This window comes from Ammospiza caudacuta, chromosome 1, assembly GCF_027887145.1.
Source record: "Ammospiza caudacuta isolate bAmmCau1 chromosome 1, bAmmCau1.pri, whole genome shotgun sequence".
In the NCBI taxonomy this organism is placed as follows: Eukaryota; Metazoa; Chordata; class Aves; order Passeriformes; family Passerellidae; genus Ammospiza; species Ammospiza caudacuta.
The window spans coordinates 52,745,308-53,322,023 of NC_080593.1; the positions used below are offsets into that span (position 1 = coordinate 52,745,308).

Below are 576,716 nucleotides of genomic sequence, written 5' to 3' on the forward strand. Positions count from 1 at the left end.
ATGGCTGATAATAATACAGAGAAACAAGATATAAACAGCACACAGGAGTGCTCTGGTGTGCAGTTATGACCTACATGGTCATGTAATAAAACAGGTACCTGTAATAAAGCAGATATGAGCAACAGTCTCATGGGCCCAGAGAGGTGAGGGTACAACAGCAGGATGTGCTATTACAAGAGATGCAAACCTTAGAACACAGCAGGTTTGCAGCAGAGGTGGGTTGCACTGTGCAGAGCAAAAAGCACGCCTGGTGAGAGGCAAGGTGTGCACAAAGACCCACAGATAAACCCATTCTGCCTGAGTTCAATGCAGCTGGAATAGCAGGCAAGATCAGCCATACAGGTAGAAACAGGAACACAGATATTTTGGATTTTACCATAGGTCAAAATAAGATAAAGATGATGATAGTTCATTTGTAACTCTACACCTTAACAGTTCTTAAAGAAATTTCTATAACATTTGGAGTCGGGAGACAAATAGGTTTCGGCATAGTAAAAGAAAAGGTCTAAAGATGAACACTGTCTATGTGAACAAAATTAGTAATTAAAACAGTCCCCATATGCAAAAAATGCAATATTAATGACAGGATAATGTCAGCATCCAGGACTTTTCTATAATAAATGTGCATTTTGTTTCAGTACTAGAAAGAAAAGGCTTAAAACTGCTGAACTCAATAACAAATCCACCAGTGGTGGAATTCATAAAATGAAAACTCACATCAGAGGGAACTGAGAGAAGGGATACTGATTAATTTAAAAACTCACCAAGTCTTTGCAAAGCCATGTTATCTACAAGTACTGCTTATAATAAGGGCCAGAATAAAGGAGAGATGACAACTAACAAGGGAATTGCATAGTTTCTAAAAGGTGGAGGAGCCCTTGATGTAGGTGAGAGGAAGAGAGAGACAGGAGATATAAACAGCCCCTTGAAGTGTCACACAGGAGGAGGATACTGCTGCCTACTCAGACTGGGACACCAGCAATAAATCCTGGCATCAAATAAAAAACCCAAATGCTGCCAGAGCACTGCTTCCCGAATTGTTGGAAGACACTATTTTAATTAGAACTATATTTGAATTGCAGACAACATTTGAATTATGTAAGAAAAAAGAGCTAATGGTTCACTCACAGCTTTCTACTAATACAGAGATTTATCCTGTCTGTTTCTGGGGTGTTTTAGAACTCCCAAAAGACAGAATATTCACAAAGGGACATTATTTCAGACAATATTATTGGTATTGTTATTATTATCATTATTATTATTGTTGTTACTGTTATTATTATTGTTAATCTGTCAAGTTTGTCTGGAATTTCTGCTAATGATTAATTTAACATTTTAAAATTACTTTAACTTATTTGTTACTCAAATAACACCCATGCACAGAACATCAGAAAGCCATAATTTGTTAATTACTTATTCACTGTCTTGAGGCAATCTAGCTGTTTTAGAGTCATGTTCCTGGATTCTTTGTAGGTTGACTTTATCAGGGAAAAGGGTTGACTCACTGGAGGTCAGGCAGGATGGCACAGTACACCAGGTGTGGTAAACAGGAACTCCAGAAGGCAGGTTGTACCAGCAGCAGCAGCTAAATCAGAAAGGCAGCTCACACACAACATGATCTAAGATTCCCTGAGTAAGAAGTTTTAGAAAAGCTTTTTGAAGTAGTAACCTAGATGAAGTGATTTTTATTAGATCAGGATACATTTATTTTTATAAGTTTTAGCATGCATTTCTGCAGGCTACTATTCAGATCTTCTGATGATGGTAATTTTATTTAAATTGTTAGTTTTAAATTTCTCTGCTTATTGACCTGCATGTAGCTGGGCTCCAGTAAGGTGTGTTAATTGCCAAGATGTGGAAGCCAAGCATTAAACCTGGGGCTTTGTAACTGGTAACACCACAATGGTCCCTGCAGCTTTGTTGCCATCACAATGCAGCAGCCCTGTCACTTATGTCATGTTCAAGGGTGAGAGAAAAGCTGTCTGTTTTACTCAGGTTGGCTCACTAAGAAAGCAGAAAGCACAGGCTGGGAGCTGTGTTTCAGTTCCCTTTGCAGCCCAGAAGTGTAAACTGGAGGAAGTTACTGCTGATGCTGCTAAGGCCAGGAGCCAAAAGAGTGCTTCAGGTGAGCTGTGGGTGTGTTTCCCTGGCCTGGTGAGTTAGCCCAGTGCTGCACTTGGGCCACTCAGCTCTGCTGAGAAGCTGTGCACATCTGGTCAGATGAAATTACATTGCAAGCCAGCCCTTGTGCTAACAGAGGTAGCTCAGCCAGAGTGGCTCCAGTGTTTTGTATTGGTCCAAATTGTACTGCATGGACATCTTCTGTTTTCCCATCTCAGGGCTTGGTTCTTCTGGATTAGGAATGAAGTCTGCTACTGATAATACCTCTGCTACATCCCTGCTTTAAACAAAAATTCTCATGGGTTTCCCAACAGAGTCCTGTAACTATTTAATTCAGCCTCTACAAATAGCAGCTTACAGCACTTAAAGCTAACCAAATATCTCTCTATCTCTGTCAAAAACTGGGGTTATTATCTTACTGGAGATCCTTAGCTTCCTGGTGTTGTGTTTTATTACTGTTGCACAGAGCACATCACACGCCTCAGGGGGCAGTAAGTGCTGCTGCACGAATTACATCAGCACAGAGCGCTGCCAGTTTCCCTTTGGTGCATCACTCACCTGCAAACTGGGAGGATGTCCAAGGCCCTGGATCATACTGCACACCTGAAGGAGTCCAACATCTTGAATGACAGCTGAAAATAGATGTACGCTTCAGTCTTTACCACCTTGACCCCTCTGCAAACTGCTGGAGGAGCTGCAATCCAAGCTCAGCCCTGCAGTTTCACTCAGATGCCATTCTGAACATGCTATTCCTTTTAAAAAGCTGGTTTTGATGCAGTAGGACCATTTGAAAAGCAGCCCCAGTCTGCACAGCTGCCAGCCCTGGCCTTCCCCCTTCCTTGTCCCTCTGATCTGCTCAGGGTAAGGTTCCAATGATGTCCTCCTCATAAATAATCCCAGCTCAAGCAGCTCCTGTGGAGTCCCCTGGTATTTTTTGCCCTCCCCCTGATCCCACCTCCCATGTTCCCATACTGTTCCTGATAACCCTAAGTAATCACAAAGTTAAATCAGACCCTGTTCCCAGGACCCACAGAACAAGCTCTCAGGTTGATCCCAGAATGATACTCATCTCTCCATCTCAGCCAGAACTTTTTGCACAGCTTTCCAGCTCCTCATACCAATATCTAGTTTCTTTGCTTTTTGGAAATTTTCCATCCCCATGACCTCTAGCCCTCTGAGAAGGGCTTTGGGTCAAACCACTGTTTCCAGGTTTCAGCTAGCTTGCTGCAGTTAGTGATTCCACACCTCTCCTCTGCCAGAGTCAGTCTCCAGCCTCTGTCAGGAAAGGAACATCTCCACGTGGGAGCATTGTGCATCATAGCACTTCCCAGGAAAACTCACAGCACCAGGCAGTAAACAAGGTTCCTGCAAAGGAATCCTAGAGTGTTCCACAGGAGTAGGGTGATTTCCAGCAGAATGAGTAGAAAATCAGATGTATCTAAAGAATGGAATACAACTGCTCATGTCATATCTTATACTTGCCTTTCCATACCTCTGTGTCTCTGAAACTGTCTGGGTTCAGGAATTTTGTGGGAGAGCTCATAAGGTGAGGTAAGGTCACAAATCCTACCACACCTATATGCAGAACTTTGAAATAGGAGAAGGAGGCAACTGAGGTCTTTGGGATGTTATCACAGCCTGTAGACCCTGGCAGGATTTCACAGGCCTTGAGGAGTGAAAAGGGAAAAGGGCCAGTTGCAACAGAGCCACTTTCAGCACAGGCAATGGGAACTGCTAATGAAGGACAAAGGGAACAAAAAAGAATTATTACCAGCTCCAGTATTTTATTGGTGAGTTAAACATCTGGTTAAACAATACATACATTTGGAACTAGACATCCAGTAGCTCCCACATACAAACAACCACGGTACCTTGGCAAATTCACAGGGCAGAAGGAAAAGCCATTTAAAGGATGCAGGCTCCCAGGAGCAGGACAGGCAGTAGTAGGTAAGGTCAGCTGGAAGGAATGGGAGGGGAATGAAGGAGTGTGGGATATCCAAGCTCTAGGCATCTGCCTTCCCTAGCTCAAATTAACCAGCTGATTTCCCCACGTGCTCTCTACAGAAGCAAGCTTCTCCAGAGGACAATTCACTGCACAATTTTATACTGCTGCTCTACACAGCTCCCATGAATTTGTTTCCTAGGGAAATACTGCTCTCACCAGCAATTGCAGAGCATGCTCAGGGAGATGTGCTGACTAATTCTGATGCCTAGAGATGTGTGAATCTCCTTTCCCTTTTCCCTCTCTCCGCAGCTACCCATTATGAGTTAGCATGTAAACAAGTGGCATTCACCCCATATTCACAGATCAGGAGTTTGTCAAGGAACAGGAACTTTCACTGGCTGTCATACCTAGCAGACACACACAGAAGATTCTAATTCATTCCAATCCCAATTTTTGTTTGTGTTTTGCCAAAAATCCACTTTTCTCCCTCATAGAGCATCAGATCTGCCCATGCCATATCCAACACAGCAGCACCTTGTGAATGCTCAGTAAGGTATCCATTTGGGTGGACAAGCACAGATCTGCCTGCAGAAATCTGCTGCCAGCTCACATGGGTCTCAATCCATTGAAGGCAACACAAGAATTTTCATTGATTGTAACAGATAGGGTAGATTTAAACAAATGTCACATGCAGAATTCATTCACACATCAAGCTCCAGTCATTGCTAAAATCTGACTGATTTGAGAGAAAATTGTACAGATTTTTCTTTCTTGTTTCCAGCAGACTGAATTGTATCCAACTCCTGAATGAACATTTACCCAAACGAAGACGTAATTGTCAATATTGACTAGCTGCAATTATGTATACATTCACAACATATAAGCTCCCTTATTAAAAAATTGCCCAAATGATAAAATAGAAAAAAAAATACTATTTTGGTTTGAAAGAACAATTGCACAGACTGAAGTTGGCTTCTATATTAATACAGCACCAGCAGATGCTCTAATTAGAAAGTAGAAGGCAACCAGAGGAATTGTTAATAGCACTGTGCAGTGCTTAGGCTTCTAAAACTAAAATGCTTCTTTAGGGAAGCAATAATGCTTTCATATGTGATCCTGTGACTACACTAAAAATGCTAAAGACCCATTCCCACAGGTGTCATATGCAATAACCTGGGCTGGTTTTGGCTGGGGTAGAGCTAATTTGATTCAGAGCAGCTGACATGGGGCTGTGCTTTGGATTCTGCTGGAAACAGTGTTGATAACACAGGGATGGTTTCGTTATTGCTGTGTTTGCACAGCCTCAAGGCCTTTCCTGCTTCTTACCCCATCCTACAAACAAGAAGGCTGGGGGTGCACAAGAATTTGGGAGTGGGCACAGCCAGGACAGCTGACCACAAAGCAATATTCCATACCTTTTGGCATATAAAGCTGGGGAAGGAGAATGAAGGGGGGACATTCAGAGTGATGATGCTTGTTTTCCCAAGTAGCTGTGGTGTGTGATGTAGCTCTGATTTCCTGGGAGTGGCTGAACACCTGCCTGCACTGAATGAATTCCCTGTTTTGCTGTGCTTGCACGTGCAGCTTTTGCTTTATCTGTTAAAGTGTCATTATCTCAACCCACCTTTTTTCCCCCCCTCACTATTACCTTGCTGATTTTCTCCCCCACCCCACTGAAGTACAACAAGCAAGCAGCTGCCTGGCGCTTAGCTGCCAGCTGGGGTTAAACCACGACATAAACACATGGATGTATTTGCAAATTGCTGTTTTCTACAATGCTATTCTAAATTCATCACTACTCCCAATTAATTTCTCTGTTTCCAGGACTGCATTAGTGATTTTCTTTTCTTAAATGCGAAATATTTATTATTTTTTGCTATGATCCACTCCCATGCTGAATTAGAACACAAAGGAAGGAGAATAATATGCTGCTTCCAGTACAAAACCAAAAATATTTAGGTTCGGTAGAGAGCAGGCAGGCAATGCATTAGTTCAATGCATGTTTCTCATCTCTGCTGGGAAAAGATTTCTACATCGGCACAGGGCACCAGAGAAACTGAATGAAATCAACATCTCTCTACCAAGAGACAAGATTCTTCTTCTATTCTGGTTTGATACCAATACAGATTTAATTTGACCATAGTTGACCTCTAGTGTGAAAACCAGCCACCCCAAAAAAACCCAAAAAACACACAAACCACCCCCTCCCAATACCTAACAGGCAAGACTAGTAATTAGAGCAAACACACAGAACTATTCAGGGCAATTGGGAGAAAGGTCAAGACTGTGGTGGCACAAGTTCTGTATTTCAAGTAAAGAGGTGGAAAACTGAACTGGAACTTCATTCTCAAAAATAGTACATGAATACTGTTGAGACATTTCATTTCCAGATATATCTGGAATGGGGGGACGGACCTTGGGAGAGAGAATTATATATAGTATTTACAGTCCTGCAGGATCTACTGTCAGGGATATTCCCAGCTGAATCACAGCAAAGCTTGCTGTTGCTATGTTCCTAACTACCTGAAAGGACAGGGATGCATCAGAGCAGAGGAATTGCTTTGCTCTGGTGCAAACCAGAAGGCACAGGTTATTGCCCAGACTCTCCCAGAACACCTGGAGAGCCCAGGAATCACAAGTACTCAAAAAGAAGGTAATGAAACAGAAATAGCAACTGCTTGATGACAACTGTGAGTTCTAGCCCTACAGCTTTTCTGTCTGCCATGTTCTTCCTTCCCTAAGAGCAGTCTCAGGAATAGATTTTCTCTGGCTCCTCACAGTACTGCTGGATCACCTCGGCAAGGTCAAGACACCGCAAAATTCGCCATTTCTCAGCAGCCAGCTCCTCCTTGGAGACCTGGCCCAGCAGTTTCTTGGCAAAGAGGTTCTGATCCTGCATGAAAAGGCCCACGGAAGACCTTGGGGCTTCAGGGAAGTTCTCCAGGCAACCACTTGTGAAGCAGAAGTTGATTTTCTTTTCACGTCTCATCCCTGGTCCTCTTTCTTCAATCCAAGTCAAGGGTCTAGTGCGAAGGAGCAGAGAAAAACTATTAATTAAGAAATTGAATCAACAATTCTAATTCATTTGTGTTGTTTTCTTAGTATTTACAGAAAATACTCTGATAAATGCAACATTTTTGAATATCAATTATTGCATACTTAGGCAATGTGTCCTGACCAACATGCCTTGTGGTTATAGAGCTCAACAGCAGGTAACAGTCTTAACTCTGCCACTGTTTCATGCCATGACTTTCAGCACACCGTCTAGGCTCTGTCCAGCTTTGTTTTCCCTATGCACAAAGTGAAGCAAGCAACATCAAGCCAAATCGTAAGGAAGAGGGAAGTTTGTGGGCTGTTTGTGGACTTGGATGAAAAGTGCAGTTAAATGTCCAAATATTTTGTACATAATTCAGTCACAGCTAAACTCAAAAGGCCCTCAAAGTCTAGTTATGCCTCCAGCAAGAACAGATTTAAGTCACACGGGTACATAATGATGACCCAGGTGCTACTATGTGAGCTGAACCCCAGCGAACAAATTCACTGACACAGACACATGTGTCCATGCTCTCTGAACTCTTAAAATTTTTCATTCTCATCACTGGGAGCATTGTGCTGATCCTAAAATTATACCTACACAGACTCTCAAGCAGGCCTTTCTTAATCAGAACAGAGTCCTGTCTTACACCAACACAATAGCACAGTTCCCAAACCAAGCCTGGTGGTATTGGCTATTGACTTGCATAGCTCACACCTTCCTTCCCAAATTCCCCTCTTGGCTGAGAGAAAGGAGCCATGGGACATGCTGTGCCACTTCAGGGGTCTTAACAGACTCCTAGACCCAACACTGCAATGCCTTTGAGGAATGGCCCTCAACATCAGCCACAGTCACAATGCTCCCTCCCTGGTCTTTTGTCAGCTGCCTGAGCCATACCATTGCCTTTCTGCAGCTCATTCATCAGCACTCACTACTGCCTGTGTTTAGAGGATGCACATTATTTTTCTTACTTGGTTATTGATGGCCCTTCCACAGTCATTTATGGCCTACTTTAGTCTGCCACTCACAAATTATGAAGGCATCAATAGCCTGGAAGAATAAATTCTGTCTCCAAGTCCTGCCCATTAAATCTTCGGTATCATTAGATCTGGAAACAAAGTCCTTGTCAATCTGCCCTGAACACATTCTGCAGAATGCTCAGCTTAATGTTTCTGCACCTCTCATCTTTCATGCTCTTGGATTCAGTTTCTATGTTTAAATCATATCAATTATTCTTTGCTCACCTGTACTTCCACATCTCCACCACTTCTCCTACAAATTAAGCATGGTCAGATGAACCTGACTGAACAGAATGAAACAAGTGGGGGGGGGGAAATACCCAAATCACAGCCTGCAAAAATGCCCCCCAAAAAAATCTCAGAAGACTAATAAATGCAAAGGCACCATGTGTTTTAGGAAGTCCCAGGACTGCATGTCACTGCAAGCCAGAAGGGTGTTTGGGGGGCATATTGCTCAGTGTTTTCTGTGTTCCCATCCTACTTCCCCGAGGTTGATCTGGGTCAGAGGCAGGCAGCTGAGCAAGCTGGGCTTTGCTCTGACTTGACAGAGCTGGTTTTATATTCCTATGATAGTAAAGAGTCACAGAGGGTTCAGGCCACTGTTACTCAAATCTGCTTTATCTCAGGTGGGTAGACATGAAGAAACCACTGGGCAGGCACAGGCAAAGATTTCCATCATGTAATAGCAAAGAGCTCTTGATATGATCCAAAACAGGCCCTGTCAGTGCAGGATCACCTCCCTGAGGTGATCCAGAGCAGATGCACACCAGTGATCAGGCTCAAGTGTATGCCTTCTGCTCTAGCTTGGGAAGCCACTGAACCAGAAGCACAAGCATGCAGAGCGGGCAGAATTTATTCCAAGTGATTAGAATGACTGATTTAAATCAGTGAGGAGGAAAATGTTGGATTTACTAATAGATTTATCTTCCTCTCCAATTGGATTTTTAGCCACATTCCCAAAGAGAGGTTAATTCTATTTGATTGGTAAGCAAAATGTATCCATTTTTAATTAGCAACAACTTCTACTCTGAAATAAGCCTCCTGTTTTTCTATAAAGATAAGTATGTTGCAAGCCCACACATTATTTAAGCAATTTTGTAGCTTAAGAAACAGATTTGTATTTTTTATCAGAAAATTGTGAAGGGCTGTAGGTTTTTTCATAGACAATTTATCCACTTTCATTAAAGATTCGTATCAAAGTATTATCTGGCTACAGATACATTTAGTTATTTAGAAGTGTTAGTAGAGCTACTTACAGGCAACAAATCCAACGTTTTTGATATAAGAATAAAGCTGGGTTACATACGTTGGGTAGTTGAAGAAAAAACATTTAATCAAGCACTAACAAACCACCTTTATACTGACTGCAAAGCAAACGGTCTGCAACAAAGAAAACTCCCTGACTTTCTATGGCCATTTTGTCTTTCCAAAATGTAAACTGGTAACATTTTCTCAGCTACACTGATAGCATTTTCTCAGCTACACTGAAAAAGTGAAAAACTTTTTTTGCTTTTCTAACTCCTTTTTCCTCAAATAATGAGTGAACCTCGCTGGACTGCAACAGCTCAACAAACCAATATGAAGACAACACTCTTTGTACTGCCAGAGGAATTAAGCTGGTTTCATGCTTGAAAGAATTCTGGGTCCACTCAACTTAAAATTTTATACAGGGACTTCTGCAGAAAGCATCTGTGACATCATTTTCTATGAACGTTCAATTTGAAGATATTTTATTAGACTCTGTAAGCTTAGCTCTCCATAAAAACATAACTTCAAATGTTTCTTGTCACTATATGTTTAGGAAATGTCTTTAACTTCTTTTAAACATTTTCCTTTTAACTCTTTGAAAATGCCAGTATTTTTAATTCATTGTTAAATCAATGAGAGGCTCCCTTAGCTTGGATAAGAATTTGACAACTGGACCCTATCCCTAGTTAACATTAAAAGAAATGCTGCCCAAATCATTATCTCTCCAGCTGGCACTAAAAATTGATTTCTGACATTTGCCGAATCCAAGCTTTGTAATGCTGGGACAGGAACTGCAGTCCCAGACCAGACGCGCTGTCAGTAGAGGCTTGGCTCTTCCTGGATTGCTCAATGCTGTATCACAGAGAGGCTGTCAGCTCAGCTGTCTTGGACACACAACAGAGGCAGAGGTCATTTCTCAAATAGCTGGGTGCAGGCATTAACACACACCTCCAAAATCCACCCAGAGCCAGACAGGCAGCGAGGGTGGGCTGTGCACTGGAGACAGACTATACCCTTTATACAAATCCCTGCTTAACAAGCAGAACACAGGCTCCTGCATTCTGCACCTGCTGTATTTTCCAAGGCAGAAAATAGGATGAATTAACCTGATTTCTCAAGGTTACTGTATTATGTCTTCCAAAAAAGGATGGGATAGCTCTCATGAAAGGTACAGACCTTTCCCATCCTTCAGCAAAATAAAGGTTGGGAAAATTAGATCTGTAACACCACCACCATTACTGCTGGGCTATAACTTCACTTGACAGAGAGTGGGCCAAATTCTCCACTGCAGTAACTCCCCTGACGTCAGTGGGGGAAGGTCAGCAGGAAATATGGCCCCAGCACTGAACACAATACAGGAACGCTATGTAATTTTCCACCCACCCTAAATTATCCCAGGGGCATAAAACTGACTGTCCCTGAAGTTATTAAAACACTTATGGTGAGAAAACATTGGTCCATACAAATAGTAGTGGCCAAGAGAAGCAAATATTGGTTAGTGCAGAGGAGCAGGAAAAAAAACAAAACATCCAGAACCTGTTCTGTATGCAGCAAATATCATACATAGCAGCTAAGGACTACCCAGGAGACAGGACAGCCAGAGAAATGTTTAAACCACCCGCTAGTTCCATCTGCTGGATTTAGTTCAAAATCTCACCCTATCTAGATCTTCACAGCTACTTATGTTACTAGCAAATTGCTAAGAGGGTAAACAGAGCTTGTATACAGAGTTCTGTCCTCTCACAAGTGCATTTCAAAAGGAATTGGAAATGCTGTTTTATTTAAAGAGAGAGGAAGATTGCTTAGACAAGATGATAATCCCATGATAAACTGCAATGGGTTTGTAGAGTGGCTGATGAAATGCTTAATGTGGTGAAGTTGAGAGTTTAAAGGAGTCCTGATTATTCACTCCTCAAATAGCTAGTCCTTCAGGTTACTACTTTAACTACATATTTATCTAAAATGCTGGGCTAGGTTTGGGTTTCTTAAGAGGTCTATCAGCATATTTGCAATCAAAAAAGAAAGAAAAAAAAAAAGAACAAGGAGTTCCATCACCACTGGATAACTTCTCTCTACCTTTTCATATCAGATAATTCTCAAATTGTATCTGGTTGCTTTAAACTGATGTTGTAAGTAACTTCAACTTATTTGAAAGGACATGAACTTTGCACAGATGGCCCAGAATGACCAAACCTGAGAGTTTCTACCACTCTCTGGACCCAGCTGAGTAGTCATGAGACAGAATGAAATACTGGGGACTTACTTCATAGTTATAATATACGACTTTTTAGGAAGGCTATTAAAAATATCCTAGTTGACAGGAAGGATATTGTCACCACATAATAAAAGGGAGATCAAACTCAATATTATAAAATGCATCTTTAAAAGATATGTACACTTTCACACCAGCCTCCACCCATTCTGTTTCCACAAGAGGAGAAGAGAATGCAGAACTCCTGCAGGCAGAAGTCCTGCAGATGATGAGGAGCCTGGCTCATGTGCTGCCACAGACATTACTCACTTTTTGTTTGCTGTCTGAAAGTGAACAGTCATTCTGGAATAATTCTTATCCTTCTGCTTCTCTCTGGTGGCAGAGGTAACAGTGAGGTCTCCAAAGAGGTCAATTAGCCATGTCAGACGGGCAATTCCACTGAAGGCTGGGAATCCTGATTTGTTTTCATCAAGGACACTGCCTGGTGGAATAGAAACTCTTGAGGAACAGGAAAAAAAATAATGTCTTCTGCATAGGAAAGGATGAAGAAACTGCAGTGTTGCAGGCTTAAAGATCAGGGTGTAGAAAGGTCAGTGGATGGACTGAGTAGGAAAGTCAATAAACACATTTAATGTCGAAATGGATCAGTTGACAAGCTGTGGCAGAGAAGGCTGCACAAAGTACATATACAACAAACCCTTCAGGACATGCTGAGGACAGAAGGGTGTATATGGATTCAACAAGGGAATTATCCAAAACCAGCACCTGTGTCTCTACTCAGTTTATAGACAGTCCTGTGTGAAAGGACTGAATGAAGTCTGGCAGCACTGGTATCCCTGGGGATCAAATCCAGATGGACTTTTGATTTGTTTAGAGCTACTGACCTGTGAAATGCAATGTTCCCTTCACTAGGTCTTTCCCAGCCACCTCTTTTTTCAGCTGCTTGTATTCTTCAGTAAGAAGTTCAATATGCTCCACATGGAGTACTTTACCTGCCATTGAAATAACAAAACAAGACAAAAAACACAAAAAAAAAAATCAGGACAGATTAAATAAAAGTTTTCTGTATGAATCAAAGTCATGTCTGAACAGTAAAGGCTTCACTAGCCACCAGCAGGAACTTACACAGAAATAATCATGCATAGCTGTCGTGGTTTAGGACAAATTAGGGGAAATCTCCAAAAGGGAGCCCCCCAAAACAAAACAAACCTCCAACCCACGACAATAGCTCACAAAGTGATGTCAGGAAGAAAATCAAACATGGAAACATGGGCCCTGAGCTGAAGCATCAATTTGGGTTAAGGATTTTCAGGAGACAACCAATACAGAGACTGCAGGAACAGCAGCCACTATGTTTAACAGAAACTCTGTAATGAAAGCCAGAACCCAGTTAAGGCTGAAACTTGAGCCTTCAGAGTAAAGGATGGATTAATTCTTGGCCTCTTTCCCCTCACATTTACTTGTTCTACATTTTTCCTCCCAGGCCAGTAGGAAAGAAAAAGAAAGGGGAAAAATAGCATAATGCTCAGACCCAGATTGGAACAATATGTTAAGGAATACCTCCCTCCAACTGCAATGAATTGGGCTACTTTGAAATAGAGGTTATCCACTACAAGTTAAATGTGTCCTTCATTCAGTATGTGTTTTTCTGGAAGATTTCCAGGAGAATCATTGTAGATTGCTGGCAGTAACTGCTGCTGCTTCAAAAAAAAAAAAAAAAAAAAAAAGCCATAAATTCTGCTCAATGGGAAACCATTTGGTGAGCAACAAGGCAGTAACTGGTGTTGGTACAGGGAAACAGCAAAGCAGGAATCCTACACCTCCACTGTTTCAGGACAAAAGTCACAAAGGAGATCTTTAAAAAGCAGTGGTATAAAAAGTGCAGTTTGTCCAAATTATTTGCACTCCACCTCTGCCCAGCACTGCTCTTCCCCTTGCAGCCCCATTCATCCCCACTGGCCCCAGCTGAACGGCCAGCTTCTGACCCTTTGCACCATTGGGATGGGACCACACACTTTCTGGAAATAAAGAGATTTTCCTTATAGACAAGCTGTCTTTCAGACAGGAATGCCCTGCTAGCCTACAGTAGCATGAGCAGCTGTGTGAGCCAGCACATCACAAATGCTAGAAGCTGGGAGAGCTGTCTGCAGTTTCATTTCCAGGGAGAGAGAGGACAGGGAATTGCACAAGTTCAACAGCTGCACTCATCAAGTGCTTTACTATCACAGTGACAGAAGTTTTCCTCTTTAACTGCATTCTAAGTGTCCCAAATAGAGGCTAGAGTTTTTGTGACTGACACATCTCTGAGACAGTCATACTCCCTTGCATGTGATGACTAAAAGTAGGCTGGAGACTTGCCTTTGAGTTCAGTGCCTTTGGTGCTACCCAACACATAAAACTGCTTACACTCTTGAGAACAAACGTGTTACCTTTCTGCTCAGCCATCTCCCAGAGCTCATGGGCTGCCTTAGCAGACAAAGCCATGGGGTACTCAACAAGGACATGTTTCCCAGCTTCTAAGAACATTCTGAAAGGGATAAAAGATCAGCCATTAAGAAGAATATTATCCTAATCCTCTCTCACCATGCAAGCTGCTTCTCATTCCCACAGCCAGCTTCACATGGAGACGTGCACAACATGGAGTAACAGAAATAAATGGGAACTTTCCTAGGAATGATGGTGTGGTGGATATATCATGCACTTAAACAGCAGGGGAGTGGGGTTTTAATTCTTCTTTTGGCACAGAATTCCCTCACTCACCTGCATCAAGTTGCTAAAATGCTACAGCATTAAGCACTGCAATTTCTGACTTACCGACATGTAAGCAGTTGGAGTGGGGCACTGGACTACCCTTCCACAACATAATCTGTAAGGAAAGGCTTTAAATCCTGTTTTAAGCTGCCTGTCCATCAAACACAGGCCTAGAGGTGCAGAAATGGAATTACTTGGGAAATTAATGCATCTTAAATCCTACTCTCTTCCAGGGCTTATTGGTGCTCTAGGGAACTCACTATCATTCACTTCAGGCTTCTAGTCTGGCAGTCTTTCCTCAGTGCTCATATCTTCTCCTGCAACAGCTTTACACAGCTCCTCTGTGCTTCTAAAATAGAGGGGAAAGGGGAAAAAGAACAGGGGGAAACCCCCCAAAATACCTGATGGTTTCTTCATGGCTTTTGTTCTCTGTGCTGATGAAGGCTGCATGGATGTCTTTGTTTTTCAGAGCATCTTCCAGGCTAATCTGCTTAGCCTCATTAATATTGCCAAAACTTCTCCTGTACATTTAGCATAAATACAACCAGAGCATAACTGTCACAGTCCATTCTTCCCAAGCACATGTTGCATAGCAGTACTTAAAAATTGTTCACATGGACCACTGTCTCACTGAGTTCAATCAGGGTATAACAACCAATTTTTATCCAGGATGGGCATGAGCACTTATAGACAAAAGTGGAATGGAGAAGAGAACAAAAAAAAATGTGCAGGTGGTGGTATCAGTCCAGAAACTGGCCTGCTATTGAACTGTCACGTCCTTTTTGGTTCTGGTGTGCTGGTTTTGAATAACCATTATTACCAAAGAGATGTAAAAGAGTGACTTGAAAGAGGACAGTGCTCCTAAGGGAGAACTTCTCCCCACCATCCTGGACAATGTGGACAAAAGCAATGGAGATGGCAGGGATGCACACAACTGCAAGTACAGACAAGCAGGAGAGGGACAAAGCAGATGCTTGGCTGTGATGGCTTACCTTGCAACACACACAGCATGCCAGTGCTAAGGGGAAAGCTCTCTTGGGCAGTAAGCTGAGCACAGCTCCAGCTGAAAATGAAAAACACAATCCTTCCAAAAGCCCTTTGCATTACTACTGGCTGGAACAGTGTTAGGACAGGTGACAGAGGGCAGGAAGGCAGGCTACAAGCAGGACTTGAAAGCAACGACAGGTGGTGATTGTGTGTGATGGGGATGCAAGGAAGATTTCTGTGAATCATGCATTTTAACAGCATTGTTTCCCACAAAAAAACAGTGGTAGAAACCCTATCTTCAGTGCTCTTCAAGGTTACCTGTAGCACTGACAGAGGCATCAGAGAACCAAAAATGTATTTGGCAGGAAAATAAAGTGGGTGACCTGATCAGTCCTTTCTGTCTCAAACAATGCTGCACAATTTAGATATAGCTGGAAAAATACATTCACAAGGTGAGATCCATTAAAGGTACTGCCTAACTGTTTCAAACTTTTATGCTCCACTGTAGTGGATCAGACAGTCCAGCAGGAACGCTCAGAGGAAGGTCCACACTAAATTTCCACCATTCCAAACTAGTGAGAAAAACTCTTGTTCTTAAGAAGCATAAGAGGGATAAAAAGCAACCTTACTGCATGTAGCAAATAATGGCATTTTCTTCAAATAATTACGGGTTCAATACCTGGTTTAAAAAAAATACTAGATTTTTTTATGAAATTGGAGTATTGGGGGCATTAAAACATGTTTTTGCAAAAGAACTTTTTAAAACTCTGCAAAAATTACTTTTTTAACATTTCTAGAAGTGCCATGCAGACATGAGATCATTAGTGCACTTATTGTCTGCACAATCTTAAATCTACAGGAAATTCCAGTCAGACAATTTCTTGTTATCACACAGATTCTACAGCAAAAACGTCTCTCAGTTTTTATTTTAGTAATTTCTGAAAGATCTCTCACTAGGGTAACCTATTTGTTCCCTCTTGCAAATCTTTCTGTGCTCACTTCTGAGCTGCCACTCAGAATGACAGGCATATTGGCACAAATTTTCTCTTCTTGGCTTGAAAAAGAAGAAAAAACATTGCAATATAGATATTAGACATGGTAAGATGAAATTTCTAACCTGGATACAAATCCAATGAGTTTCAGGTGCTCAGAAGGGCTGGAAGGCATGGGATTCATCAAGTCTCGAATTCGTGCTAAGCCAGCAATTCCAACTCCAACCACCACTGTCCCAAACATTTTGCTAATCTGCCCAAAAGGAAAAAAAAGGCAACTTTTTTTTTTCTTGTAACAGGGACAAGTGCAACTGGGAAGGAAGGTGTGAGAATGGATACTCTTGAACTCTGCTGTCATAGCACCGAACCTTATTCAGGTGTCAACAACCAACTAACAGATGTGATGCTATAGGCTACTGAGCTCACTCACATCCCATTGAAATGGGATCCAGCAGTTCAGCCTGTCATAGGACTGGTCTTGAGATTTGTATTTCACAGCTATTAAATCACAGCTCTAGCAAAGTTCTTCCTTTCCGTGAATAGAAGGCAGACTTCAAAAGTGAGACATTCTTCTATTTATAGCACCACTTCCAAGCTGGAAAGGAGCCAAAAGGTTCTGCAAACCCAGCAGAGCTTTATATAAACCCTGCTGACTTCCTGAATGTCTGCAGCACGGTGCCACACACACAGTCCCAGTGATTCTCAGCAGCATGGCTGGAATACTTTGGGACAGGAAGCAGGGAGCATCTTTGCGTTCCCCACGTAACCACCAGCACAGCCTACAATGCCAAGCTGTAACCAGCCACCAAATCTGATCAAGATACTTGCTTGACATTTCCATGCCCAAAGAAAGATCTGCCAATCTCTATAATGACAAGCAGGCATCTCTTTAAGATTTACATCTCCCAAATGCAATTGTTGACACAAGTGCATGGTATGGAGGGTGAGACAGGTACTGCACTCACTGGCTGGGCTCTGGGCCTCTGGCAATGAATTCTTCTGTGGGTCTTATGATTTGCTGTTGATCTGCAGAAGCACTTGACAACTGATGAAACCTTTCAAACCTGCACTGTTCCAGCACCCTGAGGACTACAAACACTTTGTAAATTAATCGAAGATTTACAGGAAAATGATCTAAATTGAGTCAGATCAGACCCTCTTCATTTTTTGTTCCTTCCATCTCATGAAAGCATCCCTTCAATCTCTGTTTCTTGTTTCAGTCTTCTTCCTGCCACTGCCAATCCCTTCACTTGAGTGAACTCTTCAGATTGTTTGCACTACTTGGCTGCAGTCCTTCACATCTTTCAGAGATTGAGACGGGCAAATGGACAACCCCACTTAACTCCTCCTTGTGCCTCTTGTCTGACAAGATCACAATGCAGCAACAAAGCCAGAAAGGACTGTTTTGGCAGTGCAAGAGGTTGACAGCTGCTGGCACAAAGGAAAAAAGAACCCCCCTCCAATCACATGCCATGTCTGTATTTTGTTTTCCTTTAAGCTCCTGCCTACAGTGCTGAATGCCACTCATTTTACATATGCCAAAAAGATACCAAGGTAAAACACAGAGCAGCATGTTTAGTGTAAGAAAATAAATTAGTGATGTATCAAAGAGTTCTCTAGGGGAATTACAGTGACATTTTATTACCAAGTGTTTGAGGTATGGCATGATGACACTATTCACCAGGGAAGAGAAGTGTGTAGGGCTGAGGTGCAGGGGGAGGGGGTGTGTGGTAAAGGAGGACAATGTAAACACAAAACTCATTTTCAGTACCACCCACAGGCAAAGTCCTGGTATGGGCTCTCCATCACAATTGCTTTCCTCTGTGGCCAAAGAGAAAAAAGAGACAGACTTGCAGAATGACCTCAGCTGGAAGGAGCCCCAGAAGATCACCCAGTCCAAACCCCACTCAGTTGCACTCAGCATGGCTCTCCATGCTGAGTTCTGACTGCCCCCATGGCTGGCAACCCTTTAACCTCCCATGCCCCTGCCACAGTGTTTGGCTTCTATCACAGCAAGAAGTTCTTTTAGTATTTTAAGGCTCCAAACAACCATGATCATTGAGACTTTTAAAAGGGCTTATGGTCGTTCATGTACTCTGAGTTAGATGCACAGGAGAAATACCAAGATACTCTCAAGATGTCAAAACAACAAAAAAACATTTTACTGGCAACTTAAGAAGATCAGACAAATTTGGCAAGTTTAGTGTAACACTCAATCAACAGATAATACTTTTTAAAGCATTAACTTGGCTCATTCAACTTTCAAACTCAAAGACAGTTCAATTTTAAGTTACTCAAAAGTCCAAGAAGAGGGAATTAGGAGAGCAAGAAAGAAAGAAAACCAGAAAAGATATAGAAAAAAACCAAACATAGCTACCAGCTCCTGGGTTCCAGCAGTGCACAGACACACATTCCAAGAGGCAGTGCAGCCAAGATATCCGACTGCCTTGTGTTGGGCCTTAAATACCCCTTGGCCTTCCTGGGCCCTTCCCCCAGGTGGGACTTCTGGTCATTTGGCCACTCAGGAGCCGAGCTGGGGGCTCCAGAGGTGGCGTGAAGCATTGCCTGTGCTGTGCCAGGGATTGGCAGCCACTGCCAGGCTGGGATACAGGCTCGAGGGTGGGGGTGAACAGGGCAGGGCACTGCCCCTTCCTCCACACACATGCAGCCCATAACATCTCAAGACATCAATCTTTCCAGTCTCTCACAAGTCCAGCTTGAAAAGAGCTGATCAGGAGCTTACTTTAAGTTCAGAAATTCTCAAGGTTAGTGGAATGTTAAGCTGTTAATATTTTCCCATTGCCTTCAGCAGGATTGGGAGTTGGAGTTGTAGAGCAAACAAACCGAACCTCCTACAGTCATGTTGCTTCCAAAAACTACTTTTTTTTTTCCTTTTTTTTTTTTTTTGCTGGTGAGCTGCTGACCTCTGCTTCAACAAAGAGGGGAAAGACTACCTTCTTCAGGGAACAAAAAATGCCTCTCTGCAGATGCTCAGGTAGCTGAACATTATTATTATTGCCTCTCCTTTGAAAAAAAAATTTCCTAGTTTCTTCTGATCTCCTCAAAATGAACACTTAAGAGAAGCAAGATGATTTCAACCTAAGAACAAAACCTGTTACTGCGCAGCCTGCTGCCATAGCAACCAGCCATTTGGTCCAGGTCAAGGGTTCAGTGGCTAATACACCAAAAGAAACAGCCATTAAATGTATGCTCTGGAACCTCTGCTTACACACGTAGCTAACAGAAAAATTGCTGTGTTTGCATCCCTGCTGCGGCTTTTTATTACCCTTATTTTGCTCACACACCAAAATCTGCAGCTGCTCAGGGAGAAAAGTAAATTAGGTGTTTTTCAGAACTGTTACAAACCAGGTAAGAGCAGAATAGAGAATTCTCATCTGAGAGCCCAGATGAATATATAAAAGTTTACTTCTTCTTTCAAACCTTTACAAGAAGATAACAGCCACAATAATCTTTCAAGCACAAAAATGATGAAGTAGGAAACCCAAACCACAAACTGCTCTGCATGCCTTTCAAACCTTTTTCTTAAAATCAGTGAGTTAAAGCTTTAATTAAAAAAGATTTCAGATGCATTTTCAAGGCTTTTCAGGAACTTTGGTTCTTGTCATACTGAAAAAAGTCATATTGTAAGTGATGCAACAGTATCCAAAAGCATTTTCTCCACTTTTTCCTAATTGGCTGTGTGAAAGCAAAGAGAGCTGATGAGAAGTTTAGGAAATGTCTTTCATGCTCACATGCTGTTTCTAAGGAATGCCTCTCACATCACAGCAGCACCCACCCTGGCCCCCTCTGAACTGGGACAAGGGGGATGGTGGCTGCCACTGACTGCTAGAAGCTCTTCCCCACTGACAGCCAGCACAAGTGGCTCCTTTTATCAAGGGAGATGAGCCCTGCATGGCACACAAAAAGACCTGAAAAAGGCAAATAGCTGAAGAGGATTATTTATTCTATACCAATATATCATCGTACCATCGCCTGTCTGCTCTTGAGCTTTCTGTGCTTCTGCTGCAGATTTCCTGCATTAGCAATTAACAAAAAAAAAACCAAACAAAACAAAACAAAAAAGAAGAATACCCAAATATTCTTGCAAAATTTAGCAGCAAAACAAACAACGGAGTAAGTCCAAAGAAATCCATCAACCAGCACCGGTGTTCCTCCCCAGTGCAATGACAAGTGGGACCCAACATCGCAAAACTGCAAACACTCACTGAGATAAGCCTGAGGGAAGTGAGGCTTACCACTGTCTTGTGCAACGTGACTAAGGCCATACAAAGTAGCACAGAAGCAAGCTAAAAGGCGGAACTTAGGAATTCTCTCTCCTTCAAGAAAATTTCTCATGGCATGTCTAGACATTACAGAATGAGTACAAGCACCTTCTCCCATGATATACAAAGAATTTCAGTAAGCCTCCTGCATTTTCCCTGAAACTTACATACTCTGGTTCCCACAAATATGAAGGAATCACATCAGAAATCAAAAAATTTTATAGTTAATGTCACAGGTAATAGCATAACACTGATGCAGGAGGCTTTCCTGAAGCAATCTCAGCCTGGTGTTTTAAAGTGTACTGCTTCAAGTGACACATTCATCTTAAAAGTAGCAGAAACATCACAGATAAGTATTTAATCTCAAAATACTGTTGTCAAGGACCACCAAAGAGACCCCAGGACAAAAGAACACATGTAAAGGAGAGGGAAAATATGTTAATGATTTCTGGGAAATTACTATCATATGTATGTTTATTCTGGGAAAATCAATGAATATATATGTAAAATACAGAATATAAACAGGATCTCTTCTGTATTGAGCATGCATGAGTTTTGGAGGAGATATCCCCTCGTGCATCTGGCCAAATACAGAATGCTGGCTTCATGATGCTACACTGGCATGCAGGAGTTTTTTATTTTTACTGATTTTTGGTAACAGACTGAGGAAGTTTTCCAGAGCTCCCTTCAGATGAATTTATTGTTTAGATATCATGCAAAATATTTTCTCTCTTACTGCACCAGAGCCCTGAGAGAACGTTGCAGAACCTTCCTCAACAGAACTTTACAGGGAAATACCAGATTGACTACAGCAGTCGCTGTAAAATCATCAAGATGAAAATTTTAGGTTTCTCTCAGCTCTAAATTTCTGATTTCAAATACCTAGAGACCTAGTGGATGCTGTACTTGGGGTGTTGGTACATGCTTACAACCTGTGCCACAACATCTTGCTCTCACTGTCTACCCTTACCATGAAACATCTGCCCAGAGCATAGAAAGCAGAAGCTGAACAGAGTGGATTGTGTTAGTGTTATTAGTGTTTCCTTTTACCAAGGAAAAGCTCACAAATACTCAAATTTAGCAGCCTATTCAAAAGCATAAATACCTTTTTTTTCTGCAGGAAACCAGTTACACACTTTAACTGCTGTATATGCTGAAGTACCTCCTAGAAGGAGACCCTGCACAAGTTCCCCGTTGAAGATCTTAAATAAAAAGGCAAAAAAATTATTGTTTGAATTCAGTTAGCATGATGGATTATTTTTGCTCTGCTTTTACTGCAACCTAGAGAGAAAACTAAAGTCTTCTCCAAGAAAAGACAGCCAGAAAGGTAACCCCCAATGCTCTTCACCACTTCTCTTCAAAACATTAATTGAACATAAAATGAGAATCAGAAATTTTCTCAAAAACCTGCCAGGACCATTTACAGTCTCCACATTTCAGAGGAAACTGCAGCACCTGGAAATAACAGAGCAACCATGTAGATTTTCCTTGAGAGCTGTTTGTTATAGACTTAGATATCTACCCTTGCCAGCACCTCTTCATCTCTCCCACCCACGTCTCTGGCTATCATAACCCAGGCACAGCCTTCTGACAGGCACACCAGCTCTGCTGGGTGAGTTACAACTTCAAGGCACCGATGCTCACAGAGGCTTGCCAGCAGAAAACAACCTCTCATCCTAACTGGCACCATTGTGCTTTGGAAACAGCCAGAGGAGACTTTCCTTCCTGGCTTTTAAATGCCCCTTGAATAATACACCTGCATTGTTTTACATTTATATGCAGGTCCACCAATTAAATTATGGTTTTCCAGCTGACTGCCAAAGTTGAAGTTGATACAGTTACATTGATATATGGACAGATGCTGTGTTAAGCTGCCAAACAAGCACCTTTACTCTATTCAGCAGATGGCTGATAATAAAGAACTGCAGTTGTAACAGATATGCTGTCTCCAGCATTAATACCTGAGCAGGATGAAAACTTTTATTTAAACACAGTTCTGCCAACCCCAGAGTCTGCAGTGATACTGACACCCATCACATGGCTGCTTTTCCAGAGCCTGCAACTCCATATTTGAATCAAAATCATCCCACACAAGTAATATAAAATCATGAGAAGTACTGAAAAAAATCTGAAGATCTGGTTTTAATATGTGACATATTCCACACTGTGGAGGATTGAAACAGAAGTTCTGTGATGTACATGCATGCCTAAGAATGACCATTTTGTCCTGTTCCCTTGTCTATAGGCACCCTTTGTGATTCAGATTTGGTTGCTAGTCTGAAGGGAAAAAACACTTTTAAAATAGCTTCTTATTACAGCGGCCTGAGTGGGTCACTGCTGGTGAGAGAGAGACGGTGAATCTTGTTTCTTGATCAGAAGGCTGAATTTATTAAGATATTATATAATACATTATAGTTATACTAAAAAGAATATAGAGAGAGGTTTGCAGAGCTGCTAGCTAAGCTAAGAAGAGATAGAAAAGAATCCACAACAAAGTTGTGTCCAGGGACTCAGTCCCCTGGCTTGCACTGATGATTGGCCCTTAATTATAAACATAGAAAATGAGCCAATCAAGGTGAATCCTATTGCATTCCACAGCAGCTGATAATAATTGTTTACCTTCTCTTCGGGGGCCTCTGGCTCCCGAAGACACAGAAATATGAAAGAAAAGGATTTCTGTGGAGAAATGTCTGCGACATCTCACCTTTCTAAATTGTATAAAAATAAAAGAAAAATGCTGATGTGGAATGAACAGGAAATTCCTTCACCTATAAAATATAGAATACTAATAATTCACTAAAACAATCCTACAGTATAAGAAAATTGCAAGAAACAATGCAAAGAGAATTCAAGTCCATGCAGCTGAGTTTCAGGAACAGTCCATCAGCTGAAGTTGTTTCTTTTGGACATCTGAGAGTCCTTAGAGTCCTGAAACAGCATAACACAATTTTAAACAATTTGAAACAATTTGAACAATTTTTAGAATGTCCTTTTCTGGCCCTTCAGTGCTTCAGCACTTCAGAGCTGCTGCCCGCCTATTTTCAATCTTTTTTATTTAATTTTTAATTTTTTTTTTTTTTTTTTTTTTTTAATCGAAAAGCAAAAGAGCAGCAGCCGAGCAGAGCAATGCCAGAGAAGGAAAGGCCCTGGGGGCCCTGGCCCATACTGGACCAGGAACCCCAAAACTGGCTCACACAGGGGGACCCGGACCAGTAGGACAAACCAGAACCCCTAGAAACACAAGGAGGCCAAATGATGGCCCTGGCCCAGGAACCTCCTGAGCCAAACGGCCCAGGCCAAACCCATGAGGAAGGCTGTGCATTCCCGCAGGCCTGAACCTTGTTGCTAGCACAATGGCAGCACGGGTAGTGAGACGCTTCCTTTCCCCTAAACCACTGAGGCATGCCAGCAGCAGGGAAATAGAAGCTGCCCCGAGAATCTTCATCTCGGATCTGGGAATGTTTGTTTCCCACAGCATCACGGCACCACCCCCACTGGGCTGGGGACCAAAGGCAAAACTTTCGGGAGCCCCCTCCCCCTCGCCGCTAGGGCACAAGAGAGGCGGCGGCCTCCATGGGACAATCCCCGAAAAACCACCCCCCAAACCACCGAGCTTGAAAGCCGGCAGCCGGACTGCCACAACAGTGAGCTGGCGGGCAGCCCCTGCTCCACTGAAGGAGAGACCAGCCTCCAGGGCGGCTGCTGGGACGTCCGGTGGAAGCAGCGGGGAGGGAGCCGGAACCGGGGGGGGAACCGCGCTGAGCGTGGGATCCGCCGCGGGCTGCTCCGAGGGTCCCGCGGGCTCAACTCCGTTTTCTGCTGCTGACTCTGGGGTCTGCTGTGGAGGCGGCGGGGACACGCGGGAACACGCTGGTGCTGCGTCCTTGGGCTCTGAAAACGGCGGCGGGCACGGCACGGGCACCAGCGGAGCTGGGAGGAGCGGCGAAGCGTCGCTGTTGCTTAGCAACAGGTCAATCGGCGGAAGTGCTGTCTCTTCGGCCTTCTCCGACACAGGCTCTGGCGGGGGCAGGGAGGCCGGTGCAACCGCGGGCGGGACCTCCTGGAGAGGCGGAGACGGGATCTCCTGGAGTGACGGCTCTAGCAGGGCCGTGGAGGAAACCTCGGAGACCGGTGCCGCCCCCGTTTCTGAAGGCGGAGTCTGAGAGGCCGGCGCTGGCTTGAGCGGCCGCTCCCATCCCCCCGGAGAGAGAGAAGGGGGGGAAGGAGACGACTCCATCTGAGCATGCTCCGGAGCAAGAGTAAAAAAAAACTTCTTCGCGCCGCGAAGTTTCGCCCCCCCCCGCCGTGAAGCAGAGGGGGCTGGGAAGAAAAATGTCCTCCCCCACCGCGTCTTCTGCCAAAGGTGGTGGAAATGGAGCTTGGCCATAACAATTAGAGATCCACTGAAAACAAGCTGCTCTGCGTTTCAGGACAGGGAAAAGCTTTATAAATGCTGGGTAGATGGAAGGCAACACGCGTCCCTCCAGGTAGACGCACTGGATAATCGAGTCCATGCACTCCCAGACAAAAGCATCTAAAGCATATAAGACATCAGCAAAGAACCCAAAAAGCTTTGCCCATCGAAAGAATTCATAGATATCTGTTTTTGACAAAAAGAAACCGTCTTCCCTGCACCAATGTTTCCAGAGGGCTATTATTTTCCCCTCTGAAGGGGAGAATTGAATCTCTTCTGGCAAGGCATGTGTTTGCCATACGAACAGCCACAAGCTACGAAGGGCTGGTTCATCAGGGATAGAGAAGTGAACAGTACCTTTTGAAAGAGTCCAGCTTGCTCTGGCCAGCTCCACAGGTCTGCTGCTCTTTTCCATCATCTTTCCTGATGATTTTCCAGAAGAAAGATTCTCTTGTGGTCAGCCTTGGCTGTGAACTCTGTCCAAATCAGGATCTTCGGTTCTTTAGCTCCTGGCTTGAATCCACTTTCTGAGGTCACTTCAAAGCAACCCTCAAATGCTACACATACAGGATTTTTACCCAGTGCAGCAATTTTGCTCCTCTGGTCTTATCAGATTAATTTTTGCTCTTACACGAGGGGTCACCAGATATTACAGCGGCCTGAGTGGGTTGCTGCTGGTGAGAGAGAGACGGTGAATCTTGTTTCTTGATCAGAAGGCTGAATTTATTAAGATATTATATAATACATTATAGTTATACTAAAAAGAATATAGAGAGAGGTTTGCAGAGCTGCTAGCTAAGCTAAGAAGAGATAGAAAAGAATCCACAACAAAGTTGTGTCCAGGGACTCAGTCCCCTGGCTTGCACTGATGATTGGCCCTTAATTATAAACATAGAAAATGAGCCAATCAAGGTGAATCCTATTGCATTCCACAGCAGCTGATAATAATTGTTTACCTTCTCTTCGGGGGCCTCTGGCTCCCGAAGACACAGAAATATGAAAGAAAAGGATTTCTGTGGAGAAATGTCTGCGACAGCTTCTCAACATATCCCTGGGACCAATCTTCAGTCAGACTTATTTTGTTTGAAACTCAAATTATATTTCAATATACCTGCACTGCTAAGTTTGAAACTATCCAGGAAAGTACTGAGCCTGCTTAGGGGCACCTGAACAATTAATTACAGACAGACATGAAGGACTCCAGTTTTTATTTTATAAAAATATCTCCTTAAAAAAAATTAAACTGTTACTTATAATAAGTTTCCAGGAACTGCTCTGGACTGAATTGTGAAATTGTGAAATTTCTAGTGGGTAAATAAACAATTGCATATAACTGCAGCCTCATCACAGCTATTTTTTAAGCAAAAGACTGCTTTTATGTGGCTAATTAGCATATGCCTAAAGCAAAGAAAGCCACAAAATGTCCTCAAAACTTCTTTCAGGCTTTACTGTTCTATAACAGTTTTTGAAAGTGAATTTGATGAGGAGAGGAGAGGGAGAGGGAAAGAGAATTTTAACAAGCAACAAGCAATTATTTTGCAGTAAAGTCCATTCAGGAAAATGGAGCGTTTTGGACCTATCAGTGATTCACAGATCCTAATTTTCCAGGTGACCAGACAACAGTTTTGCTACACTACCAATCTGTGCCTGAGAAAATAACCCCGAATGAAGCTAAAAATGATACTAACTCAAAAAAACGGAAAAAGAGCATGAAACATCCTTCACATTTTTGACTAACATCTGCAAAAGCACTGAAACTGTCATGAAGCTGAACTCTGCCAGGTTCCTGGGGACTATGAACCATGTCCCCCAGCTTCCCCAGAGCAATGAAGCCCCAGAGTACTGCACAGCTAAGTGTCTGAACACTAATTACTGAGACTGCTTAAACACCTATTTCATACAAAGTTTTGTGCTTACTCTTACACTGTTTAAAATTGAGTGCTTTTCATGTTTTGGGATTTTTTTAAATAAATTGGAGAACTATTTATCCATACCTTCACTTCTGCTCACAGCTAATCACAAGAGGTGCAGGTGACAGGACAGCCCATGAGACATGCCCAAGAATCGCACTCAGCCCATTCCCTTCCCTCACTTACACTGCTCATTTTGGTTTGGCTGTGCCACCTACAGAGAAGAGGCTTCTCCACCTCACTGATAGACTGATAAGTGCTTTGCAGATAAACTCTGATGTCAGAAGAGGCTTCCAACCTTTTGCTATAACACAACTGAAAGGGATGACGAACAAATACAGGAAAACGTTCTGAAATATTTTCTCACTTACTACATCTGCCCCTATATTTTCCTGCCAATTACTGCAGTCCTTTCTACAAGCTCTTTCTCCTTCAGAGGGCCTGAAGAATGCAGAGCTGTGCTGGGCAGAAGCAGGAAAGCTGTATTTCCAGGCTGTACCCTTACTTTTTCACAGAAGTTCACTGGTTGACCCAAGGCAAGCAAATCACACCCCCTTTCCCTATCAGTCCCCAGTTCCAGAACAGTGGGAACCTCTTTCTTCTGTAAAGCACTCTCAGATCTACTGGCAATAAGTGCAAAGTGAGAAGTAGGTATTATTACAACCTCTCTTCTTCATGACAGGAAATCCCACACAGATCAGACATCTAGAAAATATGACTATAAATGAAGTTTGCACTGAAATGTCTACATAAAACAATGCCCTACAACAAACAACAAAACTATAGGTTTCTTTTCCTTCTCTTGTTGTTAAAATTAATCTGAAAACCAAATCCGAAAAGGAATTATATGCTTGCCTAGCTTTAATCACAAGTAATCCCATTGATCTCAATGAGAATACTCCTACAAGCCCATTAAGAAAGATCTCTTGCTGTTGACTGTAGTATTAAGATGCACAAGAACAAAACACATATCCAGCTACAAGAATGTTCTTTTAATATCCTTATGGACTCAAGCCAATAGATAATACTATCTTCCAGTCCACTAAAGGTCACTGCATCCCAGATCTCTAACAGCTGAGCTATTTTGAGAGTTCCCCAAATGAAAAAAGGACTCCTACTACACACTGCAGTCACTACAAAGACACTGCTTACCATGACTGATGAAACCCTCTGCCTGCATTGCTAGCATGATAGCAATTCATATCACTGAAGGCCTGCCTCATACTCTCTTCAAGATAACACTACACACACAGAATTTAGCTAGTCAGACAAGTGTACTTTTTTTAATGGACTTCCTCAAACCCTAACCCAGAGAAAAAAAATTAATGTTAACCCTTCTAAAATGTAAAATTTTTTTCATTAATAACTAGATTGAAAAAACTTAGGAAATAGATAAACTTTCGCATAATGTTGTAATCTTAACTATGCCCTATCACATCTGTCATTTTATCAGTCTACCACTCAGTAGGGTCTGCAAAATGCAATGGTTGCTCTCCATTCCCCTTATCTTTTGGAAATCTATCAATGTCATACATTTCTTGAGAGCAGGGAAAACCAGAAGGTTTTGAATGGAGACTAATGATTGCAGTTACTCCCTCCTAACTTTAGAGCTCGGTATTTTTCATCTTTATGGGCAACACAACAGTTAAGAATCACAAAGGCCAGCCTCTCTGTCTTGAAGAGTTAGTCTACAATTCGATGTGCTTTAACAGTCAAGTAGTTGCAAAGTGCTACTCATCTGTTAAATTTGTCCTGAGAAAGCAAACACTTTTTACGAGGTTATCAGCCACTAGAGGGGGTATTTGTATCTTACCGAAAACCTGATAAAAAGGTAAAAAAAAAAAAATACATTAAGGTTACACAAAACCTCTAAAAGCATATTTCCCACAGTACTGCAACTGCACATTAGGATCCATGCAAAGTGTTTTAGGAAGAACAATGCTTTACTTGTGTATAACTATGCAAAAGCTAACCCCACATCTCCCAATTCCTAGGTCTACCCACACAATTTACTCTGTGATTCCTGCAAGAAGACATGTAGTTTTATATGCCAAGAAGATAGCTAAAACACCACTAGTTTTGGTTTGTACCGTTGGTGAGCTCAGAGCATGCCAAAATCTGAATCTTCAAGCATGACAAGGTAGAACCTGACATGCTCAGCGTTAATGAACAAGCAAAAGGACGACCTACAAATTGGTTCCTATTTACAATATTCTGCCTCTTGACAGATTCACCATCACCAGATTTATTGTTCCATAAAGTCTCCAAAAGGACCCCAAAAAAATGTCATCAGATTGGTTCAACTTCAAGCAAAGCAGAAGACTCTACACAGCTAAAGCCACTCCAAAGCTACCTACATTTAAAATATGTCTAAAGGAAGATGAACATATATTTCAGTTCCTGAACATGAATGCACAATGAATACAAAACTCATAAAAAATTATAAACTAACTTGATGATTGAGTTCACACAGTGCCACTAGCTGAAGAAGGGTACAGGATGGATTGTGCCGGGATATTAATGGCATCACAGCTTCTACATACTTTGTTAAACCTCATCAGTTCGGGACCAGTGAAGCTGCTGGCAACTTCAAAGAGCCGCTCCAAAGATCTGAGTAAAAATAACTATAATTGGGTGATAGACTTAAATACCACCTCTGCCTTCTTTATTTCCTTACAGTCTGCCTTCAAAGATGTGAGCCAGAAAGTTTAGTGAAGCTGTCTGTTCAGAGGAGTATTTTAAATACACAACTTACTCAGAACCAGCATGGCCATGTAACTGGGATAAGAGAACCCAGTATCACTCTTCTTTCCTCTGCCAAATCAATGTGGACTATTACTTTATAACAACTGTAATTGTTATAAAATGGATAATATCCTATCACAGGCAGGATCTGCACAAGCACCTAATTTTGAAATAGCTGAAACAGCTCTTGCGAAGGTTCAGGAGCAGACAATACTCTGGGCACTGGAAGAGGGAAATATACCTTTTAAAAGAGGCAGAGAAATAACTGGATCATGGAAGTAAAAGATTTCCAGGAATGAATGCTTCCATTTTAAATATAATGCAAACATTTATCTCTTTTCCCCTGATTTTACTAGACTGTACCCATCTCATTTTTTCTGCAATATTCTGGTGAAATGATTTAACAGTTACTCTTGTAAGAGAAGAGCTTTGTCCCCACCTCAAGTTCATGTCCTTAACCGCACCATTCCTTTAAACACCCAAAGAGGCCACTAAGTTCTGAAGAGAGTGGACATGAACTACCACCATCCTGCGCTGCCAATAGTAACATAAATGCAATTCTAAAATGTCACAGCAACCCTGTTCATTACTTTATTCAGCCTTGCTCCTTTTTAAAATGTCTAAATCCCTTCTTCCCTCCTTACCTTCTGCTAATTAAACTCAAGAAAGCATCTTGAGGTTCTGGGAAAGAAGACTGTGAGTTTAATATTTATTATTTAAGCCATCTCAGGCATGACTGTGGCCCTTCCACAAAACCAGTTTTAAACACAAAGTTTCTTTATTTATCATTAGAAATGGAAAACCAAAGAACCTTACATTAATATGATAAACACAGTGCAGGTGGGCATCTGTAAGCTGTCACTCTTTTATAGAGGCCCATCTTGGACATTGGATACTAAATACCTGTTCTTTCTTCCCACGGTCAGACTTGAGTACAAAGGCAAAAGCAGAACCTCAGCAGCTCAGAAAATGTGGATGAAAACTGTCTGCAATAATCCATCCCACTGGTTTTGTTTAGGACCAAACTGAGTTGGACAAAGAATATAATAGTGTGGCCAAATAACAGCTTGAGTCAAACTCAAGAGACCACAAGCCATTTGACTACACTTGCTATAAGGCTGGATGGCTTTTCCTCCTGATGGATTTGTTCTGCAGTCTGGAATAGGAAAGTTTATTCCAGCTAGGCATATAAGCAAAAATAAGATCATGTAGGAGCCGGATAATAAAAATAATAATCACGAGCACATAGCAAAGGAATGTACTTTGCACTTCTTTTTCTTAGAACAGCAGAATGGTTCGGGTTGAAAGGAACCTTTAAAGATCATCAAGTCCAACCCCTCTGATACGAGTGTGATGTTTCCCTTCTTCCAGTCACTGGGGCCTTCACCTGATTGCCATGACTTTCCAAATATGATGGAGAGCGACTTGGCAACTTCATCAGTTCTTCCTGCTCATAATGTTTCTCTTGATGAAAAAGGCCATCTGTCAGTATGGCTGTATGAGATCTCATGGGCAAAAGATGAAGAGTTGCCATCTCATTTAGTAGTCATTTAACCAAAAGAAACTTGAACCCTGGAGTTATCCACACCTTCACACCTCTTTAGGAGTTGGTAACTTAAGAGCACCTAGGATAGGAGGAGTTTCCCTCCTGTGTTTAAAGAGAGGAAAATTTTGTTCCTGATATTACAGGCCATCTGATGGTGGGAAGGTCTGGCTATCCCAAGCAACAGGGATGGGTAACATGCAGCAGACCAGCAGTTGTTTCTGAAAGGTGCTCTCTCTGCCTGAGTACATGAACACAAAAAAAAAAAAAAAAAGGAACAAAGGTGCCTCATACATCTCCCTGGTGCAAAATTCAGCCCTCTTCAAAAGATACCAGGGAATTAAGGTTGTGTCCTTGAAAGCAGTATCCTTTCTGAGGAAACCTTATCAGAAAAACTGGGCTCGGAGCAGCCAGAGAATCACATGGCCACATCCCCTGCTTGCAGGGCAAGAGGAGAAAGGAAGCTCTTATCTACACTAAAACAAAGGACCAGACACTTTAAGCCCCCTTTATTTTATCATATAATAGAGGTATTTTTATGGTTCTTTTGCTATATCTTCATTATATCTCTATTGTTAATATTACTAGGTCAGGCTGTCACCAGGACCTACTCAAGAAGGACTGGGTTGGAAACACATCACAGAAGACCATTCTTTTTGAACAGCAAGTAGAGTCAGGCAAATGACCTATTTATTTTGAAAATATTTATTCAAGAACCCTCAGCCTTAAGGTCTTATTTCAGATGCCAGGCATATAAGAACAGGCAGTACATCCTAATTTGCAAATATCGGGTGAAATATATGGATAGCTATTTCACTTCTCTAAGCAAGTAAGTAAATATAAAGTAGACTTAAAAAAAATTCCAAATGAAAAACACATTTCCTAGGGCAAGCATGACTGCTGGGATTGGTTATCCTGACTTCTGGATGACAAACCTGAGACATCTCAGATGCCTTGGGACTGTTTTTAACAGATACTGCCCTCCAGGACTTCAAATCCAAGTATTCTATACTTACCAAAAACCAGGCCTACCTCAGTCTTACTGAACAAGAATGAAAGCAGACTAAGCCCATGATGCCCTCCAATGCCAGAAGTGTACCATGCCTCAACACTTAACAGTGAATTATCAACAGTACAGAATTCCTCCTTATCCATGTTCCAATCTGAGTATCTGAGTTCTTCACAGATTTTTGCCACTAAAGAATCAAAGCTTTGGAGGAAGACAAAAACAAGGAATTAATCTGCCATCTCCATTCAAATGTTATTAATCTGATTTAATGGCAAAAACAAAACCAAAACAAATAAACAAACTACAATCCCCCCCACTTCAACCCTTCATACATTTGTATCTTCTGTCACCAAGACCAAACACTAAGCACAGAGAGATCTCTACCAACTTGCTGATCCCACTCCAGCCGCACATAATTGTGCTGTCTGAGAAAAATCAGCTAATTACTCCAAAGACAAGTACGAGCAAGCTACTCTGTGTTCATCACCAAATAACAGACTAACCAGTCTGCTGCTAATCCGTGTCAGAGCCTGCAAAAGACAGTAAATACCGACTAAGGGCTGCTTTCCCTAGCAACAGAAAGGGTCACAAAGCTGCATTGCTGCCAGCACAGCAAAGAATCACCCATGACGTTGTCACTAGAATGACTGTGGTCTCAGCTTACCCCTCACATCCTGTACTACTACTTCCTTTCTGTTATTTGGGGATCATTCAATAATCCATGCTCTTTCTGATGGCTTTTCTCTCTTCTCATTCACAGAACAGAGGTAATGATTAGATGATAAAGATGACTTTGTACCTACACATTTCACTGAGAGGGAAAGTTAATAAACACAGTAACATTACCTGAGCCATGAGAACCTCTCATTTTATTAGCCGGTGTTGTGCAGCTTTTAATTTAGTATTTAGGATAGTTACTACAACAGGAGCATTAGCTGCCACAAACAGGCTCCTTTTAACTGGTTAATAAAGCCATGATAAGGAAAAAAAAAATTCAATAAGTAGAAATCTATTTTATGCTAATTGTTCAACTCATGTTGTTAAAGTGGTGGGTTGTACTCATCTGGAGGAACAGGATTAGCAATTGCATTTCATTATCTTTCGCAGTCAGGTGGGTTTTCTGCAATGTTTTCTAATTAGCACAGTAGATCTCCGAGTTGCAAACATTAGTCTAAGAAACACTTAAGTTCAGTTAGACAAGAAGCCAAAGCTCTTTGTGCTTAGACAGTAGAGAGGAAACAAGTCAAATGTAAATTTATCTTTTTATTACAGTTGCACTTATTTTATAAGGTTTAAGATCTAAATCCCACACTTTGGCTTTACAGGCATGAGAACATTTGCCAAGGTTCAAGGCCAGCTCCTCAGCAACCTTTGTTCTGCTAAGTTACAACAGGGAACAGATTATCCAGAGTGGGGTTTTGTTGATTTTGGGTGGGTTTTTTTTTTTTTTTTACTATAGGATTAAACTGCAAGAATGTCTTGACCTTCAGACTGTTCTTCTTTCCTAAGCCCCACTGCTTCCCTACTCAGTGAAGAAACCTTTTTAATGCCTCACTTAATAAGGTGCACTATGAGCACAGTGTATGTTATCTTAACACACTGAGCTCTACCTGCAAGTTTCAGAAAAATCTATGGTTGCCTGAAAATTCGAGGTGAAAGTTACCCATAATCCTGCATGCATTGATGTTGCTGTACCACTGTGTAAAACACAGGAACTCCTTCCTCAGGGCATTATTGTCCTACTACCACATCCATCCAAACTCTGTTAGCTTCTCCACTTCCTCCTAACTTTATTTAGTTTTATCTCCTGTTGCCTGACTCTGCTTACCTAGCCAAGGATGGCAGTGCAGAGACAGCTTCAGTGGACCACAGTAGTGGTAATGGCAAACACCCTCTGAAGCTTCCTACAACTAATCTGCACAACACAGAGTACAATATTCCCTCTACAAAATGGATCAAACTCAGGTGACTCAGAGTCATCACTGAAAAGCAAAAATGCCAATGTGCGTTCTAGTCCTGCATCTTACTGAAGTCCTGACACCATGGTGTAAGACAGAAAATTATTCCCATTTTAATTTGAAAACTGGACCATTAATTTATCCATTTATCTTCACTTGTTTTGACGATGCCAGTTAATTTTTAGTCCAGAGAGCAAAGCAGTCCTGTTCTTCTGCTGAGCTTGATTTTCAGAGTCTGTGGATACAGCAGATATTCTTCATGACAAAAGAAAAACAAACAAGAAAACAAGTCTGCCCTTTGACATTTAAAATTAAGTTGCTTAGACCTAAATGCAGTTGTCTTTTTGGGTCATTGGGTTTGGGGAGTGAGGAGTGGGTGTTGAAACATCCAGTCAGCACAACTGGGAAAATAATGAGGGCACTAAGAAGTTGAAAATTACAAAGGCTGAGTCTCCTTTTTAGCTCTACAGAATAAGCACTGGCAGTCCATCAAGAATAACACAAACCATACTTCATTGAATTAAACTCCTGCTCTTCACAAACAGTAACTCAGTTCACTCTCTGAAGAAACTGAGAGATTTCTATCAGTAAAAAAGTTTCTTGACCAGGAAGAGGAGTCCCAAAAAATCAGCACTCCCAAATAAGGGAAGTTTCCTGATCCAACAGTAAGAAATTGCAAAGTATTTTACTATCAATTATTATAATATTAATAATATTTAGTTATAATATAATTATTAATAATTACTTTCTAAGTGGTATGCACTGCTTGTGACAGTTTTTAGTAAGACTAACTAAGGCTTTCTTATATACTCTGAAAATATTAACCCATTGGTCTTTATATTATAAAGATTAAACTTCAAGTTGGATTTACATTATTTAAACAAATTTGGCTCCATTTTCTCATTTATCAACACAAATGTCAGAAACATGTTCAAACACTATGCTATTGATTTTTGGCACAATATCATTCTGTGTTCACATCTGTAACCATAGATCCAACAGCTGAAAGACTATCTTTATTCCACAAAAATTAATTTGGCAAATCAATGCAAGGAATTGGAAAAAAATGGCTTCACACAAAATCAGTTCATTAAACTGTTGCCCAAATTAGCATTAGTTGTTTGGGGTTTTTTAACAAGCTCCAACACAAAAGTTCAGCAGGATGACAGGAGTTATATAAAGGCTGAGCTTGTCTTTTCACTGTGCATAGATTGAGCCCTTGATACACCTTTTTTGTTCTTTTTACCTAGAGATAAGTGATAACTGTGACTAGAACATAAAGAAATGAAGTGTCAACGTGTGTTATGCACGCATTCTGTACCATATCCGAGAACACAAAAATCACCTTTCTCCCACCAAAAGCTGTCTGAAATATGGCCCCACCACGCTCCTTTACGGAAGGAAAACATTCTCATTCTCACTTTACACATGGGTAAACAGAGGTACAGCCTAGTTGATGGTCCGGTGTTTCAGAAGGGAGCATCAAATAGCTACAGTAAACGTGGATTTTCACAGGATTGGAAGGAAGCTCAGCACTCCTAAAAAGAAGTCCAGTTTATATGAAAGGTTTTACATGACCTCTCACACTCTCACCATGCAGTGCCCTGGACACTCGAAGATGCTACTTGGGTACTTCCACATCATTTACAGGCTTCATTTGCACCTGGACATTATTCCAAACCAAGGGCTTTTCCCTTTTTCCCTTTCTCGCTGCTTCCCCCTCCCCAGGTGGCGGCCCGTCCCCCTTGGTGCGGAGGGTGTCTTTGGAGCAGCCAGGACAACGTGACTCGCAGGACTCCCCCAATCCTCCACAATCGAGGGGGAAACGCCGCTGACGGGCAATCCCGGGGAGGCGAGGAACAGAAATCGAAAGGCCTGCTTCCAAATCCTAATTACAGCTAGCAGGGATTAAGTAGTAGCCACTAACCTCTCCAGCTCACAGAAGAGAAACGTGGTCCCGTCTAATTCTCTTCCGCTCCCTGCAGCTCCTTCTTATACAACGCTCCGCAGCCGCGGCATATCAGCGCCCGCACGCCCGTCCCTGCCGCGGCGGCAACACCCCCTCGGCCGGGAATCCAATAGGGATTGCAGGGGCGGGCTGAAGCCGGAGGCAGCTGGGGCAGGCGCTCAGGCTGGGAGCTTCCTCTCAGGAAACAGCCAGAAAGCTGCACGGGGCTAGCCAGGGGCCAGCACCTCCATGGGGACTAACCCCCCCCCCCCCCCCCCCCCCCCGGTTAAGCGCAGCGGTCCCTGTGATGTTTGGTTTCCATACTGATAAACTACATATCAGTAAACCCTGTTTGTACACTTAATATGCCTCAGTAGCTGCAGCCGTTGAGAAAGAATGGGGAAAAAGGAATTTAGGATTATATATGTATTGAAATCAGTTACAATGGAATACTGAAGTAACAGACCACAAGGGTGCTTGGCAGAACACCCAAGGTAGGGCCAAAAGGACGAATAAACAGGGGCAACTCATCCGTCTAAAGTGCCAACTGGGTGAAAAGTGATTTTGGCAGGGGGAGAGTGAAAACACTCATGGGCCATGAAGTCTAGAAACCCACTGACTCAAGAGGAGAATGAGACTGAACATGTGGAGTAATTAACATAAGTGAGAGAATCACCTAACCACTAAAATTACAGAATATTCAGAACTGGGAGGGACCCACAAGGATCAAGAGGTCCAGTTCTGAAGTGAGTGACCCATATGGGGATTGAACCTACAACCTTGGTGTTATTGGCACCACGCTCTGACCAAACTGAGCTAAGATATAATACAAATTAATGAGAGAACTATGCAACTTCTAGCCAATGAATACTGATACTTTTGTTTGCTAAAACATATAAATAATGCAAAGTTTTGGTGATGAGGGAGCTAGTGTTTTGTGGGTTACCACCTAGCTCCTTACTTTGCACAAACTAGAATAAAGAAATAGAGATTCCTCTCCTCTGTGTGTGAATTGGCATTGCACACCAGGTAAGGAGTCCATGTTAGGGGCAACAACCCCAGCCAGACACTCCCAGAGCCCACTCCTGCGGTGGTTTGCAGACACTGGTACTTCAGCAGTGCTGGTGTCTGCCCAGCTGCAGCCATAGGGTTTAAGTTGCAGGACGAATCTGTACTCAATACATTGGGAATTTCAAGAGTGCCAAGTGGGAAAGAAATCACTCTGTGCTGGCTTTGCCCAAGCAGGACGCATGCAGAGAGCAGCTGCTAGGACAGCCCAGGCCAGGTGTTCAACAAGTTCTTACTCAAGACTGTTTGCCTCCTTTTCTACTGGGATTGCTTCCTGGCAGACAACATACTATGCATAAGCACTAGCTTTTCCTAGGAAAGACACCTTTTGCCAAGCTCTTACTCCCAGCCTCTTTACTTGCCATTTCTTATCTACATGAAACAGGACTTTCAGCTGCTCCTTTTCGGACTTGGAAGATAAAAGCCAGTGAAGGTACAGATATTTCCCCCCAAGCCAGTAGTTCCTGCAATGAACAATGTATGAAATGAGGCTGGTCTGAATTCCACAGATCTTTCTACACCAAGATGATGGTCGGCATTCATATTGTAGAACCTAAAACTGTGTTACATTGGGACTACAGGTACAAAGGATAAAATTCTGTACCCTCTCATCTCAAACATACAGTAGAAATACCTCTGAAGAACCTTCTTTTATTTTTTGCACACAAGTGTGCTCAAGTCAACTTGTTTCTGGTAAATCTTACCAGAAACAAGTAGTGTGCTGTGTAAAGTAGTAACACCAAAAGAAGCCCATCTTCTTCCTATAGAAATTAAAAATCCAGTGCATCCCTGAATTCTTGAAAGTCATTATTCTAAAATTCTGCAGGTTGGGATGTTGAGTGACACACCCTTCTTTCCATATTTTCTCATTTCTGACCTGTGAATTTCCTCATCAGAAACATTACAGGAACTCAGCCTCCTCCCAGCTACATTTTGTTTGCTAGAGTGACATTTTCTGAGCCAGTTATGAAGTTTTAACTATTGCAAAACTTATATGGTCTAACATAACTTGAACTCCACAGAGAGTTTGTGTTGCCATTACTGTGCTGGTTGTTTCAAATAACTCTTTCCATCCCCTCTAGTAAGTGCTAAAACACATATTATGCCTCAGCAGCTTTAATTACAGTTGTTGCACAACTGAAATAAGGAAGAGCTCCAAAATGTAACTGACAAATCATACACAAAACTAATGAGCAGGAAGTTTAAAGTCTGAAGGTCTTCAACATACATGTGGTATTACATAAAAGAGGATTGGCGGCCCCGGAGAGACAATATTTAAGCTTATACATAATGAGTTTAACATATGGGACAGTTAATGACTAGCATGTGACTGCATGCTTAGGACAAAGTAATGAATCAATTAGCACGTGATAGGAAACCTTAACGCATAGCAGAACATGCAAAAGAATGCATATGGGAGTGATTAGAGGCAGATGTAACTCAGAGCCCTTGGATTCAGGAACGGTGCTCCTATTTGTACAGCCATATAATCTACAGGATGTGGGACCTGTTCAGTCTCATAATTAATCTTGTCAATTAAAAAAAAAAATAAAGAGAAAAAATAAAACCCCACCTTCTTTCCAAATGAATCAGATCCCAAAACTAATGGAAGTGGCACAGCACACAGCCAAACAGGATGGCACAACCACCTCTTTCTATGACACCTGTAGTTACCTTAAACCAGTCCTGTCCCTACCTGCTGTTTGATCCCTAAATTACAGCCTCAATCTCCCTTTGCCATAGGATTGTTTATTTATTCAGGCAGCTACATAAAATCCCCAACATTTAAATGAGCTCCAGATCTGGACAAGATGGGGGGCAGAGAGCTCCTGCAGTGGTCGAATTTGGGCTCTGCCACTGGTGCTGGCAGCTGGAGCCACTGGCAACATGACCATGTTACCCTACTGCAGAAACCTTTTAGGGTCAAGCTGGGGCAGGGGAGGGCGATTGGCGGCTCTCCCAAGTTCCCAGTTCCCCAGCACAAGATGAGAAAAGAGAAATGGTGTTACCCACCCACCCCTTGAAATGGCATTGCATAACAGAGAAGAGACAGGGGCAAAGGAACAATTTTGAGTTTGATCTAGGCAGCACCGAGAGTGGACCATTCAAATCCAGGAATGCAACATGGAAAATGTCACAGGTTTTCCTGTGGGGGAAAAGGCTCCACAGAAAACACAACACAAACCCCAAACCATAACTTTAGTGTTTAAATTTTCTGTGAATTACAGCTGAGAGAAACTGTTGTGCAGTGCTGATGGCCTCTTCTGGCACACTCCTCATCTTTGCTCATCTCTGGGGCCTACAAAGCCAGGAGAGGGCTTCTTTCTGCTCTTGCCTGGGCTGAGACCAAACAGTCTTGGTGAGCCTGAGGTCATGAGCAGGAGAGCTGGGGAATTCAGGCTTTGCCCAAACTGGGGCCTTCCTGAAGGCAAAGGATGAGGAAGGGCTCTCACATGTGCTGCCAGTGCCATGGAAGGCCCCAGAGCAAGAAGGCATTTCTTGGCTTCTGGGATCCCATCTTCACAGTCTGGCCTTGCAGGTTAGTGAAATCCACATGGATATCCTGGCACATTCCAGCACTGACTTTCACTCCAAACCTTCACATTTGCTACAAGGAGAGTGATGATTTTTCCTTCTGCTTGGAAGGGTATGGATTCCCTTAGTTGATGTACTTGGCAGAAAGGTTCTCCTTGCATGGAAATATTTCCTGGCAGCCTGAAACTTCTGACCACCGAGAACCCTTTTTTTCCTACTGGCATTTTATCATGGCAACCACAGCATAAAAGCAGCACCTTTCTCTCCTCTGGGAGGAGCTGGTTTCACAGCTCAGCTCAGGGACCATCTGTACCTGACAGATGCAGATGGTCCCTGAAGGGAGGTTGTAGCTAAGTGGGGTTTATCATATTAGCCCAGGGAACAAACAATATGACCAGAGGAAATGATCTCAAGCTGTGCCACAGGAGATTTAGATTGGATCTCTAGGAAATATTTCTTCAACAAAAAGTATATCAAGCTTGGAAACAGGCTGCCTAGGGCAATGGCTGAGTCACCACCCTCAGAAAGGTTTAGAAGTCATGCGTATATGGCATTTGGGGACCTGACTGATTGGTGGAGTAGACAGTGTTAAGTTTGCAGTTGAACTGTGTGATCTTCAGGGACTTTTTCAACCTCGATGATGCAGAGATTTATGGGTAGCTCAACCAGTATGGAGTCAAGACTTAGACTCAATGATCCCCAAGGGTGCCTTCCAACATGGATATCTATGAGATCGCCAATGGAGGCAGCTGGTAAGAAAGACAAAAGAAAGACCAAAGGAAGTTCTTTGAAGAAGGTTCACTCAAAAGCAGCCTTAACCAGTACACCAGGGCCATATTGAGTGGCTGAGCTGGGGTGGGGAGTGGAGTTGGCTGGGTTGTGATGTGCTGTGGCACTTGTGACATCATGGGGACGTGTCACAATGGGGGCAGCTAGAACAGGTCCTAGAAGCAGGTTACCTAGAAGCAGGTAACACTGGCCCTCTATTGCTCGGGCAAGCGGTGAGTGCACATGTGGCAGGGAGGCCATGCTGGGGACAACGGCCAGGGCAGAAATGCTGCACCCAAGGCTAGGTTCTCCCTCTGCATGCAGGGACAGCCCCTCATGGCAGAGCCTTGGCCATGGTACAGTGCTGCTGTTGCTGCTGGGGCAGTGGGACAGGCCTTCCTGCCCCCAGCTGTCTGGGGCCCTGTCTTTCCCACCCTCAGATCACTGGGATTCCTGTCCCTGCTGCCCCCCCTGCCAGCTGCCTCCCTCCCCGCTCCCCTCAAGGCCTTCTCTCCATCCTCCTGCAGACCATGGCGCCCTGGGTATTGTGGCTCTTGTTCTTGCTAAGTGTAGTCCAGTACCCGCAGCCCATAGATGATGTTTTGGATGAGGTGATGCGTCTGCGAATGGAGCTGCAGGTGAAGTTCCAGGAACAGGAGAGGATTCAGCTGGAGCGGGAGGTGAAGCAGCTCGTGCTGATGCAGAGTGGCACATCCTGGAGAGACCTGCTCAGGTCTGCGTTGCAGCCCTGGCAGGTCTGGGCATTTGCTGGGCTCTTGGTTCTTCTCTTGGCCGTATGGTTTATGTGGAGGAAAAGAAGTTGTGAGGCAGAGATCAGTGGTGAGGAGAAGAAAGAAAAGGAGAAGGAGGAAGAGGAAGAGGATGAGACATGGGCATATGATCTGAGATGGCTTCTAGACGAGCGCATACAGTGGCCTGTACAGGACCTGCAGACAGGCTGCAACAGGACAATGGCCCTTATAGACAATTTCCTAACTGTCCTTAGGCGTGCCTTGAGTAGGACTTTCTACCCGGTGCTGCAACAAGCCATTGGTATTGGCAGTGCCTTTGAAGGTTGGACTGCCCGTGAGGAGGAAGTTGTGTACCAGGTGCTTGTAGCCCTGACTCCTCCCCTAGGCCACCTCTTCCACCTGGAGCGTGACACTGACCAGCAGAAGCCTGGCAGGAACTTCCGTGTCCGTGTGGAGCTGGAGTGCAGGTGCCCGACAGAGTACCAGGGTATGAACATGCTGTGCTTCCAGCACCACCCTGACGTGATCAGGAGGATGACTCAGCAGCCCAACCTCCTAGACACGCTGTGCACCGACTCCTACCTTGACGTCAAGAAAACTGTCCACTGGTTCTGCACACTGGTGGGAGCAAGCTGGCAGCGCTTGCCCCAGTCACGCAGTTGGCATTTAGTGCTGCTGCCCTCCAAACGCTCCTGCAACCTCAGGCTGACCAACAGCCAAGAAAGCTTCCAGGTTAAGGTGCTGTTTGGGGTGCGGCGACTCGCCTCAGACATCTTTATCAGCAGCCGGTATCGAGGGCCCCGCACCCCAAGCACAATGTGGCCTGAGAGCTATGCTGTGGCAGAGACAAAGTTCTTCAGGCACATGGCCAGGGAGGCCCCCCAGGACAGCTCGCACCTTAAATGCCTGCAGCTCCTTGCCCATGTTCTTGCGCGCAAGGACTTTTCCATCCATTCCATCAAGACCATTGTCATGCGCCTGCTGCACACGGTACCAGTGTCACAGTGGCAAAGGAGACACTTCCTGCTTCAGCTCTCAGATGCTCTGGAGCAGCTGCGTGTATCTCTGGAAGAGAAACACCTGGAGCATTTTATTGTGGGCAACCAGAAGCTTCCAGAGGAGATCAGGCTGCCCCCAGATGTACTAAGGGCTAGGCCACCCAACCTCTTCCACGGTCTGGCACAGGATCCAACTGCCCACTCCCAGGCGATGCAAGCCTACCTTGATCTGCGCCAGCGCCTGGCAAGAGTGCTGGCCTATGGCCACTGTTAGTGGGGCTCACAGAATCACAGAATCACTGGGTTTGAAGAGACATTTGAGATCATCGAGTCCAAGCCATGCCCTAACACCACCTCAACTATACCATGACACTGAGTGCCATATCCAATCTTCTTTTAAACACATCCAGGGATGGTGACTCCACCACCTCCCCCGGGCAGATGATTCCAGTACTTTATCACTCTTTCAGTACAAAACTTCTTCCTAACATCCAACCTAAATTTCCTTTGGCACATCTTAAGACTGTGTCCTCTGGTTCTGTCAGCTGATGCCTGGAGAGAGAGACCAACCCCCCACCTGACTACAGCCACCTTTCACATAGTTGTGGAGAGTGATAAGGTTGTATCTGAGTCTCCATTTCTCCAGGCCAAACAACCCCAGCTCTGTTCCTGATAGGGCTTGTGTTCCCAGCACTCCACCAGCCTTGGGGCCCTCCTTTGGATGCATGTGCCCATGAGGCTTGCAGCTGGTGGCAGAGAACCGGCTTTTTAGACAAAGACAGGAATGAATGGGATACATAGACAGATACTATATGTATATATAACTATAGTGTGTATATAAAACTACAATTATTTTTATTAACAGATGTGTTTTAACAGATACATATTATAGTGATGGTTTATAAATTGTCATATTATTTTATGAAAATAAATAGCACATATATAATGTCACTACCTGTTGTGATAAGTACTAATACTCTGTAGTTACTGCATTTATAAGAGGCAAGATTTTTATTACACAGATATATGTATAAAATATATATTATACACATAGTGCATTTAATACAAAACAATAATTTAATATATAAAATAGAAATGAAATAAAATAACAATTATATCTAATTCCTATATAATTACACAGAATAAATTATATTTATAATTAAATGTTTATGAAACACATAAAATGTTATATAATTAAAAATTCATCGTAATAAATATAATAGAACAATATAAATTTAGTGTGTATAGAACAATATAAAGGTAGTATGTATATCATGTCACTATCTGTTTAGACACATATTAATGTTCCACAGTTAGTGTATGTATGACTGGCAAGCAAGAAACTGCTGTGCTGTTGTTTCAATAAAATGCAGTCTTGCAGAATCTGGAGCATGCAAGACTTTCTTGATCTCAGCCAGACCTATAGTATTGGTAAATGTCACACACTGGGAATCTGGGCTCATGAACAGTCTCCATGAACTCAACCAAACTTACATTGCTGAACTGGTTCTAACCAGCAATTAAGCCCAGGTGCCCCCAGCCCCTCTGATTCCAGAATCACAGAATGGCTTGGCTTGGAAGGGTCCTTAGAAATTTTCTTGTTGCAACCCTGCTGCCAAGGGCAGGGACATCTTCCACCAGGCCAGGTTGCTCCAAGCTCCATCCAACCTGGCCTGGAACACTGCCAGGGACTGGGCAGCCACAGCTTCCATGGGCAGCATGGCCCAGCACCTCACCAGCCTCAAAGGCCAGAATATCTTCCCCATCTCCAGCCTAATGCCACCCTCTGTCAGTGGGCAGCTGCTGCCCCTGGTGCTGTCCCTCCAGGCCCTTGTAAGCAGCCCCTCCAGGTCTTTCTCTGGGCCTCATGCAGGGACTGAAAGGCTGCAGGGAGGTGCCCCAGGAGAAGGCCTTGGAGAGCACTGGGGCCAGGAGTGCCACCATCAGAGCAGCAAGCAGGGCCTGGCATGGCTGTCTGGTGAGAGGGCACAGGGCAGGCGCTGAGGCCCTGCCAGCTGGAGCTGGGAGCTCTGGTGTGTGACTGGCAGAGAGCCGCAGGCTCCCGCAGCTCTGCATCCCTCACGGCTGAGGCAGCTGCCCAGGCACAGCTGGCCTGGGACACGTGGCCAGCCCGGTGCCACCCTCAGGGGTGTTCGTCCTCTGGGGCCAGAGTCATTTGTGGCTGTGAGATGAGTGGCCAGCATGACTTGGGCCCCTAGGGTGGTGACAGGTGTGCAGGGGGAAATGCCAGCCCAGAAAGAAGCAACAGCAAATGGCCCCCAGCAAGGCCATAGTAATACTGGTGTCTTACACTGGCTGTCTCTCTTTCCTTAGTAAGAGAGAAATAGCAGAGGGGAAATAGCAGAGGGGGTATCTATAAATAATAAGTACCTCTCAGTACCAATAAAGCTTCACCAATATTGGATGGGTATTGCACAGCTTTCATCATTGCAAAATTACCAGGAAAAAGGGCCGGGAGGGGGTAGGTAGGCCAACACAGGCACAGATGGGAACTCAAGACAAGTTTCTGGCCCAAAATCTTTATTCAGGTCAGAAATGTATGAAACAGATTTTTTCAGAGAGTAATTAGATATGTGGGAATCAAGACACCCTGAAAGTAAAGGCAGCAACTGGTTTCCACAAAGAGGGGACAGTAGCAGAAAAGGACAGTAGCAGGATGAGAGAAAGAATTAAAAAAACGTACAGCTTTGCATACTAAACAGTCTCTTAACAAGGCTTCTAAGAGGCTGGGCCAGTCACTCCTTTCTTGTTCTGTATATCTCATTGTCTCTTTTTTTGGTCATATCTGCATGTCCTTTTGTTTTGCTGATTGTCTTTCCATACTGTTTCTCCCTACTTTCACTTTCCACAATTCCAGCAGTATTACAAGTCCTACCAAGCAGATATATTAATTAATTCAGCTACAATATAGTTTTCAATTTTTTTTTGTCAGGAACAACAAAGCAATGCAATAACGTAATCAGCTTCAGATGGCTAGAAGTTGGCTAGAAACTGCTAGAAGAAGAAACTACTAGAAGAAGAAACTGCTACCATGGGAAGAAACAGTTTTATTTTGGAGAATGAAATAGCAGGCAGCATTCCACTAAATCACAACAGTAAGGCAAAAGGTGTAAATAAGAAGCTGGAAGCTACTTGGATAACAGAACAAACTGGCTTGACAACAGCGCTGAGAATAATGCCTGACTCAACTCAGCCAGGAAATGCATACAATGAATATCAAAGCAGGTGGGATGCACTAAGGAACAGCAGCAGAACACACTGTGACATTATTGGTACACTCATAGTTTAATTTCAGATGAATCAAAACTGTGAGCCAAGGCTTGGGATCATGTAATCCAGCACTGCTAACACACACACTTTACAAACACCAGAGCCTAAGTGCTGAGCTCAGGGACAGTGCTGGACAGCTTGCTTAAACAAACTCCAACAGGGACAACAGCTTACACAGAACAATGGATAGGGATAAGTCTGGAATGAAGATGAGCTAAAGACAGCAGTGGTTAAATTAAATATTAATATCACTGTGTGGAATCAGATGGCCAGATTAGATCCAGAATTTTCTTTGGGGATTGCTGGACAGACACTGTTATTATTTTCAATTTTGACTGCACAAGAGTGGTTTTATGGTATCCTCTGTCCTGGAGAAAATAATAATAGAGCACCACAAAAGAGAATGGATCCTGGGCAGCAAGCTGAGGTGCAGCACGGAGCTGAGGGGATGTGGGTTGTGGGGAAGCCTTTGCAGCAATGCTGGCTGGGGACTGCGCCTGTCTCTTCACAGGCCTCCTGCAGCCGAAGCCATGGCTGGGGGACATCTGGCACCTCGGGTGAGGCATAGGCTGAGAAAACCCTCAACCCTGCCATTGAGAAGAGGGACCCTTGCAAAACGCTGCTTGAGACACAGGCAGCCCCAGCACTGCCATGACATTACATCACAATAGAAGAAAAATATTAAGCTATTAAAGAGTGTCCAAAGGAGGGCAACCAAGATGGCGAAGGTCTATGAGGGCAAGCCATACAAGGAGTGGCTGAGCTCACTTGGTCTGTCCAACCTGGAGGAGAGTGAGGGGAGACCTCATCAGTGTCTACAATTTCCTCGTGAGGGGAAGAGGAGGGACAGGCACTGATTTTCTCTGGTGACACGACCGGAGGGACTGGCCTGGAGTTATATCAGAAGCGGTTTAGGTTGGATATTAGAATAAAGTTCTTCCCCCAGAGGGTGGCTGAGCACTGGAAACGGCTCCCCAGGGAAGTGGTCACAGCACCAAGCCTGACACAGTTAAAGGAGCTCCTGGACAGCGCTCTCAAGCACATGGACTGCTGGGGCTGTCCTGTGCAGAGCCTGGAGTCGGACTCGGTGATCCCCGCGGCTCCTTTCCGAGTCAGGAGCTGCCGTAACACCGTCCCCTCCCCGCCGCCGTTCGCAGCGCTTCCCGCCATCGCCCCCTGCCGCGCCCCGCCGGCACCGCAGCAATGGCGGCCCCCACGGCGCCCGCATGAGCCCGACGCCGACCGCGGCTGCCGTGAGTGGGGACGGGCGGCCGAGGCCGGGGCGCGGCCAGGGCGGGCGGACCCCGCCGCCGCTCCCGGCGGGCTCGGCCCGGCGCAAAATGGCCCCGGGGGACGGCCGGGGCCCCGCGGGGGCGGGAAGAGGCGGGAGGGGGCTCGTACCGGGGGAGTCCCGTTGGGGCCCGACCACAGCAGCTCCGCAGCGACTGCGAGGAGCTGCGGGCGTCTGCAAGGGCGGCGGGGGTCAGGCGTGGGACACTGAGTGGTGGCATCGTGGCGAAGGCAGCAGTGCCGTCAGGCGGGCAGGGGCTTGCTCAGTGACCCCGAGAGCCTGAGCACATTTCTTCACGGGCCCTCTTAATGGTACTTGCACTTAAGATACTTTTCAGCTGCCTTCAGAAGAGGAGTGCGAGGCAAATGTATCTAGCAAGCTACAAAGAAAGCCTGATATATACAGAATATTCAGAACTGCGGCAGAAAAGATCTCTTGTTCATTAAAACAGGCATGGGCCCACGGTGCACTGTAGTGAGGGGAACTCGGTGGCAGGAGCACAGCCAGCAGAAATGTGAAGATGTAGGGCGAACGTAAAGCAAGTTGGCTGCAGTGACTCATGCGCATAGTAAGGAATCTACAGTCAGATTTAGTTTGTTATTCAGATACAGCTGGTGAAGCAATCAGGTTGTCTTGAGCAGGTTTAATGTTCAAACAATGCAAAGGAAAGGGATTGCTATGATTCTTTATAAAAGTTGGAACTTCCCTGTTTAAGTCTGCTCTAATCACAGAAGCAAACATGATATCCCCTATCCCTTCTTATCAGTGAGGCTGGTTGCTCCTGTTTTCCAGCCTAGCTGGTTTCTTTGTGCTCATTTATTTACATGTACTCTCTAAATGCAAGAAGCGAACATGTAACTTGAATTATGAGAGTGGCCTGGGTTGCTTCTTTTAGAGTCAGTTTCTTTGATGAATTAAAGCGCAGAAACAAACTTCAAAAATCCCCAGTACAGCCTCAAAGGCTGGAGTAATAGCAGGCTGCGACAGCGAGGTGGCCCTGTTCCACCGCCCAGCTGTAACATCGTGCTGTACCTCTTGCATCAGGCTGAGGGCTCAGCTGGCTTTTGGAAAGTTGGTTTTTGCAGTGCATCAAGGCTTTCTGGACACGGCATGCACTGCAGCTGCACAGCCCAGCAGGAGGATGGGATAAGTGTAATGAGCACCCCCATTCCAGCAGCAGCTCCTGAGACCTGCACTTAAATCCAGTGTTAAACTGCAGTGTTACTTTTTGTTTTGAGTCTAAGCTTTGACTCAAATTTGAACAGTAAACCGGTGTTTCATATCGTGCAGTAGCCCTTGTCAAGGGTTCTCAAACTCGACTGAGGGTGTGGTAGAGAAAGATGACTGCATGTTGAAAGATAACAAAATACTGCCTTTCTGCCTAGAGATCCTTGTGCTATTCAAGACTTGGCAAAAATTGCTGCCCTCACTATCTCGATTATTTAAGTGCTGAAATATCCCAGATCAGCCAAATTCCATTAAACAAAGTGCAAAGGAAAGTTATCTTGAACAAGCAATGTAGCAATGTAAAGTTGTTGCATTTACTCCCCAGGGAAGAAAGGATTCTCATCAAGAGCAGGGGGTGAAGAGGTTAGCTGAACTTAATGTGTCATTTTTTTGTTAGATGAGCTTTAACTTAGACTACTGTAAATTGAATGAAAAAACATGGAGAAGGGAGATAAGCTTTTGGGATTAAAAATAAAAATAAACCCCAAAGCCTTCATTACTATCTTACAGCTTTTTCTAAGTAGTACTTTGCTGTTGCAGTTCTGAAATTAATGAAGTATGCATGGATTATTGCTGAATGTATTTTACTTCAAAGCTGGTTATTCCCCAGAAGTCAGAGGCTTTGCATGTCTGTCGGCACAGTACTTTCCAGACCACTTTTCTAACACAAACTTCTGGGTTTTGACTCAATGCCAGAGGAGCAAAATAACATCTTTACCTTTGCAGCTGTGACCACAACATAAAATCAAGCAGGAAGAAGAGTTGATGCTGGGGGTTGTTTTCACTGCACTTAAGGCACCTTGAGAGTTGGAGCTCTCACAAAGAGATGGGCCCCCTCACACCCTCCCTAAGCAACGTGGCTGTTAGAAAAGCTTTTCTTTATAGCTTTAGCCAGCACAGGTGACTGCATCTTGTCTGTTAGGCAGCCCAGCTGCCTCTGTGTGAGCATTGCTGTTGCACAGCAGCTGCCCCCGTTTGCCTGTGCTGCCTTACCCAGGCTGCAGCACAGCCCTCAGAGCATGGTTGGGTAGCAGCCCAGCTTGTGGTTCTGGGAATTAGGAGGAGGCTCTAGGCACAGCTCTGAAGGGTGGCTGCATCAGCTCTAGACAACTCCTGTGTGTAGGCTCCTCTGCTTGTCCAACTCCCAGCTGTACAAGTGCCACTGAAACAGAAGTCAGCAAGTGATGTGTGTGAATACCTACCTTGATATACTTGCATATTCAAGCAAGTGGGAGGGGAGTGGAGGAAGAAAGGCACTAGCTGGATTTTTCTATTTCTCTGTACTGCTGTGAGTGACTCAGTCTACAGTTTTGGCCTGTGATTTTGCATAACTAAGGATGTTGCAGAAAAAGGCTATATTATGTCTCAGTTTCTGTGAGGAGCAGTTACATGACCATCAGGCTGGTGTGGGAGCTAACCTCTTGGAGATGCAGTTTTACTTTTTTCTACTCAGCATATTATAAGGAATAGAAAGTTCTTGAGAGTATACTTCTGAAAAGCTACCTGATACACAAAAATATTGGAATATGTTAGTAAAATTTCAAGTAATCAGTTCAGCATAGTTCAGTTTTTCTCTGTTGTGAGCAACTTGAGAAAGCATCACCAGGTATTTTATTGTGACATTTGTCTTTTACCATGTTATGAGGATCCTTTCCGGTATTAAAATGTTGGAAGTGACAGAAGCCTTTCATCTGCTGTGGTGCACTGGTGGTTTTATAACAACTGCACAGCAGAAATAGTAGTTGAATTTAACCACCCCAACAGCCTTTCCCCAGGGCAGAGTAATTTGCTTTTCTTGGTGTTTAAGTGTTTTCACTAAGTGTTTGCATAGCATACCACCAGCTAAAATACAAAGTCCCTATTTCCAGAGCTCTCTGAGAGTACTCTGCATGTCTTCAGTGCACAGCAGATAATAGAGGCTTTGCCCTGCCCTTTTTACCCCTCCCTTCACCAAATAAAAAGTCAGTCCTGCTATTAATTTGATCACTACATTAAACACAGTAAGCCCAATTATCCATTACATCAAAATGTATTCTGCCATCATGATATTAGACCTCTTATGGATCAGACTGGAGGCAAGTGAAGAGGGAATGTTTTGTTTTTTCCTATCTGTTGCTGTGTCTGCTTTGAAGATTGGCTTTGTAAGCTTCTCCCATTAACTAACAAAGAGATAAAAATCTTCCACATCCCTGTGTGCCTTCTCCAGATGTGGATTAAGCTCATTAATGGCAACAGTAATCTCCCAGACTGTCTGACAGGTGTTGATCTGTGCACCAGCACTAGTGCACATTCTCACTTTGATGATGTTAAATGAGTGAGAGCCCAGAGCGTGGGTTTGAAGCAGATTGTCTCCATGTACTGCACTTTGACTTGAACACAAAGGTCTCAGATGGATCACCAGAGGCTGCACCAGCAGTGAATGCTCAACACTCTCCACAACTCAATGGTAGTAAAAGTATACAACTCTCCACAACTCAATGGTGAGGGCAGGCAAGAGCTAACCTAAACCAACCACACACGCAGAACCCAGAGTGGGAACACAGCCCTCAGCATCAGGAATTTTCATTTGCAGACTCATGCTTATTCCTGATATAGACATAGCCAGCAATAATGATAAGAATCCACTCTAGCATTAAAATAATTATAATTGACCTCTTGAACTCCCCCAGAATGAAGACCCGTAAGAAGTAAGAATATCCATAAGGAAATTCGATCAAACAGAAGTCTACAACAGTCCCAAAAGACCTCACAGCACTCCTTTTCAGTCTTTTAGCAGTCTACAGGAGCCTCTACAACTGGTTGTGTGGTATTGGTGAACACCAGAAACTGAAGGTGTAAACACAGGGTGATACACTAAGACCTGGACTACTCGAAAAGACATGGTCATCTGAACAACATTCATTTTGGTGTAACACGAGGGATCTATTGCCTGAGGCTGGGAAATGTGTGTAGGTTACCTGAGTGGTAGGCTAAAATAAAAAGATACTCAGAGTACTGAGGCATTTATGGATACAGATAGTTCAGCTTGGTAATAAGTAAGTAGAAGGAATACAAGTCTTGGCAGAGATAAAGATTTGTCCTGTCATGGCAGAAGAGAATCACGAAAGAAGTTTTAACATTAAAACCAGACACAGAAACAAAAGTTAAAAGGTTAGAGAACTGCAAAAACCTGCTCTGGAAAGCATGTGAGGTAAGAGTGATTAGGATTCACTTGATAGGCTTAGGGGAAATTCAAATACTTAACATACAGGTGTGGGTTTTTTTAGAGATGCCTCCTGGGAGAAAAAGTATAAGCCAGTAGAGACAGACCTTGCCAAGTAAAGGGTCAAGGATAATTTAGATGGACACACAGTGAGGAAAGCAAGCATGCAATACCTTATTTAATGGGATGATGTTTTTTTCCTGAGGTCTAAAAATGAGGAACACTATTATCTTGAAAATCCTTCATGTCTTGTCAGCACAATACAGACATCACTAAGTCTTACCTATAGCCTTGCTTACTCTGATTTCTGGTATAATTTTCTTCTGGCTCCTCCACAAAATTAAAATTTCTTCAAAATACATGGTTAGCGTCCCTTCAGTGGCCTTGGTGGTACTGGTTGTCCAGTAAGTACCTTATTAATGAGCATTCTGAGGAAGGAGACACAGACTACCTGTTTACAAAAGTGACACAGCCCTGTTTTTGCATTACTTATACACATACAGCTTCTAGCCAATAAAATCTTTAGGCTTGAATTTTTGCCTTGGCACCTTAATACCATCTCTCCTTATGATCCTGAGAGCAGCAGCATGATGTAGTCCATACATCAACACATTTTGACTACTGAGTTTGGATGGAAGAATGATGTTGCTTGTTCCAGTAGGACTGGAAAGCAACTGTCAGCACTTAGAACTACAATGTGAGCTGCATGTGAGTTATTAGACTGCAGCTAGCTAAGCTTAATCCTGGCATCCAGGAAGATTTCCTTGGATTTTACTGGACAGATACATTTGTGGACACAGCTGTACAAGCGCTGAGAGAGAAAACTACAAGCCTACATGCTTCAGAGCCTGCAGTCCAGTTAAAAACATATAGCATGTTAGCACAAGTGAAAGGGAGAGCTGCTGTGTGCAACTTGATCACTACATTGGGTCGGTCTAGCAGTTGCATAGACACAAAACTGCTCTACAAGTGCTGTAGTACAACATTTCTACACGTAGCATGGTTAGAGAGCCCACCTTAACAGGTGCTTCAGAATAAATAGTACTTCTAAGATTTCCTGTGCTGAATAGGAGTACATTGAGAAGATGGAAGCCATCACACACCACTTGGAAAAGGGTAATTAATAGCTTACCAAGATCCCCATATATACCACATAACAGTCTTCAATCCTTGTCAAACATAAAAATATATCAAAATTTGAAGCCTAGAAGATTTTCACTTAGTTTCCTACCTAAAGTAGCTGTAGGCTTTTGCTTTAAAATTACTCTTAATGCTAGAAGCTCACAGGTACCTTCTCTCAAATTCTGGTACCTCTCCCTTGCTACTCTTTTTAACCTTTCTTCTTTGAATCTCACAGGTGCAAAGCTTTCAGTTGAATTAACTCTGCCTTATCCAGAAGTGGTGAGGAACTTGTTTCTCTGAAACAAGTCTTGTTAGGTATGAAGGACTAATGCTTAAAAAAATAAATTGCCTGAATTTCTGTTACTTTGAGAGTTTGGGGATTTGTTTGTTTGGTTTGTTTTTGCAGTCAAAATTCCACAGGCTTCTGAGTAAATGAGTTAACTCCAGGGGTATACACTGTTAAACACAGGATGTTTGCTTCCCACATTTATTACTAAATCTACAGTGATCTCCACAGAGCTTCCATTTAATTGGAGTTTTGCCACCAACTTAAATAGGTAGCTCAAGTCCAAGTTCATTAACAGTATGGAAAGGTTTACTCCAAGTGTAGGATGTAGTAGAAAGATTAAAAGCTGAGCAGTTGCCTTTACATGGTGAGCATGCCTGAGCTTGATGAGGTTATTTCCTGAACCTAAACTATAAACAAGGAACTGGGCAAAGTTGCAAACCTGCATATGGGATGCATCTGCTGGAAATTATGACAAAAACTAACAATCTTCACCTCACTGAAGTCAGTGAAACATTTTCCGTGTACTTGATTGGAGCCAGGATTTTGCTGTAGGCACTTACATTTCAGTTTTGCAGGAATTAATGCACATCACACAGTAAATACCTCTGAAAAATGTTTTAGCTCCTCTCCTTCCCACTTCTTGTTTTTTCTCTAGGCTGAGTTTTAAATAGCTTTCCTAAACCTTTTCCATCTCCATTCCCCTTTTTAAATCAGAAATTGAATAGATATCCTGTCAGCATTCTGCTTGAGCAACACCAATGGCATCACTTTTACACTGTATTAATCATTATGCACAATAATATGGTGTCTTCCATCAGAATTGCAAAGCAGTTAACACATATTAATTAAGTACTGCGTCTCTGAGAGGCGTGTAAGTAATTAATTTTTTAAGCCAATGCCATTTAAAAGTGAGAGAAGGGTGGATTTTCATCACAGTGAATAGCCTTTTACTCGTTTACAGTTATTTTCTTCCTGGGTCTCTAGACCTGAAGTCAGTTCCTTATGCAGCTTTTGTAATGGCATCAGTAACAAGCACATTTGTGAAATTGAAATTCAAGACATCTCTTGTATTCAAATTCATTATCAAATGTAATTGTGGTAAATCAAGTCAGTAGAGAAGACAGGGGAAGAATTTGAGACTTAAGCTCCAGGCCTGCCTTCACTTCATGAGAACAGGTGTTCCTAAACTTTTGTGTCCTGTGTTTGCTTTTGTGCAGGTAGCAAAGATCTTCCTAGATGCTACAGGCTTCCTTTTTCCCAGGCTCATTTACTCTTTGCACCTGGAAATCATATTTAGGCATATTTTGAGGGCTTCATAAATTTGTCTGGGCTTTCCAGATGTGTGGTAGCTGGAGAGAGCAGACTCTTCTGAGCTGGTTGCTGCTTCCCTGAGAACTCTGGATGTGAGCACTGTGAGCACACACAGCAGTTACAGGACATGAAGCCCCTCACAGGAGCAGCTCTGTGTGAATGCTGTGCTGTCCAGCCGTGTGTATGAAGTGCAGCACATCAGAAACAGCAGACTTGATGTAGACATGGCTGTGCAGTCAGGCCCACTCTTTCATGGGGAACTACACAGTTATTTGCATATGGATTATACATGTCCTGCTCCTGTGTATTGCAGCTGCTGCATATATACACATATATATGCGTATATACACAGTTTTTTCTACCCATGAAATCCTCTGCTGACCTATGGGATTTCTACCATTCTAGTTTGCACCCTGATATACACACTCCTCCAAAGAACAGGATCCTTACTTGTTCTACTTCTCCTGTCAATTCCCCCTTCCCTTCCAATAACAAGTCCTTGCAATAAGTCAATTGTTCCATGAGACACCCTCAGACAATTTCAGTTTGCACAGAAGAGAGACATAGCAGTCTTTTTTCTCTCCTCAGGGGTCTTTGGTCTTGGTGATTCTGCTGCTTACCGTGCCCTGGTTCTGACGTGTTGGATCTCTCCATTAGGCACTTTGACCTGTTAGCCTGGAAGAAAAACAGCAGGAAGGTGGGTAGCTTTCTCTGGTGCAGTGAGGTAAATAGCTGACTAAATGACAGATATGAGGTAAAGGATCAGCAAATTTGCCGATGATCCCGAGTTCTGAGGTGTGGAGGGAAATGATGACACTTGGCAGGCTTGAGAGGTAAGCCTGTGTGAACCTCATGAAGTCCAACAAGGCCAAGTGCAAGGTGTTGCAGATGGGTTGGGGCAGTCCCAGGACAAATAGGCCAGGCAGAAAATGGATTGAGAGCCGTCCTGGGGAGAAGGAGTTGGGGGTGTTGCTAGATGAGAAGCTTGACATGACCCAATGTGCACTTGCAGCCCAAAAATCCAACCGTGTCCTGGGCTGCATCCACAGCAGTGTGGCCAGCAGGGCCAGGGAGGGGATCCTGCCCCTCTGCTCTGTTCTCATTAGACCTTATGTAAAATGCTTTGTCCAACATAAGAAGGACATGGACCTGTTAGAACAAATCCAGAGGAGAGCTATAAAGATGCTCAAAGGGCTGGAGTACCTCTCCTGTGACAACAGGCTGAGAGAGTTGGGGATGTTCTGCCTAGAGAGGGAGACCTCTAGGGAGACCTTAGAGCAGCTTTCCTGTACCTAAAGGGGACCTTTAAACAGCTGGAGAGAGACTTTTTACAAGGGCCTGTGATGATAGCACAAAGGGGGATAGTTTTAACCTGAGAGTGGGTTTACATTAGATATTAGGAAGAAATTCTTTACTGTGAGGATGTTAAAAAATTGGAACAGGTTGTCCAGAGAGATGCCCCATTCCTGAAAGTATTCAAACCCAGATCAGGTGGGACTTGAGCATCCTGATCTTGTGGGTAGCATCCCTGGCCATGGCAGGGGGTTTGGAACTAGGTGATCTTTGAAGTCCCTTCCAACCCAAATGATTTCTGTCATTCTGTGATCAGGGGAGTACTGAGATGTTCAAGTGCAGCTGAGAGAAAGACATTGAGACCTGATCTCTCACTTTTGCAAGGGACTTGATAGATCAACTTAGCTGCCTGTGAAGTGGTAATTTGGTTTGTTTCTTTTACAGAACAGAGGTTTTACATGGCCTCTTTTTCTCTATTCCTTGGAAATATCATTCAGTCTGGGAAAATTTGGGTGGATTCAGTTTTCCGCCACAGCACCACATTAAGTAATATATTTAGAAGGGTTATCAAGGATTTTCTACATTACTTTCCTACAGGCATTTGTATGTAAACTTTCTTCCATCTGTTTCGGTGGCCTCACACCAGTTGGGTTGTTTTTCACTGCTATTCATATGTTGGAGGCTAAAACCATTGCTATAATCAAGTTCATAAACCTTTGTGATTTTTAAACATCCTTATTCTGATTCAATGTTATCCTCAAAAGTACTTTGAATCCATTATCTTGCTCTGTTGAATTAGTTTTGAAATTTTACCTAAAGCTAAAAACACCTCCCATGTTTTGTTGAAACTGCTTTGAAATTAAACAGAAATTTGAGAAGCTTCTGTTGGCTGCCTCAGAGTGTCAAGCCCATGAAATATTCCTCCCATCCCCCTGGAAAATTAAGAACTAAAGAAATAATTTGCCCCCACCTTTTTCCCTTATAGCTAGATTTGAACTGGTAGAACATAAAATCACAATATGATGAAATTCTGATTGTTCCCTCAGTATTGTTTGAGAAATGATGGAAGACTTCAGTGCATTAATAAAGCAGTTCAGACACCCGTCAGCCACAGTGGTGGAGCTCAGAAGATCAAAAGAACATTCTCATCTGCTTGACCCACACACACACACCCAGTGTTTGTTCATTAATGGCATAATTTTGGTGTAGGTTATAACTGTACACATTGTACAACAAAGCGTTGCCATGAAGTCCCTTGTCCCTAGGGAACAGAAGGAGCAGAAAAAGTGATTGATTTAAGCATTCTCAGCAGCTGAGAACATCCCTAACACCGACATGTTTTACTGTGAACTGAGAAAGGGTGGGAAGAATAACTGCTCACCATCATCTTCATTTGATGGTGTTGTTCAGAATAAATCCCCCACTGGTAGAATAATCCCTGACAAGAGGCATTCTAGCTTTCAGAAGTCATGTTCTCAAAGCATGCACAGTGGGGAGATGTTGTAGTATCACTGCTCCATAAAATATGCATGAATTGGTGTGGGGTTGCCCATCTGTTTTGGTGACAGAAAGTAAAGGTCTAGATATGTGTGTCTTAAACCAAATATGAGCCATTTTAGGTTCTGAAGTAAAAGAGAGTTTGTCCTTCCCTGACAGAGACAAGGTCCATTGTGTTTTTCCTGATACTCATTCCATAGGGTCTCTAAAGACCCAAACTTAACTGAAAAGCAAAAAGCCCATGGCAAGGAGTGGAGGGGTTGAAACTAAAAAACCTTTAAGGTCCCTTCCAACACAGACCGTTCCATCATTCTATGATTTGCTTACTGCTTTTGCAATTTTAGAAAATATATTTTCTCACCTCTAGTTTAGGGAAATCCCAGTTGTAATGAGGTTAACTGGGTGGATTGCTTATCCCACTCACTCCTTGCATGGTAGCATTGACTTAGTGGCAGAGCCCCAGAAACAAGTCTGGCCCTTTGTCTCCATGAAAGTGAAAGTGTGCTAGGCAGGCATTTCAGCACGCAGGGTAACATGCCTTTGGATCACACACAGCTAATCCTCTTTGTACTTTGCTGACTGTAACCTGCTTACATGAAATGTATTCGTCGTCTTTTCCTGAGCCTGATCCAAAGCCTGTTGAAGTCAGTGGAAAGAGTCCAGATATTTTTTCAGTAGTTTTGGAGCTGATTCTATATGAACAGCTGGTCTAGCACTGAGTCTTGTAGTTGAAAGACAAGGAAAATAAGCAGCAACAAACCACATTGGACTCCGTGCTGTATTAAATATATAAATGAAAGTAACGTGAAACTTGTAAAACCAGACTGGACAAAACACTCTGAAACATGCTGCAGGGAACAGTCTAGTGCTAGCAGGGGAATAAGTTAGCTATTTAATGATTTCTTTTCCATAGCTTTTACTTTTCCACATATTCTGTAATGTAACAGTACTTTTTTCTCCTTGGGCAAATAGCTGTCAGACAGCAGCACTGGAATGAGAACATATGTAGTGTTTGCTTTTATCTTACATTACAAAAGAAGTATGAATACCTTCTGTTATTCCAAGTATAAAATTACAGGTGTCAAATCATTTGGTGCTTTAAATCCTGTGCCAGAAAAGTAATCCAGTAAAAATAGCTATGTCCTGTCAAAGCTGAGCAGTTAGTATTGTTATTACAGTTTCTTGCATGGCTCCAACAGTGTAAGATGGCAAAAATAAGTGTAAGAGATCAGCAAGAAACTTGCCTGGAATCACCCAGAGCATAGAATGACAGGAGGATGGAAATGAGCTAAACCTAATGACCCAAAGTGAAAATCTGCCTGGTCTGATTTGCAGTTGGTTTGTACTTTAAAAATGCTGTTAAACAAAAGCTGGTTAACATCTTAGGGGCTGATTATTGCCCAGAGATCCCAAAGAGTTAAATTAAAGAGTAATTTGTGCTGGGTTCTGGGTGAGTATGTGGTTGATTCTCTGTCCTAAGAAGTGTACCATTTAAAAAGTAGAAGAATACTTAGCTGGAAAGGTTGAAGAATTTTATCATCTCCACATTACAGGTGGGAATGCAAAGCAGGGGTGAAGGAGTTTTGGCTGGATTAAACAGTCAGAGTCTGAGTTGTCTGTGGCAGTGAACCCCTAAGTCCTGTCAAGTGCTTTGCCAACAAGGCCATCCATACCTAACTATGGTGTGGATGTGAAGTTGTGAATGAATGTATGTGGTGAAGTTTCCTGTGGACCTGAAGTCAAATAGGAGATACAAGAACAGGTCATAGCAGAGCTGTGGGTTTTCATATGTGAATTTCTCTCAAAAGATTGTGAAGAGCCAGACATGCTTTATACAGCTTCTGGAATTTAGGTTAATACTTTTGTTGTCCATTCCACAAAAGCCAAGATAGAAGAAAATTTAAATAGTAGATTATGTCTGCTAGGGGGCAGAAGAATCACTGCATTTAGTGCTCTTTTCAGGTCTTCAGAGCTACAGTGAAACCTGGACAGAGACAGCTTGATTTGCTAAATTGGGAACATACTGCTTCAGTCAGTATGGATGTTAGGAAGCTAATTAAAGGACATAGCAGCTGACAAGTGAATCTTCAATCCCTGTCAAATCCCTTAAGTTTATGACAAGTGTGAAGTAGTTCATATAGAAAAGAAATTTTTACTCCTGAGTTCACGTTTCCAGATGAGATGTGTTTATTTTCATGGTAATAATCAGAACACATTTTACTTAATGTTTTTAGGATGAATTTTGTCTGCTTTATAAGTCTCTACCCAAATCCCAGCTCTCTTCTCCTACTTCTTGACAACCATGGGAGTCATATTAGTTGTCCACACTGGTATTTTAAGTAAGTGGCATGAAGGGTGTGTCAGACTGCATAGTATGCTGCTGAACAGCAGACCAGATCCTGGTGCTTAGAGGCTGCACTTGTGCTGAAAGGTCAGAAACACCAAGGACATGTAGTGCACCAAAACTTGCCTGTCCTGAGATAGTGAGGAACAGTCACATGTGTTGATTTACAGAAAAAACTTTGTTTGGTTCTTTTTTTTTTCCTTTGCAAACCACATGCTCTTGCTGAATGTAAATATCTCATGCTGCAATGATTAAATCCATTTTAGGTACGTTTCCATTAATCTGTGAAAAGACTGTGCCAAAGCCCAGAATGAAAGATAAATTGTGAGGTTTTTTTAATTTCTGAAAAAAATCAGTAGTAGGTTGTCAGTTAGTACATCAAAGGATGCATCTAGTGTACCTCGGTATGCTGTAACGTGAGCTATTTGTTCAAAAGTTAGCTCTAGTTAACTAACATGACTATTCATTCTAAAATAAGCACTCAGGCAGTGTTTGCTCCCAGGCAAATACTTGTTCTGCTACAGTTCCTTCTCAGCTCAGCTGCCTCTGATCCCCTTTGCAAGTGCCGAAGTTGTTAGCCTTTGTAGTCATGAGAGTTAATTACCACTCATTTTGTTCACTTTCCTGCATGGCCAAAAGCTTTTATGTCTTTTACATGATTTGGGAGTGGAAAGACTTGCCTGCATTAAGGGACTGTTTCTTATGCAATATGTGATTAATAGTTGCCAAGAAGTGGTCTGCCACGTGTGTGCTGGCAGGTTGGTGGCTGTGCAACTGCACTGCTCATTGCATGGCTGGGCTGGGTAAGCACGGTGCATCTGATGGTGCAGATAGGCAGGAGTTAGAGGTTAGGTAAACTGAGACACCTGGGCTGTGGTGGCTAGATGTGGCATTTGGGGACAGATGGGATGGATCTGCTGGGGTTGGAGCCTGGACATGTGGAGAGAACACCTAGGAGCTATGACATGGGGCAGTCAGTGAGGAGCAGAGGAAGAAGTTAATAGCAGGCTAAAGCAATTGATGTAGCAGTCAGCTGTGCTCAGTAGGCCCTTTGGTATTGGACTGGACTCCCTTAGTTATGGGAGTGTTTGTGTAGTTGGTGAGGAGCATGTATTATTGTTTAGCTTTCATATCAGTCCAAGAAAACTAGGTTTATCTCCCAGCTCAAAAGCATTGTCCCCACAGAAATGGATATTCAAACACAGTGCTCTTTAGAGGTTGTGGCCTGTAGTAGCAGGAAGCTCAGAAGAGACTGCATACTTTTAGTATCTCTAAGCTCTGGAGCTTTTCCCTTGAATTATGTTTTTCCTTTTCAACTAAATAAACCATAGCAAAAAGCCTTTCACTGTGTGCTAAGATATTCTCAAGTGCTCTTGTTTCCAAGGGTGACTTTAGTGGGGGCAGCAATGCAGTCTCAGAACAGAGCTCTTACGTGTCCCAGTTACAGAATTACTTCCCGTGCTGCTGACAGCTTGATTTGTGAAAGAAAAAGAATAGCAAAACAAAACTCAACCCACAGCCTGTGCAAGAGAGAAAAACACAGACTTACTGTGCTTTAGGGAAAGTGTCAGACACAAACATTTCAAAGGGGGAAAGTCTCTAGTCTTCATATGTATGATTAAAATCCTTTTACAAGAGTAAGTCACATAACTGTAACTATTTTTAAGGTTTAAAAGTTTCCTGTTTTATACCTATGGGATAAGTCTGTGCAGCTAGCTGGAGGCCAATTTTAACCTTGGACCATTGAAATCTGTTGACCTGTGGTTTGGTACAGAGCTGGCCATTGTTGTTTTTTTCCTGCTTTGAAATAAGGGATATCTGGGAAACCTCTAGTACTGCCACCCCCCAAACCAAAAAAATCCACGTCTGACCATGTGCTAGACCTGCTTTACTTAGCTGCCAAGTGTTGCAAAGTAGCCAGATACTGAAAATGCTGCTAATCAAGCAGATAGCAGACTTAGACACTCATCATTATGTGTTTATACTGAATCTGGTAGATACTAAGAGGACTTAAAGTGCATGTATAATTCCAGGGCTGTTTAGTTCTGGTTTAAGACTAAGCAGTAGTTGTAAAAAAAGAAGACTGAAGTGTTCTGCAGTTGAGCAAGCAATTTTATTTCTAAAGTAAAATCTCATGCACTACAGGGCTCATGATTCAGAAATCTGGTACAGTGCTGAATGAAGCTGTGTCTTGATTTGCAGCTTATAAAACCAGGATTTTGCTAATAAATGCATTCTTCAGAATTACAGACCAGCAGATTCTTAAATGTGGAGGTCATGGCTTTGTCTTGAACAGCAGCCTCCTAGGATTACTGTGTACTGTATTTTTATGATAGGTGAGACAGCTTCTTCCTGGCTACTTAGTTATGTCACTATTAAATGGAGGAAAGGAATTGGGATGACCTAGTCTGGAAGGGGTAAAGCAAACAGCAAAGCACTGCCATTGGTGAAACAAACTTGCTTTAAGCACATTCTCTAGTTAGTCTGAGTCATCAATCATCAATCATCATTTGTTCTCTTCTTCCTCCTCTGTCTTTCCCTGAGCTGTATTATAAAGCAGAGCTGTGGCTGGAGTCAGGGGTGCACTATCTGAGAGTGGTTCTGAGAGAAAAAAGGGATGGGGGCTGTGGGTAGGAACTGAGCCAAGGCACGGAGAGACAAGCAGAGCCTCGTTTGAGTCAAGTGCTGCCTCTTAAAAATAGCTCTGGAAGGACATATCCAACCATGGATACCATGCAAGCCGTGCATTAGTCCAGTGATTTCCTTGGTGCCTGTTCCCTGCACTACCTGTTCTACCTCTCAAGCCTGGAGTTGCCTCTGTTGCTTCCTCCTGGTGCAGGCTTCGGTCCCAGACTGTGTATTCCTCTCCCTATCATTGCCCCATCCTCAGATGTTCACAGTTGCTCACAGTGCACAATGTTTCCTGAAGTCAGCCAAATACACAGTTTTGAGGATGCACTTCTAGCATGTGCTGAGCTCAGAAATCTGCCTTCACCAACTTAATTCCCTTATAAAACATGTCAGAAATGTTTTTTTCTCTTAGCATGTCTGTATACACATACATGTATGTTCACCTGTGTATCTGTGTATATCCCATTATTAACAATGAGCATTAAGTGTAGACATCAGGGATGAAATGGACTGTAAAATTTCCATGCCATCTGCCCAAACAGCACACTGGCTGCAAAAAAATGCTCTGATGTTTATAAAAGCTAGACTGAATGATGATGATGAGGATGATGATGATGTCTCTATGTGGGGGGTGGTGATGATGTCTCTCAACTGGCAAACTTTTCTGAAACTCAGAAATGTTTGTTCTGTGATATGCCATCTTTTCAAATTTGTGATTCCAGTTTTCTGCTCTGTTAGAGCACCATGTAGATTGAGCAAAACAAAGTTAATGCTATGACAAAGTATTTTAATATCTTGTCCTAATTCAAGACAGGGTTTCTCACCTCTCCATGGGAGAGAGCTGGTTGGCAGCCTGGGCTGAGGCTGCAGTTTTGGTGACAGTAGCTGTGTCATTGGTTTTGTTCTTCCACAGGACGACAGGATGAAAGCAGAACCAGGAGTGGAATTAAGGTGGCGAATCTGTAGATTGAAGAATATAAATTCAGTTATAGTATTTGATATGATATTAACCAAATTCTGCCAATTTTATTTGTGTTGAGAAACACCCAGAGCCTGCTGGAGCCAGTGGCAGTTTTGCCATCAGTTTCCCCGAGGAGTAGGATTTTGCTTATTGTTTAAATTAGCTATATCTTCATGGGAGCATATGGGAGCAAATGCAAAGGTCTTGAATTCAAGAAGCCAGTAAGCAGCTTTATGCATTTATTTTGTTGCACAGGTAAAAGCTGAGACAGCAAAACCCATCTGCTAAGCCTTCAACACGTCTCTATAAAATCTATGTTAGGGTAAGAGTATTCTTTTCTATTTTATTTATGGCCTTGGCTGTCTGAATGAGTGCATCTGGAGCTCAGATGTCTGATGCCCTTATTGTAAATTAGTTAACTTGAAGAACTGCACGCACTGTCAGGTCCTTGCTGTGGAAATGCCAGGCTCTGTAGTGGAGGTGCTTTTGTGTGTGCATATGTTTTTTTAAGTGAAAAGGCTCTTGAATGTTATGCATAAACACTATTCTCTGTCTCTCTTTTTTTTTTTTTTTTCCCTCCCTCTTTTGTTACAGAGTGTGGACTAGCATTGAATATTCAGGGAAAGCTCCCCAGGGAGATTAGGGACATGGACAGATTTTAAACAGAGCCCTAATGCATGGACACGAAAGGACAAACATTCTAGTGGGAATACTTGTGCAAATTCCCTGCTTTGGGGTCAAAATGCATTAAACAGCTGCTTGCATGCTAAAGATGCTTTTAAAATCAATACAGACCAGAAATTATAAAATTTATAAATAGAGATGGTGCTCAGTGAGAGTAGAAGTACTTTGATGATGCCTTTTGTTATAAATCATACAAGATTATATAGCAGTCCTAGAGAGAAGTACATCTATAAATCCCTTTCTGCAGGGCTCAGAATCCCAGACTGTGCTGAAACTTACTTCAGGCTGGATTTGCCCTTACCCATCCATGTCCTGGAGGGCTATGGGAACTGAGATTTAACAGCAGTAGGAATTAGATGCCTTGACATGAATAAACTGCTGTTATCATAATTTACTCTGATTACACTGTTGTGGAAGATAGATTATTGCTACATTTAATAAATCTACATTAAAAGAAATTAAATGAAACCATTGTACAAACAAGCAGTAGCAGTGCATGTATTTGGGGCTGCTGTGCAGTAGCTAAACTCAGGTAGAGTCCAGCTGTAAAAACTGGCAACCTGGATGGGTCAGCATCTGAAATTGGGCTGTATAACAGCAACATGGTAATATCAAAGCTGCAGTGTGGCTTTAATTGCCACAGAGGTAGTATTTATCATATTGCTATGTGCATATTTAAGAATAAATGCAATTTAAAAAAATATTTCATTCTGAAATGAATAGATTGCCTTACCGTTGCTGCACATTTGTTTTATTGGTTCTTCAGCCTGACTCCACATTATTTCTGTGCCCTATTGTCTGAAATGGAAACAGGTGTTACTTGCAATATAGAAGTGCAGCAGTATTTATATCATACTTAGATCATTCAAGTTCCCATTATAGACCACATTTTATTACATGTACATTTCATAAGGCCCATTGCCTCTATTGCTGCTGTCTCATGTTATGGTAATCCCTAAAAAAGCTGCCACTAAATTGAGGCCCTTTGTTTTACATGCTGCATGCTTGCAGCTGCTGCAAGCATTTGACAGGTTCAAAGCCCATATTTCCTAAGTTCCATCTTAGTTTGGGGCAAAATAACAGGTCTTCAGTGTGGTGCCCTGCAGACTGCACTCTGCAGCCTGCAGCTTTTTATTGCTACCTGCTTCCTGACTGTCCCCATGGCTCTTCCTTTGGCTCCTCTTTGCTTTCTACTGGTTCAGGCATTTTTTTCCAACCTCACAGCTTTTTTCTGGCCTACCACTCTTAATTGTGCTCTTTAAATCATTCTTTGGAGACATCTCTGCACTAAAAGTAGCTCCCAAGCTTATTCTGCAAGCCAGTTTTGAGGACTCTGTTGGGTGCATGTATCCCATTCGCCTCTTGGAAGACAGCAGTCAAGTCCCACTCTGCAGCTATAAGAAATAGAAAGAGCTGCAGCTGCTGTACATGTGAGATATAATTTTGGATTGTTTCAGAATGAGGTGGCCTCTCTAACCTTGGGCTTGCTCTCAGAAATGCCTGTGGTGTAACCACATGCACATGCAACAGTTTGTGTTTTGGATGTTAAAGGGCACAGTTCTCTGTGACAACACAACTGCTGTTGGCATAAATGGCAGGATTTCATAGCTGCACTCGTACATGGCCACTAAAGCTAATCAGCCACCAAGGCAAGGCAGGCACCTCTCCACAGGCTGGTCCTTGATCAAATAAATACTCTGAGCCCCTGAGACTGCACTTCTGGCATTGACCTGGCTGCCCTTACATACCCCTGCTTTTCATTCCTAAAATGCACAGGTGTTTCTTAAATGAGTCTTGTGTCTACTTCTGCCTGGCTTGGCTGTTTCACAGAAGTGCTTGAAGAAAACAAAATGCTAAAGGCTGGGAACGTTTTTGTAAGCTTGTGGTACATAGTTTTCCACAGGAGGCGGGATGCACCGTGCAGCCGGCTTGGATTCTGCTGCTGCTACTCTGTTGGGGCTGCTCCCCCATGACTGAGGGGTTCAAAGGGAGCCGGGCAGGAGCCCACAAAAGCAGGACTAGGGAGTGAAATGAAGCCACTTTCCGAAGTGTTCTTCCATGCGGAGGGGAAGGTGAGTGACGCTTGCCCGTGTGTCCAGAAGGTGGCAGCGGCAGCCCGAGCCTGCCGGCAACTCTGACTTGTCCCGCTTGGGAACACCCTCGCTAATCCGGGCTCTCAGCCTCCTTAAAGGCTCTCAGCCCTCTAAGCTTGTAACTAAGCCGTGCTCTCATTGCCTGGCTGCAGGCCTCTGAGCCCACGGGTGACAGGCTTGGGGGGTGACCAGCCATCGGTGTGACTGGCACCTTGGGACTTTGAATAAGCAGCTAAGTGCTGGCAGGAGCAGAAGCTCTAAGCTGCTGGATCTTTACCTCCTCATTACAAAATTAGTTTTAAAAAAAAGGCAGCCCTGCATGGTGTCTCCAGACAGGCTTTTCTCCACTTCAACAATAAAACTATGTCTTGCAACAGATGTGTTATTACTCATGCTGGCTAGCATTTCTCAGGTGTCACAACTCTAAATATTAGAAGAAGAGACGATTCTTTATTTTCTCTGTTTTGGCAAAATCTCTGTGAATGTGAAAGGTAGACCTGGAGCAGGGGTTTTGCTCTGTGATCTGACACTTTCAGCCAAGGTCTGAGGTGAGGAGACATCTTGGTGCTGGAGGGCTCTGAGCTCAGCATCCCTGGGCAGTGAAGCTGTTCTGCTACAAAGGAGAGTAGATAAAACTTTTGTTTCAAGCATGCTTGAGGAGTCAGACGAGTTAGGCTTTTCTGCAAGAATGATTCTGGCTATTATGTTTCCTTTCTTGAGATGAAAGATAGCTTTCTTAATTTAGACAATGGTGTTCCAGCTTCAGAAACCACAGGGTTCCGTGTGAAATTTTAGAGATATCCTGCTCTCCATCTTGGTTCCCATTTTCCCTTACTAGCATTATTGCTTTTGGTTATAAAATAAAAGAACCCAACATATTTTCTTCCCTCTTCCCTTCACCCTATCTCACCTCAGCAGGAGCCCAAAATCTCCTGTGCCTACCACTTGGAGCCAACTGCTGTGGTAGGAAGGAGAAGGCAGGCACCAAGCCAGCTACTGGTTGTGGTGCCTGTGCCAGCCCTCATCTTCCAGCCACTGCTCTCTGCTCCCTCCATGGCAGCAGTCCAGTTGTGAACATTTAGCAGGCAGGAGCAGATACTTGAGGGAAAGCAGTGGTCTGCCTACTGAACATGCTGGTCACTTTTGCAAAAAAACCAACAAAACAACACTCAAAATATCCCCAAACTTCCAAAGCTCTCTTCTGTGCTGGTTCTTAGGCACTATTCGTTTTCATCTAGTGGCATGAGATTGAAAAGCTGTCTGGAATAAACTCCTCATATCTGGGTACAGTGTGTTACTGTGTGCCTTCACTTTAACAGTGTCCTGAAAAGACCCTTTTTCTCTAGAGGTAGAAACTGAGTAGCTAGAAGTACAGGTAATAGGGTCCATTTAAATTTTAAAAAGGTTTTACCACTAGAGAGGAAATGTGTAGGTTGAAAATAAGGAGCAGAGGAGAAATTATTTCAAGTTTCACAGCTGACATTGTGCTGGAACAGCTTGCTTTTTCCCAGGTGCTTATCTGCTATTGATGGCTTTTGGAATTCTGCATATGCAGGAAGGCAGAATATGCAGCTGGACAAGAGGGCTGCATACAGAGAGAACATTTCTGACCTTGCAACAGCTTCAGATGTTGCAGTTCCTTCTTATGTCTTCCCATGTTCTTTGTTTCTTATATAGTTTCCTTATTTAAGATAGTTTAGGGGTTGGGACTATATGTTTTTTCTTTTTTTTTATTTATTTTGTTGGTTTACACCACTTCTGATAGATTCTTTATCACCTGCTCCCTTCAAGGCAAACTGCAGGGCTGCTTCCCTTGTGTAGCAGCTGTGCTGGAGGACTGCTGATGAGGAGCAAAATGGGAGCTACTGAGCAGTCATTTGAAGGCTGGCTATTAAAAAGAAAAAAGCTAGCTAATTAGAGCTTAAAGGAAGAGGCAAGCTTTGTGCAAAAACACCAGAAGGTAAGCCCTCCAAATCCCATACACTCCCTGTAAATAGCTATAATTAACCCCACAGTATTCAATTTATTAATTAAAATTTAATTAATATTTTCTGTCCTTGACAATCATTTTAGAGGCGGTCAGGAAAACATAGTGGCAGCTGGGTTCCCTTAGAGCAGCAGTGACATTCAAAAGGGCACAGCCACAGGAGACTCCTCTCAGTCATACCTGTGATAAAACAGAGTGAAAGTGGCCACTGGATTTCTGGGAAAGGGGGGGAGGATGGGAGACACTGCAAGTCCTGCTGTTCTCCTGCATGCTTCCAGACATCACCCTACAAATGCAGTACTCATCTTGATTATCTGAAGGTGTGAGAGAGCAGTGGAAAATGTGTGTCATCTTTCCTTACTGACCAACTTACACACCACCTGGGGGCTGCTCTACATCACTGTGTTTCACTTGGGTTTGGTGTTCTGCTTGGTGCTCTGTCTGGGAGAGTGAACTGCATGGACCCTGTTAAAGTACAACAGCTATTGCTTAAAAAGGCTGTGGCTGAACTTGGTGCTGTTCTTCTCCAGCAATGGGTTTCTGGGTCATTCATAGTATCCATGGTCAGTATGCCCAACACCTGTCAGTGTCAGAGCACTCCTCTGGAACAAATCCATTGGGATCCCCAGTGGGAAATGTGAGTGTTGTCAGCTGTGTAGAGCACTTCAAGGTTTGCTTCAAACAGATAGCATAGATGTGGAAGACACCAAATGTGTTTTCTTCAGCAAGGACAGTGCTTCAACATTATCCAAGGTCAGACAATAGTGTAATTCATGCCCTCACCCATCCTTTTCCTAGCGCACACAACAATTTTTTTTCTGACATTATAGTTTTTTGACACAGCACTGCTCTGATTGCCTGCAGCATACACCTGTTAGTACTCTTCACACTTTAAACTGAAAAAAACCACCAAGCCCATGAACAGAAAATGCTAACTGTTAACTACAAGGTCATGAGAGGAGATGTGAGCTGAGCACTGTGAAGTGTGGCTGCAGCCAGTCCACTCAGTAGGGACCAAACTCTGAACAGTGTGGTCATGAGCCATCCTGCAGAAACCGGCCTGTGGCTAAGGGTCTGCAGCACAGGCCTGGTGAGAATAGCCGTGAGGTGAAGGAGGTCTTTTGTTCCCCATTTGACAGAAGGGTGCATACTGAATGAGCAAGAGAATGTACTCAGAGCTTGTTGAAAGCAGATCTCCCAGGTCACGGGGGAAAATCTTCCAGTACAAAACTGTTAAGAGCAGCTGGGAGAGGAGGTGGGCAGCACTGACCATCATCATGAACACCACCTCTCCACTTCTCTGCATGAAACATGAGGGGTTAGGCAGATTTTTGGTGTATCTAGTGATTCAAGCCCTTGTGGTAGGGAAGTGGCATGACATGTTGTCGCAGACATCTTTTATGAAAAATCGTTTCTTTAGGATTTTTCCTCCTAAGAAGCTGAGAGGCCTCAGGAACAAAATGTAAATAATAGTTATCTGTTGCTGTGGAATGCAACAGGTGGATCTTTGATTGGCTCATGTTAGTTGTTTTTAATTAATGGCCAATCACAGTCGGCTGGCTCAGACTCCCTGTCCGAGACAGAAGCCTTTGTTATCATTCTTCCCTATTCTATTCTTAGCTAGCCTTCTGAAGAAATCTTTTCTTCTATTCTTTTAGTATAGTTTTAATGTAATATATATAATAAAATAATAAATCAAGCCTTCTGAGGCATAGAGTCAAATCCTTGTCTCTTCCCTCAACCTGAGATCCCTGTAAACACAATCACAACATCTCTCAATCCCAGGGAGGCAGGCACAAGCTGTGCAGTGCAACAAGGCCAGAAGTGCTTCTGAGAACACCCAGAAGCAGAACTGGAGTTTTCCAGGGAAAATGAGCTTTTGAAAGGATGATTATCACAATTTGTGATAATCATCCTTTGGCCTCCAGACTTTGGTGTGCAACTATAGGACCATCACAGAGCCTGCTTGTATGGTCTGTCCTATGGTCATGCAGGAAACCAGCCTCAGACCCATCAGGCTTTGAGTCACATCTCCCATCAGGTGTGTTTTCCCAGGTGTGGCAGTGTGGGGCTAGAATGAACAAGTTCTCTACCTTTGTGTGAAAAGAAGCGCCTCTGATGCCCTGCAAAGGTGCTCACACAGGGCTGTCCCCATTCTGCCAGCAACAAGGCCAGAAGGGTGGAGATGAAGATGCCATTGCTATTGCAGTGGTTCTGTTGGCATCAGGCTGGGACATCTGGTGTGGCAATGTTGAGTCACAGCAGCATTTAATCTTGTGTTGCCACACAGGATGAAGCAGGCCCAAGCCGTTGTTAGACTGTTGGTGATTCCAGGTAAATTTCAGCAGAACTGAGGGAGATGGAGATAGATGCTGAGAATCACTGCAGCCTTCAACCTGAAATGGAGGTCCAAAAGAGCACAGCAATTGCCCAATTGTGCAACTATTGCCTGACTTTGCATGCATCATTTAGTCTTTCTTTTCTCCCTGCTTTTCTTTCTTCCTCTCTCTCTTTTTCTCTCTTGTAAATAATTTTTACTGAATTTTTAGAAAAGTACTTCCTCTACCTCAAAAATTTGTCTGTTTCTTGACCTTTACCAAAGAGAACAGGGGGAAAGGACAAACCCCAAGCAACTCACTGCTAGGTTTTGAATTTGACGTGCAGAACAACAAGTTTGTCCAAAATGGGCTTTGCTTTACTGTTAGTCATTTGTACCAACCTGCAATTAAAAGGCTCAGCATTTGTTCTCATCGCTTTCTGAAATTACATTTTCCACTTCCTAGGCCCTGGCCTCAGGCAGTGGATTTTTGAAGCAATCATGCCTTGGTAATTAATGTTTAAAGATGAATGTTGCAACTTCTAAAACAGTGTTGCTGAGTAAACATACAGCAAAAAGAATATAAAAACTGCAAGCCTTTTATAGAAAGCTGCAGAGTTTGGAGGTGTTATCCTTAGAGCTCCCAGCTACAGTGCATTTGATTGCCCCTTCCTCCATTCTTTCAGGTGAGGGGACAGCTGTGCTTAAAAAAAAAGCAGAGCAAAATAAATATCACATCTAATCTGTCATTTCTTTGTGTTACTGACTCATCACCCCAGAAAGCTTGCTGGGAATGATTAACTCATACAGAGAGAGAGAGAGGAGACAAGTCTTTGGCATGGTCTGTAGCTATAACATGACCATTTTGGATTTTTGCAGTAGAGTGGGAGAACAAGGAATAAAATATGAAGGGAAGAAGACATAAAAATGGAAGAAGTTCCCTTCCTATGTCACATCCCTTGATTTGTCATGAGTCTGTCTTTTCTCTGTAGAAGCCATAGCTTCCAGTCTGTTACTAAGCCAGTTGGATTTACCTGTGACAGCAGCCCATCCTACACAGGGCTCCTGTATGTGACAGAAGTGCTCCTCAGTGCCATTTGCTGAATCTCATTGCAGCATTTTTGGTGCTGTAAAAACTGAGTTCCTCTATCACCTCTTTCTAACAGAAATCCTTAGCAACTGAAAAGCCAAGTTGGGAAAATCAGCAACTTCAGCATTTTGAGAAGGGGAAAGAGTAGTCTGGATTGAGATTGCCTCCCTACTGTAGGCATCTGATTTGGGCACTGCAATCCTGATTCAGACCTTTTGGAAGACACACCTCATGTCTAATGTTTCCCAATAGGTTGGCATGATGCAGCTGTCTCTTCACCTGAGACTCCTAAGACAGGAAAAGTGGGAAAGCACTTGTAGTCTCATGAGTGATTTTTGTAAAAAAGGGCATGGGGGTCCTGCTGTACCATGGGAGGGGTGCCGTTTTACATACACAAAAGTCTTTCCTCATCTAGCAAAGGCAATGACAAAATTCTGAACAGATCAACTGGAACAAGAACAGAATACTGCTTTGGGCTAGTTTTCCTTTTTTGGTTTGTTTTTTTTTTTTTTCCTCTTCTTTTCTTTCTTGCAGAAAAGGGAATGAAATTCCCATACCAACATACAGCTGGGAGATTAGCTAACCAAGTTTGAAACAGGTTCTTTGGGCTTTGTTACTCTGATATTCTTTTTGCTCAGTAGAAACTAAAACCCAAAGAAGTCTTGGAAGAACTCCCTGTGTTTGATTCTGCATTTAATTGGAAAAATGGAACCTCACAAATAATCTTGCCTTTCTGGAAATGAAGTTCAGGCTCTAAAAGAGATTAGTAAAAGACTCATTCAGCACTAGTCATACTCATTTGGGTAACAGGCAAGTTCCTGCCTGTACTCACTTCTAGTATTCATAATGCATGTGTATTAGTGACTTCCTCAGCAGGAATTCCAGCAGAACAGTAACTGAAGGATTGTCTTCTGCTTTAATAATTTTCCTGTTCTTTTAGCATTTTTTATACACCATCATCAGTATGCTGATACATTAACTGCATACCAGTGCTTGGCTATTTTATTTTCCATTACTTTAGTTATCTGTCCAGACTCCTGATCCTTAAAGGATTAAGCTAAATTTTAGATGATTTTGCTGTTGAAGCACAGTGGTTTTGAATTGTTTTGTTTGTTTTTATGACCTCTTTAAAGGTTTTCCAGTAAAGATGAGGTCTTATTTGTACTAAATTTATGCTGGTTGTTCAAAATAGCTTGCTAGTGTTTTTTAATGTTGATTTTTCAGAGATCTCCTAAAAAAACAAAAGTCCACAAAGCAATTCTGCAGGATACAGGGTGTTTCAGTTACTCTTCTTGTTAAACATGACACAGATAATTCAGATCCTTCAGCATTTTGCTAAAATGAAGCTAATGGAATGGAAAATGCTTTGGTATTAAAAACAGTGTGTCTTTCAAGAAATGTTTAATCCTAAACAGATCATTCAAATGGAGTGTAATAAAGACTATTGCAGCTGATGAAAAGATTTTGTTCAACTCAGTGGGTTCTCAAACAGGCAGAGATAATATGCTTGCCCTTGCTAACAGTGCTCACTTAGCTGTGTTTCCTTTCCTAGACTGGAAATTAGATTTCCTTCTCTATTGTTTATATAGAAAAACTCAAACTATTGAAGGAGATCATGTGGGAGCCACTGTTTTTAGAAGAAAGAACTGCATTTGGATAAAAGATACCTCCCAACTTCAAGCTCAGGCCCTTAGCAGTAGCCAAAATAAGCATCCTTACCATGTTTCTGAGCTGGAGCTCTACACCAGGCTGTGTGTGTCCCCTGCACACAACACACCCCATGCTGCAAGGAGGGATTGTACAGGGGCCTGCATCAATAAACAGCGAGCAGCCAGCTCCTGTGCCAGCTCACACCTGTGTATGCATGCATTCCCATAGGGAGCATGTGCATGGAGCCACCCATTTGTACACCTAAGGTTAGAAATGTCTAGCTTTTCTTTTTCCCTATGCTTCATTCCCATCTTATTCCAAATCTTGTCTCCAGACTTAACACACTTTGTTCTTACCTTGCCTGCTTTGAAGGCTTTGGACCTGAACTCCAGGCTCCCAGCACCTTCAGCTGTCTGCAGACCAAAATTCAATTGGTACATCTTTATGTAGGGGCATTTTGAAAGGACTCTGACTGTTGATTTCCAAGGCTGTTTCATAAGGATCAAGACTCAACAAGGAGTAAGCAGAGGCACAAGAACAAATTGATCAGAGGCACAGTCACCCAAGTATCAGGGACAAGGATGAAATTTTGGGATCTCACTTTTTACTTGCACCACAGCATAATTTGGTTTTGTCTCTTGCTTTGCCCTTATTTGCCGGTCCTTATTTCTACACCTTTAGAATTAAAATGGCCAAAGTAATTTATACTCCAAATTTATTTTCTTTTTCTGAAACTGGCAGTGAATGCTGTAGGTTTTTCTTAAAGGAACACTTTCTCTAAACCTTTCTTTAAAGGTGCCACGCAGAGAGAGCTTCTCTCCCGGAGTATGGGGCAGGGAGAAAAAAAAACTCTATTAGTGACCTTTTTGCTATGTGACCTTTCCTTAAAATGCCAGCAACTGAGCTTCTACAGAGAGAACAACAAATATTGAAAGAGGAATGTGAAGGACGTTATGAAACAAGAAAGTAAGAAAAGGGATCTGCTCAAACAAGTTTCTCAGGAAAGGTGATGTAATATGTACTGTAGAAAATCCTAGCAGTTGACATAACAAAGTTGCTTTCTAAATAGCTGTGGATGCCAGCAAGCTGGGAGAAACAAGAGTGTACAGCTGGGAATACAGCTGAGCAGACTGTTTTGTCCAAAAGAAATATAGTAGGTGTAAAACTTCTATTCAGAAGATGTCATTGAAGTTTAATTGAAAAGTGTCCTTTTAATTAAGGCTGAGTGACCACTGAATGAAAGCCTCATTTCTGCTGAGGCTGTTCTTGGTGGTACTCTGAGATTAACCTATGCAGGCTGGCAGTACTCAAGAGGCTGCTCTTGGGATGCCACAGTACACAGTGCTGTAGCAAGTGCTCAGTCCCATTCATAGACTTCTGCCAATGTTTATCAATCTTTTAACTGCTGTCTTGAGAATTGCCCAACTTCTTATTGACTGACTTGCTCATATTCCAGCCTGGTTTCCTGCATAAATGGCTGTTCTCAACAGATGTGTTCTGCATGTATCCACATCTGTATACATAAAATTTGGGAACCTCCCTCTCTGTTACAACAGACCTGACAGAGACACACAGGGTCTTTGAGATAATGAAAACATAATAATTTTGTGGCAGCCTGTAGCTGGATATTGGAGAACATCTAGATCTTCTCTGCAGGGGAAATGCTGCAGGGAACTATGCTCTGTGTCAGCCTTGGAGACTCCAAAAGGCCCAGATCTGGAGTATATCAGGTGTTCTTATTCCACTTCTTACACAGCTTACAAATTTTAAGGTCTTGGTTGGAGACTGAAACCTTAAAAAGCACTGGTTCCTCTATTTTGTTCCTCCTGGTAATTATAGAGCAAAATATTGCATGTGCAAAGACTGTCATTAGGAGTGCCACTTTCAGGTAGGTTAGTTCATAAAAGTTGGATAAACTGCCAAACAAGAAATCCCAGCTCATGGACTGTTGTGGATTTATTCATCATTACAAACAGAGGAAGAACTGTATAGCAAGAATGTCTATTATGAAAACTACATTTAGTTATAGGGCTGACATACACAGTCTGTTACCTGCCTTTTACAAATACTGTTAGCACCATTCAGGCAGCCAGCAGGCATGGTTTCATGCAAAGGAGTGTGTGGTTATTTTCATAAGGTTTTTATGAATGCTTGGAGAAGGCTGCGGGAGATCCTTGATGTTTTTTATAGCACTGCTGTCATGTCAAAATATCATGTACCAGCTTCTCTCTTTACTATAAACTGGTTATAAGGAAAATTAAGGCAGTAGGACTGACAGTGCTAGATGTCTTGGAGTGGGAGGTTGAGTGACCATGTTGAATCCTTAGGAATGTTTGAATATTCTTCCCCTGTCTCTGATACATACCCACTCCTGCATTTTCTCTTTTGTTTTAGGTGGAGTCTGGATAAGAGCTGTCAGGAGGGCTTTCTGGCCAGTTTGAGGCTGAGTGATAGCAATCTCGAACCACAGATTTAGAGGAGTGGCACCAAAAGGCCTGTTGTTAACACTGAGTGCTTTGCAGGAGAAGTAGCACTCCCTGCTTCCTCAGCTGCCTGAAAATCAAGCCGTAGATACTGACCTTCAACCAAAATAAGGTAAGTCAAGACTGCATCAAGCATGACTGAGTTTAAAATATGGTTATCAGCCTATCATACAACTCTTTGAAATTAAGCCAGGGGAAAAAATCACTAGAGCACAACGATGTGCAGAGGTCACTGATATTGCCAGATCTCTCCCTGTTGTGCTAAAACTGCAGTAAAATGATGTCTTCTTGTGCTGTGCTGAAGTTGGGCTGCATGTCAAGAGCTTCCTGAGTTACAGCAGTGCTGAGGCTGGCAAGCTGCAGTAGATCCACTGGAAAAGCCCTGCCCACTGCAAAAAGCAGACATGCTTCTTGGCCATGACAAAGGTTCTAGATTTCTTTGTGCAGCTCCAGTTTATTTCCTAAAATGCAAAGTGCAACAGACGTCTAAGCTGACCGGTTACTTAAGAGAATAAGTGGTTTTATTCAGTCTACCTTTTTTTTAAACTGAGGTAAAAAAATCCAAGGATCATACTTGTTACTGATCAAAGTAACAATCTCTATTCCTAAAGACACAGTCTGCAGAAAGGTTACTATATAGCTAAAGAGAGACCTTTCAAAAGTAACCTTTAAAAAAACCCCAAACCCATACCTTCAGCTGGGATACAGTATCCCTAAAGTATCTCCTAAGGTCACTGTATCACTAAGGATAAACCATTCAAAAGCCTCAATTTGGGTTGTTGCCCTCAATTTAACAGAAAGTTTCTCCCAGCTAAGACTTGATGGCAGCAGTGATGGGGTAGGAGGAGCAGAGAGCTGGCTGCTCTCATTTGGCACAGAGATGAAATCCAGGGTCCAGTTAGCCTTTAGGCCAACATTTGATAAAACTCTCATGCCACACTTTCATGTGAAGCTCTTTTCCATTCCCACAAAACCCATATACTACTCTTGTTTCCCTATAAAATTCCATTTGGAGCATTACAAGCTCATGTCAGATATGAAGCTATTTAAATCTTTCATGATTTCTTATGTTTATTCTTTTGACATTTGAGCACAGTTGATAAAAGTGTGAGAACAGTTGCTGCTTCTGTTTGAATTTCTTCACCTCTCCACTCTTCAACCAGATGACATTTTAAGCTTTAAATTGTATGGAAGGGAGCACATTAAACACCAGGTCTGAGAGAAATGGGAAACAACATCATGGGACTGCAGCTGTGGGTGCTGCAAACAGCCCAAATCTCCATACTAAAAATCAAACCCTTTTTTTGTGTAAAGTGTGAGCAATCCTTCAAAAAGCTACATGAGATCCATTTTCTGGGTGATGGAATGTATGCCTGCCTAGTTTGCTTCCTGTGAGTTTATTAATGCTTGCTGCATCTGTTACTGCTGGTTATTGAAGGAAGGACTTAACTCCCTCCCAGAACCCTGGGACTAATCAAAACATTGCCATTAACATTTAATGAGAAAGTTGTTGCTTTCACCAATAAACTGGTTTAGACTCTTAGTCCCCTAAAACACAAATGGCACATACTGCATCATAGTTAACAAGCAGATTCTGGGAAAAAAACACAGTCAGAGGAGTGCAGCTTGTTACATAAGCTCAAAATGACTGCCTGATTTCTTCTTACTTTCCCCAGCAGTACTGGAAATTATGTATGCTAACCAGTATTCATCTCTCAGCAAAGTATCCAGACCTTGTAGGGCCAGTTCTTTCTTCCAGTAAGACCTCTGCATCATAAAGCAGCTCAGACAAACATGCCCAGGGGAAAATCCCATGCTTATAGGAGCTTCCAAGCATTTTCAACAATTTGCTCCCCTAGCTGCCTGTCTTGGGTGGAGGAGAATGGCCTGTTAGAAAGGAATGGCCAACATAAATGGAAAAGAACAAGTAAGACACTTGAGGGTGTGTCTAATGGATCCAGATATCCAGGTCAGCAAAGGAAGTATTGTCCCTCATCTGTGCCACATTCAGGCAGAGGAGCCAAACTGGCAAACTGTAGGTCTGTCAGCCAATTCTGCCATTTTGGAGATGGGGTTGGGTTTACACTGAAGAGGCATCACATGAGGAGAGTAACATTTTGGATGCTGTGGGTCCTCATTACTAAATTAAAAATATTAGAGACAGTTACCACAAACAGTTTCACAATGCATTTACCAGGAGAACAGTAAGAGCAGTGAATAGTGCCTTTTATTGCAAATGCTTCATTTAACAAAGATTAAATATGCATCTGAACACTGTCACTTCGAGATACATTCCTAATCAGACTTTGCCCCTGCTTATAGTGGTATAAATAAAGAATTATTCTACTAAAGTCAGCAAAGTCATTATCTGGTTTTAAACTCAAAAGAGAGAAAATCTTGCTTTTTACTTCTACAGCAAATCCCATTCAATTCAGTATGAACATAACAGTATATTTAAGAAGACAGAGAACTGAAAAATCCATGTCCTTAATTCAGTAAAGGGTTATGGAGCTGAATTTCCATCTGAGCACTCTTGAATATTGAAACATCAAACCTCCTTTTCCTGTGGTGTAATCTAGTTTATTTTCCCCAGAAAATACATTTTCCTTTTTGTAAACAGAAACCACATGAAGCACATGATTATCTTCTGAGCAAAAATATCAAAAACCATAGTTTCCGCATATTAAAAACCAAAAACCCACAAACTTCTGTTTTAAAGCTAAATGCAGGTTTTCAGTCTATCAACATTTTTATTCCATGCCAGTTTTTTGCATAGTGGAAAATACGCACCCTTAGGAGAATAACAACTATGATAAGTTGTTAAAAACCAAATTATCTAGGAAGGTAATTTTTCCCATTATGAAAGTGGCTTGTCAGATATTAGTGAAATGAATTAGTCACTTAGCACACCTTTCACAACCTCTAAAAATTAGATTATGGCCCATATGTTCCCATGAGTAACAGGAGCAGTTCTCCTCTTTGTATATACAATAGTGTCACTCCACAGTTTCTGATTATGTTTTATTCACATGGAAGCATAAATCAGTCCAAAGCCTAAAACTAACCAAACCAGTTCATATTTCTCACATGAGCTATTCTATTTGCATGCCTTTCCAGATTAAACATTTCTTGTTGTGATATAAAAAGATTTCAGGTACGTGGTATTCAATGGAAAAAGGTGATAGCATGACATTTAGAAGATGTATGCATGAGTTAAAAAAGGAAAGTGGGAAAACAACAGGAAGAGAAAGGAACATTTGCTTATGACCATCTTAATAGAGGAAAGTAAATTGAGCAATACCTACCCAGTTTATCCCGTGATTTATCCCTCTGCTTTCTGGAATTATTCAGCATAGAGGAGGTGCAAGCAGGATCCCATCAGTGTATGTTAATACGTGAAAAAGATGGAGCCAGGTTCTGTCCAGCAATGCCCAAGGATGGGACCAGAGGTGATGGGCACAAGCTGAAGCACAGGAGATGCAGTCTGAACATCAGGGAATGGTTTTTCACTAGGAGGTTGACAAGGAGCTGGCACAGGTTGCCCAGAGAGGCTGGGGAGTCTCCATCCTTGGAGATACTCAAAAGCTGTCTGGAAATCATTCTAGACAACCACCTGTAGGCAACCACGTTTGAGCAGGGATACTGGACAAAGTGACCTCCAGAGATCCCTTCTGACCTCAGCCCTGCTGGGACACATGGTGCTGCTATGGAAGCTCATTTTCTTGGTTGCCTCCCTTCAATTAGGAGCAGCAAATTTCAGAAATGTAAAGGGTGCTCCAGCAGCCAGGAGATCTGGAAGAGACCCCAATAACTACATAGAGTTTGCAGTGGGAAGGAGTGAAATGCTTGTAGGGTCAGGATAGGCAACTTTACATCTGGCAAATTCATAGAAACAAAGCAGGAGAGCAAGAATTGCATCTTACTTCCATTTCACTCTGAGAAAAATTCCCATCCTTTTTGTTTCAGAGAGGGAACTGTGATGTAACTAATAAGTATATAGCAAGTGTCACCTGATGACTACAGCTTTGTGCCAGGGGCTTTGGGAGCACAGGAGGAATGCTGAGAGCTGCTGTGAAAGGACTTGTCATGTACAAAAGCAAAGCAGAGAAACCTGGATGCCTGAATTTTATGGCATTTGATTTCAGTGCAGACAACTGAGACCTTGGTAGTTTCTGGGACTATAATCACATTTTCCAGACTGATTTGCCATATCATTCTCCTGCACAGGATGAAGCTAAGCACATCAAGGGGTGCTTGAGTCCAGGAGCTACATAGTGCCAGTTGCTGGTGCTGCAACACTTAGCTCTGGCCCTAGGCAAGAACTCCAGACTTTGAGGCTTCACTGTGTTCTCACTGTTCACACAGTAAAAAGGGTCACACACCTCCTCCCTCTCCTGTGACTAGCTTGTCCTCTTGAATGCCAGCTCTCCTACATGTTAAAAAATATCTGAACTGGACTTAATGCAGTGTAGGACAATGCCAGGTTAAACACTGGATCCTTTCCTTGGATCATCACCTTCCTGGTACAGCTTCCCATGAGCATGGCAAGACAAGGGAGCTATTTCTTTTTCTTCTTTAATGAACATTGCAAAAGGACAGCACTAGAGTGGCTGAAACTTTCAAAACCATGAACTTTGTAATGCTGAATTCAAGCAAAAATGCAGCACTTTCAAATCATAGCTGGCACATTAAGGTAACCCCGACAAGCAAGATACAGAGGTGCAAATGCAGCTTTAATGTAGAAATAGCAAGTTTCTGTCTGAAAATACAGCATCTTGCCAAGTTACAAGGAAGGCATTTTTTCATACCACTAACAGTAGACAACGCTGTTATCAAAGAGAGTGGTGCTGTTGGAAGTGGAGGAGGAGCTGTTTTTACATCTTTCTCTAGACTGTTTCTGCTTCTAATGAATACAAGTGCCTGCTGAAAAGCTCTGTACTAAAGTACCTGGGTTTCTTTAACAGGGAGCTCAGAGGAGCACTGCCAGGGTTAACATACTGTTTTTCCCAGGCATATACAAGTGTATGGCAGAAGACACTATGCAAATAGTGTTCACAGAGTTTATAATTTCCTGTTGGAACAGCAAAGAAAAGAAGGTCATTGATTTAAACCAGAGAATACAAATTATTTCCTGCCCACAAAGCTGCCAAATGCTTGGAGTTATTGATTTTTTTTTTCCTCCCTGCTGCTAACCAAACACTTCTGGTCCTGTCGTGGGCATCATCAGCTTATTGACTAAGTAAACATAACCCATTAAGCTGAACATTTTAAAAATAATAGAAAATTATAGTGGCTTTAGTTGAAAAAAACCCAACAAAACAACAAACCCAAAAAAAAAAAACAGAAAGGAAAAGAAAGGAGAAACAGTTCCTGAAGTTAATTAACTTTTATGTAGATTCAAGTTTCTGCAATATAGGTTTGCATCCAAATGAGAGAGGAAGGAATAAATTAAAAGAAGACTCAAAAGTCTTTTCCTAAAGAAGCCAAGAAGAGGAGGGTGCAGGGAAGCAGGTACTTCATATTTTAAGACTTCAAGTAAAAAAAAAAATTTACTGCAAAATTGGGATTGAAAGGATAAAACCATGTGGCAGTAGCATGGTGAAGGCATGTTTTTATTTATTTATTTACTTATTAGCAGCAGGAGGTCTGTGCTATGGTCTGAATTTTTTTTTCTAATTCAGAGCTGAGCACAGCTGATGCCTGGCCTTGGAACCTGTCAGTTTGAAGATAACATGTACAGTATTAATAAATGTAGAACAATACTTCCTGTCAAGTTGGTTACAAGGCAGTGGTTCACTGAAGGGGGCCTGACAATGTCAAAAAGCATTAGACCAGAGCCAGCAAATGTTTTATACTCTACAGCTGAACCCAAAAGAGGAACTGATGCCCTGAATCTGACTTTAGGGCATCTGTCTGCTCTGGAGAGTGTGTATTTGTCTGAAAAAGCAGGGAATGAGTTGCTTTTCCCTCCTGTTCCAGCCATCTGCCTACACAAGGGAGGCAAGAACCAAGACACAAGAGAACAAATCCTAGTGTGCTGTAGATGGACAGGGATACCTTACATACAAAATAGTCTTTATAAGTAGCACAGTACACTCAGGAGAGGTGTTTACAGGCAGGGAGACAGCTACCAGGCTGAGCCACTGCAGAGGGCTGCCTTTCCCCTGGGACTGGCTGTTGCAGGTGGCTTCCCTGGCCAAGAGCCTTGCAGTCCTTTGGTGTGAGAGTCAGCCGTGGGAGAAGAGCCAGTGGGAAGAGACACCAGGAGGGAAGTAAACAAGCAGATTACAAAGTGATGATAAATGAGGGTATTGGACTTCTACAGTGGCTTAGAGGAAGGTGTGACTGCTTCCTCCACCCCCTCACCTTCATGCCTGTTGACTGAATACTATTAAGGCAGGTAGTCACAGATTAATAATGACCTGTTAACAGCTTCTTTAATTTTCTAATAAGTGCCAACTGCAGCTGCTATAATTATTCTGCTGGTCCTACAACATGCCCTGTGCCAGACTGCAAAGTATTTTAATTTTTTTGTGTGGAACACACTGTCGTGCTCTTAACGTGTGTAGTGCACACGGGCAACTGCATGTCTAAGTAAAATTACATCTTAGGCTGTCAGAGCACTTTGCAGCCATTAAATATTGGTATCTTCCAGCAAAGTAGGTACCAGGAAGTGTTTAGTCACTTATTTCTGCATGTGTGAATTGAGACACCTAAACTTTATAGTTTTAGCCACAGTGATACAGTGAGTCAGTTCCTGAGCTGCTTGTGAAACCTGGGAGCTCTCTCTTCTGCTTTGTTTGTGCTGGTATCATACAAACTGCAAAAGTCATGGATAGGTTGGAGGTAACATTAAGCAGGGGATTTTTCTGTGTAAGCAGAGGTCCCTAGGAGTAATGTTGTACAAAAGTGGTATCCATCATTATTGCTATTCACACCACCACAGAGCTGAGTAGCATGTGATGGGAAAATAAAACATAAACAAACAGAAATGGATCACAGCCCACCTATGTGTCTCATATATGCCACAAGTGTCAAATTTCATTGTATTGAGACCTTGGTAATCTAGTGTTGAATCAACAAACCCCACAACAGGTATTTGAAGATTAACCTTTCCTGAGGAAATAGTGTATGTTGCTTGCAGCCCTGTTTGAAAACTACTAGTGAGGATATGTCTTGAAAATGCTATAAAGCAGATGCTGACTTTTCAAAGATCTTGTTGACGGCAATGGTCCTGTAAAGGTATCATCTATTGAGCATACATAAAGCACACAACATTTTGAGAAATCTCACCCATCAACAGTACATAAAGGTGTGCTCTGTGTTTTTGTCCAGCTCTTGGACAATCACACCTCCTTGCTGGACAAAGCCCTGTGCTGTATCTCCATAAAGGAAAGCTTGTCCCCATATCTCTAAAGGTAGATTTGCTGTAGGAAACAGCCCTGCAGTTCTGCCAAATCTGTCTGGTCTGGCATGTTTTAGCCTTAGAGAAGAAATGGGCAGGGAACAGGGAACAGCCCAGGTCTCTGGAAGTCAAGTGCCTGACCTGGTACTGTCTTGTGCCTGACCTGGTACTGTTTTCTTGTGAAGATGTTCAGTGTGTTTTTCTCCCACAGCTCTGCAAAATGAAAAAAAAAAATCCCTGCCTTCCATAACAGGAGCTATTGAAGAACTGAAGATTCAGTGATTCACATTCAAAGTATTAAACAGAGAAATATTTATTCCTTAAAAATTTTCCCACACATATTCTGAAGACAAAAATACAGATTGCAGTCAGCTGTTCTCTGAAATTCCTCTTGTCCTGACTCATATTTGGAAAGGAATTTGATTCATGTCCAACTATCTTGTGAGCATCCAGTACAAGTTTTCCTTTTTCTAAGGGTGGATGAATAAATCAGTAGCTACTCCCCAGATGAAGTTAAAGGTCTGACTCCAGATGCTGCATGTGCAGTGTGGCAGGTTCCATCACTTCCTTTGCCCTTTTGCACTCTTCATCTTGCACAGCTCTTTGCAAAAGTTAACAAGCTGGATCTGTCTGAACGGAAACCCTCAAGTACTATGAGAACTTCTTTTCTTTCTTTTATTTTTAATGGTTCCCATCATAATTATTTTTCCCTTTTTTGTCTTTCTGATAATAGAATGTTTCTAGGTCAGAATCCCAGTTGGTCTTGTGCTGCTTTTGGTCCCCAATGCCTATTAAAAAGTCACGAGTCTTTGAGGTTAGCTTTTCCCCAGATCCTAATTTGTGTTAACAGATTTAGCTGATACTGAACCAGTTCTCCTCATATGGGCAAGGACCAACTTCTGGAGCTGATCCAGGTGTCCAAGATGTTCGAAAGTAATTCATTTTCTTTAAAGCCTTGGGCTGTAAGTGTTGATCTGACACATTTGAAAGGGACTTGACTTTCAGAAGGGTAGAGTCTTTTTCTAAAAGAGGGCTGTGCTGTGAGGGTATAAAAAGGGCACTTGAAATAAGCTTACCCCATCTGAGAGGAATTAGGGTAGCATTTTTTAAAATTTTGATCTTCAGTAGGAAGTAAGAATAGGAGCAGAGTGTTTTTAAGTGCCAAAAGTATGTACTGCTGTAATACTATATAGTAAAAAGCATTAGGTCAGCAAGGTGTTTGGGCACAGGACTGCAGACCTTCCCACCTCCACTGATATTTTTAAAAGCTTTGTAAATCAGGCTCTTACTGACCACAGCAGAGCAGACCACACCACATCTTTTACCTCCTCATTTCCAGAGGCAAACAAGGGAGCAAGCATCATATGATGTACACTGTGTTTCTGCTTTAAACATTTTTCCCCTGTGACTGCCTCTCCTGGCATTCAGTACCTTTAGGTCACTGTCTACTGCATGCTTGTTTAGTGTGGGCATGTGGATGATATTATCGAAGTCAGAAAAATTACCACAAGCATAGGTCTTATCACGATTGGAAATGGTAAAATTCCAGGTTTTTAATATGGTCACATAGAATTCCTAGCCCAATGACATCTGCAGTACTTGTGTGAAGTTCTGAGACCATTTTCTTTTCCTTTTATGAGGTAAAATGTAACCTGTTAGCCAAGAAAGTGATCACAGATTCCTGGTGGTTTTTTGATTCTTTCAAACATCTCAGGATTTAGTAAGTTGACTTAAAGCTAGATTGGATATGAGATTTTGTCAATGTCTTCCCCATAATGAGTGTATTGGATATAGATAAATGCCCAGAAATTACTAAGAAAGATAAGTAATTACCACTGCATGGAAAGAATTGTAAACTCTTTCCATGAGAAATGATTTTGTACTCTTCCCCGCTCCCTTACCTTGCAGGTTCAGTGAACTTATTCAAGGCAATTATATATGGGAAACATCAAACTGAAAACCTCACTGGCTTGACAGTTCCTTTCTGCTAAACACAGAGTGTTATTCCCTCTCATCCTGACAGCGCGAGACAGTCAAAGGACTCTATTTGCTGTTTCTTTATACGATTCTTTTGTTTTAACGTGCCCATTTGGAAGCTGGCCTGCATTGCAGGCTGTGCAGAGGCACAGGGACAGCATAAAACAATTCTTTTGAACTTGGATTGCAGCACTCATGACCTCACTCCCAGCAGCAAGGAAGCCAAGAAGCTGTCCCACGGCTTTCTCAGGTAAATCACTCACTGATCACCACTGATCTTTTCTTCTTGCACCTTGGATGCAACTTTTTCATTTACCCTGCTTTTGAATTCTTACTCTTAAATTCTTCGCAATTCACCTCTAAAATGCAAAAAAATGAACATTGACACCTTCTTCCCCCCTCCATGGTGTCCAATTACAGAAATATACAATTAGGGATGTTAATGACAGATTATTAGGCATTAACCTATAATGCTATCCTCCAATAGCAGCAAAAATGGGTCACACTGTAGGTATAATTATCCTGGTTCTCTAATAATACACCCTGGTTGTGCCTTTTTTCTGCGATATATCCCTTGTATTTCAGCACAGAGTAGGGGCAGCTCTAGTTGTGTTGGGGAGTGATCTGGAGCTGGCTGTTGAACTGCTGGCACACGGGCCTGGCCTTCAAAAAGACTCAACAAACTAGGCTGTAGCATCTTTCCAACTTAGAGAAAACCAATGAAGGATTTTGGCACCTGCCTTTGATACCCACAGTTAGGAGGACAGGCTCTATTCACAGAGGGATAAACTGATGGACAGCAGGAGACAATAGGACTCCTTGGACAACAGGAATGATGGCCCCACTGCTTCTGTGTGCTCAGCACCAGGGTGGTGGTGCAATATTCTTCAGGGAAGAGGGCACACAGAGGAGTGAGGGTGGGTGGGCAGGAGGAAGAGAAATGCAGTGCAGGTGAGCCCACCGGATGAGACAGTGCAGCTTAAGAGCACAAAGGGAAGTTGTCTGTGACAGCAGAACAGAAATTCTCTTCTGTAAATAGAATAGAAACATGAAAATAAGAGTGCCCAAGAGAGGAGAAAAATGAAATGAAACTAGTATATCTGAAGGCATCATGCAGGTTTTGTGCTGACTGAGAAGGCCAATTGCTTTGTAGCATCTGCTGCAGGAGAAGTGATACAAGAGTGAGGTGACTGTTTAAAGTCCTTAATCGTTTTATTGACTACTTTCCCTTGACTTGTTAATTACTTAGTAGCAAAGGCAGAAAATAAACTTAACCTTCTTTCTCGGCTTTCATGCCAGTAGTCTTTCTCATATGTAGAGTGGGCCGCTTAAAGCATTCTCACCAGGGCCAGCTACACAAATCTAGGAACTGATTCACAAGGAGATCCTGGAAGAAACTATTTCAAAGGTGTCTAAAAAGATGTTGTACCTGCTTAAAGGCCAGAATATGTGTTTTCAGTGCATCTGAAGAACAACCAAGGTGGAAAAAGAAAAGAAAAATATTAATTCTACTTTTGATTTGACTGTGAATTAAGCAAACTTTACTGCAAGTTTCTGTGGTCTTGTTGAAGGCACTCTATACAAGCAAAGTCTTTGATGCTTCTGAACATGCTGGCAGGGTTAAAAATTTGTGCTGTTACCTCTCATACATGAGGAAAATAATATGTTGAGGCTATTTCCAGAAAAAAAAGGGAAAATAATATGCTGAGATCCTGTCAGAACATTTCTGCTGTACTGTCCTGTTTTGGGTGAGAGTACTTATGATGAAGGGATATTGTAGACAGTGAGTGTCAAAAAGATGTGTCTAAAATGGTGTCCTAGCATCTTATTAGTATAGAAATTGGCTTACACCCAGATGCCTGCCTTATGGATCTTAGAAGATCAATGGATGGGCAAGAAAGCAAGAATGTGAAATACAAGTGTGTGCTCGTGTGTGGTTTGCCTGACATTCCCCTCATCTCTGTGACTTCCTGGGTGGTTTGCTGAAAAGCTGTACCCAAGGCCAATTGAAAACCCACCAGCCCAGGGAGAGTTCCACTGCAGAAGGGTCAGCAGCAACTCCAGCCTTAAAGTTAGATGCTCAGGTCTGTGTTCAGGTCTCTTGATAAATTTTAATTTAATTGAATAGTAGTCTTTTGTTGCACCTATTTAGTGTGTCAGTCCAACACCTCAGGACTGCAGTTGTTCAAGGTGGTTTAAAGGCCCCCAGTTGCTTGTGTTGGTGGCCTGGCACTATATTGTCCTGGCCAGGTAGGTAGGCAGCAGCCCAGACTGAGACAGGCAGCAGTGATCACACCGAGTTTGCACTGATCAAGTTGCTTCTCTCTTGTTTCAGAGCAGTATTATTGTTTGCTGTTTGGTCTGTAGTAGCACCCAGAGGCTAGAGATGCTGGTGGAGTTTCATAGCACCAGAAGGAAGACAAGGACAAGGAGAAGGAGGAGGAAATGCCTTCCCCAGAGAACCTACAGCCCCAGCTCCCATGCTCAGTTCCAGGGAAAATAAAGTCAATGTTTATGGTTGGTGAAAATACCCTTCTTCTCCAATACCTGCCTTAGGTGGAGATGCCCAACAGCAACCTCTGCCACACAAATTTCAGAGACCAAACAGAAAACTCAAAGTTGCCAAAATAAGGGAGACTGTCTTAAGCCAGCCTATTTTTAGAAGATCCTCTGTGGAGAAAACAAAGTCTAATTTAAAACAGCCTTCACTGTTGCAGTAACCCACCATTTCACACGTGACCCTGGAAGTTTCTTAAATCTTGTTAACAGCCTGTGTCCCACTTAGCTTCAAAGTCAAGCCTTGTCCTCCAAATCCTGCTATTTTTAAGGCACAAAGTGAACATCACTATTATTAGGGTATTTTGCTCTTTAACAGTTGTGTTTTGAGAACACTACTTACAACGATTTAAGGTCTCTTCTTGGTAACTGTGGGTTCAGTGGTTTTGTGCATGCTAATCTCCACTTAATCTCTCTTACCTCTGCAAATAACATGGAGGAAAAGTGTCTTTGCATAATAGCTTGGAAATCGTGCTTTTTTCATTACTGGCTGTTGAAAAGTCTGTTTTTCCACCAATTGACTTGCATACTCTTTTAGAGATATAAAGGTTCTCAGGGGAGATCACCACAGATAGCAGCATGGACTTCCTTCTTAGGATGCATGTTGTATCTATAAAATTCTCCCAAATACTTAGAGTTGATCCCTTTGTGGCAAATGAAGTAAAGGGGGTTTGGTCCTTCCCTGTGAGAGTCTCTACATTTGCAAGCTGGATGTCATGTTCGGGCTCAGGACAGGAGGCACACCTTGGGCATGACTCTGCTTCCCTTCCTTAGTGAGCCACTCCCATGGCACTTCAGCAGAGCAGTCAACAGAGCAGCAGACACAGTTGGGCACAGGACAGAAATCCAACTGACAAGTCCTTGCAGACAACAGATCCTTAATACATTTTGGTCTTCTGCAAGCAGTCACCATTCAGAAGTCATTGGCAGCTGTGTGCCAAAGGATGCTCAAGGCTGCAGTATTCAAGCATCCATTCCACAAGGGACCAGGATGGCTGGGAAGGGAAGCAGCAGCCCCTCTGTGGGGGATGCTCTGGGCTCCAAAGTCAATTCTGTCCTTGGTTTTGGAGGCCGGCAAGGAATTGTGGGATTGGTGAGAGGGTTTGCAGTCTTGAGAGGCTTGTTAAAATGTGTAGCTCTGAACCTTTTCCCACAGTGTGCTGTCATTGGACTGGCTTGGGAAAACAGCTGAGAAACAAATGGGACCAGAGCATCAAGAGCTAGACAGGTCCAGCCCATGGCCTTCCAGCTGTGACTGAAAATGCGCAATGGAGACCTTGGTGCACAGCTTGGGTGCACCTCAGGTCTCCACATCTCTGCCTCAGCAAGAGCAGCAACAGAAGAGGGCTGTGGGCAGGGGCAGCACCTTAGGAGCAGCCAGGCGTGCAGCACGGGGCAGCAGTGCTTAATGGGATCACCACTGCTCAGCTGCCAAGCTCCCTTGCCAGATGGCACTGTCTCCACACTGGAGCGGAGGTGGCGATGAGAGTGTGTGTGAGCATGTGGCTGATCAGCAATAAGCTTTTCTTACTTTCCATGCATCTCCCTTGTCGTGGTGCGAGCAGACCGTGAGACCTAACAAACCTCAGACCCACTGACAGCGAGTTTGCAGAGCCTCTAATTTCCGCTGTTTACCAGGCAGGTCCCCCGAGCCTCAGTCAAAACCTCGCTGCTGCAAGAGCTCCCTGTCTTCCCACCCTTACTCAGCACACTGCCAGCAGCACCCCCCACCCCAGACATTTGCATTCAATTACCCTGAATTTAATCACAGAAAGAAAATTTTGCCTGGCCACAACTTTGAAAGGGGCAAAAACAAATGCCTCGGGTCACAAACTGTTATATCTGATCCTCCCTCCAGATTTACCGTGGGGTTTTTTTCCCCGTCCCTGTTATGTGGTGTTGGTGTCAGAGCCTCCTCCTGGCCAGATGAATCTTATAAGAAACTTGTTATTAATCAGATTTTGTGGGGATTTAAAGAAAGTTGCAAACACAAGCAGGCAAGCAGGAAGTTCTCACTGTCCTTGTGAAATGACTACCACTGTTTCTCTGTAAAACCACACTTGCACATTTCCTTTGCTGTAACTTCTCATGCCATTCAAGTTCCCCAGGGAAAACTAGAAGAAAAAACTCATCAGTGAAACAGATCAGGAGTGAGAGAGATGATAGCTGACAATACTAATGGCACAGCTTAGGCATTTTGGGGCATAAAATAGGCATTACATCCACATGCCTCTCTGTGTTGCTATCACTACTAGCTAGCCACAAATCTGAGATTATTTAAATAGCAAACTTGAATACTAAGGGTTCTTAAAAATCAAGGAAACTAGTTAATAAGGAAAGCATTCAGCTTAGGAATAGCATGCATTACAACTGAGTGCTAATACCAGCAGGGCAGGAGATGAAACTTATACCTGAGTTGCATTCACAGTTTTGTAGAGTCATAGAATATGCTGAGTTAAAAGGGACCCACAATGATCATGGAGTCCAGTTCCTCCCTGCACAGAACACTCCAAAAGTCACAGCAGGTGCCCAAGAGCATTGTCCATACTCTTCTTGAACTCAGACAGGCTGTGACCACTTCCTTGGGGAGTCTGAGTTTCCCTCAGTTTAGAGCATGCAAGTGTCAGCATGAGGACATGTCAGGAGAGTGGTGAGCAGAGGGAGGCTGCCCATGTCACCCTGACCTGGCCACCACGGGAAGAAGTTCTGACTTTTGTCTCTCCACCCTTGCTGAACTGTGGTTGTCAGCTGAACAATACCTGACTAACACATACCTGAGGGATGCTAGAGGTGGTTTCCACAACAGGCCTCAAACAGTCTTGCCCAGGTCACATTTCTGGTTACATTTTGGTTTGGGCCTTGGTTTATTAATCAGCTCTCATGGAGCGTAGCACTTCAGCTGCAGTGTCGTGTGACAAGTATTGGGGTGTTGTCGCAGACATCTTTTCATTAAAATCCTTTCTTAGGATTTTTTCCTGCTGAAGCTGAGAAGTTTCAGCAACAAATGTAAACAATGGTTCTCTGCTGCTATGGAATGCAACAGGTGGATCCGTGATTGGTCTCCTGTGGATGTTTGGATTTACTGACCACTCACAGCAGAGCTGCTCTCGCTCTCTGCTGAGACACAGATCTTTGTTATTAATTCTTATCTATTCTTAGCTTAGCTAACCTTCTGAGAACTTCTCTTTGTATTTCTTTTTGGTATAGTCATAATGTAATATATATATCATAAAATAATAAATCAAGCCTTCTCATCACGGAATCAACATTTTCGCCTCTCTCTTCACCTCAAAACCTTGTGACCACAGTCACAGGGTGTGAAGCCTTTGGGATTAGAAGTCCCATACAGCTCCTGTGTGCCCATTGAAAAAGAAAAGCTTTTTGCTAAATTTTTTTAATTGCTGTCAAGACCATTCCTCCCTCCCATTCCGGCTCCAAGAGAATGGAGAGCAGAAGCCAGATGCTTGTTCAAGTCCTGTCCTGCCACAGCCTGAAACAAAGTGCTACGCCCCCAGTGACAGCTCAGCTTGACTCCTACTAACCTGCTGTGGTCAGGAGCATTAGCTCAGTTCTTCAGTGCCCCTCTTGCACTAACTATGGAAGTGTTTCTTATTCTGCTGGGTCATGCATTCAAATGTCAAAATTGTGACTCATTAAAAGGGCAAGTTTGGGCGGGGGGAGGGGGGTCACAGGAAGGAAGAAAAACAGCTTGGAAGAGACTTCCTGTTTATCCACAGCTTGGGAAAAAAATTGACACAACAGAATACACATACCCTGGCTCCATTATCTTTGCTGGCACGGTGCTGGCTTGGCTCTGTCCCTTGCCACTCAAGGCCAAATGCATCCCTGCCGCGAGCGTGTTTACTTGAGAGGAGTTTACTCGAGAGAGAAATGCGGTGCCCGGAGCCTGAATGCCCGCAGTGTGCGAGCGAACGCGCGGGCACCGGGAGCCCCCGCCGCAGTGCCACGGCTCTGGCCCCCGGCCACGCCAGGGAGGTCATTTTCTTCTCGGCAATTAGCGAAGTGGTGGCATCACTAAAAGGAGTTGAATAAACACATTCAGCCCAGCTGGGTTCCCGGTTTGCTCTGTTCTCACCACTCTTCCTTCTGGGCGCATGGTGGGGCCCCAGCGAGCTCGGGGCCTGTGCACTGCGCTTTCATTCAGGCCTGGTTGGAAAGGGCTTTTGGAAACAGGAGGAGGGGGGAAGTGACCCTTTGGCTTTCTTCTTTTACAACGACTGTCTTCTCTTTTTCTTTTCAGGAAGGAAAAATGCCAGCTTCTCTGAGAAAGCTGCGGCAAATGGCTGTTTTCATGGGGCTGTTCAGCGGCGGGGGATGCATCGTGATGTACAATCTTATGCAAAGCAAGTCTTGGTGTTGTTAGCAACCTTATTTCTCCTCTGCCCCTTTCAGTGGCTTTTGTGTAGTGGGGAAAATAGCAGCATGCGAGTTGTGAGAAGCAGATAAAGTTAAGGGAAGAGCCTCTGGGTTCTGCCTCTGTGGGCTCCATTTTTTCATCCTCAGGGCTTTTGCTCTCCCAAGAGCTGCTGTGTGCATTTCCAGAGGCGCATATTGCATAGGGAGCAGGCTGTTGTGGTCAGAAGAAAGTCTGGTTTTTGAGGGTTTCCTGAGGGTAATGGTGAAGTGAAAGCTTCACCTGCAGTAATGCAGGTTTCATTTCTTAACTGGGATTTTGTAACTGGGCAGTAAAAGAGGACCATCTCTGAGAAGGTGTTAAAGTCTAGCAGTTTTATCTGTAAATCTCTGTGTGGTGCTGGCCCTTAAACACAACACACCTGTGAAGTGCTATGAAATCATGAGTTTCTCCTCAATGAAGTACAGATAAGAGCGGTCAGCACTGAGAAGACCAGGACAAAGAGAAAAGCTAAACAGGTGATGTTGCTGTTTATATCTAGTTGTTTATCTCTAGTTGCCATGTGCCTTTGGCCAAGAATCCACATTATTAGTCCAAATTATACATGTTTATTTTTTTCTAAAACTGCTTTTAGATAGTTAGCATCAGAGCAGAAGTAAGCTTTACCTCTCTCTCAGGGGGTGCCATAGGCCTCTTGGCCCTATGCCTCTTCCTTGTTGGTGCTATCAAATGATATTGCTTTTCACCTACCCTGATATCAGAGGATGCTGCCAGAAAAAAAGTGTAGCCAAGCCTGTTTCTCAAGCCCTCAGATAAGGTCTGAAATTCCCCTTCATTTTACACATATTAATAACAAATCAGACAGGGCTGGAAAGCAGGCTTTAATTTCAGGCAGCTCATGCCTCCAAGCTCTGGAGTACATGACAGAAATATGATCCTTATGCTTTAAAATATTGAATCTGGCTTTAACAAGGACATTAGCATTTTTTAATTTTCAGCTTCAGCACTGTTAGCCACCCCCTGTGCTACACAGCAAGCCCCAGGGCTGGTTCCCCACATGCCTTGGCTGTGCAGTCAAGGGGCACATGGCAGTGGCTACTTCTGGCCCTCTTGTAATTTCAGTGGCCACTGAGCAGCTGCCTGATAACTCAGCCAGGCTGCTGAAAGGACATTTTCTGCAGCCAGGTATGTCCTTCTCTATCCTCTAAACAGACACAGGAGCCACACTTAGAGCCTTCCTCCCTTGGCTCATGCCTGGGGCTATCCCAGTGCCTTCTGTCCAGTGCACAGAACTGGCCCATACATGGACTACAGAGGAGCAAGTGGCCTCCATAGGGGTGGGAGCAGTGGGAAAGGATTCTTTCCCTTCCCTTCCTTCAGGCTGAAGGAAAGTTTGCATGCACGTGGTCTCTGTGCAAGCTTGTACAAATACTCAGGTAATCCTATTTCTACTTACTCTCATCACCTCCACACCCTTCTTGTGGAAGCAGTCTGCTCAGCCAACTCCAGCATGCTTTCAGCTTCTCTACCAAAAGACGTGAGGACAAATGGATTAGTTGGGCATTTAATGTCTAATGCATGAGGTGCTAACAAGGAACAGCTGAGTAGGAACACCAGGAAATTAGAATCCATTTCTCCTGCAACCTGCAGGGTGAACACAACATACTTTTCACATGGTCTGAGTGGCTGTTTGCCATGATTTATGGGTACTAAAGGGCAGGCATGCTGCAACCCCTTTGGCTGGAGCTCCTTAGGATGTGCTGGGGGACACAGGAGGACCAATGCAGGTGACAGCCTAGCAAAGCTGTTTCTATGCCAACTGGATGCTGCCTACTCACAGGGGATGCCTCTAATTAGGGAGAGGGGGGCAGCACCTTTCTGCCTCATGCTCCAAGATTAATACTGACAGGCAAGAGACCAAGAAACAAACCTTACACCTTGTTTTAAACCCTTTGAAAGGTGAAGGCAGAGTTGCCAGAGTAGGATTTAACAACTACAAACTCTTAGCTTAACTCTACCCTCTTGATGTCAAAAGAGTGAAGTTGAGCTGATCTAGAAACCCCAGCAAGACAACCTTAAAACTGTTAATAAGCAAATCTCTGTCCCCATAAGGAGGGTCAGGAAGTCTCCAGCTCCTCATCTGTGGTCTGTCCATTTGCAGCCATGGTACAGCATTTCACAGCCATACAGAGCAACAACTGTCCTCCATGTGCAATGCTGTTGTGGCTGCTTGACCAGTAAATTAAGTGGTGCTTCTGAGTGCCTCCCTTCTAAGGCATCCATCAGCAGATGGCAGCTTCATGGCTGCCACTTGGAAAGCTGTACCAAGACCACAGCTAGAGTTCCACAGCAGCATCTGTTCCCCTCTCAATGTCTGTAAGATATTCTCCATTCTTAAAGTATTTTGTGTACCTCAAATAGAAAAAAAAAATTGAATTTTTATCAGAACATTTCACATATTCATCCTTGTCCCTTTTTTTCCCTTCCTTTTAGATAACCTACAAATGCATGAAAAGTGGGGAGACAGAGCCGTAAGCTGAGCTGTAGATCAGAATGAAACAGGCTATGTTCAGAGTCCACTTAAATGAGCTGAATAACATTTTCTTCTCTGATGTAAGGGTGTGTTTTGTCCTTTAGCTAAATTTCTCCTAATTAATAGTTTTGGACTGTATTTCAGGGAGGGTGTGGTAGCCTGAAGAAAATGTCTTTTTCTTTTTTTTAAGCTTGTTTTGATTTTAAGTGAACAGTCTCCTCACTGTTTCTCTCACCTAGAAAGTTTTGCCAGGACCCAGTATTACCAGCAAGCTTTGGAGCAACTGAAGAGCAATCCTGATGCCCTGGCAGCCCTGGGTGCTCCCCCTCTTAAGGTTCACAACATCCACCTGACAGATGGGAGCAATCGCGTGGACACGGAAAGAGCGCGGGTAACTCCGGGCGGGCGGGTGGTGTCACAGGGTGGCTTCCCAACATGTCAGGTGACAAGAGATCAGCCAGGGGATTTTCAGCGGCTCATGAGTCACCTGGGGGCACTGGAAGGCAGCAGGATGGAATACCAGTTGATCTGGAAGAGGAATGGATTTCCAGAGCATAAATCCACTAGCACAGAAACAGCAAGAGCAGCATCTCCATGTTGTGCTGTATGGGCCCATCACACAATGCTGAGGAACCTCTCAAGACAATCAATTCCCCCCTCACACTGTAAGCCACAAAATCATTTTCAAAGATGTATCATATCCAGCTTTAAAACAGCGCCTGCCTTCCTTTACCCCCCACATATGTCCCATGCTAGTTTTTAGGGCTTTATTGAGAGCAGTTTTACAGCCCCTTACCAGCTATGCAGTGGTACAGCATAAATGGTGTGGTTTTTAAGAGCACCTGTAAGCTTGTGCCATTGAGAACAGCTGCTCAGCCTGAGACTGAGCATGAGAGTTACTCAGTGACTGGAGAATGCTGTGCTGACTGCTGAAGTATTGCACAAGTCTGCCTTGTATCAGCTGAGGGCTGGGCCAGGCAAACCTTGCAAACACAAAAGTCCACTTCCACTTGGCATTGATGCCTCAAGAGTACTTTCCATCGGTGTTTTTAACCCTTAATCTATGACTGGCTGCCCTTCCCTTGTTTTGCTAACACCAAGTGCCCCCAGCAACCTCTCCACGTCCTTCACTCGGGACTCATCACATTGGAATAATTTTGTTTTTACTGGTGAGTAGTTATGAATGCCACGGACCAAGCAAGGGCATTAAGGAATGGATCAGATGGCACAATGAAGGAATGTAGCTATCAGGGTAAGATTAAAAAAACCCCAACCTTTAACCAGCTCACATAAAATTACTTTTCTTTTTCACTTCAGCCAGGCTGCATTTACATGATACCCTGAACCAAAAAATTTTCCATGTTTCATAGATTCCATAGGGAACATATCTAAGGGAAAAAAGTTGTGCAAAACCCCATACAATCTCATATACTGACTGAAAAGAAGATAACCTTTCCCACGGGTGTTTTCCTATGTCACTGTTTAAGAATGCTGGTCGCTTGGGTGACTCAGGATGAAGTCAAACCCTGCCTTCTACTGACCTCACCCAAGACACAAATCACCAACTTTCTTTTCTGCCTTTTCATACTCCTAAGTATTCATGTTCTCATGAAATAAACTGGTTAATCATCATTATACCACAGGTCGATTTACTGACTTCACAACATTCCCAGGTCTTGGGTATGTTGGCTAACACCTGGCATTTTCTCTGTGATTGCATCACCACCAGCAAATGCTACACTTCAATAATTTCTTTTATTCAGACATTAGACCCAGTGCAATTGGCCATGGTTGCTGCTGCAGCTCCAGCTTTGTTTGTTAAACAGATAAATGATAAAATTTGTAACACTGAAAAAAAGAATCACTGAATACCTCATTGCCTCAGTGTGTGTTAAGGGACTGACATGAAGAAGATCTCAACCTACAGGCTTGTAATGGTTATGGGAAGCTCTGACAGTTCAGGTCACCTCTGGATGACCATGCATTCTGGTAAGGAAAGGTGTTTGCTCATAAATATTTCAGGGAGCTGGTGGTTTTCCCTGGGGGCTGCAGCTGTAACACGGTACATTCTTTCGGCAGAGAGAGATTAATGCATGGCAGAGCAGGCATACTTGTATAGCCACACACGTGTTAGCTGTTCGAATAGATCAGTCCAATTCTGAAATACAGTAAAAAAAATAAATTATAGTGTTAAAAGTTAAAAAGGTGTGAGCTCTTTGACTGGAAGGAATAAATGTGTGTTTCATAATAAGCTTTGCTGAATCTCTAATGTGCTTTTACATTTGCAGATAAAGTTACCAGTCTCTGGAACAAAATCAGCAGGCTGCCTCTACATTAATGCAGAGATGGACCACTCCCATCAGCGGTGTGTACCTGGGGGGTGGCAGGAGAAATGGGAAAGAAGTGCTAGGAGAAAACACTAGAGCAGGATGTTTGCTTTAGTCATCTGTGGTGCTGAGGTCATGCACACAGACTGAGCAGAAACTCCTGTCTGAAGGTCTTGTCAAAGGTTATTATTTTCATTAGGACAAAAATGTAAGTTAGTTGAGAAATATTTTGAATCTGTCTCTCTGAATGTGAATAGAAGAGGAACATGAGCCATTCCTTTGTGTTAAGTGTGTTCTGCAAACTGTAGCTCAGTACATATCCAAATACTGTGAGCCAAGGTAAAGCATGGTCCCCCTCCCACCCCACCTCCCCACAGAGGTGCAGAGGCTGTTGAAAAGCAGTCCTAACTCCTAAGCTGGCGCTCACAAACTGCAATCTCTACTGCTATTAGAGATTGCAGTAAGGGAATCACATGTTCTATCATAGCTGTATGAGGTGAGCTAAAAACAGCATTTGTTTTTCTGAGCTATCCAAGAAGTGTGGTCCTTATGGTTAAAAAAAAGTGCTGGAACAGATGCATTATAGTAGAAGGATACTCTGATACCATATCATATAGAAGTGACTTTACATTTTCATAGTTCTGGAGCCTGAAAAGCTCCTTTTTCAACAGTAAACTCATTTCTGGAACTGAGCAAAGAATTACTACATGAACTCAAAAGTTTGACTAGTTGCAGACCTCTTGTTAGGTACTTCTGATAGCTCTGTTTAGAAACTGAAAGCTACAAAACTTTTACTCAGCTGCCACCAGCCATATGGTGATGTTTTCTGTTCATAATTAGATGAGCATGACTTACTGGATTTCTCTTCTGAGTAAGTATGGGAAGGAAGAGAAAGGCACTAGGCTGGGACTTGAGAAACTCAGTACTGGACCTGGCTTCATCCCTAATAAACAGGGATAGCCCCAAGGGTCCCCAGCCCCATTTCTTGCACACCTCACTTCCCTGGTACCTCACCTCTGATCTCCTCACTCCTCCTTAGCCCCTCCCCACAGACAATGCCCTGTTATTCCTCATTCACAGTTACTGTGAAGATAATTGAAGAATTGAAAAATGTTAAACTACAGCAGTACATACACATATCTCGGAGTTTTGTTTTAAAATGAGCTCTTTTTACATTTCTGCAAATCAAAAAAAAAAAAAAAAAGGCATCTGCCTGTAAAAATATTTGTGGCAGATAAATATGTCAAACTCCACCAAATCCACCCATGTGCAGGGTCCTGTGCATAGCTTTCCATGGGGCTGAGACAGGACTTGGTGCCCTTGCATCCCACTAAGGAACTAACAGCAGAATTGCTAGGAGTAAGGAACAAGTAAGCAGGCCATCCTGGTGGGATGCTGCAGGGTTCATGAGTGCTTTTCCAGGGCAGCTCTTACACTGATACAGACAGAGCTAAATGGCAGCAGGAGTTGAGGGCTCTGTGCAAGAGTAGCTGAGGCACCAGAGCCACTGAAATGCATCTGACTCTGAGTGTGCAGACTGTCCACAGTGTTTTTTTTATTTCATAAAAGAGAAGACAACTGAAAAAGAAAATTTGAAGTCTGTGATCTTGTTTGGTCCAGGAGGAAGTGGCATTCACCCAGAGGCAGGCAGTACAGGGATGGGGAGAATGGCCAGAGGCAAGGGCAGCCAAGGCACTGCAAAATTCCTCTTGCCTGCCCTGAAGTGACCAAGAGAAGGGCTGAGCCCCCAGGCCCCACTGTGGGCAACGAGCAGGTCACCCCCAAGCCCGTTTGCTCAGCCTGGGTTGGGGGTGGGAGCAGAGGGCTGCTGAGCAGAGCCCTGCTGCAAATCCATTGCACAGAGGTGCAGCAGCTTAATTACCTAATTGTATGTACTCAACACTAACTCCAGCAAAAGCAGAGCTGGGCCAGTGCAAGGAGCTTTTGAAAAAATCCTATTTTAGTACCCCAAAATAATAGTCCTTTCCAGCTGGAAAAGCAGCATGAGCAGTTTCTCAGAAGTGGGTTTGGAGCAGAGCTTAGAGGAAGGAACAGGCTCCCCCTCAGTCTCCAACAAATGCAATTTTCCTTCTTAGAGTAACCACTGTCGTACCCTGTCAGGTTTTCAGCAGTCACATTGAGCGATCACACAGTGTTCAAACTCTTCCAAGCCAGAATAATTCCTTAGCAACACTGTCTGGCTCCAGGGCTGGAGAGGAGTGGAGCAAGGAATGCACCCGCAGGATGGAGAGGAAAAAAGGCACCGGGTCAAGGAAGGAATGTCCTAGGAAGAGCTGGCAGGTTTTTATTTGAATTGCAGCAAATAGGAACATGCATACCAGACCTTTAAATCTGGGCTATGCCATGATATTAGGGAGAGCAGCTTTCAGAAGCTGGTGCTTACAAACCATGTTTTAAAACACTTGAGAGAATTTTTAAAAGCACTGAATGTGTGGAATTATTTGTTTCTCTGAGCCAGCTGTTTCTACACTGACTTGACCATGTTAAAAGTGATTCCTACTAGTTAAAAATCTTCTTTGGTTTGTGTCAGCTGGTGCCTTCAGGATGTCACCTTGAAACTGCGGGATGGTCAGAATATTCCCGTTTACCACTCTCCAGTGGAAAGCATTGGTGTGCAAGAAGGCTAAAAATCAGGGACAGCTGCATCTCCGCCTCCCATTGAGCCAGAGGAGCCATTAATCGATTGCATCCTGCTGTGTCTATGAATGTACACAGTTGTCACAAGTGACAGTTTCACTTAAAGCGGTGCTCTCAAGACAATTTTCTCTCCAAGATTTACCTCATTATTGTTGCAATGGTAATTTCTTTCTTTTGCTGGTTTATTCATGTGTTTAACAGAAGCCTAAAATAAATATCTTGCATAAGAGTTGCTGTTGCAGAGAAGTCATGTGTTATGCCCTGTGTGTGCTGGTATTATGAATTCGAAATAAATAAACAAACTGCCAGGAAACTGAGCTTTGTTTTACAGTGGCAGGACAAGTCAGCTTCTCAAAACTTTGAGAAGACTTGCTGCCTCAGTTTCCCCCCATTTCTCAACAAGGTCTTGCCTAAGTCAGGAAGGATGAAGCAGCCAATGTGAAGCTCAGCAGCAGCACCCTCGACTCCACTTATGAGGCAGATTTGGACCCTCACGGTTATCATTACAAAGCTCACGAGATAGCTGAGGCCACTCATCTGAGGAATTCCAGGAAGAGACTCACTGCTCACGCTGAAGGTTACTCAGAAGAAGCCACTGCTTCACACCAGCACTGCCCAATATGTTCTGGGGAGGACATTCAGGGAGAAAAACACTCAGGAGGGTGCAGAACAGATGAAGACACTGCCATGGTTTCCTATGACTATGACAAGAGATTTTGACTGTGCCATCAGGTAGAGAATTTGCCATCACCAAGCAAGTTGAGGAATAAACAAAACACCCCAAACTAACCAAAAAACTCCCCAAATCCAATTAATTTCCAGTCCCATCCCAAACTGCCTATGTAAACAATTGCAATACCTAAGACACAGTCTCAGGCACAGAAAAAATACAAGTAACTGTCCTGTCTGTAGCAGGAAGTAACACAGGAGCCCTTAAGAACATCCAGACAAAAAAATGTTTTGAATTCACTGTAATAGAGATGCTTAATCTCTAGATTAAGAGAGGCTGTAGCTAAGGATAGCCCAGAGTTTATACCGCTCCAGTCTCTGTTCCTCACCTCTCCATCTCTTCTTCCAAATTTGAGTCCAAGGAATCCACCAAGGACAAAGGCACTGCAAAGCTTTCCAAGAGCCATGAGTGATGGAGAAGGGAGAGCTAGAGCAAATTTTAAAAGAACAGTGAGCATTTTCTTGTTTAACAAATGACCCAGCAAACTGGGCAAGGTGGCTTTTGAACAAACCTGAAAAGCAAATGCCTAATTAGAAAGGAGATGCTGAAGAGCCACAGCAAAGGCATCTCAGATAAACAATTTTAGAATGAAACAATACATGAGTACTTTAGTTTGAACTTCACAAAGAGCTGTCAGGATGAAGAGCACTTGTGAGACCTGATCCAACCCACATGAAAGCCCAGCACACCAGGGAGAGGATTAGAATTAATCAAAAAAAGACAGCATTGCCCAGCCTTAAGATTAAAATTGCTGTTTACTGGTTTCACAAAACAAAATACATGCCAAATCAAATTTCATATGATATGAAAACATTAATCTTGCGCTACCACTAGCCAGAACAACACCTCAGGGATATGGAGATCTGCTGGCCACCTGGTGCCTCAGAGCTTGATCGACTCTAGCTTTTGGTCACTGAAGAAGTTTGGTGGGAAATCAAACAGCTGACAAGAAAAAGCCAAATCAACCACTTCCCATCCATCAATTACCACTTCCTTGGCTGCAGCTTTGATTTGTTGCTCATCTGTAAAGATACCATGGCTGTGGAGAGGAAGCCCAGCCTGTTCAGTCCCTCCTTGCATCTGCACTGGGAGCATCTGGCACACATTGCCATTCATCTGCCTTTTGTCACCTCTATGTGCTCAGTGAGCCTGGGACCTGCAGTGGCTGGTGTCCTCAAGTGTCCAAGAAATCTGGCCACAGCCACCCCAGCCTGCAGCACAGCCCTTGCTCACCACCTCTCTGTCCTTTGAGCCGGCACACACGGCGTCCCCATGCTGCCTTCACAAGCTGTGCCACAACACCACTGCCTGGCCTGGCTCCAGCCCTGGATTTTCCAGGCCCACACAAAGCATACAAGTAGCGCTGGAGATTTTATTACCTTGCCTGGGGTAAGCAGAGCTTGCAAAGAGGCTCCATCTCTCATTTTCTCCCCTGAGCACCCCTTTGACTTTGAGGGCTCTCAGTCACCTCAACCAACCCATTGATTCCCCAGAGCAGTGAGGATGGACCATATCATCAAATCATACCAATGGTTCTCTTAATCAAATCTTAAAACCCAGAGAAGGAGCAAAGCGATGGGTGCAGCTGGAAGACAGCAAATCAATGGAAGGGGAGGAGTAAAATCACAATTAATTCCCTGCCTTTGTTTTACTACCTAATAGCCAGAAAACACTGGATTTCTTGCCTCATGACCTTGAAGAACCTCAGAAGTCACTTCCTCTCCATGTTTGAGCTCTTTTAAGATGCACATATTCAAAAGGAGAAAAAAGCATCAGGCTGGTGTGTTCAGTGCCTAGCAGCTTTGGCCATGTGGCTTCCATTAAATACATCACAATACAGCCCAAGGGGGCTGCTTTCACAGAAGACACAGGTGCAGCAACAGCAGCCAAGAGAGCTGGAACATGCCAGGAAAACAGGGAGAGCAAAGGTCTCAGAACCACCAGCAGCTGCTGAAAGCCCAAAAAACTTCAAAAGGGCACCTGGGCACCAGTCCTGCAGTCTTTTCTTCTGAGGAACACTGGAACAAGATTAGGTTCTTTTAAATTTCAACATGTTGCTGAAACACTGGTTTCTTTTGGTTTTTTTTTTTTTTGTTTTGGTTTGCTTTGGGTTTTTTTTTTTTTTTTTTTTTTGTTTTTTTTTTTTTCTTTTTAAGAAAATCTTTATCTTTTGAGAAAAGGCCCTGGATCCCACAAAACACTTAAGGTTGGGAGGAACCTTGGGAGATTATCTATTCTAACTGCTTCACTCCCACCAGAGTCAGCTTGAACAGATCACCTGAAAGCATGTCCAGTCAGGTTTTAGAGATCACCAAGTGTGGAGACTCCATAACCCTCTGGACAAGCTGTACCAGTGTTCAACCATTCTCACAGTAAAAAAAAGCTTTTTCTTATGTTTAAAGAGAATTTTGTGTGCTTGAGGGTATGCTCACTGTCTCTTGTCCTGGACTAGACACTGCCAAGACGAATCTGTCTCCATTCTCTTTACTCTGCCTCCACACTGATCCCTCCCCAAGCCTTCTCCAATTCCAGGTCTCTCTCAGCTTCGTTAACAGGTGCTACAAGACTTTAACCATGTTAATCATGTTCAGTATGTTAAAATACTCCTTTTTTTATTGGCTTGAAAATTTGTGCAGTTCCTTTTCCAGTTTTTGGTGTAGTTAAAACAAACCTAATCTCCATGACCTTTGCTGGATTGCCTGTTTTGTTTCTTATTTTCTAGTTTGATTTTAATAGTTTCTGCCAGGCAGTAATCACCCTCAAGGAAACTACCAAGGTGGCAGACTATTCAGGGCAAGAGTTCAATTTACAGCTGAGGAACAGCAGATACTGCTCAGTACTGTTACAACACTTGCTCCTGTTTGAGTTGGAGCTGATGGGCGCACATGGGCTGTGTTTTGAAAAGCAAAAAGCTAGATGTTGTGAAAGTGCTGCCTTCACAAAGGCTAAGTGGCTGACATGGTCCCTTTGGAGTGTTTCTCCAAGGAGTAACAGACTTTTGTCCAAGTTATGGACCACTCAGTTCACTCCCTGTTTTGGGCAGATGTCCTGCATTGCACAGGGAACACAAGTTATTTGGATTCATCTCCCATTTAGAAATGAGGATACATCTAGTTCTTTTCTGCCATGTGCTGCATCTTTCCTGCTTGTCAAAGACATAATTTCTCTGAGTTTTTCACAAAATTTACTATCAAGTTTCCTGCAGCAGGCCCTGGGCAGTCCTGTAATATCAGGAACAATGAAGACTTGCCTGCTCTTGGTATTACTTTGGAAGATATATCCCACCTGGCCAAACACCTTTGGTTCATTTTAAGTAGCACTAATTTTATAAAAATACTAGACTAACGTAATTCCTTGACCAATCTAAGGCAGTTTTTATTAATTTGCTTTCCTAGAAGATTTAGGAGCAAAGGACCTTAATTCAGTAACTTCTGAGAAACAATCGTTGCGTCTCTTTGGTTGGTAAGGCCCACAACCTTCCATCCAGCAGCCAGACCAGCTGGGTCTCACAAGGTGCTACTGGAAAGTGGAAGATGGTAAGTGATATCCTGGCAGCTCAGGAGACTTCTCTGTGAGGATTAGTTAAAAAACACCTGTGTAATTCAGTCTGTATGCTGGCATTGCAAATTAATTGAAGAGATGGGGCACACTGCTTTCAATGCATCACCAGCTTAACTGTGAGTCTACTTTTATAAGCAAGCAAAGACTCAATGTAATTAAGTTCTGTGTTTACAGGAAAAAAGATAATCCTTTCAAGTAGTTCCCTTTCCTCTCCTAATTTTGCAGTACTGACTCTGGTCCTATATGCTCTGCTTCACTTTGACGAATCCTACCCTTTTCTTAATTAGGAGAGATTTTTATCACATCCATCTGTACTTTCTTTTATTTTCCCGACTGTATTTATTAATCAAAATGACAGCTTAATTCAACATCTGTACTGTGAAAAACTCTACAGTGGAAGCATATTGCTTTAGTATGGAAAAGGTTTTGGATGCATTTTATATTTGCTGCACATACTGAACAAATGCGTGATTCAGAAAACTAAAATATCAGTAATCCTGCTAATGGGTGTTTCCCAAAGCACAAAAAACAAAAGATCCATCAGCTGTTCAGAAAACAAAATTTTATTCATTGTAAAGTTCCTGAAACAGTAAACGCCTTATCAGAAGTACAATGAACTGGCACTATTTCTTTAAAATGTTGAACTGTCTTCCAGGAGCAACACCTGAAATATTCAAGAGAGATCTTAAGCCACAAAGTAATGTGATGCAAGGCCCATCTCCCTCCCCATCCCTTGTGAGCACTACCAGTGGAGAATGGGCAGAACTTTTATTTGCATTTGTGACCTAACAGCTCTCAAGGGGGATTCAGGGGGTAGATCACAAACTGGAATTCACCTTTTGTATTTAGAGACCTGCACACAAAAATGTGACACGTGAGACAAATCACAATGCAAATTCCACTTTGGACAAAAATAGCAACTATAAAATCTATAAGCCTCTCCCTTAAAGAGGTGAATATAGCAACAAGAGGAGACAAGGCTGTGCTTTTCATTAGGACTTTGCTATTTATTCCAATAACTGAAAGAGGGTCTGGGCCTGGACTTGCTCCTCGTACTGATACAGCTCATGGGTCTTCCATGAACCACAGATAACTCTGTAGGAACATCTGCCCTTCCATTCTTTCAGCATCCTGCCTCTGAGCAAACAGCAGCCATGCTCTCTGTGCTACAAAGGCAGCCAGCATGTGCTCAGTCTGGAGAGTGGGGGAGCATTGCCCACAAGGTCCAAGGAGCTGATTCTTTCCCCACAAGCAGCCTCTTCCCCACCATCACAGGAGCTTTTCCTAAATGACCTGAGTACATAAACACAGTCCCCCATATTCATGGAGCTGCAGAAAACCAGTTGTTCCTCACAGCTGTTGCTTTGCTCCTGGTTTTACTGATGTGTCACTTCATCCATAACTGAGCTCCTCAACAACACTGATTGAACAGCCCCTTCCTACACCTCAGAGTAGGAACACCTCGCTTGCAGCTTTACCCCCACTCACAGTGGAACAGAAAGAGCCTCAAGGGTGTGGGTCTGGCTGATCGTCCAGCAGTTAAACATTACAGAAAATTTTCCCTGTTAAAGGGTGAATCTAAGATGCCTTGTTTATAACTTACACTAGTAAACCTTCACAACTCTATACAAATTCTTAATGACGTTAAAAAACAGTGTATAAAATCACCTTAAGGCACAAAGAGTTCAACAGAGATGCAGCCCACTGGAAATCTCAAAGCAGCCAATTCAAGAAAAGCTGGCCTTGAAATAAGTATATATTTAATGTATACATGTTAAGCTTCACTGTCATACATTAAAAACAGTATATATAGGACAAAATGTATACTGCTGAGCACCTACTCTTTTCCATTAGTACCAGTCTCAATTTGAGACATGATCTGTGGTTACAAAGAGTAAGTGAAATGGTGTTAAACATTTATGTGTGCAACACTGGCAACATTGTTCTGTAAGGGTAGGATGTGAACATGCTTCAATCTCACTGCTCTGCTCAGCTTAGTAACATATGGAAGTATGGATATGAGGGAAAAAATGTCAAAATGGCATTGATGGAAGATAGAAGTTGCAATCTTGTACAGAAGAATTCCATGAATGAGCGTCCCCTCACCCAAGTAAATTGTCTTGGGCAAATGACCGGAGAGTGAAAGATGGCCATGATGGCACTGTCCTGCCTAACAAAGGCTGAAACAGATTACATTGTAGGTAGGATCAGCTCCTCTCTGTGTCCAGAAACACCCAGCTAACACAGATACACTGTTGGCTCAAAGATTCTCCTGCTGAGAGCCGCCCAGAGCTGTCCAGCAACTGAGTCCTTTCTCCAGAGCACGAGAGGCATCTCTGCATTACAATATATAACACACCCAAACTCAGTTCTGAGCACCACTGGCTGTTTTATAGGAACACCTTTGAGGAACGAGAAGCTGCTCTACCTACTTGAATACTCAATAATATGTAATGCTATAGGGGAAGATGCTTGATAGAACAGTTTAATTTAGGTGCAACTTCCCCGATGGGGCTTGAAATAAAGGTAGCCCAACCGCTGGCAATGAAGCCTTATGGAAAAACTACCCATCATCCCACTGCTTTTGGTTCAGCTTTCTTCTGTACCAGTGCTTTTTCCCCACCTTTCCAGCCATGCTGATCAGATCACCCCAGTACTGCTGCTCTTATTAAGCCATTCAACTTTTGTGTGAAGTAACTGTAGTATTAGCACAAAGCCCTGAACTCCTCCTCACTAAATGGAGTAGAACATTTGATACATTTGAAATTAGAAAAGTGTGTACCAACGCGGAAAAAAAGGGAAAAACTAGCTCAAAATTTTCTATTCACTGTTTTATAGCAAGAAAACTTTTGTCAGAGTTTATTATAAAGGAACAGCATAAAGAAACCAAATAAATAGTTGAATAGTTAACAGTATGCAATATAATAGTACTAAACTTCCATTACATAAAAATTAAACTTTGGAACAGCATCAATATGAAAGATTTCTTAGAAAACTAGGACTCAGGCCAAGATCCTCAGATCTGTACATTGCAAAAACCACTCAGTTTTGGTGCCCAGTTGGTGCCAGCTTTGTCCTCTGAGGGACTGCGTCCATTGAGAACTATGACCCATCCACACTGCTCCCTTATCCCACTCTGCCAGGCCACATAACATGCTGTGTTTCCAAGTGTCTAAGGGAGAGTGATCAGGAAGCAGGAGGCACGAGCTGTGCTTCACTGTTTCAGAAGAAGCAGTATCTTCTTCCTCATCTGACAGCTATATGGAACAATTGTAATTTAGCCTAATGATGCTCCTTTTCTCCTTAAAGCAGCAGTTAGAGGAACAGAAAGAAGGTAGAAATGACCTCATTAAACCCCAGCTGCTTCTGGGGGAAGTGGAATCAAGGGCTGATTAGCTGGACAAACTGTCTAACCTAACATGGTAAAGTCAGTGGAGAGAACTTCAGAAACTTCAGAGGAGCTACGTCAGAATGTCATTCTTTTTTCCTCTCATCAGCACTGTGTGGCCACACTGAGCTGGATTCTATTGGCACATCTCACCCAACTCGGGAGGGGAAGGAAACAATCTCTGCTGGCTCACAAGTGACTGAAATAAGCAAATACATCACCCTCAGGAGCAGAATTTTACTGTGCTCCCAAATCATACATATCTCCAGTACAGATTTCATTCCCAGTGGGGCATGTGCATCTCTGTCTAGAGAAGTTCAGCTCACTGTTCAGCTACACTCCAGAGGAGTTTGGGTCTTTGACTTGATGTAAACAAAGGAATACGCACAGCATGACTGAAATCTGTACGTCAAACCAGGTGATCAAATTCTCCTCTCACTCAAGTTTTAGTTCCACTGAAGTTAGGAGGCGTTTGAGGAAAACCCAGCATTATATATTTGCATTAAATACCAAAATGTATCCTAAAATACTCCTATTGACATCTGTCACCAAAACACTTCCAGTGTGAACTTCTCAAGAACACCAGAACAATTAGCAAAAAATCTGTTACCAATCAATAACAACAACAAAAAACCAGAAATAAAAATAAAAACAAAAATAAGCTTATCCTCTTTGTTAAATGCATGTCAGCCACTTGAAATCTCATCTCTTCCATGAAAATAAGAACTTGGCACATTTTTTTGTATGCCATTTATAAACACTTTCCTTTATCTAGAACATTTATTGCATATCAGAAATTCACTTTGCTAGAATACTTTTGTTTAGTAGAAAAAACTGCCTTCCAGTTATAGCTATGAAGCTCCATGCAGTTCAGTAAATGAATTCTCCTGGTATTTCCTGCAGTAATGGTTCCTCAAATTTAAATCGTTTCGAAATGGCTTTCTGCTCAGTTACTTTTTCTTTTTCTGACTGCCTACATTGTCCCAGTGTGTATGAAGCCACTACAATTAGTTCTTCTGTCACTATTGATTCTTCCTCTCCAGTCTTCTCAGCATCTACTGATTGTTCAGAGGCAGAATCTGCATCTTTCTGGATGGCATCACTGGTCTCCCCTTCTGTACTCTTATTCCAGGCCCTGCAAGCAGGATTATCACTTTGTTCCAACCATGGATGTTGAAGACATTCCTCAGCAGTTGCCCGGTCCCTGCAGAGCAAGGAAAGTATTAAAATAAATGTCCAAATGAATACAAAATTCAGAAACTTGCAGAAGGTGTCACCAAAAATTATTCCAAGGATATGACTGTATTAAAGACAGACAGAATTGCACTGACAGCTATCTTTTACCAAAAAAGACCACAGCAATTCAAGTAGATGAACTCCTAGCACTTAAAAGAAAGGAATTCATAGATCCCTAAATATGAGTTTGCACTTTCACGTTGCCAACCAACTTTTGAAGTTTATACTTTTTATATACAGAAAAATTATCTAACTTCTACATTCTTCAAATATTCCCCATGACAAGCAGAAGGCAATTTCAATAGCTGACATGTCCCATGAAGAACTGGTAAAGTTCCACAGAAAACACCTGTTCTGTTTGGGAACATGGAATTTCCAGTTTGCTGCCTATTAAGAAAAGTGTATTAATGAACCAGAAAAGCAAAGTTTCTCTACCAACCATCCAAGATTAAGGACTCAAAGCTCAGTTCATGTAAAAGACCAGCAAAGTACCAGCAAGAAGAATGGGTCTAGTGTTCACTGCTACAAGCTACAGTTCATACACAGTTTTCTGAAAGTAATTTGAGTTTTAATTACTAACACTTGGACATCCTTTGGAATATACAATCTTGGATGGAAACTGAGGAATTCTCTTCTCATATACATAAAAAGTAATAGCACAATGAAATCAAAGTCTCCTTATACTTTAAAAATGAAAACACTAGCACTTGCTACATTTAAAATTAAGTCAGTCTGACATATTAGCATATACAATTGTGTATTTTACTTACTCGGGTTTCTTAACCAGCAGAGTTTTGATGAAATCCACAGCAGACTCTGATACAAGGTCAAAGTCCTCTCCAGCGTAACTTACGTTCATTTGAGATATATTTAAGAATGTTTCTTGTTTATCATCCCCCAAGAAAGGTGATATCCCTGTTAGCATAACATATGCCAGTACTCCAATGCTCCTAAATTGAAAGTAAAAAAAGAAAACCAGTTTTTTAGTTAGCCTTTTCTTCTTAAAAGCAAATAAACAAAGAAATCCCCAAAGAACAACCCTTTTCAGTAAAGTTATGATGACCATTAATTTGTCCAACTTACCACATATCAGTTGCTGTGCTGATTGGGTCATAACTCAGAATTTCAGGAGCTATTCAGAGAGAAAAAAAATGCAGACATTACATTAGAGATAAAAAATGCAATAATGGTCATGTGGTAAAATTTAAGATAAGCCATTTGAAGCATGACAGTCTTTTGAAATCAAGATACTTCTATTCAGGTTATTTAAGTGGTTTCTATTATTCACTGTTTTTAAGTGTAAAAATTGTTTTCCTTTTACTGCCATCTTCAGAAGCCAGGCCAGCCTCCTTCCCAATTAAGGAATCTATATACAAGTTTTTTGCAGACAAAACAGAAATAGCCAACATTGCATATTGCAGCACTGTAACCCATAACTATGAAGATATACCATACAACTTAAATATATTCTTAAGTATATTTTCAAGGCCTGGAGTGGTTTGGACTTTTTTTAAAAAAAGAGAAAACCTACACTGGCTAAAATATTCAGAGACTGAGTATGTGAATTTAAACTTTTAATCCAGGCAATACTTGTTATGACTGCTGGTAAGACTCATCTAAAGCGTGTCTTCATCTTCAACATAAGCACACAATGATAGTTCATTAGACTGGCAAGACTTGCCAGTTCTAACTTTGGCAGCAGTACCAGTCCAAGTAATAACTCGATCTTGTGACACAGTAACTCCCCAGCCAGGCTGGCATGCTCCAAATCCTCTTCTCACTCCCCAGAAGCCTGGACTATTCATCAATCCTACAGTAACAACTTACCTACATATTCTGGAGTTCCCATGATCTCTCTTAGTTCCTCACTGCTCTTCATTATTCTGGAAAGGCCAAAATCTACTATCTTAATGTCTCCCAGAGGAGACTTACTGGTTAGCAGAATATTTTGGGGCTGAAAAACAAGAGGAGAAGACTTTTGGGATCACAAAAAACCAAATGTCATTGACATCATATTGCATAATTATTTTAGACCATGAGCAACAACAGTGCCTCCTGTAACAAGTATGATACCCTGGATCATTTATCTATTTCCCCCAAGGTGATTTTGAAGAAACACATAGGCTAAAAGGAATGGCAGGATTATAAATTTAGAATTGAGAATCAAACCTTTGTTAGCTTAGAACATATTAGAAATACATGCCAATAGCTGTCATTAAACAATAGCATGCAAGTACCTCCACACTTGTACCTCTCTAGTCCTTTGTATCACCTTTTTTACTCCTCTTGCTCCTCGATTCTTCCAATAGATGGTGTAAAATACCTCCCTTGGAAGGTTGTCCAAAATCACCCAATCATTTTAAAAACCCTGAACACACAACTATTTTGACTGCACCTGTTTAAAGGTCTGTTGCAACCAACCTGAATCCTGTTCAAAGTACAAACAACTGTATTACAGAATATGAACTGAAGAAGAGCTTTAAAAAAAATATAGCAGCCTGAGAAACAGGTTTTTAAGAGCATCACCTTTGGATAAACTTGTTTGCACTGACGTCACTAGATCTTGGCTGTCTTCCTTCAAAGCACCTTTGTGGTCATTAAGAAGTTCCTTACTATTTTAAATGCTAGCTTAATTTAAGAAAAACTTTGGCAACTGAAGTATATTGTTGCCAAAAAAAAAACCAAAAAAAAAAAACCCCAAGGTTTCACTTTCCCAACCCCCAGACCAGTGAACACACTGGGTTTTATCATTAACTTCTCCAAATGGTAGTGCTGATAATTGGCACTGTTTTCATGATTCTGGTAAGCACAAGTTCCATGAAAGTGCAGAAGTCTGTTGGGAACCTGGATCATCTTGCATCAGAGTGGTTGAAAAGGGAGGAGGACAAAAGAGTAAGAACAGCAAAGCAACCTCTGACTGATAATTCAGATGGACTAACATCAACATTTGTACTCCTTCCCTAAGCACAGAGCTGCTCTGTCCTCCATCCCCAGTCACTCATGAAGACATGCTCTCACATGAACAGCCTTGCTTTTGAATACAAAAATAAACCTGGGCAAGAACATTTTTAAAAACTTTGGCCACTTCTCCTCACTGCAAGACCTGAATGTAGTCAAGTTTTTTTATTCCTGCAGAGTTAAACTGTCATTTGAAACTAACTCCATGGTGTTGTCAATTTCTTTTCTGTTTGTAAATCTACATATTAAGAATAGCTCTTTTTAAATTTTCTTTACAAATTGGGATATGGGGGCTATACAAAGGGTTTTGGAGCAGCACATTCCCGCATTCTTTATCGTTCAGATTTGTTCTTCTCTATTTGTATTAGAAAAGCAAACATCAAAAAAAGCTAACTATGCCTCCCTCATTACCCTCTCAGATGTTATTCCCAGTGAGAAATTTAGTTATGAAGAGTCAAATTAAAAGCATGAGAAAAAATTTTTTTCCTCTATATTTAAATGAGGAAAAATTTTCAATAGAAAAGGTTTGTGAAACCCTTCAGTTCTGTATTTTAACATTTTAGTATTTAAAGCAGTTGCTATTTTTATTGTCTTTTAAAAAAATCTTATTATGCAAAACACACCTATGCAGAAAAAAAACCCCTGTCTACAGTATGAATTGAGTCATAACTCTGAATCAATTCCTAATGAAATACCAATAATTTTCTTATTTTAAGGAATGATTCTTGTGAAGTACCAGCCTAAACACCAACATGAAACCTTAAAGAAGCCATAGCTTTGAATTCACCATAGTTCTCAGCCTGACACCATTACTCAAAATTTCAAAAAAGGAAGATAATTTCCTCACATCTGTAATAGTGTTTCTCTTTTGGTTTTACTCTGCTAGAGTACATCTAAGTTTGCCTAATTCCAGTCAGCCCACAAAGAGAGGAGATGCGGGTTGGAGGCTCTCCTGGTGGCCATTTTAAAAAGGGCCTTTCACTTTTACCCTCAAGCACTACTGAAACTGTTGATGAAAACCATCAAATGGCAATGTTTGAAATGTCCCCCTCTACTGCAGCAAGGCTTAAAGGTTCCATGTAGATGGAACCATCCTCCTATTTCTTGTATTTTTAATTGGTTTCAAGAAGACACATAAAGACTAAGGACACACAATAAAGGTCAGGTTTTTAATCTAATCAATGCCTCACCTTACCTAATTTCATTAATTCTGCAGGTTATCTAATTATATAATATTCACAAAACCTCAGATGCCTACAAGAAAGGACAGGAATTATCAAAGAAGTAGTGGTCAGAAACAGGAAAATTGACAAGCTGAGATACCCCAGCTTCATTATGTCTAAAGATACTAACTTGGCTGATTCTAAAAAAGGCAAAGGACCCCCACACCTTCTTCCTCATCCCCCATGCCAGCTTAAATTCTCTTCCATTCCCAACTACAGTAAGCTTTTACCTAACCCCAATTCGAGATTAAGTCAAAGAGCAAATGAGAACACAGAGAAAGGAGACTTCCCTTACTCTGCAGCTTTTAAGCACCATTAAGAGGAGATGAAAGACTCCTGCCTACAATCTGTGCACACCCTGCAAATTAAATAGCATCAACACAATACTGTCAAGTGATAATTAATTTGCACTTGGTAGCATTATATTTGCTCTTAATCCAAGTCAAAATTAGGCTACATAATTGTACTTTGCTATTAACAAGACACATTTCAACCATCTTTCAGTAGAACCATGCTTTTGGAAAGAAATGATCAGGTGACAACCTTGCTAAGCCACAACAAAATACCCCATTTCTTTCTGCAGTGTTTAGTCTCAAGAAAAATCTTGTATCTGTTCAGAGGGTAAAGAGAAGCTAAAGCAAGTTAGCTGTCAATGTCATAGATCTGATTCATTAAATTTATAATATTAACATTAAGCTGGCAAATACATACAGACGACCACTTGGGTTTAAATTCTTCTGGGTACAGAATTTAACTTTTCTTGAAGGTGCAACATATGGAAAATTGGATGGACCTTTCCAAAGGAATTTGTAACAGACAAATGAAATCTTTAGAGACACAAAGGTGAAACTAATAGTGCAAAACCCCCCATTTTAGAAAAAATTTGTAAAATTTGCTATTGGCAAACACCTTGCATAGCAGCAATAAACATACAGAAGTCTTCCAAATGTCATCACAAACAAGTACTTAGTAAATTCCACTGTGCTTTAAGCTGCAAGTTAAAGCAGCATGAGACACAGGATACAACAGAAGATGTGGGTTAATAAATATGTGGCTGAAGTGAACATCCAACTTTTTGAGTTCTGTCAAAAATGGGCCTTTTAAAATTGTCTTGTAAGGCATGTGGATCAATTAATCTTTGCAAGTCATGGTTTTTAATTCTACCACTTCCATAATTTTTGTTTGCCAATACTCTGAAGACTTCCATAAAGCTTACTTTGCAAAAGACTGATAGTTTTATAAATCATGAAAGTCATTCCACTGCGAGTAGGACCCGATTAAACACACACTGCAGTAATGTATAAACATGTTAATTAACCTCAATCACTGCACAACTTCCTCTGCTAATGAACTTCTCTAAGGCAGCAAAACAATGCTGGATTTTTTAGCAAGAACTGCATATGCTCCATGTTATAGTGTAAGTTTGCAGTTGGGAAGTTTTTAAGTCAGCTTTTTATGAATTTCTTTTCTGGAAAAAAATCTGTAATTAACATCCCAAGTCTACTTTTGCAAATAAGTACTGTAGTAATAGAAAACACATCACATTTCCAGTTACAGATATCCAGCTGGCGATGCTAAAAAACACCACAACTTTAACTACAAACATGTACAAATATATACTGTCCACAAAAGACATTTAATCTTACACATTTTGCTTCAAGGAAATTAAATGGCCAACCATTGTGACACTGAGTATCTTGTTTAAGCATACAAAGGAACTTTGAGGAGCTCTAACTGCTCAGTTTTAGTCTTTCCGAACACTTACTCTCACATCACTTACTAAAAATGTTTCATTAATTCTTTTAGTACAATTATTAGTATTTTGTGTGTATGACTCAATCAAAATTTTAAAGAATCCCACATATAATTTGAATAAATGTTTGGAAAACCAGGCAGATGACATATTTGTGTGCAAATATGATTCATCTGCTTTAGCTGATGAATGGTTCATGATGTGCTAAGTTAATATATTAAGTCCATACAGCTTGATACTAGAATCTACTGGTAGCTTTATAATAGTGCTAAAATACAGCTAAGTGTAAGTAAGGATCTCAGCAACAGAATAAACATGCAGCAGCTTACAATATACTTAGTAAATAAGAGAATAGGACATGCAAAAAGAATTTTAAAAAATGTAATGCAAGTTACTTTTTAGACTGCCTTGCTTAGCAATAAACTAGTTCAACCTCATAATGAGAGAAGCTAACTAAAATTAACTGAAGCTTGCTGCCCATAGGAGAGATTACTTCACTGGATGCCTGTTATAACTCCCTTCTTGACCATAAGATTTCACTTGATGGCAACTTTACTTGTCACTTGATTTGGGTCAAAACTATTTTTCAATAAGAAAAAATACTTGTTTCCGTAAATCATGATTATTTATACACCAACAGGGTGTCATTCAGCTGTTTGGCAGCAAATGTCAGACATTTAAATTAGGTTTTACAATAACTGGGGGAAAAAGGGGAAGAAAATGCTATAAATGTACTTAACATATTAATTTACCAGTCCTGTTTGAACATTTCATTCTGAAACATTACACATTATTCCACCAGTGTCACTACCACCCTTCTTCATTAAAACTCAAGTCAATACAAAAGACAAACCTGGTTTTCAATGCCCATATAATACCCAGACACTTTTACTGCAATGTAGAAATAAGTCAGTCTTACCCAAAGCACTCATTTGCAATTTAAGGTGCAAGGCAAATTGACTTTTGAATTGATTACATTTCACTTAATCAAATGAAGTTTATATTTAACATAATCATAGAAATGCCTCAACATGCTTGCAGACTTAGTGGCTGCTCTATCCCAAAAGTTTAATTTTATAATTTAAGGTATAATTAGGTAAAATTATGTTAATTACAAATTGGCATTATTGTGACATAAGCAAGAAAGACAACAGATGAGAAATCAATAAGAAAAATACAGTACTAATCTTACCTTTAAGTCAAGATGAACAACATTGTTTCTATGCAAGAATGCAACTCCTTCTAATATCTGCTTCATAAGTCGCTTAACATCTTTTTCTTTGAAGGCCTCCTCTCTTTCAGCCACACACTGGTCAAAGATTTCACCTCCAGCAGCACTGTGGACAGTAGGAATATTGTGAGTTCAGACTAAATTATAGCACCCATTTGGCTCTACTCACACCTTTTTTTTGTATAGGCAATGTCAGCAGGAGGTATAATCCAGTCATGATATTTTCAGTTATTAGACATTTGGCAAGGTTTTACAGGCTTGGAAGTGATTTCTGCAGTATGGCAGCTTTGGAGAGAGGCAAAGATTTTAGTCATTGAGGTTAGAGAATATGAATAATACAGACGTTTTGGGGACTACTTTTCAAACACTACTGACTTTGCTTTCAGATGAATGCCTCAATTGTTTGAGGACAGTGTTTTCAAAAAAGTTGTGCCTTTTGCCATTGGTATAAAACTACATGGAAATTTGGCCAAGGCAAATCTCAGCAAACATAGAGCAAAGCTGCCCTACCTCCCACCCTCCTCAAAACACTTTGTACTATATACTCAAAATAAATGTAAAGTCTGTAACTGAATTGTTTATGAACTCTCTGGTATACAGGGATGCATTAAGTTTCTAAACTTCTTTCATCTAAAAATAGCTCTGAAAATTTTAGCTCTCAGCTTGCATCCTCTTTTGTTTATATATGTTTAAACAAATAACAGAATAACAAAAAATATAAAAATAACTAGAGATGAATGAATGTTTTTAAAGTACTCTGAAGCCATATGCAGCACCAGCTCTGTATAGCAATGGCTCTAGTAACTAAAATTGTTTTACAATATAAACCTGCAGCATCAAAAGTAAAATAAACTGAACAGAAGCTCCATCTTAAAATAAGAATGGGCATAACAATGTTAGAATGGGGCCACTTTGCATATGGATTGTTGAACTCCTACTATGAAATCAGCACATACACCCTTTGTTCTGCATGAAATTCTATAATCACCCGTTAGGGAAAGGTGGTGAAAGCCTCAAGGGCAGAATCCTCTCCAGTTACACCAACCTGTGACATGCAAAAATGACTTTGCACAAGCATTAATCTTTACTGATGCATACCCACCTGCTCTGCCTTTGCTTGCTTTTTTCCAATGAATTGTACTGCCTAGGCTATCCTGAGGACATTCAACATGAATATAACAGCAAATGAGAGTTATACAAAAATGGTGCATTTCAACTGTGTACTCCTAGAAAAAAACACTTAAATATATTCAAATGTTCATTTTGCCTACACTAACTTTGCTGCTACAGTCCTAGTACTTTCAAAAGCCTCATGGATTTAAAAAAAAAAAAAAGTTTTTGCCCTTCGAGGTATTCTCACAGCTATTATTTTAAATTTCCCTGCAGATATTCTTACAAAAAAATTAAAAGAAGGTTAAATTGTATCTTTTTCTAAAGAGTTTCAAACTTCTGTTCTATATGCTAGCTAGCTGGTACAGCAGTACAATTTGATTTATTAAACTAAGATTTTCTTTCAGAAAAACCATCTATTAAATAATTATTTTTCTTCTTTATGTATCAAGAGATAGAGCTCAAGAATAAAATGAGTTTTTCAAGGGACTATTAATACTATAATTCCTTTTGAAAAATTTCATATGCCTGACACTATCACATTTTTCTCAGTCCATTTTTATTTAATTCATGGAAATAGTAATACTTCAGTTTTGAACAGGATTCAAATATTAATGACATCTAAAAAATGAACATCAGCTAGTGTATTCTAATATCCTAAGCCAAATTCCTTGAAAAAGCAACATCACTTGGACTTTCCAGATAGGAATAGAAAAAGATCTACTGCAACCCATAAATTAAACTTTCTGCCTTAAGAATGCCATAATATGTTACTTGAAGAGTGATTTAATCCCTTGTAGCAGTGAATTATAGTGCACATGCAGTGATAACATCTTCTACCAAAATTACTAGCATGGTGTCTTTTATAGCAATAACCCTGGGATTTTGCTGGTAAAGCTCTGCCACTTCCAATAAGGACAAAATACTTCTGCTATTTAATTCAGTGAAATCAGATTTATACCCAAAACATGGGATCACACTTTACGTTTAATAGACCCACCTGAAAAAACAGTGAAAGTTGAGGGTGGGGGGCCTTATAAAGCCCTGCCTGCTATATGTCTGCTTGGTAGGCATCTGTTACAATTTGTTTATTAGTGCAACTTAATTAAAAATGAGGCAGAAACCAACACTAAAATGTAAGCTACCTAGAATTTTAATACTACACCTAAAGAATACTGAATTATAGGCGTTAGAAGGCAAGGCAATAAAAGTTGAAGCAATGTCCCATCAGTGAAATCAAGAGACAGTGCTACCAACGTGAGAGTAGAAAACCCTTGATCCAGAAACTTTATTTAAAAAAAAAAAGTCTCTCCCTATACTTCTGAAGATGCCTGGCTTCATCAGCATTTTTAAGAGTGAGACATGCAAATACAGCCCTCACACATGCACACCCACTTCATAACTTACAAGACACTGCCATTCTCAGCTACCATAGACACTTGGCTTTTCAAAGTAGTTTCACATGGGAAGGTGACTTCTCATGCAATGTTTTGTTTTTTGATCTTAACTTTGCTGTTTAGGAGGCTGATGGGACAAATCCCGGACAATTCATTCTGTCCAAAGAATCCCACATTCAAACCAGGCACTCTTTACAAGAACACATGGAAATTTGATACTGCAAGACCATTTTGTGTATTGTTGCTGTGGAGTAGGCTTAATGGATTCCCTTAAGCAAAACAGTCAGGGAGCTGTGAGCCAAGCCAGTCACAAGTGCTTGGAAGCACAATGCAAAAATGAACTCCAAAAAGATCCTCCTGCACACCTATTCCAAGTTCAGCCAAGCTCCTTAACAATACTTTCACCTCAGCTAGATTTCAGGGGGAAAAGAAATCTAACCATAGAGGGCCTCAAGGGCTCAAAATACCTGCTAAGAGCATATCACAGCCATGTCACTGCTATGATTTCTGTATATATGCAGACCAGGAGTTCTCTGGTGTTAATAACATTTACCCATTTTGCATTAAACTGTAGTTTTTCTAATTGTCATTATGAAATAACTTAGCAAATGACTGGGCCTTTCAGAAAATGCTCTTAGGGGATAAAAGCAAAGAATTATCCTTAGGACAACAAACTTTTTAAGAAAATAAGCCATCTTAATCTGAAAAAAAATTGATAAGGACATATTAAATGGCAAAACATTCTGAAACCTAGCGTTACTTAGAATGCATTATTTCTGTAGTACACCCTCCCTTAGCTAAGCGTATGAAAAAATTGTGAGACAAAAGAAGGCTTTCTGAACTTGAAAGCTATGGCAACCATAATTCTTTAGCTATTTTAATTTCCTTATGAAAGTACTGTTGTGCCATGAATTTCTCTCATTTCAAGTGAAATCCAATTGCTCTTCATCAATGAAAAGCATGCTAACACTTTATATCTACTTAGCAGCATAAATGAGCTAAAAGTCATTTGGAAGTCTACAGACCTAATCTTTGTTACAATTATGTTGACTTTAGATTAAATGGAGACTACTTATCTTGCTTGAAATATATCTTAACAATGAACTGTATGAAATTCAGCATCAAACTTCTTTCAAGTACACTTAGGAGACACTAACACAGTCATTTAACTTATTGTTAGAAAAAGATTGAACAAACCTATTTCAGGGCACCTGAAGAAATGAACTATTCCTCCAGCTTTAATGGATCAGACATTAAGTTACTGAAGGATGCAGAAGTACAAATCATCAGAGTACAAATACGTAGACCAATTCCTAAAACACACTTGATTTCAATGCTGAGTTATATACAATCTGCAATGGACAAAAAATTGCTTCCTCAATCTTCAACTCTGTCAAAAGTCTTTCTTGAAAGGGGTATCTTTGCAAAATAATGGAAAGCCATCTATTTTCTGTACATGGAGTTCACACCACAGTGCTTGTAATACTACCAGCAAAGGTTCATGCTCATTGCTGCTGACAGCCATACCTCTGTCCTTGGCTAGGCACACCATTGGATAGTAAGTGCACTTACTGGTAATTTTTCCAGTGTAAGGCAATGTACCAATGTTCCCAAAGCATGAGAAAACTACAAATCCATATCTGATGAGAGAACATGGGAAGAGAATCTTCCAAATCCATAAAATTGTAGATACTGGTCTTAGAAGTTCTCAGTTCTCAGACAAATGCTTTTAGCTTTTTGCCTTCACCTTTTCAATCAGGCAGCCCAAGAACTGAATGAAACACAAACAAAGGTAACTAAGACAATTTGAGAAGTTTTCCCCTAAAATGATTTTAGACTTCCAGTCTTGATTTGAGACTGCTAACTAGAACAACTCCTCTTGCTACTCAGACACGATGCAAACATTGGAGCAGCAGTTATTTGTGATTGCAGTGGGTTTGCTTCAAGTTCAGTCTGTTGAATCCTATGCCAAATGGATCACTTCCTGCCAGCAGACTCTTATTTTAACTGGTCACTCCTCCAGTAAGTAGGACAATAAATCATGTCCAAGACTATGTAAGTCCATTAGTATTAATGAACATGTAAGTCCATTACATTATCCAAATATCTACAGGTGAAAAAACACTTCATCCAGCATATAAAATAAATATTAACTGTGTCTTCAAGATGAAAAAGACAACTTCTTCCTCTTTTTAAAACAAGTGTAACAGAAGTCTACCGGCTCAGTTCAGAGGCTCTTCATAACAAAATATTAAGGATGAAAATTTTTGAAGCTCCACTTACAGGATTCTATACATTTGACCTACTAATTTCTCACTAGTATCATCTCTCCCTTCCCCAGATGTGTAAAAACATGGTGATGAACACTTATGAAAAAGACCAGTTCTTAAGCATCAGACGCACTACTGCTCTTTCTTTCAAAAGAAATGGGAAGATGACAGGTAGGTTGCATACAGGTATGAAGTCCAAAAGTTACCAAATTTGCTTTTTCTTTTTATACCTGCTATGTCAAGTTTCCCAGACTGCATCTGTACTTTCTTCAGCAAAATTCCAGGTTCTTTTCATTCTATTTTCAGTGAAATACAGAAACATAACTGGCCCACAGATTAATTCAGGGGTTTCTGTTACCCATTTAGACTTCTATACCCCTAAAATTCTGCCTTAAATACCCTGATTGAGGTCTTATGACAACAAACCAAAGTCAGAGGCTGTTGTGAGGGTGGATGCAGACAGTCCCAATTTGCTATGCTACAGCTGAACCCAACACTGTAGTGCCTCCTTGCTTCCTCAACACTTAATATTAACACTTAATATTAACATTTTAAGTTAGTTTTCTCTCAAAAATCAATAGTGCTTGAAAGCCAACCCTCCACGTAACATTACTATTTCTCTCCCTGAAAGCAAAACATTTCCTGAAGGCAAAACCCTCAGCCCTTATGAGAGATTCTACATCAAGACAAGAAACTTTAAAATCTCCGCAGATGAAGTTAGTGGCCAAGATTAAGTATTTGTTTTACTTCTTCAGGAGATAAAGATCAGCCACAGAGACCATCAAGCTTAATAGAAACTGAAATGCCCTAGAGAAGCTTGCAGTCTAGGTATGTTCTTTAATCCTCTGCATTCAGAATGTCAGAAATTCACCAACATTCATACCTGTTTTGTTGCAACATGTCTTTGGAACACTAAAGAAGCATCCAGACATACTTGCTGAAGTCAGGGAAAGACTGTTTTTGTAATTTACAGCTCCAGCACACAGCTATTTATCTGAAATGAGGTATGACTGTTTGATGCATATAAACCCAGTAATTTTGCTAATTACTTAACAACCTAGTTAATACTTCATATTAAAAGAGTTTTGCAACTGTAAGAAAATCGAGTTCTAAAAGAAAACTAGGAATTTTGCATTGAAAGTATCACAAAACTCATTGCTCATTTAGATTCCACTGCCCATATTAAATCCCATAGGATCTAGGAAATGAAACTGTATTTGAGTTTAAATTTCTGCTAGTGTTTAAAGCAGGTATTTATGAGTTTCAGTAGCAGCAGTTAAAACCCCAGAAGCTCTGTCACACCTATGTATTATAAAAGATACTTGAATATTTCACATATTATGACTTCATTAAGGTCACAATGAAGTTTAAAAAATGTATTCTAGAAGGAATTTTGCCTTAGGAGACATGGTCTCATTCCATTTCACTGGACTTTGAAGATAGTTTCTTTTGACTCCTAACCAAGATGTGATTGGTACACAAGATTTCTCACCATTTCTTTTTGCTATCAAGTAAGAGAAGAACTGCACAAACTAGATTTATCTTAACAAACAAGTCACTTCTGAACTATTGAGCCTCACTGTTCCTCTTTGAATTATTTAAAATCTATAGAACTGAACAAGAATTTACAGTTCAGTAGCAACAAGCATTTGGCTGAATACTGGAAGCTAGTGAGATGCCTTACTATCTAAAGCCACTGGCATTTGAGATGAACAGCCACAGCAGCTGCAGGAATGCCCATCTGGACAAACTGAAGTGGAGAAAACCACACAGACAAATGCAGAGTCAAGTGTCCTTTTGAAAGAAACTATTCTAAGTCTCAATCCTCCTCTTCCCTTCTTTCCCCAAAAAGATACTGTTGTAGCAAGTTTTCTATTGCAGAAGGTTGTAATAGTTTCTTTTTAGCAATGATGTTGCTTTCAATACATTTTTGTAACTGGTGAAAAAAACCACAGCAGATTTCATCCCATTTTTGCCACTGTCAGTGAAATAAACTTTGGTTGTTGAACAGATACTCATTGCTTCTTTCCTCTTCGTCACATGCAGGGAGTGTACAGAGTTCATATTTCATTTAAGATGCTTTAACTACCTAAATTATAGCTCAGCTTTGAAAGATACTACATAATTGGAGAAATTTGTTATAATCTGAAGTAGTTATGAGACTGCACGTAACTTCTTGTAATCGTCATTTTCTTCGCAATTATTCTTGAAGTTTAGCAAGGGTAACAGGCAACCAATATTTTTTTTTTTACATTATTCACATTGATACACAGTATTTTTACATTATTACTTTTAAGCAAATACTACAGAAAGTTATTCAGGAATTATTACTAATACTTACTATTCCAGGACTAAAATCATCTCTGTGGCAGTTTCATAAACTTCATGCAGGTTAATGACCCAAAGGTTGCATTGTGCCAGCTCAAGGACTGCAATTTCGTGGATTATTTCCATCCGACAGTCTTGGCCCTTTCTTCTTTTTCGCATGAATTTTGCTGCAAACTCTTTTTCAGTGTCCTTCTGGATACATTTCTTCACCACTGCAAATTTCCCCCTGAAATTAAATAAGAATTTAGTTTTACATGCCTTAGTGACAGCATGGCCTTTATAAATTAATAATAATGTTTCAGGAAACTTGAACCAAATCACTATTAGCATTTAAGATTCAATCTGAATTTAGAAAGATGCCTTGCTGAATGATGATCTCTGTGTTCAAAACACCTCAGCCCAGAGTGTAAATAATTTCCATGAAACATAAGGAATTAAAAAAACCCCAATCAATTCAAACAGTACGGTTTTCAAAAACAGCAAACAAGCTGTGCTAGTTCCCAAGACTCCAAACTTTAATTTAAAAAGCTGGCAAAACACAAATGTACAAATGAGCAATTTATGCTTTCTCTGACCACCTCACAGTAACGCAGTTACTGTGTTCTGAAGTATCCCACTATATCCATGGCAAGAGCACTCTTGTTGAATCTTGCTCCATTTGCCATGCAATATCCATACTCTACATTTTTCAAGATGGTATTTTCACCATGGCACGTCTCAAATGATAACAGCTGGAGTTTTTTGATGAATAGTTCTCAAAACCATCTACTCATACAGTGAAACTAAGAATAAGGGAACAGGGATAATGCAAACACAGTGGAGCAGCCTGACTAAAATCAAGCTGTGCAGCACGATTTTGGCAGCAGTGCCAAGGTGAGGAGGAGCAGAGAGCAGAGAGCTGAGCAGGGTGCTGGGCCCACATTAATGAGCGTCACCTCGGCAGAGCACACACCTGGTGATGCAGCGGGCCAGCTCAAACCACAGTGCCGCGCTTGCGTCACACCACTTCCCCCACAGCACTCTGGCACAAGGGCCTGCTCTCAACTTCCTGCAAGAGTCCCACACCACCTGCTCCGCTCGGCTCCTCTCACACACGGCTGATTTTTAGACTAAAAAGGTATTTTAATTAATACCTCTCACTAATGCAATGATGAATTCTCATACTTTGAAGTACAGTAACCTTGCTTTAGTTCTTACCAAACAGGTATAATGATCATCAAAACTACCTTTTTTTATTTATATGTAAACATTTTGTTATAAAGTTGCAGGAATAGCTTTGAGATCTTTATTTTGTTCCTTTACTTGCTGTAGGGTTGCTGAAACCAAAATAATAGTCATCATCTATTTTGGAATAAAATTACTATGGATTTTGCCTCTCCTACATCCAAGCCAAAGTTCACAGAATTAACTACTTCAGCTCGTGTCAAAGATTCCACCCTCCCAGCCTATTGGCAGAAGACTGTTATCCATGAAATATAACTGCTAAACAAAGTTGTGGTCAGCTTGCTTTTAATAAGCATTTGTTTCAAAATCACACAGTCTAAATGAATCAAGTCAAATAAGTACCCACAAAGTGGGTATTTGCTAGGCAATCTCAATAAAATAATTGGACTTGTAACCACTGATACAGCCACAGTTATTCCTCTAGGAATACTATTTTGCATAAGCACATTATCTACAGCACAATATGTATTAAGACTAGATCACAGCACAGTCCAGATGTCTGGTGAAGGCATACAAACAGCAAGAATATGCTTTCAATGTCTTGAACCTAACTTTTTGGGAAAATGTTCTTAATTACTAATACATACATGAAGACTATTGAAGTTTGTAAATGCATGAAGATAATTTTGTAGCCCAAAATTTATATACAGTAGGAAGCTATGCATTTATCAAAAGTGTTAATACACTTGTTCAAATTCTTAGCACCAAAAAACATCTCAAGAAAAAAATCAACTGGTAAGTATGTTGACAAAAAACAACATATAAAAATAAATTGAGAAGCCCTTTAACAGCAAGTTATTTCAACACCTGATAGATACTAAGCCTTAAACCAATAAATCTAGGTTCCTGCCTGGGTTTAACCTTGTTTTCCTTATATAGTCTCTGAATGCACTGCCTACTTCCTCTTGAATGCTGCCTTAGTGCAGTCAAAAGCTTTTAATTCTAGCACCAGGAAGGACCTAGAGAAAGTGGCTTAGAAAAGTTTGAAATCTCTATAATGCAGCTTTCAAGTACCATGCTGTTTTGAATTACATACAAAATCTATCTGGAAACAAGTTAATTAGCCTAATGAGTACCGATGTTGCGATTCAGCGTGCATTAGTCACTATGGAAATAAAACAGAATTCATGGGGCAGCAAGAAGCAGCAAGAGCCACCACCACCGTGTGTGGCCACGCATGTCCTGTTTAGCTGAGCTGGCCAGAAGCCTGATAGGTGACGTTATTCAAAGGACAGGTTACACGGGAGTTCAGCTGGCTGACAAATACTAATTCTAAATTGTCTCAGACCAAGAATCCTGCCCAGGATTCCTTTTGGTTATGCCTATAATTAGAGCTATTATAACCACTGCCTGTTAGAACTCATCTTTTCTGAATACGATCCCCAAAAAGATCAAACTTGACAAACCTGATGTTTATAACCAGTAGAACTAATTACTGTGCAGTGATCTAGATTCATGTCTGAGAAAATTTCAGAGCTAAGATCCAAAGATAGCTTCCACTATATGGTAACACCAACAGATTAAGTTTTAAAGAATTTCTTTTTGATTGAGACAGAATAATAGATAAGACATATATAAACAAGTATTCTTATGAAGTTCACATTGCATACATTTCATCTTTGCTTTTCTTAAAACCCAGTTTTTCAGAACTTATTATAAAAAAGTATATAAAATAGTGTTAGATCACATCATTGCTACTTCAGTGTATTGAGAAGAGCTAGCAGTGAGAATGTTGCATGGAAAGAAGAATAATTTTGAGATGAAAATCACATTTGTCAAGTTGAAAACAGACCACCAGACATCCAATCACAAATAAAAATGCTTTGGAGGGAGATGAGAGTAGGAAACTCTAAATAGTTCTCAGGCCTCACAAGAGTCTCAAATATTCAAGAATTATGAGTTAAGATAAATCATATCTGATTACAAAGAAGCTCAATGTCACCTTTTCAGATTGCAAACAGAATTTGCATTGTTTCATTAGGCACACATTACAGCTCAAAGGTAAATTGTCAAATCACAAATCAATTGTCAAATCAGATAAGCAGCAACATCTACGTGACATCAATTAATTTTTGTTGTCCTAGGATCAGAACAGAGAACTAACCTGAGTAATTTATTTATAATATATATAAATAACTAAGCTTAACTAAATATTTAAAAATAACTAATCTTATTTTTAAAGTGACCTATAAAACACTGTCACTGTAACAAATGCAGGAATAAGTTCTTTCTGTGAAAATGTTTACTTTTTATAAAGTTCAGAAAAAAACTTTTCTGAGATCCACAATACTATATGCAGTTTATTATGTAACTCATATCAAACATTTCTTCTGAAGTGTGGGTTTTTTCCCCCGACAATTTTGGATTTCCAAACAACTAAAGTGCAGGGATTACATTTCTGATGCTCATGAATATTTTACTCACATAAATTTATTCTCAAATGGCAAAAACAACTACTTGCAGCTCTTCATTTTCACCTCTTTCCCACTTTTGCTTAGTTCCACAGCTATTTCACCCCAACTGTGCTGCTGCAGAGAGCAGCTGAGGACAGCAGCAGTGTCATGGCACAAAATGGTACAAGTGTCATGTACGGCTAAGACACACATCACTGAAACCTACCTGAGAAATAAAAGTGCATGCCAGAGTTGTTCTTTCAGGGGGGGAAAAATCCAAGACACACACATGAAACTACAGCCACATCACTAGTCAGAAACAAAGAATATTTCACACTCCCTGGATGATTACACTGTTTCTTATTCTCACCTTTGGGTGGAGAATGAGCTTGTATGCTTTAAGAAAAAAACGGGAACGAGAAGAAAAAACAGAACTGCATTGGACATATTTACATGTGTGCACACATTTTGCTAGAAGATAATTTTACTGAGGATCAATCATTTAAGGTGACCATTACCTTCCAGAATACAGACCAGTCAACTTATTCCTTCCTCTAACCTAGCTCTAGAATCAAGAGTATTCTTTTCTGTACACAAATGATGACTTATAATATGTGCATACCTTGTTTCACATAAAAAAAGGAGTGCAACATTCCATCAACACACTGAAGAATTAATAGCCTAGTAATACTTTGTCTGCAATTAGGAGTTTTTTTTCTCAAGGAAAATGAGCAAAGCAACTAAATATAATTATAAGTAGACTCCTGTATTGTTCCCCATTTTACAGTACAACTATGGCTTAAGCACAAGTGGTAAGGGGAAGAGTTAAGCAATTGGTGTCTTGTCCTCTGCAAAGGTGACACGGCTTCAAACTAACCTAACTCAAGTTAGCATTGTCTGAAAACATTTAAATCTCAGTGAGGTGATGACAAGTGGCACCCTTAAAACAATCATCAGAGGTAAGTTTGATTTCAGACCTCATGCAAGGTCAGATTTGCGTGAGAATACTGTGATTCTGAGGATGGTAAAATTATTAAGGCTGAGAATACTGGACCAAAATGTCATATATTAAATAATTTAATTTTAAAACTTTTATTTCCATGTCATGTTAAGGAACTTGCAATCATTTCCTTTCCCGAGTAGCCATTATAACGAAGTTTTTGATATTTTTCCCAAGTGAACCTGGCTTTCCCAACAGCTGTGTTTCCACAGACTTGCAAATGCCTGTTCAGCTACCGAACGAGGCAGCACCTTCTGAAGCACACAAGCTCTACAGTCTGAAAGCATTTTTTCTCCTATGAGCAGAACTAATGAAGCCTGACTTCCCACGGGTTTGCACCCAAGTCCCTCTGGTGACACTGTGATCAAGTTTCCTCCTAGGTTCATCCATACCTCTCAGGACTGTTTCCCCCAGGATTTTTGCTCCATAATGTGCCACCTGTGGCCAGAGCCCCCGTACCACTCCTCCCAGCATCACCAGAACTACAATGCCTTAACATTCTGCCATGTTCCACTTTCTTCCCACCTCCTCCAAACTCAGGAGACCAGAGAATACAAAGCAGAGGCTCCAAGTGCCCTGGGAAGTTCAACGTACACGTGCTGACTGACAGAATGGGAGGCCAAAGACCGCACAAACCTGCTGAGCTCACGCAGCAGCCCTGATCTCAGCAAAGGTGAAAAACCAACTTGTTTCCATCTCCGTGCTCTCAGTTTAAAACACAATCCATACAAATGTTGTTACTTTCAAACCTACCTAAAGTTCAGCTTTCAAACTGTTTCTCAAATTCTGGGAAATGGGATGGACAAACACAGAGTGTATAAACCTTTTTCTACCAAATCTTAATGCTAAAATAGATTATGTTGTGTGCACAATGACTGCTTTCCATCAAAGACAAAAACCTGCCATACCTGGCTGCTAATTTGTTCTTTGTAAAGATGAATTCTACCCATAAAGAGAGAATTACACAATTTATGAACATATAAAAGTGAAAGCATTTGTGTTAATAAATTATCAAGAAAATTATAGTTATAAGTGGCAGAGAGATTTTCCACCTACATTTTGTCGCAGAGGTGGCAAAAAATAGTCTTTGAATATTTGAGCTAAAGTGTCTGCTTTTTAAAAAACAAAATTTAAAATTGTTGAATAAAAAAACAAGCACATGCATTAAAATGTAGAGATTTCTATATTCTAAAAGAGAAGATAGTGAGAACACTTGTGAAGTTAAGGAGAGATAGTCTGAACCAAAAATATGTGCAACTGTTGCTCAAAACCACGACAAACACTTAGAACTGCCACTTAACTCATTTTAACTCCTGGTGCAAAATCACAGCCTTCACGTGAAGGTCATCCTTAAAATATTCAAAAAATATTCCACTCAAAAATCCATGCTGCTATTTACTGGTTTAAACTGCAGACTAAGACTTGAAGCAGTAGTTAATTGTTATTCTTAGCTTAAGGAAATCATCTGAGTTGTATTTTTTTGTTCCAGAAAGAACCCTCATCTACTCCATGCTCTGATTAGGTGACTATCACCCGGCTCTGAGGGAAATGCTCATTCCATGGAAGAACTGCAAAATATTTTCTGAAGTCATCTCAACTTCAAGTAAAAAAAAACAAACAAACAAAAAAAAAAACAAACAAAAAAAAACCAAAACAGAGTGATACCAGGACATTCCGTACTACACTGCTTCACTGCTTCCATGCCTTTTGGACCGTTTCTTAGAATTTAGGCTGATTTGTAGCCTGTCTTTAGTTAGCTTCAGTTTCCAGGCCTTAGACATTGTGGTCACAACAATCTACAAAAAGCTTTCTCATTCCATGGGATGTTTCTCCCACCTGCTTACCATCTGAATGCTTTAGACCACTATGTTTAAATAGGTATTATTCTACTGGTACATCAGAGTTGCTAAGTGAGCATTAAGCTAACACCCAGGCAGCCTAAATATTTGTTACAGGTACCTACAGCAGCTGCATTTGCCTTGAAACTCCTCCTTAGCTCCAAAGGCGTTGGTTTTGCCACTGTATAAACTGAGTTACACAGCGAGCATAACCTGCAATAGAACATACATTCAGGAGGATGTCTTTCCATATATCCGGTGGTATTCCATCTAATCTTTTTTACTGAAACAGTCTTTGGATGAAGCACATGTAATTCTAGGAATACTATCATTCTTTTAATAGGAAGTGACAGAATTTCAGACAAAAGTATTGGTTAAGTGGTGCCGAAATTCCATATATGTAGTTCCCAAGATGCAGAAACCTTTTTGCCCTAAACCATGCATTCTATCAGTCATGTGTTGAAATTATACACGGACTAAACCTTACATGTGCAATCACTTCCAAACCCAAGACTTTAACCGGCTTTAACTCTCTGAAAAGTTCCACCATTAGATTACTCTCAAGCATATGCTCTCCTAAAGGAGTGTAAAATTGTTTTTCCACGTCATAGCTTACAAAGCTCGAGGAAATAATTAATACTTAAAAAAAAAAAAAAAAGGAAAAAAAAAGGGGGGAGGCAGGTTTTCTTCTCCAGTGGAACTCTAGACCAATATTCACTACTGCACACGGGCTCCCAGGGAAGCACAGCATCTCTCCCCAGCCAGATCGGCACGGCTGGGGAGCCGAGGATGGCTCCAGCAGCAGGAGGGGCGGACAGCTGCGGGGTACAGCTGCCTCCCAGCGCCCTCCTGCAGCCGAGCCCAGGCCGGGGCACGCCCTCGGGGCCGGCACAGCCCCGCCGGCCCCGCTCTGCCCCGGCAGGGACCCCCGGGCCGGGCTGCCGCCACCCCCGGCCCCGCTCCGTCCCCGCCGTCCGGGGCGGCGGAGGCAGCGCTCACCTGCCGAGCTCCCGGCCGGGGCTGAGGCTGTACCGCTCCTGGAAGGGCTCCGTGCGGATGGGCGTGCGGATCTCCGCCAGGAACCCGCCCCGCCGCCGGGATCGCCCGGCCGCCGGCTGAGGTGGCGGCGGCCGGTCACCGCGGGAGCGACCGGGCTGAGGCTTCTCGTCGGGGCTCATGGTGCGGGGCTTCTCCCTCGGCAGGGGGACGCCTTCTCCTTCTCTTCGTCCTTCTCCTCCTGCGCTCCCGTCTCCCTGCCTGTGCCGGTGTCCGTGTCCGTCCAGGCCCGCGCTCCCGCCGGGCGCTGCCGCGGGCTCGCGGAGGCTGCGGGCAGCACGCGCCGGCCGGGGGGCGGGACCGCGTGGGTACGCCCCGCCCCTCGCGCGCCCAGCTCCCCCCGGCGGGCGGGCCCGAGGGAGGGACGGCGGCACAGCGCCCCCTGGCGTTCAAATGAACCCCATGAAGCAGAGGCTGTGTCTGAGGGGAGACACAAGGCTTGCCGCCTTTCGTAACTTGGATATCTTCGTGTCACTGCAGTTAGAGGATCCTCCCCCTCTATTCGGCCGTATCTGGAGCTCTGTGGCCTGTTCTGGGCTCCTCAGGACAAGAGAGATGAGGAACTACCGAAGAGGGTCCAGTGGAGGGTGACAAAGATGATCAGAGGTCAGGAACATCTCTCTTACGAAGAGAGACTCCGGGAGCCGGGCCTATTTAATCTAGAGAGGAGAAGACAGAGAGGAGATCTAATCAATACATACAAATATGACAGAGGTGGGTGCCAAGAGGATGGCGCTGGTTTCTTTTCAGTGGTCCCCAGTGACAAGACGAGGAGCAATGGCCACAAACTAAAACTTCACCTCAACATGAGACAGAAATTCTTTACATTGGGGGTGGCAGAGAACTGGAACAGGCAGCCCAGGGAAGTCATGGAGTCTCCTTCCCTGGAGACACTCAAAACCAACCTGGGTGCGTTCCTGTGTAACCTGCTGTAGCTGACCCTGCCTCGGTGATCTCCAGATGTCCCTTCCAACCCCAAGGACTCTGTGGTTCTGTGATCCCCCAGCCCAGGCCCTCACTCTGAGGGCACTCAGGTGTGCTCTGAGGGGCAGCAGGGAGGGAGTGTGAAGCCTGGGGGGAACCCACAGCAGGTGGAGGGCGCTGGCCGTGTGGGACATCCATGTTCAGGGCACTGGGAAGCAAGGCTGACAGGGGATGAGGAGAAAGGGGCAGCAGCAGCTCTGCATGGGGCAGATGCACCTGGCCCACCTGCTGAAGCCTCTGTCCCTGTGGTGTCTGAGGCACAAGCCTCAATTACGCCTTTCCCACAGCCGGGGCGTGTGTGGTGCCGCTCCTCCATGCGTGCCTGAGATCCAGGTGTCTCTGTGAGGTGTGCTGGAATTGCCTCCTAGTCATCGGTTTGTGCAGGCTGGCGGGAATTGCCTCATGGATTTGGCATGAGCCTAACTGGAAAAGGCTTGAGAAAAGCATGTGCTCACTTCTCAATCCCTTCAGTGTCTCGATTACTTAATGTACATATCAAAGAGACCTGTTCTGTGTGGCTGTTATTTATCAAGGCACTTCTGTGCCACGTGTCTCTTTTAAGGGCATGTTACCTCCTGCCAACATCCAGAGCTCAGAAAAGACTATTGAGGACACAGCCCAACATACAGGAAAGGATTCAGTTCAAACCTGGGTCACTGATGTGGGATGGGAGTACAATTGCTGACAAGCAGCGTGCTGGAATTCCCTCACTCACTTACTGCCAAATCTGATTTGCATAAAAAAAGTAGAATCACAGAATGGTTTGCATTGGAAGGGACCTTTAAGATCACCTCGTTCCAACCCCCTGCCATGGGCGGGGAGACCTCCCACTAGGCCAGGTTGCTCAAAGCCCCATCCAGCCTGGCCTTGAACACTGCCAGGGATAGGGCATCCACAATTTCTCTGGGCAACCTGTTCCAGTGTCTCACCACCCTCAAAGTAAAGAATTTCTTCGTAATATCCTATGTAAACATGCTTTTCAGTTTAAAACTATTCCCCCTTGTCCTGTCACTGTCACTATATGCCCTTGTAAAAACTCCATCGATCTTGTGGGGTCCCTCCAGGTACTGGAAGGCTGCAATTATGTCACCTTGGAGCCTTTTCTTTTTCAGCTTGAACAATCCCAATTCTCTTAGCCTTTCTTCATAGGAGAGGTGGTCCATCCTGCTAATCATCTATAGTTTAGGAATGAATTCCAGAACCAGTATGTCCAGTAATTAAAGCCTTTTGGTATCAATGTGCTTTCCACTCAAAAAGCTGTGAAAATTGTAGCAGAGGCAGGATGTTCCTGCTGAGCATTAAAATCTAGATTAAACTGAGATTATATAATTGTTACATCTGAAAGTAGATATCAGTGGCAGAGATATTTGTCAGGCAAAAACCTCCTACAGAGAGGAGGTTTTTGCCTGACAAATACATTGGATCTTGAAAGTATGTGGTTTCAGATCAGTGAAGGTTTCAGATACTTAATTCTTGTGACATTTTCTACTTCTTTACTTACTTTCACAATCACATTTTTCTGGGGGAACTCTGCTAAACATTTATGAAAATCAGTGTAATTACTCATTCTGAAATATGAACATATCTTCGTCATAATAGTTTGGGATATTTAAGGTTCTCTGGCTGTATTTTAAAATAACTTCTAGATTCTTAAATACCTTTTAAAAACTAGCAATGGGTTTTTTTGGGCTTAGGAAGACAGATTTGGTGCATTCTTAAAAAGAATTATCCAGAGAAAACAAATAGTCCTATTATCCTGCAATGAGCAGGGACATCTCCAACTCAATCATTTCACCAACCTGTCCAAGCTGACCTTGAATGTTTGCAGGGATGGGATATCTACTATTTCTCTGGGCAACATATGCCAGTGTTTTATCACCCTCATTGTAGAAAACTTCTTCCTTATATTTAATCTAAAACAACCCCCATTCAGTTTAAAACCATTAGCCCTTGTCCTATTACAACAGACCCTCCTAAACTCTTTGTCCCCCATCTCTCTTGTAGCCCCCTTCAAGTACTGGAATGCTGCTCTAAGGTCTTTTCCAGGCTAAGCAACCCCACTCACTCAGCCTGTCTTTATAGGAGAAGTGCTCCAGCCCCCTGAGCAGCTTTGTGGCCTCCTCTGGACTCACTCCAGCAGGTCCGTGTTGGGACCCCAGAGCTGATGCAGCCCTGCAGGTGGGCTCTCACCAGAGAGGAGCAGAGGGGCAGAATCCCCTCTCTCACCCCTGTGCCCACGCTGCTTTGGAGGCAGCCCAGGGCACATTTGTGTCTCTGGGCTGTGAGTGCCCATGGCTGGGTCATGTCCAGCCTCTCATCCAGCAGCACCCCCAGGGCCTTCTCCCCAGGGCTGCTCTCCCTCTGCCCATCTGCCAGCCTGTGCTGGTACTGGGCTTGCCCCAACCCAGGTGCAGCACCTTGCCCTGGTCTGGTTGAACCCCATGAGGTTCCCATGGGACCGGTTGCTGATACCTGTGGATGGCATCCCTTCCCTCAGGTGTGGCAGCTGCACCACTCAGCTGGGTGTCACTGGCAAATTTGCTGTAGGTGCACTCCATCCCTTTGTCTGTGTCATTAACGAAGATATGAAATAACACAGGTTCCATCTGGGCTCCTGAGTGACATCACTTGTCACAGATGTCCATTGGGACTCTGAGTCACTGACCACCACCCTCTGAATGTGACTGTCCAACCAATTCCTTATCCACCTAGCAGTCTACCCATCAAATCCATCCCTCTCCAGTTTGGAGAGAAGGATGTTGTGGGGTGCCATGTTAAAGGCATTACAGAAATCCAGATAAAAGACATCTGTAGCTCCTCCTTTTCCCACTGATGGAATCAGCCCATCATAGAAGGCCACTGGGTAGGTCGGACAGGACTCACTCTTGGTGAAGCTGTGTTTGCTTCCAGGATCTTTTCCCACTTTGCTCTGCACTAGCCATAGAACAGACGAGGCTTTGCCTAGTAGTACCAGGGTATTGTGGAGCTGATATGTGATATATTAATTTCAGTTGTCCCTCTAGAAAGGATAAATATAAGCTTAATGACTCACTGCAGTTTCACCTGTGCACTAAAACAGCACTCAGTCTTAAATTCTGCAGCATAAGCTTATCTGTGCTTTCTACACAGGGAGAAACACATGTGGATGTGAACAATGTTTATCTAGAGGAAAGCTAACAGACATATCTAGTCTGCTTTCTCTCATGTGTTACCTCCTCTCATGTGTTACCTGAAAATGCTTTTTCTCTGTTCTTTGGATATTTGTGTTCAATCACTTAAATATTATTAGCTGCTCTATGTTCAATTGCACTCAGATGGCATAGCAAAAAACTAATTTCTGCTGGTGCAGATAACATTAACTCTTCTGTGTTTCAAAATACATTTTTTTCTTTCCGCAGTAGAATCCAAGGAGTTCCTTCTCATGAGCTGTGTTTGGCCTGAAAGCTAAGAAGCAGGAGGTGAGGTGAAAGACACCACCACAGGTATTCTGTTAAAAACAATGTCCCTTTAAATTTATGTTTGCATGCACTGGAGTGATTTCTATTCTAATCATTGGAGTGATTCCTATTTCTAAATCACTGGAGTGATTTCTGGTCTGTCCTGAAGAGGTGGATCGAAAGTGTTGCATAGTGACATAAGTTTTGTTCAGTTGTATCAATCTGACTCTAGCTTGATCATCACAGGATGTTTTCTCTTCCCAAAAAAAATGTATTTGGGCAGCTCATCCATGATAGAGGAGACACATGAAATCATCATAATCATCTTCATCATGGTCAATTTGTTATAGAAATATGAAATCTTACCATTGGTAGCTCAGCACACATAATTTAAGATAGTTTTCCATTTTGAATTGCTAAATTCATCCTTTCAGCTTCTGTACTGGTAGACAACCATGATCTTCTGTGGCTGGAATTTCTGCTGGCTGCTGAAATTCCATTCTGAAGTTAGTTATTCTGCATTGAAGCTACTTATTTCTTGATGTGATGGTTTTATCTGTGAGGCAACAGGAAGAGTACACCTTCCTCACCTCAGGGGTTTTGCTCCTGTACTAAAATGCCTCTTGTCATCACGTAACAGCACTTACACAAGAACTCTGAGTACCCAGCACCACTGAAAAACTGCCCCCTCCTATCCTGTACAAATGGATGTTTCTTACCACCTGCAGCAAAAAGTGTTATTAATCTTTTTTCTAGTTTAAGGGAGGAAGACATGGCTCCACTAAGTGGCAGCAGTAAGCATCATTACTGCCACCTTGCTGAATTATTTTTATATTTGTGAGAGATTTAATATAAGCTGGTGCTCATGTTACAATAATATTTATTCCTCTTTTTCCTCAGGGGCTTTGATTTCATCATTTCTAAGACAGATGAATAAACTTGTGCTTAAGGAATCTACCAGTAACCTTTTCAAATACTCTCACAGGTTCATGTTTTGCAGAAATTCTCATTTGGTTATGAATTTTACATATGTTATTATAATATTAACTTAGCTGTTGAAAAACACATCATATGGGCCTCCACGCACTACATTGGGTGCTCCACAGATCAGTTTTACAGCTTCTCTGCAGTGGCCAGGCAGTCCCAAACACAAATTCACCTTTTACAAAGTTGGTAGACTGTATTTTACAAAATCCAAGATGCATCACTACTTATTTTATGGCTGTGTCCAGACCACAAACTGTTTCAGTTTGTACATTTGGAGGACATTGCTGAAGCACAATGATGGTGTTCAAAAGTCATGTCAGGGGCTTTACATACTGTAGAAGTAGGGGTTAAACCCTAAGGTCCCAGTTCTGCTAATCAATGCACATATCACTAATGCTGTTAACTTCCATGCCTAAAGCAGGGAAGCTTATTTTCCATTTCCAAAGATGCCAAAGCTGTCAGTAAACATATCCCCACACACTGTAAGTATAATCTTATATAGCAATCTCTATTACTAATTTCAGTCATTCTTGAAAAGTCACTGATTGTACTTCAGTACCAATACATACCTTACAGGTACTGAAGTCAAATCACAGCTTGTAACAAAGTTCCTAAGCAGATTCCTGTGCTGCCCCAGCTGCATTTCTGAAAAGCTGTTACCTAAACATGATGACTCCATGTGGCATGCTGGTAGGGAACCTGTATTGCTTTGTCTACAGACTAAAGCACATGAAGTGCTGAAAACAGAAAAACTGGAACATGTGCAGTTTATTTTTGTATGCTGGTTTGATCTTGGTTAACCAGCATTAAGAAATCACATCCAACAACACTTTTGCAGTTTTTGTCTGTGGTCCATTTTGAAACTGGCTGGACACATTTTCAGTGTCACACTGCAGAGTATTTACAGAATTACTTTTTCCTCCCAACTGTAAGTGGGAAACAAAGATAACCCAAACCAGTCTTCTAGTTTCATATTGAAAAAATCAAAAATTAAAATGTTCCTGAAGTGTATTACTCTTCACAAAAAGAAGGGCAAGTTACCTCAGTGTTACTATTGCTTATGATTGGCACAGAAAACTCCCCCATGCAGCTCCATTATTTTCATGTACCATAGAAGTTAATTATATTAAATCCTACATGCCAGAAGTTCAGGGAAAGGAAACCCCATTACTTGCACTGTTTGTGTGTTCCAGTGACTTCTATTCTATCCAATCTCAAAGAGCTGTAACACAGCATTGTGGGGATGAGCTTCATTTACACCTCAGTTAAAACAATATAAATCTGCTTTACTTCAAAGCATAATACAAATAAGAACCAGGGCTTGTATTTCAGGTAGAATAATACAGTGGATATTTTTCTTCTAAATTTAGTTTCAAAAGAGTAGGAACTAAACACAGCCACACATGCTTCATCTTGATTGATCCATGAAAGGTATTTTCAGTCAAAAATAATTTTCAAGTTTACCAGAATTAAATTTAAAAAATAGTAAAAGAGTGTCCTTGCAGCTCAAGGAGGATTTATGATTAGAGGAGACACAGCAGATGCTTTGTGCCTTTGCTCTCTTTGGCCTCTTGTACACGGATGAACAACAGGCTGCATGTGGATTTATTGTCTTTTGTAGAAAAAACTATGACACTGCCACCACAAGGCAGGAAAAGATTGTTATTGTTATTTTAATATCCTACAGAAGTATTACAGATTTGTTATCATGCCAAGAAACATGCTGGATATACCCATGGAGGCATCACTTGGACTGCTCTATTTTATCTGAAATCCAGTTATTTATCATAGAATCATAGAATATTAAGGGGTTGGAATAGACCCTAAAGACCAACTGGTCCCAACCCTCTCTGCCATGGGCAGGAACACCTCCCACTAGACCAGACTGCTTAAGACTATATCCAACTTGGCTTTGAATGGGTTCATAGTATCCATGGGTTCCCAGATTTTGAATGGAATCATGGAATGGGTTCTGGTAAAAGGCAACGTTCCAGCCACATACACAGATCACTGCTGCAGAATCTGACACCTCTTATGCACCCTAATGATCATCTGCTCATCTCGCTGCTTTTTAATCAATATGGATTTTCTCTTCCTTTAGATGTGAGCAATGCATAGAAATCCAGCTTAGTGCCAAAATGCCCTCTCTCTCACTTCTTCCTCACACCCGTGCACAATCACACACACAGGATATGAATAAAGGCTGAGCTATGACACCTGGATTTCTAGAGCATGTGCCTGGGTGTGTGCTACTCTTGCCACCAGCACCACCATCCCTGCTGAAGGAGAGCCAGCACTGGGCCTCGTGGACCTGTGCTCCTCCATATGGAGTGAAATGCAGTGCTGGCTCCAGAGGAGCTCTCAGGAGTTCTCAGAGTCACACAGGTTCACACTTGTTACTGATTTATCTTGTGCAAGATATGCTTACCACTTCTGTTGGAGTACCTTCCATGGATTTATATTATTCCCTATAGAAACAGTGCCTCATATTTAAGCTTTCCCATCCTTCCTATAGTACCACGATCCCTCATGGGGTGCCATTTATGTAAGAAAACAGGTATGGTGAGGAAGGTGTCTGCTGACAGTGTATCTGAGGCGTGGTAATCTATCCTGGAATGTGTTAATGAAACACGCCAGAGATATTACAGTGACGAGCAGGAGAGAAATGGGTGTGACATACTGAGATGCTGGGGCACCTTGCTGTATGTATTTGCTGTCAACACAGTGCAGACCCAGCATATGCTATTAAGAAATCATCCTTGCAGTTGCATTTCATCCCTATAATGCAATAATTATACTTAGAAGCAAGGGATGTGTAAGTAGCATACACACTGCTTTTGTCCCTCTGTTTGACCAGACTTCTCCTATAGCGAGGAATAAGCTCCCATGCTCTCAAGGCAGGACAGCATGGAGGCTCTGGTAATACTAACCTATGTAGAGAACCCCAAGTTTTAGACACGTGCCCTGAAAAATTGATTTAAAGCAGTGGAAGGGCCTGAATACAATAGTGGGAAAGGACATGATCCTGAAACTGCAATTTCTGAAATTAGTGGGCTTTGACAATGCCAGTTTCCACCCTCTATGAAATAGTTTATTTGTAATAGACAGTCCACACAATGCCATAACAAAGTGATTTTATTGACATTCCTCCATAGTGATATGGTTGAATAGAAAGCACAGCCTGAGTATCATGTGACATTTTTCTGTCAATAAAAGCAAAATCAGTCCAATAATGAGGACCTTTCCTGCCACTGACTTTATGTAGTCTTTAACAAAAACCGTAACAGACATTTCCGTTAGATAAATCGGAAGCTGCAGGGAATTTGGCTAATGGTACAATATTTACTATACCTAGTATCTACTATCTACAGGAATCTGTTTTTCTACTGGAACAAAAGAACTACATGACTCACTAGTGAGAAAGTAACAATCCAATCTTTTGGACCTTGTGATAACTGGAAAACCTATCCCAGATTTAGTGTATTGCAGTAGTTTTATCTTTTCAAAATGAACACTGAGGTACAGCAAGAATAATAAAAAAGCACCGCATTTGTTGTAGAAAGATCTGTTGGTCTGCATTTGACTGAAAGCGTTTATTCTTGACTGGGAATCCCTATTAATATTACTATGGAGACAGGGCAAATATCATTTCAACAGAAATTAAACAGATCTCCAGTCAAATTTTTTCTTCTGAAATTCCATGGACTGTCAAAGGATTAACAGTGAAGGACGAGTTTAACCTGTCCCCTGTCCATTTATATTTTAGCCTATTTCAGTTTTGATTTTCATGTTCAAATTCAGTATCCTATTGTTTCCAACTAGAGGTATGTCAACTCTTTGTTACAGTGAAACTCAAACAACAAAACACAATCCCAACAAACACTCCCCTCCCCACAGGCCATCTCTCAGACTAGACTACAAGCTCAAACCTCAGATACAGTTCATTCAAAAGTTCACGGGCAATTGAGCAAACTGGGTGTAAAAGTTCCCCTGTGTCAGACCTGTACAAAACTCATGATTTCTCCATTAGATGTTAGATGTAGTTTGGACCACTCACTTCTTGCCTTGTGATAGCCATGGACCTCTCTGGAACATAAAAGTCAAGTTTTGAATATGCACAGACTGAAACTGAACACTTATGTAACTTACTGCAGACTGAAGTGACAGCATTTATAATGTTTAGACCTGACACTGTTAACACTAAGATACAGATGTTTGTACTGGATCAAATCCTGCATTGCTCATGAGGTTGAACAGTCAGTGAGACTACTTCAAGCTGGAAGACCTACTGATGATTTGAAATGCCTACTTCCATTCTCTTATCTCCAGATTAATGCTAACAGGATTTCAAAACCAGAAATACCCCCTTCCTTCCCTTTACCATTAATACCATCATGACAATAATTTTCAAAAATGTATGGGCCCTCTGAAACCATTGCCAGTATTCATTGCTCCAATCAAAAACTAGAATTCATGAAAGCTGTCAGATTGGCTTTTCCATTTTCACTCACATTTTAAAAATCTAATGATGTTGATATTGTATCCCAATCTAGCCACCACCAGGTAGAAGAACCGAAAAGATTATTTCACTGTAAATCTGCTCTATGGAATATCTTCTAGTCTTTCCTGTGGGAAACAATGAAACCAGAATTTCTGTAATCAGCAGTCAGTGTTTTACAAATCAAGATGCAGACCTGGGGAGTAACAGCACTTGAATCAACAGATGAACTAGGAAGGGTATGTCTTGCATATGCACCACAACAGCAACAAAGTCAATTAATTGCATAATGGGCAGGTTAAATAACAGGCTGAGGGAGGTAGGTTCCTCCCTCTCTCCTGTGAGCACCATTCACTGCCTCACTCTGACGCTGCAGATGCACGGCTTCCCCCTCACTCCAGGCTGAGACTGGATTCTGCCCATGGCATGACACCAGGAACGGAGAAACACTGTGAAACACTGATCCGGATATCAGAAAGATAACGTAGGAGTTTGAAAACCTATTGGGGCAGGGCATTTGGGAAGAGAGAGGGATAGGCCTGGAATGGCAGAATACAGGAAAAGCCACACATGGCATTTTCTTTCACTTTGCTTTATGAAAACAGTCAACCATCTCTATTCCTGGCCTTAGATCAAAAAAACTTTCTAGGAAATCTGCATGACTTTGTCAACTTAGAAAGCAGCTTTTAAAAAATATTAGGCTGTGTGCTTGAAAGACAACTTGGATCAAGGATTTTGATGGGAAGTAGCTGGCTATGCTCTGTGTTTCCCAGAGGAGCAACACACAAGGTGCTTGAGATGGCATCTGCCAAACATAATCTGGTTTAGTGTGTGATGAGTGCCAGAAAGTGTTGTGAAGAAGAATTTCAGGAGAAAGCCTTCTGTATTTCATTTAGTGGAGCTTGATGCTGTCTCTGAAATACAAACATCTTTTATTATGCTACAAAAAATAGTTTCACTTTTTTGTAATAAAATATAGATTTAAAATACTTAAAAAAATTTAACTATACAGTGTTGTAAAGATTGATTTTTTCCCCCCACTTTTTTACTATGTTATTGAGACAGCTCTTTATTTTCCTTGGCCAAACATGGACCAACCAGTTGGATGCTTCACTTTCTTCTAATGTTGGAAGACATCCAACATTTGACATAGTACAGGTAACTTTATAACATCATCAGGAATAAATTAGGAACCATACAAGAATCACTGGATTTGGGGGCCCAGAAGTGAAGAGGCAGGAATCACATACATTGGAAGATTTCATGTTCCTGGTGTGACTTGTCCTGATGAAATTCATGTGCACATGACAGATGCTCTGAGAAAAACATTAATTTTTCCATCTCTCTGTGCAGTGAGCTGGTCACATAGAATCAATGCCTGAGAGCTCATTTATGGAAACACTAAACATCATTTTCAGTGTGGGGTACAATGAAGCTGGCCTGTAGCTGCAGCCTCTGTTTGCAACTGTAATATTAAACAACAACATATTAAAACATAGATTCTCAGTAAAAGCCATACAGTAAATTAGCATAAAAGTTGCTGAAATGCCACAGAAATCGAATGAAGGGGCAATTTAAGTATTTCAGATTTTAATGTACCAGTAAAAAAAAAATTTTTTTTTTTAAATTTCTTTGCTTAGAAATATATTTTTGGGTCCATAACCTTTCAAATACCTACTGACCTAAGAATAAAAGCAGGAGAAAGATCTAAAACTCTCAGAACACAATTTTTCAAATGTGATAAGGTTCTGTATAACCACCATAAAAATATGCGAGAATGCAGAGTCCAATTTTTTTTCCTTTGGAGAAAAAACTTAAGATGAAATGGCTGTGTTAGATCTTGAAATGGTCTCCTGGTTTTACAGTGATCTAAAGCATAACTAACACAAAACTACCAGTAACAAGCCCTCAAGGGGGTGTTGTACTTCATACAAGCTGCTGAACACTATGATGTTACCTTCTCATGTACCTTCACAAATCTGTCACTTTGCATTTCTTGCATCCTTTAACATATTTAGTGTCAGAAGATACTTTGTATTTCCATTTCCCAGTTAAGACAAACACTTTCAATCTGAGATTAGTTTTGGAAAACAAGGGCAGCAAGGATTAATAACTAGAATGTAATCAGAGCAGTAGTTTGACGGTAAAAGCCTCAGCAAAATCCATCCAAAGACAAGCCTACTGCTGTTTTCCTTTTTTCCCCCCAGATTCAGAGTTGGAAAGTACACCAAACTGAAGAGGGTTATGTCTGCAGTTACAAGAGCAAGATCTTTAGTTTAGTGGTACTTAGAATCACTGGAGGGCCTTTGGGCTTCCTCCAAGAGGATGTACACCAAAATCTTAACACCCAGAGAGTTATAGTTCCCTTCATACCTGACAAACACCTTCATTCACTGCAGCTTCTCATTTGACAGACCCCAGACAAAAACATTCTGTCTACAACCAATCACTCTTGAGGATATGGACTATTCCACTGAACAAGAAAAGAGAAACAACAGAACTGACAACCGCCCCCAGCAACCATGGGTTAGCCCAACCTAGCAAAGTAAATGGCTTCTGACACAGGGGATGGGATTGTCTAGACTTGTCATTTGGAAACAAACATTTTAAACATCAGAAAACAAAGATCTGGTAAACAGAACCCAAGGGTATTCATAAGAGTAGAACATTCTTCTTACTTCCCCTTTTCCTTGTCATATACAATACTAAGGTAAGGGAGCCTTGTCCTTTATGCTACATAATAAAACATCCTTCTTGAGTGTGCACAACCTTGTGCTTCTTGTGTGGTAAACATTACAATGGAGATGCCCCTCCCGATAGCTCTGAAGTGCGAGTTCTCTCCAGTACTGGCAAGCAACAATCATAACAATCGCCGTTATGCTTTGCATTGCATTACAGGTTGGTGGTGGTTTTTTTACTTTTTGAAGGTCTTATCTGCACCATGTATCTGGGCCAGTTCCAGCTGATACAACTGATGTGGATCATGAGTTCATATATAAAAATTTCAGTTTTGCTCATAGGTGTCTTTCAGATGGACAATACATACAGGGAAAATAGGGATGGATGATGATATATTTGACCAGCTCCTAGTACTGGTTTCAACGATTAAGAAGTATGATGGGCTATGAATTGATTTAGAAGATATGGGTATATAAAAGCTTGGAATGCTTGATGAAGGGTTTTTTTTAAATTTTTTTAATCAACGTATCTGGAAGTAAACATTTATTAACATTTGGTCAAGTGTAGTGTAACTTGCATTTGTATTTTCATTGTTATTAATGGAGGTATGTAGAGATATACAGAAACCTTGAGACAGTTGTTTTTCTATTGCATACAGACTAGCAGTCCATTGGAAACAGAGGATGAAAGCATGAAGGTTAGATCATAGAGGGTGGCAGTTCTTCATGCACGGCTTTTGTTAATCTTGATTTTTGTTTTGTTTTCAAAAATAAAAACATGGGAAACCAAGATCAAATGACGGTGGACAGGAAAGGTGACATCATCAGCCATAAAAACACCAGAAGTGCCTGAACCCCCTCATTCAAGTCCAAAGGTGCTAGTTTCTTCAACAGCTGTCAGCAGCTTTTCATACAGCATAGAATATGAGGGGTAAGGTGGAAGATCCAAACGGTTGAAACATGTGTGTGCCCTGCAAAAGGAAAATATGCTACATGTTAGGCTGAATCTTAGAAACTTGAGAAAATAAGAATTGAGAAAACTAGTTTCTACTGAGACTCAAGACATTCAAGTTCACTCAAAGTAAAACTTTTTAATTCCATCAAAATATGAGGTACTGAAATGTATGTGCATATACATTTCAGTATAGAATATGTTATATAGAAGACACAAGCTAAGTATCAACATAACATCTGATATTCCTCCTTCGGATGTTGCAGGGATCTTGTAGGATCTTGACGGAGAAGAATGCTGGAGGGAGGTCACTGAGGAGCTGGGATTTAGGGCCTGATAGAGAAGTTCATTACTATAATTTTGGTTGCTTCAAGATTTTTTAACAAAATGGCACTCATCTGTACATCCAACACGAGCTGTCAATAAGCTTTGCAGCAGTGGACAAACACAATGTGATGGAATACAGTGACAGAATGGGCTGAGCGTGTGTTTGCAGTGAGGCAGGCCTGACTGCTAAAAGACCATTCAGGGATCTGCTAACTGAGGAAGGAAGGCTGCTGAAAATATTCAGCAAGTCAGCTGTTGGCCATCTGCTGCAAGTCTGGCCTTTAAATATTATTTATTTGTAGTACCCAAGACAAAAGCAAAATATTCTGTGCAGAGCAAGCTGCAAACTTGATGACCATCTCTTTCCCCAGTTTTACCATTACATTTACCTAACCTTCTATTTACATTGGCAGCACCTTCAAAAAAAGCCATGGAATGGGTTCCATGCGTTCCTTCTCCCTGCTGCAGCTTTTCTGGCAGCAGCAATTAGACCCAGAGGCAGACAGCACTTCACTGTGGGAGGTGCTATACAAATATGGAGTAAAGAAACAGTTCCTGCCCCAACAATTCAGCCCCAACTGCACAGCTCATTCAACAAATGGACGTGGGAGGGGCACATTTTCCGTAAAATTGTTTCAGTTTTTTTTCAGTCAGCTTTTAGAGTTTTACATGATGATAACAATATTTCTATTTCCTCTTGCTCACTGGGATAAATGTGAATTGACAAAACTTTACAGAAGGAAATGTAGCCTCATTGGCTAAAAATGTCTGAGCTTCTGGCCCCTAGTATTTTTAAAAGCCATGGAGTTGTTTTACTTTGAGCCCTTCTATCTCAAACTTTAACTAAATCCTACTTCTCTTACACTGAAGCAGCAGAGCTATCTTGGAGAAAATTACACAAAGCCATGCTAGTCATCTCTTAGGCCACCCACAAAGTGAGAAAGACATAATGCTAGTACATGGGCTGGCCTGAGACCTGTAGATTCAGAGGAAGAGCTTTATCAAGCACTAGTGGGGAATCTTTAAAAGCAATCAGGCAACTGAAATAGCCAGAGGCATGTAATCGTCACTGCATTACAGAATTTCAATTAGGAGAGCTTCTACCATCCTTTTACCCCTTCTGAATGAAGATTTGGTAGCTGGTTAGTCTCAGAAGTGAATACAATAAACACAGAATTTGTGGAAATGAGCTCGGAATGCCTGAGTTAGTGAAAAACAAACATTAATAAAGCTGTTATTTAATTCATCTCTTGAAATTGAACATGGCAGCTCATGTGTATTATCCATGAGTAGCCCTGCAGTATTTATTGTTCATCTCAACAATCTTTGGCAACATAAGTTGTTTCTACAATCCATTGGCAATACTATCAACCACTGGGAGTTAATCAACAGCATTCTCATAGTCCATTCAGAACATGGTTATCACAGGCAAGACAGCCCCATGCAGAGATAGCCAGTCTTGAGGAGCTCAGCTGCTGGGCTCCAGAATTGGAAGTGGCACAGCCATGGTGGTTCAGGTGTGAGTTCTTCTAAAGTAGTTTTGCAGAACCAGACCTCTGTATGGCACTCAACCACAGCACATTTAACTGTTTGAGACAACAGCATCTCAGACACTGCTGCTGTGCATCCTCTTGTGTGGTACAGACGTATCCACAGCCACTGACTCTGGTGTTTACTTTCTTGCAGACATTTATCTTGACTGATCATTATCCATCTAGTTTCACTCTGGTTATGAAACAACCCTGCAATGCTGTTGACTTTTAGACATCCTTGACCGAGCCAAACTCAGAAAAAAGATACATTCCTTTTCTTACTATGATGTTTACAGACATGGGCTCTTCTATAGAACGTCTCAAGGAATTTATTGAGGGGAACAAAGAAAGGAAAAAATTGTTAACATGTCTAGAAACACTGAAACATTTTGCTAAACAACACTCTTGTGTTCTCCAGCTTAACAAATCCACAGAAAAAAATCCTTGCACTTCAAAAAAGGTCATCAAATTTGAAATGAAAAGAGCATTTCAGAAGCGCTATCCAGGTAAAGTTTACACTTCTACCTACTTATGGTGCAAACCACAAAAGATTGCCAAGGGCAAAACCTGAGTTCATATTCTGGTTTGTGAAACAAATGTGGATCTACTGCAACTCCAGTGATGCCTGTGAAGCCCACTCAGTCTTAAATAAGGATAATTATGTGCAAAACTGTCTGGTTTTTATCATATATTGTGTGATACTGCAATAAACAGGGCAATTAAGAATCAGTGATACTTTCCATAATGCCCACTGTTGTCTAACTGTGCTTCATCCTCCAAAGGGGTAAATTCCTCCTGAATTATGTTGGCCTCTTACTGCTGATCCCAGTGAGAGTGACTATAGTGAGCATAATCCAGGGAACACTTGCCACACATACTGGAGTGAAAACATCACATCAGTAGTGCATGAGCACACAAAACATCACACAAGAGCACAGCAAAGAGAAAATATTTCTTCCCTTGATTTAAGCTTCCTACCACATAAGCCTGCTGACATATGAGATGGTGTTCAGGGAATGTGAGGCCTGGAATAAGAATTACATTGGTAACAGCTTTTATGGGAAGGATTCTGGCTTCTCCAGAAGAAAATGCAAGATAAAGTAATGTAAACCAACTCTGACCCTCATATACCCTCATCCTCCAGTAAGTTAGGCAGTAAATGGACCACTTAAAATTTCATTCTTCCTGGCAGTCTGTCTTTATTGCTTAATATAGTTTTGGTGGGCTTGAACCTTTAATCTTGCTCATTGTTCACAGTGCTATGCTATTTCTTTTCTTCTAAGAATTCTTTCTAAAAATTATAAGCTTTTAAGATTTTTGCATTCTTCTTTTCTTTGTCACTTCTTTTATTCCCCATAAAGATGAGAACCCAAAGGCAGTAAAACTGGGCACAGAATCCCCTGCTATCTTAATTATACCTTGAAACTATCTGCTAAAGTAAGGCCTACATTCTAACATAATCATGCCTGCCAGGCAGAAACTGGGCAGTTCTCCTTTTCACCTTGCTTTCGTTAAATGAGCCCACAAACCCCCCTTGATCAATCTGAGAACCCACAAGTAGTAGCTTTTGTTCCTTTTGTCTGTAAGAGGGAACACTTACATGCTGTTTGGGAATCAGTGTTAAACAGATGAATGTAGATTTACAGCTGATACTGCTGTTGTATTGAAGAGGAAAGAGAAGATGGATGGTAAGAGACAACGAAGTCCATGCACTCAGTCCATTGGTAAAGAAGGAAATTATGAGAATAAAGTTCTTTGTAGTCACACAGAATCTTTGTTTTTTTAAATTATTACATGGGATTCTATGGTGATTAAATAGTTGATCATCCAACAGAGAAGAACAGAATTCTTTTACAAAAGATCAGGTATTTACTAGCACTGGTAATCTGCATTATGCATAACACACTACACTGCTGAATGAAAATCTCTTCTGATGAAAGGGGAGTTGCAGCTCAGCACTGTTGGGGAAAGTGACCTCATTGCGTCAAATGTGATTATTTGAATCCCTGGGATACACACTGAGGTCCTCACTTGATACTCAAACAGACATAATCTTGGAGCTGGCAGGAGTTTTTGCCAGGTGAGGAGTGCAGCCACAAGGTGGGACAGTGGCATTTGTAGGCACCAAACACTTTTTCCAGCTGAGGATTTAAGAAGACTGTTTAAGATAACTGTTGCCTCCTACAGTTATAGTAGAAAGCACTGTTCTTAGCACAGGTCTGTTTTGGGCCAGGAGTTCTGCTCCCATGGTGCCAAATGAAGCTCTGCTATTCCAGCTAGAAAACCAGTGGCTTTTCATTAATGTTTGCTGGGGAACAAGAATCCATCCTTGTAGAACTACCACTAAAACTGATTCCATTTACAAACCTACATGACACAGAAGAAGTGAAGAGAGGATTCCTGCTTCAGAAGAGGGTGTAGCTGCAAAAATTCTCCAACCATCTCCACTCTGGCAACCAGTTAAATGTGTAACACCTTCATTTTGGGACAAAACTTTCCATATTATATAGGAAGAGTAAAGCTCAACCTTGATGAACAAGTGATTGAACCTGCTATTTTATATGACAAGTGATACCAGTTTGGAAGAACTCATGATGCAGATTTACACCGACTGATCTGCAAAGCTGGCAGTCTCTTTGGAACCTGCTTTAGGGTCATTGTCTGAAAACCTAGGATTAAAGCAGCATCTCTGAGCTGTATGGTGCCTCAACTTTGTAATATATGTGATCTCAAAAGTAAATACAGATAGGAAAAATGTGTCTGGCACATGTGCACACCCCAGAAATAAAATAGTGGTGTAATCTCACTCAGTCTTAGATGAACATATTACACCACAATTACCCTGTTCATGCAGGGAACTGGTACTAATGAACAAATTCACCAACTTAGAATGAAGTTACTGGATGTTCAACCTTCCTGAAAAAGCCTTGTTTACCCTCAGTGCTTTCAAAAAGCACTCTAAGTGTCATGTATTATGGCTATTATTTGAAAAGTGTTTCATTTTAGAAATTTACTCCATGCCTTTTTTCTGGCCTTGCCATGTTGCTGTTGCAAGTGCAAACAGTACTAACCTATGTGGTTTAGGTGTTGGCACATCTCTGCTCACTATAAGCAAATGGTAGTTGCATGCTCCATTGCCCAAGTGTAAGGGATATTTGCCAAAATACCTCAGCCATCTGGAGCAGAAGTAAGGGAACAAAGGAGTCGTGGATTCTCCTGATACAGCTAAAAGTTCTCTACACTTTGTACAGCAGTTAAATTGAGAAGGGAATTTGTTGTGGTTTATTGTAAAGTTAGTTGCACTCATGTCACAGGATTAAAAGGCTGACAGGATATGACATAAGTCTTTTTTAGCCTGTAAGTCTTAAGTATGTAAATAAATCTAAATAAACATGGGCAAACCATAATCAGGTATTTAAAATACAAGTTTTAAATAATGCTCATTTAGTTGCTTAACTAAGGATTTAGGGAAGCTCCAGGTTCAGTCTGTGTGTTTTATGCATTTCTTAGCACTGGGTATACTTGGCAGCACCCCATAATTTTATAAGAATGCAGGCAATGATTCATGGTGATCAAGCTGTGTTTATTTCCCATGAGCAAGTTTTCTTTCTTTTTCCCCTGGCTAAAATGAATGCAGAGCTCTAAGAAATCTAACAAGTGCTACCAACTTTCACCTGGAAAGGAGGCCTCTGTCAGGGAGAGCAACTCATTCAGAGATCAGCAGACAAACATAAAATCTCGAGGCTAACTGAATGTGAGTCAGAAGTAGTGCCTAGGTTCACAAAGAAAGTTAAACAGAGCAGAAAGGGGCCAATTACCTTTTCAGAACTTGACGGGTCACGCCAGGGCATTTTCTGTGCATGCACCAAGGTCCACCCTCCCTTCTCACCCTGTTGCACCCCAGAAGGAGTGCAAAGAGAGCTCTGCAGAAATGCTGCAGAGTCTGTGGCTGCTGGTTACTGACTGTCTGCAGGCAGTAATGTCCTCAGTAAGCTCCTAAACCCTTACATAGAACCTGACTGTATAAATATACTGCAAAAGGAGGATCTGGACTACAAATAGCAAACTGTTGCTCGCAGGCTTTCTTACCACATTGCTGGCTGGAGCTCAGATGGCATGAGTCATCTCACTGACCTTATATGTTTCCATCTTGTTTTAAATCTCAGTGCCCACATCTAGCTTCATGCAGTCTCCAGTTCTCCATATAATCTCCATAGTGTCCTTATGGTGGATGGACACAAACCAAAATGTACCAGCTGTGACTCAGCCAAGCTACTTCAAAAGTCTGTGTTCAGGTGAGATGAACTGTTCCCTGAAAACACTCCCATTTCCTGACTTTAGAGGGAGTCCAATCGAAGATATCAGCTCTGAATGCCTCCTGATACAGTGCCTTGGCTCCAGTTTCTGCATCTTCCACTGCATAAACATGGGCTAGAGCAGACTTGGACTGAGAGGGTGACCAGATTTGGACTTTACCTCTCCAGAGGACTCAGGTGTTTGCTCAAGTCTGTCTTATGGTACATTCCTGGGCAAACAACATGGAGAGTGAGTAATGAGAAAACTGGACCAGACCCTTGGTTAATTGATTGTCTGACTATATCTGCAAGGTCTATGCAATGAAATTTTTGCTCTGTGCCATACAAGTGGCCTCCTTTGCAGTGTAGCTGAAAGCAAATGATAAGAGCAGGAAGAAAGCATCCTTCGGAGGGCAAATGTGATATAAAAGGGCCACTGTAAAAAAAGTATCTCAGAGGCACTGAAATGTTCTGTAATACCAATGGGGCAGAGCCTCAGGCAACTGTCAGGACATTCAAGAAAAGGTGACTCACTTCAGTAAGGAAGGATGAGTGCTGGTCACCCATAAAGAGGTAAAGCAGAACTCATAGCTGAAACCATCAGTGGCTGTGCCATCACTCTCTTGGGTGGCCTGAGGCAAGTCCACCCCTGCCCCTTTGTTCTGAAAAGGAAGATGACCCCTTCTTTGGGAATCACTGCCAAGTCTGTTGATTCTGTATGACATTATAGCTCATTTGCTCCTAGCTGGCTGACTGAACTAGATGCAACAAATTGGATATTATCAGTGAAGTTCTGTCACTAAGCTTCTTCATTACAAAAAAGTGGAACCATCAGAGTAAATGAAGGGATTACACTCAGGTCTCCAGCCAAAACTCAGAGACAGATTTTGGCTTTCATGTCTCTGTAAATTCACAAGTATTTTTGCTAGCATTTTGAAAGTAAAGGGAGCAGAATCAATTGACAAGCTCCTGTTGATCTGAATCTGTTCCAGAATCAAAATAAGAGAACTAGGTTTGAACCTATGGAAATCTTAATCTTAACCATTTCCAAAGATTTCAAATAGTTTGAATTGAGCCTGCAAATCAAAAAGACAGCAAAGGAAAACGCTTTTCTTTGAACGTAATTACAGAACAACAAACTGATCATTGTCTCTTTGCTGTTTTTTTTAACTTGTCCTTACTGTATTCATTAATTGACAGAGAGATAGAACGAAGTACCAGGCCTCTGTTCCTAACAGCCATTCTGGCACAAAGTCCTGGTTGGGACGTACCTTGGGAGGGAGGTGATTTTCCCCCATTTCTCTATGCAGAAGCGCCGCAGGCCGTTGCTCCCTCGGAGAGCGGCAAAGCCCTCGTAGGGCACACTCGACGTTCCCGTGACAAACTGCAACAATCGCAGCCTCTGCTCATTGTTGAACCTCTCCACGGCCGCCCAGAACCACCGGATCACGATGTGCCCATCATGGTAGCCTACACCAAGCAAGAGAAATAAAAATCACTCCCTCCTAACTGAGAAGAGCAACACTGAAAAATATTCCCATTAGCATGGGGCAGTAGATCTCCTACTGGAAAGATCCTGGCCTAACAACATATCTTGTTCTTCATGAGCAGTAGATCCCAGCTTCCATTTTGTCCTGGCTGTGGATACTATAATACCACTAACTCATTTCGGACCCCGAAACTCAAATATCCACTTGAGATCCACTGGTCTCTCACAAATCTCTTGGCAAGAACTGGGGTTACGTGCATGCGATATTAAAGACCAACAGCAATATGCCACACAGCGTGAGTCTTAACAAGCTAACAATTTCTGCTCCCCAAGTAAATTCTCTTTTGGATTGCAGTAGTGTTTGACATATGGAGAGGAGTTTGCTGCCATAAGTCCTTCCCTGGCAAACTTCCCACCTGAGGGGCTCTGAGCCTTGGTTTGTGCCAGTGAGAGCCAGCATGTACCAGGCTGAATTTGTTTCAAAACTTAGATATAAAAATGTAGCTGGAGAATAACACTACGGACCAGCTGTGCTTGTGGTAAGCTGCATACTTCAAGGTAACCCAAAGGCTGGGCAGTGACCAGCAAAGACTGAAACCTTGTATTTCAGGGGAGGATATGTGAACCACAGGAACTTTCCACTTGTGGTGGAGAAGTGGTGGATTTCACATTTTTCCATCATCCAAGACAGCCTGGATAAATCATTCTTTAAAGCAAAACCAGACCAAGGAGCAGAGAAGGGAAAAAAATCCAACTTGACATAGTTTAAGCTAAGGGAACAGTTAAACAAGATATGTACATTGTTGAAATGTAATTGGGAACTGTGAAATTCAGCTCCTGATTTTAGCTCCCTGCTAAAACCAGGAGGACTTGTGGAACTACTTTCTGTGAGGCTAAGAGTTCAGTCACAGTCATCTTAGATGATCTGTAACTTTTAGATCTAATTGTGCAAATCCTTTTCAGTCCTTAATGGTCAAAACTCCTTTTAACTCTGCAGGAATTGAATAGATAAAATCTGGATAGAAAAAGCAGAACCAATTTCAGTAGTATAACACCACAACACCTGAGCTCTTATTTGTTTTTTTTTTTTTTAGTTATTCTTCACAATAACTTCCTGGACAAAATAGGGCATTTTCCCTCAGGAAAGACAGAAAGAAAAGATGGAGCAAGACTTCCATGTTTTAGACTGAAAGAGTCAAGATAGTAGTAAACATGAGCAGGCACTTTACCTCCACGATATTCTGTGTTGTTCCGCCAGTCATTGAGATCTATTTCTGCAGTGCCAGCTATAACTAGCTCCAGTTCTCTGGCATCAAAAACAGAGACAAGCCTGGAGTCTACAACCTGGAACAAAAACCACCTGTAAGCACAGTTCAGACTGGAAATGAAGCAAAGTCTTATAAACCTATGGTGGCAAGCTCTTTATCCTGACAAAGTTTGAATGTTTGCATTCACATGTTTGTGTATGATTAAGGAAGGGCAAGAATAGGTGACTACATGGGTTGGTCAGCAAAGCCCCAGGTTTTAACCCAGTCCTTGTAACAGTTCTGCCAGAAAGATGTTCTCAGATCCAGGTCTTCAGCAAAGATAAACTGCAAAATCCAGGGACAGCAATGGAGCAGTATCCAGGAATACCAGCAGCAAGCTTGGACTGCACCCACGGACTGACTTACTGGAACAAATCCCTGAAGACACAGTGTGTTTCATCTGATTCTCATCAAAGTGTACAATTCTTCACAATCTTTCTTTGTCAGGGACCCCTAATCCTCACCCCAAATCACAACATGGCAGAACAAAATTTGCAAATGCCTACTTCTCTCACTGTGTGAATGGAAAGCAGTGTCATTCTTAACTCTTGATCATACGTAATGCTTTATCACATTCAGCAGACACATTTCTTTCCTTTTTCCTTTAATCCTAAACCCGCTATATCCAAGTTCTCTGTCTCTACAGACAGAGATCCAAGAGCTCCAATTCCTTGCTGTTTGTGTCTGTTTAGTTGCTCTCCAGGGTACCAATGAAGCATTTAACCAGGGTGCTACTCATTCAGGTGAAGGAGGGATGCCTGTGGAAGCATCACTTTGCCACTTACTTCGTAGAAGCCACGGACCAGCGCCTCTGTTTGCTGGACCACTCCTCGTTCCACTCGCCACTTTACCATTCTCTCGATGTACTCCTTTTTGTTCTTTTCTGTGACTGCTGTATTTGCCCCTCCAGACTTCAACTCTCTCTCTGTCACCTACAGAACAGAGATAAACAGTGGTGTAGCTTTGCATGGATCATGTTGTGTTTCAAACACGAGATCATCCAAGCCACAGAACAGGAAACAAGAGGATAGAGAGGCAATCACAGTATTGGAATAGCAGACTGCTTGGCCAACTGGAAGGGATATCTACTTGTCTGTTAGGCAACAAGTGTTGCCCTTCCCCAAGTGCTAGTAAAAGTGTTTACTCAGAAATGCAGACAGCTAAAGAAAGTATCATAAAATGAGAACTCCCAATACACTACCTAAAACAAGACCTGTACAGCAAGCCTGCACAGATAAATAGTCACTGTGGGGTTCAGAGTTTTGTGTCAGCCATCCAAACCTGAGAAGAGTTTATAGTGTAAATAACTTTTTCTTATTTTAAGCAAGAGCTGCATAATTTCTTTGCATTTTAATAGTTAATTTAGTTGGCTTGGGTTACTAAATCTTGAGATTGAGAAGAGATTTAAGGAATCAATCTGGATCCTACCCAGCAAGCACATATGCCTCCTCCCATGTGACAGAAAATTGTATTTGTCTTTCAATTATTTTCACACTCAATTTAGTTGATTTAAAAGGAAGAATATGTTGCTCTTGTCTTCAGTTTTCTGCTGCTATAACAATGACATCCACCACAGACAGTAAATGAACTGTATGAATACATATTCATTACTAGTATTATTTATATTATTATCTATTTATTAGCCCAGCAGACAGCAAACATCATAGGCAGTATTTAGGTCACCTTACTTGAGGGACCTATTGCAATATTATGAGTTAAGAAACATTGACTGAGTCATCTAATTGGTAGCTTAGTTGAGAAACAGCAGGAACAAGTAAAGCTGGATGGAAGGAGTTAGGAATTCTTAGCTGGTTCAGGTTAAATTCCCAAACATAGATCATTGCATCACCATTATAAAAGCAATGCTGCATTGTCCAGACAGCAGGGCTCTGGCCCTGCTACCATGCTGTATTCTTCAAGGCTGTGGGGCATTAAGGTGTATCCGCCAATCCAAAGACTAAATGTTGTCTAGCTTTAAGCATGACCATAATTCCAGATGTTCAAAGTTTCCTGTGAGACTTCCCACAAACACCTCAAAAATGATTGTTTTTTTAACTTCTCATTATTTGTATAAATTCAAATACTATTAATTATCTATGATTGGAGGCTAGCAATCAATAGCAATGTGTCCCTATTTTGGGGATTTTGTTCTTAGGGGCATTAACTGCAGCTGTGAGCTCCAATTGAGAATCAGGGTTCTGACTAGCGAGAAGACATTTCAACCAATGTAGCTCATTCTTTTCACCTGATGGGAACAATTGCCAGGGCTCAGAGACAGGCTGTATCCACAGAGAGCTCAGAAGAACACTTTTTACTGGGTAAAAGCATGAGAAAGTACTTTGGGTCACAAGCAACTGACACATCTGTCTTATAAGTGAAATTCTCAAATTGTCATTCCCCCACCAGTAAAAATGTGTAATGCTTGATTTGACACTGTATCACTGCTGTTACAGGAGTGCTCTGGGTTCCAGTACACAAGAAGGCTGGAACTGACATGGAGTAAATTCTCCTTAAGAAAGGACCAAGAAAGAGGATTTGGCCTGAAAGCCTTAGAAGTTCAATACACATCAGAGATGAGACAAGAAAATGTGAAAGCAGCAGTAACTGGTTCATAATAAAGTCATTGTGGAAGCAGGACAGAAGGGCTGTAACCATCTACTGTACAGCTTCTCAAGGAGGCCGTTTATTTCTCGTTTTCCTTACCCAGCCCTTGAAATCCATCTTCCCAAATATTAGCAGAGCTCCCACTGTGATCTACACTTGCACATGTACCAAGCAAAGCAATGCTCAGATGGCATTTAAGTGGTTAGATACTCTTGGCATGGAAGAATTTCCAACTAGGATCCATCTGTGAGCATAAAACATGACTGAAATTCTTTGTTATTTTGCTGTCAGCACTTAGTAAATTTCAAGAGGAAAATCTTACTTTCACTTAGGACACTTGGATTCTGACAGTTGTAATTCACAGTGAGAAGCAACCTTTCCCTTCATTATTAGTTCTAGCAAGGTCAGTGTCCAGTACATAGACAACAGCATCAAAAGGTACTAGACAACAGCATCAAAATCCAACCTTTAGCATTATTTTGCTTTTATACCACAGCATCCACAACAGATTGTAATTTTCTTCTATTCTATTTGGAGCCATTTCTTATCTTCCACAACAGACTCCTATGTAACTGTTTTCTCTTTCCTTTGAGGAGAGTATAACGAGTAATTAGTGTGCCAAATGTTACCTTCAGATGCATCGGGGCAACTCAGTTCTTTTTCAACTTTGTAGTCTTCCCTTGTAAATACAAACTTGTCTCATCTGCCTTTGTGAATATGTCTGTATGTTTCTGTCTGCCTTTGTGTATTAGTCTCATGTAGCCATACCTTCCAGGGAAACCCACTTTACTGTCAATTCAATGTCATGCAAGCTCTCAGTTCCAAGTCCATGAAAACCTCCTGCATTTGAGTCTGTGGAAAAACAGTGTTATTGCTCCTACAGATGCTTCCTACTTTAATTCTTCTGCCCCATCCTTTTCATCTACCCTTAACTCTGCTCATCCTTTGTAACCTTTTGCTATACTCAGGCTAAATTCAGTTTTTAATATACTCCCTGAAGCCTTGCTTGCTTTCTGTTACTTTAAACCTCATAGCTGAGCAGGACTGGAATTCCTCCCCTCAGAAACTTCTCTAACTCTTCCCTAGTTCCCAGAACTACCCTAGCTTTGTGCAAACCCTTCAGGAAAATTAACTGTCAAGTGGTGAGAGCCATTCTTTGGATATTCCTGTGGATACATAGGTTGTGATGATTGGGAATGGAGCTGCAGCTGAGCCTCATCCCTAATGGACTACAGCAGTGTAGGGCCCGTGAACAGTATGGAAGGCAAAGAAACATGGAATGCTGATGTGTATTGACCAATCACAAAAGGGCAGTGAGGGCACACAGGTGTGATGCATGTAAGATAAAGGGTATAAAAGGTCATATTCCACCTGATTTCTCTGCTTCTTTTGACCCTGTGTATCTGTTCCTTACAAGGTATCTCCATCCCCTGAGATTCTGCAGAGCTTGGTGAGCTTGGTTCTTCAGCCTCTCTACTTTTCAGTATCACCTTGGAGATCCTTAATCATGGTCTGAATATTGTTTTGATTGCCTTCAAGGCTTCCCAGAGACAGTTATAATCCATCATGGTTTGCAACACCAAAGAGCACCAGGGCTTCAGTGCAACCCAAAGAATCCCACAGGAGCCATTTATTCTGATTGCCAGACTGCACGTAAGCCAGCGTTGCACCCTCCCTAAGGCTATAGTGATCAGCCAGGTTACAGAGAACTGTCTGACTAAGGTACAGCTGAGATGCAGAAAGCACAATAAAGGGACGTACATACCAAGTTGTTAAATAGGTGCAAGGTAAGTAAGAGACACAGGGAGATATTAGACAAAATAGTGGTAAGGATTGCCAAGTCCTACACCACCTGTCAAATGTTTTTTACCCCTCCTAACCCATCCTTTCAGTCACATCAGCTTGAAGTTACATTGCTTGCATTCACCAAATGCCACATCTGTGTGAACTACACCCTGGAGAGAAGAGCTGCACTCCAGAGAATTCCTCATGCTCATCAGAGTGTGGCTCAAAAAGCCCGTAGGGGGGCTGGTATTGTATATTATACACCCTAAGAATAAACATCTGCCTTGGAACAGGTGGCTTGAAAGAAACAGAAGGTAGGAGAAGAAAATGTAATTGAAAGGCTAAAGGATCTGTTCTGACAGAAAGATGTTCATCACGCTCAACTCTGTCAGCTTCAAATTTGCTTTTCAGATGTTTTGCATAGCTATGCTCACCTGTCCAAACACCTCCTCGTTCACTGTGAAGGTTAAATCCAGGATATCTGTGATATTGTTATCCTTCATCCACTGCAAGCTCTGATGGAACTCTTCATCCAGGTACTCTAAGTCACTTAAATCACATGGCCTGATTGCAAGACAAGAAAAAATATATGGTCCTGTGACTACTGTCAGGATGATTTCCTACTAAGTGTGTGAACAAATTTACTGAAGATCCAACATAAAACTGAAGTTCATTTAGTTTTGTTAACATCAAAGGTTGTTTTACAGACCCTCTTGAAGCAGTTCTGCAACTGTTTGCTTTGCATAGCTGGGCTCAAGGCCAAATCTGCTGGCTGCCTGCATTATTTGCTGTCAAAAGACACCCCTGGGGCTTGATTTTACGTGGATCTTCAGGATGCTCTGCACTTTGTAGCACATGTGTCCCTTCAGCCCCACTGTGCTGTGCCTGGCTGCTTCCATTATCTATCATCTGCCAGGTGAGCACACAGCACTGACACAGGGCAGAGCAGGCAGCCTAAATTTCTGCTAATAGGGAGCCATCCCTGTCTGCTGAAAGGTCAGATTTGTTAGGAGCAGCCTGGTTTCCAGCTCCCTAAAGGGGCAGTAAGGATGCAGGGAGAACCCTAGGTTTCAGCCTATTTTCAGATTAGATCAGGTACAATTTAGGTATGAGTGTTTGTACCCCAGCAATAATAATGGTTTCTAAAAACCCAACAAAGAATAACTTGATAAAGAACTTAAAGGACTGCTAAGACAGGTATCTTTGCTGATTTGGAATCATCTTAATTGATGAACTGTTTCAGCTAAGCTTTATTCTGCTCTTTAGCATTTAATTGCAGTCTTCAGTTAATATTTATAGGTTTTTTTATTGTTGCAAAAATTTTGTGTACCTTGTTTTACTTCAGTCTATTAATTAAAGAGGGACTGATTGTCAATCTAAATAAACCTGATAAACTTCAAATTGAAAGTAATGTATTCTTGGTAGCTTACACTTACTAAAATAAAAGACAAGAGAAGACCAAAAAATCATTCCGTGGTTATATCTACATGAACATTCTTAATTATCCCAAGTTATGTTTTAGAATGAAAAGCTACTCCACCAGTGAGGCATGACAAATGATGTATTTTTGCTTAATATAACCTCTGTCCTTTTTTCCTTATTATTTTGTTTCATTCCATCAAGGATGTTTTTCAGTCTTCCACCTGGTTGAAGGTGAAATAACTTTTGAATAACTTTTCACCAGTAGTAAACTCTGGAGTTACGTGTCAGAACTTTCTGATGTGTGCTTCTAAATGTCACACTTATTTATTTTTGTCAACATAGTATTTATGAATGGCAAATTCTTGGAGGAAGCAAAGTAAAATCAAAATGTGTTCATTTTCTATCGCAGAACAACAACCCAACAGCAGAAAGAACTTGAAGGTCAGTGTGCTCGAAGCAGCTCCCCAAGGGTCTGTGTCTCTGTAGGACTCCCTGTGGGATGCTGTTTGTGCATGGTTGTGGGGCTATACTCACAGCCTTAGCAGGGCTTTGTAGAAGGGCCTTGTGAAGAAAGCATCAAGAAGGTACTGATGGATGAGAGCCAGGCCAAGAATACGACCGCTGAACCTGAACCTGGGAAATAAAAATGCAGAGTTAATGAAGTGCAACTCAAGACTTCCAGTATAGAAACTTACACAGGTACTAACTGGGGCTTTTTTGTTTGTTTGTTTCTGAATTAGTTTTTCACATTTATTCCCTGATTTTTTTTTTCTGAGCAGACACTAAATGCCACTCCTCCCATGTCTGATCAATAATGGATTTCCTTGATGCACCTCCTGCTGTAGCCATACCTGCAGCTGGCATGTTATGTGCTCTCCTATGCCAAAGCAATGAACACTCACTTTCTGTGATCTCTTTTTCAATGTTCTTATGTACACTGACTACATCCAACACAGTATTTGGCCAAGGAAATATTATAATGCTCCACCTCAGCAGAAAAAATGCTATCGCAAAAGAGGTGCAAAGGATGTTTGGAGACTCAGCATATTCAGTTTCTGACAAGCTACAACCCTGTCTGAGGTGGGGCTTTAAAGTACTTTAAAAGGGTAGTGAGTTGATCTGGTAGGGGAAAACTGTTTAAAATAGTTCAGCTAACTGTTGTGACCAAGGACACATTAATATCAGCATCTAAAGTTCAGGCACACTGTTTCAGACCACTTTCTAAATTTTGCTGCTCAGCTGTTCTCAGTTTTTGCACACTCCTGTGTTTGTTTCTAAGAACAACCACCTCCAGTCCCACTACAGGTACACTCAAATAGCACCCTACCCATTATAATCTGTGACTTGTGATAATAATCTATTAAATTTTTCTTCCTATGATTTCTTCTATGACTTATTCTATATTTTTCATCAAACCTTCTTTTAAATCAATTATCTTAGACGGAAAACCACAAAACTGGTGTGAGTCCAGGTGAGTTTGATTTTTGTAAGAACAACCCCCAACAGCCATTCAAGACTTGCTTACATGTAAGAAAGGAAAAAATCCATCACTCCAAATGTGAGAACTCCAAATCTGAACTGACTGGTAACACAGAAAAGTTTTACTGCACAAAAGATGAGAAATATATCAAAAAGTGTAGAAACCATTCCTTCCGCTGACAGGAATCAGTGCAAAGACCGGTCCTGCACAAGAATGAAACACGAGTCTGATTGTATTAAAGGTGGCAAAGAATATCTGTTCAATCAACTGAATGCTCACGGGACAGAACAACAAGTGCTTAGTATGTCAAATGGGGCACAAAATAGCCTGCTGTGGGCCCAATTAGCATTTACATCACCACAGGAGCTGCCTCTGGGTCCCCTGAATCTGGGAAAGGTGCTTATGATATGCAGCTGACCAGCCACAGAAGAATGATTATATTACCCCTCACAGCTGTTTCCACAGCAGCAACAAAAGGCAGCTGTTGGCTCTAGTTAGGGCCTGCTTCACTTCACTTGTGCTTCAGTGCAGCGCTTCCAGCAGAAGGCAAGGAAACGAGGGGCAGCTGATACAATGAAAGCACAGTGGAAGCCAGACAGCTCAAACCCCAGAAATGCTGAACCTGTAATCTGTCACTTTTATAGCACCTCCAGGACCCATAATCAAGTCCGTTTGTCCTAAACAGCGCGTGTCAGCTTTTTTGGTTTTGTTCTTCACCCCCTTCCATCCCCGGAGGTTTTGAAAGTGAGCACTGCATGAAAATGCTGGGGGTGTTCCTCACCAAGTGCTCACCCCACAGCTGTGTGGGACTGGGCAGACAGGAGCCACCTGGAATAAAGCAAAAGTGAACTGCCAGGAAAGATTTGGGAATGTGGCTTCTCCTACGAAACTGACTGAATGTGTGAACAGCATCCCTTTTCTCCTTGCTGCTTGTTTTCTTCTGCATGGCTTTGAGGGCATTCCTGCAAAGCTGACACAAATGGGCTGTGCACCTACAGCAAGGTGTTTACAGCTAGGGGCACATGTTACAGGGGCCATTAATGGAGAGCCTGATTTGAATCAGTGCCTTGTGGCAGAACTGCATCAAACCATCCCAAAGCCACAGGCAGCATTTCTGTGTGAAAGGTCCAAGCCTGGCACACCAGCCTAAAAACACATGGGATAAGTGAGATGAAATAATTAATAAAACATTGCCACTGCTGATGGCTATCAATACAATGGATAAAAAAGCTGTGCTGCAGACTGTATTCCCTCGCAGCTCTGTATCACCCCAGAAAAACATGGTGCTGTGTGGCCAAGGCAAGTCAGCTCTCCAGCCCACAAACCCTTCTGCCCCTGCACAGAGCCTTGGTATCTCTGCAGAGATGCGCTACACTTGACTCTCTTCTGAAGAATGGTGTAGCAGAAGGTTCTCTGGCCCCTTGTCCCTGCTGGACAGGGCCTGGGACCAGACATGACACTTCTCTGGTCCAGCACTGAGAAACGTGGACCATGGTAAGTCAGCAGATACCTATCAACAGGAGCCATTTGCTGTCTTTCTCAGAGAACAAATACACAATTTATCTGTGTGTGGGTCCATTCAGTTCATCAAGCTGCCACTACACTCAGACAAGCATAGCAGTCCCACTTAAAAAGTATCAAAACTTACAAAAAAGTAAGAAGAAACAAATTGCCCTCCTTAAAAAAGCCAGTTAAAACAAAGCCAGACTCTTGTGTTTATTTCTTCCTCAAAGATTTAGAGCACGGGTGAGATTTAGAGGTGGGTAAAACAGTCCTTTCAGAACAAAACAAGTTTTCTTGACAGAATAAGCAACACAAAGGTAAATCCTGGCTCGAGGGCACATACCTTCCTTAAGCCTGAATTACATTTATCTTTCCAAGGAAGTGTAAAATACTTGTTTGGTTTCTTTCTAGCAGAAAAGCTAGTTTGGGAGAGGTGGGGAATGCAGGGTCTTGCTCTGGCCTTTTCTTTCAACACCCTTCCCTTTTGGAGACAATGATTGAGTCTGAGTAATGTGCTCCAGCAAGAGGGTAAATGCAGGAGGGAGTTAATGAACAGGAAATGGTGGAACGAGAGACAGAATTAATGAGCAGTGGAGCTGCTCTGGTTTGACTGCCTATTGACACTGTTCGTCCACTCAAAAAAGACATTGTGTGCACCTGCTTTCTAGCTGTTAACAGCACTACTCTTTGACCCATTTGCAGAAATTTCCACTGTACCCAGCTAATTCCTTTTCCTTCTGGAGGCTTCAGGTGCCCCTGAAGCAGCCACAACAGCCCATTGCAAAATAACAGGTTCACTCCCCTGGATGGGGCTCTGTGAATATTTATTGCATATTCATGTGCTCAGGGAGAGACAAATCCATGCTGAAGCAGCAACTAGGCAATACATTTTCCTCCCACTGCAGCTGAGTCACAGGAGATTTAAGTACTCTGGTCCTTATCATATAGCACCAGAGCAAGGCAGGACCCACAGTGACCCACAATTTGGTACAGGGCTCTCTCTTAATGGTTCAATGAATGGAGTTCTACTTCATATGACAGTTTTTCCTTGGATTCAGATGGATAACGATACACCTTGAAAAGATTGTGATCTGTGTGTACTGAGGAAGAACAGTCTTTATCATTCTATTGGTAATGCCTTGGGAACCATGCCTTGTGGGCTAAATTAGGTGTGGTGTAAGAAACTTCAAATCCTAAAAAGAGGATGCACCTGATTAAATAAAAAAGATTGAAAATCCTGCAAACCTTATATCACTCAAATACATCAGCTGCATTTAAATGTGCCCTTCTTGGTACAGTAGCTTGTGAAAAAATATTCAAAGTAGGGCTTGAGAGATATAAATATAGCATGGTTCACATCAAATTTGAAAATGTCACTTTCACAAGATTTGCTTTCTGTAAGTGAAATGTACACATTCTGTTGCACCAGTTTTAAAACTCCTAACTGTTTAATCATGCAGATGAACTTTTGGCCACCTGAAAGACAAGCTGAGCAAACGAGGCTACACTGTGGTCCAGGGTTTCTGTCCTTGGCAGCTCCTCTGAGGACAAATGATATTTGTCAGGTGGATCCACCTGGAGAGCCTATTAGTCCTTTCACAGTGGGAGAGACTGGATGTAATCTCAATCGTTATGGATACCAGAGATTCTAACAAGAGGAAAATATTTATAAAGGCACCGTCATGGCAAATACTTCACCTTGAGCATGCATCTCATTAGACAACAGAGAATTCAGTCATGAAACAAAAGTTTGTAGGAAACTGAGCATCATGGATTCAAGAGGTTGTGGTACAGCTTGTTTAAAGCACTGTTAAAAGTACCATTGTTATGAAGACACTTGTGAACAACCTGAAGGTGAGAAACTGCTGATTAAAGGAATTAAAAATCAATTTTTATAGTCTAAAATTTTGTGATTTGCAATCTTTTGATATGAAGGGGGACACAACATGCAGAGGAAGATGTACTGAGTCTATGATTTCTGAATTTTGGTGTTATCACCAGCACTAGCAATTTTTAGAAAAAGAACTTCTTCTTTTAATGCATGAAAATGGTAAGAATGTGTATTTTGCAAAAAGAGTCGACCACCAAGATAGTTACAACAACTGTGCCTGGACTCATACATTAAGAATTTTAAGCAATACTGGCAGTGTGTCAGGCACATGCTCCAGAGGTCTGTGTCTAGATGTTGGAAGTACCCATCCTTGTGTTGGCTCAGTGCAGGACATGGCCAACATGTGCTACATGAGCTACACCTACAGAGAAATGATCTAGCAGAAGATCAGGTCACCTCTACAAAACCTTGTCAGTGGATCAAATCCACACCTCTGTCTATCAGCCCTCATTAACAAATGCCTTTCTTTAATTTGGTGTGCACATGTAACCCCTGCTCACTCAAATGAAAGAACATCTGAAGGGGCTAATGGGATGACATGAAGCATTCTTCTGTCAGGAAGGCTGAGCCATGCAGGCTGGGACAGCTCACGTGTTCTCTTTATCTGACTTGCATCTGCAAACTCTGCAGACTCCTCTTTGCCACCGTGTCATTTGGCCTTGTGGCAAATGTGCTCCGTGTGTCTGCAGGTTCAGAGGTGGATGCTGTGGCATTCCAGCACCATGCCTCTTCAGTTCAGGAACCTGATGACCTCATGTGTCATTAATATGAAAGGAATGGCTCTTACAAATGCTGGAGACAGAAGTTCATGAAGTCTTAGCACATTAAAGAGAAAAGGTAAAATAACTCCTAAATTAGTCATAGAGGAGAATTCCAATGTAAGGAGTAACAGGAGAACTGTTGGCTCATCTTCTTTTCTTATATCCATCTCTAATATGAAGATTCTTTAGAGAGATCAAGATCTTAGAGAGACCAAGATACAGTGTTGGGTCACATTTGCACAGCATCTCCCAATGCTGCACTGACTCCAGTATCTAACTACACTGGCATCCCACATGAGAGCTTACACTAGATCCCTACAAGCTTCTTTTGAAGGAATGGTAATGACTCACCCCAACCAGGTTTTGGTTTTACTTCCTGTGCATTATGTTCTAAATACTGAAATGGATCTTATCTCATATATGGTCAAAATTCATTCCAGGTTTTCATTCCAGGTTGACTGAGTTTGTAAGGGGAAACTCCATACTTCCTCACTGTGAAACCACAGAAAACTCTGTCAGGTAAGCTTCATTTTTTCAACCCATTTTTCAATTAAAATTTAAAGAAAACATTTAGGACTACTAACATGGACCAACTGTGTGTGCAGATTTCCACCCTGGAAACTGATGAACCTTAAATAGTTAAGAATCTACAGGGATTGATTCCTGCTGCCCCAGAAAATGTGACTGGGATTTAATAGAGGATACATGCTACTCAGAACCAAGGCATTTCATTCAGGCATCAAAAGATCAAGAAGCATATTCCATGAGCCTCTCTTTGATAATCCTATCTGCTTATTATGCCTATAAAACTTAGGAGTTTTATTGATATTTTCAAGGAAATTTGTTACACTCATTTAAGAAAGCACTAGCCTCTCTTAAGCAGCCCCTACTGTAAAGTGGAACAGTCCAGCAAACCTGCTTGTGCAGTGTCATAAAATACAAAGATAGTGCTCAGAAAGGATGAGAAATATAGGTGCATCACCCAAGAACTGAAATTAAATAAGAAAAGAAAAAGGATGAAAAATTATTTTCAGAAAGAAAAGCAAATTGGTACGAATAAAATTCCTTTACATTTGAAATACTGAACAGATAAGTTTCTTTAGATGAAAACAAGCCTTTCTTTAGATATTTTTAGTTTTGGTGGGCACCAGAGTTTCATATGATGAGTAACTTTATGTGAGTCAATCTCTCATTTTATTGCTAATTTGTGCATATATTTTCTGCTGCAAAAGGTCAGTACATTACTGGCACTTCAGTAAGTCCTACTTCCATTCTCTGGATCTATCTGCAAGTAGAACACATTTCTTAGTACCAAGGAGTAGCCACATGAAAAAGAACTATTGCTTACATGTGATGGAAATGTGAGCTATCCATGTCCTTTTAAATCTCTGGAGCTCATGCATCCTAAATTAGCAACTAAACCTCAAACCATTCCTGAAGCCTAAATTACCAGCAACTGAAAAACAAAGAGATAATCCAAACCTTATTGCTTCTTTATTTAACCTAATCAGATCCTTCAAGTCTTTTCCTTGTCCCTAATCTAGCCATTTGTTCACTCAGAATATCTTTTAATCTTTCTTATATCCTGGCTATATCCACCACAAAAGAAAAGGTTAAAAGACTAATTGTGTCACAGAGAAGAAAGCATGAATTTATGGCAAAAGCTGCAGGCTATTCTGCTTTATCCAGAAAAATGAGAGGCAAAGATAATGTAGATAAGGGAAATTCATAAAATCCCCTTGGGTTTCTCTTCAACACAATCCATCAGATGGTTCCTTTCCTCCGCACAGTAGCTCCAGATAAACGCTCACAGGACAAAGGGCTCCAGCTGCATTAGCTCAGCACTGCAGCCAAGTCAGGAAGGCCCACACTGGAGTTGCTGGCACTGCCTTCTTGCACATCAGCTGAACTGTGCCAGAAGTTCTCACTGCAGGAGCAGGAATTCCTCTGCATGGGGCCATGGCAGGCACACCAGCCTCGGTGTCATGGGCTGTCTGAGCACCAGAGACACCAAGTGCTGGAAGCAGAGAGCTGATTTCCAGGTCTGCCTTTAAACTAGTAAGGAGATTTAAAATGAACATGGTCTCCCTCTGTAAGAAGAAATCTATGCTAGGTATCATTTTACCAGTAACAGGTTCCACGAATGCAGGGGTTTGGAGGAGGAGAGGAGGAGTGTGCAAGCGCTGAAGTGGCCATCTCTGCTTGCAGAGCCAGCTCTCAGCCTCATGACTATGATGCACAGTCATCCCCCTGTGAGAGAACCCCTGCCAGAACACAGCAGCACGAGCACCACTAACCTCCATCAGCACCAGGTTGCCTTTAGCTTCTCTTGCTGGTACAAGGGATGAGACACACTGGCCTGGGAGACTCTTGGCAAACACTCCTCTGCCCAGCAGCTATGGAGGGGATACACACCGAGGTATGAACTACTGGCTAGCAGACAACAAACCCCTACATTTTGTGATTCTCAGATCCTAGACTTTATTGCTTACCGGGAATTTCAAAGCAGAGAGATCAACTTCCAGAGGAGATCAGTGCCAATATTTCACATGAAAATTGACAAAACTTAAATACAAAAGTAGAATACCTTATCTGAAGGTATCCAGAGAACAAGTGATAGAGAGAGCAATGGAATCACAGTCCTCTGAGTCCCTTCTCCATTTTAGTTGTTTAGTCTATTTGACATTTTATATGTTTATCAGTGTATCATCAGTTCCTCATAGATCAGTTCAGTTTGATGCTTATGGGTTGTTCTATTTCAAACAAGCAAAAGTACATTTTCATCAAAGACTTTGATTTCTCAGTCAAAGACTTTGGAAGAGTTGTTGGTGGGCACTTTACAAACCTATGAATTGGTGAAGTTTCAGACATCATATGACTTATGTTTGCTTTCCATAGCTTTGCCATGTGTTGAAACAAACTAGTCAAGCTACAGGGAAATCACAGATTTAGTCATCTGCCAGACATGAGGGTCATAAAAACACAAGCTGCATGACTGCACATTTTCCTTCAATGGCTAACTACAAACACTGCAGCCACAATAACTGACTTATTCTCAAAGGAGGCACATCCTTTCCAGCCTCTCTGGGGTATTTAAGCATGAGAGAGACTGCTCATCATAAAGTCCTGGTAAGCACCCAGGAATGTTTACCCTGCATGGTGAGAGGTGATGCAGATATCCTTGAGCTAACTGCAAACAGCTCACAGGCAGTGCAGAGCCCTCTGGACTTGCCACCCCTGTCCAAAGCCACACACTTGGGTCTGCACTGTGCTGCAACTCAGCTAAGGATGCCTGTCTCTCAGGATGAGGATTCTCAATTGAGTAATGTCAGAAATCTGTGTGCTGATATTCAGACATGCCATGAATTGCTGGGCAGTCTCTTACAAGTCTTGTTTTGCAAATCATTGAATACTTCCAACTTTTATTAATATTCAGACATGCCATGAATTGCTGGGCAGTCTCTTACAAGTCTTGTTTTGCAAATCATTGAATACTTCCAACTTTTATTAATACCACTGCAAACTGACCACTCTGATCCTCTTCTGGGAACATGCAGAATAGCAGAACGTTTGCATTTGTGTTCTGAAGCCTAAGAAAATTTTTTTACTTTTCTTTACAAATCTTTCCAACACAATTAAATAATTCCAGTTTCTAGTCTGCCATTCTCTGGAATGGAAGAATAAGTCACAGTGTAAAAAGCTTCCTTCAATGAGCCACGAGATACTGAATGTATACTTCTGTATTCTTGCTATCACATGAACTTTTCTTATAGAGGGTGAACAGCTTAGGATTTTTCTCATCCTCCATAACTTTATGGGAATTTTGAAAAATGTTCCTCTTCCAAGCTGGGGCAAACTGACAAACATTACATTTCTCCCTTCAAAAACATACATATCAGATAAAATTAAATCTTTAATATTCCCCTTTTCTGGAATTCAATGTAACACTAAGGTAACATACTGAAACTAAGAACAACTTTCAATGAACAAATGAAACATCTAACTTTCATAACATCCCAGGGAGAGGCTACGGAAACAGAAATGCCTTTGCTACTCAAAAATACCCAAAATGAATTTGGGTGATTTACTGAAAACAATATTGCTCTACAAGCAGTCTTTCTTTTGATGTATGAATTGTGTTGCTTACGAAAGAAGATTATCTTGGGAATTTCTGCACCTGCTTTAGCTGAATTTTCTTTACCTTGCTGAAGTCTGAATAAAACACAGTGAGAAATAAGGAGGGGAATGATGACTGAGCAATACTTCATAGTGACAGCTCAGCCTTGCCATTCCAGTGGGACTGGGACAGGAGATACGACAACATTCATCACTCCCAGGGAGTTTTTCACCACTACCAATACACAGACAATCACTGCCCATCCTGCTGCTTCCCTGCAGGCCCACGTGCCTGGGGACAGCCTGGACCTTACGCTTTTCTCCTCTGCCACATGCAAGGTGCAGAACTACAGAGATTTTCATGGGAAGCCTCCCTACCATGGGCAGATTTAATCTGCAGCATTGCAAAAGACTAAATGGCCCTAAGCAAGGGAAAAACCCATAAATATGACTTTTGTAAATACAGAACAAAACAGAAGAGCCGCCTTTCCCTCAAATCAAACTCTAATTTGGAAGAAGTGCTAGAGAGACTCTGAGACTCAGGGAAGGGAAAAGGGGTAGAGACTGTGAGAGACATCTCTTCTTTCAACTCATAAAGCAAAACCATTTTGATCCTCAAAAGATCTTGGAAAAAATTCTCTAGTAAGAGAGAGAAAGTCAAGAGTAAGGTAAATATAAAGCAGAACCTTTTCTAAAAGAAAAAATGGTTGCTGTACAAGCTCAGTTAGGAAGAATGTTTTTTTCTCCTTCATTTTTGGTTTGCCTTTAATCTTCCAATTCCTCCTGACCCTTAATAAATAATTAACCAGCTGTTGAGGCAGGCTGTATGTGATACAGTCATACATCAAACTTAATGGGAAAATCAAAGTTTACTTAAGTACAGGAGGCATTGAGAGAGATCACAGTACAGCAGCAAGAAGGCATTTCAGTAACATACCCTTTTCACACAGTGAAAAGGTCTTATAAATTATTTCAGCTGCACATTTATTTTAATATAATTCTTGTCCAGAAGATTTACAATAGTGCTTGAAAATTTCTCATGCAGACATAATTTATTTAAAATAAGATATTGCTAGTAATTAAAATTTATGGTCTAACATAACATTAAATGCTTTGGTTTTCTATGGTGCCTTTCATCTGAAAATTTCAAAGCAGTTCCAAGCAGTACTGTACATCAAACGGAATTCAAGTTGATTACATACTAGGAAATCTCTTCAGATGGAAACTGAGGCAACCAGGCAATCATCTAATTTCAAAAACAACTGGATGTAGCTTGATGCCTCACTCTGGGGTGCATTATCTGAGTTTTTAGGGGATGATTTTTCAATGTTTAGCACAAACAGACCCTTTCAAGACAGCTGCAAAATTGGTCTCCTAAACTAATTCCTTCCCCAAATGCAGACCCACACAAGTAGCCCTTTTAAGCCCAAAACCAGACTCAGTGTTTCTAACTCCCTGACTGAGCAGGTATTGGGCCCTATGTAGGTTGCCTGCCACAACAGCTGAAAAGTCAGAGAGATTCCTGAGTAATTCAGACCACGTATTCCCAAGAGCTCCCTTCAGTCTGTGGAGAGGAGTAATGGCTGTTTCCAGACCTCCTGCTTAGATGCTGTGACTACATTTCTCCACTGTTTCTATAAAGAGCCAGGGACTGTGTCTAAATCCATCCCATGAGCTGGTCTGCATTGGAATACAACCCATTAGCTCATAAGGCAATTTGTCACTTTCTTTAAAAACACTTTAATTGAAATAAGTAAATCTCTGTGTAGAAGGATTATCGGAGGTTTGTTTCCTATAGATCTGCCTCTGATGGCCCCACATTACCACACTGCAGTAGCTCCAGTTCCTCCTCCACATTTCTGCTAGCACTTCCCAGGCTTTGGAGTATCTCCAGTTTCTCCCTTCTGTCTCCCCTGAGCATGCACAGCTCTGCCTCACATCCCCGAGCTACCAAGCAAGACAATGTGCCTGCTTTGCATCCTGTGCCTGGGATGGACCTGTCGGCTTACTTATGCTGCCTGGCCAGCTGTGAGGACAGACAGCACACATCCCTGCTGAGCTCTCCCCCCACCTCTCTGAGCCACTCTTCCGTGGATCTGTCCTTCTCACAGACACAAGTTTGACAAAGCTTTTAGGAAATTATTATCTTCAAGACATTTACCTTCCTGTCAGACAGGTCTTAAAACTGATTAGGAATCTGTCTGATGGATAGGCAGGGCAAATGCACAAGGCACAACTCATAAGGAAACTGGGGTAAGAAAACCAACCAAGCTCTCTAAGGAGAAAAGACAGCTGAAGTTGCAACATTCTCAGTTCTCCTTGGGTTTATTATAACAAAAAAACGGAAAAAAAACAACACCCTGCATTCTCTAGCACGCTAGAGATGGATAGTGCTGGTTATGTGGTTTCTCATTTACACAAAATAAATAAAAGGGATCCTCAGAGGTTGGCTGGGGCTCTGCCCCCACAGCATCGTGTAGGCAAAGGGAGCTGCCTTTGCCTGTGTGCCAGAACACGTAAAAGCAAGAGAGGCACTGCCATGCCTGAAGCAATCAGCCCTGATGGGAGACAGCATGTGTTTGCTCAGCTCAGCCAGTTGCAGTGACCATGTCAGCTGACTTGGAGCACAGGGAAAGCAAGATCCTGTCTGCATGGAGAATGGGTGCACCAGGCTTCCATCTGCCTGCAGAGTGAGATGCAGATATAAATGCAAGTCTTCTGTTTGACTCTGCTCAGTGGCACAGACAAGAATATGAGAAGGAGGACTGGAGAGAACAAAGAAAATTCATTATGGGAAATGAATGAAGAAAGTTCTATCCCAAAGCAGTTTTAAATGAACATCAAGTTATAGAGTTCATTAGGACAACGTGGCCAGCAATAATCTACAGCTTCTGGAGATCTGAGCATTGGGTCTATCATGTCTGTGGCCTTCAGCAGGATTCTGAACAAAAACATTTTACTCACAGGTCTTCAACTTTCTAAAGGGTCTGATAAACAAATGCATTAATTTTCATATGAATTAAAACAAAGAAAATACAACAGGGCTTCTCTGAGACGGATACAAAATGGTAAGTATGATTAGCAAGCTGTAAATGCCTCTAAGATAACTGTAGCACTGGGGTGCTGCTCTCTGGCTGCATAAATGTCACAGCAAGGTCCACAAATGCTTACTATTACAAAAACCCATGCTGTTACTAATTCACAATGAAAACACAGAAAAAAGATGTTTCAAGTTAAGATCCCTCAGATCTCCAAATGAATGTCTGTGAAAGATTTTTTTCTGTCTAGGCCATTTGGCTTTTTATGCAGAGGCTGGGCTTGTTTTCACATTTTTTTCTTTTGTTCCACATTTTGCCCACTTGTGTGGAAAAGGGTGAAGTACCTCCAGTGGGGGTGTATTTCAGAAGATGTTTTCAAATATCTAGGCAAAAAGCTAGACACATTTACCTAGACCAGACAGAATGGCTCATTACTGGCACGGATTAAAAGCAGCTTTTCTGGCTATGAGCTTCAGGTACATTCTGTAGCATGCAGATAAAAACATATCATCAAACTTCTTTGGTCTAGGAGTTGTACCTGTCCTTTCAGATAGAAAGGGATTTAAAATATTTTAACTTTAAAAATGTGTGATATCTTATATTTTGTGTGTTCAGTATGCACATATGTCAACTGAAGGAAAAAGTCTTATTCAATGGAAGCTTGCAGGAAAGGTGTTAAATCTCAGTTTCTCCATAAATGAGAAATATTTTCCAGTCATTATGTCTCTTTCTTAACTTGGCATACATACAACTAGTCTGTGCTTTGATGTGCTCATTTTGGACTCAGAATGCTGTTTGTACAAAGAGCAAAGCATGAAATAAGCCACTAAAAGGGGCAGAACTGTAACTTTTAGGCTGTGGAAAAGGAGCAGTGCATTTCTCCATCCTGCCAATATGAATAAAACTTCACATCTTTGCATTTTCTTGCATTTATCTCAAATTTATCACTGTTCACTTAAGAAAATGTAAAATAATTTTGAAAGCATTTTTTTTACTAGCTCTGTTTCTTTAAATATCTGTGTCTGGAGAGGTCTTGCAGAAGTACCAGAGAGAAAAACATGCCAAGGGTAGATTTCACATAAATAACAAGCCCCACAGCACCAAAAACCATACCAACCAGTTGAAGAAATCTGCAAATCTAACCCAATTGTGGTTGTGTGGTTTTCATGACTGACATCAGACTTCAAGCTTTGAAAAGACTATGAATATTAATTACCTGTGACCCTGGAACCCTCAGACTGATTCATCTGTGTTAGCTGGTGCTTCATAACCGATTTGAGAACAGGAAAGTGATGTCTATTTCTGGCATGTGACAGGGAGAAGGCTCTGCTGGAATCTTATCAACAAGTAAATCTGAGAAACAGAAGTTCTAGCTCTGACTTTGATGAGAATGAAGAAAGCCTGGGAACACCAGAAAACCTCATTCCTCAGGAACAAACAGCAACAAGGCAGTTAGTACAGAGTCCTCACAGAAGTTAGCTTGTAAAGCCTTAATGGGAAAACTGTACTCAGTTTCAAGAAGGTTGATCCAATTCCTATCTTTGCTGGCTGCACAGAATTCTGAACATAGAACTCTAGGGTTACAAATGAATAGCTGAGATCAGTCACACAGTATAGAAACATTTAGAATGTCTAGATATCTACAAGCCAATCATGAAACCTATCAGGCTAATTATAAACTGCTGGTCTCAGGCAATTATTTCCATAACAGGTTCATGAAATATTTCCAAGCACAGACTGGATTGTTTATCTTTCCCTTGGGTCATGCAATCTTGCCCTATTTACAATATTGCATGTGCAAGCCTCTTCATTCATAGCATTATTTCCTTCTGCAGGCCAAGAGGCCAAATTTATCTTCTTAAAAATAGGAAAACAAAATGTCTGAAGGCCAAATAACATTCTGCATGCAAGAAGCTGGATTGATATGTGCAGTTGGAGAAACAGCCCATGTGTCTAACTGCTGTTGATTTTTGAGTTAAATGCTAACTGCTACAGGAAAATCATATTAGGTGTTCTTTCTGCTGTTCTGTATACCCAGGACACCTTTAAAAACCTGCCTCTTTCATGTTAAAATCTCCCAAGGCACAGAAGAACAAAATGAAGGGATCAAACACAGAATATATGTTTTGCAGTAGAATTTATCATTTAAGAAAACTGCAACTCTTTGCTAGGACAGTGTTTATAACACATGAGAGCCAAGGGCACGTTTTACCTGCTGCTGAGATAACATGGCAACACCATCTCTGGACACAGAGGAGGCTATGAAAAAACTTTATCACTATGTGGGCAGAATGATCGTGGGTTTGCACCTGCCTAGTTGGCTCTCTGCCTGGAAGTCAAAATGCATCTCCACAAATAACAGCCTCCTAAATCAGAAGTTTATCCATGCTGTCTGTTAAGGTAGGACACAGGACAGACTTTATTTCTTCTTGAAAACTAGGAAGGCTCCAGATAATGTCTAATGAACAGGATTGCAGTGGGAGGTGAACAAGCTGTAAGAATCAAGCTGCTCTCCTCCTGCTCATGTCAGTAGAGAAACACTCTAAAGCAAAGATCATTGTTAGCTCCACTGCTGGAAATGATAATACAAAAAAAATTCCAACAATTTAGAAACCATGCTAGTCCCAAGCAACATTCCTTTTCCCCTGGGTAACTTTAACAGTGGTGACAGCACAACTGCTTATGATCTCCCACCTGCTGTAAGCCAAGCAAAGGGGGATCTGTTCACAAGAGTGAAGGAACATGTACTATTTGCAATTTAAAAGGGGCTTGCCTCCCATTTTAAGAAAAGGATCTCTGAGAGGAGCCAGTAAGATTGACAAAGAAAACCATCATAGGAACAAGTCCATGTGGCAGCACTTCTTTGACACAATGAAATCCCACAAGGGACCAAGTGATGCCCGGGGCTCGGAGCCTATGCTTCACTTAACCACATCTGAAACTACCAAAGTGAAAACAACTCCCAAAGACAGACAGATCTGAAGGCAGAAAGAGAAAATGAGGACATCACAATATGCTTTCAGAACTTTTGATAAAGAAACAAGATCAGAAATTCGTCTACATACTTAGTAAGCTAAAATATCTGCTCACTCTTACGGCCTTGCCCCAGACAAGCAGGGACACTGTTAGGGAAGAAAAGGGACACTGCTTTCTCTGGGCCTTTTTTAAGGCCTGTGGTAGTAACAGAGCAGCAATGTGGGTCTCAGAGAACACTACACAGCTTAAAAACACAATGCTGTGTGATGTATAGAAAGTCATACTGGCTCTTCTTAGAAAGGCACCAGGAAGATGAAGACTAGATTAAGCAGAGCTCTTCTCCCTGTCCTTTTTATGTTCACACAGAAGTTTGCAAACATCAAGTCCCAAGTAATGCCAGCAGGATATTTTAATAGTAGTACTTCATCACAACTGCTTTTTCAGAGCCTGATCTTGTATTTATGCTTAGTTCATCTCTTCCTTTTCACAACCTACTTCCCCACCTCTTCCCAGAATTAGCAATATTTGTATGTACTCCAGTCTAAACTGGGAGCTTTTGTTTTGCTTTTCCATGTTTTTATTGCTCTGGAACAATTGTTCAGCTCTGCATAAAATGTTCTTACCATTCCAGGTGATTTTCAACAAAGGCAGACATGGGGCTGATCTGTACAGTGTAGGTGTCGTTGGCTGAGTACTCAAACAGCCCATAATAGGGATTGAAGAGCTCCTGAGACAGAAGGAAAAAGAATTCTCGGGAGGGGCCACTGTAGTCCAACCTGGAAAGAAAAAGGTAGAAAAGATAAAATGAGGCTCCCTACCATTTGAGTGGATTTCCTGGGTTTGCCTACATTGGGTGCTGTCTTAGTACAGCAGCCTGTGCAGTCAAGTGTTTCTAACATGATTTATCTCTCCTCTCAAAACTTGATTCCTGAACAAGTTGCAATGCCAAAACTTCACCAATATCCAGTCTCAAAACTTGATTCCTGAACAAGTTGCAATGCCAAAACTTCACCAATATCCAGTCTGATCTGGGAGGAATCATAACTGGGACACATTAAGTAGTTTACTTTCCTGTGTTCCAAAAGCTTAGCAAACTGGATGTACAAGGCTCAGCCTTGCCTCAGCTGCCTGGCCAGCAGGGCCAGCAGAAGGGTAGCTTTCTATTGAGTGGGTTTGAACTGCCTATTAACACCTGGGCTCACAGACCACAAAGCCTGGGCTAAAGCAGAAATCGCTCTGACCCTCCTACACTGAGATGTACCCAAATCTAGCCCCAAGGATGCTTTTTTAGCTACAGAAACCATATAGAACAAGACCAAATCCCAGCAGACTTGTGTCTCTTAAGACAGAATTCCTTGCTTGTTCGATCCAAGCCCTTTCTGTTATTTTCATGTGGTACACCTTAAATTGAGCTTTGCTGTTGTATGAATTTGCTCCATAGAAAGCCTCTTTTTTTCCCTTGAATTTTTTACACTCAACTTGGAAAACAAAAGGAAAACGAGACTAAAATTTTTCCTGAATGCTTTAAATGAGAAACGTGGTGGATTTATTAAAAAACAGATCATTCTCTAATAATGGTGAGTAGGTTTTTTCAATCTAAAATAAACCTACGTGTAGCAATATGAAGAAATGATCTGTAGCCATATATCACGTGTGCCAAAAGATTTTCTGAGGTGGACACTATTCCTTCTACTTAACAATTGTAAAGTAAGTTGAAAGCTCTGCAACTGGATCGGAATGGTCTGTGCTATGGAGTTATAGAAGCATAAGTGAAAGGGGCTGAATGATTGATTTGTGCAACTAGAAATATGGCAAAGGGCAGACAGGCTCATCCTCCTGTGTTTTATGTCTGGAGATTCAGTGCTCTCTTTGAGGAACTTTAGCTCTGGGATCGTGTGATGACATGAAAGCTACACCTGTAAAAGAGGATGATAACAAGCCCACATGACCCACCAGTGCCATCCATGGACCAGGTCTGGTTCCATGGACATCAATGTACTGGGTTAAGCCTGATAATGGCTGGAGAACTACAAACAAGGTGTGTCTATGTTCAAAAACCTCCAATGGGAGACTAGCTACTGCATTTCTGGGCAACACACTAACTCATCATAAAGCCTTTATAGTTAATTTTCAATGGCCTTTTTCTTTGAACTGTGGGAAGCTATGCCCATACAGCATCACGTGGCCATAGAGCATCAACTCATCAGTAGGGAATTGGCATCTTGGAGTCCTTCCAGCAGAATGTATATTAGCATTAAGCAGCAGAAACCCTAGAGGAATGTATCTTCAGATGTAAATCAATCAGTGAAAAATGAATGAATTTGCACATCAAATTGGTTTGTAATTTCTCCTGAGGACACCATGCCACACACAAAACAATATGACTTTGGCCAGTATTAGCATTCCAGAATGCTATTCCTAGAACATAAACTGAAGTGTGCTACATGTTTCTGCTTTACTTGCAGGCCAGAGGCAAGATCAGCTGTGAAAGATGACCTCTGTTACACAATACTGAATCCATAGATAATGAAAAGTAAGAGTGAAAAAACCCTGATACTGAGGTCACCAAGTGACTCTCTTTGAGACTGGCAACTTCTGTTCCCATTGTACATAACCTGTCCCAAGACAAGGGACAGAAGCCCTTCACTTGCCATGACACCTCAGAGCTGAGAGTGTCAGCATTTGCTGGACATGTTGAGAGTTGCCTCAGATACTGTCTGATACATTTGGGACCAAAATCCTACACACATGGTTTTTGAACAAAAGAAACTTTACATGCAAAGCTACTGAAATACAATTTCATGCCTTTTGTCCTATGGCACACTGGAAACACACACATAATGGTCATATATCTTTCCATTATAAAAGCGTGTGGATTAACCCTCAACTACAATGTAGTTCTTGAGGTGAGCCAGGGTGGATTTGAAAGGTTGTGCTTACAAACAAAAGGTATGGGGTTGGCTTTCATCATACGAAAATGGCTCGTGGATTTTAAGAGTTGTACGAAGCTCCCTGAGAAAAGGCCTTCTCAGGAAACTTCCATTGCTTTCAGATTCCAACTGCACGAATTAAATTTTAAGGACTAAACAGCATTAATGCTTCTCACTTAAGATGGAAACAAGAAATCCACATATGGATAACAAATGATCATTAGTTGGCATGCAAAGCTAAAATTTTTAAAGCAAAACCAGATCTACTGTGTAGAGTTAGAGTAACAAACTGGATAAAGGTCTGGTCTCTAGCTATAGCCTTCAGCCCGATTCAGTGTGTAAATATTGGCCTGGAGTTGAGTTTTCCCTTCCAGCCTGACAAAAAAACTACAGCAAACAAGATGACAATAGATTTAACCACTTAAAATGTCACTTTGAGACATCTAGACGGAAGGTGTTAGAGGAAAATGAAGTATTATTGTTATTGTTATTTTTAACAAATGTTTGCCTTGATTAAGATGAATCACTTACTCAGGGGTAAAACAAAACCAAAAAAAACATTACATAGCAAGAGCAGTTCAGCATTAGTCAACTTGTTGTTTTGCAACACAGCAGCTGCCTCAGAGCTGAGAGCATTGTGTGGTTCCCTACCCTTCCTCGCCGACGAACGTGACGTAGAGTTTGTTGCGCTGGAGCTCCTTGCGGGAATACGCCATGACCTGGTTGAAGGTGCCTTCCAGCAGGTGGTCACGCCGTATAATCAACCTGCAAAGGGAGGTGGAAACAAAGATCTGATCATGGGGTCTTGCGGGAGCCTGTGAGGCTGGAGGTAAACAACACCTATAAAGAGAGACATTGGTTCTCAGAGAAGTTCATAAAATGGCATCTGCTGGTGCCCGTGCTACTTCACCATTACGGGTTTCCACTGGCTTTTCTATGTGCCCTGAAGGTGAATTCCTTCACAGTGCCATGATTAGGTTCAAAGCTCTGCTGCTAAGACTCTCCGCAACACCCATATGTACAAATTTATGCGGTAGAGGGGGCTGTGAGTTCCCTCTGTATATGAAGTCCCAGCTTTCCGGAATTGGCCTCAAACACTTCCTGGATTTAATCCAGTGAATGTCCATGGACATACTGCCTCTGTGGCAGGGGAAGCAAAGGGAGTTATCAGCCTCTGTTTATACAACACATCTCTCATTCCCTTACTAATATCTACAACAACTTAATGGATAGTACTTTTACACACCATCTGTGCAAGAAACCCTTCTTGTTCATATGTTCACGGACACTTTAAAACAGACCTTCTAAAATATATTTAGTGTCTGCCTTGGACCCATTTAGCAGGACACCAAAAGGGGTAACCACCAGCTAACACTCCTCAGCTCTATAAGATCATTTTGCTGATGACATTTGCCTGGAATAAATTGCTTGGCTTCATACTTTTATTTTTTCCATAACAGATGTCCTTTGGTAGGAAGCCAACCTGAGGCATAAATTCAACCAGATGCCCAGGAAATACCTTAGAAACAGCCCACAGCCTTTGGCAAAGTTGGATAACTAGATTGAGCACAAGTTGGTACAGACTCAAAAGCCAGCTAACAAGATATATGGAAAGAAACTCCACAATCAAATGACAGAAAACCCCAAATACATGAAGACTGGCACAAATCTCTCCAGTTCAAATCCAGGAGGGCTATCAACACAAAGAACTATGGAAAGTTAAACCTGCATGTACAGACTAATTTGTGTAGGATCCTGTTCTGGCCCTGAGTTACACTGATACCCTGAGTTATACACATCTACTGCTATGTAGAGCCAAAGAATTTGGAGTCATCCCACCATTACAATGATATAACTGTTATTAATATCTGGTGAGTGTTTGCCTGTAAGGATAATTCTCCTACTGGCAAATTATAGATAGGAATATGAATATCCCTGTTAAATAGGCAAGAAATGGGAGAGTAAGAGAATACGAATCTTTAAGAAGAAAACTTCCACACAAAAGCCTCTTGAAGGTCACTCTTTTGCAGAGTATATGAAGATCTTATCTTTCCCTGAGGTTATGTAAAAAAATGCAATCTCCAGGGTGTTTTACACTCCCTATCCCTGTCCTCATGGATAGTGAATGACAAAAGACAAAGCTATGTCCCCTTAGACTAACTGAATGATTTTAATACTTACTTAATTTTCCCTGGACCTTGCCCATACCCTTTGGCTTCAAGTTTTCGATAGAAATTGCGCAGCTTGGCTTCAAAATCCCTCCTGTATGGAGAAGGTGCTCTTGCACTTGCTCGCTGCAACCCTGGAGGAGGGAAAATATACAGCATCCTAAGGTGTAAGGGGCTTGACATTCTTCCAAATCATGCAGCTGATGTTTCCACACAGAACTGGTTAAAAAATAGTGCACTCACTGCTAGTTTTGCTCTATCTGGCATCCATAGAGTTGTAAGTTCCTGTAATTCAATGATTGAAATGAACTTCCAGGGACTGTATCCTCTTCAGTAAAAGTACTGTTAAGCTCACCTTGTATGTGTCCTTGTGTTGCCTCTGCCTTTAGCTGTGACTGAATGGAAACTGAAGGATCAGAAAGGCATGAGAAAGACTGACATACATATCTACCTTTCATCATCAGTGGCATTTAGGTTTTCTTTCCCTTTTGCACTTTTAAGAGATCTCTCTCCTCTGCATTGTATAGGAGATCTCCTTACTTGGCAGGATTAAACCTCTGAAACTCAGAGCAATGCTTCTCACTGGAGCCTAGCAGCCCAGCCAAGCTGGGAGTCAGGTTTCCCTGTGTTAATCTGACTGTATATTAAACACTTCCAGCTATCAACACAAAATCCCTCTGTGGCATCAAAAAGGATTTCTGTCAGCAGGAAATGCCACATTTCCCTATTATGATTCACACATAACAGCAGATTTTTCAGCAATTTGGAACTTGTTTTATTTTGAAGGCTGCATTCTCAAAGTAGGAGATTATTCTTTTTGTATAAACAAGTGCCATGCCATAAAAGGCCAAATAATGGATTAATGAAATCCCATTTACCTATCTCATTACAAAAGACAGTAAAATACAGCCCTGTTATGAAAAATCTGGCAGCAAATGTTCCACAGGAAAGAAAAATAAACCCACATTTAGTGGGAGCCCAAAGTATTGTGGCTGCCATGAGGGAAGGACATTATTGTCTCAGCTGGTAAAACAGAAAATGCTGCTGTACTTATATGCTGCAGTATATACATGCAGCACAAAGAGAATCCCTTGCAACACTTCTTTCTTCTCAAAGCCTTCTGTTTTTCCCCAGCACATAAGAGAAGGGGTGCTCTCATGGGCTCTATAACCAGGACAGAAATTAGCAAGAAGACAGTGTGTTGCTGGAAATGAGTATTTGTCCTTGTGTTTTCACAAGAACAGTCTCCTAAGTGACATTTGTGCCATATACTTGGATTCTTGTCCTGAAGGGGACTTGCTTATGACCTGTCCTGATGTAGACAGGGGGAACTTGTACTCACAATGGTGTTAAAACTCATTAATGAAAATAGGACATTCTGACAGAACACAGTTGTCCTGTAGAGAAGGGTTTAGCATTTAACTTCTTCACATCAAAAAGCCTTTCCATTTTCCACATCCACATCCAAGATTTGAACTTCTCTTGTCCATTAATTTTGTTTGAAATCAGATAATTTAAATGCATGTCCAAAAAGTTCCGCCAAAAATGGACTTCTTCAGATCACATTTCTGTTGATTCTCTCAAAATGGCCACTGACACAGCCACGCAGTGAGACTGTGGTGGGGTTGTGTCTCTTGGCAAAAGGGAGACATTAGCTCCTCAAATTTCTATAGCATAAACAATAACTACAGAGACACAGCACAGCTGGAAATAACTTTCTCAGACAGTATGTCTTTCTAGAAAATATGTTTCCTTTCGAACCTAAGTTAATGGGTTCAACACGGAAGGTCAGGCTAGATGATGAAGATGATCCCCTCAGGTCTCAAAATAGATGTGCCCAGGGAAGAAGAGAAGTTTTTGGAACACTGAGTGGAGGAGACTGAACTTTACAGGGGTACTGGAACCCTGCAACACACCTTCAATTTGGAAGGTGCTCCTGGCTGCTGTCACATAAAAAGAATGTGCTTCCATGTCAGTGACTTATGCTTGGAGTACACCTCCCAATCCTTTCCAGCAATATCAAAAGGCGTATGTGTATCAACAGACACAGAGCAGCATTGCAAACTGATCCAGCAAAAAAAGCAGCTGGGATCAGATTCGGAGTGGACACTGGAACTAGCAGGCTGACAGCTGATGCTGGCTCTGAATCTGCTCTTTTCGATTTATTAGAAGAAATACCACAAATGCAAGATTTTGTTCTAATTTTCCCATCTCCTTACCTGGCGAGTTTTGGGGTGATGAACAGGGTGAGCAGCGAGGAGAAAAACTGTAACCTGGATGGAAGGCAGCCTGCAGTGGTATGTAGGACATGATATCCTCTTCAAAAAGGCTGCATGCAAAAAGTCATAGGGAGAGATTTAGTTCACATTCATCACATGAAGGAATGTAAATACGCAGTATGGTGCAAGTTCATTGTGTCAGATGTTTGGGTGCATCTCTGAGCTCATGGATTAAAAAAATCCATAGGCTTCCCAAAGACAGCCTGGTCACTAGCAATGAAGAACAAAATGAATTTTAGTAGATGTTTCATGCTAACATGATAGCTCAATCACTGATGGAGAGCAAAGACATGAGGCTACATAGGAAACAGGAGCACCTTCAACACATTAGCAGAGAGAAGCAAAGATGCACACTCTGTCTCCCAGGCTGTTTTACTCGGGCCATTTTCATGTAGTTCAGTGCTCTGACTGCTTGAATTGAAATGATAGGAATAAGCTGTAAACTTCTTGCATTAGGCAGTGCTATTACAGCACACCAACCCCACAGGGGTAATGCAACATTTCCCATCTCAGATCAAGACAATAAAATAACTTAGCTGCACTGAAGAGAAGCAGGGCCTAAAGACCAAGCTCTCTGGTTCCAGTACAAACTGAAGCCTTATCTTCATTACCCAGACAATGCCCACTGCACTGGACATTGAGGTTTCATGCATGTGTGGCAGCACTGCTGCAGTAAAATTATCAGCTTCATGAGCAGTTACATTATAATAGTGAAAAAAGGGATTTTTCCCCTCTCTTTTTTGTTTTTTCTTTCTTTAAAAAACAAGATATTTTTCCATTAAAAGGACACATTTTGACCTGATTCTTTTTTATCTGCTACTTGATGGTAATAGCCATATTGACTGAGCAGGCTGGATTTACTGCACTGATGGAGGCTGCCTTCCAGGAAGTACAAATTGACAGATTGACTCTGGCTGAATCATTTTGGATGGCTATCAGTATGACCTGATTTAACAAAATCTTTTCAATTATGCTGAGAAAGAGCCAGATAGTTTCTCTGGTACTGTAAGTAAAGACATTATGCTATTGATCAAATTGATTACCTCAGCAGAATTACTAAATCTGCATCACACGACAACTTTTCAAGCCCATGTGTACCCTCTGTCCGAATGTAATGGATCTTCTCCCTGAAACATAAGTGACATCATGGAGAGGAGAAGAAAAAAAAAAACCAAAACAAGAAAAAACCGTGCTGTTATCACAGCTTGAGTCATGCATGGAGTATTTATTCTTTGGTATTTTGCCAGTTTCTGTTTATCTCCTTATAAAAAATGGCAAACATCCTATATGCCTGATTCATTTTCTAATCTTCCAAACAAACTCATAAAAAAATTCTGTCTCCATCACTCAGTTTACGGATCCAAAAGAAAGAGATTTTATTCCCTATTTTAGGGAACAGAGTGACTCTTAGTCCTCCAGTTTCATATGTATATGTCAGGTCACCAAGTTCAGGTTTTTTTGTGTAAGCCTACAACTAACATAGCACCTTTTGTTAACAGAATTTGCAGTAATATCCCTTCCTTTCCCTCTGTCAGTTCCATCTGAGAAATAACACTCTAACATATATTGATATGAATTAATCACACAGAGGTTATACAGTGTAGTATGTGTTGCATGTGTAAAATCATACCTTTTGTTAATAAAAACTGGAAAACATAGGAGAGGATCCTATCATCAGATTAGCATCATGGAGGATAAGCATCTACACCCCAGCCTATCAGTGTGTTTCTAAAGCATTGCATTGTCCAAATATTTTTATTCTAGTATTAAGTCAAAATATTTTATCTCAAGGATGTGCTCTGGAACCTTGTAATCAAGGTCCATGAAAGATGGACTTTGCATCCTAGGAGTTTGCTTAACACCTGCAGTCTGGCAAAAAGCAGTACCTGAGTGCATGGTTTCTGGCCAAGCTGGGCTGACGCTCCTGCAGCATCTCAAAAATGTTGGGTTGGCGTAGAAATGCAACAATCTTGTCATTGTAAGCTGGAAAAGGTAAAATCAAACCAGAGGCTTTATTTGCCGCGTCACCAGAACTCTGTAGGGGAACACCGCACTGCCAGTGAGGCACAGAGCAACATGAGGCAGTGCAGCACACAGCTGATGAGATGTCCTAAACCCCACCTTTGTGAGTTTTGAGAATTAAAAAACCAACTTGGCTTACCCAGAGGTAATGCCTCGTGATGGTGCTGGTTTCGAATAGCTGTTACGAGACTATTGCCTGGTCTGGCCAACAGAGTAACTCCTCTGTTTCGAGAGACTTCAGAGGCCTACAACATCAGAGAAAAGGAAAAGAATGATCAAAACTGACCACCAGTAGCTCATCAGTCAGTTAAAAGATTTGCCATTTTTACTTCTGCAACCTTCAGAATAGTCCATGATGCTGACCGAAGGGCAGAAAGCATGCATGAAAATTACAGCTTTATACTCCAGTCAACTTAAAAAAGGCAAGTAATTCTGTGCTTCCAAATGAAGGTACACCATTATCCAGAGCTATCACACCCCCTCAGTGCTGAAGGCACTGGAATCCAGAAGTAAATGCATGTTAATGTAGGTATTGCAGTGATGGATATCTCTGGTTCAGTGAAAATAAAATCTCTATAGTACCTAAATCTCTCTACTCTGTAGTACCAAACATGTATTGTTTTAGCATAACTGCATTACTTCAAGGTTTTTACTCTGTAGTATCACACTACATACTCTGTAGTGTCAAACATGTATTGTTTTAGCATAACTGCATTATTTCAAGGTTTTTACAGCAATGTTTTTGAAATGAGAAAAAACCCACAATGCTGGAATGTTCACGCAGTGTTATTGAAGGGAGATTTAATAGTGGAAATAACATGAGGAAGGCATATCTATGTAGATCACAGCACAGAAAAAGGCTGTATCATCCCAAAAGGCTGCCTAACTTGCATAACCAGAAATTGAATTGTATACACTGGAAATAAGAACAATTTCCAAAGACCTGATAAAGTGAGTAGTAAGAAGGAAATTTTTCACTGCCCCTTAACTGAGGCACTCAAAGAAAGCCACTGTTCCAAATACACTATCTAGTGAAAGGAATCGTGTCAGAAAGGCAGATTTCCTAAAAGGTGAGAAGACACTTCAGTATGAAGATATTAAAAGGCAAACAATGACATTTGGCAATGTTTGCACTAAGGCATTACTTGCTGGGTAACCTTTTGGAGACTTGTGAAAGTTGAGGGGAACCCACCTGTCTCTCATGTTTTCCTCCAGAATATGGCTACAGTGAGGCCAAGAGAGGAATCATAGAATGGGTTTGGGTTGGAAGGGACCTTAAAGATCATCTAATTGCAACACCCTTGCTAGAGGCAGGGACACCTTCCAGGCAGGGACTAGACCAGGTTACTAGGGCTTCCTCCAACTGGTCTTAAAACACTTCCAGGCATGGAGCATCCACAGCTGCTCTGGGCAATCTGTTCCAGTGCTTCACCACCCTCACAGTAAAGAATTATTTCTAATAACTGATCTCAACTTACCCTCTTTCAGTTTAAAGACACTCCCCCCTGTCTTGTGACTACAGTGTGAGGCTGTATCAGGACAAGATACACTAGGAACTCCAACTGCCACTCCACTGGGCTAACAGCTGCTCCTTTCTCGCTGCACAAATTATAGCATTTGGCAACTACTTCAGGAAGAAATTGCCCCAACTTCAATATTTTAAATGCTTAGCTCTGCATCCAAGCAAATGGTGCCAACCCATTTTCAGTGGTACAGCCAAAAGCCAAGTCTTCCAACTGGATATACACACAAACTGGGAAGCTAAATGTGCCTGGCAAGCTGCCTTTTGGAACCCATAAAGCTTAAAATGTTTACACATAATAAGATACCAGTCAATGCATTTGATACGTGTCAACACACAGGTTAAACAATGAAAAATCGTAACTATTCTAATCAAACACACTGTCATTTAAAACACAAAACTGCTGTGCAAGTGCATGGTGAATGTTTCGCTTCATAATCCAGTTAGGATTTCACTTGTACCCTTTCACTGCCTTTGTCTCCTCCTCACACCGCCACAGGCCACCTCACAAGGAAAGTTTAGATCAGGCTTAGGCAGCTTTTCCCCTGTGCCCCAGGCATCCACCCCAGTAAATGATGGCCTTTCCAGCATTCACTCTATGCTATGGCACAAGGCAGAACCTTGCAAGGGTGCAAGAGGTGCCACAGTGGGCATGTAGAGCAGCCATTTCCTGGGCTGTCTGTTGGCAGCATGGCCAGGATCAGACGCTGCCCCAGGACCAGCTGTACTAGGCAGGATGTGTGGGAGGCTGCTAAGGCTTTGTTGGCTCAGCTTCTTCACTCCCAGGGGGCCCTGGAGTTCAGGTGACGATGCCTATTCCTCAGGTCCTTGTAGAACAGACTTGCAAGGGAATGCAGATGGTGGGTGAGCCTGTTTTAAAAGGTGATTGCTGACTCATCCTTGACAAAGACAAATCCTAAGGCCTTGTTGCTACACATAATTTTACTGACCAGAAGACAGAAAGGGGAAAGGGAGGAGTAACAGAGGAGTTAAACATGTATCTCCCATAAAAATTAGCACCAGGTGTTATTTGCTCATCACTTGGGAACTGCATGGTACTTCTGCCCAGCCTGGGCCTGGATCCTCCTCTTGCTCTTGTTATCATTCCTTTTTTCAGCTTTCCAGTGCCTGGACAGATTTCTCCTGGAGCAAGAATTTTGGAAGGAAATGTGTATAGTGCCTGTGAAAAGAAACGTTTGCTCCCCTCTTCCCATCTTTCCAGTTCTGGTTTAAGAGCTAAAGTCATCTAGACATTGTAAGAATCCAGTTGGGTACACACCTCAATAAACTGGTGATGTAATTCTCTTCATCACCATCCCTAGGCATTGCTCATGCTGTGTTTGGTCTTTGCACATTTACACCTCCAAACAATTTTTCCCTGGCAACACAATGGGAAAATTCCCAGCCCTCTAATTAACTTCCATTTTGCTCACAATTTTCTTCCCACTCTTAGCTAATAGAAAACAATTTATTGCTCCAATTTAGTGTTCAGTCACAATCGTCTTGTCTACTTTAACTTTCTAATTGAACAATTTAATTTTGATTAGCTCATTATTCTCTAATAAAAAATAAAGAGTGACTCCTCTAATGATTTTGTGACCTGGTTCATGTAGTGCAGAGTAATTGACAGATTTATGTCAGGTTTTAACAGCTTTGATATTGATACTGGGATGTTGCAACCAGAGTGGAGAGTCCAAACTACCAGATGAGCCTTTCAAGATGTAATACCTTTTCCTGGGTTTTATATTGCCACTGGATTTCAGAGGTCCATTTGAATCCTTCTACTTGCTTGCTGTGGTTTGGGTTGGTAAGGAGATGTATATACTGCCATATTCCAGCACCTTCTCTGCACCTCCTGCCTCTCCCTTGCGGATGCCTTCTTCCTTCCTCTTGCTGTCTTTAAAATCTCTACCCTGTAATCATGGATGTTGACTTTCACTGCAGATGGGAAGTCCTTTAGAGGGAATGGAAAGTGCTTACAAACTGTTCTGTTTATAGAAGTGGCAGAAGGAAATGAATCACTTGGTGACCTACACTTTAGTTACTGATGGCCACTGTAGCTACCTGAACTTTTCTTCCAAAAATCAGGTAACAAAGAGTAGCAACAACCAAGATGGATAACCCTTAAATAAGTGCTTAATAAAGAACTTGTAGCATTTTTTTCAAATTAATATATAATATATAGTACCATTTAATATCAGTAATCTACACAGTGGAAGTTTTTGCAGAGGCCCTTTATTTCATTACCCTGGCTCTTTTCTGTGCCCTCTCTGGCAACCACAACTTCACTATTCTGATGTCCTTCAAGCTCCTTTGACACATGCAAATAACACTGAAAACTGGTGAGCTGTCCTTCGTAGTCCTTCTGTCCTGGTGACAGCTTCCAGAGGCCACACCATCTGCTCAGCAAAGAAACAGCAAGATTGCAGAGAGCTGACACATGGCCAGGACAAAGCCCCACATGTGAGGCTACAGACATGATTTATAGGCCAAAGAGCATCCCAATGCACTTGGAGAAAATGGCATGGAACATGAGGCTCTTAATAAATGGATTGAGCTGCAAAGGTTTGAATATTTTACACTTGTAAATGAGGCACTTTTAGGCACCAATCCAAAGTCCTTGGAAATCAATGGGAGTCCTTCCAGTGCAGCAGCAGACACTTCCACATGGGAAGCTACTTGACTACAACAAAGACGTTTGGCTATGACAAGGGCGTAGAAGCACTGTGGGACCTGGGCCACCAAGACTGGGAGGTGACTATTTCATTGGCTGATCATGCCAGAGCAGTGGCCTCAAAGAACAGTTTTTCATTTCCCTAGATAATCATTACTCAAAAGTATTCAATACTTTTGATTTCCTACCCTTTACTGGCTTTTTTGGGGTTTATTGCATATTGCTCCTTGCCAGCCTTGCCAGTGCTTGCAAAACCAAGTGTATTTTTGGGCGAGGTCATCCGAGTTGTTCAGGGCTGTTTCTGTCCCTGACACGGCAAATTTGCAAGGAAGCCTCAGGCAAGCACAGGCCCAAGCAAGAATCAGGGTGCAGGTGGCAACCAAACCACAGTCATGCCAGTAATTCAATCACAGCAGCAAAACTAAACTGAGGGCTGCTGACAGAGGGAAGTTGCTAAGCTGGTAGGAAGATATGACTGAAACAGATCCATTGATACACTTCTATCTTCAGAAAATATGGAGCTGCATTCACCCAAGATGGAGAGAACATGCCCAAGCTACTCATGCCTGGTTTGCCTTTGGTCCTGAAGAACAGACCTGACACCCTGTTTAGCTCCTAATCCCAACCCACCTGGCTGTGAGAGGTACTCAGACTGGTCCTGCTGCAATAAATTTTGATGCTAATTTCACAAGCATTTCTCTGGATATTTTTGTGGAAGAGGAAGATCCTTTCACCGTAGTTCACGTCCAGTTCTATTCAGCAACAATCTTTACAAATGTTTAACTGTATGAAGAATCTGATTGCTGGTACTTTTTCCTACTTAAATTCACAATGCAAACACAGTATTTATGCTTCTTTCAATCCTGTCTATGGCCCTCAGTGACAAAAATCATCTCCATGATATACAGGAAAAATATTTAATGTGACTGAAAGCTGGGAAAGCAAACCTCAGCATACATTACTGCACTACTTCCAGGGAGTCTATCTTTTCAGAGCACAGTGTCACAGTGGGGAATGAAGAAACATATGAGGTATCAGACTATAAAAAAATTAATGAATAACTTAAGTAAAGCAAAGCAGGATGCCAAATATGGATTCTTCTTTTAAAATCTATTCTGTCATCACTTCAGTTATGCTTTCTTGTTTATTATTTTATTCTGAAAACCATCAAGATATAAACCAGCAAGCTCTGAAATAAACCCTTCAGAAATACAAAAAAAAAAAGGAATCACTTATTGTCTTTGGAAGATAGACATTTGCAAGACAGTCTGTTTCAATGCTTTTAAAATAAAAGAAGTTCTTATAATTCTAGAGAAGACTGCTGTCAGAAGTTCCTGAGTTGATATGAGCACAGTTACCTCTCCAGCGCTGTAGCTACGGAGCCGCTGGAGATGTTGCCGGTGAGTCAGGTGATTTGGGAGACGCCCATTCTGCAGCGGGATCCTGGGATCTATGAAGGTGGTAGCACGGCTGTTGTGGTCAACAAAGAAAGACTGAAACACAAAGGAACAATGGTTTCTTTAATAAGACTGACAACCCTGCGATGGTATTGTGGGAACACAGCAGGAAAACCACTGGCAACCTTGGATAAGTATAGTCCATGGAAGGCACCTGCAACAACAGGACTCAACTGGCCTACTCAAAGCTAGAATAGCTCTTAGAAAATATCTGAAGCTGTGCAGACCAAAATCTCGTGTAATGGTCATGATGTACACAAGACAGGAGAGAAAAATGTTATTGGGAAATGCTGCTTTAACATATTTGGTGGATCCAGACGTCAGTCAGCAAAGCTTAATTCAAGGTAGAGACACCGAGTCAAATTTTGCAGTCACAACAGATCTACTCTGGCTCAAACTTTGTTGTCAGTCCAATGCTGCCTTGCTTTGGTACAATATCCTACAGAAAGCCAGAAATGCTTTGAAACTTTGAAGCTTTTTTCCTGCTTCTAAAAGAACTCTCCTTGCTGCTTGTGTAGTTTAAACCAAATCTTCACTGATTTTGAGTCAAGAAGGAAGGAACTTTTAATAATCATGAAGTCTGATGCACTGTGTTAAACAAGTGATTAGTTTTGTTGGCATTCTTACCTTGCCCTGTTGGTCAGTTTTTATCTCCCAGCCACGAGGAAGCTCCAGTCGGGTATCAGCAAACATGTTGATAAAATTTACTAGGTCTCTGTTGTGCTGATACCGCTCAAAATTACGAGCGTCTCTACGAATCTTCAGTATCATGTGCTTCAAGCAGGTGCTGTTGGTGAAGACTCGATAGGCACTCTGTGAGATGGATAACAGAAGGGAAGAAACCCAGTTCTGATGTCAAAACATATTTGGTTATTTCATTGGCCACATGCCCAAAGGACTGAAACAAATCTTGTTAGAATCAAGAAACACTTCCATCTCTTTGTTTTGATTTCAATAACAACTTTACATGCATATGCAGAATTAAAAAATACAATCTGGAAAGTGAAACATCCCACACATTATGCACAGTTAGCTTGTGTAAGAACTGCCTTTTTAATGCACTTCAAAAATGGTCAGCTGAAACATCACACACTCAAGGTGCATGTAGCTGACCCCTTCATTGCTTTTACTGGTTGACAGAAACACTGCTTGTGTGCCTCAGCAGCACCAGAGAGATGCAAAGACAGCTGTGAACATCTATTTTTGCTATAATTGAAATCAAGATGTGCATGATAGGACTCATGAACTTAAGAGGACCCCAGTGCAGATGTCTCCATGTGAGCTTGCTACCTTTTTTATGATGACTATACAGCCACAGGACAGGAACTGACACTTTTTAATTTTCTATTTTTGGAAGATGTGAATTGTTTCCTGGAATGGAATATTTGTTTCTGCGATGACTACTAAATCTAAAGCTTGTAGATGATGTAGAGGCTTTCAGCTGGAGACACTTCCATGAGTCCAATGAATGCCACCCCTCAGGCAGCGAGCTGTATCTCACAATGGGCATTAAATACACCTCTGGGGGAATGTGGCCTGAGGCAGCTCAAGGGAGTGAACTGATCTGATTGCAGAATAGGGGCCCAGTGAATTGTATTTGTTGTTCAATATGTGTTGTTCAGTGTGTTCAATGATAGAGCATCACAAAATAATACTTATGCTAACAACACACAGGCCCATTCACAGGCCACTCTTTGAATCCTTCACTTCAGGGAAAAAGCTCCTTAAGACAGAGTAGGAAACTTCACAAAAATCTCCTGACCTTTTACTAGAGAGAAAATGAGTGTCTTGGTTTGCTGGTCAGCCCGAAGGATTGATTACTCATTAGAGTAATAAAGACCACTGTAGGACTCCTGTCTTAAGTAAAGTGAGGTCCAGTGTGCAGACCTGGAATATGTCCAGAGAATCTGACCCAGCAGCTTTGAATTCTAATTTTTTATGTGTGTTTAGTGCACTTTAACCACCATAATTCAATAAAACATCTACAGGTATAATCTTTATTATGTAAGGATTTATTGTGGTGACACCACTGAGAATGCTCCCTGTAGCACAAGGTCCCTAATTATGGCAAGGGCTGGTAAATGTTATGAAATCACAGAGATATGATCTCTGCCCTGAAGATATGACCTGCTTATAACCCAGAAAAGCTTCATGGTGACAGATTTTTAAGATCCCAGCCTACTACACAACAAAAGTTGTATTTTGATCTAATGTATGATCAATGACTGGCTTGAATATCTCTAAGCTGCACTAGGGAAACAAAGAGTGCAATGTAGTTTTATCTCTTAATGGAAATAAAATATCTGAAAAATGAGAGCTTTTCCCTTTTAATTCTAACTGCTGGACAATATTTTCCAATCCCAACTTCAGTGGCATAATTAATAGCTTGAAATTTTAATAGGGGCTTGTGGTTAAAATATTACACTCGTGTTAAGGCAAAAGTTATGTGGGCAATTATTCCTGTACAAGTGGTATCTGTAGGACCATTTGACAGATGTTTTAATAGATTACTCTGGTCCTCACATCAGAGACAAGTTTGTAAGATAAAACTGAAGGCTTCTTTCTGCTTTTTTAGTTTCAGTGACTAATAAAATTGTAATTTAGTCTCTTGTGAGCCGTTCTTTACACAACTATGGAATCAGTTGCTCATTTTTCCAAAAACCATGCTGCTCAAAAATTACATTGCTCCCAGCTATAAATCATCATATATCACCCTGCTAATGGAAGAAATTATCTGCACTCCACAACCTAGTTCAGGGAATGCCAGATGAGTTAATACATCCCTTCCTTGTCAGGATCTCATGGGTGATAATCTCTGGCAGATGCTTGGAGATGGATGGCTGGCTTCAATCCACCAAGGGCCACAGCCAAAACCTGATGTCTGCAGTCAGCTAAAAGGCTGTGCTGAGGCAACTCTCAGTGTTTTACCTTCTCTTCCTTTTGAACAGGAAGGTCATTGCTACCCAGAAATGGATGACTTTCCAAATAGTCAGAAGTCACATTTAGATGCCTTGTTGAACTAAATTCCAGATATGGCAAACTAGGACTGCATCTCCTTGTGGGACTGCCCTATCTGCTTCCTCCTGATACTGCATTTTCTCCACTCCCCTTCAGGTTTGCAAGAAAATGTGTGGTTTTACTTCATTATTGGAAAAAAAAAAAGTTATTTGAATTTTGAAAATTTGTTTTTATTTGTCCTTTTTCCAAAATAGCTACACTGACACAAGTCAGCATTTCTTTCACTCAGTTATGCCTGCCCCCATTGTGGGAGTGCAAATTGCAAGAGTTAATTTTTTTCCCTCCGTTTCCCTTGGTGATATCTGAGTAAGACTTGGTGGTATCTGAGTAAGATTTCTCAGGATGTTGAAGCAAAAGACAACAACTTCACTGCCTGCAGGAACAGACAACAGAATCAACCAATCTTAAACCAAGGGTTCCTGCTTGTTCTGGGACGGTAACATTAATGAGCTGCTCTGTACCATGGACACTTCATGTCAGGCAGAATCTCAGCAAGAGCCTCCTTGGAGCAGCCTGGCTGTAGTGTCCCAACCTGGTCTGGGGCTCAGAAAGGACAACTGAGCCCCAAGTCACACAATTCAGGTTCACTGTGCATTCTCCATGCAGGTCTGGGACACAGAACTGGGACTCAAAAATCAGTTATGTGGGAGAGCAAATCATAGTTACTCACATAGTTTGCATGCAGCACAGTGAAGAACTCGGGATTGGTGATGAACTTCACAGCTGGAGACTGCAGCAACAAGGTGATTTTTTGAGAATTCACAGGAGAAAGGGAACCTTCCCTCCTAATCTCTGAACAGAAAAACCCCAAAAAAACAAGACACAGAATCTTATTAATGTAGTGGCAAGCACAGTCTATTATTTACCCTTTCAGAAACAGCTGCAGAAGTGATGATATAAAAAGGCCACCACCTGCCCAATGCACTTAGCTTGGCACTCCCAAGACAAGCAAACTGATGGATGTCCTTATGCTTAGTGATGCAGTGCAGGAGCTGGATGTTTTCCTGAACTGCAGCTTATGAAACTCTGTGTCAAGTCTGCTGCTGTCCCCAAGTATAATGTGACCACAGCAGTTTTCACCAGCTGATGGTTTGGTTCACCCAGGTCTATTCTGCTTTCCCCTGCAGCTGATTTTAAAGAAATCTGATCTCCCAATCCAGCATTACCCTTTACTTTAATTGCACTGGTTTTGACAAGTACAAGGTTTTGGGGACTTGTATGGTAAAGAAAACAAAATCAAACACAATTGCATTATTTTTAATCTGTATCAATTAATGAAGCACAGGAGCAAAACTGAGCACTGAGAATGTAACTCTGTAGAGGTAGAAACTCTTGATGCTCTTTAGCTACCAGAAATATTCTTCCTACCATTGAATTATGGCTATGGTGTTCTGGCATTTTTAAATAAAACTACATTTTATTTGCAGTCCAAGAAAATTGGATGCAGATGTCATCAACAGAATACATAAAATTCACTTTTTTTTTTTCTTATTAGTTACAACTTTTTTCTTCTTGCTGCATACATTATTTTATCAATTGAAAACTGCAGACTGGATCAGTTTCTGGAGTTAAACTGATTTATACTGACTTGCAACCTGGATTAATGTGCCTTAATTGTATTCCTTCTGATATTTTTCATTTAAATTAAAAGACAAATAACAAATGTATAATACTGCAGCTTTTTCTTTCCCTAATGTGTTTACACCAACATTGACCTTCTACTTCTTGGAATTTTATACAATATTGATGTCTTTTTCCAAAAGCAAAGCAATTATCTATAGCAAAAACCATTTCCTAATAACTTATGGTAACATTTATCACACTGATTAGCTCTTTGGGCTTAAAACAAAAGAGTGCATGGTAAATAATAAACTGAACAAAATACTTAGGGGTGGTAACTCCTATTAAATTACTATTTTATTGTCTATGATACTAAATTATTATACCTATTACAAGTAATTGCTACATTACTTGTAAATACTAATAATTCAATGTCTACCTCATTTCCACTTCCCTAACATAGACAACTGGGTTTTCCTTATAAGATCCACTGTAGGTAGAAGTCCCTTTTTAATTGCAATAGAAAAGATGGCAAGGAAACTTGAGCATCAAATGTTAAACATCCTTGGCCAAAATTGATTTTCAAGCTAAAAAACCCTAATGGATCAAAACAAGCAAAATTGAAATATTTTTCTAAACTTGTTAAAAATTTTATTATTTCTCTATGTATTTTTTTCCTATTCAACATGGAAAACTAAGAAAATTCAAGCAGACACTGTGCTGGTTCTTTCCCATTACCAATCCTATTTACAGAGGGATGGCAAAAGGATAGCAAGAAGTTGGATTTACTCATGGCAGACAATACAGAACACAAAGTTTGGTGGAGGCAAGAGTGATCCAAAGGAAGACAACTGGTCAATCATTTTGCTGGTGCTAACAAAGCAGGGAGTTATTTTTGCATGGTCTCAAATTGCATAGTGGCACTAGACTGAGTGCTTCCTACTTGAAACAAACATTTAAGACTGTGGTTTCCCAAATGTTTTGGGAAAACATCTTTGGTAGGAGTGTGACTACCACCAAAAAGAGTAGAAGAGACCCCTGCCATCCCATCCTGCCTTCAGTACGCATTTTCCTCTTCTGCTTTGTAGGAAAACTCTTGTCTCCTTATCTAACAAGCCAGATGAAAGATCCAATCTGGCTGTAAACGACAAGGACAAGAAGCCAGGGTATTTTTCAGGCAGTTCACTTCTCAACTCTGGTATGGGGTCCTGTCACAGAAATTAGTGGTGAGCAAAACGACAGCTGTGCCTTCTTTGGTGACAGCCCACACTTAGGTCAGCTCACAGCTATCACAAAACCACACCTTTAAAAACCACAAGTATTTCATACATGATGCCAGGGCTGCTGCAGGTGCAATCACATGGGCTAGTGTGGCAGTGCAGAAGCCAAGCCTAGCAAAAATAAACTGCAAATGCCCCACGCTACAAATCACATGGCCACAAAAATAAGACAGCAGACAGCACTATTTTTGCAACTAGTAGGTGAATAGTATTCACCTAGTAGTTGCAAAATGTCTCTTTCATTTTAGTTTCAAATGGCTGTTTACTAAGGTAAAAATGCTTCAAATGGTTCGTCTGTCTTAGTAATTGTTAAAGAACAGAAACTGTTGTATCCAGCATTGTGCTTGTAGCTTCACATCTAAAAACTGTATTTGCAGGTCCTTTTTTTTTTTTTTTTAATTAGGTTTTTCAACCTGGTATAATAAAAGTTCAGTTGCCCCTGGAAATGCAGATTTCCCCAGAACAGAATGGCACTGAACATGCCACTCAGAAGCTTTGCTGCCCCATACCTGGGCTTGGCTGGGAAGGCTCTGCCTCAGAGTCACTTCCTCCTCCAGTGGGAACTCTCTCCACCCTGTTGTTTACCACAGCATCATCTTCAGTCCTCTCTGTTGCAATGGTTCGCTGGATGTTTTGGTACCTAGATACATTCATAGAAAGGAACAATGAGATTTAGTAACAGAGGTGCCTTCTGTTGCTTTCTGCTTTAACAATGAGCACTGTTTCTGAATGATCCCAATATTTCCGTCTTCTGTGTACAACAGAGTAAGAGCACAGCTGACCCTTCTCTTGCAGCTGGTGCAGCTGCTCACACTTGGGCCAGCCAGCACTCTGCAAACTTGGCATTTCTCAGTGACTAACAAACAGCCACAGCGGGTGCCGAGTCAGCAATACTCGAACTTTAAACACATATTTAGGCTGCATGTTGCTACTTCCCTTTAAAACATCTGGACACCTGGAACCCAAAACTAGAGGTGGATCACGGTTCCTCCTCTCATTTAGCCTTATGGAAGCATAACCAATGAAGTAAGGACCAACCCTCTGATGCATTGGGTAACCTTCAGTCTTTCTTATTAAATTACTGGATGTGCATCCTGAATCCTGAAAATAAATCATCTTTTCCTGATGAAGAACAAATAGCCTGGAGTGTTATGAATTCACACTACAGAAATCAAATTCTCCTTAACTTGTTCACTCATAGTGACAGATGAATTGGTGAACATGTTTTTTTGGTTCTACTGGCAAATTATGACCATGTCTTATGTGTATCATAAATGCATTTTATACAGAAAGAGAGAAGAAAAGAAAAAGAAAGCATAATAAGAAAGAAAGAACTAGAAAGAGAAAGAAAAGGAAAGCTAGAAAACAGACTTTCTTAATTATTTTAACTAGCTTTTGTTCCATCCCGATATTTTTAATCCTTCTTTCTTCATGGCATTTCCGTGCGTATTTGAAAGAGGATGGCTTTGCTGCCTGCTTTTAATGTCATCCAGCATTGTTTGTCTTTAATTTTTCTGACTTACACTCTTTGCTTTCCTCAGCTCAAGATCCGACTTACAGATTTTTACTTACTTTCTGTCTCTTTATTTGTTAATGCACACTTTATTCCAAATAGAAGTTAGCCATGAGTAAGTTCCTCAAAGCGACACAGGATCATTAAAGACATGAGTTAGGGTTTGGCTTTTTGATATCTCAAAAGACATAATCTCCAGTAGCTCACTGAAAGCCAATCTTAAGCGAAAGGGCTGGAGATAATTAAGAAAAAGTAATTAAAATTTTAATAGATTTATACTAAACTTTCACAATGCTATGTGTCTCCCTCCATTGTTCAAAGTCATTTAAAGCTACATTTAGTGCATATTTTGATAGTTTAAGAAAACATCCATCTTTACAAAGAAATTCTGATAGCAGGTTTTGCAACAGCGTGAATTTACTGCAGTTTTAAACCCTCTGGTTTTAGACCTACATTTTGCAGCTTTATTCACTTGACTGCAGGCAACTGAATGAACTTTCCATTCCAGTACTGCAGGAATTTTACAACACCCACATGCAATAGAAAGGAAAGGAAAAACCAACCACAAAATCCCCCAAGTTCATATAATCAAGGGATATAAGCACACATATAGAAAAACCCTGTACCTTCAATTTAATTAGATGGTAGAAAATCCCCGCTGGCAAACCTCAAAGAGCAACAGCAGCTGTATGCCAACAAAAGGCTATGCATTTCTTTTGCATCTCAATACTATAAAATCACCTTATATAAATACCCAAAAATGCCAAAGTAATTGGAGAAAACATTGGAAGTGCAAAAGTTATGGGAATGAATGCCTCTGGAAATTTGTCTCCTTTCAAAGTGATTTGTCAAAGAAATGGAGCTTAAGAAATACCACACTGTGGCTGTCCTAACCATGATGGTTGTAATTTCTTATGTTGATTATTATCTTTCAAAATAATGCAAAGACAAGTCTAGACATACATATGCTGCAAAGTATCTTTTCAAGAGAGCTTGAACAACAAGGGCTGTTATCTACCTGACCAACAAGTAAGCAAGTCAGGTAGTGCTCCAGAAAATGAGCAAGAGCCTTTAAAATTAGAAGCAAGGATGTTTCTTTGGTGTTTGCCCGGCACCTGGATTCCTGTTTTGCATTCCCTGTATTCTCAAGCGGCCCATACAGCTAAAGGGAAGCTTGGAGCATAGAAGGAAAGCAGGACTAGGTTTAATCACAGCTATGGGGTTTTTTTCAAGCTGAATTTCCAAAGCTTTGTGGTTTTGGCTGGGCTGGAAATACCAAGCTTCCTTGTAATATTTTGGTCTTTCCATTCCCTTACACAAATTAAACCAGGAAGCCAAAAAAAACTAAATTTGTTTTAAAGAAAAGTCACCAAGGTTTTTCAAACTGCGGAGTGATGTTGAGTCCAATTATGTTTGAGGTTAGAGCAAAAGTTCAGGCTGCTGCTAGTTCTATCAGCAAGTCTATTTTTGCTGTTGCCTCACCTAAAAGGGCTCTCATGTGTGTTTGCTGAAAAACATTTCAAATCATTAAGTTTGAAACACAACAAAACAGAATTCTGAAATGAAGGCTTAAAACAAAGTCCAATCCTCAGAAGTGTTGATAATAACTATGAAAAGTAGTTATCCTGACATTCCTGAAATGTGGAGACATGAAATACCTGAAATTAGATTTAGGACTAGAATAACTTTAAAAATTATAACAGCCAGGTTAAAACTACAAAAATTACTTGCCACAGGGCAAATGCTCAGGAGATTCAGTATGAATCCCTTTCATTCGTATCTGAGGAAAAGTTCACAAGTAACAATAGAAGATCTTTGTATTCAACTTCCCAAATCAACAGAGCTCCTTGCAGAGAGGAGAGAATCACCAGCTTTTTTCCTTAGTCCCAAGAAGCCATGACATTTCATGTTTAATAAACTGCAAAGTCTCCAATGGAACTTGCATAAGTAGAGATTTGCCACTGCTGAAACTCCATACTTCTCCCTTTGTAACTGGATATATGAATACTAAAAACGGAGAGATTCAAAGAATATCAATCTTATTAAGTCTCAATTCCCAACCCAAACCAGTGATAATCAAATAATACCCAAGACAGACAGCCTACATGAAAACACTGAATAATATGAGGGAAGGAGGTCACAAAGACGATGCCTACGCTTCAGTTTCTGCTGTGATAGCTGGTTTAATGACTAACCTGCTCTAACTAACAGAATGGTAAATCACTCTTATAAACATTTATTCCTTTCATGATTGTTCTGCACTTCCATGAGCTCAACCTCAAAAAAAAAGGGAAAAAAAAAAGAAAAAAGAAAAAAAAAAAGGTAAAAAAAAAAAAAGGATCTATCTGCACATCAGCTTTCTGGTTTCTGTGGCAGATAACTTTTTAAAGTGGTAGCCAAATAGTCTGAACTTTGACATGGCTAAAATCCCTCTTGAAGACCACTGCTAAATGGCAGAGAAGTCATGTAAATCCTTTAAAAGAATCTACATTAAACATTCACTTTCTTACGGTTTTTTTTTGTTTTGCTTTTGTTTTTTTTTTTTATTTTATTTTTTTATATTTACATGGCAGCTTGAGGCTTATGTGCAAATCTATAATGAAAACAAATACTGGGCAGGTTCTCTCATTTCTGCAAGACATAATACATGCTATGAAATACTACTCAAAATAATGCATTTTGGTAAAAAAGGATTATTCTTCAAGAGCGTTTTGAAGGTGTCAGTTTAAGTTGGCCCAGTTCTCCCAGACTGCCTCATTCAGGGCACAGCAGCTCCCAAACTATTCAAAGTACTCTGAAAAGAGCACTTTTAAAGTCTGCATCCTTCTCTCAGCTGCAGATTTTCCTCTAAGCACAAAAGTAAAAGCAAAAAAACTTTTGTGGCATTTTACAGGCTATAATTAAAATATAATTTCAGTCTTGCTTATCCTTCTCTAGAAATGGCATCATTATAGTAAGAAGAGAATTAAAAAAAAAACCCAAACCCTCTTTTTAAGCAAAAATGGAAGATTTCTAACCAACTGTTTATTTTTTTTCTTTCCTTTTAAATCCAGTCTAAAAAGCGAGCATGAGAAGAAAATGATGAACAAATCTATGTGTGGACTAGTCAAACAAAGCTAAAATATAAATGACATTGAGAGGTCTGACAGATTTACAGGGCCCAATGCAACACTAAGCAGACCTGTCTACCTCTAGAAATGTGCACGGTGCTATTAGAGCGGGGCTCTGCCCTGGAAAAGGAGACAGACCTTTCAACAGGCCTAATTAGCGTGGGTAGAAACGCCGCGCGGACACGGCAGCAATTCCAGCCAGGTCCCAAAAAGCTTTGCTTTTCACCCGGTGCTGACCCATCAACAGCACTGCTACAGCTAAGCCCCAGAAGTGACTCCATGCCTTGGAAGAACAGTCCCTCCCCTCCCAGCGCCAAGGCTCACCGGCGGTTCAGCTGCTCCATTTGCTGGATGGAGCCAGACCTGTGGATGCCGTCGGGCGTTGCCGCGGCCGTGGGCCGCTGCCACGTGGTGGTGCGGTTGACGTGGTCCACGTAGAACACTCTCCCATGGCTGTCTATCCGAGCTTCCCAATCTAGGGAGGGAACAAAAGGAAGGGGTGATGCTGTCAGTGGGATGCCTTCCAGAAAGCCTGCGTGTGGGAGGTATATACAGGCACACACACATACACAGACAGGGTATATACACACAGGAGATACTATATATATATACATATATAGCCTACATGCAATACATACCATGTGTATATATTCAAAGTACACATTCAGGTGTGTGTATCTATTATTTGCTTGTCTATATATACATATATGCAGAATATGCATATACAGAAACATTTTGTACGCAGCACACAGGTAGGCCATGGAGTTCACTACCACAGCACGTGAAAAACTAGTGACACACAGGGGCTACATTTTTAAAAGAATGAGGTAATTTTTCATTTTGTGATATTGTTTGGCTGAATTCACTGCAGGTCGGAGTAGCCACAAAGAACCGACCCTTAAATGAAGATTACATCTGAGCTAATATGGCAAATCCCATTTTTTTATTTTTTTGTTATGTTTCAGAACAAATATGCTTTATTTCTCTTCCTTTTGCTAAGTGGCTTCAAAGGACAGCATACAGCAATTAAAGACTTCACTGAAAACTGATCACAGATTCTTTGGACATACCTTAGAAATCTCTCTAAACAGAGAATTGCTGTCATGAATGCAAACTAGATTGAGAGTTTGCAGAATAATATTGAGCCTTCTATCATTATTGTTTCCTGCTACTGTTATTTTTCTCCCATGATTCAAAACTAAAAATTATTTGGTATATGATGGTTTGTGGAAAATGGTAATGTTGATAAAAAAATAGAGTTTGTAACAGAAGAAATTCAGAAGTGAGTTAGCTAGCAAAGCCACGTGTCAAACTGGTTGGAATGAATGGAGAAGTGGAATAAATTAGGCTTGCTAGTTTCATATTTCCACATGACCCATCAGCTGATGGTACATCTATGTAAATACATGCACATACTTTCTACACGAGCTTTGAATGCAAACCTACTGGCATTCACACACAAATCCACATACGGTGATTACCTTTGAGGGCAAACACTTCCTCATATTTCCATATTCTTACTATGATACCATCTTCCCTGACGAGTTCTCTCGTCCTATGGTTTTCTATGATCAAATTCAGGATCATCTGAATTTCATACTTTATGTATTTCATTTCCTATTCTCTAAGAGCAGGATGGAAATTGCACCTTTTCCTACTATATTTGGAAATCTATCCTTCATGATCAGTTCCCATCCTTTGAATGTTGGCCCTGACTAAACCTACTTCCCATATGTGATCCCAGACAAGTGTAGGCTGGCTGAAGACCATGGCTAGCTGCCTGCCCCTGACAGCTGAATCCTACAGACCTTAAAAGGGTGTTGGGAGTCCTTGGAGAAATTTTCTGTAAGATTCCAAGACAGGAAGAGCCATAAACACATGCATTGCTTCTTTCAAAGCTACCAGAGTCCTTAAAGACACAAACTCTATAGTCACACCATGGGCACACATGCAGCATCTCTCACTGTGAAAATCACTACATTATTTAAGGAGAGGACTCTCTCTTCCTCTTCCAGGTAAAGTTTCCCAAGGATGTGGTAGCTGTTTCAAGAACAAGATCACAGCTTTGTGAAAACCACGTGAAGAACATAAGACAGTGAAAAAAGCACATCAAATACAACATACGCACATTGCGGTAAATCAGACTGACACATAAGGCAGGTCGAAGGCCAGAGCCTTGCTGAGCATGCTGGCACTGGTGGCAGGTGCACCACTGTGGGTGGGAAATGGCCCTTCTGGAGCTATACATTATCTGTGGTATCCTCAAGGAAATAACCTTGACCAGACCAAAGATGATTCAGCTCAACATCATGAAGATCTTAATTTTCCTTGCTGTTTTCTGGCAAAGAACAAATCCTAGCCCTCACTCCACACTGCTGCTGTACCTAGTAACAAGTTAAGAATGACATAGGTCGACAGAGAATTAGAAGCTTGTAGGCAGTGCTGTAGAAGCACGCTCTAGACAGCTTACAGAAGACACCAATTGGTCATATTGGTCCAAAGCCTGCTGATGAACACTTAGCAAGAATAAATATTATTACACCGCCAACCAAGTTTACACAGTTACACAGCCTACCAAAATTTTATAATAGATCCCTGTGCACCATGAGGTCTACAGGTTGTTTTGCACTAATTAAATACAAATTAGAGTTCCTAAGCTTCCAAGCATGATATTTGGAAACTTAGGAGTAAGGAAGCTTGTCCAGAGCTTGGAGATCACAGTGAAAACATGAGGTCAGAGTGAATTATGACTTCAGGAAGGCTATCTCTGTTGGATGTGTCAGACATACAGCAGCAGTATGTACAGACACAAACTACACCTGTCAGTGAGGGTTGCTTTATTCACTGCTTTACAGGTGTGTCCACCTGAAACCATGGGCATGCTAAAATATTATAAACTGTGTGTCTCATGCTCCTTGCAATAGCATTTCTAGTCAGCTGAGTAACTCCTTTTGGTTACTTGGCAAGGCTGTCAGAGGGTGGCAGGTACAACTTTAGTCGTATGCAGGTAGCAGGTGTACTTCCTACCTTCCCATAAGACAGCCTGCAAGTCACACAAGTCACTGAAGCTCCCTGAATATGATACCAGATTTATGGACAGATGGATAGATACCTGCACAGTCAGACAAACAGACTGACAGGTGAACAGACAGGCAGAACTCTGCTTCCAAACTGTGCTCAAGTCCCTTCATGCTACTTTGGGAGTAAAGATGATCTAGGAAGCAGCCAAATTTCCTCAGGGTCTTTTGTTAAGTTTTCCAGGTAAAATAAGACTGTGACTACTACGAGGACTAACCTCTATCTAACCTTCACAGTAAGAGCATGCTAGAGCATGGGCCAGGGATGTGAGAGTACTGGTTCTGCTCTCCAGTGATCCCCCTCCATCAGCCAAGTCATATTTCACAGCAGCCTCTGAAACTGCTCTGATTTATATCAGAAGATGCAACTTTTTCTGGCAGGATCATGAGGGCAAAGAAAATGCATTGTCTTTTCCTCTCCAAGCTCAGCCACACCTTTGGCAAAGCACAGCTCTGAACTGGACACATGTATTTTTCTTGGCTTCAGTTCTGTAGGGTTTCCAAACACAGGCATAATAAGGGGTGACTGGTAATGCCGTCATGAGACCGTGCAAACACCGCAAATCTTCTGTTAATCTCGTATCAGACTTAGCCTTCAGACTGGTCATTAGGAAACTCCTACATAAATAAGGAATCTCTTCTCTTCATTTTCCCAAATAAAACTGTCTGAAATTAAATTTCTGCCTCAAGGCCAGCTGTTGTGGGGTTATGATGAAATCAAGCTATTCAGAAAACTATTCAAAAGAGAAAGAAGACTGGTCAGAAGATTGTCCATGACCTAAATAAAATCAGTCAACACTGAACTTGCAGCACTGGCACATTACCTTCACCTCTACTTATAGATGGAAGCCAACATTGCACATGATAAGTAAGCCAGCTTTGATCATATAACTTGGGTTTAAAATATAAAGTTCTTTCCTTTCACATGATTGAAGACCTATTTATCTAGTATTAGGAGTTATTAAAGTAACTGAGATAGCGATACTGGATTTAAGGAGAAGAAAAATTTCTAGATTAGGGATATGGTTTGCCTTTTGAAATTACAGTAAAATTCCATGAAGAGTTTTTGGAAATCAGTTTCCTGAGTGATATTATTCAATTCAACTTCTTTTCCCACTCAAAGTTAACTTAGTACATTTATTCCTATTAAGATCAATATATTTAAGCCCATAGTGTCAGCCTTTATTGTAAAAATGGTGTTATATGCTAATGTTGAAACAAAATCCTACAAAGGGATATCGCTTCTGTACTTTGTCATCACAGACTGCATTTCATGTCCTTACACCCTGTTGTGAAAACACTTGAGAAAACCAATGGTAGAAATACTTGCCTTTTGAAGATAACTATAAGAAAGAGGAAAAATGTATTAAATTGGTGCTGAAGAACATGGAACAGATTTACAGTATATTCTGTTTACCTGAACTGGTGTTGGTGTGCTACCATTAAGTCATCTAATAGGGAATGCGCCCAATCCACAAAGTGTTGTGGTAAGAGTGGGAGGAAGAGAAATATTTCCCTGTTACAGAGGTAACCGTTCCCATTTCATCACTCACTGGCAAGCCACAGTGGGACTCTAAAAAGACTTTATTGGGCTGAAGGCATTTGAATCATTCATGCTACTGTGCGGCTGACGCCAGCACTGGGGCTATTTTCAGCTCAGGGAATACTGACAGCATGGTTGGCAAATGATGAATTATTTGTCAAGGGCACCATAGGCCAAATAAGTGTGTTCTCGTCTTGGGCTTTGAAGCAAACAGAGCGCTTTGTTTGGTGCCCGGTTGTTTTTGCGAGGCCCGGCACACTTCAGGCTGTGAAATCCTGCGCTCCGCTGGAGGCGATGGGCCGCACGATGCAGGGCACAGAGTGCGCTCTGCTGGGCACCGAACGCCAGTGCAGGAGCGGGGAAACGCCGGGAATCCTTAGAGAAAAGGCTACAGAGACAAGTAAAAACAGCTCCAGCAGCTGCTTTGGTGTTAAAAATCCCGTATTATCAGGCTGCTAATCTATCACACTATTCAAAACCCTCTCACTTTTATTCAATGCAAGTGTGGGCTCCACTGCGGTGCATAATGAACACAAAGTTCACGGATTATCAAATCCAAAGACAGTATAACAAGGCCACTGCACATAAGCTGCCTTTTCCCAACTTCCGCTGGTTTGGTTCAGATTTGCACCTGTCTGTCCCAGGAGCATCCTCACTGTGAAAGGGCTGCTGCTGGACCTGCATGCAGATGTGACAGATCACAGGGACTGCCGTCCCAAACCATCTTTGAAGTTACAGAAAACCTGAAGACAAACATTACAGAAAAATCAGAGTACTCTGCTGATACACCATACAGAAAGTCTTACAGCCAGGCTTCCAGAACAACTGACAGATCCCAATCATTCAAGTCGGAACACACTGACTGGAAAAACAGAATAATATTTTCATTTCAGGGAAGAAGATGAACGAAGGCAGAGAGGGAGGTTATGGAGCTCATCCAAAACAACATGACAACATTTGAAGTCAGGATCAAATAAGGGAAACAAAAGGGCATATTGCTTGGGTTCTGGAGAATGTATATACAGAACACACAGGGTTCTTCAGAAAGACATACTGACCTCTACACTGTTTGAGTTAACAGGAAAAGCTGAAAAAATGCAATAACATAAAAAAACTAAAGCTTACTTGGTGGAAGAGGCTCATCGATAGTTGGGTAGTGATGATGGTCAGGCCTCAGAGAAGGAAGCTGGCTGACTGGCTGAGAATTATGGAGTAAAGGACAATCACCTATGGACAAGATATTCAAGACATTGACAGTCATTCACTGTTTTTACAATGTGGTTCAAAAAATGTGTTACTGTAAAACAAGTGATTATTTTAAAAATAGGTTAACCTGATGTACTAGCATCTCTGGGTATTCCTATTTTCAAGGCATTATTTTAATGAAGGCAAAATCATAAGGCAAAGAAGTATTAAAATAATGCAGTCAAGTCTCTTGAGTCAATGCTGAAGTGTTATGAGCCAGATTCTGGACTCACAGACACACAAGTGTAAGCGATAGAAGAATCAGGCTTGATCTCTGAGAAATACTGTTCATGTACAACTAAGCTCAAGCTTCTGCAGCAACTGGCAGGAACATGCAAAATCCTGGTTCCAACTTTTTACTCATTCCATCAGTGGAATAAAAGGCTAAAAGCTGCCTTGGATCTTTCTCTTCTTTTCAAAAAGATCAATGGCTGCATATGTAGACTGTAAAGGCAGGATTTTGCAGTCCCTGCAAAGCAGAAGATCATCCCCTTCCATGGGTATTTTTCAAAATTCAGTGAGTCCATCTTGGGTTGAAGGAGAGAGAATGAGAGAAGGACCAGAAACAGGTAGGAGACAGGTGGTAGAAGAGAAGGATAAAAGATAGTGAGATATAGTCAGGATCTGAGATAAGGAAGGAAGACCTAAGATAGAGAAGAGGGAAAGAAGAAGAAGAAGAAGCAGAAGAAGAAGAGGAAAAAGTAAAATAGTCACACAGGATACAGTGCAGAGTAAGTTTTTAAACACTAGCATTGTATATATGTCCATATATAGAATTGCTTGGATTGGAATGAACCTTAAAGATTGTCTCGTTTCAATTACCCTGCCATATTTAAATATGAAATAAATGAAACCTAAGTAAATGTCCAAATTCACATTCTGTTGAGAGGAACAAGTACCTTAAGATCAAGTCAATGCTCACAGAATCCTTTAAGAAACTAAGACGCTCTAGTAGGGATGAAAAAGTATTCCATATCTTAGACTTAACATGCTAAAACTTCACAGGTTCCAGAATAAAGATTCCTTCTTGCCTTGTCTCTAAAATCTTAGAAATCAGGACTATTTATCTTACTAATCGACATATTTGCATACTGTGTGGTAACAGTTTTTGACTATAACTTCCAGCTTGGCTTGTTAATACAGATACACTCCGAATTGCATAAACATAATATTTACTTGAATCAGAAAGATGCAGCTTATGGAAAAAAGATATATTAAGCTGAATGGTTCTGGTGATTCTGGAAAATTAAGCCAAATTCACTATGTACCAGCTGGTTTAGCTCTCTTTAATGTTATAATCTTAACAGCCAGAGAATGAAGATTTTGTAAAGATCCCTAAACATATACCAATCAAATGTAAAAACAAATTTACAAAAAAAAAAAATTAAATACTTTTTTCCCTTAAAAAAACCAGCCAGAATGCAGAAGCCAATTTTGTATAAAACTGTGAAAAACCTCACACCTCTCAGAAATGAGAAAAATCACTTAGATAAAAATACTCCCCCTTCTAGGTGCTCTGATGATACCGTATGGCCTGTTAAATGCCTTCATTAAATCACTTGTGTATAGGCGTATCTCACAGATGTATCTGCTGCATGTTTTGAACAGACAGCAGAGTTACATTTATGACTCAGTGCTGAAAGTCCATCTCTCACAGCCTTAAAAATTGTGCTGTTACTACAGGTGTAGCACCGACTGCCAGATCACCCACCTATGTTTCTTTACTTACCTCACCACAATTGACTCTCCCCTAGTCAAGATAGTTACGCCAAGCCAGCGGAAGCATGGTAGTGTCAGTCACCTGGAGTGGGTGGAGGTGACCACGTCTACTGGATTTGTGACAGCTGCCAAGCCATGGAGCAACATGCACACTGACTGAGGCACCCCAGGGACACCAAGAGAGTGCTAAGAGCTGGGTGCCCTTCAGACACACGCTCAGCTAAACAAGGCAAAGCCACCACGGACACTGCAGAGCCTCCTCTTTATGGAGGCTCAACTCTTGGTGCTGTACTGTACTGAATCCATATGCACATGACACCCTCTCCCACCACATCCCCTATCAAAAGCTCACACAGTTCAAAACAACCACCAAACCTGCACATATGATCTCACACATACACAAGCTCGTGCCCCCTTAGCTCTACTTGCATGTAAATGCTGTTCACAAGCAAAGGCTCTCGCCTGCAAGGAAGGAAGCTGGGTGTCTATGCCTGTGTACCTCTTAAAATTTAATGATTTGTACTAGATTCTGCTCTACAGACAATAATTCCCTAGTCCCAGCTGTCTACAAAGTGTTTACACGGGCTGGTGTAAATTTTTTCTGCAGGGGTAGGGTCTGTGGTAAAGGAAGTTGTGAGTAAATTAATTGGGAATGGAGAAGGAAAACATAGATGAATGCTTTGATTGGAGTTCCTCAGAGATACCCAAATAGGTGATCCTTCTGCTGCCATTTTAATTTGGTGCCACTTACAGAGGGAGACAGATGACTCAGAATTAGGGAGTGCAAAGACTACCTCTTGGCCTTGCTGCATACTCCTGAGCTGCAGCTGAGTCCTTTACTACTTCAGCTGGAGAAAAATTGTACACTAGCTCAAAAAGAGAGGAGTGATCAACTCCCCCTCTTCATGTAATTGCAGTGAGCATGAAAGGAGTTACCAAAGGGGGGACTTAAAGTAACTGTTAAGGAATTGGAAAAAACAGTACCTAAATTACAAAGGCAAAAAAAAAAGTTAAATATATTCTATCTCTAGGGAAGGATACGGATATGAGAATTTTATTTAATATAGTGAAATTTCCAAAGTACCTAAGAAAAAATATAAATCTCTGTTGAGCTTCCCTATGATCTGTGATATCGGAGGTACATTTGTTTGACACTTGGAGAATTGGAACAAATGGGGCTCGAAAACTGTGTTTGCAAGAGCTTATGACTATGTATGGCTAACAAACATTTACAGAAACTGGCCCAAACCTTTATGTGGTGCAAATCAGCATATCTGCCCTTTGACAAGCACAAGCTGGTCCTCTCACTGACTATCAGAGACATGGCAGCACATCAGACATGTGATATGGAAAAATCTCAGGAAAAAAGGAATGAGTTGGTGGATATGATAATGCTGCTCTGCCACATAACTAAAGTAACTGATCTTGATTTTATAATGATGCATGTATATCTACAGTAATTCACATATATGGATCCCTACCTGATTTAGTTGGTTTTGTTGGGATTTTTAAGGACAGGCTCAATTATCCAACCCTCCCTTATATCTGGCCCAGCTCACAGCCCCTGAGTTTGTAAGAAGTAAACCGTGAGCTGAAACCTCAATTATCTGATGCCTTCTGTGACATCTAGATAATCAGGGTTGCCCAGAGCACCAGTTCTCAGGATCTAACCTTCTCTTCTGCTGCTTGGACCTGCTACTGGGGTGTCTAGACCCTCTGTGGCTCTCTGTGGGTTCCCACCATGAGCTACTAGTTCATCTGGCCACTGGGAGGAGCCATCCACTTGCTCCCTGTCCAGCTCAGGGCTCTGCACTGAATCTGGCACTGACTCAAAAGCACTGTTCTCCTCCTCCTCATCATCCTGAGAGGAAAAGACCGTGCTCTCAGAAATCTTTGCGCTGTCGACGGAGGAGAAGCGCGTGTGGCTGGAGAAGCGATTGTTACTGTCGTAGCAGGAGGTGCTGTAGCACGAAGTGCTGTAGCAGGAGGTGCTGTAGCAGGAGGTGCTGTAGCAGGAGGGGCTGTAGCAGGAGGTGTCACACGCCTCACACTCGTTGTCACCATTGGGCCTGGAGCTCGACTCGCTCTCACTTCCTGTCCGCAGGGATTCCCCATCCAACAGCCCGTCATTCATTTCAGAGAGTTGCTCATCCAAGGTCCCAGGAGGCACCGTGCTCTGGCTGAAGTTCTCTTCAGCCTCGTTCTCCAGAGGAGGCTCTGCTGCCACGGTCTCACTCTCACTGACCACCTCCTTATCCATCACCTCCTTGACAGTAGACTCCTCATCATTCTCCCTGCCATTACCACCATCTTGCTCTTCTTCCCCGTCGCTGCTCATCTGTGCCGTGGGCAGGCTGTGGAGCAGGTTGTGTATCCGTATGTAGTGTGTGCGAGGGGTCTCTGGCTCACCGCAAGCTGAAGCTATGACTGTCTCAAGTTCAGACACAGGCAGGGAGCATGGCCTATTTTTCCTCTTTGCTGTGGTCCTCAGCTGTAGCTTGTTGTCTTCCTCCTCCTGGGCTGAAGCCCCTTCTTCTTCTTCATCCTGACTCTTCTCTAGGTCTTTGCCAGCATGCACATCTGCACTCACCTCATCAATATCTACTGATTCTATGCTGGTCAAGACTCCACCATCTCCCTGAATACCAGAATTGACTTTGTTATTTTCCCTAACTTCAGGCTCAGGAGGAGACATGCAAGCCGTGAGATCCGACTGCTCCATGAGGTCTGTAGCACTCAAAGAAGGCAGTACTTCTCCTGGGATGGATTCCAAGGGCTCAGGAACTGGCACCGCATCAACCTCCCCATTTCCTGCTAGCTCTTCATTTAAGCTGTTCTGGTTGACTTCCCCGGGTGGTTTGACAGCCCCTGGGCTATCGACACTGTTCACACTGTATCCATTTAGCTGTTCTGGAGCTGCACTTTCTGAGGTCACTGTGTTGATGCATGGAGGCTCACCGAGGCTTTCCTCCGTGGGGTTGTTCACAGGGCTTTCCGGGAGGTCAGCTGGCTCAGGATCTGCACTAATGGAGACCTCTTCATCATCTGTATGAGACAGGAAAAGGAATTACTTACTCTTTTAACAAGAAGTGTTGACTGAGCCAGAGCGTTGGCTGTGGGGGCACAAGCATCCACAGCAATCTGAGAAAATTAAAAGCATAAATTACAGTCTGAAATGAGTAGGCAACCGAACAACTATAAAGAAGTGCTGAGGTTTTTTTGCTAGGCAGTCTTTGTACATTGGATTTAATAATGGGTTTACTCATGGTGGTAATCTGTATGCAGCACCCTGCCTCCTTGCAGCATTACCTGAAGGTAACACCTTCTTGAACCTTCTCCTTGAGCCAAAACGGCATCAGAGGAATACTGTGGGAATCAGGGAAGTCTTCTCTGAGATTTTAATAATGCTCTTCTTGTCACATGGAAGCTGGCAAGACTCCACAACAGAGAACAAACAAAAAACTGTGTTTGTCACCCCTGAAAGGCAAAAACTTCCCCCAAAGACCCCTTGACATGATCCTCATCTGTACCACCTCCTCTCAGATGTCAAACAACCTGGGCTCTTTCATGCCATTCAAATAGTCAAAGAGAGAAATCAGGGTTTTCCAGCAAGTGAAAAGCAATGATTTCCAGCTACTAATGCAGCTGTTGTTTGGCTTGACAAACTGTAAGCAGAGAGGGCAGAGACCCTGAGAAGCAAAGAGTCCCTGAGAAATACTGTTGAGACTGTGACACGAAAACCAAGGTTTAACCTTAGGCAATCATGACAGTCACTTCCAAATTACTACAAGAGAACACAAACCAAAACCAAACCAAGAGGGAGGCAAGAAGTGGGACATAGAATTATTTTTTGTTTTACTTTTTTCATTAAAAATAATTAAATTTAGAAATTTTCTAATAATCTTTGGTATTACATTCTCCATTTTTACTTTTGAAGTGCTCAAAAGCAGATGACTACAAATAGCACCCCATATAACACTTTCACTAGAAAAGTGAAAGTGAAAGGTGACAGAGAAGCAGATGAGACTTCAGTTTTCCACTCTCTTTTCTCCCAGTGATGTGGTGGAGTATTTGGAACAGTCAATAACAGGGGTATATGAGACACCAGTAGCTCTGTCCTAAGGGGAAAGAGGGAAGAAATTGTGACTCACGATGCATCCTGTGATGCAGGACTTTATGCACTTCCCTTTGCTCATGACTGTACCTAAAGTCCCAGAACAGCCAGGAATTAATGCAGATTTCTGAAGAGAAAGAATGCAAACAAACAAAGAAAAATTCTAGAAATCTAGATAAATGATGGGTTAAGACTGAGAATTACCTGGATGGATGGAAGAAGTTATCTCAAATCGGAACTGCAGCTGGCCACTGACATGATCTGTAGGAAGTCTGCGACCCAGAGTGTAGCTTACAACCCTGTCCCTGAAAGAAAACAAATATTGTCACAATAGACTATAACCTACCCTATGTCTACTGTGCATAGATACATCTGCTGTGTCCTACAAAAATCCATATTAAAATACATAAAGGCTATTCATCCCAGCCATGAGGGCATGTTGACTTGCATACAAGAGAACAAATGGCAGAGGAGAGGACAATGTCTTCAATTACAATGGAACAGCTGAGTAAGTGAGTAAGACAGGCTGCTGGGACACACAAGCACATATGTGTAAATATTGAGAGAACGGTGGGAATGAAACTTCTGCAGTATGGGTATGAAAATAGCAACATGGGAAGCAAACAACTCCCACTTCAGCTATTGTAACGAGAATTTGCTTCCCTAGAGATCTGACCATCTACCTTTTCATAGAACCTCACATTTCTGTATTTTCATCCCTTCACCATGTCCATCAAATTCAGCTTTCCTGTTCTTGTTTACCAAACCCTGTGCAGGCCAGTCCCCGCATACCACCTTCTCTGTCTTAACTGGCTGAGTGACTGCTCTTCATCTCTTTCCACCCCTCTTACCTCTATGAAGCTGAAATATCAGGAGAACACCTTCCTGACAAGGTTGATCAATGACTCCATTCTGTTCTTGTGCAGGTCCCTCCCTTTGCCACACTTCATCCACCCCTCAGAACAGAATGAAACTATAGAAGAGATTAACTTCCCAGCTGCCCACAATGAGGCTGAATCAATCTTTGCAAAGCATATCTTGAGTGTAACGGGTTCACTAAATAGTAATACTTATACATCTTTTGAAAGAAACATAGTTCACCTCCAGTTGAGCCAAATATACTTGCTAGCACAGTTTCACATGCATCAGAAACTCATATAAATGAGACAACCTTGGGATTTGTGTACAACCTCTTTGAACTTGTGCACATACTTCTCACTGAGCTTGCCTGAGATTTAAATGCCACTATGGTATTAAAACTGAGCCAGATCTAGAGCAGGTTGGAGGCACTGCTCTTGGCAAAGTACATCCTTAGATAGACAGTGTTTATAACAAGGAAGTAAAATAGGAAGTTATAATCAGAAGATGATGAGGAATCTCATACAGAGGAAAGCCAGTGATACCAGTTACAGAGTTCTACCTTCCCAAAGCTGTTCTTATCCGTCTGGTTTCTAAAAAGCTACTCTATCTTTACTTGAGAAACAGGGAAGTAGCTTAGTCCCTTCTGGTAGATTCAGCTGTCAATATCACAGCCAGTTTCTGAGCCAGCTGTTCAAAAACACTTCCAACAAGCTCATCTTCCTGCTGCTCTGTTGAATTGAGATCCAATTATCAGAAATGCCTTCTTGGAAACTGCATTGCATATGCTTTCCTCAGAAGATGATTCTTTTTCTCCCTTGCTCTTCAAGGTCTGAACGTTACAGGCTTAGAGACAGCTTTTTGGCTTTTTCTGATTACTATCCATCTTCCTTAAATTGGTTTGTGTTATTTTGGCAGCATACACTTTCCCAGGACTTTCATGCAATGGGGAAGCAGGGCAGCGCTTGTGAGCTCAAGGTTGTTCCTTGGCAGCAGGGTAGGGTCAGAAAGCATTAGTTACAACATGCCACGTATATATTTTTATAATATTTCCCCTTTCCAGAAATTTAAAAGAGAAGAAACAGATCTGGCATGTTTTTAGCCCATAGGTAATTCCCTGAAACATGAAAACAGCCTGCTGATAACATTAAAAGAATATTCAAATTGAAAATATTGCACTCTCCAAATTCGCAGCCATGATACACAAAAAACATTTTCTTTCCTAAATGCCAGCTCTCACTTTTCAAAACAACACGCATACGGTTATGGAGGGAATTCTGTCTGGCCCATAGTCCTATAAAGTCTAATTAAAACCAACACCATTTATCAGACAAGCGTCAGTTTAATAACTTCCCCTCAACATCATTATATTGCAATAATGATGTATCACCAGGGACTTCAGAACAGCAACACACTCTTTGAACAATGCAAGCAGCAGCATTTACCCGATGGCATGTCTTTCCAAGAGGCGCTGAACCGGCATGGAGAGCTTTCCCAGGAAACGCTTGATGATTGGTCGGCTCTTTGCAAATTTGTCTTTAACTTCTATTTCCAGGACATCCGTGGGCAGGGAGACAAAGCTGAATTGCTGAAATAAAAGAAGGGCGCAGAACAATAAGCTGGTGGCTGGGCCACAGCAACACAGAGTACTACAGCTGAGAGGAACACCTCTGCACAGAGATGTGAGCACCTAGTGAGGTGAATGATACGTGACCACTCTTTTCAGATAGATTGTTTTGAAATACCTCCTTTTCTATTCATCTATGCCCCAGCTTAAAAAGGAAGAACTCTGAAAACTCTATTTATCTGGATCAGTCTACTACCCTGGTTCAAGCCACAGTTTCACAAAGAGCTCAACCAGCAGGAAAGCCACGGCACAGGGTACTTTCACAAACAATAATGAGAAAAAGAGGAACAGCACCATCTAAAACTGCTCCTGTCACCAAGTACATTGAAATGTGTTGACTGCTGTCTCAGCTGGTCTGGTCATAAGAACATCTATTTGTCAGTAATGTTTCAGTAAGCTTTTAGAGATTGTGTGCATGCACATCTGGGATAGGAACAAGGAGAGTGATATTTTAGGTTACAGGAACAAGCATGAGAGCATTAGGGCACCTGCAGATGTCTAGATGTCCCAAAGGTCAATTTAAAAATAGTAGTGAGGAGGAAATATATTCAGTAACTTGGCTTTGCTTTCTCCTAGACTGGCTAAATTCAGTACAGGTGTGAAGCTGGTGACACAGGTCACAGTAATTTTTCCAAACATCTGCTGCTACTAGAATATAATCAATCAAAAAAGCACATTTGTGCTGTGGTGCACAATAGCAGGAAAACTGTCAAACCACTTCACCTGAGAGGTCAGTATTGATCTGGAAGACAGCTTCTGCGTTAAGTGAATATTGAGATGGATGAAAGAACTTTTCTAGCTTTCCCCCTGCCAAACCCAATCTCCACAACAGAATCATTCTCTGGGTTACCAAGACCTGGAGTTATAGCCCTAAATCACTCGCTCTATTGAATCATGGTCTAATTCAGAGATGCTTAGTTTAAATGGCTTCAACTGAAACCAACGTGAGTGGGACATCCTGTTAATCACACCCTGCAAAAATGTCATTAATCAGAGGAGAACAATTCAACCGAGCTGAAGTGTTATTTTGTTCTTGCTTTCTTCTACATCTTTGCAACAGGCTAGCAATTACGATAAATGCACCAAACAGGAGAACCTGAATTCCCCATGTATACAAAAAGTTGCCTTAAAAAATAAGTTGTCTTACTATTATTGTTTCACCTGCTAAAAACCTTGAGTAACTACCAGTTCTTGACACATGAAAGCAGAAGAGGGGAATTAACTTAAAAATGAATTATTGTGGCATAGAACAATTTGCCATTTAATGAATTCTCCTTTTTTGTGCTGTTGACTCCTATATTGTAAGTATAGTCTCTGTGGGGTGGAGCACACACACACACAGATAGAGAGAACTGTCCCCAAGTGAAAAGCAAAATGTAGGTTTAATGATCTGAATCTCCTGAGGTCAATAATATATTGTCTTGTGGTGCAACTCTGAAGGAAACCAGAATCTGCATGGAAATTTATTTTCATAGTATCACGTGGAACCAAGCCTGATAGCTCCTTCCTTGCACAGGACACATATTGACCTTTTCCAGAGCAGTAATCAGCAACTGAGCAGTGTGGACCCAAGCAGCAAGATGTATTGGAATCAGCCAAAGAAAATGTCCCTTTTCCCTTGAACAGCTGTGCCTCAAGACATACAAACACCAGAATATTCCATAAAAAGTGTAAAGTCCAATTGTGTTCAGATTCCACCACCGGCCAAACTGTTGCACTTTGGTATACCAAGACTGCCCTGGGACCAGGCCCTGGTCCATCATCACAGCTCCCAAATGTTTCCTCTAGAAGCATGTTCTCACTCATAAAATCAGCAGCATTTTGGAAACACAGTTAAGCCTTTAAGACCAGAAGTGTCCTGTGGCAGAGCTCAAAGGCTTTGCCACTTGCAGGCAACTGCAGTTTGACACCAAAAGTGAACTCACTGAAATGGGTTTGGACACAGCTTGTAAAACAGTGATAAATTTACATAATTCAGTTTTCCATTATCTAAGAAGTTGCCCCTGCTGTTGCTCTCATCTAGTTTGATTCTTATCGGGCAAGACTTTTCTAAGGCAATCTCTGACTGCAGGTGCCTCAGGCACTGAAAATCCAAAAGGAATCATTGCTTGTAGAACAAATGGGCATCTAGCCCTCTGAAAAAAACGGATCGCAGTGAAACACCTTGGTTTGAGAACTCAGAGACTTACAAATGCATTTTCAAAAACCACAAATCACTTTTGAAAACATCTTTCTTATGACACTTAATGATTGGAATGTAATCTTTGGATGTGGAAGCAAATCACCATCAAATCCTAGTTTCCCTCTTGTCCTTCACCATCTTTTCTGACAAGTGCCAGACCCTGTACCTTAGCCACAAAATATTGATTGTACTTACACTGTTCAAAGCCTTGGCCTCTACTATCCTGTCTGTCTGGAAGAGAAAGGACTCTGTGTTTCACAATATTATCCAACATAACTAACATAAATACTAATATATTACTGATGGAACAAATTAAATCCTCTTTTTCCCTAATATTTGCCAATTATCACACAGTGGCCAGTTTGTGAAAATGAAAGCATAAGCTTCACATCTAAGTTAAAAAAAAAACCAAACCCAAAATCCCAGACAAAGGAAAACAAAACAGCCCCACCATATCCCCAAGTCCCCCAACCCCCAAACAAACACCCAAACAAAAAGATATTGATTATAAATTCTGCAGTACCCTTGGGTTAACACTCAGGGATGTTGTGATTAATAATTCATCCCAAGGAGGGGTAAAAAAGGAGGTTGTAAAATCACAAGAGAGATAAAAGTCAACTGTCTTCAGGAGGAGGGAAGTTTGATGCTTCTAACACATGCCCAGAAACTTCACCATTGATAACCAAAAGAGCTGCATTTTAAGAACAAGTCTGCTGACATTTTTTTATTTTACTATTACTATTTTTAATGTAAATCTTCTGTTATTTGGAACTTTTCTTATTCTTAAATCAGTGTTACAGAATTAAGTCAGAAGTTCAGCTTTCACATTTGAAAAAGTATAATACTCATAGTTGCAGAGGAAAAGCAAGACTACAAAAACTATAGCATAATAAGCCCAAGTATACTATTTTAAAAATACTTCTGATTTTTTTGACAGTCATTACCTGAAGCCAGATTCTTTTATCTTTTTCATCTGGCATTGACTACTGAGTATTTTCTTTCACAATATAAACCAGCAATCTTTACTCTAAATATTTTCACTGGGGCCACAGCTCACTTTGTGGGCTTGTTCATTGGTTGCTTTAATTCTTCCCAACAAAAGTTTAAGTCTTTTGAATCACAACCACTAGTGCAAACCCTGCAAGACTGGTCAAGAACTTCATGGAACCTGCTGGAATACAAAGTCACTAAACTAAATTTTACACAGAGACCAACTGTAGAGGAGTATACTGCAGTTTACATAAATGGGCATTCTTTTCCCATAGTCAAAAACAAAGTGAAAGTATAATTTCTGGCAGTTTTTAAATTTATTGTCATGCCCAAAGCTTTAGACTCTCCAGCTGTTCAGAGTTACACCAAACTTGACAACGGCCTCATGGAAGTGGTTTGTGACTCTGTCTGAGCCTTTCTTTTACTCAAATAAAAAAATATCTCAAAGGAAGTAATGGATTTCAACACAGGTGGCAGCTCATCTACCAGAATAGCTACAGTTTCAAGTCCAAAGACCAAGAAGAAAACTTTGTCTAATGACTGATTATGTGTTCATTTGGGTAACAGCAGACAACAGCAATTGTAAATAAATCACAATTTATTTAAGTGATTATAAGAACTTGAAGTTTTCACTTGATCCATAACCAAAATTAAAGTAAAATACATTATATAATATGTAGGGAACAAAACTCTTGCAAGTAATGGGCAGACCACAGATTTATATATCATCTACAGCAGTCAGTGGATGAGCAGGTAACAAACAAGAAGTTAAATCTCTATTCCCTAATTAGCCCAAGCCAGTAACTACCAGTGCATTGCCCTGTTTATTTTTACAGCCAACTTGCTGTAAAATCTCAAATTCTTTTAATTTGAGATGATACATGACACATGACACAGCACACTCCACGAAGGAGACAGCAGACTGCCTCAGCAGAGGGCCTGGCCCTAGATATAGCTTCTGACCCCACCTTGTCAATGTGGTATCTGATCCTTATCAGCTAGGGATGCAAGAGCTCTCCTTTATAGGAAAGATGAGGAGGTCCTCCACTGAAAGGACAAGGTAGTGAACCAGCTGCCCTTGCGTTTGGAAGAATCTCAGATTGAAAACCCCCATAACTTAGAGGCTTTGGGAAAGAGTCAAGACCCTCCAGAGGGGAAATCTTTTTTATTTTCCTCTAGAAATGCAGTAGGACTGTTAGAAGAAATGGCTGTCTTTCAGGTGGATTCCTAAAAAGAAGTTACAATCAGAAAGTCTGAACACAAGCAATGATTGACAATCCCTGGTATACTGGGGAAAAATAGTACTTGTGACCTGCAGAAAGGAGGCCTTGGGGAGGCTGATGTTTCCTAACCTCTGGAATGACTTGGCCATGTCTGCATTAGGAAGATTTATGGTACAATGTGAGTGGATCTGGAGAGCAAAGCAGCTGGTGCTCTGCACCTGACTAACACATCCACACATGTTGCAAGGGTTTTACCATGAAGTGACTCCAGGCTGGTGCCCGGGATTGAGTTCACTCCCATTTATTGTCTGAAAAGTGCTTGGTGCGCTCCTGGAGCACATCTGTTCACTTCCCTTCTGCTGAGAGTAATTGAGTTCATGCACTTCTGGAATGACAAGAAGTGTCTTTAGTGGGGAGAGCAGGAGATTTGCTTTGAAATGGATCTCTTGAATGGAACACAAATACTATTATAGACAAACCCAGAGAATTGCTACGAACCATGATCAATAGAACAAGTTAGTATGTGTATTATTTTCCCAATGTCTTCTTCAATTACTTCATTTTTAGGGTGTAATTGCATCTCTCTGGAATTATGATGTCTGGGAGGAAACAGACTTGCTCTAGATGCAAAGTCATTTCATCTCTCTACTTTCCCCACTTCTTCAGCCATTTGTCAATGCCTGTCCCACTTGCTACAGTGGCAAGGGATGTAATGATGCTTTGTTCCTACACATTTAATGCAAAGAGGGAGTAGAGAACAGTAGAGAGAGATCGTTTTAATTCCTCACTAACAGAAGAGCTACAGCATTATAGCACAACTTATTACACACCGAGAGAATCTGTACCAGGATCATCCTTAAAATGCTCCTGCCAATGGAAAACCTTAAGTTGATATTTTATTTTGATATTATCAAAAATCAATAGGGTATAATTAATTATTTCCACAGAAATACAGAAATGGAGGGAGAGTAAAGAGCAAAAGTGGCATGATAAAGAAAATCACAGCAACATATTGACATGTTAACTCTTCTTGGGTTAAGCAGTGTATCATCAATTTTGGCTCAGTCATTAATAAGTCATTAGGATTCTCCTTTCATTTACATGGATTTTACACAGCTGCCTCCAGCAGATTCACTCTCACAGAGACACAAATCAGAATCAAAGCTACCTAGAATCAGCTGAGACTTTCATACTCTCACACTATCTCAATTACCTAAATGTATATCTGATTTTACATTACTGCTGGCATCTTCAAGCACAATCTGTAAACACTGTAGTAAACACCACTGAAAGAGTTTCAGACAGTAACCTACTTTTCAGTGCCTATTTGCTTCCAGGCTCAGCAATGGTGTTACAGACACAGATGATTAATTTAATTAATGTGAACAGATCTTGAGGGGACCTTAATGCATGACATATAAGGTAAAGAACAAAGGCCCATGCTAATGCTGACCTGGCAGAATACATCTATATCAATTTATAAGAGAATAGAACCACTTCCAGACTTTGGAATAGTTTTCATAGAAAGCCAGCTACTGGTGATGATTCGTTTCCATGTTTTATTTTTACCAAATTTGTTTGCATCCCTGAATACAGATGGATCCCAGTGACTCAATAGCACTATCAAGGAAATTGCTGAAATGAACAGACCAAGTCCATTAGCATCAATCAGACAAGTTATGGGCAAGTCAAATTCTTTTAAAACCGTCAGTATAATAATTGGTAGACAGTATAATAAAGTCAGTATAATAAAGATAGATAGATTAATACACTGGTGACGGGAAGAATTGGGCTCTTGATTTGGAGTTGAATAAGCAATAGAATTAAAAATAAAATTTATCTCTGATATCCTTCATGTACAGGGTTGATACAAGCAGAAGTAAATCTTAAAAGGCTGTGAATTATATTTGAGGGATGAAGATAAATTTATTCTTTCAGCTGAATATTTCATTAGTGGGTTTTGTTTCAAATACTCCAATGAAACCATTACAGTCTTACTGCACACACCACTTTCTGTCTGTATTACTCTGTTCTTCATTCAAAAACCTACTCTACATATCATTATTTTCCCATATAAAATTACTTTGCATGAACAGCTGGATAAGCTCATCAAGAATTCCAATTTCTTAAGCTTTCTACAGTAATCCTCAGTGACAAGACAAAATACTGCAGACTCAGTATTGCCAAGGGCAGAGCTCCACTGCTGCTGTGGGTGGGGACATGCCTTTTCCTACTATGAGAGACTGCTGGAGCACAGCAGAGACTGCAGGGGGACAAATCCAATGCACTTCTTTATTATTATGGCATGGCACAATTGTTGGGGTTTTTTTTTCCTACCATAAAAGGCATTCACATAAATGCACACATTGATTTTCTAAAGTCTGACTCATTCTTTTCTACTGAACTCCTTCCAAGTCAGATAGGGCCTTCAGAAAATTAGCTTTCTGGGCTTCTCCCTCAGATTCATCTCAGAATTGACTACAAATTTATTAGCACAGCAAAGACTGAAAATATTTGGAGACTCTCATCATCAGTAGTATACCAAGCTAGCAAGACTGATAGTCTTCTAGATGCAGAAGTTGCAAGTAAAATACAGTTCTAGAAGAATAACATCCTAAAAAAAATCTAGATGATTTTTCACACCACAACCCATTCCTGAAGAAGCTAAAGTTGTCTTGGGCTTTGACACTTCAATCATCAACAGATCTTAAAATCTCTAGCTGTAAAGCTACAGCTTGTCTGTATAGTCAGACAATGCTTTACTCTTTACCTGGACGTGTGTGCAGAAATGTTATACAGGAAAGCTACCACTCACAAGGCTTCACTCAGTCCTGATGATACCTTTGGTGAAACTCATACGAAATTCAGGATCTGGATTTGACTTCACCTGCATATTGTTTTCATGCTTAGGTGTGAAGGCCTCCAAGGTCCTACAGCATATTCTTTTGTATTTGGCAGTAGAAGGGAGAAAAGCTTATCCAGGCTAAACAATAAGGAATTCAGTCAGTGTGATGTTTCTGTTGCTTTTGTTTTGGTCTTCTGTTGAAATTATAGAAGGCTTCTGTAAGGCCATGGTAGGGCTGACAGCATTCTAGTGTTCTGAATATTAGATCAAAATCAGATCAAGCACAACCCACTTTAGTGTAAATTTATACTGCTGATTCAAATATATAAAATATCTTCTTCAGTGGTTTTACTCTGCTCTGGAAAGACTCAGCTTTGGTCAAGCATCCCTTGCTTGTATGACTCTAGGTTTGTGCTACACCAGGTAGCACCCATTTTATCAGCCAACAAAAAGCCTCTAGAGAGGAACAGAGCTTACATAAACCCCTTACTGCCTGATCTGGCTATTTTGGCAAACATTTTTCAGTCCAAGAACTGTTGGGTGGTCTATTACATAGCACTTCAGCATTCAGGATAACAGAATCATTGCCCAAGTTGTAACTCTGCATCAAGAAAAGCAGTCACAAACCAGCACTCAGAGTCAGTTGCATCTTGGCATTCCTGCAGGCAGCATCCAAACTCAGTGCTTCTGTCACTGATGATGGCCTGCGCTACCAAAGCCACCTCCCACTGGTGTTCAAGCCCCCGAGTGCTTCCTTCCTCTGATTTTGCATTGGTAATCTCAAGAGACAGCTTACGTGAGAAATTATTCAAGTGCAATATTTTTGAAAGGTTGTGAGTTATCTGAGGTGCAGAGAGCATGAAAATCCTGTACATCTGTGTATCAGATCTGACATACTAACTGCTAGTTGTTAAGCGCTCTTGCTCTCTGCTTATTCACATCAATTAATTCACTAGTGAAATGTGGCTGTCTTCAGAGTGATTCCAAACACTCCTTTGTCTCAACTATATTTTAATAGTGTTTGTTAAAGCTGAGGCAAAGAATCAAGGAGTGGAACCACAGGAAGTTGAGATTGTTTTAACCTAGTAGTGGGCTCCCATTTTAGGGCAATCTACTCCTCCCGAGTTAGATTACTGGAGTTGAAATTCAATGTGTTATTTAACAGATGACATTCCTACTACTTTAAGTGTGCTGAGCAGTTGCATCAGCCAATTTTTATCATCATCTCATTGGCCATTCCTCAGAGCTCTCCTTCCACTCACTAGTAAATAAAACAAGAATTGAGGAAACATTCTGCTCAAGCTGCCATAGTTAAGAAAGAAATACCATAAATACATCTAAGTCAAGTCCAGAAACCTTAAGTACTTTATCTGTGAAACCATAGAATTTCCTATCAAGTTGGAGGTATGTGAACTACTTTTTAAACCACTTTGCTTTGTTCCTGTGATCTATTACTTGTCTGAGCTGTGCATCACTTCACTGATTTCTGAAAAATTAAATCTTTTTAAATGAGCTGCTTCCAAACAACATGACAGCACATATATTGTTTCAATATGAAGCAATATGGAAATATTGTTATTATTTTTCATGTGTCATTAGTGTCATTATTTTTCTACTATCTATATTAGAAGATAAGCATCCATCCTTCTCAATTCCATTACATATACACAAGAGTTGGGAAATGGGCACTTCCTTCTGAGATTTTCTTTGCATTTTATCTCCAATCAGCATGATAGGACTATTCACCCTTTGTGCTTTTGCAACTGCATGGGCTGGCAGGGCAATACCTGCTTAATCTGGGACTGTAGAGTCAAGCTGTCCAGTGCCATGTGGTTTCCAGGCACTCAATTATTTAACTTTACAGATGTTTCTGAAGAACATGTGGAAACATACAGAAACATGTTCAAAATGATGTCTCTTTATCAGGATAAGTCACCACCTTGGGCTTTAACTTGTCTCAGCGTGAGGGCTCTTTCACCTCTACAGTGAGCCCTGCTGCAAGTGTCAAATTGTCACTTGCTACTCCTTATCTGTAAGAAATTTCCATTTCCTTGTCTCCTTGTACAAAGTACTGCAAATCAGAGCAATGGAAGAATAGCTTTAAGTCAGGAAAACTTGTGCTGAACAGCATTTGAACAGCCTATGAAATGAAGATGATCATCAATATTACGTGAGACAGAGGAAAATTTGCCTGAGGTACCAGGGTGCTCCCAGCATGTTTGTATAATGCAGGTGGTTACTATACAAACAGAGCAGCCTAGTAAGTATATGAGGAAGAATACCAGAACAAATTAATATAAGTAAATCAGTCATCTTTTAGTCTGTGGGACTTTTAGTGCTAAAGCCCTTGAAAACTGAATTGACTCTTTCTGAATTTGCTCAAGGGTAATCAAGAACATATAGAAAGATCCTTGTCTGCAGATATTTCAATAATTTTATTTCTCCATTTCAGATTTTTTTCAAGTTTAGCATCCAATACAAATCAGATAGGTCATTCAACTGAAAAAAAAAGAACATTTGCCTTCTATTCACATGGAGTGACAGAGAATCTAAGGAAAGAATGACCCTTCTGAAATAGTACATTGCTAAAATTTGTTTTTGAGAAAACAACTTGTGACTGATACTCTTAATGAAATGGCTAAGAGTCCTCAGTATTTTATCACTTCATATATTCACTTCCATGAGTGAAAAGGGTGGACAGAAGAATGGCTACCACCATGATTCAGCAACAGTTTTCAGTCTTCCTTCTCCCCTTGTCCCATGAAGGTTGCAGAAAATCAGTTCTGTGGTCTTCTGTTGAGCAGAAACCAATGCAGCTTTTCAGTAACAAAACAAGGAGTTCAGAGAGGCTGATTGCACAGACTGCAGCACAAATGCATGCAGTTAAACATCCCAATATCAGCTGAGGAGAAGGCAGAAGGAGAACATGCTAACCATGGCTTGGCTCTTTTACACTCCCTTGCCCCTCACAGGCTAAAAACAGAAAGGGGAAGCAGCATGCTTGCACGCAATCAAGAAAACCTGGGGGCTGAACAGCAAAGCTGGAAGCCAGCTGTGCTCTTTTGCTTTCCCTTGTCCATAATTAGGCCATTTCATTGTTTCTCCTTTTCTTGCTGCCAAACTCCACTTGGAAAAGAAATGTCAGCCCACAAACTCAGCCATTTGGCACAGCTTGAGGAGTAGACACCCGTGACATTTTATCAGAGCCTTTGTACTGAGTATCACACACAGAGAGTAAGTCTCCCCTTCATACCTGCTCCCCTCTAGTTCTGGGTCTTATGCACTTCACTGAAAGATTTCTGCCAACTGCCTGATCCTCCACGCCAGCTCTAGCTTGACCATTTCCACAGCTGGACCTGGGACCTCTCAACCAGATGCATCTGATGCTTGGCTCCACAGGGAAGTTATCACTTGGTGAACGCTTCATAATGATGTCCTCAATTAAGTCCTGCTAGAAGGCATTTTTCTCTGACTAGCTTCAAGGTTGTTTTTCCAGTCATATAACCTCCCCCACCCACCAAATAACCTGATGTGGTATCTAATTTCTTCAGGTAGGAGAATTCAATTCTATTTCTGCTGTCTTTTTGCCCACTCACAGCTCCATCTCTACAGAGTTTGACCTAATTATCCCTCAGCTACTTCACAATTTGCATTTTAATTTGAATAAATCTGTGCAGTGTATTTATTTACTTTTACTCTTTCCTGCAGTGGAGATATTGTTGTGACAGAGCACACCAGTAAATCACACCCAGTATGTCAGGCTCCTTTAATTCCAAAGAGATTCCTTATTCTTTGCTGCTTATTGCCATTTTGCATGTAATTTAAAAATAGCAGGCAGCAATTGAACTCTCAGATCTCATTAATATGTACAAGTCCTTCCAACAAAAAGAAGCAGACTACAGACTATTTATTCAAGGTGATGGCCAAATGTGCCAAAGTTGCCTTTGATTTGTGTTGCCACTGATGCTTTTCAGTCATATTGCTTCTCTTTATTTGCATGATATACTTGTTGTGTTTCATATAATATCTCTGTGTATGAACACTATAAAATCTAGTAGCAGCCTTTCATGCTATGCAAGTTTATTTTTCAATTCTGTTTCATGCCTGCCTTCATTAATTAACAACTTTATAAACGGCACCAATGAAGTACAACCTACACTGAAAGTATACCGAAAGTTTTAATGTACCACCCATCTTTGTAGCTAATTACTGAGACAAGTACTCATAGAATACATCAAACACAGTTAGCTCAACAACTATTTAGCCAAGAACTTAATTAAAAAAAAAAAAAAGATAGTACTAGAGTGATGTCCATGCTTTAAGAAAAGTCTCAGCTTAACTCTCCAGCTGCTTACCTCTCCTTGCCAGATAGGGTTAACAGTGTTACAGATGATCTTAGATCTTTTCTCCTGTCCATGGTGAGGAAGGGCTGGGAAGATGCTATGTTTTCCAGGCTGGATGGAAATCTTCAGATAAGGATCTGGATTGAAGAACATCCCTTTCTTCAGACCAAAAGCCTGGAAATCTGAAAGGTAAAGAACCAAATTATTCTTCACATTCCAGGCATCTCTTTGGCATGCTAGGAACAGTATATAGGGAACTGGTAAGAACTCAAACAATATGGCAGGAATGTGAAAAAACTTACTATGTTTGTTGTAAGGCAATGCAATGCCAAAGATCATATAATGATCTTGTAATTTAGAATTTAAAAATCATTACATAATGAAACTGCAAATTTACAGCCTGATTGTGCAGACTGATTCAGCTTCTAAATCAATATTTATGCAACTTCAAGTGATATACTTATTTTTCTAATAAGCTGAGCACTTGCTCAACCTGACAGTAGTGGAAGGACTATGAAAAAGAGATCCTGTCATTTAATGTCAAAGTCATGGCATTTGGTACCCAATGGATGCCATTTTTCCGAGGTATCAATTTTACCATTGTACAGATCTTACCTTTTACACCACTTTTTTCTATATAAGAAGTCATTTTACACTTTTTCCCACTTTAAACCCTGCATGGGTTAACTTCACCTTAGGAAAACTCTTGTCTACAATGTCCAAATTTTAAGCAGGGTTTTACAACTGCAGAAATCCTAGGGAGCATAATATATGTTGTACACACAGAAAATGCCCAGGCACTTATTTGAAAATTTCCCCACAACATTCTGAAGAAAGACACAATGCCCATTATGATCTGTCACTGAGAAGCTGATGAAATGCAAACTAATCTGCTGGTATATCATTAATTTTAGCTCAAGAGACACTGACTGACCCCCTCGGTCTTCTCTTTTTCCAGATGCATTTCTAAGCTTTCTTTGGCACATAGAAGCACTTATTCCTATTAGTGAGTTCAGCAGCTAATTTATTTTCCACCATTCTTTGCATGGAGATTCTCCTCTATTTAAAGCTTTATTTCACATTGGGGTATAAGCACTGTACTGCATTCTGTCTATTTCCTCTTGCTGTATTGGAGAGATAAAAAGTATAAGACATAATGGTTTCTAAAACTGCAGAGATGCATACCTAAACATTCAATTTAAACACATTTTTTTTTCTTCTGGCAGTTTTTGAAAACATTAATTTTCACAGTCTTCTAATTCTCTTCTGATTAAAAACCCAATTATTCTGGCAGGTTGTGGGAGACCATGAAAAACCCTCAAGGCAGATATTTTGCATGACTCTGAAAATCATACACACTGCACACCATCATCAGTATTTTTTCCAGAAAATAGCTATATCAAACCCAGTTGTGTGCTGCTTCCTTAACATGTGGTAATAGCCAACACAATAAAAAGTGCAAATTAAAAAGAATTGCTTTTCTTTCCATTGGTTTTAATAATTTATTCCACCACACAATTCATGCTGCACATATTCAAAAGCTGTTGGACAGATGGTCCTGAAACAGACTGTATTTTAAGAATCTCATTCTTGAGACATTCTCTAACAAAAAAAACCCAACCAACAAACAAACAAACAAAAAACAATAGAGGACATCACTACTAAGAGCTTATTTGAAAGTACATTGCTGAAACTACGTACTGCCACAGTCCTAGCAATCCTATCGCACAAAGAAAATTATCTGCTTCAAAAAGATAACACTGATTTTTCCCCCCCTTTTTTCTTCTGAGTGCAAAATCTCTGTGTAAGCATCCTGTATCTCATCTAACAGCCTTGCTGAAATTCTATACGGCAAACTCTTTTGCTTTGGAAGTTGTACTGTTAGAAATGCATTCAAGAAATAGAAACCAAGATTGCAAAATGAGTATGAATGACAAGGACCAGCAGTTCATTAGCTGAGGCTGCTAACATATGAAAGGAGAGAAAGACCTCTGGGATCTTATTTTCTTTCTCTCTGATATTTCCTCAAAAGAGTCTGAAACTGAAATATTTATTGCTGTATATGTTTCTGGGTTCTTTGTTTTTTTTTCCTTCAAAGAGAGACCATGCTATCTTTGGGTACCACAGAGTAACAAAATACTGACATTTTTCTACTGATAGAAAATACCTAGCACTCAATTATGTATACTTATAGATCATGTATCATAAAGAAAATACATTGAGGATGACCTACAGCCTCTTTCCAGTTATGGGAATTAGAGCACAGCCATGAAGATGAAGGTACTCCCAGCTTCAGTTAATAGTCTCATTTTTGTATTCAGATGAGGAGAAAAAAAGTAATTTAGCAAAGCACATGGCACAAAATTTTATTTGTGTAATTTTCTTACTGAAATTACACAGTAATGCAGATTTTTTTTTAAAAAAGTCAGTTAGAAATTTCAATTTTATTGTCCAGAGTATGAATAGGGCTAGAAGAATCAGCTTTCCCAAGGACAACTATCCCAATTATATATCTCACCACAAATTCTCATCACTGTGAGAAACAGGGCATCAAAACTCAAAAAGCTCTTAATAAAGCTACATGGATATTTGCAGACAAGCATTATTTAATTTCATTTGAAGCAAAACCTATCTGTAAGTCCTGTACTATCTGCTGTAACTTGCTGCTGTAACTCTTACCACTCCAGCATAACTCCCCAACAGAAGAATCACAGCCATTCTGCCTTCCCAAATACAAATTTTTTTTCTACCATCTTCAGAAAAAGATTCAGAAGATACCAAACTTTGAAGTGAAGGTCTGAAGCTAAATGAATTTAAATCTTTGGTTGAATGAATGAATTCCAGAAGGCTGGGATGTACCTTGCTGTACACTGTACACTAATTTTAGAGTGTGTTTCTTGGAGCCATATGAGGAAATGCTACAAAGATAACTCATCTATGGTTTGCAAAGGTGTATTTTCATCCACTCATCCACTCTCTTAAAAAAATATACCGTATTTTTAATACTATACCATATGCCAGTTTCTCATTTAGTCATAAATCACATTTTAGTGTGAAAGAGGTTATATACATCTAACAGCTTAATAATGTCAGGCCATCTCTCAAGACAGATGACAGAAAGAAGAAATCCAGGTAAAGACAAAGTAATTACAGCCTTTCACTGCCACAGACTTGCACAACTTTTAAGTACATGCATCCTATTTCACCCAGGCTGTCTTCACTGGAGAAAAATGGCTTGTACTAACTGCTGCCTGCTGCTGTCCCCAAGTGACTTATGAATTCGTTCCAACTCCAGAGCTTTCCTTCCATATATGCTGATCTCCAGGTGCCTGGATGAGACCTAAGGAAGCTTTACACTGGGTCACTTGCATGCATGTCCCCTGTGTCCCAAAGGTGTGCCATCAACTTCCCTGTCTGCTTTATAAAGGATCATTCAGCAAATCTATTTGCCATGCAGCACGACAAACTTTGGGGCACTGGTGGCTGGATAGTGATGGAGGCTATTTCTGTGGTGAACCAGTGCATTTATTGGAGCCAGGTGGGGATGTAAATTCCAACAACTCAGCTAGAACACATCTGTGTTTTACCATGTTTGATTTTGCCTCAATAAAAGTCATTGAGCTTCCAAAAGCTCACGGAAGAGTCACATTTTGTCATGCTCAGCAAGGAGAGTCTCTGACAGAAATGATGAGCAAAACTACCATAAAGATAGTACTTCAATTCCCCACAGACATAGCAAGGTATTCAACCAGACCCATGCTCCATATAGGAGCGTGACAGAAAAGGATGGAGAATCAGACAGAGAACCAGACTCTGGAGCAGTCTGTTATCTAAATTAATTACATTTAGTCTGGTCATCAATATGTCAGGAATAAGTTAAGGGAGCTCAAAGCTGTTCTCCCCAAGGGACAAGAAGACTTTACCAATGGAATTTTCCTAGAAATAACACACAAGACTACTCCGTGCAGTTTATAGATGTGTCTTAAAAAGACTCAGTCCCTCTGGCCTCTTGATGGTGCATATTCTGCTGAAAATTCTACTGAAGATTCCAGAGTCTACAGCCCAACAGAAGGGTCAAAGACTAGTAAGTAGCAGAGCTACTAGTTTTGAGAAACAGATACTGATATTTTTAAAAAGATGGTGAATTCCTTTCAACAAATGCCAAATATTGAATGTTGTGCTCCCAAGCACCATCCAAGTGATGACAATTGATGTCTTGCAGGTATCTATACTGGCACCTATGCAGAGGTTATTAACCCTAAGAAATTCTATGCTCAACCCACCAAATTCACATTTTTCATATTTGGCATACCAGCGTCATGATCTCAGGACCACAAAAGGAGACATATTCCTTATGAGCCATCTAACCCCTTGAGGGAATGAAGACATCTTGAGTTATGTCAAACTTGCCCAGAATAGACCTAAAACCAGAACTAATGAAGTTCACAGCACACTGGAAAGACCCTAGTCATACTGGAATGGCCATGGTCAATTTAGATTATGATCTAGCCTGAAGAATAACAAAATAGTATTTATTCTATGATCTGTTCATTAATGGCAGAAAGTAAAAAATACTGTCATCTTACTGAGATCCTGATAGTTCATGTATCAAAGCAAAATAAACCATCTTCATAATCCATCACAACTAAAGAGTTGCTAATTTGGATGTTGATGGATAACTCCACCATTTCCCTTCAGATTTCCTTTGTGAATTCCCAAAGAGCTATCAGCTCTGATTCTGACACTGAAGAAACATACTTGAACAGGACTGGTATCTGGACAGACTGCCAATGAGAGAAGGTAATTGCCAGGGTGCTAATATGTCAGTGTTTCTTTTGTAGACCTTGGACAGAACAGGAAGAACCTGCCTCAGAGTGCAGCAGTTCATCTACTGAGCTGAGCTGCCTAAGATATAGGCATGGCTTCAAAGAAAGGAACAACAAAACTCTGCTTGCTCAAGATTCAATGGGAGGCAGATAGGTACTGCCTCTCAGCCTTGTGCTCTTAAAGTAATACTTTTAGTTACTGTCAGTGGAACAATATTTCAATAGTAAGAGCGCAGCAATATTGCATTTACTAAAATGCCAATTTGACTCATGAAGCAGTGTATGATACTAAACTTCATTTGGCAATCAACTCTTTGGAAGAAGGTGAGCATGGATTTGCAGAAGTATTGCATCTGATATTAATTAGATTTCAAGAAGCAAATTAGGAAACTATTCTAGAAATCAAACAGTAATGTGCAATGACAGGAAGTATTAAAATCCAACACAGCAAACTAATGCAGGGGAATTGATAAAGATACTACTTGAAGTACAGGAGATGACTGACTTGATCAGCTACTGAATGAGATTCTGCAACTGATGATAAGCAAAAAGTTAAATAAAGTGCTTCTTTTTGCTCTCAGAAATTAGACATAAAGACAGACAGACTTCACTTTTATTTTAAAATAAAATGCAGGAAAAAAAGAAAGGGCTAGTGTAGTTGCACAAGAAGGTATTTTAAGGTCTGAGATTTAAAAAAACAGACTAAGTGGATCAGATAAACCAAAATGTTTCTGTCACAGGGCTCCCAGGCAAAACATTAAAGACAGTAAAAAAGAGAAGAAATTTTTTTCCTAGCTATAAATGCTTCAAAGAAAAACAAAAGGGTTTCTCATTTGTTTAAATGAAGGTCAGTAGACATATTAGGAAGAAAATAGGTGCATTAATAAAAGACAAGCAATATGGAATTAATTATTCCAAAATGTCTGAGAGGCTACCTTTTTAATCATCTTCATCAAAAATGAAAACACAGAAAAAGTCTGAACCATTAATATGAACACCTTATCACAGCAAGGGGGTGTTTTTATCACTGCAAGTGATTAACCACTGGAGCAAAGCACCATCTTGGTGTGCTCAGATCCTGACTACACAGCTGTCTGTGAGATACCTCTGAGCCAAACTCACACAAAGCTCACCACCACGGGGAAAGGTGTCCTGTGTTAACTAGGAGAATGGAGTAGTTGAGGCCTTCTGAGGCCTTTCAATCTGCTAGTCTAGGCATACCTCGTAGGCACAATGTGTACTGGACATGGTAAAAAGCCACCTCACATCTTGTGTCACATTGACACAAGATCTGACAAGTAAGAAAAAGGTGTGGGATTAGTACTTATAAAGTCAGCCACTAGGATTTAAAAATTGTTGGAAAATAAAGGGCATTAAATATCTGCATTCTGAACAAGCATTTCATGCTAACAGCTACTGTCATAATGACCCTTAGCAGACTTTATACTATTTTCAGTTGTGATTTATGCTCTATCTTCTATAAACTGACAACTGTTATTACTTGAATATCTGGTCTGAAAACCACACAAAAACAACTAACAAGATTCTCAGAGATGTGTGATGGAGATAAATGCCTGAATGTTTGTGAAATATTCAGATCTTCTGGTAATTCGCTCCCCAAGGACACTTATAAATAAAGTGTGCAAAAACATGAGATATGTGAAATATTAAAGCCTGGAAAATTTTATTTGATGCAGCATAGAGGCATATTATGCAAACCACATGATAACACTTTCTAAATATACCAGCCAACCAGACTGGTTTTAGGGGCTTTCAGCAAATGCATTATACTGCTGTTAAACCATGAACCTGCAAGTGAAGTAGCTGGTACATCTCAGTAAGCTTAGCAGATTTTTTTCCTTCTGTACTTCATGCAAGAGAGCTCTGATGCTTTTCAGCCACCTTATTGGAAGCGTGACATTTACTGGGAACAGTGGAAAAGGCACATTTGAAAAGTAAATGCAAAGTGGACTGCAGAGTTTTCCTTAAAGGCTTTTTTCAGTCTAGCTAAATTAGCCTTAAAATATTTCTCTTGGTATTTTAAATAATGAAAGATATAATAATACTGTCATCGTAAAAATTATTAAGAAGCTTAATCATGGGAAATTATCTTCTTTGAGACCAATGCTGCCAGTAAACCTATTAATCTAAACCAGCCTTTCACAGGAATTACTTCCAGTCTCAAGGAAGCAAACATGAAGTAAACAACTCTCCTAGTGACATAGTGCAAACTCTCTGCTATTTCCATTCTCAAGAAGCTCGTCATATTCTTGTGCCTTGAAGGATCATTTTACACCTTTTTCATTGTTTGACATTTTTATTCAATCTAGAAATCTTTTCTGAAAAATACCCTCCAGTAAAACAGTTGGATTTTGTCCAACCAAATACTCAATAAACTACAGGAAGAATAAAGCACTTTGTCAACAGCTTTTTAGAAAAAAAACCTGTTTCCACACAGTTCATTTTAACACAGGGTCTCACTGGACTCTCTCAGCGGTAGAAAAAGCAATACAAGGCAGCTGAAATGCACTCATGTTGCTCAGCATTTCTTCTGATTTGGCCTACTTTGAGGTTTTTCTCTCCCACTCTAATAACTTTTTCTTCTAAAAAATTATATGGCAGAAGGCATAGCTCTTCTTGCATTCTTTAGATTACGGACTGCTTAGGGCATGATTCCTCTGTGTTGGTGCAATGGGCTCCAGTCACATTAATGACACTCCAGCCACTTTTTTTTAACTGCAACTAAATCAATCATAATTTGGAAACCTAACTTTTAAGTAATGACTGTATTAACTAATGACTGAAGATGACAGTATACCAAAATACAGATATTGAAAAGGAAAATCCTGTATGAGCAAAAAGGACTCATGACAATAGAGGGGTTACTGCTGAGATAGGGGTGCAAATGGAAAGGAATCCAAATTCCTTCTGATGCCTCTGGGAGGTCTGCCTTCATCTGCATTTTATTAGCAAGCATAATAGATATAGGAATAGCAATCATTTTGCTTTGCGAGATACAACATTTTGTTGCTGTAGTGTTGACTAAGAAGGTAATAAATAAATCCTTGTGATGTGTTAATCTGTTAATTTCAGAAAGACTGAAATAGAACTATTTTGATAACTTAGATTTTTGATAAAATAATTGCCAAACTATTTTATCAAAGCTTTTCATATAGCTGGCTATGATGATGTTAGTAATACGGATGCTATATATATGCAGATTAATTGCTTGTGAATCACATGAGTTAGATATCCCACATGCATTTTGAGGTATGGTCTTTATATACTTTCAATCAAAGTGTAAATTAGATACTCTAGTTCATAAAAGGGCCCACTGACCCCACATTTTACTGCTCTTGAAACCACAAATTACTATTGACACTTCTTGGCTTACTAGGCCAAAGAATCTGAGAGAATGAAAAAATGTAACTAGTTCTGGGCCACATTTTCTGCTTAAGATTATTTATGGACATTAAAAAATGTTAATGCTTCTTTATTTCTGTTGAGCTAAACCTGTCGTTTTATCAACTGATGGGTAGATGTCCAGTGTGCAACCTGGCAAATGTAAGTCATGTGTTAAAAAAGCCCTGTCCAATGTCAGTCTGATCTGCCATGTATCATACACAACCTCTCAAGAACCACACTGGCTGCCTAAGCTGGAAAAGCACTGACATGCATCCTTAATAGAGGGAAGCTTGAAATAAATCATATGGCCAAAACCAATCATATAATGAGATGCTTGTCCAAGAGTAGGACTTCACACTTAAAGGCCCACACCTGTAAAACTTTTGAACTAGGGTAACACTTTGAACTACCTGCTCAAAGAATTTCCAAGTCAAGTCAAGCATCTTTCTCTTGGTCTTCCAGGAGCTAAAAAAAATATGGAAACCAACCAGCAAGCATAAGACTCCAAAATAAGAGTCATGTTCATAACCACTCTTTTGACAAATTGGTTTCTGTCTACAGACGTGATTTACATGTTGTTCTTACCAAAGCTAGATCAAATGGCTCATAGCTGTTACATGGAAACATATTAAGCCTTTAAAACCTGCAGTGACATGCCAAGTAATGAGGCTAAGCGCTCCTCATGAAATGCAGATAAATGAGAGCAGTCTTCTGGCTCAAGAAGTCTGAGAGTCGCTTTTGAGCAATACAGAGAATCTTCTGCACCACAGCACATGGATATGCCTCAGGTCCAGACCATGACTGTGGAACGTGCTTTCCAAGGAACAGAGTACTACCACAAATCCATTTTGCTCTGTAAATAAAGCACATGCCTTTGATCTTGCTTTCTGTGACCTACATATTTAATTGTAAACAGAAAAACCTAATATGGAACCAGAACTCTACTTGAACAAGTACTTACAAGAACAAGCACGTAACTCTCATTGAAGGAAAAGAGTGTGGCAATAATCATAGATTTTTATTCTTTGTCTCAGCATTACTTCTAGTACAGACAAAGAATCCATGCATAAATATATACATACATATACCTACACACTTGTGTACATAAAAGGTTCTAGTAACTTCAGTCCCAAACTCTTTGGGCTTAAAACTTACTTATCAGCAGTGACTTACCTGACAGTGAAAAACTTATCAGTCTCCGACTTCCTTGTCCCTGGACTGAGTCTTCATTGGTGATGCTTTTAAAAATCTGCTGGGAGATAAAGAATTATGAGAAAGAGTAGTCTCCAACAACTACTGAACAGAGAATTGCTTAGTAACTGGTTTTTTTACAGATTCATAGTTAGTTTTACAATTAAGAACAAATTATATGACTAGAGATCAAAATCATGTTTTTATCTAGGTAATAATTTAACCATTCATGGACTAAGTCATCCCTGCCTGGAAGCTTTCTCTTAAAAAACCATAATGATGCAAAAATACTATGTAATTTGAATATAGCAGTTCTTCACCCAAAAATGAACTACTTATTAGTCAGGAGATAAAAGTATCACATAAGGATGGGGATGTGGCTAGCACCTCTTGAAACAACTTCCATCTTTATAATACTTTATTACTTGTGTGGAAAATCTTGCTCCAGAGGGTTTAATGCATACCTTTGAGAAAGACTTCTGAGAGATTACTAATACCCTGCACAAAAAACCTACTGTGAATTATGCTAACAATATGCATTGAGGGTGAACTGGAAAAAAAACCCCAAAAATCTATACATTACACTTTGTACTCCACAGTTCAGTTTTTAATGTCAGCCTTTGGTTCAGCAAGTTTATTGGTGAGCTGCTGCTGTGCAAATTAGGCCCCAAGCTGCCTTCTGGCTTTGATCAGAGCTGGGAAGCAAGAACACCCATGGGAGAAGCCCACCAGCAGCAGTTTCTGTGTGGAGCCCCTGAGCAGGGCAGAGGAGATGCCATCGGGTGTCAGACTCCGAGCTCAGCAGGGAGGGGGTGCTATGAGTACAGCTTCCCACCAACTTTGGAGTCAAACCAAGTGCTGCTCTGCCCCCGGGAAGCAGCAGCTCCATGTCACTCTTGCCACTCCGCTTTCAGCCAAAAAAGAAAAACAGCATTTATGCAGTGAAGTTCCAATTTCTGATGGGAAACAGCAACTGAAGTCCCACTCAGCTGTGACTCACTGCTCAGTATATTAAATATTGTGTAGTCAAGCTTAACTTAGAAGACAACCTGCTCTCTGCCCCCAGATAGTGCAAAACCTGGGCAAGTGAGTACTTAGCCCAGCTAGCAGGGATTAAACAATCTCACATGGATGAGATCTAGATCAAAAATATATGGATGAATTTAGACCTTATAAAATAATGGGTTCTGCTGGACTTCATTTTGAGTCATAAGCATTTTGTTTCTCCCAGATTGTCTAAATGGGATAAAAGGTACTGAGCCGGGCAGGACTATGAATAATAGAAACATCCCTATTGGATCACAGCTAATTAGTTGCAATTGCACTATTGGCCTTCTCAGCAAAGTCGGTTTCAACATGCTTATTGAAGCCACCACTGATTTCTGGACAGACACACATTTAAATCAGAATGTATGTGACTATGGAATTTTATGACAAGAACTCAACAACGTTTACCAGCCAAAGTTGTGACCCCATCAAGAAACAATGACATTTCCTTGTCAGCATGTATTTTTCATGCTATGTCACTGCCTGATAATAATTACACATTATGCTTTAATGCTTACTTTTAGGGTCTTTTCATGACTTTGTCCAGGATAGCAACAGAGCCAACCAACCTAGATATGTGCACGTTTGAAAAAGGTGCTTTTTTCTAGTCCTTTAACATTTTTCTGGGGTTTTATTTAGACCTGCCATGTATGTCATACATCATGCCAGTATGAATAGTTCAGCAGACTACACTTTGAACAAACTGGGGTGGATCTGATGGGGTCCTGCCAACCTGTTCAAAACTTTAAAATATTTGGTATTAAATGGCCCTTCAGGAGCCATATCTACATTAGTGAAACTATATTGAGACAGTCATAATAGACTGTTGTCACAAATCCTGATAAAAAGCAAAGCATCCTCAGCATGGTCAAACTTGCACTAACAAACCTTGCCATTTATATTAGGGGAGTAATTACACATCCAGTCCCATAAGTGAAACAACAAAATAAATTTATTTGCTCCTGAAGGGTCCATCTGTTCCGTGAAGCAGGTGCACCCCACAGTGTCCTGTCAAGTGCTCACCATTCAGCCATACAATCAGGGTACTAAAAGCCAGCCCTGCTGTGCCAACGAGTTCCATCCTCAGTAGCTGACCCCTGCATAACTCTCTAAGATGCAGCACTACATCAGCATGCCAGGCATTTTGAGAATGCCTAGCAATTAACCTTAGCAAAATGAAACACTTGCTGGAAGCTTTTCCAATTTTCTTCCTGGCCAGGCAGATGAGAAAGGGAATGCAGGGCAAAAAGGCTGAAGGAGAGAAGCTTTTGTCCTTTGGTTTGAGGCCTGTGATGCACAAGACTTCACACAACTGAGCTTCCTGTGTAGCTGTCATCACAAATCTGTGCTCCTCATCCTCCAGTGGTCTGAAGGCACTGGTCTGCACTCCTCACACATACACAGCACTTTCTCACCCATGATAGGGTACTCGGGCATGCCAGGGCACATGTCAGAGCAGGCTCAGGAGCAGGCAAACATCCTCTCTCAAAGAATAGGAAGGGTAATAAGAAGGCTAAGAAAGTCATTATACTTTAATATTGGCATTTCAAGAAGTCAGAAGGAACAGCAAGGAAGTAAGGGAGACAAATATCCCAACATTAAGTCTGATTTTCTTAAAATAAGAAGAGCTATTTGCTGCAGTTTGGATTCACTGTTTTCCAATGCAGTATCAGACTGTTCCCAGCAATGAGGACAAAGCTGCACTTGATGCAGAGCAGGGCCAAAGAGGGTGAGTGGTCACTACAGCTCATCAGCAGCCATATCAAATGGGTTTCATCTTTAGGCCTGAGATAGGGATGTGCACACTGTTCCTGCTTGCTATTTATCATGAAGGGAATCCAGACTGATTTTAGTGGCTGCAATATAACTACATTGGGGGTTTTATCACTGTAAGTAAACCTTGAGTTTAGTCATCAGGAGGTAAAAACCCCTCTATCTTCTCAACTGCCACTTAAAACACAGTTAGTTGACAGACAGACAACATTCATCTCATCACTTGACATCCTATGGGCTTGAAGTCCTTCACATGAAAAGGAACAAATGTCATTTTCCCTCAATAACTTCTGGGCTTTGTTATGCCCTTGAAGTGAGAGCTCAGTCAGAATTAGCTTGATATTTTTATTTTATAATGCCATTTCTGCACATTTCACAACCCAGCCTAATTATTTTACAGGTCCTGCTGATACAAAACAGAATTAACATGCTTTTAGTACACACTTCTGCTATATCTAGACATGAAATGGGACACGAGCTGCAACTTCAAGCCTAGTTGAATTTCTCTCCAAAAACCAAAGGCTTCCTGAACTGGGTTCAAACCTCCTTTTGATTTCTTTGAATGTAGCTGGAGTCAGCATCATTGCCACTGATGTCAGCACATACATTCAAACACTAAGAGAAGCATCAGTACTTCCTTTAAAATATTCTGCAGTAAACACACACTGTAAAATCTTCTGGTCTGTGATAGAGTTTCTCAGTCTCTGAAGCAAAGTGAAAGATGACTGCCAGCACCTGTGATGGCCAGCTGTGAAACATGGGAAGGTACTTGAGGCCAGACTGAAGCCTGTTGGGACTTGCTCACCTCAGGAAACAGTCCAGCTCTGGTAGTGCTTTTCATTTTCTCGGTACAGAGAAAAAACAAGACCAAAGGAAAAGACTGAAAGCTAAAAATAACAGTCTTGTCCTGGAATCACTTTTCCTTGTGAGTAGTTCCTGCAAATGCTAGAAGCAAGTTATGTGACCCTGAATGAGAAAGTAGGCAGGTTCACACTAGCAAAGGGTGCCCTTGAGACTCCTTTTCTCTTTAGCCATGGTATGTGTTATGAAAAAAGTAATCATCTTGAGAAAGCCCGAAGTATTAGAGTCCATCAGTTCTTGCCGAGGCAAAATTCCAAGCGCATCATTAAAAATTTGTCTAAGCAAAAAGCCAGAAACAGAGACTCTCACAAGTAATAAAAAATACCTCCTAAAATACCTTTCCCTTCACTAGTCTACCTAAATACGTGGAAGAATAACAAGGACAATACTCTTGCTCCTGAAAATAAAGCGGCTTACAGGGCACCCTTAAGGTGCCCCTATTCAGCCTCCCTGTTGCTCTAGGTTATGATGAGGCAAATACTTTTCAACACAGGTACAGTGTGAACACATGTCTGGAAGAAACTAATTGTTGTAACTGTGTTTACCTGGTGATGTACTAGAAAACCTGCTTTTGGACACCACAGTGACCAGTTATAGTGCAGCATGCTGGTAAAACTTCCTTTGCAGCATTAAATTCCTTTTAGCATGTTTGTCTATTGTGCAGCAAACCTTAACTGTTCCTGAAGTCCTGCTGATACAAAACAGGATAAATATGATTGTATTACGTGCGCCTACCACAGCTAGACACGCACAGCTGACAAATACAAGCACTTACTCCTTTTCCCACACACAGCACAGGAAAACACTCTTATGTCTTAGTGCTCTGTAGCACTCCTCCTCTCCAGAAGGAAAGGATTTCTGTCTTCCATCAGAAGGAAGAAGACATTTTTGGCCACTGCGCTTGCCTGAAGAGATTCAACAAAGCTAAGTGAATTTTCTTTTCCCAAAAGTAGAAGAAACACCTAGATTAATTAATCTCACTGTTCACTGACAGCCAAAGCACTTCTGTATCAGTGGCTGCTGCTGCAAAAGAATGCTGGCATTTAACTGATATAAATTACCTCCCACAGGTCAGTATTTCTTTCATTTAAACAGAGGAAATCACAGAGATATTAAAATCAGTGCTGCACTACCTGTTTGCTTTCATTGACTTTATATCATGGTGAACATTGTGGACATGACCTAATGCTCCATATAATCAAGTTCCCATTTTACAAGATGCTAATTGAAACCAAGAATATTTTACAATGATAGCCCAGATTGTAACTACAGTAATATCTAACACAGATTAAACAGTCAGGTACTGTGAACTGGCAAGGCTCCAGCTGAGGTAATACTATGTATCCACAAGAGCTTTTCTTTTAAAAAGTAGATCTAAGGACATATCAAAGCATTCAGAAAAGCTCACACTTCCAAGCAGTACTATTCAGACCTATAATCAAGTCTACAATGAAAGAAGGCTGGAAACCACAAATGTAAAGCAGCAAAATACTTTTTGTTTGTACACACTGGCTCTGAGGATGAAAAGCAGTAGATTAGAGCATTACAAAAAGGGAAGGCTACAACCTGTGCTTGGTTCAAATCAGAAGTGAAAAATAGACTCAATTTAGTCCCAAATTGTGCATCAGCAAACAGAAAAGGTGTTGCTAGATGTGTCAGAGCTAAAGATGTGGTATTGCAGTGCAAAAGACAGTCCAGTCACTGCCTGCACTGTGCTTACTTCAAGCTCCAGTTCTCTGTTCTCTGCTTTTCAAGACCACTGAACTTGCCAGCAGATTTAAAGCAAAATAAGTAAGGTTAACAGCCTTGCTGATTTCAGTTTAAACCAGCTAGGAGCTATTGTTCTAATAGACCAGAGTGTACATTGCACAGGAGTCCAGAACAGTCCTCAAAATTTTTTCTCCCCTAACCTATTTCTGTCAGCTTTTACTGTTGCACTCTTGACTTCACTTAATGCTTAACATTTGGTCAACTCTTCAAAACAAGTGGAAAAAGGCTTACATTTTCTACAGCTCAGCAGTGAAGCATCTTATCACAGTAAGAGAAAATCAGACATCATCCTGAGTTCACACTTCATATTCTACCATCTTCTTTAGAGAGGGAATTCCTCAGTAGATCTGCAAATGAGTGAATATTCCTGTTTCCTCATAGGTGCAGAATTTTAAAATTAACTGTTTTGTAAAAAAATTCACTAAGCAAACACAGACTAAGTGCCTCCTTTCACACCATCACTTGGCTTCTTCAGTGCAGAAGCTGCTCTGGGACGCAGGGGGCGAATTCTGAAAGGAACAAATACAGATCTGAGCTCCCTGACTGCCACTGGCAGAATTATGTCTGTCTAAAATCCCAGGCACCACTTTGAAAATCTACCCCTAATTAGCGGCAGTGCTTCAGCTGCAACCCCCACTCTGCTAACAGAATTATCCAGCTCTTGAATGCAATATATTCCACTTATCCTGTTAGCTTGTTAAGCCATTGTGCTGGCACAGTGGTATTTTTCTATCAGGTGCTTCCAAACAGCTGCCAGCTTCTCCGGCAGCAGCCTCACTCCTGCTGGGCTCTCTGCTGCCGGCTCCCGTCCCTGAAGGATGTGACCACACACATACACAGAGCCTTCCCCATGTGCCATGGTCAACAGCATTCTAGCCTTGTAATAGACCACTGTTAAAAACGAGAGCAAGCTCCTGGTACTAAAGTGATTTCAGCATTTATTATAAGAAAAAGAAAGGCCCAAAGCATGGGTGCTGGCGGGCTGAGCATGAGCGTTCCCATCGAGGATGCTGCAGCGCCAGTGTTGGGTCTTCTTCAGCAGCGATGTCCCCGATGTTCCAGGTGGAGCAGCACACAGTCAGTGGGTCAGATGCAACCTTTTTATCCTGTTTTTTGTTCCTCTGGATTGGTTTCTTTTTGGATCCTTCATTTGCATGAAGGTTTAAGGCCCTTGATTGGCCCATGACAGTTCTGTCCAGGCTGGCTCGTTTTGCACGGAGGGTGGCGCACTTAGGTGCATTATGGTACGTTGAGTACCTTATTTCTTATAACTATCCTTTTAACCCTTTTACAATATAACAACCAAACTAACAGCACATGCTTAACAATTATCAACTATTTTACAACAGTTGCTAATCTATTTCTAACACCACCTTCTCAATGCCATTCCCTAATTCAGTAGAGAATCTGTTTTTTGTGGGCATATGACAATTACCCTCTCTCTGCAGAACACATCTTTTGCCCCACCCTCTAGCAGTATTTATTGATTACTTCATTTATTCCAAGGATACAGAAGTTTTTCATTCTAAAAACTCTCGTCCTAGAAACCCTTTAAATAGGTAGCAAGTAGTGAATAAAAATTTTTCTCCCCCATGGAAAGCGTTATGAATTTTTTCACCAGATACTAGATTACAAACTGTGGCAGCCAAACTAAAATACTGAAAAAACCCCTGCTGCTTAGTGAAGTGCCTCAGTGGCATCCTCTAGAAGGCAACTAGCAACAGGCTTATGACAAGAGGACATCCAGTGAGAATACATGCCAAGTATATGGAGGTTTCCATGTTGGCATGAAGCTATTTCATATTCCCCAACCAATCCTACGTGCCTAGAATGCTCTTTCAGTATAACCAGAATCTCAAATAAGGATGCTGGGAGCAAACACTTCCAACTAAAACAATATCAAGGACTGAGGCAAGAAATCAGTACCTCCCACAGAGTCCAAAATATTTTTCTTCCAAAAATTTAGTAAATGCAGTTTTTTAATTGTTTCAACAGCCCTGCCTAATAAACTTAAATTATTCTTTGGCAGCAGAGTAAAGACTTTGATTAGAGATTCTGATCTTCCTTCACTCTTTGAAACCTAATTTAAATAGTCTTAGATTTTCAGATGCTGAAAGACAATCACACATGCATGTGGTAGGCTTTGTGTTGCTGCTTTGTGTTGCTGTTTCTGGGTTGAGGGCTGGACTACCTCTAAGCAGCAGATCTTTCACTTATACCTATCAAACTTTGGGGAGGATTGTTTTCTGCAGCATATCCTACCAACTGCCCCCACACTGGCCCTAAGACTGCAGGTTATTTGGTGGCAATGACCCCATGAGCTTTAAGAAGTTTCTCAGCAAGATTAAAGTGGTCCAAACCATGACAGTATTTTACAGATCCAATGCTCAAAACAAACAGCAGTTTAGTTAGCAGGGAAGATGGCTCCTTGTGGTTGCTAAACAGTTTTGTGTTTCCCAGTGTTACCACCATCCAGGAAAAAAACTCTAAGAAAATCTGTTGTTATGATCAGATTTATATCAGGCAGCTGCCTAATGCAGACCAGTATTGGCCCTGTAAATCTGACAGGTCCATAAATAGACTATTAACGTGCTTAAGCACTATGACAGCAAGAACTGCTTGTAAATATTATCCTCCCTGGAACCCCTAAGCAATATCCTGCAAGCCACTGAAATAACTGGGAATTTGCTATTGACAGATGAAGAGGCCTATTGGGCACTGATTGGATCATGTAATTTTGTATAAAATTTGCCCCACAGACTTCAAAATCAAACTTTTCATGAAAACACTTTGTATGGAGAATTAAAAAATTGCACATTTTCTCTCTGCCTATGAAACAACTGGAGTCACCAAAACATAGGGCACATATACTGGAAACACTGACACATCCATGATGTCTACGAAAGGCAGGAAACCATCAGCAGCTGCCTTCACTACAGCTTCAGAAGCTGCTCACTCTTCTGACATGGTTTGGGTGGGACGAGTGCACAGATGAGTAATGCTGACACTCGAGGGAGAGTGAGGGAGAGAATGGATCTCTCAGCTAAGCCGTGTTTAAAGAAGGGCTCAGGGCATTAGTCATGCTGACAAAGCTCTGGACAAGGGAGTCAATGACCCTTTGCACCATAAAAGAAGCAGCTAGGCAGCGAACAATGCCCATTCTTCTAAATGAATGCCTCAAATACCAGTTCAACCATGAATGCCATTATTTCCAGAAGTGAGTTACAGACACTTTACTTTCAACCTTGGGTCCCACTTTGGGCAGAAATGAGGCAACTGTAGATTTATAGTCTGAATTTAAAAGTAGAGAAATATCTGTGCTACTTCAGATGTCTCTCGATCTTGCTGAATTCCTAATAAAACATTTCACTACACAGAGCATTTTTCAAGTCAGGATGCCACAGAAAGAATGAAGCTGAGAAGAAAAATAAAATTCTGCTTTTACAGTATCTACAGTGAGTTAATGCAGCCTCATTCACACTCAGTGTTTCTCCTTTTAGCAGATCCATTAGACTCAGCAGAAACTGCTTACCTCACCTTAGCAAACCCATGGGTTTTATTTTTTCTTTGCTTGTTTTGTTATTTGTCTGATTTTGTGGTTGTTTTATTTTAATCTTTTCTATATAAAAATAGCCTTTGTTTTCCAACTAGCTTCTGCTGTCTACAGCACTTGATGTTTTGTTTTTCTTAGGTTTCTGCTTTCTAGAACAGCAGGATTTAAAAAGTCAACAGCCTTCTCCAGTGAAGTGGGCTTGTGGGAATACTGATTGTAATCAAACTGCCATACAATAAATAATGTTGGATGAGATCTCCTGAAGTCACCTGAGCCTTCAGTCAAAACAGGTCCAACTTAGAGCAGGCTACTCTGGGCCCTGTCCAGTTCAGCTCTGAGTATCTCTGAGGATGGAGATCCCACAAACTCTCTGGGCAACCCATTCTAATGTTTGACTACTCTCTTGACACAAAAGATATTCCTAAAGCCTAATCAGAATGTCTCTTGCTGCAGCTTGTGTCCACCACCTGCTATCATTTCAACATGTGTTGTGACTAGAGTGTGCCTCCTTCCCTACAATATCCCATTAGGTAGTTAAAGGAAACAGTAACATTACACGTAAGAATTCTCTTAGTACTGAAAAATTAATCCAGCTCTATCTCTGCCACTCCTTGTAGGTAAATTCCAGTCTGAAGGAAGAAGAAAACAGAGGCCAGACTCATTCTGAAAATGAATGTGGCAGGGCACTAAGCAAACCTGAGGTGTAGGAAGGACTTCTGGGGAGAAGCTGCTTTTACAAAATCTGATCTCCAGTAAGAGATTAATTCATTACAGCAATTTGGTCACCACCAAAGGCCTTGTGAAGGATTTGCCTTGGTGCATACTGGACGCAAGTCTTCTGAACATAAAGTCACTAAAATACAATAGGAGGGAAGAGTGGTGTCAACTAAATGCAGGAGTGCTGTCATTTGAGGGAAATCATTAACTACAGAAGCCCTGCAGGCCAAGCCTGACATGGCCACAGGTCACCTCCACAGCAGGGAGATGTCTCACATGCCTGGGCTCTCCTGCCAGCTCTGACCACCCCACTGTGAGGCTCACACAGCTATCAGCTGCCTGTCTGTGAGGCAGCAAAGGGATCCTAAAGGCTGGTTGTGGTCAGCACTCAGCATGCTTTTCAGGCAGTCTAGACCTCTCCTAATCCAGAAGCTCTTCAAAACGTTGAAAGGAAGAAGCTAAAATAAAGGTGAAAGAAATTTACTAGAAATGGAAAAACTGGAGCCAGAAAAGAGGAAAAAAGCAAGGGTCTATATAACAAAAGTGGAAAACAAAGGGAAAAAGAAGTGGAGAATGCAATAAGGAAAGCAAGAAATTAATTTCTAAAATTCCAAATCCTTACATCCTAAAAAGATTCCCTTCTTCCCTTTCAGATACATCTCATAACACCCAAGCCAAACACCAGAAAAGTCCCAATACTCCAACAGTGATCACTACAGCTTTGTTAGAACTCAAACCTGACAGCAGCAGCTTTCAAACTTGCCTATAACAGAGGCAAATGAGATCCTTTGCAGAAAAATAAGAGAAATAAACAGCCTGCTTTAAAAACCAGGGTTTCCTGACAACAGTGGTACTTGCAGACTTTTCTGGTATTACATTTCAAAAATTCACACAAAACTGACTCAGGTGTACAGTAACAGCCCTAGGCTGCCCTCAAACATCTCACCTCTGGAATCACAGTCCAGAGTTGTAGTCTGCCAGAAAAAAAGTCACAAATGTGTTGGTATTTGAGACATGGTCCATTCTTCATTTTGTTGAACTGAAGTTTAACAATTACACAGAGTTAGTTGGGTATTATGAGAGGTGCTGGTTGTCCTTTGCTAAGAGTATCAGCATGTGGTTCAATTAATGTGGTTTATACTTAGGTTCACCACCAAGTCCTACCACACAGGCATAAGGGCAAAAGCTGCCCAGTGTAAATAAAAATCAGACTTGATGAGTTAAAAAAGGAAGTGTGTCAGAACAATTTAGTTACTTTCCATCACTTTATAGATGTAAGAATTAAAGCCTCCTTTTAAAGCGGACATATTGAGTGGGGAGGTGCTGCATGTTTTCAATACAGATGGAAACAAGCTTGCCTGAGACCTCAGCTAGCTAGCCAGGGAAAAAAGAGCAAGACATTTAATGGAAAAGGAAAATGTTTCTCAAGAGATTCAAGGATTAAAAATTAACAAAGGGTTCACAATTCTATTAAAGAAATATTCTTATGCACATCTGCTGATATAAAACATACTGACCTACACCAATTTCTCCACTTGTACGAAAGCTTGAGAAAAAACGAAGTCGGAGTAATAGTGATAGGGAAAAATTATTTTAAAAAGCGTGCAATATTATTTAACTTTATTCTATCAACAAAACTATGTTAAGGGACCATGGTTATCCTGTCAAGCTTCAAGAAATCATAAAATGCAAACCTAAAAGATTACTGTGAAGCACAAAGTCTGCCTCTTGATATATAAATTTTAATGCTTCTTTTTTTAGCTGTCTCCCATCATAACTTTTTCACAATGCAACATTATAAATGTATTTTTTGATCACCCAGGTTTTGTGTGAAGTTAAGTACAGGCAATGCAAGATATACTCAACATACAGATAAAAGAAAAGATAGCATGATCATAATAGGGCTTGCATGCATGTGCACATGGACATCCATGCACGCTAAACTCACAGGGCAGGTACCTGCAGGCACAAGTGTTTCTTGGGATGCTGAAAAACCTTCTGGCTTTCAGTCACCATTTGCTCCTCTCTATTGCCTACTTAGGGTATTTCTACTGAAACAACCTGCAAGTTATTGCAGGTTGCCCACAAACATTCAAAATTACCTACAAATCCACCTGTTATAAATACCTGCAATTTCACCTCATTGTCATTTCCTCAGTCATGTCTGCTGATTTTAGGTTATCTGAGGGTATGAGTTATTTCAGAAGAGATCTTAAGTACTGGCTATTTTTATAAAGGATTATGCATTGCAAAATGACAATAATCTCTTCTCTCCACAGATCTTTTTCCCTGCCCCTCTTTCCAGGACTAATGAAAGCAAAGAAAACAAAAGAAAGATATTTCAAGAAAATGAAATTATTTTTCTCTATTACTCTGGCTGCTGGAAAGTCCTTGGTTACTGAAAATCCAATCAGGACTAAATTGCTGGCATCTATCAGCTGTAGAAGATATGACACTTCACTGCAGAGCTACACACAGGTTCAGTGCAGGCTGCAGATGTGGCTTTAACAAATTCTGTGACCTCCTTCTTTCCCTCATCATGTCTGGCTGTTTGTCTGGCTGCTGCTCTGATGTAAAGAAATCTACACAGTACTTTAAAACAGGCATGTTGGTACATGAGAGCTGCTGAAATTTGTTGAAAACTGCTGAGTGAGAGACTGGGCACACAACTGCCCATCTCGGCTTAAGTTCATATCTTGCCTTGTATCCAGATACTTGTGATACAGATGTGTGGACACAAGAAGAGGTCTTGTACCTATCTTGTACCTATCTCCCAGCTTTCCTCCCACTGTGCCAGCTTTCCAGCTGCCCACAGGAAACATGACATCCTTTATCTTAGGAATATGTGATTCCACTAAAATCTGTGTTACGTTTGTGGGTGCTTCAGAGACTTTATTATCTGTACACCTACCCAAGCATTTATCAGTATTCTCAACTATGCATCAAAGATTTGTAAAACTGTGCTCTGCTTTGGCACAGCAAATTCACCACTTATGTGTTCAGCTTATTTCTCATTTGTGTGTCCTAAACATTTCCCTCCCATCTGAAAACCTGCAGGCTACAGCTCTGACAGCAACACAGAGCACAGGCAGCTTGGTTAGTGCATCAGGAGACCTCAGTCAGAAACCATAGCTAAGTCCCCATGCTCTTTTCTGAAAGAAAAGAAAACAAACAAAAAAGCACAACCAAAACAACACCAAAACCAATTTAACTCAACTTTGCATTAGACTCCAAAGCAGCTTGTCCACAGCGACATGCCTTTCAGCAGTAAGTAATTTTAAATAGCCATACAAAGAAACACAATGTAAATAATTTGCATCCAGCCTGTATTTGTGCAGTAGCTCACCCAGGCTTTGAGAGAAGGACCAACTAAATAGGCAGAAAGATCTCTACTACTTTGGTGGATCTGGCTTTCAGGTTGCTGTAATCTACACCAATAGATTTACAACCCAATAGCCACACCTTTGTAATCATCTCTCCCTGCAGATTAGCCTTCATCTTCCCTTTCCACTTGGCAGTGTGTTTGAGACACAGCAGTAAGTACTGTTAAACAAAAGACCATCTCCAAGAAATAAGATGAGTCTCTGACATCCTAACACTGTTTTACAAACCTCACAGATATTTTAAAAAATAAAACCATAATTACAATTACAGTATACAGTAATTCTGCTGTATTTACCATGTTTTCCTGATGTCCTATTTTTCTATTGTTACAGAAACTACCATAAGAATTTTACAAAACCAGTCTCTTCACTGTCCCAGCTCCATCTACTTATTTTGCCTCATTCATTGCAAGCTCTTAAAGAGCCATTTGGCATTTTATTCACTGCTTTGGATAAGCAGCGAGTTAATGTTTTTTCCTGTACATCTTTTAAAATTTATGCAACATCTTAAGAAGGCTTATCCACACAAACAGCTGTCTCTCAGCTAATATTTGCATTCCTTCTTCAACATGAGTCATTTCTTCTTTGTTCTAAACTAACCAGCACGGCTTAGTATGCCAATTTCCCTGAATGGACATGTCAGTCAGAAACCTGACCACTGTGCTTTTCAGCATAGCTAATAATTACTATTAAGTCTTCTGCTTCGTCTCATCAGCTAATAGGAATTAAGAGCAGATTAAAGTCTATGATAACAACTTTCATTTGAGAATTTGTAACCCTTTTGGAAAACATTAATTCTTAGCACATACTCAAGAAGTAAAACATTGTCACCCACATCTGAGGTGAAATATAAGGACGACCAACAGCAGTGCTATAGAACTGTGGTGGTTTGGTAAAAACCACTACAATAACAAAACTGAACAAGACATTTTAAAAAGGCAAAATTAGCTTGAAATCACAGGTACTAAAGATGGGCCATCATTAAGAAATTAGAATCTGAACAATTAGAATTCATACATTAAGTCAGACAGTCTTGAAAAAGTGTCAGCATGATTTTAATGATAACCAGAACATGGGCTTCTTGTCTTGATGAAAGCACAATGCCCTCCTAGAAACATGACTGGAAATGACTTCCTGGGTGTCCTGGATTCAGCTAGGGTAAATTTAACTTCTCAGTAGCTATTAGAAGTGCTGTGTTTTGGATTTGGAATGAGAATGGTACTGATAACACACTGATGTTTTGGCTTTTGCTGTTTTTATCCCAGGTTTTTATCCCTGTTTTTTTCCTTGTCTCATGCTTTTCCAGTGAGGACTTAACAAAAGAAACTGGGAGGGAATATCTGGAACAGGTGACCTGAACTGTCCAAAGGAATATTCCAAGAGATTACCGTGCAATATTCCAAGAGATTACCATGCCCAGTATATAAACTGGGGGGAATTACCTAGTAGCAAAGTTGATTTGGGCTTGGGAAAGGGGGTCTGGCATCAGTCAGCAAGAGGTGAGCAATTGTATTGTGCATCACCTGTTTTTTCTATTATTATTACTGTTATTATTATCATCATTTAACATTACTACTGTATTTTAATTTATTTTCAATTATTAAACTGCTCTTATCTCAACATACAAGTTTAACTTTGATTCTCCTTCCCATTCCATCAAGCTGGGTGCAGAGGAGGGGCAGGTTGAGTGACTGCATGGTGCTTTATTTCCAGCTGGATTTAAGCCAGACAATGGAGGCCAGCAGATACAGCAATTGGTACATCTTATCCCAGCTCATTCAAATTTCTTAGCTAATTGACATAATTCCTGCTTCAAAGGTCTTCTACCCCAGGAGGGAGAAGTAAAGCCTTTGATACAGTCTCCCGCAGCATTCTCCCGGAGAAGCTGGTGGCCTATGGCTTGGACAGCTGCACTCTATGCTGGGTTAAAAACTGGTTGGATGTCTCGGCCCAGAGAGCTGTGGTGAATGGAGCCACATCCAATTAGTGCCTGGTCACTAGTGGGGTTATTGGGGCATGCCCTGTTTAATATATTTATTGATGATCTGGACAAGGGGATCGACTGCCCCCTCAGTTTGCAAATGACATTAAGTTAGGCAGGAGTGTTGATCTGCTGGAGGGTAGGAAGGCTCTGCAGAGGGATCTGGACAGGCTGGATTGATGGGCTGAGGCCAGTTGTACGAGGTTCAACACAGCCACGTGACAGGTGTTACACTCAGGTCACAACAGCCCCAGTCAGTGCCACAGGCTGGGGCAGAGTGGCTGCAAAGCTGCCTGGCAGAAAAGGACCTGGGGGTACTGGCTGACAGCAGCTGAACATAATCTAGGGTGTGCCTAAGGAACCAAGCAGGACAATGGCATCCTGGCCTGTATCAAAAATAGTGAGGCCACCAGGAAGGACCAGGGCTGTGATTGTCCCTCTCTACTGGGCTCTGGTGAGGCTGAATCTCAAGCCCTGTGTTCAGTTCTGGGTCCCTCACTTGAAGTAAGATATTGATGTGCTGGAGCGAATCCAGAGAAGGGCAACAAAGCTGGTGAATGGTCTGGAGGGTAAATACTCCAGGAGCAGCTGAGGGAGCTGGGGTTGTTTAGCCTGCAGAAAAGGAGGTTCAGTGGCGGCCTCATTGCTTTCCACAACTACCTACAAGGAGGTAGTGGTAAGTGGGGCATGGCCTCAAGATGCAGTAGGGGACGTTCAGGTTGGACATGAGGAAGAATTTCTTCAAGGAAAGGGCTGGCAAGCATTGGAATGGGCTGCCCAGGTTGGTGATGGAGTCACCATCCCTGAAGATGTTCAAGAAAAAAGTGTACTTGGCACTTAGTGCTACGGTCTAGTTGACAAGGTGATCAGTCAGAGGTTGGAGTCAATCTTGGGGGTCTTTTCCAACCTAAACAATCCTATCATTCTATTCTATGATTCTATATCTCAATTGTAATTCTATACAAAACCATGAGGTTGTTATCCACACTCAGCATTTCTTTTTCCCATATTTCTACATAAACACACAAAACTCGCGAGTAGCAGAGATGATAAGAGACTCTGAAAATATCTGATTTAATTTTGTAAAATTGTCCAAGAGAAGATGCAGATCAGAATTACGTGTCACCTGACACACATGCATCTAAGTGCCTTAGAAGAACTTCAGTAAAAGGAAACATGGTAAAGCTGTAAGCAGCGCTAACTGATACATAGATGGGAGAGATCAACGGCTTCTTATCTCCATCTTTGCTAATCCTGGAACATGGGAGAAGACAATAAAATTGAACAAAGGTAAATGCAGAAACTGAAGAAAGCAAAGCTGGTTTTTTTTACTTGCAAGGCCTAAATAAAGGGAACAGTGGGGGACAGAAAGCTTATAAATGACAAGCTCAAAATTATTTTATTTTCCTGCTGGAATGACTTGCAGTCATCAAGCCTCCCACTTACAAGAGGAACACAGGCTTTCCCAACATCTGCCTCTCTATGTGGGTCCAGTGCAGAGCAATAAAGGACAGCTAGTGAAAACATTAGGGCAAGTCATGATGTGGATAAGCAGCCCTGGAAAGAAAATGGAACACAGAACACCAAACCCTGGGTTTTTCCTCTTTATGCTCCATCAGGCAGTACTGTAGACATACCAAATTTGACCTAGACGATTTCGTGCCCATGTACTGCAGGATTCTTATAGCTTCCATGGTCTTGGCTGTTGGACTAGCTGGATGCTGGATTCACCCTGGCAACATTCCTGTTCTTTTTTTTTCTAACTGAAAAGTGTAATTTTTTTTTTTAATTAAGATTGTGCCAAGTATAAATAGTGCTTTCACTAAATAACAAACACACACAAAAAATGGGTAGAACACAATGTTCTCTTTTTAAATTGATTAATGGGCCTCTAGTGCACTGAATGAGATTTAAATCAATGTGTACAAAATTGGCAATTACAAATCAAACCAGCAAATGCAGGGGAAAAGGGTAGAAATAATCTATTTTGTAAAGGAACACCAAAGCAAATATTTTTGCAACTGCTGAACTGAAACATACTAGAAAGCTGTGTCATATAGTCTAAACTATCCCTGGTAATTTATCTTGTGCTCACCCACAATCAGATTCATGCCCTATCACGGCAAGTAATTCCTAGAAAGGAGGAAGCAGGATGTGCTTCATTCCTTCCTTCAGCACTCTATCACCTTCAGCTCTGAAGTACTCCCCACATCTAAATCTTTCTTTCCTTCCCTCTTCAAAAACTAAAATATCTGCCCTCAGACTCACTGTGTAATGGTCAGGAACTCCATTGTTTTCCATTAATGAGAGAGTATCTAAGAATGTAAAAGGCCAAAGCAAGGATGATTACACCAGTGCAGTGTGCTGAACAGTTGCTGATCTCCCCATAATTTACTAAACCACAGAAGGGAGCAATATGATGTGCAGATATTACCATGGCTATTATGTGACCGTAACAAGAGACATTCCAAAAGCAAGTGGCTGGGAAATACCAGACTCTTATTGAACCCATTAAAAAATAAATGGCTTGTGTAATGGTCTCCTTGGTGCTGCTGAAATAAAATCACTTCAGTTCCCATCTGTCATACTTTTTATTTCTTCATATCAACTCTGCACTGTATTGCAAGTCTGCTAATTAAACCATTCTAAATCTACACTTAGAAGTTCATACAGTATCAGATGCCCAGAAAGGTTAAATTTGACCCAAGTGTTTTCTTTGAAACAACACGTACAAAGAAATTAGGGCAACAGGGAGAAGCCCAAAATTGGTGCAAGAGACCTGCACAGTGAAGACTAGGGTGTGGCCAGGGATACTTATAGGGATGGCTCAGCAGCTCCACAGTTAGTGCTGCTTAGGTAGAGTCCATGAGAGAGCAAGAAATGGACAATAATCTAACAGAACCTGCAAATGGTAGCACTGACCCTGGTTTTTGTTCTGTCCTACTCTGCTTTAAATCTGCAGAACTGTGCATCTGGACTAACTCAACAGGAAAAAGTCTGATGGATGAACACTTACAGAATTATTTTACTTAATAATTTAATAGATGCCAGTTTTTTCTTATGTCACCTCTTTCTTGTTTAAATCCATTGCAGCTATGTCTACAGCAACATAGCATGTGTGAAGCTACTAGGAATCGAAGCATGCCTGCAGTGGTAAAAGAGGACTAAAGCTAGTGCCTCCTTGGTGACAAGCATCACATTCCAGAGAAGAGCAGCACTGATGCCTGGTCACCTGCTGCCCCAAATCCCACACGCACCATGCAAGAGGCTCTTCCCCTTTTCTCCTAGATATGCCCTTCTTGAAGATCTGTGTGAAATATGCAGGTAAATCTGGGCAGAAAAAACACTGAGAAGTATTTTGGGAGCTTTTGTCACATAAGGTTTTTTCCAATCCATTCTGATTTTTTATGCTAAGACTGATTTTAGCTCTTTGTTTGCAATTCCATTAAGATGATTAAATAACCTTTCATATGGATGAATGAGGAAATTATCAAGACTGATAAGTTAAATAACATTTAAATATGCAAACAGCTGTGTGCTGGAAAGCACAGATATTCCTCCTAGGGTGTAACAATAAAAACACACATACCTGCATACTGAGAGTTATGGGCTGCTGCTCAGGAAATCAATGTTCACAAAGAAAATTGTTCGTACCTCCCCTACTCAATTTGTGCTTGTTAGATAATAAATTATGAGCACTTACCTCTCAAAAAGGGTGTAAATCTATGAATGAATGATAATAGGAGTTTCAACCACACCAAGCTGAAAAGTCAATAACAAGACAGAGGAAAAAGCCACCAGGAGCATGGACCTGGATCCTTTCTTATTTAGCCACTGGTACATCTGAAATCTGTCCTAATGAAAATGCAACTGACCCTACTTGCCAATTGTGTTCTGTTTTGAAAGAAAATCAGTAAACATTTCCAGTAAAGTCAGTGGGGTTTCAGCCCATGCTCCACACCTAAATCAGAACTGTAAAAGCAAGTATTGTTAAACTGCACTCAGAAGAGACCTTCATTACAAATGAGTTTTCTTAATATTTAAAGAAAAACTCAACCATCCCTACTTAAAATGAGAGTAGGGAAACTAAAAGGAAGAAAAAGGTTATTATTTATAACATAGTGACTGTAGTTATGCTGCAGCCAGAGGACCAATTACATCCTGGTTACGCTTTCCAACTCCACTAATTCGTATAAATGAAGTGCTCACTACATGACAGGGTAATTGCAGTGTAAATACAATAGACTTTATATAACTAGATACTGAAAAAGAGCCTGTGTTACTGAGGTGGCAATAAGAATTAATTTGGACGTGTCATTAACCTTCAAATTCTTTGAATCAGTGATAATTAGGATATAGAAAAGCATAACCAAAAATGTAATTACACTGAACTAAGGGCTCAATTGTGCAAGTATTAAGAGGCTGCTCATGGGAGTAACTGTGCTTGAACATGAACTGAGTATGACCAAATCAGGCTGTAAAGCACTCCTGTGGGTTTATAAGGAAACAACATGGAAGGGAAGGAAAAAAAAAATTAATGACATTTTTCAGAAGTAGCATGCTGATGGTTGTTCTGATATCAAAAATCACTCCCTTATATTATGTAGCTAGTGGGGTTAAATTCTGCCAGGAAAGTCCCCCTTCCCTCTGAATGCATGTTAGCTCTAGCCACTGAAATGGCTGATGTATCCCTTCTCTAGGACACTTCATAGCAAGTATACAATGAGTGCGGACAGGACTTTGTAACATGAAAGTGCTAGTGTTCCCTATGTACATCCAATCTTTGTTAATTCCCCTCTAAGATGTACCACTAAACTTCTCTGATCACCTTCTGTGAGCTATGACAGCTTCCTAACTCTAGACACCACAAAATTCTTTTGCACACAATCACAAAATTGCTCCTTGAATGCCTATGGAAAACCAAGGACACACTGAACTGTCAGTTCAAATGCTAAAACAACTCCCCAGTCAGTGTAAAAATTTCTTGGAATTCAAAGACTCATGTTGTCATGTTAGACCACTTCATGATGTTGGCCTACAGCAGTGGCAATGTATGAGCACACGTGCAGGGAGGGTGTGGACAGTCTGCTGCTGTTGTGAAAGAAATCCTGCATCGGGGACAACCCAAAATGGGCAAGTACTTCCAACAGGTGAGAAACCCACACAGGTCACTTTCCTTCCACAGTTTATGGATCAGTTACTTTTTTCAGAATTATTCACATAGTTAATCAGGGAATCCACTCTCTTTCAGCAATTGTTTCTTAGCATACATATTTTCTGCTAGGTGTCCTTTTAAATTGGAAAGGGACCGTATGCTAGCAGAGAGAACTTTGTATTTGACTGCTTCCTTTCCAGTTATTTCCCCTTCTCATTTTGGCTTGATTTTTTTTCATTTCTGAATGACTAACCTTTGCAGGTAAGAGGGGGAGATGCATAGGAAACATTGGTGGCACTAACAATGCTGCTCCTTGCCTTGTATTGGAAGGCAGCTGCAGCTGGCGCAGCTCTGGCTATTTCTCAGCTCAAGATAAGGAAAGGGGATTCTCTTGCTCACTTTTAACAAATACACAGTTACCTAAGCATACCCACAGCTTCCAGAGAAGTGCTGCTTCCCTCCCTGGAAATGCTGAGCCTTTCAAGGTACACCGCTTACACTTGTTAAAGATGTACCTGGCTTGCATTCTTTGCTGTGATTAATTGCAGCAGCCTTATGTTGTGTTTGCCATAAACTTCTTTTTTAACCTCAATTGCTGAACAGTGCAGAAGCCACTGGAAGTTTCTGTTCCCTCTTTATTTACTGTCTGTTGAAGTATAATTATACCTACACCCTGCAAATCAGACTTTTACATTTGTTCCATAGCAATGTCCTAGAAACATGGACAGTTTTAAAATTCTCTCATCACAGAATCAGACATGAAGTGAAAAAGAAGACACAGGTGAGATTTTAAAATCCAGCCTTCCAATAGAATGAGAGATACAGCTGCTTGTACATGCACACTCTCATAAAATCCTGTCTTGCAGCATATGTATGGAAATGAAGCAGAATCCTTCATTATCAAACGCTCCTTGGCAGCCCACGCTCTGACGTGAAGGCACGTAATGCAAACATTTACAGCAGGAAGTCCTCAGGAATGATCAGTCACCATCAAATAGCAGCAGCTTATCAAACAGTAATTCCTGCTGTGGGAAACCCAGCTGAGGCAGCATTTCCACACAAACACAACGAAGAAAAGGTCTCTTTCAATAATCAGCTCCAATTTACACAGCTTTTCCCACAATGCCAAGTGTATCTGACGAGTCCCACCACGATCTGTGAGACAGAAACAGTGGCATGAAAGCTCCAGAGGTTCAGTCAGCTGAGGTTCTTTGCATTAAATACACAGCGAGTGAATGCTCCCAATTTAGTGAAGACATTTGTCCTGAGGCTAAAGCATTGATTCTCCACTTACTGCCATTTAATTGTGATGTATCAAATTTATCTTTTCAGGCTATAAACTCTTAGGGAAAAAGGTTCTTCTTCTGCATGCTGTTCTCATGCCAGCTTTATTTTACTGCAAGAAAACCTTGTTCAGATTGAATTATTTTTATATTAACAATATAACACTTCCCTATTGCTAGAATTAATTGCTGTAACCTGTATTTCTTTCTACAACAATGTCTGATGTAAAGTTGAATCAGTGGTGACAATATTATGAATAAATGAAGAATAACAAATACAGGAACATTCCGGATGTGGCAAAAATGCTCTTTTCTACTGAGAAAACCATTTGCTCTTCCCTACCATGGTAATGTTTGTGCTTTAGTAGTATAAATTCCTGTGCACAAGCAACACTGCTTTCCACTAGTTCAGAAAAAAAAGGAGCCAGCCAGGATGTTCCTTTTCTTTTTTTCCAGAATTGCAGGTGCTCTTTTTTACTGTCATTACCCCCAGGCCTATCTGCTGCCTCAAATTCACATTTAAGCTTCTGCCATGTATGAATTGGCCAAAGTGCACAGCCCTTCATTCCCAGATATTCAAGCCTGATGATTCACAGGCAATAAAATGTGACAGGACTTTTCACCAACAAACGAACTGCAGGGCATCCTAATCAGCAGGCAAGGCAGCTCTAATAACTGGGTTACAGCATGAGGGGATAAGCTCAAACGGAGCAGAACATTCATAAGACAAGAAATGTGAGATGCTACTCAGCCTAAAGCACCACTGGTGCTATACAAAGACAACCAACTTACACAGCAGCTGTTTTTTCCCTTTGGAAGAGAGATTCCTTTCAACTGCCAGTTAAAGACAGTCTCAGCAGCATGTGAACAAGAATGGCAACAGCTTACAGCCCCCAGCATGACTACTTCCAGCTTCTTTCCCCTTTTCAATTGCAGCAAACTGCAGTCAGACAGACAATGGAGGATTCTTTTTTTTGTTGCTGTTGTTTTAGATCGTGGTGTTAGGATACTGCTGGTTATCAGTGTTTTCAGACTTGTTGACAGGACACACACCAAGCAGCCAATATGCCAGCAGCTGTCCCTGATGCAGAAGCTGCCATGCGCTCGGAGGCTTGGACAGAACCCACTTGGGTGGCTCTGGCATCAGCTGCAGATGAGTTAGTGCTAGCAGTAAAAACACTGTCCCCAGAAGGTCACCTGTCCTCAAATGCTGCTTCTCAAAGGACACCTGCTCTGGATCTTTTTGCTAAGCTGTGCCAAACAAAAAGGTTTGCTTATGTAAAAAACACAAAGCCTCCTTCCTTCTGTCCCTCTACTGACAGCCTAAGAGTCAGTGAATTTATGACACTATCACTACAATGGTTTCAAAATACTTCAGCCTCGACACCACAGTAAGATCCCTAAGGAGATTTCCCCGTAAAGCTATTTTTTTCTAACACACTTAGGTCCATCAGACAGTGCTTAAACTCCTACTGGCTGCAATAGAGGCTCAATTTCCAAGTACAGACCACAGGATGGCTTCTTTCAGATGGGATGCGCAGGAAGCTGTGCCAGGATCTGAAGAAAGCTGCCTCTGAGCAGTAGAGGCCCTCTCTGCACCGAGGCCACGGCAGTCAGAAGACCACAGCTTTTGTTGGTACTGTAAGAAATGCCATGCCCAACACCCTGGGGCAGTGCTCTGCACCTCTGGAGCAATGAGAACAACTGAGGAATTTGATAATCCTCCTCCACCAAGAAGGGCCCCATGTGTAAAGTCTCACTAGGGTAAGAAGTGTCAGGGATCTCTGACATGAGCTACAGGCATGGGCTAGAATGTCACAGCCCTCAACTGATTGCACAAAATAGTGAAATCACAGTCAAAGGTGAGTGTTTGCAGTGCCAGAGATAATGTCTGCACTTTGCATAGTAATATCCAACTCCCAGCAGCAGTTAATGCAGAGGCCCACAAGAACCAAAAAAAGAGTAGGGCTGAGCAGATCCCTTGTTATCCCCTTCCCCATCTTTGCAGTGGGAGTAACACCATGTGCCAATGGTACAGGATGCTATAAAACATTCAAATACTTCAGCAATAAAGGTTGGACATGTACTGCAGAGAGGCAAATGGAGAAAGCCATCTGATGGTGTCAGTTGGGAGTGGAATTTGGAGGATCACACTTAGCTGAAAGCCCTCACACAGGCAAGAGTCAGCCCAGTATTTTCTTCCAAACTCTGAAGGAGTTTTAAAATCTATAGCACTTTTCCCTCTTTGCACTCATACAGAAGGCTCTGTCCAAGTTCATACTCCATAACTTTTGCTGCCATTTCATTGCTTTTCCTGTCTTCACTTAGTATTTGCCTTACAATACATCAAGTAAGTCATGCAACAAAATCAGGAAGAAGAAAACAAGAGACAAAAAGATGCTGCACCTACAGCACTGCCGGTTGGCCTTTCTGGTCTGCAAAAACCTACACAGGCTATTTTGAAACCTAGAAAGGCAGGAAAAACTAGAAGATTACAGAAAAAGAATGCTATTTCCAAGGACACTGGTTGTGTCCTCAGACAGAAAACCATTATCTGATACCACTTTTAATCATATTTTGGTTTTTAGTTGTGTACAGGAAACTCAACTAAAGGTCATAATAGGCAGCCCACATCTGATTTCTATAAAGACCATGAGTAGTGCATGAAGAGGATTTTCCTTTAAACACAAGTCCTGCCTTGGCTGAAAGTGAATGGTTGTTTTATTTCTCCATAAATACGTATGTAAAGGTCTCAGCTAAAGAACTTGGAGAAATTACCTATTTGTATACTACAAAGGCACAGATCTCAGACATTTTTCTACTAATTTCATACATACTGCTAATACTTAATAACAAAAGAGTAACCCTTCCATACTAGACCTGAAAAATTTGTGCAGTTGGCTCCAACTCAGGTCTAAGACATGGATGAGAATAATGCAAAAACAAATTCTAATCTCTCAGCTAATGGTATTCATTGCCTGGGTTGGCTGGCTGACCTTTCAGAGAAGACAGGGACTACATCAATGGCAGACATCCCATTAAATTACAACAACTGGGAAATCAGCAACAAGTTCTGGGGCAACAAGACGTGACTCATTACAGGCTAAAAAGAACTTTTCAGCATCCCTCACAATGAAGATATCCAAGGCCACATCCTAATGTTCTTCTGAATACAGCTCAAGGAAACTATCCAGGCTCTAAAACTGATGAATGGCTTCACCATGAGCACATCAGAAAGGTGCAATGAGACAAGAATGTCTTTTAGTCCTGAAAATGTAGGATGTACAGCAGCCCCTACCCAGCATCTAGTTTGCAGCTATATTGTATATCAAAAGAAGGCAAGGAGAAATCATCAAAAGTCTTTTCATGGCTCAAGGGTGAAAAAATGAATCCTTTCTGGCTCTGGTGGAATCAGACACAGCCAACACACAGCATGGGAGACTTTTCAGCCTTTCTAGAAATACTAAGTTTGGACTGGGAAAAAAAAACAATCAAAAACCCACACCCAAAAAGCAACAACAAGAGCAACAAAAACAAACACTAAAAAAAAGGTTAAAAAATTAAGTGATGTCCACTGAAACTGACACATACCCACAGGTAAGACAGTTCTTTCCTGAACCCCTCTTCCAGACTAAACAATATCTGACCTAGTCTTTTTCTTATGCTGTTTGGAGTACAAGTTCTCAGCTCATGCAGGTCTCTGCCAAGCCTGGCATGCAGTGAAACACTGTCAGCAAGGCCAGACAAGATTTGGAGGTCATCAAATCTCTTTGTGGGCTTCTAAAAGATGTTTCACTCTCAGGGTGATAAAATCTCCCAATACCAGACTAGATATATAGCTTTTTAGAGCTATCTAAGCCACAGAGCTTTGCTAGGCTCTAGCAAATCAAAAATGCTCTCAGTGAAGCCTCAATCTGTCAAAAATAATGTTCAGTCCTTTGATAGATCAGGTCCCAAGTGCCTACTTCTTACCACTGATGGGGGCATGTCACAGTCTGCTTGTTCCTGGAACTCAGAGGCACTGCTGTAAAAATGCTCATTTTGAAAAAAACACTTTAAAAGAGGAAAATCTTTTCCCTTTCTGGACACTTACTGTATTTACTGTCCAAGGATCCAAAGTCCTCTAGGGGTATCACCCAAATCTCACAGCAGAGACAAGAGAACTTTACAGAACAGGATACAGCTAGGATGTGGAACTTGCCCCAGATCACAGAGGTTATCAGTGACAGATTCAGAGCTGAATCTACATTCTCTTGGCATACAAACCCACATCTTCATGGAAAGATTACTCACTGTACCACAATACAATGAAGTGCAAATATGTTCAGTTTTGATATAAAGATATATAAAGCATGCAGGGAAAGGAGGGCATAGCACAGTAGGATATACATAGGAAAAATAATAAACATAACTTACAGGAGCTGCGTTGTTTTTCACTGTCACGCTTGGAGTCGTGGCTCGTAGTGCCCCACTCACGCCATGGTAGTACTTGAAGCAGATCTTTGTTTCAGCTGAAAAAAAATCCAAAAGAGACATATAGGATTTAAAAAAATGTTAGGGGTAATCTGCATGATCAGCTACAGCTCAAAGGCACAGGGCTGGCGAGTAGCTAAATTGCAAATGGTTCATTCTGGCTGGATGGCACAACAGGATACCTCCTGCCTCTGATCTTCCCCTTTGTCAGGGTGAAATCTGGAGTTTGGTTCATGGATTTAACACAGTTAAAATCCAAACCTCTTCTGAGCCAAAGTTACCACAGACAGACTTAGAGCACATGTTCAGTATCCTTTAGGAAGAAAAAAAGTAGGGACATATAAATCTTCCCTGTTCAGACATACCAAGCACTAATGTGCAGAGATATTTAGGAACTTCCTTAGGACAAGATTGCATAGCTGCTCATTGACAGGTTTTACTGTGCCAATTTATTCTGGCCTTGGTCAGGGCAAGGATGTAGATCTCCACAGATGAACTGCTTTGACAGTTACTACATTAAAGCATTTTCAGGAAGAGCAGAGTGTCACCAGACCCTGCCTTAGTGTATTTCCACTGACTTCTAAACATCTAAATTAGGTGAGGAACACAGGAAAGGTCATGAGTTTTCACACTCATAGTGCTGCTTTTTGCCCCATGCATTGGCATTCAAATAAATAATATTGAGGGAAATTCATCTCAATAATTGTATCAAGGCACAGAAGTGAAAGCTGCTTGTTAATCAGCCCCTCACAACCCCACTTTCTTGTCTGCTACAAGAAGGAACGACAGTTCCAGCCAGCTTCTGTGTTGGTCTGTGACTACAAACAGATGCAAAGCGCTGCTATTTGTCCCTTCGTGCCTGGAACTGGGGACTTGCTGGAGCTCATCCTGGCCTGCCTGCTGGCATGCCAGAATTTTCTTCCACAGTAAACTAGATGTGAACTAGCCTGGTATGTGCCTCAGCACAGCTGGGACCCAGCAATTATGCAGCGTTACACGTGTAACAGGTATGTTTGTGGGATCTGAAAAATGCCTGTTTAAATAAAAGCAGCTTTCACATCTTCTAGTTCTAACTGGATAATGACATGGAAATGTTCATCTGTTCCAAGACTTTCCTTAAGACCTTGCTTTGTAGTTGCTGCTGTAGCTCAGGGAAAACACCAGCCTTTGCTGGTAGAGTCACAAAAATGCTCATTGCAACTACAGTTACAGTCCATGTGTGAAAACAATTTAAAAAATCCCATTTACGTGTTTTAACATACAAATTGTATTGCAGTTTTAATACCAGTAACAAAATTACTCAAATCACTGCAGCTGTGACAAAAAATATTAAGAGCTGAGACTGGAACCACAGATTGTGGTTCTGTGATCTGCTGTTTGTAGATCCAAGAAACAACCATGTAGCAGTCCAGGTGGAAGCAAAACCTGGGACGTAAAAAGTGGTGGAAACCCTCAAAACCACAGGCCTGAAATGATTACCCTGGTACCTACACAGGAACATAGGTGGAAACAGAAATCCTGATACGTTTTGAAAGACAAAATAATTTTAGAAGTGTAAAGCCTTCCCAACTTTCAGATGTCACTCGGGAAATGAAAAGCAAAGAGATGATGTTCCCAAGTACTCTGAGCACTGCTCACATTCAGGGGGCTTCCCAGTCCTCTAACCTGAGGGGTGCTGCAGGAATGCACAGCATTTGAATGTTCATTGATGAGAAGCACAGTGCTAGCACACTTAATCTGTGAAAACCATGTTTTCCATCCCCAAAGCCTGTTCTTCACCAGAGTGCACATTTTGCTCATACAGTGAAAATACAGCCTGTCCCACTATATCCACAATGTGTACATGTGTCCCATTTACTTCACAGCATTCCACAAGAATTGGAACAGAATATAGAGTCCTTCAGCACCTCCATGAGGGGCTGTGGGGCCCATCCTGGGGCTGAATTCATAACTATACCCTCAAATGAAATTCTGCAACTTTAAGAGATTTACTTGAGGTGTCAGTACAGCTGAGCCAGCGACCCTGCTGTTGCACCTGGGAGCAGCAGTTGTTTCCTTTTGGCAGCAAAAAAAGCTGGAAGAGCCTGTGGGACAGAAAAACTGCAAGTCCAGATTGTATTTTCATGTTGTAATTTTCTCTACAGGACTTTTAACAGCTCAGCAGCTAACTCATTTACTCGCTGAGAGGACAGCAAAAGCTGAGGATATCACAATAGCTAAAACATGCAGTTCTCACCAATTATTCAAATCTTAATTTTCTTCTCCCCTGGAGATTTTTAGCTACAGTTTTCATGGAACATTGAGAACTAGAATAAAGAGAAGCCTTTAAAAAATAAAATTAACTTTTGTAGTTAATGAAATATAACTCCAGGTATTAGCTGTATGACAATGTTCAGACCCCACAGCAGGAAATCTTGTCATAGATGGATAAGTAGGAAATCAGTTACCATGTGCATCAGGAAAATTTTAAAAGAATCCATTTAATTAAACTAAAAGTATTAGAGAGAACAGAAAGAGAGAATATATCCATATGCAGTCAATCTGGATATTTGTAACACTTTCAAGGACAAAGGATAACTAAGATGATAAATATGTCTTTGGCAAGAACCATGTGGTTATTGAAGGATCCTCTCAGTTTCATGTACTTGCAACCAAACTGCCCACATACAGGTGGAAACCACTAGAAAGCAACTCAAGTGAGTTGCAAGTGTCACACCCAACCCAAAACAGTGGCACAGCTGGAGCCATTCATCAAGCAATGATAGAGGTGGTGATTAATGAACAGCAAAGATTTCATTCAGAGAACAGATCTGAGAGAAAATGTCAGATGGAGGCCGTCATGTGTTGAGAAATTGCTCTAGAAGCAACAGGGGAACAACATTTTCTTTCCTCTAGACTCCTCTCTCCCCTTTTTGCTCATATTGCTTTCAGATTGAAAATATTATGCAAATATCTATTTTCAATGGAGAGAGGAAACTTTAGCAAGTACAAAGCCTGCAAAATGATATATAATTTCTTTAGGTGTAAAAATGCCATTAGGATCCTAGTTGGCCATTTTTTGGCCATGAACCATTCTTTACAAACAACATTGCTGGTGCCATGTTTTTCACTGCAACAGAGTCCTAACATGTTCTTGCATTCCTGAATCACCTCTGAGACATTTCCAAAACAGGTGCAGAAACCTATGGACTTGGTACCACTGCCTCTGCAGATGAACAGAAAACACTGGAAGTATTGGTAAGGCAGTGATATAAATTAACCTGAATATCATCCAGCTGGCATTTGTAAATAATATGTAGTTACAAAGACTGTTTGGATTGTAGCCTTGTAGACTACCTTGTTCTGAAATAAAGGAGACCATTTAACTCTGTCCTGCTGCCCTAGCTACATGGCAGAGTGCACAGGTCGAGAGCAGGTGTTGTCTAGTTAATCCCCAGTCATAAATAAATGTGTACCATTGTAATTTTCATCTCTAATTATTTAGAGATCACTGGACCAGCAATGTAATTATGATACTGAAGTCAGAAAGTAATGAGGTTAAATTCTTCTTTCAATTAGGAAAAATGTCAGTCAATCTGGTAAATCTTCCAAGAGATGAGGTGCCTAAAGATGCTCATGCCCGTGGCAACTACCAAACTACCCAACAATTCACATGGATAAAGAACAAAACAGCATTGTACTCCCTTTATACCAGGCTTGGTGTCTCCATTTGTGCCACTTTTGGCTGGAGTAATTTGCTTCACAGTGGCTGGTATGGGGCTTTGCTTTGGCTTCCTGCTGAACACAGGGGTTGATAATATAAAGATGTTTTTGCTGTTGCTGAGCAGGGCTCACACAGAGCCAAGGACTTTTCTGCCTTTTTTTTTTTTTTTTGGTACTGTCATACTGAGGATTAGATTGGGTGTGCATAGAAAAGAGGGAAGAGACACATCTGGGACAGGTGACCCAAACAGACCAAAGGGATATTCCAGACCACATGAGACATCACACTCAGTATATAAAGTGGGAGGAAGGAGGATGAAAGGCGGACTGTTTGGGGTGATGGTGTTTGTCCTCCCAAGCAGCCATTATGTGCAATGGGGCCCTGCTCTCCTAGAGATAGCTGAACACCTGCTTGCCCACAGGAAGTGGTGATAGAATTCCTTGTTTTGCTTTGTTTGTGTATATGGCTTTTGCTTTCCCTACTAAACTGTATTTATCTCAGCCCACGAGTTGTCTGGCTTTTACCCTTTCAATTCTCTTCCTGATCCCACTGGTGGGGGAGTAAACAAGCAGCTGTGTGGGACTTTGCTGCTGGCTGGGGTTGAACCATGACACTGTCATACACTGACTGTGTTACAGCTCTGTGCTGCGTTGGTATAAATATGAAAATCCCCAGTTGTATGCTCAGATTCACCACTGTAACTATCACAGATGCATAAAAAACACAGTTGACCTAAAGGAAGCTGCTGTGCCCTCAAGGCACAGCAAGGCAAGACAATCAGAACCAGGCAAGAGGAGGGGTGATTCTGTTTTCCTCCTTGCACCAAGCATCTGTGTGGGCCACACAGGTTATAAGGAAGGGAGGGGAACTGAGATGTACTTCATCCCTGGACACCACAGAGACCACTCCCTATTTAGAGGAAAGCACTGAGAAGTTTGACTTTTGCCAGAGAAACTCTGCCATGGGGCTTCATCCTTCTCACAAGAAAAATAAGTTAATTTCACAAAAATTATTTCACTATCAAAGCCCTGAGTTATCTCAGTTACCAAATCAGTTTGGCAAATTAACCGGAACATTAATTTACCAGCTGAACATAACTCAGGCAATAGTTTACACTGCCTCTGCAACCACCCAGCCCCTGAAAACACTCAATTCCTTATGAAACTGAAGTGAGAGGAGATAAAATCCAGTAGGGTCTGCTGATTAATTGCAAATGGAGGTACTGAAGGTTGAAAGTCTCCAAGAGGTCTCCTAGTTCCCATCATCCAGCCACTTTTCTGTCAGTGTTACTTCTCCTGTTGGTTTATTTGATACCCTTTCCCTTTAAAATACTTCCCCTCCTACTCCTTCAGAGTTATCAAAATTGCCCTAAATGTCTTCTCAAACGTTCACTTGATCTTATAACTAATAACTTAGAACTAATTCTCTGTTGCATGCTTACTAAGATCAACCTGATCTCAGAGGCTTAGTTTTCACTTAAAGGTGGTTTTATTCTTTCAAATATAAAATAAAGCTCTGCCAAGATTACACAATTTCTCTTTCTGAGCTAAAAAAGCCCCAGAACACCCTAGTGAGTATTTCAAGGAAGACCATATTCTTCGGGGGAGGCAGGAAGCATCAGCTGGTGTTTGCTAGGAGTGTGTGATGCACCTGGGGCATTTCAACAAGCTTGTTGTGATTTACTCCCATGACACTTTTTGTTTCAGTTAAATAGCTGAGGTGACTAAGCATTAGGTAGGCATTTCTCACTGCTGTAAAAACCTCTCAGGGAAGTACTGCCAGTCTTAGAAACTGAGTCATTTTTGATCAATTCAATCTATTACTAAAAGAGCTGTTGTTGCTCTTTTGGGCAAACACTGTGCATAAAAAATGAAAGGTGTCAAAACCAGTAATGAAAAGGTAGCTGTCTCTGGTAAGTGGTTGGGAACCAAGTGAACCAAATCAGACAGCAAGGCAATTAAGTTATGAGTCATAAAATTTTCCCTAGAGAGAAGCCAGAACTGGAATAAACAAATATATGATGCTGTGCTACAATCAAATCACTGTGGTACCATCCTGAATTAAAGCAGCCACGATGATCTCTAGAAGTGGAGACAGCTTGTGTCAAAATGAAGACTGTGAGTCAATGGAGGAGGTAGAACTGTTTGAATACAATAGGGAAACTGGGAGAAGCGTATGAAAAAAGCAGAACAAGGAATTACAATGGGAAACCAAAACAGAGAGAGATTAAAGGCAGTTTATATGCAGAACTAAGTGACTAAGCAATGTCTTTGATGGGAGGGGAGGAGAGGATTGAGATTATAACAAAATCACTGCACAGAATGGGACAGGGGAGAAAGCAGAGAGACTGCAACTGTGTAAACAAGACTAAAAGACACTAGAAGAAAAGAAAGCAGGGAAAAGGAAACAAAGCAAGGAAAGTCAGACAGGGAAAGAGCAAGTAAGTCAAAGTTTAAGAAGAAAGAAAGAGTCACTGAGACCTTCAGGCAGCATGGAGCAGCACAATGTATGAACTGTATCAGCAGCTACCTGTGAAAGTTGATGTGCACCTCACGTCCACCTCTCATGCCTGACCTCCCTTCTCTACCTGCTGCTGCCTCCAGTGCCCATCTCCTCTTTATGAAAATCACTGGAAGGTAAATTGTAGAGAGAAGGTAAATTGTGCAACACAAAGAGGTGAAACCTAGCATTCCTGCATCAGCATGAGTCTTTCCCTAAGCATCAATAGTTTTTAGATAAATTTTGGTATTTTCTCACGATGTTGTACTTGCCCTGTCAGGTAAAACATCGTGAGAAGAATTAATACTCATAACAAAGATAAAAGGTAAAGTTATTAATGGCAGATCTAATTTGTACTTACAGCATTGATAGACGGTACTGTTTATTTCCATCATGTAGGCCTGCTGCTGCTCCATGCAAACAATGGCTCTTATTTCTGGTGCTCCGTCAGAAAAACTGCCTGTTCCAAGCATTGGCTATCTCCAACAGGCAATGGTGACACTACAACCATCAGGCTGGTTTGCTACTCAGTTGCCTATGGACCATGCATTTCCTTAAGCTGTAGAATGCATCTCCTCACAGTATTTGTTTAGTATCACAACCACCTACGGCTTTCAAAAAGTGTTTTAAACAACCAACAGTTTAGTAACCAAACAAGGTCTAAACAGATCTGTTCCTTTAATCTCTGTTGCAGAATTTCTTCCAATTTTCTGATGGCTTTTTCCTTGCTCTGCTCTAAAATGTGCACAAACACTTAACAAACTTCTTTGGAAAAACAGCAAGACTTGAGATTTTATAGTTGCACCTTTAAGATAACTATAACACTTCTCAGCAAGCAAGAAAGATGTATCTGGAGCCAGAATTAAAGCTGACCAGTACATATCAGCAATTTGAGGCACAAATATTTGCAAGTAAACTCAGCTCAAAAACAAGCAGTAGAACACTCAGAAAATTTCTAATCAAGTTTTAACGTAAGCAAAAAATTCACACTTGTCAAGATACAGAAATGCACAGTTAGGACATTTAAATAATCTTAATTCTGCACCAATAATATCTATTTCAGTATTTGTATTTGTGAATGATATTTGAAGAACAGATAAGATAATCTTGGTATTTCTTTTGCCTTCAGAAATTGTTGCAGAGACTGTTCCTTCCCAAGGGCTGCACACTGATGGCTGGAGTTATCTCCTGTATAGCAGGAGAGCTAATTATTATCATTTATTATATCATTGATTCTTTATTCTGTTGATCTGCAGACACTCTCCCCTACTGACTTCCACTTTTATTTCCTTTGCTTGATAATTTGATTCAGCACCTACCTGCCATGACAAGAGTAGTAGGGGAAATTACTACACTAATAAAAAATGTGTAGTCACAAATCTTCATATTCAGTGGTCCAATCTCCTCTGTCCTAACTTGACCTGTTTGAGCCCCCAGTGTTGCAAGCTCCATACTTTGTACAACCCACCTCTATTACTATGCTGCTCATGGGAAGTGACATATATCTGCTTACCCATTACTGCACTGAGCGGATTTTCAGGTGTGGACTCCTGAACCCAAGACAAAATCACACCACATTTGCCTTATGAAAATAAAAGCATCTAGGAGTTTCTACTGGAGGACAGAGACAACAAAGTGGCTCTATAAACTCCTGTTCAGGGAAAACATACAGATCTAATTTCAATAGGCTGCTGCTTATGTGCTGCCCTCACAAAAGCTGTACTATTGGCAAGCTTCATTACTAAAGAATGCAAGCAGCTGGAATGGATGTGTGCTTATACATTTTAGCACTTTTATGTATTTATCCATACAGGCAGTACAACAGCATTGCTGATTATGAAAGTTGTTTGACAGTTTTCATTATAAACCCTGTTTCCAGATGCTTCTACATTTTCAAATATACATACATTTGGAATAAAATTTTGTGTGCTGGACATCCGCCTTGTATCTACAGAAATGCACAAGAAGCAAATTTCATCCTGAAACTTGTAGCTGAGGATTAGGAAAAACCATGGTGTTTTTACCTATGAGAAATTTCTGAAGACCTTTTTTTTTTATCCCCCAAGTTAATATAATGATTTCTGCTCCATATCTCCTCATGTTCCTGTAAAAATACATTAAAATTTCTCTAACTTATAAGCCTCTCTAAAAAATTCAGTTTGATATGCTCATTTGAGATATCTTTGATTTTACTATCTAAATGCCCAGGAAATCCTAGCTGTGCTGAGCATGTTCCAAGCTGGCAGTACCACAGGCTGTTTCTGCAATACAGATCTAAGGGTCCCCTGGCTGTGCCCCATTTGGAAGCAGAAGGACTGCATCTCTGGGTATCTCCCCAGTATCCAAGTAGCATGAAAGAGGAGAATATGAATCCACTCTCAATTTGCCCCCATTGAAGGAAGAGACAGAGGTGGGTGGCTGGGGGTATTACAAGCATAGGGTGAGAAACAGGAGCAAAACTGGGTCAAATGATGAACAAGAAGCCCCTGTGATTTGTGGTACTCATAGGTCTGAGTAGAGAAGGATTTGAGGGGAGCAGGGAGCAGAGCACAGTTTCAGTCTTGCTAGAACAAAGGAGCACTGCCAGCTGCCTTATGGGGGGAGCACAATGCATGTGCAGGGGCTCTGGTATTCAAGCTCCCAATTAAGCAACTGCAGGGGGATGGCAATGGGATCTAAGGTCAATCTGCTGGCTAAAATTCTCTCCAGACAGGCAGGAGTTGGAATGCATTAAAATCTACAGCCATCCAACATCTTTCATGATAGTCCAGTTCATCATGGACAAGAGTCTGTACCATCAAGTGCCCAATACATCTGGTATATAGATTATCAAGGCAGGTCGAGTGAGGCAGAGTAGAGCTAGTCAAAGCTTCCACAGATAGCCATCACAGGAAAGGCCAGTGGAAGGATACCAGTGCCCACGCAGTAGTTAAAGATGCTAAATGTCTACAATAAAAAGCTGTCCTAGCCCTTTTGTAGCTGGGAAGAGAACCTGCAGTTTGTGTCGGCACATGTTCTGCAACTATTACTCCAGTTCTTAAATTTTATTATGTAATGAGAGTAGTGAACCTGAAATTTTGTTTGCTCAGACAGTTCACAATCTTGAAAATAATAATTTCCTCCTAAAATTATCTTCAGATGGGGAGTGGGGGACGGGGCTGGGGGCAGAAAAAAGACAAGGACACAGCCTTACCATTGCTGGCACTGAGTCATCTGTCATCCCATTTAAACCAACAGAACTATTTCTTTCATATTCATAAAGATAGCAGGATTCAGCCCACAAAAGGGAAGAATTTAATCTATTTATTTACAGTTAACCCAACAGTGATATCTATCTGCTCTGCCTTTATGGACTGTGGTAAAGAAAGGACTGAAAGGACTGTAGTTTGGATGAATGAGAGCTGGGAAAGAGAGGGTTGTAACAACTTACCTGTCTTTGACCAGGAGAAGGAAAGGCTATTTTAGAGATACATTTTAGTCATTGGAAACAGCAAATTACAAGGCCTGAACTAAGACTGAGACTTTAATGCAATTCCAGAGCCTACAGGCATCTAATATTTTTATGTAAATCAGCTGAAGGATGACTTATTCATCATAAGCATTAGCAAGCAGGCAATTTATTTGAGAAAAACTAGCGATCATCAAGGTGCTTTAACTGTGCAATTGTTGAGTCCATAACAACTGAATGACATGCCTAAAGTTTGCTCTCTGGTCCTTAGGGCTCATGCACGTTCCATGAAAATGAACATTGCAGGCAAAACCTAACACACCTAACACATGGTTCATCTTTTTTGAGGGAGATGATCTAAAATTACTTCTGAAATGCAACAATTACAACAAAGTTTTTAAACAACACTTTTGTTTTAAAATGGCTCATCATCTTGGTTACAATGGACTCAACAGTTCTTTATCAAAATTGAACAGTAGACAAAAAATCTCTGCCTTCAGTACACTGGAAATGAGCCCTTTCTGCCTCCTATACAGAAAGCCATCTATTTCACTGTAGTTGTGTCCCCTTAGCTACATTAGAGTCACTGAGATATTCAGAAAAATAATCTGAACTGGAAATTTAGTGTCTAACTGTCTTTTAATTTACACCAGTATATATTAAACCACAAGATAAACAGACAGAAAATGAATATACACTGACACCCTGAGTTTCGTTCTGAGTGTCATCAGAGGCACCATGAAGGTGACTCAGAGATGACAGAAGAATAAACTCTGTACAGTAATGCACAGCTCCACAAGAGGGGAGGGATGGGCACAGCTGGGGACCTCTCCCCTCTCTTCACTTGGATGTGTGGCCACTGGGTTGTCCCAGATAAAGCAAACTCTTATCAATGGCCCCTATTGCAATATCTCCTTTAGGCTTTCAGGTATTATATCTGCCTTGTAGAGCAGATGCCTGTGAACCATCAGCTCTTTGCTTTTATCAGGACAATTGTAGTTTAAGTCTTAATTAAATACATATGACTGGATTATGCCTTCAGGCACAGCCGTGAGCAAGAGATAATGCATGAGCTTCAGAAGCCAAGTGCCTCAAAAAGGGTCCTCTCCATCCAACATGTTTTCATTCTCCTTGATCTCAAAACATGGCTGTACCTTTGGATCGATAGAAGCTGAAAATTACATCAGCTTCATAACCAACAATTAGTATTTAGGAAGGCATAAACCATAACTTTACCCAGTGCTTGCTCTGTGATGGCAGAGGACAACATGAGAAGGGATACCTTGCAACTCCAAACCTGGCCAGTTAGGGAGGAAATCAGGGACGATTCATGTATTCATTTACATTAGTAGCACCTGCTGTGGCACCTGTTGAGCTGGTCTTTAGAAACAGTCTGAGAAGCATAACTGAATTTCACCTTAGAAAAGAACATTCCCTTGAGTCAGTCTTTCTTTTTTTCCCGCAAGAAAGTTACCTTTGAAGACCAGTGCCAAAACAAACCATCCTGGTGTTCACCTTTCCCCCAGCTCCTCTTACCTGTTACCTCCTTTCTCATTACTCTGCCAGCTCTGCTAGTCAGAAGCTCTATCTATTCACATTTCTCAGATCTGCTCAGTCACTATAAGAATGCCTTAGAACAACAGTTTATGTTTTTAGCAGCCAGACCATGCAATATTAAAACTCAGCGTTCTCACTGATTGGGAGCTATTACAGTCAGTCAAGCATGTGACAAGCAGTACACAAAGAGAGTCTGACAATCAAGTCCTTGAGCAACAAGATGTGAATGTTACCCAGAAAAAATCCTTTGCACCTGATGTAAAAGAGAATCCAAGACCTTAGCATCCTTACCTGCAACACCATAATAAGGACTGTTTTTCTATTTTAATACCCTTATCATAATTCAATATCCACACATTCCTTGTCTCTATGCTTATCTAAATACATTTTAGCCTAATATTTCCATGAAAATGAAGCAAAAAATTGTCAATTTAGGAAGATGGTGGAATGAACATCCAAAGTGCTTGCAGAAGCAGTTTACTACTGCTCAAATGGTTTCAGTTACTCACTACACTAAGCATGTTATTCTTCGCTGCTGCTACTTCTAATCATCAAATTAAAGAACTAATTTTGAGTGACTAAGGGAATGACGCATCACACAACAAAGACTGCTCATTGCTGTCATAGTACAAACACACTAATACAAGTGAAAGAAGTCATCAAAATGCTCCTTTTGACTGAAAGAAGAGCCCACAGAGAAGAATAAGAAGAGCTATTGTGACTCTCTCTTAGACAGGTGGTAATGGTTTATGTGTACCAAGAAAGACGCAATGGCAAATATGACAATTCAAACTCTTCCCTTTCTGGACTCTAATTCACAGCAGAACTACCTGCAGACAGTTTTAGAATAGAATAATTTTTAAAATACAGAAGCCCAGAATGAAAGCCTGTAGTTCAGGCTGTGGCATTAAAGTCAAGGATATTGTATAACAAAGCAACACAAGGTGGGGCATGCTCATATTGGAATTATCTGGTCTTATTTGCAAGACATGTAACAGGTCAACTCAGTGTGAGGAGAAAATGAGGACAGTTGCACCTGAATTTTGGCACTGTGACTCTACTGAAGGCAAAAGACAGTCACAGCATGATAACAGTGCAGTGAAGCTTGACATCTTTGGCACAACAGTTCCTGGTTTCACCATCTTGGAAACATTTTATTCCTTTACACATGACTTTCTTCCTTCTTAACAAAAAGGAAATGAACAGCAACAAACAATACTTAACTCTAACACCAAATACTTCTGACTGTATTAAATACAGGGTGAGATTAACAGCCCTGCAATGTAATTACCCAGTGACCAAAATTTCCCAAAGTTCAGTTGTTCTGAAAAAACATGTGTGCTTCAAGGTTTTCTTAGTACAAAGACTTACCTTCATAGGTCTTGTAAGCATTAATTAAACAGAAGAAAAGAGACTTCTGTGTCTTCACAACACAGAGTCCTTCTCCTGTTTACACAGCTGAACCATTTATAATTAATTGAGTTCACCCACTCAGAACCATGAGCCTTGAATAAAAGCTTTGTGCCAGCTATGCTGCTGAGGTATGAGTACTTTTCCTCTGTTCTCCTTTTAGCCTTAAAAATGCTTTGCTTTCCAGTAACAGGGCCATCTTCCTTCCATTTGTTGAGAAACCACTGGTAGAGAAAGGTCACATCCTTTGGTTCTCACAGAGCCCTGAGCCATTACGCTGGTTGGTGAAAAAAAGTCAGTGGGATGCTTTTGCAAATGCTGCAATCTAGGTACAGTGGACAAAAACCTGGCCTTATTTCTTGGAAAGGGTGCCACCAGAGCTCCTCTCCTGTGTACCACTGCTTGAGATGGCCCAAGTGTAGCTGCTCACCCATTTAGAAAACTCCTTTTCATAAGAGCTTTTTGATTAGGTGCCACTGCTATGGTGCCTGTTGTTAATTTCCCTGGGAATTTATAAGACAAAGCACAAATTTTCAAGAAGGAAAAGATCAAAAGGCTGCTAGGAAAGAGGTATTATACCTATTATTACTACTTAATTTAGAGCTCCCTCTGCAATATCCTATTTCAACATTGCTTTTTTTTTCTTTTATAAATTACCAACTTCTGTTCACCATTTATTTACAGGGAAGAAAATTGCTGTAGCCACAAAATGAAACATAATGTTTTAAATTCCAGCAATTCCAAAAGTATTTCACTTTATATTGGTAAAAAGAAGGGGCTACAAATGGGTTACAGTAGGTTGAAGGACAAGATCAAATACCCTGACTGTAAAAAGAGCAGTGAATCTAATACTGAGCACACTGGGTGAGTGCATTTGTTTTCAAGTGCAATAAAAAGAGGGTACTGTAAGGGAAAAGTTACTACGACATAGATGCTGCATTTATGCAGGTAAAAAAATTACTATCTTCTAACATATGTTGGAGTAAAAAGGAATGGAAATTTCAACAAATAAGGGGACAAAGAATCCTGAGCAACACAGACGAGCTACTGCAGACTAAGAAGGTTTCTCTCTGGCCAAATATATCAAGAAGTACTTTGGGAGACTGCAAAAAATGGTCTCCAAATCATTGTTAGTTCCTACTGATCACAAGGCCATACACAGACGCCAGCCTGTCCGTCCCCTGAAGGCGTGTGCCTGGTGGCTGGTGCATTCCCTCTGGCTCTGCACTGCACTGCTGCTGAAGGTGCAGGGTCCCAGCAGTGCAAGCTGCACGTTTGCTCCATTGGCAGGGCTGGCGATGTCTGCAAGACTTCAGAGCTGCCATCCCAAAGTCAGCACCTCCTGTCTCACTCAAGCCCATCCAGGCTGAAATTGCTGCAGTCACACAGGTGACAGATGGGAAATATTATTAATTTTTTCATAGTCAAGGCTAAGGTCTCCAGCCACAGCATGCTTAACTTCCAAGGGATTTGCTGCACTGTGAAAAGGGAACCTCAGTGCAAATCATCAATAGGCTGAGCAAGATCCAACAGCTATTAAATGACAACACATGGTGGGGTGACTACACAGTCCAGACTGCAGATTACCTAGACTATTTTTAAAACACATTTTTTTAGAAATGAGCTTTTAGAGTAATTCAACAAAATCCAAAGCTGAGGCAAAGGACATCTGAAAAAAAAGTAATAGTAGAGAAAAGATAATTCTGGAATAAGTTTCCTTTGAATTACCTGCATATTTGTAACTTGCACTATTGCTAATTTATACATAACTGTATTTTATATACATATTCCCCCTAATTTGCTAGTTAAATACATAAAAATATGACACTTAGTCCTGATCTTGACACTAAAAGTCCTGCCTTCTATTGACCCCCAGGTGAGAGATTCTATACCCTATATGCAGCAACACTGGAAAAGGAAAATGCCCTGTTTTTTCCTCACAGTCTGTAGGAAAGATGTCACCTTCCTTTGCCTGAGGCAGGGCTGAAGATTTCAGATGTCCTGCAGAACCTGGGCCAGTGCTTTGCCATCTCCGGCAGAAACACACTGAGCATTCAGATGAGATGCTCCAACACCAGGAAACCTGGCCTTTGTTCAAACCTCTGCCACTGACTTCCTGCAGTAATCTCACTCTTTCCCAACCTAATTTCCTCCTCTACAACAAGAAGAAAATAATACTTCTGGCAACCCAGACCAAGAAGAGAAGAATATGAGTGTTTGCTAACCCTTCCCTTTCATAAAAACATGGCAGTCTTCAAGGACAGGAGAATAGTATTCTCTGCTGCAAAGCAATGCTTGTGGCCACATTTGGTAGAGGCTCTAGCAAGTGTATTAACACCTGGGAAAACAGCAGCTTAGTAACAGATAAATTCCCAACAGGGATATAGTGCAGGTGGTCAGTATGCCTCTCCAGAGGTGAGGCACTATATACACACTTCTCTACTGATCTGAGCGGATTGGATTGGATTAAGCAGGTCATCACAGGATTTAGCTCTACTTATTTCTTAAGCTGCAATCAGTCAGGTCACACTAAAATTGAAATTTACATTCCCAATTTATTTTAAAGTATTTGTTTGTTCAACTCTTACACTTATTTCCCCTTAAGTCACCAACAGATTTGTACACTAAAAACTTCTGGTCTGTAACCCTGTCACTCCTGATATTACAAAGCCCACTGAGAGAGGAAGGCGTTTGAACTGTATTAGGCACCTTGCCCAGCAATGACAAAGGAAAAATGAAGGAAAGGAAAGTGAGACTGAAAGTTACTGGTCTAACTGGCTGTAGGTGCTTATAGCCAGCACACTGAGGGAAAAGCTACTATGGAAGTATAGAAAATGGTCATGGACAACTAATGCAAAAACAGTAACAGATGCACTGCTACACAAGCTTGGTCTACTCTTTCTACCTAATGTACTGCAGTTGCAGTAACCAAAAACCTCCTTTACATCTTCCAGTGGGGTTTCACCACCATCGGGGGAATTTTAGCTGTAACTGTCTCTTGAAACCAACCTCTTTTGCTGAGAGGCTCAAAAACACAGCCAGGCCACACCCCATCCATGATTCTGTAGTCTGTCGTTTTAAAACACAGCTCACAATGCCAAGAAGCTCATACAAAGTATTTGCAGGTGACATGTTTAATTTCACTCACCAGGTCAAAACAGAATCTACACAAAACATATTTTGGGAGCTAGTATTATTCTTGGTAATTATCACCAGCAAACATGTCTTTTTTTGGCAGTATTGAGAGCAGAAAAAGAAAGGGTATTAAACAGAGCCAAGAACGAAGTTTTGAGACCACAGGAGAGGAATAAGCTCTCCTCCTGGTCTGAGATTTCATTTTTAAGAAGGGAGATAACGATTTCAGGATGGGTTTGCAATAGATTGCCCTGTAGGTTTGTTTTCTTCCCCCGATACCTCTGGGAATTTCTAGTCTGAAAACCAAAACAAACTCACTTGCTGTGAACTGACATCACCTCATATAAACAAAAGGATCCATCGTAGTTCATGCACGCAAAATACTCAGCCTCTTAGTTTTCAATTAGAAATCCTATACTAGTACAGTTGTATTCAAAATCTGAAGTCTCAAGCAGGTTCTGAAGATGAACAAATTTACCTCCAACAAAAGACCAGCATAAAATATGAATTTTTTACCATGTCAGTTTGGTCTGACAAAGGAGGCAAGATGTACATTGTCCATCTGTATAGTGCTGTTGTGGACCTCCAGCTGCTGAGTACCCCCATAAGATTCCAAAAGAGGCAGAAGTATTTTCAGTATTGTTCTTTCACAGTTTTGATGGTTCATTTTTCAACCTCTCTGCTGGCTTGGAGAATGTACCTACCATAAATTGACAGTCATGACCTAAGAGAAGGCTGGCAGATGCTACTTTGAGTCAGCTGCCAGCATGCAGGAGTCTTTATGTCAATCTTGACAAGATGTAGTTTCTAAAATTAAAGTGTTCTGAAGGACTAAGTAACTTTTATTTCACAGCTCGACAGAAACTGCTTACAAATCTTTATCCTTTTAAATATTTCCCAGCATCTAGACTGCACTCCTCTTCCTCACTAGCTGTCAAAAGTCTGATTCATCTTGTTAAAGCCAACAGTAAAACTCCCACTCAGTGGGATCTCAGTGGACAGAGACCACACCTACCTCTTCTCAATTTCCTTCCAAAGGAAACACACATCTCAGCTGTAATCTGTTCCTTGCACATCCACATGTCACTCAGTCCTGCTGCCCTTCTCAAAAATATTTCTAAAGCTCCTGCAATCCCTCTGTTTGAAAATATCCAGGTGAGATCTGCTAAACACTCTACCAACTGGACTTATATTCCACAGCACATATCATGCATAGGACAGCTAAAAAATAATTTATGTATGTCAGAAGTATTACTTGGCATTTCATTGCATCTCAAATGCAACAAATTTATGAAATTTGGAAAATGAAATAGATCTGCTAAAGCAAAACCAGATTCTATTTTCCAAACCGAACAAAATGTAGACGGGCTAGTTCATAGGCAGAAACTTTTATCTGTGTACATATTATATATATATATAAAAGGCTTTCACTGAATCATTTTCTAACAGAAGAAAGCACAATATGAGATTCTTAAATTTGTTGTAGAAGCTCAGCACACTTCATAGAGAAGAAGTAATTACAGAAGTGCCTGCTAGCAGTGCTACTGCTAAGGCTGTGTCAGGGGTTCATTATTAACCCAGTTTTCATGGTTTCACACCTCAGTTAGAAGACACCCATCTGCTGGCCTTAAACTATCATAAAAAACTCATACCACTAGCAATTTATTTAGTTACTTTTTCTTCTTGTAAAAATGCAAACAGAAAAAGGGAACTATATTAAATTTTCATGCTTTTACATAAATATATACTGGGGAAAGAGCTAATAATTTAAACGGCAAATTCTGACACTTCTGGCTAAATCTTTATACTTTTTAAATTAACATCTAGTTCCCTTGACTACAGCAGGACAGGATTTCATTCTCTGAATTCTGGAGAACTTTAGATACTGCTGTCCACTGAGCTGCTCAGAGAGACCAAGTGTCTTTTCCTGCTTAATTTGTGTCTTTGTTAAGCCTGTTCCTGTTGTAATACAATGTGAATTAGCTCAAATCCCACTGGAAGACACAGGTGTACATTATGACATGTGTGCATTGTCACACTTCTTGTTGTTCTGATCATTGCTAAGTCTTTCTGATACAACCAGAGATGGGATCTTTTGAAAGAGATGTTCTAGGTAACATCTGGAAATCCCTTCTGGATGGCTGCTCACACCTGCTGAAAGACATACACAGCACAAACCAACACTGGTTGAATCCCTGTGCCTTCCCCATGTGATGGTGTTGTGTGACACACACAGCACAGCCCACTAGGGCCAAAAGAGCTTTGCTCTGCTACTCAGGGGGACTTAACAAACAGTACTGACAGTCTGCTACAAGGGGCACTTAACAAACAGTACTGACAGTCTTGCCAACATTTTCAAAAAAGGACTATCTTTTGCAACACAGTTGAAAGCTGGCAGAAGTTTCCAGGATAAGGCTTTAAACTAAGATTTTAGTTTGAATTGACTCTGTCTATGAACCTTCTACCTTTCTGAGGTAGAAATTGTGTGAAATTTGGTTGATCTCTGCTCCACTGCCTCCTACTCTACAGCAAAGGAAATCAACATACTCGCAGCTGAGACACCTCCTGGCTACGTTTCATTTCCTTTCCCTCAAATGTTAAAGAAAAATTTGAATAGAAAAGCTGCATAAACTCACATAAAAATTGCCCCTGCACCAGAATGTGATAAACAAAAAACCCAAGTCAGAGGCTTTCTCAAAACTGACCCCTGACATTTTAAGTTTCTATGTAATATCAGCTGATTTAGCCCTAAATGTTTGCTTGCATTAGCTAGCCTACCAACATACCAGGGCCTTTAGGAACAGCACACAGAGATGATCTGAACTACCAGGCTTGGAGAAAACAATCCAGTAATTAAAACTGATTACAAATCAGCCACTCCAAAAATGGTGTGGTGGTGAAAGATGACTTCTGACTGAGTGCCAGCACAGAAAACTAACTCAGGTAGCACCATCTTAAGCACCCACCTGACTCTGCTGTGGCCGTTCCTGAACTGAGCCCCTACAATCCAACTTATCACTATATACCTTTTCTTTTACATTTTCACCTTAAAACAAAACACATACATGGTGAGCTCTCCAAAATATAAAGAGGAGACAGGTAAAAGAAGAAAATCAAGGATAAAATTAAAGTATACTGGTATTAAAATATATTACTAATTTTTGACATGCCATGCATAAGATTCCATGCTGCTTACAGAGGGAAAATAGTGTCTCTATTAGCCATGAGGATTTAGGATTCTTCACAGGAAGCTAATAAAGCTTACCATAATATCCTGTAAACAGGAAAAGCCTGAATCCAGATGCATGCTAATTACAAAAATCACTTGTATGTAAATCAAGAAATCCTAGCAAGTGGAGGGAAGGAAAGAGTTTTGTCTCTCCCCATGACCATAAGATACCACAGTGACAAACCAAAGAAAGAAAATATTTTTTCTTGGTGTTCTCTAAGTGAGCATGGCTGACTCATTCCACCTCAGGTGAACACCTTTAATAACAGGACCAAAATAAAGACACTTCTTGGAGGTCTCAGGCTAACACATACTGTGGAGGTGCAAAGGTAAAAACAAGTGTTAGCTAATACACTTCAGGAGGCAAGGAAAATTCCTACTTGTAAAACAAAATCCTACTATTGCACTTGTATTCTGTTTTAAATACATAATTTCACCCCCAGATCTTGTCTAGCAATCAAGCAGGCAGACTACTCTAATTCATTGTAGGCAATCACTTTTGGCAAATCTGCTGTCTGAGTGTTGCCTGGAAAACCAGGGTGATTAATCACATGCCTGTTTTTGTGACTTGCCAGGTATCTCTGGAGCAACCAGGGCCACCAGATTATGAAGTGATATTTTACCTTCAGGAAGCTCAGCAGCTTGCAGAAGTAGGAAGACAAACCAAGACTTAAATTTCTGCAAGCCTATGATAGACCTTGAAGCGTTCCAAATGTAGGTTTACTTGAATGGAGTAGAAAAGAGAAATAGAACTTCATTCACACATCTGTAATACCTGTGTTAGACATTGGCAGTATTAAGAAACTTTTCTGTTTGTAGATGGATTTTTTTTAAGCCAGAGACAGGGAAGAGAGATGTCCACAAGGTGCAGGCTACACCAAAAGCTGCTTCCCCTCCCAGAATCTGACTGCTGAGTGGGACCCTCAGAAGCCTACAGCTCTTGCCTAGGAGCTGCCTGGGAAAGCTCTCTGGTACTCATCTAAATCAAAACAATTGCACATTTATTCAGAGTCCTTTTTCACCCTTGTGTTTGCACTTCCTACTTTGCTGGTTTTGAACTTCTGCCATCCAGATGTCTGTGTCTATTGGCAAATTCCAACAACCATATTCACAGCTCAAACTCTGATACACATGCATTACTCATCTTATTTCGAACTCCAGCTACACTTCATGTTTGGAACATTGCAGCAATGTACTTTACAATCAAAATCAATATTGTTTCTTATGGTGTAAATTATTTTCTCTTAAAAAAGATGCCATTTTTACGTTTTTTTAAATATTTCCTCTTTGGATCTTCCAGCGAGAGGAAACCATTGTTGAACTTGTAAAGTATCCCAGACATGAAAAAGAAGTGGGTCAGGAATAAAAACAAAACTGAGAGGCATAGAAAAAGATCGTCTTTGAAAATTAAATACGACTTTCTACTTTTAGATTTGGGGCCTAAGACACATTTACATTTAGGGTCATACAGGATCTCGAGCAACCTGCTCTGACAAGACAACCCAAGACCATTGAACAATGGTATAAATATCCTTATTACAGTGTGAAGGGGCCACTAAGAGGAAGCAAGACTATCAGTACATGCAGCCTAAGAATGGAAAGCTGCCTTAAAATGGCCCCAGAGTGAGAAGCAATCAGATCTGTAGCTCTTACTCTCAGGAGTGAGTCTAGAGCTAAAAGTGAGCTATGACAGCTCACCCCAGGGGAGTAAACAAGTCACTTCCCCACATCTCTGCTTCCTACTGCTTCAGAAGTGACCAAGTACCTGCCAGGCACACAAGCTCTGCTGCCAGGGAAAAGGAAGGGCTTGGAATAAACACTGCTGTCTACTCTTAGAGGTCTCAATGTAGCAGTGAGTGTTTTTGGTGAAGGAGATTTGGAAAAAAATCCACAGGCAGGACAACATTTAATGAGAGAATGCATAAGGAAATTAACATAGATAATTTAAGGAAAGGAAAAGTCAGAAAGAAACATCCTTATGTAAATTTAAATAAGTCAACAATTACGGTAAAACTATCTATTTCAAGGTTGGTAGTATTTTGCTTTGTTTTTTAATTGTAAAAAGCTAATAGCACTGAGACATGGAGGAAATTATACCTGCTATTGATTGAGTAAAATGAACATCTAAAGTATTGAAAGGGTTGGAGAAGTGTTCCAAAATATACAATACTATTTGTCTGAGGCCTTTAAGATCCTATTATCAGTATCAAAGACCTTGCAGAAAGATGTTTCTGCTAGGCAGAAGTGTTTAAACCCTGCAAGGATACCGTAATTCATCTCTGCTAAATTCATCCCTTCCACTCTCTGAGAAAGTCTATTCTGAGTATAGATGATGCTCTTGACATCTGGCAGTCCCTACAGCAAGAAACCTTGGATCAAGAGTAAGGTAACAACAGGGCTAGATTTACTGGGTAGTTAATGAGAAAAATCAATTATCAAAAGGTTTCCTGCATCACAGGTACACTATTTCAGAAGCAGGAGGAGTTACTATAGCAGTACACCAAAGATATAACTCTGCCTTCCTCATGGAAAGCAAAGTTTTGTCTGTCTAATAAAACGATCCAAACACTGTTGTATGAATTGTATAAATATTGCCATAACTACCAGAAGGCATAAGAAACATAGTGGCTGCCTGATATCAAGCAACAAGATAGCAATAACATAGGGTTACAAACCAGTTTCTGAATTAGGTGAAGGGATTTATCTCCTTTCTACTGAGATTTTCCAATGTCCCGCTGGACATCTAAGAAGAGCCTTTGAGATGCTTCACCACTGCAGAGAGATATTTAAGAGTATTTCTAAAAGAAAGCATGAAGATGTGAAGAAAACTGTCTGCCTGCATAAACTGAGAAAATACTATCTTTAATACTTAGGCTTCCAGTTCTGTTTTGATCCATTACTTTCATGGTATGCTTTAATAGGATTACCAAAAAAACCCACAACCGTAAAAGTCTCCAAAATTAGAAATGGTAAATTATTAACACTGATATACTGAATGCAGTACTTTTACATTATGATTTATTTATTAAGAAAACTGAAACAAAGCTCAGTATCTTGACACTCTTTTGGAATAAATATGACCTGATGCCTGTGCTGATACCCTTCCAATTACAGTTCCATTGCACTTGTCTCCTGTTTTTCCACAAAAATAAAACCACAGGAGCCAAAGCCTGCATCAGGCAATCTGTGCGTGGTGGTCCACATAGGGTTCTGGGTCTGATGGCACATGGGCTGCATGCAAGCAATTCTTACAGAATTCAGTGGCATCTCACTTGGCTTGCAGCAACTTCAGAAACACACCCCATGAAATATCCAAGGGGGGAGCATAGGGTACAATTGAGCAAAGAGAGGAGATCTGTCTTCCAGAGCAATTCTGCCAAATCCCTAGACAGCATAATCTGGAAAAACTTTCCAGAAGCATTTAACAGTGGCAAAGACTAACTGATTTGTGAGTTGGAGGTGACACCGTAATCTTTCACTGTCGATAGCAGAAAGATTATCAATTACACAATAACGCTATCTAAGTTACAGTGATCCATTATAATAAATCACGTGATTTCAGCAGCCGTCGTGCAGAATGCCACACAGCCAAAGTTAAGAGCAGCAAAACAACAGCTATCGGTTCACACATTTATCAAACACTGGGTTAGATGAGAAAAATACAGCTACTAGCTGCACTCCTGCATTTCAGGAATCTCTCTTCATTTCCTCAACGGCATGATAGGCTCAGTGGTATACTGGTTGGTACCAAAGGTGAAACACAAAACACATGACATATGCAGGAGTTCTGAACTCAAAGCCAGTACAATGTGGCTGAGGATACTGCTGCAAGACCTGAATGAACATATATGTGAATCCATATTTTCAAAATTTGGCACCTATAATTTGGAATCTATAATTAGATTCCTCCAGACTTGAACTAAAACTTCAGTTAAATGTTACTGCACTTTCTTGACCACTTCTTTGGGAATTAATTGATGTCCAGCCTCTGAAGCATTAATACAATGTCTGTGCTTGTTTTAAGTGGCCAGGAAGAGTCCAAGTAAGCTGTGGTCTCTGTGACAGGGAACCAGGGCTTAGTGAAGAAAGACTTGCTCTGACAACCATGCCTAAAATCAGGCATTATTTCTCATTCAAAGCTTTCTGAAATTCCTATTACCAACCTATCAAAACTCTCATTTCTGTCTTAGCTTTGCCCAAGCAAAGTCCTTGTAATTTCTTTAAGCACAGCCATGAAAAGCATGGGGTAGGTAGTGTGGGGACCAGCCAGGTGCCCCAGCACAGTGTCACCAAGCATAGATGCCACAACACAGACATCTTTTTCCCTGTGTGCAAATGAAAACACAAACAGCTGTGATCTCCACACAACAAACAAAATGTCTCCAAGTGTCAAAACAAGTTGTGGAAAGGGAGAGAAAGACCAAGAAAAACACAATCTGCAGACAAGTCTCTTGGTTAACCATACCGGAGTGAAACCATGCCAGAAGCTGAGAAATGGCTGACTAGTGCCTTGGCTGGATTGACCCACATTTCCATTTATGATAGGCTGCTGCCGACAATCCAGGCACAGACAGACTTTGTAAAAGGAGAACTGACAAAAAATGCAAGAAAAGCAAAGATTAAAGGGCTGACCAAAGGATCCCAAGTGCAGGGTTTTTAAGGAATCTCAACATCTGGTTTCAGACTGTGCTCAACTTCCCAAAGCTAAGCTTGGCTTAAGTATGAGTATTAAACTACAATCAGGATAACAGGCTGAGGAAATGTACAAGGAATTTAAAAACTGTGTGCAGGGTGGAAGACAACCAAACATTGTCTTCCACTGCAATAGTTACACCTTTGGGGGCACATCTCACTTATTACTGCATATCTGGTTTTTTTGCCCTGACACCTTTAACTGTTTTGCTTCTAAATCTTCCTCACACCATTGAAGATGCTTCTGTATTGCTCCAGTTTTTACTGTCTGTGGACTCATGAAGGTAAAAGTCATGCAGCATGACTGTAGGTCATGAAAAAAGTTATATCAGGCTAGACTTCAACAGCATTATCTATATTTTGCTTCTCATGCGCTCTTTTCATGAAGTGAAGAGTGTATTATTTGAGAGACATTGTGGTAATGAAAATGGAGACAGGAAATTACTTTAGTGGGCTGGACTTGTCAACAATCTGTCCATAAAAAGGAAAAATTTGTAAATACTCTGGCTTCATTAAAGCTTTTATTGACATGAATGTGCCTCATTTATTTGGAAATATTCAAGGCTGGAACATCCTTCAATTATTTGTACTTTGAAGGCAGCCTTTATATCAGCTTTCTAAAGATAAATTTTCTAGGGAGAGCCCCAGATAAAAGTGCTAATTGTCAGTTTGAGGACATTTCTGTATGTACTCCATAACTGCACACATATACAGCATATATAGACCGTAACACAGAATATACATCTTCTATCTGAAGATGTAACAGGATTTCTCAGATATCTGATTAAAGTTGCATCTTTTTTTACCATTATTTCCCTTCTAGCCAATAGGAATAAATGAGTGTTTTTTCTCTTTTCTGCAAGGGCCTGAGATTCATCTTTGTTATTAAAAATTCAGCCACAGCAACAGCAACAAATTTAACCAAACTGCTCCATAAGTGTTCAAATAAAAATGCAACACAGATGACTGGTTACCCTTGGAAGTGGTTCTAGTTGTCAGGTAGTGAACCATCTTTAGAGAGGCCTGTAGATTAGGAGGGGAACCAGCTATCTAGCTATCTTCAGTGCAATTCTGAATAGCTTCAAAACATTACTCATAATTGTAAGGATATGCTAGTTTGATACAATGTTTATAGGATACTGCTGCAACCCACCTCGGTGCAATGGTCTCTTGGATACCCTCTCTCCATATTGCTGTGTAAACCAAAAAACGTGCCAGAAATTGCAGTGCAGCGGAGCACATTTCCTTTCCTGGAAAATCCATTATAGGCTGGTTCTTTCACTGCAATGCCCTCCAAGCCTTAACGCAAGGCTCACATCCCTAGTGTCACAGAGCCTCTCTTCATCCTCCTTCCTCCCCTCAAACTCTGACCAGTTCATGCCCACGGTGGGTGGTTACTGTTCATCACTGACTTGTCAGAAAAACCCAAATTGCCAGACTGCTGCAGAATTGCAAAACTGGCTGTAGTACAACACTGCCTCTTCAGCTGTTAGGGCTTTTTGTTTGCTGGGTATTAATAGGAGGTGAGTTCTGTTCTGCTGGCATTTGGAAGCAATTCCCTCTCTGACTCGTACCAATTACATATCTATCTGGCAACATTATGTTGCAAGTTGGTGACACGCAAAGTGGAAAGGCATACCCTTCTCTGGGAAAGGCACTCGTCCTTTTCAAGGGGAAAAAGTAGATTGCTAAAACAAATACAAGCTTTAAATATCTGTGGCATCTGAAAATGCTGCACAGGTACATATTAAGGAATTATCTGTGTTTTGAAAACTGACAGGGCTTTGTAGATGGTCTAAATCAGGCTATTAGCAAATTCAAAAGCAACACATATTTTGCCCGAATACTCCCAAACATAGAAGCATGTTCCAAAAGGAGTAAACAATTTTGCTTTTTCGTTGATCTCACAGAAAGCATTTTCTTAACTGGTGAGATTTAAATTATACCTGAAAGAAGAACCCTTAGAGATTCTGACCGGGCAATCCACTGAGAATAGCATGAAAGTATAGCTTCAACAACAGAGCAGCATCTGAAATTGTAGAATTTCAGTTTTATAAAAGAAGTGCAATTAAGGAAGAAAATGTTTGAAATTTATTTTCGCGTCTTCCTTTGTGCTCTCCACTCCTTGTGCACTTTTACAAATATCTCACAATATATTACTAGTTTCTTCTGACCACGTGCACAATTCCTCTCTACTGTGGTCCTGTAGGTTGGTTGATTTGGCCAGTAACTATCATTAAAACTGTGTTTGATAGATTTCATTGTGATAATCTGCTGCCATGAAGAAAATTACTTTCAGAGGCTCTTCCCTTCACTCATTCCTATTCCAGGTCCCTGCCCATTGCATGCAAGCTACTATTTACAGTGATAAGATGTCAGCAATCTGCTAAGTACCTAAAGAGTGGGTTTATGTGTAATAACTACAGGTTACATAATTAGAGCATCATATTTCATTTGCTTGTTAACTTTCAAAAAATGCAGGAAAGCAAGGATAAATGACTGTGGAATATTATGCATTTGAACAAAATGCTCCTAAGCATATTATATATGCCTCCATGGTCAAAATATAGAAATGAGTAATAACCCTCTATATACTTGACCTCTTTTCTAATGCTTTTTTGCCTATTAATAGGAGTTACACAGTTTCAAATCGGCTAGTCTTGGATATCTCTGATTTTTCAAGTTGCTCCACAAAGCTCTTTAATAAAAAGAGGCTCAAAGATTTATTTGCAAGCTGTCAGATGGCTGGCTGTTCACAGCATAAGGGTAATTTCCTTAAATGTGGTACAAAAACAAGCTGTGAGGAGTCCTACAGTCTAACTGACAACAAAAAAATTTTGGCTTCTGAGGTTGGCCAGGATAATTCCCATGGTCTCCCTATAATAAGCCTCACACAATAGCACCACCAAAAATATTTAACCTTTAATATTTCAAGGCCAGGGTATAAACTAATCTGCCTGGGGTGCCTAAAATTCTTGAAAAAATTAAGTTCTCTATGTAAGGCTAATTCTTTATTTGGCGATACACTGATCTCCCCTTTATTATAGCTCCAGGACAAAGACTACAATTTATACCATAATATTTTCTGAAGCAATGTGTTGATAGTCACTATTGACTCATGTGGTAAAAAGATATCAAAGTATGAATAGTTACAGGAAAGGCAAAAGCAGAAATGAAGAGCTGCCTTTGTAAGTTAGCTACTCTGTTTTTTTGAGAATTAATGCCATAATCAGGAAGACTCCAATCAATAGTAAGTTAAGGGGATTTTAACAGTGTATGGGAAAACAATATGGATACCTTGAAAATAAATTACCACATCTTAGCTACATTTCTTGGGTGAGTTTTATTTTGATAACCAGTATCTCTCTGATCCCTGCAAATGTTATGCTATGCAACATAAAAGGGAGATATGATCTCTGTCTAAAAAAATAAAAGTCTGAAGGAAGACGGTTTACATCATCCTCTCTGGATAGAAAATACACAAGGTTTTCAGACACTGCAGTTTTTAACATAACATTTAATCATCTGCAAAGCTGTGTGTTTTCATATGTAAGTCTCAGCAATGGGCAGGAATGCTCAAATAGGCCTTTAGATATATAAAACCAGCATACATCAACATACTTCACTGCTTTAACTTTCCACTTGAGTAGTCAAGTAGCTCTCAGAGTATCTGCACGTGCTGTTATTTACTACTGCCTATTTCATTTTCTCCTATTTTAATTCTGGACAGGGCAATGATTTGTCCTTGATGAGCACACTGGTACAAAATCTCAGGGCTGATGCACACAACCTAATGGTTGGAGTATAACAAATTACCAAGAGGCAGCAACTCATCAAGCATGGGCTGCCCAGCTATGGTGCAGTACAACTTAGATCCAAGCATCAATGAAGGATGGTTACGCTAATTTGCATTTTCTTACAGTAGGGCAAGTGAAGAATGTACATGCAATCAATTAACAACAGCTTCTGTGTCTCTGCTAATGGGGGCAACCTATTAAGCTGACATAATTCATTGTGCATTTGAGCCTTTAATGAAAAGTGGCCCTCCTTAAAGAGGCTTTCTCCTAAGCACTTTTCATGTTGCCTCTTTGTTTTGCATTGTGGATTAGCCAAGGAAGCTACCAGCAGTCTCATCACAATTCTGCCCTTCCTCAATAATCCAAGGTATCAAACACCCAGTCTGGGATATTTTACTCCTTCCCACAGTTCTTTAACAGCTAAAAGAAAATATGATCAGTTCCATGAATTTGTAACCATGGCTCAAAGCCTCTGCAAAGTAGAGCCTGCCTCAAAAGTTAGATCCTGCAATGAATTTCTGCCCCAAAACCAGGATAACGGAAAAAACCCCGTGTTCTTATATGTTAAGTAGTTTTCCACCCATGTATTTTTCAAAACACAGGATATAAACATCCTGTATGTCCTGCAGACATTTCAGCAGGTCCATAAATTCTTTAGAACAACATTCTCAGTTTAATACTAGGAATTACAGATCAGCAGCAATACTTCATACTGCAAAGAGAGAATCTGCTTCTAGGACTGAGCAGCTGTAAAATGATTGCATGCAACACCCTTGCAGATACCAGATATTTAAGATCTAAGTCATAGATTGGACAAGCACAACTCATGTCCTTTACAAATCCTTTAAAATATAGGTTATATCAAAGATTCCTTTGACTGCTCTCAAATATAGACACTCTTAGACAGATATACCTGTCAAGCAATTTAAAAATGCTTTTACCAAACTTCTGAATTTTGTCCAGGAGGCTAAGGCAGATCATTGGGAATATGCAGTTCAATTGTAAAACTGAAATTGCTTCATGCTACCCTTCTTCATGCTTAACTCCTCAAGGATATATGTGGCTCTTCCATCACAGATGTTTTGCTATAGATTTCAGTCCAGTATTTTGAGTACCTTATTTCTATCCAAAGACGATCATAAATTGCATTTACACTAACACAAGGTAAATCTCATGGAAAAGAGGAAGGATTTGAATAGTCAGGGAGATGTGACAGTCAGGGCTGGAAAAATTGACTTGCTGTATAAGGAACCTAGCACTTTTCAGAAGCCAATCCAGTGTTTCAGTATTTTCACTGCTATGATGGAAAAGTTTTATACTGCATTGTATCAAATGCCCTGGATAAAATATTAATATAATGAGGAACAATTAATTTGAATTCAATGTATCTTGCTGCAACTACACATAGTTACACTTTTATTAGTGTAGATTAATCAGAACTTGACCCTTTCAACTTCTGAATTCACCTGAGTCTGTTAGAAGCCAGATGCACCATGAAGTTTTTCAATTAAAAGCCAACGTGATTCTTCCTGGAAAGACATTATGTCCCTGACTTCCTGGTTTCCTTAAAACCATATTAAAGTTAATGCAGCTCATTAGTGCAAATAATAGCAAATTGAGTAAAACACATATTCAGAACTGTATTAAAAGTAATTAAGTCAATGCCCACTAAATTTGTTTGCAAAAACTGTAGGTTACTATTCCATCAAGTGCTTCCGTTTCTATCAACACATTCAGCGATTTTGGTAACATTTTTGGCCTTTTCTAAGGCACATTTTGGGCATAAGAACATCATAAAAGCAACAGTAATAGCTGAATTACTGTTCTGGAGTGATTGAATTAAATCATAGCAGAATTGGAAAAATACTTACGCTCCACAAAGTAAGAGCTGGCATCAATCTTCCAAATAATTTGACCCCGGTGAGAGCCATTGACGCCACGGTTCTTGTAGTCCAAAAAGTTTTCTGACAAGACCTCATCTGTAAACAAAGAAGATTGGTCTCAGTAAGTGCCTACTATGACAGTATACACAGCACAGAGTCAGGCTAAAAACACACCTTTGGCTTGACAGAATATCCTAGAGCTACTAGAGAGCTTGGCACGACATGTTGAGAAATCAGATTAATCATTCATTTATGTTATTTAAAAGTTCAGTCCAAGTGGCTGAAGCAGCAACCCAGGATGGGCTGAGCCATGGGCTCACTGCTCCAGCTTCAGGGGGATGAAATGGATTTCACAGCTGTGCTCTGACAAAGCAAAAGCCACAATCTCTACCTGCAGAGACCAGCCAGCAACCTCCTGGGCTTTTCCTTTCAGTGATAACAACAGTTTTAATTTTAACAGAGATTTGTACAAATGTGCTTTAACCAACTCAACCTTGCTTGCTACAGAAGAAGTCCTGGGTGGGTGCTGAGACTCACTTCTGAAGACAATTATGTTAATTATTACTTGCATTAAAAGTGATAAAAAATGTGAACCATTCAATCTGACATTAAGGTACTTCAGTTGTAAACACTGTGAAGAATTGTCTTTGTTTCAAGAAGAAAACAAAGATAATGCCTATAACAAGGGACGCTGTGCCTGAGGATACAGGGGTAGTGTGACCAACTGCAGAACAGAAGAGGCAGCCTAACAAACAAAGCTGAGAAATCCAAAGACTATCACAATACTTTCATAAAGGAAACTAAATCGAAGGTAACTCCACTTTCAGTGAAAGAAGAAAGCAGCAAACAGATGTCAATACTGTCCCATTGGCACTACAAAGTCATGCTTTCAGAGGAAGGTGACTGAGTACCAAAACTGAACTCTTTGGTGTTCCTCTCTTGAGAGATTACAACAGATTTCCTTCTAATGAGATCATTAACAATTGCAATGGATAATTATAAATAGCAATGCTATCTACAATAAATTTTCCCTTTGCTGATGGGCTAATTGTCAGAAATTATTTCACCAGCTGTGTTTCATGCTCTGTTTTGAAGAGCATCTCTGCTGTAATCCTTCAACAGCAAAATGCTCTGGTATGATTCTCACTTTATTCTTTATAGCTGGTTGTGTCTTCTTTTAAATTCCAAATTATATATATCTAAAAAAAGCAGGTAAGTATACAAGTGTTACTCTCAGAACATTGCTTTACTTATGAATACCTCTAGTAAAGGACCATCCTGGATACAGATCAAGGATCATGTACACCATTCTGTGGAAATAGGAACATTATGTACTTGTGAGAAGACTTAAGCCTGTCCCTTTTGCTTTGGCAGGGAAAACATTTTATATTAAAGGTGAGCATATAGTGAAATGTTGCACTGAGCTGGAGCCTGGGAACCCTTCCTGGCTCTCATCCTGATGGGGCAGAGAGAGTATCCCTCAGTTCCAGCATGCTGCTCACTAGCTTCATCACTTGTGATGTTTATTTGTCATATTTAGTCTCTGTAAGCTGCTGGAGATGCTCCAATGCCTGCCATGTTGTGATGATGCATGGGTAATTGCTGTCCCTCAAAATATACTATTTATAAAATACCATGCTTGCTTAAGGAGTCAGCTCAGCTGGACTCAATGGTCTTGCTTAAGAAACTGCGGGCATTTTAGGCCAGAGTTTAGTGGCACTGGAGATACCAAAATCAGCTTTAAAATACTGTGTTCATAGGCAGTATCTGTGGAGACCAGCTGGCACTTCCACTGTTGCTGCTTCCCACAGCTGGCACAAAGGCAGTGTGAACTCTGCCATACAAAACCCCTCTAATTTGACAGAGATGTTGACATATGCCCATAACAAAACTAAATCACATCCCTATTGCAGGCTGAGCCAATGGGCATGACTCCAGAAAACCCCTTCCGCTATTTTCCTCTATTTTGTTGAAAAAGTGTAGGAAGCCTGGAAAACCAGGCTGAGAAGAAGGGCCACTATCCATCTGCATGTGCAAGGTAGAAGACCACGGGAAGGGAAGGACAAGCAAGCCAGTCTATGGTTACAGCTGACAGGTGAGACCACAGAAAATCTGGAACAAGCTGCTCCCACTGAGTAACACCTGCCCACTGCCTCCTGCCATGGAGGCAAGAGACAGGGGCGTGTGGGAAGCATCCAGAGAAAAGCAGGTGCCCAGGGAAGGGATACATACATGGAGCTAGTCATGTGCACATAGTTCATAGACAGTGGCCACTGAAGGAATACAGGCTCAGACAGCAGAAAGGATAATTTAGTATGAGCTTACGGAGCTCTGCAATATGCAGAGCACCTGAATAGGAGCAGTGAAGCCTTGAAGTATAAAACCAATTTGTATACAAAACATATTTTAAAATGTCATGATTTAGAAATCCAGTATGTAGGTTGTTCCCACAGTCAGTTTTAACCCTGTCTGTGTCTTTTGAAAGAGGTAGCTCCCTAATTCCAAAAAAAAAAACAAACCTATTTTTAGTCTAGTAGAAATTTATGTTCATTGGGATTTTTAAGCCAGAAAAATTTTATCTCTAGAAGAATACATTCAGGTCCAAAAGGGCAGTTTTGCTCTTCCAGTTTTTGAAGGTATGTATTTTTGGAAGGTGAAAGATAAGACAGAAATATCCTCTGGCAAGTTAAAAATAGCAGTAATTGAAACTCGTCAGGAGGCTGGAATGTATGAATATGCCTGGTCGACCTGTTTTAATTGGCAAGTAACACTATTCCAGGCATGCTATTCCCTGAACACACACCTTATGTATGTAGCACACTGACAAAGACAATTGTGCATGTGAAATACAGTGCTGCTTAGGGCACTACGTGCAGATGTACGTAAATGTATTTATCAACATTCGTGCCATAGGTAAGCATATAGAGATATGATATGCTAAGCTGACAAAGTATGAGCAAAGGAAAACAAATTTTATTTCCTGTTTCTATTGAGAATCCCCAAAACGAAGGAACTGACCTTTAAAGCATGTTACATCTTAATTCCCAAAGGTAAATGGTGAAATACTTCATTTCACCTCCATGCAAAATGAAGAGCAAAGTTAATGCTGTTCCCTTTCATATATTTCAGGCAGCAGCTAATGCCTTTTGACATTTTTCCAATGAAGCATTGTAATGCATCTCCCTCCCTCTATTTCTGAAATGCGATTAACCTTTAAACTAGCTATCTGCTTCCTCTGCGTAGCTTGGGTTTGGCCCTGCTTGTCCAAAAAGCAAACGCTTTGCAATTGCTCTTAGGTCTGTGGCTTCGTTTCCCTGCACAGCAGACAGCTTACTTACTAATTAAGGATGAAAATTGGGGAGTATTTGGGATGTGCACTTTGAACATCATTAGTTGCTCCTGGAGATAGAGCTGGGGATGGTGAGGGTGTCTAAGACAGGGAGCCAGCAGACACTGGTCTCTGCTCCCCTGCCCCTGGGCATGCAGAAGCGCCAGCTGCCTCTTGCTTGAGAGGGGAGGTGGCTGCAGACTTACAAGACTTTGTTGGGACAGGAGCAGCAGCTCCCACAGACCTCCCACGGGCCCTAGAGGAAATGAGGAAGGTGATGCACAACCAGGAGCCAGGCAGCCTGGCTCCAAATAGCAGCCAGAGGGACCAAGGCACACCAGCAGCAAATGACAGCAAGTGCTTTGGGAACCAGAAGCAAGCTGATGGACTGCCTCTCCTCACCAAACCAGACACTGCCAAGCACAGCCTTCTACTGCTAAAAATATTCTGTGCTGTCACGTCCATGCTGAGCATCCCAATATACTTCACAAGCACTACAGAGATAAAGAACCATGGCCACCAAAGAAACCTTTCAGATGAAAGACAGAATCCAATTGACAAAAAGCATGCTGTTCTTCAGAGGAATTAGGGAAAATGTTGATAAAGGCCACCCTCAAAAACATCTGTGAATAATCTAATGGGGACTTCAAGTGCTGTCAGCAGCCACACTAAACAGACAGGACCTTGGTATTTGAAAGTTTGTCTGAAATTCCCACAGAGAAGCAATCAGATAGTCAATACATCCTCCTCAGAAAGACTGATGGAGCCTAAATTACAAATATCTGAGTGACCCTTTTAGTCTATTTGGTTTTACTTAGGAAGCAAAAATTAAAAACAAACTCCCCTTTCTCAAACAATATTTTGCTGATGTATATGACTAGCCTATCTTTTCACATTCTCAAAGTCTAACAACTATGAAATTTTGAATAACATGTGCTACATTCAAAGAAACAAATAATTAACAAGAGACAGGGATACAACATCAGACAGGTTCCTGAACTTGATACAGTATTCCAGTCTCTTATGAATCACTAATTTGATTTAACACTACATACTACAACACTCGCTTCCTGTAAACGTAATGCAATTATGGCACAAAAAGAAAAGCTAGACTTCGTGTCTTGATCCCTTCTGAGAAGGAAATGCTGTAATTCTGAAATTACATAAGGATTTCTAGTCTTCAGCTATATAAATCTGCATTAGTTTGAAATTTAAAAGTGTTTTTGGTCAATATGTATGTCTGTATTATGAAATACAATGATAGCTAGCAAAATGATTTAAAAAAATAATTTTCTGTAAAAAGAGGCTGAGCTCTGGTTGATCTGTTTTGCAACTAGCAGGGAAAGCTGCAGGAAAGAGATTTCACAATTCACAGAATCAAAGAATCAATTAGGTTGGAAAAGACCTCTGAGATCATTGAGTCCAACCTATGCCCTAACACCACCTTGACACTATTCCATGGCACGGAGTGCCACGTCCAGTCCTTAATGAAAGACCTCCAGGGACAGCGACTCCACCAGTTCCCTGCGCAGCCTTCCAATATCTAATCACCCTTTCTAGGAGGAAATTCTTCCTAATGTCCAAAACCTCCCCTTGAGCAGCTTGAGACTGTGTTCTCTCATCCTATTGCTGGCTGCCTGGGAGAAGAGGCTGGGTCCCACCTGATTAGAACCTCCTTCCAGGTAGTTAGAGGGAGTGATAATGTCTTTCCTAAGCCTCCTCCATGCCAAACATCCCCAGCTCCCTTAGCCAGTCTTCACAGGACATCTGTTCCAGACCCTTCATAAAGTATCAATAAAATAAAATTATATTGCAAAATAATAATAGAAAGGGTAAGCCATAAATAAACTTCATATTTTTGATGTTTATTCTCTTACCACTCAATCTATCACATGAAGAAAAACACAAGATGATGACAAAAACCTCTGCAATACACAAGTGGAGCTTGTATCAGGTCATGAAAGTGTTTCTTTTTGCAATGCTTTTGCATTGCAGAACCCAGCCCTCTGGAAGCTGCTCTTCCAAAGATCTGTACAATACAAGCAGTCACCATTCTGCAGAAGAGAAACTATTAATGAGAAACATATACCAAAGATGCAGCCCAATTTCTTATTTACAAAGATGCCACATTAAAAAATCACTAATAATAGTTAGGAACGTTTCTATTGACTTCAGCTGTTATATATTAAGCTCCAGTGTGGATTGAAACTTCACTGTTAATTCATTTGCCAATTTCTGCTGCGGGCAATTAATATACAGCAATTTAGAATCCCTCCTTCTATTATTTCCTAGGGAGAAGAGTTCTGGAAAACAAAGGCCTAATCCTTCACTGGTGCTACAAGCTCAATTCTCAATCTAAGAGTTTTGCATATGCTTTTTTCAAGCACAGGAATGGTTCCATTTTAATCTCACAAAAATTAACCCCTTGCCCAGCTAGAGGAAAAAAAAACAGGAGGCAGAAATGTGAACAATGGGTGAAGAAGAGGTGTATGCCAAGAGAAGGACAAAAACTAAGTAGGAAGGGAGATAAACTGCAATAAAATGGGGAGTGAGTTGGCAAAGTTAGAACAATTCTTGGTCATCAAGGGCAGAAGATGGTGGCCATACATAAAACTGCTCCAGGCACATTAGAAATGCAGGCATGGTGGATTTCAAACCTGAAGCAGAAAGAATTGGGTTAAGACATTAAACCCAAATGACATGTCAGCCACTCCCAAAACCAAGGAGTCTCAACTTTCAGTGAAACACTTTTATCTTTGAACATCTAGTTTATTTCAGAGCTGCTTATCACCTTTTACCACTCCAGTACTCTCCAAATTACTGCTGGGAGATAAGATTCCCATATTTCATGACATCGACAACAATCAAAAAAGCAAATGACTAGCCATTACAGACACTCTATTAAATCTTGGCAATGATATGCCCAAGTTTTCAGAAGGCTGTGGATCCAATTCTTCCTCATTTGCACTTGAGTTAAACACACTGAGAGGTTGAGCTCTGTCACTCAAGGGACTTCCCTTTCCTTCCCTGCGACAGTGGGACCTCTGGCTAAAAGCAGAGCTGATGGCAATGGACTCCATTCTTCTATTTGTTAGGGAGCTGTACTCCAGAACAACCCACCACTCATGTATTTCTCTCCTCTAACCACAAATCTGCTGAAAAGGTAGAAGGAAGGAGGAAAGCAAGGAGTGGAGGCTCAGCAATAAAAACTTGTGGGGCCTAAAACCCCCCCAGCAGATGTTAGGTTGCAATGGGATGGGCATCTGTCCAGTAATACTGGTATCATTTGGTTCTGCATACCCTTAGAATTGTGACAGCACCACACAGATGTCAGTGCTACTTCAGCTGTGCCTGTTCCCAGCTACAGGCTTTTCCTTTAAAGCCCCTGCACTTCCAGATTTATTCTTATCCCTGCAGCAAGTGGACCACATTTGGGTCTCAGTACAGCAACAGCTCTACTTCACCTACACATTGCACAAACTTATTCACAAGTAATGACATCCAATTTGCACACAGAATTGAAGATGGGAGGGAGGAATCCAAACAAGGATGATCCTGACTTCCCCAGGGCATACAGATGTGTGATAAGGTACAACATGGAAGAATTTTGTTTGCTTGTTTTTAATATAACAAGCAATGGAAGCCTCCCCATTGACTACAGTACAATTTGGAAAATGAGGATTAGGTCACAGCAGTGCAGCCACAAAATCTGCTAGAAAATTTTAAAGCAGGCCCAAGGCAATTTGAAGACAAGATATAAAGAGACATTGGAAGACATGAAATGTGAACAAGGATGACATTTTTCCAGGTTAACAATGTTCATTAAATAAGGGGGAAATAATTTGCAGTAAAATGGGAAAATGGATTTACAGAAATGTTGAAAGAACAGTAGATTAGACAGGAGGTTGTGATCTGATAAAGCAGTAGGAAAAAAAAAACCAAAACACAACTCAGATGTGCACACTGAAGCACCACAGTGCAAAGAACCTCTTGAGAATCTGGATTGATTTTATCTGAAAAATGGTATTCAGTTATAAACTTATTACAAAGTGAAAGATATCCAGTGAAGAAAAAAAAAATGCCTTTAGGGCTGGAGAGATCAATGGATGAGAAAGATTACAAAGGCTAAATGCATACACAGTCATTACAGTAGTTGTGGAAGGCAGCATGGGAATATTCCAGTGTTATGAACAGTGCAATGTTAGTATTATAAACACTAAGGAATGGGAAGGATTTAGTTATAAACCAGAAAACTAAGGGAAGAAAAACATATGCTGAACCTTCAAAATCCACATGGCTGGCAACCTCCCCAAAACAAATCTTTCTGCTTCAAGCTTTATCCTGCCAAGAACTTTATGTCTGTTCTGTCCACTGTTTGTGCCATGATTGATTCTAACCAGTCAATGGTCTCAATGTGCGGCATGGACTATGCTTCTTTTGCAGGATTGAGGCCAAAATCTGGGATTTGGTGCACCAATATCCCCAACTGATTTCTTCCAAAATATTTTAGTAGGTGATCATTATTGACTTCGCTGTAAGTCTGGGTTACACAGCAATATGGGCTATTCTTGCACAGCACAGAGGCAGTCTTATCCATGGCCCTAAGGACCTTAGAAATCACTGAGAAGGCATGAGGATGCAGTTACTCCCTGTCTGCATTATTTCCCCTCTCCTGATATTCAGCATGAATAGTTGCAGTGGAAAATTCTTTTCTACTCATTCACCTACAAAGATGTTCATAAGAGCTGTTATTTTAAGAAGAAGCAATGCATGAAAATGGGAATCCTTTGGCACACAGTAAACACCTCTACTACATATTAAATACATTTAAGGAAAAAAAACTGGCAGTCTGTAGGCTTCTTTACTACAACTTCCCTAAAAGACCATAAAGCACACCACTACTACAGTAAGCACTCTGGAGAAGTTTTTTGGTGCATTGCTACCACCAACATTAACACAAATGACATCTGAACCTTGGAAGCAGTGAGAGGGAAGACATGTCAGAAGCCATATGTGCTGGGAATATTCAGAAACCCTTCCATTTAAGTGTTGACTGTAGCTACTTGTAAAGGGGTGAGTCAGATGCAAACGCTGACTGCGTTCATGTCACATTTGGTGGGTCTGTAAACAGCATATCCAGGTTTTGTCCAGCTGAAGGGTGCACCAGATAGATACGGCACTGGGAAAGGCAAGAAGTGACTCAGCCTGATAAATCACTCTCACTCGAAGAGCAGCCAAATGAAAGAGAGCCAGGCTGGAACAAAGAGCCGATATTGCTGCACTAATGTATCTGCCAAGGCCTGTGATACCTGCTCCTCTGACACTTTTTGTTCCTGAAATAAATTGTGCTGTGCCTAGTGAAAGCTGCCTGGCCACTGGGCACCTCTGTTGATGTTTCACAGAGGGAGCAGAATTGCAGGTGTCCAATGAAGCTCAACTTGCTGAGGTGATCGCAGCCAGCCATGGTTGCCATCCCCAGCCTGGAGAGAGACCCAGCTACAAGATGAGCTCCTGAGGAGGAGCCCTGAGACCACAGAGAAATTCTCTTCCAAAGGCCATGAAAGGATTGGAAAGATGGGTGACCCCAGGACACAACAAATCCAGCTATCAACAAAATTCACTCTAAGCAGGCACATTGTGAAGTGTTTTGTTTTACAGAGATCTGTATCTGAAGCAGAGAGGTGGAGCAACCAACCAAACATGGAGAGAATCTAAATTGGGGATTAGACCTGTAACAAAGACACCCACAGCTCCCAGCCTTATAGGCATATTGCTGTTTCTAACATTTTACATCTCTGCTGACAACATTGAAATGCTTTCTGCTTCTATGTATTGGATGTTTGGTAAAATAGGTGCACAAATAAGTTCTGGTCCAAGGCTATGGCGGGAAAAATGTTCATTTATTCAATTGTCTCAGTGGGAAAAACATCAACACAGGCCATATAAGCCTAAAATCAACCCAGAGAGTATTTAAACAAATGCTTAAATGTCTATTAACCAATAGTTATTAGATTTGTCAGGTTGTGGTGAATTGCCTTTCTGGGGGAGGGAAATAACACCACAGGATGAAACAGAGGAGGAAAACAGTTTTAAATCTAAGCTTCAGTCACTAAACAGATGAAGACATTTCTACTTATATAAATTTGAGAGGAACTATCTGGAAAAAGCCAGCTATGGAAAATAAATTGGACCCTCCAAGGTTTGTGTATGAAGACATTTTTAATAAATAGCCTTTAATAATGTTTTGCTTTCATATAAGGAAGTATTGAAAGAAAGAAAGCCTACTTTATATAAGTAAGAAAAGTATAATGCTAGCCCTGATAAACCCCTAACATCAGTGTGCAAAGACAGTGGAGGCAAATGACTTTTTCAAAAGTCTGCTTTAAACATTTCTCATTAGCTCCTTTACATCAGATATGGAGGTGATGACAGAAGTGAAATCTAGGAGCAGCTAAAATGCCACTACAGTAATTATAAGATAGCTCTTTATCTACAGGCAGCTGCTAGTAGTCCATATTAATTTATCTAAAGGGGCCTCATACTGTTGCAAACAGCAATAGCAAATGAGATAAGAGAGGAAGAGAAAGCCTTGAGATAAATAACTGCAAATATTCCAGCTGCCTCACAGTAGGCACTAAATGAGAATCCTTACTTAAAAAATATACCCTTTCTTCATTATTCATAACTTTCAGTTTCTTTTTTTTTTCCCCAATAGGCCTTTCTTTATAAATAGCTTTTCTGCAAAGAAAACTTATATTCCTGAGACTTTTAAATAGCAACAGAGCTTTGTTACGTTCAAATTTCTTACAGAACTCTCTTTGAGTGTTTACACATATTTTAGACTGTGGGTCTGTTTCTGAAAAACTGCTGAATGCTCATAATACTGTAGTTCTCTTGAGGGAAGGTGAGTGCACATTTCAGATGACTTGCTACAGAATGTAGAGGTTCCTCTGCATTGCTCAGAGCTGATAAATGGTATATAGAGGAGAAGTTAGAGCATCTCTAGAGTTCAAGCTTAGCAGGAATGAAATGTAATTCCCGTTCCTGAAGGCACAGTATGTCTTAAGAAATGTTTGTTTTCCCAACTTACATATTTTCTTTTTGTCAGCTTTCCACAGCTAATCTTAAAATGTGCTGAAGTAATAACATCTACATTTTAAGAGAGTCAACATTTACAATTCTCCCTTCAACTAAGGAGTTTTTCCATGGCCCTTCATGAAAATCATGTGTGTGTGCGCATGCATGCATGTTTTCAGGAAGCTTCAGAGTGGATACTATTGTATGTCATGAGACACATGACCACGATTTTTTACACAGTTTTTTGAGAGACTGACTGGCTACTTAGTCCATTTGCTGAGACCATGAGCAAATGTTGTGTCTAATAACCAGTGCTAAATCCAGCTCTTGCCTGCTTCTGCAAAGACTGCTTTTTTTTTTTTTTTACCCAGCTGGCCAACCTCAGGAATGCATAAATGGATCAACAGGGGAGAAGAACAGATATCTTGTGGTAAAAGGAGCTGTGGCTCTTCAAAAGAGGAGCAAGCAGACAGAATTTCCATACAGGGAAGACTCTCTCAACTCCTCTTTCAGGCTATTTTAACTTTCAAATAGCACGCCAAAATGTCCCACAGTATGAATACATATGAGATACATTATTTCTGCCTTTTTTTTTTTTCTAAGACATTTATATCATCTCAATTTCCCCAGATTATTCTGAAGTCTGAAGTTTATTTGGTATCATCAAATTTTTAGTGATGACACTGCTGGTGAAAACAGAGTAAGTTTTATGCATTTCAAAACTAACACTCATAAAAAATTATTTGGAGATCTTTCCTAGAATACTACAATGGCAACAATTGAACTCCTTCAATGTAGAACTGCCTTCTGTTCTGCTTCTGCACAGTCCTTTCCTGGGATACTCCCACAAGACAAATAACAAATGCCAACTCCAATGCTCCCAACACCAACGCTTAAATAAAATCCACAACATGTTTCCTGATATCCTAAGGATGCAAATAGTTTCCCAGTACTCATGACTCTCCACAATACTACACAGTGCTACATTCAAACCTTTCAGCTCCAAACAAACAATCACAAAAAAGATTGGGCTGTATCCATAAGCTGGATTGAGACAAACACTAGAATGACCAGCAGCATCACAATAGTTAACAGAGCTGCCAGACAAGTGATAATAATAGGCTTCCACACTAATCCTCTCCAGAGCAGACTGGGAAAAGCTCATAGTTTCTTTGGTTCTCTTGTTCCAGTCTGGCTGCCAATTCAAAACACAGCTATAGATCAGTTTACATTGTGAAGGTCGTACCCACAAGGCCAGGAACATTCTTTCTCTTAACAGGAGCACAGGCTCACAAAATCTGTGCAAATGCAGACACAAATCTAAGCCATTAGGGATGTCTGGATCTCCCACCCCTATGGACTGGTGACAAACACAAGGCACCAGTGCTTTATTTCAGGTCAGAAGGGTGCTTTGTACAGACCCCTCTAAGTGTCCCTACCCCACCATGAGACTGTGCTGTCATTCAGCCACATGAACTCAGTTCTGTCCTGATGAACCTAAACTGAAGGATGCACTACAGCACCTCAAGAGCATTTACTCTGCCAGACTGAAACTGCTCTAAGTCAAACCCCCAAAAGGCCTTCATCAGATTTTTGCCTCTACAGACCCATTCCCTACATTCGCCCTACTTAATAAATGGGGATACAGCCACAGTGCCAGTTACCTTCATAGATTTTGAGTGTTTTCCATGTCAAACAAACTGTAAAACCCAAGTGATCTTCACAGTCTTCCATGTTCTTTAAAGGGAACCAAAACCAGAGTTCATATTACATGAGGTTTTTGGAGGGGCAGGAGTGGCAAGAGGGGAAGGGAAGAGAAAAAAGGGAATGAGGGATGCTGCTGTCTGCTATTTCCACAGTTATTTAGAGTGGAACCTGAGAGAGTGCAGACAAAACACCTTCAAAGACATCAAGGATCAGCTCTTGGTTTCTCGGGGACAGGACACACTAATTTTTTATTTGGCAGCGAAGTTCCTCGGAACAAGCCATTGACTATTGGCATAAACAACAGGCTTTCAGCCAGGGGCAAGGATACACTTCAAAATATGCATCTTTAATTTACTGGGGTGTCTGGGCAATGTATCCTGTTTGATACAGTAAATGAAGCAGGAGTATCACAGTATATTTTTATTTTGCCCAGTTAAATTTTTATGTATTCATGGTGTTTATAAAAAAAAATAAATTAGAGTGTGTCTTCACAGCCCTGGATGCAATGCCTGTGCTGTGAAACCTGGGTGAACAAGTTCAGTCAGCGTGACACAGCCCTATGCACTTTCTGTTGACTTCAGACCACGAGAAGGAATACTTTGCCTCTATCTACTGAGAGAAGAGTTCATGAGTTGCCTGGATTACTTCAGAACTGGCATACAGTATTTCATAGTGCCCAGTGCTGGGGACTGTTGCATCTTCTCATCTATTCCAGCAAAACACTTCATTTCAAACTTAACTGTAAACAAAAGTAATTTTCTGCTAAGGCCAACAAACCAGGCTGATTTCAAAGAATCTGCTTTAAATCCAGTCTCTGTTTCTTTCCTATAAGATTTAAATTTCAGAAGCCTACTTTTCTTTTCAAAGAAGGACATTTTATGATGTTACTCATAAAGAAGTAAGTACTGCAGCTTGGCTTATTGTAACCTCCACCCCTCTCCATCCATGTCCTAAACAGCCACCCTTGTGTATTCCTTTTTACAGTCTCTTCAATACCCTAAACTTATCTTCCAATGCCTAACACCTTGCCACCATAGCTCTTCTACATGCTCATGCCTACTATCTAGTGCTTTCTCACATATCCCCCATGTCACCAACACCTATGTTCCAAATATCATCAGTATGTGAAGCCAAGCCATTTGGTTTTATCCACTAAAGCACTTAAGTAACACCATGGCTCCCTATGATGTCCCCTATGCCTGCTCCAAAAGCTCATATCACAACACCATGTTCTTATCTGGTTTTGGCTCCCTGTCTGGGCAAGATGAAACCATGCTATTAGAATTAAAGTATCTGCTTAGTACTAGTTATATCTTCCAAATAGACAAGGAAAGCAATTTACCAACTTTTCCCTTTGTGGAGGCAACAATTCTTTACAAAGTCACTGGTTTTCAAGAAACATTCAAGAACTTACATTTTTAAGACCCTAATGCACAGAGAAAAGCATCTGAAACTGATCCATCATTTTCAAAATTTACCAGAGAGCAGGGTTAACATGAACTGCAGTCTCAGCAGCAGGACTATTTCCATAGGAACCCAACCAGGTTAAGAAAAGCTAATTTTATACTGAAGTGAAATAATCAGGTAAAAATGGACTGAAACAATTTCTTATTACTCTTATGTGAGGCTGGATTTACTAGATGGAGTAGCCAAAAATATGCTAATGTACATGGCTCAATATAGCTTCCAATACAGAATAAAAGGGAAAAAACCCAAAACTTTCTGGGACAATTCCAAACTGTCTCAGTCTAAAACTATTGTTCATATCAAAATATCCTGTGGCTATGGAGAAAAAGGCATTCTCACAAGATTTTTAAATGATTCATATTCTTGTAAAACCTCTCATCTGTCACAGATTACTCAAGGAATCTCAAGAGGAAACTCTGAAAATATTATACTGTCTTGATACAGGAGGTATTTTCCCAACATCCAAATGGCTTTAAAATGAATTTATCTTGAAATGTCAAGAAATCATCAACAGAAAGCCTCTTTGTATCTTTGCTGAAGAAAAAGTGAGCACAAGGCCTGCAACCAGTAACACAGAAAGGAGCAGAAAAAATTCTTGTTATATATAAACACACTTTAAGACTACAATTAAGGGAGTTGTATCAGCTCACTACTATCTTTAACCCACATTACCCTAATGCCTACATCTACAAAAAGCAGCAAGGAACCCAAAGGGGAAGGGGTAACAGGGACTCACCTATGAGATACATGCCAATCCAGTCCCCTGCATCCACTTCCTCTTTTATATCCCAGTATATCACCAGGTCCTGCGAATGCCCGATGGAGTAGTAGGAGCTGCTGACCATCAGGGTGGAGCGGCTGTCTGAGGTGACGAGGTCTGTGTCACTGGTAGACCTCGGAATGGTGACCGTCTCATGGGAATTGTTCCTGATGTCCATGTTATGGAACTGGTCAGGGTTGTAGCTGTATCTGAGAGGCTCTTTGCACCGGCGCCGATTTTGTGAGTTCCTAGAGGGAGACGCCATGGCTGCCAGGCCCAGGAACCTGTTTTGGTACAGATTCTGTGAAGAAAAAATGAAAGTATTGTATTTACAGTGTTACTAATTTTTCAGTGACATCAGAGCTCCGGAAAAGTAGTAGGTTACAGCAAGAAAGTAAAAGATATTTTTCCACTTATCATTGCAAAAAAAGAGACATAAAAAGAGGCAGCAAGAACAGTTCTAACTCAACTCCTACTCTGTAACTCTCATCGTGAAAGCAAATGTAAGAGCAAGCCTTGCACCACCAACCTCAGCCACAGCTGAGCTTGGCAGTGTAAAGAAATTAGTAAGAGCTGGCTTCCTCCATGTTAATGCATATATCCACACACAAACACCACGACTGCCAGAGAGCCCCCCTCTTTTGATGACATGAGACAGTCTTCTCACTTGTAACATCTGGAGTTAAGTGTTAGCCCCAGTAATTCCCGCTACATTTGCAGAATCCTTCTCAAGGCGCATTACTCCATATTGTAAATCAAAGGCGACTCGGACAAAGGGGAGAGATAATGATACATCTGACTCCATCATCAGAAGGCTAAAGAATTATTTTATTATATTATACTATGTACATTGTATCTAAACTGAATCTGCCCTGCACTCTTGCTCACAACTGCTCACACCGCACTCATCTCTCCTTCTCTCCTGACTGTCCCCTGACAGTCCGACACACACACACTTCTTGGCCCTGATGGGCCGAGGGAACCAAACACCCTCACTTTGGGTAAACAATCTCCATATTGCATCCTACTTTAGCACAACACAGGCACAGCAAGCGAGATAAGAATTGTGTTTTCCTTCTTCTCTGCTTGTCTCACAGCTTCTCTCTGTTCAGAGGGCATGTGAATACCACAACTCCAGAGACCATATTTCATCTGGAGAGACCAGTTAGCAGCAAGTAAGAGCTGCTCCTCCCTGCTGGGTATCTGAAGAGTGAGCACCATGAAAACAGAGTTAACCCTGCTACAAAACCAGAGATGTCTTCACAGAAGTATAAATACAAAGTAAGCGTTGCAATGTCCCTGTGTACAGCTGATAGCTTCCAATACTACAGCTCTCATCTGGTTTTTTCAGCAGATTGTGAGATATTAAGCACTCCTCGCTCAGGTAGGAATTTAGGAATGCACCAGACAATTAATGACAACTGAGAAGGTTACTGAAGAGTAGTCATCATCCTAGGAGTTGAAAAATATATTCATTTCAACCTAGCCTCCCTCAAGGCAAGCTGAGTGACTTGTACAAAACATGTCTTGGTGAACGAATTAAGAGCTTTTGTGAGATGGCAGATGGAGAATGCTTAAGTTATGACTGGGTTAAATTCTGATGTGAAGACATTCTCTGATACTGATCAAAATACTAGTTATTCCTGACTTCTGTACTGCTTGTTTTTCCATTTTCCATCCAGCTTTCCCTCTTCTCTCCCTGCAGCTCTGCTATTTCAATCACTCAGCTTTTCATTATTCATTAGCCTTCCATTATCCGTCTGTTGCCAACCATGCTGTCAAGTCTGTTAGATGCAAACGCAGACAGCTTTCCAGCATGCAATGAAATGCTTTTCACATGATCAGAAGTCAAATCGTCCTTTTGAACTCAAACAAATTAAGTGGCAGAAAATCACAGCTCCATTGTCCAGCCGAGCAATTATTTAATGCCAGCTTTATCAAGGCTATGGTAGCACAGAAGAACAGTAAGTACTGAAAAAAACACAAATATTTTCTTTATTAATATTGTTTTGGGGGGAATAAATAGGCAACCTATTATTGTATCTTAGGATTCTGTTGTACAAAAATTGTACACAGAGCAAAAAATTCAGCTGGCATGTTTGCACCCCTAGAGTATGCTGGCACTTTGCAAACATTGCCTGACAACGCTTAAAATCCACTGACCCAAATCCTCACTTAGTGCATTAAAAAGGGTTTATAAGCAAAAATAGCTCTGGTAGGAATGCCACACGTTATAGGAGGTGCTGCAAGACAAGCTAATAATGCAAAAGGTATTTTTTGCTCAGAGGGAAGGGAAGGGAAGGGAAGGGAAGGGAAGGGAAGGGAAGGGAAGGGAAGGGAAGGGAAGGGAAGGGAAGGGAAGGGAAGGGAAGGGAAGGGAAGGGAAGGGAAGGGAAGGGAAGGGAAGGGAAGGGAAGGGAAGGGAAGGGAAGGGAAGGGAAGGGAAGGGAAGGGAAGGGAAGGGAAGGGAAGGGAAGGGCATTGTGTTGCATTTGCTGTGCACCTCATCCTGTCTTTTTTTGCTGCTTCTTTTCTTGCATTTATTCACTGTTTGGAAAGAGAGTTCACTTCACAGCACAAAGACCTAAATTCCATGTAAACAGAAAATGCATCCTTTTTTTTTATCAAGAAATATGCTGTGAACATTTTCTAATCTGGGATGCACAAGCAGGCACACAAACTATCACACTCTAGTCAGTAAATTAAAATTGTTGGTAGTTTCTGTCACTTGGCAAAGAAGGCACTGGCTGTCACAACAGTATCTGACATAACTAGAATTGGTTTTATAACTGTGAGATATCAATGTAATGAACTTGAAGTTCGCTCTTTGGATTAATCTGTATGATTAACATGGGTTCCTTTGCTCACTGCACTACCCAAAAGCTACTTCAGTTCAAAGGCAGACTTTTTATTTCTGGTGACAAATTACTCCAGGGAGTAGTGGTTCTGCAGATACTTTCAGTTTTGAATGTTAATGGATGTAGAGAATTAATTAACTGCATACCTTAAAATTAAATTAGACTTAAACATTTTTTTTCAGCTCCAGTATGAGGTCAAGCAGTTTTAATAAAAATGGTATATTTATCGCTCTGCTTGAATTCTGTAAGTTCCTGTTTTCCTGTATGTTCATGCCAATGGAACAAATGGCATAATTTTAAAGCAACCCAGAAGGCCAAATTCTCCATAAATCCAGTATCTTGTATTTCCAGAAAATCCCCAAACTGAAAAAAACCCCAAATGAATTAAATAGTCAAACATAATTATCTGGATTAAATAATGGCATCAAAATACAAGCATGGTTGTATGAGTAAGTAGAAAAGAGGTTAGGTACAATAGTTATTCCACATTTTATTACCAGCTTTTCATGTTTTCTATGCAAATATCTAAAGCCCCCAAGCCCTGGTGATAGAGTCCCAGCCATTGTAAGACAGCTTAAAAAACTGCAAAGACATCCTCTTGATGTCTTGTGAAAGCAATCTGACCCATATGGATACATAATATATTTGTAAATAATATCTCTTTTAGGGGTATGAGATTGGTATTTACTCAATCCTCTTGCAGAGGTGTGTACACTACACACACTACCCTGAACAATCATTTCTAATATAGAGTGTAAATTACAAAGCATGATCAAAGAAAGACCAAATGTTAGTTGTCAAGAAACACCTCTTCATCCCTGCCTCAAAACAGTCATTCTACAACTGCTTCTACAGTCAGTCCTGGCAAGGGAGTTCCTATCTAGGGACGCTCTGCACAAATTGACCCCCAGGCTTCACTTTCCTACTCACTCCCCTCACTGCTGATTTTCAAACAGCTCTGGAAAGCTTTGTCTCTAAAGATATACCAGCTACGTGAAAGTCCTAACCAAAATCAGGTATTTGGAGAATTATCTGTGAGCAGCACTTTGCCTCTTATTTATCTCACTTAGTCCATCCAATGCAAACACCAGAAAAATTAATTGAAGGGGGTTTTTTTTCCTCCTATATAAATCCAACTGCAATACTATCAGGGAAAGTAGGAAGGAGCAGCCTAAAGGAAATGACAGATGAGATCTGACTGTAAAGAAAACAGCCTTCAAAAATATAAACATAGAAAACCTGTAATCAGTAAATACCAAGAAAAAAATGTCACAATTTCTTCCCAGATTTTCTCCTTTCTCACTCACACCTCTCTCCTTTCCCAAGTGCTGTTAGGCATTCAGAAAGCACAGAGCTGCTGTCACCAGTGCTTTTTCCTTCACGGCTGAAACAAATGTACCATCAACGGTACTTGTCTCCCTCTTTGAGACAAGAAGAATCCGCTGGCTGAGAGGCTTCACACCACTATTGCTAGCTGAATTTCAGCACAGGATTTAGAGCTGCCATGGAAGCATCCCCTGGAAGTCTGTAGGGTTTAATGTTAGGGATTTTTCCTTTTTTTTTTCTTTTTTATTTCCTTTGGGATTATTTTAAATCATGCTAGAAAAATCCATGATGCTTTAGCAAAAAGAGATAGATCTCAGCTGAACATCTGCAAGGATCCAGCTCTGTTCTCTGTTCAGACAATTAAGAGCTTTCTTCCAGAAACTTGGACTGATACCATTTACCTCTGATAGCTGGAAGATGGATTTGTGCAGGTCAGGATGGGGGTACAATGGACTTTCACTGCTCATACCAGAGACAGACTATGATTGAAACACAACCCATCAACGGAGCCCTGGCAGATGAAGAAACTGAAGAGAACAAGGTGACAATATTAGCCACCATGACAGCAGGCTCAAAGTGGTCACTCAGATGTCTGCAAGCATCACTCACTGCAACCCAAGTTTCAAGGACAACTGCTGAGAAAGACAAAGAGACAGCTTTCTGTGATGGGTAGCTTGGGACACAGTGCATTTATCCATCTGAAAATTTCATATGCCACTAGTCAAGTCTAGTATCATAGGCAAATCAGATGTGGGTGGAGTCAGTCTCTTGGTTGCTCCACCAGAAATTAAGGCTCTCCTGATAAGTTTTCAGCTGGCATTTGCAAGGCTTATATGCTTTTTTTAAAGACAACAAGGAGCTAAGACTGATTTAAAAGTAAAAAAATTAGGGCAGTCTGGTGAAAGTGATAAATTACCTCAGCAGAACTCTTCGGACCAGCTTTCAAGAAGGCAAGAGCATGTATGTCAACAAGGATACTGTACTAACAGAACAGTAAGTAAGGTGGTAACAGTCTGTATGTAAGATTTGGTAAGCTGGATGAGAGAAAACCTAAAAATATTTAGAAAACCTAGTCATAGCCCAGGTATGAAAACCCAGGGCGGAATCCTGACGCTGGGCCAGAAAGACAAGTAGGAAAACAACAGTGCCTACAGTCATCAAAAGATGGTGTGATGGGAATCTGCAAGCCAGAGCTTTGAGGAAGACTTTTAACTTGAAGGGGTGGGGCTGCTGAAAGGGCTTTCAGCATGTAAAATTTTTATTAGAGCTTAAATTAGAATTGAGTAAGTTCTGAAGGACAGGAAATCCAACTCTGTTGCATGGAAGAGTAACAGAACTGTGTGAAACCAAAAGTATATGATCATGAATCTTGCTGCTGCTCCTTACAGGGCAGGACTTTCCCCTCCAGCCTTGCTCTCAACTCAGCAATGTGAAGTCTTTCCTCAGAGAAAACTCTCTCACTTTCCATAGCCCTGAATACTTATTGCAGGATCTGCTTCTTGCTCTTTCCAGGAACCTTCTCATCTTCACATCCACTGCAGGCCTGCTCTGAAGGCATCTCTTCCCCATCTGCTCTCCCCACCCATAGCCCCGAGGGCCCCTTAGCCACAGCCACTCAGCTGCTTTCAGGGAAACTAACTATCCTTCCATCAAACTCAGAGGCAGGAAAAGGCAAATGAACTATTCTCATTTCCTCCTTTCTGCCTGGGGACAGTCCTCAACACAGCACATGGTACCTGCACAGCAAATTCAACCACGAGAACATTTGCATTTTTCATCACTGCAGGCACAGTACAATTGACTACACAAAATGCAAGGCAATGCAGAGGTAAGAAAAAACACAGTTCACAAGTAAGCTGTAATCAAGGCTACAGCTTCAGCTATCATAACAACCTTCCATCAACCTACTGGCACCTATCTCAATTATTTATTTATCATCCTGTGAGGGAAAAATCCCTTTGGACATTTGAATTTTGGAAGAACTGTTAATACAATGCTTAAAAACAAAAGGATTTTTAAAACATAGTTTATACTATAGCCAAATCCAGTAAACACGGGTGTAGAGTGAACAATGCTATGCAAAGTCTTCTCCATACAATCAATTATTTGACTTGCTGTAAACATAAAACTCAATACAAAAGTCATGAAACTAGCCATGAAGCCAAAGGATTTGGAGAGCACAGAGAACTTTGTAGCATTGGTCCATTTCTTTTAGAGGCACAGGAATGGCTTCTTGGTGCTTCAAAGGAATTGTTTAATAGCCCAAGGGAGGTGCAGGCTTACATGGTCTACTGACACCCTCTTCCCTCCACCCTTTTCTGCATATTACAGAGCACATAGAAGAAACTGCTGCTCTTGGGCAAGCTGAAAACATTTCAGAGGAGTGCATGCCATAGAAAACTAGAGAACTTCAAGAGCATTTGTCTCAATATTGCACATCTATGGCACTATATATATATATATACATATATATATATATATATATACACATGCACATATAAATATATATGTGCCTATAATGACCACTAATCAAAAAGCCATTATGCATCAGCAGCAGGGCAAATAGACACTATCAGCCAGTTCATTTTTCCATTTTCTGACCTTTGTGCCTTTCCAGTCCAGCTGTACTGCTATTTTAATGTATCCTCTTACATTTAACTTTGCTTCAGTGATGTGCAAATCAGTGCACAAATTAGAATCAAAATGAAAGAGCTGGCCTGAAGGTCAGCCCAGCAAGGTTTGGTGCTGGTGAGTGGGATTGATTCCTGATGCAGGCCTATTAGTCATAAGGCAGAAAAAAGTGGCAGCACAGTAATGAGGGTACTCCTACCATCTACAGAGCAAACAAACAAGAGCAGTCCATATATTCTGAAAGCACTTAAACAATCTCCTGGGGACAAGAAGATAGAAGCTGGAATATGGGGCAACAATTGGAGGGAAATTCTTTGGGTTCAGAAGAAGGAAGAAAATTAATAATGTGTTTTTTTCTTCTCTGTGTGAAAGTACTACAAAAGAATAATGTCTGATGAACTCAGAGTGTGCTAAAAGACACACATCACATCAAGATTTGTACTCCTGTAAGTATATAAATGAAACAATCTTCTGAAAAAAAACAACAACAAAGACGTTTTCCCAGTTTTACATGATTTGACCCTGAATTTCTCCACTTTATGTGTAACTAAGAGCAATTAACAATCTTATGTTCAAGACATTTGCACTGAGTCAATGACAATCCACTCAGAGTTCTCCACATAAAGCACTAGGAAGTTTCTGCAGTGGAATGCAACTAAGTACAAAATTAATTTTTTATTTCTGTTAACATGATAGCCACAAAAACAGCCTTGTCTCAGCAGTTCAGCACAGCAGGGGATGAGAAACAGCCATCAGACTTACCCGTTACAGAGAAAAGAACTGAAAACACTGCCAACATTTTTAAAGGACACATTCAAGTACACAAGAACAGGTAAATATGCAATGTGGCCTGAATATAAAATCTCAAAAAGATAATTATAAGGGAATTAGAAAAGGGTCAACATGATAATATCTTTAATCAAGATAACATTACACAGCTTCAGTCTATTTTTTTCACACTTCAAAATGAAAGAAATAAGCTTAGGATCTGCTCATATGCTACAGACAAACACTCCAAAGTCCACAATGCTCACCTTTGTTCATGCTTTATGATGCACATAATAGGAAATGCATATCTTTTACTTGGTTGGTTTTAATCACCAGAAGCAGGCAGAGAAGTCTGCAGCAGTACTGGACAGAGGAAGGACAGTGACTACCTCTCAATAGGTACAAGATGAAGCATTTGTACATTGCACAACACACCCCCTCTTACCAAGCATCCTCATGTCCACAAAGACCAGTGTGGACTATGCCAGATTCACAGATACACAAGTCCTTGTGACTGTGGTGCCAAAGACTAAAAACCCCCATTTCTTCATCATTTCAAACCCAAGAACAATATTTATGGACAACAATCATGGCAGGAAAGAATCCAAACAATTCTTTAGCAGGCACTACTATTGGTTTAATCCACCTTTTAAAGTAAATTAAGCATCACTCTAAGAAGAAGGTTGTCTCAAAAAGCCTGTGTGTCCCACATTGAACTGTTTAAGAATCACTGCCACATTTATGATGCCCACTGCAAAGTGGGACTCTGCTGGCCTCCCAGGAATGGTTCTTAATCTGAGGGGCTTTCAGGAAGGAGGAGATTAAGAACAGGGATGCTCTTCTCTGTTACAGGCTAACACCACTGTTGCTCTTCTGTGAGTTGATCCACTGATACTCCTACTGAGAAGCCCTGCCCATGCTGGATGTCCTGTTTTAGGTTCTGCACAGCACATAATAACAGATATCGCTTACCTGATGGATTTTTATAACCATCTTATAACTTTGGTTCTTCAAGTACTTTTCCATGAAAAAGATCAATGTCTACAGGTTCATTCAGCTGAAATTCTGAGTACTTAAGCCACCCAATTTAGGAATGCAAGACTCCCTGAGTACTCGAGCAAAGGGACGGGCTGCTCATGAAAATGACTGAGACTCAGGTAAGGCTTTCCCAGACACAATTCAGCTCCACCTCTCTTTATCCCTTTTTAAGGAGTCAGTGACTGTTGGGATCCTAGGTCAGACATGTTAGTTTAGGTAGGAAGGAGTCAGACCTCTCAAGCTGTAAAAATTTGTATTATATAAAGGTAAGTGGGCAAAACACTCCTGAGGGCAGCAGAAAATGTGTATTCTAAGTACATTAATGGATGTAAAATACAATCATAATGGAAATTTAAAAACATAACTAAATTACTACCTGATTACTGAAGAATAGTGTGATTTTTTTAGACAACTCTAAAATTGCAGACTAGAGGGTACATCCAGAGAAAGAGCACAGAAAATAAAATACTTAGTATAGTATATGCACTCTATGTACAGCTCTTTTTAAAAATGTAGTACCAGTAAACGTTGCAGAGGTTTACAGGAAAAGCTGTGAAGACATTCTGCACAATTTAAGAGACCTACAATGAAATGATGTAGAGTAAGTATGAGTTGCAGAAAGATATCCAGTAATGTACACTGTTTCCCAGAACTGTCAGGTACAGCAATTTCTCAGTCATTGCTCAGAAGCAGTCCAAGATTTCCCATATCTCTTCCCCAAAGATCAATGACTGAAGGAGTCTTTCTTTTTTTGTGGAAAGCACTCTTAATTTCTTATGTTACATGAGAGTTATAAAAATTCTACCATTCTCTACCATGAAGAATGCATTACACCTTCCACTAAGACAAGTGTTTTACTAGAAAACAAGCCTTGTGTGATATCTCTACTGTATATTGCTACCAGACACAAGAAGAAAAGACTTGTCTAATGTATTACACAGGTGTCAGGCATAGCTTATTATGCATGAAATATATACACAAGAAAGAGGCACTGAAAACAACTAAGCACAGATGTCAAAACAGAAGTTTTTAATATTAACCTCCTTTCAGACATAAGTATATATCTTTGCAAATGAAAAGTTCATGTGTGTATGTATTAAAGGATTTATCCTGCAGATCTATGCATGTAGCATTCCCACCACCCATGCTTCTCTTTTTGCCTAGACACTCCTGTGCAGCACAAGTGCATCCATACACACCACAAGACATTTATCACCATGACCTGAAAAACTTCTGTTGACTCTGTGAGTGCCATCCTCTGAAAGAGCTGTGTGCACTTTCCCTCCTCCCTCCCTCTATTCCAAGCTGCTGGCAATGACCCTGCTCCTCTGTGCCATGTCTCTCCCATCACAGCCCATGCCATAGCCGTATTCCAGGTGACCATGCACCTTCTTCTCCTCCCCATCCCTTTTTATTCTCAAGGCCTATCTCCCTTTCTCACTTGTCAGTACCACTGTCCCAACACTTGTAGGTAGGAAGGGACAGGACACACAGCATCACTTGCTGTACCAGCCATAAGACAGACACTGGATTAACTCATGGGGACAATAAACACACAAAACTCAGGAGGGCTGGAAAGAGGCTCTTTTCACTCATGAATCTTTGGCTGACCCCCACTCCACAGCAAAGAGAGCATAAAAAATGTCCTGTTTCATTCACTGCTGCTAGACTTGTCATGGTTCTTTACCTCCATCTGCATTTCTTAAAGGAGTGTAAGTGTTTTGAAGTGTCAGTCTCTTAGCCTCCTCAGGCAGTGAGGCAGGTAGGTACCATTAGCAGTCTGTCGAGTATTAATGCCTGTATCAACCATTCCTTTGATCTATGAGCAACAACAAACCATTGCAATAAACCAGTCTTTCAACCAGCTTCAGAGTGTGCCCCCAGTTCCATCGTCTCCCTTTCAATAAGGCCTGAAATATTCCCTGACATTTTCAAATTAATTGGCTACAGAGCTCCTGTTATTACCATATCACCTCCAGAAAACTACAGAAATGCCATGCCGTTGAGTGTGCTTGATTCTGCTTACAATAAAGTTAAAGGCAAAACTTCCCTTGAAGTTCCAATGGGGAACAAAGTGACTTTGTAAAGCAAAGAAAAACCTGTATAGCTGTCAACAGCTGCAGCTAACAAGGACTAATCCAGACCTGGAAAATAAAGAGTTCATATTTTAACTGAAACATTTCACATGTTATCATCCATGGACAACCTACTCTGTTGGAAGACACATCACAAAACATGTAGAGCAGCAAGCTGCATTTTGAAATACAGATCACAGCAAGTACTCTTAGAATGCAATCTCAAAATCTAAAAACAAACATGTGATTTGATAGGTTAGGATTAATTTAAGATATAATTAGTTTTAGACCATGATATCTGTGTTTTTTCCTATGCAATTATAAGAATAAACATTTTTTGTTTTTTCTAAAGAAAACTGGAACATGAGACATTAAAGCATAATCATCATTATGGCACATATTCTGTCTGATATCACTGGATGTCAGTGAAAATGACAGAATTAAAACTTCTTGGAAGTACTAAGAGTTTGAATTCCCCATTTAAGTATGCTTATTCTTAACAGATTCTCTCTTCATGTATCTACAGTTTCAGGGGGACTGTGACAACAAAATACCTGAAATTTGTTGTTTTCAAAGAAACATCGATTATGACCAACATTTTGAGGATCAAGATTTCCTAATTTGCACTGAAGAATGGTAAAGAAAAACTGACCAATGCTAAATAATGGCACAGATCAAACATTTTATTATTGAAAATAATTCTGATATTATTAAAAACTTAATACTAGTGATTTTAAACCTACAAGGCATCGTTTAAAGGGTGAGATTTTTCTGTTCCCGGAAAGGAAAAAATATGACAAGTATTTTCAAACCAGACTGCTACTTACTGCTTCATCATTATTTAAAGTTATGTTTTGATTGTATAAATCATAATAAGCTGCTACTATAACTGTATTCATAAGAAAGCAAAAAAACTGGGGAAACTAGGACTAGAGAAAAGTAGCAGTTCTGGTATTACAATCTGTAGTTGACAAACAAGATTCAGATTTTACAAAAAAGAACACGTGGTGGCCAAAAAACTCCTACATGAGATAAGTTGCATTCAGGGACTGTTTACATCTAGATCACCGCAAGACAAATCTAAGCCACATATCTAAGATTTCCTGGGAAAATGCTAGCCAATGCTACATGAAATGCAGCCTGGTAGTTTCCCCTTGGGAAACAATTACAGGTATAAAGCAGATTTTCAAAACAGAAACCACCCATAACAACTGGAGCAGTCTGGCTCAAACAGATAAAGAAGAGAAAACTGGTCCAGGTTCCACCAACCAAATAGAAACATAAAAGAGTGACAAGCCCTGTGACTACAATCTCCAAAAATTCCTGGAGTTGCACATAGAGATGGGCAAGCCCTGTGGTGACTGTATGATTGCTGAACTCCACCCATACTGAGTTGGCTGCCAGTGCCAGAACACCTCCAACACAATAATTAAATATTGGGGTATCAGACAATCATATGTAGAGGCCTGTACATCTGCTTATGTTACTGTTCAGGGTGTTAATTTACTTCTTTCCTCTTTTACTCCAGTTCAAAAGGGTTTCTAGTCCCATGTTCAAAACGTCTTGTGAGAGCTTTCACAGAAGAAGAACATCTGCAGAGGTGATGGGAAGTATTCTATTTCACTCGTTCACAGACAAAAAAACATGAAAATGGTTCGGAATGAAGGTTCAAACAATAGTTTCATTTAATTTTAATGAGACCCATTAGATTTAGCACTTTTTTGCTGCCATTGAATCCTCGCAGAAGAAAAGTAATTACAGTTTTTAATACTGCACTTAAAGTAAGGCCCAAAGGAGAATTTTTTTTTAACCTATTTTTCTGGTAACAAATCCTCTGTCAAGGAAGTGTCTTAAATTCATCAAGGATTAGGTTTTAGGGCATTGCAATGAAAGTCTATAGTTTCAATAATTAGTATGTATAGAAGCCTGCACAAGTAAGCAAGCTGGAAAACTGTTCAGTTCTGCAGGCCTTAAACCTGAGTTTCAGAAGAAAGACTGAGACACAAACATTGCCCTGCAACAAGGCTGTGGCCACACAAGCAGCCATGGCCTGACTGGGTGTCTAAGAATTGGACTCAGTTCTGTTCTCCTATGGACAACAAGAACTTCCTGCTAACCAATTTTGTGCTCAAATCAATGAAATGTGCTTTGGTCTACACATGCTACTTTAAATTGATGATATTACTTGTTAGATGAAATCCTATTCAATTTAACCCTAAGCAGTAAAACTGGAACGTCAGTGACATTAAAACTTGACAAGTGAACAGGCACTTCCCTGAGGGGTTCCAAAGCAGTGTAGGGATTCATTTGTGTGCATACACTGGGTTTGTGTGACCAAGTTTTGGTAGCAGGGGACTACAGGGGCAACTTCTGTGAGCAGGTACCAGAGGCTTCCTCAATGTCCCATGGAGACATTGCCAGCTGGCTCCAAGAGGGGTCCACTTCTAGCAAAGGCCAAGCCCATCAATGATGGTGGTAGCACCTCTGGGATAACATTGTTAAGACAGGTAAAACATTTCAACAAGAGGGGTGAAAAAATGTGTGTCAAACAATTAGGGAAACCCCATGAACACTGAAGGAGGGGAAGTAAGTGCTTCAAGCATCAGAGCAGAGATTGCCCTGCGATGCAGACCATGGTGAGGAAGCTGTGTCCCAGAAACTCTTGGAGGTCCACAGTAAAGAAGAGATCCACCTGCAGCCCAAGAGGAACCCCAAGCTAAAACAGATGGATGCCTGAGAGAGGCTTTGACCCCATGGGAAGGCCACTCTGGAACAGGCTCCTGGCAGGAACTGAAGATGCATGGAGAGAAAAGCCCACCACTGTAGCAGGTTTTCTGGCAGGAACTGCAGACTGTGGGAAGAACTCACATTGGAGAAGTTTGGAGAACTGTCTCCTGTGGGAAGGAGCCCACAGGAGACCCCTTGCCGGAGCAGGGTAAGGAGTCCTCCCCCTGGGGAGGAAGGAGTGGCAGAAAAAACATGTGAAGAACTGGTCACAACCCCAGGGAGAGAAGGCGTTTTTAAGATTTGGTTGTATTTCTCATTACCCTACTCTGATTTGATTGCTAAGAATTTAATTTATCTGAGTCGAGTCTGATTTTCCCTTGACAGTAACGGGTGAGTGGTCTCGCTGCTCTTAACACACAAACTTTTGTTATATTTTCTCTCCCCTTGTCCAGTTGAGGAGGGGAATAATTAAGCAACTCTGGTGGGCACCTGATGTCCAGTCAGGGTGAACCCACCACAGTATAAGACCTGCAAACAGACAAAGACACTAATTTAACAAATTTATCGCTTGTAACACATTAGCTTAATAGCTACATACTATTTTGGTACTGTTTCTCTCAGTATTAGTGATAAATTGATTGCTGTATTTTTCTAACCTTTAACCAGAAGCTAAATGTTTGCATTAAAAATGTTCAGGTCTGATTCCAAAAGTATTCCTGGAAATAAAAACAAGCAGCCCTGTTAGCAGCGGAATTAATACAGCTGTTTTTCTGCAGAGCTCTATCCTTCATCATCACCAAATCTTTATTAAAGTCCCAGCTTTTTCCTGTCCATTTCAATGCAAAAAATCCACCTAAAGCAAAGGAAATTATAATCTCAGAGACTTTGCCATCTGCTTCAGCAGGTGACAAATGACTCAACCTGTCTTTCCTCCAGTCCCAACCTTGGGTCTCTCTCCTCTTCCCAGCCCCTGAGGCCTGTAGAAACCTAATTATCTCAAAGACTCCTTTCTGTTTCACTTGAAATTAGCCAATGGCTTCAGAAGTAATTAGGGAAGAGACTGACAGAAAGGGCAACCAGAAGTCTGATCATCACAGGAAGGTAGGCTATAAAAACATTCTACATAGCCTCCACAGACTGAATTGATTACTCACACGAGGGAATTTCCTCCTGTGTAGAAGTCTGCAGAAATAGGTGTTATGGTATTTCAAAGGCCATTAGAAACACACAACATAAATCTAATCAAAGTGACTTTAGTGGGAAAAGGACCTGATCAAATATGCAACACAACACTCCTCCCTCTCCAGCTCCCTTCTTCTTAATTAGTATTTTGTCATACAGAGTTCAGCGTGTTCTCATCCTTGTGGAAAATTTTAGTTACAAATAACACAAAATATGCTTATATTTTCTGTATGGATTTTGTGACAGATTTCCAGCTTACTAGTAACACTGGTGTGAATTTTTTCTCCTACTTTGAATGAGGCATCAAGTGCATAATTTTTCTACAAGAACCAAAGAAATTAACAGAGGTGAAAACTCAGTGTCATGAAAAATGGACTAATTTGAAATGCAAAGTACAAAAAAATCTCATTTATATTTTTCATTTTTAAATTCTCAATTGAATTAAAGTATATATTCACATAAAGAGTCAGAGATAATGTATTTGACAGAGCTTTCTTGGTGTATTGTGGAATAATTTTTTTCATTATGCAACTAGTTCTGTAAATGGTTTAATATTAATAAAATTAAACATTGACTTTAATTAGACTTTTATCAGATAGAGGCTCAAAAAATAATGGCTTTTTTCAGCCAGTTGATCTGCCTTAAAGAGATGGACCACATTTTGAGAACATATTTGAATTTCCCAGTAAAATCAATATATTTGTGCCTGTCAAAACCAAAGTATATCCACACATCATGCAAGAGCAAATCTGCAAAACACTATGGAAACAATGTATATTCCCAGCATGGAAAACCTGGAAGTTATAAGCATATTTGCATTTTACCAAAAGAAATTATAATGCCTTTTATTTCAGATGTTTTAAAAGCTCTTGAGGTTTTTGCTGACAACAGCCTGTACAGCAACCAGAAATTTTAAAGTGGCATCATAACTCTGAAGGCACACATAGTTTCCAATGTCATCAATCTTATCCAGTATGGATAATAGCTTGTGCAGTAGGTATGGGTCAGTACAAAAGTGAATTCAGCCTAGGCCTCATCTTGCATGTCTTGGATGCAATGGAAAATGAGGCCTAGGTTGTTAAATTCAACAGGCCTTGAAACAACTTCTGTCACTTATAAATACCTGAAGTTAGATGGAAAGCACCACCTTCACAACCTTTCAGTTAAGTGATATCACGGGCAGAATAACAATCATTATCCAATTTCCTATTAAGTGCTCCCTTCCTAATAACCTGGACAATAATATTGGTCAGTTGTGCTGGTTTTTAAAGCATGTCTTGATTTCTGGTGGTGCCCTTAAGCACCCCTGTGTTTTTCCAAATGTATAGTTATTCCTTTATGTGTCTGGCAGATAATAAGCAAGTACAGAGAATTGTTCCTTCAATTAAACTGGTGCTGGAAATAGAGACACACGTAAACAGGAAGAAAGAATCGTGCCAAAAATTAATCTATTTCTTAATTTCTCCATTAAGATGTAACTGCAATCCCAGCCAATATTTATGTACTCTAATTAAAAAGACATTAGGAGAGCCAGGGCTCTGGCTCACAGCTCCACCTCTCCTCCAAGCACTCTCCCATATCTTGTAGCCATTGCTGGGACCACCAGCACACATTTGAGAGTCTACAGGAAGAGCCAGGGTTTCCTTCCTGCTGGCAGGTGGGATAACCACCATCCCTTTTGCACCCAATGATTTTGATGGATCTGTTGGCTCCTCTGCCTACTGGACAAACATGTAAGAAAAACTGCACAGTTCAAAACACATTCTTTACATACTTTGGCTGTCACTAGCATTAAAGGCAGTGCAAGTGAGTTATCACTCGCAATAAAGGCAGTGCAAATATACAAGGCACAGATTAAAGAAAAGGGATTACAAAATGCTTTATTTTGGATATGGGGAAATGCTTTTGTCTGGGAAATAGCTGTCAGTATAGGTTACACCAATATGTGCTGCCTTATAAAAAGTAATTCCTATAGCTTATTTGTTGTTGTTTATTTTGCTCTAGAATTATCCTGCAAAAGGATATCTGAAAAGTTTTTGTCTGTTGAATCCTAAATAAATCCCAGGTAAAAACTCTACAGTAACAACTGTACAGTAACAACATTTGGCATAGGAAAATCAATGAATGTTTTTCCCATAAATAACTCTTTTTATTGAAAGTATTAATTCTATAGGTGATAAACTCTAATTAAAGAATAAAATACTGCTGTGTGACTTTACGCATACTACATAAAGCACATGTGTTATAGTGATCCCTGACAGACCAAACATAATATAAAACTCACACTGGAGATGATTTTTTAAGTGGTGGATTGATAACAGCCCTCTTCCCTAATGAAGGAATAAATCCAAAGCAAAAGGTTAATATGCTGTTCTGTGTCTCATCTAGAGAACACTTTTCAAAGGCAGAAATTAATTTGCAGAGGAGCCACCACACACTAGACCACTAAGATATTTTGTAACTGGGACCTTATTTTGATTGTGTTATAATATTTTTTTTGGCTGTTTCTATATTTTCCTTCCAGTTTTTACAGCCTGCATTGAGATTTGAGCACTTTTCTATATTGGTTGTACAGTTGAGAGAAAACGGTGCTCTGAAATACCAACAGGAGCACGACTTTACTCTGTTGACTATATAGAGCATATATAGGGAAAATAATTTGAAGAAATTAAATACTTAAACACTTCCAAACAGTGCTTACACCTCCTCAAGGATTAGGCAGGGTCCTACACTCCTTATAGCCATCAAGTCTTCAAACTGCTTAGAAATACTGGCACTTATCTTCAATGCCTACATTGCAACTCAAAAGCCTTATCTGGAAGGACAACTAAATGCCCTTACAGGTACCTACTGCTGATTGCCATACACTAAATTATGCATCTGGTTTGATTTCCCTGAAGTAACACATGCTAGATTAAAACAGAAACACATTTTTTTCTAATAATGGCAATAAATGAGAAAGAAGTGTCCAGCCAGAAATTTTGTTATAAACTTAGTTCAACATCCTTTCCATACAGGATGAGGAGAGGGGAGGTGGGACAAGGAATTGAGGAAAGACTTTTTCCAATTTAGGAAATGCTTTTTTCCCTCCATACATATAGGAGAGTGGTAGAAACTGAACCAAAGCTGCAGTTAAGGAATTTTGTCAATAAAAGATAGATGATGTATCTAATAGAGAATGCTTTGTGACAGGTGTTTGACATCACTTTGGTACACCTGAATACAGCTGCCCACACAAACTGAGGACCAAGACTCCCTTACCTTAACCACAAGACCACCCTGAGGAAACAAAGCACCACAGTCAGTTGAATAGGCTGAAGCAAGTAATTTGTTTTCTTCCTGCTGCTACATCAGCTACCTATTCATGGCAGGATTCTTGGAGGCAGGAATGTACTTAACAGAACATCCAGGATCTCCTGTGGTAGTGTGTGTAAGGGTCCAGATTTGTTAAAGACACTTAGCTAGCAGTGAGAGAACCATTCATTTAAAACTTAGGAAAATCATCACCACAGATGAATTTTAAAGTTCTGCAAATGCATTCCTTCTGATGCCCAAGTAAAGTACAGTTTTGCTCATAAGTTAAACAGGTATTATGCACTCTGCTTTCCAAAGCAAACTCTATTCTCAATCTTTTTCATGCCCCTTTGGCTATTAAACATGCCCTTCCTCTTAAGCCTTTTCACTTGAGCAAAAGTGATGTGATGGGGGGATATTTCATTCAGTTTGTTGGTTTTCTTTTTTTTTAGAGTAATAAAAGAAACTGCCAAATACTTCTGATGATGTACTTACCTGATGCAATAGCTGCAAAATTCAAATGATTGTCATATGAAATGTCAGCTTGTGAACAGTTTTCATAAAACTAGGACATTCAAGGATTACTCTTCACCAAAGAGTCTTTCTGTGATTCTTCATCACATTTTGTGAATCCATATGCATGTAGAATACCACCAAGCTTGCAGCTTGACAGAGGTGAAAGAAGTGCTGTTGGACACGTCCACAAAGATTCTCAGTTGTCATCATCGAGAGACTTCATGTATTTCCTCAGCAATTACAGTACTGCTTAATTTGCACAGAGGCTCAAATGCCTCCCCAGCAGAACTGCTCATGCCTGAGGCTCTCTCACTGGCTACTGTGAAGTGCAGAACTTTAAACAGAAAGGAAACATCCTCATGAAACTTGAAGAACATAATGCCCTATGACATACATGGCTACTCACTGAAACTCTTCCTCTTCACAGAATTCAAGTCATTTGGATGATTAATAAGAGAGGAAAACATAGAAGCAAACACTCAAACAAAAGCCCCAACCATATCAACATTTCACTGACAGAAATAACACTAGATAAACTTCAATGCACATTCTGGCTCTCTTAGATAACGCACAACAATTGAGGAGACTAAGCTGTGCAGGAGGATGCATTCAGCAGCAGTGTGTTACGCATGCACATCATCTCACAGGTTCCTCTAGTCAGTGATTAGTGCCATAGTCATACATCCCTGCATCTCACACATTAGTGTCTACCGTGATGGCTGATTTGTGTATCGTGATGACTCAGAATTAATTCACAGTTAGAAGCTGCAGGTTTCAGAAAATGCCTTGTGAAGGTGAGTGGTTGATGCATTCTGTGCTTTGCCTAGGCATGGATACGTGCAACTGCAGTGTTACAGCTGTCTGCTGCTCCCAGGACCTCCTTGCTAGGATTGTATAATCACCACATCTTCATTCCATAAAATTCTTGGGCTGGCCACACAAAAAAAACCCCACACTCACATCAGATGGATGCTTAGCAGGTTACAAAAGAAAAGAAAAGAAAACCTTAAACAACAAAAGATCACTTCAAATGAAGCTTAATTGGGTATATTCTTGAAAAGGTGCTCAAATTACCTGAACCACTTTGATCTTAAACATGGACCGGGGGCAGCTGCAACGAGCTCCGAGCTTTGGCACATTCCATTATATGAATGGTAGTGAATTTATAATGGAATGGTATGGATGGTTTTTATAATCAGAAAAACACACTGACCTTAACACTACACAGGTGGAGCAGCATAATGACCCGCCAATTGTAAGCGCATCAATTCCTGGGGAAAATTCAATGAGGTTAACTCAGCATGTATCCCATAACCAACATAAGCGACATTTAAAAATACTGTTTTTCCACCAAAGCCTTTGACAACATTTTATTACTTGATTCGTTCCACTGTTCAGTATCTAGTGTACCTTACCCATGTTAAGAGCATACTACGTTACGTTCCAGTAGAGCTGGACATTGTCATGCACTTCAGTGCTGAAATACACATATTTTAGAAACTAAGAACAATGTTAGGTTCAATAAACTTTTCAGACTATGTAAGATTAACAATAATATCCATTTAACTTAGGAAGAAACTGAAAGAAAACAAAAGACTTCTACAGTGGAGTTTCATTGCAAAATCCTCACACTGAATGAGCTTAGATGGGTGCCAGCTGACCAGTATTTCCTCTTCCCATTCATTTATTGACAAACATGGATATTGAAGGGACCAGCCACAAAGGAAGTAAATTTCAATGAACCATACTGGAGCGGACCAGATATCCAGTCTGAGTAGTGCAATATATAGTTTGAATAGTCCACGATTAAACTGCAAAATACTGTGAACAAGATTCTCCTCCTTCCTTATTCAGGCCTCAAACAGTTTTGAAACATCCACATGTTAATTACACAGAGAGAAACAAGGAAACGAAGAGAGAAACTTAAGCCTGAATCAGGAAGAGCCAATCGGCAAGGACAGAAGGCTCTTCAAACATGAAGTAATAAAAGTTTAAAATACAATTAAAAAACCAAAAAACATTCACAACTCAGCCACCTGAGCAACATTTACAATGCCTATACTTCAGCCCTTCCTTCTCTTTTGTGATCTGGGCATGCTGACACTCCATAGCTTCCCTACAGCACCAGCAGGGAAAGCCTCTCAGCAACCAGAGTTTGATATCCCCATCTCCTCACATCAGACACCTCTGGAGACTGTTGGCCCACCCTACTATTCATCCCCACCATGAGTTTCTGCTGTGCACTCATCAACAGCTGAGGACCCTAAAACAACATGATCGACACCACTGCTAAAATTCATCAAGAGCACAAAAATGAAGAAAAGAAGCAAAAGCTTTGGATTTAGGAAGATTCTCAACTATGCAGAAATGTTCAACTGAAAAAAAAAAACCAAACAAACAAAACAGTGCCATTTGATTATACTCACCTGTTATTAAAAGACTCTCAAAAGTAATAGCCACAAAATTAGACAAAATAAAAGTTCACACTGCTTTGTCATCTCCCTCTGTCTTGCATAAGCCACTAAATCTCATGGACATAATCCATTTTAGTCCCAAATTTACCAACTGCCTATCGTCTGGTGGCCCTTTGCTTTTATTAAAGAAGCGTATTTACACTGGAAATAAAGCAGGGTGATCCCAAAGTTGGGCAAGGAGCCACATAATCTTTAAAGGCAATCTCAGAGAAGTTAATCCACACTTTTTTCAGCTGTCTGGTAAAGGCACACACAGCAAAAGTCTTCCAAATAGCTGAACTGTAAATCCTCTTCTCACAACCAGTCACCATGAATTTTCTACAGCCACACAGAAGCTGGTTTTAGACTTAGTAGCTTTGCACATAACAAAAAAGTAATAAACTACATTATGCCACATACAGTGGAGACATTCCATTCTCTACTTTCTGTGATTTGGGGTAAAAGTACAGGCACAGGTCTCTTCCTAAGACAGTTCTAATGCAGCTTTCATAGAAAGTTTCATTCCCAAAGGCAATGTGAAAACCCCACAGCCTCACTCTTGCCTCTAGAGCCAACCACAATACACCAGCAGCTTATGCAGAGCAGGGATGCTGCAAGACCACTCTGGAAGGAGGAAGAGCTTCCAGACTTGCACCCCATCTGCCTCCTGCTGTGCCAGACAACACAACTCCAAGGTACTGCAACACATTTTCTCACTTCTTCATCCTCAAAGCATCTCAGCATGACAAACCTCAGTTGAAGTCACTCAGTTTATGAATGGCAAGCAAAAATAAACCAGCGTGCATATCTACCTAAACTGCCTGGCTCACATATCACGCAAAACCTATGCTGAGTCACAGAAAGCATTTTTTGCACAGAGGCAGAATGTGTTGTGATCCCTTCACATATTTAATCCAGAAAGAATGACATTGCTCAGGTTTTATGGCAAACCTGACAGAAAGCCCTGCTGCCAGCACCCCGGCCAGCCAGGAACACCCCATGGGCAGCAAAGCTCCAGTGCCACGCTGCGGTCAGGGCTCTGTCCCTGTGCTGTATTCATCCCCTGCTCCAGGACAAGTGGCAGGTGTGCCTGTATGCATCCAGACTTTAACAGCAACAGATAGGAGAAGCACTGTCTTACATATGGATAGATTTACTCAGGAGTACATTTATATTAAATGACATGCTTCAGAATCATAATTATAATTGAAGTGCGCTTCAGGTAAATTGGAGAGCCTATGATCATAAAGACTATCATTGCTCAGATGAACGCAGTTTTCTGGATTTGTTTGTTGCTGCCTCTGGTCACCCATGAACTCCTGTCTTTACATCCAGATTGCAAATTTCCCGGCACTTTAGTTTGGGTTTCACACGGCTTTTGTACAGCATTTGTACATCTCAGTCCATGACTGGGTCTGCCAGTTGCTATTGCAATGAAAGTCTAAACAGCATTTATTTCATTAAATGCATATGCAAACATATCATCTCAAGGGCCAGGAAAACCTGAACTATTATGTTTAGAACCTGTGTGATAAAGAGGTAAGAGAAACAGACTAAGGAATACAGGAGAATACAGGAGTTGTGCTGCTTGTTTTGAGACTACTACAACCTGTGTATACATTCATTGTCTGTCTGGGAACAAGAGTTTGTCAACAAAATCAGCCCCAGCTCAGAGGATGAGTAGTTTCCTCTTAGACCTCCATATGAGATTATCATGATCCAGAAGAAAAGTAGGGAGAGCAGTCCACTCAGCAGTGAAGTCTTGTTAAGATATTTCTTCTTCCAGAAACAAAGCAAATTGAAGTTGATTCAACTGATGTTTACCCTGATTTCTGTTTTTATCTCTCTCACCTTACCCAACACCTTCTCTTTCCTCACTTGTCATTTAACATCAGGGTTTCTTGCTTGCTATTCAGCCCTGATAAGCCCAGGCTATGCCTCAGTCCCCTTCCCTTCAGTTTTCTTATCCATTTCCTTAGCTTCTGTTATTATTCCATCTTTTCCTTCTCCCCCTCCACTTTTCATTTCCTTTAGGTTTGTCCCCCTCCCTACAGAAGCCACTGCTGATCTCTGCAACTGTTGCTTGATCCTCCTATCCTGCCTTTTAAGTAGTCTCTCTGTACCCTTGGTTTTTTTGTGTTTATCACACAAGTATATTAATATAATCTTTATGCATGCCATGTCCAGCCTGAAGCAATCTTAAGACTAATATCCTGCTGGTAGCTGCCATCCTGCTTCAAATTCCCTTCTCAAAAACACATTTTGCAAAGAAAACCCTGATCATAGTAAAGGTGGAATGCAAACAACTAAAATCAGTATCTCTTCTCAATCTCTAGATACTTATGCACGCATCTGCTTGTACAGGTCTACACTTCTAGTGTGCCCTGGCCTTTGGCTGCAGCCCATCCTGCCTCTTAACACATGGGATAGTTTGTATAGCAATTAGCCCAACAGGTCTCCAGCCAGGATGTGCAGTACAGGCTAGTAAAAGCAAGAAAATCTATTCAAACTTGAAAAATTATTTCATTCAGTGCTCAACAGTTTGTTTCCAGAGACAGCAAATACTTAGGCTCAGCATATGACACCGCTTGCAAGAGGGGCTGATCTGGCATCTGAGAACAGACATTTGCAAACAAACTCCTGAGCGACTGTGGATGAGATGGAGCTCCACACACAGCCATGCTAACAGAACACAGAACATGCTTTTCTGTCAATAGGCAATCCTGTTAACAATGACAGAAGCGTAGGTATGTTTGTACAGCAGATATGCTTTTCTGTCCCTCTGTTGCTTCCCTTCTTTCTTTGTTTGCACTGACACCATCAGCCTCAATTAAGAGCTACCTGCTGCACAGCTTAAGCACTGTCTTTGTATTGAAGTGGTTGGAACACCACTGAAGAGATCAAAATCACTGTTTTTCTTAAACTTCCACAGATCGATATTTGAAAGGTTTTTCCATTTTTATGAAGATCAGAGAAAGATAGGTAGTGCCAGTTATTTATGTTAGAAGTGTTTGTTCCTTCTGTCTCAACAAACACGTAAGACAATTTCCTGTATTTTTAAGGTTTGGTAATTACACCTGCCAGCTGAAGCTACTAGAGCAGGAAATATATAAAACCCTTAAAATAAATGCATGGTTTTATGAATGTAAGATAAATACTAGCAAATTCTCATGTGTAAATTAGCTAAATAACTCACAAACCAGTATACAAATTAAACATTTTCTTTTCCCTTCAGAAGACAAAAAGAACACAATATCATTAGAAAAAAAAATTAATATGTTAATTGATATTGTTAATTAATATGTTAATTGCCCAGAGACAAACCTCAGTTGCATTGAAATCTGTCTCAAAATCAGAGTTACATCTGTTGTGGAAAGCACTCCAGTTTTTTCAAGTAAAGACTTTTCAAGTAAAGACTAATATGTACAAAATCTTGTACATATTAACATCAAATGAAAACTCTGTTTTGCAGCAAAGGCAAATCAAAAAGATAGCAACACCTTCATGCCATTTTCAGGTGAGATCTTCCATTTGCTAATTTGCCAATTGACTACATTGATCTCAGTTTGCAGCCCAGCTTTGGAAGTTATCAGATAGCAATGGTCTTCTCTCCAGGCCTCAGCTGGAGGGGAGCGTGAGGGCTGTAGAATTATATACCATGTGATAGACTCTTCTGCCTCATGGGTGCCAAGAAATGCAGAGTCTGAGGTGGACAAGGAAGCCTAAATTCTTGAACAATAGTGTTTTTGCAATCTAAATTCAAAAGTCCTGACCATGAACTTCCCTGAAGGGTGGAGCCTGAGAGATGCGTCAAGGGGGCTCCACCCATGAGTGACCTGCTGGAGTCCAGCTCCACGCAGTCACAACCAGATCCAGCCTCTGCTGGCCAGCTGAGCCATGGACGAGGTGTGTGTGTGGGCTCTGAACGTGGGGCTGTGGTGTCAGTCCAGCTCCTTTCAGAACTGCTGTCTGCCTCTTAGAAGAGGAAATATTCATGGCTGGCATTAACTGAGCTTCCATTGGGAAGTTTCATGGGAGAAAGTGCCCAACCAGTCCAGGCACTGAGAAAGCTCAAGAGACCAAACCTTGGTGGGCCAGTGTGATGCAGTTCTTGTCCCTGCTGTGTGTAGGGTACACTTTACTCTCCAGGAGTGTGAATAAAGCTGGCTGATGAACTTTTAAATTGTCTCTGCAGCCATGTAGCAAAGAGGAAAGTTGTTACTGGTAATTCTGACATGGATAAGGATGGTATCGGACACTAAAAGGGACCTGCTGCTCTTTAGGGCCTTCGTGACTGGAGGAGAGATGCCAGGAAGGACTGAAGAGTTTCCTTCTTATTGCCCACCTGGAACCATCTGAGACTGCCAGTGTGACTCATGACATCATTCAAATACAAAAGAATGTAATTTTAATTAATAAAAGAAACTGTGTAAAACAACCTCCCAGCACACAGTTAGTAGGCAGTTTGCAAAACTGGTCTAATGAGTATATAATGCCAGGCTATATCCACTCAGTTACAGAATCTCAGCATTTTGATGGAAGCTCAGTATGACAAGACAGGCCCTTGCATCTGAATGTGACTGGAGAGATCAGCAGGCAGAGCAAGGTTAGAGACAAATCTGCTATCACTGCTCCTGTCCTGAGGACTTAAAAAAAAGAAATCTGTACATCCTATTTAACATGGAATTTTATGAGCTAAAATTTTAGGCTTGCATTATTCTTGAAAAGTAGCTGGTAGTAAATTTCAAGAACAATTGAGCTCTTCTCTCATAAATAACTTTCAGAAAGGATAAAGTAATAAACAAGCTATGAAAATTTTATCCTTGGCTGAAGTGTGTTTTGCATTCCATATAAACACAGCTAGTGAGTGTATTTAATAGAGGATTCGGGCAGCACGGTTTCAGTGGAAAAAGGGGATATGACAGTAAAAGCAGCAAAGAGCTATTTTCCTGGTTTGGAAGAGTTCTTATTTGCCTGACTGTGCTTTGGGCTCAGATCCAAATGTTCTATGTCTAAAAATGACCAACCTTACCACAACACCAATGTCACCTCCACTTACTGGTTTCTCAAAGTCTGTATTATTTCCATGGTGATTTGCTGGCTCTGTCCATCTCAGCCTATGGCTCTGGTTTCACTTTGGCTTTCCTCCAAGCTGCAGCTGCTAAAATCAGCCCCCTTATGCCTCAGGAAAAGAGTCTGCAGACAGATCAAGTCCCTGGTCCTGCTCCCTGCAGGACCTCATAGACATTAGCTCTGGCACAGAAGGGGATGGCTGACAGGGGTGGTCTTTGAGCTGCAGGGTTGGTTTCTGCCACAGCCTGAGAGAGGACTAACAGCAAAAGGTTGGTCCTTGGCAGCCAAGAGGCAGAGGATGTGCAGGGGATGCCCAGCAGCTGTGCTCAGTGCATGGTCACCAAGGGCAAGGACAGCACCCTGGGCCTCTGGGGCACAGGGAGTATCTTGGGGCCAGCACCCAAAAGCCTTCCTATGAAGGATGCTGGGTGGAGAATGATGCTGCACATGGAGGGTCCCATCACCCCATGTCAGAGTGCCACCACCCAGCAATGCAGCACTCACAGTGTCCAGGGACAGGATAAAGGAGAGCATCCTCCTGTGTCCTGCTGCCAGAACTGGCCCAGGGCCAGCCCAAAGACATCCAGGAGGAAATCCCTGAGAAGATGTTGAGATTACTTGGAGGGAGTTGACAAAAAGAGACCAGGTGATGGACGAGGTTGGTGGAGGCTCTCTGGTGCAAGGCCACCCTCAGTACTCATTGGAAGGATGAAAATCTCTTTCAGCTACATAGCTGTGACCAGACCAAGTAAACACCTTCTTGAGAAGCACTGCAGAGCTCCCTGTCTGCATGCCCTGTGGAGCCAGGGACAACAGCTATAAGAAAAGAGGTGCAGAGATGTTTCCAGGGCTCCTAGGACTTTGAATCACCTACTGGTGCAGGAATGATTCTTGCCTTCAAGGAAGATCAGTTCAGGGGCATGTAATCAGTCTCAGAAGCTCCTGAAATGGCTCTAGGTAGGGAGATTAAGGATTGGGCATCGCCTGGCAGGTGAGATCAGCCTTCCAGAGGAGGAAACATGTCTTGCTCACACTCTCAGGGAATAGCTGATGGCCCCCACCCAGGTCAGAAAGGAATTTTCCCCTGGGGTGTTTGCCTTGACCTGCAGCACTGAGCCTGACCACTGGTGAGGACAAGAAGCACAGGAACAGAGTGAGCTTTGGAAGGCAAAAAGCATGCTTGGCATCAATATGTGTCATATTTCAGAAATTCACTACAGTTTGACACACCTCCTCTTCTTTTTCTTTTGTGTGTGGTTGGTCCTGATAATTCTTCACATTCTCTTCAGGAAACAGGAGCTGCTTGGCACGCATTCCTGCTGCTATTTTCTGTAGCTCTGTCACTTGCCTTTGCCAGACTGCAAAGGATGTATTTTCAAGCTAAACTGAAGAACACATCAGCCTGCTCCTGGCTACACATGCTCATTGTGGTAATGGTTGTGAGCATTGGCTCTGAAACAGATTCAGAAAAACAACAAGAAAATTCTATTTTCAGTTGTAAACTTTGTGCTATGTGTCCTCTTCAGTATTTAAAGCTGAGAAGTCCCTGTCGTGGCAGGCAAATAACAGCCTCTGTGTTACTTAATTTATGGTGAGCAGAGCAAATAGGACAGAGCAGTTGTGCCGTGTCAAACCCAGAGCTCTGCATGACAAGGCCCGACCCAGGTCTGAGGGCTGCAGCCCCGAGAGCAGCTCTGCAGGGCAGGTCCCAGCCCAGCCAGGAGACAGGGGCAGAGATGGGCACACACACAGCAGGGCTCAGCCAGGACTGAAGGTCCCAGGCAGAGCTGGGACACGTCCCTGGGCCCTTGGCAGGAGGTGTGGGGCTGGGGGTCCCAGGGCAGGCCAGTCCCAGCCACTGAGGCCTGTGAGCACCACCAGGACCCTGTCAGGACTAAACTTCAGTGCTCCTGTGCTCTTCTTCAGACACTGGTGGTGGGACACTTTGGAGACAGAGTCTTGGGCCAGATGGACCTTCCCTCTGAGGGAGAGCTGGTGTTCACACAAGGAACAGTAAAATACAAAGTGTTTTACTATGTTTTTCAAAGGAAAACAGGTTAAGGCATTTCTGAAAAGGAGTACAAGAAGTAAAAATAAAAACTACAGGAAAATTGACACCTCCAAAATACTTGAAATCATTTAGATGAGAAGCACATCCTGCAACAGACTGGGGGCTTGATCTCCAGGCCTCGCTAGGTCAGAGGTTTTGCCATCCTGTGAAAACCCATGTCAGCTGGATGAAAAGACTTTCAAAAACCACACATCACACATACTTTTTGTACATTTGTGGAATGTGTCCCATTATTCAAGACGACCTACAGGGTGATGGAGCCAATGGCTAGGCTGAGGCACTGTTATGGATATTCAATACCTTTTGCTAGTGCAGGGCTAGGAAGAAATGCCATTATAGGATACACCAGATGTAATGGCAGGGAAAGTAAGCGATAGGAAGAAGCACAGAAGAGGGGAAGGAGCAGTTTATCTGGAAGGGATCTACAATAGTCACATAATTGAACTGTCTGGCTACTTTAGGTATTATCAAAAATTTAAGCGTTGTATTAAAGGCATTATCCCAAAGCATCAAAAACAGTCACAGGCTGGACGCATCGACCACCTGTATCTTCCTGCAAAACCTGATTTTGTTTCCAGAAACCATATTATTTATTTTTCCTCTTGACTTCCAAGCTGAGTTCCCTGTTCAGCCAAGTAATATTAAAAACAAATAGCTGACATTATTACAAATGCTATATTATGAGCATTATTTAGGAGTTGGACCAGATGATCTTTAAACGTCCCTTCCAACCCAAGCAATTTTGTGAATAAATGCTGACACATTAAGATGAAGTTTAGAACATAGGTTCTGAACCAACATCCTTCTGGAAGCAAGGAGACATGAGCATAGAGCAAATTCCATTATTTCTGCTCCTAACAAGGTGACATCTCACACATGCTCCCTAAGACCTTGAGAAACTACTATAGTAAGTTGTGGTCTCAGGACAGAGTCTTACTATTTATCAAATTTCCTTCAGTACAGAAAGTAGGAGTTTCAAGAGGGATCAAGATGTCAGGGTATTTTCTTTACCTAATAGGCAGGAAGGACAGAAAGAAAGAGCCTGTGAAGATTAACTGAAAAGGGGGACAAATGTTCCAGGAATGTTGGCAATGAGGACTGCCAACAGCACTGCTGAATTCTTGGTCTGGAAGGAAAGATGGTAGGAAGGGTATCCATAGGTCACGAATTCCTCTGAAGATGAGCAGCTGTTTGATATACTGTGCAGAAGCCAACAAAGCAAAAAAGGAGTGTAGACAGAGAAAAATACAGTTAGAAGAACATTCTCTGTGAGCAGAGGATGCTTCCTGCAGTACCATAGTTAGAAAGAAAGGGAGACTTGTCCATTCCTACTCAGGATATTACAATAACTGAAGCCCTGGGGAAAGAAACACTGGACAATGACAAGCTGGACAGCTCCCAAAAGCCTCTCCTCCAGAACCCACTCAACTAATTAACTCCAGCATCACTTCCTACCCTCAGTGGAGGGATCAAGTCCTGAAAGAGTCAAATGTCTTCTTGCTTTGGCAAGCCTCTTGGAAATTAGGCTTTTCTACAACCTCTTCTTTTGCCTCTGGATTTTGTCAGGCTACTCAGCATCATCCTTGGCTGTTTACATAACACTACAGCCACTACAGCACACAGTGAAAGCGAAAGCAAATTGCTATTATTGCACCAATAATAATAGGAAAGGTCTCAGGGTTCATATTTTTGTATCACCAACAATAGTTAACCACTTTTTATTTGTGGGGAAATGATGTGCATGACCATTTTTACCTAATAGTTTGGTTAGCAAAGACACTTTCCAGGAGAACTGCTCCATAGATATTTTTCATTATTTGTTTCACATTTTTTCCTTATTGATAAATTTTATGCATCAGGACAGGCATCAGCAGCTCAACCACAAGGCTCAAAAGACTTCTGCAAGTTCTGGGACAGCTGCAGGAACAGCAGCTGCCAAACTCCTTCTAGAGTCGTGCCAGTCGTGCCACTGGGACTCAGCACTGGCCTGAGTAGAAAACATTTTGCTTTTTGATGAGGTGGAACTGTGTCTACCACCATATCTTCAGATGGAGTAATTTCTCATCACTCCACTGAATCCAATATACTATAATCAACAACTGGCTGAAGGGACTGGCTTCAAATCATCAGTTTCTCCCTGACAATCGTGATGTTCCTAGTGATGTGGACACTTGGCAGTACATTGACTTAAGTAGAAAAAACAGTTTAACACAGTCCATCAGCCATTTATGAAATGAACTTGGATCTGAACTGCAGTCCTAGAAGATCAGTGGAAAACTAACATCTGCAAATGAATTAATGCTTACCAAATGAAGTTTACTACTGAATGGGCTGTAAATGTCAAGCACAAGGAAACCAGAACATCTAAAGAAACAGGCACGAGTGAATAGTCAGCATATGTCTCCCTTATCCTGTTTCTATAACCCTGTAGTTGCAAATGTATTTTCAGTGTCTATTTAGAATCATCATTTGGCTAGGGCAGAAAAAGATGGGGGAATAGAGATGACTTGAAAAAACAGCACTATTATGGCATTTTGTATCCATGCTATTAGACCCACAGGGGAAAAGGTACAATACAGAAACTTTGTTTAGCACTGCCAAAATGCCATTACTCCCCTCTGACTGCAACAAACCACTGAAGCCTTTGTCTGCAAAGCAGCATGCTTTAAGTATAACAAATTGCTACTGAGCTGGCAACCTCCTCGACTTATCTCATGAATTGTGACACAGAGACACCCAACTATCTATTAGCAACACTAGCGAGACCTTCCCCCAATTGCTCAGTGCAGTGATCAGTATCTACAAACCACAGTTTACATGTAATTGGCACAAAAATAGGGAGGGTGGAGGAGAAACAAGCAACACACCCAGTATTAACAAGCTTCTATTGTAAATGATAAATACCAGACCCTTTCACTCCTGTTTCTAAAGCACCACCAAAAAATCTCAGGGCTACACTGCCACAACACTAGCTCTCCTAACACCTGTTCAGGCAGCAGACAAAATTAAGCATTCTTATTATTTTGATGTAATGATCTTGCACTCCATTTTCATCCTCTTTTTTCTACACCTGCTATAAAACAACAAACTGGCACTGTCTATGAACCATCATGCATATTCCACCTTATTAAATGCTGGATTTCAATAGTTTACTAAATATTAAAGTTATGGGCAAGGGATGTTTGAGAAGTAGGTCTACTATATAAATGGGTTTTGCATCTCTGTGCCAGGCTGTGATACACTAGACTTTTATTTGCTTTCCCATAAACACACAGGCAAAGGTTAACACAATAGGATCTAGTAGTCATATTTAGGATTGCACCACTCACTTTTTTCAAAGCAATATTGAAAGATCAAGTTTTTAATGGAAGATTAAAAGAGGAAGATATTTTTTTTCCCCTTGAAAAAAACAATACCAAATCAGAAGCATTACTTCTGCTAATTTGATAGCTCCAGCTCACTTGTTATGAAACCTCTCGGAGTACACCAGCAGCAAGTCTCAACAGGCTTATTCCTGGAAACCCTAAAAGTGGATAGCAAGTGCCATCTCTGAAGTTACAAACAAGCTAAGTATCTAGACAAGCTGAAATTTTCTACACAGATGAAATGCAAAGCCATAAAGATTACTAGATACTACTAATCACTGATTATCCAGCAGTCCATTTTCACAGTATTTCAAGGTGGCTGTAAGGAATCTATCTTTATACTTGGTAAAAGTGACAAATAGGATAATGAATCAGGAAGATAAGAGATGACACTAGGCTTTATAAAAGGCCACTGAAGAAGCCAAGAGCTGTATCTCAAAATGACAGACTTGAGGACATGTCACATCACCTTCACAGAAATCTGCCCACAGGTACAACAGCCCAGCGAGTCCTACCTAGACCACCAACTTCCCACTACTTGCTATGCACCATCTTCTGAATTGAAAGAGCAAGATGAAACAGATTTTTAAATATGGGCCATCTAAATAATTCCCATCCCAGTAGAGTCAGACCAGTAATGTTCCATCTTCTCTTCGGGTATCTCAGAGTCTTCAATAGATGACCTGGATGAAAGTTAATTGTAGTTGATTATGTTCTTCTATTTTTAATAAGACCTAGGAAATAATAGGGTAATAATAGGGTAAAACTCCTCTACTGCTAAGGAGGATTATAATTTGCTATTTAAGTTATAGATGGTGAAATATTAGGGCCATTAATAATACCTCGCTTCCCTATTAATTTACCCTATAAAAAGGGGCAATAGATCAAATTATAAAAAAAATAAATCAAAGTGAGGTCTTATTTGTATAAGTATGACAGCAGTTAGTTTTTTTCTTATAAGAATTTAAATTAAGTGACTAAAATTTTCTCAGAAATGTAGGTGTCAAAGGTAAGAGTAAAAGAATGTTTCTATCTCTGCCTTCATGACTGTTATTTCCCATAAGGGACAAAGTCAAAATAACTTCTGAGTATAATCTCTTCCACAATAGTTATTTATTTGACTACATTTCATAATTTATGTAGCCCTGAGAATTTAAAGGACATTCTTACCTAAAAAGTGTAGCAAATACACTTTTTTCCCCCCTGAGAAACTGATTTATTTCCTCTTCTGTGCAAGATCATTTCTCTATATAAAAAACTTGAAGTGCCATGAAGAAGTCAGTAAGTTATTATTGTTCATATGATCCTTGTGGAATACAGGTTCTCTGAGAGCTCACCAGGGTCCCTGAATTGACAGCAGCTGAGCTGCAGATTTCAGGACTATACATTTCAGTTTTAGAACAATCTAAATAACCTCATGCAAAGCAGGGTGGGGGGGAAGCATCTTTTCAGACAGGAGAATTTTGAAACCAATAAAAGAGAGAAGGAATTCTTACCAACTCCTAAATAAGAACATTGTCAGGTGAAACTAACACTCCAAGTGAAAAAGCTCCCCTTAAGAATAATGGAAGGCTGAGTTTTGAATTTGAACCTCACTTTGTGCTCATGTTTCCAGAGTCCAGAGATCACTGTACTAAAGAATCTCCCATGTATCATTAAATTAGTGTTTCCTGTCATTAGTTCTCTGTGTAGTTTTTTCCTAACTGGCAATGTGCACTCACATGCACAACCTCTGCCTGCTCATGCCCCTGTTATCTACAATTGGCGCTTGAGAGACTTAAAGGACTCATTTTCCTGTGCAGTACCTTCTCTCTGCTTGCCTCAGGCTATGCCTCAAATCATTCCACATCAGTTGCATGGACATGATCTCAAAAATACAGGTTTATAGGCCCTTTTAGACATCCTACTTATTTATAGTGTTGTTCTATTACATTGAAAATGAGATTCCTCCACAACATAACAAAAAAAAAAATTCCATGAAATAATCAAAGGTAAGCAGCAAACAAGTCATCATCTGGTATTTGTCTCATCACACAGATTGACTATGTCTACAGTTTAAACAACATACTACTATTAAGATATCTTTAATTGATGCCATAGGCATCCAAAACTTTATGTTTGGCTTATTCATAATTAAAGGCAATGTATGAACAACTATCTTACTTAAATAATCTCATTTTAAAACCCTCCAGTACACTAACTTTTTTATTAGGTTTGCAGCTAAGATGAAAGTATCAGTATTCTACCTGATACCAAGATTTCACACCAGAGAGTCATTTGACCCTAAAGAACATTAAAAATTTAAAAATCAATTAAAAAAATAAAATCAGAGCAACAATTCTCACTCCCTTGATTCAAAACAACCAGTTAACTCCCTCTTTACTAATAACACTTATTATGCACAATAATTTCCTTGTTACGGTTTATTCTTCTATTCTTTTGGCACTCCTTAGCTGTCCTAAATAAGATGATATGGCACAGTAAGTGTGCTTGTTCCACTTCTGACATTAAAACCTTTGAAAATGTACATGTTGGACCTATCTTCCAGTAATAGAAAATGAAATCACATCACTGTCTTGTTTAGGCTAGTCTGAGTCTAATCACCAGGTTCGTTAAAACTAAGACTAACTCCCTCTCTAGAGACCTCATCACTGTCTGACCACAAACAGTGGGGGCAGACAGAGGGTTCTGCTGGCTCTTCCTGTGGCCTGTGACAGGAGACCACACTTGGTGTGTATCAGCCTCAGTCTGTTCTCACCACTTAGGAGAACACAGTAGATGATCCCCTAAGATCAGTGTGGATCTGTTAAGGGATGGGTAACTAGTGGGAATAGGGGATGGCAGACAGCACTATGCTGGGCTCTTTCAGGAGCCTAGTTCTGTAGCAGTCACTGTGAAGAGGGAGTGTAGAGGGAGGGACAGGGCAGCAGATGAAAACCTGCCTAACCCCTTGTCCACCAGACAGTCTGGGGTGCCCAGCTGCAGAAGATGCTAAGCATGAGAATGATGCAATATCCAATTTAAATCAAGAGACAAGTTTTTTGCCCCTACTGCCTCCAGCACTGCACTTCAAGCTTGGGCGCTCAACTTGACACAGAACATCAGGCAAGCTTCTTGAATGTCATGCAGCATGTCAAGATCCCATCCCTTGGGCCCTCAATGGCTGGCAGCTATTATTACTCTTAAAAGGCTTGCTGTCATCTGGAGGCTCCAACTGGAGTGGCTGTCTCCTGGAAATAGCCCATCCTCTCATTTGCACAGCCCCTGGTCAAGCAGCGTGGAGTGGAAAAGCTTGAAAAAGAAGAGATGCTTGGGGCAGTCTTATCTACAGCCTCTTACACAGCCTAGCCTGTTTCTTAACATTACACATGCAGCAGATTTGCATTGATGACAGTTCTACCCAATGTACCAGCCCTTTATTTCCACTGTCAATGTTAACCTGATGGTGCCTGATTGTTGCAGCTACATTGGTTTGCAGCCAGAACAGTGTCTGCAGAATGCAGTCTGCAGAGGTGAATATTTTTAATGTATCATCATAAGCATCATTATAAACAGACTTGAAAACTAAATCCTGGAACTAGCCCATGGTATTAATCCTAATTTAGTTTGGGCCCAGTTCCAAATGGGTGACTACATATGCAAACATTCGTCTGAGTGTACAATTGGCTGTTATGAACACAAAATTAATTCTTGTGCTCATGCATGCATAATTTACACTGATTTAGATCCCAAAGTTATTCCCTAGCAGAATTCCAGTGATCAGATTTAACTTGAAGACTAGTGTTAAAAAATACCACCACAGTAATATATTCTTAAGCCACACAAAAAAAAGAAGGAACTGAGAAAATAATTGCTGTTTCTATAATTTTAAAAAAATCCAAAAATTTTCAGTATAAAATTATTTTACAGCTGACTGCTGGGTTTTTTCCTTTCCCAGATCCCCCAGTTAATTCCCCCCCTACTATTTAATTTCTATTAATATGCATCTTATATTGTGGCACATAAGCATAATGTCATCCATTAAAAAGAATCAGCAGGATTGCTGTTAAGTAGAATGTTTTCCATCAGGTATATCTGAGTTTCATGTTTTAATGCACAAAACCCAAAATGCTTCTCAGGAGCCAATACTTGGCTTCTCACATTGGAAGTGAAATGCCAAGCAAGTGAGGCCAGTGAATCAAAAGTGAATTGTGAATCATAATTTAAGAAGGACTTAACTGGCATTAAGAAAATCAAGAAACTGAGGCTAGGTAAATTGTAGTGATGAAAAAACAGAGTGGAATTATTTCTCTCCAGGTAATTTTCATGACAAATTTGTGTCCTTTCCAAAATAAAGTAGAAAACATTAATTAAACATATGCCAAATCCATGTGTCTGGAATATTGCATTCTGTAACAAGACCATATAGGAATCATGCAAAATCATCATCAAGCATGCAATTAGCACAGAAGTACCCTGGAACCAGGATCTCTGCAAACTAAGACAGCCTGATTTTTCCATACAATTGCCACACTGATTTACCCTTTGTGTCACCCTTATTTAAAAGGAAAAAGGGGTATTGTTTAAGCTACAAGAGGTTCTTAATGGAATCCTATATTTTGGAAGGTGTGAGATTTGTTTTTTAAAGACTCACCTTACAGAAGTAAATGCTCAGGCTAGTAAAAAAAAACCCTTAGAAAGTTAATAATTTTTTAAAGTAACATACTTGGGATATTAAATTGTAAAGCAGAATTCAAAGACTTCACTCAAGTCAGTTTGTTCTTGACTTTAACTCTGGTAGAAACAGGTCTTGTACATGACAAGAGACATGTATGGGGAATGGTGTTGAAATAACCTCACATGAAAAAGGCTTCCCAGAGCTCCTGATGCTGCATGCAAGCTGCAAAACCAGGAATTTACCCTGCCTGTTTCACTGTCCTTCGTTCCTGACCACCGTGATCAGAACACACTTTGAGATGTGCTAACATACTTTATATTCAGTCAACAGAGGTGAACATTACCTTACCAAAACCAAAGATGGAGAGATTTCAATTGCTCAAATCATGGCACATCCTTAACTACAGGAAGAAAACTATCAAAGCTAGTCAAAGAAATTATATATGTGTTTACAATCAAGCTGGTATTTAAAAATGTAGTAAATATACTTGTTACAGTTTGTTACTTGATCGGATTTAGGAAAATCTGTGCTGGAAAAATCTTGGCTTTTTTAACATAACAGAGTCCAGCAGTAAGTCATTCTGAAATTAAAAGTATTTATATCACCATGTTGCATGACTCTTGATTTTTTTTTTATAAATAAAAACATGTGTATCATATGTGTGTGTATGTATGTTTATATTTATTCTTATTTTTCAGCACAATTAATATATTTCATATTTCCAAAGATTGATTTTTTTTTTTTTAAATAAAAAGCACTGCATACCATAAGACAAGCTTAAGGTGAGATTGTATTTATAGTAACTTAAAGGATCAGGCACTGCTCCTTAAATGAATTTAAATGATGCATTTTTCCATTGCCAGACACGTCTGAACATTTCACCTTGCCTTGACTGATGGGCTGCATCTGGCATTTCTCCAGACAACATGGTGTTTTTCAGTCTAGTGGAAATATGCTATTTAGGTCTTATTTAGAGGCAACAAAGGAAAATATCTGACTTGTAACCAAGAGTATTGTAAATATTGACAAAAAACTCCACCTATTTTCAGAATGTTGAAGGGGACTTGGGATGTGGGGATAAATAGAGTTAGTAAATAAGATTTAATTGCAGCTTTTGCAATATTTGGTATTCTTAAAATGCCCAGCCCTGGAGCTGTATGAACAAGTAAAAATCTTTCCTTTCTATATTATGAGTTTCTAGATTTCATTTCTCAGAGTATCTGAAAAAGGTCAGCCCTAAAGGCCTAAATGTCACAAGACAAATTTAAAAAAAATTTCCTTCCCAGAAATCTTTTTTCACAGATCAATTTCTTGTCTTCTGGTTCTTGATTTGTTTTTAAACATTTGGGATCAGCAATAAAGAATTAGAGATAAAAGATATCAAGATGCAAGTGAGGAACCTGCAGAAAAAGAAATGCTTGTGTGCTGTGTGGATGCAGAACCACACCCCAGCTCCCAGGGAGCTGCCTTGGCTGCCCCCTTTCCAGCTCACAGCAAAAGAATAATGTGGGCACATCCAGGGGACACTAAATGGGGCATGCACAAAACCTTAAGACATTTGTCATTCACAGAAATGCCATTTCCTAACCAATTCCAAAGGTTTCCAAAACATTGCTACAGTGGAAAATTTTAATAAAATAATTACAGAGATCACACATCCAGTTCCTAGAATTCTTTTTTCTTCTTCAGTAAACACATTACAAAAACATTTTCTTTAATTTTATCAACTTTGTCCCACCTGTTTTCTACATCCACCTGTAGATGTGAAATCAAAGCAACTACATGCAGTAAGCAGTGATGCAATGAAGATCCCTAATCAGACCCTACACATGTTCCACTCTAGCAGAAAGTGAAGTAAGGACTAAATTTTCCAAAGGCTACAAGTCCGTGGTTTTTCCTAATAACAGTTTTAATTATTCATTTATTTATTATGAATAGCTATAAGCAGTGAAATTCTAAGAGATTCATTTGGCATACAGAGATCAAAAAGAGTCCTTTTGGCAAAAAGTTTCCAAACTTGCTCATTATGCATCTTTTGCATTTTCCCCACCAGTAGCTGTATTTTAAGCAATACGTGTCCCTGTATGAACCAGGTTTAAGAATGGAAAGTGTCTGAAGAAAACTGGAAAAGCTTCCCATCAGATTTATCTTGGGCTTCTGATATTTCTGGGTTCCTTAATTTCAAAACCAGAATACTGTAGCAGTACCAGAAACAATGGATAGGATCATACCCCATGGTAGCAGCAGTTATAAAAACACAGAGAAGGAGAAAAGTAACTGCTGAAAAGTCCTTAATTTAAAAGGAAATGGCAGAAAATGGAAATATTTGTGATCCTTACTTGGTAAATGGTGAAGTACGCATCCCACTGCACACCATGTGACATTCTGCAAGCACTCAGAAATGGACCCCTTACTACTTAAGTATTGACACCTTGCCTTTGCTTTAAGGTCATCTTTCATATATTTTGAAATACTTCTACCCTCTGAATTAGGAGAGCTCTGACTCCTGAAGATAGTAAGAGAAGGCCTGTCAAAATCCAACATATATTAAAAAGACTATGTGTTAAATTGTGACATAAATCCACAATTCCCCTTGCAAAATAAATCATTTGGTCATGTAAGTCATGGAAATTTTTGTGATCTTTTAAGTATTTTTGTATTTGGAATCAAGGAACCCTCAAAGTGTTTTCAGGACATTGACTCATATTTTTCTGAAAAGGTCTTTTATTAATAAATGATGTAAGCCAATAATGATGAAAAATGCTTGTTTCCCCATGCTTCCACCAGAATTTCTTCTGATCACTTAGTAGTCAACCACCACTGATGTACAGCTTTAATTATGCCATCACACAGTTATCACTTCACATCTCACCCCTGTTTGCTCTTTCTTTGCCAATAAACAAAAGTGGATTACAGCTGACAGTACTCCCTGTGAGAATCCACTCCATTTCACAACTGGCTAACTGAAGCCATTGCAGATCTTTATATGTTATGCACTATTATGAACTATAGCTAAGCAAGATCATTTGAAAACTTACTGCTGGTAGATTCCAACTCAGATACAGAAATTTCCTAATTATGTCTTGGCACAATCCAGTAAGTAAACATTGTCCTTGAAACATCACCTATACAAGTGCTTTGACAGCCACCAATCATCCACCATGGCAAAATAGCTTATCTTAATGGTTCCTTCTTCTTGATATTAGAGGGATCTTACAAAACATATTACATATCACAGTCCTCAGCCTGCTGTCCAAATTACTACACATCAGGTAGACATGATTAACACCATACTGAGCCAGAGACAACATGCCCTGCAATGAATTGTCTCCATTCTGCCTACTGAAGAGTCATAGTGCTACAGAAAAACACCATAAATAATGCATCCCATCTACCAGCTTTTCTAGGAATTGAGCACAAAGCATGTGGAAGATGTGCACAGCTTTCCTAGAGATCCTTCAGGACTGAAGGCAGCCTTCTGATCAGCAGCAGCTGGCAGACCATCATCTCTCCTGTTATGCAACAGCACAAAGGCACTTAACCTCTACAGGAAGGCTCCTCTCTTAGTGTAGGGTATTAATCTAGGGCTGGTTTTATTTAATTTCATGTTGAATTTCACTAATGTTTGGGCTTTTCTGTTTTGTGTGCCAGACCTTTTCTTACTTCTCAGGCAGATCTGGAGAACGCGCTTGGGCTGGAAGCTCTTGTCAAAGTTCCCAACTAAAATGCTCACCTCTTAAAATAGTCTTTGACTAAACCAGTCTCTACCTATGGCAGCCTAAGCACCATCATCTGTGAAGGGAAAGCAGACAATTGTCCCATGTGAAATGAAACCAGGATTTCCACAAATCCAGAGATAGAGGCTACCAAGTTCCCAAAAAGCTCCTGTGTGTACAGAATAACACAAATTGAATATATTTCTCCTTTACAAACAATGACACAGACAAGTTAAAAATGAAAACACAATGGTTGAAAAGAAAAGAAGGCAAGGGCGTCTCTTTGTAACTGCTGTGACTTTAATGTAGTTGTACAAATTAATTTGGCCCAAGTACACCACATGTTTAAAGCTGATTAGATAAATTAGGTTACCACCAATTTAAATGTCAGTTGTTACGAATACTGAGCTCTGATTTTGCTTCAAATTAAAACTTGCAGACACCACAAAATTACTTTCTCACATACATAAAACACTTATGACTAGCTTCACAGTTATCCTTTTTTTGTTTAAAACATAAGGCAGCAATTTGCTTGTCTCCATGGAAAGAAGTAGCCCAAAAGTGAAAATAGAAGCTGGTGATTTTACAAATTTCTCAGATTCAAAATTCTGAAAGGACATTCCAAATTAATAGGACCCACAATTTAGAAAGATATGAGCAGTCATAAAACCTTCTGACTTGCTTTTCATAGAGTCATGGAATCATCAGGCTTAGAAGGACACCTTCAAGATCATCAAGGCAAATTGTCAATCCAGCTCTACCATTAACCCTAAACCACATCACCCTGATCCAGACACCTCTTAGATATCTCCAGAGATGGTGACTCCACCACCTCCCTGGGCAACCTATTCCAATGCCTGACCATCCTAACAGTGACTTTTTTTTCCCTAGTGTCTGAATCTCCCTTGTCTCATCTTAAGGCCACGTCCTCTGGTCCTCTCACTGCAGGCACAGGAAAGGAGACTAGTCCCCACCTCACCACAATCTCCTTTCAGACACGTTGTCCAGACCTTTCACAAGCCTTGTTGCCCTTCACTGGCCACACTCCAGCACCTCAATGTCCTTTGTAAAGTGAGACACCCAGAACTGAACACAGTACTCGAGGTGTGGCCTCACTAGTGCTGAATACAGGGGTGATCTCTGCCCTGGTCCTGCTGGCCTCACTGTTCTTCATACAGGCCAGGATCCATTGATCTTCTTGGCCACCTGGGCACACTGCTGGCTCATACTGAGCACCCCCAGGCCCCTTCCTGCTGAACAGCTCTTGAGCCAATCCTCTCCAAGCTTGTAGGGCTGCATGGTTGTAGGTCTACCTGAATGCAGGACCCAGCACTTCCCTTTTGTCCTCATCATGTCCTCAGCCTGTCCCCATTTCCCTGCAGAGCCTTCCTACTCTTGAGCAGTTCAACACTCCCACCCAGCCAGTGTTTTCTGCAAATTCACTGAGGGTGCCCTGAATCCCAAGGTCGGATCATCAAAAAAGATGTTAAACAGGGACCAGCCCCAAAACAGAGCCCTGGGGAACACCACCAGTGACCCATCACCAGGTGGATTTAGTTCCATGCAGCTCAACTCTCCAGGCCTGGCCATCCAGCCCAGTTTCTACCTACTGAAGTGTTCACCCATCCAAGCCATGAGCAGCCAGGTTTTCTAGGAGGATGCTGTGGGAGACTGTCACATGCTTTACTGAAGTCTAGATAGAGTACACCCACTGCCTTTTCCTTATCCACTAAGCAGGTCACTTGGTCATAGAAGGTCAGGTTAACCAAGCAGGACCTGCCTTTCATAAGTCCATGTTGGCTGAACTTGATCCCCTGATTATCCTGCATGTGCCATGTAATGGCACTCGGGATGAAGCCCTGACACTCAGGACCCCTCCTGTTTGTTGCTACCAAAATGGCATTGAACTAAGAAATAGGAGGCTTTGCAAGCTGACCCTAACCCAGCAACAAGAGCCGGTTGAAAAGCAGCCCCAGGAAACAACTGAAGAAACAGCTCTCAGTATCTCACAGTAAATATGAGAGATCTGAGTGCTGATTAAGACACCATCCTGCTGAAGTTATTAATGTGAGATCCTTACAGAATCACTGAAGCCTGGAGCTGCAGTATGTAGCATCAAGCACCTTTAGCTTTACTCCTGCCCCAGGCATGCAGCCAAGACTCAGCTTTATGGGTCATCCAAAATCAAGGGGCTGCATGTCTTCAGGGTTGATTTAAAGCCTTCAAAAATAAAACAAGCAAACAAACAACTTGTGGCCTATAGAAACAATGTGTGCCTTATGACACTGCTCAGTTTCAATTAGCTTCATGTCAAAACGCAGCACAGTGGCTTGGGTTCAGTTTTTTTTTTGTTTTTACTCACAGCACCCATCAATCCAAACAATTTTTCTCACACTATTTTATCAGACTGAAGAAATACCTAGTGCACATTGCTCTACTCATCAGATAGTGGGACTAATGCAATTATTTAACTGGTAATTGAGCCCTAAAGGATGGAGCTAAAAGAAGACTACCTAAGGCTACACAAAATTTAACTCAGTCTCTGAAGTAGAGAGAACTTTCCTGATTATATTACTTCAGACACTGAACTCACCTTCCACAACAATAAAATATTTTTGTGCAAACTTCATCAAAGAATTAACTCTGAACTACACAGACAAGTCATAATGTTGAGGAATTATCATAATGGGGCAAAAAAGTAATTTGAGAACACTAATATGAGCCTTTTATAAGTGCCTCCTACAAATCATGGATGCAGAAGAAATAGCAGTAGAAAAAGACAAACCTAGGTGTTACTTTGAATTTGGATTTGAAAGCCATTCATGTTGGGATCCAGGCAATTATTTGGTAAGTGATATGATAGAAAGGAGCTATTTGTCCCCTTTAGCCATCCCTGCTGTTTTTCTTCCTGCCCATGCACACAGTTTGACATCACCCAAGTCATGTCTGTGCTCTGAGAGCCATAACTCCAGTGTGACCTTTGACAAACATGCCTAAGAAATGCAGCAGCTCTGGGTACACGTGGAGTAGAGTCCCCTGTGCTATTCCCACCATTTCAGAGAGGACCATGTTCTCTGCACCCCATGGCCAGCCAGATCAGCTGGCTGGTGACATAAGATGATTAGAACCTAAGCTTCCCACCACACCAGCATTTGCCCAGTCTTCTTCTCAAGTCTAAGGAGCCTGCAGAAGAATACATGAAATATGCTCTGCACCTTTCTGTAATCATATCCCTTCCCACTTTCTTCATTGGAAAAGTTTTTTTCAGCGCAACTTTAAAAGGATCCAAGGAAGAGGCACTGTAACAGCAGGCTGCAACATCTTTCCTTCTCCTACCTCCTCACCAACTTAGCCTAAGTCCTTTGGACTTCCACTCAGAAAGGCATAGGTAGGACACGACAGAAAACTGCTGTGGTTCATTATCCAAGCAGGACAGAGTGGCAACATTTACTACCTCTGCTCTCTTCTTGCCTTTAAAATTCACACCTTATGCTGAGAAGACAGTAGGTGTGTCTATGCCGATCCTTTAATCCCCATCCCAACACTGAAAGACCAGGTTAAGATCCTCAAAGGCAAAGAAGACCTACTTGAACTGTGATGATCTCCTAATTTCTAAAGCTTTGCACACCAATTCTTCTTACTTCAGAGGAACACGTTGTAGAAGTAGAGATTTGGAGGTGTTCAACTTTGTACTGACTGTGCAAGTGATGGCAATCACCTCCTTTAAGGATTGTTAGTGTATATCACTATGATCCAACAAAACAAATGCAAACAGCAGCACTCTAGCAGCTCTCTAACAATACTTTCTTTTCTGTGAAGAGCAGTAAAGACTGCAAGGAAGTGACACATCAAGAATAAAACTACAAACCCCATTACTGAACACAACATCAGCATTAAAGGATGAAGAATAAAGACATTGAAGGGTGAAGACATTGCATGTATCTTGTTACACTGGAACAGTAAAAAATCTTTTAACTGGAATTCTGCCTAATCTAAACAAATGAGTTTGAGGTCTAGATCTCAAGAACTCATAAACCATTCCTTCTGGGTTCAGTTCCTTCCCCAGGAACACACTGTAACAAACCCCTAGATTCCTCCCTCAAACAAGAATCAGGCTTAGTTTTGCCACTTATTTCCTCTAGTGGCATGAACTCAGGGTGTGCAGTAGCTCCAATTAATTTAAAGGGATTTCTTTTGTTCAAGTAAGTTTTCTTACCCAAACCTATTTCTAGCCTCATGGTTAGAAGTTTCCCTGACTGAACAGGTGACTCGATTTAAAACCACAAACAGTAGAAAAGAAAAGGGTCTGGCCTCCCCATAATTAGGCCCCTTCAAAGGCCCTTGGAAGACAGATGTGCAGTTTCTTGATCTTAAAAATATAGTGGTGCTTTGAGGTTCTGAATGAGGCAGTTCTGAACCAGGACAAAAGCAGAAATCAGGATAATGTAAAAGTCATGCTACAGTACTGAGCGTAGAAGCCTCCAAGCCTCCATGCTTAAGGCAGCAGAGAATCAGAGTTTATTATCTGACTTCGGACATCGGTAACTTAATTCCACGTAGTCCGCATCAACTCTTCCAGTTGAACCCATTTAGTTTGCAGGTTCAACAAGTTTAACTAAACTCTGCTAAAATTCACTCCAAGGCTCTGGTTCTGCACAGAACCTGAGGTTTACCTTCACACCTGCCACAGGCCAATTGAATTCAACTACTCATGCACCACTTGTTGCTGGGATGGCTGCAGCTCAAGCTGATCTCATGAGCCACCCACCACAGGCTTTGTACAACTGAGAACCCAAACTCTAACATCCAAAAAAACCAAGAGGCAGCTCTGAGACCAACTCAGCTGGAGTAAGCTGCAGAGAGCAAGCAGTAAATGTGCAAAAGCATCTTCAGGGAGGAGGCTGGATGCAATCAGCAGCCTGAGCCAGCCCAGCCTCCTGCTGCTCCTGCTGCATGCATCTCAGAGCACCAGCTGGCCAACCTTGAACAATCTACATAAAATCAGGACATGTGTCCCAACACAATGTGCAAACACAGAACAGAAGACCAGTTCCAGTCTCAACAAGCCTGTGAGAAACACAAAGGGACAGCGAAGCACTGTCTGACAGTGAGACAAACCATGGCAACTCAGATTAATTACTGATTATTTTTGGGTATGCCACATGGCAAGGAGGAACATGAAAGAGGATGGGAGATGGATTTGTAGTGCTTTTGTTTCAGCTGGGAAAATTCTTCCCAGCATGAAGCCAGAATATGAAAAAGTATAAAGGGTCTTGCTAACATCTGAGGTCATGTGGCAGCTTTTGGATGTTCAAAGGATGCAATGATGCAAAGTTTCTCCCATTTGGACTTCATTCTCTATTTCTTCCTTCCACTCAAGGGAGAGAAAGGGCAGGGTATTGACACATGCACAGTCAAAGGAGCAGCTAGTATCCTAAGGAACATACAACTTGAAAGAAAAATACCAAGATTACTGGCAATAAGATAAACAAATTTAAGAGAATAATGCATTTTTTTAAAACGACATTACTTTATCAATGGTGGGATTCTGCAGAGACACACTGGAACTCTGTCTGAAAACTCTGTGAAGCAAAACCTAAGATCAGATTTAAAATACACATAAAGCACTATCACAGTTATTGAAAACTGAATGATCAATCCTGACGTGAGACAAGTCTCATCCCATTGGGGTAAGGCCTTGTAAATGTTGAATTCAGTACTTCTAGAAAATATCCCTGCTAAGGTCAAAACACATCAGAGCTCTGAACAATGAAATAACAAAGATTTTCTTGGGAGTAAACCCCAGAAGCCAGAATTTTACAAACAAGACTGCAGGATTCTTCAATAAGAGATCAAAATTAATTTCCCACTCAATTTCTTTTCATAGAAATACTGGTGATTAGTAGAGGTAAGTCAGTCCTCCAAGTAAAGAATGACAGCAGCCAGCCAACTAGTCTAAGTTGTTTCAGTAGATACTGTTTGCCAAGTGACCTTGGTTGGCTATCACAGCTCATTTCCCCATTCTGCTTTCATTGATGCCCAAAAGCCCCCAGAATAATCCTGAAAATCCATCTTCAAGCAATGGCACAAAGAAAATCTGTGAGTGGAAAATAGCTGTCTGCTTTCTGGTCTCGCACCTCACATAACAGCTGTTTTGACCATCACCTTACACTATGTAATGATGCAGTGTAAGAAAAATATTCCAATGATCAACTGTGTCCTCCACATAACTTTGCTTGCTAGGATATTTTTGAAAAGGACAAATTGACTTCATTAATTGAAGCTGTGCATCCTGCATTTTACAGGAAAGATGCTCCAAAAAGCATGACCTCACTTTGCAAGGAATTAGAAAGTTCTCACACAAAAGAATGCTCTAAGGAGAAAACACAGGGACTCAAGTGGAAAAAAACAAGCCAAACAAACAAACCAAGAAAACAAACAACAACTCAATGAAGTTGATTAGAAAAGAACAAGCCATTTGGGATGGTTTTGAAGTAGTCACTGCTATGTGAACGACTGTCCTGAGGGTTACCAAAAGGAGGAGTACTCAGTTTTATTTAACATCTTTATTATGAATCCAGCTGAGGGGCTACAAATGCATTTCTTGAGTCTGCATCTGTATGGAACCAAGAGGCACTCTGCCCCTCGGGGTGCTGATGCTGTGAAGTGCACAAACCCAGCCTTAATGGTAGGCTCCCTCACATCAATGTCAAGTTTCTCAGAAATCCTAAATCCTTGCACCCTTGTGACGGTCAGAGCTTTATATCCGAGGAGCTACTCAGTTGCTAGGAGTGTCACTTACACACACTTAGGTTTCCAGCTCAAGAGTCCTAGGGAGCCTGACCTAAATCCCTTGACAGCAACAGCAGTAAAATACTTGATCCATGGTCTTTGGACCTCCCATAAAATTCACATGGAAAAGTTAGTACTTCAGATGGAAAGTAAATGGTACACAGAATATCCAACAACTCAGTTCTTTCAAGCTGGACTAAGTACTACAAAAAGTCCTTTAATAAGAAGGTAATAGCAGAGAAACTTCTTGGCCTGGCTTTGAGATAGGTGAGATAATCTGTTGGATCATTTTCACGACAGATTTTTTGATGCTCTGCTTCAAATGAGCCTAGAAACCTGAGCAAATATAACTATCTAATTCGATTTTGAGCCTGAATAGCTGAGGTCATGAGAACATTCAAACATCACTTTCTGCCACCAGATACCTGAAGCCTTCTAATCATACATGAGCACCAGACTGGGTGGCACACCACCATGGACATACAACAATGGGAAAGGGATTTTTTACTGAACAAATGGTAATAGAAGTAGAAAGACAACAAAACTAAGAAGAGTGATGTTGTGGTAACTGTTTATGGAGTTTATCCTTTGCTGCTGTGTCTTGTTTCACACAGGACTGATTTGCCAAAATGTTTCAATGACTCATTGTCTGCTGGTACAACATGGAGTAGCTTATTTAATAAAAAAACCAAACAGGACTACAGCCTTCTGCATGGAGACAGCTGCTTGTACCAATAACCTCCTGCTTGCTAACAGGACTGTACAATGCACCAGCTTTAACTTAGAAAGGATCCACTAGCTTCAAAATGCTGCTTATCTGGTTTCTCCCTTGCTGCAGTGAAGGAGGCACCATTTTTCTCCCTTAAGACGAGCATGAAGGGCTGTCCTCTCCAAAGGTATCACATGGTAGTCTCCTAATTCTCATAATGAAGATATTGAACACCTACTTCATTACTGTTGTATTTCAGAGGAAAGATGCCAGCTCTCAGCTGAGCAATCAAATTTAGACTACAAGTCCCTTTGGTTACTAAAGCACAGTCAGCAAAGACACTTGTGGCTCAGAGTTTAACCAGCCTGAACAGCAACCAACATGTTTAGAAAATGAAGCAACACATCACCAACTTCACAACACATAACCAAGTCTGATAAAGGGCAGACTAGAGTATGCACTGGAGCTATGACTTACATAGAAGATTAAATTGGATGTTCACAAAGCATCCCTACTGGTCTTAAAACTTCATACTGCATTTTGGGAAGACCTCTGCATTAATTCCTTTTTAACTTCCAAAACAAAGTTTTACTGTACCTTGTATATCCTCTTAGCAACTCTCAGGGCCTGCTGGCTCAACCAGTGTTGTTATTAAAAAGCAATTAATATTCTTTATGCACTAAAAGCGCTAATACATTATTAACATAACACATTTGCCTAGAAGAGCAATGAACACAAGGTGATTGGCTTCAAATCCAGCAGCAGCTGCTCTGAGGAGTGCATCGAAAACGTGCATTTCCCAGCACAATGTGAATCTGACCTACATCATTTCAGCAGCATTCTGTGGGAATTTAAGAGGAGACCCTAACTCACAGGACTGCTGCTGGTGGGTGTCTTCAGTTTGTCCAATAGCTCTCCAGGTCTGGCATTTGGTTTTCAGGCTTGAGTTCAGTTCCCTCCTCTGCTCAAGTGGAGACTCAACCATCAATATCTACACTTCATACTGCAGGACAGCTACGAGTGACACTCTCTCAGCACCTCTGGGTAAAGCTATTCCACCAGAGATAAAGCACCTAAATATCAAGAGAAAGAAAAACAGAGCATGAGTCTAGTTTTAGCATCACTTGTAGGGATCCTCACTTCCCAAGCAAAATCCTTCATTCTCTGTTTCTGTTCCAATCCCATTGCAGTTATTTATATAAAATTTAAAGAGCAGGGCTTATGAAGGCTCCCCAGCTCCAGATTAGTTTTCATCTTTGTGGTTAAAGTCACTAATGGGATGCACAAAATTAAAGAAGCCCTCAGGAAATAAGGGGAAGCAAATACAAGTTCCCACCTTCTAGGTGACAACATAAAACAACAAAATCCCAAGAAAAAAGGGGCCATGACCATTGGTGATTTTGCGAACACAGGAATTTCCTTCTTTTGTTTTCCAAGCAACTGCTGAAAACAGTGCTATATGTCTAAGTTTGAACTGAGTGAAAAGTGGTTTTTAGAAAAAAGGGGAAAGCTTTATATTTAGCATAACCTCAGCTGTTTTTTTGTTTTGTTATTTGGGGTTTTTTTATTTTATTTTATTATTCAACTCATTTGACTTTTTTTTTTTAATCAATTTTATCTTGACAGGCCAGTTATGAACATTTGGCATGTTAATACATCTACCCTGAGCCTTGGATTAAACATATACTAACATCAACAGATGTCATGCATACAGATCAAAGGCAAATATCCATTTTGAGTGTAACCCTGAAGCAGCTCTGTCTTTGCAACAAGACAAGAATCCACTTCATTCTTGTAAATCCATCTGTCATCAGAACACCTCAAAACTGCCATGAATATGAACACAACAAATGAAAACATGCATGAGGCTTTATTTGAACAGATGACAGTGAAAGAGCTGCTCCTCAGCTTGGGGTAATGCTAAACATGAGAGGATGACCCACATAAAAAATCTCTGGTTTGCACCAGGAATTATGCCTGCTTCCACTATCACAACTGTGTTAACACTTTGTTTTTCACACAAAAAAGAGTTTAATGGGCAAAACTTAATCACAACAGGAGACACCAGTTTCTGTCAAGTCTCTGCAATGACTCTATGACCAACTGGACTTGGTAAATGCAAGTTCATAATCCCAAATCTGACAAGGTTTGCAGTATTCCACATATGTCTCAGTAAGACCTAAGTGGCACTGAATTATGTACAGAGTGACCCCAAACACTGCCAAATTAGTTTTTTTTTGAAGCTTATCAACACTGGGATTTCGTGCATTTACATATCTGAGTTTTGAAAGCAGGGTTTTACATACTAGTATCTAATACTCATGTTTTCTCACTTAGTACCACAAGCACTGGCTCTCCTGATTGTTTTCAAGATGTTTGTTGCATTTGTATCTATTGTATGACTTATTTTCATTTTCTCGGTAATGACAGAGATATTTGGTAACATTCAATATTCAGTAGCAGAACTCAAACACAGTGCCTTTTTGTCACATGGCATGCATGTGAGTAGCCAGAATAAACAAGTTTAAGGCTTTGATGGCACAACCTTAAATTAATTCGATGATTAATATCTGAATCTTGGGAAAATAAATCTGCCCTTGTCTTGTTGTACTGGCTCAGATTTCCTCCTAAGGCATCAAGTACCACACTGGAAACACTAGATCATCCTAAACTTTACAGAAGAATTTTAACCCTTTTTGGTTTGAATTCTTGTTTCATTAATTTTAACCCTCGTTTTCCAGGTGTCTGACTTCCATGATATTGGAAAACCACATCCAAATCAGTCAAGACAACATCTGCAAATTTCACTTATCCCAGCACTGTGAAAAAACTGGAAAGATCTCCAACTTGCATCTCGAGTCACCTCTAGGAGAGACTTTACTTGTCTATTGTTTCTTTAAATCTATTTTAAACACAACTGAATGTCTTTATTTAGTATTTTAAAATAAAATGTTTGTTGATAATATCAAAACAGAACCTTTAAAACACACAAAACAACCATGCAAATTAGAAGCTTGGCTGCCAAATATTGTGTGGGTAATAATTATGTGGAAACCAAAAGCCTAGGCAATGCAGTGAACACAGATCTGAAATACAGTGCTTTTAAACATTGGCAGTCTATTATCACAGCCAATATTATTTCTAGGACTTGTTGAAGAAAAAGATCTTTATATTACAGTCTGCTCTTGTCTCACTGCAGTGGACTAACTCAATTTTGATGCTGTGCAAATAACACTGATCTTTATGAACAAGGGACCTCAGGTGGAACTTCTTTATCAAGAAAAAATTGGTGATGCCCCACAGTGATTCACAGCTTCCCTTTTACTGTTGGAATGCAGGAAATCCATAAGTCCTTTTAACTTCCAGCATGAGAAATCCTTCACTCCCCACTGCAAGGGGAAAGGTCATTCTTCTATTAGAGACAGCTTTGCTCTGATCTTTAAAATACAACTGCAAAGCCAGCCAGAGTCCTCAAGACGATGACAAAGCTGCTACATAAACTCACACACCTGACATTTCCAGCTCTTCAGCTCATTAAGGGAGTGTATCCCAGGTCACAATGCATTATGACAGCCCAAAGTCCCAGGTATTACCATTTGACAGCAGGACTTAAGGTGCACCAGAGCATCAGTGTGGGTCCCAATGCAGCCTGCACACCCATCAGGCAAGGCTTCCCTGTGAACAATAGCAGGCACAGCTATGGGGAGGTGAATCCTGCAATCTGCCATTCAAGAGGCTGTCAGACATTCAGCAGGGAGGGCAAAGGGCAGAAATTCAGATGTAAAAGGAAGACAAATTTGTGGAACAGGGACAGCAGTGGGACTGAGTATTATGATATTGATGTCTGGTGCACAAAAAGCATGTGCTTAGTCCAAGTGGAACCACAGGCAGTATCTTACTGCATTTATTCTGCTCTGAAGAACAAAACTTCTCTAAGTGCTAGGCTTAAGAAATAATTGGACACCCAGATGATCATGTAACTAATATCACTGATGGAACGATCTTTCCTAAATCCACAAGTCAGTGGAGGAAACTTCGATTCCAACAAAATCAGATACTTTCTAGAGATAACCTGGAGAGGCATATGAGTGTCTAACAGCTATATTTGTTACACCTCATAAACTGAATGTGGCTTTCTTCTCTGCCTCCAGGTAGTAGTCATAGCTGTGTAAATGTATCTCATCTTCCAGGGATCTTTGCCAGCCTCTTGCCAAGATAAATTTTTCCTACCTTCATATCAGCTCAAAAGATTTTCTCAGGAAGGGGAAGAGAGGGAAAAGTTGTCTGGGCACCCCAAGCATTATCACGTTCAAAATGATAAGGCACAAGCACAAATTTGTGTGCAAAGAGCTCTGTGTCAGATGCTGCCAAACTGAAAGAAAAAATTCTATAGAGGTACTGCCTACAGTGTTACAAGACTCTCGTGTGACATTTACACTCAGTGAGACTCTGAGACTTATGCTCAGGGCAAGATGTTTCAGGTTGATTACCTACTCAATTAGAGTGTACTACAACCAGATTAAGGAGATTGCTCTATCCTTGATTACTTAGAGTGGTTTTGTTCATACCATTTAGAGAGATTTGGACAACTCGGGTGAATATATTAAGTTTTCTGTTACTGTTTTCATTCTTCCAAAGAAATATTCAAAACTGATTGAACCTTTTTTTTTTCATAACTAGCACATCATAGCTGTTTGAATTGGAGCATGCAGTACCTCTGTCACAGCATCACATCTCTCTGGCAGTCAAAAATTGCAGTTTCAGAGACACATGCCTCAGGATGGAAACTTTCGTGAGAAATTTGGTGGGAAGAAAAGGAAAAGAGTTAAGAGCAATAAAGAAATGCAACTATATTTTAATAACTTACCAAAAATCCCTAAGAATTATTAGACAATACACAGTTGAAGCTCCTGAGCCAGAAAGTACTGCAAGCTGGGAGAGCACTGGCAAAGGACCATTAGAAAGCCCGGGACAGTCTTACCTTTCATTAAGTAAAACATATGTTACTGGCTCATGAGGCAGGAACTGCACAAGGGGGACCTTTCCACCTGATCCAATACAGCTTCTGTCATGCTTCCACAAGGAACTTCACTACTGTGCACCACATCTGTAATTAAACTTACTCAAACTTATCATCACACAGAGTTGCTCTAATCATGAACTAAAGTAAGCTGGACTCATGAAAACAAACTAAACTTGCTAGGTCTTTCCAGCTTTAATGCCATGAAGTATTTTTTGGCAAATCAAGAGATAAATGGAAAATGTATTCATTTTGACTACATAGCCAGACATCTCTGCCTGTAAATAGGACCCCAAAATTCTTGGTTTTCAGCAGCTCTAGTCTACAGCTATTATGCATTCATACATTATATTCATACATACAGAAATATGTATTTGTTGTCTCATTGAAACACATTTTTCAAAAAGCATTCTGCATTATACCAAAATTACCTCCCAGAGAAGTAAATTTCCTTGATATAAATGAGAGTGCTCTTAAGCCAGTCATCCAAAAGACCCTAGTCTGAAAAGCACAGTTTGTACTGAATAGTCAAAAGCTCAGCAGAACAGTGCATACTGCAATTGGGCTTTTACATGACAGTGCCAATAGAAAAGCTACCCCTTTATTAGAGTTATTTACTCTGCCTTAATACATGGCACATCCTTGCCTCTAAATGGCAAATCCTGCAAATCAAGAGAAACATCAAAGATATCAACAGCAGAATTCATACACTGTTAATGTATCCCTTCTGTCTATTATTTATTTCTTTGCTGGGATACTGTCCATCTGCACAACACATTGCCATGCAAGGACAACTTTACCCGTCTTCTTTCACATCTCACAAGCCTTAAATGGCTTAAATGATTACAACTTTTACCTTCTGGTGTTGGTGGAGGATAGAGCCGTTGTCAGAGCTCAGTGCAGCCTGGCACTCAGGACTAAGGGAGGTGAACATCTTTGCTGCACAGTTGCAGTGGGGCAGGAGGGCAAAGGCATCTCCTAGCCAGAAGCACACAGAAATGTTCATCTCTCCAAGAAACCTACCACACACACTGCTGCCGCTCAGAATCAGGCCTCATGTCACCGTGGCAAAGCCATTTAAGTGCCGCTGGTTACCAGCGCATTATTAGCTCCATCTTTTGTGGACACAAAGAAGTGTTTTCACCCCTCGCGGCTCCCTTCCTCAGCCAGCGTCACAGTGAAAAGTTACTGTGTGGGCACAGCCTTTTAATTAAAAGCCTTGTTAAGCTCTGCACAGCACTTATTTTTAAAGCAGTGCATGAAATGAAAAAGAATATCTCCCAGCACAATGTATTCCTAGGAGCCTCTGATAATTAGGGCAGTAACTTAATTTTCACATTTTGGTTTCTATTGGGGTATGTGCCAATTAGGAAGCTTCTGTGACGTCCCTGCCTCCCAAAATTTTTCCCCTTCTTAAAAATTCATGCACAGCTTATGTACAGCTGCCTGCAAGCTCCATTTATACTATAGCAAACATTAAATATTAAAGTGTCCATGAAGAAGTATTATGTAAGCTATCACCAATTCACTGGCACCAACCGGTGCCTGTTTAATCCACTGATCCAGGCGCAGTACACCTCCCATTTGGAGCCCAGCCCACATATGATGCTGGTTTAGAGTTACAACCCAATGGGAGTTCAACCATGCAGCCCTGGCTGCCGAGACAAGGACATCTTCAGCTGCACCCGTGGCACCATCCCTGGCCACTGCCCAGGACATTGCACTCAACAGCCTCTGGACAGCACAGGCAGAGCAACTCCTTATTCCCCTCCAGGGATAACCAGCACTCTCTCTACCTTATAGCACGGAAGGACTGCCTCAGCCTGCTGAGGTACCCACTCTTCTCTACCCTTTTGCCTTCAGTGTCATCTCACACTCATTGGGACTCTGCTGTCCCACTGATGTCACCGATGCTGTGCTCTCTTCTCAGTCTGCCACCTCCTCACCTGTCCTCTCAGCCTACTCTCATGTAGGATCACGCAATCACTTAGGTTTAAAAAGACCTCTAAGATCATCAAGTTGTTACGAATGAGGTCCTATATGTCTAATTTAATAAACCACAATATTAAAATTTAGCAGAAATTTTAATTGAGCAGCAATTTTATATAAAATAATACAATCAAATATAATCAAGTAGTTACAAAAAGAAATTGGGCAGTGGTTTGGATAAAGCATAAGCAAAACCGATTGATCGAGGTATGGGGAGGGCTTCCCACCCTGCCTCACATACAAAAGGCAAAAGGATCCAAACACAACTTATATACTGTATGCTAATACATATTCATCAATATTTTCTAAATCTCCTATTTTCGATTCTTGAAATCTACATCACTGTACTGCACAGTGCCTGCTCTGCTTGTTTCGAAGGGGGCTTCTGGCTTTTGGTGGTCTCTTCTGACAAAGGCTTCTCCTCATCATCACTGTCCTTTGAACAACCCCACAGGTTGCACACGCACCTGTGTTATAGAAGCCAGCATAATATTCCAAAAATAAGCCTTACTATTTCATAGATACCTGGAATCATTTCAATCTTGTCCATTTCAAGGCTGATTCTCTAATTATCCCGAGGCCTATTCCGTTTGGGATGTTACTTATCTCAAACTACATCCTGAATCCTGGTTTCTCATGAACATCTGAAATCATCTGTTCTGTGATACTAATTACATGTCCTTTTCCTCTATTACTTTTTAACAAATATTTTCTAAAATATCAATATAGTTACAATTGTTAGCACGAATCACATTCATTTATTACAAAGTCAAAACACTAACTTAGTTCTGTCATGTTCACTAAATCACGTCCCTAAGTGCCACATCTACACATCTTTTAAATACCTCCAGGGATGGCAGTTCCACCATTTCCCTGGGCAGCCTGCTCCAATGCTTGACCACACTTACAGTGAATTTTTTTTTTCCTGATAGTCCATCTAAACCCCTCCTGACACATCTTGAGGCCGTTTTCTATCACCCTGTCACTCATTACTTGGGAAAAGATACTGACACCACCCCCGCCGTTCTCTCTTTGCAGGTGGTTGTAGAGAGTGGTAAACTCTCCCCTGAGAGAGGAGAGTTTTTCCTCTCCTTTTCTCCAGGCTAACCAACCCAGCTCCCTCAGCTGCTCCTCATCAGACTTGCATGTGCATAAACAGGGTAGCAGCTCGTTTTCTGAAATCAAGCCCAATTCAGTACTGTGATTAAGTATATGCTTGAATGTTAAGTAGCATAACAGAAGTATAAAATTTAAACACACGTTGAAGCACAACTAGAATTATAAAAGAGCAATTCTAGCTGTTAAGGTGAACTTCTCTGTAAAAATGAGTAACACACAGGACTACCATTCCTCAGAACATCTCCATTTTGTCATTTGCTTTCATCTCTAATTAGGGCAAAACATCAAAATATCAGCATTTTTAACAGAATAAAGCATTTAGAAAGTACTGTTTTAGAGAGTAAGCATTCCACCATTCCCCAGCTGAATGCCTTAGCATTATGGACTAAATAGCAAAGTCTTAATTTGAACTGGTTTGACATTAAATTCAACTGGGTCTAGGCTGGCCCCAAGGCCACATTCGGTGCCGCAAAGCCTCCCAATAGCATTTCCTGACCTTATTCTCCCCCAAAGGGTTGATGTTCCCAGCCACTTTACATGTCACTGCACTCAGCATACAGGGAGAACTGGTGATCTATCGGGAGGTTGTTCAGGCAAAAGGGAAGGTAGGGAGTTTTTTTGAAATTAATTTCTGTACTCCTCCCTGAGTGTACATTTTAGAAAAAACATACAGAAGGACTAAGATTTTAGATGTGGCAAAAGACACACAAAATTTGAGGAATCACTTAAATTGTTACTTACAGGATAAATGAAAATACCTGTTACAATCTGTCTTTAGTGTGTTCTATCTTTGCTTCACATTTCAAATTTCTATTTCCTCTGTATACATTGAGACAATGATCAAGTCATCACTCCATCTCTCTTTGATAAGGTCAGTGTATCAACATGTTAAACAGGTCCAGCATTTCCCAGTCATCCGTCCCCCCATGAACTTCTCCTCCTCCTCTAAATTCTTTCTAAAACTTTCCTGCCCCATGGGCACAAGAAGATGCAACACAGAAAGAAGTGGAAGCCTTCTTTATGTCAGCAGTGTTTTTCCTATTTACCATTACATTTGGAGACCTCAGTTATACAGTTTGTATGTATTTAATGTGTCACATTGATTCTGTATCAACCCAGTGTCTCAATCAAAATGTTGTACAGCAGCAAGAGAAATGCCTTACAGTAGTCTTGGTGTATTAAATCAATTGCATAACTTTTCTTAACATCAAACATAAAAAAGCCCAAATTGACATGATTTTTTTGTCCACATCAAATCTCAGATGGGTTAGATTTCTTTATGCTACCCTTCCTTAAGATGTCTAAATCACATCCCATCATTTCTGCTTGGCATAAATAACAGGTAATAGACAAACAAGTGGCTGGGTTGTACCATTCCTCCTTCAATATCTACAAAACAGATCCCTTCTGTAGTTTTCCTGAACCTCTCCAGGGCTCTGATATATAATAAAACTTGTAGTATGGCCTGGACAACAAGGCATTGGACATTGGTAAGCTCTTTTACAACTGATAAAAGTTTCTGGATTTGTTGATTTCCTTAAATGCAAAAGGTTTCTATTTTATGTTCCCCATAGGGTACCATATAAGCAATGTGCCCAAGAGATATACACAAGAAAACAGACTGCTTAAGGCTGAGGTCAAAATGTTTTGACCTGGATGAAACAAACTAAAGCAGGTCAGAAATTACTATATTCCCCCTGCCCCCCAGAAATCTCCTTGACGAATATATGTTAAGAGCTACACAATTTTCTGAAAAATAAACTCAAATGAAACTTCCACATCTTTATTCCTAAATTAATGATTGCATGCAGATAATCTATACAACTCTGCTCATCTCCCTTATTCTGCCTCCCTGTCTTTTATTATATCTCATCAATCTTTAATTTTTAAGTGGTCTCTTACACATTTTGAGTGAATAGAATGAGAATCTCTACAAGGGGGTGGAGAGAGTCATGTCTGATGCCCTCCAGAGAGGACTGTCCTCTTGCTCTGGTCATGCTGCAGTGTGCACCAGTGAAAACTGTTTTCAGTCATAGAGAAAAGTTCATATTGTGCATTCCTGTGGCTAAAAAAGAAATCACTGTCAAACTCTAAAAGGTAGAATTATTTCAGATTTTCATTTGATGTGGGTAGCCTGAACAAAACAAAACAACCTGTATGGTCTGGGCTGGTCCAAAGGAAAGAACAAGACAAATAGTAGATGCTTCAGTAATGCTTCCCTCTACCATAACATCATGGGCAAGTCAAGGAAAACAAAATATGGGTTTTAAGCTGTACAAGCAATAATAAATCCAGTTGAATTGGTTAATGTTACATATGTTTTCGATGAAGATTGGGGGAAAGTGTCCAGAGTTCATTTGAGGAAGACAGGAGCAGTGGCCCCAGGCTCCCTGCACAGGACAAGAAGTCAGAAAACCACTCACATCCTCCCAATTTCCTTTGGCAAATTTCAGCTCATGATCAGAAACTCTGCCTCAGAACCTGCCCAAAGCCTTACCCAGGGAAACAGAAAAGGCAAGAACATGAGTGGAAAACAACATTAGCTTAATAGCATGAGCAGCAGTGCACAAAGCTAAAGCAAGGAACAGCAGCTGAAACAGTCTCTACCATGCAGATGATTTTTGCTCATTTTCTGAAGACAGCAGAAAGCCCACATTAAGAAGGGCTATCCAGTCCTTTCCCACCTCTTCCCAAGCCTATTCATCCCTTCTCAAACATTCAGCTGTGTAAAATTCAACCTTCACAGAATTGTATTATCTGTCAAGAACAGTGAAAAAATGGTGGAAGTTCTCTGGACCAGAAGACAACCAGATTCCCCTCTCCACCCAACAAAGCCTCATTTATATACTTTTCCCACAATAAAATGGAAACAGACTTGTAAAAAATAAATGTATCTAATTCCTGGAGTTCCTCAGATGAAACCTCAGTATGGAATATACACAGTGGCTATACCTCTGCAATTCTTCTCATGCTGCTGTATATGAGGTTTGAACAACTCAAACCCCTGCAACACCCAAGCAAGCTCCTGCACCGTTAACTCCTTTTACACTGATATACCACTGTTCATGATTGGTTGCGGGATTTAGTTACTTGAGCTCTCTATTTATTTATTCTATTTATTTTATTTATTTATTTTTAGTTAACTTAAGGGCATAGAGCCCACCCAAAGCCCCACAGCAGTAGGACATAAATGAAATACACACCACCTCCAGCTACAAGACTGAAAGCACACTTTCATTGCTCCGTACCACCAGACCTGTATTTGCTGTGGCAGACAGGATTTTGAACAGGTTCACCCCTGAGCATGTGCCATTCCCCCAGACAGTGACATGCCACTGTGATCACACTGCCAACAGCACCTGGAACCTAACTCTTGTATCTTCACAAACCAGTCCCTGCTGTGACAATACAGTGTATTAAACTTTCATCACCAACTGAATTCCCTTGCTGTTACTTAGACCATGTGCTTCTCTCATCCCTCAACACTGTATTTTCCCATACTTTTAAGCCTTCTCTATACGATAACACTGTTCAGAGATTCCACCACTGGTTAGAAACAACAATACCTTTAAGGGTATATTGGTAAAAAAATTGTGAAGTGACAATCACAGTATCTATTTCAGAAACCTTCAGAAAGCAGATGAAGTAAATTCAATGTGTTTTGGGACCCACGACTGTTTGTGAATAAAAAAGGAAGTAAACTTTTAAATTTAGGAGATCCATTTGGTCTATATCACAAAAATCTAAATGTAAAATCACATAGTTCAATTAAATACACATACACACAAATAAGGCCCGTGCCAACTTTTTCTGTGCCTTATACCCACAGTTCAATTTGGTTTCAGTAGAGATAAATTAAGTTGGAAAGTTTATTATTACCAATATCTGTCTTTAGGTTTTACCAAGACTGGGGTTTCTTTTCCATAACTTTTTCAATATATTGCAGACATTCTGGAAGATGAAGAAGATTAGAGTATGCTGTCTCCATGAGACTATGAGGCTACATGAGAAATTCAAGTTAAATAGGTTAGCTATTCCCTTTGGTGTAACTACTCATGCTAGTTCAAAAAGGCAGAAAGCAGAAGCAGAAAAATAAGTGTTAAAAAGGGATCTTTTGCTTCTTTGACAGCAAAAGAAGGTAAGTTAACATAGATTACTCAATAACCAGTTTATTCTAATTGCTGTTGGAGAACCAATGAAAAAGAGTGCATTGTCTCATCACCAATGATCACATCTCTTTTCAGTCATGAAACACCTCTGTTTCCAGAGGTCTATAAATGCCTTGGCAGTTGTTACTTTTTCCCTAGGGATAATTTATTTTCTCAATCAGAAATGCAGCTTTGCTGCCCACCTAATGTGTAAGTGAAGGAGTCCAACTCTGAGAATTTTTCTTAGCACCTGACACCATTGAATGTTGTGACACATAACCAGTTATCCTGCCTACAACATACTCAAAACAGCTGGATCTCAGGCTCATACTTGGAAGGTGTGCAGAATTGGCATCAGATGAATCTTGGGACAAGACTTCCCATGCTGCAGGCCTTTGAAGGAGGAGTAACACAGCTGTCTTTTTAGCATCAGACATTTCTGTTCTACTTGTTGAAACTCTAAGCCTTAGGCAGGAAAAGACCAAATCCACTGGAATAGAAAAGCCAACCCAGAGGCCTTTTATTCTGTAGCTCATTCAAGATTAGGATGAGACTTTGCTAGTGGTCCCCAAAGTACATTTCTACAGTGACTAGCAGCAGGAGGATGAGACTGGCTTAATTCACTCAAAGTCTAATGAAGTTTTCTCTTAACAATTTGAGAAGAATCAAAAATGGTCCATGACAAATTCAGGCTTGACAGTCATCTATTTCCAAGAAGTTTCAGAATCACTGCTGCTGGTGATGAACAATACTACGTATGACTACAGCCTCTTGACACTTGCTCACAGGTTCAGGACATATTCATTCAGTGGACTGGTGGAAAGAAATCATTCCCTCCAAGTAGAAAAAAGCCACAAGTTGCCCCTGAATGGGAATTGTAACAGCTGCAGTACTAGCACCTGTTGCAATCAAAGGTGTGACTTTGATGATCATTTTGCCTCACAAGTCTCATTCTCAAACTGCTTAGTTTGGTATTACAAAGTGACTCTAATTTAATGTTGGCATGTATAGTCCACACTGTTGCCCTGTGTACTGACACTGCCCTCATTACATCCCATTCTTCTGACATTCCTTATCTACAGCAGCCAGCAGAGACAACTCTTGAATAACATTTTTTCACTTGGGGGTCAAGTCCTACACACACATTTATGTTCCTGTGCAATGGGAAGCAAGTTCTGCAGCTTTACAGATGTGGTACATGCATCACATGTAGCATCCTGAAACTCAGGACAAAAACACCCAAACAACCCATTGCAAAGAGGCACATGACTAAAGAGAAAGTCCTAGTCAAAATGACAATGTCTAAAATAAAAACATCTTCATAAATCACCTTGTTGGATTCTCCTGGAGTAGGAGGCAAAACATGCTTAGAAATTATTAACTCCTTTTCCTGTTAAACTTACACCCCAGAAGGTGTATAGAACAGAGTAATTTATTCTGTTTTGTTAATAAAGAAGCTCCTTGGTAAAATTGTAAATTATTTTTGTTTAATAACAGCAAATGGAGCATCACAGAAATACGTGTCCTCTATGTGTCTGCTGTAAGCCAGACAAGGAAGCCTGGCAGTTGCTCATTATTATTCGTCACGCTGCTTCTAATGAACAGATCTATGCTCTCACTTTTCATTGGCCTAATCAAGGATTCTCTATGATATGCAATTAATCTTTAATATGAAAGTGATTAGGGAGAAGACAAAAAATGCAGCTGAACAACCTGACCACTGAAAACCAGATTAAGGAATTATTCAAAATCCATTCCCTCCATATTGCATTTTTACATTTGCAAATCTCCTGATACATGAAAGCTCAATGAAACAAGTTTATTTTTATAACAAGACCCACAGTTTTCATTCAGATGGATATGTTGGTAGTTCTTTTCAGCAGTGAGCCCACATTGCAATTTTAACACTCTAAAGAAAACCAGAGGAAAGAAATACATTACCAGTTTAGAGGAAGGTACTTATTGGGAGTATTTACTGGAATTGTAATACCGGCAAACCTTCCACATCCATCCCCTCCTGGTCAAACATACCAAAAAACACCAGATGTGAGCCTAGGCTGCCCAGCCTTGCTGAACCTTGCCTGTATCAGAGGTCTCTGAATCGGGGCTTAGAAGCATGGAAGACAACAACTGGAGAAGCTGTTCTTCACTGGGACAGGAAAGCAGCTAAGGCTCTTTAGACAGATGGGTGGCCTTGACCACCACGTCTAATTAAAGCTTGAGAAGCACTGACTGGGTGTGGCAAACCTTAAGGACAGGAAGGAACCTGAAAACTAAGAAGAAATCAACCAAAGATGGATCCTCTGGGTTCGGTGTAAAAAGGACTAAGCCCCCTGGAATGTCTAAGCAGGGCACAATAAAAACATCACGAAAGGGTGTTAAATAAGATTGTCTGAATTTTCCAATCAACACTCCCAAATGTTTTGAGATGGCACATGAGCTACTGGAAAAAAAATCAATATTGGTATTTTAGAAGGTTAGTAGTTCATCACAAGCATTACTTTTAATCAAAACCAGAAGTATAGCATAGGCTGGTTATACAGCTAACAGTGCTGTAAGCAAGCCTTTTAATGTGGGTAGTCTTTACATGCATTTTTGTTTCACCAGAAGCTTCAAGGGACTAAAACTTTCATAACACAAAGACCCCTAAGAACTAGATTCTGCAGAGATTTATAGAAAACAAGATCCTTAAAAAAATTCTCTTTTTAAAACAATAGAATCAGCTAAAATGGAAAAGTAGGCAATAAGTCATTACTATGTACATCTTTGACAATTTCATTCAAGTCTGCTCAACAGACCAAATTATCCATCAGGATAATTTCCAAGAGTCAGCAGAAAAAACCCAATTCTGTGAGACAACTGTTTTCCTTTCCTTCTGAAAGAAAAATACTTTAATATTTTGTTTGGTAAGCAGAGGTCAGCAGTGGCTAAGTCAACTTTGAACAGTAATGTATTAAAAGATTCTTAATTAAAAGATCCTGTATTAAAAGCCTTCTAGGACTCATTGGAGCTGGATCCTATTCTTCAGCTGGGGCAATGTCCCCAGCCTGAAACCATGTCTCCAGAACCTGCCTCTACCCTGGCAGCTCCCCAGATTAACACTGCCTTCCACCTGCTGCAATATATAATAATATGTATAAATCCGTGTATATTTCTTTTAATCAAAAGATATCTTTAATGCTTATGAATTCCCTCCTGCATTTGGTCCTCTATAGCCACCTCTATAATGTTTTTAAATTAAAAACTCCATCTTCCCATAAAAGCTCAGGTGCATGATAGCACACCACACTAAGTTTGAACCACTGAAGTGACAAGAATAATGTGGTAGCCTTGCATTTCTAAACCAGGATCAATATTAATTGATGATTATCTTAAGCTACTTTTGCATTCTTTTCTTTTTTAAAAAAATCATCACTAACACAGCTGAGAAATAGATTCTACTAAAACTCCACCACCTTTCCAATGACATAAAAGCAATTGCTCCCATGCACATGGAACTGCATCTCTCAGAAAGGGGAGATGTGCACAGCCCAAACAATGGAGCAGACTCCTGAGCATACCAGTATTTCCTTGCCCACACCCCCAGACTCTCTTAGTACAAGTCCTCTGACACCCAACTTAAGCTTCTATTTTCACATTTCAAGCCTATTGCCTGCATTGTGTAAACCTGAAAAATTAATTATAGTCAGTCTGAAATAAAAGTAAACTGCAATCTGCTTCGCACCATGCAGTCCTTCCATATTTTCCCTCATGCTTCTTATGATTCTCATAAGAATTCTTCTTATGATTCTCATAAGAGAATCAGCCTCTGATAGTGTCCTGTCTCCGAGGTTTAGAAAAGCATCTCGTGAAAAAAAGAGACACTTAACTTGTGCTTAAAGATGTTCCTGACTTCATACCATCAAAAGAATGTTTATTATATCCATCTAGCTGAGATGCCTGTAATTCTCCAATTCTCAGTGCACAGAGCCTACTTCCAGGGAGCAGCTTGTCACAACACCTAGAGGAACTTAATTACCTCCTCAACTTTGACCCCTCTGTCAGATTCAAATAAGCTGATCAATGGGGTCAAAAGCTATGAGGTACCAATGGAAGAGAGACAAAGAGACAACTGGATCAGAGGATTGTTAATCTGTAAGCCTCATTTCCTCCTGAAACCAGGCTAAAGAAGTATCTTGGGACAAAAGACTTGTGACAGCCCATCCCTTACCTACTCATGTGCAGGAATGCAGCTGGATAGCAGGGTAATTATGGACTGGAGAATTTAGGGGGTTATTTTAAATGACGTGCCTACCCTGGAGCAAAAGCTTTAAACGGACAAATTGGAAGAAGTCATTATCTGACCCAACCTCTTCCAGTGTTTCCTCCCTTCCCCCTCTTTTTAATTTTAACCCTGATCACAGCCTGCTCCAACAGTCGGGCTTCTCCTTTTGTTTGACACTGTAGTAAAGTTGTAGAGCTGTTTGTGAAATGTGTTGCCATGGAAACTAATGTGTGCTGCCATGGAGATCATGTCAAATCCAGCCTCGCATCTTCACTGCAGACTCAAGAAAAGAGGAAGAGATGGCAAGGAGGAGAAATCCTTCCTTGAAAAACCAAATGTTTTGAAATATTAGCAAACCTAACAAGAGAAGTGGCAAAAATCGAGGTCACTTTTCAGCCATCAACATTAACTAATAATTCACACTATGCTTTCTGAGATGCCACTGCTTTTAACGATGTTCTCAGAACCTGCCTAGCCCAGGGCTTCAAAGTGTTGAACAGCATATATGCAAAATCCTAGATTCATTTTTAAACTATCTAGATACCAAAAAAACTTTGCTAAGAATTTTTCCAAGTCAAGTAATTTCAAGAAGTACAGAAGGAAGGAAAAAACAAGTAACTGCAAAAGCTGCATAAAATGCATATGTTTTAATAAGATAAATTGATCAATGATTCATGTCATACATACACAGTCAGTTAAAGACCTAGAAGAGTTAAGGAACTGAAGTTCATTCTAAAAAGAAGTAACTAAAACAATCATTTAGACATCTTTTTAAAGTGAATGGTAGATCCAAAATCTTGTATTAATTTCTCTACACTTTAAAACTGCAATTCTTATTTTTCCTGTATTCTTTAAATGAAAAGAAGGAGAAGTTATAACTAAAAGTCACCAGAAAATTACATTAAGGTTATGAAGCATCTTAAATCCTCCCAGTAACCAGATCCTAAGCATTCAGGCTCCCTGAGCAAAACCCAATTGACACAAACTGTTTTTAGTCCATTCAAACAAATTTCAAGCAGTGTTTCTCTAATCAGTGTGCACAGTCATCCTGCTTTAAAATTAAAGCTATGTCTAAATCTTGGCCAGATCAGAGACAAAGTCTGCCTGACTCATGAAACTATTTGAATTACTGATAATAAAATGTCAGAATGAGGAAACATATAAATTAATGTTCAAAGACTCATCATGAAGAGCAATACCTTCATGAGTTAATACTAGATACTATTATTAATATTATTAATATCTATTATGTTTTATGCAAGATATACTGCATCTCCAAATTATAACAGTTCTCCACACTTGATGGCAGCACTGAAGATTTGCAGATCTCATAACACATGAGAAAAATTATTTTGATATTCTAGAAATGCATTCTGAGTACAAACTAAGACTACAAATTTGAAATTCAACCAGCCATTTTTTGTGAAAGAAGGGGCAATAAGCACTAAAAATATGAACAAACATGTCTTCTTCCCCAAGCTGACGGACTCCAGAAAAAAAAAAACCAAAAAAACCCAACCTCTTGATGAAAGTTTCACAGCAAGGAAAACTTCCTGTAAACAAGTTAACAGATCTATCAGTCCAAAGGATTTGTTTGAGAAAAACATTTCAGATATAAAAATGCCTGAAACTCATGGTGCTATATGTCCACACAGGACATCCTCCTCTAAAATCTGAAGAGTATCACATGTTTTCTTATATACAAAAGGTATTTCAAGGTGCTTTTCACAAAACTAGGTATTTAATTAACGCTTCTATACTTCGTGTTAGCCTGCAGGCAGAAAACCTGCCCCATCTCTGACAAATCAAGTTGTGAGGCATGTAATGCTATTTTCAGAGAGCCAGCAAGAAACAAATGGAATACAGCAGTGAAGTTGCACTGTATAAAACAGGGAAGAGGACTGGTAAAAGCCTTCCACAACTGCACAGTGATAAAATAACTTTTAGTAAATAACATCTTTAGATGGAATGACAATCAGTAAATAAAGTATATTTTAGATGAGAATAAATTTTAAGATTCATAGATTCAGCCACAAAAAGTCTTTTAAAAAATACACCTTGAAAATGGATTAATATCTTACACTGTTCCTGCCCTCTGAAAACAGCTGGAATCTAACATTAACCTTGACTGGGATAGGCTAAAGCCCTGAAAAGCATCTGAGATGCTACAATTTAAATCCTGTTTCTTTCTCACACATCTACTTTCTCACTATAAACAGTTACCTAGACTTCTCATCCCTAAAGATTTTTTTCCCCCAGACACACAATATGGAAAAAACAGACCATAAACCTATATTAATTTAATTTTCACCACATCATGAATCAGTCAAAGTTTATGCTGTATATCAGATTCCACTTTCTTTCTATCTTATGCATTTGAGGAAGGGCTCCTTCACTTTTGAGGACAGGCTGAGGAAGCTGAGCTTGTTTCAGCCTTGAGAAGAGACAACTGCGAGGGGAACTTATCAATGTCTGTAAGTATCTGAAGGGAGAGTGCCAAGAGAATGGGGCCAGACACTTCTGGCCAAGCAACAGGGCAAGAGACAATGGGCAGAACTTATGCACAGGAAATTCCAGCTGAACACAAGTAACAACTTCACTGTGGGAGTGACTGAGCCCTGGAACAGTTTGCCCAGTGAAGTTGTGGAGTCTCCTTCCCTGGAGATACTCAACAGCTGTATGGACACAATCCAGAGTAACGTGCTCTAGGGGACCCTGCCTAGGCAGGAAGGTTGGAAGAGATGACCTCCAGTGATTCTGTTATTTGGCTACAAACACATGAGGTATTAGGGAAAAAGGAAATCCTGTTCATCTGGGATTGTATGTATGATTGAATGTACCCATTCTTCTACTTGGGTACAATCTAAATAATATAGAAAATATTCCAGGTAACAATAACAAATACTCCTTCTAGCTCGCAACTGCTGCACAGACCCTAGGACCAGCTGGCACACTGTGCACATGGCCAGTTTATTAACTTTCTGAATCTTGCAATAGTCCCCAGGGAGAGGGAAAAAACACACAACTGATTTTTTTTTTATTCCCTTGACATAGAATTTATGCAGCCTGCCTCAGAAGCTGCAAAGTCTAGACAAAGAAGAATAAGTCTGAACTACAATCCCTCTTGCAGGCATTTACTCTGATGAGAGTACTCCAAGAGTTCTTGGAGTGGGACAAATCCAAAACCAGCATCAAGATACTGGTTAAAGAAAGTAACAAGAAACAGATTCATCAAGAAAAAAACACCTCAAACTAATTTAATTTTCTTCTCCAGCAAAGTAACAGTTTTTGGGCTCAAGAAAAAGCATAACTTCTTTATATTTTGACCAAATTTAAAGCTTTTTATATACTTTCACATTTTTTATTTTTTCAAGAAAGTTTGGAAAGCATGATCTAGATAAAGTTCTAAAGTTCATTCAGGCTGGACTCAGCAGTTATTATTGGTTCTACACGACTGATTGGTGCAGACCTGGATGAATTCCATGAGCTAGTCCTGCTACATCTCTAAGTGGATGACAAGAAAGAATCAACTTATTAAATCTGTAGACCAAATGGAACAAAGAAAGACCAGAAGTGTGACAGACAGGATTCAAATCCACTATTATCGGGGCAAAGTGAAAATATTGGAAAAACCAGGAACGAAACACAGCTGTACACACTGCATAAATACAGTAAGGAGAACTTGGAGCCAGGTGTTCTGATTTAGCCCCACTGTGCAAGCCCTGAGCAGCCACTCGTCTCCCACTCAGTGGGATCAGGGAGAGAATCAGAAGACTAAAAGCTGGAACACTCATGGGTTGAAATAAAGACAAGTTTAGCAGAGAAAGCAGAAGCTGCATTCACAAGCAGAGCACAGAAATTAATTCACTGTTTCCCATGGGCATGCTGGTGTTCAACCATCTCCAGGAGAGCAGGGCCTGCCTCCTCAGGCAGAACAGTTACTTGGGAAGACAAATGCCATGACACTGAAAAGTCTACCCTTCTTCTTTCTCCATCTTTATGTGCTGAGCATGATGCCATACAGTATGGGATATTCCTGTGCTCAGTTGGGGTCAGCTGTCCTGGCTGTGTCCCTTTCCAACTCCTCAGGCACATCCAGCATCCTCATGGCAGGGGTGGTACAAGAAGTAGAAAAGGCCTTGAGGCTGTGCAGGACCGGCCCAGCAGTAACAGAAACATCTCTGCATTATCAACTCTCTTTTCACAAATCCAAAATACAGCCCCACATCAGCTACTATGAAAAAATTTAACTCCACCCCAGCCAAACCAGCTCACCAGGTAAGAGCACTCAGAGAGAATCCATTGGTAAGAGGGGATGACAATCTGAACAGGAGTCAGAGTCAAGCCATTGAGCACAAGGCAAACAAGCAGGCTGGAGCACATAAATACAACTGTGCCCCACAGAACACATGGTCTTGTCCTTCCACTCTACTGAGCATCAGCAGAGCTTCAGCTGCAGTACTACATCCTTGCCTGGGTGCTGCATTTGAAGGAACAAATGAGCCAACTGGAGCAGGTCCAAAGAGCCACAGGAAACAGCAAAATTCAGCAAAACACAACCCAAAATGATACACATATAACTGAGACTAGCTAGCAAAAATGTGGAAAAAAGATGGAAGACAGAGTGGGAAGAACAGGGCAGGTGACACCATTCAGTATTTAAGATGCTTCTGTGAAGAAGGAATATTTTTTTCTTGCGCCCACATGGGTGGGACTGATCACACCATAGCAAAAGTCAGATTAGACATTATGAAAAACTTCCTTCCAATTAAGAGAGCAGAAAAGGTGTGATATTGTAAATGCAAGGAAAATTAAGCAGCTCTTTAAAATTGCTGCTACTTTGGGGTAAAAGACAGTGGGAGAGGTACTGTATCTGTAAGCAAAATTTTTCTTCCTCTTCCATAAGGGATGGCTTGGAAATGGTCACTACTCCATTTTATCAAGAATCTACTTTAAACATCACTTCTAACTGATAAATAAAAAAAACAAAACAGGTAAAATCACTGCTTGTGATGAGAATCTGCTTTCTTGCAACTGAAGAACTACACACAGCAATGGAACAATTGAATATGGCAATGTGCTTTTTTTTCAGCTGGCACTTTCTATTATTTGCATACTTTTAGTAAGACACAACAAGATATGACAGTTGCTCCAATTTCTTGTCAAATTCCTTTTGTATTTTCATCTGCAATAAATGACAAATGGGGTAAAAGCAATGACAGGTACTCTCCTCACCATATGAGGAGGGGGAGAAAAATTGCATACACAAGTGATCCATTAGTTTAATGCAAAAGAGATTATGGAAGCAGTAGTCACTCAAGAGCAAAGGGATAAGTGATGTTCTCACAAGCCATTACGCTAATGGTGAGAGCAAGGGAATGCCTCTGTAATTGCCAGAGAGCAGGCTGAGAGAAACCTCTGGGGATTCAAACAGTGCACAGGGCAAAGGAGAAACCACTCAGCCCTGGCAGAGGGATGACTGCTGACTTACAAAATCACATGTGTTATTACAGACATCAGACCCATCCTTGCAGCCTTTACTTGTTAAATGTCAGTCCCTGGTTTGTTCAAGACCCCATGAGTCAAATGTATTTCAAAAGCATTGCCTAGGGGAGTAAAGGATCAAGTGTTAAGTTCCCTGTATTTCCTCCTCCTCAGTTCATTTGCTATTTCCAGTTTCCCAATTCAATCCTCATCTGTGAATCCAGAGAGACAATCCTCATCTGTAGAGGCAAGAGCAGAATATGGATGCATCTTCCCAATGCACAGCTCTGAGCTCTACAAACCCTGGTCACACCAAGGGAAGAAGCGAGCCACTTCTTTTCGTGCCTCTGCTAGACCTGGCCCAAGAGACAGACCTTTTGCTGCTTCCTTAAAATTTGCCATCCCACATATATCTCCACCCTTCAGCTGACCTCCCCCAGTGAGTTCACTGCCCTTCCATCTCCAGGGTTCAGCCAGTGCCAAACTCCTTGTGCCCAGCATGCATGAAAAATTAACCACATTCATTTAAAGCAACACAAACCTGCTTAAGCCTCATGAACTACCCATGTTTCATGGTACAACATGGTACCCATGCTCCAGGTACAACTCCACAGGAGGCTGGCACAGCCGATGCCATGCTCCCTTTCAGCCAGTGAAGGTTGGAAGTGCTATCTCTGAACTACAGGCCACTCTTTAGTACGAAGCAGCAAAGACACAAATGGCCACATGGCTCAACCAGCCCCAATTCCCAGAAGCAAGGAGTCACTTCACAGACTATGTGCCCCCTGCAGAACTGACCTCCATCAATCAGATAGTTACACACTGCTTTCAGACACTTTGTTGTGCTTCACGTCTCACAAGAGGCTTGGTACACTGCACAAGCTCCTACCAATGGGCACACATTGCTAACAAATGTCTCCCTCATCTGTTGGCTTTTTGGCAGTCCACAATAGGTCACTCTTAATGCAATTTCATTTCCTTAATTAAATGTTCCCTGAGGTATCATCAGAGAGTATTATTTCCCTTTGATTATTTAATATTTCAGAATAGAGACAGTCTCACCCTGCTTTCATGGGGTAGAAAGTTTCTCCCTTGATTAACCCCCAGAGAAGATGAAAGGATTTTTCTAAGTGAGTAAAATTCATGTTTGTAAAATAAACAACATCTAAAAGGCCATATAACAAGGCTTAGGAGAATATAAGAAAAAAAGTGAAGCATAGCCAAGTCAAAACCACTCAAATCAATATAAAAAATCCCTGTCATTTCTTGCTACCTCAGACTTGCAGAGTTTTTTTGCAACTGGGCAGAAAGACCCCCAAATCCAACCACCTTCTAGTGAGAGCAGCACTTTTGGGAATTTAATAAAAACCAAGGCTTTTCCTAATGTTTGCAGTATCTGTCATCACAGGGTCAAGGAAAAAAATTTCAGCTTTCCAGCAGTATAACTCCAACCTACACAGACTGAAAGTCTTGAACCCTGTAAGCACCCTGATTTCGTAGGAGAAAGTCTCCACAGCAAAAGCCTAGAAAACTCCTCCATTGACAGGAAGTCCAACATCTGAGTTTTCAACACTTATAGACAGAATTATTGTCTGGATATGCAATTACCATTGCTGTACCTAGTTTTGTGCAGGTGATTATGAATCAACCATTATTGCTTGTGACACCTTCCACTGAACATAATGACATTCAGCCCCTCCATTAAAGCAAAATTAAACTCTCCAGGGAGACAGACACAAATTATTTGAGCAACATACACTTCAAGGAAATGATAACATGAACTACCACCAGAAATACTGACCAGAAATTCCAGTCTTGTATTGACACAAACAACCCTGTAGTAGATGTGAGGTGAGATTTACATCATCCAGCTCTAGCTGTTTTGCTTAAATTTGCATTGAGGCTTCCTTGAGAGAGGGACATCAGAAATTACAACTTATCTTAAAATAGTGAATGGTTCATCCTAAGCCCTTCTACCCACTACAAAGAACTCAAGTTGTTCCATTGGCACAAAAGAGCTCAGTTCTAGACAGGTGAAGTAAGGTGAGATAAATGTAACACAGCAATGGGAGAAAGATCCCCAGAACACCCACCAAAATGAACAGGAATCCCCAGTACCCTCTAAGAGCCATAATGATCCCAATAAACAAATTGTGCATGAAAATCATGCATGAAATTGTGCATGAGCAGTACTCACTGAGGTCTTCTGCATTTTGGAAGACTTAATTTTTCACCTACCAATAAGTCAATGTCAAAAATGTCAGAACCATCAGAAGCGACTGTCTCACAAATGACAACTATGAGACACAATTCTGTGAAATACAAGGTATAGCACTGAGCAGTGAATCATCCCGTGTCTATACACCCAAACCCCTAAAATATCATACAGATAAGATGAACACATAGCAGCACTTCACAGCTATTATTGCAATGCACATTTTGTAGCAGCAAAGGGAAGGATCTGAAGGAAAAAATTAACAAAGTACTCAGGCAATCTCCTACCACTGGCTCAACGAGCTTGAAGTTGAGCTTTGTTGCAAAAGTTGCCAGGCCTTGTTGCAAAAACAAAGTACTTCAGCCATGTTAATTATCTAGCAAAAGAAGAGGCAGAGGGCACAAGAACGCGTAGTTAAGAATAGGCATTATTATTAAAAAAAGCAAATCCAGAGAGATAAAAATAAGATCAATAGACAAAAACATTGACCTGGGATTCAAATACAATGAAGCAGAGGAGAAAAATGCCCTCGCAGCAGAGCTTTAACTTGTAGAAAGCTGGTGACGTTAAGATTACCGTACAAAAGGAGAAAAATGACCAAACAATAGACAAAGATTTTTGTCAAAAGAGAAACGGAAAATTACATTCCATAGTAATGCAAGAACAGAGGTAAATTTGGTCTAATTAAAATAAATAAATAAATAAAATACCACAACTAAGCTCCTGACCAAAATATTGTAGTAGGAGGAGATGAAGGAGAGAAAGGGGTCACATATGATAAACTGGACTGTATCCAAATGAGATGGCAGTGGAACAGGACCACACAAAATACCCAGAGCTATAACAAAAGATGCAAAGCTGTGCATTAGGGGGTTGGAGTTAGAAGACAATTAGTATGGGATTTAATGCAAAAGGAATATCTGAAAAATGGAGTGCACAGTATAATGGTGACAAATCAGGAGCGGGATGGTATACAGATACCAAAGATGAAGGCAGAGGAGAAGATTAAGAGACCGTTCAGGGAAGAATAAAAGACAGCTGAGGGAAGATATGAGGTTCACATAGGAAGGGGCAGGGAGGGGAGAGGAGAGGAAGCAGTAGGAATCAGGTTCACAACATCCTAAAGGAAGTGAATCTTAATGCAACAGCTAGTTGAGCTGTGAAATTCATTTTCAAATACAATGGAGGTACAGATGGGTTCAAAGGAATGCAGAGGAGATTTCATGGAGCAGATCTCTGTTGTAAGATACTAAATCCAAAGAAATTCAAGCAGTTAAAGTTTCTGAGCAGCAAATGGTTGGGGAAAGGTTAAAGAAATCATACAGAAAAATGTTTTTTTCTCACAGGTGACAAAAGTCCCTGCAAAACACCATCTCATTGCCTTAGTAAGTCTAGACCAAAGATTTTTCCCCTTAGGCCTTCACATCTGTTCACAGTCCACCTAGGTGATGACTGTCACAAACACTTTAAGTCAGTAAAAACTGATGCTTCCACAAGGAGAAACACCTTGCCTTCCTCCCACTTCTTATTCCCAGTCTTTGCTGGTGTTTGCTTGCATTGCCATAAACCTTCATGGAACAGCCAAGCAGACCTCACTCTGGGTTAAAAACACACAGCATAAAAGAACTGGTTACTTCTAACCCGGGTCACTTCCCTGACACAGCTCTCCATGCAGGCACACAAATGCATGTCCTCACCCAAGGGAATGACTAACATGCAGAAAAGAGTGGCTAGAGAAGCAGAAAGATGCACTGGGATTATTTAGCCTGGAGAAGAAAAGGCTCAAAGGGGATCTAATCAATGTGCACAAATGGCTGGTGGAATGGAGTGAGGCAGACTGAGCAAGGCTCTTCTCAGTGGTGACCAGTGATAGGACCAGAGGCAATGGGCACAGACTGAAATATAGAAAATTCCCTTTAAGAAATAAAAACATTAACTAAAAAAGAAAAAAGACCCAAACAACTGTGAGGCCTGAAGAATGCAGGTTACATAGAAAATTGGATGGCAGATTTGACATAACATTCCTGTGGGAGATCACATCCCTGCTACAAGAGCATTTAGTACCTGAAAGTTTTGGGTCAATACACTGAAAATAGCTAAGTATTTGTGGCAGAGCATGACAAGGATCTCTGAAAGATTACCATTTTTGTCCATGGACAGCAGGACCTCTAAGGAAACAGAAAGAACTTTTCAAAATATTTTTTTCTACATGTATACTTGGCTATCTGTACTCAGCCTAGAAAAAGACTAAGCACAGTGAGAAAGCTTCTAATTTGCTTTTGCTTCATCTGTCAACAGACTAAAAGTTTGACACCTCCAAGGTCTGTCCAGCTAATAGAGGACTGCAAGATTAATTCTGCCTCCTGCTATGTGAGTACCTTGACTGGGAAACCAGGGGCACAGCACAGATACCCTCCAATCCACCATCCAGCAGAAGAGGTGCCAGGCCAGGGGGAGACTGAAAGGTAATTGTACACACAGGACGCAAGGCAAAGGCTAGCAAACAAGCACAAGGAATTTGTTAACTAAACAGAACCAGAAATAATCTCAGGATATTAAAAACATCCATTAACTGTCTCTTTCTTCACCTTAGGAGATAACAAACTGCTGTTGTTGAGCAGCTTCTTCTGAACAAGAAACTGTTCAACTGTCAAACAAATGCACTGCCACACTAAAGAAATGCATTTTCCACATTCATGTTTTGCCAGACTAAACAGCTGGAGGATAGGCTTCAACATACCAGAGCAATCCAGAAGGCAAAGAGTGAAGGTCTTTGAAGGAATAAGACAAATCACCACAAAAGTCTAAGACTTTAATTGAAGCCATCATTTTTCTGTCCATTGCACTAGTGACTAGCTTGACTGCCACAAGAGAAGTGAAGCCAAGATGGGAAGCCAAAATTTGTCTCCTTGGTGAGGACCATTCTCAAACAATCTGGTGAGAGTTTTTCTTTGTAAAATGGCCTGTATTTTAACACAGTGGGGCTGTCTTAGGATATAGCAAACAAAAATAAGAAGGTCCCAATACCACTGAAACAGGAGGGGCCAAACAGTAGCACTATACTTAGTTTGCACCAGATTGAAAGCCCAAACACAGGCTCAAACAGATATAAAAAATGTGTTTGTGAGGTGGAAGGAAGTTGAGATAATGAGAAGAAAAAAAATTGCTCCCAGCAGTGTCAGGAGGGAAGAAAAGAGAAACCCACTAGCATAACATTTGAATCTAACCTGGGAAAACTGAATTCAAAAAAGGGAGCAGGGATCCTGTTCAAGGTGATCTTGTCAAGCCAAAAAGCAACTCCATATATTTGGGGGACGGGCTTCCCTCACTGATGTGTTTTTGTTTTCCAGTGCACAAGCATTAGAAAACTGCAAACTGAGAAATCTGTGTGGTCTCTGTCCCACATAAATATGCAGTGAATATTTCCACAGTTATTTTAAGACCTCATGGGCCAAATGCATCCCTAGTGCAAGATCAGTGACTTAAACGAACTTGGCATAAGCTGAGATATGGGCCCCAGGCTTCCATGAAGTAAATACAATAGTACAGCACTTTAATGATGTGCACTGGAGATGGGAGATAATTTTTAAGAAAGGGCTGCATAAAGAAATGGCAGAGTAGGTCAAGTCTCATTCTCTGCACTGTGGGAAATCGAAGCATTCTGAAGTTTTCTTTACAACTGAAACATAACAACAACCACCACCTTGCCACACCTCCATGTCTGATCTCTCCCAACTGGATCTGATCATTAAACAAGGCTGCAGGGCTCCAGATCCTCTGAACAGTTGCCAGCTGCAGTACAAACACATTCTCATGAGGAACATTTTGATTCTGTTTAAAACAGCATTTTTTTTTGACAGAAAACTATTCCACTGGCAAATTTTCATGCAGCTTCACTACTTAATATGCCTCCCCTCCTCCCACACATGCATGCTCCAGAACTACTTCCAGAAGATAATTATACTGCATGTTCACAGTGTATTGGATTTGCTCCTGCCAGGTCACCTGTCTTCACTGGGAGTGAGAGACTCCAAAGAAAAGAGTCATCAAAACAAGGGTGATGCAATGTCTACACATATTCCCCCAAAATACCTGCAAATAAAAATACATGGAGTTTTGGGGGGATGGGGGTGGTTTAAGAGGCTTGGTAAGTAGCTTCATGGTAGCTCACAAATTCAGCTCTTTACTCAAGCAGCTATCAGAAAATGCAAATTGTAGTTATTTCACCAATCCTGATCAACAACTCATGACTTGCTTGTGATTTGTGGGGGTCTCTAGTTTCCAGCAAATAATGCAACAGTGCTGCACAGATCTGAGTACTATTTGTATCTCCATCTCTTCCCTGTGACTCAGCGTTCAGCAGGGCTGCCAAGGGCTGGTCCAAGCTCCCGAGCCACACCTGAAGCTGGGCAAGCCCAGCAGGACAGCACTGCAGGGATGTGAACTACAGCAAGAGGAGGAACATCAGAATTGGTTAGCAGTCTCTGAAACAGTCTTCTCAGTGCCAGCCCTCTCTGCTCTAAAACAGGATTTTTTTTCCTCCACAGCAATTACATAAAATTGGATCATTATGCAGAAGACTTGCTACCTCCAGCAGATGCAGTATTTGCCTGCTGACTTAGGCTGAAAAAGTTTTTTACCTCCTGCTTCCTTTAAAAAACATGTGTGGGGAAACAAGAAAACAAAAAAAACCCTCAAAAGCTCCTAGAGGGAGCGAACTTATTTTATTCATGAACTGCAGTTTTAACTATGTTCCTCTAATGAGAATTGGCATGAAGTCCAACTGAGACCTCTGCAGCTACAAAGTCTCCCTCTCACTCTACCATCTATCAGAATCCATGAAAAGAGAATCAAGGAAAGTGGCTATGGAAAGACAATGGTTTGGCTAAGTGGGGCACCTGGAAAGCATTTCTCAGTAATCTCTCCATCTTCTCACTCAAATTTAGAGGTGAGCCGAACAACTTTCTAGGCTCTGATCCAAGGTCCTCTGAGGTTATCACATATGATATGCAGCTTATCAAAGCTCTGACTGAATTACACCAGTATCCTGTTACATGGGAATTCGTATTTGAAAGCTTTCATATTCACCATTAGCTACCAGGATTCCACTGAAGAAACTGTTGCATAAAACAAGCCAAATGAACATGCAAATTCCCACTGGATGCATCACTGAGGCATGAATAAAAACAGTTCAGAAGACTAAGACTGAACATAGATATTCTGGGCCAGATCAAAAGAATGGGGCTTACGCAAAATTCAGGCATTGAAGTTGAAAATGATACTCACTGCTACTCAGTCCTGCTCTCTGCATAAGAGGGTTCAGGAACCTCGTGCTCTGCTCCTGTGCATCGCAGAAACACCAGGCTTGACAACCCACGTGCTACTCTGCATATAAAACACCAGAACCGGCTCTTGCCAAAGGCACACACAAACTCCCCCTCTACCCATTAAAGCAGAATTATGCTCCCTCATGCTCTCTGGCTCAATGAATCCTCAGATGTTCCACGTAGAACACAACAACTTTGGCCAGATGCATGTAAAGCACGTCCCATACACACTTAAGAGAAGCTCCCTGCCTGTTAGGACACATTCCTGGAAAGTCACAGATCTAGGTCCTAGATCTAAATCAGGTACAAGAGAAACAGTAACACCCTGCCTGGGGAGGGCAGCTCCTCCCTGAACACGACGCCTTACCCAACACACCAGTTCTGAGTTCCTGCTTTTGAGAACCTGCCTCCCTTCAGGCACTGTTAACCAGTTTTGCACTTCATCCAGGGCACAATGACACTGAGGGGGCAGAGATGCAGCAAGCTGCTTTTGCCTTTATTACACAGGGAATAGAAGTCCTGGGGACAGCAGAGCCCTGCACATAAACCAGTCTCATGCAGCCAACTCAAGATAATCTGTCATGCCTCCCTTTCTGGTGCAGTATTGTATTCATATTGTTGTAGTTCATATTTCTAGAGTCCCATACCTTCTGGGTAGTTTTCTCACAAGCAGCTCTTCACAGCAATATTTTTCCTGCTTCTTCGTCAGGGCTCCTCCAAGGCTCCCCCTGACTGGCCAACCCACCCCCTTTTGTCCCAGTTACCTTCATTAGCCACAGCTGCCACCCAATTAAGGATATCACAGCTGCAGCCCATTTAGAACAACTAGGATTGGGGCAAGGCCATTTGTACAATACATATATTTCACTAGGACTCCTACTATAGTGCAGCACTGCCTGAAACATGGCTATAGTGTCCTGGACATAAGCTAGTAAGCTCACGATATGCTATGTACACTTAGCAGCTTAGATCTTCATTTGCTTAAGGCCCTGTTATCACTTTTCATTTCAGCACGTGGATACCCCCTCTCGTGGTCCCACAAGGATTATTTGGATTAGCAATGCTGCATTTATATCCTTTTTGGTCCAGGTAGCTAAAGCAGATGACCTGGGTTTTCAGTGAGTTATTAGAAGGCCATCAAGTAGACCGATCTCCTGTCCACCTCAGACCTACTGTGACAAGGTCACAAGTCAGCCAAGCATATTATTCACGACCCTTGCCGAGCTGCCAGATAATTCGGTGTTAAATCAGACACCTCCTCAAACACCCTATTTCTCATCTTGCCCTCGCTGAGCCAGCTTGACAGCCCATCTCATGCAAACCCTGAGCCTACTAGCACTGCCACCACTTACACACCAGCTCTCCTAAGGTGCCTTGTCTCTCTAAGGTCAGCGGGACTCCCTCAGCAGGAACATCACGCGTGCACACGCAGTGCTGGCAGAACTAGGTTGGGAAAAAATAGGTCAAACCAGGCATATATTTAACTTGGAGAACAAACCTCTTCCCAACAAATAATACATACACATATGCACGAAATCCACATTTTATAACCATTAGAAAATCATCCTCATAAGAACTAGGCAACTAAAATATTTTACAGAAGTAGAGGCTCTACCAGAAACATTTATATTCCCACTCCAAACAGAGGTTTAAACATACAACCTCTCCCCCACAGCCCTACATCATCCTTTTGCTGTAATCAAGCAACTTCTTTCTCTACTATCTTTTGGGAAGTTGTTACTCATTTCCACTCAGAGCCTTAGACATTTTTTTAGGGTTTTTTTGAAAGATAGTGATGGTGCAAGGTTGAAAAAACCCTGCAGGGAGCCTGGCCTGAGCCACTACCTCTATTCCAAACTTCAAAAAGTCACCTTTGCAGACAGGGTGGGTCGGGAAAGGAGGCATGAGGGCAGCCGGCCCCTTTCTAGAAGTATTGCAGCAACTTCCCTGGGCTTCTGATGATCTTCGAAGATGGATAAGCCAATACAGCCCACATGTCAAAAAATTACCGTGTGGCTCCAACAAGCAAGTCAAGCAGCTGCTCCTTAGATTCCTTTTCTAGAAGATACTGTCCTCTTCCACCCACTGTAGGCTCCACCTCTACACAAACCTCAATAACACAACTGGCAAGCTGAACACAGAGGCACCCAGAACACTTCACCACACATTTGCTACACTTTTGCTGCATTTCCTGCTTGTGATTTTGTTCCCACATACCAAAACTTTTTCATTCCCTGCCCAGCAACAGTAAAACCTAATTTGTAAATTGCCCTAAGCACTTCATGATAAGCAAGTGCCCTCTCAGCACCACGCAAAAGATAGCAATATTTAAGGACTCAGAGACATACAATTAGGTGATACATGCTTTTAATTAAATGCCCTAACATAATTGCTCAAATACACATACTAAGGTTTTAGCCTACATCATGTTATTGGGTATGGAGAATTAGTCTGAGTTATTAGACATGTTTTAATTATCTGAAACATGAAATTGCATGACCAATGCTACCTGTGCAGCAAACTGCATTGCAAAGAACAGTACTTTGAATTCACTTGGTTCTTGAGCAGGGGGAAGGTAGAAGGGGGAGAACAGACTATCAAAGAGACTGAAAACACATGTGCAGAGAGGGAGTCTTTGAATACATGCAGCAAGGATTCTTTGAGAGTTACAGTTCTGAGGAGCATGAAAGAATAAGGCAAAGTCAAATTTCAAGAGTGGGAAATACTCTACACCAGGATGCAGTTTCCTGACCAACATAAGAACGGCTGGCTTTAGTCAGGTGAGAAATCTTATTCTTTAATGGGAGCTTTGTTCACACACAGAGCAAAATCCTTGAGGAACATTAAGAAGTGCAAACAAAAAGGAAGGTAAATGAGGTACCCTGACCCTTATAAACCACCAAAGTGTTTGCTCTTGGAAAGGGGTCTACCACAGGACCGTGTGTTTCCCTACTGAAATAATCTTCCAGCCTAAGAAATGGAGGAGAAAATACAGTTCAGCTCATTAGTCCTTAATACCTGGTCTGTGTAGTGATTTCTGTGGCTGTTTCTGCTTTAGCCTGCTGCTCGAGTAATGAGAAAGAAATGTCAGTGCTTGACGCTGGCACAGGACACAGCTAGCTTCCCTATGACACTCAGTTCTGTAAATAAATAAATAAATAAAATCATCAGAGGCCTTGTCTTTCATCAAGAAAAGTTCCAAATAACTTTAGAAGGAGTATTGCTCATTCTCAATGCTCAAACCAAACTCAATAACACTTTATCTCAGCATCATGGCTTGCCTGTGACTCAGGGTACGTATGTAATGTTTCTGAATCATGGCCTCACATTGGCTACCACTTGAGAGCATGGTGCAGTCAAATTAGGCAACTTAAGAGTTCATGGAAAGTCCTTACTCCTTATCTTGCACAGCTTTCCTGTGCCTGTAACCAAGAATAGGAGACCGTCTAATGGCTACTGGGCATTTCATGAGTCTCAAACAGCATCATCTTGGAAACCTGTGTTCTGACTCCGAGATTAAATATTTCATCTGCTTACCCCACTTTTCATGGTTAAGCATGTGGCAACTAAACTTTGGTATTTAAATCAAGATGAGGCTTTAGAGAGTAAATCTGGGGTTTTCTTTGTCTTCTTAAGGCAGCCATGCAGTCGCACACAAAACATACCTCATTGAAGAAAAGTGTATATATTTTTAAAATTAAAAATTCTAGGGTCTCTCAGATGACTTTTTTTAACACATCATTAAAGAACACTGACAAATACCCCAATACTTGACAGATGTTCTGCATTAAAATGTGAATGCTAAATCTAAATTTTCCTGAGGCTGCATTAAGACCTTGGAATAAGACAGTATCTCTTACTTTAATGACACTATCAGTCTTGAAAGGGCCCAGATTTCTAAAGAAAAGCAGCAAGTTGCCCAGGCTGGGAACATCAGATGATCACATTCATCCCAGTAGTTTGTCAAGCACTTGTAATAGTGCCCAGATGCCCAGACAGGTAGTCCCACACACCTGAGTTACTGTATCCAGCTAGAAGGACTGCAGTTCAGACAGTTTAGGAAGAGCCTTTTAACAGGCATACAGTTCACATGCAAATCTGGATTATGCCCAACTTCATGGCTTGTTACCTAGCTTAGCAAAATCTCTACAACATGTAATGTACATGCTGCCAAAGAGACAGACTTTGGCAGGATAGTTTGTTTTGGGGAGGAAGAAAAGCCACGGCAACTCCTAAGATCCAAAGAGAAGCTCCTTGACCCATCCCTGCTCCATACAACCACAGTAAATAATGATTTGTGTGACCATGTTATCAAGAATTCCCCCCCCCTCTATTGCTCTCCTCCTACCCTTGGGAAAAGCAGACTATTTCCTGCTCCACCTCTTCTGCTTACACGTTTCAGAGAGTTATTCCTAACCAATCCTCCTTCTGTATACAGTGAGTAGCACAACATCAGATCTTCTCCAGCTTGCAGGATGCCATCCTAAATTTTACATGGAGATGTGTGAAAGCATTTGGTTGGCACCAGAAATACAGCAGGCTCCTGCTTCCTTTAAAAAAAAAAAAAAAACAGACAGGCCTGTTGAACCACACATTTTAGGACCTGAGGAACCTGATTTTGCAATGGCAGGTGCACATGGCACACATTTTCCTATGAAATGGAAAAATTAATTTTACCACATGACACATTTCAGTCCTAGTGTTCAAGAGGTCATTAACAAAACTACTTTAAAAGGTGCTAATAGAAACAAATGCCCTCAACATCACAGACTTCCCAGATGACTCCTGCTATGGAGATGGATGTCAAATCACTCCATCAGTGATCTCTAAATTCCATATTGACTACACTGAAGAAATTAACCATTTATTTTTAGAGCATGTTCCATTTTAAACACAAGTGATTCAGTCCAAGATAGATTCTATACTCCATTGCTATTTAAGGGGTTAACAACTCTCAAATTTAAATGGATTTTAATTCTGGGAGAAATATTTGCCTTTTTGATTTTGCCTCCAGACATTGGCTGGGAATTTTAATTCAGGCTTGAAACCAAACAAATGTTGGTGCTCTATAAGCATCTGCAGAGAAATATAAAAATATCTGGAAAGTGTGAAAGAGCAAGCCTGTTTTGCTAAATGCATGAAATGAAACCTCAGCCTAGGTCTCAATAATAGGTTTCCTGACTGCTGTGCACACGCTCTCTCCCACAGACCTTCTGCTCTGCAGCAGGGGAACGCTGCCTGCACTGCTGTGTCCTCGGAGAACTTCCCAATACAATGGAGCACAGCGATTCCCTGGGGAACACAGCTGATCACTGACTTCGAGATTTCAAACACAAGCACCGGGGTTTCCCCCTGTTTTAGGATCTCGGAGAAACGGCTTGCCTTATCACTCCTCCCCAGCTCCCAAGCCATCTCACAGTTTATCTGCATTATAGGCAATGTTCTGGACTAAAGGATGAGGAGCTGGGATCAAGCTAAGGCTGTTTGAACTCATCGAAAAGGAGGGTGAGATTATTAGTGGAAAGTTGGGAAGGGAGAGTCCTGAAGAGCTGACAGTGGTTTCTGCTGCTGCCACCCCTGGAGGGAGAGGACAAATGGGAGCTGCAACAGGTACTGCAGCAAGGGAGCCCTGCTCAGCTGCTGCCCTGCTTCAACCCAGCTCCTCCCTGTTGCAAAATCAAAAGCAGTCCACAGCCAGCCACTTGCCCCCAGCAGTCTGCTGCCTGGGACAACAGCCCATTTCACCTGTAGTTTGGACCAGTCTTTCTGGTCCATTTTCCATAAACATCTGAGATTGAGTACATCATCTTGCCGAGGGACAGTCCCAGCATCTCCTAAGGAGCCCTGCCTGAAGAATTCAAACTTCCTACTTCAGAGCTAACAACAGGATACCCTAGCCAGACATGGCTCACCAAAAAAGGCCAAGACTGACTCACAAACCCATTATATAGCTTCCTAGCCACCATTCATTAACTGTAAGGAAAATGACCCTGGGCTCCCTGCATCAAAGAACCTTGCCATTTCTTCTTAATTAATTCTAAGCATCTCGCTGGCCTCAAATCTCAGCTGGAAAAAATCAACTAAAGTAGGCGGCATCTTATCTTGTTCTTTGCTACTGACTGCATTTTTATTTTTTCTGAGTTGCACGACCCCTACCCTTCTGAGATTACCACTAGAAAACAAAGTATTGCTGTGTTTTAGGACAAATACATAAGTACATAAGATCTAGTCTGTTTTAAGCTTTATTAGAATTAATGGTCATTGTATCTAAGGCCAATAGAAATACACTTCTAAGGAATTAAACCAAATGCCTGCAGTATTTGCCATTCAGCCACTGCAGAATCACAAGAGCACATGAAACGTTACTGGAGAAATGGGTAAAAAAAGCCTTAAACAGAAGCAAAACTGACTCATCTCCTTATTGCCAAAACCGAGAAAGCCACTGAGTGTAAACAAACAACAGACATCCTGAAGAAAAGGGGGCGTCACAATTCCCTTTCCTGCTAATAGGCAGATACACAAACCCGTATGGGCAGGATCATCCTCCAGCTGCTGCAAGCCACTCTGAGGGACACGGCCAACGCTACAGCAGCATTCCCAGCAGCACAGGTGCCACTGGAGGCAAGGGAGCATCTGAGGTGATGGTGACTCCCAGTGCAGTGATGGTTCACAGCTGTACCTGCTGGGAAGCTGTGGCAGCTGCAGGCATCATCCATCCACGTAAGCTACACGTATATACGGACACCCAGCTGAACTGTGCAGGGCACTGCTCTCAAATGCGTAATTTTGGCTTAGGCTTAGGTAAGCACCCCATCTACAGAACAGGACGGACAGTGAGCCAGAGCACTTGCTTAAAGCTTGAGTTCTCCTCCCTGTCTCTAGAGGCCTACAAGGACTATGATCTGTACATGCTGAAGCCAGGCTTTGTGGGTACCCCTAACTTTGGAGGAAACTACATAGGGAAAGACAGGACCATAGAGATATTTAGAAAGATCAAAAGTCATAATGAGGACAAGCTACGTTCTCTGGAAAAATCTATCATCACAAACAAAGATATTTTGGAATTGCTTTTTTTAATTACTAAAAGCCCTTCTGTTTGAACTTTCCAACTGTTATGGAAATGAGGAGGTTGTTTTGCTGGGTATTTTTTAGAAGCATCTTGCGGAGGTGAAACCACAGGGGCAATCTTAATCCCCTGTATCCACAAGGCAGATCCAGGAGCTTTAAAACACAGGTAACCTATCCTCTTTATTAGAACAGCTCCTGGCCCAACACCAACTGTCCAACACCATCACTTTCACAACTTGAATCCTCCCCACAATACCACGGCCACATCTTTTGCAGTATTTCAAAAGGCAGCTAATAAACTAGATTTCGCTCTCACTATTTTTCCAAGTCACTGCATTGTTTGTAAGAAGACTATTGAAAAGGAGACAAGGAGAAGGATTTAGCACTACCTTGAATGAATGCTACTTAGCATCTGACACAGCATGTGCAAAACTTCATGAAGCTTCACAGGGATTATCTCACAATGGCAAAGGATGCAAGATCGCATGCCATGTACATGAAACACAAAGCCACTGAAAAATGCACCTCAGTAACAAGTCTTAGCCAGTTATTTATTAGAAAACAGCAAGGACCATATTTGTTATTAGAATGCACGTAAAATACTGAGCATATGGATTTGGAATTAATTCTTCGATATGTTCTGAGCACGTGTACACAGTTTGCTTTCAAATTAATCAGCATCACGTTCAGATATTGATAGTTCCTGATAAAATCACTTGAGTGGATCAGTTCATGCTCTGGCCTGCTCTGGTTTCAAATGAGTAAGCTGACTGACACTAAAAGTTTAGGAGTCCAAAGCTCAGGTCACATTAAGTCAGAAACACATCAGCAATAGCATCACACAAGTGACAAAACATGCCCCCCACTCTTAACTGGCATGCTGCTGGCTGCTCACAAATGCTGGACATCAACCTCTCTTTGTTCTGACCCAACTCCCTGCTCACCCTCCTGAAACAAACAAGTAAACAGACCCCACATTTCCCCTGTAAGAACACACACTCCTTTCCCCTGTACTAGACTGAGACTGCATTGACAGGATGAGTGGTGTGGGTTGACTAAGTGTGTGCTGCCTTTTACATCTTGTTCTGGTTCCAGCATGAAAATCAACATTGCACCTGTGTTGTCCAAACTGGGTGTGCACTTCAGAGACAGACAGAAGGGAAGCAGAGAGAGCAGCCAGGATACATACCGTACTCCACTTCTTCACAAAACACACGTACTACACAGAGAAATGATAATCCCTTCTTAGTGGAAAATCCAAATTTTCAAAATGAATCCCCAAGCCAAAATGAATTACTGTAATAACTGCAATCCTCGCATGAGCACTAATCAGAACGGCACAGCTGACCACCTGCTATGTGCCACCACTGGCACAGCAGCACCCTGCCCCTAATTGCTGCCCAGTTCAGACAGGGCTAGGTGCCCCACAGAACACGACAGTGGTGCTGGTAAACACAGGGACAGGAGCCTGACTGACTGTTGTACAGTCTCACTACGCACTTCTGCTGAGTGCAGCATATATATTAAAAGAAAACAAAAAAAAAAAAAAAAAAAGACTACTGCAGCTCCAAACAGCAGGATGCAAAAATCTAAACCCAAGCCAACTAATTTCTTCTGCAACTACAGAAAAACACACGGGAAACGATGCAATAGAGAACAAAATGAATTGCACTGCCCATGTCAGTGCAAACCCATTATCTATGCAGGCTGCAAAATGAGAAACGCAGCATTTGACAATGCTACAGGCTAGGGCAATGTTCTTAACATACTTATAAGTTATTTTATTTAATTGCTAACAAAAAAATTCAGTTACATAATAACACAAGGTAATAACCAAAATATGAAGTCACAAGATTGGCTTACAGCAACAGAGCACCGGGGGGGTGGGGGGGAGCAGTTCGTGCTTTAAATTTTGCTGCATTGTCAGGGAGCCAAGAACCAAAACTGGGGGCTTCTGCTTTCACAAGGAAAGGACATAACCACCAAAAATTCGGCACGGGACTCTTCATCACCGCCTGCGCGCATCCACATCCCCAAATGATGTCAATCCCCGCCGGCACGTCGCTCATCATAATTCTACACTATCTGGTCGCTAGTGGAATTCAGCCGACAGGCCGGCGGCTCAGCCCGTATCCCACCGGGGCCCAAGGAGCTCCCCGGAGAGCGAGACCCGCTCGCCGCCCCCCGCCCAGGGCAGCGCTCACGGCCGCGGCCGGGGATCCCATCCCGCACGGACCTCCGAGGCACAAAGGCGGCACGGCGCAGCCGGGCACGGTGACAGCGCACACCCACGACCCGCCACCGCATCCCGCCGGCCCCGGGGAGGGCCTTTCCCGGAGCCGAGGCCGCTACCAGCTCCATCCCGCCTCGCACTTCTCCGCTGGGAGCCGACAGCACCCGCCCCCGCCCCACCACCCTCACCCGGGGCCGGGCGGCAGCAGCCCCTCGTACCTGGACAATGCCGGCCTGGGCACAGCTCATGCTCCCCCGGCGAGGGCAGCTCTCACATCCCACACGTGCCTGTCAGCCGGCAGGGAGGAAGGCGGGCGGGCTGCCGGCGTGTCAGCCCCCGCCGAGCCGCACCATAGTCCAGCACCGGCTGATAACGCCTCGCAGCACCGCCGCGCTCCCTCCTCCTCTTCCTCCGCCCCGCCAGCCTCCTCCCACCTCGCCGCCTGTCGCTGGGTACCGGCCGCCTGGAGCCACCCACACGCCGCGGCGGGGCCCGGCAGCGCCGCCCGGCCCGGCCCGGCCCGGCCCGCCCCTCAGCGCTCCTCCCGCCCGGCCGGCCCGCGCTGCCCAGGCCGCCCGCCCGCCTGCGGAGCCCACCCCGGGCCGCCCTCCCGCTCCTCTCTCACCATCCTGCCCCGCACAGCATCCCGGCTCTCCGCGACTGATCGCACGGGGACATCGCCGCACGCAGCCCGGCTCACCACGCACCGAGCGTGGAGGCGGAAAAAACCAACCTGTTCTCCTCTTTGCCCCTTGAAGTCGGGGCTGATGCCTTCACATCAACTTCTCACCAGGGCCAGAGCCTGCGAGGTGATCATTAAAGCCTTTTCCCCGCTCACCTGAGCAAGAGCTAGGGCGGCACTACTGCTCTGGCAGCGGTCTCCTCCCCTAGGGAACACGCACCTTGCACCACCGTCATCTCCTGCCTCTCCTCCTGGACAGGGGTTTGTGACTTTAGCCCCTGGACAAAGAAAGTCACAGTATCAGAGCTGTGAAAAGAGCAAATTTCAGAATGCAGTTCAGGATGGGGACAGAGGTGCTCTACATGCGTTTCTCCCACAGGTCTTGCAAACCGGTTCACCAAAACCAGACCACGAGCTGATGGAACTGCAGGGGGCTACAGCTTCCAGCAGCAACTTGCTGTGAGTGCATCCACCGGTCGAAAGGGTTGAAGAACAGCTCTTCTTGTCAGCTGGCAGAGGGAAAAGACAGAAAAATCCTGCAGAGGCCCACTTACCCCCTCACCTAATTTTTCTAGATAAAAGGTTTTTTTAAACAGCATGTTTTATAAACCATGCTGTTGGAGTGGTTTCACACCCACCCACTACTAAATATATCAATTTTTTCAAGACTCTTCTGGACCTTAACTTGTATCCTAAAGCAAAAACATGTTGATGAAAGCCACAAATGTGTCCAGTAATTTCACAAATAAAGCTACATTTGTTTCTAAAACCTTCTTAGCAATCTCCCCTCTTGCAAATTTCTATGTATTTAACACTTCCTGTGCTTGGTATCAGTGCAAGAAATACCAATTTTAATTTGCTCATCAGTTCACTCCAAAGTACTTTCAGACACATTGTGGCCTCTCATTTCCACTTGATCATCCAATTTTCTTTCTTGAAGAGGTGAAACAGGAGAAATTAGAATCAAATAAGCAGAACCTCAGAAGGAAAATCAAATTGGATTTGGGGAAAAGAATGGCTTGGTGTTTTTTAATGTTAGTGAAAGATGAGATACACCAACAGTCAGAACTACCCACACACGATACCAGCAAGTGGGCTAATTCCCTGTGCATTGAGAGTAGGAAGAAAGGGGTGCCTATCATCAAAAAGCAGCTCCAGCTCTTCCCCAGGAGCAGGGCAGATCAAAAGGCATACCAGGTCATGAAAGCCACGTGAGCAAATGTGCATCTCAGAAACATCTTCTGCAGGTGTTTGGGAAATTAAGGTGATGTTTGGGCAAGCACACTGGCTCTCCTCATCCAGCAAAGCCATCCACTGATCATAGATTGCAGTGGGCCATGATGACAAAATCCTACAGGAGGCCTCCAAACAAATATTTCCCTCCTTGTTTTAAATCTGTATATCAGCATTTACACTGGAACTGCCTACAGTAGGCATGTGCTTTTGTCTTTGCACTTTGAAAGTCTAAATAGGAAAGAAAAACAGAGAGATGAGGGAGAGAGTCAGAGGAGTGAAAAGGTGATTTTTGCCCAGAGTTCACACAGTAATTTTCTGGAACAGAGTAGAGAACTGGTCCAAGCCTCCTCACTTCTTGATTCATTGCCCCCTCAGAGCTTTTATCCCGCTTCTTCTGCTCTTCTGGGTTACTGGTGTAATTCTACATCGTGTATTAAAATGGGACATGCTTCTCATCTCCAAGGGTGAACACATATGTTGATTTTATCAAAAACATTAAGTTAGTGAAACCAGGAAAACCTGATAAATGCACCTGTTTAAAAACAGTCTAAATCCAGCAACTCAAACTTCAAGCTTGGTTATGAATTTTAGAGGCAGTTTAACATTATGGATGTGCATGAGGAGTAGGAACCACCCTGAATACATTCAGGGTCATGAGATAAGAAGCAGAAGACCTTGCCATGCTCTGCAGACCTGGGGAGAGGAACCCTTTTACGGGGACCAAGCATATGCTTTCCTCTTTAGAAGCTACCACCCCGGCTTTCCTTTAAGACTGAAAAGAATATCCTGAATCTCCTACGAGAGAAGGAAGTGAAAATTGTCCCCTGCTGGAATTTATGTAAAACCAGAGATCAAAATTAAGATCAAGAGGCAAAATGCATACCCACTTCCGGTAGACATCCACTCAGATACAGAACAGAAGATGAATGTGGCAACTGGTTCAGAAAATGAACCAGGCTTTGAAGAGGACATTTTGCCCTGCTGTTCCTCAAAAGAATGAAATTATACATTTTGGAAATAAAGTGGCTTGTATTGTAACTTTGCATTTGACTGAAAAGGAAGAGAGTTGCATAACGCATAAGGAGCTTTAAAATTAGACTAAACTTTGGCAATTCAGATTCTTATCTATATAATAAACAAACCTCTGAATTTCATATGCCTACCTTTTATACACTCCCCAGCCTCCCACAGACTAAGCAAAAAAGCACATCTTGCTGTCCCACAGGCTTGCTGACAAGTCCTGGTGTATTTTCAGACAGTAGATAAGCCCTATTCATGCCTCAGGACAGGTCTGCAGGCAGTACAAGGTGAAGATGATTTGGGCAGCAAGTGACCAAGATGCATGTCTGTTTTGCAGGAAATTTTGCACAGTTTTGACAGCCAGAGAGTAGTCCTGCAAGCGCAGGAAATGGAAGCAAGAAAACTTTTTCTTGGGGAGGTTGTGGAAAAAGCGAGTTGAAGCAGTCTTGTCTTTTCCTACCAAATAATTCTGAAGTACATAAACACACGCTCTTGTGTTGGCACAGGAGAGATTCCATTGCATTTCCAAAATCTGTCATTCTGGTGGCTCATGCCTGATCAGAGAAATGTCCACTTGGTATAGTATACTTTGTAGTTCTTTATAAGTGCTTTGATCAAATAAGAGGGAAAAACCAGGAAAGTTTGTTGTTCTTAAAAAATGTCAGGCACACCTTGATCTGGAGAAACAGCTGTATTGATTGTTGTGTTACAGGCAATAAAAAGCCCAGAAAACCCCACTGATGTCCTTTCCTTCAAGACTCATGCTGATCTGGGTGATGATGGTAGGACTAAGTAAGGCTCTCACAGAGTGTACTCATACCTTGCATTTCTAGGGGGCCAGGTACAAACAGACCCAAACCTTCCCAGGAGAGCTTTTCTGAAAGAAGGAATGGCCAGTCTCTGAATCATTGACTAGGGATGCTCTTGTCTTAAAGCTCTATGAAGTCCAAGAGTAATTTCAAGCTGCTTAAACTTTATATTGCCCCTTGAATGCATCAAAACTAGGAGCACAGCCATTATCCTGCCACTGGCTCTGGGGGGCCTTTAAATAAATAAAACCTGGATGATTGATAAGTGAGAATCCACCACCTTGGCAGAATAGGGTAATTTAGCAGTTCACATGTACATTTGGACGTATCCTAAGTTTTTATGCTGGATTTGTCTCCAGCTGAGCTAGAAGTCACGTAGGTACATCTCTTTCTGCAACTTAGTATTCACTAAATTTTACCAATAAACACAATTTTTACCTGATAAAGAGACTACCACTCAGATGATCTAGGGCAGCATTTCTCAATGCTAGGCTCATTTTGTTCAAGTGATATTCTCAGACCTGTCTTCTGTGGCTTCTGACTTTGGATTATTCGCTCTGTCGGGACTCAGAACTCTTGTTACTGACACACAAAGACTGTCTTTAAAGAGGGACCTGGCTGATGATATCTAATGGTTTTTAGTGTGTTTTGGCTTACATAGGTGGGATTGCTCACATTTCAGCTGGATGCCATGCTGATGCATAGCAGTAGGTACTTGTGTGGTGTAGATGCTCAGATTTCAGGCCCTAACAGAGTGCTTTCTTCTAGCTGCTCTTGGGCAGGAGCTGACTGTTAGCCACTGTAACCTTCCTTTCTTTCTGGCAGCCCAGATCTGAACATTTGGGGAGGCCATGATGGACATCCTCCTAGAACAGATGACCAAAGGCTGTAACTGTTGGAGAATGGTATGGGGCAGGTGTTAAAGTCACTTCTGTCCTCGCAGGACTGCACCACCTTGTAACATTTTTCCTCAGAGGAGCAGACAGCATGCTATGCAACAGCCCTGGCTCCATCCCTGTTTTATCCTGGGTGTGCAGAAAAGTTTCTTTGCAGAGGGCCTGAATTACTGGAGTATTTAACCAACTTGATCAAAAGAATTCTAGCCCCTCAGCTGCAATCATTTGCATGGCCTGATTTTTGCAGTTTCACCTAATTGTTTTATGTGTAGATATACACTAGTTTGACGTTTGCCCCTGTTAAGTTCATTTTCTTCTACCTTGATTCTCTTTCTGGAACAAATGATAACCAGCTTCAAAACAGAAGGAGGTTAAATATTAGAATCCCTGACAGAAGAGAATCAGTGATTATGAAACATTATTCTACGTGGGCAAACACACTGCATATTTTTCCTGCATAAAGCCTATGATAATGCTACTAAGAGACCAATTAGTTTTACAACTAAGGCTCTACTTAACAAAAAAAAAATCATAAAACATATTCAATGACACAAAGATTGAGCCCACAAGTTGTTCTGCCACCAGTGAAATTATTTTGATGAGTGTTCCTGTAGCTTCTTTGATATGTCCTCAGTGAATGGTGATTTCACATTACATCTTTTTCTCCCATACCAGGGGAGTGGGGGTGGGAATCAGAGTCTCTTCTCCTCTACCTAGTTGTCATAAAACTTGAAAGAATGAAAGAATTCAGTATATTTGAGACTCCCTCATCTAATATGTATCAGAGGTCTCAACCAGTTTAAAGATTGCATGGATTACATAAAGTTGGACACTCAGAGTATATATATATATATATATATATATATATATATATATATATGTACACTTTGGGGGTATATACATGTACTTGTATAGATAGGTAGATAGATGGATATGAGTGTATATATATTATCTTCCTAGGAATACCTGCTAGTAGAGGGGGATAGTTGTCTCATTGTCTATGAAAAATGCTGGCCCTATATCATAACTACAACACTTAAGCCAGAAGAGACAGAAGAGAACAAGAAACCCCTGGGAAGTTAATACCATAATGATTTGGCTATATATTTAGTTTTAATCTCAAATGAAGACCTCCTCTGAAGGGGCAAACCAAGAAAAACTCTAGTTACAGGAATGGGTTTTGAAGGTACTCTCCCAAGAGTATGAGCTTTGATTAATTTCACCAAGTTTACCTTTCACTCAGGCAACCCTGCTAAATTACTGATCAGCAACTATAAATGTGCTTAGATACATGCTGTAACCTTGTGCTAGAACACAGCCAGAGAAGATTTTCTTGTGATGAGAGTAGGTATTCAAAGGGGATGAATGAATCCTTATGGAAAGGGGATGCTTCTGGTTTTGCTCTGCACTCAATTTCTGATCTAGTCCCACACCTTTGTGTTGAGGCTTTCCCTTGGTCCTTCAGCACCCACTGTTTACTGGGTTAATTTTACACTAGCTGAGTGGGAGTCAGACCAACAGCTCCCACGGGTACGCTACTGAGAGATGAAAGCATGTGCACAAGCAGCGCTTACCAAGGAGGGGAAAAAAGCTGAAATTTCACCTTTCATGAGTAGTTAAGCCTGTTGAATCAGTTCAGATATCTCATAAGATCTCTCCCAGACTGAACTGGAAAAGGATCAAGCCCAAGAAAAGCAGGGGTATTCCTCTTACCTTGTGAAAGTACACCAAGCCAAAAATCATTGTTGTACTCAGTAGGGTGGTGAAGATGAGATTATTCCTGCCTGCATCCAGGCCTTGAAATTTTTTTTGAAGATGCCAAATGCTCAGTTGTTTTGGCCTCCCTCTCAAAGATTTCCAGACAAATCATTAATTATTTACCTTTTTCTCAACCACTGACCCACCACTGAGTAGCAGGCCTGTTTTAACTAGGTTGGAATGAATAGAAGAGCTCGTCGTCCACATTCATTTGGCTGATAAACAATTCAGTAGTAACAGAGGGCTGAATTAACAGATGAAGGCAGATGGGCTTATGGAATAAAGGAGGGACTGAGAGAAAGGTTATATCGAGAGAGCAGAAGGATTGGAAAAAGATCAACCAAAAATGGGCCAGCATGGTAAGCCATATGTCTCTTCTAAATGGTTTTTCTGCTCTTGTTGTTTGATTGTCACAGTGCTTCATAACTATCAGTGGTTTTGTTCTGAGATTTTCAGGGGTTTGGGGTATTTCAGAGGGTATTTGCAGGAAATGCTTCCCAAGAGTCCAAAAAACCAACACCATGGACACTCCATATCATATGGGGTGAAGATCTATGTTATTTTTACAAATCTATACAATCAAAATTATATGAATACAGCTATAGTAAGCACAGATTCACAGCCACCCTCAGTCATTCTGTAATGTCAGATCCACCTCCCCATGCAAATGCTGTAGAGATAAATCTGGCATGGGTTCAGTTGCCACTGTCTTCCCTCATCTGTCAATGTATCCTACTAATAGAAGAGAAAAGAAGTGGATATTCACTTAAATAGCATATCCCTTCCAATTGCATACAAAAGAAGCTACTATGACATGTCATAATCATTCAGGACAGATGTCCTGTGATTATACACAGCCTTCTGCAACATTTCTGACAGCCTCTGGTGGATATCAGCCATGCCAGGCTTAAACTTCAGCAGCCAGTAATAAAACATCAGCTTGAATTGCCACCCCACTACATCAACTTTCTTAATAAATTACTTTAATAATGGGAGGAAAAGGAGAGCAATAAGACAAAGTTGCATTATAATACCTCACAGCTTTCTTCTCTAGCACCCTGATGTAGGCTGTTTTCTCATCTTCTGTATTATCAATCCCTTTTCAGTTTGCAGTCAGCAGGTCCAAGGGCTTTGTCACCTGCAGAGGAGGATGACAAGGGTTTATCCAAGCTGTTGCTGGCCCTACAGCATTGGCTGCTGCTCCTGGCCACAAATGCTACCTGCTCTCCTGGTTGAACCTTGCACCCCTGTTTGGGCCCTGCCTGCTCCTCCAGCTCTGCTCTTGCACAGCTTGCTCTTGCCCTTGCTCTGCCAGTTCTAGATCATTATGAAAGCTTTGCTTATAGATGCTTCTCTTTTCTACCAGCATTTCAGCTCCAAGGTCTCCTTACCAAGGTCTCTGAAGACACTGCAAATCCTTATAGTCCTCAACTGCACCTAAAATCATATTCACAAACTTAAAATTTCACTACCACATCTCTGTACCTGCTGGATATTGAGCAATAACTACTCCATATACATAATTTGCCTTACCTCTGCCTTTGAAGTACAAGTGACTTGACTATGTTGGCACTCATCTAGGAAGTTTGAGGGCAGGTTTATAAAACTTAGATGTACCAGCTGGTAGGAGCTTTTTGGCATCTTCTAGGTTTACAGAGCACCCTTCTCTGCCTTTAAGTGCTCTCACAGTTTCTGGTCTCTACTTAAAACCAACTCATACATATTCAAGGAATTCCAGCTGCAGAGAAGTCCTTGAAGTTTTCATGCACAATTCCCTTTTCTTGTAAGTTGCATTAATTACACCAGGAATGTTCATCAGCCCCAGTAATCATTTCAGCAGTTTTAAACTGAAAGGTCAGGCTGAAAAACCCCATAAGCAATGCTTCTATGCTCTGTGAGAAATACAGCTAAATCCTTTGCTTTCAACAGTTTGTCTTAAAAAGACGTTACCATTAGCTGTCTGAGCTAATGACTAGAAAATACAGCAAAGTTATATTCCTACATAAAACAAACATTTATGTTATGTACCACTGAAAAATACATCAATATGAGAGACGCATCAGGTCTACTCTGTGTACACAAATGCATAACAAATCCTGTCTCCTCATGAGTACATGTGAAGCAGCAGCAAAATTTAGGCCTCAGCAGTTCTGTGTAACTTGAGTCACACCTGGGATTTCCTTCTGTATTTATGATGAGCCTCTTTAATATCATCTCTTCTCTGAAGCAGGGCTTTGAGAAAGTCCATGTTCATGGCTCCAGTTCACATCTAAGGTAAACTCTAAGAGCTGCTCCTCCCCCAGCAGCCCTACATTCAATGCAGCATTAGGGGATAAGCAAGGCTGATATTTGGCTCACACAACACTTGCAGAGACCATTCTCAATGGGGAACTCAGCAAATGTGCTGTTAATAATGCACCAGACTTGCAATTCAGCTGTATTGCCTCTGCAAAGCTTAACAGGAGTAAAAAGCAATAAAAATTGTTTTGACACTGTTCACAAACGTGAATGACTACATGCTGTTCTATTGAGAAAGCTGGAGTTGCCCATGTTTCATCCTGGAGCTTATCCATACCCATTTGAAACAGAAGAAGCAGTGATAGAACTATGGACATGTCGTGCAGAGCAGCAGCTGAAGTCCCCTCTGAGATACGTGTACCAGGCAAGCACTAAGGGCTGATTTCTGAGCCCTGTAAATCAGTACAAGTGGTGTTCCAATGCCTCTACAAACTACCAAGCCACCTCTGAGGGGTCATCAGACATTATAAAATAGTGGTCTTTTGTACTGTGCACGCTTTTACAGAGGCTGTTCCCAGGTTCTCCTGTCCCTGGATTCCCTCTTTGTTTCGTTGCATCAAGGGAAGGAAGGGTCAGTATTGCATCCCATCTCGCCCATCACAGCTCATTTTTGTGCAAGGAGGAAACTGCATGGCAGTGATTCTTTCTGTAAGACTGATGTTACAGAGTGCTTGCATTTTCCTGCCAACATAAGAGCCTTCACAGAATGGACAAGAGCAAGTGCCAGGTTAGGGTATGAATCCATGCTGAAAATGACACCTGATGGGAAAAGAAGGGTTGATCCAGCAATATTAGAGGACAATTGACACACAAGCAAGAAGAATGTTGTGGGAGGCACTGAACACCCTCAGTATGTGCACATTCATTGAAGTGCTCTTTTGCCTTTGATATCTTCCAATTTTTAAAGTATTTTAACCTGCGATTGAAGAAAAAGTATTATTCCTGTAGGGCTAAAATCAGATATATCACACTGCTTTATATCCAGAATAATTCATTACTGAGACCAGAATCTGTCTCTAATAATTATGAAAGAAATATCAGTATCAAAGTTCAACGCTACATTTTTTGAGATACACACAGATGAATAGACTCTTAATTCCTACATTAGCACCTATTCTAATGCTCTTGTGCTTCCCAGTCAAGTAGTAAACTTGCTGGTTTCAGTTTTAATGTTTGAGGTAACATAACAGTAACATTTCTTAACTGTTTTTTGATGATTTTTTAAAAGTCTACAAAAAATTTAATTTACCCATGATTAATATCTCTGAGGCTTCATACTTCAGAGGAGATCTAAGGAAGGAGCTGAAAGGAGGCTGCCTGGCTTCACTATAATCCAATGATTTTCCATAGAGCTTGAACACATCCGGCCACAGATTGATACTATTGTATATATAATCATATATAATCAAAGTATTTAAAGAAGAGAGTAAACATAGTCTCCACCACTGTTAGTCAGAGCTGTCTGGATAACTGTGACCAGAATTCCTTGGACTTCAAGAACTCACTAACTTTGGTCTCATATCAAAACTCTCTAGAGTATCAGGTGGCACACATGTTCTCAGCTGTGGTTTAATATGGCTAAAATTTATCCTACAACAATTATTCAGCTGCCTCCTGTTGGTCTGGAGCACTATTTTCCCACAGAAGTTTTCCTCAGTTTATAAGCTTGCATATTCTGGGCTGCTAGTGCCAATTTCCATTCCTGGGAAGCCTGGGGGAGCTAATGGAACAAAACTTATCCTGATAAACTGTAGGTTGTTGGCAAATTTTTTTCTTTTTTTTTTTCTTTCTGCAGAGCTGATTGAGTATTAAGTCTGACTGACCTACAGAAAGCTGCAACATTTCTGTTTGAAAATGACTCCTACCAAAAATAACCCACTACCAAAAATAAAATTAATAATGCAACAGCCCTTTTACTCCTAAACCTAGCTGAGACACCCTGTCTGATGCTCAGGCATTTCTGGATAAGAGTGCAAGAGCCTCAGGACAGGAGTTATTTTTTCCATACAGCTACTTTAAATAGTGTGGTGATATTTTTAGTTTTACTGTACCCATACTGTTTAAAATTGTATTATTTTAAAATAGCTTCTGCAGTACAAGGTTCCCTGCTGTGGAAAGAAAATTGAGTTAAGCTTTCACACTCAATATTTCTATAAATCTGATGCTTTACACAAAATAAACTGTGCATCCAATTATCCCTTTCTCAGATTTATCATTTGATAAAAGTGTTTCCTCATAATTTTCAGCTTTTATCCAAAATGTGACTTACAATATGTAATATAAGCCAAAGCAAGCAAGCTAAATACAATCAGGAGTACAGGAAGGTAAAGAAGGATTCTTGCAAAATCTCATAATGATTTTGCCAGTATTCAGAATCAGTAACAGAATTTGCTTTCTACAGCACTATACTTTTGGTCCCATAGGAAAAGTGATCGTGTCACCATTGTTGGGATACACTAGGAGATAATGCAAGCAGATGGCAACTGATGTCTAGTGACAATGAAGCAACCCCAGGTACTTGGAGCCAGGTCCTGGTTCTGTCAAACTCCCCATACAGCCTTGGGTAAATCAGTTTACCTGCTGTGTCTGTTCCTCAGGTGTAAAAGGAAAACATTGATTTACCCAGGGAAATGTCACTAAGCAATAAAACAAAAAGAATTCTGAGAATGTTGGGTCAGATTCTTGTTATGAGTAGCAGGGATCATGGAAATGTTTGGACAGAAAGGACAAACTGAGGTGCATAAGAGCACAGGAAATTAACTTTTTTTAAGCAGATTATCATATACTGAGGATTTTTAGTTTCCAGTACTCTTAAGGTAAAAATTAATGAAATACTGTAGCAAGATTTCTTCATGACCTCTAATATTTCCAAGTATCTTGAAGAAGAAAACAAGTGACAGACACAAGCTGCAGAATTGCAACTGAAAAATAAGCATTATTGAATTTCTCAGTTTTTAAATGGCAGACCCCTTGAGCTAACTCAGTAATTCCAATTTCTCTATCTTCACCCCCTTCATTTGAGTTATCCCAGATATGCCCAGCTGTATTAAACAACAAGAAAAGAGAGTATATAAAACTTCTTCAGGGAGAGGTGAAAAATAGAGATTGAGCTATGCAATCCCTGCTTTTTATTGTAATATTTAAGCTATTTAAGATAGATCTACAAATCCAAAAAACCTCAAATTTGCATGCAGGCAGAAAAGTCACCAATATAGGGTCTTCATTTTGAAAGTTTCTAGAGTTTTATATTGGATAGAGGGTACAACTAATGCAACTTCACTGAGGTAGATGAGTTAAATAATTGGAGAATTTTGCTGTCTTCTGTTGGATGTGTAATTACCAGATAGGAGTCAGAAGTAAGACTGCTTGTAAAAAAGCAACATCTCAGCATTCATTCCCTTTGAACTTTGGCGTTTTTCAGGTTTCTGTTTTTGAAGCTATGATGTTGATACTTGTGCTCAGCAGTTATTTGTCATTATTATCCATATGGAAAATACAGGCAGAGAGGAGCAGACCAAAAGCCAGCTAGTCATGTGTGTGCTTTCTGACTGTTGTCAGGAGCAGATAACCAAAAAGAACCAAGCAATAAGAGCCAAGGATAAATGCCACATGCAGTGCAGATCATTGCACACCGTGACCCAGTGATGCAATTTCATAGATCATTTGTGCTTGTGTAAAGATGCTGGTCTGTACTCTAGGTGTGCTCATTCCACCTCAAGCCAGTCTGCAAGGATATGCCTCCCTCCTGCGTGTGCATGGGGCTTGCCATAATTCTCTTCTTCCTTTAGACATTCTTATAGGCTTTCATGGGGAATATACAAAAGAAATCCAAGGACCTACCCAGAGATGCTTTCCACATATTCCTCTAGAAGCGTACAGAAGAAAATACTTTAAAACAGAATAACATAAAAAGAAATAAATGAAAAATCAAATTCTTGTCTTTCTTTTCATGGCTGAATCCCTGTCTCAGAAAAAAATCCCAAAGAATTTCTGAAAGGACAAGTTTTACAGCAAAGATATGATAGACTCAGTCTTCCAGGCATCATTTGGAATACATCCACATATATCTAAGATACTTGGAAATGCTGTTCACTCCACAATAATTTATGTATTTTTTATGTACACATGATTTTATGTACACGTTCTTCCTAAAGAGAGCCATTCTCTGTAAACCATTGTTGTCATTACTACACAATCTGTTATGTCTCATAATACTTTCCTAATCAGGAACTGTCCTGTTTTATGATTAATCCACGAGAGATATTTGGAAGTGTTTTCTCTGAAGTACATTTTTTCTAATCCTTTCTTAAAAGTGTTTTTAAAAGTGTATCCTAAAATAAAGATATGAAGTGACCAAACTCTAGATTCAAGACCAGCTTTTACAAGGTTAACTTTTTCATGGCTCGACACTAGTTTTACTTTGGGTTAGGGTGCACATTTTGCATTATGCCATCATATTATTTTTAGTCTTGTTTCACAACTCAATCCATCAGGAAGAGATGTGGTATTAAAGTACAGAAGTTAGAAGCTCTTAAACAATTTGAAAATTTTCTTTGACCCTAAAGAAAATATCCAAGTTTGGGATAACTTTATTGTTCAATGGCTCAATTATTATTTTACAAAAGGGTGGGTTTTTTTATTTTATGCAAATAGCCAGGCCAGAAGTGTTATGTCTAAACAGAGGATGTTAAAGCAAAATAGAAAATATTGACATTTATTGATTATTAATATTTTCCTGATTATTTATCTTTGTATTGCTTCCCTTATTATTTCACTTCATGGCTACAGCTCCTATTTCAGTCTCTTTCAGTAGGCTTGAATTCTGTCTTGATAGTGCATTTACTGACAAATTCCAGATCACAGTAGAGGATGTCACTGCCATTTCCAACTTTCATATGAATACAATTCTTGCACTTGAGCTTCTCTAGAAAACTGAAATTGAACCAAACTGTCAGTTTCTCTCTTTGTAAGAAGAGAGATATGGCTTGAGATGTGGCTGTTGTGCAAAGTCAGTGACAGTAGAGTAACTTTGGAAATGATGTTTTATAACAAGAATTGGATGTTATTCTTCGAAGTTCAGAGCAAACCTTTGGATAAAAAGAAATATTATTTTTTGGCAATCTTTTTTATCACTGACTCAAGAGCCAAACAATTTGTGTGAGCAAGGACAGGTTATTTAGAAAAGAATACAGTGTTCATGGTCTTTCCCCAGACTTTGAAAGTCATAGCTACAGAGCAGCAACAGCCACAGCTGAGGCTGCATTGAGAAAGGTGCTCAAGGGACCCTATTCACTGCCTGGAAATCCAGCATCCTTTTATACCAACCTTAGGTAGGGTCAAGAAGCAATCTGTCAACAGATAAAAGTACACTGAAATACATAGTGGATGTTGCTGTCATTGAGTCCTCTGACTCAGCAGTCAGATACACACTGCTGGGTGCACTAGAGACTCCTCTGGTATCCTAGTGCTTAAGTGCATTTATTGTGAAATACTGAATGAGTGTCACTGGGACTCAATTTGAGCAAAATAACAGCTTTGCTGCACCCCAGCATCAACTCTATTTCCCTCCTGAGCAGTCCCTCCTCAGACCCATTCCCTGTAAATAGCACACACATTTCAGATTGCCCCAGGTGAGTATGTCAGAGCTGTAGCAATGGAATAATGGCCACATGAAAATGTGAAATCGGAAGAGTTCTGGAATGCCATCTGAGTTTGGAAACTCAGATGGAAAATGGGAGTGGTCCATTAGTGCTGAAAGGTATCATCCTTTTAAATAACATTTAAATGAAAAGCCAAAAGCAGAAGCTGAGATCTTTCTAAGTTCATACTCTGATGTAATCACATTTTAAGTGGCCTCGAGTTCTGCAAGAAGCAGCTTTCAAACAGATTGTACATAAGCTGCACATACATGACAGAGAGCAGAGGCCTTATGACAGCAGGTTGGAGTACATCCCAGGTGCTGTACACCTACCTATGTTTTCTGACCATGTGTTACTTAGAGGCATGTCCAGATATACAACATGTCAGCTATTTGATCAATCTGATGTCTGGCAGGACAGAAACAGTATGTCCCACAAATAGCTAGTTATGATTCTGTGATATAGGGATATTCTATCCCTATATGTGGGATATCTGTGATATCCCACAAATAGCCAGTTATGATTCTAAATCCACTGGAGTATTTAAAGAGTGCTGGCATAGTTAAAGCATATGGCAGAACAGTGGGGCTCAGTCACCATTAACAACAAACTCCCTGCAAAGGCCCTGGAAGTTGGGTACCTGTCCCAGTTTCCTTTATACTATATTTGTGTCACAGATTAGTATAAAGATGCTAGAATTAAAACCTTCAATCAAAGAACTTCCAAAGTCTCAGCTTTCCTATGAGCAACCAACATTCCAGCGGACTTTCCTGAAAATACTTAAAATTACTGATTTTCTTAAAGTGCAAACTTAACAAGAATCTCCTCTCTTTACAATATCTCAAGGCGAGCACCCTCACATGGCAAAGCCCTGCCATCCCTTTCCCATTACCCTTGCATTTGCACTACCTTTGGTTTGCTTCTGAAACAGCATTTTTTTTCCTTGGCCACGTCAAAACATCTTCTCTACAGTTGTCAGTTCCACACCTCAATCTTTATAAAGACTGAGTAACAAAAGAGCTTCAAACTTCCCCTCCTTGAAGTGTTGGGTCTCTTCAACTGTGTTATATCCGCAGGTGTCCCAGATTCAGGGAAAAAATTATGAGCAAAAAGACTACTAAAAGGAAAACAAAGGGAAAAATCATGTCCTTTGATGATTTATTTGACTCTATCCCTCAGTTAGGATATATGCCTCAGAGAGGTATGAGGAAAAATCTGTCAGAATTTGTCACATTCCTGGGAACATGGATATATACGTTTCAATAGAAAAAAACAAATGGGAAAATAACCTACTAATAGCATTGTAGAATTAATAGTTATCTCTTTGTCATTAGACTTACATTTCAGGATGAGGGTTGAGGGTAAGGGAGAATAAAGATGCTTTGAACACCTGGTATTATCATCCCCCAGCTGGTCAGGTAGGGTGGGGTTAGGCTTTAAGAAGACAGCCAGTCACATCAGGGACTGTGTTTTTCTGACAGAATGGCATTGGAGCAATATGCAGGCAGGTGACTTGAGTCCTTCACAACACACAAGTCTGACTACAGGAAGCATTGTCTCCCCAGCATCATGTTCTGCCATTCTTCAAACCAAGTAAAACTTTTGTCACAGTGCTGTCTGACTTGTGCTAATGCAAGATTAAGATTTTCTAATCACTTAGACCTTCCTGACACTCTCTCATGAGGCTTTAGCCCTTCTCTTATCATAAAAATCACAGACTAGGTATCCTCTAGGTCCAAAACTTTCCTGTTGTTACTTTGATACCTGTTATCTTAAACTGAATGTCCCCAAAATGTAATAGCAGTATTTTAATATTTCAGTAGCTATTTAGAGTGAGGTAGGTGAACATGTTTTGTTTTTTTAAACTAAGATACAAGTTTGTTCCAACTGTATAAGCAGGACCAAAAATTGAGAACAGTGTGCTAGCCAGCCCACAGAGCCTTAAGATAATGGATAGCTGTAAAGTAAGGGCAAACAATGATGGTGTGAAGTCTGGTTTGCATATCAGACTGTTTAACTGTCCTTCCTGTACGTGACTCTGCTAGGGCACACACAATAGCCCAGGTCATGCCAAAAAAATGGCAAAGAAGTTGGAACAAAAGCCAAGTAATTCTAATTCTCTAATTCCTCTGAGAGAGATAAATTTCCTTCTATAGCATTTTAAGTCAGAAAAGTGAAAATTGGTGAAAATGTTGCCCCTTCTTTTTTGAGGTACAAAAAAGGCAGACATAGGAATATTTCCTTCTCCCCTCCTTCAGCATGCTTTTTCTGCACCTCTAAATTTGGAGATTTGTTGTTTAATTCTAACTTGCAACATAGTACTGCAAGATGCCATCAAATTTTGAAAGTGAAGTAAATTTTTTTCCAGTTTAGTGGAGCGAGTCCTTCCTGGACATCAGTGGTATTTCTGATATAGTTTAAGTGAGTGGGATTTAGCCCAGTATGTATTTACTGATCTACAGCAGCTGGAACTGGAAAACACAACAGAAATTGATAACATATTGGTAAAAACTATTTCAGGTTTGCATTTCTTTTTCAGGTTATAATTAATAGGGAAGGCCCTTTAGAAGTTTTTAAGTTGACCTAATGACTGTCCATGTGCATACATTTAAAATTACAATTCTTTAACTCTGCTAGTGAAGGATGTGTATCAGACTCTCATCAGTACCTGTTAGCTGTCTCACTAGATTATCCAAGGCATAACAAGATATTTTTGCCTTTCTGTTGCTTTATTTGATGGAAATGCAATTTCCTTGCACCAGTAACAGCACTGACATGTAACAATAATGGCTCATAAGGCTACTTTGTAATACATTAGTCATAACCTATATTACAGGGCATTTACAGACAGCTCATTTACACTGACAATTTAAGTTCAGTAGTTTCTGTGATTATCAGCTAGTGAAAAAAGCCCTCAAGATTTATTTTTAAAATATTTTCCATTACTTTCCTTCCATATAATTCCCAAAGACTTAAGATAATATCTGAAGAAAATGGGATTAAAATTTCAGGGAAAAAAAATAAAGGGAAAAAAAAAGCACACAAAAAAACCCAAACAATTTTCTTTTACCTTGTCCTTCACTCTTTAAAATAAGACTAGCATACTTGAGAGTTCAGTCTGATGCATACTTGGCCTCACAGAGTTTGGGAACACTGAGAGAGCACCCATGGCCAGTACTTGATATGCAAGCTAAACAGCCAAGCACGTCAGCAGCTGCTTTGCAAAACCACAGCAGACAGAGTATCTCTGTGGAACACAGATTTGGATTCACCATTCCCCTGCTCAGTTTTGCCCTTCCCAAAGTGTGGCAGGTGCTCATCAGAGCAGCAGGGCTGCCCAGACCTGTCCCTGCTCCACCCCAGCTCCAAGCCACAGCAACACAAGCTCTGCCAAGGCCATGCAAGGAGCCTTTGGGATCACAGAGACCTCTCATCAGTTTGGTGTGTCCAGGTGGTTTAGAGCACTGGTAAAGCAGATCTCAGGCTGTCTGTAGAGGACTAAGCAGATGGATTGTCTTCTAGTATAGTCTAGTTTAGGCACAGACTTCATTCAGACATAATGTGTCCAGCATTTGGGGCACAGTGTTAAGGATGTTCAGGCACAGCAGTGCCCAGTCTGAATGCACCAGGTAACTTTTGCCCCTACCTCAAGCTGAGGCATTCCAGATTTGGGCAATGGTTTTTAGTATGCTTATGTTGCCTTCTTCAGACACTTTCTTAGTCAACAAAACACCTGTATCAGTATGCAACAAAGTATTATAACAATGCTCCTTGAATATCTCCCTGTCCTTCTGGGGGTACTGAAACATTTTTCAAAGGCTAAAAACATTTTCAATTAAAAATAATTCACGCCAGCATGAAGATGCATGAATACAGCACAACTGTAGACATCAGGTAGCTGGGTTATATGTAGCAGCTACTATAGCCACAGAGTTGAAAGAATAGTGCTCTTTGTGAGCCAAATCCTCTCTTGTCAAAGTCTTACAGAAAGCAACAATGAGAAGCCAAATATTTCCATAGTCACAGCCTTTCATGTCTGATTTATTTATTCCATCATCAGAAGTGTCCTGATAATGTGACAAACTGGATTCCCTTTGCCCATCTCAAAACAAATTGGTAGAAACAAAAGCCTGGGGTGTAAAGGGACATGGGTCTCAGTCAGTGAGACCTAGAACAACAGAGAGCTTCTGCCACCAGATTCAGAGTGCAGAAAGCCTGAAAGCCTCGGGTCTTCATCAGTCTCAGAACCTTTGCATGAAGTGCCACAGCTTGTGCCCAGCAGTGACACATTAGACACGAGGCTTCTGCAGGAGCCCTGCCCTGGACTGCTGGGTGTGGAAATTCCCTCGCTATCCTTCGCAGGTGGAAATTCCCTCGCTATCCTTGCTATTCTTCCTATACCTCTGAACAGCCATTAAGAAAAACCCATATGCAGCCCTCTTAAAGGTGGGGATGGGGTTAGGGGCTTCATACCACTGCATTAAGTGAAGAATTCATAGAGACCTGAAGTGCCAACAGCTTTCAAGGCTCTGCTCTAGTTTATGCCTGAATAAATCTGGATGCAGCCTTAACACTACAAGTTCTATTGTTCCCTACAGCAGTTTAAGTGAATTTTGCCCACTCACTGCCTACAGAAGGTGTACCAACACAGAAGAGCCACAAGTAATCTGCTGTGACAAGAGCTGCTGTAATGAGTCACAAGTTCTTATCACACCTTTGAGCCACATCATTAGCTCCAGAATACACTGTTTCAGAGCAGCAGGATGCAGCCTGCCCTTCTGTAGTCCTATCTATCTTTCAGAAACAGAGGATGCTTATCATCCCTTGTTGGAAAGATGATTATTTTAGAAACTCTGTTTATACCTCCACATGGTCAACTACATGAGTTAGATGTGCAATCTCTAAAATTGACACTACACCTCTCTTGGATATGTCTACACTTACACTAGGTAGGTACTCTGTTCAGCTGGCAATAAAAAGCAATGTGTAGACCTCTAACCCCTTGGCCTGTTCCTGTGGATACCCTGCTCCAGCTTTTTGATAGATGTGGCATAACTTGGCTCTGATGGAATTGGCATTCCATGTTTTTGAATGGCATTAGCTAGCTGAAGAGCAATATCTTGTCATTGCAACATAATTTACAAAGGGTTTGTGTATTGTTTGGGGGTTTGTGTGTTTTTCTTGGTTTTTGATTTTTTTTTAAATATCCTGCCGAATTATTGTACATTAAGGCAAGACTCTGATTTTAAACTATCACTAAAGTTTTTGAACACCCTCTGTGAGGAATTCAGAGGATCCCTTAGGCTGAATGCAAAATACAAAAGCCACCTGAGAGAACCACCCACCATCCTAATCAGTTGCTGATGATACATTACGTGATTTCCTTTTCAGATAAATTTTATTCCTATCATTCAGCTGTACTGCTCTATACTACTGATAGCTTTGCAATGCTGCTCCATTGTCTCTAATAAGTTTTGCAGACATCTCTTTGGGCATATTGCTGGAGCTAAAAAAAAATCATTCCACTTAGGTGCATGGAAAGGTGGGATTAGGCAGTTCCTTTGCTGGCATCACATACATAGCTTGGGTGGAAAAGTCTGGTTTAGATAATTAGATTAGATTCTTGCATCTATTAGCCTACCCTTCATTACCTGTGGCAGATTTGTAGCAGCTAAGGAACAGCCCAGTGAATTTTAACAAAGCATTTCATTAACCTGGGACAGATTCATACACCTAGATTTCACCACTGATTAAAAACATGTAGCAGCAGTTAAGCATTGTGTTTAATGAGCATACAAATGCAAGGTTAAACAAGCACATTAATTTGACTACCATTTTGTTGCTCATTACATCAATCTTGTTTTCTTTTAGAGCACAAGGTTTGGTTTCTGGTCATGTCTAAACACATGCAGCCCCAAAAGCATTGTTTCCTGCAGAAGCAGTACAAGCATACAGGGCACCGACCTTTTTTGTGGCTTTCACAGCAATGACAGTAGCTGTGAGCTTCCCAGTGTTTTTTTTCTCAGCAGCTCAAGAACTCTAATTCAGCTTTTAGGTACAAGAGGTTGATTAATAAAAAGAGAGGGTTTTCATGGACACTTACACAATTGGTTTCTGGAACTTTTATGCCAGAAGTTGTTTCATGTGAAGGGAAAAGAGATTTAGTCTGACATTTGCTGTCATGAGGGGAAACTAAGAAATGGGATATGCTGCTGCAGATATCATTTTTGTATGAAATCTTGTCCTTTCCTAGTATGTAGAGGGACTTAATCACCAGGCCAAGCAGAACAGAAAAAGTCCCTTTTTTGGGCAGGAGCAGACAACATTTTTCTCTGCAGCATAAATACAGTATAACCGGAATTTAAACTGCTCCTCACAAAAACGAAAACCCTTCAAGTTCATTTCTCCACCCTCCCAGGTGCATTTTTGTTTGCTAGGAATAATTTCCTTTGTTCTAAACATCACAATAATAATGCAAATTTACAGGAGAGCGGCTATTTAGAACAGCAAAGATGGGGAATGACTAGACTGACCCAGTCATGTGAGGAAAAGAGAGGGAGCTGCCAATACTATCAGAGAACAAAGAATCTCAAAACCAGGAGAAATTTGCTAAGGTGAGAAAGCTTAGTGAGAAATCCAGACAAACGTCATAGGAAACTACTATGATGTTCTGTGCATTTTGGAGCAGTTCTGCAAATGGTTCATTATTGGAATTAACTATGATTATTAGCCAAGGATCTATCCTAGGTTTTTTATTTACATGGAAGGATACCAAGGAAGGGGATTTCATTTTCAATGGAGGCTGTGGATGCATGATTTACATACATAGCATTAGAGGCAATGCAAATCAAATCAATCTTCAAGGCCCCTTTCATTTGTGACATTTGAAAAGAAAAAACCCAAAACAGTTGATTAGGAGGTGGTTTGTATTAGCAGAAGAAATATTTGAGGTATCCCATTAAAACATGAGGTTTTCTGGATCTCTTTTGCCGAAACCATTCCTACTGCATCTCTGGAAGAGTGGTCCACTGCAGCTTCTTCCACTGGTAGAAGCTGTTCTACGTGTCTGGCATCACCCAGGCATGCTGGGAGCACATTTGTGCTGTTACCATCCTGAGGACAGTCAGACTGGGGCAATCCTCCACCTGTATCCTGTTCTGCCAGCAGTGGCAGGTGCTCAGCAGGGACACAGATAATAATTACCTTGCCATGAGGTTTAAAGGAAGTATCTTCCAGTGCTTTTCCTGTGCCCTGATAGTCACATTACCTCCCCTACCTACAGTTGCCCTCACCTCATTGTGCCACCTTCCCCCAACAGATTTCTATTCACTGGGAGTGAATAGAAATAGGGAGCAAGAGTGGTATTGAGAGTTCTTCCTCCCCATAATTGGCTTTTAAGACTCTTGCTTAGGTGAAAAATAAAAAGAAACATGGCAAATACAGAGTAATCCTTTCTCTGGTGTAAATCCTTTCCCTTTTTTCCAGCCAGTAAAGAGTCAAAGGACTTCTGGAGCTAAAAAACCTATCTATGTTGACACCATTATGTTCAACATCTGCCGCTCATGTTTTACTCTTTTTCATAAGCCCTTCTGTACTTCTGGCCTCTGCAGCATCCTCTGCTAATGACTTCTGCCTCTTCCCTATGCCCTCTGTGAAAAATGTATTTTTGTTTTTGAAGTCACGCTCCAACAGAAGAGCCTGCTGAGCAGACACTCACTGCAGACTCTCCAATCATCCTTGACTAAGACTGTACCACATCCTTTCTTCAGCTTGGGGCAAAACTGAAGATTCTAAAATTGTACCTCCCTTGAATGAAAACAATCCTGCAGTGTGATATTCTGAGGAGACTTCCCCCACCTTTTTCAACAGCAGACTCCTCAGAGGAATAGTGAGAACCTGCAGACCTGCCCACAGCCTGTGGTCACACCACAGTTTATCTAATGGTGTGACAACACTTGCTGGATTTGCTCACAACTCCTGTCCCATGGATTTCTAACACTTTATTTGATTTTTAACCACTCCTGACACTCCCAGAGAAGTCTCCAGAGTAATACCTGGGAGCAGTAATTACTGGGAGCTTACTTTTCTTACATTACATTCTCCATAGGGATTTCTTGCTCTTATCCCATTTTCTTTCCTATCCCAGTAAGTCCAATCCTGATAACTATCAGTATTTTTATGCCTGATCATAATCCCCAGCCTGTTTAGCTTCAAACCACTGTGCTGTCCTGTGGAGTCATTTTGGTGTGCCCTCATAGCATGGGAGGAACCATGAAAAGGGATTAGTAGGAGGTGCAGCTTGCACTCCAAGCTGGGTTGCTGCTGCTGCTGCTGTGTGGGTAAGCCAGGCAGACAGGACAACCAATATCCTTTCAGACTGCTTTCAGCTGCTCTGAGAACACCAGTTCCCTGTCCATCTTCCATCAGCAGTGCTGAAGGCAGCTTAAAATAATTCAATTTGCAAAAACAAGTGAGGACTGTTCAAAATGTTGTCAGTCAGGTCCACATGTGCAGAGCTCTGCCTCTGTGTAGATTGCAGCATCTCATCATCTGCATAAAACATGCCATGGGACCTCACTGAATTATTTAATGATCAAATATCAGCTAAGGGTAGAAAAGGCCTTTAAGATCATAGAGTCAAACTACCAATCCAGCACCACCATTAAACCACATCAGGTACCATATCCACATGGGTTTTTTGAGCAGTTCCAGGGATAGTGGCTCCACAGCTTCCCTGAGCAGTTTATTCCAATGCTTTACAACCCTTTCCATGTAAAAGTTTTCCTAATATCTAGTCTACCTCTTGCAACTCTCTGTTGCAACTTGAGGCCATTTCCTCTCATCCTGTCACTTGTTACCTGGGAAAAGAGACTTCCCTCCAACTTGATACAACCTGCTTTCAGGAACTTGCAGAAAGTGATAAGGTCTCTCCTGAGCCTCCTTTTCTCCAGGCTAAACAACCCCAGCTCCCTCAGCCACTCCTCATCAAACTCCAGACCCTTCACAGCTTTGTTGCCCATTTATTCAAAAAAGTCTTTCAGACAAGCATTCATCCCTGGCTTAAAGATGCCCCACAGATTTCATGAAAGGTTGGTATCAGTATTCAGAATCAGAATTCATGCAGCTTTAGTGTTACTTCTGATATTTCTTATGGTCTTTTTTTGCTAGACATGAGTCCTCTAACCCCAGTTTTGTTCCCTGATAATATTGCTAAGCTCAAGAGGCAAAGCTCCAAGACTCTCACCATAAATCTTACTTTCTAGCCCTTCTGTCACTCTCTCTGCTCTTTTCCCATCTCCCAGTTTCTCAGCATCCTTTGGAAGGACATCCTCTGTTTTGACATGCTTGAATGGCAGAAGCACCCTTGCCAGCATAACAGCTGCTCTGGCCTCACTGAGAAGTCCTTGAAAAACAAGGGTCAGAGAAAGAAGCAGAAGCTCTTGTGATAACAGCAGCCTGAGCTTGCATTTAGCTTATTGAACTCTCCTCATACCCTGCACACCAGCAGCTCTTGGGTCTCCATTACTTCCATCAGTTTGTTCAGAGAGGTGCCCTGGTCAGTGCTGCTCTCTCGGGTCAGACCAGGGCCATCTAATCCAGGGACTGCACTCTGGTCACTGATAACTGATTCCTGTCATGAAGACTGAGACCCTGGCAGGCACACAGCCATACTTTTCTAGGATAATCCCTTCCACCAACTTTCCATTTAGGGGCTGCCAGAGCCAGCACCTGCCATCTTTGCGGAACTACATGGCCAATAGATCAAGTTTTACCATTTTCACTGGTGTAAGCAGGATTTTTATTTTCTGTATTTTAAGACTAATTTACACATCTTCAAGTGACATTTTAAGCAATAAAAAGAAATTAATACCTATACTCTGGAGTGGTATAGCAAAAGAAATAAATTGCATTTTAAGGCTTCTCTGCAGCCTTCAAAAAGCAGCTAGATTATGATTAAGTTGCCAATTTGTTTTAATACAAGTTTTACAGTTTAGAAAGACTCCTTCAAAATGTAGCAAAACTTGAATTAGATTTACCATGTAAATTATACTGAAGCACCTGAATAAGCTTTGGATGTTTCTACATGGCATTCCCTTCAGTGTTGGGCATATATGAAGTCCTAAAGTTGTCCAATGCTAGGGGAAAAAAGCAGTATGCCAACTCAGAGTATCTCTAAGCCTGCTGTGTGACATAAACCTGAATGCAGAATTATTGTAAGGTTTACAATATTGGCAATCAGAAATACCATTTGTTTTATTAAAGAGAATAGATGTCTGAAAGAGCCCTCTATAGAGATTTACCAAGTGTAGCTCTTAGCATACATTATTTAAGACCTGTGATTGTCTCCAGTTAAAAAGTGCATGCTAGTTTTTATCAGAAAGCCTTATCTACTTCTCTACTTTAAAAAATTAAACCCAACCAAAACAACAACTGAAAAACAGTGTGTATTGGCCAATTTTGAGGATGTTGTGTTGTCACAGGTTTGATGAGAACAGGCAGCACTGGGGAGAAGGATGTGTTAATGACCTCCTGGAGCTTAAAGGCTGCAGCCAGAGAGAGCTCCTGCCTCCAAGGCAGCAGCAGCAAACCCAGCAGGAGCAGAGGCTTTGCTTCCAAGCCCTAGTGACTTTTTAACATGAGTTTCAGGGTGAGGTTCTTCATCACTGCTTCTACTAGTTACTATCCTCTCCCAGCTGCCTGCAATTCCCACATGACTCCAGAGTTTTGACTCTCCCACCAGTTTGTTTCCTGGAGTCATAAGGTACTAGGAAACACCTTAGTCACTTAATGTGAGCTCTTGCTGTTGGAAAGAAACCTATAGAAGCAAAACAATACAAACCAAATAAAGCTCAGTCTTAGTGTGGTAAATAATTTTGAGGACCTGAGAAACTGGCAATTTATTTGTTGTCTTTCAGAATATAAGGAAATACGCTAAACATGTTTTTTCTTTTTTAAAAAAAGGAAATAATATTTGCAGATTTAAAGTTATTTTAGCTTATTTATTGCAGTCCTCATCCTTTCATCCAGATTGGTGTAACCTGGGAAGTCATCTAATTACTTCCTTATCATAAAATATTTCCCTTTAAAATAGCAAATATAACCCAGAAGCTCCAGGAACTTGTCCATTAGGAGATAAATATAAGCACCTGCACCACTAGTACATTTATATAATTTGGTTTTCATTTAATCTTACCCAAATAATATAAGATTTTGAGCAGTCACATTGAGCGACTTGTGGCATGCAACCTCTTTATGAACCCTGGCAAAAACCATTAATAGTAACCACTCCAGAGGAGTCATTACCAAGTATTACCAACCAGTTTGGCAAGTGGTACTAGCTTCTCTGTAGGTCTGTTATTTGCCAAACATTGGTAATGCCTTCCCAAAAGCACTTTAGTGTGGTACATTTCAAGTGTTATTTCTCTTCTACCTGTGATTTTTTTTTCTAATTAAATATTTAAATGGGGTCAGAGTTTTAGATTCGGGTCTTTTCTTCATAATGTATGCATAAATAATTTAAATTATTCAAGTCAGAACAGCTGGAGCCTACAGGTCAAAAAGAGGTCTGGAAACCCAGGCTGCAAACCAAAACACAGCTCAGCAGGAAGGTGGAAGGATGGCCCAGCACTGCTACACTTTCTTTATTACCAAATTCCTTCAGATGCCTCCTAGGACTAAAGACTAGCTCAGGTTTGCACCTTCCTGTACTACTGCCTTATTTATATGTTGCAGATAAAGCTAATCATAGGCTAATGAAAGTAAAAACAAAAAGGATTTTATTTTTAAATGAACACCCATGATAGATTTCTCCTTTAAAGCCAGATCTCAGTGCAATTCGCATGGCTGTGACTCACAACAGTCACTTCTCTTCAGTGCAGTTGTGTTTATGTACCTTGGCTATCAGGCTGCTTTATGTGTCGTAACAGGGTTCAGCAAAATCTCTACAGTGACAGCATTGGACCAGAGGCAGTGAAGGAACTGTGAGGTTTTGTGGCAATACAAAAGATTTAGGGCTCAATCAAGCACAGCACATGAGATGCTCAGGAACCAAGGCCAAATCTGGCCAGTCAAGCAGAGGAGAGCTCAGTTCCATGGCCAGCAGGGAGCCAGTGCAGTCAGACCTGTGCTGCAGTCAATTAATGTTTGATGATGAATAAATAGCCCTGGGAGCAGGGGTGGGAAGCCAAGCTTCCTTCTTGGTGGGTGTCATATCCAAAAACTTAGTCATGACTTCTCATTTGTATTTCCCTACCCTTCATAAGAGAAGGATGGGGCAAAAGCAGCCTTTAGAGAGAGCTGTGGCTGTGATTACCGAGGGAATGCCAACCAGTCAGGGTGAGAAGGCCCCCAGGCTGCAGGACTCAGCTCTACACTCAACACATCCCGCTGGGTACCTGCAGACTGGTGCATTTTGATTTTCAGTAGTCTCCCCTGCTGACCATGGCAGCAGTCATGAACTCCTTCTGCAGCACAACCTTTCCTGTGCCTCACACATGCCAGGTCCCATTTCAGGGCTTTAAAATGCACTCCAGTATTTTTTGACTCCCCTCCTACAGTGCATGCCATTGCCCAGAGTGGACAAAAGGAATAAGATGTTGGAAGCCCTAGGGAACTGTTCCTCCTTACTCCTTCTGCTTGTTATAAAGTCTTCTCAAGCCTTTGCGTTGTGCCCTGTACACATGCTGCCAACACATGGAATATTTACTTGTTTTTGCCATCAGAACAGCCATTCCAATAAGAAACTTCATTAAAAATTGCTTCCTTGCTGGTCTAACACAGGTTGCTTCTCAGCCAGGAGCATTGCTGAGACTAGTCCTTAATCCCCGGCCAAAGAAAAACAATATGGTGCATAATTATCAAGCTGGAAGTGAAATATGGATAATCTCCTACTGTTCATCTTTGTGGCCAGCACACAAACAGGAGGTGGCAATCTGCCTGCCCTGCATAGGCAGTAAACCTCAGTCTGTCACTGTTCCTCACCATCCAGCCCACCAGGCCAGCAAAGGCTTTTGTGTTCAAGAGGAGGAATGATGTTTCTTTTCCCTTTTAAAAGGATATAAATTAGAGATCAAGGTTAATATCCTCTAGGTCTTACTTTTTCTGTGAAAAAAAACGTGTTAGGATTCATCAAACTGACTGAAAAAGATCTTATAAAATAATGAGCAAAGCCTTCCAGTGGTCATAACAGTGAGTGTGGAAAAAATGTGCAGACTGCATCCCTATTTACTTAGGGGCATGAGGCCAGGTTGCTCACAAGAAAAAGTGGGAGAAGAAAAACAAATACATTTTTTGTTGCTTGCTGCATTGTAGAGATTAAAAGTGTACTTTTTTTTACAAAAGACTAAACTTTTCCAGAAAGTTTAGTCAGATTTTAAAGGGCTCACAGAAAAAGAGTGGGGATTATTGCCTATTTAAATAAAATAGAAGATCAAAGTACTTCCAAATGAAACATTCACAATACTGTCAAGATTTAAGAATTATGAGTCTAATTCTGAAAAGTGAGATTATAAACTATCCATGCACATGAATTTATTTTAGGATAGTTTTAAACTGCAAGTATAACAGGCACTAATGATGGGCAGAAGTCTTTAAGGCCCATGGAACACAGTGTAAACTTAGGAAATAGCTAAATGATCAACTACACAAAAAGGAGCAGAAGTATTTAGGTACATGAAGCACCAGAGGTGCGGTGGTGTTCGCAGGGGTCTTAGGATGAGGGAAGAGACAAGAATGTTGGCTCCATGTTTCAGAAGGCTGATTTATTATTTTCTGATATATATTATACTAAAACTATACTAAAAGAACAGAAGAAAGGACTTATCAGAAGGCTAGCTTAGAATAGAAAAGGAATGATAAAGGCTTGTGACTGACCAAGACAGTCCAGACAGCTGGACTGTGATTGGCCATTAATTAGAAACAACCACACAAGACCAATCACAGATGCACCTGCTACATTGCACAGGTGTTTACATTTTTTCCTGAGGCCTCTCAGCTTCTCAGGAGGGAAAGTCCTAAGGAAAGGATTTTTCATAAAACATGTCTGTGACACAGAGGGATTTGAATCATCACTTCTTAGAACTTAACTTTCCATCCAGACAACAGTGTCGCCCATGGCCCAGCAGAGGCAGATGTGTCAGGAGTGCCACCAACCTCAAAGCCTCTCCTCTGCTCCACCACTCTATGTGACTGGATGGCAGACAGCTCATGAGACATTAATAAAAAAGCTTATTATAAAAATAGCTTCTAAACCTCCTTGCAGCTTGCATTTAAGTAGATTTAAGATTTAAAAAGCCTACCAAGTGCAACTCCTTACATATGTATTACAAAGGCAGCTGAAAAAAATGCACTGCCTTCTTACAGCTCAGACATGAGACTTCTACATTTCTGTGGAATTTCACAGACACAGTCTTTCCTAGACTACTCCTGCCCTGAACCATGCAGTCCATATCAATGCTGACTAATCCGCACAGCTTTCTCATCCTAAAATTGAGTCAGAAGATATGAACTTAGATGGGCATTGGGGTCTGTGTTCCCAGCTCCCACATTTTTCAGTATTTCATGTTTGCAGTTTTTTCTTGTAATTTCAGCTCTTTCTGTGAAAATATCTGCTGCTTTTTATTTAAGGGAAATTTTTGCCCTTATTTGCAGCAAAGAGAAGGCAGGACAAGCCAAATGAACATCATTGGGTCTTGAAACAAAAATCAAACAAAAAAAGGGGGAAGTTATGTGTATTTTTAAACTTACTCGTGATTTGTGGTTGACTCAGTTTTCACAAATGCTTCATTTAGCAGTGGAATTAAAATATGTTTATCAAAGTACTATCTGAAAGGAGGATGGAGAAACTACTGCTGGTGAGACGTCTGGTGTTAATTAGATTTCTTGTAAATGTTCCCCTTCCTTCTCAACTCTAGATATTATACTATTATTTCATCAGGGAAAAAAAACCCAACAAACCACAGACCCATTTAGCCCATAACTCCTGCTTAGTTTATCATTATAAAGTCCACAAAAATTTTCAAAGAAAGTTTTTAGAAATTATATACCTAAAACTTGTTGGACCTGAATGAAGATAGAGAGGAAAAGCATATCTTGTACCAATAAACAGTGGCAGATCAAGTGCCAAGTTACTAAGGGTGTTAGTGCCTGGTTTCGTTAAACAGGAGCTCAGTTTCAGGTGCTGGAGGCCCATCCTGCTGGACCCTTTACCTGCTATGACCATAGTGAGCTTCCTGGAGTTCCTTCTCTCTTGAAAGAAAAAGGCCCTCCTGAAGAGAAGCAGCAATCCCTTTGAAAGGAAAAAAGCAGTGGGGAAATAAAAAGCTGCACAGACATCTAGGGAGGTCCTGCTGCAGCGTACCCAGCTGCACCACCATGGCCCTGTCACTAGCAAATCCAAAATCCTGATACCCTAATTTAAATATAAACCACTTCCTTGTCCAAGTCTTTGCTCCTGTACAACCTAGATGCTACTATCTCTTGTTTTCAGATCCATGGTGTCCCTGACTGCTGAAAGAAGAGCAAAGTCTTCACTCGGTCACAATGTCATTTGACACACCCGAATGACAGGATGCCATCCAGAGGGATCAGGGCAGGCTCTTAAGTACACCTGTGAGATTCATGTGAGGTTTAACAGGACCAGGGCAAGGTGCTGCACCTGGGTTGGGGCAAGCCCAGTACCAGCACAGGCTGGGGGATGGGCAGATGGAGAGCAGCCCTGGGGAGAAGGCCCTGGGGGTGCTGCTGGATGAGAGGCTGGACATGACCCAGCCAGGGGCACTCACAGCCCAGAGACACAAACGTGCCCTGGGCTGCCTCCAAAGCAGCGTGGGCACAGGGGTGAGAGAGGGGATTCTGCCCCTCTGCTCCTCTCTGGTGAGAGCCTGTTGTATTCATATTGTTATCATATTTCTAGAGTCCCATACCTTCTGAGTGGTTTTCTCACACACAGCTCTTCACAGCAGTGTTGTTCCTGCTTCTTCATCAAGACTCCTCCAAGGCTCTTCCTGACTGGCCAACCCACCCCCTTTTATCCCACTTATCTTCATTAGTCACAGCTGCCACCCAATTAAGGACATCACAGCTGCAGCCCATTTAGAACAACTAGGATCAGGGCAAGGCCACTTCTACAATACATATATTTTACTAGGACTCCTACTATAGTCCTGTCACTAGCAAATCCAAAATCCTGATACCCTGATTTAAATATAAACCAGTTCCTTGTCCAAGTCTTTCCCCCTGTACAAACTAAATTCCACTGCTTTCAGATCCATGGTGTTCCTGACTGCTGAAAGAAGAGCAAATTCTTCACTTGGTCACTATTTCACTTGAGAGACATGAATGACAGGATGCCATCCAGAGGGATCTGGACAGGCTCTTAAGTACACCTGTGAGACTCTTGTGAGGTTTAACAAGACCAAGTGCAAGGTGCTGCATCTGGGTTGGGGAAACCACTGGTACCAGCACAGGCTGGGGGATGGGCAGAGGGAGAGCAGCCCTGGGGGTGCTGCTGGATGAGAGGCTGGACATGACCCAGCCATGGGCACTCACAGCCCAGAGACACAAACGTGCCCTGGACTGCCTCCAAAGCAGCGTGGGCAGAGGGGTGAGGGAGGGGATTCTGCCCCTCTGCTCCTCTCTGGTGAGAGCCCACCTGCAGGGCTGCATCACCTCTGGGGTCCCAGCACAGGACAGATATTGACCTGTTGGAAAAGTTCAGAGGAGGCCAACAAAATGATCAGAGGGATGAAGCACCTCTCCTATGAGGAGAGTCCAAGAGAATTGGGTTTGTTCAGCGTGGAGAAGAAAATGCTTTGGGGTGACCTAATTTCTGCCTTCCAGTACCTGAAGGAAACCTACAAGGAAGATGGAGAGGGATTTTTTACAAGAGCATGTAGTGACAGGATGGGGCAGGGAATGGATCCAAACTGGAAGAGAGTAGGTTTAGATAAGATATTAGGAAGAAATGCTTCCCTATGAGCGTGGTGAGACACTAGAACAGATTTTTCAGAGAAGCTGTGGATGTCCTATCCCTGGCAGTGTTCAAGGCCAGGTTGGATAGGGCTTTGAGCAACCTGATCTAGTGGAAAGTGTCTCTGCCCGTTGCAGGGGTATTGAAACTAGATGATCGTTAAGGTTCCTTTCTTCCAAGGCCATTCTATGATAGTTATAGAATACAATTCTCCTCATTTATAGACAGTATTTGAATGATTGTGGGCCTCCTCATATCATAAGCATTTGCAGGATTATACTACAAATGTTTTGTTACAGAGAAAATGCAACCCCACAGACCACTTTTACTATGTTTAGGAAAATAGGGGCAAGGAAAAATTTCTGGGCTTGCTCCTGTTTTTCAGTGTTCTGTTGCTTGTTTTTGTGGAGAAAGAAGAATCTATTCATCTTGGGACAGAAGACTGAAGTCAGAACTGTTGTTGGCCATCAGACTTTCTGCATGACCTCTGGCAACTCATTTATGTCCAAGTGTGCCCAAGTGCACTCATGAAGAAAGTGAGAATTTATTTTAAATCCCTTTCTAACAAGGATAGAAGTATGCACTCCTAGAAAGTACTGAGCAACAGTTAACAGTTCTGAAAAATATCAGAAAATTCTTACTTAAACTCTGTGAGCAGAGCTGCCCCCACTTTGTATGCCAAGTTAAAAGCATCTTAATACTCATAACTTTTTGACAAAATTCAGCTTATACAATGCACCTATGGAACAAGAAACTAAATTTTTTTTCTCTTTGCAAGAGAGCAATAAATGTTAAATCACTCATGAAAGGTTAGAAAATAAAGCTATACAAGATGAGAAAACAATTCTTGTAGGCCAGTCCTGCCTGTAGTGAGGTTTCTAGTGGAGTTCCAGGGCATCAGAACAGGTCCTTAAAAGATTTCAGACTCCCTTTCAGTATTCAAATTATGGAGTTTACTACAGCCTGAGCAGTGCTTGGTCTTTGAGAAAAGATGATCTAGAGACACTTTGTGTTTTGCAGTCTCTTCAGAAACTGACATCAATGCAGGAGGCACTGTTGTCTTCTTCTGGCATATAAAGTAGAAATTATTTTGATATGGTAAATTGATTTTAAGAAGTACTCAAGCCTGATTCTTTTAGAATAATTTTTTTATATATCTCCTCTCACTCTATTATACTGAGAAAACCTTGCATGGAATTATCTTTTACAGTAGTTATTTCCCAAGTTTGTTCTCAAAGATGACAGGTTTCTTGACTGAGTTCCAAAGACAACAGGCTAGGCCAGTGTCCCACTTTAATTGTAGTTCTTTTAAATTAGTACTTGTAGCAGAAGAAACAACTATGAAATTAATAAATCCAGAAATTCATGAAATAACTATAGGTTTTCTGAAAAACAGTGTGAATTATTCATCACTTTAGTTAAACTATTTATCATTAGCTCAAGTGGCAAAAAAAAAAAAAAGTAGACAGCTGGTGCTTTAAAATCTTAAGAAAAATGCATAAGATATAGCAGCATTTTGTCTCTTGGGAAATGAACTTGACTGTAGTGTTCCCTCCCTCAAGAATTCAACTTCTAAAACCCCAAGAACAAGAAAACACGCACTCTTTTGGGAACGTCTAACTCTGCATCCTTTTAATAAGGCAAACTTTTTTATTTCATTTGGGTTAAATTGGGGAGTTAAAAAACCACACATCACATTTCCACTCTCCTACTTTAAAATGCAGTCTGTAGGTTCAAAGAAGGCAAAGCAATCACTCAAAAATCTTCTAAGACCTTTCAGAATAGAATATATTAGAAAGCTACTAAATAGATGCTCAATATCCAAAGCAGCTTGGAGCACAAAAAATGGGGGTTATACAGCTCAGCTGAGATGTTTATGTAGATTATCACAGTTCTGAAAACAAAGCCATTTTTCTCCCAATGATCCTGAGGCAAGCAATTGTTATTGCTGCTGGTTTTTCTACTCGGTACTGGTCAATGGCTTGGCAAATTTGTTCATCCTAGTGCACAGCACCCATCCTGGTGTACTAGTTCTCCCTATGATTTGGCATCACATTTTGTTATCTTCTTCAAGAAAGATTTTATTTCTTGAGAGACACTTGAGTTCTGAATAAAACAAAAAGGAAGCATTTACACAATTTTATTACATTAAAAAGGAATGATTAAGTTGGTAAACACCTTCTTCCTTGCCTTTATACCCAAGGAAGACCAAAAAAGTCTATTTCTGCAGGAAGTTGCAAATAAAGTGCAAAGAAATAAAATTTGACTGAGACATGTCAAAAATATGGCATCAGGAAATTAAAATGTATAAAACCAGCTAATGGATATTCACTGCCAGCTAAGTGCTTTACATTAAGCATTAGAACTTGCTACTTTATTTTTTACGACACTTTTTAAAAAAATTACTACCTTAGTTTTTACAACACTTTCGTGTATATTTATTCTAGTCTAACAATAAACAAGACATTTCTCTCAACAAGCAGCTCCAGTGAAGTTACACAAACCAGCATTTCCACATGCTTGGAAGCAGACCAAGGAGGGACCAGGAGTGAAATTCATTTGGGCAGTTCTGCTCCACATACTGATCATTCCAAACCCATTTTATCTGGCCGGCCACTTGGCTAGGTTTGGTAACTCACAAAGAGCTTGTAGGAGCTTGCCTCTGAAATTGTTATTTGTCTGCTGAGTTTGGTTACATTGGTCAGGTGTATTTGGGAAAGAGCTAAATGGAGAAGAAATAAGCACCTGAAAAAATGACGTGCTTCAAAAACCAGCCCCAAGTCAGAAGCACAGTAAGACTTCAGAGGATTTGTTCTTACATAAATAAGTTACTTTCCCAAAGAAGCTGATAGATGCACTGCACAAAAACACAGAAGTTAAAATGTACACTGTTTACTTACTTAAATATAGACTTGAGGTAAAGCTTAGAGAGCTTCAAAATGCAAGAGTTCTTGACCAAATGGTTGCTGAGATATCCACACCAAGCATTCATCTCTACCAGCATCCTGATTTACAGCTCACAGGTGCACAGGGCCATGGTTAAACCCAAGAACCAGAAAAGTATGTGGTCACATATCTCAGACTAGTGGTTCAACTCTCCTAGTCCAGTGAGCAGCAAGAACCAGGCTGATTCATGCAGGAAGGTGAGCCTGGAGCTGAGTACAAACATAGTAAGCACCTCCTGGTGTTAGGAGGGTCCACCAACAGAAAAGACAAGGTAAAAATTATGAACTAGTCCAGTATCCAGGAGAAGCAGAAAACAGTACTTCCACATACATCTGTGCAGAACAGAGGACCAAAGGCAGGACTGCAGCCAAGCTACCAGGAGTACAGAGCTATCCTCCCCCCAGAAACATTACCCTCAGAGGCAGGGGAAATAATACCTGTCACAGACATCTTTTCATAAAAATCCTTTCTTTCGGATTTTTCTCCCTTCTGAGAAGCTGTGGCCTCAGCAACAAAATATAAACAATGGTTATCTGCTGCTGTGGAATGCAACAGGTGGATCCGTGATTGGTCTCCTGTGGATGTTTGGATTTACTGACCACTCACAGCAGAGCTGCTCTCGCTCTCTGCAGAGAGACAGACCTTTGTTATTCATTCTTTTCTATTCTTAGCTTAGCTAGCCTTCTGAGAACTTTTTCCTTCTATTTCTTTTTAGTATAGTTATAATGTAGTATACGTATCATAAAATAATAAATCAAGCCTTCTGAACATGAGGTCAACATTCTCACCTCTATCTTCACCTCAAAAACCCGTGTGACCACTGTCACAAATACCTCCCTAAATAGGACTCCTGGGCCAATGGACAGAGGATTTGTGGGAAGCTCATGTGGGGCTCTCCAAGCCCATTTACTTTAACCAGGGCCTTCCAGGCCTCACCTACAATCAGACCTAAATTGCTTTGTCTGTTGTTGCTTCTTCTTTTTAGAGTATAGAGCTTCATTGTAATTTCTTGTTACTGAAGACTCCTAGTCTACCTAATTGTTCTTCCTCTGGAAACTGTATGATTGTCTTTCTCACTGAAAGACAATCTCTTCAATTCACATCTCTTCAATTCTATATTCTCCTGAGATGGAGATATTCACATAATATTCTGTAGGCAGATATTATGAATTTCTACAGAACATAATAATTACCTGGTGTTTTGTTCTCCAAGCTTTATTGGAAATTCAAAAACCTTTGGATTTTGCTGGTTTAGTCACTACTGAACACCCAGCTTTTATTTTCATAAGGGTGTCGATTCAAATCACACCAATGTCCTGAATAATACAGATCTTAGAACCCCTTTTCTTTTAATGCACAAAATTAGGAGTGTTTAACTTTCCTTTGTGTTTAATTTCTTCTGCCTTTCATTGCTGAGCTGGACAGTAGTTTGAGGTCTTTCAGCCGGTCATCCTAGCTAGTCCTCCTCTTCACTTCCTTGGCTGACTGAAGATTTTTGATAAAATGGATTCCTGGCTGTCCATTTCCATTTTCTGACCATGGGACAGATCTTTCTTTCAGACCATTCAGACTTGGAGGGAGCTCATGGTAAACTTGTCTGGCAGGATGTTTGCAAGAAGTCTCCACCAGCAGCAGACCTTGCTCCTAGCCCCACATCAGGCTCTGCAGTACCCCAAAACACTCATGCCAGGTAGCAAGGGATGCAGTGGGGACAGAAGTGATGTGGCAGAGAGCAGATCAGGCTGGAGCACACCTAAAAGCTGTGGTATCTTTTCCTTTTACTGTGCTAATTTGCTCTGTATTGTCACTGTTTTGGTGAAATGATGTGTCTGGCTTGCAGGCAGAGGTGTAGGAAGGAGGCATTTTTGAGCTCTGCTATATATAGCACAATCTGAGGAACTGTTGCTGTTAATCTCTATCCCAGCAGCAATTTTTCTGCAGCAAAGGAAGAGAGAAGTTTGAGAGCCATGCAATTCCCAGGATGTAATGCATATATGCATGTATCACGCCTCCTTACTTCAAAACTTCAAGTCTAGCTTTAGGCTTTGCCCTGGAGAAAGCCTGTGCCACATCTCTCATTCTCACCCACAAACCCTTCTCTCCCTTTGCCTATTTCTTTCAATCCTTGTTTCCATGGATCAGTCTCTTTGTTGTGCTACTACCAGGCATTTACCAGTTTGGCTTTTGTAGGCAGCTCACCCTCTCCTCCAGGTACCAGTGTGAACACATGAGTTTTCCCCTCTCAGTTTTCACATTTCCTCTTGCAGCTGAGGATTTAATTCAGAGATAGCCCCCTTCAAAAACAGTGAAACACCTACAGCCTCAGCTCCCAGCCATTTCTGTTGTCCCTGCAGCACTCCAGGCTTCTCAGCACTATTTTAGGAGTGATTATCATCCCTCCATGGGTTTCCCATGACTTTGAAGGCAGGCACAAGAAAAGCAATGAATCATTCCATTCCCCCACAGCTCTCCTTTGCTCTTGGACTTCTTGGGTTTTCATCCTTTTGCCTGGGTCAGCCTGTTTCCCACCTCAGTCCCAGCAAACAGTCTGCTGGATGCTTTCCTATTCACCCCAGGCTGCAAAATGCTTGCCCTGCTGAGGACATGCAATCTCCAACTGGAGTGCAGACTGGAGCCCAAATGCTGTAATTTACAATTTGCACTCAAACACACCACCAAGCAACACACAAAATACCATGTTACATTCCCTGCTTCCCCCAGATACTCATCCCTGTGCAAAATGGAATAATCCTTCCTTACAAGAAGTCCCACCCAAGCTTCTGACTTTGCTGTCTTTCCTGGTTACTGGGGTCTTCTCCAGGAAAGCCATTACGTAGGATTAATAGCACTGCAGAATTGTGAAGCTGTTTACATTGGTGTGGCCATCAGCAGCTAAGCACAGGCACACAAAGACCTGCCAGGTATGTAGAATGGTTTTTTTCACTCATGCCTAGTGCACTAGAAGTTCAAAGGCCAAAATAATGACACTTTTGAGAACAGACAAGAAAAAAGGGCCATAAGCAGATTGTACATATGCTTTTTTTTTTTTCATAGTGCATATGTTCAGACACCAATGTGGCATTCCCATTCTCTGAAAAAATTCCTTCACCCAGGATTTTTCTCCTGGGAAGCTGAGAGGCATCAGAGAAAAGGAATACAATTCTTATCTCATTTGCTTCTCCTCTGTTTTTCTCCTTTGGAATGTGTTTGGGGATTGTTTACCCACAGGTGATTGTTTCATTGGATTCTGGTGTGAGTTGTTTTGACTCTTGGGCCAATCAGGGCCAAGTTGTATCGAGACTCTGGAAAGAGTCACGAGTTTTCATTATTATCTTTTTAGCATTGAGTAAGTATCCTTTCAGTATTCTTTAGTATAGCATAGTTTAGTATTCTATAATATAATATAGTATTATAAAGTAATAAATTAGCCTTCTGAGAACATGGAGTCAGATTTATCATTCCAGCAAATACAATACACCAGGGTTTCTTAACTCTCTTAGAAAAACTGGTTCAGGATTAAGAAATCTTACATAATCTCAATCTCAATTATCTTTTATTAATGTATTTTCATTTTTTGAAGTTTTCCAACACATAGAGATTAAATTGAGTATCTCGCACCTAAAAATCTTCACGTTACCTCTTTATGTCCCTTGAAAGAGCACTATGCTATATCAAATGGCTGCTTTCAACAGGAAAGATTTTAAAAGAATTTATTCTCCAAATTGTCTCAGATATTTAAAATTATGTTTTTCTCTTTTGCAAACTGCCTGAAGTTTAAACAACATTTCTCAGGTGAAGGAAGTAGCTACTATTACTACTGCAGTTTAGGTGAGTTGCAGGATGGGTGGGTGTGGTATTCACATGCCCTCGGAACAGAGAGAAGCTGTGAGAGAAGCAGGAAAAAGAATGATCAAACCAATTCTTATCTCATTTGCTGCTCCTGTGTTTGTGCCTATGTGGAAGTGTGTTCTGGAGATTGTTTACCCAAACTGATTGCTTGATTGAATTCTGGTGATGGTGTTTTGATTCATTGACCAATTGGAGCCACATGTGTGAGTCATGGGGTTTCTTCAGTAGTTAGTGGTAAGTATGATATAGTATAGTAACTCTCTTTAATATAGTTGTAATGTAATATAGTCTAATTTTAATAAAGCTAGTGTTCAGCATTCAAAAGACTTGGAGTCAGATGTCAAACACTTCCCTTTGTTGGGGGTCCTGATTTTACTATAGGTGGGCTCAGAGGAGAAGAGAATGAGAAGTTTAGGAGTGTCTTTATTTTTTACTGTAAACCAGTAAGGTGGTACCATCCATGTGGAGCTTAATGTCCTCCATGACAGGTGCCTGGGCAGCACCCAGTGTTGATTGACCCTCAGTATGTACCCCTGAACAGCCCACCAGATGGTTATTTCACTGACAGCTCACACTCATCTGTTGTGCATTTATAAGTAAGTGCCAGAAACACAACCCTCTGATGCTCTGAGCCATGCCAAGTCAAAACAGTCTTCTCCTTAAAATGAAAGGAGGAGGAAATATTTCCTTTGTCATCTCGTTTTTGGTAAGTCTTATTGTTAAATTGATATTTCATAAAAATTTGTGATGGGCAGAAAATTGGGCACTCAGAACCTAAGTATATGCAGGAGCCATTAAATCACAGGGCCATCAAATCCCATGCTAAATTAGGGCTACAATCAGTTGAAAAACTCTCTAATAGATACAGAGGTAGAGATAAGGGTGATTCTGTGGGCCAGTATTGGGAAAGAAAACTGATGGAGCAGAGACTGTCCAAGATGCTGAGAGACTTCATTCCTCCTTCAAACCAAGGCTGCTGTTTCTTTATTAGGAGCACAATCTGCAAGACAAATGTTCCAAGACATGTTGAGCATATTCATTATCACTGCTGTCCTCTCTCAAATCCCCCCAGGTAATTATTTGGGGAGTGAAGGAGATGGGACTTCAGGAAAAGGAGCACATTAATACCTATGGGATGGAAAATGTCATGAAAACTGTTCATCAGGTGTGTCAAAATAAAGCTGCAAATAACCTTGGATACAAAACTAAAGTTTGTCACTTATAACATCTAGCAAAATAAAATAAAAGGATTTTTAATGCTTTCCAATTGAACATGTACAGATCTAGAGCTGACTTGTTGAAGAAATCCAAAAATAACCTGCATAATATTGTTCTAAAAGTATCTATCTTCTCAAGCTGGTGAAAGATATCCAATAACTGGTAAATATTTGTCCAATGATTAGAATAAACTCATGTAATTCCTTTGAACTTCTAAAGGCTGAAGTGACACTGCCCCCAAAAGCGCTAAAACCTAAACAAGCTTCATGATTTGAATGTCAAATGTACAGATGAGATATTTCTGGATACTTTGTGGTCCAGTAAGTTCTTTTGGCCCAACCAATTCATCCTGAATTCAGCCATATTAATTGCAGCATGAACACTCACATGTTTACCCTTTGCTTTTCAAGATCAAAAGGATATGCAGACAAGACTTCATTAATCAGTCACAGAAGTGAATTTATGCTTATCAGGTGAACCCATTTCTCTTCAGCCTTCAAGGGAAACAGTGAAAACTGGTTTTCCGCTTTCTATAGGGCTATCTCTTTAAACTAAAAACAGAAACATCTTAGCTTGGGGATAAATTAGTAGTATATTTAATTCAGGAAATAAAACATGGACTTGCAATTTTCTGTCTGGATGACAGACATTTGTCTTCAATTTTCACCTCCAAAATAAAGCTTGCTATGGAATTCCAAGAAAACCACCTAAGCCCTGCCTTCGTGTCCTACCCTGCTAATTCATAACTACACCTGCATCTTCCTATTTAAAGGTGTCACTGTGATCCTCACTGTAGGGTGTTTTTTGTGCTTATTGGACTCTAACAAAAATGCTTTCTAAAACATACGAATGTGTGGCATTCAAATTTTCTGGAAAAATCCCTTTTTCTTCTCCTGGGAAGCTGAGAAGCCTCAGAGAAAAAGGAAAACAATAATTATCCAATTTGCTTCTCCTGTGTTGTGCTCACACCTGGAATGTGTTTGGAGATTGTTTACCGCAGGTGATTGTTTCATTGGGTTTTTGTGAATTGTTTTGGCTAATCAGGGTCAAGCTGTTTTGGGGCTCTGGAAAGAGTCACTAGTTTTCATTATTATCCTTTTAGCCTTCTGTAAGTATCCTTTCTGTATTCTTTAATATAGTATAGTATAGCATTCTTTAATATAATATAGTGTCATAAAATAATAAATTAGCCTTCTGAGAACAGTGAGTCGGTTCCTTCCTTCCTTCCTTCCTTCCTTCCTTCCTTCCTTCCTTCCTTCCTTCCTTCCGCCACTTCCTTCCGCCACTTCCTTCCGCCACTTCCTTCCTTCCGCCACTTCCTTCCTTCCGCCACTTCCTTCCGCCACTTCCTTCCTTCCGCCACTTCCTTCCTTCCGCCACTTCCTTCCGCCACTTCCTTCATCTGGGGGCAACCAAAACACAATACAAAGGTTTGTAAGTTCTCTGACAAAAGGCCAGAAAATGGTAAATTATTTTTTCCAATTGAACTAAAATGTATCAATGTTTTATGTGTAAACGTGAGCATGTGCATTCCTCCACCTATTAACCTACGCTATTAATCCAGGCATGCAATGCCATGGCAACTGGCTTTGGGAAAAACTGTGTTCACCAGTAAAACATCAATGTGTGTGCACGTACATGAATATATGCATTTAACACTGGAGACCGTATCACCACTAATGGTATATAGGAGTAAGATAATCAAGTTCTTATTATTTCTTTAAAATAATACAGAATTATCCAAGACCTAGGAAACCAGTAAATTCCAAAGTGCGTGGTGTTAGTCATTTCCTCCAATAAAATACCCTGTAAAAGTCTCACATTCCCTCTTCAGCAGCACAACACTTTTCTGGGTAGGAGTGAAATGCCTCTCTCAGTGTTTTACTGGTGACGGATGCTCTCGGAAGGGGGCTTCCATCAGTTCACATGGAGTTGCTATGTATTTCTAATTGCCTTTATGCTGAGGCAAAGGTTATCAGGAAAACAGCCAGAGAGAAAGGTGTGAAGGAAGCATCTGTGCCATTCTCCAGAGTCTTCTTTATAAATATAATCAGTGGGAACATTGCCATTTATTCGTGCAAAGCAGAGAGGGATTTCTCCTGCTCTCTCTGCCATAAAGCTGGAGTGAGCTTGTTTTTCAGCCATCAGCAGCACATGGAGGCACGTGTACCTGCAAAGTGTCTGTGTGCTTTAGAGCTGCCACCGACAATTTCATGGCCTGTGCTCTCAGCCTTCAATATGCTGAGAAAGTTGTGGCCCCCACTGAGCCTGAGGGAAAAGGGTAAAGACAAGATCATTCAGCAATGCCCTCTGAAAGCCAAGGATTTTCATATTGTATATAATTTTTTCATCAAAATGCTAGGTTCATTTCCATCTTTCTCTCCTGGGAATGATCAGAATACCCATAAAAAGCACATTTTCACGCATTTTACCACTGGAAACAAGAAGTCTTCAATTCTTCCTGGTTCGGTGAGGAACCAATTGTTTTTTAACTCATGGCATCATGAGCTCCATTCAAAATGTCAGCCTTGAAGACCAAACTTTTTATTCTATTATCTTGTTTAAAGCTCATTAAGTCAAAATTTCAATTTTGTAGATTCAAGGACCCCTAGAAAAGGATTTTGAAGATGTTTTTCCCCTTCTGCCTCTCCTTTCATTGTTCATACCACACAAAAGGCAAGAAAAATGCATGGATGAGGGAAAGAGGCTGAGGTGAGAAATGGAGAAGATTCTGCACATCCATTTCTGGCATAGGGATGAAAAATGAAGAATTTCTTTCATTTGAGATTACTGTTAACTACATACAACTGCTTTGACATTTAATTTCTGTGCGAAGAACAACTGGAACTGGGAGGGGAAAATAAGCTTAACAAAAGCTGATAAAGCATGGTTTATGTCTGAGAGAAAAGCTCTGAGACAAAACCATTTTTCTGTCTGTTCCCACCGAGGCTGTTAAGACCATGATCTGCAGGTACCAGGCTGCATCCTTATGACCAGAACAAACAAACAGCGTGCCCTGGCAGAGTCACTGGGGCTGGGGAAGAGATTGGGATAGCTGGCTGTTCCCCTGGGGCAGCTCCACATGCCACTCTGAGGCCTTGGGGGCTCTAGTGTCTGCTACAAAGCCCTGCTGGTTGTTACCAGACAGTGACTCACAGACTGAAGGAGAGCAGGAGCCTGGCTTGATGCTCTGGAATTGCACACCCTGGCCAAGTGGTTTCCTTAACTGTGCCTGCATGGGCCTGACACTCGGCAGACACATGTTGTACCACATAAGCCCTTGAGTTACATCCAGCTCATTTTCTGAGGATGCACTCAGACACACCTCAACATCCATGTGTTTAACCACTGGCACCACTTTGGTGCATAAACATGAGTTCTCATTAGCAGGGAAGCCGCCCATGCAGAATTTATGAGGAGAAAAGTGATGTGCAGGCTGTGATGGGTAAGAGCACATTTTCCATGAAAAGCATTGCAGGGATAGAACTGGTGAGAAGGTGACTGAGAGGCCATACACACTTCTGCAAACTGGCTGCTGTCACATGCTCTGTATTTATAGCAGGTTATTTTGGTGACACAGGCTTTCATTTTGCATGATGCATAGGGCTTGAAGGGTTGGACTGTGCTTGAATACATATCCACACGGAGGGATGCAATGAATATACCAGGCAGGGTATCTTTGTTCTGAGTGCAATTGCAAAACTGTGCTTCATTTCACCAGTTTTACAGTATAACAAATGAGAGCTGACAGCAGTTCTCAGCAGCCCACCTTCCAACCAGAAATGAGGCAATAATGTATTTCAGGTACTTTAAAAGGAAAATATTGTCTCTTACTAGTGACTGTGCACTCAAAGATGACTGCCACTTTGAGTCACCAGATAAAAGGAATTATGAGACATTTGCAGGTGGTGGGTTTTTTCCTGAAATGAGACTTGTCAAGGTATTAAGCAGTACACCTGGTAGCAGCTGATTGCTGGATTAGGTCCTAAAAAAGATGCTAATTTTAGAGTGTCTTTGTCATGGTTTAAACTAAGAATTGCTGTGAAACCAGGTGTCCAGAAATACCAGCTGGGAGAGAAGAAGGAGGAAGAAATTGTGCATCAGGTCCAGTTTAAGGCAATAATGTGTCAGGCTTTAAAACAAGGATGCAAGTTAGAGTGAAGGCAGACTCAACCTTGTAAAATATCTGAACTGGTGCTGTATTTATCTAAATGGAATTCATTGCAGATTCAGAGAAATGTGGGAAGTTCAACTTTGTAAATATGCCACTGGCCTAGGACTTAGGCTAAGACAGTTCTTGGCCTGTAGATTTTTTGTGTGTACTTGGACAAGTCAGATGTGAGCTCTCTCTCACAACCACAGCTGTACAGCAAGGATGCCTCTTCCCTGTTTCGCTTTTTAGGGCAGGGGACAGGGATTTTTGCACACATTGGAACAAAGTCCCAGGAAGAAGGAGCCAGGAGAGAACAACCGGCAGGTCTGAGCTTACACGACTGGGGTTAGGGACTTGATGCTACACTGAATATAAGTGAGACGGCTTCCAGGAAAAGGGGGAGGCTTGCCAGAGCTGTACTTAAACAGGTGGTTTAAAAACACCATCTGTGATTTCAACTGCTAGTGCTGAACCAGAATGAACTGCTTTTGGGGAGGAGTAGATGTAGATGAGTCTCTGGGACTATGAGAGCAAAGATGGGCCAAGATGCTTTTAGATTATGTTCTCCACATCAATTGTGTTTTGGTGCTGTGTCACTAAACTGTGGCACAAGGGAAGGCAGCAATAGTAACATGTTGTCATAGTGCCCATCATGGTAAAACTGATGCTCCAGAGATATAAATCAGGTGGGGTTTGAAGGAGGAAGTCACACAGTCATTAGTCCAAGGGGCACAGTTGTGGGAGGAGAAAAAACCAAAGTTCTGAACGCCCAAGTCTGTACCACCCCACCAGAGTCCTCAGGGCTGTTAATGTTATACAGATTTATGGCCACACACACACTGCAACTTTACAGCCACAACAGCAGAATCTAGGACAGCTGCTCAGAGCTGCTGGTTTGCATGACCAAGGATCTGGTCATGTCTTTAAAAGGACATGGCCCAAATGGGTGGAAATTGTTAGTTTTGGGTAAAAAGTCTTCTGTAACAGGGAATGTTGCTCTGGGGGATGAGGATGGGGGAGGAGAGGGTCTATTGAAGCAAATAATGATTTTGCCATGAGTTTAGCAGCTGTGCACAAAAGTGATTAGTAAAATGCATCATCTTTAATTAAATTATTAGACTCATGTGTGTGTACTCAATGAAAGCCTACATCATTGTAATACTAAGGGTGGAGTGGATGATACAGGTGACAAGAGTATTTCAGGCAGGAGAAAGATTAATTCCCCCAGCTGGGACTGGGAAGGAGGGTTTAAACGCAGCTGTGTTTTGAAAAAAAATTCTAATACATTGAAAGGTATGACGTGCCAATTGCCTGCTCCTCTTGCAAGGCTTCTTATAAAATGAAGAGAGGATGAGATCACAAAAGACACTACACACCATTAAGGATGTTATTAACCTGCTCACCAAATGTGTGGGTTTTCATACAAGTGGCTAAGTAAAGGATAAAAAGTAAGTTATCTAATTAAAACCTGAAACTGGACAAGTTATTATTTTCTTGAAAATCCTGAGCACTCACAGCACCTCAGTCTCAGTTTAAGTAGCTAAATTGCCTCAGGAAATAAAAAGCTTTATAAAAGTCTCAGACAGGATAGCTTTGAAATTTCATGCTGCCTCTATAAAATAAGAACAAAGCAGACATAAAGCATCACAGTTTTTCATCTTTTAATTTATTTTTTCAGTTCATCTGGCATAATGTTCATCACTTCTTCTTTGTACAATCCCCATAAATCTTGAACTGTATTCCACGGAAATTTGCTTCTTAAAGCCTGTTCTTTTATAAAAAGCTTCTAGCATTGCCCAGTAAGGTTGACTGAGACTACACATTACAGGACATAGTTGCTTCTGGCTTAGCCAAATGTTATCCACTGGACTCACACCGCCTCTGCTGAAGGTTTGCCTCAGGCTGATTATCTTTAATTAAAAAAGAAAAAAATCAGTGAATATGGTTCAACTTCTTCAAAATAAAATACTGGGGAAAATACTGGTTTGGACACTAGAGAAATCTGTATCTTTTTATTTGAAATGCTAAGATGACTTGCTATTTTGAAAGAGAAAATTGAAGTTTGGCAGAGATGGCTTCCCAATCACGCAAAGAAGAGAACCTGGCCAGGTTTCAGACAAAGAGCAAATAACATTTCAGAAATTCAGATTGCTAAAAATTTCACCCCTGACTAAGCATGCAGTGCCCCAGCACACAGCCAAGCTGCCTGATTATCATCCTAGAGCATTTGCCAGGGCAAGACTGGTCTTTCTCAAAAGCCCACCCACATCAGTGAGGTGGCAGTGGAGGAGCAGAGCCTCCCTTGGGAGCTGAGAACAGGGAGCCATCTGCTCCCAATGCAGGTGACAAACCAGCTCAGGTGGGAAGGGGAGGAGTGCACTAAAATAAGGAGTCAAGTGAAGGCTAGGAAAGGGAAAGCACTGTTGGAAGCAGCAGGGAAAACTGGGCTGGGCAGGACTACACAGGCTTAGTTAAGAAGGCACAGCAGAGCTCTGTGACTACAGGGGTTTGGTGGAGGGAGGGAAGGAGGCTGGACCAGAAAATGCGCTGAAGCCTGGGGCTGGTGGAAATGGGAATGAGAGGTTGGGACTCAAAAAGTCATTGGGCTTCCGCTGCTCATAATTTAACTGAGTTTGGATGGATTTTCAGGGACAGTGAAGGATGTGCCACTGCCTGGCAAATCTCACTTCCTTGCTCCAGACCTCCGGATTGCTGCAGCTGGCTGAAATGCCTGCAGCATCCTCACAAAGTATAGTTTGGATCTGGTTTTAATACAGGATCAGCAGTTTATTGTGACCCTAAAATATAATGCTTTGATAGCACATTAAGACTGCAGCTATGTTCCTCCATTTTCAAGGTCTACTATGTTCATAGGGTTAATCATTAGAGAAAAGGGTTCTCTCACATTACATACTGAGAGTTACATATGAAAAGTACCTCATCTTGATTTTTAGGCACTACAGTAATAAAAACTATTAAGAACACATCCATTTTTCCTGCCATACTGCTAATTTTGTGGTAAAAGAGTGGCAACAGAGCCACAATGCCAGCCCCTGCTGATCACTGATCACCATAAAGATTTATTGTATTTAGAGCTCACCTTTTTCCATCTTTCAGCACTACTTTCAGGCATGATATTCCAGTATGTGCACTTAAAGATTCCATATGCCACTTGTACTTCAGTTTGCTGTGCCTTTTTAAGAAGTCTTTTTCCCCACAACACAATGAACCACAAAACTTGCATTGCAGAAGTCAGGGGACCACTCTCCCCACCCCACATCAACTGTTCTTTAACTACACTTCTCACTCCACAAGACCTTTTTATATGTTACTTCTTAGACAAGGGGTTCATTCATATTTGATGGTATATACTGAATGCCCTTGATCTAATGGTGGAGAAATGTGATTATCATTGGAACTATTTCTACAACCTCCATCATTTCAGCCATAGCACAAGGATTTGCTGAAGTCTGGTGAAATTATTTGTTGCAATGACAATTCCAGCCAATTAAAACTGTTGTCCCTCCACGTGGGAGAATGAGGAGCCTTTCATGTTACATTTATATATAAGTTTAACTCCAGCCAATCCCCTTGCATAGCAAGCCCATCCTTTTTCCAGCGCAAGAGAATTCTCCTTCAAGTTACAATGATTCCTGAAAAAAAGAGCCAGACAACTCATGTTTAAAAACCAGAATGTGTGGTCATGCACACAATCTGCAGTCAATATGGCCGACATATGATGTCTTCTGCCAGGAGTGCAGTGTGTTTTACTGCAGCTTGGTTTCAACTGTGTTTGATTTCTTCATTACTAAAAACTGTCGTACTTTCACGGGAAAAAAAGACAAAAATATTATGCCATCTCTTGGCCCCACATCATCACTCTAGAAACTCTGTGATCACCTAACTCTTGGCCTATTTTGTCCCAAGTCCATTCATGTTATGATTTTCCCCCTATTTTTTACTGACTTTGAGGAACTTTACATAATATGACTTTGCTGTCACTGTTTGTTCCCTTCACGGCATTTGAGGTTTTAATAAAGACATGCTCCAACAAAATGCATCAGATAGAAGCTTGAGGGTACAAATGCTCTAAGGACAGATCAGATTTAAACAAAACCCTCACACTCCATGACTGGCATAGAAAAAAAATGAATGATATTTCAAATTTTCAGATAATAGAGCTCGGTAACACAATTCCCAGATATCTTTGGGCAATTTCTCAACTTGGAGAAGTTGCTGCTCCCCAGCCAAACATTTCCAGGAAGCTTAAATAAAAGATGCCTCTGATTTATTTTTCTACAAGGGCTCATGTAGAATAAATCCTATTATGCTCTAATCTGCACAAAGAAGCAGGTGGGCTGAGAGTTTCATCCCTGCAGTTCTCGGCACCATGTGTTACAATGCTCTGCCAGATTTAACACCTTCCCCATCCCTGTCAGACAAAGATTATCTTCTAGGTGGCAGTCAACAGCCAGCCGGCATTCGGGTTGTGCTGACAGTATCCATTCCTCATTAGCAGCCTCTGAACTGTTGGCCCAGAGGAACATGGACTTTGAAGGCAATTAAATCTTAAGAAAATGAATAAAGTGTCAGCATCAGGTTAAAGCTGAAAAAACAAAATTAGTGGCATGCTAGGGAGAAAGTGCAAAATGTGTCTGTCCTTCCTTCCTTTCTTCCCAGGGAGGTGAGTGCAGGACACAGGAGAGGCAACACAGAGGCTGCAGGTGTCCCATGGCTCCAGATGGAACACAAGGAATAAGTAAGATGGCATTACTGGAATGAGAAGAGAGGAAAAAGAACTTGAAGGGAGTGAACTCCATGGCTAAGAGAAATTGCTCTTTTTTTCAATACAAGCCAACGAAATTTATCTCCTTGTCTTTCCAAGCAAGTGTGAAGTTTACCTGGCCTTCAAGGAGGTATTCTTGGAAGGATGCACAGCATACATGGATGTATATTACAGAGGTATAGTGAGTTAGAAATATCTCTGAGGATCAGAAAATGCTTGCTCTTATTTTGGTGCTTGCCTCTGAAGCCCCAAAGCAGATAGCCTCCAAGAAATAATGAGTTAAAACATAGAATGTGAGGCATTTGAAGAAGGCATAGTATTAGGAAACACATAGAGCAATTAATCAGCTAAAGCATGAAACACAATGACAGGAAGGAGATAGGGATAGGGGGAACTGATGGGCTAAGCATGTTCAGAGCCAACAATGTCAAACTGACCCTAAGAACTTTGCCAAGCCATAGAGACCAAGCCAAGTACACCGGGAATTGACCAAATTAGGGAAGCGGTTCAAAAGTTTAAAGAGGAAGAGTCATCGGAAAGACCCCGTCTATGATGAAGGCAACAGGAACGACCACTCGAAAATTCCCCAAAAGAGATGTCTCCACCTACGCTCTGCCCACGCTCCGCCTACACCACGCCCCATATGAATATGCATGATTATGTATCTGATCTGATGTAATCCTATACCCAAAATTGTATATAAGGCTTGCTTTTGCTATGTGAACTCAGAAATCCATTTTTGTGATTTCTCCGACGCGTCGCTAATAAAAATACCTCCTGCTTAATTGACTTAAGCTGAGTCTGATTAGGCAGTCACTCTGCCTGTTTGGGGCAAAATTTGGCATCATTTTCTGGCGACCCAGATGGGACATATGGCACCAGACAGGAGATCCAAGCCTTAAGGGTCCTCTCCCGAGCCGGGTCTGGGGTCGGGGTCTTCTGGGCGCCTCTGACGGCTTTTCGTCGGGAGAAGCTCCTTCCCTGGACCGGTGCTCTCGGATGGACGCTGGCTGCATCTCCTGCTCAATTAAGAGGTATTTTAATTGCCTATTGGCTTTAAGAGGTATTTGAATTGTTTGTTGGTATTGGGATAAAGCGCTTTGTTTGGAAAACGAGGGTCAGACGTGACCGCTCGCAGGGTAAGCCAGAGGGACGCCTCGGTAAAAATCCCTGATTTTACGGGTTAAAGTCCCGTAAATACGGTACGGGTTAAAGTCCCGTAAATACGGGTTAAAGTCCCGTAAAAAGAGTACAAAAGGAAACGACTAGGTTATGGTAGAGAAGAGTTGAACTTGGTATCTTTGGTTTGTTTTGCTGTATGGGAGATTGCCTACTGTTCTTTGAGAACGGGAGAAAGATGTGTTAATTGGTGGTTTTATGTGTTTGTTTTATGTGTCCGTTGTAAAATCTTATAGGGGACGCTTTTATTACTTTCTATGTAAACAGATTGGAAATGTATGTGCATGAACTTGGGAACCCGGTATTTCACGGTCTATCGGCGACCAAGGCCATAAGGTAGGAACCTTTCACTGTACGAGTGTGTGTGGAGTAAGTGAGACGCAACATCGCTGCGAAACGAGAGCGGAGTCCCGATCCACATTTCCTGGACGAAGCGAATGGAAATTGTGTGAATGAAGTGTTAAGGTATATTGGCATATAGTACTTGTGGAAAAGAGCACGAATACAGAGAATAGCCATGGGAAGCCAACAGAGTAAAGATATAAATATGAAAACCCCTTTAGGATGTATCCTAAAACACTGGAAGGACCTGGGAGGGATTCCAGGGGGAAACATAAGTAAAAAAACACTTCTCAAGTATTGCACACAATGGTGGCCCCTGTACCGTCTTGATGACGGAGAAAAATGGCCACCAGAGGGGACAACTAACTATAATACCATTTTACAACTTATGCTCTTCCTCCGGCGGCTCAATAAATGGGATGAGGTAATATACGCAGACATGTTTTTCACCCTAAGGAATAAACCTGAGTGGCAAAAGGAATGTGGAATTAATGTAGCCCCTCAGGACCCCCTAGTATTGGCTTTGGAAAGAGATAAGAAAGGTCCGAAGTCAAAGGACCGTTGCTGTGATGCATGCAGTATTGGACAGCAGTGTCTCAAGTTAACAAGGAGGGATAGTGGAAAGGAGAGCGAAATAAGCTTGTGGGAATACCATCCATTCGCTCCAGGGCGGGAAGGACCCCTTCCCAGACCAAAAGAGGAACAAGGGGATCCTAGCCCATTAAAGGAATTGGAGCAGTGGTGGAAATCTAAGTTTGGATGCAGTCCTCAGAAGCTAGACAACAGCTGGGAGGAGGGTAGCCCATCAAAATCGGGGATTAGCGAGGGAAAGGGCAGCCCTCAGGAACTAGGTAGCCCACAGGGGTCGGGGAGCTATGTTGACAGCCCACCCAGACTGGAACTCGAAAGGGAAGAAGGCAGTCCGTCGGGAGTAGAGAGCCGGGGGGAGACACGCAGCCCGCCCGAGCTTAGTCCATACGGGGATAGTAACACATCCAGAAATGGGGGTGACTGTAGAATGGAAACTAGCACACCAAGGACTGGTGTCTGCAGAATGGAAACCAGCACACCAAAGGCTGGGGACAAGAGCGACTCATGGGGGGGCGACGTCCCTGAATTAAAATATAGTAAGGGGAGTGGTAATGTGACATGCGAAAAGGAGACAGAGAACAACTCGCAGAGATTGAGTATAATAATACAGATAGAGGATAAAAGAGATGGGAAAGCAGCAGAGGATGAGAGGGGTAGTAGCCCGGGGCAGGATAAGGGTCGACAGATATTAGGGGGACGACAGACCCAGGACGGGAGTCGGACGGACTGTGTAATAGAGATAGGAGGTGAAAATGAGGAACCGGACATAGAGGCACAGGAAGAGGACCCCGGGGCAAGGACCAGTCACTCGTATTATACCAGATCTGTGGCACGGGGGGAAACAAAGCGAAGAGAGGAGGGGAACCATACGATAGCTCCTCTCCGACAAATTATGCCAATGGTAGAGGAGAAGACTAGAGTAAAGGTGCCGTTCTCGACAAGTGATTTGAACAATTGGAGGGATGAAGCAAAAAATTTTAGGAGAAATCCGGAGGGAGTAGCAAAGAGATTTGAACTAATGGCGAGGAATTTAGATATTGATTGGGAGGATATAGAAGTGATGCTGTCGGAGCTGACAGATACAGAAAGGGAGCTTGTGTTGGAAACAGGGAGACAACATGCTCAAGTGTTACCAGGGAGAATAGAAGATAATTTTCCCAGCAGTAAACCAGAATGGGACCCACGTAACGCGGATCATTATCAACGGTTAGTGCAGTATAGGAAACTGATAGCGATGGGCTTGCGTAATGCAATCCCTAAGGCTATCAACTGGTCAGTGCTATATAACATCAGGCAGGGAAAGGATGAGACCCCATCGGAGTTCTTGGACAGACTCAGGGCGGCAATGAGACAATACACACCCCTAGACCCGGCAACGGAAGAAGGGAAACAGCACTTGCTAGGGTTAATGATGAGACAGAGTAACCCAGACATCAGGAAGAAGTTACAAAAGCTTGAGCACCCAGCAAACAAAAACCTAGAGACACTGCTAAACGAGGCATGGAAGGTATATAATAATAGAGAAGCAGAAGAGAAGAAAAAGGAAGACAGGAGGATAGCTCGAGTGGTGGCTGTAGCAGTGGCAGCTCAAAAGACAGGTTACCCGGAACCTGGAACTCGAGGAAGGGGTAGAGGCAACCCAATGGGAAGGGGAGGAAGACTCCAGCCCCACCCCACTAGGGTAGGGCCAAATCAATGTGCGCACTGCCTACAGATGGGGCACTGGAGGCGAGAATGTCCCCAACTGAGGGAAAGATTTATGGCTACTACCACCACCACACATCAGGATAGTGAATGACGGGGACCGGTGGGCCGTACCCTAGCAGACCCACTGGTTAAAATGGAGCTAGGGGAAGGTAAAAAGGAATTGAGCTTTTTAATTGATACGGGAGCAACTTTTTCGGTTTTAAATCAGGAATTGGTACCTAAAAGTGATGAATTTGTACAAGTTGTGGGAGCAACAGGCCAACCAGAAAAAGCTTACTTTTTGAAACCCATTAAATACAAAATTGGGAAACAAATGGGAATACATCAGTTCCTGTATTTACCAAATTCGCCAAAGCCCTTATTGGGAAGAGACCTATTGGAAAACCTGGGAGCCATAATAAAGTTCAACAAGGACAAATTGGAATTTCAAGTAAACGATGAACAACTGATTACAGCCCTAAGCCTAACAATCAGTTGTGTGGAACCCAAACCTGAGAACCACAATTTCGAGCGAATCCTGAGCAAGACTTATCCATTGGTATGGGCTACGGATATACCTGGAAAATCAAAACGAGCGACACCGATTGTTGTCGAACTTAAGGTCGGGGCAAGACCGGTGGTAAGAAAACAATACCCTCTGAGGATAGAAGACAGAAAGGGAATTGAGCCCATAATCAAAAGGTTTTTAGAACTGGGGTTATTGGTAGAATGTGAATCGGATTTTAATACACCGATCTTGCCAGTAAAGAAACCTAATAGAACGTATAGGCTCGTTCAGGATCTGAGGGCAGTAAACGAAATAACCAAGACATTACACCCGGTGGTTGCTAATCCATATACGCTTTTAACTAGGCTAAAGGATAGCCTGGCCTGGTTCACCGTATTAGATTTGAAAGACGCATTCTTCTGCCTTCCCTTAGCCCCCGAGAGTCAAAGAATTTTTGCCTTTGAGTGGGAATCAGTAGATAGGGGGAGAAAGACCGAACTTACCTGGACACGGTTGCCCCAAAGCTGGTCTAACTCGCCCACGATCTTTGGGAATCAGTTAGCCAAAGAATTAGAACAATGGGAAGGGCCACCGGGAGATGGCGCTCTCCTGCAGTACGTAGACGACCTCCTAATAGCGACAGTGACGGAGGAAGAATGCATTGAATGGACTATTTCCTTGTTGAATTTCCTGGGTTTAAGTGGATATCGAGTCTCTCAACAGAAAGCACAACTGGTGCAAAAGGAAGTGGTGTACCTGGGATACGAAATCTCCAGAGGACAGCGATCCCTGGGAGCAGCCAGGAAAGAGGCCATCTGCCAGATGCCCAAACCAGAGACGGTGAGAGACCTGCGCGCCTTTCTGGGGATGACAGGTTGGTGTCGGCTATGGATCTACCAGTATGAGATACTCGCTAAACCATTGTATGATTTGCTAAAAGAAACCAAGAATGTCCTAGTTTGGACTCCAGAGGCGGAAGGGGCCTTTAAGAGGCTGAAGCGAGAGCTGATGAGAGCACCAGCCTTAGGTCTCCCAGATGTGTCAAAACCATTCTGGCTATTTTCCCATGAGCGGCAAGGGATGGCCCTAGGAGTACTAGCACAGCAGTTGGGACCACACAAGAGAGCTGTGGCCTACTTCTCCAAGCGATTGGATGAAGTAAGTAAAGGATGGCCAGGCTGTCTGAGGGCAGTGGCCGCAGTGATAATTAACATAGAAGAGGCCAGGAAGCTTACGCTGGGCCAAAAGGTGACTGTGTTAGTATCCCACACTGTGTCAGCTGTGCTGGAACAGAAAGGCAACCATTGGTTGTCGCCTTCCAGATTTTTAAAGTACCAGGCCATCCTGGCTGAATCAGATGATGTAACCATTCAGGTAACTAATATTGTGAACCCAGCTTCATTCTTAGAAGGAAGAGCTCCAGCAGAACCCATCGAACATGACTGCCTGGAAACAATTGAAGCCGTCTACTCCAGTCGCCCAGATCTCAAAGAAGAGCCGTTCGAAGACGCGGACAACTGGTTTTCAGATGGCAGCAGCTTCGTGAGGCAAGGAGTAAGAATGGCTGGCTATGCAGTCACCACTACAGAGAGGGTAATTGAGTCAAACCCCCTGCCTGCAGGGACTTCATCTCAAAAAGCAGAGCTGATAGCCCTGACCCGAGCCCTGGAATTAGCAGAGAACATGCAAATTAATATATGGACAGACTCTAAATATGCCTTTTCTGTCGTACATGCTCATGGAGCCATCTGGAAAGAAAGAGGACTGTTGACTACACAAGGAAAAACAGTCAAACATGCAGAAGAGGTTCTGCGACTGCTGGAGGCGGTCCAACTCCCAACACAGGTGGCCATAATGCATTGCAAGGGGCACTTGAAAGGCAATACTATTCCAGAAATAGGGAACAGGAAGGCAGATACAGAAGCTAAATTGGCGGCCACAAGAAATAGGGAAGCAGAAATAGCGGCCCTAATACCAGGGGAGCTGGATATCAATATCCAGCCAGATTACCAAGAATCAGATCATAAGTGGATTCAAAGGAATAAGGGCAAAATACTAGAAAATGGTTGGGGTCGATTAGAAACAGGACAGTTAGTGATACCAGGAAACGTGATGTGGCAGTTTGTGAAGACAGAACATGAGAAGGCCTATTGGGGCCTAGATTCGCTTTACCAATATTTGCAGACCAGAATAGCAGGACCAAAATTATTTACTACTATAAAACACGTTACGTCCCAGTGTGAACGGTGTCTGAAGAACAACCCAAACACAGGAACCAAAGTACACCTAGGAGCTATAAACCGAGGTAAATTCCCAGGTGAGATATGGCAAATTGATTTTTCTGAACTCCCAAGAAAAGGGGGGTTTCGGTACCTGTTGGTATTAACTGACACATTTTCTGGGTGGCCTGAAGCATTCCCCTGTAGGACAAATAAGGAAAGAGAGGTAACTAGAGTACTGTTGAATGAAATTATTCCACGGTTTGGGGTACCGAAGAGCATTTCTTCAGATAGAGGTACACATTTCTGTGCAAAAGTAGTGAAAGCAATAAGCAAAGCATTACAAATCAATTGGCAATTGCACACGCCCTACCGTCCACAGGCCAGTGGGCAAGTGGAAAAGATGAATCATCTTATCAAACAGCAAATTGCTAAAATATGCCAAGAGACTAATTTGCAGTGGTATCAAGCTTTGCCTATTGCTCTGCTGAGACTGAGAGTCAAGCCAAGATCGAAGGAAAAGTTAAGTCCTTTTGAAATTCTATATGGTAGACCTTATGCTATGCAAGCTGTAAATGGGGATGTCATAGACCAGATTGGTAATCAATACATTTACGATTATGTAATTGCGGTGGGGAAACAGTTTGGTAAGAATGCTGCTGTGATGATAGAGCACCAACCTAAGCAACCTGATTGCAAATTGCATCCGTTTAACCCCGGTGATTGGGTGTATGTTAAGAATCTTTTAGGAAAACCCCTACAAGAAAAGTGGGAGGGACCTTTCCAAGTGCTGCTGACTACCTTCACCGCGGTTCGGATCAAAGAGCGACCTACGTAGATCCACTATTCACGAGTCAAGAGAGCTCCGGAAAACAAACAAGAGGAGATCAAACCTGCCCTAGATGTACAGACTTCTGAGTCAGCTGTCTCCGCAGGATCACGTGAGAATTCAACATAAACTAACATTGACTTTGCCAAAACCTTTATCCCTCATAGCAGAATTTAATGCCGAAGCTAGAGCTGCATTGCGTAGCACGCCAATACAGTGGACAGGGTGGGTTGAAACATACAGTCAACAAGGACCTGACCCACAGGACCCTATTCACGATCAGCCGTGTTTTGGGTGTGGAGAGAGAAATTGTGTGGGACTAATTGGATTTCTTTGTGGAGGTTGTGATAGAAAATTTTAGAACGTACAAAGTTGTTTACTGGACCTCCAATGTTATGAGTGTAGCTGCAAAGAAGCAAGGGAAAATGACAACTATTTGGCCTTAGAGAAATTCGCCAACAGACCCATTTTAGAGGCTAGGGAATTGTTTGAAGCTCCCGAACAAATTGTATTAGGGTGGTGCCATTGGAAAGTACACCGCTGGTTACAATATTGTTTGAAACTTAGTCGTTCTAAGGTTTTATCGACCCGTTGCTATTCTTCTGTCCCACGACATCCACTAACAAGTGACCAAATTGGACCCTTTAAAAAACAAAGAAATTTAGACACTGAACTAGAAAAGGCTATTTTACGAGTAAAACAAATTCACATCAAGCAACGAGAACGCCAAAAGAAACAAAATTGACAGCCAGACATTATGACCCCGACTCCACCCCAAACCTTTACAACTCTGATCATTAGACTCTCGATAAGTATAGCTTTTCCCCAAGACTCTTCCCCAATAGACCCATGGTCTCATGCGCACCAGTGTATCCACCCAGAGTTGGGAACGAGAGGGCCCTATTTCGAGGTTTATGCCTTACGTAACAATCAGCCATATGCAAGTGAAGTGTGGGATCAGCCCTCCATGGTAGCATACAAGGGAGACCAAGTCCAAATTGGGTGTCGAGAACTTGACCCAGAGGAAGGGAAAACAAGGCGGCTAGTATTAACAATTAAACCCTTGATGCCAGCCTTTAAACATAACCTAATTACCTTTAGTCCAGTGAAAATGGGCAGGCCCACAGTCTGGATCCAGCAAAAGGGCCCAATTTCATGTCAGTGGAGCGACTTCAAAGAGGATCCACCTAGATCACAACAACCGATAAAGGGGGTGATTTATAGAGAAGATTCACTTGGGGAGCTACGCCCTCAAAACATAACCTATGACCCTCACCCCCTTCTCCATTCTCCGGGAGAAATTGTAATATCTAGTGGTCCTGAGAGAGGAAAAGCACTGTGTGAGATGGCATTTAGATTGGATCAGTCAATGACGTTCACATGTGAAAGGGAGTTGAAAACACTGGGACAAGATATTAGCTCCCTCGGGCGTGCTCTCGGGCGTGCTGTCGATTATAGGATACAATTACCAGAAGACGTGATCCCATTGTATCCAGATCTAGACTTGCCCCAAGAAACCACCCTACCAGTGGAGTGTAAAGCAGTACACAACCTAACCTTTATAGGGCCTCAGGTGATAAGAAAATCTAACGAACTAAAATTATTGTTAGACCCCACTTATTCCCTGAAAAAGGTGCAAATGAACATTCACACCGATATTACTTATTTGCAAAAGGATTGCCGACCATTTATACAGCAAAGCCTTAAGGGATGGAATGCATGGCTAGCGACAAGGTCTCATCACAGAAAAACAAAAAGAGATCTAAGTGGGTGGATTGGCACCGGATTTGGCATAGTAAACACAATAGATCAAGAAGTATTAGTAAACAAATTAAGTACCGTCACATCGAGCTTAAGAAAGCTTAAGGTGCCTCTCAGTACATCCATGCTTACATTAGCTGAAACACAATCGCTAGTGGTGAAATTACTAACCATGGTAGCGAACCACACTGCAGAAGATTTTGTGAAGCTCGCTAACTACACAGGGGACCTTGGCAAAGACATTGCACTCGCTATCCAATGCTCTCAGACGCAACAATAAGTACAGTCGGTAGCGGCAGGAATAATGAGAGAAGGAACGGCAGGTATATTACCTCAAGAAATAAGGGAAACAATATTAAAGGACAATCATACTACACGATTTGAAAGGGACCATCAAGCTTGGTGGCAATTAGTAAACTTCACTTACGAACCTCAACAAGAACACGTTGAAGCTTATGTCCTCACCATTAGTGCGGCAGAGGAAAGAGGTATCTTTCCCATCCTCACTTTAGGGACAATACATCAAGATGTCATTGTCAAGCCAATAAACCATAATGTCTGGGCCAGTTATGATTACACCAAAAATAAGTGGCAATCGGTTAGCACAGAAGCATGCATCCCTAGAAGACAATTAAGCTATGTTTGCGAAAATGCTGCAGTAGAAGCCGAAGATTTATGCTTAGATGCTGAAAATAGTGTATGTACCTTAGAAATGCTTCCGCATGATAGAACACAATCACAAGTTTACTATATAGGAAATGGGTGTGCTTGCGTAAGGACAGCTTGTGACAACGTCACTATAGATAATTGCCTAGAAGAGACTAACAATACTAACTTTTGTGTATGCAACTTTACCAAGATCATAGGTTGTGATTTTCATTACACTGTCCCAATAACTACCCAACAGCTAATTAACGCAAATTTCAACCTATATCAAGAGATACCGAAATTACAAATAGAGATAGACGTCAAAATTCTCAAAGCAATGCTTGCACACCCTAAAGTAAAGAAATTGGTGCAAAAGGTGAATCAAACAACTAAACGAATGGTATGGCAGCTTTTGCACCAAATTCAGAAAAGATAAAGAACGTCCTGACCGAAGTAGAACAAGTAGGCCAGCATCACTGGTGAGACATCTTTACAAGATACTCCCCAACAGCTACACAGGTCTTCCATTACCTGGTGCACCCAATGCTAGTAGTAATTATAGCTTTGTTATTACTAACTCTTACAAACATTTGTTTGTGGTGGAGACTAAGGGGCATAATGAAGAGGACCCAAATGATTTGGGCAATGGCACGAGCCTATCAGCGTCCTGTGGGACCAGAACTTGACGAAAGAATTCGTAAGTTATAAGAAAAGGGGGGAATGAAGCCCCAAAGCAGATAGCCTCCAAGAAATAATGAGTTAAAACATAGAATGTGAGGCATTTGAAGAAGGCATAGTATTAGGAAACACATAGAGCAATTAATCAGCTAAAGCAGGAAACACAATGACAGGAAGGAGATAGGGATAGGGGGAACTGATGGGCTAAGCATGTTCAGAGCCAACAATGTCAAACTGACCCTAAGAACTTTGCCAAGCCATAGAGACCAAGCCAAGTACACCGGGAATTGACCAAATTAGGGAAGAGGTTCAAAAGTTTAAAGAGGAAGAGTCATCGGAAAGACCCCGTCTATGATGAAGGCAACAGGAACGACCACCCGAAAATTCCCCAAAAGAGATGTCTCCACCTACGCTCCGCCCACGCTCCGCCTACACCACGCCCCATATGAATATGCATGATTATGTATCTGATCTGATGTAATCCTATACCCAAAATTGTATATAAGGCTTGCTTTTGCTATGTGAACTCAGAAATCCATTTTTGTGATTTCTCCGACGCGTCGCTAATAAAAATACCTCCTGCTTAATTGACTTAAGCTGAGTCTGATTAGGCAGTCACTCTGCCTGTTTGGGGCAAAATTTGGCATCACCTCTCATTAGTAACATTGTGCTAAAAGAACCAGTAGTTTGCCTAAATCCTTCATAAATATCTCAAACTAATCTGAAGTAAGAAAATGCAATCCTTTCAAATCCTCTCGATGCCATTCATAATCAAGAATTCAAGTCCTGAGGAGGAATGCTATACAAAATAACCAAAGGCATTTAATCAGATTATCCTGATGCTTCCTTTATGAACACTTGTGTTTCAATAGTGTCATTAATTTTATCCCGACTTGTCTCCCTTGTAGACAAGATATTTTTCAGCAATAAGAGCAGGGGATTAGTTATTCACTGGTGTTCAAATTTATTTTTGCCTTTCACTTGCTTTTGAAAACAGTGCTTAGCATGCTAGTGCAAATTAGAAAACAGAAACTTCCTCCCTTATTAAAGATGACCGCAACTCTTAATTTTCTTAGGTAATTTGTGAAGTGAGATAATGATAAACTCCAGTCAGTAGCTTGGAGAGATGACACAGGCTCCCTAGCCAGGCCACGAGGCTTTGCTTCAGGTGGGTTTATTCCCAAAGAAAAGGTCTTCTGGATGGTCACTCTCTAACCCATGAAAAATTCTTAACTGTGCTTTACTTCTGCCTGGCCAGTGCCTGGGCAATTCATACCATCACAATATATATATTCTCTGGTGAAATATACACTTCTCATTACAAAGATTTTGTTAGAGGGTTTGGTTACAAATATATACAAGCAGATCAAAATGATAGTTTGCCAGACCCTTGAGTGAGAGGTCCTTTATTCCTGTGTTACAATCATCTAGAAAAAGGTATTCCAGAGGTATATTATTAACAACTGCTATACAAAATGCAAGCATTATGGTACTGCACTATTACACAATAGTACATTTAAGTTGGTGATACATACTGTATTTTCATTACACATAGCTAATTGAGCTATTTGGAATAACCTTCTGCCCCACAAAGTTCCTTGTTGCAGGATAGCAAGGGTAAAACATGCTAGCAAGGGTAACAACACAGCAGATGTTTGCTTTTGCCTCTCTTACCCTCAATGCTCTCTGCCTTTCATCACAGTCAAAAAATCCTCACTTTTTTATCAACAAGGGATTAACCAGACCATAAGTTGTTCCTGCAGAAGTATGGGGGTTTAATCCCGCTGATCACCTTCCTCCTTGGTGCACATTGTTCCATTCCACTCATGAGAAAAAAACTTATGACTCCCAAAACAAATGTTCACAGTTTATGCAATTGCACATTCTGCTCAAAATAAAGATATAAACATCCAGTTGTACTTGTTGTACCCTCTTTATCCTTTGCTCCACAGGGGACCAAAGGCAGAAGATAATAGGAAGGAAGGAGGGAAGTTACGAGGGAAGTTTTCTCTACTTTAGAACAAAATTAAAGAATCCTACTTCCTTTTTATAATTTTTAGATCTTTCCTTGAAATCTCCATAACTCTCCCATTGGCATTAGCCCAAGAAGGTCATCAAAGAACTATTTTAAATCACCAATGATTTTTAAAATTTTTGTCTATTTTGGCTGACCTTGATTTTTGTGGAGCCTTACTCAAATATGTGTGCTACTATAGAGTGATTTAGGAAAAGAAGCACCTCTTCTGCAAAGACCATCCAGTTCCTGAAATATTTCACATAAAATTTAGTTTGTCTTGCATAGTAATTCATCCGTGAGTTGTGGCACAGCACTGAAGGGAGTAAGTCAGTTTTCCATGCCTGTAATTCTTCTTTAGAAGGTTTTACCCAGGTACAACGTTCTGGTACAAATCTCTGACCCACCCTCTGTCTACTCACACTGCAGACCTACAGTTTTACTAACTCTGGGACCCAGCAGTGTAAAACAGTGCCCAGGTTTTGTATCATCATAAAAGTTATTAATGACACTGGAAAAGTGGAAAGCCTTTTGAATTTATTTTTTTCCAGTGGGATTCATGACCCTCTGCAGTGAACTTCGACAGCCTGAGACAATAGGCTTAAAAATCAGGGAATTACCTTCAGCCAAATCTTTTAAGAGTATTCCATGGGGCACAGATTCCTCAGTATTGATTTATACCTACTCCAGCCATGATAAGGTAACATGATAACACAGTATTTATGACAGTGAGGCTTTAGCTGCAGAGGGAAATCTATAGAGAGGAGCAGTGCAAACACACCTTGGGAATTACACTTCTGGATTAGAAAAAGACTTTGAAACTTTAGTTTGATTATTTGTGGAGATAACTTTCAAAATCGACTATTTATGGAGATTCTGTGTTTAAATGGGAGAATATTTAAATATTGTATTTAAAGTGGAACTATATAAGTCACACTGTATTGTGATGAAGTCAGCTGCAGAAAGTGATTTAAAAGGAAGCAGCAGTGCTGGAAATATAAGCCTAAATCTCTTTGCTTAAAAAATCAGTGTGACCAAGGTTTCCTCCAGCTAGGAGCAGAAGTCCTTCTCACAGCTGGCAAGCCTCAGGGACATTTTCTGTGAGCAGACCATGAATCCTATGTTGGAGACAGATATACTCAAGTGGTGAGCTCGCTAAACAATGCCATCTTTCATGGCTTTAATGTCTGTAAACAACAGGAATGTTGCCCGGAGTATGGCATCCCTGCAGCCACACCTCACCCAACAGAAGCAAAATGTCCCTGCTGGGAGTCACAGGTGTGCAAAGTTTGTGCTGGCTTGTCTAGATGGCCCACTTCTGGTGTCCAAGGAAATGTCCAAGTCCCACCTCCATCCCAAAGGGGTTTGTGGGGAAAAGCATTACTGCTGTATCAGAAAGGAAATGGCAGAAAGGAGGGAAACTGCTTCAGCTGTGCTGGGCACAGGCCAGGACCATGGAACTTGGCTGGTGTCATCCGAAAGTGAGCAGAGCATCAGGGCAGCTTCTTTTGGCTCCCATTGTCCTGGTCATGCCATCAAGGAGGGCTGTGTCCCAGCAGAGGGAGGGATGGGCTGGGCAGCAGAGAAGCAGGGACCTTCTCCTCACCACAGGCTGACACACCTCCCTCCTCCAGAGCTGAGCAGAAATCTACAGGGCCACAAGTGCTCGTGGCTCAACTTCAGCTAAGTCACACAATTCTTCCTCCTTTCTTTCCTCTCCCCTTTCTTCCCCAAAGGTTCTAACATCTGTAATTAGAGCAGTTCCAGCGGGAAGTGGAAGGCTCAAATACTATTACTTTGATGCCACAAACTCATAAAAGAATAGCATCCCAGGGTTATAAAAGAGTGACAAGATTAAGTAAGCTCTCTAAAACACCATTCTAAAAGCTGCATAGAATAGCCTAATACCTGGGCAGTTTTACACTTCCCCTTTCTCTGGCACAGCTGTGCTACACAAGCAAACTACATCCCAGTTTCATATTAGAGTATGGAGCTGCTAAGTTAAAGACATTTTTTCAGAAGCACTGGTTTATTAGAGTCTATGCTCTTCTGGTGTTCACATCTCATGCAGCAAGATTTGTGTTGTATTTTTTTTAATTATCACTTTGATACCACTGTTTCTGAAGGAAAAGTAAAGATAGAAATTCACAAACAGCAGATTCAGGTTAATGTACTTTGTAGAAAAAACAAAAAGTTCTTTATTGACAATATTTTCTCCTGAAGCTTCTAACAAGTGCAACCACTTAAAGTATCTAATAAAGAATGTAATATAAAGTATAAACAAAGACTATAAATTTTGTAATAAACTGTAAAGAACATGAACCACATAATGAGCTCTAAGCCTGGAATATTTTAGCCTTCTTTCTTTCATCTCACACAAAAAGGGTCATAACAAGGCAATATAACCTAGCTGGCTTTCTTTTCCAGTCTGTACCAGTAAGAGTCTGGAAAGCAAAGCCTGTTTTCTCTTGTGTCTCAACACTTGGCCACTGAGCGGATGGAAACTCTCGGAGTTTATTTGTTAATTGCTGCCCTGAGATATGTGAAAAGTCCCTGTTTCGGCCCACGCACCCAAAGAACGAGTCAGAGCTCCTCAGTTTTTGGTCTTGAAGTTGTTTATTAAATCTTACCTATAAAATTTTCTTTCTGCCCAGACGAGGTCTGCTCAGCAAGGCAGCCAGCGGCACTTTGACCACCCTCGAGGTGGTGTAGTCTTTTTACACTACAAACTACGTGTAACATATTTACAATTACTTTCCAATACCTATCACCTATGTTAGACAGTGAACTTCTATTCTAAACCAATCCCAGAGTGCCAACATCACAGCAGAAGATGGAGACCAAGAAGAAGAAGAAGAAGAAGAAAGGCTAGACACGGCCAAATCCCTCCATCTTTTCCCCAAAATCCCCTTTCCAAAAATCCTAAAATCTACCTTTTCACCCTGTGATAATTTTAATATTACACTACTTAAACTTCTATGACTTTCAGGTCCTCATACAAAGCTGGTAATTTGCTCCACAGGTCATAATCAAGCCCACAGGTGTTCTGGGCTTGTGCCAGGGTCTCTGAGCCCCCTGGCGGGGTCCTCGGCCACTCTGGACACCCAGAGGGATGTACTGAGTTCCAACAGGAAACCTCTGCTGCTGTGAGGCTCTTCAAAAGTGCAGAGTTCACGTGCACCTCCCAAGAGGCAGATGGATGGGTTGATTCTTGTATTCTTACTTCACACATAAATTTGCCATGACCATATCACATCAAAGACAGCAAAAGAGATGATCAGAGAGCCTCTGGTTTAAACCGCACCAGTCTGCTTAGGGCCAGGAGCAGAACTGTGACATCTCTAGATGCCCTGAGCACTACAGGACTCTCAGTACAGACTGTTTTCAAAATTTGTCCAAGGAAGTCTATCGATTACAGCTGAAAAAATCCCATCTCTACTGTTTGCTGTGCCTAGCACATGATGGCTGGCCAGCACTGTGTGCAACACAGCATTTCATTAACACATCCAAAAATGCAGTTTGGATTACAGATTGTGGAGCAGTAATTTTAACCTTAGTGCCCGACCCTTTTCTTTAGCCACAACAAAATTAACAGAGCTGCCTCAGAGAGAGGGCAGAAAATATATTTGTGAGGGCAGAAAATATATTTGTAAGTGCAGCGATCAGCTCATTCCCCGCTTCTCCCCCCATTCTGCGAACACAGCCTGACTGTGAAGTCTGTCGTGAAATCCGTATGTGCTGCATTCTGGGAAGGGAGTGATGGCAGAGCATCCTTTTAATTTCCTAAATTAAGCCAGTGATTGAGTTAGCCCCCCTCGGCAGCACCGCTGCCCCGCGTAGCGTGTGACCGGGCTGGATGCGCAGGAACAATGGGCCCATAGAGAGGATGCACAATCCTTCTCTGGATGAGCTGGGATCTGTCTTCTCGGCACCTGCTGCAGCTGAAGCCCCCATCTGTGCTCCCCAGGGAGCTACGACATGGCAGTGCTTAATGTGCTTGGTGTCACTGCTTCCTGAGCTCTTGTTTAAGACGAATGAGGCAGAATTTGGAGAGTAGAGGGTTGGGGGCGGGGATGGGGGGGTGCAGCATGGGGAAGGGCTCACAAAAGCTCACACACACAAAGAGCACGAGTTTTAATTAAAAAGCAGGCTGGGGGGACACCCACACTGTGGGCTAACTCTTAGTGCAATGCAGAAGTAATTAGGTGCACAAATCTCAGTTGTTAACAGACTCTTCAACACCTATTATCCCCGGTGCTGCACAAAAAAAAGAAGCAGATCCCTGTGTGAAAGGGGCTGAAAAGCCTAATTTTCACTTCTTTTTATTCAGGTGGATCAATGAAATGGAGGAAAAGAGAACTGGGAAGATACAACGTTCCAGCCAGGAAGAGATCCCCCTTCACCCTCCTTACCCCACTCCCTCTCTCTATTTGCTACAGCATCCTTCTTGTCAAATGCATTTGTTTGCTTCTCCCAAACTATGAGCTCATTTTGTCCTGGGTCTGTCACCTGCTTTGTTCTGTTTCCTCCCACTACCTCACTTTGTTACTCCAAGTTTCATCACTCTTATTCATTACTGCACCTGTATTCACAGGCTTTGCTGAGAGGTAAGACAACAAAGCCTACATAAATTTTCATTTTTCTCTATAGTCACAAAGCTGTGTCCTTATTTTCTTTCTCTCTATACTGAGCTTACTTGCATACCTGGTCCACATGAGAAGTGATCCCTCTGCACTGGATATGCTGAATGACAGAAACTCAGAAGCTTCTCTTTGGCACAAATTACTTCCGGTCACTGCTTAAAAAGCCCGACTTTGCTAATATTTCCATTTCAGAGACTTTCAACTGTTTTACAAAAAAGCATTGTGAGGGTCATTCTAGCTACACTAAAGCTTGAAATTGAGCTACCTATGAATATAAGGCATACGCATTTTAACACTGAAAAATGGTACAGTGCAAATTAAGTTATCAATTGTCACATGCCACATTCTGCCCCCTTAGTCACAGTGACAAATCTCCGAATTAGAGCCTTTCGTATACTCTGGCTGTTCTGCCAGAACAAATCAGAAGCAAGGCCCCTGAAGATGTGAGATAATACCAGTTTCCATGAGATCAAACGTGTGGCATCCTGGATTCACATGATTAAATTCTGTATCTCCCACATACTTAATTTTTTTTTTTTACTAAAAAGTATATAAAATCTCCAAAATTTTTTCCTTGAATTTAGCTGATGGAAGTCTGGTGCCCGCATCTGCAGGTAGGCATGAAACTGATTGTGCTGTTTTCTGTCTTCAGCTTGCACTTCAGAAATAAAGAAGTCTGACTGCCTGGCCAGGTAATATATTTCCAGGTAATGCCTGGAAATAACAGGGGGTCCCACTGAAATTGTCACTGGAAGAGTCAGGACAAAAGCTGAACAGCCTGGTCTTCCAGTACCTTGCAGAGCAATAGCTTGGTGGGAACAAGGGACAAAACGCTCCCATTTGCATTGTTCTGCTCTTTGCTTTTAAGTCAGTAATTTATTTTGCAAGCAAATTATCTTTCCTAGGCTAAGAGTGGGGATCCCATAAAAGAGGTAAATAGCATCTACGTAAGAACTGGCTGTAAAAAATGTTCCCCAAACTGCAGAGATACTCACATAGATGCTGAGGAGGGTTCCTCTGCAATTGCACCATATGGCACACTAAGGCATGTGAGTGCTCCTCACAATGACATTTGCATGGTGCTGACCCCTAAGCACTGCTGTGACAGCTCTGTCCCGTGGCCACATGGCAATCCTGATGCCTGTGCTTACCATCTTCAAATGAAAGTGTGGAAACCAGTAACTTGTGCAAACTGGTGGGCTGAGACCTGCTCACAAACACCCTTCCCCACCAGTAAATGAAGGATTTAGCAGGAGCTGCTGCAATGTGCTGCAGCAGTTGTTCGATGTGAGCCTTACACTGCAGTCCCTGAGCACCCTTGCCTCAAGTGTGGGGTGTTTTCCCAGCAGAAAATGTTCCTTCTTGATTCACTTGCAGGCTACACTATTTCAATACTAGAAAAGCTGAGTTCATGCTATCAATTACCTTTTCAAAGCCACTTTATGTTATTTGAGAGAAGGGCTAAGCACATAATGTGAAACCACAAAAGTGCTTTTTTGGCATTCTTTAACTTAGGAAGAAATGGGTATGCTAATTTAAAGTTGTAACTGTTTTCAGACTGAATTTCCCAGGGAAAGGTTATTATTGCTATGTGCCTTTTGAAAAAGGAGGGGAAGAAAAGGTTTTATTAAGGAGCTAAGATGACCTTCACCAGAAGTAATAGTCATAGTGTCACCATCATTCCACTAATGGCACACATAGAAGGAAGGTGCCCAGGGATAAGAAAATAGAAATAGGAAATCTGAACAGTTCAGTCACTCCTTTGCTCTGCTGTTGACTTACTTGGCCTCAGGCAAGCCCAGGGAATTCAGTGAAGAATTTTTTCTGACTCACTTGGGGTGAGGCTCTTAAAAATCTTCTCTGCAAGCTCAGTTGGTGTCTCTGTAGAACTGAGATATTGAATACTCACAGAAAGTAATTCATTAATCTTTGTGAAGCACTTTCTAATACTTTGGCAAGACTACTTGATGATTATTGCACACAGTAAGTGACATGTGTGGCTGTAGAGATATCATCATGTCTATATATAGGAAGGCATTCTTCTCCCTGTGAAATTTCCAGATAAATTATTGATGTGTTTTTTAATGGCAAGTATGCTTTAATTAATAAAAAAAAAATCAGTTAAGTATACTTCAAGCTATAGGGACAATGTAAAAGACCCCTCTATCGTCTCTCAGTGGATCACTTCCATAATCACTTTAAACTGCCACCACGAAAAAAAAAAGGTAGTTTCATTCTCTCCCCCACCTTTTTTTGCATGCATTCTTGTACTGGCAATGATTTCTGCACCATACATTGAGATCTCTCTTTAATTTTACCCCTCCTCTGGATATTTTTCAGCCAGATCTGTTCCTCTGCAAGGAACAGATGACTGCATGGCGGCAGGAATGCTTGAAAGGTAATGCTCTACATCAACCCTAAGACAGCCTTGATTCAAATGATGGCTTCAGGGAAGTGATTGTGAACAGAGGATCTGGAGTCACTGAAATAACACACCAACCATTTCTCAACCCTCCTCTGCTTCCCAGCCTCTGAGCAGCACCAGGTCTGCCTGTCAGCTCAGCAGCAGCCCAGCCCTCATTTCTCCATGGTGTGTGTGAGCTTTCAGCATCACCATGTGAAATCCATCTCTGAGTGCAAACACCACATGGAGGAGCAGCAACAGGAGCCTAGTGTAAAAGCTGTCTGTGCTGAGAGCCCAAATACACATACACAAGCCTTAACAATACAGACTTTAAAAGTAAAATCAGAAATGACTCATTTGCCAGGGAAAGAAGAACAGTTACCCTGGCAGCACGTGCTTTAATTATAGTAACAGGCAATATCTCTGAGGACTGCCAAATACTCAGCAAACTGCAACCAACTGCAGTGCAACTATTAATAATAAATTTTAACTCTTAGTTGGTCAGTTCACTCAGATTCCTTTGCTTCCCCTGTCAAGGCAGCAGAGCAAAGCATGCTGACAGCTTCCATAAATAGCCAAGATTTAAATTATTCAACAGCAGGAAAACGGGATGCACATTTATACAGAATGTGAGCATCTCCCTTGCTAGCTCTTAGAGCCCAAGATAGCTGAAACATTTCCTTGTAGGCATCAGTCAGCTCCAACATAAAAGAGCAATGCAAGAGCACAGAATCAAAGGAGTAGTTTTGTCTGTGCTGTTACACGAGGGACCAAAACTTCCCTGACTCTTGAAGTTGACTTTGGCAGCCACTAAACTTCTTGCTTATACAGTGCAAATAACTATATTCCCACTTGAACATCACTCTGTTCTTTGAAAGGTGTTTAAAAGCAAGAAGCCTGGCTTTCCAAGGGCTCTGGGTACTTAGACACACTGCTGAGATGCCACTGACAGTCACAAAGCCACCCCTAGTGACAGCTAACCTTGTAGGTGTGTAACGGTATATTATAGTCACATTTTATGGGTCCATTATAATACATAACAGTACATTATAAATATATAAATAGTCATATGCTATTTATAATGTCCATCTGTAAGTAAGGAAACCTGGACATAGAAGGTGGGCAGCAAAGGGTGGGGATTCCCAGGCCAACACCTGATGCTTCTCCAGGAGGCCAAGGAGAAGCAGAGTAAAATGCCACAGTAACACAACTGGGCTGCTTCCAGCACCACCTTGGTGTATCCAGCAGTGGCTCAGATGCCTTCATAAATCCCCACTGCCCAGGTGTTGGCACCAAAGGCCCACAGTCCCAGCCACGAGGTGCACATCTGGTGCACATCCAGGGCCCACCACGAGTGACAAAACACCATGGATCTACAATTCCATGTGCCAGGCTCAAACCAGAGGGAGTGCTCTCCATGCACCTGCTGAGGAAATCTGCAGACACCACCACCATTCCCTTCTGCTCAGTGCCTTAGGATGTTCACCTGAAAGCCTCCAGGAATCAGAGCAGAGTCTGGGGCTTTGGGAGATACTGATGAGGAGTTCTAGACAGAGGAAAGTTTCAAACTGAGGACTCCTGTGCAGGTGGAAGCAGTGGCTAACAACCTGTTGGCTGCAAGGGGAAGGGACAATGCTGATTCCTTCTCTGGAGCTACTGGAGATAAGCTGGCTTAGAGAGCAGACCTTTCACTTATGCTCAAACAAAACTGGTTGTTTACTGCAAAGAAGAGAAAACAGATGCTACAATCCTAATTTGTACAAGGACCAAAATTTCCTCTGTAGTACACAGTCAAGCAGAACTGTCTCCACACAAAAATTCCCAGACCCAAGCATAAAAAACATTTCCCTCATAAATAAGCAAGCCTAATGTGCAAGAATCCAGCACAGCCCTTGAATATACACAAATATCAATGTATCATGTAAGAATCTTGTGAAATGTGACTCTGCTCATGTTTAACATGAAGCAAATGTGTCTTTGGTTCAGAGATTAAATTTTCCTCCTGCAAACAAACAGCACCATGGCAATTAATAGAAACCCAAAAGAAATATAGGCTACAAGATTGCTCATTTTAACAAAATAATAACAGTATCTGAAACAGAATGCCTGAATATTCAAGAAAAATAAGTTGAGCAGAATGTGCAATCACATTGGGAAAATCTATTACTTATTCAGTAGCAAATGCATTAAGGATATCATCACAAGCAGTAGCACTGCCAAGTACTATTAAGAAGCTGTGCATTGAGTCAGGCTGCTCCTCATAATTTATTAAATGAATGCCTCTTTCTTCATTCCAGCAAAGACTGGCTTCTGAGATTGTGACGCTAAGAATGATTGGATGAATTGTTTTTTTCAGGACTGCTTCCAAAGAGTGATGCTTTCTATTTGCTGTGGAAAACAAAGCCTGATGTTGCTGGGAGTCCCCGTGGGCCTGGCAGCCCCTCAGCAGTGTGGGCCTGAGCTCCAGAGAGGAGCTGAGAGCGTTTTTCCCCTGTAGATGCTGCAGGAAAAGGCAGCTGGTGGTCCCCTCACCTGCTCTGCTAGAGAGCTGAAGGCTGGGAGGTCCCAGGAGCAGCACATGAACTCCTGGGTGGATCAGGAGCATGGCACAGCCCTAGGTCCCCACATCTAGCCTAGAAAATATAACAGCGTCTCTCCTAATCTCACTACTCATTTTTTTCTGATTTAGCTCAGGCTATTTGTAGCACATGCCATCCAGAAAATGCAGAAAGCACTGGCACAGGAGTCACTACAGCTGCTCTAACATGTACCTTATGAGGATTCTCCTCAGCTGGAATCATCCTTAGACAGCTGCAACCCACCAAATTTACATTTCCTTTTGCATCAGGGAGCCTGTGCAAAAAGGTCCCTAAGGATTGGGTAACAGGGCTGTCCAAAGATTACTTTGTATCATTTCCAATAAGAACATACATTTTCACAAGTTCTTTTATTCATCTGTACAGGAAAATGCCTCTGATGAGAGAAGAAAAATCTCCCATAGGAGCTGGAGCAAAATCTCACAACCACAGAATGATTTGGGTCGGAAGGGACCTTTAAAGATCATCTAGTCCAACCCTCCTCCATGGGCAAGGATTCCACCCACTAGGTCAGATTGCTCAAATTCCCATATAACCTGTCCTTGAACACTTCCAGGAATGGGGCATTCACAGTGTATCTGAACGACCTGTTCCAGTGTTTCACCACCCTCATGTCCAGTCCAAATTTACCTTCATTCAGTTTAAAACCATTGCTTCTTGTTCTGTCTCTACAGGCCCTGGTAAAAACTCTCTTGCCATCTTTCTTGTGAACATCCCTTATATATGGAAAGGCCCCATTTCAGTCTCCCTTGATCCTTTTCCTCTCCAGGCTGAGCAATCCCAAGTGCAAAGCCCTTTGCCAGCAGCTCTCCATCTCTCCCAGCTGAGTACAGACAGGTTTGGGCTGACTTCTCTGCCATTCTAGATCAAGTCTTTAAAAAATGCCAGACCAAAACAAAAATCAGGAACACCCTGAAAAATTTCCACATCCGGAAGCAGGTAACATGTCAATGCAGACCTTTTTAGGAGAACCACACTTAATAATGCCCTGCTGCCTTTTGCAGCATTATTTTCAGGCAATAGTAAATGCTTCACTGTCTCAGGAATTATCTGCACTTTTATTGTTAATAATGCTATTACAGGAAATTATAGCTGTCCAGGGAACCCATTCTGTTTAGCCTCTACACAAGTAAACCCATAACTCTCAAAAATTTAATATCTACACATATAGTTAATTAATTTCGGGTGTTCTGAGTTTGAAGTCTCACTACAAAAACCCCTTTGGAAAAAACTGAAGTCCTGTGGGTTTCCCTTGTAGACTGCCATACCAAATTTTTGAGGAGCTCTTTGAATTGAAATCTGAAATTTCACCATTTTGGCTTAACCTGGCCTCCCTCCTGTCCTCCCTGGAGCATTTGTGATAATGCTCTATGATAAATCCTAATGCTTGGCAGCTCTATCCACAAACAAAAGGCAGTCCTCCTGGTGGACACCCACAGCTCCCCGAGCCCAGAATGGGATTTCCCTCTGTTGTGGCAGCACACACACTGCCATTGATCTGCTCTCCTCCCTTGGAAGCCACCACAAATGCATCCAGCTGCTTCAGCAGCAAACCAACCACTTGCAGGGGTGAAGCTGCAAGGAAGAAGTGATCTCCATTTATTTGCTTGCAGATCTGCTGCTGTAACCTACATGAGCACTAACCAGCCCTTCTGCTGGCTGCCTCAGTACACAGCCTGCATGACTGCCTTGAAGATGAACTTGCTTCTCACCCCTCCAGGCTCTGCCTCAAACACAACCTGAGGATGCTACCAAGGCCACAAGGGACAAGCCTGCACCAGCACTTTGTTCTTTCCCAGGATAAATGTGAAACAGCAGTATAGAAGACTTCAAATAAATCCCATAATTATTAAATCCCATATTTAGCAGACACACACACATTCTATTTTTCCTTTCAGAAAAATTTTTCCTTTCCCATCACAAACAACAAACTATTAAACTAGAGATTCAGATGACCACATTCTTCCCCATGTGTTTGAAAACCTGAAAATCTGACAAAAGTTCCAAGAGAATTTTTTTTTCTTTTTTGTCCCTTGGTTTCTCCTCCCTAACATCTTTATCCATCTTACAAAAAAGATCAATTTTTCATGCAAACTGTACAGCTAATTCACTCAGTTGTTTTGATTTTACATTTCTGAGTTGCCATGATGCTAACACCTGTGGGAAAAGTTCACTGAATCTGGATAAGAGATAAGAGATCTACCCTGTCATATTGAAAGAAGGCTGGCTGGAAGCTACATTCTGTTTTTCCTTTTTCCCACTTATAAAAAAATAGAATGAAACCTCAATAGAGAACTAAGACATGAAAATATTATTGAAACATTGTGGGGAGCAAAGATGCGTGTTCTATTTCTCATGCATCATATATCTTCAACGAGCTGAATAAAAGAGAGAGGAAGAAGAGACAAATTATTTATTTTGGATTATTTCCTCTAGGAAAATAAAGTTTAGTCTAAATTAATATGTTTGGAAACAGCCACAAGACCGATACAGCAGAAAGAACACCCTGGGTATCTGAAATAAAATGAAAACAGCCTGGTTTCCTTTCTCATTCAAGGCGAGAAGAGGTGTAAAGTGAATGTTACCATCTTTGTCCTGAGCTACATGTTTCTAGGAGAAGTGAAATTCACCTTGGCTGTAGGGATCTGTTTCTCTTTCCTTTGCTTCCACTGTGGGACAGAGAGAATATCCCAGATTCTCAGACACAGGTTGCAGCTTCAGGTTAAAAGTCACTCATCCAAACACTTTCTTGTTTGTTTTCTAAGAGATCACTGGCATGGAGCTCTCTCAAGCCTCTCTCACACCTCTGTCAGGAGACTTCTCTTTCTCATTTGAGGTGTTTATCCCCTCTGCATTTTACTCATTCCAGGGTCAGCAGAATGCAAACCCAGCACTCAGGAGACCCTGCAGAGATGGAGACAAAAGCTGTCATCAAGCAGCATAACCTACAAAAGCACATACAATTATTAGCTTTTTCTGCCCAAAAGAGAGGTGGACTGAGGCACCAAGGACAAGCAAAGCTGAAAACCTAGCAAGTGTCTGCAAGAAGAGCAAGCAGCCTGCTGGCAGGCTTTGTGCTAGACAGAGCTCTCCATCTCGGAGGCGCAGCATGAGAGCACAGAACAGGCGCGATGTGATCTGGAGCTGTGACTGCACAATTGTTGCATTTTCTTATTAGATGTGGCAACAGTTTCATCGAGGGTTCAGCAACTTGCAAGGCTGGTGTGTCAGACCAAGAATCTATTTCCCCAATCACCATGCTGACAAAACCTCAGTGGGAGATGCTGCTGGTGCGATTTGCCTCTGTGGAGAACAGCACCTCTCCCTTCTGCTGAGTTTTTCTCTCAGTGTGAGCTGCTGCTTCTTGTAAATGTCTCTCTCCAAATGCTTCAGGTCTCCTGGAACACTTGCCAGAGCACAGTTTGGCAACTGTGGTTGAGGTGCCTGCATGCCAGCCTCGATGGCAGCAGAAGGGAACCTTCCCAGCCTCCACTGTCACACCCCAGCAAGGCTGTGGGATGTGAGTCCAGCTCTGTAGGAAGTGACTTGGGTCTCCACCAATATCAGCCACAGCTCCTCTGTGTTCATCCTCCCTGTTTCATTCAGCATCCCTTGTTTTGGCTCGCCCATTCCTCATGATTCAACACAAGTTTTCTCATTACCAGAATTTGCTTTCCTCACAAGCCTGGCAGCCTTTGTGACCTCCATTACATCTGGCAGCTGGCTCAGTACACACTCATCCATGATTTTACAGCAGGAGTTTAGTCTAGGCTAGTTTTGAGGGGAAGGTCAGTGGTACAGCAATTAGCTGTAACAGAGTACAGTGCTTGTGTAAATGCATCTTGCCTCTGGTTTATCTCAAGCTGGAGAGGTGAAGACCATAAGCTCAACACAAAAGAAGCAGGGAAGAGAGCAAACTGAGGAAATGCTACAGTTTATCTGGGAAACCCGTGTAACTGCCTGAAGCACTGAGAATACTTGCTTTCAAGATTTTTGTGAATCATATTTCTGCTGCAGAGCCAATTTTATCTCTTCTAATTGGTCAGAAATAATCTAAGGAATCTCATAGAAGTCTCATTTTCCACTTCATTCTCTGTTTAAAGAGGTTCTCAGAACCCTTGCTAGCATAGAAAATATGATGTTTGCCTTTATATACCTGGGGTGGGGTGGTGGTGGTAGAGCTTAACTTCTCTTTATGCCACCTGTTGTATTCCTCACCAACCCACACAATGTCAAAATAAACCATATTTCACCTGCCTTTTAACAGTCTCAGGCAACACTTCTATATCCATTATCCAACTGTGTTACTGGCATATCTCAGGTCATAGGATAATTGCTTAATAAATTAACTTCACCATTTTCCCAAGAGGATCTGGGCTACACAGACACAATCTGTTGGGTGCTCAGTTGTCATAAACTGTTCCAAAAAAGCTAAGTCAGGACAAATAAAAAACAAAGAAAAATACTACTGGAGAATATAAGTGAAATTTTCAAAGCAGCCTATGCCTATGAAGATAAATTCCTTTTTATTAAAAAAAAAATACCACTGTGTTGGTATTTTTTAAATTCCAGTGTTTTTTGTTCCATTAAATTATGTCAACTTCTTCATGCCATTTCACTTCTGGCTTTCTCCCATGGCTACAGGTTTCCCTTAGAATTCTATCCAACATAGCAGTTTCTCTGGCTATTAAATAAATCTAGGAGACAGATTGTGACTCAGAGCAGCCACACTCTGACACTGCTTCAATCACACTTGCAGGGCAAAGGCTGCTTCTGCACTGGAGCAGGGAGAGGCAAAATGGATGGTCCATGTTCTGCTGCTCTAACCCACATTCTGAAGGGAAGGTTATACCGACTCTACCTTATTAATACAACCTTTCTTCTTCTCCAGAGGAAAAGGGATAGCAAACCCAAAAAGATCAAACTGAAACCAGCTAAGCAGAAAAATTTGAAGTAGGAGGGAAAAAAATATTTCCTTGGAAATGGCATTACGCATTAACTATAGTCATAAACTCAAAGGTAAGGAGGTAAAGAAGAAATAGATGCATTTTTTAGTTTCAGATTTTGTCCCATAATAGCTGGAATAACTTGATAGAGACATCCATCACAACTTCGTCACAACCACAGCTCTCAGCTGTGGAATGATTAAATCCCAGAATTAATGCAAGCATTTCATAGGCTAAATAAAATTCTGTCAAATCTGATTCCCACAGCTGGACTATACCTTCTTAGGTTAAAGCAAGACAGCCATGATTAGCCAAAGTCTTTCAAAAAGGAAGTCCACCTAAAATAGCCTTTGCTTCCTTATCTGGTTTAATTTTACCAAGTTAAATCTTTGTCACAACCCTAAAGAACTCTGCTACACATAGGACAAAATTGTGAGCTCCTTATCTGTACCTCAGAGGAACTCCAGGCAACCAGGAAGGAGTTTCACAGCCTGTGTTAATCTTTGCAGTGCAGAGGCTGCTAATTTTTTCCATGCAATAGCTCTGTATTTACCCCGACCAGTATGTAAGGGTGTGACCTTGCCTTTAAACAGGAGCTCCTCACTGCTGCTACAGGAGATAAAGAAGTGGAAGAAGAGAGCTCATTTCTCCCTGCAGTGTCAGAAGTTGGCCACCTTCCAAACAGCTGGGTGGTTTTCCTGAAAACTCACTACCAGTACTCACAGCTACTGCCTCAGCTGTTTAACAGGGGAAGGGGGAGAAGGTTCAGGGTAGTTACTGAATTTACCTGTGACATTTCGTTTCATTGGAAACCCTTTATTTTTGCTAAGAAAATGTTCACATGCTCCCCTCAGCTACTGCCAGTTTAATTACACCTTCAGTAATTCAGTCAGTGGTTGCTCAGTCTTTCCAGCTGTATTATTAATTGGCAGAGTGGAAAACCCCACAGCAGAGCATGCAAGGTGGAGCACTCCAGGAATGCAGCTGCAGCTGCGCAAACACATCTGGGAGAGTGAGTCCTGGAGCCCTTCTCCATCCGAGCCTAATCTCACATCTCCAAGCACACAGGATCTGCTTTCTTCCCTCCCTGCTTCCTTCTGTCTCTGTCTTTTTGTTTTTCTTCCTGAAGAACTCTTTGCATCACCTTTCCTGAACAAAGCTTGTGTGGCTTCCCCCAGTAAACTGGAAATACCAGGTCCCAAACACATTTCAAAGCAAGACGTCAGAAGAAGGAAATACTTGTTTTCAGGAGATAGGGAAGAACATAAGTTATCTCAGACTGCAGTGGGGGTGAAGATAAGGGTTTTGTACAATAGCTAACAATGACTTGTTAGGGTTGGAAGTGACCTCTGGAGATCGTCTACTCCAACCTCCACAATCCTTGGAAGAAAATACGGGAAGAAGGTGTCCCTGCCCATGGCATGGGGGCTGGATCTAGATGATCTTTAAGGTCCCTCCCAACCCAAACCATTCTGTGATATAACAGATGGGTCACAGATGTGGCTATAGTAAAAAAAAAACTGGATAGCTTCACTGAGACAAAGGAATGTGGAAAGCAAGAGGGAGAATGAATTTGTGATTATACATGAAATGGCGGAGAGAAAGTAGCACTTTTTAATGACATAATTAACTATCCTTATGGCAGCTTTCTTTCAATTGCTAAATTTGCATATATGCTTCCCATAGTGATCCACATTTCTTGTTATTAACTTGTGACAAGGTCATCCACTTGAAAAGAATTTCTGAATAAGGCAATGAAGTAATTAATTTCTCTGTTGGAGAACTTGTTTAGCCAATAACAGTTCTTAAAATATTAAGAAATTTTCTGCTACTTAGAAGAATATATGGAACATGTGTGAATAAGTAGCAGGAAAAAAACCTTACCCCTCAAGAAAAATGATGGGCTAATTAAACCACTTCTCATACACAGATACAATATTAAAAATTAATTAATTACAAAACATGGCTTTCTGCTGGCTTCAAGAAAAAAACAGCAGAAATTAATCTAATGGTATAGCAGCCAGATACACTCCCTGGGAAGGGAATCAAAGCTGTGATGGTCACTACAGGATATAAAATCCCTAACTGGTGGTGGTGGTCCATAAGTAACAATCCACACTGTCTTTGCATGACCTATGAGATTAATGTGCTCACAATACAGTCTTGGCACTTATGATGAGATCTCTGCTTTCCCTATAGAGCACCAGCACTGAGTGCCTTCCAGCTGTTCAGCCCCCTTTCCCCTCCATACACATTTCCAAAGTGCTGCTTTTCTGATAATCCCCCATGGCCTCGGGACTTGCTCTCTAGCTAAAACAAGATCTAAAGCCATGTTAGTCTCAGCATAATGAGTGATGCATCAGACCTCTTCTTCTACATGTTGCCAGCATCTTTCAAGCTGATCAGAAATAGAAAAAAAAAAATGGAAACACATCTCTGGGTGAGAAAATGAAGGCTCCTTCTCAGCACAGGCTCAGTGTTATGTATTGCTGCCACTGGAGCTGGGCAGACACAAAGCTGCCTTTTGTAGGGGCTGAATGTCACTGAAGCACAATGTCCTTTTCTTCACAGGAAAATACAAACTAGAAAGAAGTCCACAAGGTACAGGGAGTCCTCCATGTTTATTGACTGTCTCAGGGACTGAATGCTGAAAGTAGCTTGCACCAAGTTGTTGACCAGTTCGAGCTTTGGCTCAGGGTTTTGCTTTACTGGAAAATGCCTGAGGAAGAGACAGGAATTGTGCCAGTCCAGGATTTCAAAAAAAAAAAAAAAAGGAGGAAGTCTGTGCATAGTGCTTTTTTTCTGCCCTGCACAAATTCATTTTTTGCAAAATCCAGAGGCAGTACTGCAGAGCCCAGCAATAGCTGGCTGGAAATATGGAACCATGCTTTTCTCTGTGCACGCTGCTTAGATCAATAGCTTACCAAAGGCAAAATTAGCTCTAAGGCCATTCACAGGAAATAGAAGGAGGACACTAGGAAAATCACTATAAAATCAGTATAAAATGTAAGACCTTCTTTTAAGAAAGGTGCTGAACAGCTAGCATTTTCTTAACATTTCAAATGGGGAAAATAAGTGATTAGGTTGGGAAATCACAAGACATGCCAAAGATATGTGTATTTTGGCAGGGGAGTAGGCAGCAAAGGTGAGTCCACCATGGCAAAATTACAATACCAATGTCTAAATATTCAAGCATTGCAGTAAGAATTGTCTCATGGATGGAGTCTGGGAAAGCAGAGCATGAAGAGGCCATGGAAGACAACAGAAGGCAGTTCTTGCAGCAGCAATAAGCCTCACAGTTGTTGCCTCTGCTCCCCCCTGCCTCCTCAGAACCTAAGAAGGTCAGACAGTTGTTATTATTTACCACAACTACTCCTCTGAACCTTAAGGGAGTGATGAAATTTAGATCCCTATTACTTGACAAAGGTAACTATGGATTTCACTCTTGAAGTAGGGGTGTTGTAATTCACATTTTTCTCACAGCTTTTTCTGCTCCCTGCTCTTTTATGGAGAACTACTTGTAGTCATGATTAACAGTGAATGTGTAAGAGAAATTCTCTGGCATACAAATATAGAATGCACAAAATGCAGCCTATGTAAAAATGCTGTCTACAGCTTTGAATTCAGTAAGGAGCTTTCATCTTCTGTTTTTTATCTCCACAGGCTGGGAAAACTCAGAGAAACATTAGCCCTGGTCATCACTTTTTCATTTCAGCCTAATCTTTGAAAAGAACAGAATCTTCCTTCAAGTCGTAGATTCTCCTTCTTATTTGTGAGACCCAAATGTAACTGTAAGGTCTGTCAAAGGTTAGGGAGTATTTTTTTTTCCTGCTTCAACTGCAATATTCCTGATACAGATAGAATTCTTGAAAATCATATTAACAAAGCCAATGTCTGTGCTCTTGGGAAGATACAGTCGTTGCAATCAGGGTTATTATAACATCAATAAACTGAAAAGAATTAAATTACTTTTGATCAAAACTGACTATTCTCAATTGGTTGCCTGTTGAATTTGTGTCAGCCAAATCAACAAGATGAGGAAGATACACTCTGGTGGCTTGAAAATGAAGTACAACTCTTTGATAAGAAAGAAAAATGAAGAAATTATTGCAAATTTTCTTCCTTCATAATTTCAGTATGAAGCGTCTCACAGGAAAAAAAGATTTCTTTGAGAAATGATCTAAACCAATTCTTTGCTCATTGGTACTGCTGGTTTTGCTTGTGAATGCTCTCTGGATCTTATGATCTTGAGGTTTCTTTCCCTAACAATTTAATTGCTTGTATTGTTTGTGGGTTGGGTTTTTTTTCTGTTTCTTATTAGACATAATGTCTTCTTTATAGCAGATAAACCTTATTTCTGGACCAAAAGAGTCTCATCTGTGGAGAAGAAGACTTTTACTTCTAGGATTACACTTATTTTTAGATTTATACATTAAAAATTCCTGGGGACAGATTCTGCCGTTGTTGTCCAGCTGAGTCATACTTTTATAAATAACCTTACTGCACAGAATGGCATTTCTTTTAGTGTAGACACTGTTTCTGCAGATGAGAAAGGATTGGGTTTGGTCCTTGGAAGCCTGAAAAAAATCTTACTATTTTCCTCCTGTTTTAAAGGGAAAGGGGGAAAAAAGAATCAATAAAGGGGGCATGATTTAGTAATAAACCAGATTTCCAGTTTATCTGAAGAGCTCTAGATAAAGGACAGGATGAGCCTATGTCCCATCAAATGTTTTCACATATGATATCTTTAAAGTAGTTTACTTGATGAGAACACACACCAGGCCAGATTAACAGTCACCACAAGTGATATTTGTCATTACTCCCTCACCTGTGATAGCAGAGAACACAACAGGCTGATAATCTGCAAACAGCTCCAGTTCCTTCTCCTGCCACCCGCTGAGGGAGCAATTTTGAGGAATTCCCTTGTTCTTTCGGCACTTCAGTTTGCCACCTGTCACGCAGTAGTCATGCCATTTAGCTTCCAACATAACTTGCTTCTACCAAAGTGATGGATGAGGGTTTGGTGTTTGCTCTGCACCCCTTTCTGCAGGGCCACACACAGGAGCACTTTGCAGTTACTCAGCTGTTTCTTGCAGCAGCTCCTGGTGTTCCCCTCCTATTGCACACACAGACACTGGATAACATACTTGCCAATGACCTTCTTGGGCTTTGACCCTTCCTCTGTTCCTTTTCCATAGTAACTCCGTGGTGATCTGCTCTGTGCTGCATAGAAATACCTGACAAATATTCATCTGGGGCAAGAGAAACTGAAACACGCGAGCATTCTCCCCAACTCCTGGAAGATTACATTCCTTGTTCACAAATGACCTTATCCAAAGGACTGTGGCAGACCTGGACCCTTGGGATCAAGTGATATGTCATGAAGGGTGTTGGAAACAGAGAAGCTTAATTTCTATTTCCTTGACTTCCATTTTTAAAATCAAAATTTTAAAAATAAAGATTTCATGATCTCATTAATTGACTTTGTAACCAATAGCTTCATGTTTTATAGCCTACTTCTCAATCATTTGGAATTATTATTTCATTTAAAATAAATCCTATGGAAATCAATGGCTTCTTGGAGATCAAGATATCATTCATCCTGTTTAAGAGAGACAGAATTATGTAAGATATCTATAACTGGACAGACTCCTGATGTTATTCAAAACACTTTAGATGCTCTACTTGATCTGACTATGACTGAGTAGGAACTGTCAAAAGATGAATGAGTAGGAATTTCCAAACCCACTATATTTAGAACAAACCTTCCATATAGGACTGGCCTGTCAATTTTGGGCCTTAAGCTATTCAGTATAGCCTCCTGAAAACCTCTATTCTTTGTATTTAATAGTAATCCCAGACTATAAAATGAAATGTATATCTTTCCAACAGCCTGTTCAAAATCCTTAGTTCCACTGAGAGAATGTCACATAATGTGCTCTGGAGCTACAGCACAATGGAAAGCAGAGCTGTAAGCCACACTAATAGACAAGCTGATGAGCTGTGGGATGGGGCTGGGAATAGAAACAGCTTCAGCATACCTTGGGCATGGATGTAAGAGCTGGCAGCCCCATAAGCAGGGGCTCACTGTCCTTCCTACACCATGGCACACGCTGCATTTGTGGTGCCTATTCCTCTTGTGCCTTGGTGAGGCGGTTCCAGATTTAGGACACATAAAGTGTTATTCTACCTTACAACCAGGACGTGTCAGACAAGAGCCTGTACCCTTTGGTGAAGCCAAAGGAAACAGTCAGATACTTGTGTATTTGGATTAGTATATCCCAATTTTTCAAAATCTTACTATGAGTTTAAAAGGTAGAACATGCTAGAAAATTGTAAGATAGGGCTGGATTTCTGCTGAGTGCTTTTTCAAATCTTTGTTTCTTCATTTTCAACCCACTATCTTAGAACCAGGAAATTTGCTTTATTAAAAAAAAAAAAAGGCAAAAAGAAAAAAGGCAATTAAAAATCACAGGATTCAGCAGTGGCATTACAGAGAATTCCCTGACATATTTTTTGTGTTGACAACTCCACAAATGCTTTGTTTTGGGTCTTCTGCTCCAGTTTCAGTTTTCTTTTTCATAGATTTATCCAGCACTTTAAATACGAAATGAATCCAATTAACTTTCTTCTAAGTATGTGTATTGTCCTCAGCTAGTGAGAAAAATACAGGAACTGAAACTGAAATATAGGATGTTTGAAAGAAATCAAACAATTACACTCAATTTACTGCATTCATCAGAGGCAATTTTAGTTTTCAGCCATAAACCAAATGTTTGGTGCCCAGCAGTAGTCTCCCAGGCATGTGTTCTGCATTAAAAATGTATATATATATTTGCATAAATCCATATGCCCACATTTCAGTACATTGGACCAAATTCTCCCTTGAATTATACACCACTGACTTCAACAGAATCTCCTAGGAATATACGTAAGAGTATGCAAAAATTAGATCCATCACTGCTACATAGTCTACTTTCTTTGCATTCATTTAATGGATTTTCCTTCCATTTGGCCTCATTCTTAAGTCTTTGGCAGGTTAAGAGTGAGGTAAATTATTTGGAAACATCTCATATTTATTGATCCTCCTTCACAGCATAAATTACACAATGCAGTCACATGATGTGAAAGAAGGAATTTTGTAAACATCTTATTTAAATATTAATTCAGAGTTTCTAAAAACACAGGAACCTTTATCACTCCTGTGCTTCTAAAACGTTTCAAGCCTTTGATGGGGCACGAAATCTTCTATGCTGTTCTGAGCAACTGATATTTTTTTAAACACCATGCTGGTTCCTTTTCTCTCCAGTTTCCTTTTCTGCTATTTACAAATAGAACCTTATGGCTCTATGAATTCAAGAAAATGATACCTTTATATTCACTGGAATGCCATCAGACCTATTATTTTTGGGACTTTCTAGCTGCATAAATAAAATGTCAACTATCTGAATATACAGGCATAGAAATACATAGGCATTGTTTTCTACAGGCATAGAAAACAACATGAAAAGTCCATCTGTAATTAAGGAGAAATTATAGGAAAAACTGCAATTTCAATACTTCACCCAGCAAAAAAAAGAAATGCATGAATATTAACAAAAGCCAGTGCATTAGTTCTCCATAGAGATTGAATTAGATCTAGTTGGAACAATTAGTTATAATACATTAATTTTTTTCATAACTGTTATAGTATATTTCTTCGTATTTATCAAATTCAGTCATTTCGCAGAAGTTCTCCTTACACAGGTGAAAATTCTTGGAATCTGTTTCCTATCACACTTGAGAGCTTTTGTTTCACACCTGCCCGAAACCTGCACTGCTCTGCCACCTAGTGCTTTGAAGGAAGGTGTCTCACATCAAATGCCAGCGCAGGATGTTCAACAGAATAGATGTTTCTATACAGAAACATTTTATTAACATTTCCTCACTAAACGGGAGGACCTTGTTTTATCAGCCTCTAAGAATATCATAATTGATCACTGCCAGAGATTGTCTCTATCCCTGCAGATCTTAGTCATACACAAAACTGTTTAGCAACCTGCATCTCTGTATTTTAGGATATTACATCATCTTTATGAATCTTTCAAAAATGTAAAATAAATGAATTTTTAAATAAAATCCTTATAGAAGAAAAAACGTAACCAAATATCACATGTATTTAATAATATGAAATTTTTAGACAAAAAAGTCTATTTTAACTTCTAGGAGGTACACAAAGAATCAAAATGAAATTATTGGTGCATAAATTTTTTAATTGTAAATGGATTCTAAAGCACAGTATTTGAAACAAACAGCTTGCCTCTTTTTAATTTTAATTTACACTGTTTCCAAAAGCATGCGTCTATATTAGCACTATCACGATTTATATTTTTATAAAATTACATTTAAACAGGGCTTATTTCAAGTAACACACCAGGCTACACGTTTTAGAGGAATTTTTATTTTTTACAATTTTATTTGAAGGTAATGGAGCTTGACATTGGCAGAGTTAACACGACAAAGCTATGAAAATGAGCTTTGCTCTTCTTCTGAAGGAAAAGTCATTCAAGCAAGACTGCTCTGACTTTCACTAAAGATAATTTCGTCTATGGAAAATTAACTGGTACAACATCAATTACATATACAAATCTTCAATATTTATCAGTTGGTTCTAATTTTTCTTGTAGATACCATGAATACCAAATGATTTTCCCCTCACACTCAGAAACAACTAAGAAACATTGTCAAGCACTCCTCTTGTCTGGATTGCATAAATGCCGAACAAACATAAACTGTATGGCTATGAGATGAATCACAGAATGGTTGGGGTTGGAAGGGACCTCTGGAGACCACCTAGTTCAAACCTCCTTCTAAAGCAGGTTCAGCTAGAGCAGTTTATGCAGTGGTAAGATCCCCACAGTCGTCTCTTCTCAAGGCTGAACTGGCCCAGCTCCCTCAGCCTGTCCTCCAGTCCCTGAATGGTCTTTGTTGAACAAGACTGGACTCCCTGGGGAGCACTGCTAGGTGCACCAGCTGGACTCTGGTGATGATCACAACACTCTGGGATCTGCCTTTCAGCCAGTCTGACCTATGCGAGTGTCGTGGAAGGCAGTGTCCAAAGCCTTGAAGTCAAGGTAGACATTACCCACTTCCCTCATTCTCCCATCCAGCCATTCCATCACACAAGGATGGCTGGCCAAGAATGATGTCACCTTGGTGGATCCATGCTGACTACTTGTCATAACCTTCTTTTTTGTCTGCACACTTGGAGATGACAATCAGACCGTTCCATCACCTTTCCAGGGATTAAGGTTAACTGACTTGTAGTTCCCTGGATCCTGTCCTCCTTCTAGTTCTTTTTGAAGTTCGAGTTCTCATGTACCTTTCCCTGATTTTACAAATAACCCTCAGCATTTGAGGATGCATCCCATAAAGTCTCATGAATTTGTGGGTGTTAAGTTTGCCTTGACACCCACAAATGCTAATCTGATACTCCTCAACACAAAATCTTTTCTCCAGACTTTTTTGCTTGCTTACAGTCAGAGACTCCTGAGGGCTGCCTTAGCAGCAAAGACTGAAGCAAAAAGAGACATTCCATAACTCCACCTTCTCTGAATCCTTTGTCACCACCAGCAGTGAGCCCATGTTTTCCCAAATCTTCCTGCTGCTACTGATGTACTGGAGGGATGCCTTGTTGTTGTCCTTGATACCCCTTGCCAGATTTAATTCCAAATGGACCTTAGCCTTCCGGATCTCACTCCTGTGTACTCTGATAACATTCCTATATCCCTCGTAAGTGCCCAAGAACCCTGCCCCTTTTTTCACAAACTTCCATAAACTTCCTGTTTCTCTTTATGTTTTGCCAGAAGCTCCTTGCTCATATATACAGGTGTCTTGCCCCTTTGCTTGATTTCTTACTTGTAAGGATTCACGGATCTTGATCTTGGAGAAAGTGATGCTTATTCAGCTTTTTTCCTACAGAACTGTCAAATATTAAGATCTAAAAAGCAACTGAGTGCAATTGGCAGGGTGTAATTGGTCCTATGTGTGGACAAATCAAAGGACCCTCACCTCTCTCTAAAATACACTGTCCTATTTTATATATTTATATATATAAATACAGGACACTGTGGGAAAAGCATGTGTGTATCTGCCTTACTGCTTGGGTAATCTCACCTCTAATGGGTCAGTCTCATTCCATCCAGCTCTGTCAAAAGTTAGCTTTCCACATCCTGCTGGACACCTTTTATTGGCTTCACTTCTGAACAAGGAGAAAATAGACATGACTGGACTAAATCCCGCTTGGACAAATCAAATGGACTTATGTTGTTTGCTTGGATATTGTCAACTGAATGGCATCAATTTAGACTTGTCGGTTTCATTATGCCCTTACTTTGTGGAGGAAATGTAGTATCTCCACTAGCATCTGTTACTACCAGTTATGCTTCAAAGCATGAGATCCAGAGCAAGGAAAGCAAAAGTGAAACATTCCAGCACACTCCTTAGGCAGGCATTAGGAGCTCAGCCAACTACGAGTGAAGGCTATTGTGCAAAGTGTGGTCCTGTGTCCTCCACTTTCATATTCCTACAGTCTGCCACTTTCCTGACCCTGACAGAAGATCCCTATGGGGAGATCCCCACCAAAAAGCCATGATGTAGAAAGCCAGGGAACAGTTCTAAGTTAGCACAGTTCCTTGAACCAGAAAGCGAAGGAGCACATACACTCAAGTGCCAAGGAAATAGAAGGACAACCCACACACGGATAATACTCTGCTCAAGGGAGCAGTCCCTTTGGTGGCAGAGAAATGATGAAAGGAATAGGAGAGCTCACATTATCAACAAGTGTCTCAAGGGTTGGTGTCATCAGCAGAATTTTGTGTTCTTTGATCATGGGGCAACTTTTATGGCACTTGGCCTGCTGCGACTGGATCGGCTCCATCTCTCTGTTAGGGGTAGAAGGATTTTAGCTCATGAACTGGTGGAACTTATTTAGAGGGCTTTAAACTAGGTTTGAAGGGCTAAGGGAATGTAGCTGGGCTCTCTGGAAGCAGGCCCAAGGATGGTAAGCCTGAGTTAGGAGTGATATCAGCAGCCCAGGTGAGGTGTGTGTATACTAATGTGTGCAGCATGGGCAACAAACAAGAAGAGCTGGAGGCCATGGTGCAGCACTGGAGCTGTGGTGTAGTTGCCATCACAGAAACATGGTGGGATGACTCACATGGCTGGAGCATTGCACTGGATGGCTATAAGCTCTTTAGAAGAGACAGGAAAGGGAGAAGAGGTGGAGGAGTGGCCCTTTATATTAGGGATGCCATAGGTATTGAAACTAATGATGATGAAGTTGAATACCTATGGATAAGAATTAAGGGGAAGGCCAACAAGGCTGACATCCTACTGGGAGCCTGTTATCATCCACCCAACATGGAAGAAGAGGTGGACAACTTATCCTATAAGCAGATGGAGAACGTTTCAGGATCACAAGCCCTTATTCTGGTAGGTGACTTCAACCTACCAGACATCTGCTGGGAACTCAATACAGCAGAAAAGAGGCAGTCCAGAAAGTTCTTAGAGTGAGTGGAGGACAACTTTTTGTGACAGCTGGTGAGTGAGCCCACCAGGGCAGAGACTATGTTAGACCTGATGTTTGCAAACAGAGATAGGCTGGTGGGAGATGTGGTTGGAGACTGCTTGGGGCACAGTGATCATGAATTATAGAGTTCTTGATATTTGGTGAAGTGAGGAGGAACACCAATAAGACGTTCACATTGGACTTCTGGTGGGCAGACTTTGGTCTGTTTAGGAGACTTATTCAGAGAGCTCCTAGGGAAGCAACCCTTTAAAACAAAGGAGTCCAGGAGAGGGAGGTGTGCTTCAAGCAGAGATCTTGAGGGCACAGGAACAGACTGTCCATGTGAGCCAAAAGATGAGTTGACAAGGCAAATGTCCAGCCTGGATGTGCAATGAGGTTTTGAAGGAACTTAGAAATAAAAAGAGGGTGTATCATCTTTGGATGGTCTATCAGGAAATATTTAAGGGGGTTGCTAGGGCACATAGGAAAAAAATTAGAGAGGCCAAAGCTCAGTTTGACCTTAATTTGGTGAGTTCTGTAAAGGATAATAAAAATGGTTTTACAAATATATTAACAGCAAAAGGAAGGGTAAGACCAACCTTTGTTCTCTACTGGATGTGGGACGGAACTTAGTAACTGCAGATGAGGAGAAGGCAGAAATGCTTAATGCCTTCTTTGCCTCAGTCTGTTACAGTAAGGTAGAAAAATTTTAAAAGAAAGGCCTCATAAAATCAGGTCTGCTCTGTTAAATGGATGGCTGGCCTTGTCAAGCTACCACTTTGCAAGTTCACATGTGAAAGTAATCCTGGTGTGAGCAGTTTGTTAACATAGCAATCTATTCCTGGGTGAAAAAAAACTTAACACCTGCATAAACATTAAATAAACCCCATGAGAACCAGTGAAGAAAATATGGAAACAATTGAAGAGTAGAGAAATTTGATGGACAAGTAAAATACCTTTTACTAAGCAATAAAGTAATTAGCAAGAAAGCTACTAACCAAATGGAGTCACACACAAGGTCTGTAAAACTGTATAAAAACGAGTTACTTGAATAAAGAATGGGCTTTTTCCACCATGAAGAAAATGGAGTCTTGTGTGATTTATTCCCATATCAGTCTTTAGAAGGAAGACGACTTGTCCTCAGGACTGCTGTCCTGGGTTGGCAGATGGTGTCAGGGAGCAGAATGGTTCCCCTGTTGTCCAGGAGGAGGCAGTCAGAGAACTGCTGAGCTGCTTGGATGTTCATAAATCTCTGGGATCAGATGGGATCCATCTCAGGGTGAGGAGGGAGCTGGCAGGTGAGTCTGTGAAACCGCTCTCCATCATTTACCAGCAGTCTTGGCTCACTGGTGAGTTCCAGATGACTGGAAGCTGGCCATTGTGACACCCATTCACAAAAAAGGTGGGAAGGAAGATCCTGGTAATTCTAGGTCAGTTAGCCTGACCTCAGTACCCAGTAAGGTGATGGAGCAGTTTACACTGAGCATCATCACACAGCACTTACAGGATGGCCAGGGTATCAGACCCAGCCAGCACGGGTTTAGGAGGGGTAGGTCATGTTTGACCAACCCAATCTCCTTTTATGACCAAGTGACCCACCTGGTGGATGAGGTCTGGGAAAGGCTGTGGGTGTTGTCTGTTTGGAGTTCGGCAAGGCCTTTGACACTGTCTCCCAGAGCACACTCCTGGAAAAGCTGCAGCCCGTGGGCATGGACAGGAGCACTCTGCGCTGGGTTAGGAACTGGCTGGATGGCCGGGCCCAGAGAGCGATGGTGAACGGTGCTGGCTCCAGCTGGGGCCAGTCACCAGTGGTGTCCCTCAGGGGTCTGTGCTAGGCCAGTTCTGTTCAGTACCTTCACTGATGACATGGAGGAGGGTGTTGAGTTGTTCATTAGTAAATCTGTGGATTACACTAAGCTGGGACCGTGTGTTGATCTGTTGAAAGGTAGGATGGCTCTGCAGAGAGACCTGGAATGGTTGGATGGATGGGCAGAGTCCAATAGGATGAAGTTTAATAAGTCCAATTCTGGGCCCTCAGTTTGGGAAGGACATTGAGACGCTTGAGTGTGTCCAGAGGGCAGCAAGGCTGGAGATGGGCTTGGAACACAATCCCTGTGAGGAAAGAGCTGGTGTTGGTTAGCCTGGAGAAAAGGAGACTCAGGGGTGACCTTATAACTCTCTACAATTATGTGAAAGGTGGCTGTAGTCAGGTGGAGGTTGGTCATTTCACCAGGCAGCAGCTGACAGAATGAGAGGACACAGCCTTAAGCTGTGCCAAGGGAAATATAGGTTGAATATTAGGAAAAAGTATTTTATGGGAAGAGTGATATGGTACTGGAATTGTCTGCCCAGGAAGATGTGGAGTCACCATCCCTGGATGTGGCACATGGTTTAGTTGAGGTGGTGTTAGGGCATGGGCTGGACTCAATGATCTTGAAGGTCTCTTCCCATCTAGAGATTCTGTGACAGGGTTGGAGCAGGTTTGCATTTTTTGGCAGCCAAATAGCTACTCAGGGTGGCTAAGCCACAATACCAGAGTACTGTGTGTATACTGAAATCCCCAACAAAAACTGAAAACAGACTTAAACCCCTAAAGCAGGGGTGCTGCTGTGTGGCTAAAACCAAAGTGAAAACCCAGGCAGGTGCTGCAGCTGCACCTCTGAAGGGCACCAGTGGAGAGTGGAGGCAGAGCTGCTCCCTCTCTGCCCAGGACTCCAGCCGACGGCACCATGCCTGCTCGTGGTTTTCCAAGCACACACACTGACCACCCAGACTACTGAACAGCTGCATAGAAACAGCTTTGACCCCTGCCACATTTACAGCCATTACATTTCAGTTTGAATATTTCAGGTTGAATATTCAACCTTCATCCAGTGCAGAAAAAAATGCAAATACTATGTGGCAACCACTATTCTGCTCAAACCTAGGACTATCACAAATTATCTCAAACAGCAACATTGTGGAGAGATCCACACAAAGGAAATAACCAAGTAACTGCATTGTTCCTTGCAAATATCCTTTGTTTCTGATCAATAATATCACTTTTAAACATTTTTCCACCTCCAAAGGAGCAGTAGCCAAAACCAGAAAGCAAATTTCCCTGGGACACTTAACAAACTTTATTGTACATCTCTGAACTTAGAAGATGTTATTTATAAAACCAGCACATAATAGGACATTAGCATACAAATTGTTCAGGGTATGGTACACAGATATGCAAACCCAAGGCAGATCCTGATTTCTCTCTGTTGACTGCTGTGATGTATCATCACTGAGAAGCATTTCCCACTGCATGCTGGAGAAACAGTGCCTGACTGGAAAATCACATGGCACAACAAAAATTTAAACAGGCTTCCCAAAAGTTCAGAGGAGTGCTGTTCACACTGAGTGAACGAGAAAAAAAATTCTGGAAAATCATGAATTCTCTTCCTGCAGCAACTGTTTTGCTACCATTAATTCTACAGCATCAATTTTGAACAAACCAAGATGGACGCTTCCTGGCTCTTTCAATGATCCGCTTGCCTTCATCTTTTTCTGTGGGTTTTTCTCCTTCATAAAGGACAACAGTCTCTACAGTTGGAGCATTAAATGGCCCTCCTTCTTTCTTGTATATTTCCATCCGGATCAGTCGAGTTTCTTCTTTGACCTTTGCGTAACAATAGCCACAAAGGACGTGTTTCTGCTTCAAGTTTCCACATTCAGGACAAACATCTATGTTCCTCTAAAATGACAGTGGAAAACAGGAAAATTCATAATTTGAATAGCAGAAAAAAAGAAACAGGGCAAAATAAAAATATACAAATAAAAATGTTAAATTAGAGAAATTCACCTACCATTTCAAAATGTATTCCTCTACATAACTTTTCTGTAATGTGTTGCTATGTCAAATGCTTACTACTAAGAACAGCCTCTAAATTCAGTATTTAAGTCATTATGCTTAATTATGTTTGGAAGACTAAAGACCTATAGACTCAATTAGATGCACAGAAAATGTAGGCCTTTCCCATTTACATTGTCTGTTCAGCCAAAATTCACATTTTGTTGGCTTGCACCTCAAATGTCACTGTTTATTTAACCTCTGACTACTGTCACACATGGTGAATTACAAAGGAATTACAAAGGATTTATAAAGGATTTTAAAGATTACAGTATCTTTTAAGCTTATTGACTTACAAACAAACTCCAGAGAGCTTTTTACAGTCAGTTCTTCCCTCTGCAATGATTCTCCAAAACAAGGGCTTTGCTGCTCACCTTTATTTCTATGAGCTTGCTGGGGTTCCTCCGCCTGCAGCGGTTCACCTCGATGGTGCGCCTCTGCTTGGGCGCCGCCATCCACACCACGCTCTCTGGCAGGCTGGGCGCCCCAGCATCACCGATCCCTTGTGGAACAAGGGCTGGACCTTGCACAGCGAGTGCGGGTCCTGCAGGAGAAAGGAAAAAGAGGGGCGTGATTGTCCCACTCCGCTCTGTACAGGTGCAGCCTCCCCTTGAATACCGTGTGCAGTTTTGGGCACCACAACATCAGAAGCATATAAAGCTCTTACAGAGCATTCAAAGGAATGGAATGCTCTGTATACACGAGGATGGTGAAGGGCCTGGAGGAGAAGCCATACAAGCAGCAGCTGAGGCTATTTCATCTGTTCAGCCTGGAGGAGATTGAGGGGAGACCACATCACATTCTACAACCTCCTCATGAGGGGAAGGAGAGGGGCAGGCACTGATCTCTTCTCTGTGGTGACAGGATTCAAGAGCATGGCATGAAGCTGAGTCAAGGGAGATTTAGCTCAGACATTGGGAAAAAGTTCTTCCCCCAGAGGGTGTCTGGGCACTGGAGCAGGCTCCCCAGGGAAGTGGTCAGAGCTCCAAGCCTGACAGAGTTCAGGAAGCGTTAGGAAAACGCTCTCAGGGACACGGTGTGACTCTTGGGGGTGTCCTGTGCAGGGCTGAGTTGGACTTGATGATCCTTGTGCGCCCCTTCCCGCTCAGCATAATATGTGATTCTGTGAGAAAGAAATTCCTCACAGCCAAGCCCCATTTACGTGCGGTCGAGCAAACACGACACGGATGCTGCCGTCACTCCCGAAGCAAGGCCAGAGCGGCGCCCCCGCCCCGCTCCCTCACTGACCCCAGCGCCCTCCGCCCTTCAGACGTAAAACGAGTCCCTCAGCCCCGACATCGGCCTCTCACAAAATCACACAATCGATGGACTTGGAAGGGGCCTCTGAGGTCATCTACTCCAAACCCTTCCCAAAGCAGGTGAAACGGGAACGCGTCCAGTTCCTTCAGCTGGGCGGAGAAGAGCCCGGAACCTACCCCAGGGCGGGCTCTGGCCCCCGAAGATTCCCGGCCAGAGGCCGCGCTCCAGCCGCCCCCAGCAGCGCTGCAGCAGAGCGCGAAGCCGCGGCAAGGGAGAGCGGACCAGGACCAGCACCGCCATAACCCCACACGGCCCCGCCGAGCCCTCGGGGGAGGCGACCCTCTTCCTGAGCCTTCTGGGAAACCGAGTGCCCTCAGCCTGTCACGACAGTACAGGGAGACAGGACCAGGACTCCAAGTCCCAGCACAGCCCTCGCTACCGGGAGGGCGGGGCAGTGTAGGGCGGATGGAGGACTCAAACTCCCAGCATGCCTCACGGCGTGCCTCGCCGCCAACCGCATCCCAGGACGCTCAGGCAGAGGCCACCACGCCGCCAATCAGCGCGCTCGCTGTGCCTTAGCGCTGGGAGCGGGAGCGGCGCCCGCGCCTGCGCCCAGGAGCCGGCGCGGGGAGCGCAGGGGCTGGTGGCAAAATGGCGGAGCGCGGCTACAGCTTCTCTCTCACCACCTTCAGGTGCCGGGGCAGGGACGGCTGTGGGCTCGTGGGCAGAGGCGGGGGGGCTGCCGGGCCAGCGGGAGAACGGCGCGCAGCCTGAGCGGAGCGGCCTGCCGGCAGCGGCGAGGCAGGACCGAGGGGGCGCTTTGCAGAGTCATCGGGCCTGCGAGCGCTGGGGGACAGCGGGGGCTCTACCCGGACAGGAGTGCCGGGCGTGGGGAGAGCGGCGGGGTCAGGCGCCCGAGGGGGGCACGCAGCTGCCCAGAGCCCTCCTCAAGGGCGGCAGGGAGGCTCCGGGGGTCTGTCGCTGGCCTCGGGCCCCGGTGCGGGCGCCGCTTGTGTCTCCGCGTTGCTGTGAGACAGAGCTGCTGTAGGAGCACGTTAAGGTCTGTCCGGACACTGGCGCTGCCTTACAGCGAGTGCTTGGCTTAGCAAACTCGGGGCACCACACACACAGTGTAGGCTGGGGAATAACTCTGTGATTCTGAGCTAATTGGAAATGCCTGATGACAGCTGAGCTGTGGTGTCCTGAGAGCTTGCTTCAGATGTGGGAATGAGTGAAGCAGATGAGTTTTAAAATAGTTTGTGTTCCTTCCTGCTACGCTTGGCAGTGGCTGCTCTCCTTGCACTTGGTGTTGTGCACAGCCTGAACGTGGAATGATGACATGCACAGAGTGAATATGCTATGGAGTGGTGTCTGTTGGGGTATTGCTCTAATACCTAGAATGAAGATTAATTCAGAGTAAAGGAAATTACCTTCCATTCATTTTTTTTAAGCTATTAAGTTATTCAGACTTATGTTGCATATAGAAAGAAGAAAAACTGATCACAAGAACCTTTATGCTGCTCATGGGGAAGTGTCCCCTTAATCTCAGCAGACAGTCACGCTGTGTAATTGCAAAAGGGATTGCTAAAGGCTTGGTGCAGTTGAGCAAATGAAGCAGTTTGTAACCTAAAATGATGAAAAGAATGTTCTTAATGGATGGGAGCAGCCTAACATGCTTGCTCTGCTCAAGTAGATTGAATTCTTTATTAGCTTTCAGAAATTATTTCCTAAGGGAGTGACAATCTTTTTGTGTTTTACAGAAGCACTATGTGCTTGGAATGATCGTTCTGATTTGTTGTAGTTTGTAGTGGAAAAGCCAGAATTACTACTTTGTCACTCTTACACCCTGTTTCCTCTGTGACTACACTGATTGATTATTGCTTGCTTTGTTTTCTTCATCTAAGCACTGAGTTACATAATATCCCGTTTTACTTCTGCAACTATTAAAGCAGCAGTGTCTGAAATACAGCCTGGAGTCGAGAACAGATCCACTTGCAAAATCACTCGTCCAGTGCATGTTGCCTCTGGTGTCCTTTGTACTGGGGATGGGGAATGGACCCCCTCCACCCTCCTCCTTCTGAATAAGTTACTTTGTAACTCATTTTGCTTGACACCTGCAGCTCCATTCTGATGATTCTGCCTCCGTTACCAGAATAGCGTGGATCATTGAAACACAATACAGGAATACCTGGGGATGGAATGGGAGTTGCTGCTGTCTTGTGCCATTGACCTTGTGTGTTTGTCAGTCAAAAAGCAGAGCTGTGTTTTGCTGGTTTCTTTCAGCAGTGAACATCAGTGCCTTGAAAGCTTTCGGAAATCACACATACAATGTAATTTCAATAGAAAGTCATGACACACCCTGAAGATTTTTCCCCACTGAATGAAAACCTTTATTTTCTATCTTCCTTTCTAGTCCTTCTGGGAAGCTTGTTCAGATTGAATATGCTTTGGCTGCAGTAGCTGCAGGAGCTCCATCAGTTGGGATTAAAGGTATGTCCTGAAAATACTGATGGAATTGGGATTTTGTCTATTTTTTTGGGAGAACTAAACTAGTTTGGATCTTGTACTGGGTCTTTTGTATTGGATCCTTCTTTATCTTTCTTTCTGTTACATATTTTGTTACTCTTTACGTGGATTTTCACATGTTTTAATACATTTTATGGTTCTTGGGGTTCTTTGTTTTTTTGGGTGATTTTGGAGACATTCAGCTGGTAGAAGTAGATGTTTGGTTTTTGTGGGTTTTTTGAGTGTTCCTGTCCTTATATATAGAAATAACATAGACAAAAAAAAGATAGTTAGATTGCTCAATTATTAATGTTATACAGAATCTTTAGAATGGGATTATGGGAGCTGCCTGGCTATTTAAAAAAAGAAACAATGTGTTGGGTGTATTCATCAAAGTATCTCTCTTTAACCTGATTTTAAGCTTGAATGGCTTTTAAAAAGAGAAGAAGAAAATTTTTACAGTTTTATTAAGCTCATCCTGTGTTTTGACTGCTAATTTTAGTTTAATTTTTAAATGAATTTTTTTTTTTCTTTTCCAGCTGCAAATGGAGTGGTATTGGCAACTGAGAAGAAGCAGAAATCCATTCTGTATGATGAAAGGAGCGTCCACAAAGTAGAACCAATTACCAAACATATAGGTTTAGTGTACAGTGGTATGGGTCCAGATTACAGGTACTAAAACATTCTGTTTGATCACCATTTAGATGCATATTCATACAAGTTTAAGTAATAGGTAGCAATTAGCTGTTTCTTTCTAAATGTATGTCATAATATTATATGGCACTGTGAATGACATTCACTTGAAGTTTTTCTTAATATATTCATTAACTTGTCAACTAACCTTGTATCTAAAGAATAAAAGCAACGTAATTCAACCTTGCTTTAAATATTTCAGCAATTGTCTGGTTGATAAAATAACTCGGCACAGTCTTGTGTTGTTACATTGAGGTTATGCCAGATGTACAACTCCTGAATAGATATTTATATTATGAGTTTCCAGTTCTAGTAGGAATTTTTTTGACATAGTACTTTTGTCTTTGTTTTCAGAGTACTTGTGCACAGAGCTCGGAAGCTGGCCCAGCAGTATTACTTGGTTTATCATGAGCCCATTCCAACAGCTCAGCTCGTACAGAGAATTGCCTCTGTGATGCAGGAGTACACGCAGTCTGGGTACGTGCTGGGATTGCAGAGCTGCTTGGAAAGATTGTGGTGTTTAAATGGAATGAGTAACAGCTACCCACTGATTGGGGGGTTGTGGAAGAGGCAGTTTTTCAGTGGAGAATGTGCACAGAAAGTGTGCCAGTAGGAGGAGCGCTGACTGGCAGTGGGCGAGAATGGGTCTCCATATCTTGCACAAAAACATGTCAGCCAAGGCAGGACACTTTTGGTTTTGTTCTGTTGGTTAACTCGTCCTCATTACAGCCCTGGTCTGGGGAGAAGATAAACACATCCAAAATAATGGGTCACCTTTGACTTTCACTGGATAATTAATTCTATTGTTTTGTCTGTAGTGGTGTTCGTCCCTTTGGTGTATCGCTGCTAATATGTGGCTGGAATGAGGGGCGGCCGTATTTATTTCAGTCGGATCCATCTGTAAGTATCTTACACTTGTGAGTTGTGCTCTGATAAAACATGGGAAACTTTGCATGTGCTCATTAAATACTTTCTGTGACGAGAATAACAATACAGAGCTAGAGTGAAAGATAACGTCAGAAGTCAAAATGGGTCATGTCAGTAGGTGCTTGGAGCAAGCCTGCATCATTCTGTGCCTACAATGTTCCTGTACTGCTCTGAGGGATGGCAACTGTTTCTGAGGGAGGTCATCCCTTTTCATACCTTCTCACCTAGTTGATAGTGCCAGCAAAAATTATGTTCTGTAACAGCTACTAGGAAAAAATAAATTGACTCTTTATACTGTTCCAAACTGGATGGAATTTAAGCCAAAATCTGTAGCATTGTGAGATGTAATGCACATGCTGTGGTATTTAATGACAGTGGTCAATTTAAATGAGTTTATTTGCTGGGTTTGCAGTGCACTTCAGAAAAACTACCCTTTGATGCATGTATGAGGTGCAGTGCTTCAGATGAAAAAAATGAGGTCAGTGTAGTGATCACTGCAGCTTCTGGTGGTATGAATTACCTGATGCTTCAGTGTAAAAAGCAAAATGCAGGTGACTTGTTTAAGGCAGCTGATCTTCATGCCAGAGGAGGGAATAGAAGTGATGACTAAATATCTTGTTAGTAGTGAACATAAATAAGATGGCTGATTTGCAACAAGTCACTTACATTACTTTATCTTCAAAAAGAAGAATATGTGGGGTGAGCCTCAGTAAGGATTTGAGTGTACGCTCTCTCAAAGGCAAATGTACCATTTCTGGTTAAGGAATCCCAAATCCAAACTATGCTAATGACTTACTAAATGCATCTTTCAAAGTAGCGAGAGGATGAAAATAGGTGGGGTGCAATACACATCTTGTACAGTTTCACAGCATATGTTCCCATATAAAATTAGTCTCAATATGATCCAAAATTCTCTCCTGTAGTCTCAGAACACTCAGTGTTTTGCTGCTGTACTTTTTTACCAAGTGACTGAATACCCAGTCTTTCACTAAGTTACACAAAACAATTCAATCAATAAATTATTGCTTTTACAGGGAGCTTATTTTGCCTGGAAAGCAACAGCAATGGGAAAAAATTACGTCAATGGGAAAACATTTCTTGAGAAAAGGTAATGTATTTGATACTTCTCTGAAAAGATACTGTGTTTTGTTCAGGTTTCATATAAAATAGCCAGATTTTAAAAATGTACACTTTTTAAATTGTAAGAGCAAAGTTTTAAAATACTTAGGTGTGATGCTTCCAGTGTACTTGTTTACAAGTGGACAGGAAGTTTGATTTATTTAAACTCCAACTTTTGTGTTTATGTAGAGTTACTTGAGTGCAGTAGACATTATATTCAGCATATTTGCAACAATGTTTTATACAGTGTCAGTAGGAAAAGTAGTTGTTTTTTTTTTAAATTGTAACTTTGACTTTTAATGCCGCTATGCTTACAAATAATATTTGTATGAGAAACAGATTTTAGTAGTTTTGGGGATTTTAGAGACTCCAGGATTATTAAAATTTGTAAAGGTTTTTGTCCTATGCTGAAATAAATGAATGTCTGTTTACAGATACAATGAAGATTTGGAGCTTGAAGATGCCATTCATACAGCTATCTTAACACTAAAGGTTAGCAAAGCATTTAAGAAAGAAGTTTCTTTTATCTTCACTGACATGATTCACTGAACTGTATTTTTTTTAATAGGAGAGCTTTGAAGGGCAAATGACAGAAGACAACATTGAAGTTGGCATCTGTAATGAAGCTGGTTTTAGGAGGCTCACTCCAACTGAGGTTAAGGACTACTTGGCTGCAATAGCCTAGTAGAAACCCAAGCTAGACTGTGGTTCACACAAAGGTCTTTTTAATTTTGGCTACTTAAATGTTTTTCTTTGCAGTTTTTGCATACTTATTTCTACATGGTTTGTCTGAGAGATTTTTTAAACATCATGGATGCAAATACAACGGTCCTTGATATTGTAATACATGGAATCTTGTTAAAGATAATTCTTTCCCTTGATACACAAAATACTGTACAAAATGTAAAGTTATAGTGACAGCTTGAAAAAGGCTAAAGAATAAAATCAGAGGCCATTGTTTTGGGGGAAGGTGTCTGTGTGTCTTTTCAATCCTAGCCTGTTTACCTACATAAAACTTAGATTTCAGTATCCTTATTGCTGAGGAAACAGTTTTTCATATACAGCCATGGTGAACTTATGTTCAGCCTTCTTTTAAAAAATTTAAATGTTGAGTGATAGGATAATTTTTTCACTTAGGAATATTGTTTAAATGTTAATTAACCTCCAGAAATAGTTTTATGGGATGCAAAAGATCATGTACTTTCACAAAGGGGCAGGAAAGGCTTCCATTTCAGGTGTGTACTGTGATCTGATTGAGCCACTCTGCTTTTGACCATCCTGGTCTTTGTGTCCTAAGAACTTGTTTTACTTGAGTTATTTTCTTGGCCCTTGAAATTGCACCTTTACAGCCTTGAAATATTGTTAGGAAAAGTAGAAACGGTAACTTACTGAAAACTAAATTCATTTATCACTATCAATAAAAATCAATGGGATTTACAAAGCAGTATGAGAGTATGTAATGTAATTACTTTATCCCTTGAATTGTGCTAAAGTGTTTTCCAACTTGCAAGATAATTCTAAAGATGTAATGAAAGGAGCATTTAATTTGTGCACCATAACTTTTACAGATATTGTGTGGCTATATCAATACATTTGTTACATGTGTAGAGTCATTCATTCAAGTGTTAAAAACCCACATTTACCATAAAAGAAATGGGATAAATATACAGGCTTTTTTCCAGCATAAATAATCTGGTATGCAGCTATTTAAGTGAGTGTTTTCAGATTTTGTATTTTGAAAGCAATCTGATTGTTAAAACGTTGATAATGAACTCGGAGCAGCAGCTCAATCAGTCTGCTTGTACACAAGGCTAAGGATGTAGGGGAGCAGTCAGGCAGGCCCCACGTCAGCCAGCCATAACTAATGAAGAAAATACAGAATGTGAGTAGAAAATAGTGTATAAGCTGATTGACCTGTGCTTTCCCATGTCTGTCTTCTGACGGTTTGTTATCATCAGGTGAGTAAGAATTTCTGAAGCATGCCAGAAATGAATTTTTATTTCCTAATGTCAGAAATAAAAGCTCTGTCCAAATGGTTCATTAAGAGTTCTGCCAGATCACTTTTTGAGTACTCTACTCTGAAACCAGGCTGTACTCTGATTTTTATTCTAGAGAAAATAAAACAACTCAGATCTGAAACTGAAAGCTTTATATTGCTTCATCTTTGATGTAGAATATTTATGCACACTTAGTTTTTTAATGCTGTATAAATATTCAAGAGTTTTCTACATGCAAAAATGGATGTAGGTACTTCAGAAATTGACTGCAGTGGTTTAGTTGTCTCTGCTAATAGAAACAGTTGATGAGCAAAGAACACCCTGTGAAGGGTAGTTGAAACCCAAACAAGTTTCACACCATGGTAAATGCTCCTTGTTTTGTGTTAAAGGATATGAGTAGGTCCCTGGTCTATTGCCAGTGGTTTTCACTTGGATAAGCCAAGCTGGTGACTGTTTTTTACACCATTAAGAACTGAGTCTCAAAACTCCCTGGTAATACTTAAACCCTGCAGTGAATCAGAGTTCATGGCACTTGGTGCAGTTTGGAAAGAATATGCATACTATTTTGAATTCAGACTTTATTTAGAGAATTAGATAATTTCATTAGTGCTAGTCAGATAGACCTTAATACTATGCTGCTCTGATGGAGAAAGTGGTGTGGTTTTAAGTGCAGGGTTCTTTTTTTAACTGCATGTCTAGAATAGTAGCTAAATTTTATCTACTATTTAAAGGGAAATCTTTAAACTGCAGAGACCTAAGTAACATATTTTTCCATTTAGAATCAAAGGAAATAGTATTTTTAACTTGAAGATGTATTTCTTAAATAAAATAATGTCAGGAGTGAGTGATACCAGTGCAGTGGACTGCCAGATTATATGGTGATTGTGGTAATTTTGAAGAAGTGCACCCTTTAGTTACATGAGATTAGCTTTTATTTAATATTTTGTAGAAACTGCATAAAGGGGACAAGGTGCAATAAGACAGACAAACATTGTTCCTTTGTGAGAAATTACAAATTACAGGCTTGATTACTTCAGCTTACTATGAATTATAACTTTTGTGTCATTTCACATGTTCCTACTAATGCAGTCATCTGAAAGGAGAAAGAGACACTTGTCACTTGCAGCATGTAATGTTGATTTGCTTATTCTGGAAGAGGAGCTGCTCCAAGGTTCTCAGGATAGTGTGACACCTATGAGAACTGGGCTTTATTTAATGAAATAAAGCCCAAAAGTGGGATTGGGATCTGAGAACCGCACCTTCTTTTAAGGAAGTCAGATGTTAGAATGACATCTGGTCCAACCTCCCTGCTCAAGCAGGATCATCTTAGAGCAGAGGGCACAGGATTGTGTCTAGATGGTTCCTGAATAGCTCCAGTGAGGCAGACTCCACCACTTCTCCAGGCAGCCTGTTCCAGTGTGCCATCACTCACAGTAAAGGTGCAGTAAGCCCCTTACAACTTGCTTTGGCTTACTATTGCTTTCCAGATCTTGTGAAATCATTCAGACAAGTACAGATCATCTCTCCCTGCAAGAACTGGCACTGAGAAGCCAAGTCTCTCTCGTGCTATAAGGGAGTATTGCTGCATGGAGAGGAGTGGGACCACAGCTCTGTCTGCTGTATGGAGGCAGGCAGCAACCTGGGGCAATATTTGGGACACTTCTCACATATTAATGGAATGGTTTAGTACAGCTCATTTTTGTTTTCCCAAAGTAAGGGACCCAATGTGCACAGATCCAATGTGCATGGAGCCAGGGCTGTTGCTTCTCCAGTGAAGTTGAAGTCCAAGGCTAACTTGTCTCTGGCCCGTCTGTTCCCATTACTCCGTGCTATTGCAGCCTCACATTGAATATTGTGTGCTGTTCCAGGCATCACACTATAAGATACAAAGCTACTAAAGAGCATCTAAAGAGGGGCAACATATGGTGAAGGGCCTTGAGGGGAAGCTGTATGAGGAGCACCTGAGGTCACTTGGTCTGTTCAATCTGGAGGACACTGAGGGGAGACCTCGTTGCAATTGCAACTTTCTCATGAGGGGAAGAGGGGCACTGACCTCTTCTCTGTGGTGACCAGGGGACAGGGTCGAGGGACTGGCCTAGAGCTGTGTCATGGGAGATTTAGGTTAGATATTAGAAAAAAGTTCTTCACACAGTGGGTGGTTGGGCAGTGGAACAGACTCCCCAACACGACGCCTGACACAGTTCAAGTGGTTTTTAGACTATACTCTCAGGAACACGGTGTGACGCTTGTGGCTGTCCTGGGCAGGACCAGGAGTTGGACGCAACGATCCTTGTGAGTTCCTTCCAACCAAGAATATTCTGAGATTGCGTCTGACCTGATGTAATGCATTTCGCCCTTGAAGGGTTTCCGCGATAAGCCGCGGGCACGGCGGGGAGCAGCGCCAGGCCGGGCGGGCTGGGGCCGTCGGAGCGAGGCGGGTGGTGCGGCTGTCCCCGCCCGGCGGCCCCGGGGGAGGTGCCGGGCTGGGCCGCGCCACGCCACGCCAGCCCGGGCCGAGGGCTGTGGCCGCCGGGCTGTGAGTACGGGCTGCGGGGGCTGGCGAAAAGCGGCGGTCCCGGGGGACGGAGCGGGGCCGGGAGCTCCCGGAGAGGCGAGGCGGGCCCAAGCACATCGCGTCCCGGCAGTGACCGGGGGACGGGGGAAGAACAGGAGTGACAGGGGCCGTGTCCCCACCCGCCCGCTCCGCCGGAGCCGGCGTGTGGGCGGAGGGCGAGGCTGGGGGCGGCCGGCGGGCCGAGCCGGGCTGGGGCGAGCGCTGAGGGCGCCGTGCCCTCACCCGAGATGGCGGCGCGGCCTCCCCGGCGCGGCGAACACGTGATGGCGGAGAGGAGGGAGAGGAGGAGCGGGCCGCGCCGGGCCGGGCCGCGGGCGGGAGGGTCGGCCGGGGCCCCGATCCCCGCCCAGGGGAGATCGGGCCCTGGGGCGAAGGCACGGGACGGTGTGTGACCTTGTGGTTGATAATGGAGCTACTGCCCAGTAGTTGTGCTGAATAAGTATTTGCGTCTGTGGTTTTAGTGTCACTGCAGCCCTTGATTTATGTGTGCTCTGCGTTGAAGCGTGTGTGTGTCTGTGTGTGTGTGTCTGTGTGTCTGTGTTTGTGTGTGTGTCTAGGAGTTGTAGCTGCTGTGGGGAGAGGTGACCAGTTACTAATCATGAGGTTTTACTCATTGCATCACATTCAAGGATAAGCTTGTGGCAGTGGCAAAGACTTCGAGGGGGAAAGGCTGATTTTTCTGGCCTGCTGGGACTGTGAAGAGCGTGAGTACGTCACCTTGGAAGGCATCAGGAATCTTGGCCATGAAGAAGCAGGTGGAGATGTTGCTGATGCTGGATAGGGACCAGGCCAGTAGCAGTCAATGCTGGCCGTTTCCACTTGGCCATAGGGCCAGGGAAGCCCACTGTTTGAAGGCAGCCCACTGCTTGAAGGCAGCCCACTGCTTGAAGGCAGCCCACTGTTTGAAGGCAGGCCACTGTTTGAAAGCAGGCCACTGAGTTGTCCTGGTAGAGCCTGTTGTAGGACCTGGCTATGTCTTGTTGCTCCTTTTCATTTGGAGTTTCATTTATCTTGTCCTTTAATACCAGTTTACTTCAACATGCGAGTTAGGTAAGAATTATAGGAAGAATTACAGTGTTTATAGTTGTAGTCAGGAGTCAAAATTTATTTATTTTACTATTCATAGTGGTTACTGTCTTAAATATGCTATTGTTTGGTGTAGTATGAATCCTACATTTTCAAAGACAGCACATATTCAGTAAAAGAATTCCAATCATACTTTCCTTAAGGAAGGCCTGCTGAAGTAATATAGATGTGGAAAAATAGATTTATCAGTTGCAACCCAGTAAATCTCTTAGTAGAATTAGAAAACATAGCAATTTTAGCATAGAGATTCTCCTGGTAGTAGAACTACAAATCATAGTCTGTCATGAGGCTGTGTAATAGAAACATATGATGGTTTGGGTTGGAAGGGACATTAAAGATCATCTAGTTGCAACTCCCCTGCTGTGTGCTGGGACACCTTTTACTATGGTGGCTTCTACTGCACCAGGTTGCTCCAACCTGACTTTGACTTTTACCACTCCAGGGATGAGGCATCCACAACTTCTCTGGGCAACCTGTCCCAGTGCTTCACCACCCTCTGAGGGGTTCATGCACTGAGTTGAACAGTGCAGGTTCAAAGCTGGGTCTGTGTAAGCATGTTGGGTAGCTTTTAATTTTAATGGTAAGTGTGATGAGAGAGAGAGAGACAAGATTTGCTTATGGCATTAACTGTTTTTCTGATTTTGCTCTGGATGGCAGCTTTTGCAAATGAGTTGTGAGGGTTAACATCCCTCTAAGTGACTGGCTGAGTGAAGATCTCTTATGTAGCAGGTGGGGGGAAACCACAAGCTTGCAAGGTCTGTGTGTAGATTTGATGCTACCTTGCTGAGAACTGGTGTCTTCTGAGGCTTAAATTTCTGAAGGTGAAGGAAAGGTATTGAACTCATCACTGGGACTTTGTGTTGAAGATCCAGTCCTTGTGCTTTACAATACCTATTGCACTTAAGTCTACTGCAAGGCTGCAGTGTATACTATTAGAAAGAACTCTTTAGACTGTTTTTATTCTTGGCCATGCAATAACACTCTTTGTTCTCACTTGACAGGAATAATGTTTCCAACATGTCTGTGCAGTCACTGCTTTGTGAAAGAATTGCTGTTGCCAAAGACTTGATTAAGAGAGCGGAAGCCCTTTCCAAGTCCCAGAAAAGGAGAATAGAAGGTGGGGCAAAGCTCTGTAGCAAACTGAAGGCAGAGCTAAATTTCTTACACAAGGTGGAAGCAGGGAAAGTGGCCATTAAAGAATCCCATCTGCAGAGTACAAACCTTACCCACCTCCAAGCCATTATTCAGTCAGCAGAGAACCTGGAGGATGTTGTCAGTGTCCTCCACGTCTTTGCTTACGAGGACAGGTTTGGAGACAAGCAGACACTGGTGGTAGATGTCGTTGCAAACGGAGGTCACACGTGGGTGAAGGCCATCGGTCGCAAAGCTGAGGCCCTGCATAACATCTGGCTGGGAAGGGGCCAGTATGGTGACAAAAGTGTCATTGAGCAGGCAGAGGACTTCCTGCAAGCAAGCCGTCAGCAGCCCGTGGAGTACAGCAATCCCCACATCATCTTTGCATTCTACAACAGCGTGTCCAGTCCTATGGCAGAGAGGCTCAAGGAGATGGGGATATCTGTGAGAGGAGATGTTGTTGCTGTGAACTCACTGGTGGAACCATCTGCAGAAAACGAGCACCTTGACAGCAGTGAATCAGATGAAGAAGGCTCTGAACTCCTGCAGGTGACAAGAGTAGACCGGGAGAATTTAGTGGCCAGCATTGCTTTCCCTACCCAGATTAAAGTAAACGTCTGCAATAGAGTTAATTTGGACATCACTACCTTAATAACCTACGTCTCTGCGCTGAGCTATGGTGGCTGCTACTTTGTCTTCAAGGAAAAAGTGCTGACAGAACAAGCAGCCCAAGAAAGAAGAGAGAGAGTCCTGCCTCAGCTGAAGGAGTTCATGGAAGGAAAAGAGCTCTTTGCCTGTGAATCTGCTGTCAGAGATTTCCAGTCCATCTTGGAAACGCTGGGAGGACCTGGAGAGAAAGAGCGAGCTGCATTGCTTGTTAAAAGAATTAACGTGGTGCCAGATCAGCCTTCGGACCGTGCCTTAGGACTCGTGGCTAGTTCAAAAATCAACAGCCGCTCTTTAGCCATTTTTGGCACAGGAGACACTTTGAAAGCCATCACCATGACTGCAAATAGTGGGTTTGTGAGGGCAGCAGCAAACCAAGGAGTCAGGTTCAGTGTTTTCGTCCATCAGCCACGAGCACTGACAGAAAGCAAAGAATCTTTAGCCACACCTCTACCAAAGCGCTGCCCATCTGATAACGGAGTGTAACTCATTTAATGAGTTGCAATGGAAAATACTGCAGCTACTGCAGTGGAGGCATTTGGAGAAGCAGAAGAGTCATAGCAATACAGTTTTGGGTGTGTATCAATAGTGACAGCAACTAGCAATGGAAGAGCTCTTCAAGGGATTTGTAATATTTTTGCTACTTCCTTGAGGTTATTTTTTGTCCAGCTGACCATTAATTTATTCACTAAAGTAATAACAAGTCAATGAAAATTTTTAACTGGCTTACAATGCATTAATTGTATCCATCCCCATTAAAAAGTTCAGTTAAAGCACAAGTTACTGAGGTCTTGTTATTTTTGTCCTCCTCAGAGAGGTAAAATTCGTCATCTTAGATGAACTTTGGGCTTGACTTCCATGGAACTTATATCTTTCTTTCCCCTATTCCATCCAACGTTGGTTTTGGTTGGTTCAGGGGGACCTTGTGCAGAGACTTATGCCTTTTTGGGAGTGTGGTGTTTCGTGAAGATGTGAAAAGTAGCCATGAATAGAAACCAACTTAAGCCTTCCTTGTCTTATTGAAAGCAACCTCTATGTGTATACCAGGGTTAGGCTGAATTAGGCAACATCTTTAAAATTCCTGGAAAAATCAGTTGGAGTTGATTTGCATTAATATGTTGTTGCTCTTGGGCTGAACTGGACAGCCAGTGGTAGCAGACCAAGGTGGCACATCCACTTCACTTTTCTCTTAGCCTTTGTCCAGCAAAGTCTTGCTGGTTGTAAAGCCCAGCTCAAAGCTTCAGATAGCAGAATCCTAGACTGAGCCAGGACCCAGGTAGTTTTTGATATTAGCATGCTCTTTGCTGAGGACTCATGGTGATCTTGAACTTGGCTTTTTTGCATCTGAATTACAAAGCCTCAGTGAGGTCCTTCAGTGTTGGAGTGATGGAGGAGATTTGCAGGGCATGTTCTTAAATCCTAGTTTGCTCTGTAGTAGAGGGAAGCCTTTTCGCTGGTGCTGTAATTGCTCTTTTTATTCCAAGTGTAGAATAAACAACTATTTCTTCTGCTGTATTTTTTTTCTTTGCCCAGAGAGATTTGCAGTTGTAGGGGTCTTTATCATGTTGGTTTTTTTTTCTGAATGCTGTAATGACAGCACTTGCTGTTTGGTATTAATTTTCATCAGTTTCCTAGTGGAAATCTTGAAATGTCAGAGTGAAGCTCCAAGCTATACATTTTTATCAGGTCAGTGAAAGAGATACCTGCTGAATATTTTATAGGCTGTTGTTAAACACAATTGCATTGTTATGCAGCTTAATAGTTCAGGCCAAGAACATTCTCTTGCCACTCCACTCTAAATTTCTTCCTACAGTACAATGTATCTGCAGTGCTGCTTTTAGCTGTAGGCTCAAACCATTTCTTTCTGGTTGCTAGCAGTGATGCAAAGATACTGGAATGCCAGCAAGACCACTCTGTGTGCCTTGTTCAGCTGAGTAAGCTGAACTCCCAAGGGGCAGAGGTGTACTTCTTGTTGGTGGGATTCTTGGTCTTCTCTTACTACACCTGTAGAGTAAAATGTTAGGAGTGTTCACCAGTGGTCACATGCTGCATAGCTTTACTTGAAGCTCCTAGTAATGTGGATGGCAGTCTGCTCTCTGTGCTCCCCATTTTCTGTGCGTCCCTGAAGTAGTTCACAAAGTTTAAGATAGGTGGAACTGGATTTTGGGTTTTGCTGCTTCAGCATCCAGTGTACTACCTGCAAGTTTCTCAGTTCCTCCTTGGTGAGTTCTAACAAAACATCTGGCTTGTTCCTACAGTGTAACACAGTGTAATGAAACCTCATGGCAGGATTCATCTCCCACTGTATCCATTAATTTTCTTGAAAGTTCTTCTGAAGGGAGAGGAGGACCAACCCAATGAAACAATAATATATTGGCTGTGCTGCAGAAATGCAAGTCTGCCTTAGTAGTTAGCAGTGCAAGCTTCACCATGTGGGAGCTTAGAGAGGTAGTAAGCTATCATGGTGTGATGCATTTACCAGACATAACCAGAGATGTCTGTGAAGTGTTATAAACAGCTGGAAGAAAAGTACCTTTCATTTCTGCCATGTGAGCTCTTAGTCTGGACACCTGTGTGATGTCTTTCCTCTGCAGTAGGTGTGGGAATAGGGCTTGGGGAGGCCATCTGTCTAAGAGAAAAAGAACTGTGTGTTTCAAGACTGTGTTTGTCTTGCATCATGTGTCCTGAAAAAGGGTACAGGAAACCTCCTAGTTAATAATTTATGAACAAATAACATGGGAGGGAGGGGTTCTTTTTGTCTGCAGCTCAGTGCTGTAAAAGTTGAGGTTCCAAAAGACAGCTTACTATTTCATAGATTCACAAAATGTTAAGTGTTTGGAATGGACCTTAAAGATCATCTAGAGCCAACCCTCCCTGCCAGGGGCAGGGACACTTCCCACTAGACCACATTGCTCAAGGCTTTATCCAACCTGCCCTTAAACACTGCCAGGGATGGGGAATCCACAGCCTCCCTGGGCAGTCTGTTCCAGTGTCTCACCACACTTGCCGTAAAAAAATCCTTCCTAATATTTAACCTAAATTTTACCTCTTTCAACGTGTACCCATTATGCTTTGTCCTGTCATTGCAGTTCCTGAGGTAGAGTCTCTCTCCAGCTTGATGAAGAGTCTCCTGCTTCCCTGTAGGTCCCTTTCAGATACTGGAAGGTTGCCATCAGGTCTCCATGCAACCTTCTTTTCTCCAGCCTGAACAACTTTCTCAGCCTGTGTTCATAGGGGAGGTGCTCTAGTTCTCTTATCAGCTTTGTGGCCTCCTCTGGACTTGCTCCGTGTCCTTTTAATGTTGGGGGCACCACAACTGTGCACAGTACTCCAGGTGGGATCACATGTGAGCAGAGTAGAGGGGCAGAATCACCTCCTTTGAACTGCTGGCCATATACCTTGTGATGCAGCCCAGGATTCAATTGGCTTTCTAAGCTGAGAGCACACACAGCTGGCTGGTGTGGAGTTTTTCCTCACCTGTAACCCCCAGGTCTTTCTTAGCATGGCTGCTCTCAACCACTTCTCTGCCCAAGCCATTGGTGTGTCTGGGATTGCAGTGACCCAGGTGTAGGACCTTGCACTTTGCTTTGTGGAACTTCATGAGGTTTGCATTGGCCTCTGCATGGTATTATCCCTTCCCTCCGTGGTGTCAACTGCACCACAGAGCCTTGGTGTTAGCAAATCTGCTGGAGGTGCACTTGGTCCCTCTGTCCACATTGCCAGTAAAAACGTTGAAGAGCCCCAGTACCAATCTCTGAGGGACACCACTCAGCAGTGGTCTCCATGTGTAGCCATTGACCACAGCTCTTTGTATATAGCAATCCAGCTTTATCCACCGAGTGGTCCATCCATCAAATCCCTGTCTCCAGTCTGGAGACAAGGATGTCCTGCAGGAGTTTGAAATACTTTGCATTTACTCCAGGTAGACAATGTCAGTTGCTCTACCCTGTCCACCAACGCTGTAGCCCTGCCATAGAAGGTCACCACATTTGTCAGGCATGATTTCACAACCTGCTTTCACAAATGCTTTCACATTTCTAATTCCTTGTAGAACCATTTTGGCTGTTACCAGCCATCTCTTTGTTAGCCAGGTGCCTTAGCATAGTTTCCAGTAGAATCTGCTGTGTGACCTTGCCTGGCACAGAGCTGAAACTGAGTGATCAGTAGTTTCCTGGGTCTTTTGCTTTCCCCTTTTTAAAATGGGGTTACATTTCCCTTTTTCCCATCATCGGGGACTTCACCTGACTGCCATGATTTTTCAGAAATGATGGATAGTGGCTCAGCAACTTTGTCTGCCAGCTACCTCAGGAGCCATGGATGAGCCTCATTGGGTCCCGTGGACTTGTGCACATTCTCAAACCTGAGAAGGTCTTAAACCTGATTCTCTCCTACAGTCAGGGTCTTCATCCTCCCTGCATCTGCCAGAGGCACAGAAGTAATTGAGAACCCCAGCCTTCTCTTTGTCCAGGGTAGCCAGATCTCTCTTTTCCTTCTGGAAAGGACTCACCTTATCCTGGTCTTTCACTTGATTGCAATGTATCTATGGAATCCCTTTCTGTTATCCTTAATATTCCCTGGCCAGACACAGTTCTAACTGGGCCTTGGCTTCTCTAACCTTGTCCCTAGCTTCCCATACAATTTTCCTGCTCTTTTCAGGCCCTCTATCCTCGTTTCCACTTTCTGAAAGCTTCTTTTCTCACTATGAGTTTGCACAGCATCCTCATATCCATCCCTAGAGGTCTCCTGGCATTTTTGCTCAGTCTCCTTGTTGAGATACCTTGCTCCTGAGCTTGGAGGAGGTGATGTTGAAATTCAGCCAGTGATCTTGGGCCCCTCTGTCTTCCAGCGCTCTATCCAATGAGACTCTTACCAAATAGAGCCTTGGAGAGGCCAAAGTCTCCTCTCCTGAAGTCAGGGCACTGAGCTTGCTGTGTGCCTTCCTTGCTGTCATCATAAACACCATCTCCTGGTCACTGCAGCCAAGCCTGCCTTGAAGCACTGCATTCCCCACCAGCTCCTTCCTCTTGGTGAGCACAAGGTCCAGTAATGGCACCAAAGATAGTTTTTCCTTCTTTGTCAAATAGATCCTGTCATCCCCCAGTAAACCAGGCTTGGCAAAGCAAGTCCTATGAGTCAGAGTAACCAAAACCCTGACTAGGGCACCATTGCTGTAGCCATTTGTTGACCTGCCAGATTTGTCTGCATATTTCAAGTCCCTCTCCTTTGACCTGGAGGATTAATGAAAAAACAACTTGAACTGCAGAGCCCTTCACTATCTCTTGCAGGGCTCCTTAGTCCCTCTTAGTTCTTCCCAGACTGGTGCCAGCTGTATCACTGGCTCCCACATGGAACACTAATAGTGGGTAATAGTCTGTGTTTGAGTAGGCTTGGGAGCTTCTCAGTAATGTCCCAGACCCAGGCTCCTGGAAGGCTGTCCAGCTCCCTTGAGAGTGGGTCAGGCCAACAGATGAGTGCCTCTCTACCTCATAAAGCAGAATCACCCACTCCTAGCACCTGTCACCTTTTCTTGGTTGAACTTGTCATTAATTTATTTGTAGAATAGATTGGGCAGCTCCAGTTATCTCTTGCTCTCTGAGGTCCACCTGGGTAATCAAACTCATTTTCCCAATGATTGAGTTGAAGGCATATTTACTCCTCTTCTAGTTTGATCACTCACTCCCTAAGTTTTGTGCTTTACTTTTGCACTCTGCCCATTCAAACAGCCCCTTGTGCTCCCTGGAGCTGTTTAAATCTCCCTCGGATGCTCCTGGCAATGCCTCCTCCTTGCCAGTGATTTTTCACCAATTAATCTGTTTTACAGTATTACAGGATGTAGTCAAAGCTAGGTGCATTGTAATAGTGCCCTTATGCATGGTAATTCATTATGGCCTTTCAATCCTTTGCATTTAAGTTAATATGCTTACAGCCTTTTCACCCTGATAAGGGCTTTGAACGAGTAAGTGGGAGACAGCTGCAATTCCACTTCTTGCTGTGACTCTAAAGAAGTGTGTTTCCATCATTTTCCCTGCTGTATTGCATCCAGCAATCTTGAATATCCTCTTGGGTACCCTCTAAAGAAGTTTGTCCAAGCCACAGGTGAGAGGGCAGTGGCCTGCATTTAAACATGGTAGGTGACCCAGAGAAAGCAGGAAAAAGCAAGTGACTCTGTATTCCTGGAATCAGAAGTGAGTGAATTCTGTTTGCAATATTCCTTCCCAGCTGCTGCTGCAGAGCTGGCAGGGACACTTCTGTGTGACCTGTAAGTGCAACTCTGTTGAAAAGCCTCTGTATCTGGAGCCACCGTGTGGTGATTTTCTTCATTACCAGTCCTTTTTGACCAACACGATATTTGCTACTGAATCGATGTTTATCTTTTACTAATTTCTGCCAATCATATAGGCAATCTTTTAGGAATATTAAACCCTTTCTACGTGACAATGGGAAGGAAGCTTGAGGGTTTTATTGTTATTTTCTGTGTCCCTGTTGCATCTTGCAATGAAAAACTCAGAATGTGGATGTTCTCTTTTTTTTTCCCCTGCAGTGGTTTTTTTGCTTATCAGTCAAACAGAAATGTACAGTTGACAAGCTCTAAAAATTTTTTTATAAGATGAAAGGATGCTCGCTTGGAAACAAAATGTGTTTTGATTGTAATATTTATTTTATATTGCCTTTGAATGTATTGGTGATCTGCTCATACAAACCATTGTTCTGGTTTGGTGAATTTAGGTATCTTTTACTTAATGTCACCAGTAGGAGATTAGATGTTGAACTTTCCTTATTTATGACTTTGCAAATGAGCCATTAGAAGATGGAAAATTATATTTGAAATAAGTTTGAATAAATGGAAATCCAAAACTGCTTTTCCTTTCTTCCAACATCATACAACTACTGTGTCTACACTACACCAGGCCCTATAGGATATGGAGATGTCTCACTTGCTGCTATGGGTTTTGAGGGATATTTTTTTTTAGTGGAAGTTTAAAGCATTAAGTTCCTTGGAAAAGAGGGAGTCCTAATTTTTTTTAGGGAACCTTTTTCTTCTGACAGTTCTAATTTATTTTAGATTATTTCTGTATGGTCTCTAAGGAGAGCCAACATCTCTGTTCTATGCAGCGCTCAGCCTGCTCTCTTTGCTCCAACAATAAGAATATTAAACAAAGAATGCTGCAATTGATGCCAGGCAGTAGGAAGCACTTGGATATTACATGAGAAATAAATCGCTAAGTTAAGTTTTTAGTACAATCATGTTTCTGTATAAGTTCTTTAGTTGCTGTTGTTCTGGCTGACAGAACTTGAAGATCAATGATTTATTTGCCTTTGTACCTGCAAGCCATGAAAACAATCAGAGGTTTTTGCATGTTTGTAGCCACAGCTGTTTAAGAAGTTAATGGGCTAAATAGTGGTTTGTGTTTCAAACTGCCCCTGCCATCTGAGGATACCTTCAGCAGATGTAAAGCATTCTGAAGTCAACTGGAGCCTATCTGAAAATGCTTTCACAACCCTGCTTCTAGTTCCTGCAAACTGAAAGTAGGCTTGGTCAGAACAGAAATAAAATAAGAAAACACAAGCATCAGCTGTATGAAAAATGTTTGAGAGGTGACATTAAAAAAAAAAAAAAAAAAACACCACTCAAAAAAGCCTGAAAAAACACACCCTAAAGTACTTTTAATATTTTAGCTGAAGTGGACCAGGTCAAGGACTTACAATAATGACAAAGCGTGTACTTGCGATGACATTCTTTATTTCAGGTTATCGTGCAAGTAACACAGCACAGGTCAACTGTTGTCTAATTATCCTGGTGAAGTAAGCAAGAATTAGATGGGGTTCTGGAACTGAAGGCTATGGTTGCAGTTTTCCTGCAAGGTGTAGTTCTGGGAATGGCTCTGCCATCTAGCTTGCAACAGGCAACTCACATGTGTTCTTGGTGGTGAAATAACCTCTATAGGTAAGTAGGTGTTGCTTTTTCATCAAGTTTTAATGTGGAAATTTACTCTAGAACAAAAAAAAAAAAAGAGAGAGTATCAAATTAGTACACTGCTCAGAAGTGTGACTTTGGGGCTTTGCAAGTTCTTACCTATGAGTACCATGGAAATTAAGATTGTTCCTAAATAAACTATTGTAAGGAATAAGCAAACAAAACCCCCTTCTCACAGCTTCATTATTCCTTTGAGCATATTTAAATTACCCTCACTTATAATGTCTCTTACAAAAAGTGAATGATCCTCACATATAAGGAAATATGTAATATGAAATAATATAATAAAAAGACCCCAAATCAAACCTCAAATCCACAAAATAAGAAAATGCCCACAAAATCCCCAAAAGAATTAACATCTGATAAAGAAGCTGGGCTCCTTTATTTATTAATGAGACTGAGTATATGATAAAGCAGCTCAGTGTGGTAATGAGAAATATGGAGATACAGGCCACAGAGCTTTCTGCTGTATAGGTACCAAAATCCTCCTCAGGTCTTTCTTCTGTAGGGGTTAATTTGGCCCATATTTATTGAGATGGTGTTCACCAGAGTGAAATGTCACTCAGACATACCACAGGCCTTCATAATAATGGAACTTGTCCATATAAATATGTTTTCATTTTTGGTGTGGTTGGGCTTGTGCGTTTTGTCCCACATTAGAAATGGGCATTATAAGCCAGCATTAACTATATTCACAAGAGAAACCTCTTCCAGGTCAGGGGAGGTCTTTGCTTCACATACAGTTATAAAATTCCTTCATCCATAATAACACATTTTGTCTTAAGGAGTATCATCTTCCTCTCAGTTGCAGCAATTTATTTATGTTTTTGGAATAAGGAGAGGCTAGATATCTGGTATGCCGTATATTTTGCCAAAAATAGACTACAAGGAAAAGCAGCATTTTAATTCATCCTGCTGCCTTAGTTCAGGAAAGGTGGGAGATTGGAGTAACAAAACTGAGACATAAAAGACAAAATGGGTCTTACCAGATATTTCAGTGGGTGACTCCTGGGTTGGTTCTTGGCTTGTCTCCACACTGGGCTTAGGGGTAGACTCAGCACTTGACTCTCCGCTCAGCTCCCAAAAGGTCTGCTCACCTTCTTGCCCTCCGTTGCTCCCGGCTTGCTCCGTGCCATTCTCGTGGTGCGAGTCTCCGCTGTAATCCGGGGGCAGCTCTGTGCTTGGCTGTGGGCTGGGATCGCTGCTTTGCTCCACGCTGGCTGCCTCAAGCACTGCGGTAACAGGGACACCTACAAACAAAGTGAAAGGAATTTACAGGTTTGAAAAGTTATTTCTAGGTATATCCAAAAATGTGTGTAGTTCTTTTTAGGACTCAGAGATCCCAAGTAGGAGTTAAGGCAGGGGAAGAAAAGTAACCTTAGGAGTAAGTACAATATGAATGTGAATCTTAAATTGACAAAGGTGGATTTGCCTCAAGTTGACTCACCTTGTGCCTCTAGTTGATCTACCAGCATCAGAACCAGCACTGCTGAGAGGATTGTCATCTTTTTCAGCATGGTCGCCTAAATACCAAGTAAAGAACAAGCCTTTGGAGCAAAACTTGAAATGTGTGGTGGACAAAAAGCCCTGGGTATTTAAAGGCAAGCTCCTACATCTGCGTGCTTTGACATCACCCTGAAAATAACAGGTTACAAAACCAACATCGAATTACATTTTCAAAACAAATGTAGGATCTGTAAGAGACTGTAATCAGGCAATTCCTGCCCTTTGCTTTGGGGTGAGATAACCTTTGCTGCAAGCAGTAAAGGACTTTGGGGGCAGAGAGGTGGGACAGCGGCGGCCCAAACTGTGGTAGCACTGATAGTGATGTCACTGTGTGCCTCTGGCAATGCTGGTTTCTCCAGGCAATTGATCCTGTTGGTTTTGAACGAGGATCTTCAAAAATCCTTTGATATGACACTTGACAGATTGAATATTCCTTATGGGTAACAGGTGAAAGGTGAAGTGTGACTAAAAAATGTGCACCTGGCTCCTGTGTTGTAAGGAAATAACAGCAGTGCGAAAGAACTGTGATGTTTTGGTCAAACATTTCATTGGGAAGACTTCCTTTGCATTGTTGGAAACTTGTGTGTTTGTGTGTGTGCTGTTCAGCCTGTGGTATCTCAGTCCCATAATGATGCCCTTGAAAGGTTTGGACAGAACCAGAAAAATCTAAGTAGGACCTGTCTCCTGTGTGTGGTTTGATCAGCAAAGCACAACTATTGTTCTAAGGGCCATTTCTGATGCAGAGAAGTTGCTCTGATTGCGTTCATGCAGTTCAGTTCCCCATGACCTTGCCCATCCAGGGCAGTGGGTACACTCAGGTAAGTTATGTTTTGGGGTCTGCTGAAGGAGTAGTGAACCTCAGGGCTGTGTGAGCAGCTCTCTGTGTTGCAGATAGAGAATTGTGGGCCTGGCTCTGGATGTTGCGCTTGTATGAGTGAGTGGTGTAATTGCCGCAACTAGCAATTCTGCAGTAATTAGCAGAATTAGGTTAATGTCAAATCAACGTAAAAGAATTCAGAATCTGACTCTGTAAGATTTCCCCCCACCCTGTTTCCCTGATTTCACTTGTTTAATATTGCATCAACTTAGTTTTTGAACATAGTGTTTCTTTCAAGTTGCTTCTTACCTCTAGGGTTTGCCTAAGGCATTATTCTTCTAATCAAGCTTTTTATGCTGCAACAGAAGGATTCTATTTTTTTCTTGAGAAGAAAAAGAAATACTGATGTCCATGAACACCTACTGGTACATGGCTGATGCAGTAGATTTCTCCTGTGTTACTGGTTTCAACTGAATGTTGATGTGTAACATCATTTTTTTTCAAATGTGGAAAAATTTTTCTTGAGTATGGAAGAATTTGTTGCCAACTCACCTAGAACAATATGATGCACAGGTCAGAAATCTGGAGGTAACTATCTGCAATGAGCAAGATTCCTCAGTGTAGACTAAGAACTCTGTTTTTTCATTCTTGAAGATGTTTTTCCTATATGGTTTTCATTTGGTACTGGGCCTGCTTGTTTTGAAGGAAGTGTAAATAAATATGTTGCAAAATTTGTTCCTCCTAATGGGTTACAACTGTATAAGGAAAGAGGAATTATTGTGTTACTCCCTCAGTGGATCTCTAATTTAGTTTTGAAATATTTATCTTCCGTTTTAATGAGGCTCATTGAGCACGGTTGCTCATCTTGCTCTGTGCAGGTTCTTCTGTCCGTTTCATTGTTATAGTTTCTAAAAATTTGAAGCAGGGAATTTAGGCATTTTAAGGCAGAGTTTCAGGTTAGTTTTTTGTCTGGAGACAAAGTTAGTTTCACCGTTTTTGCACTGCTCCCAGTCATTTTCTTAAGGGGAAATCTCAAAAAATAGCAAAGTGATACATTTCGAGTGGGATTTCTTACTCTTTGAGGTTGTGGGGTGTTTTTATTTAGAATAAATACAGAACTTGTCACTATTCAGTATCTTCAGTGATCTGAAGGTAAATACAGTTAACATTACTGAAGGAATCATGAGATGAGATGAGAATCCTGTGGAATAAGTAATGGTGAGGGCAGAGGAGTGTTACAGGTTTATTGCTTTTAGCTACTATTTTTTCTATGTTCTCCAGCCAAAAAGGCAAGTTGCATGTACTGCATAAAGGAATAAAAGCCATACTTAAGCAATGAAGGCGGCACCTGGAAAACAGTCTTGCTCCAACTGTTTCTGTCCCCAGATTCGCAAATGTGGCCCTCAGGCCAAATATTAACATCTATTATAGAATATAACCAAACTAGAGAGGGTAAAGAAATAAACCGTGAATATTAAAAAAAATCCTCCCTGTGTAGAGACAAATATTTTCAGATGTAAAGTCTGTATATTTTAATACAAAGAAAGATATGGGAGTGACTTATGTTTTGTCATTTCATAAAGGGGGAAAAACCCCAAAAAGCTAGGTCCTAAAGCAGTCATTAATGGCATAGATGGAGGCGTAGCCACAGACTGTGGCTTGATGCTAAAGAAAAATTAATGATTTAGGTACTAATCACTGGATTTACTAGGAGGGAACTGGGTGGTATTGAAGAATCCAGTGGATTAAAAAAACCCTTGGTATGATTGTCTGATGGTTCCCCTTAGCCTTGTGTTTTGAGTCTCAGTTGTCCAGACTGATATTGAGCTCCTAGGAGGAAGCAAATACTGTGGAGATGGATCACCACCTTCCCCTGTGAGGGGTGGTGGATGTTTGGTCTCACTGCTGAAATGGAAGAAGGTTACAGCATTTGTTACTCTCTGGTTACAAATGGGCAGTCTGTACAAACTGTTCATACACTGTGTCTGCCTTACTCATGTGCAGAAGGTGGAAAGTTGTGCAAGCGTCCCCTTGTCTTTAGTCAGGACAAAGGAGTGAACTCCACCTGAACTGAATTAGAGTTTTGAAGGATGTCTGATAGAAACCTGACAGCGACCGAAACTCTCTGCTGATGCCTGGAGTGTGACAGGTGTGTGATGCCACTGTGTCAAACTATCTCTGTGCCAATGTCACTTATTCTCAGTATTCATTTGGTCCAGGTGCCTTGGTTGATATGGAGACTGGTAACTGGGGCTCCAGCAGGTGTGGGACAAGAAAATCTTTCTTCATATGCTTCTGTGCCTGTGCAGTGACTGGATGTGGGAATTTGCCTTGCATTGTCATGACTGCGTGCAAGAACTCCAAAGGTGTGCTGTGCAGTCAGGCAGGGTGCTGGGAAGTTTTGGCAGCAAGTGGTGGTAACTGAATGTGATATGTAACTGCCTTTCCCCCTCACCTCCAAATTCAGAAATACAGTCCAGGGTATTTAATAAAAGTGCTTTCACATCCTAAGAATATTGTGAATAAATGATGCTAAAATAATTTTCAAAAACTTGTTTCCTTTCTTTCCTTGAACATGTTTTTTTGTATTTCTTTCACTTGAAAGCAAGCCAGAGTCATGAAATGAAGCTCAGTGAAGCTAGGAGCAAAGCAAGGGACATTATTGTCAGATGGTGGAGGAACTAGTTGTCAGAAGTTTGCACAGGCTCAGGAGAGAGCTGCAAATAAAAGTAAAACTGTGGGTAAATAACCTGGGACATGGAAACAACATCAGACCAAAAGTTCCTCAGATGAAAAATAGGATCATAGGTTAATTCAGCTTGGAAGAGATTGCAGGAGACCTCTAGTCTGTTATCCCACTGAAAGCAGGGACACCTGGCTCATACCGTTTTACTCAGAGATTTATTCAGTCTGGCTCTGAAGTCCTCCAAGGACAGAATCTGCAAAACCTCTCTGGGAAGCTTGCTCCAATGCTTGACAGTCCTCACAATGAAAAAGTGCTTCCTTATGTTCCATCTGAACATTCCTTCTTTCAGTTTATGCCTGTTGTCTCTTACCCTCCCAATCTTATCCTCTTTTCCTTATGTCAGGTATGGCTTTGGGAAACCTTAATAAATATCTGGAAAATGAGAGAATCTTAGTTGGAGGCCGACATATTACATGTGTTTATGTGCATAAAAGAGAAAGGCTTTCTCTAAATTCTTACTTTTCTCTGGGCATCAACTCATGGCCACCTTTGCAAATAGTGCACTAGGTTAGGTGGGTCCTTGGTGAGACTGGGTTAAGCATTATCCTTTGTTGGACTAGTGTAGAGGAGGGAAGGGTGTTCATTCTAATTTGAGTCTCTGGAACAGCTGTAGAACACTTAAAAACAAATATAGGTTATCTTCTTTGCTGTTTGAACAAGTGAATTCTTATAATGTTGTGTTTTAGGGTTGGTTTGGGGTTTTTTTGGTTGTTTTTATCTTTGCATCTTGCCAAAAGAGATAATTTGGAAAATTGTTTAATTTAGAGAAGTTGACTCAGTGCTAAGGAGCTGTGAGATTAGATTGCACAACACTAGACAGAAACTACTGTTTTCAAAACAAGCTTTTTTTTGTTAGCAGCAAGGACCAGACTTTCTGGAAAGGTGAAGGATGCCAAGACTAGTGCATTCTTTTATTGTGAGCTGATGCCTAGGGCATTTCATAGCAGATATAACTATTCATGTTTTGGGAAAAGTATTGTCCCTTCAGGTATTTAATTTTTGTTTTGCAAAGAGTTCTCTTCTTTTTCATGGGGATGAGCTTGAGAGAAAATTAAAGTCAAAGATTCTAGTCAAATTCTATGGGAGAAAAAGAAGAGTTTTTTGTGCTTCACTTAGTGTTTAAGCTTTCAGAAGGATTTCTGGAGGTAATTGATTGAACTGGTTTGGTTTGCCAGTAAAAAAATTGTGGACATTTTGTGGAGAACCTGAGAAAAAATATGAAGTCAGGATCTTTTGTGTATACATAAGGGTATGCTAACTTATATATCAGAAGCTCTAAATACAATAGTTTGAAATAAGCTTTTGTTATTCAAAGCAGTCTTTCACTACTTGGAATGCAGACATTTTTCTTTTGCCCCAGAAGTCCAATGTAGTTTATAAAGGTAAGTAAGTTTTTATCACTTCACTGCTGGGGATACCGAGGCACAGACAAGACTACAAGACTGACTGAATGAATACCTGCTGCCTCTCAGGGATGTCTCAAAATAAAGTATTTATTTCAGGTTTTCCAGATATTGGTGGAGTGGGGGAAGGAGGAGCCATGAAGAGGAGGTGAAGGAGGTCGAGAGAAAGATGTTATGGAAAGTTAAGATACCTTTGGTAGGTCAGAAGGAATTGGTGTTTTGGGTGTGTGCTCTCTGTAGGCCAGTAGAATAACTCAGGAATGGTGAAGCTGAAACAGGTCCCGCTGTCCTCAGTTGAGCCCTGCACAAAGCTGAAAACCACTTGTATCAGACAGGGGTGAAGAAGCCATTTCATAAACTGTTACTGGACAATTTTCCCACAGAGATCCCTTCTTTCTTGCTGTCATTAATTATGTGCTTAGGAAGACCAAAATCCCGTGTTTGTTTCTGCTCACTGTGGGTGTTATTTGGGCTGTCTCATTCTCTCCAGTAACATTAGGTGTTTCTGGAATCCTGTTAGGTGTTTTACCTTATTAAATCTGATGACAATGCTTTCCATAAGCTAGTGATGGAAAAATGAATGGTAGTTGAGAAATGAATCCATTATGTGTGACGAATAACAAGGTGGAGAGTTGTTCTTTGCAGAAGAGTTGTCAGAAGTCACTTATTTAATGTGTTTTCATTTCTAAAAACATTTCAGAGCTGGCTGATGCTTGATTGACCAAATCAACCCATGGGTTCACTGTAAAAGGAGAATATCAAACTGCTCAAGTAAGGCAGCTTTAAGGCACTTCTTTGTGTTGAAGAGAATGATCTGATTCTGTTTTGCTTAAATTATCATCTCCTAGGAGTGGTTCATGCAACTTCCAAAGAGAATTGTGCTCTCTATTTAACATTCAGGCAGTCATTAGGTAATGTAACCTAATATGATGCTATTAAGTGAATTAATGAAAATACTGTAGATAAATAAGAAGCAGCTCCTCTAAAGCTGTGACTCTGCTGGACTGATGGTTTTATATCTTGTCTTTTCTGACAAGTCTTTCAGTTTATAAGAACATGGTAAACTGGGAGCGCTCTAAAGCTGTGCAACCCTTTATTCTTCTGTAGAAAGTTTCTACATTGCTTAAGCACTTCACTTTGATATCCTCTTAGTTGTACCAACTGAAGGAGTGAAGAAAAGACAGTGAATGTAAATCTTTACTTTTCATGTTCTTTATTGAGAGTACTCTAATTTTGGCCATGTAAATTTGGATGTTAATTTGAATTCTTGCATATGAACTAATATAAAAGCCTTTACAGAAGTTCCTGTTTAATTTTGAAAGGTGTAATTTGCCACAACTTAAATCAGACTGTTTTATGACTTGCATGAATCGAATCTGGGTGAAATGATAAAAGATTACTCCACCAGCTTAACTTACAAAGCAGAAATATCACCCAGGAAGTCTTGATTTTCTCTCCTCTTCTGCTTTGTCCCTGTGCTTTCTCTTCTGGTACAAGTGGTGCTTAACTGCCTTCTGGGATGCCGATTCAACCTGCTGATGTGGCAGAAAACTTGCTTTTCCTATATACTGGAGAATTAGGATACCTCAGTAGAGGTCAAGTGAATACTGGAGGTGATACAGAGGAATGGTGGAAATGTGGCCAAGAGCAGAGTACGTCAGTGGCTGCTGGTCACCTCAGCTGATCCCATCTGGTACCTCCATAACTCTCTTGAAAGACATAAATTGAAATGGTGGGTTGTAGTTACTTTTGTCTGTGTAAGAGCAAATTAGCAGTAATTAGCCCAAATGGAGCTGATGTGGCAGGAGCAGTTTTGGGCCAGACACAGCAGAGCTGTCTCAGAAGAGCCCCCATAAAAGTTCTGGCACTAGTGGACTTGGCAGCACCAGACAGGGCTGTAGATTGTGGTGCTACAGCTCAGAAGTGCACTTTGAGCTTCCTCCCAAGCCTTTTTGATTTTAATGGAAATTCTCCTGCCACCCCAGCCTTGCCCATAGTTACTGACAGTGACAGGGATTGACATTTCAGACCAGGCAAGAGTGTATGAGCCAGCAAAGCAGATGTGCAGTTTGCAGTGGTGCTGTGCTGAAAAAGACAGACAAGTGGGATTAGCTGATACATTCACCTGCTAGTTTATTTAGTAGGAGATGCAGGCTTGCTTTTGTTAAGGCAATATTTTCCACTTTGTATTCTTGCTCCACATCCTTTCATGTCACAACATCATCATGTCCTTTCAGTCTTTTCTTTCTGCATACCTTTCTCCTGCCATTCTTTTCTAAATGCATGTTTGTCACTATTTCATAAGACAGCTTTTTTCCCTTCCATGGAGGGTCATCTGAAAGAGGTCAGGAGGAAGGAGCTCACCTGAACTTTGCCAGGAAGGAGTGGATGGAAGCATTTTCTTATCTGTAAAACTTTGACCTCTCAGCTTTCTGCCAGAGGGCAAAGGTGCTTACTTAGAAGTAATGTGACCCTACTCAACTGTTGAAAACTTTGGTTTACCAAGCAGCATATTTTACTCCAAATGTCATGGCTTCCCATTGTCTGTGGGGGCTTTTCTGAAATTGAGTGCTTTGTATAGGTAAAGATTTATGAAAAACAAGTGCCAGTGCAGCACAAATACCAGAGCTCACCTGTTCTGTCAAGTGTCCACCATAGGATCCCAATTCCAGCATGTTCTTGGGAAAATGGGAGAGTGCTTTGAAAATGGATTGTGAGCATCATAATGAAGTCATAGATTTCATGAGCATCTTTCTTGTAGCAGGGAAGCATGTTCCATTATGAATTGTTTTTTCTTCTTTAGGGTTCAGTATTTCCAAAGCTAGTGGAAGATGTGTTATCAACTTCAGTACGAGCAGCTCTGAGGAGTGCTAGAGCTCATATCTTCTGCCTTTTTAAATCTTATATGAGTGAAGGAGTCATCTTCCTCTCCTGGGATGTTCCTCTTCAGGTTAATATCACACCAGTAAATTTGGTTCATACAGGTTTTTGATTCTCTATGGATACCTTTTTGGTATGTGTCTTTGTTCTGTCTTCATAACTTCATTGTTATCACTCTTGATAAATTTTCCGTATCAATAGTCCTTGAGCATCACAGCTGTTGGATCAAGCAAGAGCTTTCTGTAGCATTCTGAAAATTCTCTTAGATGTGGGCTTGAATGGTCATGGATTCAACTCAGTTTGCAGTTATGGTATGTGCTGTTTGTCTTTGTGAACTGGATGGGTATGAAGGATGTTTCACCAGTCAAATGGAAAGGAGTTATGTGATCTGAAGGGGATAACTGGGGGCTCGATGCAGTGATCCAAAATAACTTTTCCAACTTTCCCTTTACCCACCTTCGTCCTGAGACAGAGCAATCTGGGAAATATTGAATGTTTCAGAATTTCTTCCTCTAGTAATTTTTACAACCTATGTCCTGTATTCAGGTGATTTCTGTTCCTCCTCATTCTGCCCACAGAGAAATAGAAATGGAGTTTTCACAGAGGGAGAATTACATTTTACAGTCTGATCTAAATTCCAGTGGCATCAAGAAGGGTCTGTCTATCTCTAGACCCTTCTTGTTCTCCATTGTTTGGTTACATTAGTTTCCCTATGTAACAGTGTGAAGCCAGGCATGGAAATAATGGTCAGCTGGGCACAGTGGTGCAGCTCCTAGGTAGTTCATACTACCAGGTAATGTATATGGCCCTCAACTTCCTTTAGGCTCCTAGAATTTGATATTGAAAGTTCTTTATTATACTTCTGTTTTAGTCTGTGGTTACTTTTTAAATGCGACATAAATTCCAGCACATCCTCAAGCCTGGCTTCTTATTTCCACCCTCTAAGCTTGCCTCTGTGACATTTGTCTGGCTATGCAGTCAGGCAAGCCAGGGGAACAATTTTGCTAGAAAAGGGCTCAAAACAAAAAGGGTGATTTCTGCTGGATCTTTTTTTCCAAGCCATGGTGCAGCTGTGTGAATATCCAAAGGGAAAGCACAGTAATGACTGTAGCAGGGCAGAGCTGTGGAGGATGGCCCACACTGCTCAGCAGTGATCCAGCTTTATTTTGTGACTTTGAAAGCACCTGAGTTGCAATGAAGGTTGAGGCACGCAAAGCAGGACAGATGCCAGAAATGGAGGCAGAATTTTCCTTTCCCTTGTCAACAAAGGAGCCATTTGTAACACAGGATGCTGACTCCTACCTGGGAGATGGGAAATTCTGGTCTTGAGAAGCGTGCCTGCTACTTAGTGGGTAAAGCTGCTGTGATTTATGGCCAACCAAAAAGGCACTGCTAGCACAGCAATTGGGATTTCTGCTGAGGAAAAAAAAAAAAAGGCACAGTATTAAAGAAGAAATATTCTTTGAGTTAGAAGTAGGTGTCAGATGGTTCGCCAGCAGAGCTATGGTTGTCTGCTTCTTATCTTGGGACTAGAAACTGAGCCCTTGTAATGCAATGTTCATCTAATGCAGGTGTAATACTTTATCAGAAAATCCTGATGGAATCTGCTCTTTGTGAGGTACTGAAAGAGTTAAGAGAAAACTTCATCTCTGCTCAGCCTAGCAGCATCCAGTTCAGAAGATAAAAGCACCTTTCAGTGTGAACAGGCTGCAAAATGTATTTGAAAAGAAATTGTTTAATGCCAATTGTCATTAAGAATTTATTTTCAAGTATATTTTGCAGTTTGCTCATGCTGAAAGGTCCTTTTATCTTTGTAAGTTACAGACAGTGGGACTGAACCAAATAGGTGGCTTTCCTTTTAAATAAAGTGAAAAATATTGGATCAGGATTACATCTGTCATAGGTTATAATATTATTTATATATATTTTTCATCAAACCTGAATTCCCCAAGAACTGTCAGATTTATATGAAGTCTCAGAGTCCTGGATTTTGCATCTGGGGGTGTGATTGCCTTAATGGAAGACCAAGCTGCTTGCATTTGCTCTGCCAACACTCAGGTAGACTTGGTCACATGAACATAAAAGCCAGTCCAAAGCTGTTTATAAGGATGGTACTTCAGGTAACACAGTGAGTGCCTGTGTCATGGCTCAGCCTGACACTTAGGTTCAAACTTGGCACTCCTGGCCACATCTGGTATCATTTGTTAGCAACCTAAGTACCATGGCCAGCTGTAGCCTGCACTCCAGAGAACTCCCTGAGTTCTACCATTTTCTGGACAGCATCAATTATTTTACCTGCTTAAAATACTGTGAATCCTTTCTCTTCTGGATAATTATGAATTCCTTTATCTCTTTCTCAGAAGTTCCAGATGAAATGTAAAAGTCCAGTCAAACAAGTTTTGCTTTGTTCTGTTTTTACTTGTTTCTGGTACTGTGCTGACCTCTAGAGAGACTGAGCTTGTTAACCATTCAGAAGTGAAACTGAAGTTTGCATGTAGGACTTACTGAGGTGTTTCAATCAGCTAAAGAGTTTGCGTTCTAGTAGAGCTCAAAAATCCCTATTTAAAATCTCTGTAAAATATAGTTTGAATTTATCCTACATTACTGGTTTCACAAAATAGACCCCAAGCACTTGGGCAATGTAATGGAACTCAGGGTTTGGTCTGTTAGGATGTTTGTAAGCAAATGCAACTGCTCCCAGAAAGGGAAGTCCTTCTCTCCCTGTTTCCCACCATCAGAGGCATGTTTATACCTTTGCCTTAGGGCAGGGCTGTCTGATCCTCTACTGAAACTGTTCAGAGAATAAAGCAGAGAGAAGGCTGCCAGTGCCAAGGAGACCCTAGGAGCGCACAGGTAGGGCAGAGACTGCTTCTGCCAGATGGGACAGCAGCCAGCCATGAAGCCCTGTGGCACTGAGATGAACAGGCATGTTGCAAGTGTTTTAGGTATGTTCATGATATGCTGGAGGACTCCACAAAAAAGTGATGAATACTATGGAAAAGCCTGTTAGGATTTGTAATTCTGTGCTTAGGTCAGCAGGGGGAAGATATGCTCTTAGCACCATCAACTGAATAATAATTTGGTAAAACCAAATAGCTGTTCCCTAGTTCAGCCATCCATCATGGACTCTGGATGAAGCAGCAGACTTAGGTTGTATCAGTATGTGGCTCAGAGGACTTGTATAAATATTGCATGGGAAATGAGATCTGCCCCTGTCAGAACCCAGGAAATTCCTCTGGCTGTCCTGGAGGACTTGAGTCCCTGCCCAGGGGGCTCAGAGACCTTGGCACAGAGCCCAAGACCCCTGTGCCTTTGATTTAGCCCTTGGAAAAAACCATTACCAACCTTATATGAAGAATCACAAGCCACAAAAGTTTAAGTAGAATGACGGTGAAGTTATCACAGAGTGAAAAGTAGATTTTGGGGGTTTTAGAATGGGGGTTCAGGGGGCAGGATGGAGGGATCTGGGCATGTCCAGCCTTTCTCCTTCTTCTTCTTGGCCTCCATCTTCTGCTGTGATGTTGGCACTTTTAGATTGGTTTAGAGCAGAAGCTCACTGTCTAACATAGGTGATAGGTATTGGAAAGTCATTGTAAACACTGTACATGTAGTTTGTAGTATAAAGACATAACACTGCCCCAGGGGCAGGCAGAGTGTCTGGAACTGTCCTGCTGGACAGACCTCGGCTAGACAGAGAAAGAATTTTATGGACAAGATACAATAAACAACCTCGAGACTGAAAAATGAAGGGCTCTGACTCCTTCTTTGAGTGCCAGGCTGGGAAAAGAGACTTTATAACATTTCTCCAGGTCACTGACCAGCTAGAGTCCCAAGATGCCACTTCTAAAGGTGAAGTAGTGGGCTATGCCATGTTCACAGCAATATTTGAATGTCATTTTATGTATATTATAGGCACAATAATAAATGTCCAGATGTGTGACAGATGTGCTGAGGCCTGTGTCTTTTGGTGGGAATAGGTATGTAGGGCATAGAAGAGGGCAAAGTGTTCCCAGATCTCCGTCTTTCTGTTGTCCCAGTAGTCTGCTCTACCCTGCTGAAGTTTATGAGGAAAGAGCAGAAAGGAGTCTCTCTCTAAGCCACAGAGAGGACAAAGCCACAGGCCAGTGGGTACCAGGAGGTGGTGACGATGATGATGGGACAAGAGACATATGGGAAATTAGGAACTATTGGTAAGGGTTGTCATAAGAGGACACAACAGAAAAAATTAAGGAAGTGTTACAAGGACAGCATGGGAATCCACCTGGAGGCGAGTGTGGAATTGGACATCACTATTAATAGTGGTAGGAAGAAGGATGATGTGTGAAGAGGTGAGGAAGGAATAGCAACCTCTCCCTGGCACATGTTCTCACAGGTAATGGGAACTTTCAAGGAATAAGGCACACCTTGGCAGCTCTTCTTGCAACGAATGGGAGCTTTTTGCCAGCCTGAAGTTTGTTTCCTGGAAATGCCTGATACCGTGTTCCTGAGTGAGGTTTGTCTGAATGTAACAGAATGAAGCTCCTTTGTTCCTCTGAGGAATAACTATAGTAGCAATATAATGATTATGGTATGGACAGTGTCTTGGCCATTTGTGGGGAAAGGCAGGAGGAAAGCAGCACAATATATTCCCAGAGGGGTGGTGTGGGATGGGTATTATTATCGAAAACCTTCTTTCTTTTTGCAGACTCAGGTTGGTCAGAAGTCATAACTACAAGCAGAGAGGAGTACTGAATATTAAGAATTGCCTTGGTTCCTGTTGTGAGGTGGGTATTACCAGGCACTGCCTGCAGACAGGCTGCCCTGGGATGCAGATGGAGGCAGATGTCCTGGGAGAAAACAAATGAAGGTTGTCCACTCAGATTTTCTCCGTGGGAGAGTTAAACATGGCTTATGCCTGTTCTGTTGTTTTTAATAGTTCTGGGTGTTTGGTTTTTTATGCTTTACATCACAGGGCTTGTCAAATGGTTAAATTTGGCATAGGTCTGGAGGGAGCCAAGTGCACACATATCCCAGGCAGATACTAAAATGCTGGAGGGCTGTGGCCTGAAGCACGGGGAATGTTGGTAGCATTGAGCAACTCTGCCTCAAGGAAAGATGGACACAAAGCCTTACCAAAGATAAATTAGGGTGCGCAAGAAGAGACTAAAAACTTTTTGTTTCTCAACAACAGTCTGTTGTAACACCATGAAGTTGTATGAATTTGAAAATGAACTTATTTATTTGCCACATTTCAGTAAGAAAACATTAGGCCTTTTTATTTGTTCATTAATTATTCTCTTGGAATTAACAATGTTCTTGTAATGCTGGTCAAATTTGCTGTGATCTTTCTCCTGGAAAAGCTGAGTAGTAGGAGTTTAGTATACATCACAACTTTTCTCCTTCTATATTATGACAATAGTAAATATTAAAAAAATGCAACACCTTCCCAAAACAACAAGGCAAGTCTTTGCAGAGCTATAGCTGTGCAGTTCAGCAGAAGGCAAGTTCTTGGCTCTATTTTAAAATCTTATTTATTTATTTAGTGCTGGAAGTTGTGGGGAGCTCTTATCCTTAACATAAATTTCTGCAAAAGCTTGAAGTATCTGTGTTCCAGATGATGCTTTTTTATGATCCCTTCTTTGACTGTAGACTCAGTTTAAGGGCTGTAGCTCCACAGAGAGCTCTGAGCTTGTTCCTGAGAAGCCTGTGCTCTGTTACTGGCTTTCCATCCAGTCTGCTGCTTGGCACTAAGCAGCTCACTTTCCTTCTGTTCTTCCTCATACCCCTTACATATCTCACCTTGTTGAATAACAAATGTTGGGGCTGCTTGCTTTCCATGAAGCCTCAAATCACCCAGGGCAGGGAGGAGTCACCTGGTGCCAGCTGGGGCTTTTCAAGCTGGTGGTTCCCAAACTGAGCTCTGAGGGGCTGTGGGTGGGTCTGGGAGCCCACAGTAAATGGCCTGTGGGTATTATGGGCCCCAAAGGTTGGCTGGGCTGATTGTTGTTTGCTAATCTGCAAGTTACAAAAGCCAGGGGATAGTTGGTCTGGATGAATGCTGTCTTGTGGGCAGCAGCAACATTAGAAGGCAAAGGCCTGCCGTGTATCAGTGTAGAATTCTCTGATAAAGGGCTTTTGTCACGTCCTTGTTTTCAAATTTAAGCTGTTTACTTCAAATTTGGATTCTTATTCCATTTAAATGAAATGCACACTTTGCAGTCATTCTTTAAAATCAGAGATATCTGATGCTTTTTCACTAAGCCATATGTATATTATTACTATTATTTCATTTTCAGCAAAACTCAGATTTGTTTGCATTCCTACCCTTTACTGAAATAAAGAATTCCCCTGTGGCACAGTCTTATAGATATATTTGCACTAGGGTATTAAACTCAGGTTGTATTAAAGGAAAATCTGCCTTGAAGCAGGTTTCTGCTTGGAAAGGTTGTTCACTTTAAGAAATGTAAATTAATCAAAGCTGCAGCTTCGGTTTCTTGCAGTCCCACCTGCCATTCAGGAAGTGCCTGTTTTCAGATGGAATTCCTATGGGAGAGGAAATTCCCCACAGATTAGGAAGGATTTTTCATGTAAGACTATTTTGATTTGTGTAAGGGACTAAAAGGCTATTTTTCATGTCACTGGAGAACTTCTAGCCAAACAGATATTTTTCTTTTTGAGCTCCTTAACTTGAAGGTGTTCTTGTTCAGAAGTAGGGTTCCTAGGAGTTGTTGCAACTAAGACTATTTCTTAATGAAGTAATTGAACAAAACCTGCATTTAGATAGCAAGAAAAATAAAGAATCATAAGCTAAAGCAAACCCTTATGCTTGTACCTAGGACATTTGTAAACTTAAATATACAAATTAAACCCCATGGTGTCAGCTCCCTTTCTCTCCAGCAGGTCTGCGGGGCAGAGGCAGATGTGCTGCCCAAAGCCCAGATCCCCACAGGGATGTGGGCAGAGGCACTGTTTGACTATGAGAGTGCACAGAGACTCTCCCTGATCTGTTTTCTACTTGAAAACACCTTTCAATTGCATTGGAAAAAATAAACTGGTTTGGGAAATATGCTTCAATCAAAATCCAGAAGAGGGAGCCCTCCATCAAAATAAGGCTCTGAACTGGATCACAACCAAGATTCACAAAAGTTTCCACTTTCTCATCCACCTGCTTATAAATCACTTGGTGGAATTTCTTGCCTGTCTGCCTATTCTTTAAAGCCTAACAGCTCACAGTTTCTAGCTTTAAACAATATCATTCAATAACTGACATGCATGTGTGAGATTTTTTTAAAAAACTCTGGCTGGACATAACAGATCTAGAATTCAGCCCCTATAAAAGAAGGGCTTCCATTATCCTGCAAGGCAAAACAACTTTTTTGTGCCACGCTTAGTGTATCAAATAGCAAATCCTGGTTTTCACTCAGAGCAAAGCCTTCCTCTGCTTTAAGGAACCTTGCAGTTATCAACCTGGTTCTTGCTTGGCTGAGGTCAGTAGAGTTTGCTGTTGTCTTGACAGAAGAGGGAGCAGGCTATTTAGTATCACAGACTTTTTATACAGGGATTTCTCTCAGATCCTCCTCATGAGTAATTAGCTCTGAATGAGACCAATGTGTAGCATGAAGCCAAATGACCTCTGATACTCTGTGTGCTATTTGCAATGTTTTCTAGACTCCCTTTTTGACCTACCCATAACAGCCCCAAATGTCCAGAAATGCCAAATCCCCAAGTTACACCAATTTCCAGCCACTGAGATTTTGGCTCTCAGCTGATATTGGCTTTCAGATCTCTAGAGCTTACTGCTTGTCCTTTCACTCTGGTTGTACACAACAAGTCAGAGTGGGTTTGAGGTGCAACCCACTAAGAGTGTTCTGTTACTTGTGGTGTTGCTTCTTTTTCTTTTCTTTTTTTTTTTTTTTTCCCATCTTCCTATAGGTGTAGCTCCAGGGTTTGCATAGTTCTCCCACATTACTACAGCATTCTTCCAGACTCAACTCCAGTGTGACTCATAGGCATGAGTTTTGTCTAGGAAATAAATTCCTTTTTTTACTGAGAGAGGACGTGACAGTGACCTTGCCTGACAGGACATGATTTGAGAAAGAAGGACAAAAGATGCATTGTATTAGGCAGGAGCAAAAAGATCCATGACTCTGGAGTCAGTGGCTAAACTTCCTGTTAAAGAGACCCCAGGCAGCTTTCCCCCTTTTTTTTATCTTCCTCTTCTTCATATTTTATTTTCTTATCTATTTTCTCTTTTCTCTGTTTGAGCAAAATGCTCAGCTTTCCATATACTTACCCAGGACTGTTACTCTACTTACCTGGACTAGGCCCTCATCTTAATATGTCCCTTGCTGTAAGGTTGAGTTAATACATTGAATAGCCATTCTAGTCATAAATGTAAAGGACATGTATTGACATAGCATACAATAGATGGAAAAATCTAATTAAAAAATGAACAGGCTAGATTCTTGGAAATCAAACTTTCATTAAATTTGTTACCCTGTATAATACCTCTGAGGTGAATGGTAGCTGCCAGTGTTTTATACTTACACACAGTGGCTCGTTTGTGCTGTCTAGAAAAAGACAGTGATGTTAACATATTTACAGCACAATATGTGTATGTTTCCCTGAGCTTTAGAAAGAAAAACGCACCTGCTTTACTCCTGAGCTGTGGGCTGTGATTATCCATTTCAGAAAAGTCTTTGGGGTGTATTTTGGGGATGGCAGGCACTGTGGCTGATGGGGTAAGTTATGGCCATGCTGAGGTCTGCATGTTATCAGTGGGAAGGCAGCAATGGTCAGGTTACTTCCCTTCCTTTCCCACTGCCAAAACACAGGGTTAGGCACTCAAATTGCCTTCCCTTGGGTCTGTGTGCTGGAAGGTGAGATCAGGCCGCCACATTTCTTTCTGTTGGAAGGTAAAAATGTATTGGTAAATTAGATCCCTTCCTGCTGCTGGAAGGAGAGCTTAGATGGGAGCACCTGTACCCTGAACCTCTGTTCCCGTTGGGCAAATGTGCTGCTAGCCAGGAGGCAGGGAGGCAGTGGACAATGGGAATGGCTTACAAGCCTGAACACAAGGAGTGCTCTGCCTTCCAGGCCAGAGCAGTGTAATAAGAAAGGATCCCATTTTTTCACACTGACATTCGGGGTTTTTTTAATAAAACACAGTGTAATTAAAAAAACCTAAATCAAATCAGTTCTATAACAGCTCATGGGCTGACTGCAGTTAATGCCCTTAAAATAACCCAGTAATATATGAAAAAGTCTCCTACTGCCCAGAGACAACCAGTTAACTTCCTTTTATGAAACTGTAGGTCCTTTTATTAGGCTACAAAACTGTTTCAAACAAATGAAAACCAAATGTGTCAAAAATGTGAGTGTTTTTCTTTAAACTCGTACCAAAATAGCGTAAACCACAGGGCTCTTCAAGCAAAGCTCTGCCCCAGTCTCTCCTGCAGGCTGGCTTGGGCTTTTGTGAGTGAATGCAGGGCTCAGCTATTGAGCAGCACCGTGCTGCCAGAGACAGGAGCCGCACACAGGAACGGAGATATTAAGCAGCCATTCAGTGTGGAACTATTCAGAGCAGCGAACCCTGAGATATGTGAAAGCATTATGCAACTCAAGATTGGCACATGTTGTGTTCTCCAGCCCAAAATAGTTGCTATTGTGGAGACAGGCTATTTTAACATTCACAAATGCAAAAGCTTTCAGCATGCACGGTGAACCCATGCCCTGCCTTGTAGTATTATTCATTCTGTGCTAAACAGACACGAGGCCGAAAGCAGCCCTGCTATAAATGAGTGCATCCACTATTGAGATCAATAAGGGCTGCACTTGCTTGCACCAGGGCTGGATTTTTGCCTATAAATTACACACAGTTCCGCTGTGGATGGAAAATATATTAACCTCCTGCGAACGTAAAACTCAGCGTGTCATCTGTAGGATTTTGCTTTTCAGTGATTGCTTCCTTACTGGAGAACAATTACATTCAAGTGGGAAATGTTCTAGCAACAAGATTTTTGTGCACTGCCTGAATGTTGTCGTGTCTTGGCCTCAATGAAAACAATCCATGTGTAATGATTATGGTCCAGGCACTTAGGTCTTGAATTCTGACAAAGTCCTTGTAAAGACTAAATGCCAGGCTGTTTTGGGCAAGAGACCAGTAAATGAGACTGCAATAAGGTGTGCTGTTGTATAGAGCAAACCTTAGTAAGCAAAATACACAGGTTTTATTTCCTCTATCTGTGAGTCTTGTCCATTGTATTTGCTGGGGAATGCCCTGACGGAGGCAGGAATGATGAATCTGACTCCATGTTCTCAGAAGGCTAATTTATTACTTTATGATACTATATTATATTACAGAATACTAAACTTTACTATACCAAAAAATATGGAAAAGATACTTACTCAATGCTAAAAAGATAATAATGAAAACTCATGACTCTTTCCAGAGTCTTGACACAGCTTGGCCCTGATTGGCCCAAGAGTCAAAACAACTCACACCAGAATCCAATCAGACAATCACCTGTGGGTAAACAATCTCCAAACACATTGAGCATGTGAGCACGACACAGGAGAAGCAAAAGAGATAAGAATTGTTTTCCTTTTTTCTGAAGCTTCTCAGCTTCCCAGGAGAAAAATCCTGGGTGAAGGGAATTTTTAGAGAATGTGAATGCTACACTTGTCTGGTGAGTTAGCCTTCCCATTAAATACTCCCTCATCTGGCTCATATTTCAGTCAAAGGCTAGATCCCTACTCATATATTTACCTGACCATGCACATGGTACCTGGTGCCAAGACCCATTAAGACACATAGATTGTCATATTTTTCTGTAAAATGAAGGAGAATCCAGCTCCAAAATGTTCTTGATGCCTTTGGGCTGCATTGGATTTAGGAGCTGGCACATGTTACCAACTTTTAAGTTTCTATCTGTGCCACTCTAACTTAGGAAATTTTTTTGCTGTGTGTGCCGTAGAGGGCTTGGAGGATAAATAGCCAAATGGGTGTAGGACATGGAAATTCCAGAGGAAGCAAAGTAATTCATTAGAGATATTGGGCAAGAGTCACACAGCATGTAGAAGATTCACAGAAACTTTTTGGGGTTTTTTTGGCTCCCCTTATATTACATGTGTAAGCAGGCTTTGTGAGGTCCATGGCAATTGATACACAGAAGATAGATAATAGACTCTATCTTAAAAATGAAAGTAATTAGAGAATATGATACTGTATTTGAGTAAAAATGGTGATCTTGCAGCTAAATTGTGTAGAACACATACCTTCAAGAGGTTTCACATAGATCCTTAATTGGAAATGTTTTCTGAATATTAAGTGTTTAATTGTGTGCTCTCTCAAAGCAGTTGCTTCTTAAAGGAGTATAGATTATATATTCCACTTAGTTTTCTATGGGATGATGTACGACATTTGGTCACATGCATTGTGCTCTCAGGATAAATTATAAAGTACTTAAATGTATTTTATTACACATTATACTTCATCTTCAGGCAAAAATATGTTTTGTCAAAATATTGATTTGTATTATCAGGGCACATTGTATAAAATCCAAGACTGAATTTCATTTTAGGGAACTGTGCAATTTGTCTAACCATTCCAAGGAAAAGGACATCAAATTCATATGAGCAACTGTGTTGGTGAAATGAATTTTAATCATGTTTATCATCCTTCCAGATACACTGTACAATGGCATTTGATAAATTTCACTCCCTAGACCTTAGTCTGATCACTGATGAGATAGGAATGTTACAACGTCCTAGTGGCATCGAGCTGGATTCCTGCTCTTAATAGAGTGCTGATAATATAGACACTGGTAATTTATCTGTTACTTAAGAAAAATTAAATCTGATTTTGTGAAAGGTGGAAAAAAATAAATGAATATAGGTGAGAAATAATGTAGACATACCCTGCAGTATATAATTGGTGTCTAGAGGTTTTTAAGGACTGAATGTATTTGAAGGATTGCTTTTGTTTCCACCCTGTGCTTAAAACTTGAGAGTCCTGAAACATAGAGTGTTTCATTTTCATTTTTTTCTTTTTGTTTGACTTCCTACAGATTTCCCAGATGACCTTGGAAAATTTCATGGGGCAAATACTGCACTGGAAATCAATGGGCCATATTCCACAAAGAGATGAGGACTGAAACTCTATCCTTCCTGTATCTTCTGTCTCTGCCCTTATAAAAAAAGGCCAACAGTGTACTCCTACCTCTTCTTTGGGATATAGCAAACCTAAATCACCAGCTATTTGCAAAGATTCTAGCATCAAAAATCTGTAGGCTGCCTGTACCTGATTCTGCTGGGACTCTGAAGAGCAGAGCTTTCTCGGGTTGTGGGTTACCCAGCAGAGGGCAACGTCACTCTCACACATGAAAACTATTTGTATGCTGCTTGATCCAAAACTTGCTGAAAGCACGAGGAATCTTTTCTTTGGCCTTTATAGCTCTGTTTAAATGCAGATTTTTACTGAATTTCAATATTAGCCTTGAAATGAAATGGCAGTCTGTGAGCACTCCCATGGCACTGTTGGCAGCTAGCCTTAGAAAAAAAAACTTCAAAACCTTCCAGTGCTGGCCAGAAACACAATAGCAATTTTTATTTTGTTGGTGTTGATACAGTGCTAATATCCTTAACAGCTGTGACTGAGAGGTGCTTTGAATGTTGCATGGCTTTAGTTAACTTTTATCACTCTTATCTATTTATTTGATATGTGACCCAAGGGTATTTGAGGTACATGTCACAGGGGCTAGAAAAGAAGCACATCAGGTGGATCCTGACCTCATGGAAACTAATGGCAGCATTTTCTTTAATTTTCAATGAGGTCAGGGCTGTGCCTGAGCTTCCCCTTGGAGGTTATGTCTCTCAGAGTCCTTGGGGCACTATTGAACCTTACAGACACTGACCAGCTCCTGCCCTCTCTCCAGGAGACAGGTCTCAGCTCAGGGCTTGGCACCCAGTCCTGGCCTGAACTATGCTGTGGGCATCTTTCTCTCTGACCTTGCCTTCTGGATGGACCCCAGTCCTGTCTCCAGTCCTACCTCTTGCCCTTGTCTGCTGGGCTGCCCTTGGCCATGCCTGGTTACTTTATCTGCCCAGAGGCTGCTGGTGAGATGCACTGCTGTGACCTCTGGGCTCTCCCCATCCTCAGACCCTGTGGCACTGCCACCCTGCCAGTGAGGGCATGGCCTGTGCTGGGTCACCTTTGCTTCCTGCTTTGAGCCTCTCATGGCACAGCCCTGCTCCTGCAGACTCGCTTTATGTCTGTCAGAAATCCCCCATGAGAAATTCAGTCAAACCATTTAGAGCACTTGAAGTGAACAGAGGGGTTATAATAAATCTTTGCAGGATCACAAGTCTGTGTAATGCAAAAATGTGCAGCCCAGGAAAAAGAGATATTTGTATACAGCTTAACTGAGTGGTGAGCAGCTCTTGCTGGAAGCCAGGCTTTTAGAGATCCAGATCTATTAAAGAAATGGTCAGTCTTCAGCCTTGCAGAGAGCAGCTTGAAGAGTGAAGAACTATAGAGGTCAAAGGAATAAGAATTGAAAATAGAATCCAGACAACCCAACTTACCTTTATTGTACTTGGAATTTAGGAAACCAGGAAGATTTTAGGCTAACTTCATGATTATTGCAGTTTGATGCCTGATGCTTGGATGCCTGTGACTAGCCAGACATAGAAAATGACAGGCAGTGGTATTTTTTTTTCACTGTGAGGCAAAAGGGGCAAACTTCATTCAGCTTTCTATTAATCTTTCCTCTCCAAGTATCAAAACAACAAATGCATAGAAACAATCTGAAATTCTGTTGCTGGGAAAACAGCTATCCTAAGGGTATTTACCTGTAGGCTATCAATTGATTCACCTTTTATATTCCCTTTATTTTTCTCTTTTTTATTTCATTTAAGAAATACAGCCCTCAGAATGATTGGGGCTTTCTTTTGTTGTTGTTAATACGAAATGCAAGTACTTGTATAAAAATTTGCTACTGAGCAGTTGATATTTCATATGTGAGCCTCTGGGTCCTCTGTCTTTCATGTCAGGAAAGGACTTTCTCAATTTCAAGGGTGTTTCTGCATGATCTCTGCACTGGCTTTGTTTTTTGAGTTGACGTGGGAGAAGTGTCTTTACAGCTAATTGCAGGGGAAACTTGTCCAGCCTCTAATAGGAACTGCACCATTTAACAAGAGCTTCATGAACAATGAGGGGGACTTCAAATGCCCAAGGCTTGTCTGCTTGGTGTAAATAATGCCTCTTCCAGTTTTAATAGATGCAAGGAGACAACAGGTTTTGGGTGGAAAATGTTCCACTCCAAAGTGAAACCAGGGTATTGTTCACAAGATAGATTTGGAGATAAGTGGTATGACAAAGTTTAAATTCCTCATTTGCACAGTTCTCCCATGGGAGAGTGCTTTCAAAGTGCTTCTTGCTGCTTTTTCTCTGTAAAATGACATTTGGATCAATGGTACCCGGTGGAAAGATTTTGGGATCTGCCAGTACAGGTCCAGGAGCAAAAATTGCCCTGTGGCATATCCTGGGTGTGCTTGCACTGTATAATGAACACAGTGCAGCACCAGGAGGGTGCAGGAAGCCCTGCTGGAATTACTCAGTTCAGATGAATTTAACAGCCTGTGCTGGATCTGGGGATAAGGTGGTCATGCACTTTTGAGAGCAAAGTGTGTGTGAGGGACTGCACTGTGTCCCTTCCATGTGGCTCTAGGAGTAACAGGGCTGCTAAAAAGAGGTGTTCTTTCTCTTCCCCTTACTAGAAACCTCCAAGGTTGTGCTAATACTTCTGACAGTTACTTGTTTGTATTTGGGTAGCTTTGAAAAAGTCTTTGCAGCAAGGAAGATATTATTCATTGCTACTCTTTACAGATCACAACTCACCTAATGCATGAAATCAGAATGCTTCTGTCTTGAAACACAAGTGCTGTGCTTCTTACTGCTTCTTATTCTCTTGTTGCCTTCCTCCCCAGTTCTGAGATTTGGTCAGAGAGAACATCCTCCGTGGGACACTGCCTTTCATTGCCATTTTGTCTTTCTCCCTTATTTCCTGTTATCTGTTCTTATTTAGTATTAATGCACAAGATGATGATTCTGGAATGAGTTGACAGAGGTTTCACTGTCTGTTTTACTGGTAAATTTTTGCTGAAGTGTTAGTCACTAATGTGAAGGCATTGATTTGTAGTATGTACTAACACTTTTAGTTGATGGCATGAATCAGTGGGTTTCACTCTTTCGCTATCAGATTCACACATTTCCTATTGTAAACTTTTGCATACATAGATTTCTGCAAAGCACATATGAAATCACTTTATTAGTCAACTGTCTTGGATCTCATAGAGCATGAGTTCATTGAGCAGAGACCTTGATTTAAAACAAAACTGCCTTCAGATTAAGGTTAGCTTTCACAGACTGAATTAATTAATGGAAACATTTGGTGAGTTTTTTATTTACAAAAAAGGTACTATTTCATAGGAAGGTTACGTGTATTTTTCCAGTAGATTTAATTGTGAAGATGATTTTGAGAAAATGACACCTCACCACTACTAGTGAATAAGGCAGCTGAAATTCCTCCAGATTCATAACCTAAATTCAAGTTCAGTTTCTCAAAGGATTGTGTCAGTAATAGTGTGCAAATCCTTTCTGTAAATTGTAGGAAGCTTAGGAAATAAATTATTTGGGCCTGGCAGACTGGAGATATTGTAAATGTATCGCTGGTAAACAAAAGAAAATTATTTGTAATAACGCAAACTCTGTTTTCTGCTTCAGAAGTTGTTATTATAAAAAAAAAAACCACATGGATGGCAAATGCTACTATCTACTATATCAATATCTTGTATGGTTGATGTCTATTAAATATCTAGAAGGGTTTTTCTGATGATCATATCCTGGACAGAAAACAGCATAGCACCTGGCCATAAGATTGCCTACAGCCTACAATCAGTTTTCCGAGGTGAAAACTGGTCAGTAAATTTTTTCTGAAATTAATGCTGTCAGTTTAAGTCAGTGTTATCAACTGCATCATTTCCAGTCAGTATTTCTACCATACACATGAAGCCCATTATCCAGCACTGTTGTGCTTAACTATCACAGAACTGGCATATGTCTGTCTGGCACAACACATGGATTTCCTTTAATCAGTCCTGTCTGAATGAGAGCACTAGCTCCTTCTCTGGTATATTTTTATAAACCACATATTTTCCTTTTAGGAAGGTGTTTCCAGCACATGTTGATAGTATTAGTGGGTATGTAGTTATGGTCATAAATGAAAAATACTTTCTTATCTGTCCTTTTTCTTTCTTCTTTTTTTTTTTCATGTTTTACTGTAAAGGCAGGCATCATGCAGGTATAGCCAGTGAAATAATTTCATACTCTTTTCAGGTTTTGATATCTTGATTATAAGGGCTCAAACCCACGATTTTTGGGGCCTGTGTTTCTTTTGGCATTTGTTCAGTTGAAGGGGTCAGTCTGTCCAGAGGAGGTATAGTATTCTCTCTGTTTTGTAAAATCCTCAGCCTTAGAGCTCCTTTCTAGTTTGTAGTTGACCCTCTTGGTATTTCTGCCTTCTGTCAACTCCTACTTCCAGCACTGCACTGGAGTGGTTTCTGAGAAGATTGACTAAATACTTTCCTTCTTTAGTGTCTGTCCGAATCTCCTGACATTATCTATTGTCTGAGGCTCATAAAAATTTCTTCTAGAGGAAAGTGCCAGAACACTAACACATATTGTCAGAGACATTGTTCCAGTACTCAAAAATAGACTCTGATATGCCATTCAAGACTGTTATAGCATAAAGCTTGGGGCAGAGATAAAGAGAGATCCTCATCTAAAACACTGGAAGGAAAAGAAAGAAGCTGAAAACAAACTTAGGGAATAAAAAGAGATGGCAGATCCTGAGGCAGTTTGAATAGTATTTGAGATTGGGATAGATTTTATCAGCATGGTAAAATAAGTCAGTGTTAAAATTAATCTGTGAAGAAGCAAATTATTTATTATTACACTTATTAGGATTTTAATGATTTTTGAATAAATACACTGGAATTCTTTTCAAACAATCTAGAAAGATTCAAAATGTAAATGCAAAATGTCCACAGAACTGGGCAATATTTCCAGCAGGATACTAGTTATATAATTATTATGAGGTTTTTAGTGGTGTTTTGCAACTAACGTGCTTCTGCAGCTTCTGTAGTCATACATGTAAATCATATATAACATCAGCATATTGCATTGCAATTTACAGTTTATTGCTATTTAATTGCCAGTCTTTAATTCTACCTGACATTAAAACAATGTCAAGAAATGAGCAAGACCAAATTTGTCCCTGATATTAGGAACAGTTTTTGCAAAGTGTTAAATGTTTCTGAATCAAAGACTGGCATTTCTCAAATGCATATTGTATTATTGGGCCAAATCCTTAGATCTTAAGTACTCTAGATTTTGTGTGTATTTGCGCAAATATCCTGTTCTGTATATATGTTTGAAGAACTATTTGTGCTTTTTCAGAATAGTTCCCGTTTACTGCACAAGTCTTCTTCAAGTTCTGTAAACCCTGTCAAAAACGACATGTCAGTGAAGATGCAAATTTCAGTCAATTTGCTCAAAGGACTTCACCTTCAGCAAAGTGAAGTTCTTCTAATTCCATTTATTATTATTACTTAAATAAGAATTTATTAATTATTATTGAATAAATAAATTATATAGATTTGTTTACTATTTAATGTTATTTATTTATTTTATTTCTCTCTAGGATTCCTATTGTACTGCCTGCTTAAGCATGTCCTGCTATTCCATACCTGACTGGAAGGAAAAACCAAATGCAGAGTTAAGCTGGCAGAGCTCCTCTGTAAAGTTCTTTCCTCCACAGTGAGTGCGCTGTGTTTCCAGACACTTCACACCTCATAGCCATTGAGAAATGCGGCCCTTCTGACAGCAGAGAGGGTGGAAGGTCTGTAAATGTGGAACACGAGTGTGTCTGAACGCTGCTGGGCTCCTTCCCTTCCCACACGGGATGCAGCGGCAGCTCCAGGGCAGAGCCAGCACCGCATCCTGGGGAGCTCTGTGTGCTACAGGCAAAGCAGGAGCCAGGACCCTTCTCTGCTCAGCCCCTCTGTGGATCCTTCCCCACTGTGTGCCTGGCCTGTGGGGACATGTGTGTCTCGGTTTGGGAAGACAGGAATCTGCTAAGGAAGGCAGGAGCCTCCCCTGAAATGGAGAATGTAAACACCCCCCCCCCCCCCCACCCCTGAGAATTGCTATACATTTTAAATTAAGAGGCTCTCAGGCAAAAATATGGGAGCAGGAAATAACAGTTCTTTAATAGGGAAGAAAAATAAAAGGATAAAATAAACAATACAGTACACTAGAACAACACTGACAGAGTCAGAACTCAACCTGACACCCTGTTGGTCAGGGTGCTGGTAACAGTCCCATTGGAAATGTGGCTGCAGTCCTCCTGGAGTGTCAGATGTGGTCCTGGAGTGTCAGGTGTGGATCCTATAGAACAGGGTGTAGTCTTCCTCTGAAGATCCAGTGGAAGAAGAGGCAGCTGCTGTTCCTCTGGGAAATCCAGTGGAGAAGCCATACAGTTATTCCAGAATCTCCAGATTATATTTAGGTAGGAATGCTTGGCTCCTCCCTCTGGGTGGAGCATCTCACAATGGGATGCTATAGTTCTTAACAGCCATGCAGTGACATTCAACAGCCTGTTATCAACATATGTCCCCTCCTGAGGGAGGAGTGATTGTGATCACTGAGAGAGAGAGATCAGGAAAACTGCCCACTTGACAAATACAACTGCCATGCAGTTGGTAATAGAATACATCTTGCCTTGCAGTCTGGAACAATGTGGCATTGAATACCATTACAGCTGAACTCTCTGGTGCCCTCTCCTCTTTGTTAGCCTTGAGAGTCCCGTGCCTGATGCAGAAACACATCCTTTCATCTCCAGGTGCTCTTTGCTTGGGCAAATAGGACAAAGTGAGTCCTTTAAACACCCTTCCCCATCTCTGCTCTACTGCAGAGGTTCATAAAGACTGATACTCCTCAAAATCCCCAGACCTCATAAAAAGCATCCCTCCCTGCTGTTATCTGGCAAGCCTTTTGCCTCTGTTGTGCATGCCCTTGGAGCTGCTGTAACCCCAAGGGGGCTGCACAGCAGAAAGCAGGGTGTGTTCCCTTGTGCAGCCCTGGGGGTGTTGTCACTGAGCCCTCCTGTGCTTCCCTGTCTGCCTTTACACCTGCTAAGTTGCTGTGAGATCTGTGCAGAGTAAACAAGAGACTGTCACAGCTTTTGTCATCCTGTGAGTGACTGGGGTATAGCCTCGAGTGTGTAAGGCAGAATAAGACTTCCAGCCATGTGAGACCAGGAAACAGAATGGAGACGCGGCAGGATATGAGGGCTTGGCCCTGAGGTGAAGTGGAGGCAGATGTAGAGGCAGGAGCTGAGGATGTACACCTGATGTGTGCATCCCCCTGCCTTATTCAATTAAAGGGTATTTTGTTCTCCAGGAATTTTCCTGAAGGATTTCTTTCACAACAGCAGAGATCAGCTCAGAGTTATGTAAAGTTGAGGGGAAAATAATGCAGCAAGGCTTGAAGCACAGCTGGAACTTCAAAACATCTGTGTGCATGACTTCAGACCTCTCTGAAGGACTGAAGCCCTGCTTAGGAAAAAAAAATCTTTTAAAAATTCCACTAGAGAAGAAGCTCATTGCTCATATTTGCTGCTGAAGCACCCCTGCATTTTGCATTAGGAGGACATTTACAAGGACTAAGAGGCAAGATGTATAGGAGAAAATTGACACCCAAGAAAAGAATAACTACTGCGTTTTGAAGCTTGCAGAGGAACAAGTGTTAGATAAATGCATATGACAAACAGATCCTGTTTGATCTCTGTAAGAAGATTTGACAAGTCAGACACACAGGAGCCATAAATTACCTGTAATAGCAAAAATTACATCAGTTATAACCTTTTAAGCAGTTGTGCCTCATACAGCATCAATTCAGAGATAGTAATCTAAGGAGAACCAGTCTCTCTGTGCACGATTCCCTTGTAATATACAGCTACAAGAGTAAGCTGTGTATGATTTTCATAAGACCTGATAAAAATCTAATGGTTCTAGGCTGCATACCGCAAACCTGAGCAGATAACTGGCTCAGACTAACTGATAAACATACTGGGCCAGAAAAACCATTTTTTACTTTAAAAAAGAAATGGAAGCATGATTGAGGTGTCATGGTGTGGGGGTACCGCATGGGGAAGATTCCCATAATCAGTCATCAGGCTGTTTCAAAGACAAGTTGTGGAGCTGGAGGGGGTGGGGGCTGCCAGTGCTGCAGAGCAGCCTGCAAGGAATTTTGTACCTGTGAGGCATTCTGTGCCTTCTTTAGAGCATCAGCCAAGGGGAGCTAGTTGTCTTTTCTTTGGTGCCTGGCTTGCAAGTTGGTAACAAAGGTGGGATGGGAAGGGAGGCAGAATCACAGGTTCAATAAGTTTGGAAAAGACCTCTAAGGTCATGGAGTCCAACCATTAGTGTCACCGTGTGCATCACCAACCCTTCCCCAAGCGCCACATCCACACATTTGTTGAATGCTTCCAGCAGATGCAGCAGATGCAGCAGTTAGCACTTGGGTGCTGGGCTGAGCACCACTGGCACCTGAGGAGCTGGCTGCTGCGGATCAGAGCTATGTATGACACCTCTGTCACCAGGACATGACAGCACAGGTCCTGTCAATGACATCTGCTGGGGACTTGCTTCCCTTTCTCCCACAATGGCAGAGCTTGATTTCCCCTTGAGCCCAAAGAACATGTAGTAAAGACTACTTCCACCCTGTGCATGGCCTTGCTTGTGCTCAAGCAGCTGCTCCTGGGGATGGAGGAAAGACTTCCAAGGCTGGCTTTGCTTTTAAGCAGTCCCTGTGCACATCTCCTTGATGTGCTGCCTCAGCTGGGAAGGGAGGCAATTTGGGAGTCAGATGGTTGAGGATGAACTAATGTTGGTGCCAGTACCAGGCAGCCTTGCAGCCCCATCAGAGAAGGCTGCTTGTGCTGGGCTGGGAGCATCTTCTTTTAGCTCAATGGTAATTTTAATTCCCTTTTCATGACTGCCTGTTACTTCAGACCTTAAGGCCAAAATTCTTGCAAGGCTGCTTTCCCAGAAACTTCCCCAACAAGTTGAATCACACTGGGAAAAGCTGCTGCCTGGGATTTTTCCCCTCCAAAAAAATAATTTGCTTATATGGTAAGGAAAGCTCTATTTGTACTACCTTTTTGGGTAGGAGAAGAGAAAATTACACACTGGTTCTAAGAACTGCAATTTCTGTCCCTGTGATGCTTTCTGTCAGCACACAAACCACGAGCAGACTGGGAGCTGGCAGGCAGAGGTGGGCTGGGAGCAGCCTTGGCTGAGGCACCCTGCAGCTCCCCAGGGTCAGTGGCTGGTTGCCCGATGATGCCACTGGTCCCAGAAAGGTGCACCCAACTCTATTTTAATTGGCAATAAATTACATTGATTTTCCCCAAATCGAGTCTCTTTTTGTCCTTAAGTGATGTTCTTGACCCAAAAACTTTTCCATCTCATTTTTTCCCCTTTCAGAACGCATTGCTGCGGCTGCTGCATGGGGCTAGCCAGGTCTTCAGGAAGGGGATCCTGCAGCAGGAGTCTTTCCTCCTAGGTCATCACTTTCATGTCAGGGTTGAGGATCTAATCCTTGACATACAACTGGTGAGGGTTTTTTTCTTCTGTCAGTGCAGAGTGGGTCGTAGTTGCTGCTTTAACTCAGGGTCTTCTGAAACTGTGGGACAGCAGAATTGGATGTATTGCTGCCCTGGCCCTCCTTAGTCCAAATTCTTCTTCTGGAACAAAGAAAATCACGTAGATTGGGTCACATTCTGTGGATACAAACAGCTGAACAGCATGAAGGTGATGAAACTCAGCTTTCTGGGAAGGTTTAAACATAGCTTCTGATTCAGAGCCCAATGTGGAACATCTTTTTTTTTAGTATTTTATGTGACCATGACCAGGCTATGAAGTAGGTGAGAACAAATCTCTTGAATGGGCAATAGAGTGCAAGAGGATATTTTTACTTTCTTAGAGAAATGCATTATATCCAAAGTATATGCCTGTCATTTCACAGAAACTTTAGGGCTTCTGCACAGCTTCGTCTGGTCCAAGAAGAGCAGCAGGTCCCAGAGGCTCTGACGAATGAATTGTAAAAATCTTGGCTGGTGGACAGGCCCAAATGAGAGCAAACACTGAGGGAAGGATGGGAGCTCAGCAGTAACATTTTGTGCTTGGTACAGCCTGGCCATCCTGTGCAGATGTCCTGTGGGGCTAACTGGAGCACAGCGAGGTGCAGGCTGGCCTGGATGTGTCCCCTCTCCCTTGCCACCAGTGCTATTGCGAGGGAGAGGCACAAGTCTACAGCAAACAAAGCTTTGTTGCTTCTCCCTTTATGAAAGAGCCTACATTTCTCCCAGTGCCTCATAAAAAGGCTATTTATTTATTTATTTTTAGCAGCATGCCTTTCGGTAGGGTTTGCAGATGGAAAGGGTCAGGGTTCTGTGATGTTCTGTGTGTCTGCCCTTAATTCCTTTCTTTTGAACTCACTGTGACTTCCAGCAGAACCCTCTATATTTCCTGGTATAAATGGATGCAACAATTCATCTTTAGTGTAAATATAATTTATGTTATTAGCAAAAATAAAGACATCACATTTTTTTCCTCTGGATTTTTTTTTTTTTTTACAAGTTGTCAGAAAACTGAACTCTTGCTACCCCAGAAATTTGAGCCTAGGGAGTTCAGTGGTTAGTATATGACTACTCTAGGGGAACAAAAGGTACCTTTCCAATTAAAGTTAATAGAGGGATAACTTCAGACACACAAAAGGAAAAAAAGACACCTATAAGTCATGGTGAGTTCAAAAGGAAAGAATTAAGGTAGGCACACAAAGCATCATGGGAAGTGCTATTCAAGGTACCATGTCAAAAAGGCTGATTAACAGCAGTTCCAAGTCTACCTGATCACCAGGGAGTCTTACTGATAAAAATTATTTCCCCTCCAGAGAGAAGAATCTCCCTGAACTGAACAAATGTGTCACTTTTGAATAAGGATTCATGAAAAGGCAGAAGAGGAGAAGAAAAAAGAATAAAGGTACGCATTCACCAAAAGATCTGAAATTTGTAACTTGTGACTGTTTATCAGTCTTTAAGTTCTGAATGAAACTGCAAGTCATATGTCAGTGAGCAGGATTCAGATTACTAGATTTGCATTTCTTTTTTGTTTAAAAGTGGCTGTTTGCAGATAAAATTCTCTGGTGTTGGTTGTAATTGCAATCAGAGAAATCTAATGGCTTTGTTTGATGTGCTGCTTAGACCTTCCAGGCTGTAAGGCTTTTCAACAGAGTCCCCTAAAGATATTGATTGAATTCTGGAGCTACTTTGTGGAATCTGGTGGTCTGTGTTGTGTGCAGAACTCACACTAGATGAATGTCATGGTAAATTCTAGTAATAAAATAAATTTACTTTAGGTCACGAATTAATTTTGATTATATTCCCCCCCCCAATTTAATTTCTGTAGTTGTTTTAAACACATTGAGCTGTGAAGAAGAGACATGAAAGGAAATGACATTTGAATGTCTTTTTGTGAGCATGATGTAAAAATGCCAATTTTTTTTTAACTTTGGCCCTTATCCGTTGTTTGACCTTTTATTATTCTCATGTATATTTACATGGTATTTTAGAGGAATTTCTCTTTAAATTGCCTTTTTATGTCTTTTTCATATCCATGGTTTGTTCCTCCATTTGTGGTGATGGGGAATGGGTTAGAGAAGAGGATTGCCACAGGGGGGGGGCGGATCAGTATGGAAATGTGGGCACTGGAGGTGTCTTGTGCAGGGTGGTGTCTGCAAGAATTACACAATTACAGAATTACACAATTACAGAATTACAGAATTACAGGGGCTGCATGTTTGAGCTGCTTTCTCAGGGCTGCTGCAGTAGATGTGTGTGAGGTGTGTCCTGTGCTTTGACATTACCTGAGGAAATTCAGGAAAAGCCCTGCACTGGCTACAGTGGGTTTTGTTGGGCTGCAGCAATCTGAGATGCAGCAGGGATGACACAAATGGAAGCAGTGGGTTCTCTGGGTGCAGCTGGGCAGAAGAAAATGGTCAAGTCCATGCTGTGCTGTCTGGGCAAAAATGGGATGACTTTTTGAACTTCAGGCAAGTTGTGAGAAGCTTCACTCAGTACAAGAAAGAGATTTAATGCTGTTTGCCAACAAAATGGATGTAGGAGGAGACTTTAGGCAGCAAACTGCTAATTGAGCCATATTCTGTCTTGCAAAGGGAAATTAGCAGTTTGCCTAGCTTACTGTACATTCTAGATAAATTACTGCCTTCTGAGAAATCATTCAGGGTTTTCCCTCTGTTTGGCTCAGCACTTAGTAAACCAGTGGGCAGTGAGTTTCACCTTACATTTGTGATGTTTTGTAAAAGAGAAATTCTAAACCTGTTCACGTTGTTCTATTTGTTTTCTCTAGATGAGTTATTAATTATGTTTCCATAGGTTTTTTTTCCTACTTGAAGTTTTTAATGTTATGTGCTGGTACTACTACTACTTAAATGTTAGAGTGGGCTTTTGTTAGCTCATTTCCTGACTCTGCTGTCCTTAACACCTTGGGGAGCTGTAGAGTATGAACTATTTCATTCACTTTCAGCATCTCATTGTTTATTCATAATGGCATTGTAAAAATGCAGAAAAATGCAAAAAGAGCAGTCTAATTGTAGTATAAATTTCTCCTAAAAAGTGCATATGTATGCATAAAAATATGTGCACCTGTAAAAGAGATTAGATTAAATAATGTTTACATTTTTACATTATATTATGTTTCATGGGAAATTTCAATAAAGCTTGGGAAAATGCTATGTATAATTAAAATACATATTAGCACTTTCAAACAGATGCATATTCCACACAATTATCTGGAATATATGTTATTTAATCTATTTGTCAACTTGGTGTTGTCCCAAACAAGAGAGTTTAACATTTAGTAAGAGAAAGGGAAGGTTATTGTTATTTTCTTTATTTGACTGAAGAAGACTACCACACAGAAAGCAATTTATATACATTAAGTGTTAAATTCACAACCACTAGGCAAGTTTCCTAGGGGGAAAAAGAAGCAGTGTTGTTTGTGTTCCGTTTCTGTTTGTTGCTATTAACATTCCTTTGACTGGGTTATCCTTCGTGGAGACAAGAGGACGGCGTCCTTGCAGCCCACATGACCACAATCCATCTCCATGTGTGAGAGCATGGATGCATCTCTGAGCCCCCAGCTATTCAGCTAGAAGATCTGGATCCTGTAGTTCTCAAGGGACTGCTGTGTTGTTTCTCTGCTCTTTACTTGAGAAAACACTGTAGGCTTCTGGTGCTGTTGATTTCATGCAGAAGCCCCCGTGTCATTGTTCTGGTAAGCAGTTCTGAAACACGCATGTTTTGGGAATTCTGTTTGAAGGAAAATCACAAGCATATTTAGCAAATCACAGCTTTTCTGGCAGGTGAGCTGACAGCAGGCTTCAAATGTAATTGATTGGTGGTTGATTTAACATCAGTAATTTCAGCAGACTGTAATGTTTGACACCAGTTTTCTAAGGCATTGTATAGGGTGGGAATAGTTTCTGCTGAATGAAGGATTTCTTTGTTACAATAGGAGGAAGTCAGGAGAAGGCAGGTTAACTGTGAAGAAGAAAAAAAAGGTTTTTGGTGAAGGTGAAAAGAAATCATATCATTATTTGCTTTAACCTGTCATTGATTTCTTCTCCTCCTGAAAATTTCTGTTCGCAAAAGTTTCTCAAGTCAAGTGAAGACTTTTTCATCTTGTGAATCTTCAATTTCTTTTTTGAAAGATTTAATTTCTTTCTCTCTTGGATATTAAACATAAAAATTCTCTTTAATATTTTAAAAGTTGCTTTAACAACATGAATCTCCCTTAGTAAGGGGAACCCTCCTCCTTGTACCTTCTTGGATTCAGTTGTCTTCTGATTTGAACACATTTCATTACTAATGTGGTTTTGCTAGAAATAATCATAGTTTGTGGTTATTGTTTAGATTATGTAATACTTTTCCCTTAGTTTCCTGTGTTTTATCAGTGTTTAGTTGAAACTCTCGTGTCAAAATCGATGTGTCTTTGATTCTGCCTATTTGCCTTTGCTCTTTACGTTGCTTTCTTTGATCTTGCTTTGTTCTATAAAGTGATCAAAATAATTTGTTGGTTTTTTGATTACCTTCTTGCACAAATTTAGCCATACCATCCTTCACACTGCCTTTTATAGAGGAACCTTCCAGAGCACATAAGCAGCTCTGTCCTTTGTCCTGCTGAAGCCCACCCTGTTACATTCATTTATACTATGCTGTCTTAGGGGGAAATTGCTCAGTGTCCCATTAAAGCAGTGCTGAGATTATGCTGGTTGTACCTTTCCATCTTCCCCCAACTTCAATTTACTCACCTGGCTTTCTTGCTGTTTTAAAAAGGGCCTAGGGTATGTACTATCTGATGCACAGAAAAAAAGTTATTTGCTAATTATGTTCTAGAAAGTTCATCCTGGAGAACTCCTTCTGTGTAATTCCTTCATCAGGGACACAAAGCTGGAGAGCACCAACAGTACAAAGGCAGTTTGGGACAGAAGAAAAAACAGAGTTTGGGATAGCACACAAAAAGAGCTGGATAATGTTGAGGACTAGAAATGGGGTAAAATTTCTGAATGCAGAAGATAACATAACGCATTTGGGGGCTCCTACTGAAACCCGCTGCTCTAAGCTGGGAGGTCAGCAGCTGGAAACAACTCAGAAACATACAGTGCTCACTCTGTCACAAGCTGTGGAGGTATGAAAGAGGTAAATGCAATCCTGGGATGTCTCAGGAAGGATAACTCCAGATAAGGAAGTATTACAAGCTGCATAGAGGAATCATTAATGGGACCACATTTAAGATAGCACATATGGTTTTGACTAACAGTGTTCAAGAAAGATGATCTGAAACTGAAGTTTGCATAGACAAGGCCATAGGGATGATCAGGGAAATGGAGAATTTGTTTTACAAACAGGAGCTAGGAGAGGTTGGTTGTTTAAATTGGCAAGGCAAAACCTGAGACGGCGTGCAAATTTTTTGTCTTTAAATACATTGTGGCAGAAAATAACTCTTAATCTGAAGGGAAAGGAACAGAGGGGTAAACTGGCCAAGAATACATTTTGGTTGGGATTAAGAAAGAAGTTCCTAATTGTTAAAGTGGCCTGAGCTCAGAACTCTGACTATTCCATGGGAACAGTCCAGGCATAAAACACAGTAGAACACAAAGGTCAGTAAATTTATAAAAGGGATTATCTGCAAGAAGGCTGCTCCTGAGAGCCAGGGATTAGACTGCCTGAGCCAGGTGATTGTTCTAGACCTACAGCTCTTAGGACATAGAATGTTACATATTTTTTAATAATAAATATATTTCTTTATCTGTAGAAAAGGCATTTGCACTTGATTCCTTGTCTCAAATAAACTCACCATTTTCAGTGAGAAGGATGTGTTTGTAACTGTGGTTACCCCCTAGAAGTAAACAAGGTTTCCGTCCTTGCAGTGATGCGGGGTTTGGAGCAGTTGCTTTTTGAATCACATTAGCTCAGCTAAGCTAACTGAACTTGACTGAAACTCTGCTTTTCTGAAACTGAGACGTAGGTGTTGAAATCTTTCTACTGAAACAGTGTGTGTCAGCTAATTCAGTCAGTTAAACTGGTTTGGTTAAATAAAGCAGTTTTGTGTCACTGACATACATTTTCAGCCCTTTGAATATCATCCACCATCTGATAGGAGCTAAATAAAAACACTCAAAAAATTGCATTGGACAACAAGTTCCATGCCAAATCAAAGCAAAACTGAAAACCAAACCAAAATGAAGCCTCTAATGATTTAGAGACTGGTCCAACATGAACTGCTGGAATTATCTATATAAGGCTCTAATGCTCTTTAAAATAGAGGATTAATAGTGTTAACTTCTCTGTTGGACAAATCTTTTGCAAGTGAGAGGAGATTGGGATGCAAGACAATTTCCAGTTGCTTCTATCAGAGGACCTAGTGAAAGGAGAAAACCACAGTCATAAAAACATTATCCTCCCATGTGCTCTGAAAGGACGAGTTTGGCATTTGATGGAATGCCAGTGTGCTTCAAGTGTTGACTGCTGTTCTTTAAAGCCTTATAAAGAAACAAAACTAACAAAAGGCACTACAGACAATATTGCAGCAACGAGTGTTTCTTGGATGTCAAACACCCTCCAGCCCACAGCACTTTGATCTTGGGAACAAACCATAAAGAACAAATAGAGTAATTTTTCTTACATGCTAAGATTTAACAGTGAGGTTGATGAACTTCTGGAAAACTAGCATAATGGGCATGCCTTTTCCATTTGTTAAATTGTTTTGACAAGGGCATATTTCATTTAAAGAGGCTGTTTTCTATTCCTTCCCTTTTTGGTCTCTGAAAAAATAAAAGAGGAACCAATATAGAACTTCACAGTACAGATCAGCTCACCTTCCACATGAGCCAAGTGGAAAAAATATCACTTAAATGCTCTTTTATTGAAGGGGGAATAGGAAGGCGGGGGAAATAAAAGCGCGTGTAGACAGTATAGCTGGGTATTTGTGAGTTTTGGCTCTTCTGGCCTTTTCATTGAAAGCCTCTGTTTCCATTAAACTTGCCAAAGAAAATGTATGAAATATATTAATACACACTGTGTACATTAGGGATGGGTGCAGTGACTTAGAGGCTATCAAAACCCCACTGGTGCTCTCTCTGTGCAGATAGGAGTATCAGCAGGCTCTACCGTGTTTGGTCACTATTTCCATCTGCAAAAAAGATGCTGCTTTAATATTTTTATATCTCATTGTCCTTTCACCTTTCCTTAGGAACTGAAATCACCAAAATGGAGGAGGTTCCCTCCTGAGCTGCCATTCCAACTGCCTCAGAAGGGTCTTACACTCCCCCAAACCTGCTTTTCCAGGATCCCCTTTTCTCTGTTTGCGGACTTAAGTCTTCCCTCTGTTTGTTAGACATACAGCCTTTCACTATGCTAAAGCTCAGGCTCCATTCACAGATTCTTTTGAGATTCATTTTGCCAGTGTATCTCTGTCTTTCTGAACACTAAATTTTTTTAGGTATAGCTTAACAAACCAGAGTAAGAGACTCTTGAAGTCTTGACTTTTTGGAGTTAAGAGTTCAAATCCTGACTATATTTAACCCAAGCCTTTCATCGTGAGGAGATGCTGGTTTATATGATTTCTGGTGGAAAACTGTAGCATGTCCAGGGCTTGGCTGCTCTTTCTGAGTGGATGCTAATAGTTGCTGGGCATAAGAGCCAGGATTTGTTCTGCCAGGCCTATTCTTTCCCACTGTTTGCAGCAAAATGCCTGCATTTCAACAGTGCTGTGAGAGACTCTATCAATTTAGATCCAACCTATTGACTGAAAGACTTCATTTTCTTCTTGTCACACAGACAAATTAACCAGTTTCTGCTCTTCATGGTTTTCCTTTTCAAACAAGGCAGTGATGACAAAACCAGAGCTAAGACACAACTGTATCCTTGGCCCTTTTCAGGGCAGAAATGTCTCCTTCACTGGAAGACACGCTGATGAATCCTTGCATTCAATTTCAATTCCTTATTCAGCTATGCCCAGCAACATGCCGAAAATGAAACTCAGGATGCTGAGTCGATGTTTCTCAGATTCTGTCCTGACCATTTGCAGAAGGAGTAGTGTTTATACTATCCAACTTCAGGCATCTGACATGGGCTATGGGGCTGCTTTGTCTCCTGGATCTGTTTGTGCTGCTGGATGGGATTTCCATCTGCAGCTGGGTATCAGAGATGTGTGAGCTTGTCTCATTCAGGTCTAGGAACAGAACTGCTATCTGGAGCAAAATGAGCCATTCTGCAAAATTTTCTGCTTACACAGTTCAAGCTAGCAAGGACCATTCTTCCCAGTTTGGCACATCTTTTCACATTTATAATAAAGCTTAATTGTATGTGGTTGCATGTTTGCAAGCGGATGTTTTGTTGCAAATGTTTCAACACTTCTGCCTGGTTTTGCCTAGGGGTAGTTTTAGCTGGGGTAGGAAAAAAATTAGTTCTACCAGAGGCAAATGTTCTGAAAAGACTGTTTTTTCTGTCTTCTGAAATGCTTTCTGTCTCATGGCAGCTAACAGATGATCTCAGAGGAGTGTGGCATCTGCACATAAAGCTCTTACCTTCAATTTCTCATGCTAACAGAACACAGAAAAAACTGGTTAGAAAACAACTACTAAAAATACCCACAGTTAATTTCTTTCTATGCTTTGACTTGTTGTAGCTTATGTGGAAGTAAAGAGAAATTATGCACAACATGATGATTTTCCTGCTTTTTAAAAAAAAAATCTTTTCTCCATGTGATTGACTGAAATATTTTTTGGGAATCATTTAATGTAACAGTTTTCCAAAGTTACTACAGTTGTTAAAATTCTGCTACATTGGCCAAACGATCTAAATTCAAATAGAAAGTCAATTTTACTTAAAGATTTATCCTGTGGCTTCTTTCCAGTAGGAAGCCTTTTATGGCTTCTTTAAGATTTTCCAGTATGGTTCTTTAAGGAAAGTTTGGTAAATCTTGTGAGACTTTACTTTAGTCATGTTCATATGAAATGGGTATAGGCTTAAGTGTGCCTTTAGGTACAGAAGGGGTATTCACAGGTGAATGGCAAGATAGCTTCTAAAAGATTTCCAGCAAACACCCACAATTTGATGCAAAACCTTATCCTAGCTCGGGATGCACTGGAGCACCACCTCTGCCTGCAAAGCTTTGTGCTGATGCCTTTATCATCATTTCTCATGAAAAACATCTCAATAAAGCAAGAGAACAAATGTCCAGCAGGTACAGATCTGTACAGCTACACTGATTTGTAGCTGCATTAATAACCCGCTTCAGTTATTTGTTGATGAACTGAAAACTTCCATGAACTTTGTAACGAAAGCTTTTTCACACTCAAGTATGTCAGAACAGGACCAATGTCATACCCCCAAGAGTTGAACTGGCTGACCCTGCTGTGGTCCCCATCCATGCCCAGCCTTAGAGCCAGTCTCTGATCTACGTGGCAGCATCTCCCAGTGCTCATCCTGCAGTTACAGATTTGCTTCCTTTCGGATGGGGATTTCTGGGTGGGGTTCTCAGTGGGAATCCATTGACTCTCCTGCTTGATCTGGGCTGAGCTGATATTGATGTCCATTTTGCCTGTATCTGCTTGGGTGATGACTCTCCCTACCTGTCTGCCTCTGTCATCAGGCTCTTTCCCAAATATCTGCTTTGAGAGGCAGGTCAGCAGTGTGCAAGGTGCTTGGACATCAGTGCAGAAGGCTCAGTTACAGATTTGCTGACTCATTTCCCAGCAAAAAGCTTCCCTTCCCCATGGAGGACCTGGGGGCTGTGGACTTTGCAGAGGGCTTTAATTAGGAACATCATTGCTGCTTGTGTGTCTTTCTTCTCCAAAACAGAAGAATTCTTTGAAATGCAATTTTAACTTTTGATGTTGTCAGCTTGCAGTTCTTGTTTTGGGGACAGTGTTTCTAGTGTGGTGCTGTTAGTGGGTTGTCTTTTCTTTTTTTTTCAATTGCCAAAATATTTTGAGTGCTAATGTAGGTGGGCAGTTTTTGGTCTGTCTGTATCTGTTTAAACTTCGTGTGCATTGCTGGAGTCCAATCTTTCATCCAGTGAGCAGAGTTAAGTATTTGCTTGACTAACAGTGGTAAATAATTTAGTACTATATTGAATTGTGGAAGGTCTCCATGCTTCCAGAGAGAGCAAATCTCAATCTTCCTTTGATGTGTAAGCTCAAGATCACACCTGGTTGGGGTAGCAACCAAGTAAATGACATATGATGATTGCCCTGATTTCCTTCAAGAGACTGTAGTACCTCTTAGACTTCAGAATCACTGGAATTCAAATGCCTCTGAAGTACAGAAGTGTACACTTTTTATTCCTGCATGCACACGATGTTTGGCATTACTTCCATTTGTCCTTTTAAGTGCATGAAAAGATGGTATTTCAGCCTGATGTTCACAACTGAGATTCCAATTTTTGAAAGAACTCATTAATTTAGTAACCTCATCCTGGACTGGAAACATTATACTAGATGAAAACCTCAGGCTTGTGCAGTATTGGGGATTTTGGACCTGCAGTTTGCAGGATAGCCAATCCCTGCAGGATGGGCCAAAATTTCAGGGGCAAGCTGTACCTTGTAACTTTGAGCTTATCAAAGTCGCATTGCTTCGTCCAGAGTGTTAGGATCATTGGAATTCTTAGTTAAGTGCCTATCCCCACTTTGTTAGGAAAGTGGAAGTAATATTTTTTACCTTGCTCTACTTTCTATCCCAAGATTGGAAGTGTTAAATGTGCAGTGTGCCTCAGGCAAGCTCCATTTTCAAAGGAATAAACTAAAATAAAGATGGGCCAAGCAACATTTTGTTAACCTGTTTGGTTCAAGAATCCTGAAACTTAAGAACAAGTCTTATTTTGTGACTGAAGTTGTGTTTTTTCTACAGAATTACTTTGTTTTTAAAAATCATGTAGGTATTATTTTTCAGGGCATGTGGGTTGTGGCTTTTCTTCCAGACAGGCTGTGATTATCTACTGATAAGATCAGCTGCAATCAGCACTGCAGGCACACCACCTCCATACCTTCTCCAAGGTAAAACTTGCTCCCTTGGTGAGGCTTAGCATCAAGTTTGCAGAGACTTGGGCTTGGGTCTCCACTGGTAAAACATGGATCAAGCCTGCCATATGCTTTCCTATACCCCCTGTAGAATGTGGATTATACTTCTCTTTTGCATTTTGTCTGTTTCACCTCTGACTGCAAGTACCTTAGGACAGATGCGACTTTCTGCACTATCTATGAACAATGCCACTGCAGGGTTTCAAGCTGCTGCTGTAACACCAAGGGTTCAATAAAATGGCAATTACGTGGAAAACCCTTGCTTATTTATAAAAAAAAAGCTAAACTGCTGTGAACTGTTCAATGGCATGCTGAATTTTGGCACACTTCAAAGCATCTGAAGTTCCAAAAAGAGAGGTGCCTCTTCTGCCTCTGATATACTATCTTGAGTAAGAACAACTTTCTCATGAAAGAGTTTGATGCTTTTTTGCTCCACCTCACTTTACATCAGACTTGCTTTGTGTCCACTCCCTTCATTTTGTAAAGGCACCTGCACAGTGTCCTGTTGCAGATGATTGTTTCTGATCACCACTCCGAGTGCAAGCATCCTCGGCCCTTGGAGGTGTGGTCACACTTGCCCCTGGAGCATTGTGCTGCGTGCTGGAGTCCTGAGGGAGCTGTCTGGGAGAAGAACAATGAGGTGCCCTGACAAAGTGTCTCAGGCAGCTTGAACATAACTTACTGTGTCAAGAAGAGAGAGCAAGAAAAAAGCACAAGGTGTTCTAATAAAAGCACTAGCGCCGTGAAGATTCATTTTTCTTAGAAAGAATCTTAAGAAGTTCTTTTTTCATTCTTTCTTCTTTTCCCTCTCTGTCTGCATTATCAAATCTCTACCCCCTGTGTCTGTCTCTCTGTTACTTTCAATATGCATTGCAGCTTCTGTCTCCTCCTTTGTTCGAGTTAGCACTATGGGTCTTTCTAGGTGAAGGAAAGGGGACCTTTTGCTGGCCTATGTATCAAGCAAACCTTGTGAGCAGTGGAGAAGGCAATCCAGACCTCTTAGTTCTGAATCTCTCTTTTCTTTCTCTCAGATTGTACTTCGAAGTAGACATAAGGTGCTGCTGTTTGCTGCTGTTTGTCGTTTGATAGATGCACACAAATCCAGGAAGTGATCCAAATCCTGTATGACTTCTTCTATCCCCAAAAGGACTTCCTGCAGAGGAAATAATTTGAGTGGCTTTTGTTGGTTTGGGGTTAAGGAGAAGGCTGCTATCAGATATTATTTCGACTGAAAGATGCAACTCCTTTAATACTTCACATCCTGAGTTGATTTGTGAAGAAAGCTTGACTCATCAGACTTTTTCAGTAGATGAAGAAGCTGCTCACTCTCAGGTGGCTACAGGTTAGCTTGGAGCGGTTCCATCAAACTTGTCATGGCAGTAGAGGAACTTGCATGACCTACCAGAGGCTTCTTCTTTCTGCAGAGACATCTCTTGATGTCGCTGCAGTGATCTGAAGTGCTGCATTATCTTGCCACCCTTTTGCAGGGGAAGCTTCCTGACTTCCTTTGTTGCTACTGTTTTCTATGTCATTGCAGTGTTCTTAAACTTGAAAATAATTTTGGGCAAGGATTAGAGAGTATCAGGAGGGGCAATCAGAGACCTCCTGAGGGACTTTCCTACCTGAGGGACTCTGTGAATCTCTGATGGTCTGCTTATTACTGGCAGCAAATTCCTGTTGTGCTTAATGTATAAGAAGTATGCACAGAACTGAGGAAGTGCTGTGATGGAAAGCTAAAATACTGTCTAGGAAGGTTTATGAACTGCAGAATCCAAACTACTAATTGTAGCTTAAATCTGTAATTCTATAGCCAGAGAACTGAAATAAGTGGTTATAATATTATGAAAGTGAGTGGCCTGTGTGACTATGTTCCTGGGAAGACCTGTGTGGGTTTTTTGGTATTTAGAGGAAAGGTGCAAGCAATCCTTCCCACCTGCCTGTGCTGTAAGACAGAGGTTTGGCTCAGCCTTCTGCTTGAAGCAGTGCTGGGAAATATATTTGAAGACCCAGTTTTGACTCTGATCAGAGGGAGGAAGTGTTCAATTTAAAGATTTTAAGCAGGTATTTAAAATCAAACAAACTAAATTTAGGAGTATCTTTAAAAAAATCTATTTATCTTTATCACAGACATTTAATAGCCAGGACTTGAATTCTATGAAATGCTAAGGTGGATCATTTCCAAAAGGCTTATCTGTATTTGAATTATAAATGCCCTCAAAGCTCATGAACCATGAAATTCAGGATTTCAATCTGTTTGAGGAGATGTTTCAGTCCTTGGATGGGGTTAGTTCCTCCACCTGTAGCTGTTTTCATTGAAGTAGTTGGGTAAACACTGAGGGAGGATAGACTCAAACTTTCCTGTTGAGTTATACCTGAAACCTCTGAATTGAAGCTCAGACTATCATGGGATGCTTTCAGTTTCTCACTGAAACGGTATTAATCCCTGTCTTATCACCAAGGGCCACAGAACAAACGCATCCACAGAATTTAATGCTGTTAGTTGACATCATCACACAGAAAACAAATGCAGAAGGCATCCACAAACCGAAGGAAAGTTTTCCTCTGGCAGAGAGAGTGTAGCATGAGGCCAAAAGTGAATTCCTACAAGGCAGGACTGAATGCTGTAGCCATGTGATAGATGGAGGAGACCACTATAAATCACAGGATAAAATAACCACTGTAAAGAATGCTCCTTGTCCTACAAATGTTGTGCAGTTATGCTCCCTCCTAGGATTTATAAACTATTTCAGTCATTTTTTTGCAGAACCTTTCAGCAGACCTGAATTCTCTGAATCAACTGCTCAGGAGAGAATTGAAAATGGCAGTGCACTGATGCTATAAAGGAAACCAGAAGACTTAGATTGCATTCATCTCTGATTTAACCCAGTGCAATACAACACTGAAATTAGTAGGGTTAGAATGATGTTGCCACGAGCACAAGTTGCCCTTTGCAGTTTAAAATGTGTGTCTCCATCTCTCAGTGGTGTAAGTTACACCCCAGGCTGGAGCACACAGAGAGGTGCCCTGAGCACAGGGCAGGTGCTTTGTGGGTGAGCCATGCTGGGTGCATGGGGCAGGAGTGTGCCACAGGAATAATCTGTGTCTATATATTCCTCTGAAGAGATCTGATTTTGCTGCAATCCCTAGGGCAGCAAAAGAGGCTTCCTGGCTGAGAGTGGCCCATGCTTGGTCACAGGAGGATTGGCAAGGATGTGAGAACACGCTTACATTAGGCTTTGCTTGAACTGACACACAGAAATGTAGAGGTCTAGTAACTTGCAACCAGTTTGAGCTCTTACAAAAAACAGCACAAAGAGAGTGTTTTATCATTTTTATGTGCACTTTGGCTTCAAGTAATGTGTATTAGGAGTTCATTTCTAGTAAACTACCTAGTTTACTAGTAAACTACCTAGGTTACCAGCTTTTTCCTGGTACTCAGGGCAGGCCTGTAATGCCCGTGGCATTGATGCCCAAACACCTTGCAGAATTTCACTGTGTCAGCTTAGGCTAGCACTATTGCCTGCCATAGGTATGTATTCACACTTGCACTTTAAACCCTCTTGATGCCTTTTTGTTGGTATTTCTTCCACCTGATTTAAATGCTTTGAATTGGGTCCTGCTTATAGTTTCTCTCTTTTTCTTTAGAGCAAATTCTGCCAGTGATCTTGTGTCACTGCTCTGCCATCCTGGTCCTGTGGTGGTGAAGCACAAGCTATTCTGGTGGTAGCTGAGCTCCTGGAAATGCTGGCAAAAATGGTGAGAACAAAGCTGCACCATGGTAAGAGCTGAAGGAAGAAAATGAGCCCATGTGAAAACATGAAACTTGTGAAAGGATTTGGTAGGCAAGCTGGGACTCTAATTTAGCATTTTACCCTTATTCTTCATCATCAGTAAAATCAAGAGTGAGTTGTGCTTGGGCCCACTTTCTAATAATAAAAATTATTGAGGATCGATTCAAGCCAGTTCATTTTCTACACAAATAAACTAGTATACTGTTAGCACATGCTGCTATGGAAGAGGGATTGACATGAATATTTGGAAAAGCGTGCTTCTAGAACTTATAAAGCATTAAATAGTAAATATTTTAGTACGCAAAGATGTGGCATATATAGGAAAACCTCTGTGTGATCCAAACCAAACAAACCTAACTGTTTATCCCAATAACTTGTCAAAGGTACAGTATTTTAGAGCTTTTCTCACCCTATAGGCTTCCTGCTCTTGAAGTTTACCATATGTGTTCTCCCTAGTACTGAAAACTCTCCTTGGAGGAGTCACCAGTGGCCTGAGATTTTGCCTGTATTCAAGGAAGTGCAGCTGAAGTGAGCAAAGTCATGAAGTTAAACCTCAGCAAACCCACGTGTGGCTCCTATTCAGCAGCGCTGTCCTGGGTGTTTGAAATATCCATGAGCCCTAACCAGCATTTTTGGATTAAACATTTTTTCTGAAAAATGGATCAGCAACATTTTTCTGGTTTTCCTCCTTCAAGCCTAAAAAATTCTTTGAAAATTGAACCAAAGGAAACTGCTTACCACTGGGAGGAACACATAATGGGTTCATTCCCGACAAGGATGGGATGGATTACATTGCTTCTCCTGTAAAAGAAAAAAAACCCCTCTCAAACTAAAAAATTACTTTCAGATTTCAAATAAATTTCTCAGAGTTTCTTTCAGTGATTTCCTCACACAAAGACTTATGCAATAGTCACCTCCTTAATTTAAATGTAAGCTTTTTCTACCCAGTGTGGGAAAGATCAAAGATTGTTTCCAATTTGTAAGTACTAGTGGAAAAATTGTAGAACTTTTATAGCTGGATTTATATTTTAATTAAAAAGGGCTTTGAAGAGTGAAAATAAAGAAGGTTTTGGCAGAAAATTTTAATTATTTTAAAATATCTGGGTTTTTTAATGGGAAAAAAAGGCAAGCATGAAAATTTGTTGTCCAGATTATTTGTTTTTGTTAATAGCAATTTTAGGTTAAAAAGTGACTTTGATTTTTTTAACTGCAATTACTCATGCAAAACCAGGTAATTTTTCCCATATTCCTTTGTGAACAAAAAAATAATATGAATCCCCTAGACCAACACCCTGCCACCTACACCACCCAAACTCCCATCTTCCCTGCACCCCAAAATACAATAGACTCATTAATGCTTACATGGGGAATTTTAGTTTTTAAAATAAATGTGACATTTTCTTTTTTAAAAGATGGTCTTTCTCCCTCTGCCACACTTGAGATATTTTCAGATATTAATGCTATGAATCAAACAAATGTTTAGCAAAAAAACAAAGTTTGTTATCTTAGCTGGTAACACATCAGTTCCAAAATCTCTGCTAAATTCAGTAGTCCACATCTGTAATGGAGGCAATGGTCACATGCAATCAGAATTATGCTTAACCTATGCTTATGTCAAAAAGGAAGTCCCCTTAAACATGTTTCTAAAGAAAAATTGTAGTTGGTAGCCCTTTTTTTGTCCTCCAGATGTTTTTAAACACTTCAATGTTTTGTCATAGTGAAAAATCAAGATAAATTTTTATTGGTATGTGTCTGTCAGATTTACATTTGTGTCTGTGCTTCATGAGCACTGTGGAATTTTAATTTACTTCTATCCACCCAGCTGGGTGCCTGACTTATAGCCAAAGCTCAGAGAAGGGGTTGAAAGAAGTTAAGAGCAGAGAGCACATATAATACCTGCATCAGCAAACTACAATCTAGGGTTCAGGTCACAGCTTTCCAGCCATGTCTGGCTGTGTTAGAGCTTACCAACAGATGCAATGAGGAATTCTCCTCTGAAACAGCCACTGAATTGATTTTTGGCACGTGAATATCTAATGAAGGATTAGTTAGAGACATGTAAGACGTGGTTGGCCTGCAAAAGAACTAGAGAAAATTTGTATCTTTTTCGTTGAGAAGGAGCTCTAAAAATTGAAAACCTGCCTAAGATTTAATTTTTGTATACCACAGATCTCCAGTTTTAGAACAATAAAACATTCCTGTCTGTGACAAGAAAAGCAAGAACATGGACATCAGTGATTGAGAAAGTTATTAACATTATAATGACCATTAGATAAGCAATTGAGAAGTGTTTTAAATATTTGTCAAAGACCTAAAGAAATTAATAAAGCTAGTGGAAAATATGCCTAATATGTGTTCCTGAGTGCCTGGAGATACCCTCCTGTTGCATGCCAGTGTTGCTGGTTTCATCAGGAGTAACAGCAAAATCCCTCCCACTGCATTTTGCTGAAGGTTTAATTTTCCAGCAGGTAGAGGCAGAAGTGCCTGCATCACAGAGTGAGTGAGAGCTAGAGCTTGTAAAAGACCTGCATGGGCCATTCTTTTGTATAGGGATGTGTGGGAGTTCTGTGGATTGAGTGAGTCTTTGAAGAGCTTGGATTTGAGTTTAAATTTATCTTTTGTCACAGAACTTGAGATTTTCAAATATTTTTCTTCCTATGAAAGAATGAATTTGCTGAAAGGGAGAATGTAACTTGATTGTTACATTGCTCCATGATATTTTTGGCCTGCTCTAATCCAGTAGATATTTTAGTCTTATATTTTAAAATAAGAGTTATTAAATATTAAGTTAAGGGTTTTTTTGCAATTATTTTCTTGAAAGAAAAAAAAAAAAAGTTGCTTTTTAAGGAAATACTTACATTTTCTTTGATATGGCTCAATTGGCTGTAGTTATTAAAGGGAAGTCAAACCAGATGCAGCTGTAGTTCTCATCTGCTTCCACTAAGGCTGACATGGACTTAATGTTGGAGTATAGCTTTGATGACAATTTGAATGGGAACTTGGAGACTGTATTTCAGGGTCTGAGGGCTTCAGTACTGATCAAGCCTTAAACTAGGTGGTTTTGTAATTTGAGATTTCAATTGTTCTCTAGAGCTGCATGAGACCAATAAAGTGTCGTAGATAAAATGAATTTAGCTGACAGATATGCAACATGTGCAATATATTTTTATTATTTCTTTACAAAGGTAAAGGCAAATGCTGAAATCTTTATTCTTTTGTGTCTCTTTCTTTATCCAGACTAAAGTGCAATTGGCTCTAGCCTGTCTCTGACTCATTAAAATCAGTGGAAATGTATCCCCATAAAGGCTTCAGGATGCAATCCCTTTGTTTCAGCCTTTCAGGCCAGCATCACCCAGACTCCCATCACAGCACTGTCACAGAGGCACAGACACTGCACGGGCAACATGAAATTCTTGGAAAGATATCCGCCCTATTTTGTCAGTTCTCACTTCAACATTGTTAAAAGTTCCTGTTTTAACAGTTTCAGCCACTGATTAATCCTGCAGCTATTATCTGTATGAAGGTTTAAAAAAATATTTTGTGGTTGTACTGTAGTTTGTGTTTCTGCCACTGCCACTGCCTTGCTGGGTCACATTGTCTGTGTCACACCATCTGGTTCTGATGCCATGTACTTTCTCATCCATGCTGATATAGTCAGGAACTACTCTGAATTTCACACACTTTTCTAGGTGAAGGTTTGGCTCATAAGAAGTTGAAATTACTTGTAGGTGTATTTTGATTGGTGTTTCAGTCAGTTCAGTCTGTGTTTCACAGCAAGTGCTAAGAGTGGCTCATATCAGTCACAAGATATGGAAGTGATGTTTGACACACAGGTACCATTTATTCTTTGAGATTCTCTTGCATCTTGCCATTTTTGAGAAAAACATTTGCAATGAGGTTCCCAGCTATAACTTAGCATTTATATTTTTGTAGATTGGTATGTTGCGATGATAGAGCTCTAGCTGCCTATGCAGGAACACTCAAAATTCCCACAGTTTGATGATTCAGTTGAACCCTTAACCCTTTAAAATTATCTTTGAAAACCTTTTTTTCATCTCTTGTTCTGTAAGACGATTGGATGTAATGGAATTCTTGGGTTTTTTTACTGGTATAAGGCAAGGGTAGGATTTGAAATAAGTTTGGTGATTTATTTATTTTTTTTTACTAAGACCAAATTACAATTTGACCACTTTCATTACAGATGATCAAACAGAACTGCAAACACAATTTTCAGATTAACATCCATTACAGCATAAAGTATTCAGTGGCAGACTTTGCCAAGAGCTGTCCAAAACCTAATTATTCATCATTAAACTGCAGCCCGAAGACACAAAACCAGACCAGAGGTCTGCTGTATAACATTGCTGCACATGCACATAATAAAACAGAGGGTTGGATCCACAGGGAACTTGGGTCGCTGTTTCTGCTTCCTGCGCTTCACGCTACACGCCCAGGAGTTAAGAAATGCACTGTGTTCAGAGGGAAGGGCCTCGTAGCACTGCTGGATACCTGCCTCCCCTCCAGGGGACTGCCCTGGGGGCCAGGCTGCAGCCACGCTCCCTGCCCCGCTCTCCTTAGCCCCACCACCTGGGGTATTGTCTAAGGGGCAACAGCTATGGTGGGACAGATGGAAAATGTTCCTGCAGGCCCTCCTTAATGCTGGGAGGTGTGGGGCTGAGATGCCCTTAGAGGGGCAAAGTTGATGCCAGTCCTCTCACAGGCTTGGGATGTTACAAACTCTCTACTCTGGGATGTCATTGCTGCAGCCAGGCACAGCAGGAATTCCTTGGTGAAAACTTGAGAGCCTGAAGGTTGGATGTGGGATGAAACATTTGGAGACAGCATCTCTTTTCTGCTTTTGTAGTGCCCCTCTGGTTACAAGCCCCAGCAGTGGATAGCAGGACAGACAAATGTGGAGAGGGAAGAAAGGAGGAACACAGAGGCAGCAAGCACCCTGCCTGGGCTTATGCAGCAGGAGGAGGCAGAAGCAAGCAGTCTGTGCAGGATTCCCCATGCTGCTGTGACATCCCAAATCCTGGAAGATATTGCTCCTCTTATGACCTGGTGTCACGTGAAAATCCTATTTGGCGTTTGAGATTCCAGAGTAGGGAAGTGAGCCACAAGGCAGCAAGGGTTGCTTCTGTTTGCATGTCAGAGAACATTCTGGGTCGTGGAGGGAGCACATGGGCAGCCCAGGAGCTGACTCAGAGCACTGGTTTACGTTTTGGACATCTCTCTGGGACTAAAAGCGTTCATAACTTACTGTCAGCCTTCTAAACAGGGCTGAGCACCTGCAAACTCAACATGACAAAGTAGGGCTTGGAAAGATTAGCACTCTGAAAATCAGATCCTCGTCAGTTCCAGCTTTCCACATAGTATTAAAAGTAATTATGTACAAGCTCGTGCTTCTGCTACTTGACTTCACCAAAGACAGCTTCCCACTTCCCATTTATGCCCTCCACTTCATATTTTACTGGAACTTATACCTTCTAATGAGAAACATGAAAATATGTTGGGCTGTTTTTCCTTTTAAGGATGGTATATGATGAATTGGAAATAAGCATGGAAATTAAAACACTTAATGTCTCCATAAAATCACATTCAGTAAGCCTTTAAACTATTCACAGTTTGAAACTGTAATGCCTGCAGCTAAAACAATTGTGTTTAAAGCAACAAGGCAGACTCACAGTATAAACTTCTATCAAGATTTTGAGCCTGTACTTGTTTTCTGTTTGCTTTCTCTTCTCTTCCAAGCCTTAATCTTCAATAAAAGCCATGGAATAGGGCTAAGTAACATGGAAAAGCCTATGTGCTGCTGCAACAGTGAAATCCACAGCAGAAGGAAAAATCTCCTTGATAAACTGTTCAACTGCCTGTGCTAAATGGTGATGGTTCCTGCTGTTATTATGGGGGTTGTAGGTTGCAAAACTTCATGTCTCACGTTTTTTTTTTCCCTCCTGGCATTAAAGACTCAAATTCAACTGTTCCTTTCTTCTCTTGTCTTTTCTTTTTGGGTAGAACAGGCAAAAATATGAACTCTCTCTCACCTTTCTATATCTTCTGCTTTTTTTCTTTAGGGTATTGTATTGCCTTTATCAGAATTATCTCCTTTTCTTTAAATCTTACAAGTTTGATTATTACAGCCCAACAAGGTTCTTCAACGAATGGACCTGGAGCTAGGGACCTATATGCCCTTTCCATTTCAAAAGTGTCAATATCTTCACAATACAAAATGGCTTTCAACTTTTCTTTCTTCCTTTTTTTATTCAATAAAGTGATTTCAGTAAAAGTAAGCTCCAGAAATTTATCCCATATTCTCTTCTGCCAAATATACATAGATAATGTATATGACTGTTGGTTTTCAACTAAATGCAGCCCCCTTGAAATGTTAGTAATTTGTTGCTTAGAAACTAAATCTGCAATAAAAATGGATCTGAAATGCTGTTTTCCATGTTAGATGCTTTCACTAAAATTATTGTATGATGACAGAAGTGCTTATGCTCTGGAAATCATCATAAAAATGTAAGTGATACAGATACCTTACCTCATTCTTTTTCACCTCAAAATATATTTATGGCAGGACTGAATGCTTTATCTGCAATTCCTTCTTTTGGGTCAAGACCTCTTTTTGGAGGAAGCTACTTCAGAACTGGAAAACCATTGCTTTTCAGATGTATCTCTCCCATTCATCAACCGTTTTTCAAAAATCCCACATCTTTTTCTCTGTCCATAGAAACTTGGATTGTCTTCTCACCATCTTGTTCTGTTCTACACTAGTGGATCATGACTGGTGTTGCTTTCAGATTTGATTTTTGGAAACCCAGCTGAAAATTATTCATGAGAGTCCGGATTTTAAAGGGGAGGCCTTCACCCTCACTTGAACCTCCTGTGTGTTGAGTGACTGATCTGTGTCTCTCATTAGAGCTAGTGACAGAACTGTCTTGTGGGTCTCCCCAGTGCTAAAGATAAATTTGGCCCCACTGGAATCAAAGGCTACATCCTCAAAGCACTCTTGAGTGATACGTATTTATGGGGACTGGTGGTGTGGTGCTCCCTCACGATAAAACTGTCATTCACTTCTTGCTAGGGCTGCATCCAAGCAGGGAGTGGAGGATTAAGCACACAATTCCTGCTAGCAGCAATAAAACCTGGCAGACTAGGGAGCAAGCAGGCTCCTTTAACCCTCAAGATGAAAATCTAGGAGCTTGCCTTCTTACTGAATACTAGTTTTTGGTCCATTTCATAAAGATTGGCGCATATTCCTATCTCTCTCTGGATATGGTCAAGAGTAGAAGATGAAGAACTATGTGACTCAAATCTCAAAATCATTATTACCCTCTAGTTTAAAAGACAAGCCTTATTTTCTGTTATTAACAATGGTAGATCTACTTTCCTCATTTTTAAACGTAAACTCATCTAATTGAAGGCAAAATCAAGCTAAAAAAATAGCATACATATTTATTGCTTATCTGAATTGAACATGAAATTGGTGCACTATGTGGAAAGGTCTTTATTTAGAAGTGAAAACATTTTTATTTAGGAGTGAAAACATTTCAGGAGTGAAAGTTATTTTCCCTGCTTTCCAGTGCACTTTAAGGAAGTTGAAGTTTCTTTTATTTTCTCTGAAAGTAGAGAGAGCTTTGGCTTAATTACATTGAGCTGATTATATTTTGAGGTGAACCAGAGTAATTCCAGTGATGTTATGTGGTTTGCATCCATCAGAAAGCTTGAGTGGGGCCTAGTTAGAAACTGTTCATGCTGAGGTAATGAAACGAAGTCTGGTACACAGCACTAGCTGTCATTTTTACCTTGCATGGTAGTCTGAAATTTATCTACATGCATCATTTGCATTGCTTTAATCACATAAGTTAAATGATATAATAACTCCTTAATTTTTCTCCTGTGCCAATATGACTATTTCAAACCATAGTGTAGCTTTATGTATTTTATCAATAGTTGTATTTCAGTGAAGGGAAGAAGAACTAGTTGTGGGGGAACAGATTTTAAACTGGCATCGTTGCGTCTGGAAAGACAGTAGTACTAGGTGCCTTGTATATATTTATCTTTTTTGGGGGTATAAGGCTACAGTCAGGAGTGCCTTGGGGGCAAGAGTTAGAAAAGTTGGCTAGTCTATCTTTTTGTGCTCAGTTGTCTCCCCAGCTGACAAATAGTTACTGTGTGAGTGTTCCTAGTTTGTTTCGAAGCCAATAAACTTGGTTAGATTGGATTGCCATCATAAGAGCTTGGTAAATTAGCCCATACTGGGCCCAGGGCTTTTATATCTGGCCTGTGTCCAGGTCCACAACTGCCTTGTTAAAAGCTGAGCTTGAATGGCTCTGCATTCCAGGCACTTCTGTGACTGGTGTGCACACATCCCACAATGGTTTTACCAATTGGACAACACTTACTTTTGCATTTAATCACCTAGAAAACCTTTCCTGCTAGGGTTCTTGCTGAGTACGCACGTTTCCATATCTTTCTCAGTTTTTATTTTATTTTTTTGGATTGTCTATAAAAGATTGACCTTCTACTCTGTCAAATATTCTTGCCATCAGATATAAAGCACATGTACTGGCATAAAAACTACTGTATATGGAATGAAAATTACTGGCAGTTCTTGAAACACATTCTGCACGTTAAAGCCTAATTGTATGTTGGACAGTGGCAATCGTAAAAAAGCAATCTTGAATACTTGTGGTTTAAATCAATGACCTTTACTTCTGTGAGTGGCTGCATTGATACCAAGGATGTCAAGTGCTAAGCCAAGGTGAAACTGAATATTCTGTGAAAACAAAGTCTCGTGCCAGTACTCCCTGCCAACAAACAGCATGCCCTTAGTGAGGGTGAATGAGGAGACTGGGGAGGGGATTTGCAGGTTAAGGTGCAAGGTAAGACCTTGTTCATGTGAGTAAGGAGTGATTCCTACAACCTTGGACAAAATAGTTTGCTAAAATTTGATTCGTCTGAAAGGCTTGTGGAATTGCCTTGATAACCAGAGTATGTGAAGACTTCTCCATCCAACGTCCACAAGCTGGAAATGCTTTTAAGATGCAAATGTTCAAAACTGGGCCAAATTCAGTTTTCAGGATTTTGTTGACATAGCTATTGGTCTAAATGGAGTTTTCTTGGGGTTTTTGTAATGCTACAATGAATAGAACTGATCCCTGATATACTAAGTGCTAAATGAAGAGTATTTGTCTTTCCTATTTTGGGATCAGAGCAAAGTCAGAGTGATTAACTAGAAGAGCATAAATTCACGTTGGCTACCCTGTAAACATTTTCTGCCTGGCTACTCTTGGTCACATTGCATCAACAGCACCCTGAAAGGGAGACCTAGTCAGAGTGCTGTAGGCAGTGTGCAAGCAATGTGCACTAAATTCCTGCTGTACTCACCTTACCTGTGCAGAGAAACCTTTATGCAAATGCAGATGAGGAGTTAATTTAATCTAAATAGTTATTTTAGATATGACCACATGTGTGGGAAGAGGATCAGACTAGCATTGTTTTGCAGATGAGTGTTGTTTTTCTTGCCTTGTGTTGTTTGTCCAGGGAACAGAGCAAACAACCCAGTGCAATAAAGCCTGGCTCACTCCTGTCGTTTTTTGTGTTCCCTAGTACTAATGAGAGTGTGTTTGCTGGTGTTAGTTAAAAGTGCTAAGAGATAGTCTGAAAACTGAAGTCACATGTTTGTCTCCTGCCTGAACACAGGCATTCCCAACTCATCCCATAGAGATTCAAGAAAGGAACTAAGGAGAGGAGGAAGTGCTACTCCCAGAGTATCTGTGTGCCACTTCTCTATTCATCTCCCTGCTGAGAGCAGAAGGAAGCCTGGTAATAAGCAGCATCCACACTGTGGGAGTTTGCAATGCTGATCTCTGTCTCTCCAGAGCAGGACTGGTGACACCCACTGCTTTGCACCTGTGTACCACAATGGCAATCACAAGGCAACACCTTACTCTTCCTCTAACAAGACACCTCAGTGCCACCAGCAAAGCCCAGGCAAGGGAATGGATAGCCTGGATACTTCTTGGGCTGAATTTATACACACAGAACAACAGTGGATTAGAAACTGGATTAGAAACCAGTGCTTCCTAAAGTGGGAATGAAGGGGGAACTCTGCAGGTAGACAATGTGGTTAGGCGAGACTGAGAGCTCAGGGCTCACTTGCAGTACATAGAAAGACCTCTTCACCATTAAATCACCTGTTTTCTGTTTTCATTAGCACCAGTGTAGCCCCTGACTACTGCAGATTTAAATCAGTAAGAGATGGCTGAAGGCCAAAGTCAACTTTGTTTTAAATTTCTTCTACCAAAAATTTGGCCCTGGAAGCTCGTACTTGGAATTGTACAAAGTTTCATTTTATTATGGTATGTTTCCCCCTCTGTCCCCAAATTGGTGACCGTTTATATGAATTTTGGCAGGGGACGAATGATCCTTCACACTCAGCCTGTAATTTACACCTATGTTTGGTTTTACATAATGTACAATTTCAACGTTGTCTAACAATTCTTCATGTATTGCGGAAGACTTTCAGGTTTTATTAAACTGGCATATATAAATTGATTTTCCAGCTGGATGCAGTCACTTGGCAAACTCTGCATATTCTAACTACATATGAGCTAAATTACACACTCTAATAGTGTGTTTGAATTATTTTATGGCAACATATAGTTGCAGGAGCATGTGGCAGTTTCCCAGTGCTTTGCCTAACTAGGGTTTTGCTCCTAGCTAAAGGAACAGTTACAGAGACAGACATAAATATTGCAGTGAAAGAACAAGCAGGCTGTGCCTCTTGGTAGGAGAGACTATTGCCAATTTGCACTTGCTGAGAAGAGGTATTACTGTCTCCCCATGATATGAAGAAGTATTACTTAGGGCAAGTCTAAGTCTGCAAAATTACCACTTGAGTTAGAGGGCTTTATGGATATGAAGAAAAATAGAGCTAGACTGGGGCACTTTCAGTGTCAAGGGGACTTATTTCTTATACAAATAGATGATCCATGAGAGACAGAAGAATTCTGCAGTCTGTCCAACAACTTTTCATGAGTTCTCATTCTGGAAAACTTGGACATATTGACTGGATTGCCTCTTTGCTACAATGAATCAAGATGATATTGCTCACCTCTAATATGCTCGCTTCCCCATTATGCCATTCTTGCTCTTTGAGAGTAAGTTTTACTTCCCCCACAGTCTCATTTTTGCATTACTCTTTGTGAAGGATCAGAGTGTAAGCAACAATCTCAAACAACATATCCAAAAATGAGTACTGGGGAGGGAACTGTGCTGAACATTTTCTCACTGAAGACAGACAGATCACTTCACATGAACCTTTGACAGCGTGGCCCAAGAGTTTTGAATTTGAAAATATATTTGATGCCACCTGCAAGATAGAAGGCTTGGCCTTTCACAGCCACTAGAGTTTGGGATATTTTTTATGATGTTCACATTTACCAGAAATCTTCAAATATGTCTCTCTGTCCAGAAGGTTATCCTACTCCAGGGTATAGTGTCTAACTCAGTAAGAGCCATCTCTGTCTCATTAAGGCCGTAGTCTTGCTCACAGGGTGCTATTGTGGAGAGTAGATGCAGATGGTCACACCTTACTCTGCTGGAGTCAGCTCCTTGGGCCATGCAGGCTGATGCAGGAATCACTGTAGCAGAGGTGGCACTGCGAGCTGTTTTGTTGTAAAAACCTTTCCCTCTGCATGTCATGGCACACTGTCTCCTTCTCAGCCTCTTTGTAAAATGGAATTTTTAGGTTTGAGTGTCTTTTGTGTTGAGGCACTGCAAGAATTTTATGCCAGGCTGCAAACCCTGTAATGCACGTCCTGGTCTCCTGGTAGAGGAAAGATGGAGGAAAGGAGAGCAATATTGGAATGGTGTCACCAACAATCTTTTAATTCACCAGATATTTGAATATTACTGGAGAGTAATGTTTCCTTATTTCCTGAGGGATGGAATTAGCAATAAATTCTGCCACTATCTCACAGAGTTCTGATTTTGTTCCTCTTACAGTGCTTCAAGTGTCAGTTGTGCTATCTATTTACCACATGGATAAACACATAGCAAGCATTATACCACTTTATTAGGCCACTAATATCCAAGAGCTTTGTCTTATGACATGGTATAAACAATAAATCATATGCTCATTGCAGTTATTCTTTATGTCAAGTCTTATTTCTACATCCCAGGCAGAATAAAGTGCTCAGTACAGCTTTCTTGTTATGCTTTCTGCCTCCTCTGTTGTTATTAGTCGATGGTGTGCCTGATTATTCTGCCAGGGAAGGCAATGTGGGATAAATTGTGGGCTCAGATGAGGGAATTGGAAATAAATGTCTCAGTGCTTACATGGTACTCATGGCTGTGATTTTATTTGGGAGAGCTGGGTGCACTAAGCACCACATAGCTCAAGTTCAGACAAAACTACAAAACTGTTTAGCCTAATAGTTCCTATTGAAAAGGGCACTCTAGATGCCAGGGAGCCAAAGTTGTATGTAGCATTTAGGACATGTAAATACAGCCCAAGGTATCATACTCATTAGAGGTCTTCATCAAAGATTTGTTGTGTGAGATGACTTGTTCATCAATTTCCTAAGCTAACAGCACTCCATACAGTTCTAGACTATGTATTTCTGGTAAAATCATTAGGAAAACCAACAGATTTGTATTTTAATGGAGAGGCATATTAATTTCATCACAAAAGAAAGAAGCATTTTATGTCATCATGACCACAGCCATCTGCTGCGCAGCATCTATGGTTGCTGTCCATCAAAGCTTTCCCCTTCAGTTTCCTGGTGCCAGACAAGACCATGGAATCTTTCTTAGCTGCAGCATATTGTTTGTTGGTATCACTTTTAATCTTTTAGGAGAAGTAGCAAGTGGCATTTATTTTCCCTTTCTTCCCTCCCACTCAATTAGAAGCAGGGGTGGGGAGGTATGGGGCAGAAGAGAAACACAGAGACATCAGCTGAGGGGTTCCCGAATGCCTTCAGCCTGTCCTTTCACCTACAGCAGGTTTAACCCAGGCTGTGGAGAGAACAGTCCTTGCCTGCCCTAGCTGTTCAGGGCTTTCTGCATGACATTCTTGAAGAGTCACTTCAGCCAAGCATTATAACAAAAGCAGCTTTGACTTTGTCAGACAGCTCCTTGAGATAAAATCCCCCTGACTGAGATTTCTTACCATAGTCATGGTCAAGCATACAAAACTTTTATAAACAAGATTCACTGAAAGCCTTGAATGTTTGACCTTTCAGTTCTGGAGACTCTGCTGGGGAGCAACCATACCACATTGCATATTTCCCAAGACCTTTCTTGATTGCTATCACTTCTCTCAGCTGATTTTCCAATGGGTAGCTTTAACCACAGAGGATTATAGCTATTTCTGTGGATCTGAAGGAATGTTTCAGAACAGCAAGTGGATACCAGGGTTCCCAGAATCTTTCCTGACAGAGATTGGCTCAACTTCACAGGTCTTTCAGGAGGCAATCAGCTTACCTTATTGTCCAAAGCCACAGAAAAAACTTAACCAAAACAACCAACCAACATGGTATAATCTGAATGTCACAGAGCATTAATCTATGTCAAAGTCTCTTCCTTGACATATACTTTTCCTGCTCAAGTCCCTTGTTTGTCATCTTTTGCAATAAGACAGTTCAGTAATCAAACCATTTCTAGTATGATTGTGTGACTAAATGCATGAACTGAGCTACCTGGTTAGTAGTAAAGTTATTCTGACTAATCATAACCTCATCTCTCTCTAATCTTTATATGGGTCTGGAGTGAAGAAATGGAAAGGGAGAAAGGCTCTGTAACTATCTTGAATGAACTTGAATTCTGTCTTGAATTAACCTGAGCCTGCTCACAAGACAAGAGCATCAAGACTGTAAGAGGTAAAAGTTTGGGAGAGTCTTCATGTTGCCTTTTCTCATGTTCTTTTCTTGTGCCTGTTCTTATGCTCAGTGTGGAGCAGCTGCAGGAAGAAGGAAGATGTAGGCTTTTCTTCAGAGTAGCATCTCCTGCCTGAGCCTAAATCTGGGATTGTCTATCCAGTCCTGCAACTTCAACGAAAACAAATGCCACTCTATCTAGTATGTAGATCTTCTTAGGGCATTAGTGTATTTGTTCCCTAATTCAGGCCTCTCTTCTTTTCGCAAATCACTCAGAAAGACATCCTGTTTTCCAGAGATTTTTGCCAGACCATTTGGGGGAATTCAATTTCAATCTCTGCTTTGTTAGCAGACTACCCACTCCATCTGTTAGTTGTTTGGTGTTTGTGAGGAGTGGTTTGTGGCTTAAATTGCATAAAGTCTTGTTCTTAGTGGAAATCAATCACACAGCTATACTCTTTTGCTCTGCAAAAAAAAAAATCTGGCACAGCGTTTTTCTTCCAATCCAGTTGATTGGTTGCCTGAAATTTTTGGAGAAGAAAATAATACCCAATAAATAGTGAAAAGTTATTAGCATATAAATGCACTTGTTTTCTAAATAAAATCATAATTCAAACAATTTTTACCATGAGGAGGAGGGAATGTGTAGTACGGGTAACTAGTGTCCATAAACACACCAGGAAGACATACCTTTCCTGAAGTCAGTAGCATATTCAGTATTCATTTCCAGAAGGTAATTTCTTTATCCCACTCCTTTTGTGTTACTCAGAAACTGTTGACTCAACACCCCAAGGAGCTGTGGTGGGGGTTTTAATATGAAGTAAAAGGTTTTGAGTGAGGATCCCTGTAAATAAGAGCAGAAGTTTGGTTGTGGTTACAAGCATGCGAGTAATTTGGATTTAAGGGTGGCAGTTTGCTCACTGGAAGAAGAGAATAGAGAGTTTAAATGCGATGCCAGTGTGCTGAAATGTGTTCACTGGAAGGTGGCTTAAGCTGTTGTCATCTTCCATAAATACAGACATGTCCTGGGCCGTGGCAGTGATAGGCTGAGAATGAGCACGCAATGTCATTAAGGGCCACATCTGTCCAGGCTTGCAGTTGCTCCTAATCCAAGCACTGATTCCCCCTCTTCCCTTCACTGCCCTCCGTCAAGGTGCCTTGTGCCTCCCACATGCTGCGGGGAGATGCTGACAATGTGGTATAGATCAGACGACGCGTCGGGAAGGGAAAAATTCGACATTGACTAATGCCCGATTAAATCATATGTTTGGGATCTCCTGGGTCACGAACTGTGAGAACTTTCCATGAAAATTATGAGCCATAACTCAAGCAGGCAGCTCTGGGACAGTTGCGCAGCTGCACGAGGCATGCGAGCTACCCTTTTGCACTCCGGGTTGATTTTTTTTTAATTATTTTTTTCCCTTTTTGCTTCTTTTCCCCGTAACCCCGTCCCCGGGCCGCAGGTGAGGCCGCACGGCGCCGGCGGTGCCGAGGGCGGCCCCGAGGGGGCGCTGGCGGCACGGCCCGCGCGGCGGCGGCTCCATGGCCGAGCGCGCGTTCCCTTCCCGCCGGGATCGCTCCCGGCCCCCTCACTCCGGGAAGCCGGCGCTGCTCGGCGGCTGCTTGTCAGCGCCGTGCCTCCCGCGGCCGGCGGACAGCGGCACCCGGAGCGGCTGGGCCACAGGGGGCTCTCCCGGGGGGACAGTGGGGACGCCTCCCTTCCTGAGGGGGACGGAGGTCAGCGGCAAACTTGGCGTAGGGCGACAAGTTTTCTCCACGCAGCCTTTGTCGAGCTCCGTGCTTTGACGGAAGAAGTGCCCCTCTGCATATGCCTGTGCCTAGGATTGTAAGTTGTACTTTCTAGGAGGAGAGGGCCGGAGGAGCAGGGGGGTGCTCTGCTGTCACCCCTGACGCTGTTGTGTTTGCTCTGTGTTGCAAAGGAACGCCAGATGTACCGAGCAGCAACAAAACCGTGCTTAAATATTTTATTTATCAAGGAGGCATGGCCGCAACAATACGTGGTTTCAAGAATCTCAGAGGGTTTTCTCAGCAAGACTTCCTGGGCTAAAATTAAAAAAAAATACTATCAGGGATCAAACGAGACACTTTCTCTGCGTCTCGCTTCTCCCACACCGTATTTGAAGGGAAAGAGAAGCATAGGAAACAGGCAAACACAGATTAATCCCTTCCTGCCAAAATTTCCGTTAGCAAACACCTCAGTCTCCTACTTTTGCCATTTGACTCTTTGGCTGCTTTGCGGGGTTGATTTGATACATTGATTCTATTACGGCAGAGCTTGCAAAGAGTGAAAGAACATGAAATATAGTCCCCCAAAGAACAGATTTCTTGAGCTAGGAAGATTCGTACAGACTAGCAGCAGAAAGAGAGCACTAGCAAGTATGCTAAATAAAAGCAGATACCAATCATAAACAATTACATATGTGCTTAAAAATTCTCCTCCTGACATCTTTACATTTGCTGGTGGAAGTCACCTTATGAATATCAGCAGATGAATTATTCTATATGGGTAAAGAGTTGAAAAAGCAAAGGACATCTCACTTTTTCCTTTAACCTTGGGGAATAGAAATGATCTGGCTCTTGCATCTCTTTTGAGTGCATACAGTGACTGTAAGGGAAAAACTCATATGCATTGGAAGGCTTCTGAATACATCTAAATAACAGGCATATCAATGAAATGCCAGACTTTGGCTGAACGATAACCCATATATAAATCACAGGGTGCACTGTTTACCTTGAATATATGCTGAACTGAAAATCTGTCTCTACTGGGAATTTTGCATAGGTGCACCAAAAGAGACTGGATAAGAAGTACATCTGCTTCATCCATTTTTTGTACAACCAGAGCCAAACTGATGGTCTGAAACCTGCAATGGAAACTGGGAATCTGTTTATATTCGGTCTAGAAGAGCATCTCTGTTTATTTATTTGTAGTTAGAACTAATATCTTGTGGTCATCCAAGTATTAATTCTAACTAATATTTGCTGTGAATGTAATTGCCTTTCTGAGTAACACATACTTTCTTGCAATCAGTCTAGTTTTTTGAGAAGGTATTAATTATTCTCTCTTCTTAGCTGAACAGTTTCAGCACATAACTTTCAGCCTGCGGTTTGGTTGCAAACTTTCTCCTTTGAATATTCGTTCTGCATCTCGGGTGTCTAAACATACAGCATGGTATTGTTTCTGGCTGCTGAGCGTGTGACTCAGATTTTTGAGCAGTAGATGGATAATTGGCAAGTAACAAACTTTCAATACAAATTAATCATTCTGGCATCATGGAAAATGCAGGATTCTCAAGGATTTCCAGAAATACCTACTGGCTATATGAATATTCTGAAATAATGAATAGCATTACTCACAGCCAACTGAAGTTGGCTGTCAGCTTGGCAGTCATGCCTGCAAAATATTTTTGAATAAGGTTTATGCCTGTTTGTTTTTTGCTGTTCAGCTAGAACAAGTGCTATCACTTCCTAACTCGTGATGAATCCAGTGTTGCCAAATCCTGTGATTTTTATCGCAGGTCTCGTGATACTTGATTTTTTTTTTTTTCTCTGTAACTTCTCATTCCTGGAGACATTTAATTAGGTGAGAATCTCAGTTTTCATTTTTATAGAAATCAGTTTCTACTCCTCAGACTGTGAAGAAGTTTGAAAGTATGGCCCAGGGGCATTCTAAAGACAGCCACAAACCCCAGAAAAAATAAAAATGTTTCCAACTTTTTTTTGTTGTTTTTTTTTTTTTTTCCCTCATGGCAGTTCCATGACTTCTGAATATTTAAGGATGGGAGTATCCTTAATGAATTTTCCCCTTTCCCTCCCTAAATTTCAAACACCGATACATTTCCTTCAAAGAGGAGGACTTGTTGTTGTGGAGCCACAGTGAGGCAACGTGGACAAGGTTCAAAGCACTCCCTCACCACCTGCACTCTCAGCTCAGCCTAACTGTGATCTGAATGCATTTTTTTGCTTCATGTTATTTCTCTCAAAGGTCAAATTCTTTGGTTCCCAAGTGCAATGAAACCCATTACACACTGTGCTATTACAAGGTGACCCTCCCCACGGCCTGAAATAGGAGACCCCTTGCCTTCTCAGGATAACCTGCCATGAACAGGAAAGAGTGAAGCTTTGCATGGCCAGCCTCCTATGATGTGGGTGAATGCAGGCATTTGCAAGAAGATTTTTCAGTTACAGGAGCAGGAGTTCATCAGGCTGTTCACAGATGAATATTACACTCACCATCAAACACTCCCCTCTCATCTCATTTTTTACTTAATAGTGCATGAAACATTCCCAGTTTCTGACTGTACATGCTGTTTGTGTTTCCAAAAGGAAAAGTGTGTATTACTGCTATGGTAAATACATACAGTTGATGGGTTTTTCAAACTGTTTTGATTAGGCGTTTTCAGAGTTTGCTGAAAAACAGTATTTACAGTTTTTGAGGATTTTTTTTCATTTTTTAGAAATTTGACTTTGTTCCAATTGGTCTGAAAACTCCTTTTTATGAATTTCCTATGAACTGGAAAATGTCCCCCAGAGACACTGGCAAGGGATGTCTCATGCACCAGTCAAACTGAGGAGAAAGTTTATCTGATTTTTCAGCCTCTTCTCCACCCTCCCAAGTATTTTGCTGCTCTCTTTCCCTGCTGCCAAGCTATAGTGCCACCATCCCTGTAACACAGCCCAGCCTAGCTCTGGCCTGGGCATTCCTGTCCTTCCTTTTCCTTCTGTTTCTTCATCATCCTCCTCACTACTGCAACTCTCTGCAGGTTATGAGAGGAAGTATTTAGAAACACAAAATTCCCTTTGGGCCTCCTCCAAAACTGGTGGCTATCCAGGGAAAAGGGCAGAACCTAGGAGAGGGAGACAGCTTTCCCTGGCTTGCAGGAAGACATTTTTAGCAGGGATGGGGCTTTTCCTTCCTCCCCTACAGGCCCTTTCTAAGAAAATGGATGATGAAATGAATGATTGTTACTGATCCTGCCGTTTATGCCTAATCTGAAGGAAAGACTCTGATTTATTAAAAGGGGTAATTAAGAAAATAAAATTATTTTGTCACAGAACACAAGGCTGAAAAGATATCTGTCTAAACTAAACCCAAAGGACGAACACATTTATTGCCCTGGCCTGCATCTCTTCTTTGACCTAAATGACATCCTCTGCCTCCAGACTTTCCCTTAACTTGTGAGAAGTTTTGATCCTGATCTGGCCATTGCAGCTGAAATGGGAAGGGGAAAAAAATTGCCAGTCAGGGAAAGGCTCTATAAAATAGACTATAGTGGAAGGAAATTAAAGATAAGGAGAGCTATGAGAGACTCACTGTTGAAATGCACATTTCACTGACAGGGCCTTCACAACAAGGAATGATAAAAAGGAGCAGGGGGAATATCCTGCATACATGGGAAGTCAGAGAGCTTTCTTCTAGGTACAGGAAAAGGCACTGTGTGTGACAGAAGGCCTGCAACTCTCTCTCCTTCTAACTGACCCACGGTGTGGTTGGGCATCATCTTGGATGGATTTGTCTAAAATCCTTTCCCCATTAGCTGACTGGCCTGCATGGTGAGGCTGTGTGGATGATGGAGGTGTGCCCATTCCCTCCTACCACTGTGTCAGATTGTGCGGCAGCACCTGTGTGCTGGCATACAGGTGCCTGTGTTCTCACTTGATGGGTCCAGAAATCCTCCCTCATCCTCTGAGCATGAGGTAAAAAATGCTGATTTGATGTTTTTTGGGGGATTTGACTGGAGTATTTGGGAGGTTTCTTTCCAGTCAAAATAAAACAAAACAAAACAAAAACCCCAAACCACAGTGCCAGATGCTACACTGCTAGTATGTCATAAAACAAAGAAAGCTGTAATTTTGTCACAGATACATCTGGGACAGGGCTGATGGAATCAGGCTGAGGAATCGGAGCCTTCAAAGAGACCACGAAACAGGCCATGCAATAAGCCTGTTTTTTTATATGATTAGAGATGGCTAAGTGTGTGAATTTGTATCACAAAATAAGCTCCGGGGTTCTCTTCCTGACGAGGCACAAAAAGCAATGTTTAAATGGGAAATGCTGGGAGTTGCTGGCCTGATCCCTGTGTCCCATGTGCCTACCACAGTGACTCATGGAAGCTGTGGTTCTCGTGATCTGCTCTCCTCCAGGGCTGGCGCCCCCCATTCAGATGACTCTTTCCATCGTGAGCTGTGGGAGTCCAAATAAAAAGAATACTGTGGTGCACTGTGGAAAATGTGTTCAAGCCTAAGAGCCAAAGAGGAAGGAGAAGGGGGGCTCACAGCACTTGAATTACTGCTCCCATGAGACAATAGGACTAAGAAGATGACTGGGAAATGAAGCTGAAAAGAGACACTATGATTTTTGTTATGACCGCTTTTTGTGAGTTGTGTTAGCAAATCCTGGAGCTAAAAATTTTAGGTTTTGTGACGGGAAATCAAAAACTTCTGAGAAAATCAAAACTTTCTCATGGAAGGCGCATTTGGAAGAATTCACATTTTCCTTTAGCAAAAGCGGTAACGCTTCAATGAGCTTTCTGATCCGTTCTGCTTCCCATATTTAGCCCTGTTTCAAGTGGGACTGAGCATGGGGTGTAGTTACTGCCTCCACAACTACACTTATGCAGATGCCTAATTAACCAGTTTGATCAGCTGTCACTGGGCTTGTTTCTGCAAATGTGCTTGCAATTCTTTTTTGAAAATGCTGCTTTAAAAGTACTGGCTCCCCAGAGACTGAAGAGTAAGAATAGCATGATATTACAAGTGATGACATATGGTGTCCCTTCTTTTCCCTCTAGCTGAAGTTCTGAGCCCATGTACTTGGCAGAGTGATGCAGCAAACCAGAAGAAGTCTAGTAGAACATATTTACTAGAATTTCAAGCTTTTCCTTGTAAGCTTCCGTGCCGAAATATGTAACTTGAGCATTCAGTAGTCACAACAAAGGTTATTCAAGTTGCATAGCTTCTAGAGCAAAACAAGCACAGTCTGTAAAAACAGGTCCCTTTATGAGTTCCTGGTCTAGTGGACTTGTAAAAATAATTAACAGGGTGTCCACCATGCCATACCTCAGTGAGACAGGCCAGTGCTTTCATTTTTGTCAAGCTAGGTGGGCTTGAGGAATTTTCCATAAACGTGAGATCAGGAACTTTGTGCGAGTCTTTAATGTCATTTTGAGGGAAAACCCCACACCTGATCCCTACAGAGATGTTCTTGAAGGTGACTCAGTTGAACTTGCAGGTTCAGAGTATTTGAAGCATCTTCCTCCCTCTTCCATATGGGCAGTAGCAGAGAGGGTGAGGTGGTACAAAATCTGCTGACTGCAGCTTCCTTTGCCTTTTCCTCTTTGTAAGTCACACTTCTCTTTTAAATGCCTCCTTCTATCTCGATTGGCACCAGTTTAGTCAGATGGGAGACTGGTGTGCTGTGAGAAACTGAGTTCTGCTAGGGGACCAAGCATTTTAAAGGGAAAAAACCAATCTCCTCAGTACTCTGCTTAGCCCCAGAAAGCAATGGATGATTTTCTACCTTTGCTAACATGATGGAGGAAGTCACTCACCTGCTGTCATGATGGCCTTGTGGAATTTATTGTATGGGTGTTACACAGTATCTTCTCTTCCTTGGGCAACAGCATTTTAAATATAATTGGCACTGGAGAGCAGAACACTGTTGGATAGATAATATAATTTTGTTGTTCTTAAAGCAGGAGGTATCTGTATGCTGCCCCATGGATTTCCAATACACAGAGAATGAGCCACCAAGGCTTTTAGGGAGGCTACTAAACCTTCCCTTCCCTACAGGTACTCTGCTGTCCTCCAAACATTAGGTTTCCCTAATGGGGGTTAGGTTTGACTTGGTCCAAGAACTTCTTCAAGAGGTTTATAAAATTCCAAGGAGAAAGTGCCTGCAGTGTAAAATTAGGAACAGGAAATGGCCAATTCAATCATTTGGCCTTTGACCAAGAGCCGCCTCCACTGGGGGTAACACTCACTTTCCTAGTGCCCAGAGAAGGCAGAGAGGGCAAAGCAGATCATTTGCTTTGATAAACTACTCCAAGTGACTGGGAACAGGGGCTGAAATGGCAATTTGCTCATTTTATAGATACATAGATTACAGGTAAAACAAAAGAAATTTGCAAATTAGGAGGAGAGATTCGAACTGGCTTATAAGAAGCAGTGGGTTTCATCCTCTAAAGAAAACAAGAGTGGCTATAAGAACTATGAATTTGGCGGTTCATTTTCTGTTCTTTGTGCTGAAACTGTGAGTCTTATTTAGACCATGAAACTCCTAAGGAAATGTGAAATGCTACCACAAGAATAAATTTAAAGGCAGTAGGGGAAAGAATATATTTTGTAGACTTTGTTCCATATAAATGAGTGACTAAAACTTGGAAAAGATAACTTGCTTAGCTTTTCCATCTCTTCAGTTCACAATGAAAATTCTCAAGCTCTTCATAACTCTTTTAGATAAATTACGACATATCCAAGTGAAACATGCAGATATTTATAATATGGAAAAATTTCAAGAGTTCAATGCAAGAGGAATCAGAAAGCTGAACTGGGAAGATACCCAGATTTGCAGTTCTGGAAACAGGGTAGGGGAGAGGAAAACAGCTTGAAAGGAAACATGTGAGACCACAAACATTTTGAATGCTTGATCCAGTAAGAGCTGTTTCTTATCCCTTTTTTGTAAGGTATCTTGATTTCTCAAGGTGGAAAAGCTTCTCATTTAAGGAGAGCAGTCCTTGGGTATCACTAATATTGGGTAGTCCAGGAATAATGTAGAGTGTCCATGTGTTTTTCCTGTTTAAGAGTGATTTAATTTTGTTTTTTCTTAATTTTTAAGTACTTTTTCTGCAGTTACCTGTATTGTTTTATCCAGGGAGTGACACAATGTATCATTGGGGAAGAGAAAATACAAAAAAAGGCTATTAAAAAATGCCTCAGTTTCTTCAGGCATGTTTTGTAGAGCTGGACATCTGAGGAGGTGTGCATGTGCCAGTTCTGAAAGGGATACAGAGACCCCATAATTTGGTGGGAAATAGTAAAGGCTAGGGCCCTGTGCTTGGGTGTTATGGGCTGTTCTGTTGCCTTTATGTGCACAATTGCAAACATCAGGAAGAGAACAGAGCATGACTCAATCTGCAGAATGAACTACGTGACCAGCAGCAAAACTCACAGAGTTCCCCTGCCTCTTATAGGAGTTTCCATGTTTAGAGGAGGAAAGGAAAAAGAATAGCTAATTGCCTTGAATGGTTCATTCTGCAGCAGAGAATGAAAATTAAGTCTGTATGAGAGTTTGGCACTGGGAAAACAGAGGATGCAGAGGCAGCTGAGAAGCAGTTCTGGAGTTCATTTTATTTTGATTCAAACCTGTGAGAAGTGGATACTGTAATTTGTGCCATTATTTTTATTGTTTACAGGAAAAAATAGGCTAGGCCCAGAGAGCTCTCTGAGTTGTTCTACACAGAGAGCCTGGGGTATCCCACAGGAACAGGGCTCACCCTTGCTTCCTTCTCTCTGCCACCCACAGCCACTCACTCTTTCACACCACTCAGCTCCCGCTGCTCCCTTTTTTGGAGGGAAAGGAAAACTGCTGAAGAATCCTCAAGAGACATTGGACCTTCTTTCCTTGTGCTTGGAGAATAGGGGAAAAACACTGGACCTCTTTTTGTTCCCCTAGTCCCAAAGAGTGAGAGGCAGATGGAGAACTTCACTCTTCTGTCCTTCAGGGTGAGGAGGAAGCTGGGAGCAGAGCCTGTGCCTCTGCTTCCTGGTGAGCATAGTACACTGTGCTCAGAGGAGGTTTCTCTTGTTATCCCTGCAGAGAGTGCTGGGGGCAAGGGGAACACAGCTGCCTGTCCCACTGGGTGATGCTCCTGGCTCCGGTGCCGGCTGAGAACCACTGGAGTACTGCTGCGCAGGAGCCAGGCAGCATGCAGCCAGGTAGGGGTGCAGGGAACCCAGCCACCAAGTTAACTGCTGCTCAGGCACTTCAATTCACATATTCAACAGTCCTGAAAAGTACAGAAACAGCCTCAGTTCCAAGCTGTCCCTTTTTTGTGTCAGGTAATTTAATTTCTTCCTGGAGGGACCAGCGTTCAGATGATGAAAAGCCTTTGTCTTTGCATGGGGCTGTGTGAGATGGCAGCAGATGAAATCTCCCAGAATCAAAGAAAACATGACCACCAACTAGGTCCAAGTTACCATCCTTTGGATTTCTGTGCAGACTGCAGCTGTCCTGCTGGTGCCCTTTCCAAAATCAAAGCCCTCTACTCTGACAGCCAGTTAGTGGGACTACAGCTGCCTCTTGGAGAGGAGTGAAACAAGCTGGCATGAGTTATCTTGCGTTCTCTCAATGGAAAGTTACGTTTTCCTTCTATGACAGCATCCACTTGGGATACTAAAATAACTTTCCAGTGCCTAATTAAGCTTCCACATCCTTATTGGGAAAAGATGGTGGTATAGAAGCATTGAGATCTGCCCACTGCTAATAAATGGGTAGCCAGGGGATACAGACCAAGAATCCTGACTCTCAGGGCCCCACAAGCTAATAGCAGGCAACCCCAATTTGCCTGAATGTAGGAAGAGACACCTGCAGTGGACTGACTTTCATTCAGGGATTTAGGCCTCGACCTAACAAAAGATAATTGAAATGCTTTTTTTTTTCTTTCATTGTTAACCATGCTAGTGAAAAAAAAAAGCACTAAAGCTCATCATAATTATTTCTATAATTTTCTATAATTTCTCTCCCAGATTTTTTATTTTTTAATCAAACAAGTAATTTTTTTTTTTTTTCTTTTTGATGCAGTCATCTGTCCTGGGAATAGAAGAAGGTCAGGGAAAGTATGACAATATAACAGAAAAAAAATTCCTTTCCAGATACTGTGGAAAAAAAATCTGCAAGCACTGTAGCAATTATTTTCTGTAGTGCTAGTCAGTATGCAGGGACAACAAAGTTCAGCCATATATTCTGAATTTACACTTCTATTCTGATGAGTCAAGTGGTTTAAACTACTCTCTCTCTCTCCCTTCCCTCCTCACTTCCATTCTCTGCTGTCTTTTTTTTTTTTTTGCCATATTCAAAAACAGTTTAATAACTTTCATTGATTAGAAAAATTGCCTGCAACAGAATTTGTAATAGAGAACTTTCCTCTAGTCTTGTCTATGAATAGATGGAAAAGACAACAAATAAATTGTCTGGGATTTGCTGTTGATCACTGTGAACTCGATGTTCTTATTCATAATGCATGCAGTGTTTCCATTCATACTATTTATATGTATATGTGTAGCACTCCAAGTGTAATCACCAAAAAAAGTTAAATTTGCAGATGTACTTATGTATCTATAGAAAAGGTTTTATCCATAACACTTCTGGATACTGGAGGTTTACAGAACTGTTTCTTCACTGAAGTTGATGGAGTTAGTCTTGATACATATCAGGATGTTAGGATCCTCTAGTTTAAGTAGTCCAGGAATACTGATTTTTATGGAGTTAGCAAAGTGATCCCACATAAGGCTGCAAGAAACTTATTAAATTGTAATCATCATGAGATTCTTGAGCTCAGCCTTGAAGGAAGGTGTATTTTAGACGTGTGGAACTAACTTTTTTTTGTGGGTAGAAAAAATAAGCATGGGGATAGATGACCTTGCAAAGGTAGCATTTAAGTTAAGTAAAATCACTCAAATGAGGTTTTCCTGCTCAAAGAATTTGGTCTTACCTCTTAAATAATAAAAAATTAGGCTCAGTTACTAGAGGCCCTGACTGGAAGTACATTACAGTCTGCCAAATCATCAAAATAGGTTTGTTGGGGCTATTTTTTTGTTGTTTTGGTTCTGTTGATTTTAACTTTTATAATTTTAAAGCTTGTCTCTCCTTTGTACCACATGTATTGAATAAAATTAAATACAGGCTGTGGTATCTGTTCTGGCTGCTGATGGAATTATTCTGTGCTTGAGTCTAATTTCTTATTGACCTTAGAAACTTAACTGTCAAAAGCTAAGAAATTTGTGTATTTTTCTAAAGATGAATGGTGTCTCAATTACCATGTAATAGCATTACAAAGGAAATATGGGACTTATCTGTAAAGTTTTATTTTATTTCCACCTAAATTCATGAAGTTAATGTAAAGATTGTTGTGTTTTTCACAGGCCTTGGAGGAGCTCTTGTAAATAACTGCAAAAATACTCCAGAATCCTTCCCACAGAATGTACTATTGTCATGGTGAGTATCTAAAATATTTATTCTAATAAAGAATGCATTCTAAAATTTGGTGGGGAGCCTGTTTTATTATTAGTAAGATAATACTTGCAGTGCTTATTCAAAGTAGCATGAGAAATAGACAAACAACAGCAGCAACAATTCTCCTCTGCTTTCGGAGCTGTGGTGACTACAGTGTGTACCAAATGTGCCTGTTCCAGCAGCACTTTCTTTAGGATAGTACCTGCTTGCTACTGCTCCTTAGTGAAGTCAGTGCCACGCCAGGATCTGGGATGGTGGCACTCTGGTGCCAGCTCTGTCATGGGGCTGCTGAGTGGTCTCAGTGCTGTCGCTTCTCCTTGCCTTTCCAACCTTCTGGGAAATGAAGTTTTCTTTGTTTGTTTTTTTTTTTTTTTTCCAAAGTGCTTTCCCAGAGTTCTCCATAAGAGAAAGTGGTTTGCTTTGCGAGACAAGAAGCTCCCCCAGTCCAGAAACTGCAGGAAGCCTTGGGGTAAGTTAGAAATATGGCCCCTGGTAGCCCTGGTCCAGCAGAACGTGGGAGTATGGGCACAGCCCTGACTCCTGAGCAGAATCACAGATTCAGTGCACAGAGGAGACCCATGGACTCACCTGTGGCCTCAAACAGCTGGAATCACAGCAGGCTCACATCAAAAGGAGGGGGGAGACAGCAACTTTTCACCAGTGAGATCTGTTGTGAGGTATTTAAAAACGTGCACACATAGGGTCTATGGCCTGGGGAGCTCAATGGTAGGTATAGCTGGAAGGTGAAATAAAGTTAGTTTGGAAGAAAATTCAGGAAAATGTAGGACTTGTGGCAACAAATAGTGTTCATTTGCTTTTGGCTGCTTTCAAGGGGTATACTTAAACTTTCTTTACAACTTTTTTGTGCGTTGCTTACTGCAGAGGTTGAATGGAAACTGTTTGGGGCAACAATGACTGGGCAGGAAAGGTTAACCTCAGGTTGAAAAAAAAATAAAAATATTTCTTATTGTATTCTGTTGTATCAAAAATATCTTTGAATACTTCTGGTTTCTCATTGTCTGTTTGGATCATACACAGCACCCATTGTATATTCTAACCAGTCTTAATTATTTGCAAATGTTCAGCCCTAAAGCTGCCTGTGTTTCCAGTCCCACTCTCATAAAAGTAATTGACTTCATAGGGCTATTATGCATTTGCCTAATTATTGATATTTCTCTCCACCGTATGATGCTAATTTAACTTTTACTTTTTCCATCTTGGATTTATTCCTGATTTTCTTGTATACTTTTTTTTTTTTGTCCTGGCAGAATGTTGGCCCGGACTCCAAGTATCAAATTTAAGTGTGACAGAGTCTCTATTCAATTCCAAAGTTATTTTCCATTCTTTATTTTCCTCAGTATTGACAAGGGACACAGTTCCAATAAACAGTTCGTATAGCCTAGTACCTCTGATGACATATGCATTTCTGCAAGCTGGGTTTTTGCTGCTTTGTTTTTTTTTTTCCATCTCTCCATATATCCCCATATGTGGAAATTGTATTTGTGGGATTTTTAGTAATATTTCTTCCATAAACTAAATTTTGCCCAAGTTTATTGCTCACTGGTTACACAGTTGTTCTTTATTAAAATAACCCTCCTTCCAGTTTTTAAAATAACATTCTATGCACCTCACCTTCAGCTAGTTTTACTATGTGACCTTGCATAATGAAACCGCTCCAGTACCTCAGATAAAGAGCAATGTGCAACTGCTCAGCTTCCAGAAGGGTGTTGGGAGATTTAATGCACTGGTTTTGGGATATGCAAACAGCCCTGCTTAGCTCAAAGATAAGATGGCCCAAATAATTCAAAGATAAGGAAATACAAATGGGAGGTTCTTACTAGCAACACAGGGCTGTGAATTAAACACTGGTTCCTGGGTTTTGATT

General features: G+C 41.3%; 9 protein-coding genes across 13 annotated transcripts; 5 read left to right on the plus strand and 4 right to left on the minus strand.

Moving 5' to 3' along the window:
* Positions 1-3,899: 3,899 nt before the first annotated feature.
* On the minus strand, positions 3,900-36,272 carry BLVRA (biliverdin reductase A). 3 transcript variants are annotated; one of them, XM_058812977.1, is made up of 8 exons: positions 36,099-36,272; positions 25,364-25,680; positions 16,435-16,562; positions 14,732-14,851; positions 14,009-14,106; positions 12,464-12,571; positions 11,889-12,060; positions 3,900-7,089 (listed from the first exon to the last, which is right to left on the minus strand). In XM_058812977.1, the coding sequence occupies exons 3-8, from the start codon at positions 16,551-16,553 to the stop codon at positions 6,816-6,818; spliced, it is 891 nt and encodes a 296-aa protein (XP_058668960.1). In that variant the 5' UTR covers positions 16,554-16,562; positions 25,364-25,680; positions 36,099-36,272; the 3' UTR covers positions 3,900-6,815. The 3 variants fall into 3 exon arrangements, with proteins under 3 accessions (XP_058668960.1, XP_058668952.1, XP_058668968.1); XM_058812969.1 differs by lacking the exon at positions 25,364-25,680 and having other exon boundaries at positions 36,099-36,172; XM_058812985.1 differs by lacking the exons at positions 25,364-25,680; positions 36,099-36,272 and adding an exon at positions 18,687-18,722.
* Positions 36,273-41,062: 4,790 nt separating this feature from the next.
* LOC131568365 (inositol 1,4,5-trisphosphate receptor-interacting protein-like 1) lies at positions 41,063-42,514 on the plus strand. The gene has a single exon (XM_058820411.1). It carries the CDS (start codon positions 41,105-41,107, stop codon positions 42,512-42,514), a length of 1,410 nt encoding a protein of 469 aa, XP_058676394.1. The 5' UTR covers positions 41,063-41,104.
* Positions 42,515-54,618: 12,104 nt separating this feature from the next.
* On the plus strand, positions 54,619-99,028 carry LOC131566619 (cytochrome c oxidase assembly factor 1 homolog). Its single transcript, XM_058817966.1, has 9 exons — positions 54,619-54,670; positions 62,955-63,021; positions 65,277-65,455; positions 67,268-67,436; positions 74,915-75,115; positions 91,203-91,305; positions 94,089-94,240; positions 96,138-96,214; positions 98,728-99,028. The coding sequence occupies exons 6-9, from the start codon at positions 91,212-91,214 to the stop codon at positions 98,822-98,824; spliced, it is 420 nt and encodes a 139-aa protein (XP_058673949.1). The 5' UTR covers positions 54,619-54,670; positions 62,955-63,021; positions 65,277-65,455; positions 67,268-67,436; positions 74,915-75,115; positions 91,203-91,211; the 3' UTR covers positions 98,825-99,028.
* A 4,700-nt stretch (positions 99,029-103,728) lies between these two features.
* Positions 103,729-129,761, minus strand: STK17A (serine/threonine kinase 17a). The gene is made up of 7 exons (XM_058800216.1): positions 129,474-129,761; positions 122,033-122,245; positions 114,876-115,020; positions 109,577-109,703; positions 108,833-108,881; positions 108,520-108,699; positions 103,729-107,717 (listed from the first exon to the last, which is right to left on the minus strand). The coding sequence occupies exons 1-7, from the start codon at positions 129,650-129,652 to the stop codon at positions 107,384-107,386; spliced, it is 1,227 nt and encodes a 408-aa protein (XP_058656199.1). The 5' UTR covers positions 129,653-129,761; the 3' UTR covers positions 103,729-107,383.
* An 8,310-nt stretch (positions 129,762-138,071) lies between these two features.
* On the minus strand, positions 138,072-390,465 carry HECW1 (HECT, C2 and WW domain containing E3 ubiquitin protein ligase 1). Its single transcript, XM_058825358.1, has 28 exons — positions 390,338-390,465; positions 303,978-304,302; positions 289,651-289,758; positions 260,253-260,347; positions 234,296-234,371; positions 224,904-225,073; positions 213,127-213,269; positions 211,028-211,128; positions 208,381-209,754; positions 204,871-204,972; positions 199,450-199,600; positions 195,012-195,142; positions 192,333-192,454; positions 189,272-189,457; positions 188,546-188,680; positions 183,131-183,236; positions 182,856-182,952; positions 182,013-182,096; positions 180,910-181,019; positions 178,704-178,824; positions 177,174-177,287; positions 174,216-174,368; positions 158,362-158,460; positions 156,840-156,969; positions 152,802-152,948; positions 151,939-152,053; positions 150,492-150,690; positions 138,072-143,085 (listed from the first exon to the last, which is right to left on the minus strand). Exons 1-28 carry the CDS (start codon positions 390,365-390,367, stop codon positions 142,974-142,976), a joined length of 4,836 nt encoding a protein of 1,611 aa, XP_058681341.1. The 5' UTR covers positions 390,368-390,465; the 3' UTR covers positions 138,072-142,973.
* A 51,865-nt stretch (positions 390,466-442,330) lies between these two features.
* LOC131555875 (uncharacterized) lies at positions 442,331-445,741 on the plus strand. Its single transcript, XM_058802212.1, has one exon. The coding sequence runs from the start codon at positions 442,331-442,333 to the stop codon at positions 445,739-445,741; it is 3,411 nt and encodes a 1,136-aa protein (XP_058658195.1).
* A 34,258-nt stretch (positions 445,742-479,999) lies between these two features.
* Positions 480,000-482,460, minus strand: MRPL32 (mitochondrial ribosomal protein L32). Its single transcript, XM_058814874.1, has 3 exons — positions 482,285-482,460; positions 481,223-481,392; positions 480,000-480,692 (listed from the first exon to the last, which is right to left on the minus strand). The coding sequence occupies exons 1-3, from the start codon at positions 482,406-482,408 to the stop codon at positions 480,438-480,440; spliced, it is 549 nt and encodes a 182-aa protein (XP_058670857.1). The 5' UTR covers positions 482,409-482,460; the 3' UTR covers positions 480,000-480,437.
* A 265-nt stretch (positions 482,461-482,725) lies between these two features.
* PSMA2 (proteasome 20S subunit alpha 2) lies at positions 482,726-488,796 on the plus strand. The gene is made up of 8 exons (XM_058807374.1): positions 482,726-482,800; positions 484,522-484,598; positions 485,153-485,285; positions 485,661-485,783; positions 486,125-486,206; positions 487,268-487,341; positions 487,787-487,844; positions 487,921-488,796. Exons 1-8 carry the CDS (start codon positions 482,760-482,762, stop codon positions 488,035-488,037), a joined length of 705 nt encoding a protein of 234 aa, XP_058663357.1. The 5' UTR covers positions 482,726-482,759; the 3' UTR covers positions 488,038-488,796.
* Positions 488,797-491,783: 2,987 nt separating this feature from the next.
* On the plus strand, positions 491,784-495,589 carry C1H7orf25 (chromosome 1 C7orf25 homolog). 3 transcript variants are annotated; one of them, XM_058808953.1, is made up of 2 exons: positions 491,784-491,885; positions 494,012-495,589. In XM_058808953.1, exon 2 carries the CDS (start codon positions 494,028-494,030, stop codon positions 495,294-495,296), a length of 1,269 nt encoding a protein of 422 aa, XP_058664936.1. In that variant the 5' UTR covers positions 491,784-491,885; positions 494,012-494,027; the 3' UTR covers positions 495,297-495,589. The 3 variants fall into 3 exon arrangements, with proteins under 3 accessions (XP_058664936.1, XP_058664951.1, XP_058664943.1); XM_058808968.1 differs by having other exon boundaries at positions 491,847-491,889; XM_058808960.1 differs by lacking the exon at positions 491,784-491,885 and adding an exon at positions 492,248-492,308.
* Positions 495,590-576,716: the final 81,127 nt, after the last annotated feature.

What these genes read in the sequence shown, in the direction of transcription:
- LOC131568365 (XM_058820411.1), top strand. Translation starts at nt 41,105, where the DNA reads ATGCGTCTGCGAATGGAGCTGCAGGTGAAGTTCCAGGAACAGGAGAGG.
- MRPL32 (XM_058814874.1), bottom strand. Translation starts at nt 482,408, where the DNA reads ATGGCGGTGCTGGTCCTGGTCCGCTCTCCCTTGCCGCGGCTTCGCGCT. An exon ending in GGGCCAGAGCCCGCCCTGGG is followed by an intron (nt 481,393 to 482,284) that starts GTAGGTTCCGGG and finishes TTTCTCCTGCAG; the next exon opens with GACCCGCACTCGCTGTGCAA. An exon ending in GCAAGCTCATAGAAATAAAG is followed by an intron (nt 480,693 to 481,222) that starts GTGAGCAGCAAA and finishes CTGTCATTTTAG; the next exon opens with AGGAACATAGATGTTTGTCC.
- LOC131555875 (XM_058802212.1), top strand. Translation starts at nt 442,331, where the DNA reads ATGGAGCTAGGGGAAGGTAAAAAGGAATTGAGCTTTTTAATTGATACG.
- BLVRA (XM_058812977.1), bottom strand. Translation starts at nt 16,553, where the DNA reads ATGTTTGGGACAGTGGTGGTTGGAGTTGGAATTGCTGGCTTAGCACGA. An exon ending in GGGAACATTGCATTTCACAG is followed by an intron (nt 12,061 to 12,463) that starts GTCAGTAGCTCT and finishes CTATTCCACCAG; the next exon opens with GCAGTGTCCTTGATGAAAAC. An exon ending in TTTCAGACAGCAAACAAAAA is followed by an intron (nt 7,090 to 11,888) that starts GTGAGTAATGTC and finishes CCTTCGCACTAG; the next exon opens with ACCCTTGACTTGGATTGAAG.
- C1H7orf25 (XM_058808953.1), top strand. Translation starts at nt 494,028, where the DNA reads ATGTCTGTGCAGTCACTGCTTTGTGAAAGAATTGCTGTTGCCAAAGAC.
- PSMA2 (XM_058807374.1), top strand. Translation starts at nt 482,760, where the DNA reads ATGGCGGAGCGCGGCTACAGCTTCTCTCTCACCACCTTCAG. An exon ending in TCCATCAGTTGGGATTAAAG is followed by an intron (nt 484,599 to 485,152) that starts GTATGTCCTGAA and finishes TTTCTTTTCCAG; the next exon opens with CTGCAAATGGAGTGGTATTG. An exon ending in TATTTCAGTCGGATCCATCT is followed by an intron (nt 486,207 to 487,267) that starts GTAAGTATCTTA and finishes TTGCTTTTACAG; the next exon opens with GGAGCTTATTTTGCCTGGAA.
- HECW1 (XM_058825358.1), bottom strand. Translation starts at nt 390,367, where the DNA reads ATGAGCTGTGCCCAGGCCGGCATTGTCCAG. An exon ending in CCCAGGCCGGCATTGTCCAG is followed by an intron (nt 304,303 to 390,337) that starts GTACGAGGGGCT and finishes TTTTCTTCACAG; the next exon opens with AATCTGTACCAAAACAGGTT. An exon ending in AAAATCACCTCCCTCCCAAG is followed by an intron (nt 143,086 to 150,491) that starts GTACGTCCCAAC and finishes TTCCTTTTGCAG; the next exon opens with GGCACACACATGTTTCAACC.
- LOC131566619 (XM_058817966.1), top strand. Translation starts at nt 91,212, where the DNA reads ATGCCAGCTTCTCTGAGAAAGCTGCGGCAAATGGCTGTTTTCATGGGG. An exon ending in GATGTACAATCTTATGCAAA is followed by an intron (nt 91,306 to 94,088) that starts GCAAGTCTTGGT and finishes TCTCTCACCTAG; the next exon opens with AAAGTTTTGCCAGGACCCAG. An exon ending in ATGGACCACTCCCATCAGCG is followed by an intron (nt 96,215 to 98,727) that starts GTGTGTACCTGG and finishes GGTTTGTGTCAG; the next exon opens with CTGGTGCCTTCAGGATGTCA.
- STK17A (XM_058800216.1), bottom strand. Translation starts at nt 129,652, where the DNA reads ATGAGCCCCGACGAGAAGCCTCAGCCCGGTCGCTCCCGCGGTGACCGG. An exon ending in TTGTTCATCTTGACTTAAAG is followed by an intron (nt 109,704 to 114,875) that starts GTAAGATTAGTA and finishes CTTGTTTTTCAG; the next exon opens with CCCCAAAATATTCTGCTAAC. An exon ending in GGGAACTCCAGAATATGTAG is followed by an intron (nt 108,882 to 109,576) that starts GTAAGTTGTTAC and finishes CTCTCTGAATAG; the next exon opens with CTCCTGAAATTCTGAGTTAT.